At 39.7% G+C, this 576716-nt stretch overlaps 10 protein-coding genes and 5 long non-coding RNA genes across 73 annotated transcripts in view; 13 read left to right on the top strand and 2 right to left on the bottom strand.

Annotated features, from left to right (window-relative positions):
- The first annotated feature begins 412 nt into the window (after positions 1 to 412).
- Positions 413 to 29923, top strand: LOC111190273 (class I histocompatibility antigen, F10 alpha chain). 50 transcript variants are annotated; one of them, XM_049472743.1, is made up of 29 exons: positions 413 to 548; positions 4308 to 4580; positions 8525 to 8812; positions 8917 to 9201; positions 9998 to 10111; positions 10229 to 10288; positions 11023 to 11064; positions 11513 to 11554; positions 11866 to 11907; positions 12336 to 12377; positions 13033 to 13074; positions 13386 to 13427; positions 13595 to 13636; positions 14178 to 14219; positions 19457 to 19543; positions 19993 to 20034; positions 20231 to 20272; positions 20883 to 20924; positions 21271 to 21327; positions 21888 to 21929; positions 22666 to 22722; positions 23306 to 23347; positions 23773 to 23814; positions 24989 to 25045; positions 25606 to 25647; positions 26998 to 27024; positions 27132 to 27194; positions 27404 to 27536; positions 28358 to 29923. In XM_049472743.1, the coding sequence occupies exons 1-28, from the start codon at positions 488 to 490 to the stop codon at positions 27508 to 27510; spliced, it is 2166 nt and encodes a 721-aa protein (XP_049328700.1). In that variant the 5' UTR covers positions 413 to 487; the 3' UTR covers positions 27511 to 27536; positions 28358 to 29923. The 50 variants fall into 50 exon arrangements, with proteins under 50 accessions (XP_049328700.1, XP_049328702.1, XP_049328701.1 ...); XM_049472745.1 differs by lacking the exon at positions 20883 to 20924; XM_049472744.1 differs by lacking the exon at positions 19993 to 20034.
- Positions 29924 to 31822: 1899 nt separating this feature from the next.
- Positions 31823 to 51064, top strand: LOC103026987 (zinc-alpha-2-glycoprotein-like). Of its 2 annotated transcripts, XM_049472811.1 has the most exons (11): positions 31823 to 32010; positions 34654 to 34926; positions 35015 to 35302; positions 39369 to 39653; positions 41485 to 41601; positions 42237 to 42284; positions 43709 to 43759; positions 50219 to 50269; positions 50515 to 50556; positions 50746 to 50778; positions 50883 to 51064. In XM_049472811.1, the coding sequence occupies exons 1-11, from the start codon at positions 31947 to 31949 to the stop codon at positions 51047 to 51049; spliced, it is 1419 nt and encodes a 472-aa protein (XP_049328768.1). In that variant the 5' UTR covers positions 31823 to 31946; the 3' UTR covers positions 51050 to 51064. The 2 variants fall into 2 exon arrangements, with proteins under 2 accessions (XP_049328768.1, XP_049328769.1); XM_049472812.1 differs by lacking the exon at positions 50219 to 50269.
- A 569-nt stretch (positions 51065 to 51633) lies between these two features.
- On the bottom strand, positions 51634 to 54009 carry LOC125788895 (uncharacterized). Of its 2 annotated transcripts, none has more exons than XR_007429865.1 (3): positions 53926 to 54009; positions 52395 to 52507; positions 51634 to 51700 (listed from the first exon to the last, which is right to left on the bottom strand). It is a non-coding gene; the product is annotated as an uncharacterized LOC125788895 (long non-coding RNA). The 2 variants fall into 2 exon arrangements; XR_007429864.1 differs by lacking the exon at positions 51634 to 51700 and adding an exon at positions 52273 to 52323.
- A 5057-nt stretch (positions 54010 to 59066) lies between these two features.
- LOC111190275 (zinc-alpha-2-glycoprotein-like) lies at positions 59067 to 85628 on the top strand. Of its 2 annotated transcripts, none has more exons than XM_022663973.2 (7): positions 59067 to 59264; positions 62692 to 62964; positions 63053 to 63340; positions 82471 to 82755; positions 84038 to 84163; positions 84256 to 84300; positions 84972 to 85628. In XM_022663973.2, exons 1-7 carry the CDS (start codon positions 59201 to 59203, stop codon positions 84998 to 85000), a joined length of 1110 nt encoding a protein of 369 aa, XP_022519694.2. In that variant the 5' UTR covers positions 59067 to 59200; the 3' UTR covers positions 85001 to 85628. The 2 variants fall into 2 exon arrangements, with proteins under 2 accessions (XP_022519694.2, XP_049328773.1); XM_049472816.1 differs by lacking the exons at positions 82471 to 82755; positions 84038 to 84163; positions 84256 to 84300; positions 84972 to 85628 and adding exons at positions 65018 to 65302; positions 65429 to 65563; positions 65656 to 65686; positions 66945 to 68310 and having other exon boundaries at positions 59070 to 59264.
- On the top strand, positions 71614 to 235030 carry LOC111190276 (class I histocompatibility antigen, Gogo-C*0101/C*0102 alpha chain-like). Of its 3 annotated transcripts, XM_049472803.1 has the most exons (12): positions 71614 to 71781; positions 80007 to 80233; positions 118538 to 118583; positions 123100 to 123387; positions 124296 to 124580; positions 130092 to 130115; positions 130248 to 130474; positions 196448 to 196493; positions 196582 to 196869; positions 231359 to 231643; positions 233043 to 233162; positions 234897 to 235030. In XM_049472803.1, exons 1-12 carry the CDS (start codon positions 71718 to 71720, stop codon positions 235013 to 235015), a joined length of 2019 nt encoding a protein of 672 aa, XP_049328760.1. In that variant the 5' UTR covers positions 71614 to 71717; the 3' UTR covers positions 235016 to 235030. The 3 variants fall into 3 exon arrangements, with proteins under 3 accessions (XP_049328760.1, XP_049328761.1, XP_049328762.1); XM_049472804.1 differs by lacking the exons at positions 71614 to 71781; positions 80007 to 80233 and adding an exon at positions 114279 to 114483 and having other exon boundaries at positions 118311 to 118583; XM_049472805.1 differs by lacking the exons at positions 71614 to 71781; positions 80007 to 80233; positions 196448 to 196493; ... (2 more) ...; positions 233043 to 233162; positions 234897 to 235030 and adding exons at positions 114279 to 114483; positions 133108 to 133395; positions 134555 to 134839; positions 135409 to 137220 and having other exon boundaries at positions 118311 to 118583; positions 130248 to 130520.
- Positions 88610 to 96084, top strand: LOC111190274 (H-2 class I histocompatibility antigen, alpha chain). Its single transcript, XM_049472827.1, has 6 exons — positions 88610 to 88741; positions 93040 to 93324; positions 93413 to 93703; positions 95196 to 95480; positions 95618 to 95725; positions 95940 to 96084. The coding sequence occupies exons 1-6, from the start codon at positions 88678 to 88680 to the stop codon at positions 96029 to 96031; spliced, it is 1125 nt and encodes a 374-aa protein (XP_049328784.1). The 5' UTR covers positions 88610 to 88677; the 3' UTR covers positions 96032 to 96084.
- LOC125788892 (uncharacterized) lies at positions 162721 to 181554 on the top strand. The gene is made up of 5 exons (XR_007429856.1): positions 162721 to 162766; positions 179426 to 179464; positions 179561 to 179614; positions 179996 to 180034; positions 180388 to 181554. It is a non-coding gene; the product is annotated as an uncharacterized LOC125788892 (long non-coding RNA).
- A 21874-nt stretch (positions 235031 to 256904) lies between the features above and the next one.
- Positions 256905 to 311744, top strand: LOC111188240 (zinc-alpha-2-glycoprotein-like). The gene is made up of 6 exons (XM_049472718.1): positions 256905 to 256933; positions 296104 to 296373; positions 297751 to 298125; positions 299287 to 299571; positions 308565 to 308684; positions 311638 to 311744. Exons 1-6 carry the CDS (start codon positions 256924 to 256926, stop codon positions 311742 to 311744), a joined length of 1167 nt encoding a protein of 388 aa, XP_049328675.1. The 5' UTR covers positions 256905 to 256923.
- On the top strand, positions 278829 to 280275 carry LOC111188283 (uncharacterized). Its single transcript, XR_002648461.2, has 3 exons — positions 278829 to 278943; positions 279471 to 279539; positions 279827 to 280275. It is a non-coding gene; the product is annotated as an uncharacterized LOC111188283 (long non-coding RNA).
- LOC125788894 (uncharacterized) lies at positions 301119 to 304953 on the top strand. Of its 4 annotated transcripts, none has more exons than XR_007429863.1 (3): positions 301119 to 301252; positions 302621 to 302674; positions 302718 to 302892. It is a non-coding gene; the product is annotated as an uncharacterized LOC125788894 (long non-coding RNA). The 4 variants fall into 4 exon arrangements; XR_007429862.1 differs by lacking the exon at positions 301119 to 301252 and adding an exon at positions 301718 to 301887; XR_007429861.1 differs by lacking the exons at positions 301119 to 301252; positions 302718 to 302892 and adding exons at positions 302297 to 302426; positions 304902 to 304953.
- A 15871-nt stretch (positions 311745 to 327615) lies between the features above and the next one.
- LOC125788842 (H-2 class I histocompatibility antigen, TLA(B) alpha chain-like) lies at positions 327616 to 440927 on the top strand. Its single transcript, XM_049472719.1, has 15 exons — positions 327616 to 327687; positions 331185 to 331451; positions 332015 to 332293; positions 333605 to 333889; positions 334175 to 334294; positions 334955 to 334996; positions 341481 to 341543; positions 356637 to 356699; positions 368372 to 368434; positions 379288 to 379350; positions 394725 to 394787; positions 409483 to 409545; positions 423335 to 423397; positions 436801 to 436863; positions 440764 to 440927. Exons 1-15 carry the CDS (start codon positions 327621 to 327623, stop codon positions 440925 to 440927), a joined length of 1728 nt encoding a protein of 575 aa, XP_049328676.1. The 5' UTR covers positions 327616 to 327620.
- An 11904-nt stretch (positions 440928 to 452831) lies between these two features.
- Positions 452832 to 456689, top strand: LOC125788870 (uncharacterized). Of its 2 annotated transcripts, none has more exons than XM_049472818.1 (2): positions 452832 to 453017; positions 455422 to 456685. In XM_049472818.1, exon 2 carries the CDS (start codon positions 455449 to 455451, stop codon positions 456436 to 456438), a length of 990 nt encoding a protein of 329 aa, XP_049328775.1. In that variant the 5' UTR covers positions 452832 to 453017; positions 455422 to 455448; the 3' UTR covers positions 456439 to 456685. The 2 variants fall into 2 exon arrangements, with proteins under 2 accessions (XP_049328775.1, XP_049328774.1); XM_049472817.1 differs by lacking the exon at positions 452832 to 453017 and having other exon boundaries at positions 455140 to 455673; positions 455788 to 456689.
- Positions 456690 to 468388: 11699 nt separating this feature from the next.
- On the top strand, positions 468389 to 474931 carry LOC125788843 (zinc-alpha-2-glycoprotein-like). The gene is made up of 4 exons (XM_049472720.1): positions 468389 to 468512; positions 472075 to 472341; positions 472907 to 473194; positions 474501 to 474931. The coding sequence occupies exons 1-4, from the start codon at positions 468446 to 468448 to the stop codon at positions 474929 to 474931; spliced, it is 1053 nt and encodes a 350-aa protein (XP_049328677.1). The 5' UTR covers positions 468389 to 468445.
- Positions 474932 to 484770: 9839 nt separating this feature from the next.
- LOC125788890 (uncharacterized) lies at positions 484771 to 486037 on the bottom strand. The gene is made up of 2 exons (XR_007429853.1): positions 486005 to 486037; positions 484771 to 485221 (listed from the first exon to the last, which is right to left on the bottom strand). It is a non-coding gene; the product is annotated as an uncharacterized LOC125788890 (long non-coding RNA).
- A 49936-nt stretch (positions 486038 to 535973) lies between these two features.
- Positions 535974 to 576716, top strand: part of LOC125788844 (H-2 class I histocompatibility antigen, alpha chain-like) — a 181791-nt gene continuing 141048 nt past the window's right edge. The window contains exon 1 of the mRNA XM_049472721.1: positions 535974 to 536108. Coding sequence (XP_049328678.1) covers positions 536042 to 536108 — 67 coding nt within the window. The 5' untranslated portion in view covers positions 535974 to 536041. The remainder of the gene's footprint in view (positions 536109 to 576716) is intronic.

Raw genomic sequence — 576716 nt, forward strand, 5'->3', positions numbered from 1 at the left:
TGCCAGAAATAACTCTGAAAACAAAAAATAAATAATTTAAGTGTTTTTACCAAAAAAAAAACAATCCCTTCATAAAATTCATAAAATTCTAAAAACATTAATATTTTAACTTCAATATTAATGATTATTCTTAAGTAAAGTTTTTTTTTCAGGATTAAATCTGGTAACAGAGAATAAATAATTGTTTAATAAGTTTTTTTTTTTTTTTTTAGCAAAATTGTAATTGTTCTTAATTTAACGGCCTGATTATCAATAATCAGTACTGATCCATATTTAATATTTGCTTTAGCTTCCATCCACAACTCTGACTGGCTGATTCTGCCCGGATACAGATGACTCTGATCTCTGATTGGTCGGAGATTTTTCTGGGCGTATTCTTTCAGTGATATCACCTGATCAGGGCTCGGTGATTTTGACTCAGATTTACAGGTGCGCTGAGAGGAATAACTCCTGAGCAGGTGTACACAGGTGGACGGAAGTAAAGACCATGGACTCCGTGGTCCGCCTGGTTCTGGTGCTGGTCGCTATGGTGGCTCCAGTGTTCAGCGGTGAGTCCAGATTTTATTCACAGTTTACCTTAAAACATTATTTTATTAGAGTTTAGTGTTAAAAACCAAATATCTGAATTTCACTCAAAGTGAAAGTAATCCAGTATCCGACGCGGAAACATACAACCAGTATACAATATATATATTTAGCTGAGATAAGTTAGAAAGTCTTTTAAATGTATAAATATGTTTAGTGTTAAATCTGAATTAACAAATAATCGGTTTAATTCGCAACACTGCGAGTCCGGTGTAATTATAAATGTAGGTACAGTTTCCTGGTTGGAGTGTTGATTCCATTTGTCAGCGGAGAATAAAAACTTATTAGAGTATCTTCTCAAATATTAATTTATCTTAGATAAACTGCCTATGTTAACTATAATATGTTGTTAAAACGTTGAAATCACTCATAAATCTTAATCCAATTTAAATTCAGTGTAAACTAAAAACTGTTGCCTAATATGGACTCTTAATCGTAATTAATGTAACGTTTTTAAACGTATTTATAAATATATATGTTTTTCTAAATGTAGTGTCCAACAGTTTTGTATTTAAGTTACATACGCTACAATGTCTGATAAATCCATTTACAAATTTAGTTAAGTGTTAAATCTGAATTAACTTTAATCAGTTCAACTCCCCACAATAATCCCGTTTTAATTACTGTTGCCTGGTTTGAGTGGTGATTCCAGTGGTCAATATTTTACCAAACTACTGTCGCGATTCTTCCTAGTTCGACAAGGAAGCATTGCCCAGTTCTGTATTTAACTGAGATAAGATAAACTAGTTTTTAAGTCTTTTTTTTAAAACGTTAACCCGGATTTTAAGTGTTGAAGTCATTTTTAAATCTGAATGAACCTGAATTAAACTAGGCTTTAATATTAACTTTTATCGAATTAGTGTCGCAACACTATGAAAATTAAAAAAGGAAATTAAACACTGCTGCCTGGGTTAATTCTGTATCTTTTTTATGTACTTTTTTACTCTTTAGCTGTGATATTTTCTATTGTGTCAGCAGAAATACGAGCTTGTTTTAGTTGTTACTGGGCTATAACTTACATTATTTGTGAAAAAAAATAACTGCAATATACTGTTAAATAGGCTGGATATAGTACAGGGTTGGTTGGTAAAGGCTATTTTCTATTATAGAGGGCAGTTGTTGTCTAGCTAGAATTTCAGATCTACTTTTAGTCTAAAACGAATAAAAAATGCTCAGACAGTCTGAGTAAAATGTTAAATATGCCAGCATACATGTATTCATTTTTTTTGTAATAAAAGTTTCAAGAAATACAAACTTAATAGTCACTTATGGGGATCCAAACTGTGCTGTGAGTAATTCATGGGTTGGACTAATGTACAGTATGTTAGATTTAAGAAAAAAATGCCATATCTATTTTAAATAAAGTCTTTTAAATTTGAAGTATTTTTCTATAATTGTTTACAGGATAATAATTTTAAAAAAAATTCTGTCATGTGATATTACATATGTTTTTAATTAGCTTTTACATAGAAATTTATTTTAACATGTTTACAGTATTTTCAGGTTAAACTTAGAAGTAAAATTACTGCTTTTAAAGGCAAATAACTTAAAGCACAACTCAACTCACAACACAACTTACATCTCTATACATGATTTACAATGCAAATCTAATGCAAATGTGTATATAAGGAAGCTGGTATGTATGAATGTCATGGAAACATATATTTTTTTAAGAGTTTGAACCCTATAATGAATTTTACAGTTTTCTGAGCTAACTCAATTTGCGGCATCATAGTAATTTAATTAAAACTCCTTAGTGCATCACAAAGTTGTCCTAATTTACATTTTAGTTTTTAATACAATGACATCTAAGGTAAAGAATCAGGTAAAATTAGACATTTTTACAGATATAATAAAACTAAATTATGTAATGTTGAACGTTTGATTAGAAAAGCAACTGACATAAGATTAAAAAGTTAAGGATAAGTATCACTAAGAATCTTCTGCTGGAAAAAGTTTTATTCCGTACTATTGTTAAAATAATGTAATAGTACTAATTGTGATTTTTTTTTAACTGAAAGTACTCTGGAAAATTAAGAGCGTTTTGTAAAATCCGGTTCAGTAACATTCCTGCGTGATCTCTGAGAGAACTTTTATCCACAATGTAGCATCAGATATGTAAGACAGGTCTGCCCTCTACTGATAAACTAGAGCTAAAGCTCTTCATAGTGATCATGTGTTAATGCTCAAGTTGTTAAAACACAAGGTTTCATATCTGACGGTAATATAAATTTTCAATAATATATTTTTCATATTGTTTTATTCATTTATATTGTTTTATAAATTATTGGAACATAATGGAAATGTTAATGTATGTTAAAAAATACTCTACTCTAATTTTATGTTTAAATTCAGACCAAATGCAAAATACATCAGTAGCAGCTAATTTGTTAATTTGTTTTTTAAACTTTCTCTCCCAATACACTCCCATACCTAATACAGTAATTTATATTAAACATAGCTAAAAATGACATACTTACATAATTACTGTTTAAAAGCAATGTTTAAAAGCTCACCTGATTTGCCAAATTTACCAACTAAAATAAAAATGCGTTTTGCGGCAACCGACTTAGCGGTCAGTACCTGAGCAAAGACGTACCAAGTTGTTCATCTTTGTAAAAAAAAGTTGTAGCCCCGCCTACTGTTAATTTATATCTATTTGCATGCTGGTTGAGTTGAAAACGAAAATCACCAGCAGAGAGCGCTAATCTTACTTTATGGTTGTCTTTTTATTTTGACACTTAAAGTGCCGCCCACGCCAAACACTGAATTACAAACTGACACTAAGCTATTGATTTTTCCTTTTTGTTATTTTTATTTGAATTCTGTCAGCCTATTGTAAGGAAAAATATATAAAAACATTACATTACTTTTTAATTTTAGTTTTGACATTTAAAATGCAGTTCATCAAGAAAAGGCCAAAAAATGCCAAAGTGAAGTTTTTTTTTTTCACAATTCTAGCTTTTTTATTTTAAATTTGACTGTGAAAGACCCGTATGGTAATAAAAATTAAATAGACAAAAAGCTTTTTTAATTTTAATTTTATTTTTTTCGCATATGACTTGTGCTCAAGTGAAAAATTATATTGTATAAGTGAAGTAATTTAATTTAGTTTTTAATTGTATCATAATATTTTTACAGTAGTTACTTTTAACATAACTACCAAGACTTAAAAAAATGTTGTAGTTTTTAATAGGATTTTAGAATTTTTTAACTTTAGTCTTCATTATTACTGAGATACAAAGGCCTTTATTTTATTTTAAAACATGATGCTGGATTACTTTCATTTTGAGAACAAAAACATTGGAATTAAACTCTATTTTCTGGGTTTTGTTTGTAGATAGGGATGTATATTTTTTACTGTTTGGGGTTTGCTGTGAATTACATTAGTTTCTACATTGCCAACAAAAATACAAGCTTGTTTTAACTGGAAAAAATAACTGCATTATACTGTTAAATAGGCCAGATATAATATAATGCATGTTTAGTACAGGCTGTTTTCTAATATAAGCTGTAGAGGGCAGCAGTTGCTTACTTTATAAAAGTAACCAAAACACAAAGTAGGACATGCAAACTTTGTTGTAGTGTATGTTTTAAAGTAGTGATGCTAAATTTATCAAGGTTTTCACAGAATGTTCTTTGATAATCTGTATATATGTATATTAAATGTGTTATTTTGATGGAACCTCAAGATAAGTAGATGATTTCTTATATTCCTCCAGACCAGCACTCCCTGTACTACATTTACAGCGCCCTCAACAAAGACGTGTCTCTACCAGGAATCTACGAGTTCACAGCTCTGGGGCTGCTGGATGACCGAGAGATCGACTACTACAACAGTAAGGAGCAGAAGAAGATTCCTAAACAGAGCTGGATGATGGAGAAGATGCAGGAAGATTACTGGGACAAAGGAACCCTGTCTCGCAAGAGTAAAGAACAGTGGTTCAAGGTTAACGTGGATATTCTGATGAAGAGGATGAACCACAATAACACGGGTTAGTGATTCTTCAGTTTATTACTATTTTCATGGTTGTATACACTAATTGAAAAATGTATATGGTACCATTTTTGGAATGTTATTGTGATACATGTAAGTGATTAAAATATTAGCGTGAAAGAACACATTTATTGGTAAAATATTGTACATTTGAAAGGAGGCTCTCTAGTACCCAAAACTCACTCATCAAGACCCTTGAGAGGAGGATGTCTAGTTTATGCTTCATGGTAAACTGAATTAGTCCACTTTACTTTATAGCTCCAGTCTAACCAAACTGGCCCAAGCCAAGCCAATCCATTCCAATCAAAGCCAATCCAATCCATTCCCATCTAATCCAATCAAACCTAAGCCAAACCAGACCAAGCCAAGCCAAGCCAAACCAAACCATTCCATTCCAATCAAAACCAAGTCAATCAAACCAAGCCAAGCCAATCCATTCCCTTCCCTTCCAATCCAATCAAACCCAAGCCAAACCAGACCAAGCCAAGCCAAACCAAACCAAACCATTCCAATCAAAGCCAAGTCAATCAAACCCAAGCCAAAAGAAAAAAATCAAAGCCAAGCCAAACCATTCTAATCAAAGCCAAGCCAGGCCAAGCCAAACCATTCCAATCAAAGCCAAGCCAAGCCAAACCATTCCAATCAAAGCCAAGCCAAGCCAAACCATTCCAATCAAACCCAAGCCAGGCCAAGCCAAGGCAAGCCAAGCCAAGGCAAGCCAAGCCAAGCCAAGCCAAAACATTCCAATCAAACCCAAGCCAGGCCAGGCCAAGCCAAGCCAAACCATTCCAATCAAAGCCAAACCAATTTACCACAGTCCAACCTATACCAACCCAATGCAACCTAAACCCATACATCCATTTTCAACCGTTTGTTTGGGGTCTGGTCTCGGGGGCAGCAGCCTAAGCAGGGAAACCCAGACTTCCCTCTCCCCAGCCTTTTGGGCAAGCTCATCCGGGGGAATTCTGAGGCGTTCCCAGGCCAGCAGAGAGACATAGTCCCTCCAGCGTGTCCTGGGTCTTCCCCTGGGCCTCTTCCCGGTGGTGTCCGTAACACCTCACCAGGGAGGCGTCCAGGAGGCATCCTAATCAGATGCCAAACTCCTCAACTGCTCCCTTCGATGTGGAGAATCAGCAGCTCCCTCTCGGATGACTCTCAATCTTTCGGTCGCAACCCAAAGCTCATGACCATAGATGAGGGTAGAAACGTAGACCGACTGGTAAATTGAGAGCTTTGCTTTTTGGTTCAGCTCTGTCTTCACCATTATGGAACCATACAGCGCCTGCATCACTGCTGACGCAGCACCGATCCGTCTATCAATCTCCTGCTCCATCTTCCCCTCATTCAGAAACTTAAACTCCTCCACTTGAGGCAGGACCTACCCCTGACCTGGAGAGAGCATTCCACCCTTTTCTGGCTCAGGACCATGGTCTCGGATTTGGAGGCACTGATTCTCATCCCGGCCACTTCACACTTGGCTGAGAACTGCTCCAGTGTGAGTTGTAGATCACGAGCTGATGAAGCCAATAAGACCACATAATCTGTAAAAAGCAGAGGCGCTATCCTTAGATCCAAAGCCACTAAAACAGATCCCCTCAACACCTCGGCTGCACCTAGAAATTCTGTCCATAAAAGTTATGAACAAAATCGGTGATGAAGGGCAACCTTGGCGGAGTCCAACCCTCACTGGAAACGAGTCCGACTTATTGCCGGCGATGCGAACCAATGTCTGACACCAGTCATACAGGATCTGACAGCCTGTCTGTATCAAAGGGCTTCCGGAGTACCCTCCACAAGATTCCCAGAGGTACACGGTCGAACACATGTAGACTGGTTGGGCGAACTCCCATGACCCCTCTGAGACACTGCTAAGGGTGTAGAGCTGAACCAGTGTTCCACAGCCAGGAGAAAAAACACACTGTGCTTCCTGAATCCGAGGTTCGACTATCCGACAGACCCTTCTCTCCAGAACCCCTGAAAAGACCTTACCAGGGAGGCTTAAGAGTGTGATTCCACTGTAGTTGGAACACACCTTAATCCAAACCAACCCAACTCAAACCATTCCAATCCAAGTCCAACCATTCCAATCCAGCCCAACCAAACTTAACCCAAAATAAACCTAAACCTAAAATAAAAACAAACCCAACCTAAAGCAAAACATCCAATCCAAACCAAAGCACTTGAACCAATCCACCAAACCAACACAAACCAATCAACCTAAACCCATCCAAAACCACTCAGTTCAACCCAACCTAAAGCAAAACATCCAATCCAAACCAAACCAACTCAAACCATTCCAACCCAGCCCACCCAATCCAACCCAACCAAACTTAACCCAAAATAAACCTAAACCTAAAATAAAAACCAACCCAACCTAAAGCAATCCAACTTAATCCAGTCCAACACCACTTAAACCAAACCAACCCAACCCAATCAACCTAAACCCATCCAATCCAAACTAGGGCTGCAGCTATCGATTCTTTTTGTAATCGGGTACTCTACTGAAAAATCGATTCGATTAATCGAGTAATCGGATAAAACATTTTTTTTGTTAAAGAGCAATTAAAAAGGAATTTTACTCAATAATGAATGACCAATTGGTTTCCTTTTTTAGATAAGTTATATTTTTAAATTCACAACATTTCCAAATTGCAAATTCAAATAAATAAAACACAATAAATAAATAAATACCACAATAAAAAAAATAAATTTAATTACATTACTTTCACATTTGGATTTCTTGTAAATAACAAATATAGGGTATAAATCAATAAAAAAGGCATAAACATCGTCTTTGTGCATCTTAGCTTCTGAGACGTTGTCAGTTCTGCCAGTGTTGGATCAGTGTGCTGCATTCTTTTACCACCAAGCCGCTTCTCCAAAATATATCAGGACCTGTGCAATAATTGTGACACACAAGTATTACAAATGTTGCTTTTTTCTTTATTTATATGTTGGACTATTTGGGTCTAATTACATCACTAAGACTAATAACTCTAATAATAAGTTCATGGCCGTGCATTTATTAAGATTGACACCTATCGCACTGGGGCACATTAGACACTAGTGGTAATCAATATTTTACCCAATAAATAAGAGACACACTTCCTTATATGAACAACAGTGTTCATACTTTTTTGTCTCACTGGCCGAATGTACTCTTAGATGAAGAAATCAAGCATTTAGTTTCCAGCCAAAGTAACTTCAGTTTAGCTAACTTTTAACATTTTTATTGTTTATATTCTGAACTCCACAGCGCTGTGTTTACTGTTTACATAAAGCCTGTATGAACTCTGTTCTAATAAACTAACCACACATTATAGACAGTGCTTCTATTAATTCACACTCCAAAACGCTGTCGTTTTGTTATTAATTCACATTAATGTTAATCTCATTGATTTATTATAAGTTATATTTACCTGCTCTCTCAGCGTCCTCGCGTCTCGGGTGTCCTCGGCTCAGATGGTGCAGCATTAAAACGCGCTGTTTTGGCATTGCACCGAGTACAGGTCACAGTTTGAACATAAAATGCTTTTATTCCTTTAAAATCGCTGTTTTCTCTCGCCACTTCCATTTTTGCCGCTGCTCAAACCTCCGTCTCCTTGTTCCCGGGCAGGGTGACGTAACGCTGAGTGCGTTGTCAAAATAAAAGTCGCGAAAATACCGCGCGCTGAGTTTATTAATTAAATAAACGATTACTCGAGGCACAGAAAATTAATCGATCAATTTTGTGAATCGAGTTACTCGATTTACTCAAGTAATCGTTTCACCCCTAATCCAAACCAATCCAACTCAACTCAACCAACCCAATCGAACAGGTTTACACACCCATTGACTGATTCAATCAGTCAACTACCAAACTACTGGTGTGAAGACCTCAGTGTCTGTTGAGTGTATGTGTGTAGTGTAAATTTATTGTCTTATTGTTTGAACTCTTTTCAGATCTTCATGTTCTTCAGTGGAGACACGGCTGTGAGATTGAGGAGTCTAATGGACAGGTGAAGTTTCTGAGAGGGATTGATGAGTACAGCTACGATGGATCAGAGTTCCTCTCCTTCGATGATGAAAACATGCGCTGGATCGCTCCGGTTCAGGCGGCAGAAATAACCAAGAGAAAATGGGATGGTGTGGCCATCCTGAACCAGTACACCAAGGGCTACCTGGAGAAAGAGTGTGTGGACTGGCTCACCAAGTTCATGGAGTACGGAAAAGAATCACTGAGAAAACACTGTGAGTAGGAGAAAGAGTTTGGTGGTGGAATAACTTTTACTTATGACTGGTTCAATAAATTAAAAAGGCACTATATATTAATACGTTTATTGTTCTTCTTCCAGCAAAACCAGAAGTCTATGCATTTGAAAAGAAATCTGTGACTGACCCAGGAAAGCTGACCCTGACCTGCCTGGCCACGGGATTCTACCCCAAAGACGTGAAACTGTGCCTGAGGAAGTTCGGTACTTCAATTCCTGAACATCTGCTGACTTCTTCTGGAATCAGACCCAATGATGATGGAACCTACCAGCTGAGGAAGAGCGTGGAGATCCATGAGGATGATAAAGCCAAATACGACTGTTATGTGTCTCACATCTCTCTCCCTGAACCAGTGATTAAACCGTGGGGTAATTATAACTTTGTTCAATATATACGCACGCATATATATAAAAAAAAAAAAAAAAAAATATATATATATATATATATATATATATATATATATATATATATATATATATATATATATATATATATATATATGCAGTATATATATATAGAGAGAGATATATATAGAGTGTTTCCACAGTTACTTTGTTACTTTACAAAATGTAATGATTAATAAGGTCTTAACTGGTGTCAATTAATAATTAGCTGAGACATTCTGATATAAGTATTGTTAATTAATGTACCTTTATTGTAAAATGTTACCCATTCAGGTTGTACTTTTGCCTATACTGCAAAATGTGTGTAGTGAAAACTCTGAACTGCATACTTTATTAAATTGATTAAAATACTATTTATTGGCAAATGCTTTAATAAATCAGTTTATACTTTACATTGTACAAAGATACAGTACAGTTAAGTACTGTTAGGCCCAAAAATACTTGGACATGTCACCACACTGGACTTTACGTTTCATAAAATATGTCCAAATATTTGTGGTTCTAACCGTATGTGGAAAATACGAATATTTGCATATGAAAGCTAGCATTTTCTGCTATTTTAGTGGTAATATTGTATCCCTTTGCATTGTGGAACGGCCTTCTACGATGTAGCATCCACTCAAGCTGCAGCCTACACTATGTTTCTATAATTTTAATTTAATGCATTGGTTTATCGAGTGGAAATGAAGCTCTGAATCTCGCCTAGCTTTTTTGTTTTTTGCTGCAGTTTCTAATGTAACTCTGCTTTAATTGATTACAGTTCCAAGAAATTCTCTCAGCGCTGATATGGGCATTTATATTGGAGGTGGGATCGCAGCTCTGGTCGGTCTGGGACTGATTGTGGCTGCGGTCGTCCTTGTCGTAAAAAAGAAAAGTAAGTATAGGATCTACACATTGTTTAGAACAATTGAAAAAAAAAATTACAGCGACGATAAAATAAAAAAATGCTTAACTTAATAATGGTGCTTTAATGAAGAAATTCTTTTTTTAGGAGAAATCTGTGCAGTTTCTTGCACAGAAGTGGTTTCTAGATGCTTGGCCAAAATGAAAGGTACAGTAAAATGAATAGTAAAATATTGTAAAATGAAGATGCTGTTTTATAAAAAAAAAAAAAAAAAAAAAAAAAAAAGTACAAAAAAAACTAAATGCATGTTTGATTTTTTTTAAATCTTTTGTACTTTTTAGAACAAAACCTCTGCTGTCCTGAACATAAAAAAAAGATAATCATAAAAACAAACATTTCAGCATGCATAGAACCACAAATAAGATGGCTTTCTGGGTCGATATACATTTGTGGGGGATATATAGATTATATAACCTGCTGTATCTATCTGTGTCTATATAGAGTTATAGAGGATATAATGATCTTGTCTGCATGACAATAAAAACTTGTATTTGAGATGGAAATAATGGAAAATAAGCTCCAAAATTAGAATACTCTGATTTACAGGACAATCGTGTTTACTGTAGAATTCACCCTCTGCAGATCTACAGTAACGAACTGTATACAAGTTCTATAGTAAAAATGTGTTTATTATTAGTAACGATGTAAAACTATATGAATATATTAAAGTGTACCCAAAACTTGAATTTAAATCTGGCTGTTCAGATAAAATGTGTATATTTGATATGTTTCAGTAGAACTTCAGCAGATAATGCAGGAAATCAGTGATGTTTTAAATGCTTGTATTGAAGAACTTATCAAGTGAAGACTTATTATGACACAAAACATATTATACAAATTACACAAATGTATGTATTTAAATTTATGTACAATCTTTTTAGGTTACAATACCCCTACTGGAAATGGGCAGGTTCAACACAATGGTGAGATCCATGTGACTTTAATAAACACTAATTTTAGCGCTAGCCTTTACTATACATAGCACTATAGCACTAGCTATAGCTTTGATGTAGCACTAGCTATAGCTTTGATGTACCACTAGCTATAGCTTTGATGTAGCACTAGCTATAGCTTTGACGTAGCTCTAGCTATAGCTTTGATGTAGCACTAGCTATAGCTTTGATGTAGCACTAGCTATAGCTTTGACGTAGCTCTAGCTATAGCTTTGATGTAGCACTAGCTATAGCTTTGATGTAGCACTAGCTATAGCTTTGACGTAGCTCTAGCTATAGCTTTGATGTAGCACTAGCTATAGCTTTGATGTAGCACTAGCTATAGCTTTGACGTAGCTCTAGCTAGAGCTTTGATGTAGCATTAGCTGTTTATAGAGATAGTAATGTATGTATTTAAATGTATCTATAATCTTTTTAGGTAACACGAACCCTACTGGAAATGGGCAGGTTCAACACAATGGTGAGATCCGTGTAACTTTAATAAACACTTATTTTAGCGCTAGCCTTTACTATACATAGTGCTATAGCACTAGCTATAGCTTTGATGTAGAACTAGCTATAGCTTTGATGTAGAACTAGCTATAGCTTTGATGTAGCACTAGCTATAGCTTTGATGTAGCACTAGCTATAGCTTTGATGTAGCACTAGCTATAGCTTTGTTGTAGCTCTAGCTATGGCTTTGATGTAGCACTAACTAGAGCTTTGATGTAGCACTAGATGTTCATACAGATAGTTAATGTATGGATTGAAATGTATCTACAATCTTTTTAGGTAACACGAACCCTACTGTGAATGGGCAGGTTCAACACAATGGTGAGATCCGTGTAATAAACACTTATTTTAGCACTAGCCTTTACTATACATAGTGCTATAGCACTAGGTATAGCTTTCATGTAGAACTAACTATAGCTTTGATGTAGAACTAGCTATTTATACAGATAGTAAATGTATGTATTTAAATGTATCTACAATCTTTTTAGGTAACAAGAGCCCTGCTGGAAATGGGCAGGTTCAACACAATGGTGAGATCCACGTGATTTTAATAAACACTTATTTTAGCGCTAGCCTTTACTATACATAGCACTATAGCACCAGCAATAGCTTTGATGTAGCACCAGCAATAACTTTGATGTAGCTCTAGCTATAGCTTTTATGTAGCTCTAGGTCTAGCTTTGATGTAGCATTAGCTGTTTATACAGATAGTAAATGTATATATTTAAATGTATCTACAATCTTTTTAGGAAACAAGAGCCCTGCTGTGAATGGGAAGGTTCAACACAATGGTGAGATCCACGAGACTTTAATAAACGCTTATTTTAACGCTAGCCTTTACTATACATAGCACTATAGCACTAGCTTTAGCTTTGATGTAGAACTAGCTATAGCTTTGATGTAGAACTAACTATAGCTTTGATGTAGAACTAACTATAGCTTTGATGTAGAACTAACTATAGCTTTGATGTACCACTAGCTATAGCTTTGATGTAGCACTAGCTATAGCTTTGATGTAGAACTAACTATAACTTTGATGTACCACTAGCTATAGCTTTGACGTAGCACTAGCTATAGCTTTGATGTAGAACTAATTATAGCTTTGATGTACCACTAGCTATAGCTTTGATGTAGCACTAGCTATAGCTTTGATGTAGCACTAGCTATAGCTTTGATGTAGCACTAGCTATAGCTTTGACATAGCTCTAGCTATAGCTTTGATGTAGCACTAGCTATAGCTTTGATGTAGCACTAGCTATAGCTTTGATGTAGCACTAGCTATAGCTTTGACGTAGCTCTAGCTATAGCTTTGATGTAGCACTAGCTATAGCTTTGATGTAGCACTAGCTATAGCTTTGACGTAGCTCTAGCTAGAGCTTTGATGTAGCATTAGCTGTTTATAGAGATAGTAATGTATGTATTTAAATGTATCTATAATCTTTTTAGGTAACACGAACCCTACTGGAAATGGGCAGGTTCAACACAATGGTGAGATCCGTGTAACTTTAATAAACACTTATTTTAGCGCTAGCCTTTACTATACATAGTGCTATAGCACTAGCTATAGCTTTGATGTAGAACTAGCTATAGCTTTGATGTAGCACAAGCTATAGCTTTGATGTAGCACTAGCTATAGCTTTGATGTAGCACTAGCTATAGCTTTGATGTAGCACTAGCTATAGCTTTGTTGTAGCTCTAGCTATGGCTTTGATGTAGCACTAACTAGAGCTTTGATGTAGCACTAGATGTTCATACAGATAGTTAATGTATGGATTGAAATGTATCTACAATCTTTTTAGGTAACACGAACCCTACTGTGAATGGGCAGGTTCAACACAATGGTGAGATCCGTGTAATAAACACTTATTTTAGCACTAGCCTTTACTATACATAGTGCTATAGCACTAGGTATAGCTTTCATGTAGAACTAACTATAGCTTTTATGTAGAACTAGCTATTTATACAGATAGTAAATGTATGTATTTAAATGTATCTACAATCTTTTTAGGTAACACGAACCCTACTGGAAATGGGCAGGTTCAACACAATGGTGAGATCTATGTGATTTTAATAAACACTTATTTTAGCGCTAGCCTTTACTATACATAGCACTATAGCACTAGCTATAGCTTTGATATAGCTCTAGCTATAGCTTTGTTGTAGCACTAACTATAGCTTTGTTGTAGCACTAGCTATAGCTTTGATGGAGTACTAGCTATAGCTTTGTTGTAGCATTAGCTATAGCTTTGATGTAGCACTAGCTATAGCTTTGATGTAGCACTAGCTATAGCTTTGATGTAGCTCTAGCTGTAGCTTTGATGTAGCACTAGCTATAGCTTTGATGTAGCACTAGCTATAGCTTTGATGTAGCACTAGCTATAGCTTTGATGTAGCACTAGCTATAGCTTTGATGTAGCACCAGCAATAGCTTTGATGTAGCATTAGCTATAGCTTTGATGTAGCACCAGCAATAACCTTGATGTAGCTCTAGCTATAGCTTTTATGTAGCTCTAGGTCTAGCTTTGATGTAGCACTAGCTGTTTATACAGATAGTAAATGTATATATTTAAATGTATCTACAATCTTTTTAGGAAACAAGAGCCCTGCTGTGAATGGGAAGGTTCAACACATTGGTGAGATCCACGAGACTTTAATAAACGCTTATTTTAACGCTAGCCTTTACTATACATAGCACTATAGCACTAGCTATAGCTTTGATGTAGCACTAGCTATAGCTTTGATGTAGCACTATCTACAGCTTTGATGTAGCACTAGCTATAGCTTTGATGTAGCACTAGCTATAGCTTTGATGTAGCACTAGCTATTGCTTTGATGTAGCACTAGAACTTCTTTAGACAGACAGACAGGCATATAGATAGATAGATAGATAGATAGATAGATAGATAGATAGATAGATAGATAGATAGATAGATAGATAGATAGATAGATAGATAGAAGGAAAACAGTTCTAGTGCTCAGCACCTCTAGAACTTCTTTATGACACAAAATATGTTTATACAGATAGTAAATATATGTATATAAATGTATCTACTGTTGAATGATATCAGTCAAGATGCAGATATAGAAGAATTCCGTAGGCTTTATTCAAGCAACTTGCAGCACACACACTTACAGCTTGCTTCTCCTACTGCCCTGCCTTAGGCTCTCTCCCTCTGTAGTAGTATTAGGCTGTGTATTAAGATTCTTTCTTAGAGTGCCACCTAGTGGCACTAGAACACTGTAACATCTCCCTTTACATATAACTGGGCTATAACCCCAGTGCGGCTCCTGTGTTAAAGCACTGGCTCTGAAAGAACATAATTAATATAAACAAAATCAACAAAACATGGATACATTAGTTTTGAATTTCAAGTGACAAGTTTCTGCAGGTACTATAACTGTACCATAACTGTCCTGTGTGAACTATTTCTTTTTTTTTTTTTTTTTTTTTTTTAGATAACAAAATCAGTGGTGAATCTTGCAGGTCGTTGAATGTTGCTCCTGGTTCTGGTGTGCTGTAGGGGAGGGGGAGGGGGAAGGTTGGGGGATGGAGGTTGGCTGATGGGTGCATCCTCAGCTGCTGTATCTTGTATGTCTGTCAGGCTCTCCATGCCGCCTCTAGTGTTCCAGCTGTCGTCGTCGAGCAATGGGCTGATGTGGTGTGGAGTGATGGTAAGTTGTTCCTGCACTGGACGAATGTCTCTGCGATTTCGACGGTATTTCTTCCCTTTCACCAGAATCACATATGAGCGATCACAGAGTTGGTCAATGCATAAGCCCAACGCCCAGGTGCCATCTGGATGGTTGGGGTGGAGAAGGACTCGTACCGTCTGTCCTTGTGTGATGGGTCGGAGGTCACAAGCATGAAGGTCGTATCTGTGTTTGACCGCTGCCCCTTTGACTTTTTTCTTTGCGACCACATCGTTCGTCACTATAGGGTTTAGAAGCACACTCCTTCTGGGCAGGAGTGATCGGGTCCGCCTTGACATGAGTCTTTGAACCGGTGAGCTGCCAAGACCTTCGGTCGGAGTGTTTCTCCATTCTAGCACTGCTTTCCATGGGTCTTCTCCAGCCATTGTGCAGCGTTTCAGTAACATTTTGGCTATTTTCACTGCTGACTCCACTTTGCCATTGCTTTGGCTATGATATGGTGATGAGGTTGCATGTTGAAAGTCCCAATCATCTGCAAATTGTTGGAATTCCATGCTGTTGAAGGGGGGGCCATTATCTGAGAAGACAGTGTGAGGAGTGCCATGTCTGCAAAATTGTTTCTTGCACGCTTCAATGACAGTGGATGCAGTGTAGTCTGAAAGATCATCAATCTCCCAATAGTCAGAATAGTAATCCACCATGATGAGATACGTGAAGCTCTTGATGCTTAAAAGGTCTATTCCGACTTTGGGCCACGGGATGTCCGGAATGCGGTGTGAAGTGAGTGTTTCTTTTTGTTGTTTCCCTTGAGTGGCATTACAGATGGCACAGGCATTTGTGAAGTTCTTAATGTCATCAGCAATTCCTGGCCAGAAAATGGCCTCGCGGGCCTTCCTCTGACTGGCCTCAATACCAGAGTGCCCAATGTGAATCTTCTGCAGGAAGCTATTGCGTAATGTGTTAGGGATAAAGACCCGCTGTCCTTTGAAAATTAGACCTTCTTCTGTTGTAAGTTCTTCTCTGTACGTCCAGAATGGATGAAGTGAAGGGTCTACAGCTTGCCTGTGCTCTGGCCAGCCCTTGCTGATGTGCCTGTTCAGCAACTGGGCCACTGGATCTTGAGCAGAGTGTGTCTTGATGGTCTCCAGCGTTTTTGTGGTGATGTTGGTGTTGCGGCTGTGCCTAACATGTTCAAGGTCTGCTGATGCCAGTCCCATAGCGTACACCGAGGATGGCGTCTGCATTTGTGGGTGTTCCACATTAGGCTGTGGGGTTCTGGACAAGAAGTCAGCTAAATAGAGTTCTTTTCCTGGTCTGTACAGCAGGTGTATCTGGTACCTCTGCAATCTGAGCAACATCCTCTGCAGTCTCTTTGGTGCCATGAGCAATGATTTTTTAAAAATCGCTTCGAGGGGCTTGTGATCACTGTGAACAGTGATGTGATCCCTGCCATGAAGGTACTGATCAAATTTGTCACACGCAAAGACAATGGCGAGGCATTCTTTTTCAATTTGCGCGTACCTTTGTTCAGTTGGCGTCAGCGTCCTTGAGGCAAAGGCTACAGGCTGTCCATTTTGAAGGAGTGCCGCTCCCAGGCCTGTTTCACTTGCATCACATTGCAGGGTGACTTCTTCATTAAGGTCATAGTATTTTAGGACAGGGTGTTGTGTGACTAGCTGTTTGATACAGCGTAATGCTTCTTCATGCTGTGAGAGCCAGGCCCACTCAACATCCTTGTCAGTCAGACGCCTTAGGGGTTCACAGACTTCTGACAAGTGGGGCAAAAACTTGGATAGGTAGTTGACAAATCCAAGCAGCCGTTGAAGAGACTTTACATCATGTGGCGTTTGCATGTTCTCAACAGCAGCTACTTTGTCTGGGTCTGGGCATAATCCTTCAGTGGTGAGTAGGTGCCCCATGTATGTCACACTGGGGAGCTTTAGTCTGAGTTTTCTTTTGTTTAGTTTTAGGTTTACTACCCTGGCTCGTTGGAGGAGTGCTGTGAGATTGTTGTCATGATCCCTCATTGCTTCTTCATTGGTGTCACCGCATCCATAAACAAGAATGTCATCCGCTATTACTGCCACACCTTTGAGTCCCTGCAACACTTCATGTTGTCTTCTCTGATACTCTTCAGCTGCTGGCTTGATCCCAAAAGGCATCCTGAGCCACCTGTAGCGCCCTAGAGGTGTCCAGAATGTAGTGAGATAGCTGCTTGCTTCATCCAGCTGTATTTGCCAGTAGCCATCTTTTGCATCTAACACAGAAAATGTCTTTGCCTTGGCTATTTCCGGCAGAATCTCCTCTATTGTCGGCATCTGATAATGTGATCGGAGTAAAGCTTTGTTCAGTACTGTAGGGTCAATGCAAATGCGGAGCTTGTCCTTTTTTTCTACCACCACCATATTGCTGATCCATGGAGTCGGGTCTGTGACTTTGGCAATGATGCCCCTTGTATCCATGTCTTCTATGGCCTTTGTAACTTTGTCTTTGATGGGGATTGGAACCCTGCGAGGGAGCTGCTGTATAGGTTTTATGGCAGGGTCCACCTTCAGATGGAGCTTACCAGGGAGGCATCCTAGGCCATCGAACACGTCTTCATGTGAGGCTATAAGCTCCTCTGTTGTCTTTGGTATGGTGGCACTGTCTGCTTGTCCTGCATCGATGCTGTGTATGACGTGGTTGCTGGTGATCTGAAGTAAGTTGAGTCGTATGCAGGTGTCTGCTGAAAGCAGAGGGGTTTGTGATGTCTCCATTACATGAAATCTCAGGATATATGTGTTGCCATCGTGTTCTGCCCTGAGACTGCATTCTCCTTTTGGCTGTATCATTGTGCCATCATATAGCTTGAGAGTGGTTTTGCTTAGTGATAGGGGCGGGTTGCCATTTTGGAGCAAGCGCTGGAGGTCTCGGAAACCAATGACATTGACAGTGGAACCAGTGTCTAGTTGGCATTTGATGACATGTGAAGGGTCATACTGAAGCATTTCGTCATTGTGTGGGGCTAATTTAAGGTGTATAAACCACTTGTTCCTGTTGGCTTGCATAAAGTTTACGTGAGAGAGATAAAGCATCAAATCAGTTTCATCTTCCCTCTCCTTGTCCTCTTCCACTAGATGCAATTGTGGCTTTCGCTGTTCTTGTCTGCAGACTCTAGCAAAATGATTCCGTTTCCCACATGCTTTGCATAGTACACCATACGCTGGACAGTTGGCTTTGCCATGGATAGTTCCACAGTACCGACATGTGTTGGCATGAAATGATTTTTGTCTGGTGTGTTCTTGCATACATGGCTGTTTACTTCCTCTTTGCCCCTGGCGACCGTCTTGTGAAGCATAGTGGACTGTTTGCTGATCCTCGCCAGCAATTTTCTTAATTTGAGCTAAAGTTTGTTCATTTGCACGGCACATATCAACAGCTTGAGTCAATGTCAGTTTCGGCTCACGCAGCATCCGAGCCTGTGCATTTGTGTCTTTTGTGCCTATAACAAGTCTGTCACGGATTAAATCATCTCTCAGGCAGCCAAAGTCACAAGTGTCTGCTAGCTTTCTTAGCTTGGCTGTGTACTGGTCTGTGGTCTCATTTTGGCTTTGTTTGCAATTGTTAAACACAAACCTTTCGTAGATCACATTTCTGGTCGGTTCAAAGTGTTGCTGTAGTGCATCCAGAACTTTCTTTGGATCTGCCCGGTCCGCGTCAGGCATGTGAAGGTGACGCTGCAGTTGATGGCATTCTTTCCCCATTACTGATAGTAGCGTAGCCAAGCGAATGTTGTTGTCTTTTTTGTCTAATCCAGTTGCGATTTCGTAGTTATCCCATTGCGCACGGAAAAACATCCAATTGCTGAACACGTCGCCCTTCATGTCCATGGGCTCCGGGGTTGGGATGTGATACGCCATTCTGAACGTTGCTGTCTTTCTTCTAGGTTGAGTTAGATTTCCAGTCTGCACACCGTTTGTTCATATGTCCAGAAAAGAAGGAAGCATCCAGGTTAGACTTCTGACACCATGTTGAATGATATCAGTCAAGATGCAGATATAGAAGAATTCCGTAGGCTTTATTCAAGCAACTTGCAGCACACACACTTACAGCTTGCTTCTCCTACTGCCCTGCCTTAGGCTCTCTCCCTCTGTAGTAGTATTAGGCTGTGTATTAAGATTCTTTCTTAGAGTGCCACCTAGTGGCACTAGAACACTGTAACATCTACAACCTTTTTTAGGAAATGGGGATCTTAAGGAGAAAGTGCAGCTTCAACAAAATGGTTCAAACAAGAGCCCTGCTGTGAATGGGAAGGTTGAACACAATGGTGAGATCCACGAGACTTTAATAAACGCTTATTTTAACGCTAGTCTTTACTATACATAGCACTATAGCACTAGCTATAACTTTGATGTAGCACTATCTATAGCTTTGATGTAGCACTAGCTAAAGCTTTGATGTAGCACTAGCTATAGCTTTGATGTAGCACTATCTATAGCTTTGATGTAGCTCTAGCTGTAGCTTTGATGTAGCACTAGCTATAGCTTTGATGTAGCACTAGCTATAGCTTTGATGTAGCACTAGCTATAGCTTTGATGTAGCACTATCTATAGCTTTGATGTAGCACCAGCAATAGCTTTGATGTAGCACCAGCAATAACTTTGATGTAGCTCTAGCTATAGCTTTTATGTAGCTCTAGGTCTAGCTTTGATGTAGCATTAGCTGTTTATACAGATAGTAAATGTATATATTTAAATGTATCTACAATCTTTTTAGGAAACAAGAGCCCTGCTGTGAATGGGAAGGTTGAACACATTGGTGAGATCCACAAGACTTTAATAAACGCTTATTTTAACGCTAGCCTTTACTATACATAGCACTGTAGCACTAGCTATAGCTTTGATGTAGCACTAGCTATAGCTTTGATGGAGCACTATCTATAGCTTTGATGTAGCATTAGCTGTTTATACAGATAGTAAATGTATATATTTAAATGTATCTACAATCTTTTTAGGAAACAAGAGCCCTGCTGTGAATGGGAAGGTTGAACACAATGGTGAGATCCATGAGACTTTAATAAACGCTTATTTTAACGCTAGCCTTTACTATACATAGCACTATAGCACTAGCTATAGCTTTGATGTAGCACTAGCTATAGCTTTGATGTAGCACTAGCTATAGCTTTGATGTAGCACTAGCTATAGCTTTGATGTAGCACTAGCTATAGCTTTGATGCAGCACTAGCTATAGCTTTGATGTATCTCTAGCTATAGCTTTGATGTAGCACTAGCTGTAGCTTTGATGTAGCACTAGCTATAGCTTTGATGTAGCACTAGCTATAGCTTTGATGTAGCACTAGCTATGGCTTTGATGTAACACTAGCTATAGCTTTGATGTAGCATTAGCTATAGCTTTGATGTAGCTCTATCTATAGCGTTGATGTAGCACTAGCTATAGCTTTGATGTAGCACCAGCAATAGCTTTGATGTAGCACTAGCTATAGCTTTGATGTAGCACCAGCAATAGCTTTGATGTAGCACCAGCAATAACTTTGATGTAGCTCTAGCTATAGCTTTTATGTAGCTCTAGGTCTAGCTTTGATGTAGCATTAGCTGTTTATACAGATAGTAAATGTATATATTTAAATGTATCTACAATCCTTTTAGGAAACAAGAGCCCTGCTGTGAATGGGAAGGTTCAACACATTGGTGAGATCCACGAGACTTTAATAAACGCTTATTTTAACGCTAGCCTTTACTATACATAGCACTATAGCACTAGCTATAGCTTTGATGTAGCACTAGCTATGGCTTTGATGTAGCACTAGCTATAGCTTTGATGTAGCACTAGCTATAGCTTTGATGTAGCACTAGCTATAGCTTTGATGTAGCACTAGCTATAGCTTTGATGTAGCACTAGCTATAGCTTTGATGTAGCACTGGAACTTCTTCAGATAGATAGAGAGATAAACAGACTGAATGACAGACAGACAGTATTGATCATCTTTGCAGTTGAACCAAAACCTGATATCAATCTAATTGTTTCTTTTACTAGATGATAAATCTCCACAGGGCAGCAATTCAACACTTAATTCAGTCTCAACTGAGAGTGGTAATGTATCTGCTTGATTTACTACATTAACTATGCTATAAGAAGCGTAACATGCAATTTAAGAAACAATGAGTTCTAAATCTAAACTGAACGTGAAATATGTGTAATAGAACAGTATATATAGTATAGTATAAAACAGTATATGTATATATTATAGTGTTATAACCTATGTAGTTTACTATATAGGGAGTATGAAGGTTTTTGAGAATCAGACAGAAACATACATGTATTATAATTTTAGCATTTTAATAACGCTCTGTTTTGCCTGACTGCTTTCATTACTCTACAGTATGGAAATAAAAAACAGTGTTTTAAAGTTCATTTATAGAAATATCCTGATACAGGTTAATACAATATAATTAATTTGGAACAATTAAAAAAGAACAATCAGAAATAAATGCACATAAATAAATTTCAAAATTGCACATATAATGCAGGAGATCAGTGATGTTTTTAATGCTTGTATTGAAGAAAGTATCAGGTGACGATTTATTATGACACAAAATATGTTTATGCTGATAGTAAATGTATGTATGTAAATGTATCTACAACCTTTTTAGATAACAAGGACTCTGAGGAGGAAATGCTGCTTCAAGAAAATGGTAAGATCCATGTGATGTAGCACCAGTATTAACTTTGATGCAGCACTAGCTATAGCTTTGATGTAGAACTAGCTATACCTTTGATGTAGCACTAGCTATAGCTTTGATGTAGCTCTAGCTATAGCTTTGATGTAGCACTAGCTATAGCTTTGATGTAGCACTAGCTATAGCTTTGATGTAGCACTAGCTATAGCTTTGATGTAGCTCTAGCTATAGCTTTGATGTAGCACTAGCTATAGCTTTGATGTAGCACTAGCTATAGCTTTGATGTAGCACTAGCTATAGCTTTGATGTAGCACTAGCTATAGCTTTGATGTAGCTCTAGCTATAGCTTTGATGCAGCACTAGCTATAGCTTTGTTGTAGCACTAGCTATACCTTTGATGTAGCACTAGCTGTAGCTTTGATGTAGCACTAGCTATAGCTTTGATGTAGCACTAGCTATAGCGTTGATGCAGCACTAGCTATAGCTTTGATGTAGCACTAGCTATAGCTTTGATGTAGCACTAGCTATAGCTTTGATGTAGCACTAGCTATAGCTTTGATGTAGCACTAGCTATAGCTTTGATGTAGCACTAGCTATAGCTTTGATGTAGCACTAGCTATAGCTTTGATGTAGCACTGGAACTTCTTCAGATAGATAGAGAGATAAACAGACTGAATGACAGACAGACAGTATTGATCATCTTTGCAGTTGAACCAAAACCTGATATCAATCTAATTGTTTCTTTTACTAGATGATAAATCTCCACAGGGCAGCAATTCAACACTTAATTCAGTCTCAACTGAGAGTGGTAATGTATCTGCTTGATTTACTACATTAACTATGCTATAAGAAGCGTAACATGCAATTTAAGAAACAATGAGTTCTAAATCTAAACTGAACGTGAAATATGTGTAATAGAACAGTATATATAGTATAGTATAAAACAGTATATGTATATATTATAGTGTTATAACCCATGTAGTTTACTATATAGGGAGTATGAAGGTTTTTGAGAATCAGACAGAAACATACATGTATTATAATTTTAGCATTTTAATAACGCTCTGTTTTGCCTGACTGCTTTCATTACTCTACAGTATGGAAATAAAAAACAGTGTTTTAAAGTTCATTTATAGAAATATCCTGATACAGGTTAATACAATATAATTAATTTGGAACAATTAAAAAAGAACAATCAGAAATAAATGTAAGTGAATGTGTGAACTGGTTACAGGAGTCCAAATTTCAAAATTGCACATATAATGCAGGAGATCAGTGATGTTTTTAATGCTTGTATTGAAGAAAGTATCAGGTGACGATTTATTATGACACAAAATATGTTTATGCTGATAGTAAATGTATGTATGTAAATGTATCTACAACCTTTTTAGATAACAAGGACTCTGAGAAGGAAAAGCTGCTTCAAGAAAATGGTAAGATCCATGTGATGTAGCACCAGTATTAACTTTGATGCAGCACTAGCTATAGCTTTGATGTAGCACTAGCTATACCTTTGATGTAGCACTAGCTATAGCTTTGATGTAGCACTAGCTATACCTTTGATGTAGCACTAGCTATAGCTTTGATGTAGCACTAGCTATAGCTTTGATGTAGCACTAGCTATAGCTTTGATGTAGCACTAGCTATAGCTCTGTTGTAGCACTAGCTATACCTTTGATGTAGCACTAGCTATAGCTTTGATGTAGCACTAGCTATAGCTTTGATGCAGCACCAGCTATAGCTTTGATGTAGCTCTAGCTATAGCTTTTATGTAGCTCTAGGTCTAGCTTTGATGTAGCATTAGCTGTTTATACAGATAGTAAATGTATATATTTAAATGTATCTACAATCCTTTTAGGAAACAAGAGCCCTGCTGTGAATGGGAAGGTTCAACACATTGGTGAGATCCACGAGACTTTAATAAACGCTTATTTTAACGCTAGCCTTTACTATACATAGCACTATAGCACTAGCTATAGCTTTGATGTAGCACTAGCTATAGCTTTGATGTAGCTCTAGCTGTAGCTTTGATGTAGCACTAGCTATAGCTTTGATGTAGCACTAGCTATAGCTTTGATGTAGCACTAGCTGTAGCTTTGATGTAGCACTAGCTATAGCTTTGATGCAGCACTAGCTATAGCGTTGATGCAGCACTAGCTATAGCTTTGATGTAGCACTAGCTATAGCTTTGATGTAGCACTAGCTGTAGCTTTGATGTAGCACTAGCTATAGCTTTGATGTAGTACCAGCTATAGCTTTGATGCAGCACTAGCTATAGCTTTGATGTAGCACTAGCTATAGCTTTGATGTAGTACCAGCTATAGCTTTGATGCAGCACTAGCTGTAGCTTTGATGTAGCACTAGCTATAGCTTTGATGTAGTACCAGCTATAGCTTTGATGCAGCACTAGCTATAGCTTTGATGTAGCACTAGCTGTAGCTTTGATGTAGCACTAGCTATAGCTTTGATGTAGTACCAGCTATAGCTTTGATGCAGCACTAGCTATAGCTTTGATGTAGCACTAGCTGTAGCTTTGATGTAGCACTAGCTATAGCTTTGATGTAGTACCAGCTATAGCTTTGATGCAGCACTAGCTATAGCTTTGATGTAGCTCTAGCTATAACTTTGATGTAGCACTAGCTATAGCGTTGATGCAGCACTAGCTATAGCTTTGATGTAGCACTAGCTATAGCTTTGATGTAGCACTAGCTATAGCTTTGATGTAGCACTAGCTGTAGCTTTGATGTAGCACTAGCTATAGCTTTGATGTAGCACTAGCTATAGCTTTGATGTAGCACTAGCTATAGCTTTGATGTAGCACTATCTATAGCTTTGATGTAGCACCAGCAATAGCTTTGATGTAGCACTAGCTATGGCTTTGATGTAGCACTAGCTATAGCTTTGATGTAGCACTAGCTATAGCTTTGATGTAGCACTAGCTATAGCTTTGATGTAGCACTGGAACTACTTTAGATAGATAGAGAGATAAACAGACTGAATGACAGACAGACAGTATTGATCATCTTTGCAGTTGAACCAAAACCTGATATCAATCTAATTGTTTCTTTTACTAGATGATAAATCTCCACAGGGCAGCAATTCAACACTTAATTCAGTCTCAACTGAGAGTGGTAATGTATCTGCTTGATTTACTACATTAACTATGCTATAAGAAGCGTAACATGCAATTTAAGAAACAATGAGTTCTAAATCTAAACTGAACGTGAAATATGTGTAATAGAACAGTATATATAGTATAGTATAAAACAGTATATGTATATATTATAGTGTTATAACCTATGTAGTTTACTATATAGGGAGTATGAAGGTTTTTGAGAATCAGACAGAAACATACATGTATTATAATTTTAGCATTTTAATAACGCTCTGTTTTGCCTGACTGCTTTCATTACTCTACAGTATGGAAATAAAAAACAGTGTTTTAAAGTTCATTTATAGAAATATCCTGATACAGGTTAATACAATATAATTAATTTGGAACAATTAAAAAAGAACAATCAGAAATAAATGCACATAAATAAATTTCAAAATTGCACATATAATGCAGGAGATCAGTGATGTTTTTAATGCTTGTATTGAAGAAAGTATCAGGTGACGATTTATTATGACACAAAATATGTTTATGCTGATAGTAAATGTATGTATGTAAATGTATCTACAACCTTTTTAGATAACAAGGACTCTGAGAAGGAAAAGCTGCTTCAAGAAAATGGTAAGATCCATGTGATGTAGCACCAGTATTAACTTTGATGCAGCACTAGCTATAGCTTTGATGTAGCACTAGCTATAGCTTTGATGTAGCACTAGCTATAGCTTTGATGTAGCTCTAGCTATAGCTTTGATGCAGCACTAGCTATAGCTTTGATGTAGCACTAGCTATAGCTTTGATGTAGCACTAGCTATAGCTTTGATGCAGCACTAGCTATAGCTTTGATGTAGCACTAACTATAGCTTTGATGTAGCACTAGCTATAGCTTTGATGCAGCACTAGCTATAGCTTTGATGTAGCACTAGCTATGGCTTTGATGTAGCACTAGCTATAGCTTTGATGTAGCACTAGCTATAGCTTTGATGTAGCACTAGCTATAGCTTTGATGCAGCACTAGCTATAGCTTTGATGTAGCACTAACTATAGCTTTGATGTAGCACTAGCTATAGCTTTGATGCAGCACTAGCTATAGCTTTGATGTAGCACTAGCTATGGCTTTGATGTAGCACTAGCTATAGCTTTGATGTAGCACTAGCTATAGCTTTGATGTAGCACTAGCTATAGCTTTGATGCAGCACTAGCTATAGCTTTGATGCAGCACTAGCTATAGCTTTGATGTAGCACTAGCTGTAGCTTTGATGTAGCACTAGCTATAGCTTTGATGTAGCACTAGCTATAGCTTTTATGTAGCACTAGCTATAGCTTTGATGTAGCACTATCTATAGCTTTGATGTAGCACCAGCAATAGCTTTGATGTAGCACTAGCTATAGCTTTGATGTAGCATTCGCAATTAGCTATACCCTTGATCGAGTGAAAGAAAGAGCTCAGCATCTCTAGAACCTTTTTATGACACAAAATAAAAATATACAGATAGTAAATATATGTATATAAATGTATCTACAACCTTTTAGGAAATGGGGAACTTTCTGAGAATTTGATGTAGCTTTGATGTAGCACCAGCTCTAGCCCTGATGTAGCATTAGCCATAGCGTTGATGTAGCATTAGCTATAGCTTTGATGTTGATAAACTGTTTTGTTTAACAGCTGATTGTAGTGTAATCTGCACTGGTAATAAAACAAAATTGATATTTGTTTTGTTGTTGTTCTGATATATACAGTACCAGTCAAAAGGACATTCTAATAATTATTTGTTCTTTATCTGTATTATTAACTATTATTAATCTATTATCATAGATTCATTTTAAAGCCTGTAAAACTACGAAAACAAAGCAATAATAAATAAATGTGATGCTTTAAATTATATTATAATCAATTTGAAATGGTTTGTTCTTATTGGCTGCCTCTTCTAAACTTATTTTGTCTATTTATCTGTATTTTTCTGAAACCTTTAGATGCCGAACCTGGTGAAAAAGACTCTGGTAAATATAATTCATTTAGAAAACATTTCTGATTGTTATTGATGTAATTGTTGGAATGAGTTAATGGTGGTTTGCTGTAACTCGGCTGTGGTGTGGCTTTTCAACAGGAAGAGGAAGTAAAACACCCCCCAGGAGCTCCAATGAAAACTCTGACAACTCGTCTCAGTCTGGTAATATATATATACATATATTTTTTTTAATTAACACATTAATTGAGCATTTCTATCCCTCTCTCCTTAAAAAAGAGTAGTTTTACACAGTAGTTATTTTGTTTCACATAAATTAGTATTCATTATTTGCAAAATGATTGTAGTAGCATCACTAGCAATAGAGTTTATTACAGTATTTAAAAATATATTTTATAAATATATATTTCTAGGCTCCAGCAGTAACGGGTCACCACGCGGCAGTGCGGAGGATGTGGGAGCGGAAAATGATCAGCAGCAGGAGGAGGAAGTGGCACTGCTGGATGATCAAGATGATTAATCAACCCACCTACAGTCCAATCAGTCGTAAGTATATTTATAAGGTTGTGGCCAATGAGTGCAAGGGAAGGTTAGGATTTTTAATAAGATTGTAGGTAAGTGTTTCTAATAAAGTGGCCAGAGTGTGGAAGCACTGGGTAGGTAGGTGTTTCTAATAAATTGGCCAGTAGGTGGAAGCACAGGGTAGGTAGGTGTTTCTAATAAAGTGGCCAGTAGGTGGAAACACAGGGTAGGTCAGGGTTTCTAATAAAGTGTCCATAGAGTGGAAGTTTCTAATAAAGTGGCCAGTATGTGGAAGCACAGGGCAGGTAGGTGTTTCCAATAAAGTGGCCAGAGTGTGGAAGCACAGGGCAGGTAGGTGTTTCTAATAAAGTGGCCAGTGAGTAGAAGGACAGAGTAGATAGGTGTTTCCAATAAATTGTCTAGAGGGTTAAAGCGTAGGGTAGGTAAGTGTTTCCAATAAAGTGGCCATAGAGTGGAGGGGTAGTTAAGGGAATTTATTAAAGTAGTAGATAGGTGTTTCTAATAAAGTGGCCAGAGTGTGAAAGCACACGGTAGGTTAGGGTTTCTAATAAAGTGGCCAGAAAATGGAAGCACATGGCAGGTAGGTGTTTCTAATGCAGTAGTAGGTAAGTGTTTCTAATAAAGTGGCCAGAGTGTGGAAGTTTCTAATAAATTGGCCAGTGAGTGGAATCACATTGTAGGGTTGGGTTTCTAATAATGTGGTTAAAGAGTGTTGAAGCACAGCGTAGGTAGGTGTTTCTGATAAAGTGGCCAGTAGGTGGAAGCACAGGACAGGCTGTAACACATTAAATGCTCAGTGTAACTGATTTTTCTGTGTTTTACAGGAAACATGATGTTTAATTCAACCAGTCTATCATATCTCTCTACCTGCTGGTGTTAACTCCTCCCATTTAAACAAACATCAGATAATACAGAACTCACCTGCTCATCTCCTCACCTGAATTTAACCTCTTCTCCTCATTACTGACGCTCTTTATTACCTCCCTCCATCCTCCCTGTATCGTATACACTACTGCTCTTTACCATAATATCCAATACTTAACCATATTTACACACGTTTACATCTCAGTTTTAAAATCACTACTCTTTAAAAGTGTGTGTTTGTATGATCTTACTATTATACTGTGTTATTATCATATAAGTGGTACAAACTCCTCTTCAGGCTTTACCAGAGAGCTAGTTGGATTTATGGAAAAAAAATGTGACTTTATCTGTAAATAGACTCTAATTTTTTCCCATATGCATTTTTTACTGTCCCTCGGACGGTGGGACATGGGAGTCTTGCTATGAACATATAAAAATTGGAATTATTTCTAATAAAATAGTGGGTAAATGTTTTGAATAAAGTGGCTAAAAGTGGAAGCACATACAAATTAGGTTTTCTAATTAATTGGCCATAGAGTGGAAGAACAGGGTAGGTAGGTGTTTCCAATAAAGTGGCCAGAAATTGGAAGGATGTGGTAGGAAAGTGTTTCTAATAAAGTGGCCAGAGAGTGGAAGCTCAATTTAGGTTGGGTTTTCTACTACAGCAGTAGAAAAAGTGTTTCCAATAAAGTGGCCAGAGAGTGGAAGCACAGGGTAAAGAGGGGTTTCTAATAAAGTGGCCAGATAATGAAAGCGCAGGGTAGGCTGGTGTTTCTAATAAAGTGGCCAGATAATGAAAGCACTGTGTAGTTTGGGTTTTCTAATAGAGTAGTAATTAAGTGTTTCTAATAAAGTGGCCAGACAATGAAAGCGCAGGGTAGGCTGGTGTTTCTAATAAAGTGGCCAGATAGTGGAAGCACAGGGTAGGTTGGGTTTTCTACTAAAGTAGTAGGTGTTTCTAATAAAGTGGCCATCTCTCAAACTATTAAAATCCACTGCTATCTAAAACTGTAAAATTTTTACTTTTATATTACCATCATACCAGTGACACTAAATTTATCTTATAATAGCAATAATATATTTAATCACACTTATTTCTGGGATGATATATCGTTCATTAAAACATGTGACAGACCTAAACTGTGATGTTTTTCTCTCTCTATTTTTTTTAAACAAAAAAAGGATGGATATTGAAAGCATGTTTTTATCTGTGTGAAAAATACTGACTTTCCTGTAAGAATGTTTAAAATGTTTTAAGCTCTTATAACAAGTAAATAATATGTTTACTATTTTACTCAGAGCTTATTTTATACTTGTATTGTGGTTGGTGATGTTGTACAATATAATTATTAACAACTTTTACAACTTTTATGCTGCGAATTAAAGCTAAACATATGTAAACAGAGATAAACACTTTAAGGTTTACTCTGGGTGTCAGAGATTTATATTTTTTCCATAAGAAGAGGGTAAATGAAGCAAATGTCATTATTTTTATATTTTAATAAAGCACTAAACTATCAAAAAAATCACATTGTTTTTATTCGCTTTAAGCTACAATGGTTTGATATAATACAGGAAAATCTTCTTTAGTTTTTTATTTCACTTATTTTTACTTATTTAGCTAAGTATAGCTATATTATTTATCTATATATATATATTATTTAGCAACTTCATTTAAAAAAGTGAAGACATAAATGAAAACTAATCATTGTTTGTGTCTGGTTTTGCCCAAAAATTAGCTTTTAGATTTATTCCTTATTTATAAAAAGTAACTTTTGATATGTAATAGTTTATTATAATTATTAATTATGTAACAGTACCTGCAAATATATGCAAAATATTTCAGTAAATATTTTAAAATATTAGTGTTACGTTCCCACTACTTAATAGGCCATGGTCTAGAGGTGTAGAGCGGAACCAGTAACATTATTAAGATATGGATCGCTTAAGGTGGAACTTGAAACTGCTTTCTAAGGAGTGAATTGACTGGAGAGCAGGCAGCTTAAAGCAGAACAAGTAATTAGATTTATTTAGGCTTTTCTTTACTTTATAGTTATGCAGCAACAAACAGGGGAAACATCAGAGACAGACATGAGTTGGATTAACCTCACCTCAGAAAGAGAAGATAAACGGTACCAAAGGAAAGAACAGAACAAAACAAAATCACACTAAGCTCTTTTAAGAGACTAGCCTAACTACCCAAAAGAAAAGGAATACACAAACAAAACCTGTCTAGTTACACTAGTCTAATAAAACAAAAAAATACATATGTTGGTACCCGCCCTTTAATCTAATGTGCTTATACAATGAATTACCTACGTGGTGGAATGTAGGTGCGCGCACAGTCTAACCTGTTCTCAATCTGAGGGGGAGAAAGATATAAAATTCAGGACTGAACCAAAACAGAGCTTTTGAATAAAGCACTACTTCAGTAACACAGAGAAGCAAGATCTTGACTAGTTTCTGACAAAAGCAATAAAACAGAGTGCAACCACAATAAAAACGGAGCGTGCAAACGAGTGGTCAGTATGTGCCACGCAGGTCCTTCACGCAGCTTTTATACTGGAAGCCCCGCCTCAGTCTCCACTCAATTGGTTAGCTGGCAGCATGCTCAATGACAGGTTGTGCAGGATTGCACAGATTGACAGGATGTGCAACCTATAGAGAGAGAGACAGGGAGAGAGGGAGAGAGAGAGAGCGAGCAAGCGTGCGAGAGAGAAAGAGAGAGACGAACATGCAGACACGTAACAATTAGTTTTGTCATTTTTCTTTTAAAAAGGAAAACAAAAATGCATGTAGAATACTGATTACTTATTTTATACACTGGAAAAAAGTCAAGTTTGGCAAATTTTAGGAAAACCTGCAAAAAACTTTGTTTGGTAGTCGCACAAATCTTTGTTTTTGTTTGTTTTCTGTTATAAAAAATATTCTTTTTGCTGTATCCATAAATAAAAAGTGCCTAGTAAAAGCAATAATTATTTATAATTATTTGTTTTATGTAACCGTGTCTGCAAATATTAGAGATAACACTCATTTTTATGCATTTTTCTGTTTTATTTGAATTAAGTGTAGAGAATATTTGCTTTTACTGGAGAAATGCTAAAAAAATTGCATCATGTTTATTACTCTTCTACTCTAGTATTCATATTTTTATTTAGAAAATGCATTTAATACTTTTCACACTGTTTTATGTCTTTTTTACGTTGGATACATTGTTCATAAATAAAATAAAGTTATATAATATGGCGTGTTTATGTTCTGGAGGACCTTCAGCTCCAGATCTTCAGACCAACCTCCGACCAGAACATCTACCCAACAACCGCTGATACAGCATTCTGATTGGCTGAGACCTAAAATTTCCAAGCGCTGTAGGGGCGGGGGCTTTTTTCAGCCAATCAGAGTGGAGAATCGGCTGGGAAAGAACCCGGATACTGTTCTTGTAGCTGTTTTTCTGTGTCGGCGGGTCTGATCTGATCAGCTGGACTTTTTTTCATCAAAAAGGATTATTTTAATGCGAATTTAAACCGAATTAATTGTCGGAAAGTGAAGATGGGTGTCTCTACTGTCGTGTGTGTTCTGTTACTGAACGCAGTCTTCATCTCTACACTCGCAGGTGAGTGTATACATTTATTATATAAGTGTGTGTGTTCGTGTGTGTGTTCGTGTGAGAATCTGCGCCATTAGAGAAATCGAAAGTAAAATATTTTAGTGTTTTTCGTCATTTTACAACAGTAATAAATCAGTTTAAACTGTAAATTATGTTATAACATAGTTATTACACAGTAATAACAGCAATAATCTGCTATTCAAGCATCAGATCTGCTTTATAAACTGTATAATAAACTAACGGTAAAGTAAATAACGCACAGGAGGCCATTTTACAAACAACACCAGCTACCGACTCCATTACTGGCGTCATATCACAGCCTATATAGAACATATATTACATATATATATATATTTGTATTTTCTTTAGAAAATGTAATAACAGTTCCATCTACTGTGCTGCAATTGTTTGAAATACATTTAAAACTGTAATAAACACATTTGAAATGTATTTCGCAGTGTTTACATATAATAAAATGGGGGAATCTTCAGCTTGGGTTTCACTTTCTAACAATAAAGAAACCAAAAAGTCTATAGTCATAATAACTCATAATAACTTTTTTTTTTGAAAGAATATACTGTCCCAGATATAGTCTTATTTTATTTTAGTATTGTTTGTAGTTATATTATTATTCTTATTGCTGTTTTTGTTGTTGTTATCTTCTTATTATTATTATTTTTACATTTTAATACTGTATTTTAAACTGTAAAAAAAACATTTTATACGTGTCACAAAGCACATATATGGCCATTTCCTTTCTATTTTTTTGAGCCTTTAGCTTGGTCTCTAGGACTATTATAGTAGCCCTTTTTTGGGTGAAAAATTGTACCATTTCAGTATTATCTTTAATTGTTTACTTTTTCCTATTATTAGTTTCTGATTATTATTATTCTTTGTGGTCATAATCTTTTGTCCGCTTATTTTTTGTCTAGAATATTCTTTACATATTCTTTTTTGTTTGTTTGCATCAACCATTTATTTTTATTATTACAGTAGCCTTCTTTTGGATAAAATATTGTACCAGAATTTTTTTATTTTATTTTAGTATCATCTTTAGTGGTTTACCTTTTCCTATTATTAGTTTCCAATAATAATAATAATAATAATAATAATAATAGTAATAATTATTATTATTATTATTATTATTATTATTATTATTATTATTATTTATTTGTAGTCATAATCTTTTGTCCACTTTTATTTTCTTTTGAATTTCCTTGTTTTAAACAAAATGTCCCCCTTATTAATTGAATATTAATTGTTTGTTTATTTGCTTTTACAGCTTTTACTTGCATCAGCCGTTTATTTTTATTTTTAGTTTGTTAAAAGTAGTTTTTCTTTTTTTGGCGTTTATTTTATATATTTATTTTTTTTTATTTCTGAGTGAAAATAAAAGTGAGTGTGTGTTTGGCTGTGTTTGCCACAGTCATAGGGCCTTATGTATATATATATATATATATATATATATATATATATATATAATACAATATGTACAACACAAACTCATAAAAAAGGGCTAACAAGAGGTTTTTAATAATCTTGTGGTAATGCAATTAAACTAGGTAAGTGCAGGTAGTCTGTATAAATATGATGTTTTGGTGTCAATTCTGCCACAATGGCCACTTGATATTCAACATGGCACCTCATGGCAAAGAACTCTCTGAGGATGTAAGATAGAAACAGAATCCTTGCTCTCCAAAAATATGACCTAGGCTATAAGAAGATTGCTAACACCCTAAAACTTAGTTACAACACAATGGTTAAGGTCATACAGCAGTTCTTCAGGATGGGTTCCACTCAGAACTCAGTGTAATATCCAGAGGTTGGCTTTAAATAATAGGTGTATGAGTGCTGCCAGTATTGCTGCAGAGGTTGAATAAGTGTGAGGTCAGTTCACTGCAATGCTCAGACCATACACCCTGAACACTCTGCATCAGTCTGTATGGTACTGTCCTATAAGGTAGCCTCTTCTGAAGCTGATGCACAAGAAAGCCTGCAAAGAGTTTGATGAAGACATGCATTTGAAGAGCATAGATTACTGGAACAATGTCCTGTCGTCTGTTGAGACCAAGATAAACTTATTTGGCTTAGATGCTGTCCAGAATGTGTGCCGGCACCCTGGGAAGAAGTACCAGGAAACAACTGTCTCTTGTCTAGAGTCAAACATGGTGGAATTAGCATCACGGTCTGGGGCTGTATCAGTGCCACCTGCACTGGGGAGCTCTAATTATCTCCACGCCCAAGAGAGTTAAGGCCATGGTGGAAAATAATGGTGGCCACACAAAATACTGACAATATTTAGACATTAATGGCTGTGTGTTGAGCTATATTGAGGGCACAGCAAATTTACACTGTTATACTGTAGCTGTAAAATGACTACTTTATGTTGTATCACAGTGTCAGATCTTCAGGGTTATCCCATGAAACGATTGTAGACATGAATCTGCATCCACCATGCGTTGCATTTGCAATGGTGTTTGTTGAGGAATTGGAGAAACTATCGATCTAAAATGTGACACAGTACAAAATATCTTAAGAATAATTTGAAATCATGCCTAATATTAGCATTTTTATGAGGGTTGGATACATTGCAAGGTAATATTTTTAAGAAACCCGTTATTAATTTATTTGGCTTTGTATCTCTTTCAGAGAAACACTCCCTGTTCTACATATACAGCGCCCTCAACAAAGACATGGATCTACCAGGAATCTACGAGTTCACAGCTCTGGGGCTGCTGGATGACCGAGAGATCGACTACTACAACAGTAAGGAGCAGAAGAAGATTCCTAAACAGAGCTGGATGATGGAGAAGATGCAGGAAGATTACTGGGACAAAGGAACCCTGTCTCGCAAGAGTAAAGAACAGTGGTTCAAGGTCAACGTGGATATTCTGATGCAGAGGATGAACCACAATAGCACAGGTTAGTGATTCTTCAGATCTTCATCGTTTCCTTCTCTCGTGATCTGTGTCAGTGATTGTGATGGTCTTCATTTTCTGCTTCTTTTCAGATCTTCATGTTCTTCAGTGGAGACACGGATGTGAGGTCGATGAGTCCAATGGAGAGGTGAAGTTTGAGAGAGGGATTGATGAGTACAGCTATGATGGATCAGAGTTCCTCTCCTTCGATGATGAAAACATGCGCTGGATCGCTCCGGTTCAGGCGGCAGAAATAACCAAGAGGAAATGGGATGGTGTTGCCATCCTGAACCAGTACACCAAGGGCTACCTGGAGAAAGAGTGTGTGGACTGGCTCACCAAATTCATGGAGTACGGAAAAGAAACACTGAGAAAACAATGTGAGTTTCTTTAAATCACTCACTCAGAACATCCATAGCTAGTGTTGATAGACCCCTAATGCAAGGTACTTGAACTTTTGAGCTCTGGTACTTTCAGAAACAAGCCATACAATAAACTTATTGATAGCAATACACAGATCCTAGAATCCTAGAGTCCCGAGGAAACCAATAATAAGACATGGTTAGTGCAATAAAAGCTTTAATAGATGTTGGTGCCTTAAGTGCTCATGAAAGTGGAGGGTCTTCAGTTGACATTTGCACATAGTACATCAACCACCTTAGTGGCCTTCCATGCTTGAGCTAAGCCATAGTTGGAAGCAAGAAGGGCTCAGATCAGAAAAGATCAGGCTTTGACCATCGCTTTTAGGCACTATTTTTAGCCTTGTAGCCAAGTGAAAGAGTTTTATATATAATGGGGCTTGCTGTTGGAAGCTAGTGAAAGACCCATTGGTAAACATTGGATAGTTGAAAGGGTCTGCGTGGAAAGAGTTGCAATGGTCAATTGGGTTGGCAAGAGACTGGATTGCTTCCCTAGTGGAAAAGAGAACCTGCATACTGCAGGTTTGCAGTATGAACCTAGGAAGATAACTGTTTATCAAAACCTAGAGCAAGGACTTCCAGGACTATAGAGCAGTTTTTAGTCTTGCTTGAGTTAATGTTTAGGTGATGGGCAGCCATTAAATACAATAGGATACCATTTAGACATGTTAAAAGTTTAGAGATGTCAGCAGTAAGAAAATACAGTCAATCGCAAGAACCTTCTATGCATTCTCTGTTAGATTGGGACTACTGGTTCTGCATTGAAGTGGTTTGTGTTCCTACTGGGAATGATGGTCCTTTACAGGTATTATGGAGATCTACATTGGCTGTGCAAACTCTCCATTGGAGAAAAGGACCCAGATTGAACCTTGAGGACCGCCAATGGAGTGTTTGCAAGGAGCCAACATAGATCTTCTGTGTAATACCATTATACGAACATCGCTCCCAGTAGGACTCAAACAATTTTCATACAGAGCCCGTAATGCTTATAATATTGATGTTCTGTAGCAATAGAGGACATGGAAGTTCAAGAAAAAAAAAAACATTTTTCAGGAGTTTATTAAAGATAGTGAGAGATTCTCCTGATCTGGTAGTAGAAGGTAGTTAGTTAGAGGTGTTAGGAGAGTAAGTGCTCTTTGAAGAGCTCTGTCTTCAGGAGTTTATTAAGGATAGTGAGAGATTCTCCTGATCTGGTAGTAGAAGGTAGTTTGTTAGAGGTGTTAGGAGAGTAAGTGATCTTTGAAGAGCTCTGTCTTCAGGAGTTTATTAAAGATAGCGAGAGATTCTCCTGATCTGGTAGTAGAAGGTAGTTAGTTAGAGGTGTTAGGAGAGTAAGAGCTCTTTGAAGAGCTCTGTCTTCAGGAGTTTATTAAAGATAGTGAGAGATTCTCCTGATCTGGTAGTAGAAGGTAGTTAGTTAGAGGTGTTAGGAGAGTAAGTGTTCTTTGAAGAGCTCTGTCTTCAGGAGTTTATTAAGGATAGTGAGAGATTCTCCTGATCTGGTAGTAGAAGGTAGTTAGTTAGAGGTGTTAGGAGAGTAAGTGCTCTTTGAAGAGCTCTGTCTTCAGGAGTTTATTAAAGATAGTGAGAGATTCTCCTGATCTGGTAGTAGAAGGTAGTTTGTTAGAGGTGTTAGGAGAGTAAGAGCTCTTTGAAGAGCTCTGTCTTCAGGAGTTTATTAAAGATAGTGAGAGATTTCCTGATCTGGTAGTAGAAGGTAGTTAGTTAGAGGTGTTAGGAGAGTAAGTGTTCTTTGAAGAGCTCTGTCTTCAGGAGTTTATTAAGGATAGTGAGAGATTCTCCTGATCTGGTAGTAGAAGGTAGTTTGTTAGAGGTGTTAGGAGAGTAAGTGCTCTTTGAAGAGCTCTGTCTTCAGGAGTTTATTAAAGATAGCGAGAGATTCTCCTGATCTGGTAGTAGAAGGTAGTTAGTTAGAGGTGTTAGGAGAGTAAGAGCTCTTTGAAGAGCTCTGTCTTCAGGAGTTTATTAAAGATAGTGAGAGATACTCCTGATCTGGTAGTAGAAGGTAGTTAGTTAGAGGTGTTAGGAGAGTAAGTGTTCTTTGAAGAGCTCTGTCTTCAGGAGTTTATTAAGGATAGTGAGAGATTCTCCTGATCTGGTAGTAGAAGGTAGTTAGTTAGAGGTGTTAGGAGAGTAAGTGCTCTTTGAAGAGCTCTGTCTTCAGGAGTTTATTAAAGATAGTGAGAGATTCTCCTGATCTGGTAGTAGAAGGTAGTTTGTTAGAGGTGTTAGGAGAGTAAGAGCTCTTTGAAGAGCTCTGTCTTCAGGAGTTTATTAAAGATAGTGAGAGATTTCCTGATCTGGTAGTAGAAGGTAGTTAGTTAGAGGTGTTAGGAGAGTAAGTGTTCTTTGAAGAGCTCGGTCTTCAGGAGTTTATTAAAGATAGTGAGAGATTCTCCTGATCTGGTAGTAGAAGGTAGTTAGTTAGAGGTGTTAGGAGAGTAAGTGCTCTTTGAAGAGCTCTGTCTTCAGGAGTTTATTAAAGATAGTGAGAGATTCTCCTGATCTGGTAGTAGAAGGTAGTTAGTTAGAGGTGTTAGGAGAGTAAGTGCTCTTTGAAGAGCTCAGTCTTCAGGAGTTTATTAAAGATAGTGAGAGATTCTCCTGATCTGGTAGTGGAAGGTAGTTAGTTAGAGGTGTTAGGAGAGTAAGAGCTCTTTGAAGAGCTCTGTCTTCAGGAGTTTATTAAAGATAGTGAGAGACTCTCCTGATCTGGTAGTAGAAGGTAGTTAGTTAGAGGTGTTAGGAGAGTAAGAGCTCTTTGAAGAGCTCTGTCTTCAGGAGTTTATTAAAGATAGTGAGAGATTCTCCTGATCTGGTAGTAGAAGGTAGTTAGTTAGAGGTGTTAGGAGAGTAAGTGCTCTTTGAAGAGCTCTGTCTTCAGGAGTTTATTAAAGATAGTGAGAGATTCTCCTGATCTGGTAGTGGAAGGTAGTTAGTTAGAGGTGTTAGGAGAGTAAGTGCTCTTTGAAGAGCTCTGTCTTCAGGAGTTTATTAAAGATAGTGAGAGATTCTCCTGATCTGGTAGTAGAAGGTAGTTAGTTAGAGGTGTTAGGAGAGTAAGAGCTCTTTGAAGAGCTCTGTCTTCAGGAGTTTATTAAAGATAGTGAGAGATTCTCCTGATCTGGTAGTAGAAGGTAGTTAGTTAAAGGTGTTAGGAGAGTAAGTGCTCTTTGAAGAGCTCTGTCTTCAGGAGTTTATTAAAGATAGTGAGAGATTCTCCTGATCTGGTAGTAGAAGGTAGTTAGTTAGAGGTGTTAGGAGAGTAAGTGCTCTTTGAAGAGCTCTGTCTTCAGGAGTTTATTAAAGATAGTGAGAGATTCTCCTGATCTGGTAGTGGAAGGTAGATTGTTCCACCATTGGGGAACTCTGTATGAGAACAGTCTGGATTGCTTAGTGTGAATGTTTGGTAAAGCAAGGCGATGAAATGATTGGAGCGCAGAAGCCGGGAGGTAACATAGACCTTTGTGAGTAAGTGCAGGTAGGAGGGTAAAGGATGGTTTATACTTTTGCGTGAGTCAGTGTGTTGCCTACAGCTTAGCCTGTGTGAGTGCCCTATGCAGCTGCCCACGTTTATACTTCCTGTAGTCCTGCAGTTTAAACCATGAAGACAGGAATGCACGGGTGATTCAGCAACCAATCACAGCTGCTGCTGTCCGTGTCATGCGACCCATAGTTGCATTTCTAGGGATGTGCCCATCAGGCTATGGCACAAGGTCCGCCTCTGTGTGTAGGGTATGCGTAGATTACGGCATAGGTTTGAAGCAAAAGCATAAATTGACAGCAGGGAGCAGTGGATCTTGTTGACCTTGTTTTCTAACAAGGAAACAAAATCTCTTATCTTTTTTTAATTAATTTTTTGTTACATACTTTTTTTGTAGAGAGTTTAGACCTACAGCCATTTAAAGGGCACCCTTCAGAATCAATTCTGTGACATTTTGAGTGGAAAAGTTTTGGTGATTGGTTACAGATTTAGCAAACTAATGATTGTGTTGTTCTCTTTCAGCTCCTCCTGTTGTTCATGCATTTGCAACTAAATCTGTTCGTGACCCAAAAAAGCTGAGACTGACCTGCCTGGCCACGGGTTTCTACCCTAAAGACGTCGAACTGTGTGTGAGGAAGTTCGGCACTTCACTGCCTGAACATCTGCTAACATCTTCTGGAATCAGACCCAATGATGATGGAACCTACCAGCTGAGGAAGAGTGCGGAGATCAATGGTGATGATCCAGCAGATTACGACTGTTACGTGAATCACACCACCCTCGAGAAACCAGTGATAACGAAATGGGGTAATTATAACTGTGGTTGTTGAAACTTATTGCAGATTGTAACCTTAAATTCCACCGCATTAGTTGTGGCAGTAAAAGTGTAACCCTGCATTCACACTCACAGGCAATGTTCGTCACTTCTGGGTGTGTTCGAGGCTGTTCAGGGAAACGTGGCTATAATCTTCTCTGTTCAGAACCCACAGTATTGGCGATATGAACACAGCACGGTAGAAATCAGAAATTGTGTAGTGATTAGAAGTTTTTCCCTACCATAGGAAATAAAAAAAACTCTTTTGCTTGCTGCTTGATGGTGTGTCATGGCTACAGATCATGCCCTCCCATAGTTAACGAATGGACGTTTATTGCTTGATGCCGTGTTGAGGCTACAAATTGTGCCCTCTCATAGGAAATGAATGTATACTTGTCGCTAGGATACTTTTACCTTTACCTTATCTTTTGGCACCGTGTCACAGCGTCAATTCATGCCCTCCCATAGTTAAGAATGGATGCTTGTTGCTTGACACCTTGGTGAGATTCAAATCGTGTCGTCCCATAGATAACAAATGGACGCTTGTCGATTGACGCCATGTTGTTGCAAAAAACTTGCACCTTCCCATAGGAAATGAACGGATGCTTGTCCGTGTCATTTGCCTTTTGACGCCGTGTGACAGCAACAATTCACGCCATCCCATAATTAACGAATAGATGTTGCTTGACGATGTGTTGAGACTACAAATCGTGTCCTCCCATAGGAAATTAATGGACGCTTGTCACTCTGTTGCTTCACAGCGCGTTGCGGCTGGAAACTGCGTCCTTCTGTAGGAAATGAATGGACGATGGTCGCTCGGTCACTTGTCACTTGCCGCTGTGTCGCGGCTACAAATTGCGCCCTTCGATAGTTAACGAATGGACGCTTGTTGCTTGACACCGTGTTGAAAATACAAATTGTGTTGTGGCTGGAAATTGCGTCCTTCCATAGGAAATGAATGAACACTTGTAGCTCTGTCGCATAATGCCATGTTGTGGCTAAAAATTGCACCCTCCCTTAGGAAACGAATGGACGCTTGCCACTTTGTCGCTTCATGGCGTGTTCTGGCTGGAAATGATGTTCTCCCATAGGAAATGAATAGATGCTTGTCGCTCAGTCGCTTGGCGCTGAGGCTACAAATTGCGCCCTTCCATAGTTAACGAATGGACGCTTGTTGCTTGACACCTTGGTGAGATTCAAATGGTGTCCTCCCATAGAAAACAAATGGATGCACGTCATTCTGTTGCTTGCTACTTGACGGCAAGTAGCAGCTACAAATTGCGTCCTCCCATAGGAAACAAATAGACGGTTGTCGCACTGATGCTCTGCCCCATGACATTTGATGCTGTGCCGTGGCTACCAAGTGCGTTCTCCCATAGGAAACAAATGGACGATTGTTGCTGTCGCTTGCCTTTTGACACTGTGTCACAGTTCCCATAGGAACTGTATGGACGCTTGTCCCTTTGTTGCTTCACACAATGTTGCGGCTACAAATCGCACCCTCCGATAGGACATGAATGGATGCAAGTAACTCTATCGCCTGCTGCAGGGTAGGAAGTATTGCAAGGTATTTCGAAATACCCTTAATAAGTGTGTAAAAAAGTGAATACATTTCTTCCATTGATTATTTATTATAGGTACCTTTCTGAGTTTATGAAAAGATATTTACGAGTGTATAGCGCCACCTACTGCATGTGTTGTGTTATGCTTGTTTATGTACATTATCAGATGAATCAGGATCAGTAAATCAGTAGCTCTGTTCTACTGTGTGTTTCTGCAGAAATATAACTCTGTGATTGATGTTAGGATCTGTTCTCTTTACAGTAAAACCCAATAACGGTGCTGGACCAGCACTGATTGGAGGAGGAGCTGGAGGGTTGATTGTGATCTTGCTGATTGTGCTGGGTGTACTCTTTGTTCTGAAAAAGAAGGGGATGATTGGTGAGTATAAGTGTTTCTGTACAGATTCTGTTTAAAGAAGAAAGAGTTAAAGGTGACATTACATCATTTTTTAAATTCATTTTAAAATGTCTAGTTGTGTCTCTAATATAAATGAATACCACGTGAGCTGTTTTTTGTTTAATAAAAAAGGGCTCAGGTGTTTCTATTTAGCCCTGCTTTAAATCACTGAGTTAGAGGTCTCTGAAGAAAGAAAGGATTTCGGCTCTTGCTCATGATTATTCATGCATGCAAATATATCACCTCTGATTGGCTAACAGCACTGCAGCAGAGAACGCTTAGCATCATATACAACTCAGAGAGACCTACTGTATTTCAGAAACAACAAGAAAAAATGGATTTTATTAAGAAGACCTCTAATATTAAAAACTGATCACCACTCACTTCACCCTCAGGATCTTCAAACACAAACTGTAATACAGAAAGTCAGTAAATATATTTTTGTTAATGTTACACAGACCAAGTGACATTTGTTAATATCCCATTCCTTTCTAATTAAAGAATCTCATTGGATGTTTATTTACTAAATATATTCAGCTCAACGTAAATATATCATAATCATCTCAGTTTAAATGCATATCATTTATTTAAATGTATTTATTTTATTTGTATTTCAGGTGGTGCAGGACCTCAGCAAGTCATCTACACTGTTCCTCAGCATCAGTGTAAATTTGGTTTTATAATTTTAATTTAACTATTGAAAAACATCAGAATAACAGTAATCATAATAATGACATTTAACACATGATATATATATATATATATATATATATATATATATATATATATATGTATATATATATATATACATATATATATATATATACATATATATATATGTATATATATATATATATATATAAGCAGTACGAAAGTAAGACATGACTGTGTGTAAAAGCGGGAGTGTGCATCTGAGCTGTGTTTTACGGTAGTTGTGTTCACAGCGGAGCTGGGGGTAAAGCTGCGCTCACTTCTCCTGCAAAGACTTAATAAACCTTATTTAATTAGCTCTAATCAACACATTTACAGCAGAAACACATAAAATACCTGTCTGTAAAACAGTGGAACATTCTGAAAATGTAAAATACATCTGTTTTCCACTACAATTTAAACATTGTTATCAACAGACCACAATTTAAACTCTTATTAAAGAAGAAAATCTAGGTGTTATCCAGTCACACCATTGATGTCTTAAACAAACACTTTCCATAGTATTAATCGTGTTTAATTTCAAATTAAACACGATTAATACGATGGAAAGTGAAGGATAAGAAAAATGCCTATTTAATTATATATAGACCGGAATTTAGACTTCTATAAAAATCAAAGAATTATCAAATAACATAACTAAGGTCTTGAAGAACTCTCATAATAGTATCATTATGTAAGTTTTAAATTATAATACTGTAAGAATTTGAATTAACATTATGGCAAATGTAGCATAATTACGTATTTGGTTTTACATATACCAAAGTTCGGAGTCTATAAAATATGAAAATCAAACTGTTATCAAATGGCATCATTAAATCCTTGAAGCCTTTCTATATTAGTATTGATATCATATTATTTAACAGTAGCATGTTGGAGTAATGAGAGGTCAATATCCCATTCATTTCCATACGGGAACCAAATTCAATTTTATCCAAAGGAACTATGACAGAGTAACCCTATTGGCCCAACAAATTCTTCTGACCAATCACAGACACAGGAGTCTGGGGTTCCCACCTTCTGCTTTTGATTCTTGCTGTACCTCAATCACATCCTCAGCAGTGTGTTTTTTTACCATGTTTTAAATGATGAATCTTTGAACAAATGCAGGGAGGAAAATGAAGCGTGGATGAAAGTAGTGGATGGCTCTATAAGAAGCTTGCCAGATGAGCTTCCGTGCTAACCGGCTACGACAATACGATAATTGCCCATGGGTAGCATAACTTAGAATCAGTGAGGGTGAATAGACTGTAAATGAGACTGTATGATTTTTTTTTTGTTATTATTATGATAAAAAACACATCATTTGTACAGCAAAGCTTGATCTGTATTTTAGCTTCTAAATAAATAAATGTTTTGTATATGTTAATGCTTTTTTCAGGTGACCCCGCCAATCCACCGAGGCCCGATGTGCCTAATGGACATGGGAATGGTGAGTATAGTAATATAATGTTTGTAATAAAGTGATCTGAGAGTTGAATATGAGGTAGATGTTTGTAATAAAGTGATGTGAGAGTTGAATATGAGGTAGATGTTTGTAATAAAGTGATCTGAGAGTTGAATGTGAGGTAGATGTTTGTAATAAAGTGATCTGGGAGTTGAATATGAGGTAGATGTGTGTAATAAAGTGATCTGAGAGTTGAATGTGAGGTAGATGTTTGTAATAAAGTGATGTGAGAGTTGAATATGAGGTAGATGTTTGTAATAAAGTGATCTGAGAGTTGAATATGAGGTAGATGTGTGTAATAAAGTGATCTGAGAGTTGAATGTGAGGTAGATGTTTGTAATAAAGTGATGTGAGAGTTGAATATGAGGTAGATGTTTGTAATAAAGTGATCTGAGAGTTGAATGTGAGGTAGATGTGTGTAATAAAGTGATCTGAGAGTTGAATATGAGGTAGATGTGTGTAATAAAGTGATCTGAGAGTTGAATATGAGGTAGATGTGTGTAATAAAGTGATCTGAGAGTTGAATATGAGGTAGATGTGTGTAATAAAGTGATCTGAGAGTTGAATATGAGGTAGATGTTTGTAATAAAGTGATGTGAGAGTTGAATATGAGGTAGATGTTTGTAATAAAGTGATGTGAGAGTTGAATATGAGGTAGATGTGTGTAATAAAGTGATCTGAGAGTTGAATATGAGGTAGATGTTTGTAATAAAGTGATCTGAGAGTTGAATATGAGGTAGATGTGTGTAATAAAGTGATCTGAGGGTTGAATATGAGGTAGATGTTTGTAATAAAGTGATCTGAGAGTTGAATATGAGGTAGATGTGTGTAATAAAGTGATGTGAGAGTTGAATATGAGGTAGATGTGTGTAATAAAGTGATGTGAGAGTTGAATATGAGGTAGATGTGTGTAATAAAGTGATCTGAGAGTTGAATATGAGGTAGATGTGTGTAATAAAGTGATGTGAGAGTTGAATATGAGGTAGATGTTTGTAATAAAGTGATCTGAGAGTTGAATATGAGGTAGATGTTTGTAATAAAGTGATGTGAGAGTTGAATATGAGGTAGATGTTTGTAATAAAGTGATCTGAGAGTTGAATATGAGGTAGATGTTTGTAATAAAGTGATCTGAGAGTTGAATATGAGGTAGATGTTTGTAATAAAGTGATGTGAGAGTTGAATGTGAGGTAGATGTTTGTAATAAAGTGATGTGAGAGTTGAATATGAGGTAGATGTGTGTAATAAAGTGATCTGATAGTTGAATATGAGGTAGATGTGTGTAATAAAGTGATCTGGGAGTTGAATATGAGGTAGATGTTTGTAATAAAGTGATCTGAGAGTTGAATATGAGGTAGATGTGTGTAATAAAGTGATCTGGGAGTTGAATATGAGGTAGATGTTTGTAATAAAGTGATCTGATAGTTGAATATGAGGTAGATGTTTGTAATAAAGTGATCTGAGAGTTGAATGTGAGGTAGATGTTTGTAATAAAGTGATCTGAGAGTTGAATATGAGGTAGATGTTTGTAATAAAGTGATCTGATAGTTGAATATGAGGTAGATGTTTGTAATAAAGTGATCTGAGAGTTGAATGTGAGGTAGATGTTTGTAATAAAGTGATCTGAGAGTTGAATATGAGGTAGATGATTGTAATAAAGTGATGTGAGAGTTGAATATGAGGTAGATGATTGTAATAAAGTGATCTGAGAGTTGAATATGAGGTAGATGTTTGTAATAAAGTGATCTGAGAGTTGATTATGAGGTAGATGATGTAATAAAGTGATCTGAGAGTTGAATGTGAGGTAGATGTGTGTAATAAAGTGATCTGAGAGTTGAATATGAGGTAGATGTGTGTAATAAAGTGATCTGAGGGTTGAATATGAGGTAGATGTTTGTAATAAAGTGATGTGAGAGTTGAATATGAGGTAGATGTGTGTAATAAAGTGATCTGAGGGTTGAATATGAGGTAGATGTTTGTAATAAAGTGATCTGAGAGTTGAATATGAGGTAGATGTGTGTAATAAAGTGATGTGAGAGTTGAATATGAGGTAGATGTGTGTAATAAAGTGATCTGAGAGTTGAATGTGAGGTAGATGATGTAATAAAGTGATCTGAGAGTTGAATATGAGGTAGATGTTTGTAATAAAGTGATCTGAGAGTTGAATATGAGGTAGATGTTTGTAATAAAGTGATGTGAGAGTTGAATATGAGGTAGATGTGTGTAATAAAGTGATCTGAGAGTTGAATATGAGGTAGATGTGTGTAATAAAGTGATGAGAGAGTTGAATATGAGGTATATGTTTGTAATAAAGTGATCTGAGAGTTGAATATGAGGTAGATGTTTGTAATAAAGTGATGTGAGAGTTGAATATGAGGTAGATGTTTGTAATAAAGTGATCTGAGAGTTGAATATGAGGTAGATGTTTGTAATAAAGTGATCTGAGAGTTGAATATGAGGTAGATGTTTGTAATAAAGTGATGTGAGAGTTGAATATGAGGTAGATATTTCTAATAAAGTGATCTGAGAGTTGAATATGAGGTAGATGATTGTAATAAAGTGATCTGAGAGTTGAATATGAGGTAGATGATTGTAATAAAGTGATGAGAGAGTTGAATATGAGGTATATGTTTGTAGGCCTGGACAATAATTCGATATCGGTATTTATCGCAATAAGAAATGTTTCAATAACGGTGATATCAGTTTTGTGGTATATCGATATGTATTAGAATCACGGACAGGCGTTTTTTACTGGCGTCAGGTCGCAGAGCTCAACACAGCCCCCGTAGCTGGGCTACGTCAGTGCGTGATGACGTAACCACACAGGCACGTAGCCAAATAGGCTAGGCTAGGCTAGGCAAGGCTAGGTTAAAATGGCTAGGCTCGGGTCCGCTTCGCTACGCAGCAAAAATGTCTCGCGCTGGAGCCAAACGGAGCCGGGACGAGCGGATCCAAGGCTACGGTAGACTCGATTCGGTCGGCCCCGGATCCTCGAGGACGGCCGCGGGTCCGCTCGCTCGGCCACGGGTCCTCGAGGCCCGCTCGCTCGGCCGTGGGTCCTCGAGGCCGGCCGCGGGTCCGCTCCCTTGCCGCTTTGCTGCAAATTGTGCCGGAGAGTGCAGCCGACCAGCAGCGGTAATGTTAATACATCTAATCTGTTCCACCACTTCAAGCAACTCCACTACATACAATATTTTTCTTATAACGTTACTGACTGAAGCACTTTTACAGCTTATGTTGTAACTAAGTTATTCATAGTTGATAGAGCCTGTAGGTTTGTTTATTTGACGGGAAAATCTTGTCGCTTTATTTATAAAGGCTTCTTGTATTCTATATCCTAGTTGAAACACTTTTGTTTTAATCTGTTAAATTTGTTCACAAAGAATAAGAAGCTCTGCCTCTGTTGTAATTTAAAGTTATTTTTATTGGTAATAGTTATATAGGCTTATGTTTGACAGGGATGTCATGTTATTATTTTGCTATATGCAAATAATATTGAGCATTGATTTATTTTGACTACTTTTATTTCTAAAGTATTAAAGTTTTTGTGAAAGGAGGTTTCAAAGTCTTAAATTAAATTTTCAGACAGTAGTACGTACAGATTTCCGATAGATAGATAGATAGATAGATAGATAGATAGATAGATAGATAGATAGATAGATAGATAGATAGATAGATAGATAGATAGATAGAAGTGCATATAATGAGGGTATCTGATGCCAGCCATACAAAAAGTGCAAATACACAGTTACATAATAATTTAAATTCGTAGTGCTGCAGGGATTGCAGGGCTTCTTAGCAGTTTTCTGAGGCCTTCAAAGTATTTATATCGATATCGAAATTATATCGTATCGACCGAAATTTAAGGAATATATTGTGATATAAATTTTGGCCATATCGTCCAGCACTAGTAATAAAGTGATGTGAGAGTTGAATATGAGGTAGATGTTTGTAATAAAGTGATCTGAGTGTTGAATATGAGGTAGATGTTTGTAATAAAGTGATCTGAGAGTTGAATATGAGGTAGATGTTTGTAATAAAGTGATGTGAGAGTTGAATATGAGGTAGATGTGTGTAATAAAGTGATCTGAGAGTTGAATATGAGGTAGATGTTTGTAATAAAGTGATCTGAGAGTTGAATATGAGGTAGATGTGTGTAATAAAGTGATGTGAGAGTTGAATATGAGGTAGATGTTTGTAATAAAGTGATGTGAGAGTTGAATATGAGGTAGATGTTTGTAATAAAGTGATGTGAGAGTTGAATATGAGGTAGATGTTTGTAATAAAGTGATGTGAGAGTTGAATATGAGGTAGATGTTTGTAATAAAGTGATGTGAGAGTTGAATATGAGGTAGATGTTTGTAATAAAGTGATCTGAGAGTTGAATATGAGGTAGATGTGTGTAATAAAGTGATCTGAGAGTTGAATATGAGGTAGATGTTTGTAATAAAGTGATCTGAGAGTTGAATATGAGGTAGATGTTTGTAATAAAGTGATCTGAGAGTTGAATATGAGGTAGATGTTTGTAATAAAGTGATCTGAGAGTTGAATTTGAGGTAGATGTGTGTAATAAAGTGATGTGAGAGTTGAATGTGAGGTAGATGTTTGTAATAAAGTGATGTGAGAGTTGAATGTGAGGTAGATGTTTGTAATAAAGTGATCTGAGAGTTGAATATGAGGTAGATGTTTGTAATAAAGTGATCTGAGAGTTGAATATGAGGTAGATGTTTGTAATAAAGTGATCTGAGAGTTGAATATGAGGTAGATGTGTGTAATAAAGTGATCTGAGAGTTGAATATGAGGTAGATGTTTGTAATAAAGTGATCTGGGAGTTGAATATGAGGTAGATGTTTGTAATAAAGTGATGTGAGAGTTGAATTTGAGGTAGATGATGTAATAAAGTGATCTGAGAGTTGAATATGAGGTTGATGTTTGTAATAAAGTGATCTGAGAGTTGAATGTGAGGTAGATGTTTGTAATAAAGTGATATGAGAGTTGAATGTGAGGTAGATGTGTGTAATAAAGTGATGTGAGTTGAATATGAGGTAGATGTTTGTAATAAAGTGATGTGAGAGTTGAATATGAGGTAGATGTTTGTAATAAAGTGATCTGAGGGTTGAATATGAGGTAGATGTGTGTAATAAAGTGATGTGAGAGTTGAATATGAGGTAGATGTTTGTAATAAAGTGATGTGAGAGTTGAATATGAGGTAGATGTTTGTAATAAAGTGATCTGAGAGTTGAATATGAGGTAGATGTTTGTAATAAAGTGATGTGAGAGTTGAATATGAGGTAGATGTGTGTAATAAAGTGATCTGAGAGTTGAATATGAGGTAGATGTGTGTAATAAAGTGATCTGAGAGTTGAATATGAGGTAGATGTTTGTAATAAAGTGATGTGAGAGTTGAATATGAGGTAGATGTGTGTAATAAAGTGATCTGAGAGTTGAATATGAGGTAGATGTGTGTAATAAAGTGATGTGTGAGTTGAATATGAGGTAGATGTTTGTAATAAAGTGATATGAGAGTTGAATATGAGGTAGATGTTTGTAATAAAGTGATCTGAGAGTTGAATATGAGGTAGATGTTTGTAATAAAGTGATCTGAGAGTTGAATATGAGGTAGATGTTTGTAATAAAGTGATCTGAGAGTTGAATATGAGGTAGATGTTTGTAATAAAGTGATGTGAGAGTTGAATATGAGGTAGATGTTTGTAATAAAGTGATATGAGAGTTGAATATGAGGTAGATGTTTGTAATAAAGTGATCTGAGAGTTGAATGTGAGGTAGATGTGTGTAATAAAGTGATCTGAGAGTTGAATATGAGGTAGATGTGTGTAATAAAGTGATCTGAGGGTTGAATATGAGGTAGATGTTTGTAATAAAGTGATCTGAGAGTTGAATATGAGGTAAATGTGTGTAATAAAGTGATCTGAGAGTTGAATATGAGGTAGATGTTTGTAATAAAGTGATCTGAGAGTTGAATATGAGGTAGATGTTTGTAATAAAGTGATCTGAGAGTTGAATGTGAGGTAGATGTGTGTAATAAAGTGATCTGAGAGTTGAATATGAGGTAGATGTTTGTAATAAAGTGATCTGAGAGTTGAATATGAGGTAGATGTTTGTAATAAAGTGATGTGAGAGTTGAATATGAGGTAGATGTGTGTAATAAAGTGATCTGAGGGTTGAATATGAGGTAGATGTTTGTAATAAAGTGATGTGAGTTGAATATGAGGGAGATGTTTGTAATAAAGTGATGTGAGAGTTGAATATGAGGTAGATGTTTGTAATAAAGTGATGTGAGTTGAATATGAGGGAGATGTTTGTAATAAAGTGATCTGAGAGTTGAATTTGAGGTAGATGTGTGTAATAAAGTGATGTGAGAGTTGAATATGAGGTAGATGTGTGTAATAAAGTGATCTAAGTGTTGATTTTAATGATTTTTTGCAGGTGATGCCAACGTTCCACTCCTATCCAATGCGTCTAATGGACATGGGAATGGTGAGTATAGTAATCCAATGCAAACATACCAATTGCTTCATGACTGTCCACCAGTGATCTACTGGTCTATTATGGCTGCTGCAGTATGAGTTAGATGTTTCTAATAAAGTGGTCTTCTTAACAATGTCTGCCATTGTTAAGGAAAGGCAAGATGGAGAAATTGTTGTTGTTGATGATTTGATCTTTAGACTCAGCTGTGTATAAATTTGTAATTTCTGAGCAGTGTGAATTAATTTTCCTTTCAGGTGTGAATGTTTCTATTGAGACTGAAGAGCCCAATGGTGAAGGTGAGTTATTTTCTTCTTCTAACTCTACAGTAGAGTTAAGGTACAGATTCAGCACTGTAGTAGTGGTAGCTCTAGAGTTCACTATTAAATACATCAGTTCTTTATTTATTTTCACCTTTATTACTGAAAATCAGCTCTTTTTACTCTTTTTGTAATGTATTTAACTTTGTACTGAATTCTGATCCCCAGGGACAAAGAACGGCGGTTCTGACTCTGACTCTGGTAATAAAATTTCTTATTTAAACACTTTGGACTTTAAGAATATATGTTTTTCTGTAATTTAGCTTTAATGTTGCCTTACTGATTACTGATTTTTATTTTTTCAGGAAGAGGAAGTAATTCACCCCAGGGCAGCGATGAGAACATCCCGAAGAAATCTGAGGGTAATTATTCTACTGGGTCTCTGAGCAACTATATATATATATACCATTACCAGTACACTGATGTTTCCAATAAAGTGGCCACGGTGAATGAAAGCACATGTCATTGCTAAGGTTAGCTAGCTCTCCACTAGCTTTAGTTCTCTCTCCGGGAACATTAGTGTGTTAGCTAGCTCATTGCTAAGGTTAGTTAGTTCTTTACTAGCCTTAGTTCTCTCCTTGGAAACATTAGTGTGTTAGCTAGCTCTTCAGTAGCTTTAGTTCTCTCCCTGGTAACATTAGTGTGTTAGCTAGCTCATTGCTAAGGTTAGCTAGCTCTTCAGTAGCTTTAGTTCTCTCCCTGGTAACATTAGTGTGTTAGCTAGCTCATTGCTAAGGTTAGCTAGCTCTTCACTAGCATTAGTTCTCTCCCTGGTAACATTAGTGTGTAAGCTAGCTCATTGCTAAGGTTAGCTAGCTCTTCACTAGCATTGGTTCTCTCCCTGGTAACATTAGTGTGTATTTAGCTCATTGCTAAGGTTAGCTAGCTCTTCACTAGCTTAAGTTCTCTCCCTGGAAACATTAGTGTGTTAGCTAGCTCATTGCTAACGTTAGCTAGCTCTTCACTAGCATTAGTTCTCTCCCTGGTAACATTAGTGTGTATTTAGCTCATTGCTAACGTTAGCTAGCTCTTCAGAAGCTTTAGTTCTCTCACTGGTAACATTAGTGTGTTAGCTAGCTCATTGCTAAGGTTAGCTAGCTCTTCACTAGCTTTAGTTCTCTCCCTGGTAACATTAGTTTGTAAGCTAGATCACTGCTACGGTTAGCTAGCTCTTCACTAGCATTAGTTCTCTCCCTGGTAACATTAGTGTGTTAGCTAGCTCATTGCTAAGGTTAGTTAGTTCTTTACAAGTCTTAGTTCTCTCCTTGGAAACATTAGTGTGTTAGCTAGCTCTTCAGTAGCTTTAGTTCTCTCCCTGGTAACATTAGTGTGTTAGCTAGCTCATTGCTAAGGTTAGCTAGCTCTTCAGTAGCTTTAGTTCTCTCCCTGGTAACATTAGTGTGTTAGCTAGCTCATTGCTAAGGTTAGCTAGCTCTTCACTAGCATTAGTTCTCTCCCTGGTAATATTAGTGTGTTAGCTAGCTCATTGCTAAGTTTATCTAGCTCTTCACTTGCTTTAGTTGTTTTTTCTCCCTGATAACATTAATGTGTTAGCTAGATAATTTCTAAGGTTAGTTAGCTCTTTACCAGCTTTATTTCTTTCCCTGGCAACATTAGTGTGTTAGCTAGCTCATTGCTAAGGTTAGCTAGCTCTTCACTAGCTTTAGTTCTCTCCCTGGTAACATTAGTGTGTTAGCTAGCTCATTGCTAAGGTTAGCTAGCTCTTCACTAGCTTTAGTTCTCTCCCTGGTAACATTAGTGTGTTAGCTAGCTCATTGCTAAGGTTAACTAGCTCTTCACTAGCTTTAGTTCTCTACCTGGTAACATTAGTGTGTTAGCTAGCTCATTGCTAAGGTTAGCTAGCTCTTCACTAGCTTTAGTTCTCTCCCTGGTAACATTAGTGTGTTAGCTAGCTCATTGCTAAGGTTAGCTAGCACTTCACTAGCTTTAGTTCTCTCCCTGGTAACATTAGTGTGTTAGCTAGCTCATTGCTAAGGTTAGTTAGCCCTTCACTAGCTTTATTTCTCTCCCTGTTTACATTTGTTTGTTAGCTAGCTCATTGCTAAGGTTAGCTAGCTCTTCACTAGCTTTAGTTCTCTCCCTGGTAACATTAGTGTGTTAGCTAGTTCATTGCTAAGGTTAGCTAGCTCTTCACTAGCTTTAGTTATCTCCCTGGTAACATTAGTGTGTTAGCTAGCTCATTGCAAAGGTTATCTAGCTCTTCACAAGCTTAAGTTTTCTCCCTGGTAACATTAGTGTGTTAGCTAGCTCATTGCTAAGGTTAGCTAGCCTTTCACTAGCTTTATTTCTCTCCCTGTTAACATTTGTTTGTTAGCTAGCTCATTGCTAAGGTTAGCCAGCTCTTCACTAGCTTTATTTCTCTCCCTGTTAACATTTGTTTGTTAGCTAGCTCATTGCTAAGGTTAGCTAGCTCTTCACTAGCTTTAGTTCTCTTCCTGGTAACATTAGTGTGTTAGCTAGCTCATTGCTAAGGTTAGCTAGCTCTTTACTAGCTTTAGTTCTCTCCCTGGTAACAATAGTGTGTTAGCTAGCTCATTGCTAACGTTAGTTAGCTCTTCACTAGCTTTAGTTCTCTCCCTGGTAACATTAGTGTGTTAGCTAGCTCATTGCTAAGGTTATCTAGCACTTCAGTAGCTTTAGTTCTCTCACTGGTAACATTAGTTTGTTAGCTAGCTCATTGCTAAGGTTATCTAGCACTTCACTAGCTGTAGTTCTCTCACTGGTAACATTAGTTTGTTAGCTAGCTCATTGCTAAGGTTAGTTAGCTCTTCACTAGCTTTAGTTCTCTCCCTGGTAACTTTAGTGTGTTAGCTAGATCATTGCTAATGTTAGCTAGCCCTCTACTAGCTTTATTTCTCTCCCTGGTAACATTAGTGTGTTAGCTAGCTCATTGCTAATGTTATTTAGCACTTCACTAGCTGTATTTCTCTCCCTGGTAACATTAGTGTGTTAGCTAGCTCATTGCTAAGGTTAGCTAGCTCTTCACTAGCTTTAGTTCTCTTCCTGGTAACATTAGTGTGTTAGCTAGCTCATTGCTAATGTTATTTAGCACTTCACTAGCTGTATTTCTCTCCCTGGTAACATTAGTGTGTTAGCTAGCTCATTGCTAAGGTTAGCTAGCTCTTCACTAGCATTAGTTCTCTCCCTGGTAACATTAGTGTGTATTTAGCTCATTGCTAAGGTTAGCTAGCTCTTCACTAGCTTAAGTTCTCTCCCTGGTAACATTAGTGTGTATTTAGCTCATTGCTAAGGTTAGCTAGCACTTCACTAGCTTTAGTTCTCTCCCTGGTAACATTAGTGTGTTAGCTAGCTCATTGCTAATGTTACGCTCGCGAAGGTTGAAGTATCAGCAAGGTGTTTTTAATAAAGTGTCCAGAAAGTGAAAGCACAGGGTAACTGTTTCTAATAAAGTGGCCAGAGTGAGTTGAGTAAATGTTTATAACAGATTTAATGTGTGTTTCAGGGAAAGCGACTGAAGAAGTGTGATTCATTTGATTGGTGGAAAGTGAGACAGTAAGGTGTGGAGATCTTTGATTGGTCCACTGAAACTTGGAATTCTACAGAAGTCCAAAGAGAATTTCTTCTTCAAAAATATGATTCATAAAAAGTATGATTACACTTCCACACTTTAAAAACGAATTTCAAATCCATTAGATAATTTAACACATTTCAGCAGGATTTCAAAAAAAAAAAAAAAAAATATATATATATATATATATATATATATATATATATATAAGGGTCCCAATACTTTCAGTCATGTTTTCAAAAAACATTTCTGATATCAAGCACTTTATTTATTAGACATGGATAAATTTTCATTTCAAATTTTTAATTCACTGATCCCCTTCAACCACTAAGTGAAATGTGTTGATTTTATTCTCTATATAAGATCAGGTTAATAGATTAGAGTCCACACTGTTCAGTTTTCTTATGTTACATTTTTTAAAGAAAAATATTAAGAAATATGGAATTATAACATGGATTAATATGACTTTATGACTATAATTTCAGTCTTCCTACTTTAAATCAGTTTAACAATGTGTTGTCTTTATAACTTGTAAACTTTTGCCTTTTTTGTTACACTACTTGTTTCTAAAATGCATTAACATGTGATTTAAAGTTGGAGTGGGTCACTTTATAAAAATCAGTAAGTTTAGGTGAAAGAGTTGTGGAATGCCATTGGTTATATAATGCAATATATACAATATATATATATACCCAAAAACTCATTTTATCACGAGAACACGCCAGAGCTAATCTGATCAGAGATTAAAAATGATTAAATACTTTTATACTGTACTTATATCCTCAAAACAGAGCAGTATCAACTGTTTCAGTACCTCAGAAGTCCAGTTATAAACCTTTTTAACATGTTCTAGAAGTATCTTTAGAATCAGCTCGCCAACCAATCAGCTGTCAGCAACAGTAATGCAGAGTCTTTACTGGCTAAAAACTTTTTACTGTAGATTTTAATGAAAAAATATATACAGCTACGCATTCTTTGCTTTTTTTCAGCTAATCCATTAGTAGAGTTACTTTTTTAAATGAAATAAATACTCAGAACAAGTAGTTAATTACTTAGTTAATCTTTCATTTAATTTTTTAGCTTTTAGCTATTTTTACCCCCATTCATAGAGGATCAACTCGTGAGCTCCCTCTAGTGTTTAACTCTAGTGTCTTGTTATAACGGAACTGTAAAAATGAAAAAGTTGAGAAAAATCCAAATTTAAGGCAACTTATCGCACTAAATATCACTAAATATATGAGTTTTGAGGCCAACTCAAACTTTTAAGTTTTGAGAAAAAAAAACAGATAATTAAGCCAACTAGGATTTAAAAAAAACATGTATATCCAAAACAGGAACTTTACCTTCTTAACTTTCGATGGAAGCCTATGTAAAAAGAGTTCATTTAAGTTATCAACTGAGAATTTATGACTATTAGATGTATATGTTATTCTATCAGTCATATAAGTATTGCAGTAATGTAAATATAGGACTGCAGAGTAGTTGGCTTGTCCTCAACTAAAATTTAACTTTAATTAGAAATTTCATCAACACAAATTATTTAATTACACCAACTTTTAACAATAAACTTAATACTTAAAAATTAGTTAGACATTTATTTGATATAGTTTATGGTTTAGTTGACATAAAAATAAGATATGAAAGAGAACAATTTTAAGTTTTATTTTTTACAGTGAGAGAAACAGGAAGTGATCATGCTCTCCCTAAACGGTTTTGCCCATGCTGAAGATACATTTTCAGCCAACTGGGTCAGATATTAAACCTGCTAGACGTTTTCAGGCGTCTGCAGCTCGTTGGCGATTTCTCGGAGTTCACTCAGCTTTTGTCTTTCAGTAGTTCATGATTATTGAGCTCGAACGCTGAATAATCTCAGATTTGTCTCTTTGAGTAGAGTTTTTAGTTGGCGATCAACAAAAAACAGTAGGCGACTTAAAAATCAAGCTAAAATTGTGCAATGTGAACTTGACATTAGTTTATAATTCACATAAACTACATAAGTAACGTTTCTATTTAGCTATGCTTGTGAAAATAACGAAGCCTTCCACCCAAAAACTGACAAACAAGATGAGACTAAAACAGATCATTCTGTTATTTTCATTTGTTGCTTATTTGTTGCTTATATAAAGAATATTTTAGGAAAAATAGCAAACAAATGTTTCTATAACAAGTGATCTACTCCAGCTTGAAGCTAAACCTTTATAGTTAATCAATACATTTATATTTATGTTTATTATGTACACTTTTCAGTCTATATCAGTCATACTAAAAGCAATCTCTTAATTATTTTTATTTTATTTTATTTTTTTGTTAATCATTACTGCTTGGTTTAGAAATGTTCGCAGGATAAACTGCAGTTAGATAAGAGATAGAGCTGTGAAACAGCAGGGATAGGAGATTGTATTGGGCGTTGTGTGGAACAGTGCACAGAACACGAGTTACAATAGTGAACGATGCCCAACATACATATTTTATAAAAGTAACTATGTTTTGAAGACATGCAGGGAAAAACTATCTCTAAAAAATTCCTTCATTGTAATTCTAATTTAGCTTTTTATTGTTTCCTGGATTTCCTTTTTAAGTATGGTTTGTGTGACTGATTTGATGTATGAATTATTATATGATATGTTGAAATGCAAATTCAAATGGAATGATTAACAGATAATCAATAAAAAGCAGATTATTTTACATTTACAGCATCTGAATAAAGTTACACTGGTGGATTAGATGTTTTGATTGGTGTAATGTAGGTTTCCAGCTCAGCTGATTTATTGAACATGAGGGATTGTGGTGGTGTTAGCATCAATGCTACGCTAACACTCTGTACACAGTATACCAATCAAATTCCTTTAAGCAGGAGAGATTTTTTTAACACTGGATTCTTCTACCACTGTAATCTAATCAGAACATGATGAGTTCTGTAAATGTATAGAATAAAATCAAATTACAACTTGATTTAATTCAAATTTGTGAATGACAAATTGTGCCTTTTGGCTGCTTTGTCTGTCAATATATTTGTTACATATGTTTCCTTTTTTGATCTTGTCCTTTTTTCTGCTTTTTTGCACAAAGCTACTAGTTGTAAATAGTAGCAGTCCTATGCATTTTATTTGTAATTTCAATAAATACAAATTTATAAAACATACCAGTGGTTTTTAATGTGTCTGCATGGATAATATAAGAAGCAACTGGTCATTTTTTTTTTGTTTCATTTTGTTTAGTTGCTTATTTAATGTGTGAAAGATATTGTATAAAGTAAATTAAAAATAAAACATATTTAGGCTCAGCTCATTGGTCGGTCTGATATATCAGAGTTACATGAAAGACACAGGTAGGTGTTTAATTCTCTACATTGATTGTTGGGCTTTATAGTTCAGATTTAAGTTGATTTATTACATATTCATATAGGCTGTAAATCATTTTGTAGCAGGTTAATTCGACCATGAATTTAAAAAAAAAATAATTTTAACCATTTGTCCCTAACAAATGTGTATTTCAATTCATTACTCTGTAGGTAGAATAGAGTATAGATACTAGAGTTTAATAAAATACTTCTGTAGAAGTTAAAGGCATCAACTCAAGCTTTTTACTCTTTAAGTAAAAATATTTTAAAACAGCACTGGATTCAAAACCACTTAAAGTATATAAGTAAAAGTAATGTAAGGGGATAATTAAAAACAAAAGCTTAGGCCACACCCACAGAGTCCTGTAGTGCAATATAAGGAGCAGAAAGTTCAGATAATTGTGTGAAAATGTTAAATAATTACTTCAGTAACGTAGAGATAATGTACATTTATATTTAAGTAAGATAACAGAGTATTTGTACTTTATGACTTCTACCTTACATTACTTTTACTTTTATATTTAGAGTTTTGAATCCTGTGCATTTTTAATTTTTACTTAAAGAGTATAAAGCTTGAGTTAATTTTTCGACTTGTACAGAAGTATTTTAAACCTGAGTATCTATACTTCTACCTACAGAGTAATGAGTGGAGATACTTTTCACACCTTTGAGCAATATGAATAGTCTTGTATGATCAGTCAGATCTTAGGTATTTTCCAAGAACAGTTGTGACTCACCTGCCTGAACTGAATGCTTACAATGTTTACCATGCCATGTGCGCAATATATACAGCTTCAGTTTCTGAATCAGTTTCTCTGATTTTGCTATTTATAGGTTTATATTTGAGTAAAATGAACATTGTTGTTTTATTCTATAAACTACAGACAACATTTCTCCCAAATTACAAATAAAAATATTCTCATTTAGAGCATTTATTTACAGAAAATGAGAAATGTCTGAAATAACAAAAAAGATGCAGAGCTTTCAGACCTCAAATAATGCAAAGAAAACAAGTTCATATTCATAAAGTTTTAAGAGTTCAGAAATAATCAATATTTGGTGGAATAACCCTGGTTTTTAATCACAGTTTTTTTTATGCATCTTGGCATCATGTTCTCCTCCACCAGTCTTACACACTGCTTTTGGATAACTTTATGCTGCTTTACTCCTGGTGTAAAAATTCAAGCAGTTCAGTTTGGTGGTTTGATGGTTTGTGATCTTCCATCTTCCTCTTGATTATATTCCAGAGGATTTCAATTTGGTCAAACCTATTAAAATTCATAATTTTTAAGTGGATGCTTATTTTGCTTCCGAAGCTATATATATATTTACAGTGGACGCATCTTTTTGTTGCTAAGACAGTTAAGAAGTTAAGAGTCTCCATAAATAATTTTAATTCAACAAGAAACACTTTAAAAAAGGATTATCTTTACCAAATTTCAATTGTCGCAGATAATATTTCCGCAGATCTTCAGATTAAATGTGAATTTGACAGTAGAGACCGAAAACAAACAGGTAATAATGTAAAATCTACCCAGACACGAATGACGCGATGGTACTTTTTCTGTAATTTTCTATTGGCTGAACAGCAAAGAGAGAGATTTGGGTGTAGAGGTGTGAGTTTGTATATCGGAAAGTTTCAGCGCGGAAGAGAAAGTATTTCGCCATTTTCTCAGAGAGAAGAGCTTTAAAAAGTTGTTTTTATTTCTATAAGAGAAGAACAGAAGCTGAAGATGGGTGTCGGTCTGGTTCTGTGGGGTTCTGTACTGTGCGCGCTCGGAGTTTGTGCTGTCGGAGGTGAGTCGAATCGGATCGGGTCGGATTAACGGGTTCTTTGGTCTATCGGCTAAAACGAAAGTAAAAAACGGAACGCGATAAAAACAGATCAAAGAATAAATAACATAAATAAACAAAGAATGTCTGGGAGTAATGAGCAGAATTCACGCCTTATGTAATATAACACACAATCTATAATATAGAATAAATAAGATCAGTAAAACTGGCTAATTGTGGGTTTTATTATAATTATATGTATACCGCATTTATTATTTAATCAAAACTCTACAGCTGAGCGTGTTAACAAGGACTCCGTTATTTCTTTAGTTAGTTATTTTTGCTTTAATATTTCCTTCATTTGACTTATTATCAGTTTAATGTAGTTTAATGTAGCTAGTCCTATGTAAATTATTGTGTACGCACTTTTTTTTACAGGGTCTAGTCTTGTTACAACACGCCATTTTACACCATTTCAGAGCTGTAGAATAACGGAAGTGTCTTAGCCAGAGATTCGTGCGAAGAAAACAAACTGTACCCTATCACCAACAACTTTACTTCTCTAAATACATTTATACTCGTATTCTCAGTGTTTAATTCATTGTTGCAGAATTTAAGCTACACGGAAAGTACTGTAGATACATAAATATTGTGGTTATTAATATTTTTATTTATTGTACAAAACAGTAAACTGAAAGTGTGATAATTAATTCCATTAAAAAACACTCAACAACAACAACAATACATTTAAATGTATTTTTAAACCAATTGAAATGCATTTTTACAGGGTTAAGTCTTGTTACAATACGCCAATTTTAGCCTCTAAGAGCTACAGAATAACGGAAGTGCGAACATACAAACTGTACCCTATCACCACACCAACAACTTCATTCCTATAAATACATTTATACTCCTATTCTCAGCGTTCAGGTTAAAATAATTTAGTTATATACATTTATCTAAGTACTGTAGATAAATTAATATTGTGATTATTAATTTTAAATTATTAGTTTTATTTATTTCGCAAAAAAACAGTAAACTAAAATGGTGATAAATAATTCCAATAAACACAACAACAACAACATTTAAATGCGTTTTTCAGGGTTTAGTCTTGTTACAACAGCCAATTTTAAGCTTCTCAGAGCTGCAGAATAACGGAAGTGTCTCAGTGAGAGATCAGTGTTATGTGGTTTTCCTGTTGTTCTTACTTGCTGTGCAAAACGTTTAGAACAGAAAACTTCATATCTGCGCAAAAAAACTTTGTTCTTCTCAGTAAAACACTAATTTTACATTAAACACGGGTATGCTAAACGGTATGCTAAACGGGTCTGCATACTGTCTGAGTCTGAGCCAATCAGCTTTTAGTATGAGAATTAAAAGTGTTTTACTTAGAATTACATCCTGTTTCACTGCAAGAGACTCCAAAATATATCCATAATTCTTTCAGAAATAAAAATAAAAATAAACCAGTTCACTTTCCATTATCATTGGATTAAAGGAGCTTTGATGTAATACTCAGTTTCTTAATGAGCATTAATTTACAGAAAATAAGCCTTATTATTCCCTGGCTAGATTTAATTAACTCGTTCCTATGCCATAGTTAACTCGTTTCCATGCCTTAATGATCTCGTGCCCATGTCTTAATTAACTCTTCCCCACGCCTTAAGGATCTTGTTCCCATGCATTAGTTTCTCGTTCCCACGCCTTAATTATCTTGTTCTCATGCATTATTATCTTGTTCCCATGCCTTAATATATATATATATATATATATATATATATATATATATATATATATATATATATATATATATATATATATATTTTTTTTTTTTTTTTTATTATTATTTTTTTTTTTACATGATGTCACCTTAGGGGCTCCTTAAAATTGGACTAAATAGCAAACATTGTATTAAAGTATAATAACTGGGTACAAAAATATAGGAGCCAAAAGAAGGACTGCCTTTTATGTATATATTGTTTTGTATATTTATTGTTATATATTGTTCTTTCTGTATTGCTTTAGAACCTTTTCCTTTGATGTTAGTTCAATTAATAGAGTAACTGTATCCGGTCTCTTTAAGAAAGACAGAAGAAATGTTTTAGAATGTGTTTTTGATCACTAGGGGGCGAAACAGGGCAGCAGATAAAACATAGGTAGAAACTGGAGCACACGGTTTTTAGACCATAGCATAGTTGCCTCTTAAAGTGGATATTTTGTGGAAGTTTTTTTGGAATTTTTGTTTGTTGGAAACCCTTTTTTTCCAGTAAACATCTTTTAAAACAACAAGTGGATTCTGTGGTTACTGTACACATCAACCTTACCCAACCAACTAGGACCTGCTGCCTACAAAAAGTATTATTAAACCTTCTGCCTGAATCTTTGAAGTGGATATTCTGTGTTTTACACTTTTTAACACTTAAATTGCTCTAGTTAAAGAAAGTAATAATGAGTTCAGTAGCATCTGTGTTTGGTTTCTGAATGTGTGAGAGTAATCTCCTTTAAACCGTCACAATCGACAAGTTTTCTTTCTTTTTTTTGCAACACAGTTTTGTATTTAAACAATAATACTCTTGAGGTTTGTGCTATAACGTGTAATATTGGCACTGCTGTGTTGCAGTTGTAGGCACCAGGCCATAGATAGGCATAGATAGAGTATTACACATTATAGCAAGAACCTCGAGTGTATTATTGCGATTATTCCACAGTTCTATAATCACTGTTTATTAAAAGATTTTGAATTAAAGAGGAGGAGAAAATAGTTCCACTGCTGCTGTGTTTGTAGCTGCGCTGTTTTAAGCACTGCATTTTTGCTAGGTTATTAGCGCGGTAGCCTCTATTTTTGACCATTTCAGTTAAAATTGTGTAAAACTAAGCTTACTGTAAATAAACGGAAGTTATTTACTCACCCAAATAAACATTTTTTAGGAGAGAAATCTCTGTAGATCTGCAGAATTACAAGAATCTCTTATTTTGCATTCAGCTTAAAATACCCTATTTTAACTGAAAAAAAAACACACTTAAGCTTTTATTTTAATAATAATAACTCTTAAGCTGATGTTGGTGTCTGAAAATGTGTGTAATAAGGAGTGTTTTTGTATCACTGGGATTATTTATTTAATTGTGTGGATTGCGTCTTAGTTTACGCCGCCTATTGGAGACATGGCTTAGTGTTTCTGCACTGTGCCTCTATGGGATCCCAGTGGTGTATAATAACCTCGCATTTGGTTTGTATTTGGCTTGTAAGCGCTGCATCGATGCTAAGTTACCTGTATGTGGTAGTACATGGAGAGCTTCGGTTGCAGTGCATTACCGGCTGATAACGGTACTCATAGAAAGCCTCTCAGCTAGTCAATCACATTGCAGGGTCGGAACTAACTGACATTTTTTGGTTTATGCGAGTAAATTTGAGTTTACATTTTCTTTCCCCTTCCCTTTCTTACTCCTCCAGAGAAACACTCCCTGTTCTACATTTACAGCGCCCTCAACAAAGACGTAAATCTAACAGGAATCTATGAGTTCACAGCTCTGGGGCTGCTGGATGACCGAGAGATCGACTACTACAACAGTAAGGAGCAGAAGAAGATTCCTAAACAGAGCTGGATGATGGAGAAGATGCAGGAAGATTACTGGGAAAAAGGAACCCAGTCTCGCAAGAGTAAAGAACAGTGGTTCAAGGTCAATGTGGATATTCTGATGCAGAGGATGAAACACAATAACACGGGTTAGTGATTCTCCAGATCTTCATCGTTTCCTGCTCTCCTGATCTGTGTCAGTGATTGTGATGGTCTTCATTTTCTCCTTCTTTTCAGATCTTCATGTGCTTCAGTGGAGACACGGCTGTGAGGTCGAGGAGTCCAATGGAACAGTGAAGTTTCTGAGAGGGATTGATCAGTACAGCTATGATGGATCAGAGTTCCTCTCCTTCGATGATGAAAACATGCGCTGGATCGCTCCGGTTCAGGCGGCGGTAATAACCAAGAACAAATGGGATGGTGTGGCCATCCTGAACCAGTACACCAAGGGCTACCTGGAGAAAGAGTGTGTGGACTGGCTCACCAAATTCATGGAGTACGGAAAAGAAACACTGAGAAATCACTGTGAGTTTCCTGACTGGGTCTGTTTTAAAATTGTAGACTTTATTAATGTAGGCTTCATCTGAAAATAATGGCAAATCATCTTTTGGTAAAACTGTGACTATTGTATAGCTTATATAATTTATACTCCATTTATGCACATAATATTTGGCAACCAAATTTCTTTGGCCAAAATGACGAAAATAAGTGACAAGAACTCTGCTGCAACAACTAATCGGTTAAAATTGATTATTAACAAGGTTGGCAACTAAATTGTATTATAATAAAATACTTTGGTCTACCTCGTTATACACACAGGTACAGGTAAGTTGCTCTCCCCTAATCTGGGGCACCTTAAATTCCCCCTTAAACGTGGAAGCTCAACCAGCTGTTTCAAAGAAAGCCTTAGTTTTAATCAAGATATTTTTTGTGAATTAAACAAGTTATTATATATTGTAAGGAACACAGGAACCAGGGAATGGGGAGGCGCGTGCCGAATGTAAAAGAGTGGTTTAAGCAGCAAAATCACAAGACATGCCAGTAGTGTCATAGACCAGGCAGGGGTTCTGCAACAGAAAAGGCAATACATAAATACAAGGGCTGGACAGAGAGACAGGTCTAACAGGCAGGAGGTTTAAAGAGATGGTCTGAGAACAGAAAACAGGTCAGGAATCAGAAAAACAGGAAAGCAAGGAAACTCGTTGTATAAGAGCTGGAGAACCAGGTAATACTCGGCAGGGAGCAAAGGGAACAGGGGGGCTTATATACAGGGGATACACCTGGGAGTAATCAAGGAATCAACCTATCAGAACTCAGGAGAGGAAGAGCGTGACTGCATCACATGTTCAGCAGAGACATTGTAGTCCATTGTAAGAGCATGCTGGGAGTTAGAGTCTTTAGGGCTAACAGGGACGAGAGCAGGCAGACTAACAGCGTCAGGCGTGACACATATATAGTTAAACAAGGTACGTTACTTTAGTAAATAGATCAGTAAATGTATATCTCACTCGCATTTAGCAAGCTTTCCATTCCACCTTAAATGCAGCGGGATTTACATTCAGAGTGAAAGAAAATCAACCCAAACAAAAGTGATGGAAAAGGGCTGTTTGTTTGAAATGAACAAAAAAGAAATCTATTTAATTAAAATATTGAATTGCTTTGTTTTTTTTTTTTTTTTTTTAGGGCAATTGCATTTAAAGCCTATACGTCTGATGATTTAACGTGAACTTGATTTAAAAAAGTATTCTAAATCACATTAAATTAGTAAAAATGAACTCTTGTTGTGGAAACAGGACTGTGTGTCTCTCTACTCTTCCTCCAGACTCTGCTCCCTTGATTTAATTTAAATGAAATGTAAAATTTACTGATGATCAGTGATGGTTTGGAGAGACATGTCATCTGCTGGTGTTGATCCACTGTGTTTTATTATATTATTATACAGCACTTCATATCTTACAGCTTCCCTCTGCTACTGACAACTTTTATAGAGATGCAGATTTCATTTTCCAGCAGGACTTGGCACAATGCCACCACTGCTTACCAAAAGTACCAATTGATCTTATATAATATTCTATTATTTTTTATTTTCATAATGTTTGCTGCAGAAGGTGACAGTTTGTAATTTTTACTTAGAGATTTTACTTCTTAAAAAATAGTATTTTAAAATGTTTTTTCATTTTATTTTATTTGTTTTCGCTGCAGCTCCTCCTACAGTTTATGCGTTTGCTAAGAAATCTTTGCGAGACCCGAGAATGCTGACCCTGACCTGCATGGCTACGGGATTCTACCCCAAAGACGTGGTGATGAGCGTGAGGAAGTTCGGCACTTCATTTCCTGAACATCTGATCACATCTTCTGCAGTCAGACCCAATGATGATGAAACCTACCAGCTGAGGAAGAGTGTGGAGATACAGGAAGACGACAAAGCTCAGTTCGACTGTTGCGTGAATCACATCACCCTCACAAAACCAATTATAGTACAATGGGGTATTTATATATTCTTATAGTATACATATTTATTAAATACATAATCACTAATCTGAATTAACAGCAGCAGGGTGATCATCCATCAGATAAATAAGATTCCTGTATTTCTTTGTGTTTCTGCATCAGACAAGATGAACTCTAACATCATAAAATCGAAGAACGCTGCAGGTTCTGCTACAGCAGGGATTACAACATGTGTTCTGCTCATCATCATCGCCATCATCGTCTTTATCTGTGTCTATTTCCTTAAGAAGAAGAGTGGTAAGTGGTCCTGTGTACCTACAAATACTCCTAATTAATCCTAATGAAGAATTGTGTATTAATGTCCTTTTCTTCTTCTGTGGATTTCCCAGGTGGGGTAGGAATATGATGAAGCTTCTCCAGGTATCTTTTTTCATCAGAAACTTTAATCAAATATCTCAAATATTTCTGTTAACCTGTACGGCATGGCACTGTCAAGACAGACTTTGGGGATTACTGTTGATATAAACTGTTTATAACTGAATTTAAATTTATGGCAGATATTAAATTTAGCATGTACTGCTAATGTTATCTTAGCTATTATTGTGTAATGTTAGAAAAAAGGATTTTAGAATGCAGGTATATACATATTAGTTAGTCTAACTATGTTCGATCATTATTATTAATCAGAGATTGTAACAAAACCTTTTGGACTTTTGTAATTTCAGAATTTTGAGATTTACATGTTTCGAGTTGATTAAATAATATGTAATTATTATTGTTTATTCTTACATTGACGGTAACTTTATTAATATACAGATTTGAAGTTGGTCAGGTTGCCACAGTTCAAAAAGAACTTCAGTTCAAAGAGATCTTCAGATGCTCTTCAGTCAATTGTTGTTGAAATAAATGAAGTCTTTGATACTCTGCCAATTTTTGCAATTTGGCAAGTTTTCTCACCTACAAAGATAGAGTAGGAAAATGCCAGCTATTCTAAAAATCAAGTTGTATGATCTTTTATTAATAATTTATCTACATTTTATTGCATGAAATAAATATATTATCACCTTCCAACCAGCAAAACTTCTGGCTTTCACAGACCTGTTAGTGTTTCTTTAAGAAGCTCCCCTATTCTGCACTCATTACCTGTATTAATTACACCTGTTTAAACTCGTAAAAATCCACCAATCACACTCCAGCCTCTCCACCATGACCAAGATCAAATATCTGTCTAAGGACACTTTACTGTATTGTTGGGAGCAAACTGCACCATGTTTAAGGGAGGATGGATGAGGTCATGTAGCGCAAGATTTTGGCCAACAACCTCCTTCCCTCAGAAAGAGCATTAAATATGGGTCATGGCTGGGTCTTCCAACATGACAATGACCCTGTAATGTCTCTGTAAGAAGCATTTTAAGTTCTTGGAGCGGCCTAGCCAGTCTCCAGACCTGAAGACCTGAAGGAGCTAAAACTCAATGTTGCCCAGCGAAACAGAGATCTGGAGAAGGTTTCTGTACCAAATATTTAGTTTTATTTTTCTATTGTAACAAATACTTATCAGTTTGATACAGTTTACATACTGATCTACCAAAATGAAAGGATGTGTGTTTAAGGAATGGTAGAAATGTACGTTTTTGGTGATGCTAACACATGTCATTTGATATTTTCTGCTGTTTTTCAGGTACCGAAGGGAGCAACTAGTCAGGGTGATTAATGCTGTTTAATAACTTGCTAATTCATGATCTCAAGCTGGTTATGAAACTTGTTGCGCCAAAGGTTTTGACTGAATTTTCCAGCATTTTTCTTTACATTTCTAACATGAAGTTTGAGAAAACAGTTTTAAATTCTCTGCAGCAAGCCTGGGCAATACACACACACACACACACACACAGCTTAATAATGCACTGGGATAAAGTTACAACAGAAGAAAAAAGGTAAAAATTACATATACCTCTTATTTTAATGTAATTTAGCAAGCTGTTAAAAATTAGACTGGAATTATTCATTATCAGTTTGCTTTCTCACATTTCCCCACCATACTGATTAACGTGTGTATTGCAGTAATATTGTATTACCTGTTGTGGTGTTCAGAATACTTGAGTTAAGATGTTCTGATCTATAACGTTTTAATTTCAGTTTACTTTATTAATAAGCATCCTCAGATCGCATTGAGTGCTGTGTTTTTAATGTGTATATTTGATATATTTTAGTGCTTATGCATTGAATGTAGACAGAAGGGAAATTGAGTGTTATATTAAGTGTTACTCTGTGACTCAAACTGTTTAAATTGTGGCAGATAATAGCCGTTTATTTTCATCTTAATACGGATATAACAGAGTCTGAGTCCAGGTGCTTACTGTTTAAATATCAGCTGTTTATATTTTTTATTATATGTATTTTTACTGTTTTATTTTCTGTCACATTTTTACATTTGCTGGATGAGCTGAATACAGCCGCTTTACCAAAGCCTTTTCATTTAAATCAACTATTGCACTTTTTTTATATATATATTTTATTTGTATTTTTCTTTTACAGTGTATTTTATGTTTACATATTTGGTCAAAATGTTAAATCTATGCTGGAATTCTCTGGATTTGAACCAGAAATTAGAGAATTACCTCTTAAAAATAGAGAAACATTATAATTGAAAGGATTGTCTGTCAGTAACCCGGTACTGAATTGTTTTTTACGCTGTTATTACATATTTTGTATTTAACTTTTAATTCTTTGGCATCTGTAGCATTATTTTATTTCCTAGGGACTTCTGGTTACTTTACCTGCCCAGTGTTTCAGAAAGTGGTACGTGCAGTGTTAATGTTTATGATCTTCTGCTGCTTTTTTAGCTTTTAAATTAGATCTATATATTACTATATTTTTCTTGATGCACTTTTTCCTTAATTTGCAGCATAAGAACAGATATATAAACGTGTGTGGTTTGATGTTTATGGAGATTGGCAGCTTTTGATCTGATGCTGTATTTTTTTTTATATTGTACTTTGAATTTCACTGATTTCACTGTTTTATGAAAAAATAAAGGCTTTTATTTTTGCTTGTCCACGTGTCCCTGAATAATATGATCTTTTTTTTTTGTTTGTAATAAATGGGGCTGTGTAGAAAATTACTTCAGTAACACTAAATAATACTGTTTCATAGTTAATAGGTAATTAAGCAGTAAGTAATCAATTCAGTGGTGATATTAAATGTATATTTTAATGAAGCCAGTGACACCATTTGTAGTAGTAGTAGTAGTAGTAGTAATCTTAATTACCTTATTATCTCATTATCTTTCAAATATTAGCAACATATAGTAAAATACTACAGTGTGTAGTAATCTGCGTAACCAACATTTTTTTGGGAGAAAAAACATTATAACATAAAATTATTACATAGGAGACATTAATTTCTTTCAATAAAGTTCTCCAAAAGACATCTAAAACTGTAATATGTTTTATTTATAAAAAGTTTATCTTCGGCCGTGCAATCTCAGAGGTTTTTTTTGGAGGGCGCATTATTAGGGTAATTACGGTAATTCCACATCACCGGACCGCTAGCCTCTATCAGTGTGTTTATCTGCTGCTGCAGGTTCTTCTATCAGTGGTGATATTAAAGTCAGTGACACCACTTATCATATATTAACCTTACTTGCCATAGTATCCTTTAATATCTTCCAAATGTTAGACACACTGAAATGTGCAGTAGTCTGCTTAACCCCCATTTTTGTAATATTCTGTCAGTGTGTTACAGGTGTTTATTCTAAACCTGTGCTCTTCTTCAGTCCTCCTGGAGATGTGCTCAGTAGAAGTGATGGCTCACATACAGCTTTACTGTAGGCTGTGTCCTACATCCTTATTCTGGGGGAAATATTTTTAAATTAATATTTGTCTTACATAACGTGTTCTTCAGATAATTAATAAAGGGTCCCTGTCTTCTAACCCAATACTAATAACTGAAGTTATTAGTAATAACTGTGTTCTTCTTCAGGAGTTACTGCAGATCATGTCACAGTATTATAAAGTGAGAAATATAGTAACTTATTACTAATGACTAGTGATGATTAGTTCAGTACTATCTACTGATTAATTACTCAGTACTTCCAGGTAGTTAATAGATAATACTTAAGTGTTAATGCAGCACTATTAATTAGTTACTGCTTAGTTCCTGCTTAGTTACCTATTAACCATAAAACAGTATTTTAAAGTGTTACCAGAAAGTGTGTTGAAACAACACTTTCATTTTTTTATGTCATTCAATAAAACAATAAATGAAAATTCACCTTTTTTTATCTTACAACAGGGTATTTATTTAAGTATTGGCTAAAGGCCATCAGAATTACTTTTTAGAGTGTATATATACTGCAGGAAGCCATTGGCCAAATGTTTTGTTTAATTTAGTTTAATTGCTACTTTAAAGTGATACAGATATTGCCTGTAATTGGTCTAGGGAGTCGGAATTGTATATGTTTATAATTCTCTACATCCAATCACAATCAGATTCACTCTTTATCTGGATGGAGAGATTTATCTGGATAGGGGTTTTATTGAAAGAGGAGAAGCCGGAATGAAAACCAGCTGAAATAAAAAACGAGTAACGAGGATATTTTTTAATAAAACGTAAGGTGTTGAAAGTTCAGATAATTGTTTGAAAATGTAAAATAATTACTGCAGTAAAGTATAGATATTTGTACTTTCTTTTTGTGTACTAGTATTTGTACTTCATTACTTCTCACCTCTGATCTTAATGGCATTTTTATTTATAGTGAAAACAGATTTTTGGTTGCTAAGACAGTTAAGAGACTCCATAAGTAAATTAAAAACAACAAGAACAACTTCTTTTAACAAATTTTTAATGTGTGCAGATAGTGTTTCCAAAAGAGGATCATCAGATTCGATGTGAATTTGACAGTAGAGGCATTACATTTAAACCAAAAATAACATTTTAACGAACAAACGTAATAATGTAAAATCTACCCAGAAACACACGATGGTACTTTCTGTGACTTTCTATTGGTCTATTGGCTGAACAGCAGAGAGCAAGCCAATATGAACCCAAGCCCACCCAATAGTTTCCTAGAACAACATTTGTGGAAATTACTTTTAATTAAAAGTAAATTATTATTATAAGGTCATTTTACAACCTAAACATGTTACTCCACATTACAGCTACTGTTGTTAGAAAAATTATGCAAGCAATGTCTGAATTATCACCTAATATTTAAAATAATATAACAGATTATTATTATTGTTATTATTATTATTAATATTATTATTATTATTATTATTATTATTATTATTATTATTATTATTATTATTATTATTATTGTAATAATAATATTATTATTATTAATAATAATAATATGTATTGTATGTAAAAGAATGTAACTTTACGTTTCATAGAGACTTTTATAAACGTCAGGACATGTGGTCTTACTGTGAAATACAAATGAACAGAAGTCACGTTACAGCAGTGTTTCTCAACCCAGTTCTTATATATTCTACTGCATATTAAAACTGTTCTGCATATTCTAGAGCTTCCTCTGGTGGATATACATGATTAATTTAGGCTCCATAGGGGGCTAAAGGATTTTAACAGGTAAACTCAGTAAATGACTGTTTATTAGCTGATCAGGTGGAAAACACTAGTTTAGGGCAGTGATCGGGGTTAAGTAACTGCTTTAAACTACCAACTTAAAGTACTGTACGAAATTCTGGCGATCATCTACATCCAGCTTCTAGATAACTAGTTAGTTAAATCAATTTTCGTTCATTATAGCTCACAGTAAGTCCTGTAATCCTAAATGAATAAACAGTTTGAAAATTAAAGTGATTAGCTGATCAGGTACAGGGAAACATTACATATATATTTTATTTTTTTCCTTTAACCCTGACTCCCAATCTAGCTAATTCCAAAGATAAGCTTACACACTCACACAGCTGCAGTTTATTAATCACAGTGGGTTTAAACTGTGTGCTGATTCAGAGACGTGTATTTTTAACCAGCTATCAGAAACATATCATCACAGTTGAAGTGGTTAGCCTATCGTTACCTTTCTGTTAGAAAAATCTCCGTATATCCAGATCTGTTTTAAAATCAGCTGAAGCTGCTGCGTCCCGATCCCGCTGCTAAATCTCACAGCGAGGGGGCGGGGCTTCCCCAACAGCAAACTCTGCTCCGCGCGCCGCAAAACCAGCAAGCTGATTGGCTGTTTCTACTGAGAGGCGTGACTTAATACCTGAACCGGCTCCGTGATTGGTCCGGTCTGTCTCCTCATTAATAGTACAGCTGACCTGAGCGAACTGATATAATTTTTGGGGGGGACAAATCCACCTGTTTCTAATCCCCCCCGGTTCCTACGCCTATGGCAGAGAGAGAGAGAGATTTGGGTGTAGAGGTGTGAGTTTGTATATCGGAAAGTTTCAGTTTTTTTATTTTTTAAAGAGAAGAACAGAAGCTGAAGATGGGTGTCGGTCTGGTTCTGTTGGGTTCTGTACTGTGCGCGCTCGGAGTTTGTACTGTCGGAGGTGAGTCGGATCGGATCGGGTCGGATTAACTGGTTTTTTTTCCATCGGCTAAAACGAAAGTAAAAAAACGGAACGCGATAAAAACAGACCAAAGAATAAATAACATAAATAAACAAAGAATATCTGGGAGTAATGAGCAGAATTCACGCCTAATATTATAAAATTCATATTATATAATATAGAATAAAGCTTAAACTAGGTAATTCTGGGTTTTATTTTTATTGTATCCTGAATGTATTATTTAATCAAAACTCTACAGCTGAGCGTGTTAACAACAACACCGTTATTTATTGAGTTAGTTATTTTTACTTTAATATTTAATTTAACTGGCTTATTATCAGGTCAGTACTGTAGAATTAGATAAGTTATTGTGTACGCACTTTTTTTTACAGGGTGTAGTCTTGATACAACACGCCATGTTACACATTTTCAGAGCTGTAGAATAACGGAAGTGTCTCAGCCAGAGCTCAGTTCGAAGAAAACAAACTGTACCCCCAACAACTTAACTCCTCTAAATACATTTATACTCTTATTCTCAGCGTTTTATTCATGTTAAATAATTAAATTATATAAAAAGTACTGTAGATAAATAAAATATTGTGGTTATTAATAGTTTTATTTATTGTACAAAAACAGTAAACTGAAATGGTCATAATTCAATATACACACACTAAACAACAACAAAACACCCATTTAAATGCATTTTAAAACCCATTTAAATGCATATATATTGCCTACATATTACCAGCCTTAAAAAATAAATAGTTAATTTATTACTTCTTTTTACAACTTTATTAGTCAAATAAATTAATTCAACTCAGTTATCAATGCATGTAATAATCACAAATCAACTTTGTCATGTACATATACATCATCCTTACATATTACAAAGCTTATTTTTAATGAGTCTGTTAATTTATTTTAAAATAGAATTTCCTTACATGCTACAAGGCTTACTTTTTCAATTAGTCAGTTCACTTATTTTTTTGTTAAATTAATGATCAAATAAATGCATTAAACTCAATCATCGTTAGAAGTATTTATTTGAAACCAACTTTATCATGTACAGATAAATATTTCTTACATGTTACAAGACTTATTTTTTAATTACTTGGTTTATTTATTTTATATTAAATTAATTATCAAATAAATGCAGTAAACTCAACCATCGTTAGAAGTAATCATTTCAAACCAACTTTATCATGTACAGATGTATATTCCTGACATGTTACAAAGCGTATTTTTTTATAATTAGTCGGTTTATATATTTTATATTAAATTAATTATCAAATAAATGCATTAAACTCAATCATCGTTAGAAGTAATCATTTCAAAATGATGGTTAAAAATTAAAAGGTGCTGATGAGATTACATTAAAATTCTAGCCAGGAGTGGATTTCCTAAGAGATTCTTGGCACCAAGATGATTCTTAGATGGTCAAGCAAGCTTCACACTAAGCACTCTCTGCAAATAAATAAATGAATGAAACAAAATAAATAGAAATTACACAAAAACATTTAAAACTGAGTTATTTATTTGACTATAAAATGTATTGTTAAATAAAGAAACAGAATAAATGTAGTAACTATAAAACATATAAAATAAATTAACTGACCACCTTAAAAATAAGTCTTGTAACATGTAAAGAATATAAAGCTTTACATGACTAAGTTAATTTGAAATTAATACTTCTAACGATGATTGAGTTTAATGCATATATATGCCAATTAATTTAATATAAAATAAATGAACTAACTAACTAAAAAAATAAGCCTTGTAACATGTAAGGAATATATATCTGCATAAGAAAGTTGATTTGAAATGATTACTTCTAACGATGATTGAGTTTAAAGCATTTATTTGATAATTAATTTAATATAAAATATATAAACCGCCTAATTAAAAAAATAAGTCTTGTAACATGTAAGGAATATACATATGTACATGATAAAGTTGATTTGAAATAAATACTTCTAACGATGATTGAGTTTAATGCATTTATTTGATAATTAATTTAATATAAAATAAATAAACTGACTAATTAAAAAAATACGCTTTGTAACATGTAAGGAATATATAGGTAAACATGATAAAGTTGACTTGAAATGATTATTTCTAACGATGATTGAGTTTAATGAATTTGTTTGATAATTAATTTAACATAAAATATATACACAGACTAATTAAAAAAAAAACCTTGTAACATGTAAGAAATATTTATCTGTACATGATAAATATATAAATATATAAATAAATAAATACTTCTAATGATGACTGAGTTTAATGCATTTATTTGATCATTAATTTAACAAAAAATAAGTGAACTGACTAATTGAAAAAGTAAGCCTTGTAGCATGTAAGGAAATTCTATTTTTAAATAAATTAACAGACTTATTAAAAATAAGCTTTGTAATATGTAAGGATGATGTATATGTACATGACCAAGTTGATTTGAGACTATTACATGCATTGATAACTGAGTTGAATGAATTTATTTGACTAATAAAGTTGTAAAAAGAAGTAATAAATTAACTATTTATTTTAAGGCTTGTAATATGTAGGCAATATATGTTTGTATAACGTATTGTTAGTTTTGCCATCATGGAATCACATTTAAGAGTTTAATAGTTTTTTTTTTTTTCGTTTTTTGCTGTGGTCCGTAATTGTGCCACGGTCTCTAAGAGAGCAGCACGCTGTTGGGAGAGAAGCGGGGTGAGAGCGCTATCGTTGCGGCTGTATTTTTGTTAAATATGATTTAAAATACCACAAGAAACCACACTTACAGTGATGAATCTCCGTTTTGATTAAGGGGGAGGAAGTCCGGAATTCCGAATCTCTCACGAATGTCAAACATAAAACTAACTTTACCGCAGTTTAGAACTGGAAGCTTCATAACTGAGAAAAAACTTTGTTCTTCTCAGTAAAACACAACTTTTATATTAAACACAAATGAAAAAAACTGGCAGCAAGATTTGTTCTGCAAACTAGACAATTATATACATATTCAGTATTAAATAATGTTAAAAAATTTATTAATAATGGTCAACCTGAAATTAAATTGTACTAAATTGCCAACGTGGCATTAAAGTATAATAAATAGGTATAAAAGTGTTATGAAACCCGGGGCCTGAATCTTTGAAGTGGATATTCAGTGTTTTTAACACTTTATTTGCAGCAGTTAAGTAAAGTAATAATGATTTCTATAGCACCTTTGTTTGGGTTATGAATGTATGAGTTTTTTTTTTTTTTTTTTTTGCAACACAGTTTTGTATTTAGGCAATAAACAATGAGAGGGAGTGCTATAGTGTAATATTGGCACTGCTGTGCTGCGGTCGTATGCACCAGGCTGCAGGCTGAGTATAAAGTTGATCAGCACAGCAGTAATAATATTACACGTTAGAGCACGAACCTCCAGTGTATTGTTGGGATTATACCACAGTTCCGTTATCACTCTTTATTGAAAGAAATTAAAGAGGAAGAGAAAATAGGATCTGTTTGGTTATAAACACTCCTCCAGTTAAAATAGTTTCATAGCTGCTCTGTTTGTAGCTGTGCTGTAAGTTCTGCATTGTTGCTAGGTTAGTGTGGTGACCTCTATTTTCAGCCATTTCAGTTAAAATTGTGGAAATCTACGCTCACTGTAAATAAACGGAAGCGCTTTTCTCACCGAAATAAATGGTTTTCAGGAGAGAAATCTGTGTAGATTAAAGTCCAGCGCTGGTTTGACTGAAAGAAAATGTTTTTTTAGGAAATTAAAGTTTTGTTTACTTTGACGCCCCTCAGCGGCAAGACCACCTTACATTCAGCTTAAAATACTGTATATTACCTGGAAAATATATACACTTGAGCTTTTATTTTAATAACAACAACTCTTAACCTGATATTGGTCTGATAATGTGTGTAATAATGAGTAGTTTTGAATCGCTGGGCTTATTTATTTATTTGTGGGACCATGTCTTTGCCTTCGCCGCCTATTGGAGACATGGTGTTTCTTTACTGTGCATATCAAATCAAAACAAATCAAATTTATTTGTATAGCGCTTTTTACAACAGGTGTTGGCACAAAGCAGCTTTACAGAAACATGATTACAGGACAAAGAATCAGGCAAAACATTAAACATAGAAAATACATAATGCAGAACCCCCAGTGAAAAACTCCCTCAGAGCTGCAGGAGGAGGAAGAAACCTTGGGAGGACCAAGACTCACATTTGAGGGGGGACCATCCTACCACTGATCAAACGGCTTTTAAATTAAAATTTAAAAAGTATTTTATACATCCATATAGGTTTTATGTATTCAGGAGTATAGCAGCTCCACTAATGGCTTATAGAGTAAGATGGACGATGAGCAGCTGATCTGTGGTGGTGGTGGAGAAGAGCTGACTTCAGAAACTTCCATCAGTCTGGCCGGACAGGAGACGCGAGAGCCTGAGGGTCCAACATCGGTATCGGGGGTCAGACAGGTGGGCAGTCAGTAACTCGGAGGAAGGCAGAGAGATGGAATTAGTTTTGACTGGATTTATGTAAAACTGAGAATATTAAAACATTATCAGACTGTGGCTAATGACTCCGGCAGAACTGAATAAAACAGCCTAACTAAAGGCAGAGAGCCAGAAGGTAACATAGACATGGAGGCTCCCTGAAACACTGGCATCCACCCACTCCACCGTCCACAAACCTGAGTGACCGTGTGCAGTGGGAGAACAACAGCACCAGCATCTCAGTTTACCCACAATTCCCTCTGTCCATGAACCCCTGAATCTGCAGCCTTATCTAAAGGGAAAAACATTAATTACCAAAAGCTAAACTAAACAAGTAAGTTTTCAGTCTAGACTTAAAGATTGAGACTGTGTCTGAGTCCCGAACATATTCGGGGAGATTATTCCAGAGTTGAGGCGCTTTATAAGAGAAAGCTCTTCCTCCTGCAGAGCTCCTCTGAATTTTAGGAACTACTAATAAACCAGCACCCTGAGATCTGAGTAATCGCGGTGGTTCATAACAGGAGATGAGGTCTTGTAAATACTCAAGAGCGAGCCCGTGTAGGGCTTTATACGTTAACAGGAGAATTTTATAGTCTATGCGGAATTTGACTGGAAGCCAGTGCAGTGCTGATAGTACTGGACTAATATGGTCAAATTTTCTCGTTTTAGTAAGGACCCTGGCTGCAGCATTTTGAACTAGCTGAAGTTTATTTAAGTTACTGCAGGAACATCCAGACAGTAGCGCATTACAATAATCTAGCCATGAGGTAATGAAGGCATGGACTAATTGTTCTGCGTCATGCAGTGATAGGGCATTTCTTAGCTTGGCAATATTACGGAGGTGTAGAAAAGCTGTTCTAGTAACATTAGATATGTGTTTATCAAATGCTAGATCTGAATCTATGATAACCAGGGGTGGCTATGAACCAGGGGTGGCTGAGAAGTCAGCCAGATTTAGCATTAAGTCTGATAATTTATTTCTAGCAGCTTTGGGGCCTAATAGGAGAACTTCTGTTTTATCACTATTTAATAGGAGGAAGTTGTGCGACATCCATGATTTTACAACTTCTACACAATCCTCGATTTTCTTTAATCTCACTCTGTCATCAGGTTTGGCTGATATGAAGAGCTGCGTGTCATCCGCATAACAATGAAAATTCACATCATGTTTTCTAATAACTTTGCCAAGTGGTGTGAATGGCTGGAATCTGAGGTTCAGTACCTGCCTGGTTTTTAGTTAATTTGGAAATAACACTAAAGAGAACTCTAGGATTATTTTTATTAATCTCGATCTGTGAGGCCAGATACGCTGAGCGGGTTTTATTAAGTTCTTTTCTATATTTAACAAGACTGTCTTTCCACGCAGAGTGAAACACTTCCAGTTTAGTTGATCGATATTTACGATCTAAATTTCGTACTAACTGCTTTAAGGTACGAGTTTGATCATTGTACCACGGTGCGAGCTTTTTCTGTCTCTCTATTTTGTGTTTAAGGGGTGCTACAACATCTAAGGTAGAGCGAAAGGTATTTTCTAAACCTTCGGTTAGTTTGTCTAGTTCTACTGGGTCTATAGGAGAGTACATTAGAGTTGATAAATCGGGAAGCTTATCTGTAAATTGTTGGGCTGTAAAAGGCGTTATTGAACGTTTCATAGAGTAGCTAGGGGATGTACGTATATTATGACTGAGATGTAATTTAAATGAAATAAGGTAATGTTCTGAAATTGCGGAGGTTTGAGAACGAATATTCGGGTTATCTATGCTCACACCCAGGGTCAAAACTAAATCCAGAGTATGATTACAGTAATGAGTAGGTCCTGTTATATTTTGAACAATACCAACTGAGTCTAAAATCGATGTGAATGCCTTTTTTAATGGATCATCCAATTTTTCGAAATGAATGTTGAAGTCTCCAACTATAATCTCTTTATCATTACTTACTGCTAAGTCTGTGACAAAATCACTAAATTCTTTTAAAAATTCTAAATAGGGCCCTGGTGGTCTGTAGATGTTAATTAAGGAAAATGCATTCTTTTTTGTAACTGGATTAATTATGCTGGTGTAAAGAAGCTCAAAAGAAGTAAAAATAATCATAGTGTTTCTGATTGCTAACTAAGGTACTTCGGAAAAGTATGCAGACCCCACCTCCTCTACCGGACAATCTCTGTCTGCGGCTTGGTCCCGGCTCTGGATTGTCAGCAGCTTCTAATACTACTCTGCCGACTAGCTAAAAGACTATGAGCTATGCTGCATGAAAGTAAGGCAGCACCCTCCCACGTGGGGTGGACACCATCCCTACCTAAAAGACCAGGCTTGCCCTCAAAGTGTAGCCAGTTATCTATAAAGCCCACATGATTTTCTGCACACCACTTGGACATCCAGCGGTTCAGCGAAGAAAGCCTGCTGTAAGCTTCATCACCACGCCTCATTGGCATGGGGCCAGAGCAGATTACCTCCTCGGACAGCGTCTGGGCCTGTTTAATCACCTCTTTAATATTAGCCTTAGTTACTTCAGACTGCCGCAGACGAATATCATTGGCCCCTACATGAATTACTACCCTCGAATATCTCCTATTCCCTAACAGCCTGAGGTTGCCACTAATGTCCGGTGCTCTGGCTCCCGGTAAACAAGTAACTGTTGCCGCTGGTGCCCCTAAAGGAGTAGCTAATTTCACGTGTCGGACGATGGAGTCTCCTATCACCAGAGTACCTTTAACAGGCTCCTCAGTTGGTGCTTCACTGAGCGGGGCAAACCTGTTTGACACGTGAACTGGGGGAGCGTGGTGTTCAGGTGGGCTGGCTGTGGCCTTTGCGTTAGCATTAGCCTTAGCCTTTCGACTATGCCGCCAAGACGTTACCCATTCGCCCCGCTGTGAGGGCTCTAAGGCCGGAGTCGAGGGGGTACTAACTCTCCCTGAGACACCCGGGGCTGCTAACAGTGAATCCTGCTGTCTATCCCTTATTAAACCCCGGACGTGCAGCTCTAACTTATTCACCTTATCCACCAAGGTGCTAACTATCTCACACTTAGTACAAATACCACTATTGTTACCAGTATCGGTGGATAAGGGATCTAAGCTAAACATGCCACACTCTGAACAGGTGTAAACCTGAGCAGAAGCCATGGAGAAAAAAGCACTCACCTTGTTTCAATTGAAATTAGAAACTTACACAAACAAACTGCAGCAGCAAACAGCTAATCCAGCAAACCTGAGGAAAAAGTCTATAAAAGTAGACTGAGAGTGGATTAATAGGTGTGTAGAGCAAAGAGGAAGCAGACTAAAAGTGGATTAGTAAGTGTGAAGAGAGTAAAAGAGAAGAAAACAGAGAAAAGTGTAGAAGCTGAAGATTAGAGCAAGCAAGCTAACAGCAGCAGAGCAGCAGACCAGAGTAGCCGCCCCTCCCAATGTTGTATAATAACCTTGCATTTGGTTTGTATTTGGTTTGTAAGCGCTGCATCATTGCTAGGTTACCTGTATGTAGCAGAGTAATACACGGAGAGCTTCGGTTACAGTGCATTACCGGCTGATAGCGGTACTCATAGAACGCCTCTCAGACACATTGCAGAGTCGAAACTAACTGTGGTGTAATAAAACACTAATTACTACAAAGGTCATAAAGCTCTGTTATAAACTGGACAGTACTTGTTTTTAAATATTTGTTTAATATTTTATATTGACAGAAATTCGTTTTTGTTTATGCAAGTAAATCTGAGTTAGCATTTTCTTTCCCCTTACTCTTCCAGAGAAACACTCCCTGTACTACATTTACAGCGCCCTCAACAAAGACGTGTCTCTACCAGGAATTTACGAGTTCACAGCTCTGGGGCTGCTGGATGACCGAGAGATCGACTACTACAACAGTAAGGAGCAGAAGAAGATTCCTAAACAGAGCTGGATGATGGAGAAGATGCAGGAAGATTACTGGGAAAAAGGAACCCAGTCTCGCAAGAGTAAAGAACAGTGGTTCAAGGTTAACGTGGATATTCTGATGAAGAGGATGAACCACAGTAATCAGGGTTAGTGATTCATCAGATCTTTATTGTTTCCTTCTCTCGTGATCTGTGTCAGTGATTGTGATGGTCTTTATTTTCTCCTTCTTTTCAGATCTTCATGTTCTTCAGTGGAGACACGGCTGTGAGATTGATGAGTCCAATGGAGAGGTGACGTTTCTGAATGGGATTAGTGAGTACGGTTATGATGGGTCAGATTTTCTCTCCTTTAATAATTCAAACAGGGTCTGGGTCGCTCCAGTTCCAGCTGCAGAACCATTTATGAAGAAATGGGATGCCATCCTGAACCAGTACACCCAGGGCTACCTGGAGAAAGAGTGTGTGGACTGACTCACCAAGTTCATGGAGTACGGAAAAGAAACACTGAGAAATCACTGTGAGTTTCCTGACTGGGTCTTTTTTAGTAATGTAGACTTTATTAATCTAGGCTCTCTCTGAAAATAATCGCAAATTGTCTTTGTTAAGAATTGAGACCAGGGATGCACCTAATATTTGGCAACCAAATTTCTTCAGCTGAAATGATGAAAGTGAGAGAGAACTTGGGATGCAACAACTAATCGATTAAAATCGATTATTAACAACTAAATTATTTTTAGCAACTAAAAAAACAACTAAATTATTAATAAATTACTTGGGTCTACCTCTTTTTGTCAGTTTTGATGAGTTGCTATTGGTCCATTGATCATGAAACTCTGGTGCAATATAAAGAGCTTCTTTCAGATTCAGATTATATCAAAAGTTACAGGTACAGGTTTTTTGTATTAAATGTTATATATAGTTTTATTGACTTTTTTATATAAATATATTTTTATTGAGGGAGTGAGAGAAGAGGAAAAAAACTATAATAAATCAGGAATGCAAAGAAACAAAACAAATCCAATGAATGAAAAAAAAAGCGTTAACAATATCCAGTATAAAAGCACAGAAATAATTGATGAAACAAATAAAGGGATCCAGCCCCAAATATTTTTTGTTTCCCTTTTTCTTCTTCCTTCCTCCCAAAACCTCCCTTCTTCCCTCCCCTCTCATCCTCCCCAATTTTTTTTGTTTATTTTTTCCCCCACTTTAAACCCCATTAACCCCCCCCTCACATTAACCCCCTCATCTACCCTCTTCCCTTTACCCCTAATGGGTTGGGTCTGCCTTATTATACACACAGGTACAGTTGCTATCCCGTAACCTTGGGCACCTTAAATTCCACCTAAAATGTGAAAGCACAACCAGTGGTTTCAAAGAAAGCTGGAGTTTTAATCAAGCTACATGTTAGCGAATTAAACAAGTTATTACAAATATAGTTAAATAAGATAAGTAAATTTAATAAATAGATTAGTACATTTGTCAAGCTTTCCGTTCCACCTTAAATGCAGCGGGAGTTACATTCAGAGTGAAAGAAAATCAACCCAAACATTTTTTTTTAGTAAGACCTGATTTATTATTCCAGTCATGGTAAAATGCTGTTTTTTTGTTTGTAATGCACAAAAAAAGAAGACTCATAATATTAAAATATAAGATCCAATTAATTTAAATACAGATTGCATTAGAAGCCTAAACATTTTTATTTTTTAATTTGATATCAACCTTATTATTTTACAAAATGTCCGTGAACAAAATTGAAAAACGCATTCTAAATCACATTAAATTAGTAAAAAGGAACTTTTCTTAGTTTGCCTTCTGGGCTCTAATGATGCCATGCCCTTTTGTCTGAGGTGTTGTTTTATGTTTGGACGAACTCCAGCAGATGACAGACATGTATCTTTATCCAAACCATCACTGATTGGTGGAAACTTCACACTAGACCTCGAGCAGTTTGGACTGTGTGTCTCTCCACTCTTCCTCCAGACTCTGATCCCTTAATTTCCTTTAAATGAAATGTAAATTTACTGATGATCAGTGATGGTTTGTAGAGTCATGTCTGTCATCTGCTGGTGTTGATCCACTGTGTTTTATTATCAATTTTCAAATTAGTTTGACCACTAATTTTTACAGCACTTCATGCTTCCCTCTGCTGGAGATGCGGATTTCATTTTCCAGCAGGACTTGGCACACTGCCAAAAGTACCAATTGATATTATATAACATTCTATTATTTTCATTTTCATCATGCTTGCTGCAGAAGGTGCCAGTTTGCAACAGATTTTACTTAGAGAAAATAACGTATTTTTAAATATGTTGGTATTTTTTATTTGTTTTCGCTGCAGCTCCTCCTAAAGTTTATGCGTTTGCTAAGAAATCTATAAGAGACTCGAGAAAGCTGACCCTGACCTGCCTGGCTACGGGATTCTACCCCAAAGACGTGGTGATGAGCGTGAGGAAGTTCGGCACTTCATTTCCTGATCATCTGATCACATCTTCTGCAGTCAGACCCAATGATGATGGAACCTACCAGCTGAGGAAGAGTGTGGAGATACAGGAAGACGATTCAGCAGATTTTCATTGTTACGTGTCTCACAGCTCCCTCAAAGAACCAATCATTGTACAATGGGGTAATTAAATATTCTTATAGTATAGATATTTATTAAATATATAATCACTAATCTGGATTACAGTTTTTCTCAGTCGATTTGGTACATTTCTCAGATCAGAATTGAAATTCTCAGAACTGTTCATTCAATCTCCACATTTCCGTGTCACTTGTGCACATCATAATTGCATTTCTCATTGTGTTTCACATATTGCAAATGCTTTTGTCATTCATGCAAATGGTCGAGTACAATTTTCAGCTGTTTTTTGCATTATCCATTGCTTATGTTGTGCTCATCAAAATGTGTTGTACTGAATATCTGATTTTTCTTTCCCTCCAAAACATTTATGCTTTAGGTCATTGCCTCGGTCATTACATGCAAAAGTGCTGAACATGTGTCATAATCTCCCAGGCATAATTTATAAATTTCTATGAAACTTTTTTGGGACATTTTGGTAATTTATCCTAAATTAATGAAATTGTTCTCAGGTGAACCTTGGCTTTCAGTTAATTAGGCAAATTTGTGAATTTGCCAGGAGATTCTTTCCACACTGCATTGTAGAGAAGGATATTCAGTGTGATGTAAATCAAAACATGTGGCCCAACAGAGAGGAGCTTCAGAATGCATAAAAAAAGAAATCACTATAATTCTTTAAGTTGTTGTCTCAGGTTGTTCTGAATGTTTAGAGTAAGTTTCTAATTGTGTAGGTTTTCCTTCGTGTTATGTATAGAGTGCTGTCGAACACTTTCTTTCCTTAATTTCTGTCAGATTTTTTTGTCAACAAATTGCAGTGCAAATAATATCAGAACTTTTGATTACAGTCTAATTTCTTGCTGTCAGTCTCCCACATACAGTCATGATTAACTATGTTTTGTGTAAGTTTGTATTTTTTGTGTAACACATACAGTTTTAATTGATCCGATTTGAATCAAAAGTATCCATTAGAATATAGTTCATATATACACTGTGCACTGTTGACAACATGACTAAGTATTTTGACTGCCTTGTTCATAGGCAATGACACACAGACTAGAACCTCTGATGGCACTGACAAGTTAAGTGAAATGAATATTTGCTTTTGAGGCGAAAACAAAGAATTCTGAGGGAGTTACGTGCTTTTACAGGTATTTCATTGAGTTTTGCTGTTTGCACTAAATGTTTTGAGAAATGCACGTGTTGTGATGCCAATGTAAAGCATGATGTGAGAATTGCACCAAATCGACTGAGAAAAACTGTAACAGCAGCAGGGTGATAATCCATCAGATAAATAAGATTCCTGTAATTCTTTGTGTTTCTGCATCAGACAAGACGAACATCATAAAATCGAAGAACGATGCGGGTTCTGTTACTGCAGGGATTATAGCAGGTGTTCTGCTCATCATCTCCATCATCATCATCGGTGTCTGTTTCCTTAAGAAAATTATAAGTGGTAAGCGGTCCTGTGTACCTACAAATACTCCTAATTAATCCTAATGAAGAATCGTGTATTAATGTCCTTTTCTTCTTCTGTGGATTTCACAGGTGAGAAGGTCCTTGCTTCATGCCCTACAAAAAAAAGCCTCCCAGGTACTGTTTTTTTCACCAGAAACTTTAATCAAATATCTCAAATATTTCTGCAAACCTGTATACAGATGTGAACTACACAACATATTATACTGATGTGAGAAAGTGAGCTCTGGAGCTTTTATTATAGCAGTGATTAGGAAAGAATATGGAAATTACTGAAAGCTAGTGGAAAGGAGAGGAACTGCAGAGTCAGCTCAAAAACATGTATGGCATGCCAGTTTCAGGATGTACTTTGGGATTACTGTTGTTATAAACTGTTCAGAACTGAATTTAAATGTAATTACAGAATTAGAATATTAAATTTAGAATTCATTGCAAATGTTATTCTGAACAACAATGGGTACTATTGGGTAATGTTAAAAAAATGAATTTATTATGCAGGTATATTGATATTAGTTAGTCTTGTTTAATTGTTATTATTAATCAGAGATTGTAACAAATGTTCATGATAACATGCAGATTAACCTTCTGTACTTTTGTAATGTCAGATTGTTTATTCTTACACTGATAGAAACTTTATAATCATACAGATTTGCAGTCAGTCAGTTTGCTACAGTTTACATACTGATCTGCCGTAATAAAAGGATGCGTGTTTAAGGAATTTTAGAAATGAACTTCACAAGTTTCTGGTGATGCTAACTTGTCATTTTATGTTTTCTGCTGTTTTTCAGGTAACGGAGAGAGTAATAGGGCAACATGAGTCTGAGAATGTCAGGTGTGGTGCAGGAAGGAGACATGGAGAGTAGATGCAAATGCGAGTATTTATTAACTAAACTTGGAACAAACTTGAAGCCAAATACATGACACTAACAAGTAAACACGAGATCTAGACACGAGACTGACCTAGACATACATCGCACAAGAACCGACAAAGGAAACAGGAAACACAAGGCTATGAATACACACACAAGGCAGGAAAGGAAACAGGGGGCGGAGCTACAGATGAAACAGTGAGAAACACAGGACTGGGAGGAACCAGAGACTGTAGAAAAGATGGACGCTGTGTCGCCGTTCCCATTCATTCAATGAAAATGAAGCCAAAATCTTCCTACACCTTGGCGATCCTGGAACCTGATTCTGCGCAGTAGAGACCAGAGGAGGGAGAAAGACTGTGGAGAGACCGCCTACTCATTTAAATAACCCCGCCCCTGAGGGCTGCCTCGCGGTCACAGACTGCAGAGCGGAGCTGACGGTCTGCTATTGGTCCCGCCCATAACCAGCCCTTTTACCATAACCACACCTTTTTTGAATAGAGCTGAATAAAGTTTTAAAAAACAAATTCTGTGAGGATATAAAAATTTAACAATATAAGCAGAGGTTACACTAGCTGCTGCATTTAAATAATGCTGCATTTAAATAAGAATTACAGTATATTAGAAAAAAACTTGATTAAAAGTTGTTCTGTTTTGCAATTAAAACCTATGGGGATGGGTGGGGTTACACAGCTTTCTGCAACCGAACAGCAGGGGGCGCCCGACCTGTGGTGGCTTCACTTTTGAGAGCCCTGTGGGACTCCTTTTGTTATGGGCTGTAGGTCTGATTTATGGTTACCAATAGACACACATTGCTTCCTGTCAGAAAGGTAATCCTGGGCCCACAGGATTGCATTATTGCTAAAAACAATATTATGTAAAGAACCTAGTAGTAGATCATGATCAACAGTCTCAAAAGCTTTTGTGAGATCAATAAAAATGGCAGCACAGTACTTCTTCTTGTCTAGGGCCATGTATAGATCATTTTAAACCAGTGTGGTTGCAGAGATGGTACTATGTATTTCTCTAAATCCAGATTGATATTTATACAGGATAGAGTTTTCATAAAGAAAATACTTGAGCTGGTTATTCACTAAGGATTCTAAAAATACTTGATTTTAGCGATCTATAGTGCACTAGTTAATTGCGCTTTGCACAACTGGATTTAGGGGCGTGGTATCCTGAGGGCACAAAAAATATGCAGCTCCGATGGCGCAAAGGGCGCATACGAATACGAATTCTCTTAATGGGTGTGTTTTGGGCGTAACGTTAAATAAACCAATCAGTGTGCCAGAATTAATTCCCTTTAAGTCCCTTTATGTAAAAACTGTGTTTGCAACACTGGATAATAATCAACCGTTATTTACAGGGGGCACCCTCCTTTTCAATGCTGCTGAGCATTTACAGTCAAAAGGGATTAAAATATATATATAAAAAAAGAACTAATTTGATCAATAAAAAAAAAAAAAAAAAAAAAAAAAAGAATATAATATAAACAGAGGCAGTCCCGCAATGTCCAACTCTATTTTAAGGACATGTGTGCAAGGATTTTTTTATATTGTACTTTGAATTTTATTGAGTACTGTTTTCATTATTAAATAAAGTATTTTATTTTTGCTTATTCATGTGTCCCTGAATTATGATCTTTTTTCGTTTGTAATAAATGGGGCTCTGTAGAAAATTACTTCTATTGCTGATACTTATTAAAAATGTCACTGACTGTATATCTATGTATAACATATGGACATATTGAGATCCACTGTATTTCTATAGTTTTAGTCTATTTTAATAATAATAATAATATATAAACCTGATTACAGTTGTTAATTACTTATTTGCTTTGTATTTCTAATTATTAAACAGTAACATTTAAAAGATACACATCCACTGACAGCTATTAAGTATCTAAAGATTAATCACACTGTCTGATTAAAGTTAAATTGCATGTAATTAATAATTTGCTACAACATGACTTTTTGTAAAGTAAATGAAAAATAATATTTCAGTAATTTTTACATATTTATATAGTATTTTCCCCTAAAATACTGTAGTACATACACACACACACACACACACACACACACAGATCCACTGATCCCCAAAAGCTAAAATAGCTATTACTCAGTGACAACACTACTTTTACATATTACTCTTTATTTTTGACAGGTTTAAAATACACCTTGATTTTACCAAATTAAAAACCTCTGGAATATAATCAAGAGGAAGATGGATGATCACAAACCATCAAACCACCAAACTGAACTGCTTGACTTTTTACACCAGGAGTAAAGCAGCATAAAGTTATCCAAAAGCAGTGTGTAAGACTGGTGGAGGAGAACATGATGCCAAGATGCATGAAAAAAACTGTGATTAAAAACCACCAGGGTTATTCCACCAAATATTGATTATTTCTGAACTCTTAAAACTTTATGAATATGAACTTGTTTTCTTTGCATTATTTGAGGTCTGAAAGCTCTGCATCCTTTTTTTTTTATTTCAGACATTTCTCATTTTTTTTGTAATTTGGGAGAAACATAAACCTATAAATAGCTAAATTAGACATACACATTTCTTGAAACCATCCCTCTATGTAAAAAAGTCATTAAACACAGAAAAAAGCAAAACACAACAATCAGATCATAACGTATATGATCTGTTTTTTGTATATATATATAAAAATACATACACATGTGCGGTAACAAAAAAAAACATGCAGTTCATGGCCTACAAGTATATTGGAAAATGAATGTAATGGAACACATTTGAATTGAGTCATAATTCAAACATGTTCGTAAAGAAAAAACAATGATCTGTTCTCCTCTCTGAATCTTTGGACTATAGTTAACACAGTAAATCTGTTTAGCTTGGGCTGAACTCGAAGTCCAGCTTCCCTCAGTGTCAAACCGTGAACAAAAACATGCTCTATGACAGTTGCTCATATTTCATCCGAAACAATTATTCTTTGTCTCATACTTCCTCTTCCTCTTAATCTGCCTGTCTGATTGTTTCTGTCCATAGTAAAACCTCAGTGACCAGAGCTCCATGTGCTGGATTATAATGGTTTCTTCACATCATTAGACACAAGTGTGATCAATTCTGAGTTGCTGTGTTTAAGTTGAGACCCATGTGTTTCACTGAGTTTCACTTTTGCTACATGTGCTTATCATTATGCACCCCAAGTGCAAAATGTGTTTTAGAGGTGAAAATATGTTCGTAAGTTAGCAACTGAGAAATGTCTCTCATTTCCTCCCTCTCTTTCTCTCTCACTCTTTCTTTCTCTCTGTCTCTCGCTCTCTCTCTCTCTGTATCTCTCTCTCTCTTTCTCTCTCTCTTTATATATGTTAATCTCTCCCTCTTTATATTAAACATGTGAGTATTGTTACTTTTTTACCGCTGATGTTCCCAGCATTATTAAATATTAAATATTCTATAATCTACAAATATAATATATAAATATTTCGGTGCGTGGTGCGCATGCGCAGTAAAAATGCGCGCGTGGAGTTTGAACTTTGAAGGGAGTTGAGGGGAATTCAGAGCAGATAACCAGTAGCGGCTTCTTTACTGAGGGAAAAAAATCCACTTTTTAAACCGATTTAACCGGATCAGGAGCGGAGCGCGCGCGGGGATGAAGCTGTCCGCGAGCCCGTGTGTGATCGTGCTATGCGCGGTGTGGGTCCGAACCCTCGGCGGTAAGTACCGAACCGACACCCGACACCCGACACCGACTCCAGACAAACCGAAACTAAAATATATTATATATATTAAAATTCCTAAATACCTGAAATACACATAATATAAGCTTAATAACAAACAAAATTATAATTATATATTATAAATTAATTAATTTAAGTTTAATTCGTCATAAATGAGCATTTTAGAGTAATTATTAAACACGTGGCATTATCACACCCACACAAAGGAGTGTAAGGTTAACTGTACGCACGTGTTTCTTTGTGTGTGAAATGAGATTATAATATCATATTTATATATTTAAATATAAAAGCATTTAACATATATTTCTCTTCCATATGAGCAGAACAGCAACAATGGCTTCATTACATTTAAAATATATTCATTCATTTTTTTTGTTTCATTACTTTTTTAAATATTAGACACATTTGTCACAGGAAATGTAATGGTTTCCTTTAGTATTAAGTGTTAGTCTCTTATGTAATGCGAATAATGTTGTAAAAGTGTACCTGTACAAAAAAATATAAAATGTATTGATTATTCTCAAAATATATTTGAAACTATTGCAGTACATTTTTGTGTATTATGACATTTTAATGTTTAACATTTAAATTGGTTTTTAAATGCATTTCACATATATTTATTTACCATATGTGCAGACCAGTAAGACATCATTATATTTAAAATATATTTATTAATGTATTTGTTTCACTACTTTTTTACAGATTTGACAAATTTTTCAAAGCATGCTCGATTAATACTCGACCAGTTTCCTTTAGTGTCAGGATGAGCGTTAGCCCATTTATTTAATGAGATCAATGTATGTGATGTGTATTTCTTTAAATGCGAAGTACACTTTAAATATATTTTAATTCTCAAAATGACAATTAAATCAGACAGTAAATCAAACAGTAGCAGTACATTAGGAATAATACATTTTTGAATGTACTTGAAATGCATTTTATATATATTTCTCTTTATGTGGGCAGACCAATTACATTATTTCATTATTATTCATCAATTTATTTACACATTTATTTAGTTTGTTTACTTACTTACAGATTTATTTTATCACAGCTGGATTGTTTAGCACCCGACTGGGTTTATATTGTATACAGACCAGTGTTATGCAGTTTGTTTAATTAGATTAATGAGATTATAAGAAAATAAATTTGAAATGTTCATACATTTCAGCGTTTTCTATAAACAAATGTTACACATATTTACTTTACACATGGGTAAGCAGGCATTCAACAGTGTCAAATTTACATACATTATCTTAGTGTCTAGATCATCGATCTACGCTGTTGCCAAACAGTAGTGTTTGAACTGCTTTTTCAGCCCATATGGAAAATTAATATATTTTCAATATGCATTTTTTTAATATATACTTTTTTTATTAAACTGTTTAAAATGTATTTCACATATTAAGAAACATATGGCCATATATATACATTTTCTATGTGTGAAGAAAATGGTGTATTTACCATTCTTTTTGAACTCAGTCTAAACTGGTATATGATGTTCAAGTTCAGACAAAAAAATCATACCCTGTACTGGTGAGTAACTCCTGAGAGGGGTATCCAGTTAGTGTTCTGACACTGACTGTACTGGGCTGATATCTTTTTGAGACAGGTATAGTGTTAGTGTTCTGATGATACTCACTGTACTGGGCTCAGTGATGCCTTCTTTCAAGAGGGGTATCTGGTTAGAGTTCTGATGATACAGTACTAGGCTGAGTGATGCACTCTTTAGAGAGGGGTATCTGGTTAGTGTTCTAATGATATTCACTGTACTAGACTGAGTAATGCACTCTTGAGATAGGTATCTGGTTAGTGTTCTGATTCTCAATGTACTGGGCTTAGTGGTGAACTCTTGAGAGGGAAATCCTGTTAGTATTCTGATGATACTGTACTGGACTGAGTGATGCACTCTTTCGAAAGCGGTATCTGGTTAGTGTTCTGATGATACTATACTGGGCTAAGTGATGGTGATACCTTAAATGATGACCTAAATACCTTAAATGATGCAGTCTTTCGAGAGGGGTATCTGGTTAGTGTTTTGATAATACTCACTGTACTGCACTGAGAAATGCACTCTTGAGAGTGGATCTGGTTAGTGTTCTTATACTCACTGTATTAGGCTTAGTGATGGACTCTTGAGAGGGGTATCTGGTTAGTGTTACAATGATATTCACTGTACTGGACTGAGTAATGGACTCTTGAGATAGATATCTGGTTAGTGTTTTAATGCTCACTGTATTGAGCCTTATTCTGCTTTTTTACCCAATTTTCTCCCAAATGTAGCCTAGTCAGTTAACTCAATTATTATGAGAGTGAAAAGAAGTGCATGCCTCCTCTGATACATGTGAATCTGTTGAAGTAACTGTCTCTACTCTCCAGAAAGGGCTTTTTATTAGATTTTAGAACATTGCTGTAAATTAATATTGCAGGCATCAAAACTATGAAGAATGCATATGCAATTATGAAGTAAACAAAAAGTGTTAAACTTAAATTTATTTTATACTTTGACTCTTAAAAGTAGCTCCTTTTGCTTTGATTTCAACTTTTCTATCTATCTATCTATCTATCTATCTATCTATCTATCTATCTATCTATCTATCTATCTATCTATCTAGAAGGCAGAACATCAGAACATCAGAGGTAATCTAGCACTAATCTGTACAAAATATTAATGGATGGCATATATTTTTAAAGGATTAATTAGGTTTAATCAGAGAGCACCACACTGCATGTCTCACCTTCAGAGAAAGCACACAACACTTTGCCTTCCTGAGTGAACAGCAGCAGGAAATAGGACAAAATAGCTAGGCATAGCGCATCTATTGCCACCTAGAGGAGGAGGGTTTAGAAGAGATGAGAAGATGGTGAAGTTTCCTTTGGTAGAAAAAGGATTTTGCAGCAGTTACCCCTGTTGAAAACCGGGATAGTAGAGACTGGTCTGGAGAGCAGAGGTCAGAGTTTTGTTTAGATTTCTTCCACTTTCTCTCGGCTAGACTTAGCTCTCTACGGTTGTTGCGTAGAACATCCGACAGCCATGGGGTGGCTGGGGATAGTGGAGGCAAAAGAGGAGAGAGATATAGCACAAAAATTTAATAAGTAAGGGAAGTTGAAGAGGTTGTAAGAGGCAGGAAGTTCAGAGATTAAGCAGAGGCAAGAGCAGTACTGCAGATTGACAATTCCAGAGTCACCCATGCATGAACACCTGAGAACTTGGTGAACTAGACGGGTACACCAGGTTACTAAGATTGTGATTTCTGCCCTGATGCTGGTCCTTGCACAAATGTCTGTAGCGGATACACACTTACTGTAATTTATCTTCAAATGCAGGCTGTTATCCACACCCCTGTAATTCACACTTCAACAAGCCTGAAACCACACGCCTATATCTATATATAGGAGCTCTTGCCAACAGCTTTTCCTTCACTCTAAGCTCCAACTCATCTCAAACCACTTTTGTTGGTTCATTGTTTTTTAATCTTTAATATTAATCTAGTTGTCAAGACCATGGTAAAGGATCCTAAAGGTTTATTTTACAAAAATTCCAGGCAGGCAAATCAGACAAGGGTTATCTAAAAATCTGAGTCATAAAACGTAAACAGAAATCAACAAACCAGGCAAATACAAGATATAATAAACACTATGAATTGCATGGACCAGAGAAGACGTTGCACCAAGATCCAGGTACAGCTTCCTAATATACATAGCAAACAGACATATGGCACAAGCAAGAGAGAAAGACAGAGAGACAGACAGACGGCACAAGCGAAAGAGAAAGACAGCAACAGACAGTCAGACAGACAGATGGTGCGAGCAAGAGAGAGAGATAGAAAGAAAGAGTGACAGTACGAGCGCCTAACCCTGAAATCACACTGGAAAGCGACAGACGACCATTCATTTCCTATAGCAGCGCAGCGACAGTTGTCGAAAGTTGTTCGGTGTTACTGTGCTCTTTGTTTGTATTCTCCAACTTCCAGTCAGAGCTAAACTTCTCAGCGCAGGCTATGGGCTAAATCAGTAGTGAGTTGCTAATAGCAACAGTGCTACAGCTACATTTTCTGGGTTACGTTCATTGGTTCCACAATCTCGAATAGACTGCCTGTGTACCGTGTATTCTGCATGGTTTTACGCAAACCGTATCATGACGGTTTGTAAAGAATACACGTACCGTTACACCCCAACAGTACACGTTTTAAACTTAATACATTTAATATAGTTGTCTTGTTATGTTTGTAAACAACTTTTAAAACCCCTGTTATGTACAATTTTCTTTACAGGATCTCCTTCAGAGAAACACTCCCTGTTCTACATTTACAGCGCCCTCAACAAAGACGTGGATCTACCTGGAATCCACCAGTTCACAGCTCTGGGGCTGCTGGATGACCGAGAGATCGACTACTACAACAGTAAGGAGCAGAAGAAGATTCCTAAACAGAGCTGGATGATGGAGAAGATGCAGGAAGATTACTGGGAAAAAGGAACCCAGTCTCGCAAGAGTAAAGAGCAGTGGTTCAAGGTCAACGTGGAGATTCTGATGAAGAGGATGAACCACAGTGATCAGGGTTAGTGATTCATCAGATCTTTATTGTTTCCTTCTCTCGTGATCTGTGTCAGTGATTGTGATGGTCTTCATTTTCTGCTTCTTTTCAGATCTTCATGTTCTTCAGTGGAGACACGGCTGTGAGATCGATGAGTTTAACAATGGAACAGTGACGTTTCTGAAAGGGATTGATCAGTACAGCTATGATGGATCAGATTTTCTCTCCTTTGATAATTCTCACAGGGTCTGGGTCGCTCCGGTTCAAGCTGCAGAAGAAACCAAGAGGAAATGGGATGGTGTGGCCATCCTGAACCAGTACACCCAGGGGTACCTGGAGAAAGAGTGTGTGGACTGGCTCACCAAATTCATGGAGTATGGAAAAGAAACACTAAGAAAACACTGTGAGTTTCTGTTTTTTCCATTTTTGGAAACATTGAAATTGTAACCCTGAGGTGAAGCTGGTACATGTTGTAGAAGGACTGCATGATACTGGGAAGAAATGCTTCTACATTGTGATATTGTAAGTGATACACACTGGTACTGATGCACTCTTGAGAGGAGTATCCTGTTAGTTTTCTGTTGATACTCTGAGTACTGGGCTAAGCAATAGACTCTCTAAAGGGGAATTCGATAGCAATAGACTTTCAAGAGGGGACTCCGAGTAGTGTTTTGATTATGCACACTGTATTGGGATGAGTGATGCACTTTTTCAAGAGGGGTATCTGGTTAGTGTTCTAATGATACTCACTATACTGTACAGGGCTCAGTGATGAACTCTTTTGAGAGGGGTATCCGATTAGTGTTCTGATGATACTCTCTATACTGTACTGGGCTGAGTGATGCACTCTTTCGAGAGGGGTATCTGGTTAGTGTTCTGATGGTACTCACTGTATTGGGCTGAGTGATGCACTCTTTCGAGAGGGAAATCCGGTAAGTGTTCTGATGATACTCACGATACTGTATTGGAATGAGTGATGCACTCTTTCCATTTTCAAGAGTAGTATCTGGTTAGTGTTTTCATAGTGTACTGGGCTCAGTGATGCACTCTTTCGAGATGGGTATCTGGTTAGTGTACTGATGATACTGTACTGTGCTGAGTGATGCACTCTTTTAAGAGGGGAAACTGGATAGTGTTCTAATGGTACTCACTGTACTGGGCTCAGTGGTGCACTCTTTCAAACGGAGTATCTAGTTAGTGTTCTGATGATACTCACTGTACTGGTCTCATTGATGCACTCTTTTGAGAGGGGTATCTAGTTAGTGTTCTAATGGTAGTTACTGTATTGGACTGAGTGATGGATTCTTAAGAGTAGCATCTGGTTAGTGTTCTAATGGTACTCAATGCATTGGCCTCAGTGATGCACTCTTTCAAGAGGGGTATCTGGTTAGTGTTCTGATGATACTCACTGTATTGGGCTGAGTGATGCACTTTTTTAAGAGGAGTATCTGGTTTGTGTTTCGATAGTAATCACTGTGATGGGCTGAGTGAAGCACTCTTTCAAAAGGGGGTATCTGGTTAGTGTTCTGATGATACTATATTGTACTGGGCTCAGTGATGCACTCTTTTGAGAGGGGCATTTGGTTATTGTTCTGATGGTACTCACTGCATTGGGATGAGTGATGCACTCTTTCGAGGGTGGTATCTGGTTAGTGTTCTGATGATACTCACTGTACTGTACTGGGCTCGGTGATGCACTCTTTCGAGAGGGGTATCTGGTTAGTGTACTGATGATACTCACTGTACTGTGCTAAGTGTTGCTCTCTTTCAAGAGGGTTATCTGGTTAGTGTTCTGATGATACTCACTATACTGTACTGGGTTCAGTGATGAACTCTTTCGAGAGGGTTATCCGGTTATTTTAAATGTATTCTTGTTCATTTTGTTTTTGCTTTAGCTCCACCAGCACTTTACATGTTTGCAAAAAGATCCAGGGTTGCCCCAGGAAAGTTAACCCTGACCTGCCTGGCCACGGGCTTCTACCCCAAAGACGTGGTGATGACTATAAGGAAGTCCGGCACTGCCATTCCTGAACATCTAGTCACATCCTCTGGAGTCAGACCCAATGAGGATGCGACCTTCCAGATGAGGAAGATTGTGGACATCCCGGAGAAGGAAAATGTCCAATACGACTGTTCGGTTACTCACAGCTCCCTCAAGGAACCAAAAATCGTACAATGGGGTACTACATTTTTTCGTAAATATGATATTTCTTACTGTTACCTGTTGCAGTTCTGGTCTTTCAGAGTTTAGAGTTATCAGCCTAATTACTAATTGTATTTAATAACCTGAATTGTGATTTTTGTCATTTATTCAAAGGTGAGGCGCCCGATACAACACCGGTCGCTGTGATTGTTATTGTAGCACTTCTGATTACGGCTGGAGTGTTGTGTGTCATCTTTGTTCTTAAAAAAAGGAATATAATAGGTAAGTTGAACTGCGCTAATGCTAATGCTCACTGATGTACAGTATATAATCATTGCATTATTATTATTGTTATAAAATTCTTGTTTTCTGTTCACTGTATCTAGAGGATGTGTTTATAGTTTAGATGCGTATCTTTTGTTACAGCAGGATGAAGGAATGTGTAAGTGTAAGCTGCTGTTTTTATACTCTAATTCTATTCATTTTAATTGAACAGGTGCAGGTTGTCTTAATGGAGAAGATTCGGACAACAGTGAATATTCTTTAGCTCCTACAGGTAATGATTTTACTAGAAACTTCAGTGAGTAAAGCACTTCCATTTATTTACAGTAAGCTCAGATTCCCAAATTTCTCCAGCACTAAGGCTGGAGCATTAGCATTAGCGGCCAACCACTAGCACTAAGCAGCATATGCCGCCTGACAGCGCTACACTGAGGTTCGTCCCACATAACTTATTTTAACACAGTACTAAATAATTAGACTGCAGGCTGATAATACCCACCTCTGAATGGCGAAAGAGCTAGAACTTAGCACGGTTAGTGGATAATGCTAATGCTGCTCCAGCAGTGCTAGCCAGAGCTAGCAGCAGGCTACAGGCTGATAACACTCACCTCTGAACGGCGAAAGAGTTAGCGCTTAGCACGGTTTGTGGCTAATTCTAATGCTGCTCTTTGGGAAAATTTAAGAATTTTAAGTGCATAAGTTTATATTGTGATAAATACTAATTAATAATTAAAAGAATTAATACATGGCTTTTGCACATTTCGAGCTGTGCAAGGCGTATTTTAAAGCAATTCACTGGTGCACTATAGATCACTAAAATAGACACCAAGGTTGGAATATAAAGGTAGTATCTAATATTGAATCAGAGAAAAAGGAAAAAAAGCTAAATTTGATTTACAGCATTTTATTTAATAAACCAAACTAAACCGTCTCCGCACTAATGTTGTAATTGAATAAGCAACGCACAACCAACCATTATTACAAATATTAGCGTTTCCTTGAAGAAGTAAGCATATACTTTCACAAAACAGACATTTTTAGTAGTTTTAAGGGACACATTTGGGGGGGGGGACAGCACAGCAACCACCTACAAACACCATAGCAACCACCTAGCAACAACACAGCAACAGTCTACCAACACAACCACCTACCAACACCATAGCAACCACCTAGCAACACCATAGCAACCACCTAGAAACACTGTAGCAACCATCTACCAACATCACCACTGAGCTGCTGGTGTATCTTTACCACCTAACAATGCCACAGCAACCACCTAGCAACACCACAACAACCACCTAGCAACACCACATCAACCACCTAGCAAAACCACAGCAACCACCTAGCAACACCACAGCAACCACCTTGCAACATCACAGCAACCACCTAGCAACACCACAGCAACCATCTAGCAACACCACATCAACCATCTAGCAACACCACATCAACCACCTAGCAATACCACAGAAACCACCTAGCAACACCACAGCAACCATCTAGCAATACCATAGCAACTACCTAGCAACACCACAGCAACCACCTAGCAACACCACATCAACAACCTAGCAACACCACAGCAACTAACTGGCAACACCACAGCAACCACCTAGCAATACCACAGAAACCACCTAGCAACACCACAGCAACCATCTAGCAACACCACAGCAACCACCTAGCAATACTATAGCAACTACCTAGCAACACCACAGCAACCACCTAGCAACACCACAGCAACCTCCTAGCAACACCACAGCAACCAACTGGCAACACCACAGCAACCATCTAGCAATACCACAGCAACCATCTAGCAACACTACATCAACCATCTAGCAACACCACATCAACCACCTAGCAATACCACAGAAACCACCTAGCAACACCACAGCAACCATCTAGCAACACCACAGCAACCACCTAGCAATACCATAGCAATTACCTAGCAACACCACAGCAACCACCTAGCAACACCACATCAACAACCTAGCAACACCACATCAACCATCTAGCAACACCACATCAACCACCTAGCAATGCCACAGAAACCACCTAGCAACACCACATCAACCATCTAGCAACACCACAGCAACCACCTAGCAACACCACAACAACCACCTAGCAACACCACATCAACCACCTAGCAAAACCACAGCAACCACCTAGCAACACCACAGCAACCACCTTGCAACATCACAGCAACCACCTAGCAACACCACAGCAACCATCTAGCAACACCACATCAACCATCTAGCAACACCACATCAACCACCTAGCAATACCACAGAAACCACCTAGCAACACCACAGCAACCATCTAGCAATACCATAGCAACTACCTAGCAACACCACAGCAACCACCTAGCAACACCACATCAACAACCTAGCAACACCACAGCAACCTCCTAGCAACACCACAGCAACTAACTGGCAACACCACAGCAACCACCTAGCAATACCACAGAAACCACCTAGCAACACCACAGCAACCATCTAGCAACACCACAGCAACCACCTAGCAATACTATAGCAACTACCTAGCAACACCACAGCAACCACCTAGCAACACCACGTTAACAACCTAGCAACACCACAGCAACCTCCTAGCAACACCACAGCAACCAACTGGCAACACCACAGCAACCATCTAGCAATACCACAGCAACCATCTAGCAACACTACATCAACCATCTAGCAACACCACATCAACCACCTAGCAATACCACAGAAACCACCTAGCAACACCACAGCAACCATCTACCAACACCACAGCAACCACCTAGCAATACCATAGCAATTACCTAGCAACACCACAGCAACCACCTAGCAACACCACATCAACCACCTAGCAACACCACAGCGACCTCCTAGCAACACCACAGCGACCTCCTAGCAACACCACAGCAACCAACTGGCAACACCACAGCAACCATCTAGCAATACCACAGCAACCATCTAGCAACACCACAGCAACCATCTAGCAACACCACAGCAACCACCTAGCAATACTATAGCAACTACCTAGCAACACCACAGCAACCACCTAGCAACACCACATTAACAACCTAGCAACACCACAGCAACCTCCTAGCAACACCACAGCAACCAACTGGCAACACCACAGCAACCATCTAGCAATACCACAGCAACCATCTAGCAACACTACATCAACCATCTAGCAACACCACATCAACCACCTAGCAATACCACAGAAACCACCTAGCAACACCACAGCAACCATCTAGCAACACCACAGCAACCACCTAGCAATACCATAGCAATTACCTAGCAACACCACAGCAACCACCTAGCAACACCACATCAACAACCTAGCAACACCACAGCGACCTCCTAGCAACACCACAGCGACCTCCTAGCAACACCACAGCAACCAACTGGCAACACCACAGCAACCATCTAGCAATACCACAGCAACCATCTAGCAACACCACATCAACCATCTAGCAACACCACATCAACCACCTAGCAATGCCACAGAAACCACCTAGCAACACCACATCAACCATCTAGCAACACCACAGCAACCACCTAGCAACACCACAACAACCACCTAGCAACACCACATCAACCACCTAGCAAAACCACAGCAACCACCTAGCAACACCACAGCAACCACCTTGCAACATCACAGCAACCACCTAGCAACACCACAGCAACCATCTAGCAACACCACATCAACCATCTAGCAACACCACATCAACCACCTAGCAATACCACAGAAACCACCTAGCAACACCACAGCAACCATCTAGCAATACCATAGCAACTACCTAGCAACACCACAGCAACCACCTAGCAACACCACATCAACAACCTAGCAACACCACAGCAACCTCCTAGCAACACCACAGCAACTAACTGGCAACACCATAGCAACCACCTAGCAATACCACAGAAACCACCTAGCAACACCACAGCAACCATCTAGCAACACCACAGCAACCACCTAGCAATACTATAGCAACTACCTAGCAACACCACAGCAACCACCTAGCAACACCACATTAACAACCTAGCAACACCACAGCAACCTCCTAGCAACACCACAGCAACCAACTGGCAACACCACAGCAACCATCTAGCAATACCACAGCAACCATCTAGCAACACTACATCAACCATCTAGCAACACCACATCAACCACCTATCAATACCACAGAAACCACCTAGCAACACCACAGCAACCATCTACCAACACCACAGCAACCACCTAGCAATACCATAGCAATTACCTAGCAACACCACAGCAACCACCTAGCAACACCACATCAACAACCTAGCAACACCACAGCGACCTCCTAGCAACACCACAGCGACCTCCTAGCAACACCACAGCAACCAACTGGCAACACCACAGCAACCATCTAGCAATACCACAGCAACCATCTAGCAACACCACATCAACCATCTAGCAACACCACATCAACAACCTAGCAACACCACAGCGACCTCCTAGCAACACCACAGCGACCTCCTAGCAACACCACAGCAACCAACTGGCAACACCACAGCAACCATCTAGCAATACCACAGCAACCATCTAGCAACACCACATCAACCATCTAGCAACACCACATCAACCACCTAGCAATGCCACAGAAACCACCTAGCAACACCACATCAACCATCTAGCAACACCACAGCAACCACCTAGCAACACCACAACAACCACCTAGCAACACCACATCAACCACCTAGCAAAACCACAGCAACCACCTAGCAACACCACAGCAACCACCTTGCAACATCACAGCAACCACCTAGCAACACCACAGCAACCATCTAGCAACACCACATCAACCATCTAGCAACACCACATCAACCACCTAGCAATACCACAGAAACCACCTAGCAACACCACAGCAACCATCTAGCAATACCATAGCAACTACCTAGCAACACCACAGCAACCACCTAGCAACACCACATCAACAACCTAGCAACACCACAGCAACCTCCTAGCAACACCACAGCAACTAACTGGCAACACCACAGCAACCACCTAGCAATACCACAGAAACCACCTAGCAACACCACAGCAACCATCTAGCAACACCACAGCAACCACCTAGCAATACTATAGCAACTACCTAGCAACACCACAGCAACCACCTAGCAACACCACATTAACAACCTAGCAACACCACAGCAACCTCCTAGCAACACCACAGCAACCAACTGGCAACACCACAGCAACCATCTAGCAATACCACAGCAACCATCTAGCAACACTACATCAACCATCTAGCAACACCACATCAACCACCTAGCAATACCACAGAAACCACCTAGCAACACCACAGCAACCATCTAGCAACACCACAGCAACCACCTAGCAATACCATAGCAATTACCTAGCAACACCACAGCAACCACCTAGCAACACCACATCAACAACCTAGCAACACCACAGCGACCTCCTAGCAACACCACAGCAACCAACTGGCAACACCACAGCAACCATCTAGCAATACCACAGCAACCATCTAGCAACACCACATCAACCATCTAACAACACCACATCAACCACCTAGCAATGCCACAGAAACCACCTAGCAACACCACATCAACCATCTAGCAACACCACAGCAACCACCTAGCAATACTATAGCAACTCCCTAGCAACACCACAGCAACCACCTAGCAACACCACATCAACAACCTAGCAACACCACAGCAACCTCCTAGCAACACCACAGCAACCAACTGGCAACACCACAGCAACCATCTAGCAATACCACAGCAACCATCTAGCAACACCACATCAACCATCTAGCAACACCACATCAACCACCTAGCAATACCACAGAAACCACCTAGCAACACCACAGCAACCATCTAGCAACACCACAGCAACCACCTAGCAATACTATAGCAACTACCTAGCAACACCACAGCAACCACCTAGCAAAACCCACATCAACAACCTAGCAACACCACAGCAACCTCCTAGCAACACCACAGCAACCAACTGGCAACACCACAGCAACCATCTAGCAATACCACAGCAACCATCTAGCAACACCACATCAACCACCTAGCAATACCACAGAAACCACCTAGCAACACCACATCAACCATCTAGCAACACCACAGCAACCACCTAGCAATACTATAGCAACTACCTAGCAACACCACAGCAACCACCTAGCAACACCACATCAACAACCTAGCAACACCACAGCAACCTCCTAGTAACACCACAGCAACCAACTGGCAACACCACAGCAACCATCTAGCAATACCACAGCAACCATCTAGCAAAACCACATCAACCATCTAGCAACACCACATCAACCACCTAGCAATACCACAGAAACCACCTAGCAACACCACAGAAACCTCCTAGCAACACCACAGCAACCACCTAGCAATACCATAGCAACTACCTAGCAACACCACAGCAACCATCTAGCAACACCACAGCAACCACCTAGCAATACTATAGCAACTACACATCAACCACCTAGCAAAACCCACATCAACAACCTAGCAACGCCACAGCAACCTCCTAGCAACACCACAGCAACCAACTGGCAACACCACAGCAACCATCTAGCAATACCACAGCAACCATCTAGCAACACCACATCAACCATCTAGCAACACCACATCAACCACCTAGCAACACCACAGCAACCTCCTAGCAACACCACAGCAACCACCTAGCAACACCACAGCAACCACCTAGCAATACCATAGCAACTACCTAGCAACACCACAGCAACCATCTAGCAACACCACAGCAACCACCTAGCAATACTATAGCAACTACACAGCAACCACCTAGCAAAACCCACATCAACAACCTAGCAACACCACAGCAACCTCCTAGCAACACCACAGCAACCAACTGGCAACACCACAGCAACCATCTAGCAATACCACAGCAACCATCTAGCAATACCACATGGTTCATGGCGAAGCTTTGAAAACACATTAGGCTGATTTACTGTAAACAGAGTAAACACTGTAAATCTGTAAATAAATATATTTAAGGTGAAAGAGTTTAAATAGATATATTATTATTATATTTTAGATGTTCTTCTTCTCTGCTGTTTTACAGGTAATGGAGACAGTAATGGAGCAGCGAATGGCGTTAATGGAACTTGTTAAATTGCTGTTTCATCATCTGTGACAAGCAAGCTATAACACTTGATCCTCAAAAATATATTATTTTATATATTGTAGATTTTTACAATACTGATACTGAAGACATCAGAACTATGAGGGACATGTAGAATTGTGTAATTACCAAAAAGTGCTTTTAATACATATTTTTTGTGCGTTCCTTCATAGTTGTGATGTTTTCAATTTTAATCTACAATATATAAAGTAATAAAACAAAAATTCCCTATATTAGAGATACTGAGATTACTGTAGAACTGTTAATCAGATTATATTGGTTAAAATGGTCTGATACATGTATTTCAGCTGGTTGCTTTTATCACTCCCTTGTTTTTTTTGTCCATACGATTTTGTTCACACCTGATATTATTGTAGTTCCTGGGTGATCTTTTTATAATCAGTGTCCTGCATAAAGTGTGAACAGGTGTGAACAGGATCCAGTGTGTAACTTAAGCAATAATACACTATATAACAGGTTCGTGCTGCGGTCGTAGATCACAAATCTCGAGTATACCTCGAGTGCTATAGATCACTAAAATAGGGTCCTAAATCTGTGGTATAATCACAATATTATATATACAAGTGTTGGACAATGAAACTGAAACACCCGTCATCATTTCAGTGTGGGATTTTAGGTTTCATGGCTAAATTGGAGCAGCCTGGTGACCAATCTTCATTAATTGCACATTATTGCACCAGTAAGAGCAGAGTGTGAAGGTTCAATTAGCAGGGTAAGAGCACAGTTCTGCTCTAAATACTGCAATGCACACAACATTATGGGAGACATACCAGAGTTCAAAAGAGGACAAATTGTTGGTGCACGTCTTGCTGGAGCATCTGTGACCAAGACAGCAAGTCTTTGTGATGCATCAAGAGCCACGGTATCCAGGGTAACGTCAGCATACCACCAAGAAGGACCAACCACATCCAACAGGATTAACTGTGGACGCTGTAAGAGGAAGCTGTCTGAAAGGGATGTTTGGGTGCTAACCCGGATTGTATCCAAAAAACATAAAACCACGGCTGATCAAATCACGCAGAATTCAATGTGCACCTCAGCTCTCCTGTTTCCACCAGAACTGTCCGTCACCACAATAAATTATAGTGCTCTAAAACCAGGTGTTTCAGTTTCATTCTATTATATATTATTGTTATTATACCACAGTTCCATTATCACTGTTTATTGAAAGATTGAGGGCCCTATTTTAGTGATCTATAGCGTATCGGTCAATTGCATATGGCACAGCTGGATTTAGGGCATGTCAGAGTGTTTTTTTTGCTATGATAACGGCGGGAAAAGTACACCATGTGCAGCTCGAAAGATGCAAAAGTCATGTACTAATTTTCTAAATTAATTCTGGGCGAAAGATGAAATAAACCAATCAGAGCATCTCTTGATCATCATTCTCTTTAAGAGTAAATCAGGTGAGCTCTGTCTTTGGTGGATTGCTATTGTAACGGTGCAGCTACCTGGACGTGTTCAACAAACTCTTCTCTGCAGAGGAAACTGAGCTGCTGGTTGACGCTGTGAAGGAGCTCCAGCAGCTCATTTAAGAGTCAGGTATGCTCTGACTTTGGCAGCTAATTCACAGGAACAGTAAATGTTATTTTATTTAGTATTTTGTTTATTATTGATGTAAATGTTGGGTTTGTAAACCAGAACACCACGCCCATCAGTTTAGATAAATTCAGAAGAACTGTGGCTATTTTAATTATACTGGCTGTTGGTAGGTGTAAGATAGCGATGAGCATCACAATGCACCTTGTGCAGGGTGTAAGATATGATCTATACACTGTTTGTTCTTTGGTGAAGTACAGAAATATAGATTTACTGGATCTTTTTCTGGTATTTCTTTTTATTGATCATAAGTGTGACTCATTAAAACACCAATCTGTCTAATACTAAGGACCTAATGGCACATTGTTATTGTGTCACGTCTGGTGCTGTTAGCTCCTCTGTCCCTTCCACACCAAGCTCTAACGGAGGTTCTCAGGTTAACAACTACACTACCCAGAATGCACTACCCGCTGACATCACGCATTCACCTGATCACGTGACACCTCACCTGCTTCCACCAGGAAGTCCCGAATACTGATTACTGGCACTATAAAGGTGCACGCCAAACAGACTACCACGCCGCGTATTGTAGGTTCTCCTCGTACAAAGCGTTACTTATCTCTTGTCTCAGTTTACTTTGTGTATGACCTTGCTTTTTGTTTTCTCGACTCCGATTCTTGCCTCTGCCTTTGATATTGGATTGTTTGTGTATGACCTGGACTGTGCTTTCACCACCGCCTCTTGGATTACCTCTGATACTGGATTGCTTGTGTATGAACTCTGGACTGTCTCTCGTTTATGGTATGGTTTTGTCTTCATTGCTCTGTCTACTGGTGATCACCCTTGTTTCTGTATCGACCCTGATTACATCTGTTTATTCCTATAATAAACATATATTGTTTTTATCAGTATCTGCGCTTGTCTGCTATTCTGTTCTGACCATGACAGAATACGCGGCCGAACTAAATCAGATAGCGGATACTGAGGCTATTAAATCTGGTCTAGCCAACCAAGGGAGGCTACTTGGTCAGCACCAGCAAACGCTCGCTGGTGTGACCCAAGCTGTTTCTGAGCTAGCCCGCCAGCAAAACACGCAGCAGCAACAACTAGCTGAGCTGTTAGCTCACCTCAGAGGCGTAACTGAGCCTAGCCCTAGCCCTTTAGCTGCCCCCAGTATGCCCAACGCTAACTCTTCTGTGCCTGGATTTTCTGTCTCTAAACCGGAGTTGTTTGATGGGGATCCGGAAAAATGCAGCGGTTTTCTTTTACTCCGTGTTTTTCAGTAATTCACCGCCTACAACCGATAAAGCTAAGATCGGATTCATTATCTCCCGGCTTTCTGGTAAGGCACTCGAGTGGGCTACAGCTATTTGGGAAGACCTTTCTGGGGCTAGTTACACTGACTTTTTGGCTACTTTCCGCTCAGTTTTTGATCATTCGCGGTATGGACAGTCTAATGGAGAACTTTTGCTGGCTCTTAAGCAAGGTCAGAAGCCGGTGGCTTCCTACGCTTTGGAGTTTCGCACTCTCGCAGCTGGTAGTGGGTGGAATAACGCTGCTTTGATCAACGTGTTTAGATGCGGACTTAATCCAGATGTACAGAGGGAATTAGCCTGCAGAGATGATTCTCTGACCCTGGATCAGCTCATTTCACTGTCGATCCGGTTGGATCAACTTCTCTCGCGCCGACCCAAGACCAGTCCTTGCAAAACACCCAAAACCCTTCCAGCCGGTAAGCTATGTCCTCTGCCTGTTCCTGAACGACCATGGTCACATATTGCTGTAGACTTTGTTACAGATTTACCTGAATCTGAAGGTTACACTACTATCCTTACTGTTGTAGACAGATTTTCTAGGGGAGTTAAGTTTATCCCTTTTCCTGCTCTTCCTACTGCTCTTCAGACCGCCCAAGCTATATACACACACATTTTCAGACATTATGGGGTCCCGGAGGACATTTTGTCAGATAGAGGTCCTCAATTTACTTCTCGGGTATGGAAATCGTTTTTTGAACATTTGGGTGTACACGTGAGTCTCACTTCTGGGTTTCATCCCACTAGTAATGGTCAATGTGAGAGAGTTAACCAAGAGTTGGGAAAGTTTTTAAGATTGTACTGTTTCAAGCATGCTTCTGAATGGTCACAGTATTTGATTTGGGCTGAAATAGCTCAGAATTCTCTGATTAACTCCACGTCTGGTCTCACTCCTTTCCAGTGCATTCTGGGTTACCAGCCTCCGTTAGCTCCGTGGACAGCGTCGTCCACTGAGATCCCCGCTGTTGACGACTGAATGAAGCGGAGTGAGCAGGTGTGGGAGGAGACGCATCAGCAAATCTCAGAGGTCTTACGGAAATATAAGGAGCAGTCCGACAGACACCGTGGTACCACCCCCCAATACCAGCCCGGAGACAGGGAGAGGTTGTCGACCCGGGACTTGAGGTTTGAGGGGGCCTGTAGGAAACTGTTGCCTAAGTATATTGGCCCTTTTAAGGTTTTGTCTCAGGTTAACGAGGTGACTTATAAGATTGAGTTGCCAGCTCAGTACAGAGTGCATAACTCGTTCCATGTATCTCTGCTCAAGCCTCTTGTCCCAGGTCCACTTGCTGAGGGTGTTCCTGATGACGTGCCGCCCGCGGCAGTGGAGGGGGAGGATTCGTCTACCTATGCGGTTCGAGAGGTGTTGGATTCACGCAGGCGTGGCGGTGTGCTCCAGTACCTCATAGACTGGGAGGGTTACGGCCCTGAGGAGCGTTGCTGGGTTGCCGCCGGTGACGTGCTGGATCCTGCTCTACTGGCCGAATTTCATGCCCGTCACCCTAGTAAGCCTGCTCCTAGACCCCGTGGGCTTCCCAAGCGCTCACTCTCTTCTTCGGCTCCGGTACGTAGGGGTTCCCAGTCTCGCAACCCCCGCCTGCCCGTCACCTCTGAGGCTACGCCTGGTCCTCCCGCCGGTACTCCCTGCCCGTCGGGTGGACGTCGTCGTGGTCGTCCCCGTTCCGGCTCCGTTCCGACTCCCTTGGGGGGAGGTACTGTCACATCTGGTGCTGTTAGCTCCTCTGTCCCTTCCACACCAAGCTCTAACGGAGGTTCTCAGGTTAACAACTACACTACCCAGAATGCACTACCCGCTGACATCACGCATTCACCTGATCACGTGACACCTCACCTGCTTCCACCAGGAAGTCCCGAATACTGATTACTGGCACTATAAAGGTGCACGCCAAACAGACTACCACGCCGCGTATTGTAGGTTCTCCTCGTACAAAGCGTTACTTATCTCTTGTCTCAGTTTACCTTGTGTATGACCTTGCTTTTTGTTTCTCGACGCCGATTCTTGCCTCTGCCTTTGATATTGGATTGTTTGTGTATGACCTGGACTGTGCTTTCACCACCGCCTCTTGGATTACCTCTGATACTGGATTGCTTGTGTATGAACTCTGGACTGTCTCTCGTTTATGGTATGGTTTTGTCTTCATTGCTCTGTCTACTGGTGATCACCCTTGTTTCTGTATCGACCCTGATTTCATCTGTTTATTCCTATAATAAACATATATTGTTTTTATCAGTATCTGCGCTTGTCTGCTATTCTGTTCTGACCATGACATATTGACAGTATGGCCATTATTATTTATTAGTTTATTATTGTTGTTTATTATTATTTTGTTTTTTATTATTGGCTTTTTGTGTTTAAATATTTTTTTCATGCTACATTTTATTTTATACTGGCTTTGTACTTTTATATCAAACGATACATGTCTTGAGATTTTGTATTTTGTATATTATGAATTATGTTTTTAAACTTTTTTACCAAATTTATTTTACCAAAGATTGCAGGCACTGCTAAATGTGTTTACTAATAATGTTTTCTGTTTGTTTGGTTAGCAGGATTAACTGGTTAATTTTTATTATGTGTTTTTAAAAGATTGAATTTGTCTTTCAAGCTGTCATTTTTTGCTATTATTTTAAAAATTCGGGTAAAATTTGTTTATTTTTTCCCCCACAAATACTGGTGTACGCATGATGTATTACAACAAAAAAAAAGTAAGAAAAGTTTACTTAAAATATTGTATTATCAGGAGTTCTTTAGAAAATCTCATAGTTATGTCCTATAAATGTATTTGAAGGTTTGTGAAATATATCACATTTCTTTTTTAAAAATATATGTATCAGTCTGATGTACATTTAATTATGTATCAGTAGTGTCACAATTTCATTTTTTTTGTTTTGAGAATATTTCTTTAAACATTTTCATAGCATTAGTGGGTTTTTTTTTTCCAGAATTTTCCTAAATAGGAATTATTGCATCACACATTTTCATAATATTGCTGGAACCTTCTCTGTTACATTACAGCCTAAAGAGCCTCAATAAAAGCTTTTTTTGGAACGTTTAAATAAATGTTTGTATTATTTGGTTTGGAAACATTATACCACATTCATAAATATTATGGATCAGTGTGAAATCTGTAATTATCAGTATCAGCTGTATCATTGTTTGTTTTTTCTTATTTTTGAGATGGTTTCTTTAAATGTTTCAACAGCTTATGTCCTTAACTGGTTTATTCTTGTAAAATAAAACATAAAAACACTTTAAAAATGTGAAAAAATAAGAGATCACTTTAAAAATGATGATTTTCTTTGATTTTACCAATTTAAAAACCTCTAGAATATAATCAAGAGGAAGATGGATGATCACAAACCATCAAACCACCAAACTGAACTGCTTGAATTTTTGCACCAGGAGTAAAGCAGCATAAAGTTATCCAAAAGCAGTGTGTAAGACTGGTGGATGTGATAGTTTGTGGTTGTACCAGGGGTGATTATATTAATAATACACGGAGACTGATTTCACAAGGCGGGTCTCTTTACTTATATGTGTGTCACGCACCCTTCCAACTCTGCCTCTCTTGTTCTTGGTTCGGTTACCTCACAAGGGTGCCATCAAGTGGTAAGTAACTGAACTACAACTACATACAATACATCACATCTCTCTCCTTAAGACAGATATTCCCTGAACAGTTCTATCCTGTCGTAACTTCTGTTAATTATTGACTTGTCTTTGCAAACCAACACATACAATTTCTTTTACTAAATAAACTCTTACTTCATAGTACAACCGTACAACTAAATGTTACTTGGCAGTATTTCTCTTACTCAAAATTCACAACTTAAATAATGCCTTATAGAACAGAAAAATAAAATAAAAACTGCAAAAACGTTTTCTTTCTTTTTGTTTTTTCCATTACTTAAGTTCATGGAGAATAACGTGATGGTGGTTTGATCCCTCTGCCCACTCGTGACCTCTTCACCACTTCTTCATTCATGGTAGGTGTTGCAGATATTTTCACAGGTGACGATGCTGGTGTCTGGAATGATGCATCGTGTTCTGCAGGTTGTCTGTCTCCTGGATCATAGTCTTCCAGATGTGGAGGACTCTGTGTTGTGAAAGTCTTTTCTCTGGTTTTCAGCAGGTGTCGCCTGTTTCTTCTGTAGGTGTTTCCATCAGGTGTTTTGATGATGAAGGATCTTGGCGTGTCATGACTTTTCAACACAGTTGCTGGTTGCCAGTTGTCTTTCACTTTTACTCTTACTCTGACCCTTTCACCCTCCTCGAGAACTGGTAGCTGTTTTGCTCCACGATCAAAGTAATGTTTCTGTTTCAGCTGCCTGTCTTTGATGTGTTTGTGTGCATTCTCGTGTACTTGCGGTCTCAGGAGCTGTGTTGATGTAGGCAATTTTGTTTTCAGTCTCCGTCCCATTAACAACTGAGCAGGAGACAGCTTAACACTATCTAGTGGTGCATTTCTGTACTCCATCAAAGCAATGTACGGGTCGTTCTGGCACTCTGCAGCTTTCTTTAACAGATTTTTCACTGTCTGAATTCCTCTTTCACTTTGTCCATTAGACTGTGGAAATCCTGGGCTGGATGTGGTGTGTATGAATTCCCAGTGCTGTGTGAACGTTCTGAATTCTGCACTTGAGAATTGTGGACCATTGTCCGACACTACTTCATCAGGAATTCCATGTCTTGAGAAGATGGACTTGAGAGCTGTCACTACATGTCCACTTGTTGTTTGTGCGAGCTTGGCGATCTCTGGAAACTTGGAGAAGTAATCCACACACATCAGATAATCACCTTGGTTGTAGTGAAACAGATCAACGCCAACTTTCGCCCATGCTCTGTCCGGTATTTCATGGCTGATGAGTGGTTCTTTGGTGTTATTGCGTTTGAACATATTGCAGACTGAACACTGCGTAACAACATCCTCAATGTCTTTTGCCATTCCTGTCCAGTACATGACATCTCTGGCTCTTTCTTTGCATTTCACGATGCCTAGGTGAGACTCATGAACTCTCTCCAGCATGTCTGACCTCAAGCTATGTGGTACCACAACTCGTGAGCTTTTGAAGAGTAGGCCATCAGAGCAGGTGAGCTCTTCTCTGAAAGTCCAATACTTCCTGACCTCTGGTGGAACGTGTCCGATTTCTGCAGGCCATCCTGTCTGTACGCAGTTCATCACCAGTCGCATCTCTTCATCTGCTGCAGTTGCTGTCCTGAAGGCATTCAGCCTTTCGGTTGAGATTGGCAGGTAAGATGACAACACATGAACTTGCAATTCCTCTTCCAATAGTGGTTCGGTGTGCTCTTTGAGATAGGCACGGCTCAGTGTATCTGCAATATACAACTCTTTGCCAGGTTTGTATGTCACTGTTAGGTCATAGGGTTGCAGTCTCATGAGCATTCTTTGTAATCGAGGAGGGGCTTTCTGTAGTGACTTTTTGAACACTGTCTCTAGGGGCTTATGGTCTGATTCAACGTGCACAGATTTCCCATAAATGTACTGGTTGAATTTCTCACATCCAAAGACGATAGCTAAAAGCTCTTTCTCAATCTGAGCGTATCTTTTCTGACACTCAGTGAGAGACCTCGATCCAAATGCTACAGGCTGTCCTTCTTGCAGTATCACGGCTCCTAATCCTTCAGAACTTGCGTCTACTGACAGCGTAACGTCTTTACTGACATCAAAGTATCTCAATACTGGGGTGTTACTCACCAGTGACTTGAGTTTTCTGAAGCTCTCTTGCTGCACAAAGTCCCAATGCCATGCTGTGTCACTTTCCAGCAGTTTTCTCACCGGTGCACCTCTGCCAGATTCGGTATGAATTTTGCCAGATATTGCAGCATTCCCAGGAACCTCATCAGAGCTGCTTTATCTTCTGGTTCGGGCATGTCCTGTATCGCTCTGACCTTTTCTGGGTCGGGCTTCAATCCGTCTGCTGACAAGACATGTCCAACATAGCTGACTTCAGTCATCCTGATCTTGCACTTAGCTCGATTCAGTTTCAGGTTGACTCTCCTGATTCTGTCTAACAGCTGTCTCAGTCGTTTGTCATGCTGCTCCATATTTTCGCCCCAAACAAGAATGTCATCAACAATGTTCACGACTCCCTCCAGGTCTTCTAGACGCTGTGCTATGCACTTTTGATACACCTCTGGAGCGGAGGAGATACCAAAAGGTAATCTCAGGAAACGATACCTTCCAAACGGAGTGTTGAAAGTACACAGTTTGGAGCTTTTGTCATCGAGTTGCACTTGCCAGAAGCCATGGTTGGCATCAAGTACAGAGAACACTTTGGCATTAGGCATTTCCGCGACTATCTCTTCAACTGTGCGTAGTGGATAATGCTCTCGGCGTATCGCTTTGTTCAAGTCTTGTGGGTCAATACAAATCCTTAATTTGTTTGGTTTGGCTACAGTCACCATGCTATTTACCCAGTCAGTGGGCTCTGTTTGTCTCGCAATGACTCCAATGTCTTCCATTCTGTTTAGTTCTTCTTTGACTCTGTTTTTCAATGCTACAGGTACTTTGCGTGGTGGATGAATGACTGGTGGAACATCTTTGTACAGCTGGATATGGTGCAATCCTGGAACACATCCTAAGCCTGTGAATAAATCTTCATATTCACCTAAGATGTCGTCTCCATTTCCTATTTTGAACACTCTTTTGATCAGCCCAAGCTCTGTACATGCATCTCTGCCAATAATTGCGGGCGAATTACCCTCAACAACTTGGAATTCCAGCTTATATTCTTTGTCTTTGTGGTAACACTGCAGCTTTGCCTTGCCTTTTGGCTCCATCGTGTGGCCAGAATACGTAACAAGCTTGCACCTGGATTTCAGCAGTGCTTTCTTGTTTGCTACTTTCTCATATTCTTTATATGGCAATACATTGCACTCTGCTCCTGTGTCTAGCTTAAATGTCAATGCATGATTATTTATTTTCAGTGCTTGTGTCCATTGCTGATTTTCCTTTTCCTTTGCAGAAACTTCATCCATACGTTTGATTGGCACATTTTCTTTCAATTCAATGCACCCTAGAAACATTTCAGCATCTTCTTCCTGTTCCAATTCATGAAGTTTTCTCTCTGTTTTCTTTGTGTTGCCCTTTTGTTTTGGTGTTTTGCACATACGGCCGAAGTGATTCTTTCTTGAGCATTCGTTGCAAACTTTTCCGTATGCTGGACATTTCTTTGGCTCGTGTGTGTATCCACATCTGGTGCATTCCTCACTGCCTTTCCTACCACTTTTTACATGCATGCTATCTTGCTTAGCTCTGGGCTTTGTTTTTGTTATTTTGTTCACTGCGATGTCTGATTCCTCTTGCAGAGCTTTCATGTGACTTTGAGTAACTTCGTTAGCTCGACAAATGTCTAATGCTCTTTTCACATCCAAATCCTCTTCTTGTAAGAGTCTTGCCCTCACTATGTCATTGTTAACTCCACACACTATGCGGTCTTTTATCAGTTCATCCGTCAAAGCTCCAAATCCACAATCCTTAGCCTTATTTTTCAAATCAGTCACGTATGCGTCAATGGTTTCGTTTTGCCCTTGCGCTCTCGTGAAGAAGATATGTCTCAGGTAAGTTACATTCTTTCTTGGTTCACAGTATTTCTTAAAGCTTTCTTTCAGCGCCTTCAAATCCAATTCTCCCTCACCAAATTCCATTGTGTTATATACCTTCAAGGCTTCATCTCCGGCCACATGTAGAAACGTTGCACACTGCCTTTGTTCACTCTTCTCCGCCAGCCCAGATGCGATGAGATAGAGATCGAACTTTTGAATCCAACTTCTCCAGTTTTCAGCGACGTTCCCCTCGAAGCTCAGACTATTTGGAGGTTTCAGTTGCTCCATAGTTCCACTTGTTTACTTCTGACACCATGTGATAGTTTGTGGTTGTACCAGGGGTGATTATATTAATAATACACGGAGACTTTACTTGTGTCATATTGTGTCATTTATCTGTGTATATATGTGTTTATATGTGTGTCACGCACCCTTCCAACTCTGCCTCTCTTGTTCTTGGTTCGGTTACCTCACAAGGGTGCCATCAAGTGGTAAGTAACTGAACTACAACTACATACAATACATCACAGTGGAGGAGAACATGATGCCAAGATGCATGAAAAAACTGTGATTAAAAACCAGGGTTATTCCACCAAATATTGATTATTTCTGAACTTCTTAAAACTTTATGAATATGAACTTGTTTTCTTTGCATTATTTGAGGTCTGAAAGCTCTGCGTCTTTTTTGTTATTTCAGTCATTTCTCATTTTCTGTAAATAAATGCTCTAAATGAGAATATTTTTATTTGTAATTTGGGAGAAATGTTGTCTGTAGTTTATAGAATAAAACAACAATGTTAATTTTACTCAAATATAAACCTATAAATAGCAAAATCAGAGAAACTGATTCAGAAACTGAAGTAGGCTCTTATTAATGATATATTGGGTTTATAAAGGGGCTGGCTGTATTTTGTTTTTTTAGGGATAAAACACAGTGTGCACTGGTCCAGCCCCTCAGAGTGCAGAGTGGGAGGGAGCTGGACACTCAGAAGGAACATCAGGAAGGATCTGATCTGATCTGCTGAACTTTATTTACTGAAATCAGTTTTTTTTTTATGAAATTTTAACCCAATTTAAAGATCAGAAGGAGGAGATGGGGGTCTCTACAGCAGTGTGTGTTTTTCTACTGACTACAATCGTCCTTTCTACACTCGGAGGTAAGTGCGTATGTGCGTGTGTTAGTGTGTGTGTGTGTGTGTGTGTGTGTGTGTGTGTGTGTGTGTGTGTGTGTGTGTGTGTGTGAGACGTTAAGAGTAAACGAAAGTAAAGATTTAACAGAAATCTGAACAAAATAAAAATAAGACCGAACTTTAAAACTAACACTTTAATTATTACACTTTTAAAAACAATAATCCAGGGTTTTATTCTAAATCCAGATTCTAACGGTCTCCAGTAAACCGTTATTTGTGAATCACTGCAGTAAAGTTAGTTTCACAATCGCAAATCCACAAAAGTTTCCTGTACAGTTTTTTATTTTTCAGCAAAAAAACTGCAACTTTTAGCAAAATACTACCAAAATCATTGGCAATCAAAACAAGCAGATTTTACTGCGTTTACACTGGAAATATATATATATATATATTTAACTGAAGAGATCCTGTTGTTTGAACTGTACTTATGTCGCAGTTACCAGCTTAAGGCACCGTCTACAAATTACCATACACTACCCTGGTGAAAAAAAAAAAAATATATATATATATATATATATATATATACTTAATTGTACTTAAAACATATTAAGACATGTGTAAGTATGCTGTAAATATGCTAACCGATGTATGTATTTACTTAAAGTATATTAAAAGTACATTAATGTTAAGTTTCATCAAATGTTTGAAAGTAAACTTTGATCATACTTTTTAAAAATTGCAATATAGTGTATTTTTAAAAAATAGACTTCTATGAAGCACACATCCAGTTTAATGAGGTTCAATATACTTCGAAAATACTAATTTCCAAATATACTTTTGTACATTTTTAGCAAAGTGATTCATTGGTTCACATTAAAGGCACACTAGGTAGGATTTCCTTGATTTTTTATATTTTTAAAGAAGTGAAATTACAGCTTGAAACTCACTGCAGCGCTGCATTGAGGTGTAATAGGAGGAATAGTGGTGTTTCTCGTGTCTGTGCCGGAGCTCCTCTGAGCTCAAACCAGACTCTGTATGTTTTCCTAGGCGATAAATTGGGTTTAAGTGTTTGTTTTAACTGCTAAAGCTGTAGGCTAGCAGGCGGAAGCTAGCATCGATTAGCATTTGCGATTAGCATTAGCGATCAGGTTAAATGTGTAAATATATCATGTTAAGTGTAAAATATGACTGTTGGTAAGCTTAGCTTGCAGTATATTGCTCCAAACTGAAACCACATTTGAGTCTGGGGCTTGTAAAAGCTGATTTTACTGATACTGTGTTTTAGTTTTAATATTATTTCATGCTGTTCTTATTTGGTGGTGAGGGCTAACAGTGCTACTCTGTTTAAAACACGCTGTTTAATCAGTTCTAGAAACAGAAGAAATGTCTTGTTTCAGTCCTGATTACAATTAAGTAAACATTTCATGCTAAAAGTGACAAATTGATGATGGTTATAATTATTTTCCTGTGCTTTTTACTTTCTGATGGAAAAAAGTAGCTTACATGCAGGTGGATTTTCCACTATTTATGTAGTACATAACAGTCTACTGTGTGTATATATATATATATATATATATATATATATATATATATATATATATATATATATATATATATATATATATATAATACTTTTAAAATTGGTTGGTTGAGTTTAAATATCTATAACAGTTTTACAAAGCCTGCAAGTTTAAACCTTTACTTTATATTAATGGTGAGACTCAAGGAGTGAAAACTGTTGTAATAAACATATTGAAGGAAGTATTCTATAACAAAAGGAAAATTAAGGTATGAGGGAAATCTTACTTAAATTCTGTTTTTCCAAAGATATTATGGAGAAAAAGCTTACTTATAAGTTTTATAATTATTTATACTCTGCATTATATATACCCACGTAGTTTTAATCTCAGTTAATTTACAGATATAGATCAGAACTGTTAATTTTTCTCCAAACATCCAGAAAAACTACCACATATTTTTTTAATGTTGTTATACAGAATTTATTTGGAAACCTTTGGATACTTGGATTTTTGCATAAATTGGTGATTAAATGTGTTCTGATTGTCACGTCTTAGCCCTCTCTCATGTCTCTCTGTGTTTTCCCCACGTGACCTGTACTCCTCTGTGTCTCTTGTCAGTAGATTTCCACCACGTGTTTCTCATTTGTAGCTCCGCCCCTTCCCCAGGTGTTTCCAATTCTAGTGTGTTTCCTGTTTCTTTAAATAGATCCCCTGTGCCACTTTGTCTCCGTAGGTCTTTGCACCTTCCTCTGTTGTTTTGTCGTTCTCGTGTTTTCTAGCCTAGCCCTCGTTTTCTTAGCTTTAGCCCTTGTCCTTTGTTTATCTCTTGTTTAATGTTTCTAGTTTCTTGTTTATTTATGTGTTCCCTACTTCCTTGTATATACCCCTGCTTTGTGTTTATTAGTTTATTGTTTATATTTCCCTGCCCTGTTTGGTTTGTTTATTATTATCACTCGTTTGTTTTGGTTATTGGTTATTTGTGTTTCTTTGTTTCGTGTTACTCGTTCCTTGTTTCTTTGTTTATTTGTTATTTATTTATTAAATTATTATTTATTTTCACCCTACCTGCACTTGCGTCCGTCTCCTCGTCTCCCTGCCTGGGTCATAACTGACACTGATCTTCAACTAAGTCACAACAATAGACAAACACAGTCTGCTTAAACTAAAACCACACAAAAATCATATGTTTGCATGATTTTATTAAACACAACATGTTAATATTCACAGCGAGGGGAAAAGTATGTGAATCTTTGGATTTAATAACTGGTTGATCCTCCTTTATCAGCAAAAACCTCAACCAATGGTTTCCTGTAGCTGCAGATCAGACCTGCAGAACGGTCAGGAGGAATTCTGGATCATTCCTCTTCACTAAACTGTTTCAGTTCAGCTATAATATTATGGGATATCTGGTGTGAATCACTCTCTTGAGGTCATGATGATGCAGCATCTCAGTTGGGTTCAGGAGGTCAGGACTCTCCAGAAGGAGTATTTATTTATTTTCTTCTGTTGAAGTCGTTCGGTTGTTGATTTACTTCGATGTTTTGGGTCATTGTCCTGTTGCATCATCCATCCTCTGTTGAGCTTCAGGTGGCAGACAGATGTTCGCAAGTGCCAAAGATTTCTGTATTCAGTCTTCAGCTGACACTCTAGGATTCTTCCTCACCTCATTGATCATTTTGCATGTGCTGTGCTCTTACAGTCATCTTTACAGGACTTTACCACGCCTAGAGAGAGTAGCAGCAACAGTGCTGAACTTTCTCCATTTGTCGAGCGTCTGTCTTACCGTGGACACATGAACATCAAGACTTTTAGAGATACTTTTATAACCCTTTCCAGCTTCATGCAAGTCAACAATTCTTGAACGCAGGTCTTCTGAGAGCTTGATCTTTTGTGTGAGGCATGATTCACATCAAGCAATCAAGCTTCTTAAGAAGAGCAAACTCAAAACTGCCGCTTAAACCAACACATCCTTTAATCTCATCACAACCTGCCTCCAATCAGCTCTTAGAAAAGATCATCATTAGTCTAGGGGTTCACATACTTTTATCCCCCTCACTGTGTGAATGTTAACATGTTGTGTTCAATAAAACCATGCAAAGATATATAATTTTGTTTTGTCTGGTTTTAGTTTAAGCAGACTGTGTTTGTCTATTGTTGTGACTTAGATGAAGATCAGAATACATTTAATGACCAATTTATGCAGAAATCAAAGTATAATCCCTTAGTATAAGGATTCACATACTTTCTCTTGCTACTGTATGATTTTTCAGACAAACTAAGTCCTTTGCTCTGTTTTTTTGAGGTCTGTAACCTGTTTCTCCATCTTTCCTCCAGAGAGACACTCCCTGTACTACATATATACCGCTCTCAACAAAGACCTGGATCTACCAGGAATCTACGAGTTCACAGCTCTGGGGCTGCTGGATGACCGACAGATCGACTACTACAACAGTAAGGAGCAGAAGAAGATTCCTAAACAGAGCTGGATGATGGAGAAGATGCAGGAAGATTACTGGGAAAGAGGAACCCAGTCTCGCAAGAGTAAAGAACAGTGGTTCAAGGTCAACGTGGATATTCTGATGAAGAGGATGAACCACAATAACCAGGGTTAGTGATTCATCAGATCTTTATTTCTCATAACAACTAACAACTTTCTGTGTTACAATTCAGGTAAATTTTGAATTAGTTGCCAGAGTTAACAAATTTCAACTCATCCCAGTGTTATTCTGTCTCACAAGCTCCGCCTTCAAATGTTGCTACACACAAAGTTCGTCAGCTGCCATTTTTTAGTGGCATTAAATATATTTGGTATATTTTTACCGTGTATTAAATGTGTTTTTTAGTTCTAAATATTGTTTAAATGCATTTTTATTAATCCTGTGGAAGAATCCATCGTCATCAAGATGGCGCCGAGCATGGCTGCCGTGTTGCGAGCTCCCACTTATTTTAGCAGTTTTTCTTTGTTTTTGTTTTTGCTTGTTACTCTTTTTGCACTGAATGTTACTGGCATCGTCACATACGACCGACAAACACTCCTGGGAATCAGATCGTCGATCACTCACCGCAAACCAGACTTTGAGTTCCACAACGCTGATCCTTTGTTCCCTAACATCGGAGAGGCTCCATTCACCTGGGTCACCCGGCCACGCACGCGACGCAGACGCCGGAAAAGAGGCAAGCGAGCCGGTGTGCTCGTCAGGCTGAGACGCCGCGCTCACCGTCCGCCTCTTCCCACCTTGTTGCTGGCTAATGTGCAGTCCTTGGACAACAAGCTGTGCGAGCTCCACGCACGGATCGCTTTCCAGCGGGAGATACGTGACTGCAGCGTGATCTGCCTCACAGAGACCTGGCTATCCGCGGACATACCCGACCACGCCATAGAACCCGCGGGGTTCTCTCTGCACCGCGCCGACAGATCCAAAGAGCTCTCTGGGAAAAGTAAGGGAGGTGGTGTATGTTTCCTGATCAACAATGCTTGGTGTGATCGGAGGAATGTACATTTCATCGAGTCTTTCTGCTCGCCGGAGCTGGAATATCTGATCATCTCCTGCCGGCCGGTGTGGCTACCTCGTGAGATTACAGGACTGTGTTTAGCGGCAGTGTACATACACCCGCGCGCGGACTCGGAATTCGCACTCGGGAAGCTACACGAGACCATCAACAAGCAGATGACCGCGCGCCCGGAGGCTGCACTCATTGTTGCAGGGGACTTTAACCGGACAAACTTTAAAACTTTTTGTCCAGCACTGTTTCAGCACATTACATGCTTCACGCGGAAAACCCAGACGCTTGATCACTGCTACTCTAACATCCAAGGAGCCTACAAAGCCCTCCCCCGACCCCCGTTCGGCAAATCAGATCACTCCTCCATCCTGCTTCTGCCCACCTACAGGCAGAGGCTGAAACGAGAACCGCCCACCACCAAGGAGGTACGCCGCTGGTCTGACCAATCGGAAGCTATGCTTCAGGACTGTTTTGATCACGTGGACTGGGAGATGTTCCGTGATTCGTCAAGCAGCATCGACGAGTACGCAGACACAGTCACCGCCTTCATTCGCAAGTGCATGGATGACGTAGTGCCCCTCAGATCAGTGCGCGTCTTCCCCAATCAGAAGCCCTGGCTGAACGGTGACGTCCGCTCCGCTCTCAGCGCACGCAGCGCCGCTTTCAGATCTGGAAATACGGAGGAGTACAAACGAGCCAGCTACGCTCTCCGTAGGACCATAAAAGCGGCCAAACGTGGGTACAGAGAGAAAGTGGAAGCACAGTTTAACACAGCCAACACCCAGAGCTTGTGGCAGGGTCTGAACATTATCACTGACTACAAGAGAAGCTCTCACACTCTGACCAGCACCAACGCTGAGCTGCCAGAGGAGCTGAACCGCTTCTACACTCGATTCGAGGCAGATCACGCTGCGCTCCCAGAGTGCGCCCCGCCCACCGCTGCGCTCCCAGAGTGCGCCCCGCCCACCGCTGCGCTCCCAGAGTGCGCGCCGCCCACCGCTGATCCCATCCCACCCTCCGTCTCTGAAGCTGACGTGCGCAGAGCTTTTCAGCGGATAAATCCACGCAAGTCAGCTGGTCCGGATGGCATTCCCGGGAGAGTGCTTAAAGCCTGCTATAGAGAACTGGCAGCAGTCTACACGGACATTTATAATACATCACTCTCTCTCTCTGTTGTGCCAGCTTGCTTTAAACTGGCCACCATTGTGCCAGTTCCAAAGACTGCCCACACCACCTGTCTGAATGACTGGCGACCTGTTGCCCTAACCTCCATCATAAGCAAATGCTTTGAGAGGCTGGTTAGGGATATCATCTGTTCCTCACTGCCTGCCACCCTGGACCCACTGCAGTTTGCATACAGGCAGAACAGATCCACTGACGATGCGATCGCCCTGACCCTGCACACTGCCCTCTCTCACCTGGACAAGAAGGACACGTATATGAGAATGCTGTTTGTGGACTACAGTTCAGCATTCAACACCATCGTTCCCTCGAGGCTCGACGTCAAGCTCCGGGATCTGGGTCTGAACAGCACACTGTGCAGCTGGATCCTGAACTTCCTGTCAGACCGACAGCAGGTGGTGAGGATGGGCAACATCACATCCTCCTCACTGACCCTCAACATCGGAGCGCCCCAGGGCTGTGTGCTCAGCCCGCTCCTGTACTCCCTGTACACCCACGACTGCACAGCCAGACACAGCTCCAATGTCATCATCAAATTTGCTGACGACACAACAATTGTTGGCCTGATCTCAAACAACGACGAATCGGCCTACAGAGAGGAGGTTAACATCCTGGAAAACTGGTGCCAGGAGAATAACCTCTCTCTAAACGTCAGCAAGACCAAGGAGCTGATCGTGGACTTCAGGAAGCAGGAGAAAGCATACTCGTCGATCTCCATCAACGGGACTGCGGTGGAGAGGGTCAGCAGCTTCAAGTTTCTGGGTGTTCACATCAGCGAGGATCTGACATGGACAGAACACACCACACGGGTGGTGAAGAAGGCACAACAACGCCTGTACTTCCTCAGACGGCTGAGGAGGTTTGGTCTGAACCCCAGCATCCTCAGGACTTTCTACACCTGCACTGTGGAAAGCATTCTGACGGGCAGCATCACCACCTGGTATGGGAACTGTACTGCTCTGGAGCGGAAATCCCTGCAGAGGGTTGTGCGCACAGCGCAGTACATCACTGGGGTTGAGCTCCCAAACCTTTTGGATTTATACACCAACCGCTGCCTGAGGAAATCCAAAAAGATCATGAAGGACCCGTTCCATCCAAGCCATTCCCTGTTCTCACAGCTGCCGAGTGGAAGGAGGCTCAGAAGCTTGAAGACCAGAACCAGCCGGTTCCGAGACAGCTTCTTCCCCCAAGCAACCAGGCTGTGGAATAGCCAGTAGAACGGTGTTCTGCCCAACCCACCCCACTGACACCCATACAAACTCTGCACCCTGCACTTTACTTTACACTGCATCTATCAGACTTTCCCATATTATACAGCATTCTGCCCCCTGCACTCCCCGCTCAACTCATTCCTTACCTGCACTTACTCATAGCTATACTGTCACATACGGACTACTTCCACACTATCCGCATATCTACATCTACATCTGTGCATATCTGTTCTGTGCAATATCTGTCTATAGTGTAAGTTATCATGTTTATTGTAATTAAGTGTATTGTAAATAGTGTTTATACTGTAAGTTATCTGTATGTCCTATTTTTATATATTTTATATTATTTTATTACTCTCTTGTAAATATTATTCTTTGCGCATTGGTGGGAATCTGCACCCAAGTTTTTCACTCACATGTACACCTGTACTCTGTGACGTGACAATAAAATCTTGAATCTTGAATCTTGAATTGAATCCTTTTTGGGCTCCTTTAGTTAGTTACTTAGCTAGCTAGCTAACCTAACTAACGTTAGCTGAGGTGAAACTGGAAATTTCCTCACAATAAACTGTTTATCTAAGCTAAGCTAGCTGAGGAGAAGAATTAACCTACGTTCTCCTAAACAACTAAACTTGCTCAGCTAGCTGATGTGAAATAGGGACTTCTTAAAAGAAACAGCTAACCTAGCTGTTAGCTAGCCGACGTGAATCGGAAGACTTCTCACAAGTTCAACAAAAAGTACACTGTACTGTATATAGTACACTGCACAGTGTCATATCCTCCTGAGACCCAGACTTTTGCTTAGCGTGTATTTTTAACTTATCCCAGCAATTTGAGATTAGCAGGACCTACCAAGTATAAAAACTAAACTTCGACTTCGTACAGGAAATCGTTTTTGCAAAAAAACAAAGTCCTTATATGGGGAGAGTAGTAAAACAATTAAAATTGATGCTTGCCATTTGGGATCGGAAGGTCCCAACTCTACAGTGAATAAAATTAACTACATTTAAACATAAAATTCAATGAGAAATGTTACCTGGACCATTTATCTGCCTGGACTGGCTGTAAAAACTTTTGAGTGGGATTCCCGAGTATAATGTTGTTATGTAAACACTAGTTTTTATGGGCAGTATCTCTATAAAAATATTATAATAATTTATTATCATTGTGCAGAAAAACAGAAATTTAATGTCCACATTGTGAGTCTTTTTTTGTTTAAATTTCAGATCTTCATGTTCTTCAGTGGAGACACGGCTGTGAGGTTGAGGAGTCTAATGGAGAGGTGAAGTTTCTGAACGGGATTAGTGAGTACGGTTATGATGGATCAGATTTTCTCTCCTTTGATAATTCGGACAGGGCCTGGGTCGCTCCGGTTCAAGCTGCAGAACCAACCAAGAGAAAATGGGATGGTGTGGCCATCCTGAACCAGTACAACAAGGGCTACCTGGAGAAAGAGTGTGTGGACTGGATCACCAAGTTCCTGAAGTTCAGGAAAGAATCAGAGCAGAAAGCCGGTGAGTTCCTGTAGTCTTAAATTTTTTATTAAAATTATGAGTCCTATTGATTTGTGGTCCAAAGTTCTCGAGAGCTCACTGAGATTTGAGCTGAAAGCTTTCTTTAGATTACTGTTGGAGCTTTGTTGAGTTACAAATCAACTCCATGCTTTTTATATAAAATGTTCTACATGATGAAAAAAAATATATGCTTAATTGTACTTAAAACTTATTGAGAAATGTCTAAGTATGCTGTAAATATACTAACAGATTTATGGACTTACTCAAAATATATTAAAAGTACATTAATATCATGCTCCAAATCAAATATTCGAAATAAACTTATCATACTTTTTTGTTGTACTAAAAAAGTACAATATAGTGTATTTTAAAAGTGTAAAAATAGACTACTAAGAAATACACTTTTAGTTTAATGTAATTCAATATACTTATAAAATACTTATTCCCAGATATATACTTTTGTACATATTTTAGCAGCATATTTTTTAAAGTGTGTTAAAAACAACTGCTATTTTAGTTAATTAGTTTGTACTTAAAGTTCAATGTATCAACTTAAAAGTTAAATTACTACATTAGTAAAATGTTTTAAAATATATTTAGGTATTGCATTGATATAACAGTTAAAATATATTCCAATGCTTTGGAAATATATTTAAGTATAAGTCAATTTTTACTTATGTAACTTATACGTATATAAGTAAAAGTCAATTTTATGATATTATGTGTTAAATAACACATTTAAATGTATTTTTTTTTAATTAAAGTATAGTAAGTAGAAAAAAAGTTGCTCCATTTTATCACTCTTTAAATATACTGATTAATAATAATGTGGCTACAGGAACACTTTAGTGCACGATAGCATAATAATGCTTTTTTTCACCAGGGTATTTGTATTTTTTTCGTTCTAGCGCCACTCGATGTTCACGTTTTCGCAAAACCATCAGTAAGTGACTCGAGTAAGCTGATCCTGACCTGCCTGGCTACTGGATTCTACCCCAAAGACGCGACAGTGATCTGGAGAAGATCCAGCTCACCTCTATCTGAAGATCTGATCACATCTTCTGCAGTCAGACCCAATGATGATGGAACCTACCAGCTGAGGAAGAGTGTGGAGATACTGGGAGCTGAGAAAGACCAGTACGAGTGTTACGTGACTCACAGAACCCTCAAAGAACCAGTCATTAAAAAACTGGGTAAATATATCAGATTCTTTAATTTCCGTAAAATTGTAAACTTCCAGCTTTAGTGAACAGTATATAAAACTTAACCACTGTAGTATACAGGTTATGATTTTTTTTATTATTAGCAAATTGTAGTGAACTGTTCTTTATTAGTAATTTTGGTATGTGATATGTTCGAGGGAACCACAGGGTGGCAGTATAGGTTCTTTGGTAAGCCTTGGTAAGGCAGAGCAAAGTTGTTCTAGTCAGTTCTATGTGGAAGGTCACAGCAGCCTGTGTGATACAGCAATAAAGCAGAGTACGAAGGTCCCTCTTGTCTCTCCTGAGTTTGTTGAGTTCCCAACAAAATATGCTACATATTTGGCGACGAGGATAAACTGGAACACGCTGGAAAAGTTTCAAGGACAAGAAAGACTTGCAAGGCAGTAACCAAGGGGCAAGTTGCAGTGGAAAATGGCCATGGTAGGCACAGTAACACCATTTGACTGCCAGTCACAGACATGGGAAGAGTACTGTGAAATGCTTGGATATTTTTTCGAAGCAAATGAGATACTGGAGGCAGACAAGAAAAGGGCTGTTTTGATTAGCTGTGTGGGTCCAGCTACATATAGCCTAATGAGAAGCTTGGTTAGCCCACAAAAGCCGGGAGAGAAGACTTTTGAAGAGTTGGTTGCTTTGCTGAAGACTCACTTCAACCCTAAACCGAGTGAAATTGTTCAGAGATTTAGATTCAACTCAAGACTGCGCAAAGAGGGTGAGAGTGTTGCTGATTATGTTGCTGAATTGCGAAGACTGGCACAAGACTGCAATTATGGTGAGTCATTACCACAAATGTTGAGAGACAGACTAGTTTGTGGGATCAATGACGATCGTATCCAGAGGAGACTGTTGGCGGAACTGGATTTAACATTCGAGAAAGCTTTGAAGACAGCTCAAGCTATGGAATCTGCCAACCGGAATATTAAAGATTTGCAAAGTCACTGCCAGGAGGATTCAGGTAAAGCATACAAAGCCCAAGCAGCAGTCCATCGTGTGACATCTGACTACAAGAAGGCGCTGGTGTGTTATAGATGCAAAGGTCCACATTCACCTCTGGAGTGTAGATTCATTAACCAGATTTGCCACAAATGTGGTAAGAGAGGCCACATTAAGCGGGCATGTCACAGTAAAGAAGGGGTAAACTCGGACTGTAATAAGAAGAGGATTGGAGGTTCACGTGGGCAGTTTCAGCACAGCAAAGTACCCAAGGATAGGAGAGCTCACCTTCTAAGAGAAGAAAGAGAGACAGAGTCAGGAGAAGAAGGTGAGATGCACACAATTTACAGTGTTGAAGAGCACGGTGTATACAAAGTAGCGCCTATCACTGAGAAACTCAGCGTTAATGGTATGGAGGTGACATTTGAAGTTGATACAGGCTGTGGAGTGACAGTAATGAACAGAGAACAATACTCCAAGCTCTGGCAGAAGTCACACATTCCTGAGTTAAAAACATGTAACCTGGCGCTCAAGACGTATACCGGAGAAATGATCGAGGTGCTGGGCAAGACAGAAGTAAAAGTGCATCACAACAATAGGGTGAAGTCTCTACCACTGGTGGTGGTAGGGGGAACGGGACCAAACTTAATGGGCAGAGATTGGTTGCAGCAACTTCAAATAGTGATCCAGTCAGTGAACAAAATAGGCCCTGCAGGGAAAAGGACGTTGGAGGAAGTGTTGGAAAAGCACGCAGAGGTCTTCAAAGAAGAGATGGGTCAACTGAGAGGCACTAAAGCACAAATACATGTAGATAAGGAAGCTCTACCCAAGTTCTACAAACCAAGGCCAGTGCCATATGCTATGAAACCATTGGTGGAGAAAGAGCTCCAAAGGCTTCTTGAGGACAAGATTATAGAGCCAGTCAAGTTCTCAGAGTGGGCAGCGCCAATTGTCCCTGTCCTCAAACCAGGGGGTGCTGTTCGAATTTGTGGAGATTATAAACTCACTGTGAATAGGGTGTCCAAGCTAGAACAGTACCCGATACCAAGGGTTGAAGATTTGTTTGCGAATCTATCAGGTGGGGAAAGATTCTCCAAGTTGGATATGAGCCATGCATACCAGCAAATTGTGTTGGATGAGGAGGCTAAGGAATATGTGACTGTCAACACCCACAAAGGGTTGTATACCTTCTGCCGTTTGCCCTTTGGTGTGTCTTCTAGTCCTGCCATATTTCAACGTACCATGGAAAACATCCTACAAGGTATTCCACAAGTGGTGGTGTATTTGGATGACATTTTGGTGACTGGGACCACAGAAGAGGAACACCTCAGTAACCTGGGAGAAGTGCTGCGCAGGCTGGGAGATAGTGGTCTCAGACTCAAGAGGAATAAGTGCAGTTTCTTTGACAAGGAAGTGGTTTTCTTAGGTCATAGGATAGATGCCACTGGACTGCACCCTGTAGCTGAAAAAGTTCAAGCTATCCAAGAGGCACCCACACCGAAGACATTGACAGAGTTGAAGGCTTTTCTAGGACTGCTGAATTATTACCACAGATTCTTACCCAATCTTTCCACCATTTTAGCTCCTTTGCACAAGCTATTGAGGAAAGACACAGAATGGAAATGGGGGAAAGAACAGGAAGCAGCTTTCAAAAATGCCAAGTCCTTGCTGCAGACTTCAGCATTACTAGTGCATTATGATGCAAGTAAAGAGTTACTGCTGGCTTGTGATGCCTCTCCATACGGCGTTGGAGCAGTGCTGTCACACCGCATGCTGGATGGCACAGAGAGACCCATTGGGTTTGTTTCCAGGACACTCAATGCCGCTGAAAAGAATTACTCCCAGCTGGACAAAGAAGGTTTAGCAGTGATCTTTGGAGTAAAGAAGTTTCACAGCTACCTGTATGGGAGAAAATTCACAGTAGTTACAGATCACAAGCCACTCCTTACCTTGTTCAATGAGTTGAAAGGAGTGCCTCAGATGGCCTCACCAAGGATCCAGAGATGGGCAGTAACTTTGCGTGCCTATGAATATACTATTGTATATAAAGCAGGCAAGGATCACAGCAATGCAGATGCGCTCAGTCGACTGCCGATACCAGGGACAGAGGAGCACTCCAGGGATGAAGAGAGAGTGTTGTTGCTGGATCAAATGGATACGCCCCTGGTTACAGCCAGACAGGTTCAAAAATGGACAGACAGAGACAAGGTGATGGCCTTAGTGCGTGAGTATGTGCTAAGGGGTTGGCCGAGCAAGGTAACTGATTCAGATTTGTCACCATTTGTACAGAGAAAAGAAGAACTTAGTACAAATGATGGATGCGTATTATGGGGCGCAAGAGTCATAGTCCCAGTGCCAGGTCGAGAAGCAGTGCTAAAGCAGTTACACCAGTCACATCCAGGTATAACTAGAATGAAAGCTTTAGCACGCAGCTACATTTGGTGGCCAAAGCTAGACTCAGACATTGAAGCTTTAGTGAAACGATGTTCTGTGTGCCAAGAAAACAGTCATCGTCCAGCAGTAGCTCCCCTACATCCCTGGGAATGGCCAGAACAGCCATGGAGGAGAGTACATGTGGACTATGCTGGACCTTTCTTGGGGAAAATGTTCTTGATACTCATTGATGCACATTCAAAGTGGATGGACGCATACCCACTCAATAGCTCCACCACCTCTGTCACTATTGAATGCTTGAGGAAAAGTTTCAGTCAGCATGGCATTCCAGAAATGCTGGTAACAGATAACGGAACATGCTTCACTAGTAGTGATTTTGCGGAGTTCATGACCAGAAATGGCATTCACCATGTCACCACAGCTCCGTACCATGCCTCTTCAAATGGACTGGCAGAAAGGGCCGTGCAAACATTTAAGGAACTTCTGAAGAAGACAACTGAAGGAAGCATGGAAACCAGAGTGTCCAGAGCACTATTCAGTTACCGTATAACACCTCAAGGAACCACAGGTAGATCACCTGCTGAGTTACTGCAAGGAAGGAGACTGCGCTCCACTTTGGATTTGCTCCATCCTAACTTGAAAGGAAAGGTGGTACAGCAGCTCTACCAGAGTATTGCTGCTGACCATGTTCATCCCTTTATGATCACAGTGTACCTGTATCTTATGATGCTGCTTCCAGCAGGATGATGCTCCATGTCATAAAGTGCCAGAGAATCATCTCAGACTGGTTTCTTCAACATGACAATGAGTTAATTCACTGTACTGGAATGATCTCCACAATCTCCAGATCTCAATCCAGTAGAGCAGCTTTGGGATGTGGTGGAGTTTCGGGAGATTCGTGGATCATCATGGATGTTCAGCTGATAAATCTGTGGTAACTGCATGATGATATCATGTTAATATAAACTAGAATCTCTGAGGAATGTTTCCAGTACCTTGTTGAATCGGTGCCACGAAGGATTAAAGCAGTTCTGAAGGCAAGGTGTACCAAATAAAGTGGCTGCTGAGAGTAAATGTCAGTATTAATACATAATGATGGATAAATACTTAAGTAATCATGATTAACCATCACTACCACAAAAAATAAACAAGAAACACAGCTTCTGCTGTCTAAAGTTGCACCTCATTGGTTGAAATAGTCAGCTGGTAGGAAAATGACCTTCAGACTTCAGCTGCCCCCTAGTGGAAAAAGCTTTTATCTCTTTATAGAAAAGGTACAGATTGAGGTCAATATCTGAGCAGTGCTGCTCATATAGCCACTCGTAATTTAAATTTACTTTAAAATCATTATTTAATTCAAGTGTCTTCAAACTTTGGATTTTTAGACTAGGGGTGTCCAAACTTTTTTGTTGGGGGCCAGAAGGAGAAATATATTTGAAGTCACGGGCCACAGACTCTGTAATAAAACAAATAATGAAATATACCACTTTAAATAATACATTTTCTTGATTATTTTATGTACACACCATTTTACTTCACTCACTATCTTTATCTATCTTTGACAGTGTTGTGTAAACTATTTTTCATATTGATGTTTAATTTAATGATGTCTCTTAATATTAAACTCCTTAATTACGGCAACTTTTAGACTCTTTGGCCCGCTTTTCTGCACTAGAAATGCGCACCCTCTCCGCTTTTAGACTCTTTGGCCCGTTTTTCTGCGCACTCTCTCCGCTTTTAGACTCTTTGGCCCGTTTTTCTGCGCTACAACTGCGCACTCTCTCCGCTTTTAGACTCTTTGGCCCGTTTTTCTGCGCTAGAAATGCGCACTCTCTCCGCTTTTAGACTCTTTGGCCCGTTTTTCTGCGCTAGAAATGCGCACTCTCTCCGCTTTTAGACTCTTTGGCCCATGTCTGACACCTGGCGCTCAAACTTTGAATCTCACATTATTAAAACCTGCTTAACAGCGGCTAACTTTCATTCTATTTCTAAAATACCTCGTGGGCCGCTCCAAAAAAGGAAACGGGCCGCAAATGGCCCACGGGCCGTAGTTTGGACACCCCTGTATTAGACCAATTCCAGATCATAGAACATCCAGACCAGAGATACCTGATGAAAAGTTGTAGTAAATTGTGTTTTAATTCTTCTTTTCAGATGGGATGATGCCTGCTGCAGATGGTGAGATCAATTTGAGTTCATTTTCCCAAAGAGACAGATCTTAAAATAAAAAATAAAATAAAGGTATATATGAAGCATGAACTTCATTTTAAATGATCTATTTTATACCCTGTTTCTCCACCTTTCCTCCAGAGAGACACTCCCTGTACTACATATATACCGGCCTCTCCAAAGACCTGGATCTACCAGGAATCTACGAGTTCACAGCTCTGGGGCTGCTGTGTTGTCAAGAGATCGACTACTACAACAGTAAGGAGCAGAAGAAGATTCCTAAACAGAGCTGGATGATGGAGAAGATGCAGGAAGATTACTGGGAAAAAGGAACCCAGTCTCGCAAGAGTAAAGAACAGTGGTTCAAGGTCAATGTGGATATTCTGATGCAGAGGATGAACCACAATAGCACGGGTTAGTAATTTATCAGTTACACAAGTGGACAAACTGTTGGTTTCCTGCAGGTAAAGAAAGGAAAATCTTGAAATGGTCAGAAAAAATAGCTGAGAAGAAAACTAACTAACTAACTAAAACTAAAACTAAAAATCAACTAATGAAAATCAGCAGAATCTTGGATAAAAATGATGGTTCCCGTTGAAAAGATTGGAAATAATTTGGGAATGTTAAACTGTAATAAGCATCACAGGTGTCTTTAAACTCGTCTTCAAAATCAGTCAATCTGCCCATTTTAACCCTCCTATTATGTTCGTCAGGAACAGCAATGGTGTTCCAAGGTCATTTTAAACCAGTTTGTGTTAAATTAACAAAAAGACGTCTGAAACCCCAAAAAATCCTAACAAGCAGTGTGAATATATTTTATTACTAAATCCATTACTAATTATTCTATCAATATTTAGTGCAATGGTGTTTTTTACCTCTAACAGGTGGTAATGTTTCAATTAGGATAATTCACTCGTTTTTCATTAAAATACAACAAATACCTGTTCAAACTTTCTTAATGTTCCCTACTTTATTACTTTTAAAAGACCTACAGAGATATAAAACACAATAGTTTTACACAACACCGAAACATAACACTGCAATTGTGTTTTAGTTTTAGTTTTTGTAGGGGGTGGTTGCAAATATGTGAGATAATTCATTTTCATTTTATATGTTGATTACTCTAATTAAGGCAAGCAGAAGAAGTTTCATACTGAAAAAATACTATTTTCTTAGATTTTCAAACTTTAAAACGAGTCAAATTGACCTGGAACATTAAAAGGTGAATCGTTATCAGTGGTAAAAGCTATAAAACCGTCTTCTGAACTGTAGCTAACCTCCCTGGACGTGACCGTAAGAGGAAAACTGAGGAGACGTTTAATACGACCGCTAATCAAAGAGCCCAGAACAACTTCTACAGAGATTCAGAGATAAAATCCAATATCAGAGTACATCAAAGTGTCAGATCACACAAAAAGACACTGTTTTAGTAAAAGTGAATTCAATAAAACATGACTTAGGAGGAAGGAAATCACTGGAATTTGCCAGAAAGCATATTGAAAAGCCAACAAGGCTACGTTCACATTACCAAGCTGAAGTGATTCAAAGCAGATTTCTTTTGCTAAATGTGTCTCAGATCTGATTTTTTCATGGCTGTGTGAACATGCAAAATCCGACATGAATGTGAACGGTCAATCTGAATTCATGCGTCTTTTTGCTTTTACACATTAGCATTTGCTAGTATTGACCCACACCCTTGACTGGGCAGAGAAGAAGAAAAGAGGGGGAGCGAACTCAGAGTATTGGGGTGGAGTTCGGGGCACCTTCGCTGTAAAGCGTGAAGCCGAAGCCCCCCCTCAAACGAAGAGAAACACGAGGAAGGAGGAAGATGGGGAGGAGGTGGGCGCGAGGTTTGTTCAATGAGCAGGTAGAGAGGAAGTGACTGTTTAAATAGGGAAGGAAGTGGGAGGAGTGAGGGCGTGGATCACTCCCAAAACTTAGTTATGACTAAGCTGTTTTATGCAAAAAAAACAGCAAAAGCAAACCAAAGCCTGGCATTTTTTCACCTCCTCGACCTGAGTATATACAGTGCCTTGCAAAAGTATTCATCCTTGATCTTTTCAACCTTTTGCCACATTTCAGGCTTCAAAATATAAAGATATGAAATTGTAATTTGTTTTTGTGAAGAATCAACAAGTGGGACACAATCGTGAAGTGGAACAAAAGTTATTGGATATTGTAAACTTTTTTTTTAAATAAAAAACTGAAAAGTGGGGCGTGCAATATTATTCAGCCCCATGTGTTAATACTCTGTAGTGCCACCTTTTGCTGTGATTACAGCTGCAAGTCTCTTGGGGTTTGTCTTTATCAGTTTTGCACATCAAGAGGCTGAAATTTTTGCCCATTCTTCTTTATAAAACAGCTGGGGCTCAGTGAGGTTGGACGGAGAGCGTTGGTTTGTGATGAACAGCAGTTTTTTTTTCAGCTCTTTCCACAGATTCTCCATTAGATTCAGGTCTGGAATTCGACTTTCTGCCATTCGAACACCTGGATACATTTATTTGTTTATTCCATTGTAGAGTTTGCTTTATGTTTTGGATCATTGTCTTGTTGGAAGATAAATCTCCGTCTCAGTCTCAGGTCTTTTACAGACTCCAACAGGTTTTCTCTTTCCAGAATGATCCTGTATTTATTTATCTCCATCCATCTTCCCATCAATTTTAACCATCTGAAGAAAAGCAGCCCCAAACCATGATGCTGCCACCACCATGTTTCACAGTGGGGATCAGGGTGTGTTCAGGGTGATGGGCTGTGTTACTCTTCATGGTTATGGGTCCATCAACAAGACAATGACCCAAAAACAGTCTGTTCAAACCTGAGACAGCTGGAGGAGTTTGTTAAACTTGTATTTATTATTTCAGTGACCATTGTGGTTTTTTCTTTCTTTAACATCAGTAAACCAACAATATGTTCCATGTGTGTGTTGATAATTATTTGTATCCACTGTATGTTTTTTAATGTTTTATGCTGTGATTATGGGTCTTTTCTGTTCTAATTTCAGATCTTCATGTCCTGCAGTGGAGATACGGCTGTGAGATCGAGGAGTCCAGTGGAGAGGTGAAGTTTCTGAGAGGGATTAGTGAGTTCGGTTATGATGGATCAGATTTTCTCTCCTTTGATATTGAAAACAGGCTCTGGATCACTTCAGTTCCACAAGCTGAACCAACCAAGAGGAAATGGGATTCTGTGGCCATCCTGGGACAGTACACCAAGGGCTACCTGGAGAAAGAGTGTGTGCTGTTGCTCACCAAGTTCCTGGAGTACAGAAAAGAATCACTGCAGAAAGCCGGTGAGTCTCAGGGTGTTTATATACAGCTGCAAGAAAAAGTAAGTGAACTCTTTGGGATTATACTTGGATTTCTGCATAAATTGGTGATTAAATGTGTTCTGATCTTCATCTACATCACAACAATAGACAAACACAGTCTGATTAAACTAAAACCACACAAAAATACATGTTAATATTCACAGTGAGAGTAAATAAAAGTATGTGAATCTTTGGATTTAATAACTGGTTGATCCTCCTTTATCAGCAAAAACCTCAACCAATGGTTTCCTGTAGCTACAGATCAGACCTGCAGAACTCTCAGGAGGAATTCTGGATCATTCCTCTTCACTAAACTGTTTCAGTTCAGCTATAATATTATGGGATATCTGGTGTGAATCGCTCTCTTGAGGTCATGATGCTGCAGCATCTCAGTTGGGTTCAGGAGGTCAGCACTCTCCAGAAAGAGTATTTATTCATTTTCTTCTGTTGAAGTCGTTCGGTTGTTGATTTACTTCTATGTTTGGGTCGTTTTTCTGTTACATCATCCTTCCTCTGTTGAGCTTCAGTTGGAGGACAGATGGTTCTAAGTGTTAGCATGTGCCAGAGATTTCTGTATTTAGTCTTCAGTCGACATTCTAGGATTCTTCCTCACCTCATTGATTTACCTCATGCTGCGCTGTGCTCTTACAGTCATCTTTACAGGACTTTACCACGCCTAGGGAGAGCAGCAGAAACAGTGCTGAACTTTCTCCATTTGTAGAGCGTCTGTCTTACCGTGGACACATGAACATCAAGGCTTTTAGAGATACTTTTGTAACCCTTTTCAGCTTCATGCAAGTCAACAATTCTTGAGCGTAGGTCTTCTGAGAGCTTGATCTTTTGTGTGAGGCATGATTCACATCAAGCAATCAAGCTTCTTAAGAACAGCAAACTCAAAACTGGTGTGTGTTTTTATAGGGCGGGGCAGCTTTAACCAACACATCCGTTAATCACATCACATCACAACACATGTGTGGTATTAGTTTAAGCAGACTGTGTTTGTCTATTGTTGTGACTTAGATGAAGATCAGAACACATTTAATGACCAATTTATGCAGAAATCCAAGTATAATCCCAAAGGGTTCACATACGTTTAAATGCAACTGCACTTATTTTCACGGTATGTTTCCTTTTTTCTTAGCACCACTGGATGTTCAAGTTTTCGCAAAACCATCAGTAAGTGACTCGAGTAAGCTGATCCTGACCTGCCTGGCTACTGGATTCTACCCCAAAGACGCGACAGTGATCTGGAGAAGATCCAGCTCACCTCTATCTGAAGATCTGATCACATCTTCTGCAGTCAGACCCAATGATGATGGAACCTACCAGCTGAGGAAGAGTGTGGAGATACTGGGAGCTGAGAAAGACCAGTACGAGTGTTACGTGACTCACAGAACCCTCAAAGAACCAGTCATTAAAAAACTGGGTAAATATATCAGATTTTTTAAACATTTGTCATTCTCTGTAAAAACGTCCATTTCTTAAGTACTGCATGAACTTTCTCCAAAATTAAAGTGACATTCCCTAGATTTTTGGTGAGAATTTGTAATTGCATTGAGAAAGGGTCGGCAATAGGCGAAGCACATTGCATGAAATTGCATCTGGCCCGTGAGGTTGTTTGAACTATTATGAACGATAAAAATAAAAAAATGAATATGTAAATAAAATGTTTCTCTGGTGAGCTTTTGTTTACGTTCCTCTAACAGTGATTTTTTTTGTATTTCAAACATTTTAATAGATTACAAAGGGAAATTTCAGCAAAATCATTATTTTCCAGTCCTTTCTTATTTTTTTTTTTTTGTTGTTGCTAAAATTTATCGCTATTGGGAAACTCACCCTTGTTGAAGTTTAAAACTTTAGAACCAAGTTTAGAAAAAGTTTGCATGCAATTAATCTGTTGTTTTTGTTTCAGAATTAACTACCCTGTAATTCTTTTTTTTTTTTTTTTTTTTTTACAAATCTCCCAGTAACATTTTTTATACTTTTTCTTTTCAGGTGGAGCACCAATCAACACCAATCTCCCAGAAGAGTTAGAAATGCTTCCACTCTTTTAAGCTTCTGCTCACCTGATGGTGATTAATGGGGTGAAACATGGTCAGATTAAGAAAAATAATCACCATTTACTGAAACTGAGCTGTCTTTTTTCTATTGAAATAATTGAAATAAGTTTACTTATACTTATTGTGGAATGAATGCATTTAAACTACGTACATATACATCTAAACAAGATTTTAGGATTTTAAAATAGTCCTGATGTGCTTTTATATCTTCTAAACACAAAATCTGCATGAAATTATACATACCTTTATTTACACTGCTGCCATATATAAGGGTCATTCCACTGAATAGGTGCCATTCCTGTCCCCAGGAAATTACATGTATAAATGTGCACACAAAATAACTTTAAAATACATTTTATTACTAAGCATAGTGTGTTGTACATTGACCTAATTCCAAAAGAAAAATATGTAATTAAAAAAATTATTAACATCTACTTACAACACTGAAAAAATAGCATTTGTTACCTGTTACTTCCACTCTCTAACTATAAACTTTACCATAAAATATAATTATTAAAATCCTTTAGATTTTTGCATTATTGTGCGACTCCAAATCCCATCTATGCTTTAAAAATATGTTTTCATAATAAATTCATAATATTTAAGTTAAAATACACAATTTAGTTGTGTCCCTGGGTTTCACTCAGTCCTGTTACCGTAACACATTACCCCTGAATCTGAAACACCTGGAACATTCTACAACAGGAAGTGACATCAGCTGGTTCTGGTTCTGAAGATCATGTGAAGAACAGAATTAAGTTCCTCGTTAGTTTTTTTCTGTATATTTGATCTTATTGTAATGATGACTGAGGAGCTCAATCTCAACACATCCCATTTTTTTATCTTTAAAATACAAATTTTGGGAAAAAAATCACTAGAATGAGCTCAGTGTCCTCATGCTATTAGCATAGCCGCCATTTAGCTATCATTCATGTTTTTGCTAATTCTATGCCAAAAACGTATTTGTTACTTTAATTCATGTTACTCATAACATAAAAAGTAACAGGAGTGAGTTTCAGTAACAGGAGTGAGTTTCAGTAACAGGAGTGAGTTTCAGTAACAGGAGTGAGTTTCAGTAACAGGAGTGAGTGCCAGTAACAGGAGTGAGTTTCAGTAACAGGAGTGAGTTTCAGTAACAGGAGTGAGTGCCAGTAACAGGAGTGAGTTTCAGTAACAGGAGTGAGTTTCAGTAACAGGAGTGAGTTTCAGTAACAGGAGTGAGTTTCAGTAACAGGAGTGAGTTTCAGTAACAGGAGTGAGTTTCAGTAACAGGAGTGAGTGCCAGTAACAGGAGTATTTTTTTTGGGTCATAGATATCAATTACTTCAACATGCAGTCTATAATTATTTCTTTAAAATAAATTTTTTCTTGAGAGAAAATTAAAGGAATTAGTGGACTTGCTTTTAAACATGCTTTTTAAATTTATGAGTTTTGTAAAAAATACTCAGATTAGAAACCTTGTAGAAAAAATGAAGTAAAGCTGCCTGAGTTTGACCAGTACATGTTATGAATAGTTAAATATATGTGTTATTAGATTCAGAGTTGAAAAAAACATTAAGTTTAATTTGGTTTAATTCAGAGTTACAACAAGCAAATGATTCGAGCAAACTGATTCGATGGAACGGCCCATATATATATATATATATAATCACAGCCTCTGCAGGCATTTAATCCAGTATATTACTAATGCATTGTTATTCTGTGAATTTTATTTCAGAATATAATAAATAAAATATCTACACCATCATTGTGGTCTGTTTCTTTTCTATTGTTTAGTTGTAATTCTAATACGAGATCCATTCAGAAAGCTCCAGTGTGTGCTCCTCAGGTAGTCCAGGGTGGTTTATAGGGTCAGTATCCTGTTTTAGATCAGATCTTTGAAGGAATTGATTTTTGTAACAGATATTTGCACGCCTGCATTCAGGACTGTATGTATTTTTGGAGATTAATGATATAACAGTATGTCATGTTTTAGATTTAGATCTTTAGCATTATTGACAGTAATGAAGTACATTTAATTGGTTGTTGCACGTATTATTGTACACCCATTAATATTATGCAAATTGAGTACTCTATGAACTCTATTATATATTATATTTTATATATTCACAAATTCAATAGCATTTCAGCAACTGTGTTTAATACAGTTAGGTGGCAGCAAACACACACACACACACCCTTTATATTTACAATACAAGCCAAGCCTATAGTATATTAAATGTAATATATTTAAAAATCAATAGAATTGAAACTATATTACACAGAAAATTAAATACAAGTGCGTATACATTTTTAAATATATAAAATTGTATATACAGCAGAATTGGCACTTTATTCAAATTCTAAAGGTGTGTGTTTGCTTCCACCTAGCTGTATCATACACACTTGTCTTTAGTTTTCTGTGTTTTATGTAGTTTAGATTCTATTGTTTTTAAATATATAACATTTAATATACAATAGATTTGGCACCTGTATTGTAAATATAAAGGCTGTGTGTATTTGCTGCCCCCTAGCTGTATTAAACACAGTTGCTGAAATGCTGTTGAATTCCTGAATATATAAAATATAATATATATTTTGCATAATATTAATGAGTGTACAGCCCCCCCTCCCCCCTTCTTAAAGTCATCTGTTCTTATCTGTGAACATTAATAGGTCATTTTATGCACTAAAAGTGATTTAGAGGTAAATAAATGAGTGTACAGATGTAAAGGTGGTCTAGAAATGTGCAAAAGTATATTTGTAAATAAGTAAATATTTTATAAGTAATAAGTATTTTAGAAGTATATTGAGTTACATTAAACTAAAAGTGTACTTCATAGTAGTATATATTTTTTAAAATACAATATATAGTACTTTTTAAAAATTATGATCAAAGTTTACTAAAAAAAATTAATTCAAGCATAATATTAATGTACCTTTAATATATTTTAAATAAGTACATAAATCAGCATACTTAGACATTTTTCAATATGTTCTAAGTACAATTAAGTATATTTTTTTCACCAGGATTATCCAGAGCAACTTTCTACAGTGATCAATCGCAATTAATCACAGAATGTTAGTATTTAATCGATCGGCAGCTCTAGTTATTATTTTTGCATAATTATTTTAAAGTAAAAAATGACATATTTGGTTATTTAACCAGATCTGAACAAAGTGATAAAAATGAAGACTGATATAAAGATACAGACCGTTATAATCTACCTGGTAACAGCTGATGATTGAGGTTCTGATTGGTTCATCATTCTTTAAAATCCTCTTTAAACTGAAAGTAGTTTATCAGCGGATTTACTCCAGCGACCAGTACAGACCCTGATCTCACCAACAGCACCAGTTAAACCAGTTCCTGCCCCAGTGCGGATCAGCAGAGAGACAGTGGAGCTGATGGGGGAGTCTGAGGTTTGGGTTTTGCTGGTTTTTGGGGTTTTTCTCCCGAGTTATGGAGGTAAGTTTTCTCCTGCAGAATCTCAGAATAATACTGTAATCAGTTTAAGATAAAAAAGCAGAAGAAATACAGGTAATTTAACAATAAAATATTGTATATAATAAATGCAGAACTTTCCGATCAACCATTCAAATAAATAAATAAATAACTAAATAAATATGAAAATCTCACATTAGCTTCTAATGAAAATAATTTAGACTTTCAGGGTAGAAAAATGAACACAGAACGTGTCTTAATATTATTATTAATCCAAATACTAAATATGTGTTTGCGTATATTTTTTTGATTATGTATATTGAGTACCTTTATATTATTACTACTATTTTTTATATTATATATATATATATATATATATATATATATATATATATATATATATATATTATTTTATATTATAATTATATTATTATTACTAATATTATTATGTTTATTTTCTTGGTCTTTTTATATTCTTAGTTTCTCTTATAATTAAAAGGGAAAGTACTTTGTACAATGCTCTTTTAGGATTTATTTTTTGTTTGTTTGTTCATTTGTATACTTGGCATTACATTCTATTTGTGCAAAAAAAAAAAAAGAGAAAAAAAGATGTAATTGTAATTGCAATTTAAAATTTGAGAATTTTGAAAAAAATGTATATAGAAAAAATGTGCTTATTTTTTACACAGACAATATATACTCCTGTTTTTATCAGTTGCGCTCTCATTAATACAGATGTGTTTTTCAGAACCTGATGTACCTGTGTATGTTTTCTGTTTGCTAAAACGGGTAATAATATGTGGTGCACTTTGTAGACAGTCCCTTACTTCTCGGCTTTAAAGAACTCTATCCATCCTGTAAACGCAGGTCTATCTGTTCGGTTTACAATTCTTAACAATTAGAATATATTAATATTAGAACTGTTGCACAGATTTTTATTAGCTTCCAAAAATAATGTAGATTTTCATGCTGGAATAGAGAACACTGAACGTGTCCAGTGATTAAACACTTTTATTTTATTTAGAGAAATGAAAGTTATTGCATTAGTGATAAATGAGGTTGTGAAGAAGAGGATTTGTGGTGTGAGCGTTCTGTAGTCTCGGTTTGAGTGTAGTTTGTGTGGTAAAGTGTAAAAAATGCAGAACAGACTCTAAAGAGAAGAGCAGAAGGTGGAGTTTCACATCTGAATTCAGTGGTTTTAATATATGTATACTTACTATATGTTCATTATATTTCATTGCATAATGTTGCTGATATGCTACTTGATAAAAAAATAGAATATACAAATTAATATTAATAATTCTAAGGGTTACATCTAACAATTACTAGAGAGATCAATAGATAAACAGAGAGGCAGAATGAGGCAGGATGGCTGCACAGCAAAAAATGGCTCCCACCAATCGCTATTGTCTGGCGCTTGCTACAGTGTCCATGGTGGTTACTAAGGTGTTGCTTAGTGGTTGTGAGGTAGTGGCTAAGGTGTTGCTATGGTATCCTTGGTGGTTGCTATGATGCTGCTAAATGGTTGCTAGGTGGTTGCTAAGCAGTTGCTATGCTGTCCATGGTGGTTGCTAAGGTCTTGCTATGGTATCCATGGCGATTGCTAAGGCATTGCTAAGCAGTTGCTAGGTGTTTGCTAAGGTGTTGCTTTGGTATCATTGGTGGTTGCTATGGTGCCGCTAAGCAGTTGCTAGGTGGTTGCTATGGTGTTTTTTTATGGTGTCTGTGGTGGTTGCTAAGGTGTTGCTAAGCAGTTGCCAGGTGGTTGCTAAGGTTTTGCTATGATATACATGGTGGTTGCTAAGCTGTTTGCTAAGTGGTTGCTATGGTATCCGTGGTGGTTGCTATTGTTTTGCTAAGCAGTTGCTAGGTTTTGAAATGGTATCCATGGTGGTTGCTAAGGTGTTGCTAAGCAGTTGCCAGGTGGTTGCTAAGGTTTTGCTATGATATACATGGTGGTTGCTAAGCTGTTTGCTAAGTGGTTGCTATGGTATCCGTGGTGGTTGCTATTGTTTTGCTAAGCAGTTGCTAGGTGTTGATATGGTATCCATGGTGGTTGCTATGGTGTTGCTAAGCAGTTGCTAGGTGGTTGCTAGGTGGTTGCTATGGTGCCTGTGGTGGTTGCTATGATGTTGCTTAGCAGTTGCTAGGTGGTTGCTATGGTGTCTGTGGTGGTTGCTATGCAGTTACTAGGTGGTTGCTAGAAACAAATTATAAATTGTCCCTTTTATTTTTTTTATTTGGTCTACAGTGAAAAATATATAATGTGCTATATAAAAAACTCACAATAGTGAAGAAAATTAATTTAAAATGTAATTTGTTTCTTCTTCTGTGAATATTATAAAAAAGAACAAAACAAACAATTCCCCTATATATAGTGTGCATTTTGTTTTGTATTTATTTTTATATAATTTCATGAATGTGTCTACCAGCCTGCCAAAAACAATTTTACATTTAATGTCATTTTCTTTTTTTTATCTTATATAAAATAACTGATTGCTCTTAAAAGGGAGACTTTTTGTTGGTATATGGTGATTTACTGAAATGTCTCAGATATGAATAAATATAAAAATAATGTGTGCAATAATGAATATTTAATAGGATAATCATTATTTTATTGTTTATGATGGTAGTAAAGTTTAATCAGAAAGTTCTCTGTCCAGAATTCTTCTATATCACGTGATTTCTGGTTATACAGTTGGTGAAGACATCTTGAGTAAGAGCTGATCTCAGGTCTGTCTCACCTCCACACTTTGCTTGCTCTGTGGTTTCAGATCCTTGGTTTGGGTCACGTACCATACAGCTCACGGAAACCCCGCAGCGCGTGTGCTTCTGAACAGGAAACAGTTAAACCAGATTAATCCAGCTTTTGTAGAATAAACCACTATAAAGAAATCCGGTGTTTAACCAAAAAACTGTCAATATATTCAGAAGTCATTATGAAGCTACACACAGACTACTTTTCATTGAGTCAAAGTGTCGTTTTGTCAGTGTTTCCCATCAAAAGATGAACTTAAATATCTGCAGAAATGTGGGGGGTGTACTTACTTCTGTCATACACTGTAAGAGAAGAGGATAGTGAATTAAAATAGACAGATTTTAGGGGTATAGCAGCACCCTGGCCAGTAGAGAAGGCAGTAACTGAGATTTATGTTGGTTTACTTTCATCGTTTTAAGCCTTTATCCAACAAAAAGACACAATACTGTAAATCCTGTGTTCCTGTTTGAAGTTTGGGGTTCTTCCTGCTGCGATTCTATAATCACTATTTCTCACAGTTTCAGAGCCGCCAGTGGTTTCTATGTTTATCGACTCTCCTCCACCTGGACCGAACCTGCAGAGCCTGACCTGCGTGGCCACAGGCTTCTACCCCAAATCCCTGAAGATGATTCTGAGGAAATCTGGTGCTCCAATATCTGAAGATCAGATAAAATCCACTGGAGTCAGACCCAGCGGTGATGGAACCTACAATCTGAGCAAGACCCTGGAGGTTCTGGAGAACGAGAAGCTGAATGAATACGACTGTTACGTGACTCACAGCTCCCTCAAAGAACCAATCATTGTACATTTAGGTAAGTATTTTCGTTACAGTTACAAGAGAAAAAATACAAAAACCACACAACCCTAGTGAAAAAAGTAGATTAAAGTATACTAAGCATTATTAATTATGCACATTATTAATCAGTATATTTAAAGAGTGATAAAATAGAACAATTTTTTGTACTTATTATACTTTAATTGTATAAAAAAAGTTGTGCTAAGTGAACTTAACTGTACTAAAATGGAACTATTTTAAATATACTTAAGTAACATTTAAACATTCAAACTACATTATTTGTAATTAAAATGATATAAATTTGCACTAAATTCATATTGAGTATACTAGTCGTATGTTATTTTCGCCACTATTTAATATAATTTAAGTTTATTTGTGTGAGCTTTCCGACTGAACATCTAATATAAAAATATATTAAAAATGTGATTAAAATATTATAGATTTAACATCACCTTCATTTTGAGGAGTGTGTAAAAACTGGGGAAAACAAAAGCAATATATCTCATCGCTACACATTTTTTTAAAGTAAACTTTTTAAGTATAAATTTAACACATAAAAGTTCATTATTAAATATGCAAATTTGACTCATTTAGACTCATTAAGTAAAAGCATTTTCATAAAATAAAAAAGTAGATTAAAGTATACTAAGTATTATTATGCACATTATTAATCAGTATATTTAAAGAGTGATAAAATGGAACAACTTTTTTTTGTACTTATTATACTTTAATTATATAAAAATAAATAGTACAAAAAAAGTATTATTTAAAAAGTGTTAACTAACTAACTATTTTAAATATACTTAATAAGAAACATTTAAACATTTTAACTACTTCATGTATGTAACCCCATATTTTAAATATGTTTACAGTAAAATTATAATATATTTAATAATGAGTATTACAACTGTATCACTATTTATTATACACCAGATTTATTAGATTATATGTACTAAGAATTGATGTTAAATATGTTAAATATGATTCTTGCTCCTGTATTTTGTTAATAGTGTAGCACACTTCTAGTATACTTTATACGTTGGGTATAAAAATAAATTTTAATATACTGCACTACAATTTTTAGCGTGTTACAAACGTACTATTATTTTTTTAATTTGACATTTAAATGTGTTATTTAACACTGTATACTATAATTTGCTTATATTTATAATTACAGAGTATTGAAATACATTTAACTGTTATATTAATGTAATACATAAATATATTTTTGAAAATGTTACCAGTGTAGTGATTTAAATTACTTTCTAAAAAAGTTAAATGATGATACATTCACGCTCACTTTAAGTGAACTACTGTAACAGTAGAACAGCTGTTTTTAACACACTTTTCTAAAAAATTACAAAAGTATATATCTGGAAATAAGTATTTTAGAAGTATATTGAATTATATTAAACTGTATTAAAGTGTACTTCATAGTAGTCTATTTTTTTGAATGCACTATATTGTACTTTTAAAAAGTATGATCAAAGTTTACTTTCAAACGTTTAATAAAAGCATAATACTAATGTACTTTTAATATAAATTTTTAAAGTAAGTATATAAATCAGTTTTATCTGTATTATTTACAGCATACTTAGACATTTCTTAATATGTTTTAAGCACAATTAAAGTGTATTAATTTTATATGTTAATCAGGGAACAGCTGCTGGATTGATTTTATTTTAATTGAGTTTTTAATGTTTTTTCTCTGTTTTTTGTTGAAGGTGTGCACTGGGTGTTTTGGCTGCTGCTCAGTGTTGGTTTGCTGATTGGGATCATTGTACTCGTGTGTTGTCTTTGTGTTGAAAACAGAAAAGACGCCTATGCTATCTTCGTGTGTTCTGATCTGATTTGTTCCTGTTTGTCTTTGTGTGACTCAGTGTAAAAATCAATGTTCTGTAATCCGGTATAATCTGATCGCTCTTTATTCATTATGTTGTGTTAATAGTGCTGCATACAGTGAAATAGTGAAAGAATCGTTCACTTTGTGGCAAATATATATATATATGTGGCATATATATATATATATATATATATATTTATATTTATACATTAAAAAAAACTCCTTTCTATGTGTTTGTTTTCCCTGAATGTGATTGGCTGATCAATGTTTCATGTTTAATATAAGTTTCTAAAGATGTGAAATACAATTCTGCTTCTAGAATTTCTAAATTGTGGAATGTTATGAAGATACAAGACAATTAATTGTATAAATAGTATAAATAATCTGGCACTGAATTTGAAACAGGACATACAGAGGACTGAAATGACGTTACTCTCATAAAGCGATAGTTTACTAAAATACCACTTAATAAAATGATAAATAACATAAAAGTAAAATACAACAAGGTCACAGACTGTGACAGAATGGGTCTGCCAGGCTTAGTTTTTCTGTTTTCTAACTCCCCAAAACATAAAATACCGTTCTGCCCCTGTTTAGTACTCACTATTTTAGTTATATGCTAGCTTGGCCATTTACACAATGTTTAAATAATTCTTACTAGTGATGCTACCCTTGAACCTGAAGCTTCGAGGCGTGTGTTGAAAAAACGACACGCATTGGTTCGAATCACTGAGCCGATGCTTGATTCGTTCTACAAAGATCACGTGACCAATGACGTCCGAAGCTTCATTTCGGCACACAACCACGTGACTGCTTCAGGGAAAGATTCAAAAGCGGCAAATCCTGGCGCGCAGTTCGAGGGTTGTTAGCGGAGAGAGACACAGAGACACAGAGACACAGAGACACAGAGACACAGAGACACAGAGACACAGAGACACAGAGACACAGAGACACAGAGACACAGAGACACAGAGACACAGAGACACAGAGACACAGAGACACAGAGACACAGAGACACAGATAAGATAAGATAAGATAAGATAAGATAAGATAAGATAAGATAAGATAAGATAAGATAAGATAAGATAAGATAAGATAAGATAAGATAAGATAAGATAAGATAAGATAAGATAAGATAAGATATAGATAAGATATAGATAAGATATAGATAGATCATATATAGATAGATAGATAAGATATAGATAGTAGATAATAAAATATTAGAATGGAACCAGTAAGAAAAAGAGGCCGTTCTGAAGTTTGGGAACACTTTGAACTTTTGCCATCAAATAAGGTAGAAAATTATTATTTAGAAAATATAAACTTTGAAAGAAAACTATGCCTTTTAGACATATGGCATTTTATTAGTTCTGTAAGAGTGTACAATAATTATATATATATATATATATATATATATATCCTCATAGTTCAATGTGTGTACTGTCATGGCATACATCCAGTAAAAGTGTTGCCTTATGAAAACATATTTTGAAATAACCAACTGAACCCCAGCACTGTGGAAAATTTTTTATTCCTAAATAAAAACTAAATTACACATGTACATAACCATGTCCATTAAATATGTGCCCCCTGCCCCTTACACAAGCACCTTCACCTTTATGAGCATACATTTCTTTCATCAAATTCTTCCATATCCCCCATGCAGCATATCTACATGAGCCTTGCCTATGGAAAAATAGGCAATGGACTAGTGATACATGTAAACATGTTACAAACCCTGCTTGGAAAGATGTGAATAATAGTGAATAATATAATTTTAAAATTTGGTATATTAACAGATTAATAACATGGTGAAGGGAAAAAAGCAACAATGTGAATGCAATTAGAATTACAAGTGTAGTTTCTCCAGTGTGCCTTATCAAGGTACATTCTAAGTGTATTATATATTAATTAAAAATATATTACAGTTATGTCTTTTAATATAATGCATTAAATTATCCAGACATCAAAGTATTCTTCCATTTCCTTTTTTCAGTTTTTATTTAAACCTCAAATGTCATGTCATTAAATACACAAAGCACTTTCAGGTTTTGCCCACCAGGTGCCGCTGATGTCCACTGTGTTATGAAGCTCCGAGTAATGAACCTTTTTTCGATACAATTAGGAAAAAGGCTTCAGTGCTTCAGAAAGCCTCGGTTTGCCATCACTAATTCTTACTCTTACTGTAGGATTTTGCTAAGCAGAGACAGATACTTTGGACATAATCTTTCATACTTACATGGGGTAGCAGTTGTGGTTTCTGGCAGACAAAGGAATTACAAAATGGTTTAACCTGGTCTTTTATAGGCCCAGGACAAGTTGGAGCATGCCCAGTGTGGGCCAAGTGGTTTGACCTATCTAGAGGGGAAAAGAGTTTTCAGCTATTTTTGTTTTTATACATTTTTTTTTGTTATGATATGATTTTGTAAAACTCTGTTTAGAAAGATGTATTAATGCTGTACCCATCTTTTTAAAATCTGAATGTGGCAGATATATTTGTGAAATATTTGTTTAAATATTTGGCCCCCAACCCCCCCCCCACCCTAAAATGGTATGTCCTTCCTAAATTAACCACTAGGGGAAGGCTATATAAGGAGTCAGTCTTCCATGGCTGCCAGAGTGGAAATAAGTAGAAAGACAGTGATATTGTGGATCACTGCTTCTGTAAAGATTAAGAGTGTTTTGAAAAAAAAAAAAAAAAAAAAAAAAAAAAAAAAAACACAATTTGTGGTGTTGTTGAACCTCTCTAAATTATATATATACTTTATTTTATTTTATTTTTTTGTAAATATTTTTTTCCTCTTCATTTTTTCATCAAATGGACTCATTTTTTTTCCATCAAAAGCACCAATAAACACACATTTGCACTGAAGGTGCTATGTTGTTTGGTCAATTTTTATGTGTAGAGGTGGACATTTTTAGCAGTCCCATTTAAAAATTTAAAAGAGGCCCACAACCCTGGCGGACTCTAATACCCGCACTGCAAAGTGTGACACAGACATAAACATAACTTAGACAAGAGACAAGAGAATAGTGTAATTTAAGAGTAATAGTGTACCAGTTAGGTATGATGGGGGGATACACTGGGAATAACAGTACCAGTATAAACACTAGTGCAAAATGAGTGCCAGTACTGTGCAGTACTGTAACAGGAGTGATTATATTTGTGGTAAATATCCATTATTTGAACATACTATCAACCATTACTTTAAAATAAAAACTTTCTTAAGAGAAAATCAAAGGAAATATATTAGTGGACTTGCTTTTAAACATGCTTTTTAAATGTCACATGAGTTTTATAATCCTATTCGAATGAGAAACCTTGTAAAAAAGTAAGTAAAGCTGTCTGAGTTTGATCAGTGCATGTTTTGAAAAGTTAAATATATGCCTCTGCAGACATTTAATGCAATATATTGCTAATGCGTCGTTATTCTGTGAATCTTATTTTAGATATAATAAATAAAATAAATAAATTTTTGCATTGTTTTGTTGTAGTTCTGATATTTTCTGAGATTTCCTTGTTTTTTGCTGCACAGCTTATTTTAGATCAGGAGATATGAGATCCATTCTGAAAGCTTCAGTGTGTGCTCCTCAGGTATTCCAGAGTGGTTTATAGGTTCAGTATCCTGTTTTAGAACAGATCTTTGAAGAAATACATTTTTGTAACAGAATTTAATGTATTTTTTGATGATTATTGATAAAACAGAATGTAATTTTTTAGATTTAGATCGTTAGCATTACTGACAGTAATAAAGTACAATTAATTGGTTATTGCACGTATTGTACACTCATTAATATTATGCAAAATGAGTACAACTCTATTATGTATTATATTTTATATATTCACAAAACAAATATCATTTCAGCAACTGTGTTTAACACAGCTAGGTGGCAGCAAACACACACATCCTTTATATTTACATTACATACCAAGTCTATTGTATATTAAATAACAGACCGAATTTAAACTATATTACACAGAAAACTAAAGACAAGCGTGTATAAATTTAAAAATATATAAAATTTAATATACAGCAGAATTGGCACTTTATTAAAATTCTAAAAGGTGTGTGTGTGTGTTTGCTGCCATCTAGCTGTATCATACACACTGGTATGCTTCATTGGGTATAAAAATATATTTTAATATATTGTACTACAATTTTTAGCTGGTTAAAAATGTACTTTTAAATGTGTTATTTAACATTGTATCCTATAATTTACTTTCCTAATTATAATTTTAGAGTGCTGAAATACATTTTAACTGTTATATAAATGCAATACCTAAATATATTTTTAATAAGTTTTACCAATGTAGTAATTTAATTTACTTTCTAAAAAGTTACATGATACATTGCACTTTAAGTGAACTAGTTGTAACAATTGTAACAGTTGTTGTTAACACACTTTGCTAAAAATGTACAAAATATATATCTGGGTATTTTAGACGTATACTGAATTACATTAAACTAAAAGTGTACTTCATAGTAGTGTATTTTTTTTATACACTTTATGGTACTTTTTAAAAACTTTCAAACATCTGATGAAAGCATAATATTAATGTACTTTTAATATATATTTATGTAAGTTCATACATTTGTAAGTATAATTACAGCATACTTAAACATTTCTGAATATGTTTTAAGTACAATTAAGTATATTACAACAGTGCTTCGTTGTTTACTTCAAAATATTGAGATCAATCGCAATTAATCACAGAATGTTGTTAATTCTTTACATCTATTGGAAGCTCTAGTTTATTATGCTTCATTATTTGAAAATAAAAAAAATGATATATTTGGTTATTTAGCCAAATGTGGCCACAGTCATATAAATATGAAGCTCTCCTGAAGACTCTGATATAAAGATACAGACCGTTATAATCTACCTGGTAACAGCTGATGATTGAGTTTTTTCTGATTGGTTCATCAGTCTGTAAATTCTTCTTTAAACTGAAAGTAGTTTATCAGCGGATTTACTCCAGCGACCAGTACAGACCCTGATCTCACCAACAGCACCAGTTAATATATAAAATATATAAAATAATAAAATATAAAATAAATAAATAAAAAATATATAAAAAATATATATAAAATATATAAAAAACAAAGTGTGCAATACATGCAATATGAAATATATAATAATTAATAGGTAAATCGCTATTTTATGATACAAACATATATGTACTAATATATAAATGAACATGAATTGCTGTCAGAAAGTTCGCCTAGAATTATTTTTTAATCACGTGACCCACGCTCAACACTTTTGCATGTTTGCAGAACAGCACTGCAACAAATTCCCCTCAGGTACTAATAATATGGCAGTAAAGTAATGAAATAAAAACGAAATGACTTGTGGTACTTTAACCTCTTTCTTACAGCAGTGCACTAGGTGTGGTTTCATATTCATGGTGTCGGTCACGTACTTTACAGCTCAATAACCCTCAGAAACCCACTGCGTGCTGCTTCTGGTTTCTGGTTTGCGCTAAAACAGGAAATGCAGTTCAACTCTAGCTTTTGTAGTTCTTAAAGCGTCTATAGAAAAGAAACCTAGTGTTTGACCAAAAAAAACTCAAACTACATAAGATTATACAGGGGATAGTATCCCACGCGAAGCAATTACCTGATTGATCATTTCTTTTATACAACATACAGTTAGTTCTGACCTCACAATCTGATTGGTTGAGAAGTGTTCTAAGAGTGCAGATATATTTTTCAGTATGTCTTGCTGCAGTATGTGTTTAGGAAGGTGGGTTTGGACAGAATCTCCTTTGTTAGAGACATTTCTTTGTTTTAATTAAGTAGTATTTTGTAGATGTGGATGTAATACTTACTATTTTCTGTAAATATTTTATGTAAATATGTGATGCTTTTGGTGGGGCCACAAATGTTGGTCCTGGGTGCCCAGCTGTGTTATGCCAAATGTTCCCACACTCGCCAGCACCACACTTCACTACTGCTTTACAGTCTTTAGCCATATGTGCTGTTGAGGCACAGCATTTGAAACATATCCCTTTCTTTCTTCAAGCGGCTTTGCCCTAAATGCCCTGCCTTTCCTGAGTGCTTTATTGTGAATGTGACAGTTTTTTTCCTGACCCATCGCTCTTCCTCATGGAAATATCCTCTGTAGGGCCATAAGCCGAAGAGACATCTGTTTTGCAGACCGATATGGCATTTCTTGTATTATGAGACCTAAATGTAGATATGTCTGTTCTTTTTGGGTACACTGCTAGAGCTGTTGTGAATAGTTCATTCCTGGTTTGGCCCTCACCACAGATGAACCCTGCAAAGACATCAAATGGAGGAAACCCGCCACCATTGCCCTCCTTATATCACGAACCATATGATATCCATCTTTCTTTAAGAGCAAAGGAGGTTTTTCAATAGTTGAACCAATGACACGGGCTGTATCAAGATACGACAACCCTGGTGAGTAGCCTTCCTCCTGAGCACAGTTAAACTTCATAAAAAGCTCCCCTAGCTCCCTTAACTTTGTAGCATCTTCAGCTAAATTTCTGGATATATTATACAGTCTCTTAAACAAGGCACATTCAATCACTTCTGGAGAAGCATAACAATCCTGGAGTTGGTGCAAAGCTCTCATCAGGGCTCTTTCAGGGTTGCTGGTTTGTGAGCATATCCTCTTGACATGTTGGGCAGATTCTTTCTAGCCATTTTGAAATCAGATCCAATTCCTCAATGGCTGTGATACCTAAGCCTTTAAAAGCATTGTTAAAGGAAGACTGCCATGTCCTGTAACTCTTGGGTCTGTCATCAAGCTGAAATAAACATGTGGTGACCAAGTCACAGCGTGCTAGGTAGCGTGCAAGATCATCAGTTGTTGAACCAACTGCAGCTTGCTGGGGAACACACGACTGAGCTGTTGTGCTTATAGCGGGATGTGCTGGTTTAATATCCGCCCAGTACTCATTACTCCTCTTAAAAGTCCTACCAGCATTTTCTTGGTGTGGTGGTAAAAGTGTATCTTGTACTTTATTCCCAGCATCAGGTGGCTTATCGATGTATGCATGGCTTCCATGTGGAGTTCCCCATGTGAGGAGACTATGATCAGGAGCAAGCAGAAGAGTAGGAGTGGTGGGAAAAGGTTCAAAACTTTGTGAAATGAGCAGTCTCTGTTGTGTTTTCACAAATTCACTTGTACGCTCAGGAAAGTTTCTCTCCGACACTGATTTCCTGGAGTAACTCTTCATCATACCACCCTCCATTTCTTCAGCTGCCTCTAGTGCTTCAGCTTGTGCAATAGCTACTAACTGCAATTCTTTTTGTGCCTTCTCCAATTTTAACTGTGTCTCTCTTTCAGCTAATGCAGCCCTAATAAACAAAATTAAAATTAAGGGTTTAAAGCCAGTTCCTTCTAGGTTAGTAATTTACATCATATTATTATGGTATTATTTATTATTATTGGTTAAAATTATCATGAAACAAAATGACAACTGTTTATTATTGTGACACTGTGACAAATGCTATATATTAAATTAAAATTGGAGCCAGATTTTAGGGGTATAGTGGCACCCAGATTAGTAGAGAAGGCAGTAGATGAGATTTATGTCGTTTACTTTGATCGTTTTCCAACAAAAAGACACAAAACTGTAAATCCTGTGTACCTGTTTGAAGTTAGGAGTCATTCCTGGTGCAATTCTAATCACCACTTATCACAATTTCAGAACCACCAAAGGTGTATATGCTTACACATTATCCTCCACCTGGACCGAACCTGCAGAGTCTGACCTGCTTGGCCACAGGCTTCTACCCCAAATACCTGAAGATGATTCTGAGGATATCTGGTGCTCCAATATCTGAACATCAGATAAAATCCACTGGAGTCAGACCCAGCGGTGATGGAACCTACAATCTGAGCAAGACCGTGTTGATTCTAAAAGAATACGACTGTTATGTGACTCACAGCTCCCTCAAAGAACCAATCATTGTACATTTCCGTAAGTAAATGCTTTATTTTTCACACAAATGTACAGGTGTTGGAGAATGAAACTGAAACACCTGGTTTTAGAGCACAATAATTGATTGTGGTGACGGACAGTTCTGGTGGAAACAGGAGAGTAGAGGTGCACATTGAATTCTGCCGTGATTTGATCAGCCGTGGTTTTATGTTTTTTTGGATACAATCCAGGTTAGCACCCGAACATCCCTTTCAGACAGCTTCCTCTTACAGCGTCCACAGTTAATCCTGTTGGATGTGGTTCGTCCTTCTTGGTGGTATGCTGACATTACCCTGGATACCGTGGCTCTTGATGCATCACAAAGACTTGCTGTCTTGGTCACAGATGCTCCAGCAAGACGTGCACCAACAATTTGTCCTCTTTTGAACTCTGGTATGTCACCCATAATGTTGTGTGCATTGCAATATTTAGAGCAGAACTGTGCTCTTACCCTGCTAATTGAACCTTCACACTCTGCTCTTACTGGTGTAATGTGCAATTAATGAAGATTGGCCAACAGGCTGCTCTAATTTAACCATGAAACCTAAAATCCCACACTAAAATGGCGTTTCAGTTTCATGTTCAAACCCTGTACATGTTACTGTAACAGGGAAAAAACACAAACTACACAATTTTAGTTTGTTTCAATAACAGCTGCTTGATTGATTTAATCTTAATTGAGCCTTAAATGTTTGTTTTTTCTTGAAGGTGTGCACTGGATTTTTTGGGTGCTGCTCATTGGAGGTTTGATGATCGGGTTCCTTGCCCTCGTGGGTTGTGGTCTTTGTGTCATCTGTGGGTGTTGTTTTTCGGTTTGTTCCTGTTTGTCTCAATGTGACTGGGCGTGAAATCCGGTGTTCTGTAATCATATATAACCTGATTGCTCTCCGCTCATTATGTCGTCTTAATAGTGCTGCAGATTAGTGAAAGAATCGTTCACTTTGTTAGACAAGCATCAAATTTGGCAAAAATCCTCCTCATCTCCTACTTTTCACAAAAAAAAAAAACAATATAGTCACAATTTTCCAAGATGGACACCTTTCAATGTGGTTGCTAGGTGGATGCTAAGTTGTTGCTATGTTATCACTGTTGGTTGTTAGATAGATACTTTATTGATCCCCGAGGGGAAATTCTAGAATGGACAATGCCCCCACGTCCCGCGGGTTGAAGAGCCAGCAGTTCTTCACGGGAATAAACCCGATATTCCTCGCTGCCCCGCATGCTTACGATAAAAATATCCTTAGGATATAAATAAGATGCACACTAGATGTGTGTAGTAGCACAGAGACGATAAATAAACATTAAAAAAACTTGAAAAAACACACATAGGAGACGGAGCTACTGGAACAGGCAGCCACTCGCGTCAGGTGCCGGAAGTTATGTTGTTGACAAGTGATTGCTAGGTGGATGCTAAGGTGTTGCTACGGTATACACAGTGCTTGCTTTGGTGTTGCCAAATGATTGATTAAAGTTTTGCAATGTTATCCATGTTGGTTATTGTGTTGTTGTCAAGTGGTTCCTAGGTGGTTGCTAAGGTGTTGCTATGTTATCCATGGTGGTTGCTAAAGGGTTGCTTAGTGGTTGCTAAGGTGTTGCTATGGCATCCTTATTGCTTGCTATGGTGTTTCCAAGTGGTTGCTAGGGTATTGCTATGGTATCCATGTTGGTTATGTTGTTGTCAAGTGGTTACTTAGGTGTTGCTTTGTTATACTTGTTGGTTTTTATGTCATAGTCATTTGGAAGTTCAGTCATGTGACTGCTTTGATGCGTTCCCTCCTGTTGCCGCCCGCATCCGATTCAAAACCCTGACTCTGGCCTACAAGGCAAAAAACGGACCAGCTCCTTCGTACTTGATGGCACTGATGATCAAAGCCAGATCTGCACCAAGAGCTCTTAGAGCTTCCAGTACGGCTCGGCTCGAACCACCATCCCTCAAAACACACAGAAAACAGACATCCAGACTCTTCTCTGAGGTGTTGCACCAAGGTGGTGGAATAAACTTCACTCGCAGTCTTCAAACGTCGACTGAAGACACATCTTTTTAAAGAGTTCCTAAAAAAAGGTTCCTAGGGTTCTTAACATGATTAAGTTCTATGTATCTCTTGATCCTAGTCTACAAACTAGCTTTGGATATCTGAAGTAACTTTGAAGCACTGTTGTAAGTCGCTCTGGATAAGGGCGTCTGCTAAATACCGTAAATGTAAATGGTTGCTAGGTGGATGGTAAGGTGTTGCTATGTTATCCGAGTTGGTTGTTGTGTTGTTGTCAAGTGGTTGATGTGATCTGTCCTGATGGAGTGGATATATTCCGGTGGCTGTCGGGACAAAGAAACTCTATGGCTTGAGTTCATGTGAAAGTGAATGGGACTGAATGGGAGATGGAAAGAGGAACGAGGGATGATAAAAAGACAGATAGACGAGTGCAGGTCAGGAGGGCTGTGGATCATAGATGAAGGATCTGCTCTGAAGGAGCTCATGCAGTTTGGTGGCTGTCGTGCAAAAGGAAGACTAAAGGGATTTAGCATAGACAAAAATGAATGGGAGTCAATGGGAGGAAGGAGGGACGGAAACGAAACAAGTAAAACATAGCAAATAAAATTGGAAAAGTCAAAAAGGAAAGTACATTTTTGCTCGGTGGCCTAAACTGGGAGAGTGTATCTGAAAAGGTCAAGCAGAAGAGCAGTAGATGGGTGTGAACTTTTGCTACCTATTCATTCTTAATGGGAACAAATGCCATTGTTCTAGAGAATGTAGGTCCAGGTCATTATTCATGCAAAATACACAAAGTGAACAATTGTTCTGGAATATTCTCTTAATCTGCAGCACTGTTTTCAATGTCCTGAAGTGTTTTGTATTATTTATTTTTACTTCTTTACGTCTTCATATAAAATCTGATTGCAATTTTATTTGCTATGTTTTATTTTTTCTATAACTGATCATTTTATACATTTATATAATGCAATAGAAATTGCAATTGCTACTTTTGGCTGTTTAAACTTGGCATTAATTATTCAATACATTATAGTTATGACTTATATCAATCAACAAAACAAACTGTTGTAATGTTATCCTTTTCATTTTCAAAAAAAATCTAATGATATTGTTAACCAACAGTGTTCTTGATATAATCATATATTATTTTTTTTTTATTTTCTCCTAAATTCTACTAATGTAATTGGTTGCTAATGAAGCTAATAGTGAGTTAATAATCATCACGTGTTGTTTAGGGGTTTTTTTTTTACATAAATTCAGTCAAATCTTGTAAAATTGTAAAAACATGGGTACACTTGTAACGCCACAGACGGGAGTCAGACGCTCGCGGTAAAAACAAAACGAGGCTTTATTAGAAAGCACGTAAGCTGATAGCGTAGTCGGAAAACAGGCGTGGGTCAAAGCCAGAAAAACAATCAACCAAACGAAAACGAAACCATAAACCAGAAGCAGAGTTCAAATAACCAGAAAAATCACAATACAAACAGAACAAAAGGATAAGGCAAAAACGTCGTCGAAAAGAACAAACTAGGGTCATACACGGGTGATACAGACAGGAAAATAACGCTCAGTATATCGCTGGTGAACAGGGAAAATACCTCGCAACACGCGAGACAAACAGACTGATATTTATACTAAAACTAAATTACAAACACCTGAACACAATCTAAAATTCCGGTGACGTTGACCGCACGAATGAGCCGCGGTTGGCTGAGTCCGAACACGTAGTGTTGTCCGGTGCATGCTGGGAGGTGTAGTTCCGGACCGGGGATTGTCCATAGACGGGAACGGCAGAGTCAGAAAAAGGAACTACAGAGTCTGTGGTAGGCGTCACAACACTGTACATTCATACTTACTATTGATTAAAAGATAAATAATGTATGTACATAAGCTGTTTTTTATGTTTTAATAATTATTATTTTTTTAATGTTCATAAAAGAAGTTATCTTAATTTTTTAATTTCATGTAAATCAATCTGTAAATTACATTTCACCACTGAACAGACTCCTTTGTTTGGAACGAGTGCTAGATTTAATCAATGCTAGATTTTACAACTTGATCAAACCCATGTTTTGTATTTCATATATTTCATGCAAAACTAAATAAATCTCAGTTTTTACACATCCCACACATCTCTAAATAAATATGCACTGTGATTATGATAAATATTAATGTGTTATGTTAGCAGGGAGGTGTTGATAATGTTACTCTGTTAGTACTGTTATTGTAATGATCTGTAGTAGTGATTGTAGGTAGTAATAGTAGTCTCACTGTGATGGTTCTACAGTGGTAATAGCAGTATTACTGTATTACTTGTATCTAAGAAAATGCTTTTCTTTTGCTGTTTTAGTAAAATACATTATTATAATTTTTAAAATGAAAGAAAAACTCATAGAGGACTAACTCTCAGGCTCTGTGATTAACAGTGATATAACTTTGATTTAATTGAGATATAAATGTGAGAGAGAAAGTTAATGGCCTCTGGTAAAGCAAGAGATGCATTTTGGACCCGTGGTTCTCAGTCGCAGACTGGGTCAGATATCTAGCTTAGAGTTTATTGTCGGCGATTAACGAAAAACTGGGCTAAAATCATGCAGTGTGAACCTGGTACAAGTTACTGGAAACAGCAATGCCAAACGTATAATATTTGATTCATGATTTTTAGAGCCCTCCATGTGAGCAGTGTTACATTTTTTCCCCTGAAAAACCCAATGTTTACCATGATATACATGCAGTGCACGGATAATTCCACAGGTGGCAGTATTTCGTTCACTGTGAGAAAATTGCCATTAATAAGGAAGAGGACACAGGTGGATTTTGAAAATGTTATGGTGAGAAAATAATATATATTTTTTGTGGAACAGCAATAGGAACAGTTACTGGGTTGATGCAATGTGAAATTACCTAATATTTCATAATCTATGTTTTAGTAAAACCGTGTTGAAAATGACGTATCAAATTTGATACAGCAGGTATATAAGGTAGTTTAACTCTAAATCTGGAAACTGTCATGGTATTGTATTTCATGCATTACACATAAAACCAAGCAACATACAGTTTTTATTTTTCAAGTAAACTAATTAAATATTTAAAATACATAGTTTGGGACATTTAGAGCAGAAAATTAGATATGCAATTTGCTGTACCGTAATTGATGACTAGGTAGGTGTTGCGATAAAACAACTGCTTGTAACTTCCTGTTGCTTACTGATTTTCACTAAACACTGATGAATTCAATGGAAAAATACACAATAATTCGTTTTTTTGTGTGTCTATGTGTGTTTTTCGATGGCGAAAAAATACAGTGTTGAAGATGCTTTGAAGAGGATTTTGGATGGAAACAAAATAAATAGGTTGTGAACTACACAATGAGTAAAATGAACTAAAATGTTCTCATTACTTTGAAATTGTATTATTATTATTTAGTCCCGTTGTATCAAATATGATACAAATTTAAACTCATATATGCAAATTGATATTTTGAAAAAATGTTTTTGTTTGTTCAAAAGGACCAAAAAGGGCTCCAGTTTCAAAGAATTGGAATTTTCTGTCAATTATTTAATAGTTTGGGCTTTACAGGGTTAAGAATCTCCCACACGAAACACTGGACACAGTCCAACTCTGTCCAGCCAAAAAAGAGCACATATTTCCACACTGTGTAATACGATCCTGGAGGTGGAGCGCTCTCTCATTTTTCTACACAAACAAGAAAACAGCTGCACGTCTCTCCTGATTCTGAGGTAGGAAAAGATTTAAACTCTGCTTATTCTGTAGATTACTGATAATAAACTTGATTTATGTGTGTTCAGAAGTGTAGAGGAGTAAGGAGTGTGTAGAGTTTAGCTGCTATGGTTTTGTGTTAAATATGAAGAGATGTTTCAGATCCAGAGGTTGAAGGAAGTGTGAATGTGAGAGAAGTTTTGCGCGTTAAACCTGAGCTTGTGTAACTGTTTTATTTTCACCCTGCCTTCAGAGAAAACTGAAAAAAATGAGCATATGAAACACTTCGTGAGGCTTTGGTTTAGTAAAGGCTCAGATAGACAGTGAAAGAGAGAGAGTGTGTGTTATTATTATTAAGAGACCAGAGGCCAGTGATGTCACTCTAATCTGACTCTTTTTTTCAGTAAGGAGTAATCTAACGCGTTACTATTTCCAATCCAGTAATCAGATTAAAGTTACTTATCCAAGTCACTGTGCGTTACTCTCTCTCTCTCTCTCTCTCTCTCTCTCTCTCTCTCTCTCTCTCTCTCTCTCTCTCTCTCACACACACACACACACACACACAGACACACACACACCGCTCCCTTTCCCGTTACCTTTACATTCCTCCCTTGTCTCTCTCTCACGCTCGGCGTGTCTTTAGTTTCCGCCTGTTCTCGTTTTTCCGCCTGTTCTCGGGCGTTTTTTCCCGGCCGCGTCTCAATTCACTAGCCAGGGCAGCGGTCTGCACAGATCTGATTGGCAGAGGAGAGCGTTTGAAGATTTTGTGCCGCAGAGCGCACATACCGTAAAGACAAGAAACGTTCTGACTCTTTAAATGAGCGCTGTCAAAATTAAATACTTTTCAGTAGTTTACTGATTTGGGTCCGCACTGGATAACGTCTGGGTCTGGACCCGGTCCGCATATATGTGATCCCTGGCCTAGACCATGTACACTTGAGTGGTTTGAGTGGTTTTTATAAAACCACTCTTTGCTGCCCTGCAGAGAACAACAGGGTCAATGTTCAGATTTACAGTGTTAAATATTTCAGGTCAGGAAAGACTTTCTTTATTTTTCTTTTTTATAAAAACAAGTATTTATGTTAAGTGAAATCAAGAAAGACCATATTTTATTTTTTATAAAAAAAAATAATTTATGTTAAGTTAATTCAAGAGAAATGGTCTTTTATTTTTATTAAAAAACTTATTTTTTCAGGAAATAGTTCAACTATAAATGTCTAGAGATAAATTGTTGCTGTTGAAAATGCATTTTCCAGTAAAGGGAGTATTGGCAAAACTGGTTATAATGTTTATGTTAAGGCGGCGGGAGGTGGTGTCTGCAGCTGCAGAAAGTAACTAATAAAGTAACTTGTAAAGTAACTTAGTTACTTTTAAAATCAAGTAATCCATAAAGTAACTAAGTTACTTTTTAAAGGAGTAATCAGTAATCGGATTACTTTTTCAAAGTAACTATACCATCACTGCCAGAGGTGCATGTTAATAATGAGGGACTGTCCAAAAACACTTGTGTTTCACCACTACTTAGTGAACTAAATAGTGTCTCCCAATATAACGCAACATTAAAGAGGAAGTAGGGAGCTATTTCAGCCACAACTTGGGATTTAACATGGGCAAAAATGAATGGGAGTCAATAGGAGGAAGGAGGGATGGCAATAAAACGGCAAAAAACGAGTGCAGGTCAAAACGACAGTACATTTTTGCTCAGGGGCCTAAACTGGGATGGTGTATCCAAAACGGTGTGATTCGCTCAAGCAGAAGTAAAGTAGATGGGCGTGCAATTTTTTATCCATCCATCCATCTATCTATCTACAAAAATGGTCATGGCTTAAAATAAAAAAGGCAAAGTGTTATGTCTTTCAGAGTTCCTGGGCCCTATTTTATAGTGATCTATAGGTAACCCTTTCCTCATGCAGCTTGATTTGGGACGTTTCAGTGTCTCTTTGCTATCGTAATAATGGGAAAAGTACACCTTTGTGGCTCAAAACACAAGGCAAAAAGGCATGTACTAATTCTCTAAGAGCATTTTCACACCAGCACTATTTGGTTTGGTTACAAAAAAAAGTGTCTCTTGCTCATCATTCCCTTTAAGAGTCAGGAGAGCTCTGACTTTGGCGAATTGCTATTTTAACGATGCAGCTACCTGGACATGTCCAACAAACGCTTCTCAGCAGAGGAAACTTTTACGGGAACAGCAATGTTATTTTATTTAGTGTTCTATTTATGATCGGCGCACCTGTGTAACTAAGATAGGTACGTACATCTGGTTGTTGATTGTTGTCTATGTTTATTTCAGTCAGTGGTGCACCTGTCTTTCTTACCATTAAGATTTCCAGGAAGGGTTTGATCTAAATAATGAAAGAGGTGTTTTATTTTTCACCCCATGCAGGACAGGGCAGACGGTGGACTCTGGGGAATAAGAGGGAAGCAGTAAAGGTGTGGAATATTCAGTTTATATTTAATATGATTATGGAGATTTCCACATATTTCATCTGGATCTTCATGACTTGCAGTGTTTCACTGGTTCAAACAGGTAAGCTGGAGAGAAGAGGATTTTCTCTGTTGTGGTAATAATAAAAAAAACCTCCTGAGACACAGATTTAACACAGGTTGACTCTTCACATCAAACTTTGAGTTCCACCGGATCACAACTTCACAAAGCCAAAATAGAGGCAGCTATTCCAAGCCTTATTCATTCTCCTGTGTTAAATCTACAACTGTGTGTATTCACATACGTCACATGCATCACATAAAGTGGTGTGAAAAAGTGTTTCCCCCTCTTTATGATGCATTTCACTCTTACCCATCATTTATCAGGAACAGTTACGGTGTTCCCGGGTCAGTTTGAGCCGGTGCATTTTTAATTATCCACAATATGTCTGAAACCAAAAAATCCTAAAAGGCAGTGTGAATATTTAATTACTAATTCCATTACTAATTATTCTATCAATATTTAGTGCAGTGGTTTTCCTTACCTCTAACAGGTAATGCTTTAATTAGAATAATTCACTCATTTTTCATAAAAAAAATGGTATATAAATGTTCAAACTCTTTTATAATTAAGACATAACATTTTTTCACACAGGGCAATGAACATTTGGGTTTTTTTTCTCCCTAATAATAGAAACCTTTGTTTTATCTTATAATATTTGAATTTGAATTTGTTTGATGATCTGAGACAAACATGCCAAAAAATAAGAAATCAAGAGATGGCAACGCAGAGGCAGAAACTGTGATTGGTCCACTGACCCTTGTGTTCTTTTGTGCTGTATTGAAGGTGATATTCAGTAAAGCATTTCATTTTTCTTGTGAGCAAAAGTTTTGGAACTGTGACTGTCAGATGTGTTTGTTTCCCAGATGTCTATTTTAATACACAAGACGAACCACATTACAAATTGCATTAAGCGACACTAGTAAGGAACACAGGTGTTGGCATGTTTTCCTTCCAATTCAGCAGCTCTCACCGCTGAGTGGCGAGACCTGTAAAGCCAAGCTGAGTAAAAAACACTGTAATTTAAATAAAAAAAACATTTCAGAAGAGTCAAAGTCAAACGAGTGCTGGAAATGCTAATGCTGCTCCAGCAGTGCTAGCTGGGGTTAGCAGCAGGCTACAGTCCGAGAATTCTCACCTCTGCATGTCGAAAGAGCTAGCGCATAGTGTGGTTAGCGGCTAATGCTAATACTGCACCAGTCTCAGTGCTGGAGAAACTAAACTGAAACTCCTGTATAACTCTGTATATTATAATAATATATAATATATACCATAAGACTGGTAGAATTCATACATAAGGAGCACCAGATTATAAGGAGCTCTGATGATTGTTGGGAAAATTAAAAAAAATTTAAGTGTGCTTTAAAGTGCGAAAAATATGGTATCTTCAAAACGGCAACTTTACAGGAGAGATAAAGTCTTCTTAACTTTCAGTGGAGGTCAGTTTGTGTGTACAAATTAAGTAGTAAACTGAAAATCCACAAAAATGGAGATAATGGAGATTTTTTCATTGGACAGCGAATATATATATATATATATATATACCCCCTGTGTTCACATGCTCCTTGCTGAGTATGGTTTGCAGTTACCAGGTGTTTCTTATTGTCCTGTTCTCTCTGTGTTTTGACCTTTTTGTTGCTTTCTCGTTTTTGCATTTTTGTTATCGTTTTACTGCTTGTGGATGACCTTTACTCACCTGCTTCTCTTAATCTCTCTTTAAAAGGGATTCTATTTTCATTATATCAGTGTAATATACAGTATTTAAATGACAATAATGTTGTTTATGAAAATAATTCCCAGGTTATTCTGACACGCCTAGAAAAAAGTAATTGCACTATTGAAATGGATCATGTTTTCTGAAGTTTGATGATGCTGAGAACAAGACTGTGTTTCTACTAAAGGCTTTTTTATTACAGGAAAATCCCCTCTTTCAATAAAGGATCCTTCATATTTTGGTAATGTTTAATTTTAACTGATATTCAGCTACAGCACATAGTAACGTGATTATTCAACATTACATTACATATTACAATAGGCATAATTTATCACATGTACAGTGTGCACACATAATTATCATATTTACTGTACTTTTTTAGGTTCTTTCGCTTGCCTCCCCTTCTACAGAGGAAATAAACCCCCAGGTAAGAATAGTTCAGGGTTTTGCCCACTGATATGCTTTTAGGGTAAGTATGAACAGTGCAGTATTCTCAATTCTGAATAAATTAAATAATTAAACACATTATATATAATTTTATTTTTTTTCTTTATCAGCTGGTGATGAAGATGAAGCTCAGAACAGACTGATCTCAGCGGAACGTGAGTTCATCACCTGATCTTAAAGAGAACATTTACTAAACACGGAGTAAAAAACAATCAACTAATCAATACTGTTTCCTCATCAGGAGAAATAATATCCCTGACTTTTATATAGAAAAGAGTCTCATATAGTGAATAAAATACATATTCAAATAAAAACACATAGTCCACCTCAAAATTCTCCTCAGATTGTCCTAATATTGTCCTAAATGTGTAATATTGTCATTCAGGGAGGCAGAGTGATGGAATTACTCTTCATCTCAGTTCCTCCTGATAATGTCCTCAGATTGTCCTAATATTGTTCTAATATTGTCCTCAGATTGTCCTAATATTGTCCTCAGATTGTTCTAATACTGTCCTCAGATTGTCCTAATATTGTCCTAATATTGTTCTAATATTGTCCTCAAATTGTCCTTATGTTGTCCTCAGATTGTCCTAATATTGTTCTCAGATTGTTCTAATGTTGTTCTAATATTGTCCTCAGATTGTCCTAATATTGTCCTCAGATTGTCCTAATATTGTCCTCAGATTGTCCTAATATTGTCCTCAGATTGTTCTAATATTGTCCTCAGATTGTTCTAATATTGTCCTCAGATTGTTCTAATGTTGTTCTAATATTGTCCTCAGATTGTCCTAATATTGTACACAAATTGTCCAAATAATGTCCTAATATTGTCCTCTGATTTTCCTACAAATGTCCTAATACTGTCCCCAAATTGTCTGAATGTTGCCCTGAGATTGTCTTTACATTGTCCTAACATTTCCCTCAGATATTCTAATACTCTTCTTAGATCATCCTAATATTATCCTCAGATTGTCCTAATATTATCCTCAGATTGTCCTAATATTTTAATTGGATTGTCATAATATTGTTCTCAAAATGTCCTAATACTGTCCACAAATTGTCTGAATGTTGTCCTCAGATTATCCTCAGATTGTTCTAGTATTGTCCACAGATTATCCTAATATTGTCCTTTGATTATGCTAATATTGTCTTTAGATTGTCCTCAGACTGTCCTAAAAGTGTCATGTTAAGTTGCACTTTGAATTTCCATGTCTTTGGTCTTCTGAGGCCAGGATTAGCCATCAAAGGCAACACAACACTTTTCATTGTTACATTGATCTTTCAATGTTTATTATTATTATTATTATTATTAAAAATAATAAAAATAATGTAGCTAGTTTGTTTTTGTGTTTTTACTAAAACAGTGTTTTTTAATTTATGCAGTTATATAATGATGGAATTATTATTAATTTTTTTATGGATATATCATCCAGATCCCCAAGTTCTCTAAAAGTAGGCTAAAATATTTATTTCTCAACATACATGAAAATTACACCAAAAAATATCAACAAATATCTGTCACATGACCATAAGCAGCCTTGATGTGAGTTGACCCCTTTTGGAATAAGCATTTATAAATGTGTTTATTAGCCTTATTTCCTTACCTCTAACAGGTAATGCTTTAATTAGAATAATTCACTCATTTTTCCTAAAAAAATGGTATATAAAATGTTCAAACTCTTTTATAATTAAGACATAACATTTTTTCACACAGGGCAATGAACATTTGGGTTTTTTTTCTCCCTAATAATAGAAACCTTTGTTTTATCTTATAATATTTGAATTTGAATTTGTTTGATGATCTGAGACAAACATGCCAAAAAATAAGAAATCAAGAGATGGCAACGCAGAGGCAGAAACTGTGATTGGTCCACTGACCCTTGTGTTCTTTTGTGCTGTATTGAAGGCGATATTCAGTAAAGCATTTCACTTTAAAACCTGCCTTTGTTTTCTGGTTACATGAATAAGTATAATTTATAGGCATAACAGAGTGTTTTATATGAGAACTTTTGACTAATCTATTAATGAATTTACACCTTCTTTCTTCTTTTCTTCACCAGAGGAACTCCCTCAGCTCTCTGTCTTCATCCAATATACAACTGGCAGCACAGAATGGAGGCAGGATAATCAGAAGATCAACTGGAAGAGTTGTGAAGAGATGATTCAGTCTGCTGTAGAATCTCTGATAATAAATATGAAGAAGAATGGTTAGTGATTTAATTATTCAGTAATTCTTCTTTTATCTCTGTGAGATTCCTCATAGTTTGTAAAAGTAATTGTGTTTTTCCTCAGGTTCAGTTGTTAAGGTTCGCGTGAGGATAACCGACTGTGAGACTGGAAACTCCAGCAGATCAGAGAACATTGTGAGCGACATAAATCAGTGCAGATATAATAATAACATGAGCTGCAATTCAGTATACTCTAAAATACTCCAAATGTATGAGTCACTCAACTGGAAGAAAAAGTGTGAAGACTGGCTCAAGAAATCCCAGGAGTCTTACAGAAACGCACAAAAAGGTGAATCTTATTAAAACTGATATTTTATTAAAAATGTGAATTGTATTGGTTTGTGGTATGGAGAGATTGAGAGTTCAGTGATATTCTTACCTCTCAGTGCAGTTCATATGACTCATTTATGTTTAGAACTGTTTTCTTTACAGAGAAAATCCGAGATTCAAGCCCAGAATTTACTAGAGTTCTGCTGGCGATCATTTTGCCTGGAGTTCTGCTGGTGTCCGTGGTTATCTTCATCTATATTAAGATGAGAGTAACTGGTGAGTATATAATTTACTTTATAATCAGTACAATCCAAAAATTGCCAATGAAATTCACAGAGAGCATCAATAATCCAAACAAATCCTTTAAACTGCCAAACTCCAAAAGTATTGGAACAGTGAGGTCAGAAGAAACTGTAGCAGATTCTGTCTGAACCCATGCATTTTTCTTGTGAGCAAAAGTTTTGGAACTGTGACTGTCAGATGTGTTTGTTTCCCAGATGTCTATTTTAATACACAAGATGAACCACATTACAAATTGCATTAAGCGACACTAGTAAGGAACACAGGTGTTGGCATGTTTTCTTTCCAATTCAGCAGCTCTCACCGCTGAGTGGCGAGACCTGTAGGGCCAAGCTGAGTAAAAAACACTGTAATTTAAATAAAAAAAAACATTTCAGAAGAGTCAAAGTCAAACGAGTGCTGGAAATGCTAATGCTGCTCCAGCAGTGCTAGCCGGGGTTAGCAGCAGGCTACAGTCCGAGAATTCTCACTTCTGCATGTCAAAAGAGCTAGAGCATAGTGTGGTTAGCGGCTAATGCTAATACTGCACCAGTCTCAGTGCTGGAGAAACTAAACTGAAACTCCTGTATAACTCTGTATATATATAATATCTGACTGGTAGAATTCATACATAAGGAGCACCAGATTATAAGGAGCTCTGATGATTGTTGGGAAAATGTAAAAAATTTAAGTGTGCTTTAAAGTGCGCAAAATATGGTATCTTTAAAACGGCAACTTTACAGGAGAGATAAAGTCTTCTTAACTTTCAGTGTAGGTCAGTTTGTGTGTACAAATTTAGTAGTAAACTGAAAATCCACAAAAATGGAGATAATGGAGATTTTTCATTGGACAGAGTATATATATATATATATATATATACCCCCTGTGTTCACATGCTCCTTGCTGAGTATGGTTTGCAGTTACCAGGTGTTTCTTATTGTCCTGTTCTCTCTGTGTTTTGACCTTTTTGTTGCTTTCTCGTTTTTGCATTTTTGTTATCGTTTTACTGCTTGTGGATGACCTTTACTCACCTGACTTCTCTTAATCTCTCTTTAAAAGGGATTCTATTTTCATTATATCAGTGGTAATATACAGTATTTAAATGACAATAATGTTGTTTATGAAAATAATTCCCAGGTTATTCTGACACACCTAGAAAAAAATTACTGCACTATTGAAATGGATCATGTTTTCTTAAGTTTGATGATGCTGAGAACAAGACTGTGTGTCTACTAATGGCTTTTTTATTACAGGAAAATCCCCTCGTTCAATAAAGGATCCTTCATATTTGGGTAATGTTTAATTTTTAACTGATATTCAGCTACAGCACATAGTAACATGATTATTCAACATTACATTACATATTATATTCACATTATATATCACAAAAAACATTGTGATAAACACAATAGGCATAATTTATCACATGTACAGTGTGCACACATAATTATCATATTTACTGTACTTTTTTTAGGTTCTTTCGCTCGCCTCCCCTTCTACAGAGGAAATAAACCCCCAGGTAAGTATAGTTCAGGGTTTTGCCCACTGATATGCTTTTAGGGTAAGTATGAACAGTGCAGTATTCTCAATTCTGAATAAATTAAATAATTAAACACATTATATATAATTTTATTTTTTTTTCTTTATCAGCTGGTGATGATGAAGAAGCTCAGAACAGACTGATTTTAGATCTGAGCTCAGCAGAACGTAAGTTCATCACCTGATCTTAAAGAGAACATTCATTAAACACAGAGAAAAAGACAATCAACTAATCAATACTGTTTCCTCATCAGGAGAAATAATATTCCTGACTTTTATATAGAAAAGAGTCTCATATAGTGAATAAACACTGGATCAAAATACAAAGTCCACCTCAAAATTGTCCTCAGATTGTCCTAATATTGTCCTCAAATTGTCCTAAATGTGTAATATTGTCATTCAGGGAGGCAGAGTGATGGAATTACTCTTCATCTCAGTTCCTCCTGATACTGTCCTCAGATTGTTCTAATATTGTCCTCAGATTGTCCTAATATTGTCCTCAGATTGTCCTAATATTGTCCTCAGATTGTCCTAATATTGTCCTCAGATTGTCCTAATATTGTCCTCAGATTGTTCTAATATTGTCCTCAGATTGTCCTAATATTGTTCTAATACTGTCCTCAGATTGTCCTAATATTGTTCTAATACTGTCCTCAGATTGTTCTAATATTGTCCTCAAATTGTCCTAAATGTGTAATATTGTCATTCAGGGAGGCAGAGTGATGGAATTACTCTTCATCTCAGTTCCTCCTGATACTGTCCTCAGATTGTTCTAATATTGTCCTCAGATTGTCCTAATATTGTCCTCAGATTGTCCTAATATTGTCCTCAGATTGTCCTAATATTGTCCTCAGATTGTCCTAATATTGTCCTCAGATTGTTCTAATATTGTCCTCAGATTGTCCTAATATTGTTCTAATACTGTCCTCAGATTGTCCTAATATTGTTCTAATACTGTCCTCAGATTGTTCTAATATTGTCCTCAGATTGTCCTAATATTGTCCTCAGATTGTTCTAATATTGTCCTCAGATTGTTCTAATACTGTCCTCAGATTGTCCTAATATTGTTCTAATACTGTCCTCAGATTGTTCTAATATTGTCCTCAGATTGTCCTAATATTGTCCTCAGATTGTCCTAATATTGTCCTCAGATTGTTCTAATATTGTCCTCAGATTGTCCTAATATTGTTCTAATACTGTCCTCAGATTGTCCTAATATTGTTCTAATATTGTTCTAATACTGTCCTCAGATTGTTCTAATATTGTTCTAATACTGTCCTCAGATTGTTCTAATATTGTTCTAATATTGTCCTCAGATTGTTCTAATATTGTCCTCAGATTGTTCTAATACTGTCCTCAGATTGTTCTAATACTGTCCTCAGATTGTTCTAATATTGTTCTAATACTGTCCTCAGATTGTTCTAATATTGTCCTCAGATTGTCCTAATATTGTTCTAATATTGTCCTCAGATTGTTCTAATATTGTCCTCAGATTGTCCTAATATTGTCCTCAGATTGTCCTAATATTGTCCTCAGATTGTCCTAATATTGTCCTCAGATTGTCCTAATATTGTCCTCAGATTGTTCTAATATTGTCCTCAGATTGTCCTAATATTGTTCTAATACTGTCCTCAGATTGTCCTAATATTGTTCTAATACTGTCCTCAGATTGTTCTAATATTGTCCTCAGATTGTCCTAATATTGTCCTCAGATTGTTCTAATATTGTCCTCAGATTGTTCTAATACTGTCCTCAGATTGTCCTAATATTGTTCTAATACTGTCCTCAGATTGTTCTAATATTGTCCTCAGATTGTCCTAATATTGTCCTCAGATTGTCCTAATATTGTCCTCAGATTGTTCTAATATTGTCCTCAGATTGTCCTAATATTGTTCTAATACTGTCCTCAGATTGTCCTAATATTGTTCTAATATTGTTCTAATACTGTCCTCAGATTGTTCTAATATTGTTCTAATACTGTCCTCAGATTGTTCTAATATTGTTCTAATATTGTCCTCAGATTGTTCTAATATTGTCCTCAGATTGTTCTAATACTGTCCTCAGATTGTTCTAATACTGTCCTCAGATTGTTCTAATATTGTTCTAATACTGTCCTCAGATTGTTCTAATATTGTCCTCAGATTGTCCTAATATTGTTCTAATGTTGTCCTCAGATTGTTCTAATACTGTCCTCAGATTTTTCTAATATTGTCCTCAGATTGTTCTAATATTGTCCTCAGATTGTTCTAATGTTGTCCTCAGATTGTTCTAATGTTGTCCTCAGATTGTTCTAATACTGTCCTCAGATTTTTCTAATATTGTCCTCAGATTGTTCTAATATTGTCCTCAGATTGTTCTAATGTTGTCCTCAGATTGTTCTAATATTGTTCTAATACTGTCCTCAGATTGTTCTAATACTGTCCTCAGATTGTTCTAATATTGTTCTAATACTGTCCTCAGATTGTTCTAATATTGTCCTCAGATTGTCCTAATATTGTTATAATGTTGTCCTCAGATTGTTCTAATACTGTCCTCAGATTTTTCTAATATTGTCCTCAGATTGTTCTAATATTGTCCTCAGATTGTTCTAATGTTGTCCTCAGATTGTTCTAATGTTGTCCTCAGATTGTTCTAATGTTGTCCTCAGATTGTTCTAATACTGTCCTCAGATTTTTCTAATATTGTCCTCAGATTGTTCTAATATTGTCCTCAGATTGTTCTAATGTTGTCCTCAGATTGTTCTAATATTGTCCTCAGATTGTTCTAATACTGTCCTCAGATTGTTCTAATATTGTCCTCAGATTGTTCTAATATTGTCCTCAGATTGTCCTAATGTTGTCCTTAGATTGTTCTAATATTCTCCTCAGATTGTCCTAATATTGTCCTCAGATTGTTCTAATATTGTCCTCAGATTGTCCTAATGTTGTCCTCAGATTGTTCTAATATTGTCCTCAGATTGTCCTAATATTGTCCTCAGATTGTTCTAATATTGTCCTCAGATTGTCCTAATATTGTTCTAATACTGTCCTCAGATTGTCCTAATATTGTTCTAATACTGTCCTCAGATTGTTCTAATATTGTTCTAATACTGTCCTCAGATTGTTCTAATATTGTCCTCAGATTGTTCTAATATTGTTCTAATACTGTCCTCAGATTGTTCTAATATTGTCCTCAGATTGTCCTAATATTGTTCTAATACTGTCCTCAGATTGTTCTAATATTGTCCTCAGATTGTCCTAATATTGTTCTAATACTGTCCTCAGATTGTTCTAATATTGTCCTCAGATTGTCCTAATATTGTTCTAATACTGTCCTCAGATTGTTCTAATATTGTCCTCAGATTGTTCTAATGTTGTCCTCAGATTGTTCTAATGTTGTCCTCAGATTGTTCTAATATTGTCCTCAGATTGTTCTAATACTGTCCTCAGATTGTTCTAATATTGTCCTCAGATTGTTCTAATATTGTCCTCAGATTGTCCTAATGTTGTCCTCAGATTGTTCTAATATTCTCCTCAGATTGTCCTAATATTGTCCTCAGATTGTTCTAATATTGTCCTCAGATTGTCCTAATATTGTCCTCAGATTGTTCTAATATTGTCCTCAGATTGTCCTAATATTGTTCTAATACTGTCCTCAGATTGTCCTAATATTGTTCTAATACTGTCCTCAGATTGTTCTAATATTGTTCTAATACTGTCCTCAGATTGTTCTAATATTGTCCTCAGATTGTTCTAATACTGTCCTCAGATTGTCCTCAGATTGTTCTAATGTTGTCCTCAGATTGTTCTAATATTGTCCTCAGATTGTCCTAATATTGTTCTAATACTGTCCTCAGATTGTTCTAATATTGTCCTCAGATTGTCCTAATATTGTTCTAATACTGTCCTCAGATTGTTCTAATATTGTCCTCAGATTGTCCTAATATTGTTCTAATGTTGTCCTCAGATTGTTCTAATACTGTCCTCAGATTTTTCTAATATTGTCCTCAGATTGTTCTAATATTGTCCTCAGATTGTTCTAATGTTGTCCTCAGATTGTTCTAATATTGTCCTCAGATTGTTCTAATACTGTCCTCAGATTGTTCTAATATTGTCCTCAGATTGTTCTAATATTGTCCTCAGATTGTCCTAATGTTGTCCTCAGATTGTTCTAATATTCTCCTCAGATTGTTCTAATATTGTCCTCAGATTGTTCTAATATTGTCCTCAGATTGTCCTAATATTGTCCTCAGATTGTTCTAATATTGTCCTCAGATTGTCATAATATTGTCCTCAGATTGTTCTAATGTTGTCCTCAGATTGTTCTAATATTGTCCTCAGATTGTTCTAATATTGTCCTCAGATTGTCGTAATATTGTCCTCAGATTGTCCTAATGTTGTCCTCAGATTGTTCTAATGTTGTCCTCAGATTGTTCTAATATTCTCCTCAGATTGTCCTAATATTGTCCTCAGATTGTTCTAATATTGTCCTCAGATTGTTCTAATATTGTCCTCAGATTGTCCTAATATTGTCCTCAGATTGCTCTAATGTCCTCAGATTGTTCTAATATTGTCCTCAGATTGTTCTAATATTGTCCTCAGATTGTCCTAATATTGTCCTCAGATTGTTCTAATATTGTCCTCAGATTGTCCTAATATTGTCCTCAGATTGTCCTAATGTTGTCCTCAGATTGTTCTAATATTGTCCTCAGATTGTCCTAATATTGTCCTCAGATTGTTCTAATATTGTCCTCAGATTGTTCTAATATGTCCTCAGATTGTCCTAATATTGTCCTCAGATTGTTCTAATATTGTCCTCAGATTGTTCTAATACTGTCCTCAGATTGTCCTTATGTTGTCCTCAGATTGTTCTAATATTCTCCTCAGATTGTTCTAATATTCTCCTCAGATTGTCCTAATATTGTCCTCAGATTGTTCTAATATTGTCCTCAGATTGTTCTAATATTGTCCTCAGATTGTTCTAATATTGTCCTCAGATTGTCCTAATATTGTCCTCAGATTGTTCTAATATTGTCCTCAGATTGTTCTAATATTGTCCTCAGATTGTTCTAATATTGTCCTCAGATTGTTCTAATGTTGTCCTCAGATTGTTCTAATGTTGTCCTCAGATTGTCCTAATATTGTCCTCAGATTGTTCTAATATTGTCCTCAGATTGTTCTAATATTGTCCTCAGATTGTTCTAATGTTTTGTTCTAATGTTGTCCTCAGATTGTTCTAATATTGTCCTCAGATTGTCCTAATATTGTCCTCAGATTGTTCTAATATTGTCCTCAGATTGTCCTAATATTGTCCTCAGATTGTTCTAATGTTGTCCTCAGATTGTTCTAATATTGTCCTCAAAGTGTTCTAATATTGTCCTCAGGTTGTCCTTATGTTGTCCTCAGATTGTTCTAATATTCTCCTCAGATTGTCCTAATATTGTCCTCAGATTGTCCTAATGTTGTCCTCAGATTGTTCTAATATTGTCCTCACATTGTCCTAATATTGTCCTCAGATTGTTCTAATATTGTCCTCAGATTGTCCTAATATTGTCCTCAGATTGTTCTAATGTTGTCCTCAGATTGTTCTAATATTGTCCTCAGAGTGTTCTAATATTGTCCTCAGGTTGTCCTTATGTTGTCCTCAGATTGTCCTAATGTTGTCCTCAGATTGTTCTAATATTGTACACAAATTGTCCAAATAATGTCCTAATATTGTTCTCTGATTTTCCTCCAAATGTCCTAATACTGTCCCCAAATTGTCTGAATGTTGCCCTGAGATTGTCTTTACATTGTCCTAACATTTCCCTCAGATATTCTAATACTCTTCTTAGATCATCCTAATATTATCCTCAGATTGTCCTAATATTTTAATTGGATTGTCATACTATTGTTCTCAAAATGTCCTAATACTGTCCACAAATTGTCTGAATGTTGTCCTCAGATTATCCTCAGATTGTTCTAGTATTGTCCACAGATTATCCTAATATTGTCCTTTGATTATGCTAATATTGTCTTTAGATTGTCCTCAGACTGTCCTAAAAGTGTCATGTTAAGTTGCACTTTGAATTTCCATGTCTTTGGTCTTCTGAGGCCAGGATTAGCAATCAAAGGCAACACAACACTTTTCATTGTTACATTGATCTTTCAATGTTTATTATTATTATTATTATTATTATTATTATTATTATTATTATTATTATTACAAATAATAAAAATAATGTAGCTAGTTTGTTTTTGTGTTTTTACTAAAACAGTGTTTTTAATTAATGCAGTTATATAATGATGCAATTATACTGAAACAGTGCTTCTTAATTTTTTTATGGATATATCATCTAGATCCCCAAGTTCTCTAAAAGTAGGCTAAAATATTTATTTCTCAACAAACATGAAAATTACACCAAAAAATATCAACAAATATCTGTCACATGACCATAAGCAGCCTTGATGTCAGTTGATCCCTTTTTGTAATAAGCATTTATAAATGTGTTTATTTTAAGTTGTTATTACATGCTTATGTAGGAGTTATGTAGCTTTATTAACAGTACCCTACAGTAAAGTGATGCTCTTATTTTAATATTTAAAATGATTCTCTTTTCTCTTTCTCTATCAGATGATGATGATAATGGTGATGGTGATGATAATTATAATGGTGATGGTGGTGATGATGAAGGTCAGGACAGACTGTCTGTAGGACTGAACTCAACTGAAGGTGAGTTTCTCACCTGATCATAAAGAGAATGCACACTAAATAACCTCACATTTTTGTCACCTTTCTCACACGCTTTACTTTTTTTAACACTGCTGCTTATTTAACCTGCAGCTAATTTACTTTGTTTACAGGTTAACAAGCCAAACAATCCTAAAAATCAGTGTCAATACTGAATTATTAAGTTTACTACTGATAATTCTATCAATAATTAGTGCAGTGGTGTTCCTAACCTCTTACAGGTAATGCTTTAATTACGATAATTCAAAAAATACATGTTCAAACTTCATTACTTTTAAAAGACCAACAGATAAAACACAATAGTTTTACATAACATTAAAAACATAACATTGCAATTTAGTTTATGTTTTTGCAGGTTTAAATGTTGATTACAGTAATTAAGGCAAGCAGGATAAGTTTCATACTGAAAAAATACTTTTAACTTTTACCTTACTTCTGCTTAAAACCCCTTTATTAACTTTTAAAATTATACACCCAAGATTTTTTCTTTAATAGAAACAACTCTTAATGCGTATAAATGTGTGTAATAGTGTGTTTTTGATTCCCAAGAGTGCCCTAATATTGTCCTCAGATATTTAAATATAAGCACCAAATCTGATCAGTAAAATGTTATATTTTAATCTTCATTTTTCCTCCTACTGTTTAATAAATGTTTATCTATTCATTACATGAAGATCCACTAAACCAATGGATTTACCTCTATTAATGGGTAATACTAATTATTATATTAGCAGCTGCTGTTCAGTGAAATATTTACTGAGATTAACAATGCTAAAAATCACTAATGTAGAAAATGAGTATTATTATGTTTTATTTAGCTGGTGATGATGATGATGATGATGATGATGATAATGATGAAGGTCAGAAGAGACTGGTTGCAGGACTGACTCCAGCTGCACGTGAGTTCATCACCATATCATAACCAGAACGTCCAATAAACACTCAATACAGACCAGTGTTTAACCATACTCACAAGATAACACCTCACTACGTATGCAGGTGTGGGCGTTCCCAAGCTGTTCCCTGAGGCATCACTGCAGAAACAGCCTGTTTAGAAAGTTAAGGGTTTTAAGGAGCTCAACAAACAAAGTGCTATCAGTGAACTTCAGGGGTAAAAAGAAAATACAGTGTAGAATTTGCATTTAGACTTAAAGATTGAGACTGTGTCATCCGCATAATGTATAATAATATAATATAATATAATAAAATAATATAATGTAAATAATAACGGTCCTAATATAGAGCCTTGTGGAATTCCATATCTTACCTTGGTATAACTGGAAGACATATCATTTATCCTCACAAACTGACAGCGATGGGTTAAGTATGATTTAAACCATGATAATGCAGTTCCAGTTACACCAACCATGTTCTCTTATCGTTCTAAAAGGAAATATTATTTTTACCCTGATTCATATTCTAAAAGTTCATCGCTCTTTAAAAGTAGAGTGTAAATACATTGTTATTTTATTTTCATTGTATCATAATATACAGTATTTAAATTACAATAAAGTTATTAATGGAAATAATGGAATAATTCTGACGTGCCTAGAAATAAATAATTGCAATATTTAATTGGATCCTGTTTTCTTATTCTTTATTACCTGATGTTTAATGATGGTAAAAATAAGACTGTCTGTTTAATAAATGCTTTTTATTACAGGAAGATCAACTCATTCAATGTTTAATCCTCCTGATTTTGGTAATGTTTAATTTACCTGCTATTCAGCTACAGTCACATAACATTACATTACATATTACAATATATTCACATTATATATCACAAAAAAACAAAAACAATATTCTCATTTCTGCCTGAATGAAATAAAGAAATACATTATTTATCTCTTTTTTATTTTTTTATCAGCTGGTGATGATGAAGAAGCTCAGAACAGACTGATTTTAGATCTGATCTCAGCGGAACGTAAGTTCATCACCTGATCTTAAAGAGAACATTTACTAAACACGGAGTAAAAAACAATCAACTAATCAATACTGTTTCCTCATCAGGAGAAATAATATTCCTGACTTTTTAAATTGTCCTCAGATATTTAAATGTAAGCACCAACTCAGGGGTGGGTTTCCCGAAAGCTTAGTAACGCTAAGAACTTCGTTAACTCGTACTTAAGATTGATCGTTAATTAAAGAGTGTTTCCCAAACCCGTGCGTAACTAAAGTACTACGTAAACGAGTGCCCCCACCCCGTCGTTATTTCTGACGAACATCTTAAAGCCAATTCTGCTTGCAGTTCAGCAACTTAAACACCAGAGACCACCAATTCTGAGGGCGAAAAATTAAATAATCATTGTTATTCAAGTAATATATGTTATGTTACGTTATGTCATGCTATATTATATTGTATTATATTATAGTATATTATATTATAGTATATTATATTATAGTATATAATATTATATTATATATAATTATAATATATATAATATATATATATAATTTCTGGAATTTCCCCTCGGGGATCAATAAACTATCTATCTATCTATCTATCTATCTATCTATCTATCTATCTATCTATCTATCTATTATATCATATTATACTATATTATATATATACCCTCATTACAGTCCAAATTATATCAGCTTGCAGTCTAATTGGGCCCTCTATGAAATGACCAATCAAACACAGACGTGAACAGTCCATGGGAAGACTGGCAATAGATCAAAAGATTCTGCAGATGGCGGCCATCCAAAGAATATTTGCTTTAAATCAGCGTCGCCGTTTGAGAAGAGGTGGAGCCGTTGGTCTCAATGCTGCTCTACGCACAAATATTAACCCACTAGATGAGCTCAGCGATGAAGAGCTAATCGACAAATACAGGCTGCCCAGGGGTGAAATAACTGCTTTACAGGATTTGGTAAAACAGCAACTGGCAAGATCAACCCGCAGAAATTTTGCTCTGAGTCCCACAGTGCAGCTCCTCACTGCCCTCCGATATTATGCAACAGGTGGATTTCTGCAGACTATTGGTGATGGTCATGGGCTTAGCAAGGCTGCTGTGTCCAAGTGCGTGTATTGTGTTACCAGGCTGCTTCTGCACCATGGACGCACCTATATTCATTCCCAACAGGCAGGGAATTACATACCACCAAGATAGGGTTTCATCTTATTGGAAATGTCCCTGGTGTTGTGGGTGCAGTGGATGGAACACTAATTCCTATACACACTCCCAGCCTGTTAAATCCAATCTACACCTCTCGTAAAGGGTACTCTGCATAAAATGTGCAGGTCACATGCAACCATCAGGGGCTCTTTACTGACATTGTAGCCAAGTGGCCTGGGAGCACGCATGACGCGTTCGTCTGGGCTAACTCTGGGGTGTGTCAACTGGCAAAAGACGGTGGATTTGCTGGTGGATGTCTGCTGGGTGATAGCGGGTATCCTCTACGTGCGTACCTGCTAACTCCTGTGATGAACCCCCAAACTGCAGCTGAGGAGAGGTTCAACAGGGCACACAGGAGAACACAAAGCGTAGTGGAGCGCGCTCTGGGCATCCTGAAGATGCGTTTTCGATGCCTTTATAAGTCGTCGGGGGGGCTCCGGTTCACACCTGCCCGCTGCTGTGCAGTAATTGTGGTGTGCGCTATGTTGCACAATATTGCAGTGCAGGCTGGCATTCGTCTTCCTCGTGATGCAGAGGACACAGAGGAGGAGGACAGAGAGGAATATGGCATAATTGAACTGCCCGGAGAACAGAGAGAGGGCGTTCACCAGGCGGGGTTGAAAATATAATAACAAATGTGTTTGGTTAAATGTTAATTTATGTTTGAAGTATGTGCCTTAGTTAAGTTGGTATTATTTCAGTTTATTGTAAACCATTAAAATACATGTAAAGACATTTGAGTCGTGCTCTTTTACCTTTTTATTGCGTTTCTTGTGCAGCCAGAAAAACAAAAGCAAATTAAATCAATACAATTATAGTAAAATAAACACAATAAACAACATGGTGTGACACGGTCAGACATCAGGAGGCTCGTCTGTTGTGCTTGGGTCTGAAACATAATGTGAATAAGGGTTATAAACATAGTCATGATATGCAGACACATCAAGCTTGTGTTTTCTGTGTTTAAACTACTTACCTTGTGCTGAAGGGAAAAATATTGGCACGGAAATAGAGGGTCTGCTAAACTGAGCCTCAGCCAGTTCCAACTGTTTGGCCAGGATTTAAAGCTTTGACTTTTTTATGCTTAGTGGCTCCTGATGGTGTCTCTCCTGCAGTTGCAGTTTCTCGCGCCGCAACTGAAGCTCTTCACGTTTGAGTTGGACCTGGTCTTTGTCAGTCTGCAGCCTCTCCTTTTCTAGTGCAATCAATTCCTCACTGCACCCACAAGCACTGGGCCTTTTGTTCCTCTCTGATCGAGGCCTTGCACATGGTCCTGTGAGTGAGGGTCCTGCAGAGGAGGCAGTACTGGAGCATGGGGAAGGCTGCACTGGAGAGGCAGGCTGGGGTGAGGTGGATGGAAATTCTTTCAAGCAGACATCTACCCCTCCAGATATTCCCTCTGTCACAGTTGGGCCCAGTATGGCCAGGACCCTTTCCTCCTCTGAGGAGAGGGGCACTGTCAGCAGTTGCCCTCCAACAGTTTTGGACTTCTCTCTCCTAAGCTCAGCCCCCTTTTTTAAGCTAAGCTTGAGAAGTCATTCCATTTCTTTCTGACCTCAGTGCCACTTCTTTTAAAACTATTGCATGCACTAAGACTGTTTGCAATTTGGTCCCATTTCTTTTTTCTCTGAATTTGTGAGGCTTCCTCTGGCTTTGGAGAACAACACTTCTTGGTTCTTCTCCACCTCTTCCAATAAGAGGTTTATTTCATCTTTGGTGAAGTGTTGTTTTCGCTTTCGTGCAGTGTTAGCCATCCTTCCGGATTTAAGCAAGCCCATATATACGCTGGAGGGTGGAGTGATTAAATTACTGATTGGTTGAAGGACCAATTGATTTGTTTTGTGTGTGTGTGTAGTTATATATATTTATAGCTCTGGAAAAAGTAAGAGAGCACCTAATAATGACGAGTCTTTTTGATTTTAACAAATAATAATTGTATATAATCAAGAGGAAGAAGCATGATCACCAGGAATGGCTCAGTGTGTAAGACTGGTGGAGGAGAACATGCCAAGATGCATACAAATGTGATTGAGAACCAGGGTTAATTCGCCGAATATTCATTTCTGAACTCTTAAAACTTTAAATTATGAACTTTCTTTTTTTTTGGGCATCATTTGAGGTCTGAAAGCTCTGCATCTTTTATGTTATTTTAGACATTTCTCATTTTCTGCAAATACACGCTTTGAATGGCTATATTTTTAGGATTTTGGATTATATATATATTTTTTCCCTAATTGTAATTATAATTATTGTATTTATATATATTTATTTATTTTTATTTCACAGTCCTTTTGTTCCTTGCATTTAAGAATATGTATAATGATGTTGATTTCAGCACATTTCAACGGTTTTCAGGTGTAATAGTGAATAAATACTCCAAATAATATTTGGCAGTGTTGAATCGATATTTGTGGATCGATTGAGTGCGCTGTTTCGGGGGAGGAGTCAACAAAGACGTTCTTTAACCTCTTTCGTTATTTTTCGCTTTGCGAAGCTCTTTGGGAAACACTCGCAGAACTGGTTTGTTCTTTACTCACGTCATTCGTCAGTTCGTTCGTTATTTGCTAAGGTTGATCGTTTTCGGGAAACCCACCCCTGATCAGTAAAATGTTATATTTTAATCTTCATTTTTCCTCCTGCTGTTTAATAAATGTTTATTTATTCATTACAGGAAGATGCACTAAATCAATGAATTTACCTCCAGATATGGGTAATACTAATTATTATATTAGCAGCTGCTGTTCAGTGAAATATTTACTGAGATTAAGAGATAATGAGAAAATGAGTAATATTATTTTTTGTTTAGCAGGTGATGATTTTGGTCAGAAGAGACTGGTTGCAGGACTGACTCCAGCTGCACGTGAGTTCATCACCATAATATAACCAGAACGTCCAATAATCTGAATCCAGACCAGTTTTTAACCTTACTCACAAGATAACACCTCACAGCGTATGCAGGTGTGGGTGTTCCCAAGCTGTTCCCTGAGGCATCACTGCAGAAACAGCCTGTTTAGAGAGTTAAGAGTTTTAAGGAGCTCAATAAACAAAATGCTATCAGTGAACTTCAGGGGTAAAAAGAAAATACAGTGTAGAATTAGCATTTAGAATTACTTCTATATTTAAAAGTGATGTGTTGTTTAAATACAGAGTTTGGAAAGAAAAACCATATTAGAACAGCTCTAGAGTTCTAATCTTACACTAAATATGTAATATTAATATGTAACTTTTTAATGTTTTATAGAACGCTGGAATTCCAGGAATGTCTCCACTCCAAATCTGGGTAATTCTTCTTCTCTTTTAATTTAATAAACACAGTTAACGGAATAAATATATTTTTAATCCTTAATCTCATATTGTGCACTGTCGGTGAGTAAAAGTAAGTAAAATACGCTGTTAAAGACAAAGTGCTTTAGAAAATCTTACCATACGCATAAATGAAAAGTTATGTTTTTAGGTGTTTTTACGTCTACTGGAATGTTAAGGTTCAGTTATTGTCTTTTTTTCTGGCTTTTTATTTTGTCCAGTGAAAAATGTGTACCCAGCTCTGTGTATTAATTAAGTACAATTAAATTAAATGTACTCTGTTTATTCTAGTAATTAATTAGACTTTGTGTGTTGTTGTTATTGTTGCAGCTTTTGGGAGAAATGATGAGTAAAGAAGTGGAGATTCAGTGAAAGATCTGTTACTCACCAGCAGTGCCTCGCACCAATACCAGCATCACCACCAACACCATAAATCACCATTATCTCTTAAACCCTGCCCACATCCATGAACTGAACACACTGACCAACTCTGTACTGGTCCATCTAGGAAAGTATGGCAACACTGTTAACAGAATCCCCCTGAAAGAGGCTCCTCTAACTAGTTACTGACAGTAGAATATAACCAGACTGGAACATGTTCAGCAGTATCCATTCCTACCTGCTAGAACGGATAAAGCTGCTGACTAACTGACATTAGTTTCACTAAGTTCATCTAATCACCAAAAAATCCTTCCGTTTTCTGTGAATCAGCTGAAAGAATTTGGTGTCAGGAATCATTTGTTTCTATGAGCCGTTTGGCTCCTCCCTTATTGTGATGCAGTGGCGCAAAAAGGGGGTATGCAGCGTGTGCGACGCATAGGGGCGCTGCACTAGAGGGGGCGTCAAATCGATGCCGATAATCGATTATTTCTGTTACTAACGCCGTTACTTTTTTCAGTAACGAGTAATCTAACTAATTACTCCGACTGTAACTATAACACCGTTACCATTTCCCCATTACACCCCGTTACTGCACGTTACTTTAGCAGCTGAATTACCCTTTTTTAACAGACAAAGGGCCCTATCTTACACCCCACGCAAGGCATGTAGCGTGGCGCACTGCCACCCGTCAACAGTCTAGTTTTAGGCCTGGCACGCGTCCTTAAAATAGCGTTGGACTTTTGGATAAATTTAACGCTGATGGGTGGGTGGTCTGGAAATGATGTGTGTTCAGCTACATTTCTGGCGTGTTTCTATCTTGGCGGCGGAAAAAAGCTTTGCACGATTGATACTCCTTCTTTACTTTTCTTCAATAAAATATACTTAGAAATCTTCACAGTAACTATCAATTATTATTAGTTTATTTCTGTCAGTTATAAGGATTTATATTTATGTTTAGTACACAGACTAAATAACTGTAACTATGACTGTAGCAGACAGGCATTCTGCTGTTTAAGAATTTCAACAGATGCTTATTCTCACTCTGGAGTTTTTGAAATGGAAAATTAAAAGAGAACTTTGACTGAACATAAATTTATTTTATTTAACTTTGCTATTATTTAACTGAATTTCACTTTTATATCTGAAAAATAAAGCAAAATAAAGCGTCTGGTGCTGCCGTCAATTATATAAAACTTAAAACATTTGAAATACACAGAAATATAAAGCTATATGTTAGAATTCGTTTCTTATCACTAGGGCAAATTTATTAAAATATTAAATATATTAATTAATTAATTAAGATCTCATCCAGTGCTCTTAAATGTTGCAGGCACGCAAAGTGGTGATTGGCGCAAAATAACATCTCTCTTCTAAAAAAACATTTTAATAAATAAGGTCGGACAAGTGTAGTTAAATTCATGTTAATAAATTCACTAAAGCCAACAAATGTACTGATAATTAATCAAGAGAAATCAAGCAAAATGCGCTGCGCCTCTCTCTCTCTCTCTCTCTCTCTCTCTCTCTCTTTCTCTGACAATTGCCATGAAGAGACATGTTATGTCCTTATTTATCGTGTCAACGGTCGACTGATGCCTGTAGACGAACCAAAAAAATTAAAAAAACGGAAAACTTCTTTAAAATTGTTGAAGACTCCAACACGGGAAAAAGGAAGCATTATTTACAAATAAATGATCTTTTAGGGTGAGAGACCATCGCCATTGGAGTTGGGAACGCGAGGGCGGATGGGTCCCATAAGCTCGTTCACAACATAGGAGGCGGTGCTGCATTTTCATGGCCGGTATGGTGTCGACCAATCACAGTATCGTAGACCCGTACTTCCTCCTCAGGAATGTTGAACTCGTTCAATAGGGTGGCTTGTGGTGCCCCTCCTCCTCTGCTTGCAAACACTCGGCCGGCGTGGTAGGAGGGTCTTGCAGTTATGGCCTCACTGATTGCGTAGTCAGCCATGCTAGCATGCGCAGCAGCCGCGTACCCGATTGCGAAAGCATGCAGTTCGGGGAACGCAGCAGGAGAAAAGAGACCGGCTTTCGCATGACCGAGGAATTTGATATATGGAGCTGAGGGACCGATTGTGCTGAAGATTTTGAGAAGTCCTCGAAGTGCCTCAACCTCTGACCGATACGCTGGTTTCGCCAGGATAGGTGCCTTTGCCGACACCACGAAGTTGCAAACCATCACAAAACCGGTCAGCCCGGCACCTCGTAGATAGTGACCTGCATGAGATACGGCGTCAAAGAGCTCATTCGTATTGCCTTCCTGGTCTAAGGCTGCCTCTACAAGTTCCACAATTATTCTTCTAATAATGATATTTTGCTTAATGGTTTTTGCTACCCGTTCTGCTACTATCTTGAAGAAACCACTCTGCTTCGACAGGGTTTGCGATACACATCGCTTCCATGTGGGGGATGTGATACACTTAGATGCGATCATTATAATGTGAGAGATTACGGTTCTTAGAGAGTCTGATGGCAACTCATCTTCAGAGCCGAGCTCTACACCATTTTCAAACAGATTGGGGTTCCCGACGATGATGTCCCGGTCTAGGCTATCGATCAAGCGATTGGAGGACGCGCATGTTCCGACTGTTATTCCATGTTCGACTTTTAATTGCATTTTTGAGTAGGCCAGATTGTGGTTCTTGGCAAAGGTCTCTACGATAGTCTGAGAATCGCCCATTTCTGAAAAGAAAGCGGAAAGGAATAAGCCTGCACGGGTCTCTTCAGATAGGTCTTCTAACATGATGGATGCTATCAGCGCCTTCATGTACGTTAATTTCCTCTCCTGTGCGCGACCTCCCTTAATGGTGACGACGGCCATGCGGGAGGAGACCGATCTTGATGCTTTGGATATTAGACTGCTTAGCGATGACCGACCAAGTCGTGACGGGTCGCACACGGCGTAACTCATCTCCAGCATCGAGCCATGGTGATGTAAAAAGGAGAAAGTGGGGAGAACGAAATCGACAATGTAGGTATATCCTTCACAGAGAGACTTATTAATCTTTGATCATCTTTCTCTCTCTCTCTCTTTCTCTCTCTTTCTCTCTTTCTCTCTCTCTCTTTCGCAGCGCGGAGCTGAATTCAGCGCGAGGCTATACATAATATAAAACTCAGTTCAGTCAAATAAAAGTAAGTAAGGACCTGTAAGTTAATCAAATATTGTTAAATATAAAGGATAGGTTGAGGTTTTGATGAGCTGTTTTCATGATTTGAAACTGAAACTAACCGAAACTTTATTATTCTGCGCAGAAAGCCTGTTATTGTGTTAAATGAGTTTTTTAGTGGATTGTTGTTTTTGTCCATTCTTTTGTTTTGTTTATATATACATTTTTCCTGTGAGTGTGGTTTGGTTTGTTTTTTATCCCCAGATGCTATTAGTTTTTTCCGTTTTTTTTCCAGTATTGCAAGTCTTAGTAATTTTCTTTGGTCCTGTGGAGTTTTTCGTTTCTTATTTTTTTAAATTCGTTATTTTCGTTTGTTATTTTTCTAATAATAATAGTAATTACATCATTTATTTTCTTTTGTTCCTTTTTTATTTTACAGGCGAAGTAACTCAATAGTTACTTTTACTGGTAACTAGTTACTTTTATAGTGGAGTAACTCCGTTAGTAACTCAGTTACTTTTTTTGGAGAAGTAACTATAGCTAATTACTTGCTTGCTGGTTTTGTGGAGCGCTGTGGGCTAGTAGGGAAGCCCCGCCCCAGCCCCCCCACCGCCTCTCTGAGGAGGATTTTTGAGGGGTTTTGAGGTCTTGCACTGGATATTAGCGCTGATGTTAAAACATGTCTGAAAATACGGCGATTTTTCTAAAAGAAAGGTAACTGAATTAACCATGTGAACTGTGATGATATGTTTCTGATAGCTGGTTAAAAAGACTCGTCTCTGAATCAGCACACACAGATCAAGGTTTAGAATGTACCTGAGCACCCAATAACTATTTCATTTTCAAATGAATACTGTGTTTAGGATTAATTTAGGATTGCAGGATTACTGTAAGCTATATTTAACAAAAATGTATTTAGCTAACCAGTTAGAAGCTGGATGTTGTGGATAGCCAGAATTTAGTTCTATACTTAGTTTAAAGGAGTTTCTTAATCCTGGTCTCTGCTGCAAAAGCTTATTCGCATAAAAGTGTCAGAGCCCTTAAACGGCTCGTTCTGAAAAGAACTGAAACTGGTAAGAATAGAGCTGCTAAAAAGATAACAGATAATCTCAAGGCTTTTGAGAAAATTTGGTTCCCGTTTATTTCTTATTTGGAAGGTTACTGAATGTAAAAGCACTGGACACTGGATACGCATATATAATGACATATCTTGTCATTTAAAATCTGAAGTTCTTCTTGATACACTGAACTCTACTAATGCTGTGCTTCTTAATAAACAGATTAAATATAGAATAGAGCTGCTGAGATCTTTATCTCTCTTTATATGATTTTGTGTAAAGAACTTTATGAACATGTGTTATAAAGACCTTTTAACTTGCATTTTTTTTTATCTTATTTTTTTACTGTGTATTTTGTGTTAACTGTTTGTGTTTTCTATTGAAACTGTGTGATGTATAGTTTGTATTTTTGCATATATTTGTGCATTGTAACAATAATTTGACTTTGACTGTATGGAATCTGCACTTTTACCTGCAAACAGTTTTTAGATATGGGGTCAATCATTATTTGCACTTAGATCTCATATTAATTCTGTTTTAATTCAGATTTTTTTTTTACTTTCTTTGAAATGCAGAATCTTTGAACTGTACATTTTAATTAGACTTCAAGAGAAGTAATAAAAAACAAATCCTAAACATGTGATGTAATTTTAAATGAGAATTTTTACAATAATTTTACACAAAATGTACAATTTAACACATTTTCATTCTTAAATTGTTGAATCAGAAGAGGCTCTCCATCATACATCCAGTATGAATTCCTCACTGTATTTAAGGAGGCTCTCCATCATACATCCAGTATGATTTTTTTACTGTATCAGAGTAAACTTGAGGGACTCCATATGTCCAAAATCTAAAGCTTAATTTTCACCCAACTGAAAGAATTCTGCATGGAGGAGTGGGAAACACCTCCAATAGATAGTAGTACAATTCTTTTTTATGTGTTTAGTTTTATTTATTCATCTGTAGTTGCATTCTTATCATTGTTGTTACCTTTGATTTTCTTACCTACAACTAATTTCCTATTTTTATCTTATTTGTTTTATATCTTATTTTAAAATATCTTATATATCTTACTAAAATGTTTTTTTTTATACTTTTTTCTTTGACAACCCTTACCTTATGTATTTAAATAAAGGTTAATTGATTGATTGATATCTACATTCTAAACTCAACAACTCAAAACTCAAAGTACTTTTAACCTGACAGACAAGAGTGATCTTCTTTTCAAGTCCTGTCTAATGTTACAGAGGAAACGTTAAGAGTGCCACTTTTTACAGTATTGTAACATTATTATTATCAATCAATCAACCAATCAATCTTTATTTCCACTCAGTAAATACATTGAGGGTAATCTTCATTTTCAGTGTAGCTGAGCTTACTCAAAATTAAAAGAATTAAAATTTTGGTTTAAATTATAAAAACAAGCAAACAATGTAAGATTTAAATTAAATTAAATAATTCAAAATAAAAGAAAATGCAAACAGACTAAAATGAAGAACAATAAAACAAAGAGATAAATACATAGAATAATAAAATATATTCACTATTAAAGAAATAAAGGACTAAAATAACCACAATTATTAAAAAAAATAATGATGGAACTAAAATAAATAAAAAATGAAAGGAAGAAATAAATGAAATAAAAAGGGAAAAGGCCAAAAATAAAAGCAGTAACAAAATAAATAAAAGTAAGAAATGAATAAAATAAAATGGCTAAAAGGTAAAACATAAAATTAAATAAAGATAAATGAAGAGATAAAATAATTAAAATCAATCAATCAGTGTTGATTTGAGACTTGAGTAGAAGTTGAAGTGCTCTTTAAGCTTCACACGTAAGTGGAAATACTAAAGTATTAAACATTTTTGTTCTTAAGTATTGAAAGTAGTTTATTAAAAAATTTTCTACTCAAGTACTGAAAGTAAAAGTACAAGTATTGTGTTGTGTAGTTTTTACCGAAATGAGTCAGAAGTTTAAATATTATATTTTTAATATTATTTCAGATGTTTAGGCTAAAGGATGCTCACAATTGGCTGTAGCAACAGAACGAGAAGAGGAAATAGTACATTTACACAAAGTCTTAAATTAACTCTCTAAACTAATTTACTCAAAAGAGAAGCTAAACTGCAAGCCGTTAGAATATTTAAAAAATCTGCATAAAAGGAAACTAGTTGGTCTATCACTTTTGTAAAATAAATTAAAGCTAGAGCAGCTTCATCAAACCTGGTGACAGTGCAGAGCATCTACCGCTCTGGCTTCAGTGATAATGTGGGTTTAGAGTGATTCATAACATTTTTATAGTTTTAATGATCAGAGGGGGATTCTAGAATCAGAGGTTTAGGGGGGTTGAGCCCGCCCACATAAACTATGATGTACAGGGGGCAGGAGTGTTGCTTTATAAACATATTTTCAGCAGACAAAGAAAATACAACATTTTAAAATATTTCTTTCAAAAATGATTTTCTGAAGCTTCGTGATCTGGCCTAATTTAAATAGATAAAAGTGGAATGCTGGATTTGTTATGGCATCTGCTCACACTGAGCAATGAAATATCGTTTATTTATTATTACCTTTTTACCTTATTTGACTATGACTGGCCACACACACGCACACACACACACACGCACAGGAGGTATCGGGAGTGGGACATCACGTCAGTCAATAGCAGAATAAAGAGCGCTGTTCAATATAGTGTACGTGCGTGCGTGCTCAGCGGAGAGAGCGTTATATATATTATTTACAAATATTAAAAAAGAAATCTACAGCTTGAATTTCAAGCTCCTGTGAAGCTCCTTAGTTCAGTTATAAGCATTAAAACATGCAGTGTAATATTTTAATCTCTGATTTAACACCAGAACAGCAGAATGAAAAATCCGATTTATTACTGACAAAATAAACCACCTTACTTTTATTGTATTACATTATTATATTTTAATTTAACAATGTTATGGATTTAATACTTACAAAACCACAACATATTAAAAACGTTTGAGCGTATAAATGAACAGCGTCTCTTTTTACAGCTCAAAATCACGCAGTAAAATCACAATGTCAGGGTTATTATTCACTCTTTCAGTGTTAAATTAACGCTAACAGTGTTTATTTAACACTGGTGATTTTACTGTATAATTTACCAAATACAGCATTAACTGAAAAAACAGGATTTTAGAGATGTTTTACTATGATCAGTTATATTTACTCATTAAATGTATTAATTCTAGACATTTAGAAGGCTTGCCCTTTAAGTATTAAAATGCATACAAAATATTTTTCACTTTGTCGTAAAATACTATACTTTAGATTTTAATGCACGCGGACACAGGAGGTATCGGGAGTGGGACATCACGTCAGTCAATAGCAGAATAAAGAGCGCTGTTTAATATAGTACGTGCATGCGCGTGCGTGCTCAGCGGAGAGAGCGTAGATTATCATCACCCCTAAAAAGAACTGGTGACGCCCCTAGTAACAGATAACGAGACAGCACGCGAAAATACATCAGACTAAAAACATTAAACTCAGGAAAATATGTAGTGAAGTAAAAGTGGAAGTAGGAGAAAAAAATACTCCTCCAGTAAAGTACAGATACAGCTTTTTACTACTTAAGTACAGTAGTGAAGTATTTCTACTTCCTTACTGTACATCTCTGAATGTTCCAGAAGCCCCGGTGTAAACGGGAGGCTCAGGTTTCACCTGGTGGTCTGTTTTCTGTGCAGGTAAGAGGCGGAGCCTAACTCTGGAGATAAAGAAGATAAAGAAGGCTTTTTGGTAAACAGGCGCAAAACTGTCGTTCATAAGTTGTTCATAAATCTAAACTAAAGATCGATCTTTTTTAAGAAGCGCAGCGCTGATCTGCTGGAGTTTATTTACTGAAATCTGATTTTAATGAATTTAAACTGAATTAAAGATCAGAAGGAGGAGATGGGGGTCTCTACAGCAGTTTGTGTTCTTCTACTGCCTGCAGTATTCATCGCTACACTCGCAGGTAAGAGTGTGTGTGTGTGTGTGTGTGTGTGTGTTAGAGAAAACAAAAGTAGAACAGTAAATATTTAATTAGTAATATTACCATCCACCATTATTATCAATAAGTATCAACCATTATTATTTGACTGGACGGGTATATAACCTTCTTTAAGTCTATAACTGCGATTCCAATCAGGATCCGCTATAGAACAAACTGCTGAATCATGGAGGTTCTTCATTTTATTAAAACAGCTCAGCACTCAAATAAAACCATGTATTTGTTTAATAGACCCTTTAAAATCAGAGTATTTTATCAGTGTAATTTATTTAAAAATCCTGCTCATACTGAATATCCTGAGAGAACACAGGACAGTGTGTGGATCGGGGCCTTTTAGATATATAAAAGTATCTGATAGGTGATCAGTTAATCTTTTTTTTATATATTTCACCCTTTATAATTTTCTTTATGGAAAACTCCATTTCTAATTTTATGATAATTATCATTTTTATCATTTTATCTGATAGCTGATTAGTTAAGATTTTGAAAAAAAATAATTCAGCCTTATAAAAGTACATAATTAGGTATGTAAAACTCCCTTTCTGATTTTATGGTAATTAACATTTTTATCATTTTATCTGATAGCTGATTAGGTAAGACTTTGATTTTTTTTTCAATTGACCCATATAAAAATTACATAATTAGGTATGAAAAAAGCATCTTCTGATTTTATGGTAATTAACTTTTTTATTTTATCTAAAAGCTGATTAGGTAAGTCTTTGATTTTTTTAATTGACCCATATAAAAAGTACATAATTACATTACATTACATTACATTACATTTGGCAGACGCTTTTGTCCAAAGCGACTTACAATAGTCAAGTACAATGTAAAATAAGTTTAAAGGTAAAACATCTTTGGATAGGGATAAAAGGAGGTCAAAGGGGAATAATAGGATAGAGGAGTGAAGGAGGGGAAGAAGGAAATGAGGTTAGAAGTAGTTAGTGTGTTAGAGGTGTTAAGAGAGTAAGTGCTCTTTGAAGAGCTCTGTCTTCAGGAGTTTATTAAAGATAGTGAGAGATTCTCCTGATCTGGTAGTAGAAGGTAGTTAGTTAGAGGTGTTAGGAGAGTAAGTGATCTTTGAAGAGCTCTGTCTTCAGGAGTTTATTAAAGATAGTGAGAGATTCTCCTGATCTGGTAGTAGAAGGTAGTTAGTTAGAGGTGTTAGGAGAGTAAGTGCTCTTTGAAGAGCTCTGTCTTCAGGAGTTTATTAAAGATAGTGAGAGATTCTCCTGATCTGGTAGTAGAAGGTAGTTAGTTAGAGGTGTTAGGAGAGTAAGTGCTCTTTGAAGAGCTCTGTCTTCAGGAGTTTATTAAAGATAGTGAGAGATTCTCCTGATCTGGTAGTAGAAGGTAGTTAGTTAGAGGTGTTAGGAGAGTAGGTGCTCTTTGAAGAGCTCTGTCTTCAGGAGTTTATTAAAGATAGTGAGAGATTCTCCTGATCTGGTAGTAGAAGGTAGTTAGTTAGAGGTGTTAGGAGAGTAAGTGCTCTTTGAAGAGCTCTGTCTTCAGGAGTTTATTAAAGATAGTGAGAGATTCTCCTGATCTGGTAGTAGAAGGTAGTAAGTTAGAGGTGTTAGGAGAGTAAGTGCTCTTTGAAGAGCTCTGTCTTCAGGAGTTTATTAAAGATAGTGAGAGATTCTCCTGATCTGGTAGTAGAAGGTAGTTAGTTAGAGGTGTTAGGAGAGTAGGTGCTCTTTGAAGAGCTCTGTCTTCAGGAGTTTATTAAAGATAGTGAGAGATTCTCCTGATCTGGTAGTAGAAGGTAGTTAGTTAGAGGTGTTAGGAGAGTAAGTGCTCTTTGAAGAGCTCAGTCTTCAGGAGTTTATTAAAGATAGTGAGAGATTCTCCTGATCTGGTAGTAGAAGGTAGTTAGTTAGAGGTGTTAGGAGAGTAAGTGCTCTTTGAAGAGCTCTGTCTTCAGGAGTTTATTAAAGATAGTGAGAGATTCTCCTGATCTGGTAGTAGAAGGTAGTTAGTTAGAGGTGTTAGGAGAGTAGGTGCTCTTTGAAGAGCTCTGTCTTCAGGAGTTTCTTAAAGATAGCGAGAGATTCTCCTGATAATTAGGTATGTAAAACGCCCTTTCTGATTTTATGGTAATTCACTTTTTTTTTTACATTTTATCTGTTAGCTGATTAGTTAAGACTTAGATTTTTTAACTGACCCTTATTAAATGTACATATATTTTGATATATGATATACACCGCCTCTCTTGGTCAGGTTATCCACTCACATGGATTTTCCTACCATTGCTTTGCTGATGGCACCCAGCTATACCTGTCATTCTCACCTGAAGATCACTCAATCTCTGCACGGATATCACAGTGTCTCTCTGACATATCCTCATGGATGAAGGAGCATCACCTTCAATTAAATCTCTCAAAGGCAAAGGTTGCTATAGGAACCTGGGTGTTATGGTTGATGACCAGCTCTCCTTCACGCACCATGTGGCCTCAGTTGCTCGATCCTGCCGCTTCGCGCTCTATAACATCAGAAAAATTAGTCAGTTTCTGACGCAACAGGCCACCCAACTCCTGGTACAAGCAGTCGTCATCATCGACTACTGCAATGCCCTGCTAACTGGCCTCCCGGCCTGCGTAGTAAAACCACTCCAAATGATCCAGAACGCAGCAGCACGTCTGGTCTTCAACCAGCCAAAACGGGCACATGTCACCCCGCTGCTCATTGAGCTCCACTGGCTACCAGTTGATGCTCGCATCAAATTCAAAACTCTTACAATCTCCTACAAGGTGATACAGAACAGCTCCTTCCTACCTGCACTCACTCCTGAAGGCTTACGCTACCTCCCTCCGCGCTCCTCCAATGAACGTCGCCTCACTTTACCAAACAAACATTCACACAAATCAATCCAGACTGTTCTCATACAGAGTTCCCCAATGGTGGAACAAACTCTCGCTATCTTTAATAAACTCCTGAAGACTGAGCTCTTCAAAGAGCACTTACTCTCCTAACACCTCTAACTAACTACCTTCTACTACCAGATCAGGAGAATCTCTCACTATCTTTAATAAACTCCTGAAGACAGAGCTCTTCAAAGAGCACTTACTCTCCTAACACCTCTAACTAACTACCTTCTACTACCAGATCAGGAGAATCTCTCACTATCTTTAATAAACTCCTGAAGACAGAGCTCTTCAAAGAGCACTTACTCTCCTAACACCTCTAACACACTAACTACTTCTAACCTCATTTCCTTCTTCCCCTCCTTCACTCCTCTATCCCATTATTTCCCTCTGACCTCCTTTAGGCCCTGTCTAAAGATGGTTTACCTTTAACTTCTATTACTTTTGTACTTCATTATTGTAAGTCGCTTTGGACAAAAGCGTCTGCCTAATGTAATGTAGTGTAATAATTAAGTATGTAAAACTCCCTTTCTGATTTTATGGTAAGTAATGTTTTTTTTTTATCATTTTACCTGATAGCTGATTAGCTAAGCCTTTGATTTTTTTTTTAATTGACCCTTATAAAAAGTACATAATTAGGATTGTAAAACTTCCTTTCTATTTTCATGGTACTTTTTTATTTTATTTGATACATGATTAGTTAAGACTTCACACCTGTAACAATTATAGAATTAGGTATGAAAATCGTCCTTTCTGATTTCATGGTAATTAACACCAAACATTAAAAATCAACACTTACTTTTAAAAACATGACTGTATGATGCTGATTAATACATCCTGTATTCAGAAAGCCACTCCTGCTTTTCTGAATTTTTAATTGTGATGATATCACAGACTAATTGTACACATTGAATAGATCATTGTCATGTCCAGGCCTTGTTTCCTGTCTGTCCTTGTGCCTGTGTGTTTCCCACGTGACTCGTGCCCCTGTGTTCTGTCTAAGTAGTTTTCCACCTGTGTTAATTTGTAGCTCCGCCCCCTAGCCCCAGGTGTTTCCACTTCCCTTGTGTATTATAAAGCCTTCCTCTGTCACTTGTCCTTGGTCGGTCTTTGTACCTTCCAATGTTGTTTTGTCGGTTCTCGTATCTCCTTGCCTTAGTCGTTTCTTGCTCTATGTTTACCTCAGTTTATTTCTTGTTTATTTCCGCGTTCCCTAGTTTCCTACTTAGTGTTTATTTCCCTTGGTTTCTCCTTGCCCTGTTTCATTTAGTATTATTTCTGTTCCTTGTTTGTTTCTTTGTTTATTACGCCCTGTTTGTTTACGTTAGTTTTACCTCACGTTTATTCCCTGTTTATTGCTTTGTTATATCATCATTAGCCTTCGTTTGTTTTGGTTTACTTTATTATTTCGTGTTCTTTGTTTACTTGTTCATTTGATATTTGTTTATTTATATATTAAATCACGCCCTTACCTGCACTTGTGTCCGTCTCCTCGTCTCCCTGCCTGCGTCAATCCTGACAGAAAGACAGACCGACATATGCATAGCGGGTAACCCGTGGACTGGCTCCAGGACGGCGATAAGCTGTGCTCCAAGAGGGACCCCGGCGCAGGAAACCTTGAGGCCTCAAGGACGCCGCAGGCCTCGGGGTAGGCGTTTTAAGGGGTTCTGGCAGCCGGATGAGGAGCCCTTTTCCGGGGAGGATTTTCTTGGGGGGGCACTACAGGTTGGTGCGGTTAGCCTCGGGTCTCGTCCCAAGTTAGGCGGTGCCTATGAGTACCCAAGGCTCGTGAAGCGGGACCCGTGGGACTTCCTCGGGTGCGCTCCCAGCAGTTCCGAGGAGGAAGAGGAGCTCTACCCCGCACCAGCCCGTGCTCCGTTACCGTACCCCCCAGGAAGTAGCTTCTCCAGCAGCTAAACCGCGCTCCGTGTCTTCTGCGGTGGCAGCCGAACCGTGCTCCGTAACTATTGCAGCGATGGCCGAACAGTGCTCCGTGACCTCCTACGCGGCGAGCCAGCCGCGGTCAGAGAATGTGACGGGGTTAAATGTGATGGGCTTGAATGTAACGAGTTGACTGTAATTAGGTTGAATGTGATGGGGTTGAATGTGACAGGGTTGAATGTAACGAGGTGACCGTAATGAGGTTGAATGTGATGGGGTTGAATGTGACGGGGTTGAATGTAACGAGGTTGAATGTAACGAGGTTGAATGTGATGAGGTTGAATGTGATGAGGTTGAATGTGATGAGGTTGAATGTGATGGGACTGAGTGCAAGGGGGTTGAATGTGACGGGGTTGAATGTGACGGGGTTGAATGTGATGAGTGTGAATGTGATGAGGTTGAATGTGATGGGATTGAATGTGACGGGGTTGAATTTTGTTGTGATTGAAAGTAACAGGGTTGAATGTAATGAGATTCAATGTGATGTGATTGAATGTAACAGGGTTGAATGTAATGAGGTTGAATGTGACAGGGTTGAATGTGATGAGGTTGAATGTGATGAGGTTGAATGTGACGGGGTTGAATGTGATGAGGGTGAATGTGATGAGGTTGAATGTGATGGGATTGAATGTGACGGGGTTGAATTTGATGTGATTGAATGTAACGGGGTTGAATGTAATGAGGATGAATGTGATGGGACTGAGTGCTAGGGGGTTTAATGTGATGAGGTTGAATGTGATGAGGTTGAATATGATGGGATTGAATGTAACGGGATTAAATGTGACTGGGTTGAATGTGATGTGATTGAATGTAACAGGGTTGAATGTAATGAGGTTGAATGTGACCGAGTTGAATGTGATGAGGTTGAATGTGATTAGGTTGAATGTGATGGGAATGAATGTGATGAGATTAAATGTGACGGGGTTGAATGTGACGGGGTTGAATGTAATGAGGTTGAATGTGATGGGATTGAATGTAACAAGTTGAATGTGGCGGGGTTGAATGTGACAGGTTAAATGTGATGGGGTTGAATGTGATGGGAATGTAACGGGGTTGGAATGTGACGGGGTTGAATGTGACTGGGTTGAATGTGGCGGGGTTGAATGTGACAGGTTAAATGTGATGGGGTTGAATGTGATGGGAATGTAACGGGGTTGGAATGTGACGGGGTTGAATGTGGCAGGGTTGAATGTGACAGGTTAAATGTGATGGGGTTGAATGTGATGGGAATGTAACGGGGTTGGAATGTGACGGGGTTGAATGTGACTGGGTTGAATGTGGCGGGGTTGAATGTGACAGGTTAAATGTGATGGGGTTGAATGTGATGGGAATGTAACGGGGTTGGAATGTGACGGGGTTGAATGTGGCGGGGTTGAATGTGACAGGTTAAATGTGATGGGGTTGAATGTGATGGGAATGTAACGGGGTTGGAATGTGACGGGGTTGAATGTGACTGGGTTGAATGTAGCGGGATTGAATGTGACTGGGGTTGAATGTGACCGGGGTTGAATGTGACGGGGTTGAATGTAACGGGGTTGAATGTAACGGGGTTGAATGTAACGGGGTTGGAATGTGATGAAGTTGAATGTGACGGGGTTGGAATGTGACAGGGTTGAATGTGATGAGATTAAATTTGATGGGATTGAATGTAAAGGAGTTGAATGTGACGGGGTTGAATGTATCGGGATTAAATGTGATGGGATCGAATGTGATGGGATTGAATGTGATGGGATTGAATGTAACGGGGTTGAACGTAATGAGGTTGAATGTGACTGGGTTGAATGTGATGGGTTGAATGTAACAGGGTTGGAATGTGATGGTATTGAATGTGACGGGGTTGAATGTGATGGGATTGAATGTAACGGGGTTGAATGTAACGGGGTTGAATGTAATGAGGTTGAATGTGATAGGGTTGAATGTCATGGGGTTGAATGTGATGAGGCTGAAAGTTTCAGGGTTAAATGTGACGGGGTTGAATGTGATGGGATTAAATGTAAAGGGGTTAATTGTAATTATGTTTAATGTGATGAGATTGAATGTGACTGGGTTAAATGTGATAGGATTGAATGTAACGGGGTTGAATGTGATGAGGCTGAATGTTTCAGGGTTGAATGTGATGAGGTTGAATGTGATGAGATTGAATGTAATTGGATTAAATGTGATGAGGCTGAATGTTTCTTGAATGTTTTAGTGTGGGAGGTTTCATTGCTAAATTGGAGCAGCCTGGTGTTCAATCTTCATTAATTGCACATTGCACCAGTAAGAGCAGAGTGTGAATGTTCAATTAGCAGGGTAAGAGCACAGTTCTGCTCTAAATATTGCAATGCACACAACATTATGGGAGACATACCAGAGTTCAAAAGAGGACAAATTGTTGGTGCACGTCTTGCTGGAGCATCTGTGACCAAGACAGCAAGTCTTTGTGATGTATCAAGAACCACGGTATCCAGGGTAATGTCAGCATACCACCAAAAAGAAACAACCACATCCAACAGGATTAACTGTGGATGCTGTAAGAGGAAGCTGTCTGAGAGGGATGTTCGGGTGCTAACCCGGATTGTATCCAAAAAACATAAAACCACGGCTGATCAAATCACGCAGAATTCAATGTGCACCTCAACTCTCCTGTTTCCACCAGAACTGTCCGTCACCACAATCAATTATTGTGCTCTAAAACCAGGTGTTTAAGTTTCATTCTCCAACCCCTGTATATTGTTAGGGTTTTACAGAGGATTTGTTAATTTTTTTAATTGGGCTTTGTTTGTGTTATCTCCAGAGAAACACTCCCTGTACTACATTTACAGCGCCCTCAACAAAGACGTGTCTCTACCAGGAATCTACGAGTTCACAGCTCTGGGGCTGCTGGATGGCCGAGAGATCGACTACTACAACAGTAAGGAGCAGAAGAAGATTCCTAAACAGAGCTGGATGAGGGAGAGGACGCGGGAAGATTACTGGGAAAAAGGAACCCAGTCTCGCAAGAGTAAAGAACAGTGGTTCAAGGTCAACGTGGATATTCTGATGCAGAGGATGAACCACAGTAACACTGGTTAGTGATTCATCAGATAATTATTGTTTTTATCCACCGTATGTTTTTAAAGTTCTGTACCTGTGAGTCTTTTCTGATTATATTTCAGATCTTCATGTTCTTCAGTGGAGACACGGCTGTGAGATCGATGAGTCTAATGGAACAGTGACGTTTCTGAATGGGATTGATGAGTACAGCTATGATGGATCAGATTTTCTCTCCTTTGATAATTCGAACATGGTCTGGGTCGCTCCGGTTCAAGCTGCAGTAATAACCAAGAGGAAATGGGATGATGTGGCCATCCTGAACCAGTACACCAAGGGCTACCTGGAGAAAGAGTGTGTGGACTGGCTCAAGAAATTCATGGAGTACGGAAAAGAAACACTGAGAAAACACTGTGAGTTTCTTTGTATTTTCTTATAACAACAACAAGTTGGTACACGGCGATGTCTACCTTTGTATAGCATGTCCTTTTATTATAAAAAAGTCTATAAATGTTTGAGAAGTGTGGAGAGCAGTTGCTGGAGTTTAGAGAGAGAAATATTGTTCATTTGTGTTTAGTGGAGGATTTTAACTGATCAACAGTTCTGGCAGTTTTGTTGAGATACAGTGTCACAGTTTAGCCCATGTTTGTCTCCCTCATTTGGTCTCTTGTGCTCCTGCCCCTCTGTTTACCTGTCATGTGTTCCCTGCCATGTGCTTGTGTTGTGTTTTTGTACCTGTTTCCGCCCTAGCCCCGCCCTAGTCCCGCCCTAACTATTAGTGTTCTCACCTGTGTCTTGTTTGTAACCCTGCCCCCTCGTTATCCAAGCCCAGGTGTTCCTCACTGTCCTCATGTATTTAAGCCCCTCTGTTTGAGCGTTCAGTGTTGAGTCTTTTGTATCCTTGTCCTCTGTATGTAAGTGTTCCAAGTTTGTTCAGGTTGTAATCTTTGTGTTCTCAGGTTATTTTATGTTTAGAGTTATATTTAGAGTTTCATGTTTCCTCAGTTTTTCTAGTCTTTGTCTTAGTTAGATTTATATCCTTATCTTGTTTTTTTTGAGTTATTGCGTTACCCGTGTTTTGTTTTCTGTTTTTTTTAAATCTAGTTTGTTTAAATAAATATTATTGTGCACTTACGTCCATCCCTCCATCCTCATTTGTGACATAAGACTCAACCTAAATATGGACGTAGCACAGTGGCATGCTACTCGGAAGGCGGACCTTGAATTTCTCCGGCTCCTCGCCGAGCAAATCCGAGGAGATATTCCGCTCCCAGCGCCTTTCCTCGGGTTGGAACCCTCCGAGCCTGCCCAAGCTGCACCCGCCGCTGCCCCAGCTCTGCAGCCAGCTCCAGCAGCACCCGCTGCCCGAGCTCTACAGCCGGCTCCAGCTCAAGCACCAGCAGCTTCCATTGCTCCAGCTCAAGCACCAGCACCTGCTGCCTCAGCTCCAGCACCTGCTGCCTCAGCCTCAGCTCCAGCACCTGCTGCCTCAGCCTCAGCTCCAGCACCTGCTGCCTCAGCCTCAGCTCCAGCACCTGCTGCCTCAGCTCCAGCACCTGCTGCCTCAGCTCCAGCACCTGCTGCCTCAGCTCCAGCTCCAGCACCTGCTGCCTCAGCTCCAGCTCCAGCACCTGCTGCCTCAGCTCCAGCTCCAGCACCTGCTGCCTCAGCTCCAGCACCTGCTGCCTCTGCTACAGAACTTGCTCCAGTGCAAGCAGTGCCTGCTACTCTTGTGGTACCCACTGACCCTGTGCCCGCGGCTCCGGCCGCCTCTGACCCTGTGCCCGCGGCTCCGGCCGCCTCTGACCCTGTGCCCGCGGCTCCGGCCGCCTCTGACCCTGTGCCCGCGGCTCCGGCCGCCTCTGACCCTGTGCCCACTCCCAGAACTTTGTATGCCCCCAGGCCTATCCCCAGGCCTGCTCCCAGGTCACGGGCTCCTAGGCCCGCCCCAAGGCCCCCGGACCTCTGCCCAAGAACTGTGCCCAGGCTGGCCCCTCTAACTACCCCACAGACTTTAGCCAGTCCTGGGCATCCCCAAGTTTTATTTGTCCCCCTGTCTCTCCCTGTCCTGGTCCCCGTATCTGTGTTTGTTCATGTTCCTGTCCCCTTAGGTTTTTCTGTTCCTGTCCCCGTCACAGTGCTCGTGTCTGTCCCTGTCAATGTGTTTGTCCCTGTTCCCCCGTCCAGTTCTGTCCAGTCTAAGCCCCTTGCCCAGTCTATGTTCTCCTCCACAGTCCAGTCTCTGTCCCAATCTAACGTACAGCCCCCTGTCCAGTCTTTCGTCCAGTCTCAGCCCCCTGTCCAGTCTTTCGTCCAGTCTCAGTCCCCTGTCCAGTCTTTCGTCCAGTCTCAGTCCCCTGTCCAGTCTTTCGTCCAGTCTCAGTCCCCTGTCCAGTCTTTCGTCCAGTCTCAGTCCCCTGTCCAGTCTTTCGTCCAGTCTCAGTCCCCTGTCCAGTCTTTCGTCCAGTCTCAGTCCCCTGTCCAGTCTTTCGTCCAGTCTCCGTCCCCTGTCCAGTCTTTCGTCCAGTCTCCGTCCCCTGTCCAGTCTTTGTTCATGTCCCCTGCCCTTTCTGCATCCCTGCCCAATGTACAGCCCTCTGTCCAGTCTCAGTTCTCGTCCCCTGTCCAGTCTCTGTTTTTTCCACCTCCCCAGTCTCCATTCCAGTCCCAGTATGTTTCTCCTGTCTAGTCTCCTGTCTCAGTTCCTGCCCCTGTGTTCTTTCTCTGGTCTTGTCTAGCCTTGTCTTGTTTTTCTGTTCCCTCTCTCTCGGCGCCTCTGGTAGTGGCGCCGTTGAGGGGGGGTAATGTCACAGTTTAGCCCATGTCTGTCTCCCTCATTTGGTCTCTTGTGCTCCTGCCCCTCTGTTTACCTGTCATGTGTTCCCTGCCATGTGCTTGTGTTGTGTTTTTGTACCTGTTTCCGCCCTAGCCCCGCCCTAGTCCCGCCCTAACTATTAGTGTTCTCACCTGTGTCTTGTTTGTAACCCTGCCCCCTCGTTATCCAAGCCCAGGTGTTCCTCACTGTCCTCATGTATTTAAGCCCCTCTGTTTGAGCGTTCAGTGTTGAGTCTTTTGTATCCTTGTCCTCTGTATGTAAGTGTTCCAAGTTTGTTCAGGTTGTAATCTTTGTGTTCTCAGGTTATTTTATGTTTAGAGTTATATTTAGAGTTTCATGTTTCCTCAGTTTTTCTAGTCTTTGTCTTAGTTAGATTTATATCCTTATCTTGTTTTTTTTGAGTTATTGCGTTACCCGTGTTTTGTTTTCTGTTTTTTTTTAATCTAGTTTGTTTAAATAAATATTATTGTGCACTTACGTCCATCCCTCCATCCTCATTTGTGACATACAGTATATGGGTTAGCAATGTCTTGTTGAAATATGCAAAGCCTTCCCTGACAAATGCATTGCCTGGATGGGAGCAGATGTTGTTCTAAATTCTCTATATAATGTTCAGCAGTGTTTGTCCAGGTGTGTAATCTGAATCAGGGTTCAGAACAGGCCTAAGAGCCAGTTGTGATGATGTTAAAAAGACTCAGTGAAGCAGGTTGTCTCATTCTCGACTCTGGTCTTTATGTCAGTCTGCACATACACAATAAAATAATCCCAGACAATTATTTAGAAAAAAATGAATACTCTAAATTGATCTGGGGAAAATTGATACGTGTAAGTGTGTGGTATGTATGTAAATGTGTTTATAAAAATGTAGGTATGACTGTGCCCAGAAATGGATTGGCACTTTGTCCTGGGTAAATGCTGTAGTACTTGATGCAGTCCTCCAGGTAGACGGTGGTTTCCGGTTGAGAGTATGCTGTGTGCTATTGGTGTGGATGAGTGCTGAGTATAAATGGTTGTGTGTAAAACGTGTAAATTGTTGAAAGGCGCTATATAAATTGAACTTTATTCATTCAATTTTGATTAATTTGAACATAGAACTCTTTGCCGTTTTGACCTGTTTGAATCAGTATTCATGGACTGCATGGTGAGCTGTGTTCATGCGGTGCCACCTGAGGGCCCAAAGATCACCAGCATCCGGTACTGACCATCAACCTGTACCTTACAACCAGGGATTTCCACAGACTCTCTGAATCTTTTGATGATATTATGGGCTAAAGAGGGCGGGATATCAAAAGTTTCACAACTTTACAATTATACTGTTTATAAAACATAAAATTCTAAAATAATATATATATATATATATATATATATATATATATATATATATATATATATATATATATATATATAATAATAATAAAATAATTGTTTAATCATTTTAGACACAGTTTTACACAGATTTGTGAAGCTTCACCTATCTTTGCTTATGAGAGGCTCATGTGAGTTGCTTCTGTAAATTGAACCTGTTTTTATTATTATTATTATTATTATTATTATTATTATTATATTAAATGTGGGTCCTTAAAATGTGTAGATTCTGCTTTAACTTATATTTCTTTACATTTTATTCAACCTTTTTTGGAAAAGAGTTGTTTACTGAATGTTTATTTGTTTGGAGAAATGGTGGAATAATCTGAAAGCACAGTAATGAATGAATGTGTTCTCTTTTCAGCTCCTCCTGTTGTTCATGTGTTTGCAACTAAATCTGTTCGTGACCCAAAAGAGGTGAGACTGACCTGCCTGGCCACGGGATTCTACCCTAAAGACGTGGAACTGAGTGTGAGGAAGTCCGGCACTTCACTGCCTGATCATCTGATCATATCTTCTGGAATCAGACCCAATGATGATGAAACCTACCAGCTGAGGAAGAGTGCGGAGATCAATGGTGATGATGCAGCAGATTATTACTGTTACGTGTCTCACAGCTCCCTCACAAAACCAGAGATGAAGAAATGGGGTAAATATAACAGTGATTGGTGACACTTATTGCAGATTATAACCATTAATTCTATTTTATTAGAGTACTGGCATTAGTTTCTCAGTAAAAGTCTAAAAAGGATTAAAAGTTTCACTCTTGTAGTAAAGTTCTAAAATATTTTATTTCACCTTTTATTAGTTCATCATTGTAAAGCACCCATGATAAATCAGTGAATCATTCAATTAATTTCTTGAATTGATTAATTATTATTGGTGCATTTTTGAAGTTACGAAAGTATGTTGTTATATGTGCTTATTCATGAACATGCATGTTAATGTACATTAGCAGATGAATCAGGATCAGTAAATCAGTAGCTCTGTGTTACTGTGTGTTTCTGCAGAAATATAACTCTGTGATTGATGTTGAGATCTGTTCTCTTTACAGTAAAACCCAAAACCGGCTCTGGACCAGCACTGATTGGAGGAGGAGTAGGGGTGATTGTGATCTTGCTGATTTTGCTGGCTGTGCTCTTCTTTGTTCTTAGAAGGAAGAGGATGATTGGTGAGTATAAGTGTTTCAGTACAGATTCTGTTTAAAGAGAAATATAAGAGTTAATACACACCACTGACTACACCCTCAGGCTCTTCAAACATAAACTCTAATAAAAAAAGGCAGTAAATATATGCTTGCAAAAATATTCATACCCCTTTAACTTTTTCAGATTTCCTCACCTTACAACCACAACCATTATTGAGAAGTGGAATGAAAATGATGCATGATTTTCAAAGTTTTAATCAAATAAAAATCTAAAAAAGTGTGACGAGCCACCTTTCACTACAGTTACAGCTGCATGTCTTTTGGGGTTTGTCTCTACCAGCTTTGATCCTCTAGAGACTGTAGAGATTTTCCTCCATTCTTCTTTATAAATCAGCTGAAGATCAGTCAGGTTGGATGGAGAGTGTTGGTCTGTGAACAGCAGTTTTCATGTCTCTCCACAGAAGATCAGTGAGATTTAAGACTGGATCATTCTAACACATGAATATTCTCTGATCTAAACCATTAGAGCTCCACTGTAGCTCTGGCTGTATGTTTAGGGTCATTGTCTTGCTGGAAGATCTCAAGCCTTTTACAGCCTCCAACAGCTTTTCTTCTTCCAGGATTGCTCTGTATTTATTTATCTCCATCCATCTTCCATCCATCAACATCCATCAACTCTGACCAGCTTCTCTGTCCCTGCTGAAGAAAAGCTTATCCTCACAGCATGATGCTGCTGTCACGGCCTCGCTCTGTTCCCCTGCGTTTTCTCCGTTTCCTAATGTGTGTCTCCTGTAATTTTCCATCACGTGTGTCTAATTTGTAGCTCCGCCCCTTACCCAGGTGTTCAGTGTTTCATGTTAGTATAAATAGTACCTGTTAGTCTATGTTTGCTGTCGGTCTTTGCACCTTCCAACGTTGTCTGTCTCATCACGTCATAGCTATATTTTTGCCACGTTTCGTTATTGCCCTTCTCCACGTTTCTAGTTCTTTGTTTAGTTTGTATTATTTGTTTATCTCTTGTTTGTTACTATTCCTGGTTCTGTATATAGTTACATATTTATTCCTTATATATATCCCTAGCCCTGTTTGTTTATTATCTGTTTAGTTTAGCTCCTTGTTGTTCTCCTAGTTTGTTTTATTATCCTTTCTGTCTATTTTTGTTATTATTATCTGTCTAGATTTAGTTCTTGATTTGTTTCCCTGTTTGTTTATGTATTTATATCTCCTCGTTTATTCCTTATCTGTTTGTGTTTATTTGTTATTTAATAAATTCGTCTGTCTTACCCACTTTTACGTCCGCCTCCTGTCTGGTCCCTCGTTACATAAAGACCGACCTTTAATTATGGACGTAGCGGGTGGATTTCTGTCTAGGTCCGGGCCGGCCATCCGCTGCCCCTCTTTCGGGATCCCGGCGCAGGAAAATCCGAGGCCTCGAGGCCGGAGAGGGCCTCGGTCTAGGCGCTCTAAGGGATCCCGCATTCCGGAGGATTTTCTTGGGGGGGCATCACCGTTGGGGCTATGGGCCTTGCTTCGAACCGCGGGGGAGGCGAAGTGGTCAGAGACGCTGGCGATGAGGACTTTTGGAACTTTGTAGCTGCTGCGTCTAGTTCGGAGGATTAGGATTACCCTCCGACGCGAGCCCGCTTGCCGCTTCCTCCGGGATCTGTTCTGCACCCGGCTTTCCGATGTCCACTCGATCTCCTGGAGGAGGCATCCCTCGTCCTCAAGACGCCGTCTTCTGTCAGCCCGGCTCCCATGGCGCGCTCCGTTTCAGCGGCTCCTCAGCTAGCTTCAGCGGCTAACCTGTATGAATACTTTTGCATACCACTATAAATGAGCCTGTTGGATGAAGATAATTCCACCCTGCTTGATTTGTTTTGTTTTTTTTCGTTCTGTTGTCTGTCATTTTTTTTTTACACCTGATTACATTCAGTTCAAAAAAATTATTTCTTTAATAGATTCAGTTTACATGTGTATTATTGATTGATTAATTTAAATGTATTTATTTTATTTGTATTTCAGGTGGTGCAGGACGTGAGCAGGTCGTGTATGCCAATCCTCAGGAATTCAATCCACGGGGTCAGTGTCATTGTGGTTTCATTACTCTAAAATGTTGTGTTATGATATGGACAGTGTGGTTAATTTACATTATTATACTGTACCCAGTTTTACATTGAATAAGTTAAAGTGTAGTTCAGTTCTTTAGTGTTCATCTGTACGCAGTTATAAAAAATTAGGTATACATATGTTATAAGGAAAATAGGTATACATATGTTTAGTAGCGTGTTTAAAGTAATATATGTTCCATTGTACAGCTACTGAATGATGAGGCCGGTATTTTAAAATTACAACATGTCTCACTGTTCTGTTATTCTGTGTGTATCACTAGCATAACTCCAAATACGCTCATTGCTCCATACGATGATCACATTTGTTCTGTGTTGGGCAGAATGTTATCCTGCCAACTAATATAATGCTTTCCTTAATTTTGCCATATGTGATAGACTTCCCTTTTTATGGAGATCAGCTGTTTTTTCTTTATGTCATTCTCATCAAACCAGTCTTGATGTTTTTTGGACTTGTATTCCAAGTTGTTTATACAAGCATTGAGGATGGTGGATTTTAGACGGTTCCTCCATTTGCCAGTCAGGTTTTAGAAAGGGCAGCTAAGTCAATCTGACATCTCCTCTGTTCTCTGGCAATAAAAGTAGTTCTCCTCTCTCGTCTTTGACTTTGCACTGTTAATCAGTGTGCGGATGTTCCAAAATTAAATTTAAATTTACAGATTTATCAACCAAAAGTGGTGATCCCTCTGGGCATGGTGATCCAGTCAGAATGTTTGAGGCAGGCTAATTTTAGAGCACCTGTTCTAGCCCCTTCCCTATTAATAGCGTGAGCAGAGTTGATCGTAAAGATGGCTGCTCAGTCATGGGTGCAGCTTCCGAAGGACTTTTCTGCATCAGTTCCTAGAGCCCAGCGACAGATCTTGCACCCAACACCAGCTGTGCCAGCTCATGACTAGGAGATTTCAGATTTCACTATCTGGCCCCGTAGTCACTTACTGATTGCCAGAGGACTTAATCTATGATGTTAAGATGGATTCCCTTTTATGGTGGGTGCCTGTGCGTGATTTTGTTTAACCCTTAGAACCCTACGGATGGATTTTCCATCAAAATCACACCTTGTGTTCTCGGCTTAATTACTCAGGAATTCCTTCACACCTAAACATAATCCATATATGCTTAGAAATGACTCTTTCTAACAATATCAATAACATCCCAGTGTGGTAAAGCATCTACAAGCAACCCATTGAGAAATACACCTAAAAAGTGAGATCTCCTTCCCCAACAAATATTATTTACCTTTAGTGCTTCAAACCCAATATTTATATTTTAACGACCGGCTGGGAGATGAAGGAACAGGAAGCATGCTTTTCTCAAGAAGCTCTATTTTCACAGGGTACTGCTCACTTACAGCGCTCTTGTACACCGCCTGTACTTTACACGGATCGGTAGCCACCCCTTCGGCGCTGACCACATGCCCCAGAAACTGAATCTTCTTTTGGAGGAGGAGGCATTTCTTCGGGTGCGACCGGAGGTTTGCCCCCTTGATAGCCTCGATCACCTTCTCCAAGCAGGCGAAGGTCGGTGCGTGCACAAGCAGATCGTCCAGGTATAGGATGCACCGGTTACGGGGAATACCTGCCAGCACCCGCTCCATTAACCGCTTGAATGTGGCTGGAGCGTTCCACAGCCCAAACGGCATAACTCGGAACTGCCATAGCCCAGACCCCAGGGTGAACGCCGTCTTTTCCTTTAACCACAGTCTCTGACCTTGTTCCGCTGTGAGGCCCTCGCTGCTCTGCTGCCACAGCTCCCTCACCGCCTCACGTGTGTTACTAGCGGCTGCCAGTTCGGGCCCACGAGTACTGGCTGCCACTTGCGCTTGCTCCGTCACATGCTGTCTTGACAGAGTAATACGGGTTTTCCCCAGGATTAGTGTCGCTGTCGGGATATCCAGGACCGCCCCTAGCACGTGCAGAAAGTCCAGCCCCAGAATACAGGAGTCGCGAATGTTCGTGAGATAAACTTGGTGCCGTATGGTCTGTTTAGCTATGACCACCCACACGCTTCTTCTCCCTTCCAGTCGCACTTTGTTTCCCGTGACTGACCTCAGCACGATGTCGGGGGTGTCCCACTCCTCCAGTGCTCCGGACTTGAGCACCGGTAGTAGCTCCGGCTGCACATTGGACACTGTAGGGCCGGTGTCAACCAACTCACTGACCGGCTGCCCTTTGACGCTGCACCGCAGCCACAGTCCATTCCTCGTGCCCAGCCGCCCTACAACTGGCTTGTGTATGAGAGGGCTTGTCATCGGGATCCTCCCACCCCTCAGTGGGTCAGGTAGGGTAGCCTTGTGCCCCCACCATTTGCACTGCCTCTTCCACGGCTGCGCTGAGGGACGTAGCTCCAGAGAGCCTCACCTGGTGATGTAGGCTCCCTGGTGCCAGCGCGTTTAAAAAAGTGTCAAGCGCGAGCTCATCCCTCACGCTGGCCGGAATCTTGGATACGCCTGTCTCACCAGCGTCTTCAGCTCCACGGCAAGAACGCTCAGCCGTTCGCCCTTGCCCCGCCTCCGATCTCGTAGCTGTTGGCGCACTACTTGAGCGGCAGCCACTCTGCCAAAGCGCTGTTGCAAGATGGACTTCAGCGCGTCCCTTCAGGTTATCTTTGACGGTGTCCATCCGTAGTACCTGGCTACGACCCCCCGGCTGCTCTTCATACGGCTCCCTGGGTCCTTCTCCACTGTAGTGAGTGAGGCTAATGCTTGCCGCCGGTGCCGTCAACTCGAACACAGGGGAGGCGGGGCGGTGACGCTCCGCCATGGGCCACCTGCCTTCAACGCTGCTCTCGTTGAGGCTGCGCTGCCTTTCTCTGCTTCTGCTAGCCAGCCGAGCTCGTGGCTGGTTAGCCCCGTCAGGTAGGGTAGGGCAGGCACTTCTCTGCTGGGTCTCTTCTCCGCTCAGCTTCTGGATCTGCTGCTCCAGCTTGCTGATCTCCGCTATCAAATCCCACTTCTGACACCAATGGAACGACCGGCTGGGAGATGAAGCAACAGGAAGCATGCTCTTCACAAGAAGATTTTTATTTCATAGGGTACTGTTCACTTACAGCGTTGCAACAGTGCTCGGAGAGTAAAACCCGATCTACACATACCCAAAAGTCCCCCCAGGTGGCCAAACTAGCTAACCTACACGACCATGGTAGGTCCCCCTTAAACCACCCTAAAACATACCCCCACAATGCCCTGCTGACCCCGATTTACATAACCCGACCCCTGCAGACACACATAAGCACACACACCCAAACACCATGTGACGATCGTCACAATATGATGTTTCAAAGCAAATATCAGAAAATGACTCAAAAGTGTCCACAGAAAAAACAGTGTGAAACTACCTGCTAAAGCTAGGTATGGTGTGCGCACTACTTTATATAGTTTTTATTTTACTTGCACATTTTTACTAAGTAGTTATATTGCACTAAACATTTTTACTTATTTAGACTAAAAATTTATTTAGTTTTCTTTGTGTGTCCTGATTAAAATACTGAAAGGTTTAGGTCTGATATAATTACTGTGTTATAAGACCTGAAAGAAGAACTGACAACAAAAACGGAGAAAAAAACACAACAAAACAGACTAGAGTTCACAGAATTGAAGTGTAGAGGTTGCTGCACAGACAACCACCACATGATCCTTGGCAGATTTGGGTCAGGGCCCATTGGCATGTAGACCAAGATGACCCTGTTGCAGCCTTCATCCGCTTGCCCAGTTATTGTGACGCACCTGTTCCGTCGTTGAGGTCTTCTTTGGATCGCACTTTGTGGAACCTCCCCGTCAACCTTACCTCCATGGGTGACCCTACCAGGAACCTAAATTCCAGACGGCATCGCTCTCAGGTTCATTGGAACACACAACAGCAAGGTGAAATCCATGGAGAACGATTAAATAACTAATTTAGTGACTTCTGAAGAAAATTGATTGCACTGGATTTTATTTAAGGTTTTAGAGTAAAAGGGGATGAATACTTTTGCACGTCACACTTTTCAGATTTTCATTTTTTGTTCCACTTTACAGTTATGTGCTACTTTATGTTGGTCTATCACTTAAAATCTCAATAAAATACATATTAAGTTTGTGGTTGTGAGGTGACAAAATGTGAAAAAGTTAAAGGGTATGAATACTTTTGCACACCATTGTAAATTATCCTGTTGGATGAAGATAATCCTACCTTGCTCGATTATTTTTTTTTCCTTTCTGTTGTCTATTTATGTTTTTCTTTTCTTTTTTTACACCTGAATGCATTCAGTTCAAAGTAATTATTTATTTAACAGGTTCAGTTTACATGTGTATTATTGATTGATTAATTTAAATGTATTTATTTTATTTGTATTTCAGGTGGTGCGGGACGTGAGCAGGTCGCCTGTGCTGTTCCTCAGGCCCCCGATGCACAGGGTCAGTGTCACTACTCTAAAATGTGTTATTATACGGACAGTGTGGTTTACGTTTACATTATTATACTGTACCCAGTTTTACATTGATTATTTTAAATTGTAGTTTAGATCTTTAGTGTTCTTTATCTGGAAGTAATTGTAAAATAAATCAGTGTACATAAATTCAGTAGCATGTTTAGAGTAATACATGTTCCATTGTACAGCTGGGGTTGGGCAGTATAACAATAACTAGAAAAGTGCTTTTCCTGAATGAAACACAGGATGATTGCACAGCTAGAATGGTTCCCACCGTTCGCTATGGTCGTTGCTATGATGTTGCTAGGTGCTTGCTGTAGTGTCTGTGGTGGTTGCTGTGGTGTAGCTATGGTGTCTGTGGTGGTTACTATGGTGTTGCTAAGCAGTTGCTAGGTGGTTGCTAAGGTGTTGCTGGCTGATTACTAAGGCATTGCTATGGTATCCGTGGTGGTTACTATGATGTTGCTAAGCAGTTGCTAGGTGGTTTCTATGCAGTTGCTAGGTGGTTGCTAAGGCATTGCTATGGTATCCATGGTGGTTGCTAAGGTGTTGCTAAGCAGTTGCTAGGTGGTTGCTAAGGTGTTGCTAGGTGGTTGCTATAGCATTGCTATGGTATCCATGGTGGTTGCCATGATGTTGCTAAGCAGTTGCTAGGTGGTTGCTAAGGTATTGCTATGGTATCCATGGTGGTTGCTAAGGCATTGCTATGGTATCCATGGTGGTTGCTAAGGTGTTGCTAAGCAGGTGCTAGGTGGTTGCTAAGGTGTTGCTAGGTGGTTGCTATAGCATTGCTATGGTATCCATGGTGGTTGCCATGATGTTGCTAAGCAGTTGCTAGGTGGTTGTTAAGGGGTTGCTATGGTATCCATGGTGTTGCTAAGCAGTTGCACACAGAGACTGTTAAAAAAGATGAACGCCGTGTTGCTGTTCCCATTCATTCAATGAAAATGAAGCCAAAATCTTCCTCCATGTTGGAGATCCTGAGTCTGTAGAGCGCAGTAGAGACCAGAGGAGGGAGAAAGACTGGCTGTATTCGGAATGGCATACTACATACTACTCGCGTACTAAATCTGCCTAAAACTAGTATGCAGTACGCAGTATGTGACCAAACTGAGGATCTGTAGTGCACTACAGGTACCCGGGTGGTGTACTACTCCGCTCCGATTGCGCAGTGTGCATGGAGAGCTATCTTCGTGGTGTACTGCATCCCAACATGCATTGCGGCTGGCTTCTCCAGCTCGCTTCAGAAAAAAACAAGATGGTGGCGAGTGCGAGAGATTTTGAAATTTTATAAATAAATATATTTTTAAATTAAGGGAATTATTTTGGAAAGTATCGGCTCACCGCTGTCGAGCCCCTCCGCTGCGTTCTCCGCGGCCGGGACCCTCCGCAGTGTGCTGCCGGAGGGTCAGCAACATACAGTTTTAATAAATTATTCTGTTATTTTAATAAATAATTTCCTCAGTTTTAATAAATTATTCTGTTATTTTAATAAATAATTCCCTCAGTTTTAATAAATTATTCTGTTATTTTAATAATTAATTCCCTCAGTTTTAATAAATGATTAAGTTATTTTAATAAATAAGTCCATCAGTTTTAATAAATTACTCTGTTACTTTAATAAATAATTCCCTCTGTTTTAATCAATCGTTCTCTTTATTTAATAAATAATTCCAATAAATCGTTCTGTTAATTTAATAAATAATTACCTTTGTTTAAAAAATTGTTCTGTTGATTTAATAAATAATTCCCTCAGTTTTAATAAATCGTTCTTTTGATTTAATAAATAATTCCCTCAGTTTTACTACATATTTTTCTTTTAAATAAGGGAATGATTTGAATACAAATTAATAAAATTGTTTCACTTGTGCAATGTGTCTCATTTCTTTTATAGTTGAGATTGTGTAAATATGAATAAGAGTTTGTTTAAATGTTTTCTTCTTGTTGGTACTTACATAGATGAAAATAGTAATCTACTAAAATAAATAGGAAAACGTATTTAAATATAACTGGAACTTTCTTGGGTTGTTTCTGTTTACAACTCACTGTGAGGAATTCGGAGCACTATAGAGCACTGACTGGTGTGTCATGGGGCCATGTAGGGTACTACAATCAAAAGTGTTGCAGTACCGAATACTACATACTGGGCAGTGTGTAGTATGCAGTACATACTAGTGCAGTATGCAGTACGCAGTATAGTAGTATGCCATTCCGAATACAGCCACTGTGGAGAGCAGCCTACTCATTTAAATAACCCCGCCCCTGAGGGCTGCCTCGCGGTCACAGGCTGCAGAGCGGGGCGGAGCGGAGCTGACGGTCTGTTATTGGTCCCGCCCATAACCAGCCCTTTTACCATAACCACACCTTTTTTGAATAGAGCTGAATAACGTTTAAAAACGAATTCTGTGGGGATATAAAAATTTAACAATATAAGCAGAGGTTAGTCTAGCTGCTGCATTTAAATAATGGAGGTAGAATTACAGTATATTAGAAAAAAACGTGATTGAAAGTTGTTCTGTTTTAACATTGAAACCTTTGGGGATGGGTGGAGTTACACAGCTTTCTGAAACCGAACAGCAGGGGGCGCCCGACCCGTGGTGGCTTCACTTTTGAGAGACGATGCTCTCTCCAGCTATACAGAGTCTATGGGTGCACATAATAAACAAGGGAAACCGAGCAAATCTGTGCACAACAGATGGAGAAATTTGGAGCAGTATAAATTACAGACTGACAAAGCCAGCAAGAAAACTGCAGAACATCTGTGATGACCTTTAACTTATATTTTCTCCTCAGATGCAAAAATTATTATTGATGATGAAGAGCACAATGATGAAGGTGAGTTAATTTTTCTAACTCTACAGTAGAGTTAAAGTACAGTACAGTATTTACTGTATTCACTCTTTATTTATTTTCACTTTTATTGTTGGATTGAATCAGATCTGTTTATTCTGCTCTCTTTCTTTTTGCAATCGAATTAACTTAGTAATATATTTTCCTCTAGAACTTATGGGCGGTAACATCTCTGACTCTGGTAACAAAACTTCTTACTTAAAACATTGTTCTGGAATTGATCATTTCTGTCTGCTGTAACTCCAATGTCTCACTGATATTATTATTATTTTTTTTTAGGAAGAGGAAGTGTGTCAAGCATGAACTGCAGCGAAGAGAACCTGAGGAGCAATGGTAACTTTTCACATGTGGATAAAATAAGATAAGATAAGATGTAATAAGATGTGATAAAATATGTTAATGCCTTATTAATCCCAAAGTTGTAAAAATGTGCAATGTTACAGCAGTGCAGGGTGTAAGGAAATAAACAACAGTATAGTATAAAAATCTATACAAAAATACCAGAGAAAATATCAATAAATAGTGGGTGTTTATAACAGATTTATTGTGTGTTTCAGTGTGATGCGTTTGATTGGTGGAAAGCGAGACAGCAAGGTGTGGTGATGCTGCAGACTGATCTCTGATTGGTCCACTGGAACTCAACGCCCAATCCTCCAGATTATACACAACACTACTAACATTTCATTTGTATTGTATCTTATGTTCAAGTATAGCTAGCATTTCCTGCCTTATACAAGTCCACCAGTGGTGAGTTTTAACACTAATTATAACACTAATATATCAGATTTTACATTTCATTTTATTAACAGTTAATATATTATATTTATATTAACAAAATGCAAGTATTATAATGTCTGTAAGTATTAAAACTGTACACAGTTCACGCCCAGCTGAGGGACAACCAGCACGTGCCCTGTCTACTGTGCAGAATTTCAGAATTTAATTCAATTTAATGAATGAATTTGAATTGAATCCACTGTACGGGATGTTGAATTGAATTTGTATTGTCTTTAAGTCTTTAAGTGTATTGAAATTAAGTCTTTTCACAGATCAGTGATAATGTGACATAGGCCTGGACAATAATTCGATATCGGTATTTATCGCGATAAGAAATGTTTCAATAACGGTGATATCATTTTTGTGGTATATCGATATGTATTATTTACAGAATCTGTCACAGACAGGCGTTTTACTGGCGTCAGCTCGCCGCACAGCTGAACACAATCAGCCTCCGTAGCTGGACTATCTCTGTGCGTGATGATGTAATCACATAGGCACGTAGCCAGATAGGCTAGGCTAGGCTAGATTTGGCTAGGCTAGGCTAGGCTCGGGTCCGCTACGCATCTAAAATGCCTCGCGCTGGAGCCAAACGGAGCCGGGACGAGCGGATCCAAGGTTAAGGTAGGCTCGGTTCGCATCTGAAATGCTCCGCGCTGGAGTGGAACGGAGCGGAACCAAGCCGAGCCTAGCCTAGCCTAGCCTCAGGTCCGCTCGGTCCGCCCACGGGTCCGCTCGGTCAGCGGTCAGTCGCGGGTCCTCTCGGTCAGCCGCGGGTCCTCTTGGCTCCCAGCACGGGACATTTTTGATGCAAAATGAATGCCCCTGCCGCTTCCACAAGTGATCAATTGAAGGAGGGAGGTCTAATTCAGTGGTGAGGATTTGGTTCAACTCTCAAAGGTCTGCTAAACTTCAGTTTGCTGCAAATTGTGCCGGAGAGTGGAGCAGGTTAGCAGCGGTAACGTTAAAACATCTAATCTGTTCCACCACCTCAATCAGTTCCACTACATACAATATTTTCCTTATACTGGTTGAATCACTTTTATAGCGTATGTTGTAAGTTATTTAAGTTATTTAAAGTTTATGAATCCTTTAGGTTTGTTTATTTGACGGGGATATCATGTTCCTTTTATGTTCATAAAGAGTTGTATTTTGGCTGAAGCACTTTTGTAGCTTATATTGTAACTAAGTTATTTATAGTTGATAAAGCCTATAGGTTTGTTTATTTGACGGGGAAATTTTGTTGTTTTTATGTGTATAAAGGCTTCTTGTGTTCTTTATCCTAGTTGAAACACTTTTGTTTTGATCTGTTAAATTTGTTTACAAAAGAATAAGAAGCTCTGCTTCTGTCCTAATTTAAAGTTATTTTTATTGGTAATAGTTATATAGGCTTATGTTTGACAGGGATGTCATGTTTTTATTTTGCTATATGCAAATAAAATTGAGCATTGATTTATCTTGACTATTTTTTATTTCTTAAGTATTATAATGTTTTCGTGAAAGGAGGTTTCAAAGACTTAAATTAAATTTTCAGACAGTAGTAGGTACATATTTCCATTACAGGGATTCTTAGCAGTTTTTCTGAGGCCTTCTAAGTATTTATATCGATATCGAAATTATATCGTATCGACCGAAATTAAGGAATATATCGTGATATGAATTTTGGCCATATCGTCCAGCACTAATGTGACACTTTATATATTTAACATTTAACATACATTTATCTGCTAAATTAAAGTACAGATACTAACATTAATCATACATTCCCTCAAAAATGAAAAATTATCAATATTTTAATTTCAAACTAATTGGATATAGCAGGGTATTCTGGGAAATTAAGTGATGTCCAATCAAACAGCAGGATTTGTTTTTAAATACACCTTTTGTGTATTATGATTTTTTTAAAATATAAATGTTATTCCGATTCTAGTTCCTTTAATTTAATTTAAATTGAATTGAATTCCACTTCCTGTTTGCAGTCTTAATACAGATTCAATAATTAAATTAGAATTTAGGGGTCATCCTCAGGTCAATTCTCAATTCCTCAATTTTGTACAACTCAGGGGGTCATATTTTCATTACATTTTCATTAAATTGTATGTATATATGGAAGGTGTTCCATGTGGGTTCTTTTTAACTTTTTTTCCCATGTTTCTTTCTCTCATACATACAGTATATACAGTGGTATGAAACATTATTGTTTTTCATAATTTGTATTATTTTCCTTTATAAATCATTGTTTCAGATTTCAACAGTTTCAGTTAAATGTATCATATATCAGATGAACACAGTGATATTTGAGAAGTGAAATCATTCAGTCATTCAGATTGCCTGTGATGGATGTGATCCATCATTCCTGTGTAGGAAACTTACCTGAAGAAGAGGAGTTTCTTTTTAAAATGCATAAATATTGACCTCTATAAAGTGACTGAGCTTATTCAGGTCCAGGTAGATGGTCCCAGTAATCTCACAATCGATTAAATAGAGTTTAGTGATGAGAGTTTTCAGACTGGTGTCTTTATACTGCACTCAGCTGATCCCCATTTCACTAACTGAGAGACTGGTAACACCAACTACCTGAAATATCACTTACTTAAATATATCTATACACTGACTTTTTGTTTAATGTTTCTTTTTTCAAACTGCAATCTTCTATGTTTAGACCACATTAGTATTTCTATTTTTGTCACTATCAATTACAGCAAAATGGGTATATTTAGGTCAATAAATATTTTTATTCTTGAGAGTTTTGACATGCTCTAAAATATGTTTTGTTCTACTTGTTAATAAAAGTAAAACCTGTTGTTCTTAATAATCGTGTTAAATCTCTTACAGCATTGGTAAAACTAGATTTTTTTTGACTCAAGATAATTAGACTAAATAAAAAAAAGAGTTACTACATGAGATAATATTCATATGAACATGTGAAAGTATACAACCTGCAACACTTTTTAGAAAACATGTTTATTTTATGAAGTGTATGAGGTTTCTAGAAGTTTACAAAAACATCACAGAAAAATAGCTGGTGGAAAAATAAATTATAAAATAAAGCATTCACCTATATACATACGCTCAAAAACACACACACACACCAGTTATAATGTTCTGAAGTGACAATTCCAATTAATACATATTTAAACAGCACATTTCCCCTAATTTTAGGGATGGGCGGTTCTTCACACTGTCACAACCAAACAAAAACAAGACTGTTCTGTCAAATTGTCCTACCTTGTCGAACCATGCTGCCATAATATATATTTAAGTGTAAAAATACAAAAGAAGCTCTATTTTAGGGTATTTACCCAGAAACATTCCAGTATATGTACGTTATTAGATTTGGTTTGCGTAAATCACTGTATCATGGCAAAGTTATGGCAAATACAGCTTATTATAAACAGCTTTTGTATTTATTTATGATAAGAATTGTAATTTTTAGTTCCATTTACATTTTTGTGCAATGACAGTGCGTCCAGATTGTTTAATGCACATAAACTCCCCTAAAACAGAATAAATATAAATAAAAAACACGATAAATAATTAGATTGTGTGAGTCAGCGCATGCGCAGTACCTTTGAAGAGCATGTATCGATGGGTAGGACAATTCGACAAAACTCCGGATTCACCCAGTCTCAACGCCAGCTACCTAACCTCACATACGCTAAGCTAAGCTAAACTATGCTAAGCTAACGTTACCTCACCTCACCGAAGCTACGCTAAACTAAGCTAAGCTAACGTAACTTAACTTAACCCCCTCCTCACCTAAACTAACGTAATTCCGCGCTCTGAGCCACTTCCATTCATGAAAAAGCAACTATTTCATTAATAAACACTAGTTTTAAGAGTTTTTACAAACATGAGGATAAAAGTTAGAGGTAATTTAAGACTGTAGGAGCTGTGTTCTCCAATCATCACGGAGCTTCTCCACAGGTGAAACACAGACGCCCCTCCCACAGGTTTCAGAGCTGTGCTGTGATTGGCCAGCTGTGAGCTCCATTAGATCTGCGCTAGTTTGCTCATGCTGTGTACTGAATTTTTAATCCCTGAATTATTTTTGAAGTTTTTGTGCCTGAATAATTTTATTAAGCTGAAATTATCTTTATAAAACTGTTCTAAACTGAAATTTCAATACCTGAGTTTTAAATATCTAAATATTTGAAGGTACATTTTTCAAGAAGACCAGAAAATGAGGGGGAAAAATGAAATAAAAATATAAAAAAAAGTTAAAAAGCAAAACGTAAAGGTATAATGAAATAACATTAAATAAATAAAATAAATAAAATATTAAAATAAAATGTAGAATAAAATAAACAGAATAAACAGAAGAACAACCATGTCAATCAAATAAATAAATAAATAAAAAAAGAACAGGAAATAAGCTTTTTTAAAATAGTTTTTTAGTAACAGTTTCCATTTTTATTATAGAATATTATGTGGTGCAACTATCAAGAAAGACTTTTATGTTGAAATCAAACTATTATAATGTTAATAATGTATATAGTTAACGTATGTAATGTGTACAGTGGATCAGATTTCATGAGTTTAACCATTTAAAAATATCCTTTTATACCAAAATGATTATTCAAATGTTAAAAGTTGGTGCAAATTGCTTTCTAATAAAAGCTGAGTGCAGTTCTTAAGATCTGTTTTAGCTAAGATAATTCTGACCCAGTTATTCATATACACCTGTTTTTGGGTGCAGTTCCACTTAAAGAACAACAGGTGTCGCTAAAGTTCTTCTACAGAAATGGGCAGAATTGCATAGAACGCACTGGACATGGCAATATACTGTATATTATGTATTATAAAAGGCAATTATGAAAATCAGTATTTCTTATTTTACTATTAAAAGTCGTCATTGCATCACATGAACTACATCCAACAATGAAAAAAAATAAAATGTGGAGTAGGATTTACTTAAAAAAACGTTTTTTTCCCGTGTATCTTAGTAGATTTTACTACAACAATGTTGCACCACATTCTCCCACGGCTTTTATTATTTACTTAATAGTAGTATAGTAGCAGTATTTTTTAAAAGTCTTTAGTAATGCTTATTTATTGTATTGTATTTATTGTATTGTAGTATTCATTTCTGTAGGTGTTAATACATGGCATATAATTTCCACTCAGTTATGAAGCAACACACTTTACAACAAGTTTTTATAACAACTTTTTAAAAATGTTTTATTGTTTTGCCCCAATAAAGTAATGCATCTTCATTTACCAGTCAAAAAACAACCGAACAATTAACAAGATAAGAGATCAAGAACAAAACAAGAGAGATCCATTTTTAGTCCAAATATTCAAGCTTGTGACTTAGTACAACCTGCTGCATTAAAAAAAAAAAAAAAAAAAAAAAAAAACAATATATATGTACAGTTCATTGCAAAAGTATTCGGCTCCCTTAGACTTTTCAACCTTTTGCCACATTTCAGTCTTCAAACATAAAGATACGAAATTGTATTGTTTTATGAAGAACCAACAAGTGGGACACAATCACTGTATATATTAATAGATAGATATATTAAGTGTGTGTGTGTGTGTGTGTGTGTGTGTGAGAGAGTGAGAGAGAAAAAGAATGTACTTTCAGAAAATATATATTTTTTTAAAGGGTAAGCATATAATAATATTTTTATATTATTTTGAAATATATATATATATATATTTATATATTTCAAAATATATAAATATATATATTTTGAAATTCCAATTTAAATAAAGACGACAAAGATAAAACGCGAAGACACTTGCTGCACAAAATACAAATGACATTAAATTAGAAATAACTTAATATTCTTTATTTTAAGTCATACCACATGATACCCAAATGTGGCAACTTCAAACCAGCTGTTAAAAAGGTTAATTTCTTATTGTTATCAAATTAGAGAGAGAGTAAGAAATACTGATTTTAGTGAAAATGAAAACTGTGTACTTCAAATTTTGCTTTTATCACAGAAGCCACCTTTTGCAGCAATTACAGCCTGGCAGCCTTTAGGCATTATGGCCTTTAACTTTTGCTCAAGCTGCTCCACAGCAGCTCAATAGGGTTCAGATCCAGCTGATTCCTTATTTATTTTTTTTACTTAAAAGTTTTTGTACCAGAATTGTTTTATTTAGCTGAAATTTGAGCTATCTAGCATTATAAAACTGTACGAAACTGAAATGTCAATACCTTAATTTTAAATACCTAAATATTTAAAGGTCAATTTTTGAAGAAGACCAGATGGGTTGGGACCAGAGAGTTTACTCAAACCTGCTTGCTGCTTTCTTGCTGGTCCTTGGCAAACTGGTAAATGACGCAACTTCCTGTCTTTAAATTGATTTCAACATAAAAGTCCCAAAGCAGTCTTTCTGGTCGCACCACATGATATTCTATAAAATGAAGAGCGCCGGACAAAGTTTGCTTATATATTATGATGGAAATAAAATTACAAATGCTTAGAAATTTTGTACAGGACTAAAAAACGCTTTGAAAATCATGTTAAATAGGGCAGAAAAATATATATAAATTTATATATAGATTAAGAGTCATTTTAACCGCTAAACATGCGGTGAAATTCTCTGGTGACGAGACCTTTTACTAACAGACCTTTTACTTGCAGCTTTCAGTTTTGCTTCTCATAAAAAGAAAAAAATACAAAAATGTTGTAAAAAAAAAAAAGTAGTGCATATAATTTATATATTTATTTGTCAGGGACAGCAATGGCCAAACTGACCCGGGGCATGTTTAACAATTGAAAAGATAATCTGAAATCCCCCCAAAAATTTTAACAATCAGTGTGAATATTTAATTATTAACTCCATTACTAAATATTATATCAGTATTTAGTGCAGTGGTGTTCCTTACCACTAACAGATAATGCTTCAAATAGGATAATTCACCAATATGAAAAAAATCCAATATTAAAACAAAACATTGCAATGTTGTTTTAGTTTTAGCAGGGGGTGATTTTGCAAATGAGATGAACCATTTTCATATTATATGTTGATTAATATAATTAAGACAAGCAGAAGAAGTTTCATACTGAAAAAAATACTTTTAACTATTTTTCCTAGATCTTCAAACTTTAAAATGGGTCAAATTGACCCCTAACAAAGTTAATTTAATATTTACAAAGTCAAAAAATCTTTTTGTACAGTGAACACCAACAGAAATAAAACCTACAGCTTGAGTGTTGTAATGTAACTCTGTAAAGGTAGATTAGATGATATATTATATATTTATAATGTTAGTAAACAGCTGTAGAGCTTTACTTCACTATATCTCCTTCAGTATTACATATAGTATGTGATTCATCTCCAAACTCTATTTTTATTCTGAAATGGGCCGGTTGCCTGTATATATAAATAGCCCTCGACCAGCCGGGGTCCAGATCCGATTACAGAAACACACTGCTGATCTGATCTGCTGGAGTTTAGTTACAGAAATCTGATTTTAATGAATTTAAACTGAATTAAAGATCAGAAGGAGGAGATGGGGGTCTCTACAGCAGTGTGTGTTCTTCTACTGAACGCAGTATTCATCTCTACACTCGCAGGTAAGTGAATAACTATGTGTGTGTGTGTGTGTTTGAGAATCTGAGTCATTAGAGAAATTGAAAGTAAATGTTTTAGTAGGTTATATAATATTAGTACAGTTATAAATCACTCTGAACTATAGATCAGACTGTAATATAGTTATTACACAGTAATAACAGCAGTAATCTGCTATTCCAGCATCAGATCTGCTTTATAAACTGTGTAATAAACTAATGGTAAAGTAAATAATCCACAGGAGGCCATTTCACAGACAACACCAGCTACTGAGTCCCTGACCTTCAGATCACAGCCCATATAGAGGAATTTTTTTTCAATAGAAACACACTTAAGATTATTATGAAATAAAGCAAATAAACAGGACATGCAGACATTATCATAGTAAAAATATTGATTTGAATAAAAAATGAAGACTGTGAAGCCACCTTTTGCTGCTCCCAGACAGCTTACTAGGGTTCATATCCGGAGACTGTGCTTTATTTTCTAAATATTGCTTAACAATTTGGAGGTGTGTTTGGGGTCATTATCCTGTTGTATCCTGATGAAATTGGCCCCAATCAGGCACTGTCCACAGGTAAGGCATGGCATTGCAAAATCATGTGGTAGCCTTCTTTCTTTAAGATCCCTTCCACTCTGTATAAATCTCCTATTTTACCACCTCCAAAGCATCCCCAGACCATCACCCTGCCTCCACCATGCTTAACAGATAGCATTAAGCACTGGTCATGCATCTTCTCATTGGTCCTGTGCCTCACAAATGTTCTTCAGTTTGATCCAAAGACCTTAAACTTGGACTCATCTGTCCACAACACCTTCTTCCTGTAATGGGGGGAGAGCAGTAGCTCTCCAGCCCAGAAGGTAGAAGGACCCAAGTGCAGAGCAGCAGATCTCAAAGCAGGTAAACCCAAGAAAAAAGGAAAAATAGCAATAATAAATGATTGATATATATATATATTAATAGGATATTTAATTCTATATATACATATGTGTATATATATATATATATTAATAGGATATTTAATAAATATATATATATATATATATCTATATATAAATATATAATTCTTATTATTCAACCCCACCCCACGTGGGGATCGAACCCGGGCTGTCGCGGTCACGGCCCAACGCTCTAACCGCTGCACCAGCGAGCGGATTGGGACGCGGCCGCTTTAATTACCCTTTAGAACAGCCTCCGAAAGGGGCGGAGCAACCGAAACGGGCGGAGAATAAAACGTGCGGAAAACAAAACAAACCGGAAAACGGGCGGACAAACACAAAATGGCGCCGAGCGCGAGTAAGGGAGAAACAGAGGATCGCCTGGGAAGCGAGGCTGCCCCTTATTTTCGGGGAGGAAAAGGAAGAACTTCCCAACTAAAACAAAAGGTAGGACTCTTGGTGCTTGTGGGTGAACTGCGGTTTCGCCGGGGGGGAGGAAGGGGGAACCGCGGGGAGCCAAACAAAGAGAGTCAGCGCGCTGCCGCTGCTACACACACACACACACAGACAGACACACACAGGCTTGAGGGGAGGGGAGCACACTGCTCTAGCCTCACCAGACTCGAAAGAGAGAAAATGAAAATTAAAGAGGAGACGAGGAAACAGCGGTGCTGCTCGCCTCGCTCACAGAAAGGTTGGTCGCGGCACTTGCCGTAGATAGTAAGAGAAAAGAGCCGAGGCTCGCTCGAAAAACGGGCATAGATTCGCTCTCACAAGCTTCAAAGATCCAGCGCCGAGTGGCTAGTTGGCGTTGCTTATAAGCTGTTGAAAGCAGGTGTTGATAATTAGCCAATTAACCCTCGGCGCTGGCCTGGCGCGCCCTCCGATGCCCTGGAGGACGCCTCGATCGGGCACCAGCCCTTACAGGACCCCCCCTCCGAGGGGCGGCACCCGACGGCCCTAAACCCGCCGCACGGTCTCGCCGAAAAGCCCTGACCAGTTCCGGGTCCAAGATGTGGCGAGCTGGTACCCAGGATCGCTCCTCCGGCCCGTACCCCTCCCAGTCCACCAGATACTGGAGACCACCGCGCACCCTTCGGGAGTCCAGGAGCCGGCGGACGGTGTAGGCGGGGCCACCACCAATGGTACGGGGACCCGGGGGAGCAGCCGGACCCAAGGAACAGAGGTAGGGCTTAAGGCGGGACACGTGAAAGGTCGGATGGATCCTTTTAAGGGCAGGTGGCAGGGCAAGCTGGTACGCAACCGGATTGATCCGACGGAGGATCTTAAAGGGTCCCAGGTAGCGTGGGGCCAGTTTGCGTGAGGTATCACGCAACGGGATGTCTTTGGCCGACAACCAGACGCGTTGACCGACGCGATAAGAGGGGGCGGGTCGCCGCCTCCTGTCTGCGTGGTGCTTCTGGGCCACCCTGGCAGACAAGAGGGCAGCCCGGGCCTTCCTCCAGGCTCGACGGCAACGGCGGACTGTTTGGTCGGCCGAGGAGACTCCCGTGACCGTCTCCTGTCCCGGGAAAGCAGGCGGAGCATACCCAAACTGGCACTCAAAGGGAGACATCCCCAGAGATGAGTGCCAGAGAGTGTTATGGGCATACTCCGCCCACTTCAGCTGCTCAGACCAGGTGGACGGAGCCGAAGAGACCAGGCAGCGGAGGGTCCGTTCTAGGTCCTGGTTGACCCTCTCTGTCTGGCCGTTGGACTGGGGGTGAAACCCGGAGGATAAGCTGACTTCTGCCCCCAGCAAACGGCAGAAGGCACCCCAGAACCGACTGGTGAAGTGTGCTCCACGGTCTGACACAATGTCAGAAGGTGGTCCGTGGATACGGACCACCTGGTCGAGCACTACCTCGGCTGTCCCCTGTGCGCTAGGGAGCTTGGGCAAGGCTACAAAGCGTGCAGCCTTGGAAAACCTGTCCACTATGACTAATATCACGGTGTTGCCCCGAGATGGGGGCAGTCCCGTGATAAAGTCTAGGGACAGGTGGGACCAGGGACGCAAGGGGACTGCCAGAGGGTGCAGCAGACCCGTGGGTTTGGTTCTGGGGTCCTTGTTTTGCGCGCATGTCGCACAGGCGGTCACGTGTTTGCGCACGTCCTGTTCCATGCGGGGCCACCAGAACTGACGCCGCAAAAGCTCGAGCGTACGTGTGACCCCTGGATGCGCAGCCTGAGGTGAAGAATGCCCCCAGGTGAGCACCCGTCCCCTGAGGGATGCAGGTACGAACTCCCGGCCAGGAGGTCCATCTCCCGGACCTGGATCAGTCTCTTGGGCTTGCCTCACGGCATCCAAGAGACCCCACCGAAGGGGTGCCAGGATTCTGGCTGCAGGCACAATGGTGGAGGGACTGCCCGGAAGTGGGAGGGGCTCCCACTGGCGAGAGAGGGCATCTGGTTTGACGTTCTTCGACCCGGGACGGTATGACAAAGTAAAGTCAAACCGGGTGAAGAACAACCCCCATCTGGCCTGGCGTGGGTTCAGGCGCTTGGCCTGCTGAATGTATGCCAGATTTTTGTGGTCCGTCCAGACCAGAAAGGGGTGTTCTGCACCCTCAAGCCAGTGCCTCCACTCCTCCAGGGCAAGTTTCACCGCCAGGAGTTCCCGATCTCCTACGTCGTACCTCTGCTCCGCAGGGGTTAGACGGTGTGAGTAGTAGGCGCATGGGTGCAGTCGGCCATCCGGTCCTGCCCGCTGGGACAAGACCGCACCCACGCCTACTTCAGAGGCGTCCACCTCCACGACAAACGGGAGTCCGGGGTCAGGCAGTCGAAGAACAGGAGCTCTGGTCAATAGATGCTTGATAGCATCAAACGCTTCCTGGGCTTCTGTGGACCAGCTGAACCGCCCCGACGTCTTCCTCGTCAGAGCGGTTAGCGGGGCAGCCACAGTGCTAAAATTCCTCACAAACCTTCGGAAGAAGTTAGCAAAGCCCAGGAAGCGCTGGACCAGGCGCACAGATGTGGGCTGGGGCCAGTTCTCAACTGCCTTGACCTTGGTGGGGTCCATGCGCAGAGTGTTATGGGACACAACAAAGCCCAGAAACGAGATGGTCTGCGCATGGAACTCGGACTTCTCCAGTTTGACGTAGAGGTGGTTCTCCAGAAGTAGTTGGAGAACCCGTCGGACATGGGTAACGTGTTCGTCCACCGAGCGACTGTATATCAGAATATCGTCCAAGTAGACGAACACGTACCGGTCCAACGCCTCCCGGAGCACCTCGTTGATATACCCCTGGAAGACAGAGGGGGCGTTCATCAACCCGAACGGCATCACCAGGTACTCATAGTGCCCGGACGGGGTGATGAACGCCGTCTTCCATTCGTCACCCGCCCTTATTCTAACCAGGTTGTAGGCACTGCGCAGGTCCAGTTTGGTAAATATGGTGGCCTGCTGCAGTGCCTCAAAGGCGGATGACATCAGGGGTAGGGGGTAACGGTTTTTTACCGTGATTTTGTTGAGACCCCTGTAATCTATGCAGGGCCTCAGCCCGCCATCCTTCTTGCCTACAAAAAAGAACCCGGCGCCAGCTGGGGAGGAAGAAGGTCGGATAAATCCCAAGGCAAGGGCCTCCTGGATGTACTCCTCCATCGCCCGGCGCTCAGGGCCTGAGAGAGAGAACAACCTTCCCCTGGGGGGACTAGTTCCCGGGAGAAGGTCAATAGCCATGTCGCAGGGGCGATGGGGGGGCAGGATTTGGGCCTTCTGCTTACTAAAGACCTCCCGGAGGTCTAGGTAATCAGAGGGTACCCGGGAAGGGTCAGGGCCCCTGGAATCAGGGTCCGCACCCTTGGAAGCCCTGGGAGGTTGGAGGCAGGACGATCGACAGGCTGACCCCCATGCTACCACCGAACGGGACAGCCAGTCAACATGGGGGTTATGTCTCTGGAGCCAAGGAAAGCCCAAGATCAGCTGCAAATCGGGAGCACTGATAACATACAGTGTGATCTGCTCAGAGTGTGACCCGACTCGCAGCATGACAGGGCGTGTTTGGTGAGTTACCTCCCCTGGCTCCAGGGAGCGCCCGTCGATCGCCGCTATTGGTAAGGGCTTCCCTAGGGGTACTAGCGGCAAGGCGAGCCTTCTGGCCAAGGTGGCATCTAGAAAGTTGCCTGCTGCTCCTGAATCAAGGAAGGCGGGGAGGCGGGCCTCAGAACGCCCACACCCCAGTGTGGCATTGAGGAACACTCCCGTAGTGCGAGGGGACCCTGGCCGGTCCGTCAGGGGGCCCTCTTCCCCTAACGGACGTTGGGGTTTAACGCCAGCTCGGGACAGGTGGCACGCTGGTGCCCTGGAGCCCCGCAGTAGAGGCACCTCCCTTCACGCATACGTGCCTCGCGTTCTTGACGGGGAAGGCGAGTGTGCCCCAACTGCATGGGCTGGACCCCGTGGTCAGGTGGGCCCTCGGTGGCCCCTGATGGCCCACTACCCGAGAATTGGCCACGAGGCCCCCGGGGGGTGGTACCTGAGCCCCGCACCTTGCGCCTCTCCCTCAAGCGGTTGTCCAGCCTCTGGGTGAGCTCAATGAGGTCGTCAAGGGATGCTGGAGTATCACGATGAGCAAGCTCGTCCTTGAGTTCCTCATTGAGCCCATGGTGGAACGCGCTTGCCAGAGCGCTGGGGTTCCACCCGCTTTCAGCCGAGAGCGTGCGAAACTCTATGGCGTACTCTGACACCGACCTCCTACCCTGTCGTAGGTTTAGGAGGCGGGTCCCCGCCTCCTCTCCTCGGACTGGAAGGTCGAACGTCCGCATGAGGGCTGCCGCGAATAGTTCAGCGGTAGCGCAGACGTCCGGTTGGTGTTCCCACACCGGGGTGGCCCACGCCAATGCCCTTCCAGAGAGGAGGGAGACGATGTACGCCACTTTAGCACGCTCCGACTGGAAGCGGGACAGCTGAAGCTCAAAAGCAAGGGAGCACTGCAGTAGAAACCCCCTGCAGCCTCCCGGCTCACCCTCGTACCGCACCGGGGGCGGTAGTGGGGGCTCCACTCGAGGCCCCACAGAGGGTGCGGCAGCGGCCGGGTGTTCAAGATGAGGGGACTCAGGCCCAGGCTGGGCTGGCTGTGCGGGTGGGGGTGGATTCGGGGCAAGCACAGCCGTCAGGCCCTGCAGCTGGGCCAGGATCTGCTGCAGGACCTGCTCATGTCGCCCAATGACAGCCCCCTGGTTGCCCAGGGCGAGCTTAACCTGCTCGAGATCCGACTGCTCTGCTGGATCCATGGTTGGGCTGGATCTTTCTGTAATGGGGGAGAGCAGTAGCTCTCCAGCCCAGAAGGTAGAAGGACCCAAGTGCAGAGCAGCAGATCTCAAAGCAGGTAAACCCAAGAAAAAAGGAAAAATAGCAATAATAAATGATTGATATATATATATATATTAATAGGATATTTAATTCTATATATACATATGTGTATATATATATATATATTAATAGGATATTTAATAAATATATATATATATATATATATCTATATATAAATATATAATTCTTATTATTCAACCCCACCCCACGTGGGGATCGAACCCGGGCTGTCGCGGTCACGGCCCAACGCTCTAACCGCTGCACCAGCGAGCGGATTGGGACGCGGCCGCTTTAATTACCCTTTAGAACAGCCTCCGAAAGGGGCGGAGCAACCGAAACGGGCGGAGAATAAAACGTGCGGAAAACAAAACAAACCGGAAAACGGGCGGACAAACACAAAATGGCGCCGAGCGCGAGTAAGGGAGAAACAGAGGATCGCCTGGGAAGCGAGGCTGCCCCTTATTTTCGGGGAGGAAAAGGAAGAACTTCCCAACTAAAACAAAAGGTAGGACTCTTGGTGCTTGTGGGTGAACTGCGGTTTCGCCGGGGGGGAGGAAGGGGGAACCGCGGGGAGCCAAACAAAGAGAGTCAGCGCGCTGCCGCTGCTACACACACACACACACAGACAGACACACACAGGCTTGAGGGGAGGGGAGCACACTGCTCTAGCCTCACCAGACTCGAAAGAGAGAAAATGAAAATTAAAGAGGAGACGAGGAAACAGCGGTGCTGCTCGCCTCGCTCACAGAAAGGTTGGTCGCGGCACTTGCCGTAGATAGTAAGAGAAAAGAGCCGAGGCTCGCTCGAAAAACGGGCATAGATTCGCTCTCACAAGCTTCAAAGATCCAGCGCCGAGTGGCTAGTTGGCGTTGCTTATAAGCTGTTGAAAGCAGGTGTTGATAATTAGCCAATTAACCCTCGGCGCTGGCCTGGTGCGCCCTCCGATGCCCTGGAGGACGCCTCGATCGGGCACCAGCCCTTACACTTCCAATCTTCTAATCTGTCCGAAGTCTTTTGTCTGTGGCCTATCGCAGTCTTTTCTTGGCCAGTGTGAGGTATGGTGTGTGTATGACACTGGTGTTTGATAGGTTCCATTTAGTGCAGCTGTCAGTTGACAGCCTGTAAGACGTCTTTCTCACAAACTGTACACTCTAAGATTTTTTATCTTCTTGCACAGTTGTGCATCGGGGCCTCCCACTCCTTTTTCTGTCCTTGTTAGAGACAGAGTTTGTGTCTCCCTTCGAAGGGAGTAGTGAACAGCATGGTAAGATATTTTCAGTTTCTTGGCAATATCTCGCATTGAGTAGACCTCCTTCCTTCCTTCCTTCCTTAACACAACACTGGACTGACGGGTCTCTAAAGAAAGTTGTTTCTTTCGGGCTGATTTGAGCCTATAAGCAAGCCAACAACTGCTGATGCTTCAGATACTAAACTAAAGTATAATCTCTAACATCCACCAGCTCCATGGTGTCATCATGGAGGAGTGGAAGAGGATTCCAGTGGCAACCTGTAAATGTGGCACAAAACAAAATATCTTAGATTTTTTTGAAATCGTGAACATTTTTATGAGGGTTGAATACATTGCAAGGTACTATTTTTTAGAAACTCGTTAATTTATTTGGCTTTGTATCTCTTTCAGAGAAACACTCCCTGTTCTACATTTACAGCGCTCTCAACAAAGACGTGTCTCTACCAGGAATCTACGAGTTCACAGCTCTGGGGCTGCTGGATGACCGAGAGATCGACTACTACAACAGTAAGGAGCAGAAGAAGATTCCTAAACAGAGCTGGATGATGGAGAAGATGCAGGAAGATTACTGGGAAAAAGGAACCCAGTCTCGCAAGAGTAAAGAACAGTGGTTCAAGGTCAACGTGGAGATTCTGATGCAGAGGATGAACCACAGTTACCAGGGTTAGTGATTCATCAAATCTTCATTGTTTCCTTCCCAGGGGCGCTACACATGGAGGCATAATCAGGTACTTAGATCTCTTGCAGGTGCACTTGATAAGAAACGGTTAGAAGTTAATAACATGCCCGTGGTAGGTTGCAGTAGGGTAATCACGTTTGTGCGTGAGGGGCAGCATAGTGGAGAAACAGCACAGTGCTTGAAAACTGCTGGTAAGTGGGCCAATGCACGAGATTGGAAGTTATTAGTGGATGTAGGTAGTAAACTGCAGATCCCAGAGTGCATTCTGGTTACAACCTTGAGGCCGGATGTAGTGTTGTACTCTGAAAGTAAGCGGATAGTGTATTTTATAGAGCTGACTGTTCCGTTTGAAGTCGAGGTAGATGGAGCTTATGAAAGGAAAAGGCTGAAGTATACAGACTTGGTGGCTGAGGTGAGAGAGCGTGGGTGGCAAGCGTATATTAGACCGGTAGAGGTAGGTACTAGAGGCTTTGTTGCGAAGTCTGCCACAAGACTGCTGTCTAAATTCGGAATTAGAGGTCGTGTGCTAAGGACTGTAGTGAAGGGGTTGTCAGATGTAGCTGAAAGATCTAGTCAGTGGTTGTGGTTCAGAAGGGCTGAGGCTGTGTGGGGAAGGGAGTGAGTTTGTGCTTCTACAGCAAGCTTGGAGGGGGGTGGGTCTGGGACGCCAGACTTCACTGTTGAGCCTTCTGGAGGTGTCGTGGGCCTAATTCAGCGAAACACTGACGAAGGAAGGTGCCTGCCTGATGACCCCTGAGAAGAGCTTGCACTGAAGTTTGTGTTAGAGTTTGGATGAAGGGGATTGGTGTGGTCCTGCTCTTGTAATAATTTGTCTCATGAGTTTTTGTAGACGTCTGAGTACTTGGCAGTTGAGGCACGGACCATGAACATAGTTCGCTATGCTTCTGGATTCTTGTCGAGCCAGTATCAGATGGTAGTGGTTGCTGTGTTCTGCTCACGCAACTTATAATGTGATTTATTGTGTGTGATTGTGCTTAGGTAAGTGTGTTGTTGCCATAGTTAAAGGAAGTGAGCTTAGATTAAGGAGGGATTCTGTTTGTTCATAGGTTATTTTTTGGTAGGTCTGTTACTTGGCAGTTGAGGCAATGGACCATGAACATAGTGTTAGGCTGTGCTTCTGGATTCTTGTCGAGCCAGTATCAGATTGTGGTTTTGCTATTGTTGTTAGTTGAGTGAGTAGTAGATCCTGGCTGAGCCCTATGCATAACCCCAGCTGTTAGGTGCAGGATTTGTCAATTTCCTGTATTATATTACTTCTCTCGTGATCTGTGTCGGTGATTGTGATGGTCTTCATTTTCTCCTTCTTTTCAGATCTTCATGTTCTTCAGTGGAGACACGGCTGTGAGATCGATGAGTCCAATGGACAGGTGACGTTTCTGAATGGGATTGATCAGTACAGTTATGATGGATCAGATTTTCTCTCCTTTGATAATTCACACAGGGTCTGGGTCGCTCCGGTTCAAGCTGCAGAACCAACCAAGAGGAAATGGGATGGAGTTTCCATCCTGAACCAGTACACCCAGGGCTACCTGGAGAAAGAGTGTGTGGACTGGCTCACCAAATTCATGGAGTACGGAAAAGAAACACTGAGAAAACACTGTGAGTTTCTTTAAATTACTTACTCAGAACATCCATAGCTAATGTTGAACATCATGGTACTTTGGAGCTCAAATACTACCAGAAACAAGCCTCACAATAAACTTATTGATAGCTCTACACAGTTCCTAGAATCCAAATGTCACAAAGGCCAGAAACAGGTAAGACACACGCAGATTAGAATCAGCTATTTTATTAAAGATGGTAACAGAACTACAGGTAAAACCAACCACAGGTGTAGCTAGAAACAGTAAGGCAGCATAAACAAACAACAGAAGGTCATAAACAGAAGATTAACAACACAAACCATGGGCAAGACAAAGAGCAAGGTCCAAAAAAAGGCAAGGATACAAACCAGAAAACAATCTTAAACAGAAGGTTTAAGTTAAAGCAGTAGTCAGTAAAGAAACAGACAGAGGTCATACATGAAAAGCAGAGAAGATAGAAAGAACGCGAGGTAGAAGAGCTAGAGACTAGATTTAACACCAGGCACAGAGAACAGGGAATAAGGGGTATTTATACAGGGCTGAACAGGTGAGAATAATCAGACTCGTTAGTAGGATGGAAAGTTTGTGATAGGCAGTGGCACGTGACTGGGTGGAGTCCCAAAGAAATTATGACTACGTTCTGGGGTCTTAAATTATATTTATCAAGGTCTTTAAAATGTCTTCACACTTGAAAGTCCGAACCGTGGTCTTAATCAAGGTTCATGTGTTGCTACATTGTATATATTTGGTCCGCTTATTTTTGTTTTCACACTGCAGTTTAGGGAGCGCACTAAAGAGCTTTGTGTGATATTCCTACATCCTTTCATCATCACTTACGTATCGATGCGTTTTCTATAACTTGACGATGATTGGTTTTAGAAGGACATGCGTCTGACGTTGGCGTGTTGATGATAATTCAGCGGGTGGTTCATTCGGCAAGAAGCCTTTCCAGGATCAGGATAAAATAAATGAACAGATTCATTTCGCCTCCATAGTAGAGCTGCTGCTATTGTGTTTTATATCAGGTACAGTACTCTAGATTAGTTTAAATTCACCAAACGATCGAGCTCGTCCTGAAGCAGCTGAACCACGCCTCATTTTTCCTGCTTTTCCGTTTATTTTGAGAGGGTACTGACTGCAGCCTGCAGGAAGGCGGAGTTAGACGTCCAGTGCTTCCAGCTCCGCCCACTTTGTTAGTGTCATGCCGTCCAGTCCCGCACACTTTGTCAGCATCATGTCTTAGCTCCGCCTCTGAACGGAAGTAAACAATGTAAACAAAGGGCAGTTAGTGGACTTTAAATATAATGTGCCGCGTCGTCCGGGTTAAATACTGTGTTACACTACAAGCTTGCGAGACTGACGAGGCGTGGAATGGACAAAATGGGCGGGACTGGACTCGCTGGATGTCTAACTCCGCCTTCCCGCAGGCTGCAGTCAGTAGTAGTTGGTTATTTTTCTTCTTCTGCTGCCGTTGTTGAGGAACGTCTGCTCAGCTTCCTGTAATCGGTCCGAAAGTTCGACCCATCTAGAACAGCGCTTTCACACTGCAGGAGAACCGGACCATGGTTCAGAAGATCCGGACCGAGACCACCTCTCTTGGTCGGACCAAAATCCGGTCCTTTGGTCCGGACCGCGGTTTGCGGCCCCTTTCACACCTGCTACTTTGGTTCGGACCAAACTGAAAAGTCAGAAAGTCCGGACCAAACAAGGCAGGTGTGAAAGCACCCTTAAAAATTAAATTTGACTTTTATAATGGTGCAAGAACCCTGTTTTTGCACAATGCTTGCTGTTGTGTTGGTCAACTAGTGCAAAAACTAATGATTGTGGGGAAAAAGGAGACGCTTTTGGGGTTTCTGGACACAGCCAGAGACTAGATTCAATACCGGACACAGAGAACAGGAAATGAGGGGTATTTATACAGCGAAGCACAGGTGAGAACAATCAGACCAATTAGTATGAAAGAGAGTTCTTGAGACAGTGGCAAGTGACTGGTAGAGTCCAGGGGAGAGAGCACAGGGGAATTCTGGGAAGTGTAGTCCTGAGTCCATGGCAGGCACACAGGAAGTGTTGTTCTCTTTTCAGCTCCTCCTGATGTTCATGCATTTGCAAAGAAATCTGTTCAAGACCCAAAAAAGGTGAGCCTGACCTGCCTGGCCACGGGATTCTACCCTAAAGACGTGGATCTGAGTGTGAGGAAGTTCGGCACGTCAATACCTGAACATCTGATCACATCTTCTGGAATCAGACCCAATGATGATGGAACCTACCAGCTGAGGAAGAGTGTGGAGATCAATGGTGATGATCCAGCAGATTACGACTGTTGCTTGACTCACAGCTCCCTCACAGAACCAGTGATGAAGAAATGGGGTAATTATAACTGTGATTGGTGACACTTATTGTAGATTGTAACCATTAATTCTATTTTATTAGAGTTGTAGCAGTAGTTTCTCAGTAAATGTGTAACCCTGCATGCACACAAATGTTTGTTTCTAGTTGGTGTGTTTGAGGCTGAATCTCTGCTTTGTTGCGAGGGGGCTTGGCCATCTTTCACTTTATCCACGCTTCATTTTCCTCCAAATTGAATTTGTGTAAAACTGCATCATATAAAGCATACAAATACATTTGGGGATACAAATGGAGAACGGTAGAAGTTCACAGAGCAGAAGCTACAAAACTTCCTGATCTTGGAACCCCATGTATGTGATTGGTCCAAAAGATTTGTTTGGCCAATGATTGTAGAATGATGCTTCGATGCATCATAATTAATTTGCGTAAAGTTAAGAAAACCTAAATTCGCTGCCGCTTGACGCCTCCCATAGGAAATGAATGGTTGCCTGTCGCTTTATCACCTGCCAGTGTGAATGCAGGGTAAGAAGTGTTACAAATTCACTTTCACACCTGTACAAAAGTGTGACAAATATTTCCATTCTTTCCTCAGGTATAAGTTTAGATACTAGAGTTTAAAATACTACAACTCAAGCTTTTCACTCTTTAAGTAAAAGAGTTTAAAAAGTACTGGTTTCAAAACTACTTAAAGTATAAAAGTAAAAGTAACAAAAGGGGAAAAAATTAAAGCCATTAATACCAAAAGCTTAGGCCACGCCCACAGAGTCCTATAGTGCACTATTAACCCACCCACCCCTCCCTCCCCAAAACACATTTTACTAAAAGCTATAATGACTATAATGTTAAAATATTAAAATGTTAATGTAGATTATATAATTTATATAATAAGCTGGATATATGCTGATTGTAAATGAATGTATTTTAGTAGAATAAAGTAAATATATTAAAAAGCTTAGTTGGATCACAGTATAAACCAATAGGGAGTCGGAATGGAATATGTTTATACCTCTCCTCATCCAATCACAATCAGATTCACTCTATCTGGATGGAGAGATTTATCTGGATAGGGGTTGTATTAAACAGATAATTGAAGAGATAATTAACATTTATACTTAAGTAATGTAATTAAGTATTTGTACTTAGTTACTTTACACCACTGCTATTTTTATTAGGTCATAATTTTCAAAAGACCCGTAATAAGTAAATCAGTGAATGTGTTTCTTTCATTGATTATTTATTAGTGTTGTATGGGTACCTATCTGAGGTTATGAAAGGATATTTACGTGTGTATAGCGCCACCTACTGCATGTGTTGGGTTATGCATGTTCATTTACATTAGTAACTCTGGGCGGCTGGTTTACTTTGTGTTTCTGCAGAAATATATCCCTGTGATTGATGTTCAAATCTGTTCTCTTTACAGTAAAAAACATTAACTACGTTGAACTGGCTCTGATTGGAGGAGCAGCTGGAGGGGTGATGGTGATCTTGCTGATTTTGCTGGGCGTGGTCCTCACAGTTCTTATAAAGAAGAGGATGGATGGTGAGTAAAAGTGTTTCAGTACAGATTCTGTTTAAAGAAGAAATATAAGAGTTAATATTAAAAACTTCACCACTCACTACAGCCTCAATCTCTTTACAGATACAGAAAAGCAGTAAATATATGATGAAACATGAGAAAAATACACTATTCTGTATTGGAACATTCATATTTGTAAATGTCAGAGGAGAACTCTGGTGTAAAATGGACTTTTATTGTAGTAAAACATGATAAAAAGTCATTTCCTTTAATGAATAGCTCACCTCTGCTCTCCTACAGCTTTCTGAGATCCAGAAAGTTTGTTCTTTTTGCCCAGCACTCTCTTAAACGGTCGCATCAGGGCATATTTTGCTCTGATAAATCACATATTACACCGTTACTAAGGCTTAAAGTAACTCCACACGGAGAGCACTGACAAACTTAAAAAGTGCACAAGAAGCTTCTTAAAAACCACTGTGTACATCCTATAACACTAGCTTTAGCTCCGAGCTCCACCATCACTGTACTGATAATGACATAGACATATATATATATATAGACTCCACATATCCTGCCTCCTGGCACTGCTGCTACACCAGGAGGCAGGCTATGCGGAGCCTATGTATATATATGTCTGTCGTACACTAAAAAAAAATGATGAGTAAAATTTACTTTTAAAAAGTTTCAAAACTTTCTGCATTTGCTTTTTTTTAAAGTAAATTTAATTTCAGATAAATTTAAGTAACTTCAACTCGGTTTCAAGACTTAAATGTTACACAGAGTAAATAAGTGAACTGAATTTCAGTCAATCCTTTCTTTTAGTAAACTTTACTTTATTTATTTTTACTGAATCAATCCTTTCTTTTAGTAAACTTTACTTTATTTATTTTTACTGAATCAATCCTTTCTTTTAGTAAACTTTACTTCATTTCTGCAAACAAAATTACCTAATTACAATTACTTAATTTATACAGTATTACTCAGACAATTTAGGATACAAAATATATTGAATTAAATTAAATGTATCTGAAATTAAATTTACTTAAATAAAGCAAATGCAGAAAGTTGCGAAACTTTTTAAAAGTAAATTTTACTCATTTTTTTCTGTTTATATCTGTTTTTAATAAGCTTCTTCTGCACTTTTTAAGTTATTAATGCCTCGTTTTAAATGTCAGGGAGAAGGTGTAAGAAGGTGTGGAGCTACTTTGAGCTGAATAACGGTGTAAAAAGCGATTTAATGGGCAAAATATGCCCCGATACGGTCGTTGTAAAGTGTTGGGAAAAAAGTACAAAATTACTGTATCTCAGAAAGCTGCAGCAGAGCGGAGGTGAGCTATTAAACAAAGATAAGAACTTTTTATCATGTTTTACTACAGTAAAAGTCCATTTTACACCAGAGTTCTTCTTTAAATAAACCAAGAGATATTTTTTATATATCCCACTCCTTTCCTGGTTAAGGATCCTTTTGGCTTTTTATTTATTTTACGATGAAGATGATCATGTTTGTTACTTTATTTAGCATCAGGGTTCAGAAACACATTCATCATCTCCTCAAACTCTGTTTCAATACCAGGACTTTTGTATTTTTGTACAATTTCTACTAATTTTATATAATTTAGACATTTCAGAACTTATTTATTGGTTATATATCCTTTTTTTACTGAATACATTTAGTTTAAAGTAATTATTTCATTAAGAGCATATAATTTATTTATTTATTTAAGTATATATATTTATTATTTATTATTTGTATTTCAGGTGGTGCAGAACATATGCAGAACGTCTCTACTATTTCTCAGGGATATAGAGCACAGGGTAAGGGTAATTGTGGTTTAATTATTCTAATCTTAACTATTAAATGTCAGAATACAGTTTGAATACAGTTTTCTATGGTTAATGATTGCATTATATATTGTATTATACATGGTGTCTTTTAATGGTAGGAAACGCACTGCTTGTAGCTCATCTAGTGAGAAAATCAGGCTTGTGAAAAATTATTATAATAAAATTAATTATATTAACAACATATTTATAATAAAATGTAATGAAATATGTGAGCAAGATATAAGCAATATAAAAGTAATATATTTGCTGGAGAAAATGAGAGATGAATCTGTTGGAATCTGTAAAGTTGGAGTGCGTTTGTGAACCGCCTGCACAGCGGAGCTGGGGGTGAAGCTGCTCATGCTTCTCCTGTAGAAAAACATGAGAAAATAAACCAGTTTTACAGCTCAATAAACATCGTTTTATACGCTCTGATCAACACATTCACACCAGAAACACGACAGATACTATCTGTACACTGTAAAATGTGATAAGCTGATCTTACTTTAAAAAAATGAGGAAACCGCTTGCCTTGAAAAAGCTAAACAATTATAACTGTTATTTTTAGGTTAAGTTCACTTTATGCTCGCTATTTAAGTGTAGTCAAATCATAGTTAAATCTACACAGTTTACTTGAGTTGTTTCTACTTTAAATAGCCTGGAAATGCAAGTAGTTTTTTTAAGTGTGTAAAACCCGATAAGTTGACTAAACTCAAAACTTTTGTTGTAACCGATTAAATTTTAATACATTTTAAGTTCATATAATATATTCTTTAAGTACAGTGAACTTAACAAATACATATATATACACTGCTCAAAAAAATAAAGGGAACACTCAAATAACACATCCTAGATCTGAATGAAACAGACACAAAAATCATCAATGGAAATAAAATTTATTAACCAATGGAGGCCTGGATTTGGAGCCACACACAAAATTAAAGTGAAAAAACACACTACAGGCTGATCCAACTTTAATGTAATGTCCTTAAAACAAGTCAAAATGAGGCTCAGTATTGTGTGTGGCCTCCACGTGCCTGTATGACCTCCCTACAACGCCTGGGCATGCTCCTGATGAGGTGGCGGATGGTCTCCTGAGGGATCTCCTCCCAGACCTGGACTAAAGCATCCGCCAACTCCTGGACAGTCTGTGGTGCAACGTGACGTTGGTGGATGGAGCGAGACATGATGTCCCAGATGTGCTCAATCGGATTCAGGTCTGGGGAACGGGCGGGCCAGTCCATAGCTTCAATGCCTTCATCTTGCAGGAACTGCTGACACACTCCAGCCACATGAGGTCTAGCATTGTCCTGCATTAGGAGGAACCCAGGGCCAACCGCACCAGCATATGGTCTCACAAGGGGTCTGAGGATCTCATCTCGGTACCTAATGGCAGTCAGGCTACCTCTGGTGAGCACATGGACGGCTGTGCGGCCCTCCAAAGAAATGCCACCCCACACCATTACTGACCCACTGCCAAACCGGTCATGCTGAAGGATGTTGCAGGCAGCAGACCGCTCTCCACGGTGTCTCCAGACTCTGTCACGTCTGTCATGTGCTCAGTGTGAACCTGCTTTCATCTGTGAAGAGCACAAGGCGCCAGTGGCGAATTTGCCAATCCTGGTGTTCTCTGGCAAATGCCAAGCGTCCTGCACGGTGTTGGGCTGTGAGCACAACCCCCATCTGTGGACGTCGGGCCCTCATACCATCCTCATGGAGTCGGTTTCTAACCGTTTGTGCAGACACATGCACATTTGTGGCCTGCTGGAGGTCATTTTGCAGGGCTCTGGCAGTGCTCCTCCTGTTCCTTCTTGCACAAAGGCGGAGGTAGCGGTCCTGCTGCTGGGTTGTTGCCCTCCTACGGCCTCCTCCACGTCTCCTGGTGTACTGGCCTGTCCCCTGGTAGCGCCTCCAGCCTCTGGACACTACGCTGACAGACACAGCAAACCTTCTTGCCACAGCTTGCATTGATGTGCCATCCTGGATGAGCTGCACTACCTGAGCCACTTGTGTGGGTTGTAGAGTCCGTCTCATGCTACCACGAGTGTGAAAGCACCACCAACATTCAAAACTGACCAAAACATCAGCCAGACAGCATAGGTTCTGAGAAGTGGTCTGTGGTCCCCACCTGCAGAACCACTCCTTTATTGAGTGTGTCTTGCTAATTGCCAATAATTTCCACCTGTTGTCTATTCTATTTGCACAACAGCAGGTGAAATTGATTGTCAATCAGTGTTGCTTCCTAAGTGGACAGTTTAATTTCACAGAAGTTTGATTTACTTGGAGTTTTATTGTGTTATTTGAGTGTTCCCTTTATTTTTTTGAGCAGTGTATATTTATGCATTTGTATGGTAATTAGGTAGGCAGTCCTATCCTCGCTCTAAAGCAGGATTGATCAACTGCTGAATCAGACAGAAGCAACCGCTTTCCAACTACTCTAATGTAGCTGCTTTTATTTGTCTTTTATAAGGAAGTAATTACAGAAAAAAATTTATGATATGGATTTAAACATATTTGTCTATATAATCTGCATTATGGTAATAGAATGGTTGATGATAAAACTGTGTAACTATTTAAATTTACTCACTTTTTTGGATCTCAGGGCTTTTCTTTAAATAAATCTTCAGCCAGTCCACACAGGTCTGAAGGACCCTGTTTTGATGGTGTTCAGTATTCCACTTCTTCTCTCTTTCACTGGCCTGTTTTACTGAAGCAGACCACAGCTGTAAGGTCCAGTTATAGGAGATGAGATTCTCTCCATCATAGCTGTATTCATTAGTGAAAGAAAAAACTGTCATGGAGCCGTTCTGCTGCTCTACAGCTTCACATCCATACTTCCAGTGAAGGATATGATCTCCTGAAATACAATCAGAGGAAAGAAACGTCAGAGAGGTTTACCAAGTTAGATTTATAATCAGATCCATCTAAAGACAACATAAACCAAAAGACCTTCAGATAACTCTATACACTTTAGAACTAGCTGTGTTAATTTAGCACTGGAATATTTGCTGTATATATTATTCTCTGATCGGCAGCCATGGTAGAGGAACCGATTTCTTCTATTTTAGCATCTGTAGGCCAGTTGTCAACCATGCAGCTTGATTTAGGGCATATCAGTGTGTCTTTGCTATCGTAACGACGGGAAAAGTACACCATGCACGGCTCAAAACACTACAATGGTTGCTAGGCAGTGTTGGGAAGGTTACTTTTAAAATGTAATCCCTTACAGATTACTGATTACATCACTCAAAATGTAATTTGTAACGTAATCAGTTACATTACTTCAAGTGAGTAACGTAATCTGATTACTTTGGATTACTTTAAATATTGTCATTTTTTTAAGCCTGAATGAATGTAGCAACCACATATTGCATATTATTATTTTATTTTTCTTTCCAGTCAACAAATAGATAAACAAATAAAACAGCCTTTTCAATCACCCTATAAAAATACTTATGAAACCATTTCATCAAACAATTTTATGAAACACTTCTATAAATTGATAATAAAACCATTTAAAACCAAACAATGTAACAACAACTGTAAGTTATCTATTTGCAGGTTTGCCACCAGTGTTAATTTTGACAACAAATTGTGATTTAGTCTTAGTCATAGTCTTGTGACGAAAATAGCATTTAGTTTTAGTCACAATTTAGTCATCTGAAATGTTTTTAGTTTTAGTCGACTTAATGTCATAAGAATATAGTCGACTAAAATTACAGTAAATTTAGTCGACTAAACTGTAAAAGGGTGTAAATGTAAATGCATTTTTCATCAGTTCCCTTGAATTATTAACTATACACTTATACGAAATGAAACGTTTAATAACCACTTGAGTAATATTGTTAATGTTTGAAAATGAAATATATTTTTTATATGATTTAATGTATATTATTATTATTGTAGGTGTGTGACTATATATATTTTACATTTAAAGCATTTTGCTCTAGAAATCAGGTCATAAAACATCTGAATAGTTAAATTATAGTTTGAACAGCGTTGTAGATGCAAAAACAGCTTTTAAATGATCTTATTTTATCTCCAGCACTAACCAAGCACACCTACTGGAGCTACAGTCTATAAATGAGATCAGAAACACACATTCACACACTGTGCTGTAGAGATGCTCTCAGGATGTACTGAGAGACTTCATGAGTTAAAGTGAGAAACTTATGAGAAAGTGCTGTAAGGAATTTACACAGACTTTTGGGTTCATAGACTCACTTATTTTATTGTTTTATTTTGGTTATATTATTGAGTTTCTTTCTGACCTGCTGCTGCTTTAACACTAGCTATATCTTTCCCACTGTGAGACTAAACAGATGATCTGATCTTAATGAGTTAGGGTTCTGTAACAGTTCTACTATTACGACTCCGGAAGAAATGTTGTCAGTTGCACGATTTAATGTTTTAACATATTTAGCAAAACAAAGATACATATATGAAGAGGTTATAATGAAACAGTCTTCTAGTAGAGTCTTTGGCGTAGGCCCCGTCATCGGCCCAGGACTTGATACATCTGGGCTCTGCAGATCCTGTCGTACATTGGAGACAGGGGCGGAGCCAACCCCCGGGCAACCAAACGGGACCAACCTGGAGGCGGTGGGGAAGGAGGAGGGGAAGAACGACCATCAGCGTCTGAAAGGCAGCAAAGGTACTGAATGAGTGATCTTATTTAAAGGCAGAGGGAACAGCTGATTGGATAGGTAATTAGGTGACGTAGCATTGGAGTCTTTAGTAGAACTTTCGCTGCGCTTTCATTTCTACTATTACGACTCCGGAAGAAATGTTGTCAGTTGCACGATTTAATGTTTTAACATATTTAGCAAAACAAAGATACATATATGAAGAGGTTATAATGAAACAGTCTTCTAGTAGAGTCTTTGGCGTAGGCCCCGTCATCGGCCCAGGACTTGATACATCTGGGCTCTGCAGATCCTGTCGTACATTGGAGACAGGGGCGGAGCCAACCCCAAAGTGAAAGAATTAATATATATATATATATATATATATATATATATATATATACCCACCGGTAGATCTTTACTTTATCCTACATCCTGTAATAAATGAAACGTTTGATTAATAATCAGCATAATAATAAACGATACCGTACTTTTGAACGATAGCTCTTTAGCACCGGTGACTGTGGACAGTGAAGCATTTCCTTTTATACCTTGGATATCCCCATGCATGAGTGAGTTTATTAGCATTTAACTCGTGGATTGTGTTAAGTGAGCACATGCTTGATGTAACTAAATGTGGGTGACCTGTGCAGTAACAAGCAGAGTTAACGTGAGTGTAGTGTCCAGTGATGCGCTTGCATTGCGCCAACTTTCCATGCTGTTAGTATGGGCCGATGCCCTTCACTCATACATACGCTTGCTACGAGCCTAAGCGGGGTGCGCCCCCGAAGCGTACGGGCACGAGCCCTTCACTCATACATTCGCTTGCTACGAGCCCAAGCGGGGTGCGCCCCCGAAGCGTACGGGTGGCGAGCCCTTCATTTCATACGTACGCTTGCTACGAGCCCAAGCGGGGTGCACCCCCGAAGCGTTCGGGCGGCGAGCCCTTCACTCATTTATTCATTAGATCATTACATATTCATTCAGTTATCTATTCATCAGAGCATGCGCGGGGAATGCCCCCAAACATACAGGCCATGTGCCTACATTCAAACATTCATTTCTTTCATTCTTTAATTAATTCTGCATCCATCCGATCAATACATAACATTTTGCAGACGCTTTTGTCTAAAGCGACTTAAATAGTAAAGTTCGGAAATAATAGAAGGTAGAAAAAACTTAATACAGGACCTAAAGGAGATCAAAGGGAAGTTGTTTGACAGAGGAGTGAAAAAGGGTAAGAAGGAAGAGACTTTAGCAAGAAGAAAATGGTGTTAGGCGAGGGGTGCGCCCCCAAACATACAGGCCATGTGCCTACATTCAAACATTCATTTCTTTCATTCTTTAATTAATTCTGCATTCATCCGATCAATACATAACATTTTGCAGACGCTTTTGTCTAAAGCGACTTAAATAGTAAAGTTCGGAAATAATAGAAGGTAGAAAAACTTAATACAGGGCCTAAAGGAGATCAAAGGGAAGTTGTGTGACAGAGGAGTGAAGAAGGGGAAGAAGGAAGAGACGTTAGCAAGAAGAAAATGGTATTAGGCGAGGGGTGCGACCCCAAACATACGGGCCGCGGGCCCTACATTCATACACGAGGGCGTCGAGCCCAATCAAAGCATGCGTTGCTGTTAGTGAGGGCCATGCCAAAACATGCATCGAGCCCATCATGCGCGGGGACCGCCCCCAAAGCATGCGTTGCTGTTAGTAACGGGCTGCGCGCCCTGTAAAACGCTGAGCGCGGGGTTCGACCCCTGAAAAAACATGCTGTTAGTAACATGCAATAATCCTCATGTCATGTCGTCTGGGCTGTGAGCCCAAGATAAAGAGGAGATTGTCTCCTGGCATGTGTTGATGTAAATGACCACGGGCCATAATGCATTAAGCTATAGGTATAGACATGTGATAAACAGCAGTGTTGGGAGAGTATCACAGATCGTTTTAATACTGGTTAATACTGTTAGTGAAGCATTGAAACAAAAGCAAATGTTGATGTATAATAGATCATTTAAATCGCCGGATTGATGCACAAATTAACATACTCTAAAGTATGTAGTACTTCCACCGCCTCCAGTGTTTGCTTATAAATAATACTTACTTAGACAGTGTTGAATGAGCTTGCTGAGCGTTCAGCAGTAGGTCCAGTTCTGGTCTAAGTGTGTGACAGGTGTGCTGAAATTACCCGTCTTCTTCAAGTAGCAAAATGGTGACGTCAGCTTCGCTGAGGATGTGGCTGCGTCGTTCCTGAAGAGAGCGACCAGCGTAGCAGGATGGAGATGGTCAGCGTTTCCTAATTGACATTTGACAGGTGAAATCTGACCACTGTTTCGCCATAGGGTAGCTATTAGGTGAAACCAAACAGAGGCGCATAAAGTTTAGAAGAGCGTGAAAGCAGATAGCTGCCCCAGAAATGTAAAGACAGAAATAGGAGTGCACTTTTAGCATTTTAATTGTAAAACAGGGCCCTGTTATCTGCAACAGAATGTTTCGCGCAAACAGTAATGAAGGAAGGAGTAGAGCTTAAATCAGACAGCGTGAGGCATTGAACTGATCAAATAAATATTGTCGGCGCGCGCTCGTGAAATGCCTGTGCGCTTAAATCCATAAAAGCTGCCGTATGCAGTTGAAACCTAGGGAGAATATATATAACTTGTAAATTAGATTTATTTCTGTAAATGGCAAGCTATATTAAATTGAGGAAGAGGATTTTTGCAATGCCTTTGAGGAGTAAGCATATAGCTGGATTAGAAAACGAACTCGGATAATCTGGCTCTTACGACGTTCCTTATTAATTGGCATCAATAATTTTGTAGATAGAAAGTTTACCAATTATGAAATTAATTTATAATTACTGAGTCCCAGGTAATTAAATAGAGCAATGACATAATCGGAGTGCAGAAAGAACAACTTAAATGAGGATCGTGATCACAGCTTCGCGGTCACAACGTATTTTATTAATGATTTCAGAGAAAATAAAAAGTAATGAAACGCACGCGATCATCACCGATCATTTCGTACAGAACTGAGAGGCAGATCCAGGGGCGAGGGTCAAAATTAATAGCCAACAGTCGGCAAACTATCGCCCTTGGAAATAAATACCCAAAACCGACAAACAGAGCGGCGCTCGCACCGAGCGCAGCCGAAGAAACGGCGCCGAGGAGAACAATGAGAAATACCGGACCACAACCAAGAAAGCGAGACTAGAAAAGCCACGAACGACACAGCAAACAGAGAAGACACAAAAGCACCCAAGCGAAATCGCGAACCCAGAGACAGATAATGATACAGATACATAGATATTAAATAGCCCTAAGGAAATGTAGACATCCAGCAGCAACAGCACGATTCATAAGAAATAAAGAACAGTAAGAATAAAGAAACACACTATATACGGATCAAAACACAGAAGAACAGAAAAGATATAAGAAGATTAAATAGAAAAGAAAAGGTAAGAAGAAGATAAGCCGGGAAGCAGGTCAGCAGCAAACAGTTTTAAAACGCAGAGTAAGACATTTTCCTTTAAACTAAGCTTTAACAACTAATGCATTTCACAGGTACAATAATTCGTAAGAGTATCAGCAGTACCATTATTATTATTATTATTATCATCATTATGTATGTTTAATATAAATAAATATACTTATAAATAATATACTACAGTTGGACAATTTATTGCACATCAGTTCGTATTCTAGCATTATATCTAATTAGTACTAGCACCACTAGCAATATTATTAACCATCACAAATTTATTTTTTGTGCTTATTCGATGTACAGCACACGATGAGCTGCATTGTAATGTATGAAGGTGCTACAAAATAAAGAGTAACATCGGCATCATTATTATCATTATCACTATTATTAGTACTAATATAACTACCATTATCACTATTAGTACTATTAATATTATTCCATTATGATTACCGTAAACTAGGCAGAGCAGTAGATGTTGCCAACTGCCATCGAACAATTTACGGAGCAAAGTGCAAGGAGCAATGACACGGAACGCAAGAGACTGAAAGCACTGAGAAACACAAACATGCACATGATACGAAATATGTCGAAGAAGCGAATACGTGAAAACCCAATCATGAGTAACTGTACGTGACAGCAAGGGAGGCGAGGTCGGGGAAGAGACGGCGGAAGAATGAAGCAGTGAGCGGTAGAATGTTAGAATGTAGTCAAAAGTCCGGAAAAATCAACAGAACAGCGAACAGAAGACAGAACGGAAAAAAGAAAAAAGAAAAGAGGTAGAAGAGCGGCCAGCCATAAGGTCAAAAGACCGCGAAGCGGACCATCCACGCGCCGGGGGCAAACGGGCTTCGGAAGGAAGGCAAAAGAAGAACCTTACCTTGTAGGATGACAGCACGCAAGCGCGGGGAAAACCATAGCAGCATCAGCAGAAACAAACGGCCCACCAAAAGCCGGGCCAGGCACGGCAGTAGCTAAACAGGAGGAGGAAGAGGCCATGCAGCAGAGGACCCAGGCAGAAACACACGTGGCAGCGCAGCAGCAGATCCAGCAGAAGCGCCAGGTAGGGCAGCAGCAGCAGCAGCAGCAGCAGAGCTGGCAGAAGCGCCAGGTAGGGCAGTAGCAGCAGCAGCAGCAGCAGCAGCAGATCCGGCAGAAACGCCAGGTAGGGCAGTAGCAGCAGCAGCAGCAGCAGCAGCAGCAGCAGATCCGGCAGAAGCGCCAGGTAGGGCAGTAGCAGCAGCAGCAGCGGCAGATCCGACAGAAGCGCCAGGCAGGGCAGCAGCAGCAGCAGCAGCAGCAGCAGCAGCAGCAGAACCGGCAGAAGGGCACCAGCAGCGCAGGAGCAGCAGCAGCAGCAGCGCAGTAGCAGCAGCAGCAGATCCGACAGAAGCGCACCAGCAGCGCAGTAGCGGCGAACGAACCAGGAGCGCGCTAGGCAGCACAGCAACATTAGAAGATCCAGGCAGGAGCGCGCCAGTCAGCTCAGCAAAAGTCAAAGTTCCAGGGAGAGCGCGCCAGAAGGAGAAAGATACGGGCAGGTCCGCGCCAGCCGCAGCAGCAGCAGAGGCCAGGGGAGGCGGAGCGAAGGCAGAGGGGCCGGGTGAACCGGTGCTCAGTCACAACTTGCCACCCTCTCGAACCGTGCTACTCTAGTACACAAATAAAGTAAAAACGCTAGAAAAAGCCCCATATTCAAACATGCTTCAGCAGGAATACAATAAAGCCGAAACAAAATATCGGAGGACAGTTAAGAGTAAGGAGGGGAGACCACAACGTAACAGAAAACCACGAAATAAGAAAACAAACAAAGGCCCCGCGCATGGGCACTGGCGTCGAGAAGCACATCACGACGGGTTGCACAATACGACAGAACCCTGCGTTACAGGGAGAGGCAACCCGGAAGCAGATCCACAGCGCCCTTCGACAGCGACCAAACCAGAGTCCGAACTCCACGCCGAGACAGCGACCGCCTGAAGGACCGGGACAGCCGGGGCTTATCTCCGACAGTGGGCTGGGGCGGCGGCGGGACAGAGCAGGAGGGGGAAGAGTAGCGGGCCGCCAGCCAACGGCGCGGCGCGTGGCAAGCAGAATGCGTCGTCCGTGCACAGCCGACCGGACGTGGGGAGCAGCAGCCGTCAGTAGGAGCGGGAGGCGTCCGACGACAAAGCGGCCAGCAGTAGGAGGTTAGCAACAGGAGGCCAACACGAGACGCCGGTCGGACACACCAGAAGCGAGAACGGGACATAAGCGAGAGAACTGCGGACAACGTCAGTAAGAACGACCATCAGCGTCTGAAAGGCAGCAAAGGTACTGAATGAGTGATCTTATTTAAAGGCAGAGGGAACAGCTGATTGGATAGGTAATTAGGTGACGTAGCATTGGAGTCTTTAGTAGAACTTTCGCTGCGCTTTCATTTCTGTGTTTTAGTGCACTGCTGAGTTAAACACACCATCAGCTCATGAAATAACATCAGTATTAAAACGCGGATCTCTGCATGGAGATCTGTGTGACTCTGGTCTGCAGAAGCTGAATTGTGGTGTTTTTACCGGAGATTGAGTCGCTCCACGCGGTTTACACGTTATCTTGTTTTTCGCGACGTCAAATGAGAAATATATCGCCTCTCCCCTCTCTGTCTCCCTGCTGAACGAGTTAACTTCCAGTCGAGCTCCGTAAGTATCGACAGGTTAATTCCCGGGTTTGTAACTGAGCGCGCGGCGCCACCTTCGCTAAAGTAGCAGTGATTGGATCTCTTCTTAACTGGTCCCTTCCTTTCACAGAACTAAATCAGTTCTGATTGGATTTCGTCCCTGCCAAATATTTTCGTCTCGTTTTTATTCGTTGACCAAAATGTCAGTTAATTTCGTCTCGTCGTGTGTGCGGAGCCGCTGTCTGCCCCTCCTCCCTGTGTGTGTGTGTGTGTGCAGCGAGACGGGAGGAGGGGCAGACAGTTCCCTGTCATATCAGAGCGATTTCACCGCAAAATGTTATTTGCGTTTTGTCAGTGTTGGATTGGAAGAGCAAAAATAGGAAAGTACCGCAATGTAACCCTTTTATTTTAGCAGAGTAACTGTAATCTGATTACCATTTACTGAAGCAGTAACTGTAACGGATTACAGTTACCTATAATTTGTAATCTGATTACGGAACGCCGTTACATGTAATCCGTTACTTCCCAACACTGTTGCTAGGTTACCTGTATGTGGTGGAGTAATACATGGAGAGCTTCAGTTACAGTGCATTACTGGCTGATAATGGCACTCATAGAACACCTCTCAGCCAATCACTATGTGATAGTTCTAACATAGGACTAGATTGCACAACCCCTTATTGATTGCACCCCTGAGATTTGAGGTGGTTTGATGCAGTAACCTGTAGGAGGATAAGAAATAAGGTGCTGTCTGTGTGACAATAGGGTTTGGAGCTTCATTGGAGTCATCAGGTGGGCACCCTCCTTCACTGGTGTTTCGATGACAAGCCCACTACACCTCCAGAGAGCTCATCGGCAACACCTGGCATCTCAGATGTGCCCCCCTCAGCTCTTAGCCCTCCTGCATCACAGGTGCTATTTTGGGGCCCAGGTGGCATCTTTCCTCTTTAACCAGAGCCACCGGCTTGCCTGCTCCGCTGTGCTCGAGAGGGCTCTGATGGTTTGGCGCTGAGTATGGCCTTGAATTCCCAGTTCCCCAAGAAGCCTGGTAGTCGTTTTTCCAACGAAGCCTCTGCAGCCAACTTCCACTGGACAAACCTTGGCTTTCCAGCCACGTTGCTCAGAATCAGCTGCCAGTACAGCGTACTTAGGGCTCTTTCTTTCGTAGGCCTCCTCAACAGAATCCTCCCAGGGCACAGTAAGCTCAATAATGTAAACCTTACGCAGTGATGTGGACCAGAGCACGAGGTCTGGTCTGAGACTCGTACTGGCAATCTCCACTGGAAAGCATAGCCTTTGGTTTAGGTCAGCCGCTAGCATAATAAGTGTTATTTGTCTTGTGCATTGGCAGGATCAAGAAGGGCAGGTTGGGCATTCGCCCTCCTTGGCGAAAAACACTACATATTTAATGTGTGCATTGGCATTGTACAATGTACTATCATGTGTTAAATGTGTAGATTTATGTACAATAGACATGGTAATTGATAAGATAATGATAATAATAATAATGTATTTTCTCACTGTTCTCAGAGTGTCCAAATGCCTTCATCTGCATGTTGAGGAGGTTGGTAAGATATTGCTGGTTGTTTCCCAGCTCAGCAGAGCCTCTTTCCCAGTCTTTCCCATTCATCTCCTTCAGCCAGTCCTGTTTAGCAGTTCTGACTCCGTCTGTACTGTTGTAGAAATCAATCTGTACATCGTCCAGCAGCATCAGAGCAGTGAACTCATAGATAGAATCAGTGTGTTTAAACTGGGAAGTGTGGAGGAAATAAAGAGTGTGTTTCTCTGTGGAAATCAAGGAAAACAATTATGTTAAAAAAATAAAGTACAATAAATACACCCACTGGCCACTATTAGGTGCACCTGCAACTGCACATGAGAATAATTGTTGAATCAGCCAATCACCCCCTGCCCCTAAAACCATACATCACCCAGTGCCCCTCCCAAACTACCCCTCCCTCTTTTTAGCATTGTTTTTAACCTGAGCTGAGGCTGGAGTCAAGGAAAAAATCTGGGAGTTTAGTTGACCTTACATTTTTAGGCATGCATTAATTTTCTGAGGTCATCTGGTACACCTCCCTGAAATACTTTGTACCACCAGCGGTTAATGTACCAGAATTTACATATGTTTGCGTATTAAAGACACATAAAATGAAATATACTGTAGTTTAACCTAAATAAAGAGACTCTAGGCCTAAACTCTACATGTAGAAAATCAGAAAAGCACAGGCAGGATAGCTGCTGAGATTGATTGTAATGCTTGAGATAACCAGCAGATGGGGATAAACTCATTTTTTAATAATTGCATTACTTTAATCAGCAACATTTATATAATGGACAATTCGTTTCCCACAACGTCTCCAAAGACAAAACGTTTACTAACTTTTTACACTGGATAAATATAAGCTGGGGGCTAATGAGCAAGATTTCTATTTTTTTCTAGTTTTCTATGTATTCCGTCAAAAAGAAGCATAAGATTTCTTTTATTTTGTGCTTGTATTGGTTGCACTGTAAAACATGAATTTAAAAAATTATTCTTAATTGTATTTCTTTTATAATTTTGCCTTAATTTCCTAGTCACTTCCATTTATCCCTTTTATAAAGCCCAGTTTAGGGGTTCTGGTGCTGTAAAAGTCAATATATCTGTGGAAATCAGGAAAATAAATAAATAATTTATGTAAAATAAATGTACAGTAAAAAATATATATTGTTCTTATGTAACATGTCTATTATATATTAATACATACATGTTTTTATACATAATTATTCATATCTATTTAGTCAACATCTTTTTTATATAATATAAAATATCTTTTTAAATTGCTGACACTGTTTTATCAGTAGCGCTAACATTGCTATATTAGGTTTTGAAAAACCTATCTAAATTAATGCCAGGGCAACTGATTAAAAATAAGATTATATCTTATCAAAATGTTCCTATTGTACAGTGCAAGCAGTGTAGGAACGAAATATATATATAAATATATATATTAGGGCTGTCCCTAACGATTATTTTTTAAACGATTATTCTAACGATTATTTTTTTTCGATTAGTCGACTAATCTATTCATTGAGAAACATATTTAAATAATTATTATTTTACGTTTTAAAGCAAACGATAAATTACTATATTTATATATAATAACAACAACAACACAAGCCTACTAAACCAAACCCCACACTTATAATCACTTACATGTACAACACGTTGTTTAGATCTATAACGCTAAAAATGGATAAGCTCCCATACACCACAACCGTGTGTTGCACTGTTTTCTGTGACCGCTAGATTTTGTGACCACGGGCAAGTAGTTCTCAGCAGACCGGTGCACTGGCCGATTCGAAACGTGTTCGTTTCTAATGTTTACCCCGACTGGCCAAAACGGTTCAGTTTAGGGCTGAGGGTAAGGTGTAGGTATAGAAAGCTTCCGTTTTGCCAATGAACGCTCATAACCGTGAGCACTGGTCACAAAATTCCGACGGTGACAGAAAACGGTGTAACACCGCAGCGCCGACGGCGCTAGCTAAAATAACTTAAGGCAGCTAGCTTAGCTAAACACCTGAACTTATGAATAATGCTACTGTTTCTGGAAACTGCGAAATGCCATGCACAAATATAAACCAAAAATGTATAATTTCTGCCTGTGGCAGGTTTAAAACCTTTGGTAGACAGCCACATAGTGCTCCTGGATGTTTGCGCTTCAAGTGCTCCTTTTGCACATATGGCAGAGGACCACACTGTTGCCCTTTTGCGTGAAATGCTCCCAAACTTTAGATGCCCGCTGGCGTTTTTTGTGTAGCTGGAGATTGCTCTCCGGAGTCCATGCTCTCTAGAGCTTAGATTCTCTGCCCGAACCAGACATGACCCGGGCTCCAGAAAATAGTCCGAGATGTAGGCGTCTGTTTTTTAATCATATTTTTATTAAAAAAAAAACGAAAATAATGAAAACTGAAAGTGAAACTAAACTAATTTATTTATAAGCGCTGTTTTCACTACCGCAGTTCTACAGCGGATTCAGCAGGGAGTCGGATTCGGCACAAGCGCGGCAGCACCCCGCGGTCCGCGGTGTCAGTTGTAAGCGCTCGCGCTAGCCGCAAAATACGGCAGAAAACACTGAGGGAGCTGTAGAATTATGTATGGGACTAGAATATGAACACGAGGAGATAAAAGAAAACCTTCACCTGTGAGTAGCTCTCACCAGAACATGCAAATCTCTCTCTCTCTGTGTGTGTGTGTGTCTCTCTCTCTCTCTCTCTCTCTCTCTCTCTCTCTCTCTTGCACGTGAACTCCTCCGTGTTTGACTTGCAGAACTGTGTTTAGCTGTTCTTAAAAATCATTTTAATTAAATAATAGTTCTATGCTTCTATGTTACCGTGTTAATTAACATAATTCTGATCATATTTCGCTCATTCAAACAGCCCGAAAACAGCCAGTTTATGGTTCAGGTCGGGTCGGGCTAGAGCAGAACGTGCACGGGCTCGGGCTGGGTCGGTTCGGAATTTTTGGGCCCGATCTAACCTCTAATGATCTCCACAGGCGCCGCCATGTTTACGACGCGCCGACGCACGTTATGCAAATCGATGTATTTTCGTAATCGATGACGTCGATTATGTCGACGCGTCGCCCCAGCCCTAATATATATACTTTCCTTGTTTATTTTAACAAAGAAAAAATATATAAATAATAATAGGACATGTTCAGTATTCTCTACTATACCAGGAAATTCTAAATTTTTCTACATGTAAAGTTCTGCATTTATTCCATCTGGGAAATTACAATTATTGCAAATGATTGTATAAATACACATTGAAAAAAATTGGATACTTCCTAGTCTAAAACTGGTCTTTTTCTCTTTAAAAAATAATGTTTTATTACCTGTATATATTTTGCTTTTTTATCTTATTCTGGTTACAGTATTATTTTGAGATTCTGCAGGAGAAAACCTACCTCCATAACTTGGGAGAAAAAACCCAAAAACCAGCAAAACCAAAACCTCAGACTCCATCAGCTCCACTGTCTCTCTGCTGATCTGCACTGGAGCAGGAACTGGTTTAACTGGTGCTGTTGGTCTGTACTGGCAACTGGAGATCCACTGATAAATCACTTTCAGTTTAAAGAAGATTTTAAAGACTGATGCACCAATCAGAAACTCCATCATCAGCCGTTACTAGGTAGATTATAACCTAGAAAAAGTGTGTGAACCCTTTGGGATTATTAGGGCTGGCCCGAATAGCGTTTTTTGAGCTCCGGATATTCGGCACTGATTCGAAGCGAATATTCGAATATTCGTTTTTAAAAAAAGAGGTAAAAAAAATAAATAAAAAAAAGCAAATCACGGCCCCTTTAATCCACTGAAAAATGTTCAATTTGCTCTGACCGACGAGACATATTCACCCCGGATTTTTGGTGTTTTTATCCCCCATATTTTTTCTGTGTTTTTAGCCCAGATTTCTTTGTGTTTTCATCCCGGAATTTCTGGTGCCCCACACCACGGCTTATCCGCTGCGTAAGCAGGCTAGGAGGCTGCTGCACGGTTTCTCCGCTGCGCAAGCCAGCCCAGTAAATTGCTGTTTGTGTTTTCACACTTAGGCTATTTGCTTAAAAAAACAAACAAAAAAAACGTTTGTTCAGGAAGTATTTTATATTCTTAAACATTGGTAATTATATTAGAGGACAGTCATTGTAAACTGTACTTGGTCTATTTCGGTTAAAGGATTGTGCAGGGCATATTACTGATTTTGTATTTTTGCACTTGGGCTATAAGCTCAATATTAAATATTTCGTTTGTTTAGAAATTATTTTATATTTTTAAACCATGTTAAATTATATTAGAGTAGAGGAAAGTCATTGTTAATGACGTTATTGTATTTGGTCTATTTCGGTTTAAGCATTGTGCAGGGCATAGCCGTATTACTGATTTTGTATTTTTGCACTTGGGCTATAAGCTCAATATTAAATATTTCGTTTGCTTAGAAATTATTTTATATTTTTAAACCATTTTAAATTATATTAGATAAGAGGAAATTCGTTCAGACATCATTTTTGTAGGCCAGGCTTTTGTAACCGATTTAGCCCCTACTGTTGCCACATTACCCCTTACGTTTTATTATATAAATCAGTTTCGTTTTTTGTATCATGTATAATAGAGGTCTGCGCGAGACTGATTTTTAAATCCACTCTTCCACGCTCCCGCGTTTCTGTCTCGTTACCGCTCCGCAAAAAAATTGCTTCTTTTAATCCCGCGCCCGCCCGCCACATAAACATTTCTGCCGCTCCCGCCCCACGTTCCTAATATAAATTAAATAAACTACATTTAATGCTTCAAATTTACTTATATATTTATTAAAACAGCAGCGCTGCACCATCGGTGTGTGCGTGTGTGTGTCGGTCCATCCTGCGCGTTGAGAGTTTTCTTTAGGTTTTTTTTTTTTTTACAATTATTACAGTTTTCTTAACTATTTATTAATTTGCTCCCGCATCGTCTGGATTAAACTCCCGCTCCAGCCAATAACAGTTCAGTTCTGTCCCGCGCGCAAGATATTCTGACGGGACCCGCGAGAACAGAAGTGGTTAGACTGAGGTGGAACTCTGGAAAGGAGAAAAAAAACGAATATCCGAATACCAAAATTAAAAACCGAATACCTACTCAACGAACGAATATCCGAATACCCGAATATTCGGGTCCAGCCCTAGGGATTATACTTGTATTTCTGCATAAATTGGTGATTAAATGTGTTCTGATCTTCATCTACATCACAACAATAGACAAACACAGTCTGCTTTAACAACACCTCATCCCAACTGTGAAACATGGTCCAACAGCAGCAAAGTCTGAGTTTAGGCGAATGTCATTTAGAACTTTTACTAGAGCAGTTTCTCTGTGCTGTGATTTGGTCGAAATCCTGACTGGAATTTATCAAGGCAGTAACTCGAGGTTAGAAACACTTTTTCATTAACTTTGCCTATAAAAGGGAGGTTAGATACAGGTCTATAATTGTTCAAAACAGCAGGATCTAATGGCTTAACAACTGCAGATTTCAGTCAGTCTTGAAAAATTAGCTGAGGATAATGAGCCATTTACTATTTGCAGAAGATCTGTTTTAGACACTCTAACACATCTTTAAGGAGTTTTGCTGGTAGGGGATCGAGGTTTTAAGATTTTAGGTCTAGCACTGTTTTATCAAGAGTCTCGTCAGTGATGGGGCTGAAATGAGGCAACGTCATCGTAATCTCTGTCCTGAGTTTTGAGGAGTTTTTAGTTTATTTGCTGGGATTGAGGTTGTTATAGTCTGTCTGATTTCTGTTATTTTGTCTCTAAAATAGGCAGCAAATTCATGGCACTTTCAATTCATTGCCTGACTTGGAGGCTTTGTCTGTATGAATCATAGTGAATCTGGAGGTCAGATTTCCTCCATGTATGTTCTGCTTTTCTGCATTGCCTTTTTTTAGCTTTTAAAACAGAAGTATTTTCCAGGAAGATGTTTGTTTATGAGAAGTTATTTTATTTTTCTCTGGTGCAAGCGTATCAATAGTGTTTATAATTCTGGCATTAAGGTTATCTAGGAGAATATTAACAGACTTAATTCCAGCAATCGATTCAGTAGACATGGCCTTCATAAACTCATCTCTGACGTTATCATTTAGGCGCCTCTTTTATCAAATATAATGCAGAATTGATCAGAGAGGGAAAGATATTTGACAATGACAGGGCTTCTGGTGAGTTTCTTGCTAATAATTTCAAAGTGTGTCCTCGGTTGTGAGTGAGCTTATTTACATGCTGTGAGAATCTAAAAGTGTCAAGTATTGCTAGAAATGTGTGTATGTTAAAATCCCCAGGGATTAAAAAGCTGTTAAAATCTGTAGAGATTTTACTAAGAAGTTCAGAAAAGTCATCAATAAAAGTATTGCCAAGTATTTTGGGGGTCTGTAAACGGTTAATAGAAGTACAGGTGCATCTCAAAAAATTAGTATATCATTGAAAAGTTACTTAATTTGAGTAATTCAGTTGAAAATGTGAAACTCATATTATAGATGCAGAGATATTCAAATGAGGAAAACTCCCCAAGTGTAACCTGTTTGCACTGAAGTATATTTTTAAAGAGAGTAGGTCTTAAAGCTCTAGCAGCCGGTGAAAACGATGACTGGACGAGGTGCACTGGGTGACAGGTTGTAGAGAACGCTTTTTGTGTGGGACTTCCTCCTGATTTGTGATGGAGTATGACAGCTTAGTTCCAACACAAACAAGTTCATTCAGCTTCTCTGAAAAGCCCAGATGGGGGGAGGGTGAGAAAAGGAGGAGGAGTTAGAATTCAACTCTGTGTAGAAATCATTCATAGAGCCAGTTTTCCTGATTTCTTGATGGCTATTTTCCTCACATGTTGTCATATTTAGAAGCTGGCTAGTGTCTTGACTGGTGGACTGTCACTAGACGGGAATGAAGTGTCTAGTTCATCCAGGATGAGGAAAGATGTCTGTGTGTCTCCTTTAGTAGAAGAAGCTGGCTGATGATAGATGGCAAAGAGAAGATTTTCTCTCAGTGTAACGAAGAGAAGGAGGCAGGATGCAAATGCAAGTCTTCTTTATTATCCATATTTAAACTACAAAGAAAAGAACACTAGGGAGTAATATAAAGAAAAGGTAACTAACACAAAACACTATGAACTATGATAAACTAAAAGACTGAAACAAACAAGCAAAAATAACAAATAAAGAAACAAACTACATAAAGCAAACATGGAACATTTAAGACAAAAAAAAATAGCAGGTCTAAGGCTAAACAAAACAGATTAACAAGTTCCGGACATGGCCAAACAAAAAGCACGACACAGAACAAAGGAGCACATGGGGTATATATACACAGGCATGCACAAGGGACACCTGTGGAATTAACAAGGGGGTGGGGTTACAAATGAGACAGGAGGTGACAACACTAATGGCTAGGGCAGGGCTAGGGTGGAGCTAGGGCAGAGACAGGGACCAAAACACAACAGAAGCACATGGCTGGGAACACATGACAGGAGCACAAGGGACCAAATGAGGGGAAAAACACAGGACAGATACAGGCTAAGGTGCGACACTCAGCACCTTTGCCCTGCGTCTGTTTAGGTGCGTTCCATCACGGGAAAAACGATTCAGAATTTCAGAGGTTTCTTGCTGAATGTCATTTGACCCTATATGAATAATGATGTGATTTGCTGACTGGCGGTTGGCTATGATGCTTCAGAGCTTTCCTTTGATGTCTGCAACTGTAGCACTTGGGAGACAGCATGTAGCAATGTTCCGATTGTCTACATATGATAGATAGATAGATAGATAGATAGATAGATAGATAGATAGATAGATAGATAGATAGATAGATAGATAGATAGATAGATAGATAGATAGATACTTTATTGATCCTGATGGAAATTTAGGTTTAGAAGAGGTACAAATCTGTGTTTTAGGTACAGTGTTAGCTTAGCATTAGCCCACTTTGCATTAGCATTGCTGTATTTAGCAATGTTAACAGGAGTTGACGCTACTAATGCTAGTTCTAAGCTAGCACTCTGTTTGAATTTGAGCTTTTCTCCTTTTGTGCACCCCTGAAGTGTCTTCAAATGGACTGCCTTGGAGGCATTAGCTGAATGTGTTCTGCTAGCGGGAGTGGAGGATGACACTACAGAGCTGTATGTAGCATGAATTTTAGTTCCCACATGAATCCACTGCTGATTTTGCTAATTTCTTTCAGCTGTACATTTGGGGGTCCGTCTACAAATTCCGCTGATTCGGCTCTGTGTTTCTCCACTGCCCGCTGCTTTAATAAGCCCTCTGTCCGCTGCCCGAACTCCCACACTCTGATAGTCCTTGAGCAGCGAAGAAACGCCAGTTCCTGAAATCCAACAGTAAGGTCTGAAAACTTGTTTCCAATACAGTCATCTTTTGTAGGAGACTGTAGCAGTTCTGATAGCACATGTGCTCTAAATTCAGAAGACGCATTTTGTAGATTTGTTGATTTCCTCATTGGTAGCCACCAGTTGATCCCTGTGTCTGTAGCTCTATTGTAAAAACTACCAAAAATATCTGTAAAAGGTACTATAAAAAGGCTGTTTAGTGATCATGCCTTATCTGTATAATGAGTTTATAGAAAAAAAGCTCTGATATACTCTGAAAATAAAGAAAACTATGGAAGAAAAAGAGCTAAGCGAGGAGATGTGCAAAGAAGCGTAAAAGGATAAAAGGAAAAAAAAAGGAAAAAAAGAAGGCCCTAAAAAAGTAAAAAAAAAAAAGTGTCAGGTGGGAAAATGGAGGGAAAACAACATGGTGTGTTCAAACCATGGAGAGCTGGGGATTGTGGGACTTGACTGGGTTTTTTTTGTGCCCAGATCCACCAGCTATTTGCAGTAAAGTAATAATAATATAGCAGGAAACATATTATTATTTATTATTATTAAGTGTGGTGTGTAGTGTTCAGTAAAATTAGGATTTGTAGTGAAAAGCCATATTCTGAATCTTATTGAATTGCACATGATTTTCTGGAATTGTAGAACTAAATATATTTTCTATTCCCAGACTGAATGTAAAGCTCTTTATTTTGCTGCCATTATTTCTTCTCTTTTCTATTTAATATAAGTTATTTCTATTGTTTAGGTTTGAACCAGCAGGTGGAGTATGTGGGCTAATGACTCACAAACAGCGCCAAACTGTTTCAGCTTAAATTCTACATTGTTATAGCATTATTAGATCTCTCACTACATCTGTATTGTTTATATGATGAATATATTCAATTAATAAATCATTTGTAAACATCATTGATTTAAAGTTCATGAAAAAGAGACACTAAACGTGCTCATTTTAGTTTATATTTTACTTTTTACCCCAAAAAATAATACATAAAAATAAAGTAAAAAGGCGGACCTGCATATTTACAGACTTACATATTCCACTACTCACAAAAAGCAATAATGACATTTGTATTGTATTCACTTACTGTTTAACACTCAGCTATTCAGCAAACTGCACCTAGAGAGTTAATAACTCAAGCTTCGCTTCATTCAGCCTCACCTTCGGCTCCACCCACGCTCAGCTCTTTTTTTTTAAGCACAGGTAAACTCTTTCTTAGCTTCCATTCATATAGATCAACTCTCCAACAGCGGCGTTTAATGAAGAATGGCGTGGTTTCCACTCTGGATCATTAGTCTCCTGTTTTTTGGATGTATCGGGTTTAGTGAAGAAATGAATGAAGGTGAGAAGATTCTGATCATAAACTACAGCGCTGCTGTACTTTAACACACAATTTAACAATTTACCTCTACTTTATAGATTATTTAAGATGCCTCTACTCATAAAATAGAAATGGACTGTTATATATCAGAACTGTAATAATAATTTGTAGTATTGTATTAAAAATATATGTTTTTGTAACTTTATTGAAGCACCTACTGATTTTATAAAAATGTTTAATCTTTATGGGTAGAAGTTTATCACTAAGGCATAAAATAATTCCAGGGGCCTCATGTAAAGTTATGTACCATAATATCCAGGTGCTGCTACATTTTTTTCACATGCTTTGACCACTGTGGCGTATAAAAGGTTGTGTCCAAATATATGTTTTGTTTAACCTGTTTTCAGTAGAGATAAGTGTGTAGATGATACAGGGCTCGCCCGGACAGCAAAGTATCTGCAGCTACTGGACCAATCAGCGTGAATCGTGCATTTAAAAAGGCGCCAAACATAGTGGAAAACTTGAAATAATTAGATCTTTAGTCTTTAGTGTGTGTGTAATGTAGAATGGAGGTAGTGCAGTTGAACAATAGACAGTGAACACCAGTTGATGTGCATAAAGTGAGGATAACAATTAAAGCCAGGTGGATTCTGTGTGATTTTTTAAGGTCACACTGCGCTGACATGCTGCAACAAATGCTCTCACACTGCACCTGAAACACAGCCTGTAGGCAGAACCTGATTACATAACCCTTTCTTTTACAGTTCCCTTTTTTTAAGTTGCAGGTCTTTCCCAGATGAGTCTGAGCTACAAACATGATAAGAACCAACACAGTCTCCTTACACTAAAGAAAGCAGAGCTTATTCCTCTAGTTTTACTGAGTTCTTACCGTGTAAATATACCAGCTGATAAGACTTAAAAACACACAATTTCTCACAATGGTTCGATTATTTTACTCCACTTGTTATACAGTATATTCACTCCAAACAACCTGTCCAATACAAACACACACACTCACACATAGGCCTGTCACAATAATAGCAATATCGATTTATCATACAATAAGTAAACATGACCATAATAATTCATGAGAATCGTGATATCGTCTATTGTGATTATTTGTATGTTTGTATACATATATAACAGTGAACAGTATTGTAGCCATTCATGCCTTAATAACTGTGACTCCATAACATACACACACAGTGTGGACCAAAGTACGTGAAGAAATCAGTATAGAATTCCCAAAATAATTATAATAAATGATTAATTTAAATTGTGTTGTCTTTAAAAAGTATATAATTGCTTTTTTATGCTATTCTGTTATCATTATGTCAGTGGTATTTAATAGTCTTAAAATAAAAGAAAATATTGTGTATTGCAATAATTTCTGGGACAATATATCATCCACAAAAAAATCTTATCGTGACAGGCCTACTCACACACAGAGGTCTTAAGTCTCTCGGAAGTTGTGGGAAGCTACCGCATATGGATAACTGCTCCCTGATACCCGCAGATCATATAAACCCCCCTGAATAAAGTACGAGCCACAGGCGACACATTTTTTTCCCCAATCGTCTGAGGCAAAGAGAAAGAAGAAGAACCGGCTCTCCGATTTGCATCTCCAAAACCCAGCAATAGTTAAGAATGTTTTAATAGAAATCAAATAAAAGCCAGCATTAAAGATACAGGAGATAAAACATTATTTTTCAGTGGAAGTCAATGTTAAAATATTTTTGGACCATTTCTATTGGTCAATTCATTATGAAATTCTGATATAACTGCTAGTTTCACAAAATTACTGAAGATGGAATTGCACAATTGAGAAGTTTCTACATACGTTTCTTACAAGCTTTCAGGTGCAGTATAAGTCTTAACTAATGTTTTTTTCTGATTCCCACAGGTAAACACTCCCTGTATTATCAGTACATCATGCACCCCCAGACCTCTAAGAACGGCCTCTTTTACTGCACCGCGGAGACGCTACTGGACGGCAAACAGCTAATTTCCTACAGCAGCACAGACGAAACTAAAGCTCCAAAACCGAACGGGCTGAAGAATATTCCAGAGTCTGTCTGGAAAGGAGGCTATGATGAGATGACTGAGGACCATTTAGAATTAAACAACTTCTTTCACCAACACATAAAGCCCCTCGAACACAACGAGTCACGTAAGATCTTCTCTTCTATTTTAAGAGGTTGTAGAAATATTACTGTAGGTGAAGTAGTTTATACAGTAACCCAGATAGACAACAGTTGGTGCAGAACCCTGTCAGTAACTCACATCAGATATATGCAGTACAGGCTTTCTGATAATTAGGGATTAACTGCTAAAAGCTCTGTAAACTTGAGGTAACAACCTAGACAGACGCCAACAGTCAGACGCGTTCATCGCTATCTCGGTAACACAGGCGCCGTGCCGAGCCGAGCGTACACCCCCACTTATTACACACACATGAACACACAGCAGCACAAACCCAACTTTTACATCAACAATAAACAGAATAGTAAATAAAATAACATTGCTGTTCCCGTAAATGAGCTGCTGGAGCTCCTTCACAGCGTCAACCAGCAGCTCAGTCTCCTCTGCTGAGAAGAGTTTGTTGAACACGTCCAGGTAGCTGCACCGTTACAATAGCAATCCACCAAAGTCGGTGATGCTTCCAACCACTGACGTGGATGGAGAGGTGAGCAGTCATATGTGAGCAGTGTGAACAGGAGGGGGCTCAGCACACAGCCCTGAGGGGAGCCAGTGCTGAGGATTATGGAGGGGGAGGAGATGTTGTGGATCCTCACAGACTGCGGCCTGTTGGTCAGGAAGTCTAGAGCATCCGAACGTAGGAATCCTTCTGCTCCAGGTGGGTGAGGGCAGTGTGGACCTCCGAAGGGATAGCATCCTCTGTGGATCGGTTCTTCCTGTATGCAGCAATTTTACTGTAATACCTTGCACTAGTCATGCAATATTTCAAATACATTATCTATGAATATAATGCTCTGGAACAAAATAACAGAACACTTCAAAATGATCAGTTTCTCTGATTTTGCTATTTATAGGTTTATGTTTGAGTAAAATGAACATTGTTGTTTTATTCTATAAACTACAGACAACATTTCTCCCAAATTCCAAATAAAAATATTCTCATTTAGAGCATTTATTTACAGAAAATGAGAAATGGCTGAAATAACAAAAAAGATGCAGAGCTTTCAGACCTCAAATAATGCAAAGAAAACAAGTTCATATTCATAAAGTTTTAAGAGTTCAGAAATCAATATTTGATGGAATAACCCTGGTTTTTAATCACAGTTTTTTTCATGCATCTTGATACGTTCTCCACAAATCTTTCATACTGCTTTTGGGCAAGGCCCAAGCTAGAAAAAAGAAAAAAGATATGCATAAGAATTTGAGCAAAGAGGACTGGAGTTAGATCATCTTCTCTGATGAATCCAGTTTTCCGCTTTGCTCAACACCTGAACATCAAATGTTTAGATGGAGACCTGCAGAGGTGTACCTGCAGCCACTGTGAAATGTGGTGGAGGTAGGGTGATGATCTGGAGCTACATCAATTAATGTGTGGATTAAGGACCACCAGATCAAGACCCTGTCATGGCCAGCACAATCTCCAGCCCTGAACCACATTGAAAAGTGTGAATTTTTGCACCAGGAGTGACATAAGGTCACCCAAAAGCAGTGGGTAAGACTGGTGGAGAGCATGCCAAGACACATGAAAGCTGTGATTAAAAACATGGGTTGTTCTACCAATTAGCGATTCTGAAATATTCCTTGGATAAAACTTTAGTATTGTTCTTGCTTCTAAATTAATATAAACTTGATTTCTTTGCATTATTTGAGGTCTGACAGCTCTGCATTTTTTGTTATTTCAGCCATTTCTCATTTTCTGTAAATAAATGCTCTAAATGAGAATATTTTTATTTGGAATTTGGGAGAAATGTTGTTCGTAGCTATTCTAATTAAACAATGTTAATGTAACTCAAACATAAACCTATAAATAGCAAAATCAGAGAATGTGGTCTCTTATTTTTTTTCCAGAGCTGTATAATCTCTGAATTGTGCCAATACTGTTGTTGCTATTTATATAGAGACAGTGGATTGTTAAGAGTTATCAGTGTACCAGTATAAGGTGTGAAATCAGTCTTCTTCTGTTTTATAGTGTTGTAGAAAAGAAAATGTGAGGTGGGCTAGCCCCCACCTCTCGTCCGGGGTACAACTCCCCTGCGTGTTCGTTTGATAGAGAGAGTCAGACAGATGGAGTGAAGTTGAAAGCAAACCAAGTATTTATTACAAAGTACTGAATATTCAGGAGAACCCACACATGAAAGACCGTCTAACAGCCGTCCCAGCATAAGTTCTGACCCCCCTCTGATCTGACTCCATGTTTTATACCCCAAATGACGTGAAACCTGCTGATGAGGCGTTACTAAAATCATCTCATGTTAGCATGCGTAATTTCACGTGTTAGTACTCAAGTTTCACGTGTCTGACTGGACCACTAGTGTTTGACCTTGACTGTGTTCTTCCAGGATGGAACCTCATGGCACTATCTGTGTGTGTGCGTCACCCCCCGCTTTGAAGCCGAGGTTTTTTAGGGAGGCACTCACTCACCAAAAGGCTGCTTTGATCTAATAGCCTTTTTTGTAGCAATTTAGCCCCGTACCAGTCGAATTGATGACCGTTAGTTAGGGTCATGCAGTAAACAAAATACTTCAAGCCTGAGCTACATCTCATATGTTATATGTTAATGTGTTAGTAAATGTATCATGTGGGTTAATTTGTCATATAATAAAGTCTGTGTTAGTCACATGCCTGATCAAACAATGTTTTACTATATATGTAAAGAATATATTGTGATTATTGGTTAATCTTTTATATAATTGCGTGTAAAATACACTGTGAGTAAAAATGATCAAATATAATGTGAGTCTTGGTTAATGCATATACAATACAAGGTTTCACACAATAATTATGTAATTATAGATACTAAGATAAGTAATCATTATTGAAAGATATTTGTCAATACACTCAAGGTAAAATAAACAGTTACTCTTTAATTCTCCCTTTTGACGTATCAACCAGATACGTCAACACATCATAACTCCTCCAAATATGTATTTACATATGTTCAACACTTGATAAACAGATGTGTGAACATTTAGCTAATGGTGGGAGCGAAAACCTGTTCCGGCAGCCTTCCAACAAATTCTCCCACGGTCCCTCTGCCACCAGGCGACCAATGAGTCGAACTCTATCAAAGGAGGAAGTGACATCATTGCCTTAAAGTCATCCCCAAGACTGGTTGGTTTCCAGCATTTCCTCTTGCTCTTCCTCACACTCCAGTATAGGCCGATCCCCCCCATTATGGTCTATTGTGTTTGTTTGTGGCCTCGTCGGTGTCGATGGTCGGTTCATCTGTAACTCTAACTTTGATCCATCCCACAGGGTCGTTACCATTTACAGTTGTGGTCAAAAGTTTACATACACTTGTAAAAAAACATAATGTTATGGCTGTCTTGAGTTTTCAATAAGTTCTACAACTCTTATTTTTCTGTGATAGAGTGATCGGAACACATACATGTTTGTCACAAAAAACAGTCATAAAATTTGGTTCTTTCATAAATTTATTATGGGTCTGCTGAAAATGTCACCAAATCTGCTGGGTCAAAAATATACATACAGCAACATTAGTATTTGGTTACATGTCCCTTGGCCATTTTCACGGCAACTAGGCGCTTTTGGTAGCCATCCACAAGCTCCTGGCAAGCTTCAGGTCGAATGTTTGACCACTCTTCTTGACAGAATTGGTGCAGTTCAGCTAAATGTGATGGTTTTCTTGCATGAACCCGTTTCTTTAGCACTGTCCACATGTTCTCAATGGGGTTTAAGTCAGGACTTTGGGAAGGCCATTCTAAAACCTTAATTCTAGCCTGGTTTAGCCATTCCTTTACCACTTTTGATGTGTGTTTTGGGTCATTGTCTTGTTGGAACACCCAACTGCGCCCAAGACCCAACCTTCGGGCTGATGGTTTTAAGTTTTCCTGCAGAATTTGGAGGTAATCCTCCTTCTTCATTATCCCATTTACTTTCTGCAAAGAACCAGTTCCACTGGCAGCAAAACATCCCCAGAGCATAATACTACCACCACCATGCTTGACAGTAGGCATGGTGTTCCTGGGATTAAAGGCCTCACCTTTTCTCCTCCAAACATATTGCTGGGTGTTGTGGCCAAACAGCTCAATTTTTGTTTCGTCTGACCAGAGAACTTTCCTCCAGAAGGTTTTATCTTTGTCCATGTGATCAGCAGCAAACTTCAGCCGAGTCTTAAGGTGCCTTTTCTGGAGCAAGGGCTTCTTTCTTGCACGGCAGCCTCTCAGTCCATGGCGATGTAAAACACGCTTGACTGTGGAGACTGACACCTGTGTTCCATCAGCTTCCAAATCCTTGCAGACCTGCTTCTTGGTGATTCTTGGTTGACTCTTGACCATCCTGACCAATCTCCTCTCGGCAGCATGTGATAGCTTGCGTTTTCTTCCTGATCGTGGCAGTGACACAACTGTTCCATGCACTTAATACTTGCGTATAATTGTCTGCACAGTTGCTCTTGGGACCTGTAGCTGCTTTGAAATGGCTCCAAGTGACTTCCCTGACTTGTTCAAGTCAATAATTCGCTTTTTCAGATCCACACTGAGTTCCTTTGACTTTCCCATTGTAGCTTTTGTAGCTGAGTCTAATCACTGGGTCAAATGAGCCCTATTTAAATGGGCTCATGAGAAGTCAACAGCTGTAGTCAATCAGAATCACTTACAAGAAGTGAAGAGGCCATGACATGAAGCTAATTTGATTGACACAACTCGCTACATCACCAAAATTGACAAATTTTGTTGCTGTATGTATATTTTTGACCCAGCAGATTTGGTGACATTTTCAGCAGACCCATAATAAATTTATGAAAGAACCAAATTTTATGACTGTTTTTTGTGACAAACATGTATGTGTTCCGATCACTCTATCACAGAAAAATAAGAGTTGTAGAACTTATTGAAAACTCAAGACAGCCATAACATTATGTTTTTTTACAAGTGTATGTAAACTTTTGACCACAACTGTACATCCACCCCGACCCCTATGAAAAATGCCGAAGATTTGTCCCCATTAGGATCGGATTGCCACTCTAATGCAATGGTTATTAGATTATTTATCGCACCATTATCCCTTTGTATGTTAAGTTTATTTCATTTCTCCCGCTCACGAGTCGCCCAGCGTTCGCTTGGATCCCAATTGACATGTGTCGACCTAATTACGTGTTCCCACTTGTTACAAGGTCTGGCTTTATAAGCTGCTTGGTCGGTGTTATGAGTGATTCTCATGAAGCTGCAGGGAACATGTACATGACAATTTTTTAAAATCAGTACTTAATTCACAAAAACTCCGATATTGTGTGTAAAGCAAATAGGTAGTACTATATGGATCAATTGTTTTCATCATCATATAAAATTATTTTTATATAAATTAAATAAAAAATATATGGAAATTCTCATTACCGTTATGTGTCCGTACCCCTTCTTTCTAATTTTAAGTTAAACCATATTAAAAGTATTAAGCATATCGAATCAATAAAATAGATTAAAGTCATTTAAAATAGCAACATTTATACATAATATAAATATTTTTTGTGTTGAACAAAAAAATGTACTTTTAAACAAAATAACTGTGTCCGAACAATTTTTTCTCATTACCGTTTCATGATTTTACCCCCCTAAAAAGGGGAGTTGTACCCCGGACGAGAGGTGGGGGCTAGCCCACCTTTCATTTTCTTTTCTACAACAATAGTCAGCTCATTATTTGCAGATGTAAAGGGCAGGGTTCAGATTGAGTTTGTTTGAGGATGGGTGAAGTATGTTGACGTATATTAAAATAAGGTTAAAACTGTGCGCTAGTGCATGTGGTATTGTACGATAGGCACCTGCTTGAAAGCCAAACTGATTATCATAATAAGTTCTTAGGAAAAGCATCCAGACAAGGCATGATACAGAGTAGGAGATGCTTCATGCTACAAGAGCCAGCATGCCCAACACTTAACTGAATAGTCTGCAGGAATGTGTTTGGATCACGTGTTTAGATTTATTACACCGTCATTTTCCCAGAACCCTGTTCTGAAAGCTAGAAATAGTCATGCTTCATTTAACAATCCTCTGTTTTAGCAGGACTTCTTCATATTTCCTATTTGTTCTGTCAATCTCTAAAACTACTCAGATCAATACACTGTAACTTTAAGTACATTAATGCAAATACACAAAACGAAAAAGAGAAGTACCAGCTTGAGTATTATACATCCTCTGTATAATCAAGAAATAATACCTAATGAGTGCCATCTACACTGGCGTGAAAAGGTATTTGCCCCTTACAGATTTCCTTTGTTTTGCATTTTTGTCATACTTACTCAAACTCTGTGTGAAATGAGTGTTTGCCCCCCTCCCACCCAAGCTACATGCTCCTCCATCAGCAGTGATGCCCCTCCTGAGAGCTACTGAATGACGTCTGGCCAGAAACCCAGATCTGGTAAAAGCCTACAATGAGGAGATACACAAGCTAGAAGAAGCTAGGTACATAGTGAAGATCAGTAATAAAGAGGCCAACCAGTCTGTGAAGTGCATATATGTGTATTTGCAATAAATACATTTACTGTTGTTAGATATGCGTGAAATGTCTGAATTATATACAAATATGACAAAAACTGATCAGTTATTACCTAATATATAAATCATAATATAACAGATTTGGTTGTTATTATTATTATTATTATTATTATTATTATTATTACTGCATTCATTCACGGTAATTCACTGCATTCATTCACTGTAATTCACTGCATTCATTCACTGTAATTCACTGCATTCATTCACTGTAATTCACTGCATTCATTCACTGTAATTCACTGCATTCATTCCCTGACATTCGTTGACATTCATTGTCACACCAGATAGGAGGAGTGTCTGATATTTAGCTAATGTGCTAAAAGCAAGTCTTTAAGGGTTAATCTGTTGGTATCTCACCCCAGAAGTGTAGCTGCTTTAGCTTTATTTATCAGTGCAATAATCTGCTCAAGAGAGACAATGTCATAATAGAATAACAGCCATTGTTTCCAGAGTCGTGTTTTGGGATTAAACCAATTAAATATACCAGCCTTTTAGCTGCTGTTAAGCCAGCAAAGATAAAGTGAAGGTAAAATAACCATTATCTCTTAATAATCACAGACATGGATTTTTATCAATATGAATTACAAGCATATAAAAATTGTAAATAAGATACAGTCCCAGAATTTAGAAATCACACTGCAATCCCACAACATGTGTAGGAATGTGTACAGACAGAATCAGTGTTACAGACACACAGTAAGGCATGAGAACTACAACTATGTTGTATCTTAAGTATGGAGTGGAATAAACCCTGTATATATATATTTACAGGTATACTATATATATTTATAGATTATTTGGGGTAGCAGTCAGATTAGGCCATATCTCATCCCACATAGGCTGGAATGTAAGATGTTTCAGTTCTTTTTCATATTTGAAGGTCATTTAAGGAACAGTAGGATCTATCTAATATAGTTTTATAAATTCTTCTTACTAGCCATTGTTTACAATTTTGGTGATTAAACCATTCAGTGTTGGACTTCAGTAGATAGGATATTCCCAGGGAACTTTGTACACCTTCATGGCACGTCTGGGTCTGAGATATAGACCACTTGAGTTCTGCATCATTCTGTAACCCTTATGCCCATATTTGCGGTTCTGTGTGTTTTTTTTTATGAGAAAAATGAATAGGGTTTTCAAAAACTGGCCTCTATCACATTCTGTGGTAAATAAATCACAATGAACTTACAAATATTGCATATAGCAATTACATGAAGTACCATTCAAAAGTTTGGACACATTAATTCTATTTTTTTCTACATTTGTTGCAGATTAATATTAAAGCCATCAAATCTATGGCATATGAATTTACACAGTTATGCAGAAAACAAAACTGTCAAATAGTCAACAAACATGTCTTATAAAGTAGATGGTTTTGCTTTGATGCCAGTGTTGCCTACTAACAATGCTTTCTTAGATAGCTTGGAACCTATAATGTTTTTAAGGATGTGTTGGGGATAGAGTTTTTTTAATAGTCTATAAAACAAAAGTAATCTAGGCCCCAAAAGAACAGTGCTTAAGCATGTTTTGTCAAAAAATGGTGTATCATGTAATTTTGTTTTTGTGATTAAAGAAAACTGGTTTTAAAATAAACACAGCTGTTAACTTTGTTTGCTTATTTGATTATTTTAGTCAAAATAAAAAAAAGTGTCAAAGAAGATCTCAAAAATACCGGGCTAACAGTACATCCTGTATAGCTGCATTTTCATTTCAGTTTTGTTTAACCATTTGATGATGTCATAATGAGGGCCAATACACCTGTAATGAGTGGAAATAAAAGTAAATTAGAATTTGTAAAAATATATAAAAAGAAAATAGTAAGATTTACTGAAAACTGCACAGGGAATTTGGCAGTGTTAAATCCACACTTATTAGTGTTAAACTTTACACTCTCAGTGTTGATTTAACACTGCCAAATGTCCTGTGTGGTTGGCAAGAATTTCCAAATGTCACTCTTATAGATTCACCTATATCCTGCCAAATTAAGACTGGCTGCACCTTTAAAATAGCAATCCCAAAGTCACAGCGCACCTGACTCTTAAAGGGAATGATGAGCAAGAGACACTCTGATTGGTTTATTTTACATTACGCCAAAAATGATCCACACTCATGTTTAATTAAAAGAATTAGTAGATGCATTTTACGCGTTTCAAGCCGAGCAAGGTGTACTTTTCCCATCATTATGATAGTAAAGACACACCCTAAATCAAATAGAAGATGTGTAGATGTGCCTGTGGTTGGATTTTTAAGTGTGAGATGAATTCTACCTGTCTGTTCTTCTATTTCAGGCGGTCATGTTCTTCAGTGGCTACATGGCTGTGAGTTTGAGTTTGAAAACGGCTCTGTGATTAATGTAAAATGCATTGATACATATGCCTACGATGGAGAAGATTTGATTGGCTTTAACCATTCCTCGAAGAAGTGGTCTGCTGCAAAGCAGGCCAAGGAGTTGGAGAAGAAGTGGAACACAGAACATGGCCAGAACATGGCCATTGGGAGATGGAAGCGGTGTGAAATTTTGCTGAAGACATATTTGTCCTACACTGGCATTGAAAAAGGTGAGTATATGGATGCTTGCATTATTATTATTATTATTCGGGATCACTCACTGTAGCTCTATAGATTAAAAGGACACATTTTTAACTTTAAGGACCATTCCACAGAATTAGTTTTATATCTGTCACCTGAAATTACATGTATAAATGTGAACACAAAAGAACTTTGCGGCACGGTGGCGCAGTGGGTAGCACAGCCGACTCACAGCAAGAGGGTTCGATTCCCGGCTGAGGTGACCCGGGTCTTTCCGTGTGGAGTTTGCACGTTTCCCGCCGTGTCTGGGTCTGTTTCCTCCTGCAGTCCAAAGACGGCATGTTCAGCTAATTGGATGTTGGTTAAATTGCCCCTAGGTGTGAACACAGGAAAGATAGTAGGCAAATCATTTTTAAAGAAATCTTGACAACTGTCAACAGCGGCTAATCTATGCAAATGTATGGTTATACATTTGCATAGGGTAACACTTTATAATACTGTTCCATAGTTAATAGGTAACTAAGCAGTAACTAAGCAGTAACTAATTAATAGTGCTGCATTAACACCTAAATATTTTCTATTAACTACCAGGGAGTACTGAATAATTACTCAGTAGATAGTACTGAACTAATGATTATAGTAGTTCACTATTAACTCCACAATAATTACTGAGACTTACATATCTCACAGAGAACTACTTACTAATTATGTCTCCTTTATAATAACTATTCATTAATTACTGCTCAAATCAACATTAATTACTGAAAACCCTTACATGCCACCAGGGGAACTATAGATCTAAATCAGTCTACACAAACAATTATTCTATCAGTGGTGATATTAAAGGCATATTTGAAGCCAGTGACACCATTTGTAGTAGTAGTAACCTTAATTACCTTATTATCATAATTATCTTCCAAATATTAGCAACATATAGGAAAATACTACAGTGTGTATTACTCTGCATAACAATCATTTCTGGAATAAAAAAAACAACATTATAACGTAATATTATTGCATAGAAGACATTGATGAAAGTTCTCCAGAAGGCATCTAAGACTCTAAGAATGACTGTAAAACTGTAATAATGTAACAATCATTGCTTTAATACTAGGTATCAGCCTTATAAAAAAGTGCATCTCTTTGTGGGTTGTTAACCAGCTTTAGGATGTGTTTAGCTAGCTAAGTTAGCTAAGTTGTGTGTGTAGTTAGCGTTAGCCAGCTAAGTTAGCTAGGTTATGTGTGTGTTAGTTAGCTAGTTTAAATGTGTGTTAGTTAGCTAGGTTATGTGTGTGTTAGTTAGCTAGTTTAAATGTGTGTTAGTTAGCTAGGTTATGTGTGTGTTAGTTAGCTAGGTTATATGTGTGTTAGCTAGTTTAAATGTGTGTGTTAGTTAGCTAGGTTAAATGTGTGTTTATAATACTGTGACATGATCTGCAGTAACTCCTAAAGAAGAACACAGTAACTCCTCAGTAATTAGTAATTAGTTACCATGTTTCTCACTTTATAATACTGTGGTATGATCTGCAGTAACTCCTAAAGAAGAACACAGTAACTCCTCAGTCATTAGTAATGGGTTACCATGTGCTGCTGTTAACTCCCGAAAAAAGAAGACAGGGACCCCTTATTAATTATCTATGAAGAACACAGGGATGCCTAGTTCGTTATCTAACACAAATATTTATTCATTTAAACATGATTTCCCCCAGAATAAGGATGTAGGACACAGCCTAGAGTAAAGCTGTATGTGAGCCATCACTTCTACTGAGCACATCTCCAGGAGGACTGAAGAAGAGCACAGGTTTAGAATAAACACCTGTAACACACTGACAGAACATTACAAAAATGGGGGTTAAGCAGACTACTGCACATTTCAGTGTGTCTAACATTTGGAAGATATTGAGCATACTAAGGTAAGTAAGGTTAATATATGATAAGTGGTGTCACTGACTTTAATATCACCACTGATAGAATAACCTGCAACAGCAGATAAACACACTGATAGAGGCTAGCGGTCCGGAACTGTGGAATTACCGTAATTACCCTAATAATGGGCACTAAAAGTCTGTGAGACTGCAAGGCTAAAGATGAACGTTTATAAGGTTGGTGCTGAAAATTAAAGCAGTGACCATTAAAACAAAATTGAGTATAGTCAGTCTTTTTTCTTTCAAAAATGGGGTTTAAGCAGATTACGACACACTGTAGTATTTTACTATATGTTGCTAATATTTAGAATATAATGATGATAATAAGGTAATTAAGGTTACTACTACTACAAATGGTGTCACTGGCTTCAAATATGCCTTTAATATCACCACTGATAGAATAATTGTTTGTGTAGACTGATTTAGATCTATAGTTCCCCAGGTGGCATGTAAGGGTTTTCAGTAATTAATGTTGATTTGAGCAGTAATTAATGAATAGTTATTATAAAGGAGACATAATTAGTAAGTAGTTCTCTGGGAGATATGTAAGTCTCAGTAATTATTGTGGAGTTATTAGTGAACTACTATAAATATTAGTTCAGTACTCTCTACTGAGTAATTATTCAGTACTCCCTGGTAGTTAATAGAAAATATTTAGGTGTTAATGCAGCACTATTAATTAGTTACTGCTTAGTTACTGCTTAGTTACCTATTAACTATGGAACAGTATTATAAAGTGTTACCTTTGCATAGATTAGCCGCTGTTGACAGTTGTCAAGATTTCTTTAAATGTCTCTCTAAATGTTTCTCTAAATGTTTAGGCCGATTTAAACAGAGGCATCAAGCTTAAACACTGCTTTACAAACTTAAATAAATAAAACTTCAGATTGATAATCAGCATGTGAAATTAAGGCAAGATGCCAACTTTAGTGCAAATCTGAAAAATATGGTTGCCACTTGCAAACTGCTTGAATTTTTGTAATTATTTATTTTATACATTTATTTAAAAAACTTCTAAATCTGCATGATGTAATATATAATCATTTTTATACAAAATTGATGGATATACACTTTAAATACATGAGAATTAACATTGTTGGAAGAAAAACAATACACATTTCACCATATTTAGTTAAAGTAAAAGCTTTATTAAAATAAAAATAGGTAAATACAGCAAATCTCCAGAGAACAGGGATGTGTTTCCCGAAAGCTTCGTAACGCTAAGAACGTCATTAACTCGTACTTAAGATTGATCGTTAATTAAAGAGTGTTTCCCAAACCCGTGCGTAACTAAAGTACTACGTAAACTCGCTCGCAGATTAACGAGTGCTCTCACCCAGTCGTTATTCTTAAAGAGCTTCTTTAAGGGATCTAGACTTGCAGTTCAGCACCTTAAACACCAGGGACCGCCAATTTTGAGGAAGAAAAATTTTAATTTCCGTGTTTAAAGCAATTATATTAGATTACTATTAATTATAATCAATTATATTATTATATAATTATTATTATTATATTATATTATATTATATTATATTATATTATATTATATCATTCCCCGTGTCTGCAGGTGCTCCAGGTTTCTTCCCACAGTTCAAAGGCTAGTTCGGTTGACGAGTGAGTAAGTGAGTGAATGAGTTATATTATATTATATTTTAATGCCAACTCTGTCTATGGCTTGTAGTCTAACTGGGCATATTGGAATTGACCAATCAAACCCACGAATAAATGATTAAAATCCAGATTAGCGATGATAGAAGTCTTGACATTAATGCTGCAAGAAATGCAATCAGTCAATTCCTGCAGATGATGCTCACGGTCTAAGCAAAGCTGCAAAGTCAACAAGTCCGTGGATTCTGTAATCAGGCTGTTACTGTGGAATACACACACTTATGCACAGTTCCCACCAGCCCGGGAATTACAGCACAATGCAATATATTTCCATGCTATTGGGAAAATCCCTGGTACTGTAGGTCCGGTGCAGGGGACGCCTGCGGTGTCTTTAATCACACCTACACGTATTGTAAAGGGTATCGGTGAATGTGCAGGTAATATTTAATAATATTCCTTATTCAGGTGCTTCTAACCAACATTGTGGCCGTTCATCTGGGCAAACTCTGGGGTGTGTCAGCTCGCAAATATATAAATACCAGTCAAAAGTTGGACACGTCTCATTCAATGTTTTTATTTTATTTTTTACATTGTCGATTAATATTAAAACCATGAAAACTATTAATTGACGCACATAAAATTATCTAGTAAACAAAAAGGTGCATGGCCTTAACAACCCCCTGACCTAAACCCAACTGAGATGGTGATTTAGGATGAGCTGGAGCTTCACAGAGTGTATAAAGTACCAAACATATTTCTGTTGGTTTAAAATGTATATATATATATATATATATATATATATATATATATATATATATATATATATATATATATATATATATATATATATATATAAACACACACACACACACACACACACACACAGGAACATTCGTATTATTATATTATTTTTATATTATTAATAATTACAACAACAATAAATTAATGTTACTATCAATATTACTATTAACAAAGACGTTCTTTAACCTCCTTTAATTTTCACGTTGCGAAGCTCTTTGGGAAACACTCGCAGAACTCGCTTGTTCTTTACTCACGTCATTCGTTAGTTCGTTCGTTATTCGCTAAGATTGATCGTTTTCGGGAAACCCACCCCAGTGCAGTTGGTTGGTTTGGTTCAGTTGTAAAGAGGCAATAATAATAATAATAATAATAATAATAATAATAATAATAATAATAAATTGTTGTATTATATTATGTCATTTATTTTATAAATCATTTATTATTTTATATTTATACATCTAAACCTTCCTTTGCTGGCGGCTGAACTACTTACTGCAGGAGGTCACTCTCTCGTTGTAAGGTTTGCTTATTCTGTATAAAAAAATATATATAAATTTATATAAATAGTTTATAGACAATAGTTTATTTTAATCACAGAAGACACGCTGCTTATTTATATTAATCTCGTTCCGGATTATATTTTCTGCAATTGGCGTCGCTGTTTTGCAGTCCGCTTACTATTTCCTATTTAAACGAAAATAAAAGCTGTTACTTTTGCACAAAAAAATATAACAAATACACGTTGAATTAAAATATCAAGGTTTAATCTCTACTTTACATTTAAAATGACCAGATGAGCTCAGTTAGCTGCCTCTTAGTTTAGCGGCTTAACATCAATAATATGTTGCACTAAAATAAACAGGCCTGTATAAAACTTATTTTCGTTGTTTTTTTCGTTTCTAAAAAAATAAAATGAAACGAAAAACAGATGTGTGTCATTTTAGAAGTTCTAAATCGCGCAAGAAGTGATTATTCTTACCGGAGTTTTCGGGATGTTTGATAGGCGCTTCTCCGGCACTAAAACTGGCGGTCAGCCGCTCAGTTAAATCCATGATCTGGAGAGACGGTCGCTGACCGCAGTTAGAGGATTTTATTCTCTGTTGTTGGACCTGCAGGACTTGGTTGATGTCCTTCTCTGCGATTCAGCCTTAATTACTGCAGCACTGTAAAGATCCGCTAATAATATCTCTGCCACTTATAACTTTCTCACGCTTTAAGCGTTACTGAAGCAGTTTGCGGCAGATTTTTCTACAGAAAAAGGCCTGATACGCGATTGGTCGAGTCCCCAAATCGTTTTAAGAATCTATTCTGTGGTGCTGAAACTTTTGGTGTTGTTTTGGGGTGGGTTTCCCGAAAACGATCAATCTTAGCGAATAACGAACGAACTAACGAATGACGTGTGTAAAGAACGAGCCAGTTCTGCGAGTGTTTCCCAAAGAGCTTCGCAACGTGAAAATTAACGAACGAGGTTAAAGAACGTCTTTGTTGACTCCTCCCCCAAAACAGCGTACTCAATCGATCCACAAATATCGATCCAATATGCAGTATTTATTCACTATTACACCATAAAAACGTAGAAATGTGTTGTAATTAACAACATTATACTCCTAAAGATACATATGACTAAATAAATACTCGAAAATCCAATCTATTTTAAAACATTAAACTTATTTTTTACATTTTTAAAACTATTATTGTTGATATATATTATATTAATAGATAGTATACTAATATTATTAATAGTAATATTGATAGTAATATTAATTTATTATTATTCTAATTATTAATATTATAAAAATAATATAATAATACATATACGTATGTTCCTGTGTGTGTTTGTGTGTGTGTGTGTGTGTGTGTGTGTGTGTGTGTGTGTGTGTGTGTGTGTGTATATATATATATATTACATTTTAAACCAACAGAAATATGTTTTGTACTTTATACTGTGAAGCTCCAGCTCATCCTAAATCACCATCTCAGTTGGGTTAATGTCAGGGGCTTGTCAAGGCCATGCACCTTTTTGTCTACTAATTCCATTTGCGTCAATTAGTTTTCATGGTTTTAATATTAATCGACAATGTAAAAAAAAAAAAAAAAAAACATGGAATGAGACGTGTCCAACTTTTGACTGATATTTGCGAGCTGACACACCCCAGAGTAATTAATGTCAAGACTTCTGTCATCGCTAATCTGGATTTTAATAATTTACTCGTGGGTTTGATTGGCCAATTCCAATAGGCCCAGTTAGACTACAAGCCACAGTTGGCATTATAATATAATATAATATAATATAACTTATTCACTCACTTACTCACTCGTCAACCGCTTTATCCGTTAAGGGTCGCGGGGGGTGGGGGGGTGGGGGGGCTGGGGTGCTTGGTGGCTGGAGTCAGCTGGCCAATCCATCACAGGGCAGACAGACACAGACAGACACACAGACACATTCACTCACACACTCACACCTAAGGGGCAATTTTTATCCGACATCTAATTAGCCTGAACTAATTTCTTTGAACTGTGGGAGAAAACCGGAGGACCCGCAGACACAGGAAATAATATAATATAATATAATATAATATAATATAATATAATATAATATAATATAATATAATATAATATAATTTATATAGTAATATAATTTATTATAATTAATAGTAATATAATATAATAATATTAATAATTATATAGTAATATAATTGATTATATAATTAATAGTAATATAATATAATTGCTTCAAACACGGAAATTATAATTTTTCTTCCTCAACATTGGTGGTCCCTGGTGTTTAAGGTGCTGAACTGCAAGTCGAGATCCCCTAAAGAAGCTCGTTAAAAATAACGACTGGGTCAGGGCACTCGTTAATCTGCGAGCGAGTTTACGTTGTACTTTAGTTACGTACGGGTTTGGGAAACACTCTTTAATTAACGATCAATCTTAAGTACGAGTTAACGAAGTTCTTAGCGTTACGAAGCTTTGGGGAAACCCACCCCTGATGTTTAACAAAAATAGGAGTGGAAAACATAAAAGTGACTTATGAAGAAGGAATTTCCTTGCAAATTTAATCTGGTTTTACAGGATTTACTGCAGATAAAGTGGAAAAACTGGACAACCGTTTACTCCCTGTTTTGTCTGTTTTGACATGTGCGTTGACTTTGTGCAGGCTGTATTATACTACTCCAGGGTCACATTCATCTACAAACTGGAAGTAGCAGACAGCCACATCCAGTCATTTGCATAATCAGTTGAAAGAATGTGTAGACTATAGCAACCTTAGCAAGTTTGCAGTTAAGTGAGTTAGTAGGAAAAGTGACTCTATGCCACTTTGCACAGTGGTTCAGATATAGGAGCTGCACACAAAGGAATACAATCAAATCACTCACCATGGGCACAAAATTGTTCTCATGTAAATGTTTTATTTTATTCTTCCATATACATTTTTTAATGTCATCATTTTTGTTTTTTGATTAATATGGATAAAGGAAGTGAGCGGTTATTTATTTGTTTTTAGAGTACACTGTGCCATTATTTTTTAATTTTATGAGCATAGTGTTTTATTATCATTCTGGATCCTTGCTGAGCCAGTATCAGATTGTAGCTGTATTTCTGTTCAGCATCTCACCCCACCCCCCCCCCCCCCCCCCCCCCCGGCCCTTTGCTCAGGTCTAATTTGCTTGCTTGTGTGTGTGCTCAGTACCCATTTGCATATTACAGCCTCCATAGACCTAGAAGCGGGGGGGAAGGAGGGGGGTGAATTTCCCAACAGTTTCTAGACATCTACAAGAGTTTTCAGTCCTGTCTGCAAATTCCTGTAAAACTGTGCTGATTACTCCTGGGAATTCCACTTTTCATGCAGTATTGTCTATTCTAAGTATTTCTAGTAAGACTTAGTCTCCTATCCACCTAATTCTGCATGATGATAAAGAGGGGCCACTTCACTTGTGTACTACACTTTAAATACAGTAGAACCAGAAACCATTTGATATGAACTGGCCAGAAATTCTAACACAACTGTGGATGAAACTAACTCTTGAAAGTGGGTGTGGTAGAATAAGTTGTATACCATCTGTCTGGAACCTGCAGCTCTCCACATTTTCAGTTTAAAAGATGTAGTTTATCTGTTATTTATGATCCATATACAGATGTTTCATATATCTTCGACTTGCTCCAACAAATGTACTTCCAATCTCCACTAAAGTAAGAGAATAATCTCTAACTAAAGTATATTTTAAACATTATGAGCCCCTTTTAGGTGGTCTATAGTGCACCAGTCAATTGGCACAGTTGGATTTGGGGCGTGTTGGTGTGTCTTTGGTACTTTCAGGGCACAAACATGCGAAATACATGAACTATTTCTCTTAATTAATCATGGGTGTGGTTAATTTTGGGCGTAACATGAAGTAAACCAATCAGTGTACCAGTTTAAGAGGCAGGTGAGCTCTGAATTTGGCGTGTTCGTATCTTACTCAGCAGAGGAAACTGAGCTGCTGGTTGACGCTGTGAAGGAGCTCCAGCAGCTCATTTACGGGAACAGCAATGTTATTTTATTTACTATTCTGTTTATTGTTGATGTAAAAGTTGTATTTGTATACAGCAGTGGGTTTATGTGTGTGTGTGTAACATGCATGGCTATGAAAGGATTGGACAGCTGACTGTTGTCAGGGTTTTAATCGGTCAGTGGCGCATCCTGCCTCCAAGATAACGCGGCTGTTACGGCCTGGAAAGCCAGACCAGTAACATAAGCTAGGACAACAATCGCACACGCATTTTAAGCCCAGACCAAAGATGATACCGACCACAGAAATACAAGCCAAAATGATTTATTTTGAATAAATAGTAGCATTTACGTCAGGGATAAGAAATGCCTAAAATAATAAACAAACAAAACTAACTTAGATATTTAAAGCTAACTTACCTGACAAAAAAAAGTGAAACAAAAATACATAAATCTTCCCTCCCTCCCTAACTAACAAAACACAGGAGAAAAGTAACCCCCTCCCAAAGAAACAGGCCTTATCCCCTACAGTGCTACATTGGCTTCTAGTATAGTTTGAAGTGTATTTACAGAAGTATTATGGCAAACAATTAAGGTTAAATAACATGTGTTCTACTTTAGTTGTCTAAACAGCTCAGTTTTTACTCACAACAGCACAAACAATAAGAATAGTAGGACAGGTGGTTTGGTCTAGGCGGCGTGGTGTTTGAATGGGTCGGGTGTCGCGCTGCACTCCACGTCAGCCAGCGCTTTATAGTGATGCAGGACCAGGATCAATTAATCAGCTCCTCCCTCTCACAGTTAACCTGCAGGACTGATAGAAAGAGTGAAGGAGAGCGCAAGAGTGAGGTAGCTTAGAAAAGGGAAGGCAACAAAGAGAAAAATATAAACATCTCCCTCCGTAACAGCGGCAGATATTTACCTGAACACACCTCCAGACCACCACGCCCATCAGTGTAGATATATTCCTAAACTCCAACGCTATTTTAACAGTGTGGGATGCAAGGTGTAAAAATAGACTATTGAAGGGGTGTAACATAGCAACGTGCATTGTGACGCACCTTGTGCAGGGTGTACAATATGGTTCTATATCTTTATTTTTTCTTCTTATTCACTTTGGTGAAATACATTTTTGTTGAATTAAGAAGATGAATGTCAGAATGATATGAGAATGAGAACTGTGTCCAATTGAGGCCAGTTAAAGACTTCTCAATAATGAAAAAATTTGGATAAAATTTTAAAATCAACCATTTTCTCTGCAGTGAATGTATCTGTGTTCACAATGAAGTCTGTGAAAAACCCAAATAAGCTAACCCTGAGCTGCCTGGCAACGGGAATTTACCCCAAAGACGTGAAGATGAGTCTGAGGAAGTTCAACACTTCACTTCCTGAACATCTGATCACATCTTCTGGAGTCAGACCCAATGATGATGGAACCTACCAGCTGAGGAAGAGTGTGGAGATCAATGGTGATGATCCAGCAGATTACGACTGTTACGTTTCTCACAGCTCCCTCACAGAACCAGTGATTAAACAATGGGGTAAATATATATTTTTGTTATTCAGTTGCATTTACTATAATTACCATGATTTATTAACGAAACATTTATATAAGTTTTATTTAAAGAACATAATTAAATAATCTGGACTGATTTATTTACAACTAAATTAGGACTAACATTTGCAGTATCTCATCCAATACAATATGAATAGATTGGCATTATTTTTTATAAACATATACAGTATTAACAACTGTCCTGTTGTATCAACATAAATACAGGTGAGAAATGAAAGGAAAATCCTGACTAATGCACTTTATGTTCATTGTTTCATCTAATTGTACAACAGAGGACCCCGGAGGCGTGAATGTGACCCCGAATATGACCTTCGTCTGGTCTATTGGTCTGGTCTTCCTGGTGCTCCTCCTCTTCCTGGTTGTGTGTGTTCTGAAAAAGAAAGGGAAAATCTGTGAGTAGAGCTACCTAATTACTACATAATCAGACATTCTCAATTCTCTAGTGATCATCACATCAGTGTGTTATCTTGTCTCTTGAGGAATAGACCTCTGTGTAACGCCATATTTATACCCCAGTGAAACAAGAGTTGGAGAATTACTAACTAAAGGTTCCTAGATACTTTGATCTACTTTAGAGACTACAGTAGGAATTACAGAAATGGTTCAAATACATACAGGATTTTTTTTGTTCACTTGAGTTGAAGGTTGTGTTTTACTAAATATTTTCAGAGTGAATTTTTGATGCTTCTGCAACAAAAATTTCATTTATTTTAAGGCTTTTAACACATTTTAACTAGGGGTGCCAATAATTATGGAGGGCGCTGTATAGGATGAGCAAGGACATGATCAGAGGTCTCAGTAAACTGTTTCAGTTTCAAAAAGAGCTTCATTAGGTGTAAATAGGCTTTTCAATATATATGTTGAAACGTAACGATTCTGTTAACTGGAGCATCAATTTAATCTTGTGTGGGTTTTTCAGGTAAGGGAAGAGGTAGTGGATCAGATCCAGTCAGAAATGGAAATGTGTCATACACCCCAGCTCATACCGGTAAGACGGCTTCATATTCAACATTTCAGAGCTGAGTTCTTTTAGCTTTGAGGCAGCAGTGCACATGAAAAAATACTGTTTTTACATTTTTTTTTATTTTTTTGGATTTGTTTTAATGCAGTTATAAACTGTATCTGACAGTGATATATGCACATAAAATAATTAATCTAGAAAGCATGTTTTAATATGATTTTAAAGAGAACAGTATAACAGGGAAAGTACTATAGTGAAGAGTTTTCTAACTGCTGTATGTAGTTTATTTAGTGTTCTTCTTCTCAATTTTACAGGTAATGGAGGAACTACAACAGAAGTGAATGGCACCAGCAGAGTTCATGCTACCACCTGTTAAAAGCTATGAAGATCACAATTTAAATGCATATTTTAATATAAAATATGTTATTTCACTGGCTAATTGTGTTGAGTTAGAACAGAATTTCAGTTCATTGAAGTATTTTGTTTAGAATGAAGTGTTTAAAATTTACCAGACACGTATTCTAAAGCATGTTTTACTGCAGGGATGTTATCAAAACTGTATGTTGAAGATCCGTTTTGTTTTTGAAGGGTATTATCATGAAGTATTGTGTTGTGCCAGTGTTCTGTAAGTGTTGTGTACATGTTTATTTCAGCAGTATGTGAGCAATACTTAATGCAATGTCCATTATTTTAAAAAGAACTTTTATAATAACATTTTATATTTAAGTTTTTTTACATTAAAAATAATGCAGTTTTTATACTGAAAAATCATTGAAAAATAAAGTATTTTTTAAACTCTTGATTTAAGATGGAACACTGGTGTCCCAATTATTTTGTTTATAGTATTTGGCATATTCCACTGAATCTGTGCTATTTCTGTCCACAGGAAATCACATGTATAAATGTGCACACAAAATAACTTTAAAATACTTTTTATTATTAAGCATAGTGTGTTGTACATTGATCTAATTCCAAAAGAAAGACATGTAACTAAAACATTAATAAAAACTACTTAAAATAGCATTTGTTACCAAACTTTACCATGAAATATTATTAAAATCCTTCAGATATGTATTTTATTATATATTTTTTGCATTATTGTGTGACTCCATATCCCATCTATATTTTACAAATATTTTTCATAATAAATCCATAATATTTAAGTTAAAATACACATTTTAGTTGTGTCCCTGTGTTTCACTCAGTCCTGTTACCGTAACACATTACTCTGAACATCTGAAACATCTGGAACATTCTACAACAGGAAGTCACATCTACAACGGGAAGTGACATCAGCTGGTTCTGAAGATCATGGGAAGATCAGAATAAAGTTCACTCATTAGTTTTTCTGTATATTTGATTTAATTATAAAGATGACTGAGGAGGAGCTCAATCTCAAAACTCAGTCCTGTTACCTAAATTAATTCTTACATCTAATTGGTTCATTTTAAAAATATACAGTAGAATGTGCTCAGTGTCCTCATGCTATTAGCATAGCCACCATTTAGATATTATTCATGTTTTTGCTGATACTATGCTACAACCTCAGTCCTGTTACTCATACTCAGTAACAGGAGTGAGTACCAGTAACAGAAGTAAGTGCCAGTAACAGGAGGGACTTTTAGTAAAAGGAGAGACTTTCAATAACAGGAGTGAGTACTGTCCCCTGGTTTATTGATTTATTAATGTGAATATTGGTGAATAAAAGCCACTTTTAATATTATGTTTGATTCATCATTTATCCTTTTTTTTATAAATTACATGATAGTAAATTTGATCGGTTTTAGGTTTGGGTCTTGTTGAAAAGATAAAAATGGCTTTGCATATTTTAGAAAAATTCAATGTGCATGCATACATAGTGATTTATGTGTCATAAATATCAATTATTGGAACATTTCTTTAAAATAAAGACTTTCTTGAAAGAAATTAGGAAGGAATTAGTGGACTTAAAGCTTTTAAACATGCTTTTTAAATGTCTTATGAGTTTTGTAACCATCTTCATATTAGAAACCTTGTAAACATTAAGTAAAGCTGCCTTAAACTTATTTTTATAAGTTCAATTTGGAAGAGTTACAACAAGCAAATCACACCCATTTATTGGAATAGCCCATAAACACATTATTAACTGACAGCTCTGCTGTAGGACTGAATAATGCCCTTTCTCCTTAGAGCTGCTGTTTGAACATGTCACTGTGTGCTAGGTCTGAACTTGTCGCTTCTCACACTGTAAATGCCTCACTCTTCTACTTACTCTGCTTCTTGTGGAGGTAAAGTTAACTTGGCCTCAGGGAACAATGTGAAAATCTCAGAGAAAGCTAACAGACACAGACGTCACATAAAGACATCAATCACCTTTACGTTCATATGGAATCCGGCCATGATCAAGAACTTACCAGGAACAACAAATGATTATAAATGCAGACTGATATTTAGAGTAATATTGATTTATCTACACATACAGAAGTCATTTATTACACATGTGTAACTCAGCATCATGCCACATATGTCAGCATGTAGAGAGTTGTAGAGGTTCCTAACGTTCCTCCTGTGATAATCCATCCCATAATAACTCCAGAAATTCTGAGATGGCAGCTGCAGTGTGTGATGCAGAAATTTCACTACTAAATATTCCACAGCCAACTGTCAGTGATATTATAACACAGTCTAAGCAGCTCCATTCAGCTCAGTGTAGGAAACTGGTAATATATTGTATATAATAAACAATATGTTCAATAGTTCTTATTAATTTTAAAACAAGATGTTTATTTAACAAATAATGCAAGATGAAATTAAACTGTCAGGGTGTGACCCAGGCAGGGAGACGAGGAGGCGGACGCAAGTGCAGGTAAGAACAAAAATGAATAATTTATTAAATAAATAACAAAGGTAAACAAAAGAAACAAGTAAACACGTAACAAAGATAATAATCCAAAATAAACGAGGGAGACTAGAGAACATAAATAAACTAGAGATAATGAAAATAATAGACAAAAAGGGAATATATACAAGGATCTAGGGAACATGAAATAAAACAAGAAACTAGAAATAAACAAGGAAATAAACTATAAACGAGAAAACAAGAAATAAACAAGAAACAAGGAACTATAGGCTATGAGAGACACTGAGAAACGCTTTGAAAACACAGTGAGACGAACGACAGGTGAAGGTGCAAAGACCGACGGAGGACAAGTGGCACAGGGGACCTATTTAACAAACAGGAAACACTCTAGAATTGGAAACACCTGGGGAAGGGGCAGAGCTACAAATGAGACACGTGGTGGAAATCTACTGAGACAGGAGACACAGAGGAGTACAGGTCACGTGGGGAAAACACAGAGAGACATGAGACAGGGCTAAGACGTGACATAAACACCAAACAACGAACACTTTGCTTGATTTATTTATTTATTTTTATTCAAGAATAAATGCAAAATCATACAAAAATTATTACTCATAATTATTTAGAGTTACAAAATCACAAGATATCAAAATCATTTTACAACGCTCTATTCCAGGAATTTGAAGATTTCTGTGACTAAACATTTAGATAAACACAGAAAGTAAAATGTATTATAGTAGTTATCAATTTAATTAAACATAAAACTGATTTATTATAAGTAATAAAATACATAAACATCTTAGAGCTGTAGTTCTCAAACTGTGGTACGGCTACCACTGGTGGGACTCAATGCATCATCAGGTGAAAGCACTTATCTTGCGTAACCATCAAAAGCTGTATATAATCTACACTTCAGTTCTTTACTCTCAGAATTACAGTTTTATCATTATTAGCATCAGTTTCACTGATCCTACAGTAAAACCCTGTGGAACAGCACAAGATCTGCTCTATCAACCAACAGTTCACTACAGTTCACTACAGTTCACTACAGTTCACTACAGTTCACTACAGTAGCTGCATTAATGAGAGTTAATAGCTAAAAAAGGTAGCAAACAGTGTAGTTCACTGCTCTGCACTCCTGTTGCTTTCCTCTGACTAAATAATTCTGAGTAGGAATACTGTATTAAACAGTAACCAGTAACTTCTACTAAAGTAACTTACAAACTACAAATGTGTGCAAGCTCCACACAACAGGTGAACAACTGGTAAAAGTAATGACGACATGTAAAAGTGTGGATTGTCCATCTTTTCACTGTGTATAAGCCTTTAAAAAGGCTTGTGGGTGGTACTTGGAAGTTTTCGTTTGGTCATTGATGGTATGTTTTGTAAAAGGTTTGAGCACCACTGCCTTAAAGCTTCAGATGAAACAATAAAACCTATAAATCACACAGTTGTTAAGTATGTCATGTTCATATGGATTATAAATGCAGACTGATATTTAGAGTAATATTTATTGATCTACACATACAGAAATAATTTCTAACACATGTGTAAGTCTGCATCATACACCACACATCAGCATGTAGAGAGTTGTAGAGGTTCCTAATGTTCCTCTTGTGATGATAATAATAATAATAATAATAATAATAATAATAATAATAATAATAATAATAATAATAATAATAATAATCGCTTTCTCTGGGGTGGGAGTCCCCGAGATTTTAATGGTCTTTTTTTTTTTTGAGGTGTGTTACCCACTGTCTCTCAGGCTGTGACAAGTACTTACATATTTGGCAGAGAGGGGGGCGGTGTGCCCCTCCCTCAGACTGATCCGTAATTTTTCGTTTGGTTAAAAATTTTCAAAATTTGGAATCAAATCTTTAAATTTGTCCATAAAGGAATGTCGTGTTTCTTTGAATTGTTCACACTGTAGAAGGAAGTGCATCTCTGTCTCGACCTCACCTGTCATACAGTGAGCACACAGTCTCTCCTCTCTGTTTATACCTGCCGGTCTCTACGGCCAGTCTGTGGTCACTGAGTCTGTACTTGATCAGGATCTGTCTCTGCTTTCTATCTCTGACAGTCAGGAGATATTCTTCTAATTTATACTCTGATTAATACTCTGCTGGACTGTGTTTGTGCTGTGCTGTTAGTCTCTGTCCTTTTAATGAACACCTTTTAATGATATATATCTGTGATCATATAATCTACTGTACTATTCCCAAGAGGTGAGCAAAATGTGGGTCTTCCTAAAGAGTCCTCTTGTGTCTTAACAATGATGATGTACAGACTCAGACTCTGACAGAGCTGCAGGAGGTTCCTACCACTTTCTGGTTTTATTATTGCTGAATACATCACAGATGCTACTTTCCTAATCACATAGTGATCGGAGCTTTCAGGAGATGTCGTCAGATGGTGTCCGACCTTCCCTGGGCGTTTTTGACCCTCAACCACAACGCCCTCCAGCCGGCGGGTCAGCAGTGATGGCCAGTCACTGCCCACCTGCTCCAGGCTTCCAGCTCATCTCCTCCCGTGTACTCCAGAGCCAACAAGAGGCTCGTTCTGCTGCCTCACCCAGCCTGTGCACTGCCGTCTTCCTCTAGGGAAGTAACCATCCTCCACACTGACTGCGCAAGGAAACCCCTGCAGCCCACTTCCACCGGGAAAAGTCAAGTCTTCCACCCTTTCTCCCTGCACTGATGGACCAGGTCCTGGTACTTGGAAAATTTCCTTTCTGAAGCCTCCTCACATCCTTCTTCCCATGGGACCGTTAACTCAGTCAGGATGATTTCCTTGCCCTCCTCAGACCACAAGACAAGGTCGGGCCTCAAGGAAGTTTGGACCACTTGTGGGAAAGTAAGTCTCCTGCCCAAATCCACCCTCATCTCCCATGCTTGTGCTTCCTGCAGAAGACCTCTCCCCTTTTTTGCCACAGATGTTTTCTCCCCTTCCCTGATGAACTGGATTGCTGTTACTGCTCTCCCCTGGGTTTATCTTTCCTTCTGCCTCTCCTGCTCCAGGACGCCTGCCAGCACTGTGAGGACCTTGTCATGACGCCACCTGTATCTTCTTTGGCTAAGTGCTGTCTTACATCCTGCCAGAATGTGTGCCATTGTTCCCCTCTCTCCACACAACCTGCACAGTGGGTCCTCCCTCAACCCCCACTTGTGCAGGTTTGATGGAGTTGGGAGAGAGTTGTAAACTGACCGAAGCAGGAAAGAGATACGGAAAGGCTCCAGTCTCCACAGCTCAGCCCAAGTTAATTTGTTATTAGCACATGGAACATTGTTTTAATGTATTTGTCTTCAATTGTATTTATAAAATCAGGTTGTGTTCCAGTTCTTGTATTTAGGTCTCCGCAGACGAGCACATTTCCCTGGGCCTGGAAATGGCTTACCTCTTGTTCTCTTGTTCTCTGATCTCTGGAAACATTTCTTCAGCGTAGTATGGAGATTCTTTTGGAGGAATATATATGGTGCAGAGAAATATGTCTTTCTTACCTGACACCAATTTCTTTTTTTATTTTAAACCAGATATAATATTTTCCAATTTTGACTGTATCTAAAAATGAAGTTTAGCTTTTGTATAATTTCTCTGTACCCCTGGGGACAGTGAGTGGCCATATCAGTTCTACACCATGTCTCTTGTAATATGATGTAATATGAGAATGTCAATGAATGTCAACTATCTTCTCTTACTGAAAGTCATGTCTACAGGGTGGTGATTTTTTGTTTAAAATAAGATAAATATGAAAACTAAACAACAAGTAATATGTTATATTATGATTATGGATTTTGTATGTATATAATGAACAGGTAAATTTTACTAACTGTAATACGATTGTTTATGATTTGTAATTATATAATACATGCCTTGCATTGACACATATATGAATTATTTTGGGCATATTATTTGAGTTTTGTAAAGATGTATTGCAGTAATGTTTTTTTTTATTGTCTTGTGTTGTGACAGGCATGTTTTGAGTGCTGCTAGGCTGTGAGGTACTTGGAGAAAGCTGGGGGGGTGTTTGGGGGGTGTTCAGCTGGTCAGCGGGGGTCTCTGTCTGTGTTTGTAGATTCTTTGTGGAGATGTGTTTCTTGTGCAGCTCATCTTTAAGGCTTATTGTCTCTATTTTAAGTTCTTGTTTTATTTGTTCCAGTTCTTTCTTGGTGTTGACTTTAACGTGTGTAATTCATGTTTTAGTGCTTCTTTCTCCTGTGTTGGGTTTTCTATGTCTCTCTTCAGCTCCTGTACAGAGACCTGTAGCTGGTTTCTGATCTGGCTGAGCTGGTCCTTGAGAAAAGTTATGTCTTGCCTGGTGGTGATGTGGGTATGGATGTGCTTCTTCAGTTCCACCAGCTCTACCTCCAGCATTGAGAGACTGTTTCTGATCTCTGCTACAGTGGGGTGGAGGCATGGGCTCAGGGGAGGGGCAGGGCTGGGCTCTGGAGTGACAGTGGAGCTCTGCGGGCTGAACTGGGTGTCTCTGTGCTTTCATTTTCAGTTAATGTTGTGAGTCTCTCTCTCTCTTTCTCTCTGTGTGAATCAGGAGTTTATAGAGGAGATCTTAACTCCCCTGTTGGGAGGAATGATCACATTTGTGAAGAAGAGAAAGGCTTTAATTAATACATTAATTAATTTCACCCCATACTCCCACTCTATCTCAGCCATTGATTTCTGCACACAGTTAGAGAAAGAAATGCTGCTATCTCTGGTCAAGAACATCAGAATCAAATCAAATTTAATACTCATTCTAGATATCAAATCAATCAACCAACCTTCATTTTCATTTGGTAATACATTAAGGGTTACCCATATTTACAATGCAGCTGAACATTTGTAGCCCACCCTAAAAATAGTTATTTTTTTAAATAATTTTTTTTTATCTTATTTTGTTTTGATGTGAAATGTTCAGGACTTTTAATGTATTTTTCAGACACTTTTCCTCTTACTGTTTGCCATTACTAATTGCCATACGTGAGCTGATGCGCCCTCTATAGGTCAGACTTATTGTGCAGTATTTCAGTTTGGAGGGAGGACAGGAGTTCGGCTGCTCGTAAACTCACAGCTTTTGTATTATTGTATTATTCTTGCTGTTCAATTCTGAAAAGCCCACTCGGTGTGTCTGAATTATATTATTTTTCATACTTGCGAGGGTGTCGTGTGAGAGAGAGAGCGAGGAGAGAGAGGGAGAGGGAGAGAGAGAGAGAGGGAGAGAGAGAGAGAGAGAGAGAGAGAGAGAGAGAGGAGAGAGAGAAGGACCGAGAGATACACAGTGAACATTGCTCAGCACCCAAAGCACTACTGGAGTGGTATGGCCCTGCATCAGTAAAGAGAAAAGCGACGCTACATATTCTACAGCTCTACAGTAAGACTGTTCCACAAACTCCAATTCACAGGGGTCCATTTCAAACCAAATGAGACTTAAGCTGCAGCTATTTATTTATTTATTTATTTATTTTTTTGATGAATGTCCATTCATATGCATAATTGTGGTTCTTGGAAATCTTTGAGATGAATACAATATACGTGACATTTTACAGAAACACAAAGTCCCAAATTTCTGAATAATAAGAATGTTTACAAAAGTAAATGCAACTGTTGTGGTGTGTGCTTATTGTGCAAATTAATAATTTATTTCTCCTTTGGCCGCAAAAAGAAAGTAAACAATATTTATATATTTTCTTAGTTCCTTTCTTACACTTACGAACCCAGGACACTATCCAATTGACTGGTGGTGATTCCTAGACTCTACAGGCCTGAACTGGGTTACACTAACATGCCCTAATGTTGCTGATTTTATTTTCTAGCGCAGTGGGCGGGGATGAGCCACTGTTTCATTGGCTGGTTTATGGAGATCTATTCTGTGCAACAAAATATTTAAAAAAAGAAACTACATGAAGTCCATTGTAACTGAGGCAGGGTCTGAAAGGGTTAAAAAAAGCTAATTTTTACCAATTGAATATAATTTAGAACACTTTCCCAAGTTTATTTAGTGTTAAGGGATGGCTTGTAAACAATAAGGTCAAATTTAAATCTAAAATAAAAATATTAAGCATTAATTAATAATATTTTTTTAAGCACAGGCTCATAATTCAGGACACTATTCAAGGGTTAAATGCTTGCTGCAATTACACGCGGCCGCGGCCTGTAGAAGAGCATTTTAACAGTGAAAATTAAGCCGCATTTATAAATAATTTATGAATAAAAAGAAAAACACAGAAAAACGCGCCCAGTTTATTTTAAACCTGAATAGAATGTAAATAAAATAAGATAATAAAAGAGAACATAACATAAAAATGGATGGTGGAGGTGGAGAGAAGTAAAGTCGGACAGTCTCCACCTGCAGCAGAACTACAGCCGATCTAGTAGAACTTTCTCTAATATTATAGAATTAAACTGCATGGATATGAGTAGATATAGATTAACAGCTGTGGGGAACAGCTGTTTACTATTAGGACATATTCTAAATTATAAACACTGTGTATTATTTATGAGAGAAAGTTATATTATATCAAAACGATGTAATATTTTTTATTCAACCCTGCCTGGCCTATACCTAATATTGAGGCGGAGGTGCACCTCTTAATCACCTGTGTCTCTCACCTGTATGACTGCGAGACTGGTAAATCCAGTAAAGGACAAAGACGCCTCAATCAATTAGCAGAGGGAATGCCCCATATACTGAAAATATTATATAAATATAATTTGCACATCTGTGTCAGCAATAAGTGAAATTTATAGTAGCTGAAAGTGTCCACAAACATTTGGACATATAATGTTAGTTGCGTGTTCAGGACACAAGGTGGAGCTACAGGACTTTAGATAGCACTGCTGATCTCAGAGAAAGATAAAAGCACAGGACTGGCTCTGAAACCAGTATAAAACATCAGAGGAATGTAGAGGATCTGCACTGTAGAGAGAGGTGAGGAGTTGAGAGTGTTCAGAAGAACAGGATCAGGACTATAACCTGTCTGATTAAAGAGAAGACCTGTTCAAACTGTTAAGACCTGAATTATATTATATTAATATAAATCAATATAAAGACTAAATCCTGTCCATTAAAATATTCTGAAATGTCTATTTGTTTAATTTTAACTATTGTTAGTAGTAACCAGGTATCTCTTTTTTCACTAAATGTCTTTAAGAAACTGATTATCAGGAGGTAGCATTAAAATATAGTTTTGAAACAAAGTTCTGATGGTTATGTATCATACTGTTAAAAAAGAAAAACACAAATGAGATGTTGTTTCAGGCTTTGGGCAGGTGTGTCTTTAGTGAGTCAGGTGAGTTCAGGTATACAGCAAGAGGCTTCACCAGGCTTTATTGTAATGCTGAATCTGAAGTTTATTAGTTCAGATTCAGAGTTTGGGGTGGAGGTGAATTTTATGGGGGGATGGAGGTGGAGTTTGGGCAGATGGAGGTGAAGTTTGGGGGGATGGAGGTGGAGTTTGGGCAGATGGAGGTGAAGTTTAGGGGTGGAGGAGAAATTTATGGGGGGTGGAGATGGAGTTTGGGGGGATGGAGGTGAAGTTTAGGGGAGTGGAGGTGACGTTTAGGGAGTGGAGGTGGAGTTTGGGGGATGGAGGTGAAGTTTTGGGGGGTGGAGGTGGAGTTTCGAGGGGTGGAGGTGGAGCTTCTGGGTGATGGAGGTGAAGTTTCGGGGAGTGGATGTGAAGTTTTGGAGGTGGAGTTTGAGGGGATGAAAGTGAAGTTTAGGGGTGAAGGTGGAGTTTAGGGGTGGAGGTGGAGTTTGAGGGGATGGAGGTGAAGTTTAGGGGAGTGGAGGTGAAGTTTAGGGGGGTGGAGGTGGATTTTGGGGGGTGGAGGTCGAGTTTTGAGGGGTGGAGGTGGAGTTTTGGGGGTGGAGGTGGAGTTTCAAGGGGTGGAGGTGAAGTTTCTGGGAGTGGAGGTGAAGTTTTGGGGTGGAGGTGGAGTTTGAGGGGATGGAGGTGAAGTTTAGGGGTGAAGCTGGAGTTTAGGGGTGGAGGTGGAGTTTGAGGGGATGGAGGTGAAGTTTAGGGGAGTGGAGGTGAAGTTTAGGGGGGTGGAGGTGGATTTTGGGGGGTGGAGGTCGAGTTTCGAGAGGTGGAGGTGAAGTTTTGGGGGTGGAGATGGAGTTTCGAGGGGTGGAGGTGAAGTTTCGGGGAGTGGAGGTGAAGTTTTGGGGTGGAAGTGGAGTTTGAGGGGATGGAGGTGAAGTTTAGGGGTGAAGCTGGAGTTTAGGAGTGGAGGTGGAGTTTAGGGGAGTGGAGGTGAAGTTTAGGGGGGTGGAGGTGGAGTTTTGGGGGGTGGAGGTCGAGTTTCGAGGGATGGAGGTGAAGTTTTGGGGGGTGGAGGTGGAGTTTCGAGGGGTGGAGGTGGAGTTTCGAGGGGTGGAGGTGAAGTTTCGGAGAGTGGAGGTGAAGTTTTGGGGGGAGGTGGAGTTTCTGGGTGAATAAAATAACCTCAAAAATTGATAATGCACATGCTTTAATATGAATTGTGCATTCTGGCAAAAAGTAGTTCCACAACAAGGGAACTGTAACAGAACTGTAGCTACAAAATGGCGTATGGTTTATACTTAGCATAATATCAAAATTGGTGATTAAGCAGGTTAGTAAAGATTAGGACCTTATAATAACGCTGAAACTCTCCTCTCCTGCTCTTCATGTGAATGCTGCACATTTGTGAGTATTTCTGCCTGTTTTGCTGGGTGGTGTTGTACAATAGCTAGCCGACTGGACTGTGGGTAGATTAGCGTAGCATGCTTTAGTTTAGCGTAGCCCGGCTGGTTACCGTTCCGGCTATCAGACTGCGGCCAAGGTGACTGATGGATTTTCTTTCTCTTTTTTCCACAAAAGATGAGTCAGTGATGTGGGCTGTGGGAGAGCATGCCTTGGCTAGGCACTGGCCTGTGCTAAGCTAATGCTGCTGGTGGAGGTGATGATACTAAAATGTGTTGTGTGTATAAATATCCCATTACTCGGCAACGCATGTTGGATGGATGCAGATTTAGTGTGAGAAGGCCATGCTGTTTTCACACATATCATCACGGCAAGAACATTTCTCAACCAATCAGATTGTGAGGTCAGAACTAACTGTTGTATAATATAATATTAAATATAGAAATAAGTCACAAAACATCAATAAAAAAAAATTAAATTTCTTTAAAAAGAACAAAAATCACTCTTCCAAATGAAACTTATTTTTTAAATATATTTTTTCAACTCTAAATCTCATAACACATATATTCAACTATTCAAAACTTCGCTGCTGAGCTCAACTACTGAACTGAGAGAGGAACGAATCAGCTAAGGAAATGATTCGATTCAGTACGTTCACTCAAATGATTCCTTCATTGGAACGGATCAGCTAAGGAAGTGATTCGATTCAGTACGTTCACTCAAATGATTCAAATCGTTCGTGAACGACACAGCAGAAGTACACAGCTCCACTCGACTTCCTGTCCTGCTCTGAGTCTCGGTGAAGAACAGTGTAATTTAACCCTTTCATGCATAGAGGTCACTACAGTGTACAGCTGTTTAAATTTTTTTTTTCTTTAAATATGCTTGCAATTTTGGGCACTGCTGCATATAGTCCACTGTAGTGGAAGCTATTGCATCATCCTATACAAAAAAATCCCATTGGTTGGTCATTGAAATGGGAAAAAGAAGTCAATGAAATCAAGATGGCCGGCAGACAGGGAAACCCACCAAACACCTTGGCTATTTTTGTTTCTACCTTTTATAAAATTATATCACTGCAGGTAAAAAAATATATAATTACATCAAGTAACATCTAAGGTGACATATTATGTAAAGATTTTCGAAATTTTGATTTTATATTTGAGGGAATTGTAGATTAATCATCTGTCCACTTAATTGTACATCATGCATCATTAGCTATTTTTCAACTTTAATGCAATGTCAATGACTTCCAGTGTTGTTTTTAAAATAATTCATATTGTTTAATGTTTTGGCTGTAAATCAACTTCTTTAATTGAGGAATGTCTGCCAGTACAGACAGGTGCAAGCAGAGAAGTAGGGTCAAGCAGTGATAGTGAAGGTGAGTCTGGAAATGTTACTGAGGGAGTTGAGGCTGAGGAACGGAGATGAAGGAGATGAGGCTGTTGAAACTAAGGGCACCCCAATATCCAGTATGCCCCTGGAAACCACTGGCCCCAGCTCAAGAAAGTATAAAATGCCAGCACACGAAGAACCAAGTACATCTGCATGCAGTGTCTTGTAGCTTTGTGCCCTGTATGCTTTGGCAACCATCATAGAAAATAGTCTCAGAAATTAGCAACAAGCATGATTTGACAGGAAATATGATACATGCTATAAAATACTATAAGAGAATATGCTCACTTAACAGTTCAGAGACTTGACAAGAATACAGTATGATAATACCAGTCACAATCAAGATTCTATAAGGTTCTACGCTTCAGAGACATTTTCTTGTGTCACAATATCCTCCTCAGTTCCACTATTCCAACAGAATACCATATTACAACTGTATAACTGAATTACATTTGTGTTTTTTTTACAACAAAAAATGCATGAAGTACACTTGAGTGGACAGATAAATATTTCTTTATCGAATAAAGATAGAATATATTTTTTTTTCAAACCTTGTTTTACATCCCTAAGGATGTATAAAAACACTTAGAAAAAAAATCCTGACTGAGTTTATTATAATTCATGCATGAGAGGGTTAATGTAATTTTATCAGCGCGAGGAGGAGATGATGACTCCTGTAGAAGGATTAATTTTATTTCTGATGATTGATTTTCTCCCGGCTTCGTTTGGAGGTGAGTTTAAGGATATTTTATCAGGGTTTTGTTTGGTGAATTACTTCTATCACTTTTATCTCTGAGTTTGGTCTATAGTATAAATCGCTCCTGAAAGAGAAATAAATATTTAATCAGATTAAAATGTGATCAGAAACGCTGCTGTAGAGACTCGGTGTGTGAGATATATATATAAATGTGTTATAGTAAATATAAACTGGGGTAAATATAGATATACGCGCATTAGTAACTCACAGGCGAAACTTCAGCACTTTAAATCTGAATGCGCGTTTAATGATCTTGCGGTAAAAGACCCGCAGCCTGAAAGCACACTAAATAATCACAGATGCAGGTGAAACACTCCATCCTTAAACAAAAAAAAACAGAAAAAAACCCATCTGAGAAATTGCTGCATTATTAGTAGTGTAAAATTCTACAGTTCGGTACATCCTGAGTAGTGCTGGGCGGTATGACCAAAAATGTATAACACAGTATTTTTAAAGATTCTAACAGGTTATTTTTAACCCCTTCTTTTTTTTCTTTTTTTACTTATTTTATTATCGTTAATTTCTAACGCATTTTATTTTATATGGGCTTTTATTTAGGTTTGTGATTAACACTAATTTCTGTCCCCAGGAAATTACATTAAAATACATTTTATTAGTAAGCATAGTGTCTTGTACATTGACCTAATTGCAAAAGTAAAATATACAATTAAAAACATTACTAAAAACTACTTAGAACATAACATTTGAGAAAATAGCATTTGTTACCTGTTACCCACTCTCTAACTATAAACTTAACCATGAAATATGATTATTAAAGTCCTTCAGAGATGCAATTTTCCAAAACTCCAAATCACATCTATGCTTTAAAAATATTTTATATTTTTATTTTTCATAATATTTAAGAGTTCCCGCATTAGTTTTTGTCAACACTCAACAAACTTTTCAACAACTTCTTACATCTTATTTATTTATTTTTAAATATTTTCTTTTGGGAAAATCACTAGAATGTGTTCAGTGTCCTCATGCTATTAGCATAGCCACCATTTAGCTATTTTTCATGTTTTTGCCAATTCTATGTAAAAACTCATTCCTGTTACTTTAATTCCTGTTACTTAAAACATAAACAGTAACAGTAACAGGAATGAGTTTTTTTTTGTCATAAATAGAAATTATTTGAACAAGCAGTCAACCATTTCTTTAAAATAAAAACTTTATTGAGAGAAAATCAAAAGAATGTGGAAAAAAGATTAAAAGTTGAAAAAAGATTGAAAAATAAATTTTATTTGGTAGAGTTACAACAAGAAAATGGCACCCATTCAGTGAAATGGCCCATAAACAATATAAAACACTAAGGCTTTGATTAGTATTGGGTTTACTTTGTTCCACAAAATGACACAATATATAAAGTAATCAACCAAGTGAACTACAGCCTCCAGGAGGTAGGCGTATCAATATCCAAATCTGCTCTAAAGAGAAGAAACATGAAAGTAACTACAGAGGGTTCACTCATAAACTTAAAGAATAAAAAGTTTAGATTGGACTTCAACATCTAAAAAAGCGGCACAGTCCTGGAACAAAATCTTTTGTACAGATGAAACCAAGATCAACCTCTACCTGACTGATGGAAATCATCTGTAAAACATGGTGGAGGCAGTGTGATGTCTTGGACGTGCATGGCTGTCAGGGGCACTGGGTCACTAGTGTTTATTGATTAGATACAGGACAGAAGCAGCCTGATGAATTCTGAGTTATTCATACTACAGATGGACAACGACCCAAAACACAAAGCTGAAACAACCCAGGAGTTTATTAAAGGAAAGAAGTGAAATATTCTTAAATAGAAAAGGTCAGTCACCTGATCTCAACTCAAATAAGCAGAATTTCACTTACTAAAGACTAAACTTTAGACAGAAAGACCCACAAACCAACAGCACCTGAAACCCGTTGCAGTAAAGACCCAGCAGAGCATTAGAAAGAGGAAACAACGTCTGGTGATGTTCATGAGTTCCAGACTTCAGGCAGTCATTGCCAGCAAAGTATTATTAGAACTAAACATTTTATTTACAATTATTGAAGGTCTGAGCCTCTGAAATGAAGAGATTGTGTTTTAAAGTGCTTTAGTTTTTCACATTTTAATGCAATAAGTCTGAACTTCAACTGCATCTGAATTGTTTTGTTCAAAATGAATTGTAATGTACAGAACCAAAATTAGAAAAATGATCAGTTGTGGACCTAACTGTAATAGAATAAAATTACCCAGAGAGCAAAAGAAATATGAATTAAAGTGTTTTGTCAGATCTCTGATGCCTTTTAACAATGTTGATCTCTGATTTCAGAATTGATTCATTTGTGCACATTGATTTTACGTTTTTCAACTTTAATTAATCGTTATGGTTTTAGATGTATCGTTTGTAAGCTTTACTTTTACTTTTCTACATTAAATATGTATATATTATGTGTATTATATTCATAAATCTACTACAACACACATTTAAATAATACTATTAACAGTAATTGCAATTGTTAATCATCATTATAAATTAAAAGTAATGTTTTTAAATGAATTTAAAAGCACTGAGTAGTGTTTTCACTCTTAGGCATTACTTATATATATTTGACATAATGCCAGGAGAAGTCCAAAAGCATTTAAGAGAGAGAGATGGTGATTTACCGTCACCAGTGCATTCTGAAATGCTATTAAATTGATTTTAATTTGTTATAATAAGAGAGGAAGTGCATGGTTATCATAAAATAACTTCATTATTATTAATATCAGCAGGATAGAAGCTCTAGTCTGTTTTTGATTGTGGGTGAGTTTAGACACAGAACTGAAAAGAAATCTCAGGTTTTTCTCAATAAGATTTGAGATAATCTGAGATTTAGTTTTAATTAGTGCTTTTTTATAGTCTGCAGGACTTTGCTGTTATTAAGAGGATTTTAATGAACTCACTGTTTTATTTCTGATTTCTACAGATAAACACTCTCTGTTATATCTCTACACCATGCAGTCTAAAAACTCTGATTCTCATCTCTACGACTGCACTGCTGTAACTCTGCTGGACGACAGACAGATCGATTTCTACAACAGCAGCTCAGATAAACCCAGAACTGCTAAACAGAACTGGCTGAAGAACATTTCAGAGTCTGACTGGAAAACCAGCACTGAGAAACTGCTGGACGACAGACAGCTGCTAAATAAACTCCTCGACATTCAGATGAGTGAGTCTGGACACTCTCACTCAGGTAAGAACGGCTGTTTAAGGTTATTATTTTCTAAAATATCCGGATCTTCATCCAGAGGAAGAATTTTTTTTTGTCTGATTCTTCCATTTTAAACAACCATTAATGAATATAAATGAATATAATACTAGAACCCCAATGTATTGTTTAAATGAACATCACATGCTTGATACAAAGTTATTTACCCACAAGTTTAAAAAGGTGTCGTTTTGTCTGACCCATTTTTTGAGTTTTATGTGAAATTAGTTCAATTTTGGCTTTTTTCTTGGTTTCTGTGTTGTTCCAATACACACAAACAAAATGAACAGGTGTATAACATAAAATGTGTAAATATAAATAATGTTTTGGGATGAATACTTAATTTTCTGGAAAGATTTCAGGGGTCTCAACACTTTCAGCCATGACTGTATAAAGTTTAGCTTTTCCCTTCTATTAGATTTTTCTGCTGATCTCAGGAGAACTTTACTGGCTCTCTGAAAAAGAATATGTAGATTATTTTGTAGAAGGTCAAAACAAGGAAACACTCAAGACAACAGCAGCAGATATTAAAACCGGGGTCAACAGGGGGTCAACTGGGCCATCAGCGCAGAGGACTGTTACTCTAACAATCCACTAGACGTTACTGTGTGTTTCAGTATCATGCTGTAATCCATTAATCACAGTACACATGTGGATGAGCAGATTATGGTCTGGATAAAGGGTTGGATGAATAGGACTTTCAAAATGTTTATTTTTTATTTTGCTTAAAACACACACAAAGAAATAAACAAACAATCTGTATAAAAAAGGTTCAATGGTGATTAGGTGACACAAAAACTCAGTTGTAAATAGTCAACTTTATCTTTCTAAAGATCTTTAATGAATTCTAATTAAATCCAGCCCGACTCTCCCCCGCCCCATTTTTTTTGTAACTATGGATTTATTAATTTAACATGGATTAAGAAAATAAAATAATTTCTAAACAAACACCAATACAGCTTTGTACTGCACAATCATTAAACCCAAATAGACCAACAACAATATGATGTAATTTTTCTCCATTATTTTGCTCCATTTTGCATATTAGTAGCTACACACAGCGCTGCAAGTGAAGTGCATAATGTGGACGAGTGCAGGGGCTCAGAGATGCGTGATTATAACATTCTAACTTGTGCAATTATTTTTTAAACACAGTTTGATTTGTTACTTTACTATATTGTGATTATCATGCCATAGCTTTATTTATAATAAAAATAACATTAAAAACAGAGCCCACCCCGACCTGAGGAATGTGGTAGGAAATCTCATTCTGACTCAGCCTGAGTTCAGGTCCGGAATCGGTTTGAGTTCAGGCAGAAAATCAAAACTCTACTTCTACCTGAATCTGTTCTTCTGTTTCAGGTGTTCATGTTCTTCAGTGGAGGCACGGCTGTGAGGGTGAACAGAGTTCTGATGGATCTCTGACTGTATTAAACAGTATTAATGAATTCGGTTATGATGGAGAAGATCTGATTCAGTTTAACTGCACCTCTAAAACCTGGATAACCCCGGAGGAGAAGAGGAACAGAGAGAGGGAGGAGAAGAAGAACAGAGAGAGGGAGGAGGAGAACAGAGAGATGGAGGAGGAGAAGAACAGAGAGAGGGAGGAGGAGAAGAACAGAGAGAGGGAGGAGAAGTGGAGTAGAATATTTAATGCTGTAAAGAAATGTCTGCATTGTGAGGAGATGCTGAAGATGTATTTACACTACAAAACTACTGACATCACACAGAGTCACAGTGAGTATCCGGGGTGGTAATATGTGTGATATTAGTCAACAAAATAAATATAAAAAATATGATTGTGGGTGCCGAGTGGTCCAGCGGTCTAAAGCGCTGCCACTATGAGCAGGAGGTCGCAGGTTCGCCATCAAGCTGCCGGCGCTCAGAGGGAGCAAAATTGGTCCTGCTCCCTCCGGGTGGGTAGATGGCGCTCTCCCCCCACATCACTTCTAGGGTGATGTGGATCAGCACAGGGCGTCTGTGAGCTGATGTATCAGAACCGAGTCACTGTGCTTTCCTCCGAGCCTTAGCACTGTGATGCTACTCGGTAATGCTGCATCAGCAGCAGCTCAAAAAGAGGCGGAGTCTGACTTCACATGTATCAGAGGAGGCATATGCTAGTCTGTTGGGGCATCACTAGTGATAGGGGGAGTCCTAATGAGTGGGTTGGGTAATTGGCCGTGTAAATTGGGGAGAAAATGGGAAAAATTTGAAATAAAATTATATAAAAAAGAAAATATATACGATTGTGTTAGGTAGCAACTAGGTACCACAATAAAACCTAACACTGTGTGTATATGATTAAACTTCGTAATAACAATAATATAATTAAATAATAACTCAATTCAGCTAGATCATACTGATACTGAGTCGTACAGCACAATTAAGGGCATGGAACATTAGTGCAAAGATAAAACACAAGATTCAGATACAATAAGAACATCAGATAATACAATGTGCACACACAACACAATCTACATGTGATGAAGGTGCAGCTGTTACTAAACTAACAGTAAACTGTAGAGAATATTTAGTCCTGTGATTATAATGATTATTATTATTATTATAATTATTATAATTAGTTTGTTAGGTGGTTGTTCTAACCAGCATCACAAGAATAATGCATGTAATCAGTATAATAATAACACTAAAACAACAACAACTATTATTATTAATATTATTATGACACAAATGTAATATTATAATATTTATTACCAAATTTAAGATATTGGTAAAACACTGTAGTTACCATAGTTACTATATTATCATTACTGTATCAGAAGAGCACAGACCAGAACATCTAAAAACTGCTTTTAGCTGCCAGGTATCATGTTTTATTTTGTGTTCTATTAATAACTGAATAATGTTTTCTGTAATTAAACTGCTTTCTGTCTTTAGCTCCACCTGTTGTTCATATTTTTGCTAAGAAATCAGTAAGAGACTCGAGAAAGCTGATCCTGACCTGCCTGATCACGGGATTCTACCCCAAAGATGTGAAGATGAGTCTGAGGAAGTTCAGCACTTCATTTCCTGATCATCTGATCACATCTTCAGGAGTCAGACCCAATCACAATGGAACCTACCAGCTGAGGAAGAGTGTGGAGATACAGGAAGACGATAAAGCAGATTATTACTGTTACGTGTCTCATAGCTCCCTCACAGAACCAGTAATTAGAGAATGGGGTAAATAAAATCCTACATTACTGATATTTACTCTAATCAGCAGATTTTATTATCTAGAGTTCAACTTACACAACATTAATATCACCATGATGTAGATTATAGTTTTATTATTAAGATAAATGTTCTGTGGTTCTGTACTTTATGAAGCACCCCCACTTACTACACACACACATGAACACACAGCAGCACAAACCCAACTTTTACATCAACAATAAACAGAATAGTAAATAAAACTAGAAAAGGCAAAGTTCGTGAACGAACTTTAAGTTGGCTTGGAAAAGAACGCTAATAACGTTAAAAAGTTAAAATGATTGCTAAACTGTTTCTGTCTGAAGAGTGTGAAGAGTCGTGGATATGCTGTTAACTTTTGGCTAAACGCTAAATGCCAAAAACGCCGAAATCTAAAAATGTTTGGTTAAACGCTGAAATCTAAAAACGTTTGGTTAAACGCTGAAATCTACAAACGTTTGGTTAAACGCTGAAATCTAAAAATGTTTGGTTAAACGCTGAAATCTAAAAACGTTTAGTTAAACGCTGAAATCTAAAAACGTTTGTTTAAATGCTGAAATCGTAAAACTTTTGGTTAATCTTTTGATTGCCAATTTGTTGCTAGGCAGTTGCTATCATTTCTGAAGTGGTTGCTAAGCTGTTGCTAGGCAGTTGCTAATGTTTTCCAGGTGGTTGCTAAGCTGTTGCTAACTGGTTGCTAGGCAGTTGCTAAGGTGTTGCTAGGTGGTTGCTAGGTTGTTGCTAGGGTGTTGCTATGGTATGCGGGGTGGTTGCTAAGATGTTGCTAGGTGGTTGCTAGGTGGTTGATAACTTGTTGCTAGGTGGTTGCTAAGGTGTTGCTATGGTATCCGGGGTGGTTGCTAAGGTGTTGCTAGGTGGTTGATAGGTGGTTGCTAGGGTGTTGCTTGGTGGTTGCAAAGGTGTTGCTATGGTATCCGGGGTGGTTGCTAAGGTGTTGCTAGGTGGTTGCTAGGCAGTTGCTATCATTTCTAAAGTGGTTGCTAAGTGGTTGCTAGGCAGTTGCTAACGTTTTCCTAGTGGTTGTTAAGGTGTTGCTAAGTGGTTGCTAGGCAGTTGCTATTGTTTCTAAAGTGGTGGCTAAGTGGTTGCTAGGCAGTTGCTAACGTTTTCCAGGTGGTTGCTAAGTGGTTGCTAGGCAGTTGCTATAATTTCTAAAGTGGTTGCTAAGTGGTTGCTAGGCAGTTGCTAACGTTTTCCTAGTGGTTGCTATGGTATTGTTAAGTGGTTGCTAGGCAGTTGCTATCATTTCTACAGTGGTTCCTAAGTGGTTGCTATGCAGTTGCTAACGTTTTAATAGTGGTTGCTAAGGTGTTGCTAGGCAGTTGCTATCATTTCTAAAGTGGTTGCTAAGTGGTTGCTAGGCAGTTGCTATCGTTTTCCTAGTGGTTGTTAAGGTGTTGCTAAGTGGTTGCTAGGCAGTTGCTATCATTTCTAAAGTGGTTGCTAGGCAGTTGCTAACGTTTTCCCAATGGTTGTTAAGGTGTTGCTAAGTGGTTGCTAGGAAGTTGCTTTCGTTTCTAAAGTGGTTGCTAGGCAGTTGCTAACGTTTTCCAGGTGGTTGCTAAGTGGTTGCTCGGCAGTTGCTAACGTTTTCCAGGTGGTTGCTAGGCAGTTGCTAAGTGGTTGCTAGGCAGTTGCTAACGTTTTCCAAGTGGTTGCTAGGCAGTTGCTAAGTTGTTGCTAGGCAGTTGCTAACGTTTTCCAGGTGGTTGCTAAGTGGTTGCTAGGCAGTTGCTAACGTATTCCAGGTGGTTGCTAGGCAGTTGCTAAGTGGTTGCTAGGCAGTTGCTAACGTTTTCCAGGTGGTTGCTCAGTGGTTGCTAGGCAGTTGCTAACGTTTTCCAGGTGGTTGCTAAGTGGTTGCTAGGCAGTTGCTAACGTATTCCAGGTGGTTGCTAGGCAGTTGCTAAGTGGTTGCTAGGCAGTTGCTAACGTTTTCCAAGTGGTTGCTAGGCAGTTGCTAAGTGGTTGCTAGGCAGTTGCTAACGTTTTCCAGGTGGTTGCTAAGTGGTTGCTAGGCAGTTGCTAACGTTTTCCAGGTGGTTGCTAGGCAGTTGCTAAGTGTTGCTAGGCAGTTGCTAACATTTTCCAGGTGGTTGCTAAGTGGTTGCTAGGTAGTTGCTAACATATTTCAGGTGGTTGCTAGGCAGCTGCTAAGTGGTTGCTAGGCAGTTGCTAACGTTTTCCAGGTGGTTGCTAAGTGGTTGCTAGGCAGTTGCTAACGTTTTCCAGGTGGTTGCTAGGCAGTTGCTAAGTGGTTGCTAGGCAGTTGCTAACGTTTTCCAAGTGGTTGCTAGGCAGTTGCTAAGTGGTTGCTAGGCAGTTGCTAACGTTTTCCAGGAGGTTGCTAAGTGGTTGCTAGGCAGTTGCTAACGTTTTCCAGGTGGTTGCTAGGCAGTTGCTAAGTTGTTGCTAGGCAGTTGCTAACGTTTTCCAGGTGGTTGCTAAGTGGTTGCTAGGCAGTTGCTAACGTATTCCAGGTGGTTGCTAGGCAGTTGCTAAGTGGTTGCTAGGCAGTTGCTAACGTTTTCCAGGTGGTTGCTCAGTGGTTGCTAGGCAGTTGCTAACGTTTTCCAGGTGGTTGCTAAGTGGTTGCTAGGCAGTTGCTAACGTATTCCAGGTGGTTGCTAGGCAGTTGCTAAGTGGTTGCTAGGCAGTTGCTAACGTTTTCCAAGTGGTTGCTAGGCAGTTGCTAATTGGTTGCTAGGCAGTTGCTAACGTTTTCCAGGTGGTTGCTAAGTGGTTGCTAGGCAGTTGCTAACGTTTTCCAGGTGGTTGCTAGGCAGTTGCTAAGTGGTTGCTAGGCAGTTGCTAACGTTTTCCAAGTGGTTGCTAGGCAGTTGCTAAGTGGTTGCTAGGCAGTTGCTAACGTTTTCCAGGTGGTTGCTAAGTGGTTGCTAGGCAGTTGCTAACGTTTTCCAGGTGGTTGCTAGGCAGTTGCTAAGTTGTTGCTAGGCAGTTGCTAACGTTTTCCAGGTGGTTGCTAAGTGGTTGCTAGGCAGTTGCTAACGTATTCCAGGTGGTTACTAGGCAGTTGCTAAGTGGTTGCTAGGCAGTTGCTAACGTTTTCCAGGTGGTTGCTCAGTGGTTGCTAAGCAGTTGCTAACGTTTTCCAGGTGGTTGCTAAGGTGTTGCTAAGTGGTTGCTAGGCAGTTGCTAACGTTTTCCAGGTGGATGCTAAGGTGGTTGCTAAGCAGTTATTAGGTGGTTGCTAAGCCCTGGCTGGGGTGCCGGGGTGTCCAAACTTTTGACTGATAGCTGCTCCATACAGCAGCTCCTCCATACACTCACAGTACTGGAGGAGCAGGGGAGAGAAGGGGTTCCATGCGCAGAGCTGCTCGTGTGTGAGATGGAACTCTGGGCCCCCCATTCATTTCTATGGGAAAACTTCGTACGACAATTGTACGAAAACCGTACGTCGTATCGTTTCGTAAAGCATATTTTCGGAAAGAACGCGGTAAGTTTTATAGACCATCCGAATTACGTCTTCATATCTCAAAAATTGTGACGTTCACGGCCGTTCAAAATTCTCCCCCATTCATTCCTATGGGAAAAAAACGCTCACGTTTACGAAGTTTTTACGAAAACCGTACGATATATCGCTCCAAAAAGCACAAGCAACCTAATCGGGTATAGGTCCGACGATCCTGTAAAATTTCGCATCTCTACGTTAAAAGCTCTAGGAGGAGTAGTCGATTAAATTTTTCGAATAGAATAATAATAATAACTAGAAAACGCAAAGTTCGTGAACGAACTTTAAGTTGGCTTGGAAAAGTACGCTAATAACGTTGAAAAGTTAAAATGGTTGCTTAGTGGTTGCTAGGCAGTTGTGATCATTTCTAAAGTGGTTGATAAGCGTTTGCTATGCAGTTGCTAACGTTTTCCAGGTGGTTGCTTAGGTGTTGCTAAGCAATTGCTAGGCAGTTGCTAACATATTCCACATGGTTGCTAAGTGGTTGCTAGGTGGTTGCTAAGCAGTTGCTAACGTTTTCCAAGTGGTGGCTAAAGTGTAGCTAACTGGTTGCTAGGCAGTTGCTAACGTTTTCCAAGTGGTTGCTAGGCAGTTGCTAAGTGGTTGCTAGGCAGTTGCTAACATTTTCCAGGTGGTTGCTAAGTGGTTGCTAGGTAGTTGCTAACATATTCCAGGTGGTTGCTAGGCAGCTGCTAAGTGGTTGCTAGACAGTTGCTAACGTTTTCCAGGTGGTTGCTAAGTGGTTGCTAGGCAGTTGCTAACGTTTTCCAGGTGGTTGCTAGGCAGTTGCTAAGTGGTTGCTAGGCAGTTGCTAACGTTTTCCAAGTGATTGCTAGGCAGTTGCTAAGTGGTTGCTAGGCAGTTGCTAACGTTTTCCAGGTGGTTGCTAAGTGGTTGCTAGGCAGTTGCTAACGTTTTCCAGGTGGTTGCTAGGCAGTTGCTAAGTTGTTGCTAGGCAGTTGCTAAGGTTTTCAAGGTGGTTGCTAAGTGGTTGCTAGGCAGTTGCTAACGTATTCCAGGTGGTTGCTAGGCAGTTGCTAAGTGGTTGCTAGGCAGTTGCTAACGTTTTCCAGGTGGTTGCTCAGTGGTTGCTAGGCAGTTGCTAACGTTTTCCAGGTGGTTGCTAAGTGGTTGCTAGGCAGTTGCTAAGTGGTTGCTAGGCAGTTGCTATCGTTTTCCAAGTGGTTGCTAGGCAGTTGCTAAGTGGTTGCTGGGCAGTTGCTAACGTTTTCCAGGTGGTTGCTAAGTGGTTGCTAGGCAGTTGCTAACGTTTTCCAGGTGGTTGCTAGGCAGTTGCTAAGTGGTTGCTAGGCAGTTGCTAACGTTTTCCAAGTGGTTGCTAGGCAGTTGCTAAGTGGTTGCTAGGCAGTTGCTAACGTTTTCCAGGTGGTTGCTAAGTGGTTGCTAGGCAGTTGCTAACGTTTTCCAGGTGGTTGCTAGGCAGTTGCTAAGTGGTTGCTAGGCAGTTGCTAACGTTTTCCAGGTGGTTGCTAGGCAGTTGCTATGTGGTTGCTAGGCAGTTGCTAACGTTTTCCAAGTGGTTGCTAGGCAGTTGCTAAGTGGTTGCTAGGCAGTTGCTAACGTTTTCCAGGTGGTTGCTAAGTGGTTGCTAGGCAGTTGCTAACATTTTCCAGGTGGTTGCTAGGCAGTTGCTAAGTTGTTGCTAGGCAGTTGCTAACGTTTTCCAGGTGGTTGCTAAGTGGTTGCTAGGCAGTTGCTAACGTATTCCAGGTGGTTGCTAGGCAGTTGCTAAGTGGTTGCTAGGCAGTTGCTAACGTTTTCCAGGTGGTTGCTCAGTGGTTGCTAGGCAGTTGCTAACGTTTTCCAGGTGGTTGCTAAGGTGTTGCTAAGTGGTTGCTAGGCAGTTGCTAACGTTTTCCAGGTGGTTGCTAAGGTGGTTGCTAAGCAGTTATTAGGTGGTTGCTAAGCCCTGGCTGGGGTGCCGGGGTGTCCAAACTTTTGACTGATAGCTGCTCCATACAGCAGCTCCTCCATACACTCACAGTACTGGAGGAGCAGGGGAGAGAAGGGGTTCCGTGCGCAGAGCTGCTCGTGTGTGAGATGGAACTCTGGGCCCCCCATTCATTTCTATGGGAAAACTTCGTACGACAATTGTACGAAAACCGTACGTCGCATCATTTCGTAAAGCATATTTTCGGAAAGAACGCGGTAAGTTTTATAGACCAGCCGAATTACGTCTTCATATCTCAAAAATTGTGACGTTCATGGCCGTTCAAAATTCTCCCCCATTCATTCCTATGGGAAAAAAAAGCGTACGTTTACGAAGTTTTTACGAAAACCGTACGATATATCGCTTCAAAAAGCACAAGCAACCTAATCGGGCATAGGTCCGACGATCCTGTAAAGTTTCGAGTTTCTACGTTAAAAGCCCTAGGAGGAGATAGTGATTAAATTTTGCGAAGAGAATAATAATAATAATAATAACTAGAAAAGGTAAAGTTCGTGAACGAACTTTAAGTTGGCTTGGAAAAGAACGCTAATAACGTTAAAAAGTTAAAATGGTTGCTAAGCTTTTTCTGTCTGTAGAGTGTGAAGAGTCATTGATATGCTGTTAACGCTAAATGTTAAAAACGCTGACATCTAAAAACATTTGGTTAAACGCTGAAATCTAAAAACATTTGGTTAAACGCTGAAATCTAAAAATGTTTGATTAAACGCTGAAATCTAAAAACGTTTGGTTAAACGATGAAATCTAAAAACATTTGGTTAAACGCTGAAATCTAAAAACGTTTGATTAAACGCTGACATCTAAAAACGTTTGGTTAAACGCTGAAATCTAAAAACATTTGTTTAAATGCTGAAATCGTAAAACTTTTGGTTAAACTTTTGATTGCTAATGTGTTGCTAGGCGGTTGCTATCATTTCTGAAAAGGTTGCTAAGCTGTTGCTAGGCAATTGCTAATGTTTTCCAGGTGGTTGCTAAGCTGTTGCTAACTGGTTGCTAGGCAATTGCTAACATATAACAGGTGGTTGCTAAGGTGTTGCTAGGTGGTTGCTAGGGTGTTGCTAGGTTGTTGCTATAATTTCTAAAATGGTTGCTAAGTGGTTGCTAGACAGTTGCTATCGTTTTCCTAGTGGTTGTTAAGGTGTTGCTAAGTGGTTGCTAGGCAGTTGCTATCATTTCTAAAGTGGTTGCTAAGTGGTTGCTAGGCAGTTGCTATCGTTTTCCTAGTGGTTGTTAAGGTGTTGCTAAGTGGTTGCTAGGCAGTTGCTATCATTTCTAAAGTGGTTGCTAGGCAGTTGCTAACGTTTTCCCAATGGTTGTTAAGGTGTTGCTAAGTGGTTGCTAGGCAGTTGCTTTCGTTTCTAAAGTGGTTGCTTAGTGGTTGCTAGGCAGTTGCTAACGTTTTCCAGGTGGTTGCTAAGTGGTTGCTAGGCAGTTGCTAACGTTTTCCAGGTGGTTGCTAGGCAGTTGCTAAGTGGTTGCTAGGCAGTTGCTAACGTTTTCCAAGTGGTTGCTAGGCAGTTGCTAAGTGGTTGCTAGGCAGTTGCTAACGTTTTCCAGGTGGTTGCTAAGTGGTTGCTAGGCAGTTGCTAACGTTTTCCAGGTGGTTGCTAGGCAGTTGCTAAGTGGTTGCTAGGCAGTTGCTAACGTTTTCCAAGTGGTTGCTAGGCAGTTGCTAAGTGGTTGCTAGGCAGTTGCTAACGTTTTCCAGGTGGTTGCTAAGTGGTTGCTAGGCAGTTGCTAACGTTTTCCAGGTGGTTGCTAGGCAGTTGCTAAGTTGTTGCTAGGCAGTTGCTAACGTTTTCCAGGTGGTTGCTAAGTGGTTGCTAGGCAGTTGCTAACGTATTCCAGGTGGTTGCTAGGCAGTTGCTAAGTGGTTGCTAGGCAGTTGCTAACGTTTTCCAGGTGGTTGCTCAGTGGTTGCTAGGCAGTTGCTAACGTTTTCCAGGTGGTTGCTAAGTGGTTGCTAGGCAGTTGCTAACGTATTCCAGGTGGTTGCTAGGCAGTTGCTAAGTGGTTGCTAGGCAGTTGCTAACGTTTTCCAAGTGGTTGCTAGGCAGTTGCTAAGTGGTTGCTAGGCAGTTGCTAACGTTTTCCAGGTGGTTGCTAAGTGGTTGCTAGGCAGTTGCTAACGTTTTCCAGGTGGTTGCTAGGCAGTTGCTAAGTGGTTGCTAGGCAGTTGCTAACGTTTTCCAAGTGGTTGCTAGGCAGTTGCTAAGTGGTTGCTAGGCAGTTGCTAACGTTTTCCAGGTGGTTGCTAAGTGGTTGCTAGGCAGTTGCTAACATTTTCCAGGTGGTTGCTAGGCAGTTGCTAAGTTGTTGCTAGGCAGTTGCTAACGTTTTCCAGGTGGTTGCTAAGTGGTTGCTAGGCAGTTGCTAACGTATTCCAGGTGGTTGCTAGGCAGTTGCTAAGTGGTTGCTAGGCAGTTGCTAACGTTTTCCAGGTGGTTGCTCAGTGGTTGCTAGGCAGTTGCTAACGTTTTCCAGGTGGTTGCTAAGGTGTTGCTAAGTGGTTGCTAGGCAGTTGCTAACGTTTTCCAGGTGGTTGCTAAGGTGGTTGCTAAGCAGTTATTAGGTGGTTGCTAAGCCCTGACTGGGGTGCCGGGGTGTCCAAACTTTTGACTGATAGCTGCTCCATACAGCAGCTCCTCCATACACTCACAGTACTGGAGGAGCAGGGGAGAGAAGGGGTTCCGTGCGCAGAGCTGCTCGTGTGTGAGATGGAACTCTGGGCCCCCCATTCATTTCTATGGGAAAACTTCGTACGACATTTGTACGAAAACCGTACGACGTATCGTCGAAACGTTAAAATTTTCGTAAAGAACGCGGTAAGTTCTATAGACCGTCCGATTTTTGTCTTTGTATGTCAAAAATTGTTACCTACACAAACGTTCAAAGTTGTCCCCCATTCATTTCCTATGGGAAAAAAAAGCGTACGTTTACGAAGTTTTTACGAAAACCGTACGATGTATCGCTTAAAAAAGCACAAGCAACCTATTCGGGTATAGGTACTACGATACTGCAAAGTTTCGTGGTTCTACGTCAAAAGCCCTAGGAGGAGATAGTGATTAAATTTTGAGCGCGGAATAATAATAATAATAATAATAATAATAATAAGAAGAAGATTACGAAGAACAAGAAGTTGGCTTTTCCAAGCCAACTTAATAAGAATAAGAAGATTACGAAGAACAATAAGTTGGCTTTTCCAAGCCAACTTAATGAGCTGCTGGAGGGAGCAAGAGATGAGCAAGAGACACTCTGATAAAAGGGGTAAAAGAGGTTGATAGAGGTGAGAGATGTGCTGTGAGGTGATCAGATGATCTGATATATCTCAGTGTGTTCAGAACTTCTCCACTGATCTTCAGTTCTATCTGAACAGCTGCTTTATTTAATCTTCTTCTTACTCTGCTGCACAGCTGTGTTACTTCAGTTTATCACTTTAATTCTACACTTTACACCACATTTCTATGTTCATCATATTATCACTTTTAACAATGCTTTGTGTTTTTTTTTCTGTTCTTTTAGATGACTTTCCAAACAAGATATCTCTGGGCTTATTTATTGGAGTTGCAGTTTCACTGATTGTATTTATGCTGCTCCCGTGGTCTGTGAACCTCTGTGTTCTGATAAGGAGAAGAGTAAAGAGTAAGTAGATCTGTTTTATTACACAGCCTCTGTTTCCTCTTCAGTAGATTAATACTGTTATGATTTGCTGTATCTTTTAGGAAGATGACCTTGTGCTCTACACAGTTCAGAGAAATCAGGAGAACTTTACAAACTTTGTGTTATTAAAACTACATAATTTCTCACAGTTAAAGTGAAGTTTTGTAAAAAAGAAAAATACTGTAAGAAAATGACCACACACTATACATGCTCCAATCCTTCTGCAGTGTGAAAATAATCTTTATCAGTGAAAATAATTTCATGCAGTTTCCTCACCCTCACCCACCATAATACACCTCACACACTACTCACTGCTTCTTCAGAACAGGATGAATGAGTGTAAATATAAGTACTGTGTGTGGTTTTTAACAGGTGCAGGTGAAGTATTGCTACACAAAGTTCATGAACTAATCTCTTCTTCAGATGAGTGGAGTTGTATTTAGATTTTATTTAAAAATGTGTTATAAACTATAGAAATCCTGTGGTTTCACCTGGGGGTGTATGTGGAGCCTCTGTGTGTTGTTTATATATTTAAAGAGAAATATTCATTTACTATATGTAAGTTTGATCTTGGATCTGTTTATAAGCCCGAGTCGTTTTTTTTAGTAAGTAGGGCATTAAAACTGACCTTTTTAAATAATCTTAAGGCTGTTTAAACTAGCAAAATCTGTTCAGAATTATACTAATTAACCCTGAAACACTGAAGAAGCACAGACCTATTATTTAATAAAAATGTTTACTAAGAACCGATCTCCCCATCTACTTAGTGTCTGGGGTCGGGTCGGGTTCGGGCAGAGAATCTAAGGACTATGTGAAGGGGTTTCCCTTTACCATGGAAATGATTCTGTGATTATTCACGGCCGTCCAGGTCTTTTTGTATTGAGTTCACCAGTGCTTTCTTTATTTCTCAGGATGAACCGAACTGTAGATTTTTACACTCCTAATATTGCAGTCATTTCTCCGATGTTTTTTTTCTGTTTTTGCAGCTTAAGGGTGGAGTGTTTCTCCTACATGGAGAGCTCCTTTAACCACATGTTTCATTCACAGCAAAATCTTCCAAATGCAAACCCCACACCTCAAATCAACTCCGGGTATTTTATCTGCTTAATTGAGAACGACATAAGGAAGGGATTTGTCCACACCTGCCCATAAAATAGACTTTGAGTTAATTTTCCAATTACTTTTGTTCCCTTTAAAAACAGGGTGGCACATGATAAAATTCATAAAACCGGTTTTAATAAAAGCTGAAATCTGGACTTTATGTCCATATCCATTATATAACTATAACTTGTTTTAGTAAACAGGTAAAATCAGTGTCCAAATATATATGGAGTGGACCTAACTGTATAATAATGAGAAACTACAGCAGCATCACAACGTCCGTCTCAGAGCTCTCAATTGTCTGATGGAGGTACGGCAGCTGCAAAGGGACACAGTCTACAGTAACGTCCCAACAATGAAAAAAATATTTTTAACACTTTTACAGATGTTTTCAACCATTTTTATAATAATGGAGCCATTTTGGTGAAACTCAGTATTTTATTAACCATTGTTGTTATAACATGATATATTTACACAAAAAGATGTTACACAAACTTTTAATTAAACAGGCTTCGTACAGTGTTGTGCTGAATTTCGTCTCCCTTTCACGTGCATCATGTAAACATGTGAGCACTACAGGTTATACTCCCGCTGTTGTTTATTATAATGCTTTGGTAAATTATTTCATCCAAGCCTTTCTCTCAGATGTAAGTGCCGATTTAAATGCATGATTCACACTGATGACAAGTAGCTGCAAATACTGTGCAGTTCTGATGAGCCCTAAATTAATCTACATGCTTATCTCTCCTGAAAACAGTACTGATGTTATAAAACTAAAATTATCTGTTTTACTGATGCTTTGTTTTTATTTGTGTTCTTTTAGATGGAAGAGCTTGGGGTTTAATTGTTGGAGGTGCAGTCTCAGGGGTTGTGGTGCTCCTGTGTTTTGTGTTTGTGATCCCCTGTATTCTGATAATGATGATAAAGAGTAAGTAGATCTGTTTTATTACACATCCTCTGTTTCCTCTTCAGTAAATTAGTACTGTTATAATCAGCTGTATCTATAAGAAAGATGACCTTATACTCGACACAGTTCAGAGAAATCAGGAGAACAGTCAACAAGCATAAGAAAATGCTGAATCACTTCTCACAGTTAAAGTGATGTTATGTAAATATATTGTATTAAATGAGCATGTGTTTGACTCCTAGCAGCATGCATTGTCAGGTGGCAAATCAATAATTGAGGAAATTCATAAATATCTTTTGCACGTTTCGAGCCACAGATGCACTGATGCTCTAAATTAAGCTGCATACTAAAATAGGACCCAGTGCATTACTTGTAGTTGCTTTACTGTGTATGTGGTGATATGTGTTTTAGGCATTTCTACTACAATACCCAGTATCCTTTGGGAGCGGGAAGTTGTTGGATAGTGTTCATTAGTGGGTTAAGTTAGCTCACGCTGTACTGGTTAGCTGAATAAATGAAGGAGTAACTCTCTGTGCATGGAGTTGAAATGATTTCATGACACCATTTATCTAACCCTCCAACCCTAAACTAATATACAGGAAGCTTACCTGGGATTTACCTGCATCTCAGGTGTTCAGATCAGAAGCGCTCAGTTTTAAGGTAGGAGTGTAAAAGAGGTTGATAGAGCTGAGAGATGTGCTGTGAGGTGATCAGATGATCATATCTGATATATCTCAGTGTGTTCAGAACTTCTCCATTGATCTTCAGTTCTATCTGAACAGCTGCTTTATTTAATCTTCTTCTTACTCTGCTGCACAGCTGTGTTAGTTCAGTTTATAACTTTAAATTCTACACTTTACACCACGTTTCTATCTTCATCATTTTATCACTTTTACTGATGCTCTGTGTTTTTTTCTGTGCTTTTAGATGAAAGATCTCTGGATATAGTGATTGGAGTTTTGGTCTTAGGGGGTTTGCTGAGTCTGTGTTCTGTGATCCACTATGTCCTGATGATGATAAAAAAGCGTAAGTAGATCTGTTTTATTACACATCCTCTGTTTCCTCTTCAGTAGATTAGTACTGTTATAATCCACTGTATCTATAAGGAAGATGACCATGTGCTCTACACAGTTAAAAAAATCAGGAAAACAGTCAGCAAGCAGTTTTAATTTTCAGAAAATATGAAATCATTTCTCACAGTTAAAGTGATGTTTTGTAAAAAATATATATATTGTATAAAATCACCATGTGTTATCAGGTGTTCATCACCCACAGGTTGAAAACTGTTGTGATGCATAGTTCAACTAAATAGTGATATCGGTAAAACTGGCTGAATCCTGATTAATCTGCAGTAGATCTGTTACTACCAAACACAGAATCTCATCAGCAGTTTACACTATGCTCATAAATCTTATTAAAAATGTTTTACTAAAAAAAACGAATGCTTCTCTGATCAGTCAGTGTTCATAGTTATTTATGTACAGTACCACTTGCACAGTTTTGATGATAATCACCTAAGATCACCTAAAATCAAGATAAAACAACAGCATAGAAAGTTTAATATATAAACTGTTATTCATAAAAGATATACAGATATCACACTGTAATATCTTTTTTAGTGAAAATAATTACATGCAGTCCACTCCATCACTCACAATAATACACCTCACACCTCCTACTCCCACACACACTACTCACTGTTTCATTAGAACAGGATGAATGAGTGTTAATGTAAGTTGTGTATTTATACTGTGATGTTAATAAACCTGCTGCAGAACAAATACAGAAACACTCAATACAGCACAGCTATTAGCAGCCATATACACTGCAGCAACCAACATACCTGAAATATACCTGTTACATACCTGAAATATACCTGAAACAGACCTGAATCATACTTAAATACACTGTATTGATGTGTAAAAGTGTTAGGACTGTTAATGTAAATATTTATGCATAAACTGTAATATTGTGTGGGTTTAACAGGTCATTAGGAATTCACTCCATTCAGCAATGCAGATTCAGGTAGGTGGGATTGTAGTTTAAATTTTATTTCTTAGTTTATAAAACATTTTAGGATAGTACTGTGGATTTGTTTTTTGTGTATGATCATTTGAAGTGATTGTAAGGGTGGGGGGTGTTGCATTTCCCTGGTCCAGATCAGGACGGGGTGATTTGCTCCTCTTCTGCAAGCTTATCTGTCAGTAACTGATGATCTTCCACTTCATAGTTCCTTTAAGTGGGTAAGATGAGGAAGGAAGTATTCTGTGTTCAGTAGTCCTGTGTTTACTGATCCTCCGTGTTCTAATAATTTAAATAATAAAGAATCATTATTTCTTACATTTATAGTAGTGCTGGCAATATGGGAAAAATCATCTATCACAATAACGATATAAATCACGATATACCACATTTGAGTATGTTTTCAGTTATTCTTCGAAAAATATGACCAAATAATATCATTGCTTACTTACTTATTATATTTATTTATAAATAAATTAACAAACACGAAAATGAGGGTATTCAATCTGTAATTTCAGTTCGTTTTAGTTTTTTCTTTTAATTACCGCTTTCAGTTTTCGTTATTTCCTTAGTTTTCGTTAACAATAATACTTGGTTACTTAGCAATATGGTGATTATCATGCCATAGCTTTATATAAAATAAAAATAGTATTAAAAAACAGATGACTACATCACAGACTATTTCCTGGAGAAACAAAAGTATCCTGCTATTTAAAAGAATTTAAAATTAATAACAATAATAATATAGTCCTGCATACTAGAGTTTAAATTGTCTGTCCAAAAGTTACAGCTCATCCGTGCGTTTAAAACTCCGCAGGTGGATTAATGTCAGCATATAAATTGCACGCGTTTTCCTACAGGACAAACCAAGACAAAACTAAAGAAACTTGTTGAACTCTGGGAGGCATGTAAAGACTGCATTCTTTGCTATTCCTGATGACATCAATAAATTGTATGAATCATTGTCGAACCACATGGATGCGACCCACCAAACATGCCCTGTCATGCTGCAAGTCGGGTCACATTCTGAGCAGATCACACTGGATGTCATCAGTGCTCCCAACTTGCAGCTGATCTTGGGCTTCCCATGGCTCCAGAGACATAACATGGGGGCCAGCCTGTCTGTCAATCGTCCTGCCTCCAACCTCCCAGGGCTTCCCAGGGTGCGGACCCTGATCCTGGGTACCCTCCAACTACTTGGACCTCCGGTAGGTCTTTAGCAAGTGGAAGGCCCAAATCCTGCCCCCTCACGACATGGCCATCGACCTTCTCTCTGAGATTAATCCCCCCAGGGGAAGGTTGTTTTCTCTCTCAGGCCCTGAGCATCGGGCGATTGAGGAGTACATCCAGGAGGCCCTCGCCTTGGGATTTATTAAAGCTTTTTTCTTCCCGGCCGGCGCCGGGTTATTTTTTGTTATACCACATCAACCCACACAGATACCACATCAACCCATACAGATACCACATCAACCAATACAGATACCACAGCAACCCATACAGATAAACAACAACCCATACAGATACCACAACAACCCATGCAGATACCACATCATCCCACACAGATACCACATCAACCCATACAGACACCACAACAACCTACACAGATACCAGAGCAACCCACACAGATACCACAGCAACCTACACAGATACCACAGCAACCTACACAGATACCACAACAACCCATACAGATACCACATCAACCCATACAGATACCACATCAACCCATACAGATACCACAGCAACCCATACAGATACCACATCAACCCATACAGATACCACAGCAACCCATACAAATACCACATCAACCCATACAGAATAAACACGCAACCCACACAGATACCACAGCAACCCACACATACCACATCAACCAATACAGATACCACAGCAACCCATACAGATAAACAACAACCCATGCAGATACCACAACAACCCATGCAGATACCACATCAGAATAAACATGAAACTCATCCAGATACCACAGCAACCCACACAGATACCACATCATCCCACACAGATACCACATCATCCCACACAGATACCACATCAACCCATACAGATACCACATCAACCCATACAGATACCACAGCAACCCATACATACCACATCAACCAATACAGATACCACAGCAACCCATACAGATAAACAAACAACACATACAGATACCACAACAACCCATGCAGATACCACATCATCCCACACAGATACCACATCAACCCATACAGACACCACAACAACCTACACAGATACCAGAGCAACCCACACAGATACCACAGCAACCTACACAGATACCACAGCAACCTACACAGATACCACAACAACCCATACAGATACCACATCAACCCATACAGATACCACATCAACCCATACAGATACCACAGCAACCCATACAGATACCACATCAACCCATACAGATACCACAGCAACCCATACAAATACCACATCAACCCATACAGAATAAACACGCAACCCACACAGATACCACAGCAACCCACACATACCACATCAACCAATACAGATACCACAGCAACCCATACAGATAAACAACAACCCATGCAGATACCACAACAACCCATGCAGATACCACATCAGAATAAACATGAAACTCATCCAGATACCACAGCAACCCACACAGATACCACATCATCCCACACAGATACCACATCATCCCACACAGATACCACATCAACCCATACAGATACCACATCAACCCATACAGATACCACAGCAACCCATACATACCACATCAACCAATACAGATACCACAGCAACCCATACAGATAAACAAACAACACATACAGATACCACAACAACCCATGCAGATACCACATCATCCCACACAGATACCACATCAACCCATACAGACACCACAACAACCTACACAGATACCACAGCAACCCACACAGATACCACAGCAACCCACACAGATACCACAACAACCCATACAGATACCACAGCAACCCACACAGATACCACAGCAACCTACACAGATACCACAGCAACCTACACAGATACCACAGCAACCCACACAGATACCACAACAACCCATACAGATACCACAGCAACCCACACAGATACCACAGCAACCCACACAGATACCACATCAACCCACACAGATACCACATCAACCCACACAGATACCACAGCAACCCATACAGATACCACATCAACCAGTACAGATACCACCTCAACCCACACAGATATGTTTGTGATGTCCAAACAGTCAAATGTGATCTGATCAGCTCCAAATAACATTGCAGATCAGATCTGATGAACCCAATCTGATTTTCCAGCAGTGTGAACATAGTTTATGTGTATTGAGTGGCTCCTGAAATCATCAGGAACATTAGAGAGGAGGAGGAGTTTAATCACTTCATTACTGTAAAGCTTTATACAGGTTATTTCTGCTGGACATCAGTTACTGTTTAACTCCTAATGTAATCTACTCTTTTGCTTTTCTAGTGGAAGAGATGAAGATAAAGAAACATATGCTGGTTTGAGAAACCTATAAACTATGAACGAGGTCATCAGAGCTTCTCCTGATTTCTGGAACAAGGATGTATAAACCCAGTTCTGCTGAAGTTCAACATGCTGCCGGTGACTTCACTTTACTAAATGTACTGTATTTAATTTTGCCACAGAGAGCTGAAACTCTTTATGAAGGTAACAATTCAGATTTCACTGATTCAGTCATTTTAACAGTTTGCTCTGAAATAAAAGCTTCCAGATTAGGTGGCCTTCTACTAACATACTGTGTGTATATGATAATCTAAATAATTTACTAGTTTTTGCTTTCAGTAGAGCTTGAAATACTGATTTGGTTAAATCTTTACATGATACTTAATAAATAAATCTGCATTTGATGCAGATCTGACTTAAGGTAAGGTGTTCCATATTCTGGTGTCACCCACTGAAAGGCATGGTTACCCTTATTTTTTAATAAAAAAAATAATCCTTTAAGAACCAAATATACATTTAGTTTATATTATATTCTGTTACTGAGTTGTTCTTCTTTTCCATTACATGAGTTTGTTTATGGATACAAGGCGACATTTGAGTTGCTATTAGTTTAAAAAATAGAAAAAAGAAATTGAAGATTATTGTCATGCATATAGATAAAACTAAATATTTTGACCATCAGTGTTTTTTAAATAAGATAAGCTGACTAGAAAAGCGAGTGTTTCCTTAGTGGTTTGTTTCTTGTATTGTTTTTAGTCCTTTGATTTTATTACCTTTTTGTTCCTTTAATTACATTGTCTTTCTAACTTTCTTTCAACATTGTTCTGTATTATGTTCTAAAATGTTCTTTTTCTTTATTTTGGCTTTTTTATTTTATATAAACTCTCTTTTAAACTTGTTTTGCATTGAATGTTATCTCTCTTTTATCTGTAAAACACTTTAAATTGCCACCAAATTAAATTGAAAGGTGTTGTACAGATGAACTTGCCTTGCCTGTGTAAGAGGAGCAAAATGGATTAGAGTCAGATCCTAGTTAGCTGTGCACTTCTGCAAATGACCAGTTAAAAGTTATCAAAAGAATAAAAACTCGGCCACTACAAATCCTACACCTGAAAGAAAAGCTGTGTAGAGATTCTATAACCAGTATCTCTCATTCGTGTACCATTAATAAGGTGCAGATTGAACAGAGAGTGCTTAAATATGGTGAAAAACACCAAACACATCTAAATTCACTTATTTGTGCACAGAAACAGAAGACATGTTTGATTTACTGTTTTAATTTAGCTTAAATATCTATATTCTCGAGTATGTTCAAAAAGATGAAGACTGTAATTATTTAATGTCCAGGTATCTAATCAGAGCTGCACTCCTCCTCTTATGATTTCTGACCATAAATCTTTAAATCTTCTCACATATGGCTAAAAAAAGTTTAAAAGAGGTTAAATATTTGAGGACTAATCTTCTAAACAGTAAAACTCTGAATTCTGATCACATCAACACAGCTCCATTATTATGCTGTTTTTATTCAGAAAGGTCACACTGTTCTTATTGTAAGTTGTAATATGTTAGTTATTAATATAACTGTCTCATAATAAAATATACATGTTTTTAATGTAAGAATACATTAACATGAGCTAATCAGTGTTGCAACCTATAAACCTATATGTTTTTTTTCCTGTATCTGATTGATCATATATTTTAAATAAAAAGAATTGTGTGCACAGAGGTGGGAATGTATTATTTTTAATACACTTGTATCAAATATACATTTTTTAAAATGTTTTAAAGTGGTTGTAAAATGCAGAAGAAATCACTGATGGTTTTCTACAGTGAGGTGAGGAGAGAAGCTGCTGGATCTCAGCACAAATCAGGATTAAAATGAGTAAAAATAAAGGTTTTAAACAGTATTTACACTCAGTCCAGACCAGAAAATGAGTTTAGCTGAGAATAGCTACGTTAGCTGGCAGGCTAACCACTAGCATGTAATAAATCACATTGCAGTTTTACATTGGCATCAGATTTGCTAAACAAAATGTGAAAAACTTCATATAGTGTGTTTTACAGTTTTTCCACATTTTTAAACACAAAATGTGGAACTCTGCACACAAATCTAAAATCATGAAGCTCATGTGTAACATTGTGACTCCTGTGAGGGAAAATCAACATTTACTTCATGTATTCATAATCAATTACACTGATTATTCATTCAATCAGTATTATTACTCCCTGTAACAGAGTTGATTACTGTATTCTTGTATTACACTATATTCTTGTATTTTATCATTGAGTGTTATGTGAATTTATATTCTCTGCTCCTGTGATAAGGCTAAGAAGAGAACCCAGCTTTTGCCTGGAGACAAGTTTGTCAGAGCGAATGGAGCTTTCTGATTTATGAATTATTCTTGACTTTTGCTTATACGTGCGTTTTCGGTTCCTCTTTTCAAGAGAACATCTGTTCAGCATCCTTCCTCCTGTATGCACGAGGCATGTATAAAGATGCCAACAAGAGAGACTTGGGGGCTCTCCGAATTTCCTGATTTCCTCATTCTGCTATCGCTTGCTTGCTGTTTTTTTTCCTTTTGCAACTTCAAAATAAAAACCTTCTCTTTTTGGCATCCCGGCTCGTTGACTGTCATTTGTCGATTTCCACGACAAATTTTGGCGTCCCTGCGGTGGACTGCTCGTGCACCGGAACCTCTAGACCCTGCAAGAAAAGCGGAGGACGCTCTTGGGTTAAAAAAGAAACCCAACCTTAGAACCTCAACTGTTTTTAGAGGAAAAGGCGTTTTCTCTGGGGGTCGGGGGGTGTCCGGGGCCGCTGCAGCCGCACCACGTGTGAGTATATTTTTGTTATCTTTCCTTGTCTGGGTCTGAGCTCCCTGGCACATAGGTGAGTTTAGTGTGAAGAGGTTAGAGGCCAAACCCAGGAACATGTGATTCTTTGGTGCTGTGTGGTTGCCTCGATCCGGGATTGGGGCATAACCCAGAGAACTAGTTCCTGGGGCCGGATAACCCGCCTTTGTATGACGATATTTAAAGGTTAAAGATTTTTTTCCCTGGTTTTTTGAGAAAACGGAGGGCACAGTTTGACGGGGCTGTGAGCAAATAGGAATGCGATAGGATCGCAAACCTGCTTGTGAGTGAAAGGATCGATCCGCTCATCTGTGTGTTGGGAACGGGGAGCTCGGGCCAGGTGGGAAGCTTTGTTAAAGTACATTTTCTAAGGGAAAATGAACGGGGATGCCGAAAGACAAGTGTCTTATAAATATTTTTTGCTATCTATTTTTTTTTGGCTTTGCTCCGCACCGCTTCCGTTTTTTTCTCACTTCTAAATTTTTCTGTCTGGTTTTTATCCTCTCGTCTTTTCCTGTTTAGAGTGAGTGAAACAGAAGTGTGTGCGACAGTGCGACTCACAGAGAGAAAAAGAAAAGGCTTTTGTATGGGTATATATATATATATATATAAGAAAATATAAGGATATAAAAAAACCTAACTATACAAGGTGAAGATCTATCTGTAAATGGAGCGGTGCAGTAGATGTTAATAATGGTCATAAATAATTAAATAATTAACAGAGTAAAGTGCAATGACATCTATTACGACAGTGACTAATGTGAAATAGAAATATAATATAATATACATATGCATACGCTATGAGACAGTTCTAAAATGAACATGTGAAAATGTGAATACCCAATCATGAGTACAGTGTACTTTAATGTAAGCAAGGTTGGGGAAATGTTAATATAAATAATTAAGTTGTTGAATAATGTCGGAGAGGTGTGTGACTGGATAGATAATTAGAGAATTTAGAGAATTTAATAAAGGGATTATGGGGTTGGTTAGTAGAACAAATTAAAAATAAAAATAAAAGAAAAGTTTGGGAGTCAAAATTGAGGAAAATAATTAGCTTAATTTTGGGTATTAGACTATATCTTGGGGGGCCCTAACCTAACAGGGACATATGTCTAGCAAAAGTAACCCAAGAAAGCCCAGTACATTAACATGGAACCATTCCTGACACAGAAGCCACATTATGTGTAGTTTGTGCAGAGTTTAAAACTTTGGGCCCTGATATTCTATCAATCAGTGTGGAGATGAATGGGAGAATAGAGCAGCTGATCATTAAAACTTTGCATGGAGCAATAATAATAAACATGATTCAGATATATTTCCAAAAGTTTGTTCCTTATTTATTATCTATATAGTATTATCAATACAATATAAGAGGATATGCAGGAAGCATTCAGTGGGAGGTTTAACAGCAGGTGCGTTTAAAGCAGCAGTTTTGGGCTGTGAAGCAGTAAAATATGGTCTGTACAATGATGCTGCAGAATTGAGGTGTGTTATCTTTAGCTTGGTTAGTGTTTGTGAGAGTGGAAGTAGAAGTGTTTGAGTTTGTTTATGTGCATGAGACATAGTGTGTGTCTAGTGGTAAACTAGGTGGTGAAAATTGGAAGTGTTTGTAAAAGCTAATTTGGCTATAAGAGATAAGTTATAGCCATGGGGAAGCAGTTACACTGAAAGGGAAAGGGATGTGAACAAAAGTAAGGTAAAAGCCAGTAATTAATGGTGATGATAATTAAATGTTGCAATTTAAAATTGAAAATGACTAAATGTTAGGGATTTAAAGCACTTTTGACAGTAAAGATCATGATTGAGTATAACTGAAAATCAGGACAACTGAAGAAGGTAAGAAAACAAAAATTGGGCTGAAATCTGTGCACAGACAAAATTTAAATATGAAATAATTAACTTCCAAGGGGAAATTAGAGCTCAAGTTAAGTGTGATAAATGTATTTTAACCATGTATTTTAACTTGCAGGAAGGAGACACGGAGGAACCTTTAAAAGACTTCCAAAATGAATAGAGAACCTTAAACATGATTATAACGAATACAAAAGTCTTGTTTCAGATCTGTTTACACAGGGGGAGAAGGAGGACGTGGTGCAAAGGTGGACCAGTCCAGACACAGAGTGAGGGTTCCTCCGCCATTACGCACGAAAGGGGAACGAGTATGGCTGGATTGAGCCTTTCCAGGTGACTGAGAGAACAACGCACGCAGATCAACTGATAGGCGAGGGTTCTACAGCTGTGCAGCAACAGAGATCGCTTAGAGAGCAAGCGGGAGGAGACGAGACAGCAGCAGCAGAAAAGTCTGACCCTGCAGCAGCAGCAGCAGGAAGGAGGGGCAGCTGAATTGCCCACAGCAGCAGACAGCACACAGCAGGGGCGTCAGTGCCTGGCTGTGACGAGGAGAGGAAGTGAGGGAGTAACTCATTCAGCAACGTTTCGTTTGCGTCAAAGTACACTACATACAGAGACTCTTAAACACATCTAATTAAAAGAACACACATAGTCTTATCACACCCACTCATACTTTTCATTCACTGATATTGCAGACATCAAGAGCCAGAATAAAGCTCTTCGTACGTGGGGCTGAGGTAGTCTACGAGAAAAAGGAAGCCAAAGCACTATAGACGATGATTTAATGTATTTTTTCCTTGTTGCTCTGGGAGCAGGACAACAGCAGGACATTGTGCATTTGACCATCACAGAGGGACACACGGACATGTATCATTGTAATCAGCATTTATGTTTTGCAAATTCTTTTTTTTTTCTTATTGTATAATCAAAATGAAAATTTGATTAAAAGGGGGGAAATGTGAGGGAAAATCAACATTTACTTCATGTATTCATAATCAATTACACTGATTATTCATTCAATCAGTATTATTACTCCCTGTAACAGAGTTGATTACTGTATTCTTGTATTACACTATATTCTTGTATTTTATCATTGAGTGTTATGTGAATTTATATTCTCTGCTCCTGTGATAAGGCTAAGAAGAGAACCCAGCTTTTGCCTGGAGACAAGTTTGTCAGAGCGAATGGAGCTTTCTGATTTATGAATTATTCTTGACTTTTGCTTATACGTGCGTTTTCGGTTCCTCTTTTCAAGAGAACATCTGTTCAGCATCCTTCCTCCTGTATGCACGAGGCATGTATAAAGATGCCAACAAGAGAGACTTGGGGGCTCTCCGAATTTCCTGATTTCCTCATTCTGCTATCGCTTGCTTGCTGTTTTTTTTCCTTTTGCAACTTCAAAATAAAAACCTTCTCTTTTTGGCATCCCGGCTCGTTGACTGTCATTTGTCGATTTCCACGACACTCCAAACTGCTAAACTCTAAACACAATTCCACATGTTCTCACTCAGATATCATTCTAAATCACAGCTTTATAAATCACTAAACACAAACTGCATCATTTAGAACAGCTTAGTCACCTAAGAATCACATCACTGACCTTCAGATACATAAATAATAAATATATATTTGTTACCTCTTTGTATGTGAACTGATTTTCCTCATCATGTTTCTCATTGTACATAAGTGCAAATTACAGTTTTGCAGCCCTTACTACATACAGTAAAAACAGCTTACATTTGTGCTGCATATACATGTAGTACTGTATTACTATATGGGGGGTCCTACACCGCACCTAATAAATATAAACAACAGAAACAACTTATTTCCATGGACTTGTCTGCATTAGAATTTGTACAGTGGCCTCATGAAGTCAAAAAGATAACCACATACTTCTGATAACAGAGCTCTGAATTGATCTTATCATTGTTTATTTGATGCTCTGTGAGAGATAAGTATATAAATATCAGTATTTGTTGTTTTGGTGGAAGGAAACGGTTTAGAGATTTGTAGAGTTTCAACAAAGCAGTTCATCATTTTCAGTTTGTGTTTAGAGTTTTGAGAAACTGAGTTTCTAGAAATGCGTTTAAACATTTGGGAAAAACTGTAATGTGACCAACAGCATAACATCACATGACCACAAGTTATCAATAATGATAAATTATAGCTTCTATCATCCACCAATAAGCTAGCTAGCTAATTGCTAACACCACAGCTAAATTTAGGACGGTGGCACAGTCTTTGTGATTTGGGCTCTGCATACCATCACACGGGATTTAAAATTTAACAACTGAGATGGAAATAAAGTGTAGACTTTCAGATTTAATTTAAGGGGTTGAACAAAAATATCGTATGAATCGTTTAGGAATTTTCTACACAGTCTTATTATTTTAGGGGCTCGTGTTTTTTAGTTGTTCCTCAAGCGTTACCTTTTTTCCTCGCAGTCAATGTTATACCTAAACATTATTTTAAAGCCACACATTTAAAATATCCCGCATCGTGGATCAGCCTTTTAAAGAATGCTAACTTTAAAACAGTTGTTGTCCAGTTTTGTGGTGTTCCTGAGCATAAGCCTTTAATGAACATTAAAGAGGAATTCCACAGAATTGCAGGGTTGTCTTTTTAACAAAGATTACAAAATTATCAGAAAAATGGGAAGTGGAAGATAAGTAGCTCTGCAAAATTATATTTATAAAATAAATAAATAAATAATAAATAAATAATTATATTATTAAAATAATATTTTAGGATTTCCAAGACTCATTGGATGCATGGATGGAACCCACGTTCCAATTTAAGCACCTGCCTTAAATGAAGGGGATTATGTAAAACACAAAATCCTTCCACAGCATTAATATACAAGTACTGATCATAAATTTACTACATTAAAAAAATAAAGGACTAATATTTAACACATTACACAAACTTATTTTCTCCTCCATTAATGTGATGCTACCAACATTATGAAGCCAAATGGCCAGGCTCTGTACATGATGCAAGAATACGGTAAATTTGACCAGGGGTTGCTTGTGTTTATGATTTATTTATTTCCTGTTCTTATTCTTGGTAAAACAGATATATACACTCACAGCAACTACTCCCACCTTTAATTTATATTCCAGCAACTCAATTTCCAGGCTTGTCTGTTTTATTTGCAGTTTTATGTGTTCCTTTTGTAGATCACACTTCTCAGTTAGTTTTTTTAGGTTAACCTAGCATAAATCTTAAACAGCCATCTTGGAAGAAAAAGACAAAAATACCATGTTATGCCCAAATAAATAGCTTTTTATTCTGAATAGTATTTGTTGAGACATAAGCATTCTCACTGTTCCAAGCTGAGCTTTGGAGGTGGATGGTTCCTCATCAGATTCCTGATCATCAGTCACATTCTGTTATAGGACAGTCACACACATTACCATGTTTCATCAAATGAAATAATACGATCAACATATTCAACATACTGTACCTTCATAGGCCTGCCAGGATCCTCCCATTCATGATCATCCTGCAACAGGAATTTATTTTTTTTGTTAAACACAGATATTTATACACATCAAGTAAGATTTGGGTTTTCAGTTCACAGTTTATGAACTATAAACTAGACGCACTTGCTGCCATGTGCGTTTAATCCCACTTGGATTACACCTAAATTAATTACAAAAAGAAGAAAAGTGTACAAATTAAGACAAACAAAAATGTTTAACTAATAATAACAACTAAAAAATTACATTAAACAACAATTAAAATATTTTCCATTTTTTTGACTAAGTGCATTGTTGTGAGTTTTAAATTTTTATGTTAACTCACGCATTGAGTAATATAACCTTGCATTAAAAAAAAAACAGAATAACATTAGTAAAAAGGTAGTGTGGTAACATTAGCACATGAAAAACTAACTGCTGGAATTATACACTGCAGATATAGTATAGATATAGACAGTTATAATTAATTACTAATAATGTAGTTAAAAATTAGCTGTTTTGCCATTGAAATCTATGGTGATGGGTGGAGTTATACTTCATGCTTCACTTTCACCATCTTTATACAACCTCACAATCTGGGGTGCGTTTCCTGTACAACGACGGAGCCTAGCATTGAACTAACGTGGTACGATGCATCGTTGTACGACCGTTTCCCGAAACCGAAAGGGTTTCCCGAAAGGGTAGCACGGTTTGACAGGGTAGCAAAACTCGACAGAACACCGGATGGAAGCCTAGTTCGAATCCCAGTCGTGGTTTTATTCATATTGGCAATTAATGTTCTCATTTTAAAAATATCTATTAATGTAGCCTACATATTTCTACTTATTTCCTGTTGAATATATTATTTAACAAAGCCTAGAAACACACGTTGTAGTGGGTAAATGATACATTTTCTTTATTCACACTCTGTCTGGCCCTGTTACCTCCAGAGGAGTAATTAGGTAATTCAAAACACCTGCTTATTACATGTCTCTATAATTTTCACTTTTATTTTAAAACACTTTTTACGTAGTTTTTTCTTGTAATGAAAATATTATTAAAATACACAGACTATGTAAGTTGCTATCGTAGTTAGCAACTACGCTTTTGGGAAACGTACCCCTGGTCCACCGGCTCAGTACAAACAAACAAATAACAGAACAAAACAACAGTACAGAGAGATAATGTTCTAATGCATAAACGTGAGAAGGTGATGATCACATAATGGATAATGGAGAGATATTGCTAATGTAGAAACAGATTCTGCGTGTGAGTAGGGGTGACTCCTATCCGTATTGATCACACCTAGTGCAGTGTTCACTAGTGTAAGGTCTTCCTGAAATCTCTCGGTCACTCAGTCGCACACAGACAGAGGAATGTAAAGCAACTGGACCAGACTGTCGAAACTGTTCACCAACTAAGCTGTGCTGTAACTGTACTAAAATGGAACTATTTAAAATATACTTAAGTAACATTTAAATAAACTACTTTATGTATGTAACCCCATATTTTAAATATGCTTACAGTAAAATTATAATACATTTAATAAGTATTACAATGTATTACTATTATACACTGAGTATATTAGAAATGTACTAAGAATTGATATATGCAATCTATTAACATTAGAATACAAATATGCTTTTTGTTCCTGTCTTTTGTAAGTAGCACACTTCTAGTATACTTCATTGAGTATTAAATATATATTTTAATATACTGTACTACACTTTTTAGCGTGTTACAAATTTAAATGTTATTTAACACTGTATTCTATAATGTACTTAGATTTATGTTTTACTAATTATAATTACAGAACATTGAAATACATTTTAACTGTTATATTAATGTAATACCTAAATATTTTTTTGAATAACTTCAAAACATCATTTACTGTATAAAAAAGTTACATGATACATTGCATTCTAAGTGAACAACAATAACAGTAATTTTTAACACTTAACACTTAAATTTTAACACTTGCTAAAAATTAACAAAAGTATATTTGTAAATAAGTATTTTAGAAGTATATTGAATTACATTAAACTAAAAGTGTACTTCATAGTAGTCTATTTATTTAAAATACACTATATTGTACTTTTTTAAAAGTATGATCAAAGTTTACTTTCAAACCTTTGTCCATAAATCAGTATTTACAGCATACTTAGACATTTCTCAATATGTTTTAAGTACAATTGAGTGAGTATGTATGTGTATGTATGTTTTCACCAGAGAATACTACAATTTAAACACTTTTGTAGAAGTTAAAGTATCAACTCAAGCTTTTTACTGTTACTAGTAAACGAGTAAAAGTACTGTTCTTAAAACTACTTAAAGTATAAAAGTAAAATGAATGTAAGGGTACACAATCCATTAAGTTCAAAAGCTTATATATATAGTGCACTACACCCCCCACCCCCTTCCTGGTAGAAGCTTTATATTTAGCCAGTTACTGCATTCACAAGGCGTTCCTGTTCCCGGGTGTTCTGACGAGCTATGCTGCCCATCGATACGTGCTTCCTAAAGCCACTGCGCATGCGCTGACAGACACTTTTCGTGTTTTTTTATTTATTTATTTATTTTATAATAAATCTGTTGTTTTTTGTGCATTAAACAACACGGACTCGTTCATTGCACAAAAGTGTAAATGGTTATTAAAAATCATAAATACAATAATTATTATTAAAATAATAAAAGTACAAAAGCAGTGTGTAATGATCTCTCTGTGCCACAACTTTACCATGATACAGTGATTTATGCTATCCAAATATAATAACCTGTCTACATCTACTAGAACTTCTACTGGGAACATGCTTTAACACGGTGCTTCTATTGTATTTTTACAGGTAAATAAACACTACGGTAGCACGGTTTGACAAGGTAGCACAGCTCGACACAACACCCGGAACCCACGTACCGGAACATGAATTGGCTCAGTTCATCAGTAAGAGTCGACTCTTTCAGATCCTTAGTCAGTTTCTACACTTATTTTTAAAAAAACAGAAGAAAAAGCATAAGAAGCAGAAATATCTGCATGTATCTATCTACAGTATCTTATATGTATATTTATAACTTTATTTAGTTCAGTTCAGATACATGATTCAGCTTTTGTTCACTTAGGGGAGCCGAATCAAAGAATCGACTCGTTCAATGCGACAAATGAGTCAACCACCCCAGAAACCATCAGTACTTGGTTTTGTTTCCCGTGTGTAGTTTCCTCAGTGCGCAATGGGATATTTTATGTATTTATAACAATGCGAGGAGGTAATGACTCCCAGGAAAGAAGGTTTAGCTTTTTTTCTGCTGTCTGCTTTTCTTCTGGCTTCGTTTGGAGGTGAGTTTTAGGGGAAATCGGTCAGGATATTGTTTGAGAAGTTACTTTCACTTTCAGCTCTGCATGTTGTGTTATTATTTTATAGCATTTTAATACATTTCGTTTATAATAGGTAACAGTTTGTATCAATACGACTAATATAACACAGAATGAAGTGATGTCATTATGTAGAGCCTAGAAGTTAGAAGTAGTGTATGTCGTAGGGGAGCTTGGTAAAGGTATTTTGATGACTTTCAATACCGTTTTAGTTTCATTACCGCAGTTCTATGTTCTTTATCACTTTGCAGGTACGTTGTAAGTGTGTGCCTGTGTGTTTGTGTGTGATTTTACTAAATATTTACTTGTTCCCTTTTTCCGTATTCCTGTTACTTTCACTTTGGTTCAGCTTGATCTGAGAAGATCATCGTTGTGAATGTTGATATATTTGACATATTTTATATATTTTTATTGTTTTCTTTATTATGTTGTTATATATATATATATATATATATATATATGTAACACACCAATAATAATTAATAACAATTTAGTTAGACTACACTAAATATTTAAATATTTACACTAGGGGTATGCAATATGGCCCTAAAATAACATCATGATATTTCATAATATTTTCAAGACAACATACTCTTGGCGATAAGAATATTTTTTTTGTTTATTTATTCATTTATTTTAATTCTTTTATTGCATAAAATATGATATGGCACACCCCTGACTGAGATATTTAAAAAATACAATAATTTTATCAGATTTGTAACAGAAAGTCAGTGATCCAGAATGTCAACGGGAAATGAGAACAGTGTGAATTTTTGTTTTGATAAAAAAAGTAAAAAAGTAGAACCCTGATGTGATAATTAGGGGTGGGTGATATGGCACCATATATTAAAAAAATATTGGCAATATTATTGAGTACGATATGATATGGCACAACCCTAATTTACAGTGGAGTTCACAATATTTAAATGTACTTTTGTTATTATATTAAATATGTGTCAAGTCCAGTGTGCATGTTAGATTGTCACAGAGCAATTAAATTATCCATATTATAATCAGTATAAGCATCTATGTATAAAAAGCAGCTGTTTTTTGAGTGGTATAAGGCATGCAGATCAGCGCGGGCATTAATGCTGCATGATTGTCAGAATGGTTACACATTCTCGTGACAAAAACACGTTTATGTTCACAGCAAGTAACAAATTTGCATGTATTTCAAAGTATTATCTTTCAAATTATGTATGTAAGTATGTAAGAAAAAAATCCATATGCATCACACTACGATTGATCAACACATGGAGCTTTTGCGGCTTTCGCCATGCATCAAATAAAACCCAGGCATTGGGTCAGGCCGTATGGTTGTACCATCAAAATTAATATCAATATTTTGTAATATGAAAAAAATATATAGACACGAATGTTGCTTGTACAATCTTTCATTAACTGTATAAGCCTCTCTATCTTTTATAGTATACAAAAAAATAATAATAATAATAATATCTATATCTATATATATCTATATCTATATCTATACCTAAAAAAGTATTATTTCATTATTTGTTTTATTACAGAGTCTGTGGCCTGTGACTTATATATATTAAATAACCCCAACAAAAAAAGTTTGGACACCCCTGGTTTAACGTCTTTAAATAAATGATAAATATATTTTTAATGACTTTTCCTATTTGAACAGGGAAAACTGGGTAAACATAAATGAACACAATGAAATGTTTACAGTGTCCTGTACACATGTTGTACACATCAGTGTTCTTTGGGGTCAGTTTGAGGAAGAGTGGAGAGACATACAGTACAAGCTGCTTGAGGTCTGGTGTGAAGTTTTCACCAATCAGTGATGGTTTGGAGAGACATGTCATCTGCTGCTGTTGATCCACTGTGTTTTATTATCAAGTCTAAAGTTTTGTTTTCCCACAAAATCTTACAGCACTTCATGCTGAACCTCTGCCACTGACAACTTTTATAGAGATGTGGATTTCATTTTCCAGCAGGACTTGGCACACTGTCAAAAGTATTATAGTCTTATATAACACTGATTTTTACGTGACAACTAGCCTACGTCTGAACTTACGCACAACTGGTGCAACCGGCCCCTGAAGAGCCTGCCGCTAAGTCAGTTAGTTGGGCATGTGCTGGTCTGATTCAGTTAGCAGGGAAGTGTGATGTTCATCACAATAAGGATTAGTGACTCATTTTATTATTATTTTTTTATTTGAAAATAATAAACACTTTAGTTTACTTTTCTGTAAATTACCATGCCTATTTAAAAAGGGTCATTATATTTTCTGTAATAACATGATCAAGATGTATCATCAGTATTAACACGCTGAGTAAAGGCAGCTCATGTCAGCAGAGCTTTGGTGGGTATTTTCTTATTAAAACTGTGTTGTACATAATGGAAAACTGTGTGAGCTTTAGCCTTAAAACTTGTGTGTCAATCTCACGTGATCCTGGAGTGTGGGGAGTGGCAGGTGTGTGTCACACCTTTAGCCTTTTGTGTTTTGTATTTTTTAGTTTCTGTCCTGCTTTTGTGTTTGTTGCTGTTTTCCTTGTTTTGTTTTTGTACTCCATGTGCTTTGCATGGTCCTGTCTCCGCTCTAGCCCCGCCCTAGCCATTAGTGTTTTCACCTTGTGGCTTGTTTGTAACCCCGCTCCCTCATTACCTGTCCTCACCCTCCTTGTGTATAAATAGCCCTTTGTATGAGTGTTTGCTTGTCGAGTCTTTTGTAACCTTGTGTTCTTAAAGTCTTTATCAAGTTCTGTTTTCTTAGTTTTTGAGTTACCCATGTTTGTTTTCTGTTTTGTTTTTATTTGTCTTGCTTGTTAAATGAATTGAAATATAATAATTCTGCACTTAAATCCACTAGAGGTGGGCGATACTGGGAATTTTGGTATTAATCCGATACCAAGTAAATGCAGGGCCAGTATTGCCGATATCAATACCGATACTTTTTAATATTTTAAGCTGCATAGATCCAAAGGATACAAAAGACCTAGGATAGAATTTTGCCAAACATTGTTCATGACAAAAATACTTTAATATCACAATCAATATTTTTGTTTAGAAACAATGGTACTGTATCAAAACAGTATTTCCCTTAAGATTAGGAAAATAAATATTTTTTGAGATTGAAAAGAAGCAGCCACAATATAAAAAATAAAATAGAAAATACAATAAAATACAATAAAATGGGGACGCAGTGCTACTCTTACAGACAGTAGACTCTGATGAATACGCATGTTCAACAGTGCGTGCGGGAGAGAAAAAAAAGCTTGAGAATCGATCTTTTTACACAAGTATTGTTCAATACCAGCGTTGGTATCGATATTATCGATATTTGGATCAATCCGCTCACCTCTAACGTCCACCCTCCTCATACGTGACAGTGGGGTGTATGAAGTTAACAACTTTTTCCAGTGTTCGGAAATTGAACTGCAAACTGTTCCTTTAAGAAAACCATTGATTTACCCTCTGTTTTACTCTGCAGATGAGCACTCTGTGTATTACCTCTACACAATGCAGTCCAAATATTCAGTTTATAACATTTACGACTGCACTGCTGTTACGCTGCTGGACGGCAGACAGATTTTCTTCTACAACAGCACAGACGAATCCAGAACTCCTAAACAGGACTGGCTGAAGCAGTTGTCGGAGTTTGACTGTGCAAGAAGCACTGACAAACTGAAGCATGACAGGCAACTATTAAACAAGCTTATGGAGATTCAGATGAAAGCCTCTGGCCACTTTCAGTCAGGTAAGAATACTGGTTTTACTTTATGCCATTATCTTAATTTAGAGGAGGGCGGGGTGTAGATTTTATATCTTGCTTGCATGATTGTTATTAACTGTAATTGTTTCAGCTCTGAATAATCAGCTATCAGTTATGGCTTTAACTCAAAGGCCACAAAAATCTCTCAGAACAATTCTCTCATTACTGATAAAATAATCAAAATAACTAACTTTTCTATATATTTCATGTTACACCCAAAAGACAATTATATATGTTTTTCAATTTCTTTTACAAATAAAATCTGAAAAGGGTGACATGCATTTGTATTCAACCCCCCATATCGATACTATGTAGGTCCACCTGAAATTTTAATCTTTTGTCTCCTACTCAGCTCCAACTCAAATGTTTTCAGTCTACAGCAGAAATAAAGGAATTGGCCTCACTGTTATTTAAAAATGTAATATTGTAGGGATGTGCTCTCTGTGTCAGTATGCTGTCTTCTTTTGGTGAGAATGAGAACTGTGTGAATGGTCAGCTGCACTGTCAGATCTGTGATAAATTCTAATCTATCTGTTCTACACTTTCAGACGGTCATGTTCTTCAGTGGATATACGGCTGTGAGGGTGAACTGCATTCTGACGGCTCTCTGACTGTATTAAACAGTATTAATGCATATGGTTATGATGGAGAAGATCTGATTCATTTTGACTCTGACTCTGGAAGGTTTTTAACCCCAGAGAAGACGAAGAACAGAGATCTGGAAGAAAAGTGGAATTCCTACCTTCAGCAGAAACAGTGCAGGGAGTGTGAAGATTTGCTGAAAATGTATTCACAATACAATACTACTGAGAGCAAACCAAGTCAGGGTATGTCAATAATTTTAACTAATATTGTTATCTCATGATAGCTTTGAACTCAGGTCTAGCAGTGTGCAATAAAATATGACAATGTGCATCATAGACACAAGAGCCAACTGACACCCCAATCCAGTACATTCACATCAGGCTTTGCCCCAAGCTATATAGTGTCATTAATACATTATATTCTCCTTTTTTCATTAATTTCTTGAGAATATTGAAGTGAAGCTTAAAATATACATATCATTGTATCAATACAAAAATGCTGAAGTAGACTTTTCACTTTTGCTAAAGAAAACCATAATTAGCTCCATATTAAATAATATCAAGCCTTTCCTCTTGCTTGAGACTCAGAGAAAACTAAACTGAAGGTGTTTTGGATACATTATGGTTATGATACTGGTTTGTCAGGAAATATGTAACAGCTGAAGATAACAGCAGAGATGGACAGCCATAAATATGATATATACAATTAGAAAGTCCATGAAAATGGAGTCTAATGACCCAGACAGAAAACAGGATAGTATGGAAAAACACGTGGTCACCAGAAGTTTTGACAGTACTATGATGATCCCCAAAGTTAAGTAATTCAAAACAAAGTATTTATATCCATCTATTTTTGTAATACATGTTTTATAAACACATTTAAATTAAAGCTAATGTCCGTAAGTTTTGGGATTTAGGGGATTTATTACACATTCTCAATGTGCAATTACACATTGAGAATGTGTAATTGCACCGAGCATGCGGAAGAATCATTTTAAACTGGGCGGGTGTGATGCGGTCTCCTTTCAGAGCGAATGAATACGATTCCAGGTTATGTTCAGGCAGAGAGAGAGAGAGAGAGCACTCAGTCAGAATCTTCACTCCTTCGTTTCTTTGGTTTTACTATGAGTGAATGAGCTACTGAGCTCTAATTTTCCCCTTCTGAAGTCTCCATTGCTCCACCAGCCACTCGCGTTCAGTAAAACTGAGCCGGATCCTCTTTTAGAGGCTGTCTGTATGACGTAAGTACCAGAATAATAAGTGGCCAGATGAAGAAGAACTCCAGCGAAAAGAGTCCCAACACCCCAGTTTTTAGAATGATTATATTACATTAGGATTAGCAGGGATGGTGCTTTCAGCACACTGGTACCATTAAACACAATATTTTATCCATATTCTTCTCCACTCAGAAATGCTTCTGCTTAGACACTACATAATACAGACAGCTGCTTTCAGTGAATTCAAAATAATTCACCTTAAACTTTACACACTGAGTGGAATAAATGTAAATTGTAAAGTGTAAACTTGGTGTTTACACTATGTTTTTTCCCATAGCTCCACCTGATGTTTACGTGTTCGCAAAGAAGTCTATGAAAGACACAAGCAAGCTGATACTGACTTGTATGACCACACACTTCTACCCCATAAATGTGAAGATGAGGATGAGGAAGTTCAGCACTTTCTTTCCTGAACATCGGATAACATCTTCTGGAGTTAAACCCAATGATGATGGAACCTACCAGCTGAGGAAGAGCGTGGAGATCCCAGAAGATGATTCAGCAGATTATACGTGTTTTGTGACACACCGCACCCTCCAAACACCAATGACTGAAAAATGGGGTAATTATAACTATGATATACCTCAAGTGTGGATGCTGCTACACACAGAAGTCAGTGTGGATAGCAAGAAGAGATCCTTTATGTGTTATATGTTTTATGTACACGTACGACTCACTAAATCAGATAACTCATTAGCTACAACCTAGTGTACATGTCCTAATTTAATATGCATCTAACCCTCTGTACTGTTTACGGCCTTTTTATAACCATTAATGATCATCCGTTGTAGATCAGTATATATAAGTCAGTTTTACTGATCCTTTTTTTTTGTTTGTGTTTTTTTAGATGGAAGATGCAGTAACTGCGCAAAGAACAGCTCTCTGCATTTATATGGAGTTATTGGAGTTTTGATCTTTGTGGCTGTGGTGGTGGTTTGGTGCTCAAACCCCTGTTTTAAATTACTCAGTGAGTAGAGTTGCTTTATTACAGGTCTTTTTTGCTCTCTTAGTTAGTATTTTCTTAAGTATCAGAATTTTAGTTTATTTTCAAGAAAGGGTACTGTGATAAAGCACGTTCATATCCAGCAAGGACAGAACGAAACTTTATGGGTAGTGTAGGGCGAGCGCTCAGAAGCAGGGCCAGTAACCATGGCAACAAGGAGGTACAGTTTATCCGACACCGTTTATTTACACACCAGCACTAATATTTACAAATTTACAGGCGTACGTACTTGACGAGAAAGAAAACGAAAAAGTAAACAAACACAAAATAATCTCTTCACGCAGAGAATAAGGTCTATCTCCTATACAGTCGTATAGAGCTTCTTTTCATGGCCGATATCCCAAACTATCTGCCCCCCTTACTCATAGATCCAGTACACCTTTTATACCATTAACCCCTCCCATGAACATACCATTTCTCACACGGGTAGAACCGGGTAATGATACACCAAGTACATGGTACTATGATATAATAAGAATAACAATAATAATAATAATAATAATAATAATAATAATAATAATAATAATAGTAGCAAACTCTAATCAGTTTGTAAGTGCTGAAATCTGTACGAATTTCAATGTACATATAAAATACACATTCACATTTCTTCCCTTTCTTTTACAGGTACACACTCCCCCTCTCTTCTGCAAGGATGGACTCACGCAGGTAAGTAAAAGGTTTTGAGTTACGTGTAGTACCCTTTTGTCTCAACAGGCTGAGCATGAGTGTACACAGGTAAGTAATATAGTCTTTATGGTGATGAAGAGGGGTATAGCCTACTTCATCACAGGTACATTTCACAGTGAATGATTCTGCACAAAGAAAATTAAACAAAAAAAACAGTAAGAAGGCTGAGGCTAGAGCAGTGGCACCAACAAATGATAAAATACTCAGTAGTCAGTTCAAACGACCTGTAAACAGAATCTGATCAATAATAAAATGTATCTTTTTAAAGCACCATTATGTAGCTCTACTGACAAATGTAATAGCAAGAACGTCGTCTCAGATTTTCACTCCTGCACTAGAGAACTCTGGTGGAGCTGCATGAGCTCTCAGCCCATAGTGCATAAAACTGTGTCACCTATATTTTTGTAACAATCTTGTAATATTACTCTACCACTTCAGTCCACGTGCTCCTCCCACTTCAGATACTGCTTCTGAATCTCTCAGCTTGTCCAGAAATGCATGTGTAAATTGAGCACATGTATTAGCAGCTTCCTCCACTCACAGTGCAAACAGCAATCTAATTGGCTCTTTTTGTTGAAGGGTGGCATTTATCCTTGAATGGATTCTGGGCTTGAGCATTATAAGACCTTCCAGTTATATTTCAACCAGTGGATGGTCTCATCATTAATAACATGAAACTTTAATTTACTTGAATTAAACTTTGCAAGATGTAATTGGTGGAGGTGTCCAAGATTCTTGAACAAATTACATTTACCAGATGCTTTTGCCCTCTTCTCCCTGATCAGAGAAATATCCTTAGCTAGTAGACTTGCCTCGAACCTTGAAGTTCTTTCACAGGCAACATGTATCAGAAAATAAAGGGTCCTTGATGTTTGTAGCTTTACTATGAACCTAATATCATACAAATCACACTTTTATACTAAAATCAGCAGCCAATCAGATCGCATCACATTGAAGCAATTACATTCCTAAATTCTTATGTTACCCAAATGCAAAAGCTATAAATATTCATACGCTAGAAATATAGCTCAGAGTTTTAGATACACGCACAGGAAAACTGTAGAATATAGAAGCTGTACCCTATACTACTCTATCTTGCCTATACTACCCTATACTGCCTACAGTCCCCTAAAGCACTCTACAATGACTACACTACCCTATACTGCCTACAGTCCCCTAAAGCACTCTACAATGACTACACTACCCTATACTGCCTACAGTCCCCTAAAGTACTCTACAATGACTACACTACCCTATACTGCCTACAGTACCCTAAAGTACTCTACAATGACTATACTACCCTATACTGCCTACAGTCCCCTAAAGTACTCTACAATGACTATATTACCCTATACTGCCTACAGTCCCCTAAAGTACTCTACAATAACTACACTACCCTATACTGCCTACAGTCCCATAAAGTACTCTACAATAACTATACTACCCTATACTGCCTAGAGTCCCCTAAAGTACTCTACAATAACTACACTACCCTATACTGCCTACAGTACCCTAAAGTACTCTACAATGACTATACTACCCTATACTGCCTACAGTCCCATAAAGTACTCTACAATAACTACACTACCCTATACTGCCTACAGTCCCATAAAGTACTCTACAATAACTACACTACCCTATACTGCCTACAGTCCCCTAAAGTACTCTACAATAACTACACTACCCTATACTGCCTACAGTACCCTAAAGTACTCTACAATGACTATACTACCCTATACTGCCTACAGTCCCCTAAAGTACTCTACAATGACTATACTACCCTATACTGCCTACAGCCCCCTAAAGTACTCTACAATAACTACACTACCCTATACTGCCTACAGTCCCCTAAAGTACTCTACAATGACTATATTACCCTATACTGCCTACAGTCCCCTAAAGTACTCTACAATGACTACACTACCCTATACTGCCTACAGTCCCCTAAAGTACTCTACAATGACTATACTACCCTATACTGCCTACAGTCCCCTAAAGTACTCTACAATAACTACACTACCCTGTACTGCCTACAGTCCCATAAAGTACTCTACAATAACTACACTACCCTATACTGCCTACAGTCCCCTAAAGTACTCTACAATGACTATATTACCCTATACTGCCTACAGTCCCCTAAAGTACTCTACAATGACTACACTACCCTATACTGCCTACAGTCCCCTAAAGTACTCTACAATGACTATACTACCCTATACTGCCTACAGTCCCCTAAAGTACTCTACAATAACTACACTACCCTGTACTGCCTACAGTCCCATAAAGTACTCTACAATAACTACACTACCCTATACTGCCTACAGTCCCCTAAAGTACTCTACAATAACTATACTACCCTATACTGCCTACAGTCCCCTAAAGTACTCTGCAATAACTATACTACCCTATACTGCCTACAGTCCCCTAAAGTACTCTACAATAACTACACTACCCTATACTGCCTACAGTCCCCTAAAGTACTCTACAATAACTACACTACCCTATACTGCCTACAGTCCCCTAAAGTACTCTACAATAACTATACTACCCTATACTGCCTACAGTCCCCTAAAGTACTCTACAATAACTACACTACCCTATACTGCCTACAGTCCCCTAAAGTACTCTACAATAACTATACTACCCTATACTGCCTACAGTCCCCTAAAGTACTCTACAATAACTATACTACCCTATACTGCCTACAGTCCCCTAAAGTACTCTACAATAACTATACTACCCTATACTGCCTACAGTCCCCTAAAGTACTCTACAATAACTATACTACCCTATACTGCCTACAGTCCCCTAAAGTACTCTACAATAACTATACTACCCTATACTGCCTACAGTCCCCTAAAGTACTCTGCAATAACTATACTACCCTATACTGCCTACAGTCCCCTAAAGTACTCTACAATGACTACACTACCCTATACTGCCTACAGTCCCCTACAGTACTCCACAATAACTACACTACCCTATACTGCCTAAAGTCCCCTAAAGTACTCTACAATGACTATACTACCCTATACTGCCTACAGTCCCCTAAAGTACTCTACAATAACTACACTACCCTATACTGCCTACAGTCCCCTAAAGTACTCTACAATAACTATACTACCCTATACTGCCTACAGTCCCCTAAAGTACTCTACAATGACCACACTACCCTATACTGCCTACAGTCCCCTAAAGTACTCTACAATGACTATACTACCCTATACTGCCTACAGTCCCCTAAAGTACTCTACAATAACTACACTACCCTATACTGCCTACAGTCCCCTAAAGTACTCTACAATGACTATACTACCCTATACTGCCTACAGTCCCCTAAAGTACTCTACAATAACTATACTACCCTATACTGCCTACAGTCCCCTAAAGTACTCTACAATGACCACACTACCCTATACTGCCTACAGTCCCCTAAAGTAGTCTACAATGACTATACTACCCTATACTGCCTACAGTCCCCTAAAGTACTCTACAATAACTACACTACCCTATACTGCCTACAGTCCCATAAAGTACTCTACAATAACTATACTACCCTATACTGCCTAGAGTCCCCTAAAGTACTCTACAATAACTACACTACCCTATACTGCCTACAGTACCCTAAAGTACTCTACAATGACTATACTACCCTATACTGCCTACAGTCCCATAAAGTACTCTACAATAACTACACTACCCTATACTGCCTACAGTCCCATAAAGTACTCTACAATAACTACACTACCCTATACTGCCTACAGTCCCCTAAAGTACTCTACAATAACTACACTACCCTATACTGCCTACAGTCCCCTAAAGTACTCTACAATGACTATACTACCCTATACTGCCTACAGTCCCCTAAAGTACTCTACAATGACTATACTACCCTATACTGCCTACAGCCCCCTAAAGTACTCTACAATAACTACACTACCCTATACTGCCTACAGTCCCCTAAAGTACTCTACAATGACTATATTACCCTATACTGCCTACAGTCCCCTAAAGTACTCTACAATGACTACACTACCCTATACTGCCTACAGTCCCCTAAAGTACTCTACAATGACTATACTACCCTATACTGCCTACAGTCCCCTAAAGTACTCTACAATAACTACACTACCCTATACTGCCTACAGTCCCATAAAGTACTCTACAATAACTATACTACCCTATACTGCCTAGAGTCCCATAAAGTACTCTACAATAACTACACTACCCTATACTGCCTACAGTCCCCTAAAGTACTCTACAATAACTATACTACCCTATACTGCCTACAGTCCCCTAAAGTACTCTGCAATAACTATACTACCCTATACTGCCTACAGTCCCCTAAAGTACTCTACAATAACTACACTACCCTATACTGCCTACAGTCCCCTAAAGTACTCTACAATAACTACACTACCCTATACTGCCTACAGTCCCCTAAAGTACTCTACAATAACTATACTACCCTATACTGCCTACAGTCCCCTAAAGTACTCTACAATAACTACACTACCCTATACTGCCTACAGTCCCCTAAAGTACTCTACAATAACTATACTACCCTATACTGCCTACAGTCCCCTAAAGTACTCTACAATAACTATACTACCCTATACTGCCTACAGTCCCATAAAGTACTCTACAATAACTATACTACCCTATACTGCCTAGAGTCCCATAAAGTACTCTACAATAACTACACTACCCTATACTGCCTACAGTCCCCTAAAGTACTCTACAATAACTATACTACCCTATACTGCCTACAGTCCCCTAAAGTACTCTGCAATAACTATACTACCCTATACTGCCTACAGTCCCCTAAAGTACTCTACAATAACTACACTACCCTATACTGCCTACAGTCCCCTAAAGTACTCTACAATAACTACACTACCCTATACTGCCTACAGTCCCCTAAAGTACTCTACAATAACTACACTACCCTATACTGCCTACAGTACCCTAAAGTACTCTACAATAACTACACTACCGTATACTGCCTACAGTCCCCTAAAGTACTCTACAATAACTACACTACCCTATACTGCCTACAGTACCCTAAAGTACTCTACAATAACTACACTACCCTATACTGCCTACAGTCCCCTAAAGTACTCTACAATAACTACACTACCCTATACTGCCTACAGTCCCCTAAAGTACTCTACAATAACTACATTACCCTATACTGCCTACAGTCCCCTAAAGTACTCTACAATGACTACACTACCCTATACTGCCTACAGTCCCCTAAAGTACTCTACAATGACTATACTACCCTATACTGCCTACAGTCCCCTAAAGTACTCTACAATAACTACACTACCCTATACTGCCTACAGTCCCCTAAAGTACTCTACAATGACTACACTACCCTATACTGCCCACAGTCCCCTAAAGTACTCTACAATAACTACACTACCCTATACTGCCTACAGTCCCATTAAGTACTCTACAATAACTGCACTACCCTATACTGCCTACAGTCCCCTAAAGTACTCCACAATAACTACACTACCCTATACTGCCTACAGTCCCCTAAAGTACTCTACAATAACTACACTACCCTATACTGCGTACAGTCCCCTAAAGTACTCTACAATGACTATACTTTTAACTTTTTTTTTAGCAAGAAAACATTCACACTGTTCTCATTTCCCATTACAAATCTACTAGAGACAGATTATATCTGTCCAGTATCATTTATTTTACTTTAATCCTGGATATATGGAGATATATGGAGAGCATTATTATTAGCATCATGACTTTCTTGATCATTGACTTCTTTTACAAATCAGATCAAATCTCAGTTAGGGGTGTGCAATATCATATCATATGCAATAATACAATTTAATTTACATTTGTTACAGTAGTGTATTCTTGAAATAATTTTTGTGCTTAAGTGTTTTGTCATATTGCTAAGAATAGTTATCGTGAAAATACCGTAAAATATTGTGATATTATTTTAGACGTTTTATTTTAGATGTTTATAGTAAAAGTTAGAGACCTCTCCCCTGTATATCATTTTGTGTCTGATTTCAATTTAAACGATTATATTTTTTCTGATAAGACCCTCACCCCCCCCCTCAAGGGAACCCTCCTGAAATCCAGTTACATCCAATTATGAGCGACATGAATTAAACTAAATATTTTAGAAATTGAATTGACTAAAACTAGACTAAAATAATTTCTCGACATTAAACTTTGTATAAAACTCAAAATCCCCTGTCAAAAATAACTGATACTCCCCTATAATACAACCCTACCTAGAACCGTATACTCCCTATACTAAAGGAGTGTTCCGAAACGGAGGAAAAATATTTTTATTTTGTTATATTTTTATTGTATTTATATTCTGTTACATTTGTGTATCTGTATGTAAGATACTGAAACACTCCAACTTTCTCTCAAGGATTAATAAATGATTATCTTTTACCTGTCATATGATTTTTTCCAGACCAGCGCAGCGACAATAATGCAGGAGAGACTCCACAGTCATTGCAACCCCTCCTTGAAAATGGTGAGTTAACAACTTAACCTTAACTACTTCTAAAGCTTGTGAATTGATTTCACTTGGTGTAAAGACTAGTTTTACTAAATTCAGTTTTGCCACAGATCTGTGAAGAGTTTTTTGCAAAACAAATGTAACAATTTAGATTTCACTGATTGTGTAGTTCCAACAGGTTAGCTCAAGGGAGCTTTGTATCAACCCATATTCATAAAGAATGTAACATGGAACATTATGGAAGTAAAACAGTGTCACCAGACTTTGAAATTTAAAAGCACTTGAATTTTTAGCACTGAATTATTTTACATTGAATTATTGCATGTGATTTTTTTGCCTCTGAATTAAACACTTTAATTTTTCAGTATATCATTTTCACTTATTTTATTTTAATGTAAAAAAAATTCAAAAGTAAAAATTCAAGTTTAAAAAATTCAATTAAAATAAATTCAGGTTGCTCAAATTCGACCTGTCAAATTCGACTGCTAAACTACAACACTCAAAATTCGCTGTAAACATCCGGGACACACAGGATGAGCAATCGATTCAGTCTTCAATCGAGCCAACAACCAGACAATCACATCACGCTCAGAAGATCACGTGACAGGTAGCGCCTTACGGCTCAGAGCCGCTCAACGCGAGTCACAGCCCCCTCCGCTGCTCCTTTCGAGTAGGTGAGTGTAAAACAGCTGAAAACAGGGCATTTATGTCAAGGCCAGACAGGAATGAGACTGGTGCAGATACAATAAAGTAACTTTATTTAAAGTTATAGAGCAGACAGAGGTAGTCAACGGAAACAAGGTCAGTACCAAAAATACACAGTGTAGAGAAACCATACCATAACCAGAGGACAGTCCAGAGTTCATACACGGGTAGGCAGTATAACAGGGTAGGCAAAAATCCAAAGTACAGAAAACAGTCCAGGTCATACACGGGTATCCAACACAAGGGAGCAGGCAAAAATCAAAGTCGGTAGAAAACAAAAACAAGATCATAAACGGAGAATATCAAGGGCAAGAGAAACGCTTTGTATTGTAGGATTTACCAAACAGATACTTGGCGAGGTGTGAGCGTGAGCATGGTCCTTAAATACTGTGGGTAATCAGTACTCAGGGCTTCCTGGTGGCGTCATGTGACGTGACACGTGATCGGGAGTGTGTGTTGTGTCATGGAGTGGTGCGTTCTGGGTATTGTAGTTGTTACTGTGAGAATCGCAGATAGAGCTGGATGTGGGAGACACAGACGTGCTTTCAGCACCAGACATGACAGTACCCTCCCCCTGAGGGCCCGGAGCGGAGGCAGAACGGGGCCGACCCCGGCGACGACCACCCGGCGGACAGGGAGTACCGGCAGGAGGTGCAGGTGTCGGAGCGGAGGTGCCAGACAGACGGGGCTCTCCAGAGCGAGAAACCCGACGAGTTGGAGCAGAGGAGGTCGGAGGACGCTTGGGACGTCCACGGGGCCTAGGAGCAGGCTTACCAGGAAAACGAGCATGAAACTCCACGAGCAAGGCAGGGTCCAGCACGTCTTTGGCAGCCACCCAACAACGCTCCTCCGGACCATACCCCTCCCAATCGATAAGGTATTGGAGTACACCCCCACGTCTGCGTGAATCCAGCACCTCCCGGACAGCATACGTGGACGACCCCTCCCCCTCCACAGCCGCGGGTGGAACATCAGCCGGTGCAGCGTCAGCGAGCGGACCCGGGACCATAGGCTTGAGGAGAGATACATGAAAAGAGTTATTAATACAATACTGAGGGGGTAACTCCACCTTGTACGTAACATCATTAATTCATGACAAAATCTTAATAGGACCAATAAACTTAGGCAGGAGTTTTCTACAACTACCCTCAAACCTAAAGTCCCAGGTAGAAAGCCACACCCGATCTCCTGGTTGGTAGTCTGGGCTGTCACCACGGTGCCTGTCAGCACGCTCCTTGTACACACGCAGTACTTCAGAGATCTTACGATGCGTGTCCTCCCACACCTGCTCACTGCGCTTCATCCATTCGTCCACAGCCGGCACATCAGTGGACACCGCTGTCCAAGGAGCTAGAGGAGGCTGAAAACCCAGAACACACTGAAAGGGGGTGAGGCCAGAGGTAGTGTTAACTAGGGAGTTTTGTGCTATTTCAGCCCAAATGAGGTATTGCGACCAATCAGTGGGATGTTTGAAGCAGTATGCGCGGAGGAATTTCCCGAGTTCCTGATTAACCCTCTCACACTGACCATTACATGTAGGGTGAAACCCAGAAGTGAGACTAACATGTACACCGAGATGTTCAAAAAATGCCTTCCACACACGAGAGGTAAATTGAGGACCACGGTCAGACAAAATATCTTCGGGGATACCAAAGTGTCTAAATACATGCATATAAATAGCCTGAGCAGTTTGGAAAGCAGTAGGCAGAGCTGGGAAAGGAATAAATTTAACCCCTCTAGAAAAACGATCAACAACAGTGAGAACTGTAGTATAACCCTCAGATACAGGCAGATCAGTAACAAAATCAACAGCAATATGCGACCAAGGTCTCTCAGGTACAGGGAGAGGTAGTAGCTTACCGGCTGGAAGGGTTTTAGGCGTTTTACATTGCGCACAGACAGAGCAGGAGGTAACGAACGAGTGAACATCAGCACGCATAGAAGCCCACCAGTAATGGGCAGAGAGTAACTGTAACGTGCGTGTGACACCAGGATGACCGGAGGTTAAAGCGGAATGAGCCCAGGTGATGAGCTTGTCTCGAAACTGGACAGGTACGAACGTTTTACCCTGAGGACAGTCCTCAGAATTGGGTTGATTAACGTTACTTTGGCGAATCTGATCATCTAACTCCCATTGAATGGCTGCGATCTGTACAGAGGGAGGAAGGATGCGTTCAGCCTCCTGGGGCTGGGATGTGCTGTCCACAGTGCTGTAAACCCTGGACAGCGCATCAGCTTTAGTATTACAGTTTCCCGGACGGAACGAGATCGAGAAGTTAAATCGAGAGAAAAAAGAGACCAACGTGCTTGTCTAGGATTAAGTCGTTTAGCCGTGCGGAGGTATTCCAAATTCTTGTGATCAGTATACACAGTAAACGGATGAACGGACCCCTCCAGCCAGTGACGCCATTCTTCTAGAGCTAATTTCACAGCAAGAAGTTCCCTATCCCCTATCCCATAGTTACGCTCCGCAGGGGAAAGCTTGCGTGAGAAGAAGGCTACAGGAAACAATTTGGGTGGCGACCCACTACGCTGAGAGAGAACCGCGCCAACACCCGATTCGGAAGCGTCCACTTCCACTACGAAGGGAAACTCGGGATTAGGGTGCCTAAGTACCGGGGCTGAAGTGAACGCAGCTTTCAGCTCACAGAAAGCGCGATCCTCTTCGGTTGACCACTTCAGGATTTTATCAGCCCCCTTAGTGAGGGCAGTAAGGGGCGCAGCAATGGAGCTAAAGTTACGGATGAACCGCCTATAAAAATTAGCTAAGCCAAGGAATCGCTGGAGTTCTTTAATGGTCTGGGGCACAGGCCAATTAGTAACGGCAGTTACTTTCTCATCGTCCATAAGGACACCGGAGGAACTGATAACTGGAACTCACATTTCTCGGCTTTGGCAAACAGGCTATGTTCTCTCAGGCGTTGGAGAACTTGGCGGACATGCTGTACGTGTGTGGGGAGATCTGGGGAATAGACTAGGATGTCGTCTATAAAAAGGACAACAGAGTGATTAATTAGATCTCGAAATATGTCATTCATAAACGACTGGAATATGGCTGGGGCTTTAGCGAGACCGTAGCTCATGACCAGGTATTCATAGTGGCCGTTGGTGGTGGAAAACGCTGTTTTCCATTCGTCACCTTCCCTGATGCGAATGAGGTTATAAGCACTACGGAGATCGAGTTTGGTGAAGTACACGGCATTACGTAACTGTTCTAGAGCTGCTGGGATTAACGGGAGCGGGTAAGCGAACTTTTTGGTAATGTCGTTTAAGCCTCTGTAATCTATGCAGGGTCTCAAACCCCCATCCTTCTTCTTCACGAAGAAGAAACCGGAACCAACAGGGGATTTGGATGGGCGAATGAAACCCTGCGCAAGAGCTTCACTAACATACTCTTCCATAGCCTTCTCCTCATCACGAGAGAGTGGGTACACACCAGCTTTGGGCAGAACAGAACCTTCTATTAAATCAATAGAGCAATCATAGGGGCGATGCGGAGGTAACTGGGTAGCTTTAGATTTACTAAAAACATCAGAAAAATCATAGTACTCGGAGGGAATAGCAGGGGAATCTACAGAATTAGGGCTTTCAACAGAGGTAGATTGCAGAGAGAGTGAATTTAAAGATAAACAGTTCTCACAACAGAAAGGAGACCAGGCAGTGATGTCTCCCAGACTCCATGAAATGACGGGGTCGTGTGTCTTTAGCCATGGTGCTCCCAAAACCAGTGGATGTTCCGTGCGTGGGAGCACATAGAGAGAGAGCTGTTCCATATGTAGAGCGCTGGCCTGAAGGGTGAGAGGAAGAGTCTGCTGGGTCACAGGTTTGGAGCGTACAGTCTCTCCATCGATGGCATGGATGAAGATAGACTTGGGGAGATCTTTCGTGGGTACAGCGTGCTCCTTCACCAGATCCAGGCTGATAAAGTTCCCCTCCGACCCAGAATCTACAAGCGCTGAGACACAAAACACATCTGTTGGAGTGGTAATAATAACAGGCAACACGAAACACTTTTCTTTAAGTTCAGAAACAGGGGTACATACCATGTCCCAGAGCAGACGCTTGAGCAGAATTGGGCCGGAGTTCACAGTTAGCCCTCAGATGACCTGGACCACCACAATAGAGGCACAGGTGAAGGCGAATGCGACGCTGCCTTTCAGTGACGGATAGTCTGGATCGTGTGATGTCCATGGGCTCAGCGATAGGTGTAGGCACAGATTCCGGAACTGGATTCCCGGACTGGAGTAGTGCAGAGCGAACCACAGGAGTGTGGCTAACAGCTTTGAGTTTTCGGGAAAGGAGCTGATCCAGAAGGATAGACAGTACTCTACAATAACTACACTACCCTATACTGCCTACAGTCCCCTAAAGTACTCTACAATGAATATACTACCCTATACTGCCTACAGTCCCCTAAAGTACTCTACAATAACTACACTACCCTATACTGCCTACAGTCCCCTAAAGTACTCTACAATAACTACACTACCCTATACTGCCTACAGTCCCCTAAAGTACTCTACAATAACTACACTACCCTATACTGCCTACAGTCCCCTAAAGTACTCCACAATAACTACACTACCCTATACTGCCTACAGTCCCCTAAAGTACTCTACAATAACTATACTACCCTATACTGCCTACAGTCCCCTAAAGTACTCTACAATAACTACACTACCCTATACTGTCTACAGTCCCCTAAAGTACTCTACAATAACTACACTACCCTATACTGCCTACAGTCCCATAAAGTACTCTACAATGAATATACTACCCTATACTGCCTACAGTCCCCTAAAGTACTCTACAATAACTACACTACCCTATACTGCCTACAGTCCCCTAAAGTACTCTACAATGACTACACTACCCTATACTGCCTACAGTCACCTAAAGTACTCTACAATAACTACACTACCCTATACTGCCTACAGTCCCCTAAAGTACTCTACAATGACTATACTACCCTATACTGCCTACAGTCCCCTAAAGTACTCTACAATAAATATACTACCCTATACTGCCTAAAGTCCCCTAAAGTACTCTACAATGACTATACTACCCTATACAGCCTACAGTCCCCTAAAGTACTCTACAATAACTACACTACCCTATACTGCCTACAGTCCCCTAAAGTACTCTACAATAACTATACTACCCTATACTGCCTACAGTCCCCTAAAGTACTCTACAATAACTATACTACCCTATACTGCCTACAGTCCCCTAAAGTACTCTACAATGACCACACTACCCTATACTGCCTACAGTCCCCTAAAGTACTCTACAATGACTATACTACCCTATACTGCCTACAGTCCCCTAAAGTACTCTACAATAACTATACTACCCTATACTGCCTACAGTCCCCTAAAGTACTCTACAATAACTATACTACCCTATACTGCCCACAGTCCCCTAAAGTACTCTACAATGACTACACTACCCTATACTGCCTACAGTCCCCTAAAGTACTCTACAATAACTACACTACCCTATACTGCCCACAGTCCCCTAAAGTACTCTAGAATAACTACACTACCCTATACTGCCTACAGTCCCCTAAAGTACTCTACAATAACTACACTACCCTATACTGCCTACAGTCCCCTAAATTACTCTACAATAACTACACTACCCTATACTGCCTACAGTCCCCTAAAGTACTCTACAATGACTACACTACCCTATACTGCCTACAGTCCCCTAAAGTACTCTACAATGACTACACTACCCTATACTGCCTACAGTCCCCTAAAGTACTCTACAATGACTATACTACCCTATACTGCCTACAGTCCCCTAAAGTACTCTACAATAACTACACTACCCTATATTGCCTACAGTCCCCTAAAGTACTCTACAATAACTACACTACCCTATACTGCCTACAGTCCCCTAAAGTACTCCACAATAACTACACTACCCTATACTGCCTACAGTCCCCTAAAGTACTCTACAATAACTACACTACCCTATACTGCCTACAGTCCCCTAAAGTACTCTACAATAACTACACTACCCTATACTGCCTACAGTCCCATAAAGTACTCTACAATGAATATACTACCCTATACTGCCTACAGTCCCCTAAAGTACTCTACAATAACTACACTACCCTATACTACCTACAGTTCCCTAAAGTACTCTACAATAACTACACTACCCTATACTGCCTACAGTCCCCTAAAGTACTCTACAATAACTACATTACCCTATACTGCCTACAGTCCCCTAAAGTACTCTACAATGACTACACTACCCTATACTGCCTACAGTCCCCTAAAGTACTCTACAATAACTACACTACCCTATACTGCCTACAGTCCCCTAAAGTACTCTACAATGACTACACTACCCTATACTGCCTACAGTCCCCTAAAGTACTCTACAATGACTACACTACCCTATACTGCCTACAGTCCCCTAAAGTAATCTACAATGACTACACTACCCTATACTGCCTACAGTCCCCTAAAGTACTCTACAATAACTACACTACCCTATACTGCCTACAGTCCCCTAAAGTACTCTACAATAACTACACTACCCTATACTGCCTACAGTCCCATAAAGTACTCCACAATAACTACACTACCCTATACTGCCTACAGTCCCCTAAAGTACTCTACAATAACTATACTACCCTATACTGCCTACAGTCCCCTAAAGTACTCTACAATAACTACACTACCCTATACTGCCTACAGTCCCCTAAAGTACTCTACAATAACTACACTACCCTATACTGCCTACAGTCCCATAAAGTACTCTACAATGAATATACTACCCTATACTGCCTACAGTCCCCTAAAGTACTCTACAATAACTACACTACCCTATACTGCCTACAGTCCCCTAAAGTACTCTACAATGACTACACTACCCTATACTGCCTACAGTCCCCTAAAGTACTCTACAATAACTACACTACCCTATACTGCCTACAGTCCCCTAAAGTACTCTACAATAACTACACTACCCTATACTGCCTACAGTCCCCTAAAGTACTCTACAATAACTACACTACCCTATACTGCCTACAGTCCCCTAAAGTACTCTACAATAACTACACTACCCTATACTGCCTACAGTCCCCTAAAGTACTCTACAATAACTACACTACCCTATACTGCCTACAGTCCCCTGAAGTACTCCACAATAACTACACTACCCTATACTGCCTACAGTCCCCTAAAGTACTCTACAATAACTATACTACCCTATACTGCCTACAGTCCCCTAAAGTACTCTACAATAACTACACTACCCTATACTGCCTACAGTCCCCTAAAGTACTCTACAATAACTACACTACCCTATACTGCCTACAGTCCCCTAAAGTACTCCACAATAACTACACTACCCTATACTGCCTACAGTCCCCTAAAGTACTCTACAATAACTATACTACCCTATACTGCCTACAGTCCCCTAAAGTACTCTACAATAACTACACTACCCTATACTGCCTACAGTCCCCTAAAGTACTCTACAATAACTACACTACCCTATACTGCCTACAGTCCCATAAAGTACTCTACAATGAATATACTACCCTATACTGCCTACAGTCCCCTAAAGTACTCTACAATAACTACACTACCCTATACTGCCTACAGTCCCCTAAAGTACTCTACAATGACTACACTACCCTATACTGCCTACAGTCCCCTAAAGTACTCTACAATAACTACACTACCCTATACTGCCTACAGTCCCCTAAAGTACTCTACAATAACTACACTACCCTATACTGCCTACAGTCCCCTAAAGTACTCTACAATAACTACACTACCCTATACTGCCTACAGTCCCCTAAAGTACTCTACAATAACTACACTACCCTATACTGCCTACAGTCCCCTAAAGTACTCTACAATAACTACACTACCCTATACTGCCTACAGTCCCCTAAAGTACTCTACAATGACTATACTACCCTATACTGCCTACAGTCCCCTAAAGTACTCTACAATAACTACACTACCCTATACTGCCTACAGTCCCCTAAAGTACTCTACAATAACTACACTACCCTATACTGCCTACAGTCCCCTAAAGTACTCTACAATAACTACACTACCCTATACTGCCTACAGTCCCCTAAAGTACTCTACAATGACTACACTACCCTATACTGCCTACAGTCCCCTAAAGTACTCTACAATGACTACACTACCCTATACTGCCTACAGTCCCCTAAAGTACTCTACAATGACTACACTACCCTATACTGCCTACAGTTCCCTAAAGTACTCTACAATAACTACACTACCCTATACTGCCTACAGTCCCCTAAAGTACTCTACAATGACTATACTACCCTATACTGCCTACAGTCTCCTAAAGTACTCTACAATGACTACACTACCCTATACTGCCTACAGTCCCCTAAAGTACTCTACAATGACAATACTACCCTATACTGCCTACAGTCCCGTAAAGTACTGTACAATAACTATACTACCCTATACTGCCTACAGTCCACTAAAGTACTCTACAATAACTATACTACCCTATACTGCCTACAGTCCCCTAAAGTACTCTACAATGACTACACTACCCTATACTGCCCACAGTCCCCTAAAGTACTCTACAATGACTACACTACCCTATACTGCCTACAGTCCCCTAAAGTACTCTACAATAACTACACTACCCTATACTGCCTACAGTCCCCTAAAGTACTCTACAATAACTACACTACCCTATACTGCCTACAGTCCCCTAAAGTACTCTACAATAACTACACTACCCTATACTGCCTACAGTCCCCTAAATTACTCTACAATAACTACACTACCCTATACTGCCTACAGTCCCATAAAGTACTCTACAATGACTACACTACCCTATACTGCCTACAGTCCCCTAAAGTACTCTACAATGACTATACTACCCTATACTGCCTACAGTCCCCTAAAGTACTCTACAATAACTACACTACCCTATACTGCCTACAGTCCCCTAAAGTACTCCACAATAACTACACTACCCTATACTGCCTACAGTCCCCTAAAGTACTCTACAATAACTACACTACCCTATACTGCCTACAGTCCCCTAAAGTACTCTACAATAACTACACTACCCTATACTGCCTACAGTCCCATAAAGTACTCTACAATGAATATACTACCCTATACTGCCTACAGTCCCCTAAAGTACTCTACAATAACTACACTACCCTATACTACCTACAGTTCCCTAAAGTACTCTACAATAACTACACTACCCTATACTGCCTACAGTCCCTTAAAGTACTCTACAATAACTACATTACCCTATACTGCCTACAGTCCCCTAAAGTACTCTACAATGACTACACTACCCTATACTGCCTACAGTCCCCTAAAGTACTCTACAATAACTACACTACCCTATACTGCCTACAGTCCCCTAAAGTACTCTACAATGACTACACTACCCTATACTGCCTACAGTCCCCTAAAGTACTCTACAATGACTACACTACCCTATACTGCCTACAGTCCCCTAAAGTAATCTACAATGACTACACTACCCTATACTGCCTACAGTCCCCTAAAGTACTCTACAATAACTACACTACCCTATACTGCCTACAGTCCCCTAAAGTACTCTACAATAACTACACTACCCTATACTGCCTACAGTCCCCTAAAGTACTCCACAATAACTACACTACCCTATACTGCCTACAGTCCCCTAAAGTACTCTACAATAACTATACTACCCTATACTGCCTACAGTCCCCTAAAGTACTCTACAATAACTACACTACCCTATACTGCCTACAGTCCCCTAAAGTACTCTACAATAACTACACTACCCTATACTGCCTACAGTCCCATAAAGTACTCTACAATGAATATACTACCCTATACTGCCTACAGTCCCCTAAAGTACTCTACAATAACTACACTACCCTATACTGCCTACAGTCCCCTAAAGTACTCTACAATGACTACACTACCCTATACTGCCTACAGTCCCCTAAAGTACTCTACAATAACTACACTACCCTATACTGCCTACAGTCCCCTAAAGTACTCTACAATAACTACACTACCCTATACTGCCTACAGTCCCCTAAAGTACTCTACAATAACTACACTACCCTATACTGCCTACAGTCCCCTAAAGTACTCTACAATAACTACACTACCCTATACTGCCTACAGTCCCCTAAAGTACTCCACAATAACTACACTACCCTATACTGCCTACAGTCCCCTAAAGTACTCTACAATAACTATACTACCCTATACTGCCTACAGTCCCCTAAAGTACTCCACAATAACTACACTACCCTATACTGCCTACAGTCCCCTAAAGTACTCTACAATAACTACACTACCCTATACTGCCTACAGTCCCCTAAAGTACTCCACAATAACTACACTACCCTATACTGCCTACAGTCCCCTAAAGTACTCTACAATAACTATACTACCCTATACTGCCTACAGTCCCCTAAAGTACTCTACAATAACTACACTACCCTATACTGCCTACAGTCCCCTAAAGTACTCTACAATAACTACACTACCCTATACTGCCTACAGTCCCATAAAGTACTCTACAATGAATATACTACCCTATACTGCCTACAGTCCCCTAAAGTACTCTACAATAACTACACTACCCTATACTGCCTACAGTCCCCTAAAGTACTCTACAATGACTACACTACCCTATACTGCCTACAGTCCCCTAAAGTACTCTACAATAACTACACTACCCTATACTGCCTACAGTCCCCTAAAGTACTCTACAATAACTACACTACCCTATACTGCCTACAGTCCCCTAAAGTACTCTACAATAACTACACTACCCTATACTGCCTACAGTCCCCTAAAGTACTCTACAATAACTACACTACCCTATACTGCCTACAGTCCCCTAAAGTACTCTACAATAACTACACTACCCTATACTGCCTACAGTCCCCTAAAGTACTCTACAATGACTATACTACCCTATACTGCCTACAGTCCCCTAAAGTACTCTACAATAACTACACTACCCTATACTGCCTACAGTCCCCTAAAGTACTCTACAATAACTACACTACCCTATACTGCCTACAGTCCCCTAAAGTACTCTACAATAACTACACTACCCTATACTGCCTACAGTCCCCTAAAGTACTCTACAATGACTACACTACCCTATACTGCCTACAGTCCCCTAAAGTACTCTACAATGACTACACTACCCTATACTGCCTACAGTCCCCTAAAGTACTCTACAATGACTACACTACCCTATACTGCCTACAGTTCCCTAAAGTACTCTACAATAACTACACTACCCTATACTGCCTACAGTCCCCTAAAGTACTCTACAATAACTATACTACCCTATACTGCCTACAGTCCCCTAAAGTACTCTACAATGACCACACTACCCTATACTGCCTACAGTCCCCTAAAGTACTCTACAATGACTATACTACCCTATACTGCCTACAGTCTCCTAAAGTACTCTACAATGACTACACTACCCTATACTGCCTACAGTCCCCTAAAGTACTCTACAATGACAATACTACCCTATACTGCCTACAGTCCCCTAAAGTACTGTACAATAACTATACTACCCTATACTGCCTACAGTCCACTAAAGTACTCTACAATAACTATACTACCCTATACTGCCTACAGTCCCCTAAAGTACTCTACAATGACTACACTACCCTATACTGCCCACAGTCCCCTAAAGTACTCTACAATGACTACACTACCCTATACTGCTTACAGTCCCCTAAAGTACTCTACAATAACTACACTACCCTATACTGCCTACAGTCCCCTAAAGTACTCTACAATAACTACACTACCCTATGCTGCCTACAGTCCCCTAAAGTACTCTACAATAACTACACTACCCTATACTGCCTACAGTCCCCTAAATTACTCTACAATAACTACACTACCCTATACTGCCTACAGTCCCATAAAGTACTCTACAATGACTACACTACCCTATACTGCCTACAGTCCCCTAAAGTACTCTACAATGACTACACTACCCTATACTGCCTACAGTCCCCTAAAGTACTCTACAATGACTATACTACCCTATACTGCCTACAGCCCCCTAAAGTACTCTACAATAACTACACTACCCTATACTGCCTACAGTCCCCTAAAGTACTCTACAATAACTACACTACCCTATACTGCCTACAGTCCCCTAAAGTACTCCACAATAACTACACTACCCTATACTGCCTACAGTCCCCTAAAGTACTCTACAATAACTATACTACCCTATACTGCCTACAGTCCCCTAAAGTACTCTACAATAACTACACTACCCTATACTGCCTACAGTCCCCTAAAGTACTCTACAATAACTACACTACCCTATACTGCCTACAGTCCCATAAAGTACTCTACAATGAATATACTACCCTATACTGCCTACAGTCCCCTAAAGTACTCTACAATAACTACACTACCCTATACTGCCTACAGTTCCCTAAAGTACTCTACAATAACTACACTACCCTATACTGCCTACAGTCCCCTAAAGTACTCTACAATAACTACATTACCCTATACTGCCTACAGTCCCCTAAAGTACTCTACAATGACTACACTACCCTATACTGCCTACAGTCCCCTAAAGTACTCTACAATGACTACACTACCCTATACTGCCTACAGTCCCCTAAAGTGCTCTACAATGACTATACTACCCTATACTGCCTACAGTCCCCTAAAGTACTCTACAATGACTACACTACCCTATACTGCCTACAGTCCCCTAAAGTACTCTACAATGACTATACTATCCTATACTGCCTACAGTCCTCTAAAGTACTCTACAATGACTACACTACCCTATACTGCCTACAGTCCCCTAAAGTACTCTACAATAACTACACTACCCTATACTGCCTACAGTCCCCTAAAGTACTCCACAATAACTACACTACCCTATACTGCCTACAGTCCCCTAAAGTACTCCACAATAACTACACTACCCTATACTGCCTACAGTCCCCTAAAGTACTCTACAATAACTACACTACCCTATACTGCCTACAGTCCCCTAAAGTACTCTACAATAACTACACTACCCTATACTGCCTACAGTCCCCTAAAGTACTCTACAATAACTACACTACCCTATACTGCCTACAGTCCCCTAAAGTACTCTACAATGACTACACTACCCTATACTGCCTACAGTCCCATAAAGTACTCTACAATGACTACACTACCCTATACTGCCTACAGTCCCCTAAAGTACTCTACAATAACTACACTACCCTATACTGCCTACAGTCCCCTAAAGTACTCCACAATAACTACACTACCCTATACTGCCTACAGTCCCCTAAAGTACTCTACAATAACTATACTACCCTATACTGCCTACAGTCCCCTAAAGTACTCTACAATAACTGCACTACCCTATACTGCCTACAGTCCCCTAAAGTACTCTACAATAACTACACTACCCTATACTGCCTACAGTCCCCTAAAGTACTCTACAATAACTACACTACCCTATACTGCGTACAGTCCCCTAAAGTACTCTACAATGACTATACTTTTAACTTTTTTTTTAGCAAGAAAACATTCACACTGTTCTCATTTCCCATTACAAATCTACTAGAGACAGGTTATATCTGTCCAGTATCATTTATTTTACTTTAATCCTGGATATATGGAGATATATGGAGAGCATTATTATTAGCATCATGACTTTCTTGATCATTGACTTCTTTTACAAATCAGATCAAATCTCAGTTAGGGGTGTGCAATATCATATCATATGCAATAATACAATTTAATTTACATTTTGTTACAGTAGTGTATTCTTGAAATAATTTTTGTGCTTAAGTGTTTTGTCATATTGCTAAGAATAGTTATCGTGAAAATACCGTAAAATATTGATATTATTTTAGACTTTTTATTTTAGATGTTTATAGTAAAAGTTAGAGACCTCTCCCCTGTATATCATTTTGTGTCTGATTTCAATTTAAACGATTATATTTTTTCTGATAAGACCCTCACCCCCCCCCTCAAGGGAACCCTCCTGAAATCCAGTTACATCCAATTATGAGCGACATGAATTAAACTAAATATTTTAGAAATTGAATTGACTAAAACTAGACTAAAATAATTTCTCGACATTAAACTTTGTATAAAACTCAAAATCCCCTGTCAAAAATAACTGATACTCCCCTATAATACAACCCTACCTAGAACCGTATACTCCCTATACTAAAGGAGTGTTCCGAAACGGAGGAAAAATATTTTTATTTTGTTATATTTTTATTGTATTTATATTCTGTTACATTTGTGTATCTGTATGTAAGATACTGAAACACTCCAACCTTCTCTCAAGGATTAATAAATGATTATCTTTTACCTGTCATATGATTTTTTCCAGACCAGCGCAGCGACAATAATGCAGGAGAGAGTCCACAGTCATTGCAACCCCTCCCTGAAAATGGTGAGTTAACAACTTAACCTTAACTACTTCTAAAGCTTGTGAATTGATTTCACTTGGTGTAAAGACTAGTTTTACTAAATTCAGTTTTGCCACAGATCTGTGAAGAGTTTTTTGCAAAACAAATGTAACAATTTAGATTTCACTGATTGTGTAGTTCCAACAGGTTAGCTCAAGGGAGCTTTGTATCAACCCATATTCATAAAGAATGTAACATGGAACATTATGGAAGTAAAACAGTGTCACCAGACTTTGAAATTTAAAAGCACTTGAATTTTTAGCACTGAATTATTTTACATTGAATTATTGCATGTGATTTTTTTGCCTCTGAATTAAACACTTTAATTTTTCAGTATATCATTTTCACTTATTTTATTTTAATGTAAAAAAAAATCAAAAGTAAAAATTCAAGTTTAAAAAATTCAATTAAAATAAATTCAGGTTGCTCAAATTCGACTGCTAAAATACAACGCTCAAAATTCGCTGTAAACATCCGGGACACACAGGATGAGCAATCGATTCAGTCTTCAATCGAGCTATCAACCAGCCAATCACATCACGCTCAGAAGATCACGTGACAGGTAGCGCCTCACGGCTCAGAGCCGCTCAACGCGAGTCACAGCCCCCTCCGCTGCTCCTCTCGAGTAGGTGAGTGTAAAACAGCTGAAAACAGGGCATTTATGTCAAGGCCAGACAGGAATGAGACTGGTGCAGATACAATAAAGTAACTTTATTTAAAGTTATAGAGCAGACAGAGGTAGTCAACGGAAACAAGGTCAGTACCAAAAATACACAGTGTAGAGAAACCATACCATAACCAGAGGACAGTCCAGAGTTCATACACGGGTAGGCAGTATAACAGGGTAGGCAAAAATCCAAAGTACAGAAAACAGTCCAGGTCATACACGGGTATCCAACACAAGGGAGCAGGCAAAAATCAAAGTCGGTAGAAAACAAAAACAAGATCATACACGGAGAATATCAAGGGCAAGAGAAACGCTTTGTATTGTAGGATTACCAAACAGATACTTGGCAAGGTGTGAGCGTGAGCATGGTCCTTAAATACTGTGGGTAATCAGTACTCGGGGCTTCCTGGTGGCGTCATGTGACGTGACACGTGATCGGGAGTGTGTGTTGTGTCATGGAGTGGTGCGTTCTGGGTATTGTAGTTGTTACTGTGAGAATCGCAGATAGAGCTGGATGTGGGAGACACAGACATGCTTTCAGCACCAGACATGACAGTACCCTCCCCCTGAGGGCCCGGAGCGGAGGCAGAACGGGGCCGACCCCGGCGACGACCACCCGGCGGACAGGGAGTACCGGCAGGAGGTGCAGGTGTCGGAGCGGAGGTGCCAGACAGACGGGGCTCTCCAGAGCGAGAAACCCGACGAGTTGGAGCAGAGGAGGTCGGAGGACGCTTGGGACGTCCACGGGGCCTAGGAGCAGGCTTACCAGGAAAACGAGCATGAAACTCCACGAGCAAGGCAGGGTCCAGCACGTCTTTGGCAGCCACCGAACAACGCTCCTCCGGACCATACCCCTCCCAATCGATAAGGTATTGGAGTACACCCCCACGTCTGCGTGAATCCAGCACCTCCCGGACAGCATACGTGGACGACCACTCCCCCTCCACAGCCGCGGGTGGAACATCAGCCGGTGCAGCGTCAGCGAGCGGACCCGGGACCATAGGCTTGAGGAGAGATACATGAAAAGAGTTATTAATACGATACTGATGGGGTAACTCCACCTTGTACGTAACATCATTAATTCATGACAAAATCTTAAGAGGACCAATAAACTTAGGCAGGAGTTTTCTACAACTACCCTCAAACCTAAAGTCCCGGGTAGAAAGCCACACCCGATCTCCTGGTTGGTAGTCTGGGCTGTCACCACGGTGCCTGTCAGCACGCTCCTTGTACACACGCAGTACTTCAGAGATCTTACGATGCGTGTCCTCCCACACCTGCTCACTGCGCTTCATCCATTCATCCACAGCCGGCACATCAGTGGACACCGCTGTCCAAGGAGCTAGAGGAGGCTGAAAACCCAGAACACACTGAAAGGGGGTGAGGCCAGAGGTAGTGTTAACTAGGGAGTTTTGTGCTATTTCAGCCCAAATGAGGTATTGCGACCAATCAGTGGGATGTTTGAAGCAGTATGCGCGGAGGAATTTCCCGAGTTCCTGATTAACCCTCTCACACTGACCATTACATGTAGGGTGAAACCCAGAAGTGAGACTAACATGTACACCGAGATGTTCAAAAAATGCCTTCCACACACGAGAGGTAAATTGAGGACCACGGTCAGACAAAATATCTTCGGGGATACCAAAGTGTCTAAATACATGCATATAAATAGCCTGAGCAGTTTGGAAAGCAGTAGGCAGAGCTGGGAAAGGAATAAATTTAACCCCTCTAGAAAAACGATCAACAACAGTGAGAACTGTAGTATAACCCTCAGATACAGGCAGATCAGTAACAAAATCAACAGCAATATGCGACCAAGGTCTCTCAGGTACAGGGAGAGGTAGTAGCTTACCGGCTGGAAGGGTTTTAGGCGTTTTACATTGCGCACAGACAGAGCAGGAGGTAACGAACGAGTGAACATCAGCACGCATAGAAGCCCACCAGTAACGGGCAGAGAGTAACTGTAACGTGCGTGTGACACCAGGATGACCGGAGGTTAAAGCGGAATGAGCCCAGGTGATGAGCTTGTCTCGAAACTGGATGGGTACGAACGTTTTACCCTGAGGACAGTCCTCAGAATTGGGTTGATTAACGTTACTTTGGCGAATCTGATCATCTAACTCCCATTGAATGGCTGCGATCTGTACAGAGGGAGGAAGGATGCGTTCAGCCTCCTGGGGCTGGGATGTGCTGTCCACAGTGCTGTAAACCTTGGACAGCGCATCAGCTTTAGTATTACAGTTTCCCGGACGGAACGAGATCGAGAAGTTAAATCGAGAGAAAAAAAGAGACCAACGTGCTTGTCTAGGATTAAGTCGTTTAGCCGTGCGGAGGTATTCCAAATTCTTGTGATCAGTATACACAGTAAACGGATGAACGGACCCCTACAGCCAGTGACGCCATTCTTCTAGAGCTAATTTCACAGCAAGAAGTTCCCTATCCCCTATCCCATAGTTACGCTCCGCAGGGGAAAGCTTGCGTGAGAAGAAGGCTACAGGAAACAATTTGGGTGGCGACCCACTACGCTGAGAGAGAACCACGCCAACACCCAATTCGGAAGCGTCCACTTCCACTACGAAGGGAAACTCGGGATTAGGGTGCCTAAGTACCGGGGCTGAAGTGAACGCAGCTTTCAGCTCACAGAAAGCGCGATCCTCTTCGGTTGACCACTTCAGGATTTTAGCAGCCCCCTTAGTGAGGGCAGTAAGGGGCGCAGCAATGGAGCTAAAGTTACGGATGAACCGCCTATAAAAATTAGCAAAGCCAAGGAATCGCTGGAGTTCTTTAATGGTCTGGGGCACAGGCCAATTAGTAACGGCAGTTACTTTCTCATCGTCCATAAGGACACCGGAGGAACTGATAACGTAGCCGAGAAATGTGACCCTTTGAGTGTGGAACTCACATTTCTCGGCTTTGGAAAACAGGCTATGTTCTCTCAGGTGTTGGAGAACTTGGCGGACATGCTGTACGTGTGTGGGGAGATCTGTGGAATAGACTAGGATGTCGTCTATAAAAAGGACAACAGAGTGATTAATTAGATCGCGAAATATGTCATTCATAAACGACTGGAATATGGCTGGGGCGTTAGCGAGACCGTAGCTCATGACCAGGTATTCATAGTGGCCGTTGGTGGTGGAAAACGCTGTTTTCCATTCGTCACCTTCCCTGATGCGAATGAGGTTATAAGCACTACGGAGATCGAGTTTGGTGAAGTACACGGCATTACGTAACTGTTCAGGAGCTACTGGGATTAACGGGAGCGGGTAAGCGAACTTTTTGGTAATGTCGTTTAAGCCTCTGTAATCTATGCAGGGTCTCAAACCCCCATCCTTCTTCTTCACGAAGAAGAAACCAGAACCAACAGGGGATTTGGATGGGCGAATGAAATCCTGCGCAAGAGCTTCACTAACATACACTTCCATAGCCTTCTCCTCATCACGAGAGAGTGGGTACACACCAGCTTTGGGCAGAACAGAACCTTCTATTAAATCAATAGAGCAATCATAGGGGCGATGTGGAGGTAACTGGGTAGCTTTAGATTTACTAAAAACATCAGAAAAATCATAGTACTCGGAGGGAATAGCAGGGGAATCTACAGAATTAGGGCTTTCAACAGAGGTAGATTGCAGAGAGAGTGAATTTAAAGATAAACAGTTCTCACGACAGAAAGGAGACCAGGCAGTGATGTCTCCCAGACTCCATGAAATGACGGGGTCGTGTGTCTTTAGCCATGGTGCTCCCAAAACCAGTGGATGTTCCGTGCGTGGGAGCACATAGAGAGAGAGCTGTTCCATATGTAGAGCGCTGGCCTGAAGGGTGAGAGGAAGAGTCTGCTGGGTCACAGGTTTGGAGCGTACAGTCTCTCCATCGATGGCATGGATGAAGATAGACTTGGGGAGATCTTTCGTGGGTACAGCGTGCTCCTTCACCAGATCCAGGCTGATAAAGTTCCCCTCCGACCCAGAATCTACAAGCGCTGAGACACAAAACACATCTGTTGGAGTGGTAATAATAACAGGCAACACGAAACACTTTTCTTTAAGTTCAGAAACAGTGGTACATACCAGCTCTCCACGCGCTGTCCCAGAGCAGACGCTTGAGCAGAATTGGGCCGGAGTTCACAGTTAGCCCTCAGATGACCTGGACCACCACAATAGAGGCACAGGTGAAGGCGAATGCGACGCTGCCTCTCAGTGACGGATAGTCTGGATCGTGTGATGTCCATGGGCTCAGCGATAGGTGCAGGCACAGATTCCGGAACTGGATTCCCGGACTGGAGTAGTGCAGAGCGAACCACAGGAGTGTGGCTAACAGCTTTGAGTTTTCGGGAAAGGAGCTGATCCAGACGGATAGACAGTACTCTACAATAACTACACTACCCTATACTGCCTACAGTCCCATAAAGTACTCTACAATGAATATACTACCCTATACTGCCTACAGTCCCCTAAAGTACTCTACAATAACTACACTACCCTATACTGCCTACAGTCCCCTAAAGTACTCCACAATAACTACACTACCCTATACTGCCTACAGTCCCCTAAAGTACTCAACAATGACTACACTACCCTATACTGCCTACAGTCCCCTGAAGTACTCTACAATGACTATACTACCCTATACTGCCTACAGTCCCCTAAAGTACTCTACAATGACTACACTACCCTATACTGCCTACAGTCCCCTAAAGTACTCTACAATGACTATACTACCCTATACTGCCTACAGTCCCCTAAAGTACTCTACAATGACTACACTACCCTATACTGCCTACAGTCCCCTAAAGTACTCTACAATAACTACACTACCCTATACTGCCTATAGTCCCCTAAAGTACTGTACAATAACTACACTACCCTATACTGCCTACAGTCCCCTAAAGTACTCTACAATAACTACACTACCCTATACTGCCTACAGTCCCCTAAAGTACTCCACAATAACTACACTACCCTATACTGCCTACAGTCCCCTAAAGTACTCTACAATAACTATACTACCCTATACTGCCTACAGTCCCCTAAAGTACTCTACAATGACTACACTACCCTATACTGCCTACAGTCCCCTAAAGTACTCTACTATAACTACACTACCCTATACTGCCTACAGTCCCCTAAAGTACTCTACAATAACTACACTACCCTATACTGCCTACAGTACCCTAAAGTACTCTACAATGACTATACTACCCTATACTGCCTACAGTCCCCTAAAGTACTCTACAATAACTACAATACCCTATACTGCCTACAGTCCCCTAAAGTACTCTACAATAACTACACTACCCTATACTGCCTACAGTCCCCTAAAGTACTCTACAATAACTACACTACCCTATACTGCCTACAGTCCCCTAAAGTACTCCACAATAACTACACTACCCTATACTGCCTACAGTCCCCTAAAGTACTCTACAATAACTATACTACCCTATACTGCCTACAGTCCCCTAAAGTACTCTATAATAACTACACTACCCTATACTGCCTACAGTCCCATAAAGTACTCTACAATGAATATACTACCCTATACTGCCTACAGTCCCCTAAAGTACTCTACAATAACTACACTACCCTATACTGCCTACAGTCCCCTAAATTACTCTACAATGACTACACTACCCTATACTGCCTACAGTCCCCTAAAGTAGTCTACAATAACTACACTACCCTATACTGCCTACAGTCCCCTAAAGTACTCTACAATGACTATACTACCCTATACTGCCTACAGTCCCCTAAAGTACTCTACAATAACTATACTACCCTATACTGCCTAAAGTCCCCTAAAGTACTCTAGAATGACTATACTACCCTATACTGCCTACAGCCCCCAAAGTACTCTACAATAACTACACTAGCCTATACAGCCTACAGTCCCCTAAAGTACTCTACAATGACTACACTACCCTATACTGCCTACAGTCCCCTAAAGTACTCTACAATAACTACACTAGCCTATACAGCCTACAGTCCCCTAAAGTACTCTACAATGACTATACTACCCTATACTGCCTACAGTCCCCTAAAGTACTCTACAATAACTACACTACCCTATACTGCCTACAGTCCCCTAAAGTACTCTACAATAACTACACTACCCTATACTGCCTACAGTCCCCTAAAGTACTCTACAATAACTACACTACCCTATACTGCCTACAGTCCCCTAAAGTACTCCACAATAACTACACTACCCTATACTGCCTACAGTCCCCTAAAGTACTCTACAATAACTATACTACCCTATACTGCCTACAGTCCCCTAAAGTACTCTATAATAACTACACTACCCTATACTGCCTACAGTCCCCTAAAGTACTCTACAATAACTACACTACCCTATACTGCCTACAGTCCCATAAAGTACTCTACAATGAATATACTACCCTATACTGCCTACAGTCCCCTAAAGTACTCTACAATAACTACACTACCCTATACTGCCTACAGTCCCCTAAATTACTCTACAATGACTACACTACCCTATACTGCCTACAGTCCCCTAAAGTACTCTACAATAACTACACTACCCTATACTGCCTACAGTCCCCTAAAGTACTCTACAATGACTATACTACCCTATACTGCCTACAGTCCCCTAAAGTACTCTACAATAACTATACTACCCTATACTGCCTAAAGTCCCCTAAAGTACTCTAGAATGACTATACTACCCTATACTGCCTACAGCCCCCAAAGTACTCTACAATAACTACACTACCCTATACTGCCCACAGTCCCCTAAAGTACTCTACAATGACTACACTACCCTATACTGCCTACAGTCCCCTAAAGTACTCTACAATAACTACACTAGCCTATACAGCCTACAGTCCCCTAAAGTACTCTACAATAACTACACTACCCTATACTGCCTACAGTCCCCTAAAGCAGTGTTTCTCAACCAGGGTGCCGCGGCACCCTGGGGTGCCGTCTGGCTTCATCGGGGGTGCCGTCAAAATATTGCGCCTCACGTGCATATTTCCTTTCCAGAGTCAGCTCGTGTCGGGGTGTGTCCCAATTCACAGGCAGCATACTCTGAAGGATGCGACCCACAGAGGCGGTGTATTACTGCGCAGCTGTGACGCAATCTGTCTTCGAATACAGCCTCTGAAGAATGCGGCCCCTAAATTGGGACACACTGTAAAGTTTTTGTCCCCCACGCGATGCACGCGCTATTTTATTTCATATTCCGCCAGCAACACCCCTCGTTCTCACCTGAAGTACTGCGCCAGCACCCCCCCCCGTTCTCACCTGAAGTACTGCGCCAGCCCCCCCCCCCAATCCCCCCCCCCCCGTTCTCACCTGAAGTACTGCGCCAGCACCCCCCCTCCCCCCACCCCGGTAAACTGGGGTGCCGTGACATCTCGCATATATTTAAAGGGTGTCGTGATAGAAAAAAGGTTGAGAAACGCTGCCCTAAAGTACTCTACAATAACTACACTACCCTATACTGCCTACAGTCCCCTAAATTACTCTACAATAACTACACTACCCTATACTGCCTACAGTCCCCTAAAGTACTCTACAATGACTACACTACCCTATACTGCCTACAGTCCCCTAAAGTACTCTACAATGACTACACTACCCTATACTGCCTACAGTCCCCTAAAGTACTCTACAATGACTATACTACCCTATACTGCCTACAGTCCCCTAAAGTACTCTACAATAACTACACTACCCTATACTGCCTACAGTCCCCTAAAGTACTCTACAATAACTACACTACCCTATACTGCCTACAGTCCCCTAAAGTACTCTACAATAACTACACTACCCTATACTGCCTACAGTCCCCTAAAGTACTCTACAATAACTATACTACCCTATACTGCCTACAGTCCCCTAAAATACTCTACAATAACTACACTACCCTATACTGCCTACAGTCCCCTAAAGTACTCCACAATAACTACACTACCCTATACTGCCTACAGTCCCCTAAAGTACTCTACAATAACTATACTACCCTATACTGCCTACAGTCCCCTAAAGTAGTCTACAATGACTACACTACCCTATACTGCCTACAGTCCCCTAAAGTACTCTACAATAACTACACTACCCTATACTGCCTACAGTCCCATAAAGTACTCTACAATGAATATACTACCCTATACTGCCTACAGTCCCCTAAAGTACTCTACAATAACTACACTACCCTATACTGCCTACAGTTCCCTAATGTACTCTACAATAACTACACTACCCTATACTACCTACAGTCCCCTAAAGTACTCTACAATAACTACATTACCCTATACTGCCTACAGTCCCCTAAAGTACTCTACAATGACTACACTACCCTATACTGCCTACAGTCCCCTAAAGTACTCTACAATGACTACACTACCCTATACTGCCTACAGTCCCCTAAAGTACTCTACAATGACTATACTACCCTATACTGCCTACAGTCCCCTAAAGTACTCTACAATGACTACACTACCCTATACTGCCTACAGTCCCCTAAAGTACTCTACAATGACTATACTTCCCTATACTGCCTACAGTCCCCTAAAGTACTCTACAATGACTACACTACCCTATACTGCCTACAGTCCCCTAAAGTACTCTACAATAACTACACTACCCTATACTGCCTACAGTCCCCTAAAGTACTCCACAATAACTACAGTACCCTATACTGCCTACAGTCCCCTAAAGAACTCTACAATAACTATACTACCCTATACTGCCTACAGTCCCCTAAAGTACTCTACAATAACTACACTACCCTATACTGCCTACAGTCCCATAAAGTACTCTACAATGAATATACTACCCTATACTGCCTACAGTCCCCTAAAGTACTCTACAATAACTACACTACCCTATACTGCCTACAGTCCCCTAAAGTACTCTACAATAACTACACTACCCTATACTGCCTACAGTCCCCTAAAGTACTCTACAATAACTACACTACCCTATACTGCCTACAGTCCCCTAAAGTACTCTACAATAACTACACTACCCTATTCTGCCTACAGTCCCCTAAAGTACTCTACAATGACTACACTACCCTATACTGCCTACAGTCCCCTAAAGTGCTCTACAATGACTATACTACCCTATACTGCCTACAGTCCCCTAAAGTACTCTACAATAACTACACTACCCTATACTGCCTACAGTCCCCTAAAGTACTCTACAATAACTATACTACCCTATACTGCCTACAGTCCCCTAAAGTACTCTACAATAACTACACTACCCTATACTGCCTACAGTCCCCTAAAGTACTCTACAATAACTACACTACCCTATACTGCCTACAGTACCCTAAAGTACTCTACAATGACTACACTACCCTATACTGCCTACAGTCCCCTAAAGTACTCTACAATGACTATACTATCCTATACTGCCTACAGTCCTCTAAAGTACTCTACAATGACTACACTACCCTATACTGCCTACAGTCCCCTAAAGTACTCTACAATAACTACACTACCCTATACTGCCTACAGTCCCCTAAAGTACTCCACAATAACTACACTACCCTATACTGCCTACAGTCCCCTAAAGTACTCCACAATAACTACACTACCCTATACTGCCTACAGTCCCCTAAAGTACTCTACAATAACTACACTACCCTATACTGCCTACAGTCCCCTAAAGTACTCTACAATAACTACACTACCCTATACTGCCTACAGTCCCCTAAAGTACTCTACAATAACTACACTACCCTATACTGCCTACAGTCCCCTAAAGTACTCTACAATGACTACACTACCCTATACTGCCTACAGTCCCATAAAGTACTCTACAATGACTACACTACCCTATACTGCCTACAGTCCCCTAAAGTACTCTACAATAACTACACTACCCTATACTGCCTACAGTCCCCTAAAGTACTCCACAATAACTACACTACCCTATACTGCCTACAGTCCCCTAAAGTACTCTACAATAACTATACTACCCTATACTGCCTACAGTCCCCTAAAGTACTCTACAATAACTGCACTACCCTATACTGCCTACAGTCCCCTAAAGTACTCTACAATAACTACACTACCCTATACTGCCTACAGTCCCCTAAAGTACTCTACAATAACTACACTACCCTATACTGCGTACAGTCCCCTAAAGTACTCTACAATGACTATACTTTTAACTTTTTTTTTTAGCAAGAAAACATTCACACTGTTCTCATTTCCCATTACAAATCTACTAGAGACAGGTTATATCTGTCCAGTATCATTTATTTTACTTTAATCCTGGATATATGGAGATATATGGAGAGCATTATTATTAGCATCATGACTTTCTTGATCATTGACTTCTTTTACAAATCAGATCAAATCTCAGTTAGGGGTGTGCAATATCATATCATATGCAATAATACAATTTAATTTACATTTTGTTACAGTAGTGTATTCTTGAAATAATTTTTGTGCTTAAGTGTTTTGTCATATTGCTAAGAATAGTTATCGTGAAAATACCGTAAAATATTGTGATATTATTTTAGACTTTTTATTTTAGATGTTTATAGTAAAAGTTAGAGACCTCTCCCCTGTATATCATTTTGTGTCTGATTTCAATTTAAACGATTATATTTTTTCTGATAAGACCCTCACCCCCCCCCCTCAAGGGAACCCTCCTGAAATCCAGTTACATCCAATTATGAGCGAAATGAATTAAACTAAATATTTTAGAAATTGAATTGACTAAAACTAGACTAAAATAATTTCTCGACATTAAACTTTGTATAAAACTCAAAATCCCCTGTCAAAAATAACTGATACTCCCCTATAATACAACCCTACCTAGAACCGTATACTCCCTATACTAAAGGAGTGTTCCGAAACGGAGGAAAAATATTTTTATTTTGTTATATTTTTATTGTATTTATATTCTGTTACATTTGTGTATCTGTATGTAAGATACTGAAACACTCCAACCTTCTCTCAAGGATTAATAAATGATTATCTTTTACCTGTCATATGATTTTTTCCAGACCAGCGCAGCGACAATAATGCAGGAGAGAGTCCACAGTCATTGCAACCCCTCCCTGAAAATGGTGAGTTAACAACTTAACCTTAACTACTTCTAAAGCTTGTGAATTGATTTCACTTGGTGTAAAGACTAGTTTTACTAAATTCAGTTTTGCCACAGATCTGTGAAGAGTTTTTTGCAAAACAAATGTAACAATTTAGATTTCACTGATTGTGTAGTTCCAACAGGTTAGCTCAAGGGAGCTTTGTATCAACCCATATTCATAAAGAATGTAACATGGAACATTATGGAAGTAAAACAGTGTCACCAGACTTTGAAATTTAAAAGCACTTGAATTTTTAGCACTGAATTATTTTACATTGAATTATTGCATGTGATTTTTTTGCCTCTGAATTAAACACTTTAATTTTTCAGTATATCATTTTCACTTATTTTATTTTAATGTAAAAAAAAATCAAAAGTAAAAATTCAAGTTTAAAAAATTCAATTAAAATAAATTCAGGTTGCTCAAATTCGACTGCTAAAATACAACGCTCAAAATTCGCTGTAAACATCCGGGACACACAGGATGAGCAATCGATTCAGTCTTCAATCGAGCTATCAACCAGCCAATCACATCACGCTCAGAAGATCACGTGACAGGTAGCGCCTCACGGCTCAGAGCCGCTCAACGCGAGTCACAGCCCCCTCCGCTGCTCCTCTCGAGTAGGTGAGTGTAAAACAGCTGAAAACAGGGCATTTATGTCAAGGCCAGACAGGAATGAGACTGGTGCAGATACAATAAAGTAACTTTATTTAAAGTTATAGAGCAGACAGAGGTAGTCAACGGAAACAAGGTCAGTACCAAAAATACACAGTGTAGAGAAACCATACCATAACCAGAGGACAGTCCAGAGTTCATACACGGGTAGGCAGTATAACAGGGTAGGCAAAAATCCAAAGTACAGAAAACAGTCCAGGTCATACACGGGTATCCAACACAAGGGAGCAGGCAAAAATCAAAGTCGGTAGAAAACAAAAACAAGATCATACACGGAGAATAGCAAGGGCAAGAGAAACGCTTTGTATTGTAGGATTACCAAACAGATACTTGGCAAGGTGTGAGCGTGAGCATGGTCCTTAAATACTGTGGGTAATCAGTACTCGGGGCTTCCTGGTGGCGTCATGTGACGTGACACGTGATCGGGAGTGTGTGTTGTGTCATGGAGTGGTGCGTTCTGGGTATTGTAGTTGTTACTGTGAGAATCGCAGATAGAGCTGGATGTGGGAGACACAGACATGCTTTCAGCACCAGACATGACAGTACCCTCCCCCTGAGGGCCCGGAGCGGAGGCAGAACGGGGCCGACCCCGGCGACGACCACCCGGCGGACAGGGAGTACCGGCAGGAGGTGCAGGTGTCGGAGCGGAGGTGCCAGACAGACGGGGCTCTCCAGAGCGAGAAACCCGACGAGTTGGAGCAGAGGAGGTCGGAGGACGCTTGGGACGTCCACGGGGCCTAGGAGCAGGCTTACCAGGAAAACGAGCATGAAACTCCACGAGCAAGGCAGGGTCCAGCACGTCTTTGGCAGCCACCGAACAACGCTCCTCCGGACCATACCCCTCCCAATCGATAAGGTATTGGAGTACACCCCCACGTCTGCGTGAATCCAGCACCTCCCGGACAGCATACGTGGACGACCACTCCCCCTCCACAGCCGCGGGTGGAACATCAGCCGGTGCAGCGTCAGCGAGCGGACCCGGGACCATAGGCTTGAGGAGAGATACATGAAAAGAGTTATTAATACGATACTGATGGGGTAACTCCACCTTGTACGTAACATCATTAATTCATGACAAAATCTTAAGAGGACCAATAAACTTAGGCAGGAGTTTTCTACAACTACCCTCAAACCTAAAGTCCCGGGTAGAAAGCCACACCCGATCTCCTGGTTGGTAGTCTGGGCTGTCACCACGGTGCCTGTCAGCACGCTCCTTGTACACACGCAGTACTTCAGAGATCTTACGATGCGTGTCCTCCCACACCTGCTCACTGCGCTTCATCCATTCATCCACAGCCGGCACATCAGTGGACACCGCTGTCCAAGGAGCTAGAGGAGGCTGAAAACCCAGAACACACTGAAAGGGGGTGAGGCCAGAGGTAGTGTTAACTAGGGAGTTTTGTGCTATTTCAGCCCAAATGAGGTATTGCGACCAATCAGTGGGATGTTTGAAGCAGTATGCGCGGAGGAATTTCCCGAGTTCCTGATTAACCCTCTCACACTGACCATTACATGTAGGGTGAAACCCAGAAGTGAGACTAACATGTACACCGAGATGTTCAAAAAATGCCTTCCACACACGAGAGGTAAATTGAGGACCACGGTCAGACAAAATATCTTCGGGGATACCAAAGTGTCTAAATACATGCATATAAATAGCCTGAGCAGTTTGGAAAGCAGTAGGCAGAGCTGGGAAAGGAATAAATTTAACCCCTCTAGAAAAACGATCAACAACAGTGAGAACTGTAGTATAACCCTCAGATACAGGCAGATCAGTAACAAAATCAACAGCAATATGCGACCAAGGTCTCTCAGGTACAGGGAGAGGTAGTAGCTTACCGGCTGGAAGGGTTTTAGGTGTTTTACATTGCGCACAGACAGAGCAGGAGGTAACGAACGAGTGAACATCAGCACGCATAGAAGCCCACCAGTAACGGGCAGAGAGTAACTGTAACGTGCGTGTGACACCAGGATGACCGGAGGTTAAAGCGGAATGAGCCCAGGTGATGAGCTTGTCTCGAAACTGGACGGGTACGAACGTTTTACCCTGAGGACAGTCCTCAGAATTGGGTTGATTAACGTTACTTTGGCGAATCTGATCATCTAACTCCCATTGAATGGCTGCGATCTGTACAGAGGGAGGAAGGATGCGTTCAGCCTCCTGGGGCTGGGATGTGCTGTCCACAGTGCTGTAAACCCTGGACAGCGCATCAGCTTTAGTATTACAGTTTCCCGGACGGAACGAGATCGAGAAGTTAAATCGAGAGAAAAAAAGAGACCAACGTGCTTGTCTAGGATTAAGTCGTTTAGCCGTGCGGAGGTATTCCAAATTCTTGTGATCAGTATACACAGTAAACGGATGAACGGACCCCTCCAGACAGTGACGCCATTCTTCTAGAGCTAATTTCACAGCAAGAAGTTCCCTATCCCCTATCCCATAGTTACGCTCCGCAGGGGAAAGCTTGCGTGAGAAGAAGGCTACAGGAAACAATTTGGGTGGCGACCCACTACGCTGAGAGAGAACCACGCCAACACCCAATTCGGAAGCGTCCACTTCCACTACGAAGGGAAACTCGGGATTAGGGTGCCTAAGTACCGGGGCTGAAGTGAACGCAGCTTTCAGCTCACAGAAAGCGCGATCCTCTTCGGTTGACCACTTCAGGATTTTAGCAGCCCCCTTAGTGAGGGCAGTAAGGGGCGCAGCAATGGAGCTAAAGTTACGGATGAACCGCCTATAAAAATTAGCAAAGCCAAGGAATCGCTGGAGTTCTTTAATGGTCTGGGGCACAGGCCAATTAGTAACGGCAGTTACTTTCTCATCGTCCATAAGGACACCGGAGGAACTGATAACGTAGCCGAGAAATGTGACCCTTTGAGTGTGGAACTCACATTTCTCGGCTTTGGAAAACAGGCTATGTTCTCTCAGGTGTTGGAGAACTTGGCGGACATGCTGTACGTGTGTGGGGAGATCTGTGGAATAGACTAGGATGTCGTCTATAAAAAGGACAACAGAGTGATTAATTAGATCGCGAAATATGTCATTCATAAACGACTGGAATATGGCTGGGGCGTTAGCGAGACCGTAGCTCATGACCAGGTATTCATAGTGGCCGTTGGTGGTGGAAAACGCTGTTTTCCATTCGTCACCTTCCCTGATGCGAATGAGGTTATAAGCACTACGGAGATCGAGTTTGGTGAAGTACACGGCATTACGTAACTGTTCAGGAGCTACTGGGATTAACGGGAGCGGGTAAGCGAACTTTTTGGTAATGTCGTTTAAGCCTCTGTAATCTATGCAGGGTCTCAAACCCCCATCCTTCTTCTTCACGAAGAAGAAACCAGAACCAACAGGGGATTTGGATGGGCGAATGAAATCCTGCGCAAGAGCTTCACTAACATACACTTCCATAGCCTTCTCCTCATCACGAGAGAGTGGGTACACACCAGCTTTGGGCAGAACAGAACCTTCTATTAAATCAATAGAGCAATCATAGGGGCGATGTGGAGGTAACTGGGTAGCTTTAGATTTACTAAAAACATCAGAAAAATCATAGTACTCGGAGGGAATAGCAGGGGAATCTACAGAATTAGGGCTTTCAACAGAGGTAGATTGCAGAGAGAGTGAATTTAAAGATAAACAGTTCTCACGACAGAAAGGAGACCAGGCAGTGATGTCTCCCAGACTCCATGAAATGACGGGGTCGTGTGTCTTTAGCCATGGTGCTCCCAAAACCAGTGGATGTTCCGTGCGTGGGAGCACATAGAGAGAGAGCTGTTCCATATGTAGAGCGCTGGCCTGAAGGGTGAGAGGAAGAGTCTACTGGGTCACAGGTTTGGAGCGTACAGTCTCTCCATCGATGGCATGGATGAAGATAGACTTGGGGACATCTTTCGTGGGTACAGCGTGCTCCTTCACCAGATCCAGGCTGATAAAGTTCCCCTCCGACCCAGAATCTACAAGCGCTGAGACACAAAACACATCTGTTGGAGTGGTAATAATAACAGGCAACACGAAACACTTTTCTTTAAGTTCAGAAACAGTGGTACATACCAGCTCTCCACGCGCTGTCCCAGAGCAGACGCTTGAGCAGAATTGGGCCGGAGTTCACAGTTAGCCCTCAGATGACCTGGACCACCACAATAGAGGCACAGGTGAAGGCGAATGCGACGCTGCCTCTCAGTGACGGATAGTCTGGATCGTGTGATGTCCATGGGCTCAGCGATAGGTGCAGGCACAGATTCCGGAACTGGATTCCCGGACTGGAGTAGTGCAGAGCGAACCACAGGAGTGTGGCTAACAGCTTTGAGTTTTCGGGAAAGGAGCTGATCCAGACGGATAGACAGTACTCTACAATAACTACACTACCCTATACTGCCTACAGTCCCATAAAGTACTCTACAATGAATATACTACCCTATACTGCCTACAGTCCCCTAAAGTACTCTACAATAACTACACTACCTATACTGCCTACAGTCCCCTAAAGTACTCCACAATAACTACACTACCCTATACTGCCTACAGTCCCCTAAAGTACTCAACAATGACTACACTACCCTATACTGCCTACAGTCCCCTAAAGTACTCTACAATGACTATACTACCCTATACTGCCTACAGTCCCCTAAAGTACTCTACAATGACTACACTACCCTATACTGCCTACAGTCCCCTAAAGTACTCTACAATGACTATACTACCCTATACTGCCTACAGTCCCCTAAAGTACTCTACAATGACTACACTACCCTATACTGCCTACAGTCCCCTAAAGTACTCTACAATAACTACACTACCCTATACTGCCTATAGTCCCCTAAAGTACTGTACAATAACTACACTACCCTATACTGCCTACAGTCCCCTAAAGTACTCTACAATAACTACACTACCCTATACTGCCTACAGTCCCCTAAAGTACTCCACAATAACTACACTACCCTATACTGCCTACAGTCCCCTAAAGTACTCTACAATAACTATACTACCCTATACTGCCTACAGTCCCCTAAAGTACTCTACAATGACTACACTACCCTATACTGCCTACAGTCCCCTAAAGTACTCTACTATAAATACACTACCCTATACTGCCTACAGTCCCCTAAAGTACTCTACAATAACTACACTACCCTATACTGCCTACAGTACCCTAAAGTACTCTACAATGACTATACTACCCTATACTGCCTACAGTCCCCTAAAGTACTCTACAATAACTACAATACCCTATACTGCCTACAGTCCCCTAAAGTACTCTACAATAACTACACTACCCTATACTGCCTACAGTCCCCTAAAGTACTCTACAATAACTACACTACCCTATACTGCCTACAGTCCCCTAAAGTACTCCACAATAACTACACTACCCTATACTGCCTACAGTCCCCTAAAGTACTCTACAATAACTATACTACCCTATACTGCCTACAGTCCCCTAAAGTACTCTATAATAACTACACTACCCTATACTGCCTACAGTCCCATAAAGTACTCTACAATGAATATACTACCCTATACTGCCTACAGTCCCCTAAAGTACTCTACAATAACTACACTACCCTATACTGCCTACAGTCCCCTAAATTACTCTACAATGACTACACTACCCTATACTGCCTACAGTCCCCTAAAGTAGTCTACAATAACTACACTACCCTATACTGCCTACAGTCCCCTAAAGTACTCTACAATGACTATACTACCCTATACTGCCTACAGTCCCCTAAAGTACTCTACAATAACTATACTACCCTATACTGCCTAAAGTCCCCTAAAGTACTCTAGAATGACTATACTACCCTATACTGCCTACAGCCCCCAAAGTACTCTACAATAACTACACTAGCCTATACAGCCTACAGTCCCCTAAAGTACTCTACAATGACTACACTACCCTATACTGCCTACAGTCCCCTAAAGTACTCTACAATAACTACACTAGCCTATACAGCCTACAGTCCCCTAAAGTACTCTACAATGACTATACTACCCTATACTGCCTACAGTCCCCTAAAGTACTCTACAATAACTACACTACCCTATACTGCCTACAGTCCCCTAAAGTACTCTACAATAACTACACTACCCTATACTGCCTACAGTCCCCTAAAGTACTCTACAATAACTACACTACCCTATACTGCCTACAGTCCCCTAAAGTACTCCACAATAACTACACTACCCTATACTGCCTACAGTCCCCTAAAGTACTCTACAATAACTATACTACCCTATACTGCCTACAGTCCCCTAAAGTACTCTATAATAACTACACTACCCTATACTGCCTACAGTCCCCTAAAGTACTCTACAATAACTACACTACCCTATACTGCCTACAGTCCCATAAAGTACTCTACAATGAATATACTACCCTATACTGCCTACAGTCCCCTAAAGTACTCTACAATAACTACACTACCCTATACTGCCTACAGTCCCCTAAATTACTCTACAATGACTACACTACCCTATACTGCCTACAGTCCCCTAAAGTACTCTACAATAACTACACTACCCTATACTGCCTACAGTCCCCTAAAGTACTCTACAATGACTATACTACCCTATACTGCCTACAGTCCCCTAAAGTACTCTACAATAACTATACTACCCTATACTGCCTAAAGTCCCCTAAAGTACTCTAGAATGACTATACTACCCTATACTGCCTACAGCCCCCAAAGTACTCTACAATAACTACACTACCCTATACTGCCCACAGTCCCCTAAAGTACTCTACAATGACTACACTACCCTATACTGCCTACAGTCCCCTAAAGTACTCTACAATAACTACACTAGCCTATACAGCCTACAGTCCCCTAAAGTACTCTACAATAACTACACTACCCTATACTGCCTACAGTCCCCTAAAGCAGTGTTTCTCAACCAGGGTGCCGCGGCACCCTGGGGTGCCGTCTGGCTTCATCGGGGGTGCCGTCAAAATATTGCGCCTCACGTGCATATTTCCTTTCCAGAGTCAGCTCGTGTCGGGGTGTGTCCCAATTCACAGGCAGCATACTCTGAAGGATGCGACCCACAGAGGCGGTGTATTACTGCGCAGCTGTGACGCAATCTGTCTTCGAATACAGCCTCTGAAGAATGCGGCCCCTAAATTGGGACACACTGTAAAGTTTTTGTCCCCCACGCGATGCACGCGCTATTTTATTTCATATTCCGCCAGCAACACCCCTCGTTCTCACCTGAAGTACTGCGCCAGCACCCCCCCCCCGTTCTCACCTGAAGTACTGCGCCAGCCCCCCCCCCCAATCCCCCCCCCCCGTTCTCACCTGAAGTACTGCGCCAGCACCCCCCCTCCCCCCACCCCGGTAAACTGGGGTGCCGTGACATCTCGCATATATTTAAAGGGTGTCGTGATAGAAAAAAGGTTGAGAAACGCTGCCCTAAAGTACTCTACAATAACTACACTACCCTATACTGCCTACAGTCCCCTAAATTACTCTACAATAACTACACTACCCTATACTGCCTACAGTCCCCTAAAGTACTCTACAATGACTACACTACCCTATACTGCCTACAGTCCCCTAAAGTACTCTACAATGACTACACTACCCTATACTGCCTACAGTCCCCTAAAGTACTCTACAATGACTATACTACCCTATACTGCCTACAGTCCCCTAAAGTACTCTACAATAACTACACTACCCTATACTGCCTACAGTCCCCTAAAGTACTCTACAATAACTACACTACCCTATACTGCCTACAGTCCCCTAAAGTACTCTACAATAACTACACTACCCTATACTGCCTACAGTCCCCTAAAGTACTCTACAATAACTATACTACCCTATACTGCCTACAGTCCCCTAAAATACTCTACAATAACTACACTACCCTATACTGCCTACAGTCCCCTAAAGTACTCCACAATAACTACACTACCCTATACTGCCTACAGTCCCCTAAAGTACTCTACAATAACTATACTACCCTATACTGCCTACAGTCCCCTAAAGTAGTCTACAATGACTACACTACCCTATACTGCCTACAGTCCCCTAAAGTACTCTACAATAACTACACTACCCTATACTGCCTACAGTCCCATAAAGTACTCTACAATGAATATACTACCCTATACTGCCTACAGTCCCCTAAAGTACTCTACAATAACTACACTACCCTATACTGCCTACAGTTCCCTAATGTACTCTACAATAACTACACTACCCTATACTACCTACAGTCCCCTAAAGTACTCTACAATAACTACATTACCCTATACTGCCTACAGTCCCCTAAAGTACTCTACAATGACTACACTACCCTATACTGCCTACAGTCCCCTAAAGTACTCTACAATGACTACACTACCCTATACTGCCTACAGTCCCCTAAAGTACTCTACAATGACTATACTACCCTATACTGCCTACAGTCCCCTAAAGTACTCTACAATGACTACACTACCCTATACTGCCTACAGTCCCCTAAAGTACTCTACAATGACTATACTTCCCTATACTGCCTACAGTCCCCTAAAGTACTCTACAATGACTACACTACCCTATACTGCCTACAGTCCCCTAAAGTACTCTACAATAACTACACTACCCTATACTGCCTACAGTCCCCTAAAGTACTCCACAATAACTACAGTACCCTATACTGCCTACAGTCCCCTAAAGAACTCTACAATAACTATACTACCCTATACTGCCTACAGTCCCCTAAAGTACTCTACAATAACTACACTACCCTATACTGCCTACAGTCCCATAAAGTACTCTACAATGAATATACTACCCTATACTGCCTACAGTCCCCTAAAGTACTCTACAATTACTACACTACCCTATACTGCCCACAGTCCCCTAAAGTACTCTACAATAACTACACTACCCTATACTGCCTACAGTCCCATTAAGTACTCTACAATAACTGCACTACCCTATACTGCCTACAGTCCCCTAAAGTACTCCACAATAACTACACTACCCTATACTGCCTACAGTCCCCTAAAGTACTCTACAATAACTACACTACCCTATACTGCGTACAGTCCCCTAAAGTACTCTACAATAACTACACTACCCTATACTGCCTACAGTCCCCTAAAGTACTCTACAATTACTACACTACCCTATACTGCCCACAGTCCCCTAAAGTACTCTACAATAACTACACTACCCTATACTGCCTACAGTCCCCTAAAGTACTCTACAATGACTACACTACCCTATACTGCCTACAGTCCCCTAAAGTACTCTACAATAACTACACTACCCTATACTGCGTACAGTCCCCTAAAGTACTCTACAATGACTATACTTTTAACTTTTTTTTTTAGCAAGAAAACATTCACACTGTTCTCATTTCCCATTACAAATCTACTAGAGACAGGTTATATCTGTCCAGTATCATTTATTTTACTTTAATCCTGGATATATGGAGATATATGGAGAGCATTATTATTAGCATCATGACTTTCTTGATCATTGACTTCTTTTACAAATCAGATCAAATCTCAGTTAGGGGTGTGCAATATCATATCATATGCAATAATACAATATAATTTACATTTTGTTACAGTAGTGTATTCTTGAAATAATTTTTGTGCTTAAGTGTTTTGTCATATTGCTAAGAATAGTTATCGTGAAAATACCTTAAAATATTGTGATATTATTTTAGACGTTTTATTTTAGATGTTTATAGTAAAAGTTAGAGACCTCTCCCCTGTATATCATTTTGTGTCTGATTTCAATTTAAATGATTATATTTTTTCTGATAAGACCCTCACCCCCCCCTCAAGGGAACCCTCCTGAAATCCAGTTACATCCAATTATGAGCGACATGAATTAAACTAAATATTTTAGAAATTGAATTGACTAAAACTAGACTAAAATAATTTCTCGACATTAAACTTTGTATAAAACTCAAAATCCCCTGTCAAAAATAACTGATACTCCCCTATAATACAACCCTACCTAGAACCGTATACTCCCTATACTAAAGGAGTGTTCCGAAACGGAGGAAAAATATTTTTATTTTGTTATATTTTTATTGTATTTATATTCTGTTACATTTGTGTATCTGTATGTAAGATACTGAAACACTCCAACTTTCTCTCAAGGATTAATAAATGATTATCTTTTACCTGTCATATGATTTTTTCCAGACCAGCGCAGCGACAATAATGCAGGAGAGACTCCACAGTCATTGCAACCCCTCCCTGAAAATGGTGAGTTAACAACTTAACCTTAACTACTTCTAAAGCTTGTGAATTGATTTCACTTGGTGTAAAGACTAGTTTTACTAAATTCAGTTTTGCCACAGATCTGTGAAGAGTTTTTTGCAAAACAAATGTAACAGTTTAGATTTCACTGATTGTGTAGTTCCAACAGGTTAGCTCAAGGGAGCTTTGTATCAACCCATATTCATAAAGAATGTAACATGGAACATTATGGAAGTAAAACAGTGTCACCAGACTTTGAAATTTAAAAGCACTTGAATTTTTAGCACTGAATTATTTTACATTGAATTATTGCATGTGATTTTTTTGCCTCTGAATTAAACACTTTAATTTTTCAGTATATCATTTTCACTTATTTTATTTTAATGAAAAAAAAATTCAAAAGTAAAAATTCAAGTTTAAAAAATTCAATTAAAATAAATTCAGGTTGCTCAAATTCGACCTGTCAAATTCGACTGCTAAAATACAACGCTCAAAATTCGCTGTAAACATCCGGGACACACAGGATGAGCAATCGATTCAGTCTTCAATCGAGCCAACAACCAGCCAATCACATCACGCTCAGAAGATCACGTGACAGGTAGCGCCTCACGGCTCAGAGCCGCTCAACGCGAGTCACAGCCCCCTCCGCTGCTCCTCTCGAGTAGGTGAGTGTAAAACAGCTGAAAACAGGGCATTTATGTCAAGGCCAGACAGGAATGAGACTGGTGCAGATACAATAAAGTAACTTTATTTAAAGTTATAGAGCAGACAGAGGTAGTCAACGGAAACAAGGTCGGTACCAAAAATACACAGTGTAGAGAAACCATACCATAACCAGAGGACAGTCCAGAGTTCATACACGGGTAGGCAGTATAACAGGGTAGGCAAAAATCCAAAGTACAGAAAACAGTCCAGGTCATACACGGGTATCCAACACAAGGGAGCAGGCAAAAATCAAAGTCGGTAGAAAACAAAAACAAGATCATACACGGAGAATAGCAAGGGCAAGAGAAACGCTTTGTATTGTAGGATTACCAAACAGATACTTGGCAAGGTGTGAGCGTGAGCATGGTCCTTAAATACTGTGGGTAATCAGTACTCGGGGCTTCCTGGTGGCGTCATGTGACGTGACACGTGATCGGGAGTGTGTGTTGTGTCATGGAGTGGTGCGTTCTGGGTATTGTAGTTGTTACTGTGAGAATCGCAGATAGAGCTGGATGTGGGAGACACAGACATGCTTTCAGCACCAGACATGACAGTACCCTCCCCCTGAGGGCCCGGAGCGGAGGCAGTCGGGGCCGACCCCGGCGACGACCACCCGGCGGACAGGGAGTACCGGCAGGAGGTGCAGGTGTCAGAGCGGAGGTGCCAGACAGACGGGGCTCTCCAGAGCGAGAAACCCGACGAGTTGGAGCAGAGGAGGTCGGAGGACGCTTGGGACGTCCACGGGGCCTAGGAGCAGGCTTACCAGGAAAACGAGCATGAAACTCCACGAGCAAGGCAGGGTCCAGCACGTCTTTGGCAGCCACCCAACAACGCTCCTCCGGACCATACCCCTCCCAATCGATAAGGTATTGGAGTACACCCCCACGTCTGCGTGAATCCAGCACCTCCCGGACAGCATACGTGGACGACCACTCCCCCTCCACAGCCGCGGGTGGAACATCAGCCGGTGCAGCGTCAGCGAGCGGACCCGGGACCATAGGCTTGAGGAGAGATACATGAAAAGAGTTATTAATACGATACTGAGGGGGTAACTCCACCTTGTACGTAACATCATTAATTCATGACAAAATCTTAAGAGGACCAATAAACTTAGGCAGGAGTTTTCTACAACTACCCTCAAACCTAAAGTCCCGGGTAGAAAGCCACACCCGATCTCCTGGTTGGTAGTCTGGGCTGTCACCACGGTGCCTGTCAGCACGCTCCTTGTACACACGCAGTACTTCAGAGATCTTACGATGCGTGTCCTCCCACACCTGCTCACTGCGCTTCATCCATTCATCCACAGCCGGCACATCAGTGGACACCGCTGTCCAAGGAGCTAGAGGAGGCTGAAAACCCAGAACACACTGAAAGGGGGTGAGGCCAGAGGTAGTGTTAACTAGGGAGTTTTGTGCTATTTCAGCCCAAATGAGGTATTGCGACCAATCAGTGGGATGTTTGAAGCAGTATGCGCGGAGGAATTTCCCGAGTTCCTGATTAACCCTCTCACACTGACCATTACATGTAGGGTGAAACCCAGAAGTGAGACTAACATGTACACCGAGATGTTCAAAAAATGCCTTCCACACACGAGAGGTAAATTGAGGACCACGGTCAGACAAAATATCTTCGGGGATACCAAAGTGTCTAAATACATGCATATAAATAGCCTGAGCAGTTTGGAAAGCAGTAGGCAGAGCTGGGAAAGGAATAAATTTAACCCCTCTAGAAAAACGATCAACAACAGTGAGAACTGTAGTATAACCCTCAGATACAGGCAGATCAGTAACAAAATCAACAGCAATATGCGACCAAGGTCTCTCAGGTACAGGGAGAGGTAGTAGCTTACCGGCTGGAAGGGTTTTAGGCGTTTTACATTGCGCACAGACAGAGCAGGAGGTAACGAACGAGTGAACATCAGCACGCATAGAAGCCCACCAGTAACGGGCAGAGAGTAACTGTAACGTGCGTGTGACACCAGGATGACCGGAGGTTAAAGCGGAATGAGCCCAGGTGATGAGCTTGTCTCGAAACTGGACAGGTACGAACGTTTTACCCTGAGGACAGTCCTCAGAATTGGGTTGATTAACGTTACTTTGGCGAATCTGATCATCTAACTCCCATTGAATGGCTGCGATCTGTACAGAGGGAGGAAGGATGCGTTCAGCCTCCTGGGGCTGGGATGTGCTGTCCACAGTGCTGTAAACCCTGGACAGCGCATCAGCTTTAGTATTACAGTTTCCCGGACGGAACGAGATCGAGAAGTTAAATCGAGAGAAAAAAAGAGACCAACGTGCTTGTCTAGGATTAAGTCGTTTAGCCGTGCGGAGGTATTCCAAATTCTTGTGATCAGTATACACAGTAAACGGATGAACGGACCCCTCCAGCCAGTGACGCCATTCTTCTAGAGCTAATTTCACAGCAAGAAGTTCCCTATCCCCTATCCCATAGTTACGCTCCGCAGGGGAAAGCTTGCGTGAGAAGAAGGCTACAGGAAACAATTTGGGTGGCGACCCACTACGCTGAGAGAGAACCACGCCAACACCCAATTCGGAAGCGTCCACTTCCACTACGAAGGGAAACTCGGGATTAGGGTGCCTAAGTACCGGGGCTGAAGTGAACGCAGCTTTCAGCTCACAGAAAGCGCGATGCTCTTCGGTTGACCACTTCAGGATTTTAGCAGCCCCCTTAGTGAGGGCAGTAAGGGGCGCAGCAATGGAGCTAAAGTTACGGATGAACCGCCTATAAAAATTAGCGAAGCCAAGGAATCGCTGGAGTTCTTTAATGGTCTGGGGCACAGGCCAATTAGTAACGGCAGTTACTTTCTCATCGTCCATAAGGACACCGGAGGAACTGATAACGTAGCCGAGAAATGTGACCCTTTGAGTGTGGAACTCACATTTCTCGGCTTTGGAAAACAGGCTATGTTCTCTCAGGCGTTGGAGAACTTGGCGGACATGCTGTACGTGTGTGGGGAGATCTGTGGAATAGACTAGGATGTCGTCTATAAAAAGGACAACAGAGTGATTAATTAGATCGCGAAATATGTCATTCATAAACGACTGGAATATGGCTGGGGCGTTAGCAAGACCGTAGCTCATGACCAGGTATTCATAGTGGCCGTTGGTGGTGGAAAACGCTGTTTTCCATTCGTCACCTTCCCTGATGCGAATGAGGTTATAAGCACTACGGAGATCGAGTTTGGTGAAGTACACGGCATTACGTAACTGTTCAGGAGCTACTGGGATTAACGGGAGCGGGTAAGCGAACTTTTTGGTAATGTCGTTTAAGCCTCTGTAATCTATGCAGGGTCTCAAACCCCCATCCTTCTTCTTCACGAAGAAGAAACCGGAACCAACAGGGGATTTGGATGGGCGAATGAAATCCTGCGCAAGAGCTTCACTAACATACACTTCCATAGCCTTCTCCTCATCACGAGAGAGTGGGTACACACCAGCTTTGGGCAGAACAGAACCTTCTATTAAATCAATAGAGCAATCATAGGGGCGATGCGGAGGTAACTGGGTAGCTTTAGATTTACTAAAAACATCAGAAAAATCATAGTACTCGGAGGGAATAGCAGGGGAATCTACAGAATTAGGGCTTTCAACAGAGGTAGATTGCAGAGAGAGTGAATTTAAAGATAAACAGTTCTCACGACAGAAAGGAGACCAGGCAGTGATGTCTCCCAGACTCCATGAAATGACGGGGTCGTGTGTCTTTAGCCATGGTGCTCCCAAAACCAGTGGATGTTCCGTGCGTGGGAGCACATAGAGAGAGAGCTGTTCCATATGTAGAGCGCTGGCCTGAAGGGTGAGAGGAAGAGTCTGCTGGGTCACAGGTTTGGAGCGTACAGTCTCTCCATCGATGGCATGGATGAAGATAGACTTGGGGACATCTTTCGTGGGTACAGCGTGCTCCTTCACCAGATCCAGGCTGATAAAGTTCCCCTCCGACCCAGAATCTACAAGCGCTGAGACACAAAACACATCTGTTGGAGTGGTAATAATAACAGGCAACACGAAACACTTTTCTTTAAGTTCAGAAACAGTGGTACATACCAGCTCTCCACGCGCTGTCCCAGAGCAGACGCTTGAGCAGAATTGGGCCGGAGTTCACAGTTAGCCCTCAGATGACCTGGACCACCACAATAGAGGCACAGGTGAAGGCGAATGCGACGCTGCCTCTCAGTGACGGATAGTCTGGATCGTGTGATGTCCATGGGCTCAGCGATAGGTGCAGGCACAGATTCCGGAACTGGATTCCCGGACTGGAGTAGTGCAGAGCGAACCACAGGAGTGTGGCTAACAGCTTTGAGTTTTCGGGAAAGGAGCTGATCCAGACGGATAGACAGTACTCTACAATAACTACACTAGCCTATACTGCCTACAGTCCCATAAAGTACTCTACAATGAATATACTACCCTATACTGCCTACAGTCCCCTAAAGTACTCTACAATGACTACAGTACCCTATACTGCCTACAGTCCCCTAAAGTACTCTACAATGACTATACTACCCTATACTGCCTACAGTCCCCTAAAGTACTCTACAATGACTACACTACCCTATACTGCCTACAGTCCCCTAAAGTACTCTACAATGACTATACTACCCTATACTGCCTACAGTCCCCTAAAGTACTCTACAATGACTACACTACCCTATACTGCCTACAGTCCCCTAAAGTACTCTACAATAACTACACTACCCTATACTGCCTATAGTCCCCTAAAGTACTCTACAATAACTACACTACCCTATACTGCCTACAGTCCCCTAAAGTACTCTACAATAACTACACTACCCTATACTGCCTACAGTCCCCTAAAGTACTCCACAATAACTACACTACCCTATACTGCCTACAGTCCCCTAAAGTACTCTACAATAACTATACTACCCTATACTGCCTACAGTCCCCTAAAGTACTCTACAATGACTACACTACCCTATACTGCCTACAGTCCCCTAAAGTACTCTACTATAACTACACTACCCTATACTGCCTACAGTCCCCTAAAGTACTCTACAATAACTACACTACCCTATACTGCCTACAGTCCCCTAAAGTACTCTACAATAACTACACTACCCTATACTGCCTACAGTACCCTAAAGTACTCTACAATGACTATATTACCCTATACTGCCTACAGTCCCCTAAAGTACTCTACAATAACTACACTACCCTATACTGCCTACAGTCCCCTAAAGTACTCTACAATAACTACACTACCCTATACTGCCTACAGTCCCCTAAAGTACTCTACAATAACTACACTACCCTATACTGCCTACAGTCCCCTAAATTACTCCACAATAACTACACTACCCTATACTGCCTACAGTCCCCTAAAGTACTCTACAATAACTATACTACCCTATACTGCCTACAGTCCCCTAAAGTACTCTACAATAACTACACTACCCTATACTGCCTACAGTCCCCTAAAGTACTCTACAATAACTACACTACCCTATACTGCCTACAGTCCCCTAAATTACTCTACAATGACTACACTACCCTATACTGCCTACAGTCCCCTAAAGTACTCTACAATAACTACACTACCCTATACTGCCTACAGTCCCCTAAAGTACTCTACAATAACTACACTACCCTATACTGCCTACAGTCCCCTAAAGTACTCTACAATGACTATACTACCCTATACTGCCTACAGTCCCCTAAAGTACTCTACAATAACTATACTACCCTATACTGCCTACAGTCCCCTAAAGTACTCTAGAATGACTATACTACCCTATACTGCCTACAGCCCCCAAAGTACTCTACAATAACTACACTACCCTATACTGCCTACAGTCCCCTAAAGTACTCTACAATAACTACACTACCCTATACTGCCTACAGACCCCTAAAGTACTCTACAATGACTACACTACCCTATACTGCCTACAGTCCCCTAAAGTACTCTACAATGACTATACTACCCTATACTGCCTACAGTCCTCTAAAGTACTCTACAATAACTATACTACCCTATACTGCCTACAGTCCCCTAAAGTACTCTACAATAACTATACTACCCTATACTGCCTACAGTCCCCTAAAGTACTCTACAATGACTACACTACCCTATACTGCCCACAGTCCCCTAAAGTACTCTACAATGACTACACTACCCTATACTGCCTACAGTCCCCTAAAGTACTCTACAATAACTACAGTAGCCTATACAGCCTACAGTCCCCTAAAGTACTCTACAATAACTACACTACCCTATACTGCCTACAGTCCCCTAAAGTACTCTACAATAACTACACTACCCTATACTGCCTACAGTCCCCTAAATTACTCTACAATGACTACACTACCCTATACTGCCTACAGTCCCCTAAAGTACTCTACAATGACTACACTACCCTATACTGCCTACAGTCCCCTAAAGTACTCTACAATGACTACACTACCCTATACTGCCTACAGTCCCCTAAAGTACTCTACAATGACTATACTACCCTATACTGCCTACAGTCCCCTAAAGTACTCTACAATAACTACACTACCCTATACTGCCTACAGTCCCCTAAAGTACTCTACAATAACTACACTACCCTATACTGCCTACAGTCCCCTAAAGTACTCCACAATAACTACACTACCCTATACTGCCTACAGTCCCCTAAAGTACTCTACAATAACTATACTACCCTATACTGCCTACAGTCCCCTAAAGTACTCTACAATAACTACACTACCCTATACTGCCTACAGTCCCCTAAAGTACTCCACAATAACTACACTACCCTATACTGCCTACAGTCCCCTAAAGTACTCTACAATAACTATACTACCCTATACTGCCTACAGTCCCCTAAAGTAGTCTACAATGACTACACTACCCTATACTGCCTACAGTCCCCTAAAGTACTCTACAATAACTACACTACCCTATACTGCCTACAGTCCCCTAAAGTACTCCACAATAACTACACTACCCTATACTGCCTACAGTCCCCTAAAGTACTCTACAATAACTATACTACCCTATACTGCCTACAGTCCCCTAAAGTACTCTACAATAACTACACTACCCTATACTGCCTACAGTCCCATAAAGTACTCTACAATGAATATACTACCCTATACTGCCTACAGTCCCCTAAAGTACTCTACAATAACTACACTACCCTATACTGCCTACAGTCCCCTAAAGTACTCTAAAATAACTACACTACCCTATACTGCCTACAGTCCCCTAAAGTACTCTACAATAACTACACTACCCTATACTGCCTACAGTCCCCTAAAGTACTCTACAATAACTATACTACCCTATACTGCCTACAGTCCCCTAAAGTACTCTACAATAACTGCACTACCCTATACTGCCTACAGTCCCCTAAAGTACTGTACAATAACTACACTACCCTATACTGCCTACAGTCCCCTAAAGTACTCTACAATAACTACACTACCCTATACTGCCTACAGTCCCCTAAAGTACTCTACAATTACTACACTACCCTATACTGCCCACAGTCCCCTAAAGTACTCTACAATAACTACACTACCCTATACTGCCTACAGTCCCATTAAGTACTCTACAATAACTGCACTACCCTATACTGCCTACAGTCCCCTAAAGTACTCCACAATAACTACACTACCCTATACTGCCTACAGTCCCCTAAAGTACTCTACAATAACTACACTACCCTATATTGCCTACAGTCCCCTAAAGTACTCTACAATAACTACACTACCCTATACTGCCTACAGTCCCCTAAAGTACTCTACAATAACTACACTACCCTATACTGCCTACAGTCCCCTAAAGTACTCTACAATAACTAAACTACCCTATACTGCCTACAGTCCCCTAAAGTACTCCACAATAACTACACTACCCTATACTGCCTACAGTCCCCTAAAGTACTCTACAATAACTATACTACCCTATACTGCCTACAGTCCCCTAAAGTACTCTACAATAACTACACTACCCTATACTGCCTACAGTCCCCTAAAGTACTCTACAATAACTACACTACCCTATACTGCCTACAGTCCCATAAAGTACTCTACAATGAATATACTACCCTATACTGCCTACAGTCCCCTAAAGTACTCTACAATAACTACGCTACCCTATACTGCCTACAGTCCCCTAAAGTACTCTAGAATGACTATACTACCCTATACTGCCTACAGCCCCCTAAAGTACTCTACAATAACTACACTACACTATACTGCCTACAGTCCCCTAAAGTACTCTACAATAACTACACTACCCTATACTGCCTACAGTCCCCTAAAGTACTCTACAATGACTACACTACCCTATACTGCCTACAGTCCCCTAAAGTACTCTACAATGACTATACTACCCTATACTGCCTACAGTCCCCTAAAGTACTCTACAATAACTATACTACCCTATACTGCCTACAGTCCCCTAAAGTACTCTACAATAACTATACTACCCTATACTGCCTACAGTCCCCTAAAGTACTCTACAATGACTACACTACCCTATTCTGCCCACAGTCCCCTAAAGTACTCTACAATGACTACACTACCCTATACTGCCTACAGTCCCCTAAAGTACTCTACAATAACTACACTACCCTATACTGCCTACAGTCCCCTAAAGTACTCCACAATAACTACACTACCCTATACTGCCTACAGTCCCCTAAAGTACTCTACAATAACTACACTACCCTATACTGCCTACAGTCCCCTAAAGTACTCTACAATAACTACACTACCCTATACTGCCTACAGTCCCCTAAAGTACTCTACAATAACTACACTACCCTATACTGCCTACAGTCCCCTAAAGTACTCTACAATAACTAAACTACCCTATACTGCCTACAGTCCCCTAAAGTACTCCACAATAACTACACTACCCTATACTGCCTACAGTCCCCTAAAGTACTCTACAATAACTATACTACCCTATACTGCCTACAGTCCCCTAAAGTACTCTACAATAACTACACTACCCTATACTGCCTACAGTCCCCTAAAGTACTCTACAATAACTACACTACCCTATACTGCCTACAGTCCCCTAAAGTACTCTACAATAACTATACTACCCTATACTGCCTACAGTCCCCTAAAGTACTCTACAATGACTACACTACCCTATTCTGCCCACAGTCCCCTAAAGTACTCTACAATGACTACACTACCCTATACTGCCTACAGTCCCCTAAAGTACTCTACAATAACTACACTACCCTATACTGCCTACAGTCCCCTAAAGTACTCCACAATAACTACACTACCCTATACTGCCTACAGTCCCCTAAAGTACTCTACAATAACTACACTACCCTATACTGCCTACAGTCCCCTAAAGTACTCTACAATAACTACACTACCCTATACTGCCTACAGTCCCCTAAAGTACTCTACAATAACTAAACTACCCTATACTGCCTACAGTCCCCTAAAGTACTCCACAATAACTACACTACCCTATACTGCCTACAGTCCCCTAAAGTACTCTACAATAACTATACTACCCTATACTGCCTACAGTCCCCTAAAGTACTCTACAATAACTACACTACCCTATACTGCCTACAGTCCCCTAAAGTACTCTACAATAACTACACTACCCTATACTGCCTACAGTCCCATAAAGTACTCTACAATGAATATACTACCCTATACTGCCTACAGTCCCCTAAAGTACTCTACAATAACTACGCTACCCTATACTGCCTACAGTCCCCTAAAGTACTCTAGAATGACTATACTACCCTATACTGCCTACAGCCCCCTAAAGTACTCTACAATAACTACACTACACTATACTGCCTACAGTCCCCTAAAGTACTCTACAATAACTACACTACCCTATACTGCCTACAGTCCCCTAAAGTACTCTACAATGACTACACTACCCTATACTGCCTACAGTCCCCTAAAGTACTCTACAATGACTATACTACCCTATACTGCCTACAGTCCCCTAAAGTACTCTACAATAACTATACTACCCTATACTGCCTACAGTCCCCTAAAGTACTCTACAATAACTATACTACCCTATACTGCCTACAGTCCCCTAAAGTACTCTACAATGACTACACTACCCTATTCTGCCCACAGTCCCCTAAAGTACTCTACAATGACTACACTACCCTATACTGCCTACAGTCCCCTAAAGTACTCTACAATAACTACACTAGCCTATACAGCCTACAGTCCCCTAAAGTACTCTACAATAACTACACTACCCTATACTGCCTACAGTCCCCTAAAGTACTCTACAATAACTACACTACCCTATACTGCCTACAGTCCCCTAAAGTACTCTACAATAACTACACTACCCTATACTGCCTACAGTCCCATAAAGTACTCTACAATGAATATACTACCCTATACTGCCTACAGTCCCCTAAAGTACTCTACAATAACTACACTACCCTATACTGCCTACAGTCCCCTAAATTACTCTACAATGACTACACTACCCTATACTGCCTACAGTCCCCTAAAGTACTCTACAATAACTACACTACCCTATACTGCCTACAGTCCCCTAAAGTACTCTACAATGACTATACTACCCTATACTGCCTACAGTCCCCTAAAGTACTCTACAATAACTATACTACCCTATACTGCCTACAGTCCCCTAAAGTACTCTAGAATGACTATACTACCCTATACTGCCTACAGCCCCCAAAGTACTCTACAATAACTACACTACCCTATACTGCCTACAGTCCCCTAAAGTACTCTACAATAACTACACTACCCTATACTGCCTACAGTCCCCTAAAGTACTCTACAATAACTACACTACCCTATACTGCCTACAGTCCCCTAAAGTACTCTACAATGACTATACTACCCTATACTGCCTACAGTCCCCTAAAGTACTCTACAATAACTATACTACCCTATACTGCCTACAGTCCCCTAAAGTACTCTACAATAACTATACTACCCTATACTGCCTACAGTCCCCTAAAGTACTCTACAATGACTACACTACCCTATACTGCCCACAGTCCCCTAAAGTACTCTACAATGACTACACTACCCTATACTGCCTACAGTCCCCTAAAGTACTCTACAATAACTACACTAGCCTTTACAGCCTACAGTCCCCTAAAGTACTCTACAATAACTACACTACCCTATACTGCCTACAGTCCCCTAAAGTACTCTACAATAACTACACTACCCTATACTGCCTACAGTCCCCTAAATTACTCTACAATGACTACACTACCCTATACTGCCTACAGTCCCCTAAAGTACTCTACAATGACTACACTACCCTATACTGCCTACAGTCCCCTAAAGTACTCTACAATGACTACACTACCCTATACTGCCTACAGTCCCCTAAAGTACTCTACAATGACTATACTACCCTATACTGCCTACAGTCCCCTAAAGTACTCTACAATAACTACACTACCCTATACTGCCTACAGTCCCCTAAAGTACTCTACAATAACTACACTACCCTATACTGCCTACAGTCCCCTAAAGTACTCCACAATAACTACACTACCCTATACTGCCTACAGTCCCCTAAAGTACTCTACAATAACTATACTACCCTATACTGCCTACAGTCCCCTAAAGTACTCTACAATAACTACACTACCCTATACTGCCTACAGTCCCCTAAAGTACTCCACAATAACTACACTACCCTATACTGCCTACAGTCCCCTAAAGTACTCTACAATAACTATACTACCTTATACTGCCTACAGTCCCCTAAAGTAGTCTACAATGACTACACTACCCTATACTGCCTACAGTCCCCTAAAGTACTCTACAATAACTACACTACCCTATACTGCCTACAGTCCCATAAAGTACTCTACAATGAATATACTACCCTATACTGCCTACAGTCCCCTAAAGTACTCTACAATAACTACACTACCCTATACTGCCTACAGTTCCCTAAAGTACTCTACAATAACTACACTACTCTATACTGCCTACAGTCCCCTAAAGTACTCTACAATAACTACATTACCCTATACTGCCTACAGTCCCCTAAAGTACTCTACAATGACTACACTACCCTATACTGCCTACAGTCCCCTAAAGTACTCTACAATGACTACACTACCCTATACTGCCTACAGTCCCCTAAAGTACTCTACAATAACTATACTACCCTATACTGCCTACAGTCCCCTAAAGTACTCTACAATGACTACACTACCCTATACTGCCCACAGTCCCCTAAAGTACTCTACAATGACTACACTACCCTATAATGCCTACAGTCCCCTAAAGTACTCTACAATAACTACACTAGCCTATACAGCCTACAGTCCCCTAAAGTACTCTACAATAACTACACTACCCTATACTGCCTACAGTCCCCTAAAGTACTCTACAATAACTACACTACCCTATACTGCCTACAGTCCCCTAAATTACTCTACAATAACTACAATACCCTATACTGCCTACAGTCCCCTAAAGTACTCTACAATGACTACACTACCCTATACTGCCTACAGTCCCCTAAAGTACTCTACAATGACTACACTACCCTATACTGCCTACAGTCCCCTAAAGTACTCTACAATGACTATACTACCCTATACTGCCTACAGTCCCCTAAAGTACTCTACAATAACTACACTACCCTATACTGCCTACAGTCCCCTAAAGTACTCTACAATAACTACACTACCCTATACTGCCTACAGTCCCCTAAAGTACTCCACAATAACTACACTACCCTATACTGCCTACAGTCCCCTAAAGTACTCTACAATAACTATACTACCCTATACTGCCTACAGTCCCCTAAAGTACTCTACAATAACTACACTACCCTATACTGCCTACAGTCCCCTAAAGTACTCCACAATAACTACACTACCCTATACTGCCTACAGTCCCCTAAAGTACTCTACAATAACTATACTACCCTATACTGCCTACAGTCCCCTAAAGTAGTCTACAATGACTACACTACCCTATACTGCCTACAGTCCCCTAAAGTACTCTACAATAACTACACTACCCTATACTGCCTACAGTCCCATAAAGTACTCTACAATGAATGTACTACCCTATACTGCCTACAGTCCCCTAAAGTACTCTACAATAACTACACTACCCTATACTGCCTACAGTTCCCTAAAGTACTCTACAATAACTACACTACCCTATACTGCCTACAGTCCCCTAAAGTACTCTACAATAACTACATTACCCTATACTGCCTACAGTCCCCTAAAGTACTCTACAATGACTACACTACCCTATACTGCCTACAGTCCCCTAAAGTACTCTACAATGACTACACTACCCTATACTGCCTACAGTCCCCTAAAGTACTCCACAATAACTACACTACCCTATACTGCCTACAGTCCCCTAAAGTACTCTACAATAAATACACTACCCTATACTGCCTACAGTCCCCTAAAGTACTCTACAATAACTGCACTACCCTATACTGCCTACAGTCCCCTAAAGTACTCTACAATAACTACACTACCCTATACTGCCTACAGTCCCCTAAAGTACTCTACAATAACTACACTACCCTATACTGCCTACAGTCCCCTAAAGTACTCTACAATAACTACACTACCCTATACTGCCCACAGTCCCCTAAAGTACTCTACAATAACTACACTACCCTATACTGCCTACAGTCCCATTAAGTACTCTACAATAACTGCACTACCCTATACTGCCTACAGTCCCCTAAAGTACTCCACAATAACTACACTACCCTATACTGCCTACAGTCCCCTAAAGTACTCTACAATAACTACACTACCCTATACTGCGTACAGTCCCCTAAAGTACTCTACAATGACTATACTTTTAACTTTTTTTTTAGCAAGAAAACATTCACACTGTTCTCATTTCCCATTACAAATCTACTAGAGACAGGTTATATCTGTCCAGTATCATTTATTTTACTTTAATCCTGGATATATGGAGATATATGGAGAGCATTATTATTAGCATCATGACTTTCTTGATCATTGACTTCTTTTACAAATCAGATCAAATCTCAGTTAGGGGTGTGCAATATCATATCATATGCAATAATACAATTTAATTTACATTTTGTTACAGTAGTGTATTCTTGAAATAATTTTTGTGCTTAAGTGTTTTGTCATATTGCTAAGAATAGTTATCGTGAAAATACCGTAAAATATTGTGATATTATTTTAGACGTTTTATTTTAGATGTTTATAGTAAAAGTTAGAGACCTCTCCCCTGTATATCATTTTGTGTCTGATTTCAATTTAAACGATTATATTTTTTCTGATAAGACCCTCACCCCCCCCCCTCAAGGGAACCCTCCTGAAATCCAGTTACATCCAATTATGAGCGACATGAATTAAACTAAATATTTTAGAAATTGAATTGACTAAAACTAGACTAAAATAATTTTTCGACATTAAACTTTGTATAAAACTCAAAATCCCCTGTCAAAAATAACTGATACTCCCCTATAATACAACCCTACCTAGAACCGTATACTCCCTATACTAAAGGAGTGTTCCGAAACGGAGGAAAAATATTTTTATTTTGTTATATTTTTATTGTATTTATATTCTGTTACATTTGTGTATCTGTATGTAAGATACTGAAACACTCCAACTTTCTCTCAAGGATTAATAAATGATTATCTTTTACCTGTCATATGATTTTTTCCAGACCAGCGCAGCGACAATAATGCAGGAGAGAGTCCACAGTCATTGCAACCCCTCCCTGAAAATGGTGAGTTAACAACTTAACCTTAACTACTTCTAAAGCTTGTGAATTGATTTCACTTGGTGTAAAGACTAGTTTTACTAAATTCAGTTTTGCCACAGATCTGTGAAGAGTTTTTTGCAAAACAAATGTAACAATTTAGATTTCACTGATAGTGTAGTTCCAACAGGTTAGCTCAAGGGAGCTTTGTATCAACCCATATTCATAAAGAATGTAACATGGAACATTATGGAAGTAAAACAGTGTCACCAGACTTTGAAATTTAAAAGCACTTGAATTTTTAGCACTGAATTATTTTACATTGAATTATTGCATGTGATTTTTTTGCCTCTGAATTAAACACTTTAATTTTTCAGTATATCATTTTCACTTATTTTATTTTAATGTAAAAAAAATTCAAAAGTAAAAATTCAAGTTTAAAAAATTCAATTAAAATAAATTCAGGTTGCTCAAATTCGACCTGTCAAATTCGACTGCTAAACTACAACGCTCAAAATTCGCTGTAAACATCCGGGACACACAGGATGAGCAATCGATTCAGTCTTCAATCGAGCCAACAACCAGCCAATCACATCACGCTCAGAAGATCACGTGACAGGTAGCGCCTCACGGCTCAGAGCCGCTCAACGCGAGTCACAGCCCCCTCCGCTGCTCCTCTCGAGTAGGTGAGTGTAAAACAGCTGAAAACAGGGCATTTATGTCAAGGCCAGACAGGAATGAGACTGGTGCATATACAATAAAGTAACTTTATTTAAAGTTATAGAGCAGACAGAGGTAGTCAACGGAAACAAGGTCAGTACCAAAAATACACAGTGTAGAGAAACCATACCATAACCAGAGGACAGTCCAGAGTTCATACACGGGTAGGCAGTATAACAGGGTAGGCAAAAATCCAAAGTACAGAAAACAGTCCAGGTCATACACGGGTATCCAACACAAGGGAGCAGGCAAAAATCAAAGTCGGTAGAAAACAAAAACAAGATCATACACGGAGAATAGCAAGGGCAAGAGAAACGCTTTGTATTGTAGGATTACCAAACAGATACTTGGCGAGGTGTGAGCGTGAGCATGGTCCTTAAATACTGTGGGTAATCAGTACTCGGGGCTTCCTGGTGGCGTCATGTGACGTGACACGTGATCGGGAGTGTGTGTTGTGTCATGGAGTGGTGCGTTCTGGGTATTGTAGTTGTTACTGTGAGAATCGCAGATAGAGCTGGATGTGGGAGACACAGACATGCTTTCAGCACCAGACATGACAGTACCCTCCCCCTGAGGGCCCGGAGCGGAGGCAGAACGGGGCCGACCCCGGCGACGACCACCCGGCGGACAGGGAGTACCGGCAGGAGGTGCAGGTGTCGGAGCGGAGGTGCCAGACAGACGGGGCTCTCCAGAGCGAGAAACCCGACGAGTTGGAGCAGAGGAGGTCGGAGGACGCTTGGGACGTCCACGGGGCCTAGGAGCAGGCTTACCAGGAAAACGAGCATGAAACTCCACGAGCAAGGCAGGGTCCAGCACGTCTTTGGCAGCCACCCAACAACGCTCCTCCGGACCATACCCCTCCCAATCGATAAGGTATTGGAGTACACCCCCACGTCTGCGTGAATCCAGCACCTCCCGGACAGCATACGTGGACGACCACTCCCCCTCCACAGCCGCGGGTGGAACATCAGCCGGTGCAGCGTCAGCGAGCGGACCCGGGACCATAGGCTTGAGGAGAGATACATGAAAAGAGTTATTAATACGATACTGAGGGGGTAACTCCACCTTGTACGTAACATCATTAATTCATGACAAAATCTTAAGAGGACCAATAAACTTAGGCAGGAGTTTTCTACAACTACCCTCAAACCTAAAGTCCCGGGTAGAAAGCCACACCCGATCTCCTGGTTGGTAGTCTGGGCTGTCACCACGGTGCCTGTCAGCACGCTCCTTGTACACACGCAGTACTTCAGAGATCTTACGATGCGTGTCCTCCCACACCTGCTCACTGCGCTTCATCCATTCATCCACAGCCGGCACATCAGTGGACACCGCTGTCCAAGGAGCTAGAGGAGGCTGAAAACCCAGAACACACTGAAAGGGGGTGAGGCCAGAGGTAGTGTTAACTAGGGAGTTTTGTGCTATTTCAGCCCAAATGAGGTATTGCGACCAATCAGTGGGATGTTTGAAGCAGTATGCGCGGAGGAATTTCCCGAGTTCCTGATTAACCCTCTCACACTGACCATTACATGTAGGGTGAAACCCAGAAGTGAGACTAACATGTACACCGAGATGTTCAAAAAATGCCTTCCACACACGAGAGGTAAATTGAGGACCACGGTCAGACAAAATATCTTCGGGGATACCAAAGTGTCTAAATACATGCATATAAATAGCCTGAGCAGTTTGGAAAGCAGTAGGCAGAGCTGGGAAAGGAATAAATTTAACCCCTCTAGAAAAACGATCAACAACAGTGAGAACTGTAGTATAACCCTCAGATACAGGCAGATCAGTAACAAAATCAACAGCAATATGCGACCAAGGTCTCTCAGGTACAGGGAGAGGTAGTAGCTTACCGGCTGGAAGGGTTTTAGGCGTTTTACATTGCGCACAGACAGAGCAGGAGGTAACGAACGAGTGAACATCAGCACGCATAGAAGCCCACCAGTAACGGGCAGAGAGTAACTGTAACGTGCGTGTGACACCAGGATGACCGGAGGTTAAAGCGGAATGAGCCCAGGTGATGAGCTTGTCTCGAAACTGGATGGGTACGAACGTTTTACCCTGAGGACAGTCCTCAGAATTGGGTTGATTAACGTTACTTTGGCGAATCTGATCATCTAACTCCCATTGAATGGCTGCGATCTGTACAGAGGGAGGAAGGATGCGTTCAGCCTCCTGGGGCTGGGATGTGCTGTCCACAGTGCTGTAAACCCTGGACAGCGCATCAGCTTTAGTATTACAGTTTCCCGGACGGAACGAGATCGAGAAGTTAAATCGAGAGAAAAAAAGAGACCAACGTGCTTGTCTAGGATTAAGTCGTTTAGCCGTGCGGAGGTATTCCAAATTCTTGTGATCAGTATACACAGTAAACGGATGAACGGACCCCTACAGCCAGTGACGCCATTCTTCTAGAGCTAATTTCACAGCAAGAAGTTCCCTATCCCCTATCCCATAGTTACGCTCCGCAGGGGAAAGCTTGCGTGAGAAGAAGGCTACAGGAAACAATTTGGGTGGCGACCCACTACGCTGAGAGAGAACCACGCCAACACCCAATTCGGAAGCGTCCACTTCCACTACGAAGGGAAACTCGGGATTAGGGTGCCTAAGTACCGGGGCTGAAGTGAACGCAGCTTTCAGCTCACAGAAAGCGCGATGCTCTTCGGTTGACCACTTCAGGATTTTAGCAGCCCCCTTAGTGAGGGCAGTAAGGGGCGCAGCAATGGAGCTAAAGTTACGGATGAACCGCCTATAAAAATTAGCAAAGCCAAGGAATCGCTGGAGTTCTTTAATGGTCTGGGGCACAGGCCAATTAGTAACGGCAGTTACTTTCTCATCGTCCATAAGGACACCGGAGGAACTGATAACGTAGCCGAGAAATGTGACCCTTTGAGTGTGGAACTCACATTTCTCGGCTTTGGAAAACAGGCTATGTTCTCTCAGGCGTTGGAGAACTTGGCGGACATGCTGTACGTGTGTGGGGAGATCTGTGGAATAGACTAGGATGTCGTCTATAAAAAGGACAACAGAGTGATTAATTAGATCGCGAAATATGTCATTCATAAACGACTGGAATATGGCTGGGGCGTTAGCAAGACCGTAGCTCATGACCAGGTATTCATAGTGGCCGTTGGTGGTGGAAAATGCTGTTTTCCATTCGTCACCTTCCCTGATGCGAATGAGGTTATAAGCACTACGGAGATCGAGTTTGGTGAAGTACACGGCATTACGTAACTGTTCAGGAGCTACTGGGATTAACGGGAGCGGGTAAGCGAACTTTTTGGTAATGTCGTTTAAGCCTCTGTAATCTATGCAGGATCTCAAACCCCCATCCTTCTTCTTCACGAAGAAACCGGAACCAACAGGGGATTTGGATGGGCGAATGAAATCCTGCGCAAGAGCTTCACTAACATACACTTCCATAGCCTTCTCCTCATCACGAGAGAGTGGGTACACACCAGCTTTGGGCAGAACAGAACCTTCTATTAAATCAATAGAGCAATCATAGGGGCGATGCGGAGGTAACTGGGTAGCTTTAGATTTACTAAAAACATCAGAAAAATCATAGTACTCGGAGGAAATAGCAGGGGAATCTACAGAATTAGGGCTTTCAACAGAGGTAGATTGCAGAGAGAGTGAATTTAAAGATAAACAGTTCTCACGACAGAAAGGAGACCAGGCAGTGATGTCTCCCAGACTCCATGAAATGACGGGGTCGTGTGTCTTTAGCCATGGTGCTCCCAAAACCAGTGGATGTTCCGTGCGTGGGAGCACATAGAGAGAGAGCTGTTCCATATGTAGAGCGCTGGCCTGAAGGGTGAGAGGAAGAGTCTGCTGGGTCACAGGTTTGGAGCGTACAGTCTCTCCATCGATGGCATGGATGAAGATAGACTTGGGGAGATCTTTCGTGGGTACAGCGTGCTCCTTCACCAGATCCAGGCTGATAAAGTTCCCCTCCGACCCAGAATCTACAAGCGCTGAGACACAAAACACATCTGTTGGAGTGGTAATAATAACAGGCAACACGAAACACTTTTCTTTAAGTTCAGAAACAGTGGTACATACCAGCTCTCCACGCGCTGTCCCAGAGCAGACGCTTGAGCAGAATTGGGCCGGAGTTCACAGTTAGCCCTCAGATGACCTGGACCACCACAATAGAGGCACAGGTGAAGGCGAATGCGACGCTGCCTCTCAGTGACGGATAGTCTGGATCGTGTGATGTCCATGGGCTCAGCGATAGGTGCAGGCACAGATTCCGGAACTGGATTCCCGGACTGGAGTAGTGCAGAGCGAACCACAGGAGTGTGGCTAACAGCTTTGAGTTTTCGGGAAAGGAGCTGATCCAGACGGATAGACAGTACTCTACAATAACTACACTACCCTATACTGCCTACAGTCCCATAAAGTACTCTACAATGAATATACTACCCTATACTGCCTACAGTCCCCTAAAGTACTCTACAATAACTACACTACCCTATACTGCCTACAGTCCCCTAAAGTACTCCACAATAACTACACTACCCTATACTGCCTACAGTCCCCTAAAGTACTCAACAATGACTACACTACCCTATACTGCCTACAGTCCCCTAAAGTACTCTACAATGACTATACTACCCTATACTGCCTACAGTCCCCTAAAGTACTCTACAATGACTACACTACCCTATACTGCCTACAGTCCCCTAAAGTACTCTACAATGACTATACTACCCTATACTGCCTACAGTCCCCTAAAGTACTCTACAATGACTACACTACCCTATACTGCCTACAGTCCCCTAAAGTACTCTACAATAACTACACTACCCTATACTGCCTATAGTCCCCTAAAGTACTGTACAATAACTACACTACCCTATACTGCCTACAGTCCCCTAAAGTACTCTACAATAACTACACTACCCTATACTGCCTACAGTCCCCTAAAGTACTCCACAATAACTACACTACCCTATACTGCCTACAGTCCCCTAAAGTACTCTACAATAACTATACTACCCTATACTGCCTACAGTCCCCTAAAGTACTCTACAATGACTACACTACCCTATACTGCCTACAGTCCCCTAAAGTACTCTACTATAACTACACTACCCTATACTGCCTACAGTCCCCTAAAGTACTCTACAATAACTACACTACCCTATACTGCCTACAGTCCCCTAAAGTACTCTACAATAACTACACTACCCTATACTGCCTACAGTACCCTAAAGTACTCTACAATGACTACACTACCCTATACTGCCTACAGTCCCCTAAAGTACTCTACTATAACTACACTACCCTATACTGCCTACAGTCCCCTAAAGTACTCTACAATAACTACACTACCCTATACTGCCTACAGTCCCCTAAAGTACTCTACAATAACTACACTACCCTATACTGCCTACAGTACCCTAAAGTACTCTACAATGACTATACTACCCTATACTGCCTACAGTCCCCTAAAGTACTCTACAATAACTACACTACCCTATACTGCCTACAGTCCCCTAAAGTGCTCTACAATAACTACACTACCCTATACTGCCTACAGTCCCCTAAAGTACTCTACAATAACTACACTACCCTATACTGCCTACAGTCCCCTAAAGTACTCCACAATAACTACACTACCCTATACTGCCTACAGTCCCCTAAAGTACTCTACAATAACTATACTACCCTATACTGCCTACAGTCCCCTAAAGTACTCTACAATAACTACACTACCCTATACTGCCTACAGTCCCCTAAAGTACTCTACAATGACTACACTACCCTATACTGCCTACAGTCCCATAAAGTACTCTACAATGAATATACTACCCTATACTGCCTACAGTCCCCTAAAGTACTCTACAATAACTACACTACCCTATACTGCCTACAGTCCCCTAAATTACTCTACAATGACTACACTACCCTATACTGCCTACAGTCCCCTAAAGTACTCTACAATAACTACACTACCCTATACTGCCTACAGTCCCCTAAAGTACTCTACAATGACTATACTACCCTATACTGCCTACAGTCCCCTAAAGTACTCTACAATAACTATACTACCCTATACTGCCTAAAGTCCCCTAAAGTACTCTAGAATGACTATACTACCCTATACTGCCTACAGCCCCCAAAGTACTCTACAATAACTACACTACCCTATACTGCCTACAGTCCCCTAAAGTACTCTACAATAACTACACTACCCTATACTGCCTACAGTCCCCTAAAGTACTCTACAATGACTACACTACCCTATACTGCCTACAGTCCCCTAAAGTACTCTACAATGACTATACTACCCTATACTGCCTACAGTCCCCTAAAGTACTCTACAATAACTATACTACCATATACTGCCTACAGTCCCCTAAAGTACTCTACAATAACTATACTACCCTATACTGCCTACAGTCCCCTAAAGTACTCTACAATGACTACACTACCCTATACTGCCCACAGTTCCCTAAAGTACTCTACAATGACTACACTACCCTATACTGCCTACAGTCCCCTAAAGTACTCTACAATAACTACACTAGCCTATACAGCCTACAGTCCCCTAAAGTACTCTACAATAACTACACTACCCTATACTGCCTACAGTCCCCTAAAGTACTCTACAATAACTACACTACCCTATACTGCCTACAGTCCCCTAAATTACTCTACAATAACTACACTACCCTATACTGCCTACAGTCCCCTAAAGTACTCTACAATGACTACACTACCCTATACTGCCTACAGTCCCCTAAAGTACTCTACAATGACTACACTACCCTATACTGCCTACAGTCCCCTAAAGTACTCTACAATGACTATACTACCCTATACTGCCTACAGTCCCCTAAAGTACTCTACAATAACTACACTACCCTATACTGCCTACAGTCCCCTAAAGTACTCTACAATAACTACACTACCCTATACTGCCTACAGTCCCCTAAAGTACTCCACAATAACTACACTACCCTATACTGCCTACAGTCCCCTAAAGTACTCTACAATAACTATACTACCCTATACTGCCTACAGTCCCCTAAAGTACTCTACAATAACTACACTACCCTATACTGCCTACAGTCCCCTAAAGTACTCCACAATAACTACACTACCCTATACTGCCTACAGTCCCCTAAAGTACTCTACAATAACTATACTACCCTATACTGCCTACAGTCCCCTAATGTAGTCTACAATGACTACACTACCCTATACTGCCTACAGTCCCCTAAAGTACTCTACAATAACTACACTACCCTATACTGCCTACAGTCCCATAAAGTACTCTACAATGAATATACTACCCTATACTGCCTACCGTCCCCTAAAGTACTCTACAATAACTACACTACCCTATACTGCCTACAGTTCCCTAAAGTACTCTACAATAACTACACTACCCTATACTGCCTACAGTCCCCTAAAGTACTCTACAATAACTACATTACCCTATACTGCCTACAGTCCCCTAAAGTACTCTACAATGAATACACTACCCTATACTGCCTACAGTCCCCTAAAGTACTCTACAATGACTACACTACCCTATACTGCCTACAGTCCCCTAAAGTACTCTACAATGACTATACTACCCTATACTGCCTACAGTCCCCTAAAGTACTCTACAATGACTACACTACCCTATACTGCCTACAGTCCCCTAAAGTACTCTACAATGACTATACTACCCTATACTGCCTACAGTCCCCTAAAGTACTCTACAATGACTACACTACCCTATACTGCCTACAGTCCCCTAAAGTACTCTACAATAACTACACTACCCTATACTGCCTACAGTCCCCTAAAGTACTCCACAATAACTACACTACCCTATACTGCCTACAGTCCCCTAAAGTATTCTACAATAACTATACTACCCTATACTGCCTACAGTCCCCTAAAGTACTCTACAATAACTACACTACCCTATACTGCCTACAGTCCCATAAAGTACTCTACAATGAATATACTACCCTATACTGCCTACAGTCCCCTAAAGTACTCTAAAATAACTACACTACCCTATACTGCCTACAGTCCCCTAAAGTACTCTACAATAACTACACTACCCTATACTGCCTACAGTCCCCTAAAGTACTCAATAACTACACTACCCTATACTGCCTACAGTCCCCTAAAGTACTCTACAATGACTACACTACCCTATACTGCCTACAGTCCCCTAAAGTACTCTACAATAACTATACTACCCTATACTGCCTACAGTCCCCTAAAGTACTCTACAATAACTGCACTACCCTATACTGCCTACAGTCCCCTAAAGTACTCTACAATAACTACACTACCCTATACTGCCTACAGTCCCCTAAAGTACTCTACAATAACTACACTACCCTATACTGCCTACAGTCCCCTAAAGTACTCTACAATTACTACACTACCCTATACTGCCCACAGTCCCCTAAAGTACTCTACAATAACTACACTACCCTATACTGCCTACAGTCCCATTAAGTGCTCTACAATAACTGCACTACCCTATACTGCCTACAGTCCCCTAAAGTACTCTACAATGACTATACTACCCTATACTGCCTACAGTCCCCTAAAGTACTCTACAATAACTACACTACCCTATACTGCCTACAGTCCCCTAAAGTGCTCTACAATAACTACACTACCCTATACTGCCTACAGTCCCCTAAAGTACTCTACAATAACTACACTACCCTATACTGCCTACAGTCCCCTAAAGTACTCCACAATAACTACACTACCCTATACTGCCTACAGTCCCCTAAAGTACTCTACAATAACTACACTACCCTATACTGCCTACAGTCCCATTAAGTGCTCTACAATAACTGCACTACCCTATACTGCCTACAGTCCCCTAAAGTACTCCACAATAACTACACTACCCTATACTGCCTACAGTCCCCTAAAGTACTCTACAATAACTATACTACCCTATACTGCCTACAGTCCCCTAAAGTACTCTACAATAACTGCACTACCCTATACTGCCTACAGTCCCCTAAAGTACTCTACAATAACTACACTACACTATACTGCCTACAGTCCCCTAAAGTACTCTACAATAACTACACTACCCTATACTGCCTACAGTCCCCTAAAGTACTCTACAATTACTACACTACCCTATACTGCCCACAGTCCCCTAAAGTACTCTACAATAACTACACTACCCTATACTGCCTACAGTCCCATTAAGTGCTCTACAATAACTGCACTACCCTATACTGCCTACAGTCCCCTAAAGTACTCCACAATAACTACACTACCCTATACTGCCTACAGTCCCCTAAAGTACTCTACAATTACTACACTACCCTATACTGCCTACAGTCCCCTAAAGTACTCTACAATAACTACACTACCCTATACTGCCTACAGTCCCCTAAAGTACTCTACAATAACTACACTACCCTATACTGCCTACAGTCCCCTAAAGTACTCTACTATAACTACACTACCCTATACTGCCTACAGTCCCCTAAAGTACTCTACAATAACTACACTACCCTATACTGCCTACAGTCCCCTAAAGTACTCTACAATAACTACACTACCCTATACTGCCTACAGTACCCTAAAGTACTCTACAATGACTATACTACCCTATACTGCCTACAGTCCCCTAAAGTACTCTACAATAACTACACTACCCTATACTGCCTACAGTCCCCTAAAGTGCTCTACAATAACTACACTACCCTATACTGCCTACAGTCCCCTAAAGTACTCTACAATAACTACACTACCCTATACTGCCTACAGTCCCCTAAAGTACTCCACAATAACTACACTACCCTATACTGCCTACAGTCCCCTAAAGTACTCTACAATAACTATACTACCCTATACTGCCTACAGTCCCCTAAAGTACTCTACAATAACTACACTACCCTATACTGCCTACAGTCCCCTAAAGTACTCTACAATGACTACACTACCCTATACTGCCTACAGTCCCATAAAGTACTCTACAATGAATATACTACGCTATACTGCCTACAGTCCCCTAAAGTACTCTACAATAACTACACTACCCTATACTGCCTACAGTCCCCTAAAGTACTCTACAATAACTACACTACCCTATACTGCCTACAGTCCCCTAAAGTACTCTACAATGACTATACTACCCTATACTGCCTACAGTCCCCTAAAGTACTCTACAATAACTATACTACCCTATACTGCCTAAAGTCCCCTAAAGTACTCTAGAATGACTATACTACCCTATACTGCCTACAGCCCCCAAAGTACTCTACAATAACTACACTACCCTATACTGCCTACAGTCCCCTAAAGTACTCTACAATAACTACACTACCCTATACTGCCTACAGTCCCCTAAAGTACTCTACAATGACTACACTACCCTATACTGCCTACAGTCCCCTAAAGTACTCTACAATGACTATACTACCCTATACTGCCTACAGTCCCCTAAAGTACTCTACAATAACTATACTACCATATACTGCCTACAGTCCCCTAAAGTACTCTACAATAACTATACTACCCTATACTGCCTACAGTCCCCTAAAGTACTCTACAATGACTACACTACCCTATACTGCCCACAGTCCCCTAAAGTACTCTACAATGACTACACTACCCTATACTGCCTACAGTCCCCTAAAGTACTCTACAATAACTACACTAGCCTATACAGCCTACAGTCCCCTAAAGTACTCTACAATAACTACACTACCCTATACTGCCTACAGTCCCCTAAAGTACTCTACAATAACTACACTACCCTATACTGCCTACAGTCCCCTAAATTACTCTACAATAACTACACTACCCTATACTGCCTACAGTCCCCTAAAGTACTCTACAATGACTACACTACCCTATACTGCCTACAGTCCCCTAAAGTACTCTACAATGACTACACTACCCTATACTGCCTACAGTCCCCTAAAGTACTCTACAATGACTATACTACCCTATACTGCCTACAGTCCCCTAAAGTACTCTACAATAACTACACTACCCTATACTGCCTACAGTCCCCTAAAGTACTCTACAATAACTACACTACCCTATACTGCCTACAGTCCCCTAAAGTACTCCACAATAACTACACTACCCTATACTGCCTACAGTCCCCTAAAGTACTCTACAATGACTACACTACCCTATACTGCCTACAGTCCCCTAAAGTACTCTACAATGACTATACTACCCTATACTGCCTACAGTCCCCTAAAGTACTCTACAATGACTACACTACCCTATACTGCCTACAGTCCCCTAAAGTACTCTACAATAACTACACTACCCTATACTGCCTACAGTCCCCTAAAGTACTCCACAATAACTACACTACCCTATACTGCCTACAGTCCCCTAAAGTATTCTACAATAACTATACTACCCTATACTGCCTACAGTCCCCTAAAGTACTCTACAATAACTACACTACCCTATACTGCCTACAGTCCCATAAAGTACTCTACAATGAATATACTACCCTATACTGCCTACAGTCCCCTAAAGTACTCTAAAATAACTACACTACCCTATACTGCCTACAGTCCCCTAAAGTACTCTACAATAACTACACTACCCTATACTGCCTACAGTCCCCTAAAGTACTCAATAACTACACTACCCTATACTGCCTACAGTCCCCTAAAGTACTCTACAATGACTACACTACCCTATACTGCCTACAGTCCCCTAAAGTACTCTACAATAACTATACTACCCTATACTGCCTACAGTCCCCTAAAGTACTCTACAATAACTGCACTACCCTATACTGCCTACAGTCCCCTAAAGTACTCTACAATAACTACACTACCCTATACTGCCTACAGTCCCCTAAAGTACTCTACAATAACTACACTACCCTATACTGCCTACAGTCCCCTAAAGTACTCTACAATTACTACACTACCCTATACTGCCCACAGTCCCCTAAAGTACTCTACAATAACTACACTACCCTATACTGCCTACAGTCCCATTAAGTGCTCTACAATAACTGCACTACCCTATACTGCCTACAGTCCCCTAAAGTACTCCACAATAACTACACTACCCTATACTGCCTACAGTCCCCTAAAGTACTCTACAATAACTATACTACCCTATACTGCCTACAGTCCCCTAAAGTACTCTACAATAACTGCACTACCCTATACTGCCTACAGTCCCCTAAAGTACTCTACAATAACTACACTACCCTATACTGCCTACAGTCCCCTAAAGTACTCTACAATGACTACACTACCCTATACTGCCTACAGTCCCCTAAAGTACTCTACAATTACTACACTACCCTATACTGCCCACAGTCCCCTAAAGTACTCTACAATAACTACACTACCCTATACTGCCTACAGTCCCATTAAGTGCTCTACAATAACTGCACTACCCTATACTGCCTACAGTCCCCTAAAGTACTCCACAATAACTACACTACCCTATACTGCCTACAGTCCCCTAAAGTACTCTACAATTACTACACTACCCTATACTGCCTACAGTCCCCTAAAGTACTCTACAATAACTACACTACCCTATACTGCCTACAGTCCCCTAAAGTACTCTACAATAACTACACTACCCTATACTGCCTACAGTCACCTAAAGTACTCTACAATAACTACACTACCCTATACTGCCTACAGTCCCCTAAAGTACTCTACAATAACTACACTACCCTATACTGCCTACAGTCCCCTAAAGTACTCTACAATGACTATACTACCCTATACTGCCTACAGTCCCCTAAAGTACTCTACAATAACTACACTACCCTATACTGCCTACAGTCCCCTAAAGTAGTCTACAATGACTATACTACCCTATACTGCCTACAGTCCCCTAAAGTACTCTACAATAACTACACTACCCTATACTGCCTACAGTCCCCTAAAGTACTCTACAATAACTACACTACCCTATACTGCCTACAGTCCCCTAAAGTACTCTACAATAACTACACTACCCTATACTGCCTACAGTCCCCTAAAGTACTCTACAATGACTATACTACCCTATACTGCCTACAGTCCCCTAAAGTACTCTACAATAACTACACTACCCTATACTGCCTACAGTCCCCTAAAGTACTCTACAATAACTACACTACCCTATACTGCGTACAGTCCCCTAAAGTACTCTACAATGACTATACTTTTAACTTTTTTTTTTAGCAAGAAAACATTCACACTGTTCTCATTTCCCATTACAAATCTACTAGAGACAGGTTATATCTGTCCAGTATCATTTATTTTACTTTAATCCTGGATATATGGAGATATATGGAGAGCATTATTATTAGCATCATGACTTTCTTGATCATTGACTTCTTTTACAAATCAGATCAAATCTCAGTTAGGGGTGTGCAATATCATATCATATGCAATAATACAATTTAATTTACATTTTGTCACAGTAGTGTATTCTTGAAATAATTTTTGTGCTTAAGTGTTTTGTCATATTGCTAAGAATAGTTATCGTGAAAATACCGTAAAATATTGTGATATTATTTTAGACGTTTTATTTTAGATGTTTATAGTAAAAGTTAGAGACCTCTCCCCTGTATATCATTTTGTGTCTGATTTCAATTTAAACGATTATATTTTTTCTGATAAGACCCTCACCCCCCCCACTCAAGGGAACCCTCCTGAAATCCGGTTACATCCAATTATGAGCGATATGAATTAAACTAAATATTTTAGAAATTGAATTGACTAAAACTAGACTAAAATAATTTTTCGACATTAAACTTTGTATAAAACTCAAAATCCCCTGTCAAAAATAACTGATACTCCCCTATAATACAACCCTACCTAGAACCGTATACTCCCTATACTAAAGAAGTGTTCCGAAACGGAGGAAAAATATTTTTATTTTGTTATATTTTTATTGTATTTATATTCTGTTACATTTGTGTATCTGTATGTAAGATACTGAAACACTCCAACTTTCTCTCAAGGATTAATAAATGATTATCTTTTACCTGTCATATGATTTTTTCCAGACCAGCGCAGCGACAATAATGCAGGAGAGAGTCCACAGTCATTGCAACCCCTCCCTGAAAATGGTGAGTTAACAACTTAACCTTAACTACTTCTAAAGCTTGTGAATTGATTTCACTTGGTGTAAAGACTAGTTTTACTAAATTCAGTTTTGCCACAGATCTGTGAAGAGTTTTTTGCAAAACAAATGTAACAATTTAGATTTCACTGATAGTGTAGTTCCAACAGGTTAGCTCAAGGGAGCTTTGTATCAACCCATATTCATAAAGAATGTAACATGGAACATTATGGAAGTAAAACAGTGTCACCAGACTTTGAAATTTAAAAGCACTTGAATTTTTAGCACTGAATTATTTTACATTGAATTATTGCATGTGATTTTTTTGCCTCTGAATTAAACACTTTAATTTTTCAGTATATCATTTTCACTTATTTTATTTTAATGTAAAAAAAATTCAAAAGTAAAAATTCAAGTTTAAAAAATTCAATTAAAATAAATTCAGGTTGCTCAAATTCGACCTGTCAAATTCGACTGCTAAACTACAACGCTCAAAATTCGCTGTAAACATCCGGGACACACAGGATGAGCAATCGATTCAGTCTTCAATCGAGCCAACAACCAGCCAATCACATCACGCTCCGAACATCACGTGACAGGTAGCGCCTCACGGCTCAGAGCCGCTCAACGCGAGTCACAGCCCCCTCCGCTGCTCCTCTCGAGTAGGTGAGTGTAAAACAGCTGAAAACAGGGCATTTATGTCAAGGCCAGACAGGAATGAGACTGGTGCAGATACAATAAAGTAACTTTATTTAAAGTTATAGAGCAGACAGAGGTAGTCAACGGAAACAAGGTCAGTACCAAAAATACACAGTGTAGAGAAACCATACCATAACCAGAGGACAGTCCAGAGTTCATACACGGGTAGGCAGTATAACAGGGTAGGCAAAAATCCAAAGTACAGAAAACAGTCCAGGTCATACACGGGTATCCAACACAAGGGAGCAGGCAAAAATCAAAGTCGGTAGAAAACAAAAACAAGATCATACACGGAGAATAGCAAGGGCAAGAGAAACGCTTTGTATTGTAGGATTACCAAACAGATACTTGGCGAGGTGTGAGCGTGAGCATGGTCCTTAAATACTGTGGGTAATCAGTACTCGGGGCTTCCTGGTGGCGTCATGTGACGTGACACGTGATCGGGAGTGTGTGTTGTGTCATGGAGTGGTGCGTTCTGGGTATTGTAGTTGTTACTGTGAGAATCGCAGATAGAGCTGGATGTGGGAGACACAGACGTGCTTTCAGCACCAGACATGACAGTACCCTCCCCCTGAGGGCCCGGAGCGGAGGCAGAACGGGGCCGACCCCGGCGACGACCACCCGGCGGACAGGGAGTACCGGCAGGAGGTGCAGGTGTCGGAGCGGAGGTGCCAGACAGACGGGGCTCTCCAGAGCGAGAAACCCGACGAGTTGGAGCAGAGGAGGTCGGAGGACGCTTGGGACGTCCACGGGGCCTAGGAGCAGGCTTACCAGGAAAACGAGCATGAAACTCCACGAGCAAGGCAGGGTCCAGCACGTCTTTGGCAGCCACCCAACAACGCTCCTCCGGACCATACCCCTCCCAATCGATAAGGTATTGGAGTACACCCCCACGTCTGCGTGAATCCAGCACCTCCCGGACAGCATACGTGGACGACCACTCCCCCTCCACAGCCGCGGGTGGAACATCAGCCGGTGCAGCGTCAGCGAGCGGACCCGGGACCATAGGCTTGAGGAGAGATACATGAAAAGAGTTATTAATACGATACTGAGGGGGTAACTCCACCTTGTACGTAACATCATTAATTCATGACAAAATCTTAAGAGGACCAATAAACTTAGGCAGGAGTTTTCTACAACTACCCTCAAACCTAAAGTCCCGGGTAGAAAGCCACACCCGATCTCCTGGTTGGTAGTCTGGGCTGTCACCACGGTGCCTGTCAGCACGCTCCTTGTACACACGCAGTACTTCAGAGATCTTACGATGCGTGTCCTCCCACACCTGCTCACTGCGCTTCATCCATTCATCCACAGCCGGCACATCAGTGGACACCGCTGTCCAAGGAGCTAGAGGAGGCTGAAAACCCAGAACACACTGAAAGGGGGTGAGGCCAGAGGTAGTGTTAACTAGGGAGTTTTGTGCTATTTCAGCCCAAATGAGGTATTGCGACCAATCAGTGGGATGTTTGAAGCAGTATGCGCGGAGGAATTTCCCGAGTTCCTGATTAACCCTCTCACACTGACCATTACATGTAGGGTGAAACCCAGAAGTGAGACTAACATGTACACCGAGATGTTCAAAAAATGCCTTCCACACACGAGAGGTAAATTGAGGACCACGGTCAGACAAAATATCTTCGGGGATACCAAAGTGTCTAAATACATGCATATAAATAGCCTGAGCAGTTTGGAAAGCAGTAGGCAGAGCTGGGAAAGGAATAAATTTAACCCCTCTAGAAAAACGATCAACAACAGTGAGAACTGTAGTATAACCCTCAGATACAGGCAGATCAGTAACAAAATCAACAGCAATATGCGACCAAGGTCTCTCAGGTACAGGGAGAGGTAGTAGCTTACCGGCTGGAAGGGTTTTAGGCGTTTTACATTGCGCACAGACAGAGCAGGAGGTAACGAACGAGTGAACATCAGCACGCATAGAAGCCCACCAGTAACGGGCAGAGAGTAACTGTAACGTGCGTGTGACACCAGGATGACCGGAGGTTAAAGCGGAATGAGCCCAGGTGATGAGCTTGTCTCGAAACTGGATGGGTACGAACGTTTTACCCTGAGGACAGTCCTCAGAATTGGGTTGATTAACGTTACTTTGGCGAATCTGATCATCTAACTCCCATTGAATGGCTGCGATCTGTACAGAGGGAGGAAGGATGCGTTCAGCCTCCTGGGGCTGGGATGTGCTGTCCACAGTGCTGTAAACCCTGGACAGCGCATCAGCTTTAGTATTACAGTTTCCCGGACGGAACGAGATCGAGAAGTTAAATCGAGAGAAAAAAAGAGACCAACGTGCTTGTCTAGGATTAAGTCGTTTAGCCGTGCGGAGGTATTCCAAATTCTTGTGATCAGTATACACAGTAAACGGATGAACGGACCCCTCCAGCCAGTGACGCCATTCTTCTAGAGCTAATTTCACAGCAAGAAGTTCCCTATCCCCTATCCCATAGTTACGCTCCGCAGGGGAAAGCTTGCGTGAGAAGAAGGCTACAGGAAACAATTTGGGTGGCGACCCACTACGCTGAGAGGGAACCACGCCAACACCCAATTCAGAAGCGTCCACTTCCACTACGAAGGGAAACTCGGGATTAGGGTGCCTAAGTACCGGGGCTGAAGTGAACGCAGCTTTCAGCTCACAGAAAGCGCGATGCTCTTCGGTTGACCACTTCAGGATTTTAGCAGCCCCCTTAGTGAGGGCAGTAAGGGGCGCAGCAATGGAGCTAAAGTTACGGATGAACCGCCTATAAAAATTAGCAAAGCCAAGGAATCGCTGGAGTTCTTTAATGGTCTGGGGCACAGGCCAATTAGTAACGGCAGTTACTTTCTCATCGTCCATAAGGACACCGGAGGAACTGATAACGTAGCCGAGAAATGTGACCCTTTGAGTGTGGAACTCACATTTCTCGGCTTTGGAAAACAGGCTATGTTCTCTCAGGCGTTGGAGAACTTGGCGGACATGCTGTACGTGTGTGGGGAGATCTGTGGAATAGACTAGGATGTCGTCTATAAAAAGGACAACAGAGTGATTAATTAGATCGCGAAATATGTCATTCATAAACGACTGGAATATGGCTGGGGCGTTAGCAAGACCGTAGCTCATGACCAGGTATTCATAGTGGCCGTTGGTGGTGGAAAATGCTGTTTTCCATTCGTCACCTTCCCTGATGCGAATGAGGTTATAAGCACTACGGAGATCGAGTTTGGTGAAGTACACGGCATTACGTAACTGTTCAGGAGCTACTGGGATTAACGGGAGCGGGTAAGCGAACTTTTTGGTAATGTCGTTTAAGCCTCTGTAATCTATGCAGGATCTCAAACCCCCATCCTTCTTCTTCACGAAGAAGAAACCGGAACCAACAGGGGATTTGGATGGGCGAATGAAATCCTGCGCAAGAGCTTCACTAACACACTTCCATAGCCTTCTCCTCATCACGAGAGAGTGGGTACACACCAGCTTTGGGCAGAACAGAACCTTCTATTAAATCAATAGAGCAATCATAGGGGCGATGCGGAGGTAACTGGGTAGCTTTAGATTTACTAAAAACATCAGAAAAATCATAGTACTCGGAGGAAATAGCAGGGGAATCTACAGAATTAGGGCTTTCAACAGAGGTAGATTGCAGAGAGAGTGAATTTAAAGATAAACAGTTCTCACGACAGAAAGGAGACCAGGCAGTGATGTCTCCCAGACTCCATGAAATGACGGGGTCGTGTGTCTTTAGCCATGGTGCTCCCAAAACCAGTGGATGTTCCGTGCGTGGGAGCACATAGAGAGAGAGCTGTTCCATATGTAGAGCGCTGGCCTGAAGGGTGAGAGGAAGAGTCTGCTGGGTCACAGGTTTGGAGCGTACAGTCTCTCCATCGATGGCATGGATGAAGATAGACTTGGGGAGATCTTTCGTGGGTACAGCGTGCTCCTTCACCAGATCCAGGCTGATAAAGTTCCCCTCCGACCCAGAATCTACAAGCGCTGAGACACAAAACACATCTGTTGGAGTGGTAATAATAACAGGCAACACGAAACACTTTTCTTTAAGTTCAGAAACAGTGGTACATACCAGCTCTCCACGCGCTGTCCCAGAGCAGACGCTTGAGCAGAATTGGGCCGGAGTTCACAGTTAGCCCTCAGATGACCTGGACCACCACAATAGAGGCACAGGTGAAGGCGAATGCGACGCTGCCTCTCAGTGACGGATAGTCTGGATCGTGTGATGTCCATGGGCTCAGCGATAGGTGCAGGCACAGATTCCGGAACTGGATTCCCGGACTGGAGTAGTGCAGAGCGAACCACAGGAGTGTGGCTAACAGCTTTGAGTTTTCGGGAAAGGAGCTGATCCAGACGGATAGACAGTACTCTACAATAACTACACTACCCTATACTGCCTACAGTCCCATAAAGTACTCTACAATGAATATACTACCCTATACTGCCTACAGTCCCCTAAAGTACTCTACAATAACTACACTACCCTATACTGCCTACAGTCCCCTAAAGTACTCCACAATAACTACACTACCCTATACTGCCTACAGTCCCCTAAAGTACTCAACAATGACTACACTACCCTATACTGCCTACAGTCCCCTAAAGTACTCTACAATGACTATACTACCCTATACTGCCTACAGTCCCCTAAAGTACTCTACAATGACTACACTACCCTATACTGCCTACAGTCCCCTAAAGTACTCTACAATGACTATACTACCCTATACTGCCTACAGTCCCCTAAAGTACTCTACAATGACTACACTACCCTATACTGCCTACAGTCCCCTAAAGTACTCTACAATAACTACACTACCCTATACTGCCTATAGTCCCCTAAAGTACTGTACAATAACTACACTACCCTATACTGCCTACAGTCCCCTAAAGTACTCTACAATAACTACACTACCCTATACTGCCTACAGTCCCCTAAAGTACTCCACAATAACTACACTACCCTATACTGCCTACAGTCCCCTAAAGTACTCTACAATAACTATACTACCCTATACTGCCTACAGTCCCCTAAAGTACTCTACAATGACTACACTACCCTATACTGCCTACAGTCCCCTAAAGTACTCTACTATAACTACACTACCCTATACTGCCTACAGTCCCCTAAAGTACTCTACAATAACTACACTACCCTATACTGCCTACAGTCCCCTAAAGTACTCTACAATAACTACACTACCCTATACTGCCTACAGTACCCTAAAGTACTCTACAATGACTACACTACCCTATACTGCCTACAGTCCCCTAAAGTACTCTACTATAACTACACTACCCTATACTGCCTACAGTCCCCTAAAGTACTCTACAATAACTACACTACCCTATACTGCCTACAGTCCCCTAAAGTACTCTACAATAACTACACTACCCTATACTGCCTACAGTCCCCTAAAGTACTCTACAATGACTATACTACCCTATACTGCCTACAGTCCCCTAAAGTACTCTACAATAACTACACTACCCTATACTGCCTACAGTCCCCTAAAGTGCTCTACAATAACTACACTACCCTATACTGCCTACAGTCCCCTAAAGTACTCTACAATAACTACACTACCCTATACTGCCTACAGTCCCCTAAAGTACTCCACAATAACTACACTACCCTATACTGCCTACAGTCCCCTAAAGTACTCTACAATAACTATACTACCCTATACTGCCTACAGTCCCCTAAAGTACTCTACAATAACTACACTACCCTATACTGCCTACAGTCCCCTAAATTACTCTACAATGACTACACTACCCTATACTGCCTACAGTCCCCTAAAGTACTCTACAATAACTACACTACCCTATACTGCCTACAGTCCCCTAAATTACTCTACAATAACTACACTACCCTATACTGCCTACAGTCCCCTAAAGTACTCTACAGTGACTACACTACCCTATACTGCCTACAGTCCCCTAAAGTACTCTACAATGACTACACTACCCTATACTGCCTACAGTCCCCTAAAGTACTCTACAATGACTATACTACCCTATACTGCCTACAGTCCCCTAAAGTACTCTACAATAACTACACTACCCTATACTGCCTACAGTCCCCTAAAGTACTCTACAATAACTACACTACCCTATACTGCCTACAGTCCCCTAAAGTACTCCACAATAACTACACTACCCTATACTGCCTACAGTCCCCTAAAGTACTCTACAATAACTATACTACCCTATACTGCCTACAGTCCCCTAAAGTACTCTACAATAACTACACTACCCTATACTGCCTACAGTCCCCTAAAGTACTCCACAATAACTACACTACCCTATACTGCCTACAGTCCCCTAAAGTACTCTACAATAACTATACTACCCTATACTGCCTACAGTCCCCTAATGTAGTCTACAATGACTACACTACCCTATACTGCCTACAGTCCCCTAAAGTACTCCACAATAACTACACTACCCTATACTGCCTACAGTCCCCTAAAGTACTCTACAATAACTATACTACCCTATACTGCCTACAGTCCCCTAAAGTACTCTACAATAACTACACTACCCTATACTGCCTACAGTCCCCTAAAGTACTCTACAATAACTACATTACCCTATACTGCCTACAGTCCCCTAAAGTACTCTACAATGAATACACTACCCTATACTGCCTACAGTCCCCTAAAGTACTCTACAATGACTACACTACCCTATACTGCCTACAGTCCCCTAAAGTACTCTACAATGACTATACTACCCTATACTGCCTACAGTCCCCTAAAGTACTCTACAATGACTACACTACCCTATACTGCCTACAGTCCCCTAAAGTACTCTACAATGACTATATTACCCTATACTGCCTACAGTCCCCTAAAGTACTCTACAATGACTACACTACCCTATACTGCCTACAGTCCCCTAAAGTACTCTACAATAACTACACTACCCTATACTGCCTACAGTCCCCTAAAGTACTCCACAATAACTACACTACCCTATACTGCCTACAGTCCCCTAAAGTATTCTACAATAACTATACTACCCTATACTGCCTACAGTCCCCTAAAGTACTCTACAATAACTACACTACCCTATACTGCCTACAGTCCCATAAAGTCAAATCAAATCAAATCAAATCAAATTTATTTGTATAGCGCTTTTTACAACAGGTGTTGGCACAAAGCAGCTTTACAGAAACATGATTACAGGACAAAGAATCAGGCAAAACATTACACATAGAAAATACAGAATACAGAACCCCCAGTGAGCGCGGAGGCAAGGAAAAACTCCCTCAGAGCTGCAGGAGGAGGAAGAAACCTTGGGAGGACCAAGACTCACATTAAAGGGGGGACCATCCTACCACTGGTCAAACGGCTTTTAAATAGAAATTTAAAAAGTCTTTTATACATCTATATAGGTTTTATGTACTCAGGAGTGTAATAGCGCCACTAATGGCTTGGATGTAATCTGTAGTGGAGAGTAAGATGGTCGATGAGCAGCTGATCTGTGGTGGTGGTGGAGAAGAGCTGACTTCAGAAACTTCCATCAGTCTGGCCGGACAGGAGACGCGAGAGCCTGAGGGTCCAACATCGGTATCGGGTCAGACAGGTGGGCAGTCAGTAACTCGGAGGAAGGCAGAGAGATGGAATTAGTTTTGACTGGATTTATGCAAAACTGAGAATATTAAAACATTATCAGAGTGTGGCAAATGACTCCGGCAGAACTGAATAAAACAGCCTAACTAAAGGCAGAGAGCCAGAAGGTAACATAGACATGGAGGCACCCTGAAACACCAGCATCCACCCACTCCACCGTCCACAAACCTGAGTGACCGTGTGCAGTGGGAGAACAACAGCACCAGCATCTCAGTTTACCACAATTTCCTCTGTCCATGAACCCCTGAATCTGCAGCCTTATCTAAAGGGAAAAACATTAATTACCAAAAGCTAAACTAAACAAGTAAGTTTTCAGTCTAGACTTAAAGCTTGAGACTGTGTCTGAGTCCCGAACATATTCGGGGAGATTATTCCAGAGTTGAGGCGCTTTATAAGAGAAAGCTCTTCCTCCTGCAGAGCTCCTCTGAATTTTAGGCACTACTAATAAACCAGCACCCTGAGATCTGAGTAATCGCGGTGGTTCATAACAGGAGATGAGGTCTTGTAAATACTCAGGAGCGAGTCCGTGTAGGGCTTTATACGTTAACAGGAGAATTTTATAGTCTATGCGGAATTTGACTGGAAGCCAGTGCAGTGCTGATAGTACTGGACTAATATGGTCAAATTTTCTAGTTTTAGTAAGGACCCTGGCTGCAGCATTTTGAACTAGCTGAAGTTTATTTAAGTTACTGCCGGAACATCCAGACAGTAGCGCATTACAATAATCTAACCTTGAGGTAATAAAGGCATGTACTAATTTTTCTGCGTCATGCAGTGATAGGGCATTTCTTAGCTTGGCGATGTTACGGAGGTGTAGAAAAGCTGTTCTAGTAACATTAGATATGTGTTTATCGAATGCTAGATCTGAATCTATGATAACTCCAAGGTTTTTAGCTGCTGAACCAGGGGTGGCTGAGAAGTCAGCCAGATTTAGCATTAAGTCTGATAATTTATTTCTAGCAGCTTTGGGGCCTAATAGGAGAACTTCTGTTTTATCACTATTTAATAGGAGGAAGTTGTGCGACATCCATGATTTTACATCTTCTACACAATCCTCGATTTTCTTTAATCTCACTCTGTCATCAGGTTTGGCTGATATGAAGAGCTGCGTGTCATCCGCATAACAATGAAAATTCACATTGTGTTTTCTAATAACTTTGCCCAGTGGGAGCATATATAATGTAAATAATAACGGTCCTAATATAGAGCCTTGTGGAATTCCATATCTTACCTTGGTATAACTGGAAGACATATCATTTATCCTCACAAACTGATAGCGATCGGTTAAGTACGATTTAAACCATGCTAAGGCAGTTCCGGTTACACCGACCATGTTCTCTAGTCTTTCTAAAAGGATAGTATGATCTATTGTATCAAAGGCTGCGCTCAGATCGAGAAGTACCAGAAGGGAAACACAGCCTTGGTCGGCGGCTATAAGTAGATCGTTTGTTATTCTAACTAAAGCTGTCTCAGTGCTATGATAAGGCCTAAATCCAGATTGAAATTTTTCATAGATCTGGTTTCTTTGCAGGTAAGAGCAAAGTTGTTGGGCTACAGCTTTTTCTAAAATCTTAGAAATAAACGGTAAGTTTGAAATAGGTCTATAGTTAGACAGTACACTAGGATCAAGATTTGGTTTCTTGATCAGAGGTTTAATTACAGCTGTTTTAAAGGCTTTGGGTACATGGCCCAGGGCGAGCGATGAGTTTACTATCATTAACAGAGGTTTAATTATATCTGGCAGTACCTGTTTTAATAATTTTGTTGGAACAGCATCAAGTGTGCAGGTTGTGCTGTTTGAAGAGGAGATAATTTTCTCTAGTTCTAGCTGTGGAAGTGGGTTAAAGACTTCCAACCTAACTTCAGTAACAGAGTTTTGTTCTAGATCAGCCAGACCAGATGATAGAGAGGATGTAATATTTATCTGTTTAATTTTATCCCGAATGTTTTCAATTTTACTATTGAAGAAGTCCATAAAATCGTTGCTGGTGTAAATGGCTGGAATCTGAGGTTCAGTACCTGCCTGGTTTTTAGTTAATTTGGAAATAACACTAAAGAGAACTCTAGGATTATTTTTATTTATCTCGATCTGTGAGGCCAGATATGCTGAGCGGGCTTTATTTAGTTCTTTTCTATATTTAACAAGACTGTCTTTCCACGCAGAGTGAAACACTTCCAGTTTAGTTGATCGATATTTACGCTCTAAATTTCGTACTAACTGCTTTAAGGTACGAGTTTGATCATTGTACCACGGTGCGAGCTTTTTCTGTCTCTCTATTTTGTGTTTAAGGGGAGCTACAACATCTAAGGTAGAGCGAAAGGTATTTTCTAAACCTTCGGTTAGTTTGTCTAGTTCTACTGGGTCTACAGGAGAGTACATTAGAGTTGATAAGTCTGGAAGCTTATCTGTAAATTGTTGGGCTGTAAAAGGCGTAATTGAACGTTTTACAGAGTAGCTAGGGGATGTACGTATATTATGACTAAGATGTAATTTAAATGAAATAAGGTAATGATCTGAAATTGCGGAGGTTTGAGAACGAATATTCGGGTTATCTATGCTCACACCCAGGGTCAAAACTAAATCCAGAGTATGATTACAGTAATGAGTAGGTCCTGTTATATTTTGAATAATACCAACTGAGTCTAAAATCGATGTGAATGCCTTTTTTAATGGATCATCCAATTTTTCGAAATGAATGTTGAAGTCTCCAACTATAATCACTTTATCATTACTTACTGCTAAGTCTGTGACAAAATCACTAAATTCTTTTAAAAATTCTAAATAGGGCCCTGGTGGTCTGTAGATGTTAATTAAAGAAAATGCATTCTTTTTTGTAACTGGATTAATTATACTGGTGTAAAGAAGCTCAAAAGAAGTAAAATTTTCATAGTGTTTCTGATTGCTAACTAAGGTACTTTGGAAAAGTATGCAGACCCCACCTCCTCTACCGGACAATCTCGGATTGTGTATATAATTATAGCCTGCAGGGGTGGCTTCATTTAATGCTACATATTCATTTGGCCTAATCCAGGTTTCTGTCAGACACAGAACATCGAATTTCTGATCAGTTATCATTTCATTCACCAGAACTGCTTTTGAATTTAGAGATCTAATATTAAGTAAACCAATCTTTAGGCTTGAAATGTTAGTACTACAGTCTGGATATGATTGTTTAATATAAGTTAAGTTATTTAGATTTACTGTTTTAGTTTTTTGATGTTTTTGTTTGACTCGGGGGACAGACACAGTCTGAATACATTGGTATCTAGGTAACGTCTCTTTGCAGCTCGCAGACGGTCGGTTAAGCCTCTCTGTCTGCGGCCTGGTCCCGGCTCTGGATTGTCAGCAGCTTCTAATACTACTCTGCCGACTAGCTAAAAGACTATGAGCTATGCTGCATGAAAGTAAGGCAGCACCCTCCCGCGTAGAGTACTATAAAGTACTCTACAATGAATATACTACCCTATACTGCCTACAGTCCCCTAAAGTACTCTAAAATAACTACACTACCCTATACTGCCTACAGTCCCCTAAAGTACTCTACAATAACTACACTACCCTATACTGCCTACAGTCCCCTAAAGTACTCTACAATAACTACACTACCCTATACTGCCTACAGTCCCCTAAAGTACTCTACAATGACTACACTACCCTATACTGCCTACAGTCCCCTAAAGTACTCTACAATAACTATACTACCCTATACTGCCTACAGTCCCCTAAAGTACTCTACAATAACTGCACTACCCTATACTGCCTACAGTCCCCTAAAGTACTCTACAATAACTACACTACCCTATACTGCCTACAGTCCCCTAAAGTACTCTACAATAACTACACTACCCTATACTGCCTACAGTCCCCTAAAGTACTCTACAATTACTACACTACCCTATACTGCCCACAGTCCCCTAAAGTACTCTACAATAACTACACTACCCTATACTGCCTACAGTCCCATTAAGTGCTCTACAATAACTGCACTACCCTATACTGCCTACAGTCCCCTAAAGTACTCCACAATAACTACACTACCCTATACTGCCTACAGTCCCCTAAAGTACTCTACAATTGCTACACTACCCTATACTGCCTACAGTCCCCTAAAGTACTCTACAATAACTACACTACCCTATACTGCCTACAGTCCCCTAAAGTACTCTACAATAACTACACTACCCTATACTGCCTACAGTCCCCTAAAGTACTCTACAATAACTACACTACCCTATACTGCCTACAGTCCCCTAAAGTACTCTACAATAACTACACTACCCTATACTGCCTACAGTCCCCTAAAGTACTCTACAATGACTATACTACCCTATACTGCCTACAGTCCCCTAAAGTACTCTACAATAACTACACTACCCTATACTGCCTACAGTCCCCTAAAGTAGTCTACAATGACTATACTACCCTATACTGCCTACAGTCCCCTAAAGTACTCTACAATAACTACACTACCCTATACTGCCTACAGTCCCCTAAAGTACTCTACAATAACTACACTACCCTATACTGCCTACAGTCCCCTAAAGTACTCTACAATAACTACACTACCCTATACTGCGTACAGTCCCCTAAAGTACTCTACAATGACTATACTTTTAACTTTTTTTTTTTAGCAAGAAAACATTCACACTGTTCTCATTTCCCATTACAAATCTACTAGAGACAGGTTATATCTGTCCAGTATCATTTATTTTACTTTAATCCTGGATATATGGAGATATATGGAGAGCATTATTATTAGCATCATGACTTTCTTGATCATTGACTTCTTTTACAAATCAGATCAAATCTCAGTTAGGGGTGTGCAATATCATATCATATGCAATAATACAATTTAATTTACATTTTGTCACAGTAGTGTATTCTTGAAATAATTTTTGTGCTTAAGTGTTTTGTCATATTGCTAAGAATAGTTATCGTGAAAATACCGTAAAATATTGTGATATTATTTTAGACGTTTTATTTTAGATGTTTATAGTAAAAGTTAGAGACCTCTCCCCTGTATATCATTTTGTGTCTGATTTCAATTTAAACGATTATATTTTTTCTGATAAGACCCTCACCCCCCCCCCTCAAGGGAACCCTCCTGAAATCCAGTTACATCCAATTATGAGCGACATGAATTAAACTAAATATTTTAGAAATTGAATTGACTAAAACTAGACTAAAATAATTTTTCGACATTAAACTTTGTATAAAACTCAAAATCCCCTGTCAAAAATAACTGATACTCCCCTATAATACAACCCTACCTAGAACCGTATACTCCCTATACTAAAGGAGTGTTCCGAAACGGAGGAAAAATATTTTTATTTTGTTATATTTTTATTGTATTTATATTCTGTTACATTTGTGTATCTGTATGTAAGATACTGAAACACTCCAACTTTCTCTCAAGGATTAATAAATGATTATCTTTTACCTGTCATATGATTTTTTCCAGACCAGCGCAGCGACAATAATGCAGGAGAGAGTCCACAGTCATTGCAACCCCTCCCTGAAAATGGTGAGTTAACAACTTAACCTTAACTACTTCTAAAGCTTGTGAATTGATTTCACTTGGTGTAAAGACTAGTTTTACTAAATTCAGTTTTGCCACAGATCTGTGAAGAGTTTTTTGCAAAACAAATGTAACAATTTAGATTTCACTGATAGTGTAGTTCCAACAGGTTAGCTCAAGGGAGCTTTGTATCAACCCATATTCATAAAGAATGTAACATGGAACATTATGGAAGTAAAACAGTGTCACCAGACTTTGAAATTTAAAAGCACTTGAATTTTTAGCACTGAATTATTTTACATTGAATTATTGCATGTGATTTTTTTGCCTCTGAATTAAACACTTTAATTTTTCAGTATATCATTTTCACTTATTTTATTTTAATGTAAAAAAAATTCAAAAGTAAAAATTCAAGTTTAAAAAATTCAATTAAAATAAATTCAGGTTGCTCAAATTCGACCTGTCAAATTCGACTGCTAAACTACAACGCTCAAAATTCGCTGTAAACATCCGGGACACACAGGATGAGCAATCGATTCAGTCTTCAATCGAGCCAACAACCAGCCAATCACATCACGCTCCGAACATCACGTGACAGGTAGCGCCTCACGGCTCAGAGCCGCTCAACGCGAGTCACAGCCCCCTCCGCTGCTCCTCTCGAGTAGGTGAGTGTAAAACAGCTGAAAACAGGGCATTTATGTCAAGGCCAGACAGGAATGAGACTGGTGCAGATACAATAAAGTAACTTTATTTAAAGTTATAGAGCAGACAGAGGTAGTCAACGGAAACAAGGTCAGTACCAAAAATACACAGTGTAGAGAAACCATACCATAACCAGAGGACAGTCCAGAGTTCATACACGGGTAGGCAGTATAACAGGGTAGGCAAAAATCCAAAGTACAGAAAACAGTCCAGGTCATACACGGGTATCCAACACAAGGGAGCAGGCAAAAATCAAAGTCGGTAGAAAACAAAAACAAGATCATACACGGAGAATAGCAAGGGCAAGAGAAACGCTTTGTATTGTAGGATTACCAAACAGATACTTGGCGAGGTGTGAGCGTGAGCATGGTCCTTAAATACTGTGGGTAATCAGTACTCGGGGCTTCCTGGTGGCGTCATGTGACGTGACACGTGATCGGGAGTGTGTGTTGTGTCATGGAGTGGTGCGTTCTGGGTATTGTAGTTGTTACTGTGAGAATCGCAGATAGAGCTGGATGTGGGAGACACAGACGTGCTTTCAGCACCAGACATGACAGTACCCTCCCCCTGAGGGCCCGGAGCGGAGGCAGAACGGGGCCGACCCCGGCGACGACCACCCGGCGGACAGGGAGTACCGGCAGGAGGTGCAGGTGTCGGAGCGGAGGTGCCAGACAGACGGGGCTCTCCAGAGCGAGAAACCCGACGAGTTGGAGCAGAGGAGGTCGGAGGACGCTTGGGACGTCCACTGGGCCTAGGAGCAGGCTTACCAGGAAAACGAGCATGAAACTCCACGAGCAAGGCAGGGTCCAGCACGTCTTTGGCAGCCACCCAACAACGCTCCTCCGGACCATACCCCTCCCAATCGATAAGGTATTGGAGTACACCCCCACGTCTGCGTGAATCCAGCACCTCCCGGACAGCATACGTGGACGACCACTCCCCCTCCACAGCCGCGGGTGGAACATCAGCCGGTGCAGCGTCAGCGAGCGGACCCGGGACCATAGGCTTGAGGAGAGATACATGAAAAGAGTTATTAATACGATACTGAGGGGGTAACTCCACCTTGTACGTAACATCATTAATTCATGACAAAATCTTAAGAGGACCAATAAACTTAGGCAGGAGTTTTCTACAACTACCCTCAAACCTAAAGTCCCGGGTAGAAAGCCACACCCGATCTCCTGGTTGGTAGTCTGGGCTGTCACCACGGTGCCTGTCAGCACGCTCCTTGTACACACGCAGTACTTCAGAGATCTTACGATGCGTGTCCTCCCACACCTGCTCACTGCGCTTCATCCATTCATCCACAGCCGGCACATCAGTGGACACCGCTGTCCAAGGAGCTAGAGGAGGCTGAAAACCCAGAACACACTGAAAGGGGGTGAGGCCAGAGGTAGTGTTAACTAGGGAGTTTTGTGCTATTTCAGCCCAAATGAGGTATTGCGACCAATCAGTGGGATGTTTGAAGCAGCATGCGCGGAGGAATTTCCCGAGTTCCTGATTAACCCTCTCACACTGACCATTACATGTAGGGTGAAACCCAGAAGTGAGACTAACATGTACACCGAGATGTTCAAAAAATGCCTTCCACACACGAGAGGTAAATTGAGGACCACGGTCAGACAAAATATCTTCGGGGATACCAAAGTGTCTAAATACATGCATATAAATAGCCTGAGCAGTTTGGAAAGCAGTAGGCAGAGCTGGGAAAGGAATAAATTTAACCCCTCTAGAAAAACAATCAACAACAGTGAGAACTGTAGTATAACCCTCAGATACAGGCAGATCAGTAACAAAATCAACAGCAATATGCGACCAAGGTCTCTCAGGTACAGGGAGAGGTAGTAGCTTACCGGCTGGAAGGGTTTTAGGCGTTTTACATTGCGCACAGACAGAGCAGGAGGTAACGAACGAGTGAACATCAGCACGCATAGAAGCCCACCAGTAACGGGCAGAGAGTAACTGTAACGTGCGTGTGACACCAGGATGACCGGAGGTTAAAGCGGAATGAGCCCAGGTGATGAGCTTGTCTCGAAACTGGATGGGTACGAACGTTTTACCCTGAGGACAGTCCTCAGAATTGGGTTGATTAACGTTACTTTGGCGAATCTGATCATCTAACTCCCATTGAATGGCTGCGATCTGTACAGAGGGAGGAAGGATGCGTTCAGCCTCCTGGGGCTGGGATGTGCTGTCCACAGTGCTGTAAACCCTGGACAGCGCATCAGCTTTAGTATTACAGTTTCCCGGACGGAACGAGATCGAGAAGTTAAATCGAGAGAAAAAAAGAGACCAACGTGCTTGTCTAGGATTAAGTCGTTTAGCCGTGCGGAGGTATTCCAAATTCTTGTGATCAGTATACACAGTAAACGGATGAACGGACCCCTCCAGCCAGTGAAGCCATTCTTCTAGAGCTAATTTCACAGCAAGAAGTTCCCTATCCCCATCCCATAGTTACGCTCCGCAGGGGAAAGCTTGCGTGAGAAGAAGGCTACAGGAAACAATTTGGGTGGCGACCCACTACGCTGAGAGAGAACCGCGCCAACACCCGATTCGGAAGCGTCCACTTCCACTACGAAGGGAAACTCGGGATTAGGGTGCCTAAGTACCGGGGCTGAAGTGAACGCAGCTTTCAGCTCACAGAAAGCGCGATCCTCTTCGGTTGACCACTTCAGGATTTTATCAGCCCCCTTAGTGAGGGCAGTAAGGGGCGCAGCAATGGAGCTAAAGTTACGGATGAACCGCCTATATAAAATTAGCGAAGCCAAGGAATCGCTGGAGTTCTTTAATGGTCTGGGGCACAGGCCAATTAGTAACGGCAGTTACTTTCTCATCGTCCATAAGGACACCGGAGGAACTGATAACGTAGCCGAGAAATGTGACCCTTTGAGTGTGGAACTCACATTTCTCGGCTTTGGCAAACAGGCTATGTTCTCTCAGGCGTTGGAGAACTTGGCTGACATGCTGTACGTGTGTTTGGGAGATCTGGGGAATAGACTAGGATGTCGTCTATAAAAAGGACAACAGAGTGATTAATTAGATCGCGAAATATGTCATTCATAAACGACTGGAATATGGCTTGGGCGTTAGCGAGACCGTAGCTCATGACCAGGTATTCATAGTGGCCGTTGGTGGTGGAAAACGCTGTTTTCCATTCGTGACCTTCCCTGATGCGAATGAGGTTATAAGCACTACGGAGATCGAGTTTGGTGAAGTACACGGCATTACGTAACTGTTCAGGAGCTACTGGGATTAACGGGAGCGGGTAAGCGAACTTTTTGGTAATGTCGTTTAAGCCTCTGTAATCTATGCAGGGTCTCAAACCCCCATCCTTCTTCTTCACGAAGAAGAAACCGGAACCAACAGGGGATTTGGATGGGCGAATGAAGCCCTGCGCAAGAGCTTCACTAACATACTCTTTCATAGCCTTCTCCTCATCACGAGAGAGTGGGTACACACCAGCTTTGGGCAGAAATGAACCTTCTATTAAATCAATAGAGCAATCATAGGGGCGATGCGGAGGTAACTGGGTAGCTTTAGATTTACTAAAAACATCAGAAAAATCATAGTACTCGGAGGGAATAGCAGGGGAATCTACAGAATTAGGGCTTTCAACAGAGGTAGATTGCAGAGAGAGTGAATTTAAAGATAAACAGTTCTCACAACAGAAAGGAGACCAGGCAGTGATGTCTCTCAGACTCCATGAAATGACGGGGTCGTGTGTCTTTAGCCATGGTGCTCTCAAAACCAGTGGATGTTCCGTGCGTGGGAGCACATAGAGAGAGAGCTGTTCCATATGTAGAGCGCTGGCCTGAAGGGTGAGAGGAAGAGTCTGCTGGGTCACAGGTTTGGAGCGTACAGTCTCTCCATCGATGGCATGGATGAAGATAGACTTGGGGAGATCTTTCGTGGGTACAGCGTGCTCCTTCACCAGATCCAGGCTGATAAAGTTCCCCTCCGACCCAGAATCTACAAGCGCTGAGACACAAAACACATCTGTTGGAGTGGTAATAATAACAGGCAACACGAAACACTTTTCTTTAAGTTCAGAAACAGGGGTACATACCACCTGTCCCAGAGCAGACGCTTGAGCAGAATTGGGCCGGAGTTCACAGTTAGCACTCAGATGACCTGGACCACCACAATAGAGGCACAGGTGAAGGCGAATGCGACGCTGCCTCTCAGTGACGGATAGTCTGGATCGTTTGATGTCCATGGGCTCAGCGATAGGTGCAGGCACAGATTCCGGAACTGGATTCCCGGACTGGAGTAGTGCAGAGCGAACCACAGGAGTGTGGCTAACAGCTTTGAGTTTTCGGGAAAGGAGCTGATCCAGACGGATAGACAGTACTCTACAATAACTACACTACCCTATACTGCCTACAGTCCTATGAAGTACTCTACAATGGATATACTACCCTATACTGCCTACAGTCCCCTAAAGTACTCTACAATAACTACACTACCCTATAATGCCTACAGTCCCCTAAAGTACTCTACAATAACTACACTACCCTATACTGCCTACAGTCCCCTAAAGTACTCTACAATAACTACACTACCCTATACTGCCTACAGTCCCCTAAAGTACTCAACAAAGACTACACTACCCTATACTGCCTACAGTCCCCTAAAGTACTCTACAATGACTACACTATCCTATACTGCCTACAGTCCCCTAAAGTACTCTACAATGACTATACTACCCTATACTGCCTACAGTCCCCTAAAGTACTCTACAATGACTACACTACACTATACTGCCTACAGTCCCCTAAAGTACTCTACAATAACTACACTACCCTATACTGCCTACAGTCCCCTAAAGTACTCTACAATAACTACACTACCCTATACTGCCTACAGTCCCCTAAAGTACTCTACAATAACTACACTACCCTATACTGCCTACAGTCCCCTAAAGTACTCTACAATAACTATACTACCCTATACTGCCTACAGTCCCCTAAAGTATTCTACAATAACTACACTACCCTATACTGCCTACAGTCCCCTAAAGTACTCTACAATAACTACACTACCCTATACTGCCTACAGTCCCATAAAGTACTCTACAATGAATATACTACCCTATACTGCCTACAGTCCCCTAAAGTACTCTACAATAGCTACACTACCCTATACTGCCTACAGTCCCCTAAAGTACTCTACAATGACTACACTACCCTATACTGCCTACAGTCCCCTAAAGTACTCTACAATAACTAAACTACCCTATACTGCCTACAGTCCCCTAAAGTACTCTACAATAACTATACTACCCTATACTGCCTAAAGTCCCCTAAAGTACTCTACAATGACTATACTACCCTATACAGCCTACAGTCCCCTAAAGTACTTTACAATAACTACACTACCCTATACTGCCTACAGTCCCCTAAAGTACTCTACAATAACTATACTACCCTATACTGCCTACAGTCCCCTAAAGTACTCTACAATGACCACACTACCCTATACTGCCTACAGTCCCCTAAAGTACTCTACAATGACTATACTACCCTATACTGCCTACAGTCCCCTAAAGTACTCTACAATAACTACACTACCCTATACTGCCTACAGTCCCCTAAAGTACTCTACAATGACTACACTACCCTATACTGCCTACAGTCCCCTAAAGTACTCTACAATGACAATACTACCCTATACTGCCTAAAGTCCCCTAAAGTACTCTACAATAACTGTACTACCCTATACTGCCTACAGTCCCCTAAAGTACTCTACAATAACTATACTACCCTATACTGCCTACAGTCCCCTAAAGTACTCTACAATGACTACACTACCCTATACTGCCCACAGTCCCCTAAAGTACTCTACAATGACTACACTACCCTATACTGCCTACAGTCCCCTAAAGTACTCTACAATAACTACACTACCCTATACTGCCTACAGTCCCCTAAAGTACTCTACAATAACTACACTACCCTATACTGCCTACAGTCCCCTAACGTACTCTACAATAACTACACTACCCTATACTGCCTACAGTCCCCTAAAGTACTCTACAATAACTACACTACCCTATACTGCCTACAGTCCCCTAAAGTACTCTACAATGACTACACTACCCTATACTGCCTACAGTCCCCTAAAGTACTCTACAATGACTATACTACCCTATACTGCCTACAGTCCCCTAAAGTACTCTACAATAACTACACTACCCTATATTGCCTACAGTCCCCTAAAGTACTTTACAATAACTACACTACCCTATACTGCCTACAGTCCCCTAAAGTACTCCATAATAACTACACTACCCTATACTGCCTACAGTCCCCTAAAGTACTCTACAATAACTATACTACCCTATACTGCCTACAGTCCCCTAAAGTACTCTACAATAACTACACTACCCTATACTGCCTACAGTCCCCTAAAGTACTCTACAATAACTACACTACCCTATACTGCCTACAGTCCCATAAAGTACTCTACAATGAATATACTACCCTATACTGCCTCCAGTCCCCTAAAGTACTCTACAATAACTACACTACCCTATACTGCCTACAGTTCCCTAAAGTACTCTACAATAACTACACTACCCTATACTGCCTACAGTCCCCTAAAGTACTCTACAATAACTACACTACCCTATACTGCCTACAGTCCCCTAAAGTACTCTACAATAACTACACTACCCTATACTGCCTACAGTCCCCTAAAGTACTCTACAATGACTACACTACCCTATACTGCCTACAGTCCCCTAAAGTACTCTACAATGACTACACTACCCTATACTGCCTACAGTCCCCTAAAGTACTCTACAATGACTACACTACCCTATACTGCCTACAGTCCCCTAAAGTACTCTACAATGACTACACTACCCTATACTGCCTACAGTCCCCTAAAGTACTCTACAATAACTACACTACCCTATACTGCCTACAGTCCCCTAAAGTACTCTACAATAACTACACTACCCTATACTGCCTACAGTCCCCTAAAGTACTCTACAATAACTACACTACCCTATACTGCCTACAGTCCCCTAAAGTACTCCACAATAACTACACTACCCTATACTGCCTACAGTCCCCTAAAGTACTCTACAATAACTATACTACCCTATACTGCCTACAGTCCCCTAAAGTACTCTACAATAACTACACTACCCTATACTGCCTACAGTCCCCTAAAGTACTCTACAATAACTACACTACCCTATACTGCCTACAGTCCCATAAAGTACTCTACAATGAATATACTACCCTATACTGCCTACAGTCCCCTAAAATACTCTACAATAACTACACTACCCTATACTGCCTACAGTCCCCTAAAGTACTCTACAATGACTACACTACCCTATACTGCCTACAGTCCCCTAAAGTACTCTACAATAACTACACTACCCTATACTGCCTACAGTCCCCTAAAGTACTCTACAATAACTACACTACCCTATACTGCCTACAGTCCCCTAAAGTACTCTACAATAACTACACTACCCTATACTGCCTACAGTCCCCTAAAGTACTCTACAATAACTACACTACCCTATACTGCCTACAGTCCCCTAAAGTACTCTACAATAACTACACTACCCTATACTGCCTACAGTCCCCTAAAGTACTCTACAATGACTACACTACCCTATACTGCCTACAGTCCCCTAAAGTACTCTACAATGACTACACTACCCTATACTGCCTACAGTCCCCTAAAGTACTCTACAATAACTATACTACCCTATATTGCCTAGTCCCCTAAAGTACTCTACAATGACTACACTACCCTATACTGCCCACAGTCCCCTAAAGTACTCTACAATGACTACACTACCCTATACTGCCTACAGTCCCCTAAAGTACTCTACAATAACTACACTACCCTATACTGCCTACAGTCCCCTAAAGTACTCTACAATAACTACACTACCCTATACTGCCTACAGTCCCCTAAAGTACTCTACAATAACTACACTACCCTATACTGCCTACAGTCCCCTAAAGTACTCTACAATAACTACACTACCCTATACTGCCTACAGTCCCCTAAAGTACTCTACAATGACTACACTACCCTATACTGCCTACAGTCCCCTAAAGTACTCTACAATGACTATACTACCCTATACTGCCTACAGTCCCCTAAAGTACTCTACAATAACTACACTACCCTATATTGCCTACAGTCCCCTAAAGTACTCTACAATAACTACACTACCCTATACTGCCTACAGTCCCCTAAAGTACTCCACAATAACTACACTACCCTATACTGCCTACAGTCCCCTACAGTACTCTACAATAACTATACTACCCTATACTGCCTACAGTCCCCTAAAGTACTCTACAATAACTACACTACCCTATACTGCCTACAGTCCCCTAAAGTACTCTACAATAACTACACTACCCTATACTGCCTACAGTCCCATAAAGTACTCTACAATGAATATACTACCCTATACTGCCTACAGTCCCCTAAAGTACTCTACAATAACTACACTACCCTATACTGCCTACAGTTCCCTAAAGTACTCTACAATAACTACACTACCCTATACTGCCTACAGTCCCCTAAAGTACTCTACAATAACTACATTACCCTATACTGCCTACAGTCCCCTAAAGTACTCTACAATGACTACACTACCCTATACTGCCTACAGTCCCCTAAAGTACTCTACAATAACTACATTACCCTATACTGCCTACAGTCCCCTAAAGTACTCTACAATGACTACACTACCCTATACTGCCTACAGTCCCCTAAAGTACTCTACAATGACTATACTACCCTATACTGCCTACAGTCCCCTAAAGTACTCTACAATGACTACACTACCCTATACTGCCTACAGTCCCCTAAAGTACTCTACAATAACTACACTACCCTATACTGCCTACAGTCCCCTAAAGTACTCTACAATAACTACACTACCCTATACTGCCTACAGTCCCCTAAAGTACTCTACAATAACTACACTACCCTATACTGCCTACAGTCCCCTAAAGTACTCTACAATAACTACACTACCCTATACTGCCTACAGTCCCCTAAAGTACTCCACAATAACTACACTACCCTATACTGCCTACAGTCCCCTAAAGTACTCTACAATAACTATACTACCCTATACTGCCTACAGTCCCCTAAAGTACTCTACAATAACTACACTACCCTATACTGCCTACAGTCCCCTAAAGTACTCTACAATAACTACACTACCCTATACTGCCTACAGTCCCATAAAGTACTCTACAATGAATATACTACCCTATACTGCCTACTGCCTACAGTCCCCTAAAGTACTCTACAATAACTACACTACCCTATACTGCCTACAGTCTCCTAAAGTACTCTACAATAACTACACTACCCTATACTGCCTACAGTCCCCTAAAGTACTCTACAATGACTACACTACCCTATACTGCCTACAGTCCCCTAAAGTACTCTACAATGACTACACTACCCTATACTGCCTACAGTCCCCTAAAGTACTCTACAATGACTACACTACCCTATACTGCCTACAGTCCCCTAAAGTACTCTACAATGACTACACTACCCTATACTGCCTACAGTCCCCTAAAGTACTCTACAATGACTACACTGCCCTATACTGCCTACAGTCCCCTAAAGTACTCTACAATGACTACACTACCCTAAACTGCCTACAGTCCCCTAAAGTACTCTACAATGACTACACTACCCTATACTGCCTACAGTCCCCTAAAGTACTCTACAATGACTACACTACCCTATACTGCCTACAGTCCCCTAAAGTACTCTACAATGACTATACTTCCCTATACTGCCTACAGTCCCCTAAAGTACTCTACAATGACTACACTACCCTATACTGCCTACAGTCCCCTAAAATACTCTACAATAACTACACTACCCTATACTGCCTACAGTCCCCTAAAGTACTCCACAATAACTACACTACCCTATACTGCCTTCAGTTCCCTAAAGTACTCTACAATAACTATAGTACCCTATACTGCCTACAGTCCCCTAAAGTACTCTACAATAACTACACTACCCTATACTGCCTACAGTCCCCTAAAGTACTCTACAATGACTACACTACCCTATACTGCCTACAGTCCCCTAAAGTACTCTACAATAACTACACTACCCTATACTACCTACAGTCCCCTAAAGTACTCCACAATAACTACAATACCCTATACTGCCTTCAGTCCCCTAAAGTACTCTACAATAACTATACTACCCTATACTGCCTACAGTCCCCTAAAGTACTCTACAATAACTACACTACCCTATACTGCCTACAGTCCCCTAAAGTACTCTACAATAACTACACTACCCTATACTGCCTACAGTCCCATAAAGTACTCTACAATGAATATACTACCCTATACTGCCTACAGTCCCCTAAAGTACTCTACAATAACTACACTACCCTATACTGCCTACAGTCCCCTAAAGTACTCTACAATGACTACACTACCCTATACTGCCTACAGTCCCCTAAAGTACTCTACAATAACTACACTACCCTATACTGCCTACAGTCCCCTAAAGTACTCTACAATGACTATACTACCCTATAATGCCTACAGTCCCCTAAAGTACTCCACAATAACTACACTACCCTATACTGCCTACAGTCCCCTAAAGTACTCTACAATAACTATACTACCCTATACTGCCTACAGTCCCCTAAAGTACTCTACAATAACTACACTACCCTATACTGCCTACAGTCCCCTAAAGTACTCCACAATAACTACACTACCCTATACTGCCTACAGTCCCCTAAAGTACTCTACAATAACTATACTACCCTATAGTGCGTACAGTCCCCTAAAGTACTCTACAATGACTACACTACCCTATACTGCCTACAGTCCCCTAAAGTACTCTACAATAACTATACTACCCTATAATGCCTACAGTCCCATAAAGTACTCTACAATGAATATACTACCCTATACTGCCTACAGTCCCCTAAAGTACTCTACAGTAACTACACTACCCTATACTGCCTACAGTTCCCTAAAGTACTCTACAATAACTACACTACCCTATACTGCCTACAGTCCCCTAAAGTACTCTACAATAACTACATTACCCTATACTGCCTACAGTCCCCTAAAGTACTCTACAATGACTACACTACCCTATACTGCCTACAGTCCCCTAAAGTACTCTACAATAACTACACTACCCTATACTGCCTACAGTCCCCTAAAGTACTCTACAATAACTACACTACCCTATACTGCCTACAGTCCCCTAAAGTACTCTACAATAACTACACTACCCTATACTGCCTACAGTCCCCTAAAGTACTCTACAATAACTACACTACCCTATACTACCTACAGTCCCCTAAAGTACTCTACAATAACTACACTACCCTATACTGCCTACAGTCCCCTAAAGTACTCTACAATAACTACACTACCCTATACTGCCTACAGTCCCCTAAAGCACTCTACAATGACTACACTACCCTATACTGCCTACAGTCCCCTAAAGTACTCTACAATAACTATACTACCCTATACTGCCTACAGTCCCCTAAAGTACTCTACAATAACTACACTACCCTATACTGCCTACAGTCCCCTAAAGTACACTACAATAACTACACTACCCTATACTGCCTACAGTCCCCTAAAGTACTCTACAATAACTATACTACCCTATACTGCCTACAGTCCCATAAAGTACTCTACAATGAATATACTACCCTATACTGCCTACAGTCCCCTAAAGTACTCTACAATAACTACACTACCCTATACTGCCTACAGTCCCCTAAAGTACTCTACAATAACTACACTACCCTATACTGCGTACAGTCCCCTAAAGTACTCTACAATGACTATACTTTTAACTTTTTTTTTTAGCAAGAAAACATTCACACTGTTCTCATTTCCCATTACAAATCTACTAGAGACAGGTTATATCTGTCCAGTATCATTTATTTTACTTTAATCCTGGATATATGGAGATATATGGAGAGCATTATTATTAGCATCATGACTTTCTTGATCATTGACTTCTTTTACAAATCAGATCAAATCTCAGTTAGGGGTGTGCAATATCATATCATATGCAATAATACAATTTAATTTACATTTTGTTACAGTAGTGTATTCTTGAAATAATTTTTGTGCTTAAGTGTTTTGTCATATTGCTAAGAATAGTTATCGTGAAAATACCGTAAAATATTGTGATATTATTTTAGACGTTTTATTTTAGATGTTTATAGTAAAAGTTAGAGACCTCTCCCCTGTATATCATTTTGTGTCTGATTTCAATTTAAATGATTATATTTTTTCTGATAAGACCCTCACCCCCCCCTCAAGGGAACCCTCCTGAAATCCAGTTACATCCAATTATGAGCGACATGAATTAAACTAAATATTTTAGAAATTGAATTGACTAAAACTAGACTAAAATAATTTTTCGACATTAAACTTTGTATAAAACTCAAAATCCCCTGTCAAAAATAACTGATACTCCCCTATAATACAACCCTACCTAGAACCGTATACTCCCTATACTAAAGGAGTGTTCCGAAACGGAGGAAAAATATTTTTATTTTGTTATATTTTTATTGTATTTATATTCTGTTACATTTGTGTATCTGTATGTAAGATACTGAAACACTCCAACCTTCTCTCAAGGATTAATAAATGATTATCTTTTACCTGTCATATGATTTTTTCCAGACCAGCGCAGCGACAATAATGCAGGAGAGACTCCACAGTCATTGCAACCCCTCCCTGAAAATGGTGAGTTAACAACTTAACCTTAACTACTTCTAAAGCTTGTGAATTGATTTCACTTGGTGTAAAGACTAGTTTTACTAAATTCAGTTTTGCCACAGATCTGTGAAGAGTTTTTTGCAAAACAAATGTAACAATTTAGATTTCACTGATAGTGTAGTTCCAACAGGTTAGCTCAAGGGAGCTTTGTATCAACCCATATTCATAAAGAATGTAACATGGAACATTATGGAAGTAAAACAGTGTCACCAGACTTTGAAATTTAAAAGCACTTGAATTTTTAGCACTGAATTATTTTACATTGAATTATTGCATGTGATTTTTTTGCCTCTGAATTAAACACTTTAATTTTTCAGTATATCATTTTCACTTATTTTATTTTAATGTAAAAAAAATTCAAAAGTAAAAATTCAAGTTTAAAAAATTCAATTAAAATAAATTCAGGTTGCTCAAATTCGACTGCTAAACTACAACGCTCAAAATTCGCTGTAAACATCCGGGACACACAGGATGAGCAATCGATTCAGTCTTCAATCGAGCCAACAACCAGCCAATCACATCACGCTCAGAAGATCACGTGACAGGTAGCGCCTCACGGCTCAGAGCCGCTCAATGCGAGTCACAGCCCCCTCCGCTGCTCCTCTCGAGTAGGTGAGTGTAAAACAGCTGAAAACAGGGCATTTATGTCAAGGCCAGACAGGAATGAGACTGGTGCATATACAATAAAGTAACTTTATTTAAAGTTATAGAGCAGACAGAGGTAGTCAACGGAAACAAGGTCAGTACCAAAAATACACAGTGTAGAGAAACCATACCATAACCAGAGGACAGTCCAGAGTTCATACACGGGTAGGCAGTATAACAGGGTAGGCAAAAATCCAAAGTACAGAAAACAGTCCAGGTCATACACGGGTATCCAACACAAGGGAGCAGGCAAAAATCAAAGTCGGTAGAAAACAAAAACAAGATCATACACGGAAGATAGCAAGGGCAAGAGAAACGCTTTGTATTGTAGGATTACCAAACAGATACTTGGCGAGGTGTGAGCGTGAGCATGGTCCTTAAATACTGTGGGTAATCAGTACTCGGGGCTTCCTGGTGGCGTCATGTGACGTGACACGTGATCGGGAGTGTGTGTTGTGTCATGGAGTGGTGCGTTCTGGGTATTGTAGTTGTTACTGTGAGAATCGCAGATAGAGCTGGATGTGGGAGACACAGACGTGCTTTCAGCACCAGACATGACAATTTACCTCACCACTGTGGCCATGTAATATCACTTAAACGGTGTAGAAATCCTCACTTTAACCACGGTTTGCTCTGTGGTTTGTAAACATATTAAATTAAGATAGATATCCAGATATACCTTGTTAAACTAACTAACTAAATAAATAAAGCTCCTCTGTTCATTTCAGAAAGAGCTTCAAACACGAACACTAGATCAATTATTTATAAATACAGCCAGACTGTGTGGAAGATAATTACTACTGTAGAATCTGAGATAGTAACTTAGTTAAATTATAGCTACCTATCTTGCTAGTTAGCTGTGGGACTGTGCGATTATAGACAAGATACTACCTAGTTAGCGGTTTGTTTAGCAATACCTTATTGACACTTTGCTGCAAAGTGTGTTGCTTAGTGTACTGGCCACTGTCTAAATAAATATATTGAGCTATATTACACTTACTGTACCCCTCTCAGGCTGGTCCTCTCATTAAATAAAGGAGATTTATTAGAATTGCTTTTTGTCTCTTTACTAACTAATTTAACAGAGATAATTTAAGATATGACCATTATTTATTTTAAGATATTAATTTTTCAGTTTCAACTCAGGCTTTTACTGAGGATATCAACAGTAAATAATAGTCCTAAAATGCTTGTGTAATTAAAATACAGCATGATTAGTCCTGTTTACTAGTGCATCTCAAAAGTGAAAAATATATATTTGTGTTTAATATCGTTCAGTAAACGGTCACATTTAACTTTTTTATTTTAAGTTTAAACTACATATTCTAGTAAACTGGTTAAGGTTAGGACAGTAATTCTGGTTTAATGAACTTTTAGCCAGGTAAAAATGATTTGGAATATGTCACTTTACATGTAGTGTAATGTATAATTTCTGTTAAATTATGAAATTCTCATGATCTTCAGATTTTCTGAGATGCATTAGTAATTGGTTTGTGCCAAAACCAATGCAATAATAATTGCAAAAATGTTTTATATAAATATAAATGAAGTAAATACTGAATCCAAACAACACCAAGTTTAACACAGTCATACTTCTTGTCTTCATTTTCTTAAACAGGTCTCTCAGAAAAAGAAAATATAATAAAAGGTAGGTAATGTTCTTAAAATGTTTAATTATATCCATGTATCAAATGCAGTAATTTTTCAAGTTTCTTTTGTATTCCACAGGTTACCTTTCTCCAAACTTTTAAAGAACAAATAAAGAAATCCAATTTCATGCAGTCTGTGCTGTGTTTATTTGATTTATTTACATGTGCCATGTTCTGTTTTTCTTTAGTTGTTTACATGTGTTCTGTATTTTTTTTTGTATGTTTTAGGCAGCCTCCCTATATTCTGGCACATCATATCATGTTCATCTTGTTTGTATAAATAATAAAAGCTGTTGCAAATAATGTGGTTCCTATTCATAATCCAAATAATTCTGCATAAAATCTTCAAGTGGTGACTTCAGAATATGGACAGATCTTTGTATTCTTTGACTTCGTTCTTTTCGTGGTGAACTCTCCACAGCTGCAAGCTGAAACTTCTTCATCTTCTTTTCAACCTTAAATAAAAACATCAGATTCCCTTTTAGCGACAGCATTTACAAAATGTGATAATTATTATTAACATAAAACATTTAATAAATATTACTAATAATACTCTCTCATGGGTTGCAATATTTGATTCTCATTTATTAACATGACGTAAATATAAATAGAAATGTATAAAAGACATCACTAATAAATATTGCACTGATTACAAATTAGATAATGCCCACACATACATCTAGACCTAGTTACCAGCCTGAGAGGTATACAGTAACTGTAATAAATCTCCTTTATTTAATGAGAGGACCAGCCTGAGAGGGGTACAGTAAGTGTAATATAGCTCAATATATTTGTAGCCCTCTTTTACCACAGAGGGGGTGGTGTTTTTTTATTCTGAGTTCGTGGGTGTGGTTCTCACCTGTTACGCTCCAATTGTTTATAGTTAGCTTAACCTTACCCGATCTAACTTTACTACCGTACCAACCATATACACATAGAGTGGACACAGACACAGTTTTAGAAAGTGATTGTATTATAAAAAATATAAAACTCAGGGCAATGAAAAAACATCAACACAGTGTCAAATATAAAAATAAAATGAATAAATCTTCGGGATTTTCAATAGTCTATAATAAACCACTGACTCCAAATAGCAAATTTAAATAACCCAAGTGATATACACTCTATTACAATGTAGTTTAGCTTAGAGAACCTTAGCGTATATAATAGATCAGATACACTTAGCTTATAGAATAGATCAGCTATAGAATTTGTAGAAAGAGCTCTTAATGATTAATTTAATAATATTTAAACTAAGTAAACCAAATACAATTGAAAATGAACAGATTTAAACAAAATAAGTCGTTTTCCCGTAAACAACTGTGAATAAACTTCTTTAAACCTGGTGAACACCCAGTGAAAGCTCACTTAAATGTGAACTCTAATATAAAACTCAACTCTATAATAGCTGAATTCCCTTATGAGCATTTAGCTCTGTCTGTACTATATTACGGTGACCGGTCACTCTTTAGATACCCTTTATATACACTTTTTTAAAGCCGGCAAAACAAAAGAATAAAATAATAAAAGGTGCAGGCCTGTGCGTGTGTGGATCTCTTATCTTCTACTGAAGAAATACTTCAGTCAGTACCTTGGTGTGGTGTGCTTGCAAACTTGTCCGTCAGCATCTCTTGGTGGAAGACTGCAGAGCGTGTAATGGTGGCCCACCCGAGGAACTCCGAGCAATCCGGTAACTCGGAGCGCTATCGGGCAGCATTCACGTCCCTCGGAGGCTAGACTGAGGAACCCTGAGTGTTCCGGTAACCCAGGACGCTATCAGCTAGCGGTTCTTCCCACGTAGGTTGTTCCACACGGTAAACGCGCCAACTACAGTCCAATACACTGGATTATAAACTGTGATAGAGCTCGTGCTGCGGTTAGCAGCTAATGCTAATGCTAATACGGTCAGCCTTGGTGCTGGGGAAAACTTCTCTGAATGACTCACCCTTATAACGCTATGAGCTGAGTGGCTCTACTGCTCCTTAAACTTGACTAGTAGCAGTTTTCTCTAATTTAAACAGTAACAGAACTGAAAATATATCAGACTCGGAGAACTGTGGAGTCTGCAAGCCGCATAAACTCCTCTCCTTCGTCTCTTTCCCTCTGCTTCTCCTTTTTTCCCGCTCTCTGTCCTGAGCCCGCGCTTCTCTGTCTGTGTGTGAGGCTGCTTGTCCCTCCCCTGAACCACAGGACTACTCTGATAGGAGGAAACGCTTGACAGAGGATCTCTTTACCAATAACCTTTCAGAGCTCTGGTAGTAAAGTTAGATACTGTGAAATACACTTCACTCTACCTTAACATAACAAATGAGTCAGCCAGCTACGCCCCGCTTGCTTAAAAGTCCCACTTGTTAGAACACCTTTCCAATAAAATATATTTCAATAAATGTTTAAATTGCACAAGGTTAGACTAGGGTTATGGATTTAACCCTGGGCTACATCCCCCCCTTTCTAAAAGGTCTGGATGTCCTCATCAGACTGCAGTTTCTACTCGTCTGAACTCTGTTCTGAGATCTTGCCCTTCTGGCTGAACTACGGTGGCACCCGTATCACTGAACGGTGATATGCCAATCCTAAGGCCTCTGTGTACAATCTCTATTGGTAGGTCTGCAGGTTTTCCAAGCTCATCATAGCTCAACCTAACTATTGGCTTAACTGTGCGCTTCTCTTTAACAACTGAGGGAAACCTCTTTAGAGAAGTTGCTTCTGAGAAACAATCACTACCGGCATGGTGTGACATTTCACCCACATTAGGGACCAAAGGCACTCCCCCCTGTTCAGGCAGCACATCTTCGGAACAGCTCTCCACAGCCTCCTCATCATCCTCCTGCTGCATCTCAACACACTCTGCATCAGGAAGTTCGGCTGACTCAGCTTCACTGCTGTCCTCCACTTCACTGGGGTTACTAGGGGTGTCAGCTCTGGTCGGAACTTTTCTCTTTGGAAATAAGCTCTTTAACTTGGACAGTTCACTTCTCCAGTTGTCAGTAGGCCTAGAGTAGAACCTCTCACCCTCAGACTCTGACAGATCACTACCGCTCTCTCTCAAAGGATGTTCACTCTTTCTCTTGGATGTCTTGTTCTGTCGGGTGTGTCTTGCAGGAGCTTGTCGGGGACTGTCGTCTTGTTCAGCTTCTGCTCCTGGCAAACGAATCAGGCACCCCACAGGCAGTAAATGATCTCTGTGAAGGGTCTTTATCAACTTTTTCCCTCTTTCAGGCTGCAGGCGATACACAGGCAGGTTGGGTAACTTTCCCAGCACTACATATGGTTCAGAGCTCCACTTGTCTTTGAGCTTCCCACTTTCTCCAAAAGCACGAATAAGGACACGGTCTCCCTCCTCAAGCTTTTGAGGGCGTACACAAGCATCGTACCGACGTTTGTTTCTCTGATGCAGTCGGTCAGAATTCTCTACAGCCAACTGGTAAGCTCTTTTCAAATTACTCCGTAACTTCTCAACATACTGCTGATGGTGAACACCTTCTTCCACCTGTACTGGTGTCTCAAAACAGAGGTCGATTGGAAGGCGGGCCTCACGTCCAAACATCAGAAGGTATGGAGAATACCCAGTAGCGTCGTTACGAGTAGAATTGTAGGCATGCACTAGCAGTGCAACTTTTTGGCTCCATTGCCGCTTCTGGCTTGGCTTCAAAGTACCCAGCATGGAGAGGAGGGTCCTGTTAAAGCGCTCAGGCTGTGGGTCACCTTGAGGGTGATATATGGTGGTATGTGACTTTCTCACTCCAAGTAACTGAAGAACCTCCTTCACCAACTTGCTCTCAAAATCCCGCCCCTGATCGGAATGAATCCGCGCAGGTAACCCGTAATGGACGAAGAACTTCTCCACCAACACTTTGGCCACTGTCAAGGCCTTCTGGTCACGGGTGGGGTAAGCCTGGGCATAACGTGTAAAATGATCAGTCACAATTAAGATGTTAGAGATGCCTTGAGAATCAGGCTCCAAGGACAGAAAATCAATACAGACCAGGTCCAATGGGCCATTACTGGAGATCTGTTGCAGAGGCGATGCTCGGTGTGGAATAGTTTTTCGGACCACACACCTACCACAATTGTTGATGTAATTGGTGACATATGACATCATTTTTGGCCAATAGAATCGATCTCGGGTCAGCGCTAATGTTCTCTCAATGCCTAGATGACCAGACTCATCATGGAGAGACTTCAAAACTTTCTCTCTGTACTGCTCAGGCAGAACCAACTGAAGACCTGTTTCCCCTCCTGCTTTACTAATCTTTCTATGCAAGACGCCATCCACTATAGAGAGTTTCTTTTCCTCTCTCCTGAACAACGCAAATTCAGGGCCAACATCGGAACTGCTAGAGGGCCATTCTCCCCTCAGCACTGCTTGACGCACTTTACCAATGACTGGGTCATTTTCTTGGGCAAGTCTCAACTCTTTTGAACTCACTTGTTCTGACAAACTAGGAGTTAGCTTAGTTGGGTAAGCGTAGCACTCAGGTATAGCTTGCGGAGATGCTCCCAAGCTTTCAATGCATTGTGACATCTGTGGGGACTTACTAAAGTTGACCTGTTTGCACACAGTCTTAACAGTGTGTGGAGACAGCCATCCTTTGTCCTCAGCCGCGTTTCGGGATAACAAATCAGCATCCACATTCTCTCTACCGGGCCTGTACTGGATCCCAAAGTCATACGTGGACAAAGCTGCTAGCCACCTATGGCCCGTGGCATTCAGTTTAGCAGATGTTAGGACATATGTGAGCGGGTTGTTGTCTGTCCTCACAGTGAACTGTGCACCATACAGGTAGTCATGCAGTTTATCCACCACTGCCCACTTTAAAGCCAGGAACTCGAGTTGATGAGCAGGATAGTTTCGCTCTGAATTACTAAGCTTCCTGCTGGCATAAGCTACAGGTCGTAGACCCTCTGGAAACTGCTGGTTCAATACTGCACCCAACCCATCTAAGCTGGCGTCAACATGGAGGATGTAAGGCTTGTTGGGATCTGCAAAAGCCAGGACGGGAGCATGAGTGAGGCAGCACTTGATCTTTTCAAAAGCTTGAGTGCACTCTGGTGTCCATCGCTCCTTAAAGGGTTCAGACTTTCGGAGATATGGCTGTTCCTTCTTGAGAGCTTTCCTTTTCTGAGTAGGAGGGTAACCTCTTGTTAGGTCAGTCAGTGGACGCACAATAGCAGAGTAGTTGGCGATAAATCGCCTGTAATACCCACAAAATCCAAGAAAGGACTGCAGAGACTTCAAGTCAGTTGGTTGTGGCCAATGTGAGACAGCATTGATTTTATCAGGGTCTGTAGCGATCCCAGCAGCAGAGACAATGTGTCCCACATACTTTACTTGAGTCTGACAGAATTGACACTTATCAATAGAGACTTTCAGACCGTGCTCTTCAAGTCGGTCAAGGACTCTGAACAACCGTTCTTCATGTTCGGCGAGTGTCCGTCCAAAAACTATGACATCGTCTAAGTAAACTAGACACTGCAACAAGTTCATGTCTCCCACCACCCGTTCCATCAGTCTCTGAAACGTAGCGGGGGCCCCAGTGATCCCTTGCGGCATTTTTTCGAATTGGTAGAATCCAAGGGGACAGATGAAAGCGGTCTTCTCCTTGTCTTGATCAGCCATCTCTATTTGATAGTATCCACTTCTGAGATCGAGGACAGAGAACCACTGACTGCCGGATAAACAATCAAGAGCATCATTCACTCTTGGGACAGTGTACTGATCTGGAACAGTTCGGGAATTTAGCGTGCGATAGTCAACACACATTCGGATCTTCCCGCTTTTCTTTCTGGCAACTACTATAGCTGAATCATATGGACTTCGAGACTCTTTAATAATTCCTGCGGCCAGCAAATCCTGCAGGTGGCGGCGGACATCATCAAGGTCTGCAGGTGCAAGTTTACGGGACCTCTCTCTAAACGGTCGTGGATCATTGAGGCGGATTTCATGCTCTACGCCCTTGGCAAGGCCCACGTCCCACTCGTCTACTGAGAACACGTTGGTCCTTTGAGCTAGTCTATACACCAACCTTTCTTTCCATGCCTTAGGGATGGGAGAGTCTCCGAAACAGAAGAGCTTAGGATCGATCTGGCCTTTTGTGCTTGTTGTGGCCTTAACTTCAGTCACTACATCAGCTCTGTAGATGTGTGCTATAATAGAACCCTTTGGAATGGCTCTATCCTTGACAGTCTCATTCTTGATCCATAACGACACAGTTTCTTGCTGTAAGTCAGAAGGAAGCAGTACACATGGAGGAAATGTGACACCAGACGGTAGCATACTTTGTGAGTCGATGACCAGAATGCTTGGTTTCTCTCCCTGGTTAACCACTGCTTTACAAACAGCATGACAGGACTCACCAGCAGGGATGGTCAGCGGGCCTGGACCTACCCACTTGACATGTCCTGAACATTCATCCACTGGCCTGTTTTTCAGACAGGATTCTCTGCAGCGTTCTGGAACAGTATTAACACGCCATACTTGAGCTTGGCGAGGGGGATCTTTGTGTTTGGACTCACTCGGACCATGATAAAAAGATCTTGCATTTGTACCAATGATCACAGGCACCTGGTCGGGTCCTGGGGGGTCTGGACACACCAGTGCTAATATGGTCTTGGGCTTCTGACGCTTTACGTCTTCGAGGAACTCGATACTAACAGCCACATAACCTCGGTAGGGATAGCTTGAGTCTCCTAATCCCCAGATGGCAAGGCTAGAAATGGGTTGGAGAGGTATATGCTGCAGATGTTGTAGGTACCATTGTTCAAAAATAATGGTTACCGTGGAGCCGCTATCCATCAAAGCAGTACAGCTTCGCCCTTCAATGATCACTTGGCTCAATGAAGACTTTCCCACTAGACCTTCAGGGAGACTTGGAAGCTTGGGGGTGTACACTGTACTGGTCTTGACTTTACAGGCCTTAGCATTACTCTGGCTCACTGGAAGTTCAGCTTTGACATATGAAGCTTCAGTGTGTCTTTGTCTTTTTAACGCACTAATCAGCTTAGAGATGACTTTACTGGGGTCTTCAGCAGCCATACATCTCCTGCTTACATGACCATCTTCCCCACAACGGTAACAAAAGAAGGTCTCCTTCTGACTCTTCTCTGTAAACTTGTCTTGTGCGTCTCTGTGGGCTGATCTTGGAAATCTTGCTGTAGCATCTTGGCTCTGACTACTCCTCTGAATTTTTTGGGTAGTATCTTTAAAGGTGACTGCCATGGTCTGGAGTTGATGTTGCATGTCACACACTTGTTTCTGTAGGCACTGGACTACATTTCTCTCTCTCAGGTTGGATGTTTTGTTAGACTGCCTTGGTTCATCCTCCACCTGGGCTTGTGAAGCATCCAATGTTTTCACGGACAACTTAGAGAGTTTTGTCTTTAGCTGCTCAATCTCAGTTCGCAGTTTGGCTGTTTCAGAGGGGCTTGTTAGTGTATCCTCGGCAGCACTAAACTGTCGCACTGTAGCTTTGGATGTTCCGGTTGTGTTCTTTTGTCGCACCAGTAGCCTATCCTCTTCCTCACGTACTTCATTTAACAGCTCAAGAAATTTTGGAGGGCGGTTACGGCGTTCTCTTATGCGTAACTGCACCAGCATCAGTTCAGACTCAGTGGCCCCTCTTAGCAGTTGTTCTATACGAGCCCCATCTCGCTGAGTTGGTAGAAGTCCTCCTTTCTGTACAACTTTGGTCAAAGCTCGCTGAATTCGTCTCAAGAAATCTGACAGTTTCTCTCCAAAGTGCTGTCGCATAGATCTGAAAGCTATGTACATGTCTTCTCCAGACTCTGTGGAGCCAAAAACTTTCTCCAGAGCTGCTATGTAGTCATCAGGGGTAGCATCAGGATCATTAGCCCGAACAGCTTGGGCTATATCAAATGCTGGACCCTTTAAACTCTCCACTATTCTCTTTCGTTTCTCACGAGCTGGGAGCTCAACTTCATCTACCATCAATCGGGCTTGTTCCAACCAGACATCAAGGCTCTCTTCACCAGCTGGAGTAGGGACAATGCCTGAGAAGGGTCTAAGCCGTCTGAACGCATGGTTGTCATATGAGGGTTTTGCAGACTTTTCGATGAGAGTTTCAACTACCTTGAAAAAGGTATCCATGGGAATGGACGACGGAGTAGCTTGCTGAGCAGGTTCGGAGTACGGGTGGTCTTCTAAAGGGCTTGGTACTGGTTCTGGAGCGGCAGGGGGGGTGTCTTTGGTCGCCATTACTACAGGGGTGATATCATCAGGCCCAATAAGTGCCCACGGCCTACCCCCCTCTAAATGAGTTAACTCACGAGGTACATACTCTGCACTGACCTTACCTTTGCACTCACATAGCACAACAAGACTTTGGGTCTGTGGCTCAAATAAGCGCCCCCGTACACGCACCCTCCCGAGAGCTTTAATGTGTTCCAGAGCTTTCTCAATATCTCCTGTCTCAGTATCTTCAGGTATCTGACTCACTACTAAAGCATGGCTTGGATCTACACCCTCTCCCTTACACCAATTCTGCAGCAGCGACATTTCAGCATCACTTAGAATACTAAAATAAACGTAGAATATCAGTGTTTCCAAAAAAAAAAAAAATTATTTAAATAGTCCACTCACTGAATATATGGAAGGCAAATAATACACAGCGAAATTTACTATGACTTACTTATTAGGTTAACAATAAGAATAGCTATGGTGGGGTATACAATGGTATATACAATATAGTTAGAAATCCCAGCGGTGCCTCCAATTTATGTAGCCCTCTTTTACCACAGAGGGGGTGGTGTTTTTTTATTCTGAGTTCGTGGGTGTGGTTCTCACCTGTTACGCTCCAATTGTTTATAGTTAGCTTAACCTTACCCGATCTAACTTTACTACCGTACCAACCATATACACATAGAGTGGACACAGACACAGTTTTAGAAAGTGATTGTATTATAAAAAATATAAAACTCAGGGCAATGAAAAAACATCAACACAGTGTCAAATATAAAAATAAAATGAATAAATCTTCGGGATTTTCAATAGTCTATAATAAACCACTGACTCCAAATAGCAAATTTAAATAACCCAAGTGATATACACTCTATTACAATGTAGTTTAGCTTAGAGAACCTTAGCGTATATAATAGATCAGATACACTTAGCTTATAGAATAGATCAGCTATAGAATTTGTAGAAAGAGCTCTTAATGATTAATTTAATAATATTTAAACTAAGTAAACCAAATACAATTGAAAATGAACAGATTTAAACAAAATAAGTCGTTTTCCCTTAAACAACTGTGAATAAACTTCTTTAAACCTGGTGAACACCCAGTGAAAGCTCACTTAAATGTGAACTCTAATATAAAACTCAACTCTATAATAGCTGAATTCCCTTATGAGCATTTAGCTCTGTCTGTACTATATTACGGTGACCGGTCACTCTTTAGATACCCTTTATATACACTTTTTTAAAGCCGGCAAAACAAAAGAATAAAATAATAAAAGGTGCAGGCCTGTGCGTGTGTGGATCTCTTATCTTCTACTGAAGAAATACTTCAGTCAGTACCTTGGTGTGGTGTGCTTGCAAACTTGTCCGTCAGCATCTCTTGGTGGAAGACTGCAGAGCGTGTAATGGTGGCCCACCCGAGGAACTCCGAGCAATCCGGTAACTCGGAGCGCTATCGGGCAGCATTCACGTCCCTCGGAGGCTAGACTGAGGAACCCTGAGTGTTCCGGTAACCCAGGACGCTATCAGCTAGCGGTTCTTCCCACGTAGGTTGTTCCACACGGTAAACGCGCCAACTACAGTCCAATACACTGGATTATAAACTGTGATAGAGCTCGTGCTGCGGTTAGCAGCTAATGCTAATGCTAATACGGTCAGCCTTGGTGCTGGGGAAAACTTCTCTGAATGACTCACCCTTATAACGCTATGAGCTGAGTGGCTCTACTGCTCCTTAAACTTGACTAGTAGCAGTTTTCTCTAATTTAAACAGTAACAGAACTGAAAATATATCAGACTCGGAGAACTGTGGAGTCTGCAAGCCGCATAAACTCCTCTCCTTCGTCTCTTTCCCTCTGCTTCTCCTTTTTTCCCGCTCTCTGTCCTGAGCCCGCGCTTCTCTGTCTGTGTGTGAGGCTGCTTGTCCCTCCCCTGAACCACAGGACTACTCTGATAGGAGGAAACGCTTGACAGAGGATCTCTTTACCAATAACCTTTCAGAGCTCTGGTAGTAAAGTTAGATACTGTGAAATACACTTCACTCTACCTTAACATAACAAATGAGTCAGCCAGCTACGCCCCGCTTGCTTAAAAGTCCCACTTGTTAGAACACCTTTCCAATAAAATATATTTCAATAAATGTTTAAATTGCACAAGGTTAGACTAGGGTTATGGATTTAACCCTGGGCTACATATTTATTTAGACAGTGGCCAGTACACTAAGCAACATACTTTGCAGCAAAGTGTAAATAAGGTATTGCTGAACAAACCGCTAACTAGGTAGTATCTTGTCTATAATCGCACAGTCCCACAGCTAACTAGCAAGATAGGTAGCTATAATTTAGCAAACTAAGTTACTATCTCAGATTCTACAGTAGTAATTATCTTCCACACAGTCTGGCTGTATTTATAAATAATTGATCTAGTGTTCGTGTTTGAAGCTCTTTCTGAAATGAACAGAGGAGCTTTATTTATTTATTTATTTAGTTTAACAAGGTATATCTGGATATCTATCTTAATTTAATATGTTTACAAACCACAGAGCAAACCGTGGTTAAAGTGAGGATTTCTACACCGTTTAAGTGATATTACATGGCCACAGTGGTGAGGTAAATGCCCTGTTTTCAGCTGTTTTACACTCACCTACTCCAGAGCAGCAGCCGAGGGGGCTGTGCTGTACTGAGGCGCTACCTGTCACGTGATCTTCTGAGCGTGATGTGATTGGCTGGTTGTTGGCTCGATTGAAGACTGAATCGATTGCTCGTCCTGTGTGTCCCGGATGTTTACAGCGAATTTTGAGCGTTGTATTTTAGCAGTCGAATTTGACAGGTCGAATTTGAGCAACCTGAATTTATTTTAATTGAATTTTTAAAACTTGAATTTTTGCTTTTGAATTTTTTTTACATTAAAATAAAATAAGTGAAAATTATATACTGAAAAATTAAAGTGTTTAATTCAGAGGCAAAAAAAATCACATGCAATAATTCAATGTAAAATAATTCAGTGCTAAAAATTCAAGTGCTTTTAAATTTCAAAGTCTGGTGACACTGTTTTACTTCCATAGAACATTCTCTTTCTATACGTTTCTAAAACTTGCTTAAACTATTGAATAAGTTGCTGTATAGTTTCTTAACACTGTTCTGCATATTCCCACTATTATAATACACAATAACACTTAATGATTGATTTATGATCCATAGGGGGCTAAGGGATGTTAACAAGTAAACTCAGTAAAGGATTGTTTATTAGCTGATCAGTTGGATCAGGTGGAAAATACACAATTTCAGGGCAGAGATCAGGGTTAAGAAACTGCTTTAAACTACCAACAAAAAGTACTGCACTAAATTCTGGCTATCCTGTACATCCAGCTTCTAGATAACTAGTTAGCTAAATTAATTTTTTGTTTATTATAGCTTACAGTAAGTCCTGTAATCCTAAATTAATAAACACAGTTTGAAAATGAAATAGTTATTGGCTGATCAGGCACATCAGGGCAATAAACTATATATACATAGTTAACTGATTAGTTAAAAGCTGTATTTTGCTAAGCACACAGTGCGTTTACTCTGTATGTTTTGATTTGGAGATGAGTATTTTTACCCAGCTATCAGCTCCAGAAACTCATCTCATCACAATTTACATGGTTAGCCTACCATTACCTTTCTTTTGGAAAAATCCCTGTTGATCCAGATTTATTTTAACGTCAACTACAGATGCAACCCGCTGTTGTCAGGTCTCTAGGATCTCCTCTCACACACCCGAACTCTATTTCCCAAAATCCCACTGGCCATGACGTCACCGTCAGCCGCTCACTCTCACCCAATCGCGTTACGCTCCCCCGTTCAGAGTCACCTGTATTCTAAGAAGTTCCGGTTCATAGTAATTCCATGTTTTGTATATATAGGGTTCGGTTAACGTCTGTTCTTCGCGAGGTATTGCCGACTCATGTTGCGTACTGAGCGTTATTCCAAACCCTTTTCTGTCTGCCCTTTTGTTATGATCTTTTTGCCTGTATTACGGATTTTGCCTTTTGTCTTTGCCCTTATCGGATTAGTTATATTATCGGACTGTCTCTCTGGCTTTGGATCTTGGACTGTCTCCTGTATTACGATTCCTGCTTCAAGTGTGAGTTTTGTTCAACCTGTTCTCTGGCTGTGGTATTCTGTTTACAACTCTGTAAATAAACCCGCCTTTACCTTTTACTCGGCGTGCGTCTCTCCTACCTGTCTGGCGTTACATAATACCTCGCCGAAAAGACAGATGGCTGAGTTTAAGGATTTACAACAGGCTGTAGATAACCAGAGGAGATTGCTCGGGCAGCATAGCCAGCTGTTCGAGGGTCTCACTCATTCTGTTAGCGCTCTCACCGCCCAGCAAACCGAGCAACACTCCCAGCTAGCCCAGATAACCGCTAGCCTCCAGGGTATCTCTGCTCAGTTAGCCCAGCTGAGCATAGCCACCCCAGCTAGCTTAGCTCCCGCTAGCCAGGCCCCGGCTAGCTTAGCTTATCCAGCCCCGGCAGCAGCTGTTTTTTCCGTGAGCAAACCGGATAAATATGACGGCACCCCTGATCTGTGTAGAGGTTTTTTGCTCCAGATGTCGCTATATTTTTCCAACATGCCTTGTACCACCGACAGAGCTCGTGTTTCATTTTTTGTTTCACGTTTAACCGGCAAGGCTTTGGATTGGGCTACTGCTATCTGGCCAGTGGTAGAGAATGGCACCTATGAACAGTTTCTGAACGAATTTCAGATGGTTTTTGATCACCCTCATCAAGGACAATCACAGGGGGAGTTATTGGTTCGTTTACGCCAGGGAAACCGTTCTGTTGCGGATTATGCGCTGGAATTCCGTACGCTAGCGGCGGGTAGTGGATGGAATGAGCCAGCTTTGCGCGTTATGTTCCGTAATGGATTACATCCGGACATTTTAACCGAGTTAGCTTGTAAGGATGACGGTCTTCCCATGAATGACTTGATTTCCCTGGCTATTAGACTGGATCAGCTGAAACGTAACTCGTTTGTTGGTCAAAAGAACACTCCCACAGCGGCTCACCTGGCTACTCCCCGCGCTTCTGGATTTACTCCCCGCGCTGCTGGATTTACTCCCCGGTTCTCCACCTCACCTCGACCTGCTGCCATTTCCTCTACTCCAGAAGAACCGATGCAAATCGACGCTACTAGGCTATCGAGAGAGGAGCGGCAACGACGCATCCAAGCCGGTTTGTGTTTATATTGCGGTGGAACTGGTCATGTGCTGCGGAATTGTCAGATTCGACCCCCCCGAGCATTAAATAACAATAACACTCCTGGCTACATACTCGGGAAATCCTCTCCACACGCTAAAGGGGTAAGCGGTCTATACTCTGACATGATTTCTAAATCTATCTTCATATCTATTGTTCTGTTCTGCCAGTCTGCTTCTCCTTTTGTGTTTCCAGCACTAATTGACTCTGGTGCCGAGGGTAACTTCATGAACCACCAACTGGCCAGACAACTCCAGATCCCAATAGAACCCCTGGATAACCCTGTCAAACTGTCTGCTGTGGATGGGAAACCAATTGGACAGGGAACCATTTCCCACACCACCGTTCCTGTCAGAATGAACGTCAGCGCTCTGCACTCTGAGGAGCTCAGGTTTTTTGTCATGATGGACTCTGATTATTTTGTTATTTTGGGTCTCCCTTGGTTGAGAAAACATAATCCATTGATTTCCTGGTCTAATAATGAAATTATGTCCTGGTCTCCATATTGCCATAAACATTGTATTACTACTCCTAAACTAAAAGTCCAGTCTACCACTGTTGAGAGTCCTGAGCCTGAGTCTCTTGCACATATCCCAGTTGAATACTCTGATCTTGTTGAAGTCTTCAGCAAATCTCGTGCCACACAACTCCCACCACATCGTCCTTACGATTGCGCTATTGATCTCATTGACAATCAAATACCCCCCAAATCTCACATTTATCCCTTGACTCAGACTGAGGAACAAGCTATGGAGGAGTATGTGCAGGAGGCCCTGGCTCAGGGTTTTATTCGTCATTCCACTTCTCCAGTTGCAGCATCATTCTTTTTTGTAAAAAAGAAGGATGGTGGTCTTCGACCTTGTATAGATTACAGACAACTTAATGCAGTTACTAAAACTTACCCGTATCCTCTCCCTCTAGTGCCTGTAGCTTTAGAACAATTATGTGGGGCTTCTGTCTTTACCAAATTGGACCTTCGTAGTGCATATAACTTAGTGAGAGTAAGGGAGGGAGATGAGTGGAAGACTGCTTTTTTCACCACAAGGGGGCACTATGAATACCAAGTTATGCCTTTTGGCCTCAAAAACGCCCCGTCCGTGTTCCAGTCCTTTATAAATGATGTCCTACGTGACATGTTAGGAAAGTTTGTGATTGCATTTTTAGACGACATTCTAATCTACTCATCCGATCTGACCACACACATTCCCCAGGTCCGCGCTGTCCTATCTCGTCTGCTAGAAAATCAACTTTTTATCAAAGCTGAGAAATGTGAATTTCACCTCTCCTCTATCTCTTTTCTGGGATATATCATTAATGCTAAGGGAGTTTCAATGGACAATAATAAAGTCCAGGCAGTAGTAGACTGGCCCATTCCCAAATCAGTAAAGGAACTGCAGAGATTTTTGGGTTTTGCCAACTTCTATAGACGTTTTATACGCAATTATAGCTCAGTAGCAGCACCACTCACTAATTTGTTGCGACATAATACTAAAATTTTAGTTTGGTCTGAACAAGCGCACGATGCTTTTTCCACCCTTAAGGGAAAGTTCACTTCTGCCCCTCTGTTAAAACATCCTGATCCTAAAGAACCATTCATTGTAGAGGTTGACGCCTCCAGTGTGGGAGTGGGGGCTGTACTCTCTCAAAGATTAGGCTCACCCAGTAAAATGCATCCTGTGGCCTATTTTTCTCATAAACTTTCTCCTGCTGAACAGAATTATGGTATTGGGGACAGCGAACTCTTAGCCATTAAATTAGCTTTAGAGGAATGGAGGCATTGGCTGGAGGGAGCTTTACACCCCTTTGTAGTTATCACTGATCACAAAAATTTAGAGTTTTTGAAATCCATGAAATGCATGAACTCACGTCAGGCTCGATGGTCTTTGTTTTTTGCTCGTTTTAATTTCACTGTTACTTACCGACCAGGGTCCCGTAACACTAAAGCTGATGCACTCTCGCGTATCTATGATGAAAATAATTCAGTCATCTCAGAACCCACCACTATTCTAAAACCAGAGGTAATTTTGGCTCCTATCAGGTGGGAGATTTCGGAGGAGATTAGTCAAGCTAATCAAATTACACCTCCTCCCGCACAATGCCCACCTAACAAAACATATGTACCAAATCAGTGTAGAAATAAATTAATCACATGGGCTCACACTTCCCCATCTTCTGGACATCCCGGTGAGACCCGCACCTATCAATTATTGGAGGGTCGATTTTGGTGGGAAAACATGCGTTCAGACATCCATGAGTTTGTATCATCTTGTACCATTTGCGCTCAATGTAAAATTCCCCGTACTCTACCTGCCGGTAAATTAATACCATTACCAGTTCCAGCTCGACCTTGGTCCCATTTGGCAGTAGACTTTGTTACAGATCTTCCTGATTCCATGGGTAATACAGTCATTATGACTGTCGTTGATCGTTTCTCACGTGGTGTTAGGTTCATTCCCTTCGCTAAATTACCCACTGCTTTTGAAGCCGCTGAAAGCCTGTTTAATCAGGTATTTTGTATTTTTGGTATTCCCGAGGATATAGTGTCTGATCGCGGTCCTCAATTCATATCTCAAGTCTGGTCAGCATTCATGAGTAGGTTGGGTGTCTCTGTCAGTTTGTCTTCCGGTTATCATCCTCAAAGTAATGGTCAGTGTGAAAGGATGAACCAGGAACTAGGGAAATTCTTACGTATATATTGTTCTAACAATGTTCATGATTGGGCCCAATATCTCCCCTGGGCTGAATTGGCTCAAAATTCTCTTATCAGCTCTTCCACTAAGTTAACACCCTTTCAGTGTGTCCTAGGTTATCAACCTCCGCTCATGCCATGGTCAGCTGAACCTTCTGATATCCCTGCTGTAGATCAGTGGATGCGCCGTAGCGAGGAGGTGTGGGAGGAGACTCACAGACGTATAGAAGCCGTGTTAGAACAACACAAACAGCAGGCTGATCGTCATCGTCGTGAGGCCCCGCTCTACTCCCCAGGAGATCGCGTTTGGCTATCTACCAGGGATTTCCGGCTCCCCGAAGGCAACAAAAAATTATCAGTTAAGTTTATTGGCCCTTTTAAAATAATCAAAAGAATCAACGAAGTTACATACCGTCTTGAATTACCTTCTAATTATCGTGTCTGTCCTTCTTTCCATGTTTCTTTACTTAAGCCGGTTATCCCTGGTCCGCTGGATGAGACCTCGCATGGGGTGCTGCCTCCTCCGCCTGTGCTCATGGATGGTGGACCCGTCTACGCGGTGGAGCGCCTGTTAGACTCCAGAAGGAGGAGGGGAGCCCTGGAGTACCTGGTTGATTGGGAAGGCTACGGACCTGAGGAGAGAAGCTGGGTTACTGCAGCAGACGTCCTTGACCCATTGTTGGTGGAAGAATTCCATCGGTCGCATCCGTCTCGTCCAGCACCACGCCCTCGGGGTCGTCCAAGGAGGAGGTCTCCTGACCCTGGAAGGGGTAGGCGCTATAGGTCTGCTGCTACTCGGTCTCTCAGTTCCGTCCGCGGCTCCAGGAGGGGTCGTCCCAGGACCAGGGGTCGTCCCAGGACCAGGGCTCCTGTTCAGGCTATCCCCGCTTCGGGTTCTCGTGTCCGTCGGGCCTCCGGGCGGAGAGGGGCGGTTCCTGTGTGTCGTCCTCGTCCTTCGGTTCTTTCGGACTCCTCGGGGGGAGGTACTGTCAGGTCTCTAGGATCTCCTCTCACACACCCGAACTCTATTTCCCAAAATCCCACTGGCCATGACGTCACCGTCAGCCGCTCACTCTCACCCAATCGCGTTACGCTCCCCCGTTCAGAGTCACCTGTATTCTAAGAAGTTCCGGTTCATAGTAATTCCATGTTTTGTATATATAGGGTTCGGTTAACGTCTGTTCTTCGCGAGGTATTGCCGACTCATGTTGCGTACTGAGCGTTATTCCAAACCCTTTTCTGTCTGCCCTTTTGTTATGATCTTTTTGCCTGTATTACGGATTTTGCCTTTTGTCTTTGCCCTTATTGGATTTGTTATATTATCGGACTGTCTCTCTGGCTTTGGATCTTGGACTGTCTCCTGTATTACGATTCCTGCTTCCAGTGTGAGTCTTGTTCAACCTGTTCTCTGGCTGTGGTATTCTGTTTACAACTCTGTAAATAAACCCGCCTTTACCTTTTACTCGGCGTGCGTCTCTCCTACCTGTCTGGCGGTACAGCTGTTCAAAGTCATAACTGGGCCTTCTCCCCACCAGCACACTAACTCTCTTCCGCAAAGCGTTGGCTGTTTCTCCTAAAAGGCGGGGCTTTTTCACTGAACCGGCACCATGATTGGTTAAAGAGATTTATTGGAATTCACAGTAAATTTACGGGAAAATACTAATACGGGAGGACGGTGGGAGAGAGGGGTAAAATGCGGTAATTGTCAGGTATGACTTTCACACAAAATTGACAAAAGGGCACTTTGGGCAGTAAGGGCAAAACAGGCAGGTGCTCCAAGAAATGCCCCACCCCCCCCCCCACCCCCCCCCACACCCACCCCCGCCGGCACGTGCCTGCAGTTCACACTACATTAATTGCAGATAACTTAATTGCAGAACTTTGTGCTTTGTGTGTTTCTTTACAGGGGAAGACAGCAGTGAAGTGAGGTTTTCAGACAATCTAAAAGGTCAGTTAAAAATTTTATCTATACTACTTAACTTTCAACTGTAGCTCCGACTTGTTTAGAAGTATTTTAGGCTATGTTCAGACTGCCAGACTAAATTAGATGTTTGGCATATCTAGGTTAATTATTATAGTGTGTCAGAATTATCCAGAATTATAATCAGATTTGTACAGTTGTGTCTCAGTCTGGATGTTTAAAACAGATTTCAAAGTGTCTTTTACATCAATTACAACACAACAAACAAGATCCCCATCAAATTCAGAGTGAGGGAAGTGTGAGGGTCCAACAACCCATGCAGATAACCCATGCAGATATCACAGCAACCCATACACATACCACAGACAACAGAAGCCCACACAAATACCACAGTAATACACACAGATACCACGGCAACCCAGACAGATATCACAGCAACCATACATATACCACAGCAACCCACACAGATATCACAGCAACCCATACATATACCACAGCAACCCACACAGATATCACAGCAACCCATACATATACCACATCAACCCAGACAGATACCACAGCAACCCACACATATACCACAGCAACCCATACAGATAAGTTTGGGATGTCCAGGCACACAAATCTGATCTGATCAGTTTCAAAAAACACTGCAAACAGTCATCTCAACATATCTGAGAAACAACATCTTTTCCAACATTGTGAACTAGGGTTGTGCCATATCGTATCGTACACGATAATATTGCCAACATTTTTTAATAGATTGAATGATATTATACCCTGAAATATCGTGCCATAACACTCACCACTAATTATCACATCAGGGTACTACTTTTTCGGCTGTTTTAAGAAAAATTCACACTGTTCTCATTTCCTATTAAATATCTAATAGAGACAGATTATATCTGTCCAGTATCATTTATTTTACTTTAATCCTGGATATATGGAGATATATGGAGTGCATTATTATTAGCATCATGACTTTCTTGATCATTGACTTCTGTTACAAATCTGAAAAAATCTGCTTGTTTTTTTAAATATCTTAGCTAGTGGTGTGCAAAATCATATCGTATAAAATAATAACATGTTTTGTTTTGTTGCAGTAGTGTATTTTTTATTTTTTTGTCATATCACCAAGAGTATCGTTATCACGATTATACCATAAAATATTGTGATATTATTTTAGGGCCATATAGCCCACCCCTATTGTGAACATAGTTGAAGTGTATTGCGTGGCCATAGAGAGGAGGAAAAGTGTAATTACTTTATTACTGGAAAGGTCCATACATGGTATTTCTGCTGGACTTCAGTTACTGTTTAACTCCTAATGTAATCTACTCTTTTGCTTTTCTAGTGGAAGCGATACGTAAAGAAACATATGCATCCAAGCTGGTTAAAGATTCCTGTCAACCATGAACATGGTGATCACGGATTCTCCTGATTCCTGGAACAAGGATGTATAAACCCAGTTCTGCTGAAGTCCATCATGCTTCTGTGACTTCACTTTACTTGCTGTACATTTTCTTTTGCCACAGAGAGCCGAAGCTTTTTATGAATCAAAAGTAACAATTCAGATTGTTTTCAGGACTGTAATAATTTTATATCCAGGTATCTAAGCTCCTCTTATGATTTCTGACCCTACTTCTTTACATCTTTTCACATACGACAAGTTTAAATCTTTGAGGACTAATCTTCTAAACAGTAAAACTCTGAATTCTGATCACATCAACACAGCTCCATTATTATGTTGTTTTTATTCAGAAAGGTCACAGTGTTCTTATTGTAAGTTGTAATATGTTATTGTTATTACTGTAAGTGTCTCAGAATAAAATGTACATATTGTGTTTAATATAAGAATATATTAAGACGAGCTACTCATGGTTATGCTATGAATCTGTATGTTTTTTATTGTATGTAATTGATTATATATTTTGAATAAAAAGAATTGTGTATAAAAAATGGGAATGTATTATTTTTAATGCACTTGTATCAAAGTATAAAAGTTTTGAAAATGTTTTAGTGTGGTTGTAAAATGCAGAAGAAATCACTGATGGTTTTGTACAGCGATGTGAGGAGAGAAGCTGCTGAATCTCAGCTCTGTTTCCTGTCGAGACGAACTGAAACCATGTTCCAGTTTAACTCCTGAGCTGCAGTCAGAGAGTCAGCACGAATCAGGATTAAAATGAGTAAAAATAAAGGTTTTAAACAGTATTTGCACTCAGTCCAGACCTGAAAATAAGCTTAGCTGAGAAGAGCTATGTTAGCTGGCAGGCTAACCACTAGCCGGCTACATAACTAGTAATAGTTAATATGTAATAAATCACATCAGCTATTTTACACTGACCTCAGATTGCTACACAAAATGTGAAAAACTACATGAAGTGTTTGTTAGTGTGACCAACAGCATAACATCACATGACCACAAGTTATCAATAATGATCAATTATAGCTTCTATCATCAACCAACAAGCTAGGAAGCTATTTGCCAACACCACAGTTAAATTTAAGCCCACACAGCAAATTCAGTTTTTTGGACTAAACTCCCTGAGAGTTAAAATCAATTCATTTTAAGTGTATATGCGAGACCATCGAATAAACTCCATGACTAAAGTAACTCTTTTCTGGGAGTTGACTTTTTAATTCTGTTCAGGAGTTAAATCTAAACTGCTGTAAGAGTTAAAATACTAAAATCCCATCTAGAGTAAAATACAGCTTTCAGCTGCTGGAGTTAATTTTAACCTTAACTCTTTCACAGTGTTAACAAATAAGGCAAAAAAAAATGTGTTATTAAACTAATATTATTAAAAAAAACATTGTAATACTTTAAACAGTGCAGTTTTCAGTGCATTTCCAGTATTTTATCACACTTAACAGTGCAGAAGATGGTAACTTGCTCTTATAGCCAACAAAAAGTTAGTAAACAAACATTATATAAAATATAATGGAATACCCCATGGAAGGAAGCCCTGATGGGCAAGACTACACACTGATGGTGAGCTGGGATTGGGGAACACGCCCATTAGAGAGTTCAGTCATGCTCTTCAACACCTTACAATAAACTCTGAAATAAACTCTACACCACCAAAGAGTTCAGCTCAACTCAACTTGTAGTTGAAGTTGGAGAATAAACTCACACAATTGAACACTTTTACACATAACTCCAGGTTTTCGAACTCCAGAAATTAGCTGTGCTATAAATTTTTAGACGGTGGCACAGTCTTCATGATTTGGGCTCTGAATGCCACCATACGATATTATACGATAAATTCCTTTTTAGAATATAACAGAACAGTGTTTCTGAAAAGGATTTTGACATTAACTAATTAATACTGTAAAGGAGTTTTGATTCATCAGGCTGGTGGACGAGTTGTAGTGTTCATCCAGAATAAAGAGAGGCTGAAGTAACGTTGAACTGATGTCAGTTTTCTTGAACTTAGGTGGGTAAAGGTAGATCCATGTAATACAGCACAATATAACATTCCAGGTTGGATTCTACACTTTGATGTGTGGTCTACAAGAAAAGGGAAGTGTACCACTTAGATATACAGGCATATGACATTAATAATAAGTAATAACATCATTAACAAACATATTCGTATTAATTAAATCAGGCTACATGTATAAATGTGCATGTATAATGCACTACTTAAGTGTACCACTAGAGGGGGATACACATTCATCATCTACACAACAAACATCTAACAAACATAGTACATACAGAAATAATACACCAAAAATTGGTTAAACTCAGGAACAGAGCTCCATGATACTAAACTAACCACTGAAAGGATCTGCAGCAGAAGGGGCCTTCAGGCAACTGAGCAATTAACTAGCTGACTCCTGATTGGCTCTGCCTCCTCTTAATTGGTTCGCCTTCTACTTAATTGTCTCTGACCTTTAACTGGCTCTGCCTTCTCAACAAATACAGACACAAAAAAAAGAGCAAGGCTCTAGCCAACAGAATAGAAACAATAATCCATAATTTAATACATCCTGATCAAACTGGATTTCTCAAGGGTCGACATTCATCCACCAATATGAGCAGATTAGTGAACATAATAGATTACACCTCTCACCAGAACATACCAACAGCAGTTGTAACCCTGGATGCAGAGAAAGCCTTTGATAGAGTGAACTGGAAACTCTTATTCACCACACTGCACAAACTCGGGTTTGAAGAATCGTTTATTAATTGGTTATGGATTTACATCACATATCTGGGTGTGAGGGTTTCCCCCTCCAGCTGTCAGAGTTGTCATTTCAACTCAATAAAACAATAAGTGATGATCTCCACTGTAACTGAATATTACTGGAAAAATAAACCACCCATAATCAACCAACCATAAATTGGCGGTCATTAAGCCCATTATCAAAAAGCCAAATCTGGACCCCCGCGAGCTTGCTAATTATAGACCAATTTCTAATCTTTCCTTTATAGCCAAAATCCTAGAAAAAATTGTGTTTAACCAGCTGCGCTTGTATCTACAAAGTAATAGTATGCATGAGGTTTTTCAATCTGGATTTAGACAAAACCATAGTACTGAAACAGCTCTACTTAGAGTAACTAATGATTTACTTTCAGCTCTTGATAGGGGCAGTAATGCCATCCTTGTACTGCTAGATCTAAGTGCTGCCTTTGACACCATAGATCACGCTATTCTACTTGATAGGTTAGAAAATCTTATAGGAATTAAAGGATCAGCCCTCACCTGGTTCAGATCTTATCTGAGAGATCGATTCCAGTGTGTTTACTTAAATAACGAATGCTCTTATCAGTCTAGAGTAAAATATGGTGTCCCTCAAGGATCAATACTGGGTCCATTACTCTTTACACTTTATATGCTACCACTGGGTAAAATTATCCGTAGGCATGGTATTAACTTTCACTGCTATGCTGATGACACGCAACTTTACATATCTGCTAAACCCAACGAGGAGCTCTGTATAAATCAAATAACAGACTGTATTAAAGACATTAAAAATTGGATGACACACAACTTTCTCTTACTTAATTCTGATAAAACTGAGGTCCTTCTATTAGGTCCTCATATTGATAAAAACATAAATGTTAATACTGTAGACATAGACGGTCACTTAATTATACCTGGTAAAACTGTGAGAAACCTTGGGGTCATCTTTGACCCAATTCTTTCGTTTGATGCTCACATATGTAGCATAGTCAAAACTGCATTCTTCCATTTAAGAAATATAGCTAAAATCCGCAGTATACTCTCTCTGGAAGATGCTGAGAAGCTGGTACATGCATTCATAACCTCCAGGCTGGATTACTGCAATGCGTTGTTGGCTGGAAGTCCACATAAATTACTCCATAAACTCCAGCTAGTTCAGAATGCAGCCGCAAGAGTGCTTACCAGAGCTAGAAAGTTCCATCACATTACACCTATTCTTTCATCCCTACATTGGCTACCTGTTAGATTTCGTATAGATTATAAAATACTTCTCCTGACGTATAAATCCCTTAATGGTCTGGCCCCGCATTATCTACAGGAACTCCTTACTCCTTACAATCCGCCGCGTTCACTCCGCTCCCAAGACGCTGGCCTGTTATTAGTCCCGCGTATTAGAAAAAACTATGCAGGAGGAAGAGCGTTCTTTTATAAAGCTCCCCAACTTTGGAATAACCTCCCTATTAATATACGGGACTCAGACACACTCTCAATCTTTAAATCTAGACTCAAAACATTTCTATTTGCTCAAGCTTTTGAGTAATGTCTCATTACAATTTTCTTCCTCTTACAGCTTATCCAGCAAATATAAACCCTGTCCTAATCATCTGCTTTCTCTTTCTCTCCCCATGTCCTGAGCTGCTGCTACCAGTGCCCATCCCACTCCAGCAGAGTTTTATAAAACCATTCTAACCCCTTTTTCTTCCCTCCCCTCTCTGTTCTCTCTCTCTGTCTTTCTCACATGTGCTGAGACGCCTGGCCGGCCGGTCTTCCTGGATGCGTCCGTCTGTGGTTCCAGCTTTCAGGAATCAGCCCTGTCCTTCTACTCAGAATTATTACACAGCCCTTCTAACTTCTGCTTTTTTTTTTTTTTTTTTTTTTTTTTTTTTTTTTTTTTTTTTTCTTCCTTTCCTTTCTGTTTTCTCTATCTATCTCTTTTACATGTATGGAGATGCCCTGTTCCTGATGTTCCCAGCCTGGCTCTCCACTGCCCGCTGTGTCGTTCTCCGGCTCTGCAACCCTGCACTGATTACCATTAACACACTCAGTATCTGTTTCTGTATTAGCCATAGCTCTATAGTTTGTGCCCATCACATTCTTATATTCATAAATTAGTACCTGTTATATTAGCCATAGTTCACATTAATTCTCTGTACTGTTTTTGTTCTGTTATTTGTTTGTGGTTTGTTTGTACTGAGCGGGTCAACCCGAGTAGGATGGGTTCCTCGGACTGAGTCTTGGTTCCTTCCAAGGTTTCTTCCTCTTAAAGGGAGTTTTTCCTTGCCACTGTGTCACCATAAAATTGGCATCTCTGTGGTGCTGCTCATAAGAGGCGTGGACCTGTTTTTCCTGTAAAGCTGCTTTGTGACAACCTTTGTTGTAAAAAGCGCTATATAAATAAAATTGAATTGAATTGAATTGAATTGAATTAATCAAGCCTACCAAATTACAAAACTTAAAATCGTATGGCGGCCTAGAGGCACCAAACTTCCACCATTATTTTCGTGCAAATCAACTACATTACATGTTAAAATAGATAAAACCCAATAGTACAGATAGATCTTGGAGTGAATTAGAACAAACATTATTTAAGTAATATAATACAGGAAATTGACAAATCCTGCACCTAACAGCTGGGGTTATACATAGGGCTCAGCCAGAATCTACTACTCACTCAACTGTACAACAATAGCAAAACCACCACAATCTGATACTGGCTCGACAAGAATCCAGAAGCACAGCCTAACACTATGTTCATGGTCCATTGCCTCACCTACCGAAAAATAACCAATGAACAAACAGAATCCCTCCTTAATCTAAGCTCACTTCCTTAACCTATGGCAACAACACACTTACCTAAGCACAATCACACACAATAAATGACATTATAAGTTGCGTGAGCAGAACACAGCAACCACTACCATCTGATACTGGCTCGACAAGAATCCAGAAGCATAGCGAACTATGTTCATGGTCCGTGCCTCAACTGCCAAGTACTCAGACGTCTACAAAAACTCATGAGACAAATTATTCCAAGAGCAGGACCACACCAATCCCCTTCATCCAAACTCTAACACAAACTTCAGTGCAAGCTCTTCTCAGGGGTCATCAGGCAGGAACCTTCCTTCGTCAGTGTTTCGCTGAATTAGGCCCACGACACCTCCAGAAGGCTCAACAGTGAAGTCTGGCGTCCCAGACCCACCCCCCTCCAAGCTTGCTGTAGAAGCACAAACTCACTCCCTTCCCCACACAGCCTCAGCCCTTCTGAACCACAACCACTGACTAGATCTTTCAGCTACATCTGACAACTTCTTCACTACAGTCCTTAGCACACGACCTCTAATTCCGAATTCAGACAGCAGTCTTGTGGCAGACTTCGCAACAAAGCCTCTAGTACCTACCTCTACCGGTCTAATATACGCTTGCCACCCACGCTCTCTCACCTCAGCCACCAAGTCTGTATACTTCAGCCTTTTCCTTTCATAAGCTCCATCTACCTCGTCTTCAAACGGAACAGTCAGCTCTATAAAATACACTATCCGCTTACTTTCAGAGTACAACACTACATCCGGCCTCAAGGTTGTAACCAGAATGCACTCCAGGATCTGCAGTTTACTACCTACATCCACTAATAACTTCCAATCTCGTGCATCAGCCCACTTACCAGCAGTTTTCAAGCACTGTGCTGTTTCTCCACTATGCTGCCCCTCATGCAAAAACTTGATTACCTTACTGCAACCTACCACGGGCATGTTATTAACTTCTAACCGTTATCAAGTGCACCTGCAAGAGATCTAAGTACCTGATTATGCCTCCATGTGTAGCGCCCCTGGGATAGACTCACCTTACATGCCGACAAAATGTGCTTCAGTGTGCCACTTCCTGCACATAGCTTACAACTTGGATCCTCACCCACCCACTGAGCAAGGTTTTGTGGCGTTGGCAGAACATCATATGTAATAACTAGTCCTGGCATTCACTGCCGTTTGGTGATGTTTTTTTTTTCACTGTATTTTATTCACTTCCACTTGCTACATACAGAACTATCATGTGGCTGGGTACACGGTTAATATCCATAACGTGCACGAACTGCACTGTTACTATGAAAATATTAATCTTACCGTGCTGCAGGTAAGTTCTCCGCTCGGCTCGATTGGACTCCGCTCGGCTCGGCAGACTGTGTGAGCTCAGTGGAGGCAGCCCTCAGGGGCGGGGTTATTTAAATGAGTAGGCTGTCTCTCCACAGCCTTTCTCTCTCCTCTGGTCTCTACTGCGCAGACTCTGGTTTATGAATCGCCAACATGGCGGAAGATTTTGGCTTCATTTTCACTGAATGAATGGGAACGGCGACACGGCGTCCATCTTTATATACAGTCTATGGTTCTAATAATTTAAACAATAAGGAATAAGTATTTCCTCTTTAGTACTGTTAGAATTGTATTGTGTAATTAAGGAAGATGACTGTGTGATTTACATAGTGCAGAGAAATCAGGAAAACAGTCAACAGGCTTTAATAGTGTTGAAATAGATCATGTTTGTGATCGTCAGACACACATATCTGATCTGATCACTTGCAAATAATGCAGATCTGATATGAGAAAACAAGCTCCTGAAATCATCAGAAAACATTAGAGAGGAGGAGGAGTTTAATCACTTCATTACTGTAAAGCTTTATACAGGTTCTTTCTGCTGGACTTCAGTTACTGTTTAACTCCTAATGTAATCTACTCTTTTGCTTTTCTAGTGGAAGAGATGAAGATAAAGAAACATAAGCTGTTTAGAGAAACCTATAAACTATTAACATGGTGATCACAGCTTCTTCTGATTTCTGGAACAAGGATGTATAAAACCAGTTCTGCTGAAGTCCATCATGCTGCCGGTGACTTCACTTTACTAAATGTACTGTATTTAATTTTGCCACAGAGAGCTGAAACTCTTTATGAAGATAACAATTCAGATTTCACTGATTCAGTCATTTTAACAGGTTTGCTCTGAAATTAAAGCTTCCAGATTAGGATGCCTTATACTTACATACTGTGTATGTATTTGATAATCTAAATAATTAACTAGTTTTTGTTTTCAGTAGAGCTTGAAATACTGATTTGATTAAATCTTTACATGATACTTAAATAAATAAATCTGCATTTGATGCAGATCTGACTCTGTAAGTTAAGGTATTCCATAGTCTGGGGGCACCCACTGAATATGCATGGTTACCCTTATGTTTTAATTTTAATAAAAAAAAAAAAATCATGTAAGAATCAAATATACAGCTAGTTTAATTTACATTATTATTTTCTGTTACTGAGTTTTTATTCTTTTCCATTACATCAGTTGTGTTGTATTTTTGCATAATATGGTGAGATTTGAGTTACTATTAGTTTAAAATACTTCTGTGCATGAGCACGTTAAATAAAAAGAGAAAAAAAAAAGAGATTGAAGATGGTCATCATGCATATAGCAAAAACAAACGTTTTTGACCATCAGCTTTTTTGGTGTTTCCTGCTTTTGTATGTCTTGTATTGTTTTTGTTTTTTTATAATTTAATTATGATTTAATTGTTTTGGATGTCAAATTTCTTTTAGCGTTTTTTGTATAAACTCTCCTTTGAACTAGTTTTTCATTGAGTTTTATATCTCTCTGTAAAGCGCTTTAAATTGCCTCTGTGTATGAAATGTGCTGTACAGATGAACTTGCCTTGCCTGTGTAAGAGGAGCAAAATGGATTTGAGTCAGATCCTAGTTAGCTGTGCACTTCTGCAAATGACCAGTTAAAAGTTATCAAAAGAATAAAAACTCGGCCACTACAAATCCTACACCTGAAAGAAAAGCTGTGTAGAGATTTTATAACCAGTATCTCTCATTCCTGTACCATTAATAAGATGCAGATTGAACAGAGAGTGCTTAAATTTGGTGAAAAACACCAAACACCTCTAAATTCACTTATTTGTGCACAGAAACAGAAGACATGTTTGATTTACTGTTTAAATTTACCTTAAATATCTATATTCTCGAGTATGTTCAGAAAGATGAAGACTGTAATTATTTAATGTCCAGGTATCTAAGCAGAGCTGCACTCCTCCTCTTATGATTTCTGACCATAAATCTTTAAATCTTCTCACATACGGCTAAAAAAAGTTTAAAAGAGGTTAACTATTTGAGGACTAATCTTCTAAACAGTAAAACTCTGAATCCTGATCACATCAACACAGCTCCATTATTATGTTGTTTTTGATTCAGAAAGGTCACACTGTTCTTATTGTAAGTTGTAATATGTTAATGTTATTAATGTACTCAGTGTTGCAGTATAAACCTATATGTTTTTTTCCTGTATCTGATTGATCATATATTTTAAATAAAAAGAATTGTGTGCACAAAGGTGAGAATATAAAAATCTCACCTTTGTGAAAAAGAGGTTATAAAAATCATAAATACAATAATTATTATTAAAATAATAAAAATACAAAAGCAGTGTGTAATGATCTCTCTGTGCCACAACTTTACCATGATACAGTTTATGCTATCCAAATATAATAACCTGTCTACATCTACTAGAACTTCTACTGGGAACATGCTTTAACACGGTGCTTCTATTGTATTTTTACAGGTAAATAAACACTACGGTAGCACGGTTTGACAAGGTAGCACAGCTCGACACAACACCCGGAACCCACGTACCGGAACATGAATTGGCTCAGATCATCAGTAAGAGTCGACTCTTTCAGATCCTAAGTCAGTTTCTACACTTATTTAAAAAAAAAAACAGAAGAAAAAGCATAAGAAGCAGAAATATCTGCATGTATCTATCTACAGTATCTTATATGTATATTTATAACTTTATTTAGTTCAGTTCAGATACATGATTCAGCTTTTGTTCACTTAGGGGAGCCGAATCAAAGAATCGACTCGTTCAATGCGACAAATGAGTCAACCACCCCAGAAACCATCAGTACTTTTGTTTCCCGTGTGTAGTTTCCTCAGTGCGCAATGGGATATTTTATGTATTTATAACAATGCGAGGAGGTAATGACTTCCAGGAAAGAAGGTTTAGCTTTTTTTCTGCTGTCTGCTTTTCTTCTGGCTTCGTTTGGAGGTGAGTTTTAGGGGAAATCGGTAAGGATATTGTTTGAGAAGTTACTTTCACTTTCAGCTCTGCATGTTGTGTTATTATTTTATAGCATTTTAATACATTTCGTTTATAATAGGTAACAGTTTGTATCAATACGACTAATATAACACAGAATGAAGTGATGTCATTATGTAGAGCCTAGAAGTTAGAAGTAGTGTATGTCGTAGGGGAGCTTGGTAAAGGTATTTTGATGACTTTCAATACCGTTTTAGTTTCATTACCGCAGTTCTATGTTCTTTATCACTTTGCAGGTACGTTGTAAGTGTGTGCCTGTGTGTTTGTGTGTGATTTTACTAAATATTTACTTGTTCCCTTTTTCCGTATTCCTGTTACTTTCACTTTGGTTCAGCTTGATCTGAGAAGATCATCGTTGTGAATGTTGATATATTTGACATATTTTATATATTTTTATTGTTTTCTTTATTATGTTGTTATATATATATATATATATATATATATATATATATATATATATATATATATATATATATATATATATATATATATATGTAACACACCAATAATAATTAATAACAATTTAGTTAGACTACACTAAATATTTAAATATTTACACTAGGGGTATGAAATATGGCCCTAAAATAACATCATGATATTTCATAATATTTTCGAGATAACATACTCTTGGCGATATGAATTGATTTGTTTATTTATTCATTTATTTTAATTCTTTTATTGCATAAAATATGATATGGCACACCCCTGACTGAGATACTAAAAAATAAAATAATTTTATCAGATTTGTAATAGAAAGTGATCCAGAATGTCATGATACTAATAATAATGCACTCCAAATATCTCCGTATATCCAGGATTAAAGTAAAATAAATGATACTGGACAGTCTCTAGTATATATTCCACCATATATTCAAAAATACCACAATATTCAAAAATATTGGCAATATTATTGAGTATGATATGATATGGCACAACCCTAATTTACAGTGGAGTTCACAATATATAAATGTACATTTGTTATTATATTAAATATGTGTCACTTCCAGTGTGCATGTTAGATTGTCACAGAGCAATTAAATTATCCATATTATAATCAGTATAAGCATCTATGTATAAAAAGCAGCTGTTTTTTGAGTGGTATAAGGCATGCAGATCAGCGCGGGCATTAATGCTGCATGATTGTGAGAATGGTTACACATTCTCGTGACAAAAACACGTTTATGTTCACAGCAAGTAACAAATTTGCATGTATTTCAAAGTATTATCTTTCAAATTATGTATGTAAGTATGTAAAAAAAAAATATCCATATGCATCGCACTACGATTGATCAATACATGGAGCTTTTACTGCTTTCGCCATGCATCAAATAAAACCCAGGCATTCGCTCAGGCTGTATGGTTGTACCATCAAAATTAATATCAATATTTTGTAATAGGAAAAAAATATATAGACGCAAATGTTGCTTGTACAATCTTTCATTAACTGTATAAGCCTCTCTATCTTTTATAGTATACAAAAAAATAATAATAATATCTATATCTATATATATCTATATCTATACCTAAAAAAGTATTATTTCATTATTTGTTTTATTACAGAGTCTGTGGCCCGTGACTTATATATATTAAATAACCCCAACAAAAAAAGTTTGGACACCCCTGGTTTAACGTCTTTAAATAAATGATAAATATATTTTTAATGACTTTTCCTATTTGAACGGGGAAAACTGGGTAAACATAAATGAACACGATGAAATGTTTACAGTGTCCTGTACACATGTTGTACACATCAGTGTTCTTTGGGGTCAGTTTGAGGAAGAGTGGAGAGACATACAGTACAAGCTGCTTGAGGTCTGGTGTGAAGTTTCCACCAATCAGTGATGGTTTGGAGAGACATGTCATCTGCTGGTGTTGATCCACTGTGGTTTATTATCAAGTCTAAAGTTTTGTTTTCCCACAAAATCTTACAGCACTTCATGCTGAACCTCTGCCACTGACAACTTTTATAGAGATGTGGATTTCATTTTCCAGCAGGACTTGGCACACTGTCAAAAGTATTATAGTCTTATATAACACTGATTTTTACGTGACAACTAGCCTACGTCTGAACTTACGCACAACTGGTGCAACCGGCCCCTGAAGAGCCTGCCGCTAAGTCAGTTAGTTGGGCATGTGCTGGTCTGATTCAGTTAGCAGGGAAGTGTGATGTTCATCACAATAAGGATTAGTGACTCATTTTATTATTATTTTTTTATTTGAAAATAATAAACACTTTAGTTTACTTAGTTACTTAGTTTACTGTAAATTACCATGCCTATTTAAAAAGGGTCATTATATTTTCTGTAATAACATGATCAAGATGTATCATCAGTATTAACACGCTGAGTTTAAGCATAGGCAGCTCATGTCAGCAGAGCTTTGGTGGGTATTTTCTTATTAAAACTGTGTTGTACATAATGGAAAACTGTGTGGGCTTTAGCCTTAAAACTTGTGTGTCAATCTCACGTGATCCTGGAGTGTGGGGAGCGGCAGGTGTGTGTCACACCTTTAGCCTTTTGTGTCTTGTATTTTTTTAGTTTCTGTCCTGCTTTTGTGTTTGTTGCTGTTTTCCTTGTTTTGTTTTTGTACTCCATGTGCTTTGCATGGTCCTGTCTACGCTCTAGCCCCGCCCTAGCCATTAGTGTTTTCACCTTGTGGCTTGTTTGTAACCCCGCTCCCTCATTACCTGTCCTCACCCTCCTTGTGTATAAATAGCCCTTTGTATAAGTGTTTGCTTGTCGAGTCTTTTGTAACCTTGTGTTCTTAAAGTCTTTATCAAGTTCTGTTTTCTTAGTTTTTGAATTACCCATGTTTGTTTTCTGTTTTGTTTTTATTTGTCTTGCTTGTTAAATGAATTGAAATATAATAATTCTGCACTTAAATCCACTAGAGGTGGGCGATACTGGGAATTTTGGTATTAATCCGATACCAAGTAAATGCAGGGCCAGTATTGCCGATATCAATACCGATACTTTTTAATATTTTAAGCTGCATAGATCCAAAGGATACAAAAGACCTAGGATAGAATTTTGCCAAACATTGTTCATGACAAAAATACTTTAATATCACAATCAATATTTTTGTTTAGAAACAATGGTACTGTATCAAAACAGTATTTCCCTTAAGATTAGGAAAATAAATATTTTTTGAGATTGAAAAGAAGCAGCCACAATATAAAAAATAAAATAGAAAATACAATAAAATACAATAAAATGGGGACGCAGTGCTACTCTTATAGACAGTAGACTCTGATGAATACGCATGTTCAACAGTGCGTGCGGGAGAGAAAAAAAAGCTTGAGAATCGATCTTTTTACACGAGTATTGTTCAATACCAGCGTTGGTATCGATATTATCGATATTTGGATCAATCCGCTCACCTCTAACGTCCACCCTCCTCATACGTGACAGTGGGGTGTATGAAGTTAACAACTTTTTCCAGTGTTCGGAAATTGAACTGCAAACTGTTCCTTTAAGAAAACCATTGATTTACCCTCTGTTTTACTCTGCAGATGAGCACTCTGTGTATTACCTCTACACAATGCAGTCCAAATATTCAGTTTATAACATTTACGACTGCACTGCTGTGACGCTGCTGGACGGCAGACAGATTTTCTTCTACAACAGCACAGACGAATCCAGAACTCCTAAACAGGACTGGCTGAAGCACTTGTCGGAGTTTGACTGTGCAAGAAGCACTGACAAACTGAAGCATGACAGGCAACTATTAAACAAGCTTCTGGAGATTCAGATGAAAGCCTCTGGCCACTTTCAGTCAGGTAAGAATACTGTTTTTACTTTATACCATTATCTTAATTTAGAGGAAAGGGCGGGGTGTATATTTTATATCTTGCTTGCATGATTGTTATTAACTGTAATTGTTTCAGCTCTGAATAATCAGCTATCAGTTATGGCTTTAACTCAAAGGCCACAAAAATCTCTCAGAACAATTATCTCATTACTGATAAAATAATCAAAATAACTAACTTTTCTATATATTTCATGTTACACCCAAAAGACAATTATATATGTTTTTCAATTTCTTTTACAAATAAAATCTGAAAAGGGTGACATGCATTTGTATTCAACCCCCCATATCGATACTATGTAGGTCCACCTGAAATTTTAATCTTTTGTCTCCTACTCAGCTCAAACTCAAATGTTTTCAGTCTACAGCAGAAATAAAGGGATTGGCCTCACTGTTATTTAAAAATGTAAGATTGTAGGGATGTGCTCTCTGTGTCAGTATGCTGTCTTCTTTTGGTGAGAATGAGAACTGTGTGAATGGTCAGCTGCACTGTCAGATCTGTGATAAATTCTAATCTATCTGTTCTACACTTTCAGACGGTCATGTTCTTCAGTGGATATACGGCTGTGAGGGTGAACTGCATTCTGACGGCTCTCTGACGATATTAAACACTACTAATGCATATGGTTATGATGGAGAAGATCTAATTCATTTTGACTCTGACTCTGGAAGGTTTTTAACCCCAGAGAAGAAGAAGAACAGAGATCTGGAAGAAAAGTGGAATTCCTACCTTCAGCAGAAAGCTGTTAAACAGTGCAGGGAGTGTGAAGATTTGCTGAAAATGTATTCACAATACAATACTACTGAGAGCAAACCAAGTCAGGGTATGTCAATAATTTTAACTAATATTGTTATCTCATGATAGCTTTGAACTCAGGTCTAGCAGTGTGCAATAAAATATGACAATGTGCATCATAGACACAAGAGCCAACTGACACCCCAATCCAGTACATTCACATCAGGCTTTGCCCCAGCTATATAGTGTCATTAATACATTATATTCTCCTTTTTTCATTAATTTCTTGAGAATATTGAAGTGAAGCTTAAAATATACGTATCATTGTATCAATACAAAAATGCTGAAGTAGACTTTTCACTTTTGCTAAAGAAAACCATAATTAGCTCCATATTAAATAATATCAAGCCTTTCCTCTTGCTTGAGACTCAGAGAAAACTAAACTGAAGGTGTTTTGGATACATTATGGTTATGATACTGGTTTGTCAGGAAATATGTAACAGCTGAAGATAACAGCAGAGATGGACAGCCATAAATATGATATATACAATTAGAAAGTCCATGAAAATGGAGTCTAATGACCCAGACAGAAAACAGGATAGTATGGAAAAACACGTGGTCACCAGAAGTTTTGACAGTACTATGATGATCCCCAAAGTTAAGTAATTCAAAACAAAGTATTTATATCCATCTGTTTTTGTAATACATGTTTTATAAACACATTTAAATTAAAGCTAATGTCCGTAAGTTTTGGGATTTAGGGGATTTATTACACATTCTCAATGTGCAATTACACATTGAGAATGTGTAATTGCACCGAGCATGCGGAAGAATCATTTTAAACTGGGCGGGTGTGATGCGGTCTCCTTTCAGAGCGAATGAATACGATTCCAGGTTATGTTCAGGCAGAGAGAGAGAGAGCACTCAGTCAGAATCTTCACTCCTTCGTTTCTTTGGTTTTACTATGAGTGAATGATCTACTGAGCTCTAATTTTCCCCTTCTGAAGTCTCCATTGCTCCACCAGCCGCTCGCGTTCAGTAAAACTGAGCCGGATCCTCTTTTAGAGGCTGTCTGTATGACGTAAGTACCAGAATAATAAGTGGCCAGATGAAGAAGAACTCCAGCGAAAAGAGTCCCAACACCCCAGTTTTTAGAATGATTATATTACATTAGGATTAGCAGGGATGGTGCTTTCAGCACACTGGTACCATTAAACACAATATTTTATCCATATTCTTCTCCACTCAGAAATGCTTCTGCTTAGACACTAAATAATACAGACAGCTGCTTTCAGTGAATTCAAAATAATTCACCTTAAACTTTACACACTGAGTGTAATAAATGTAAATTGTAATGTGTAAATTTGGTGTTTACACTATGTTTTTTCCCATAGCTCCACCTGATGTTTACATGTTCGCAAAGAAGTCTATGAAAGACACAAGCAAGCTGATACTGACTTGTATGACCACACACTTCTACCCCATAAATGTGAAGATGAGGATGAGGAAGTTCGGCACTTTCTTTCCTGAACATCTGATCACATCTTCTGGAGTTAAACCCAATGATGATGGAACCTACCAGCTGAGGAAGAGTGTGGAGATACAGGAAGATGATTCAGCAGATTATACGTGTTTTGTGACACACCGCACCCTCCAAAAACCAATGACTGAAAAATGGGGTAATTATAACTATGAGATACCTCAAGTGTGGATGCTGCTACACACAGAAGTCAGTGTGGATAGCAAGAAGAGATCCTTTATGTGTTATATGTTTTATGTACACGTACGACTCACTAAATCAGATAACTCATTAGCTACAACCTAGTGTACGTGTCCTAATTTAATATGCATCTAACCCTCTGTACTGTTTACGGCCTTTTTATAACCATTAATGATCATCCGTTGTAGATCAGTATATATAAGTCAGTTTTACTGATCCTTTTTTTTGTTTGTGTTTTTTTAGATGGAAGATGCAGTAACTGCGCAAAGAACAGCTCTCTGGGTTTATATATTGGAGTTTTGGTCTTTGTGGCTGTGGTGGTGGTTTTGTGCTCAATCCCCTGTTTTAAATTACTCAGTGAGTAGAGTTGCTTTATTACAGGTCTTTTTTGCTCTCTTAGTTAGTATTTTCTTAAGTATCAGAATTTTAGTTTATTTTCAAGAAAGGGTACTGTGATAAAGCGCGTTCATATCCAGCAAGGACAGAACGAAACTTTATGGGTAGTGTAGGGCGAGCGCTCAGAAGCAGGGCCAGTAACCATGGCAACAAGGAGGTACAGTTTATCCGACACCGTTTATTTACACACCAACACTAATATTTACAAATTTACAGGCGTACGTACTTGACGAGAAAAGAAAACGAAAAGTAAACAAACACAAAATAATCTCTTCACGCAGAGAATAAGGTTTATCTCCTATACAGTCGTATAGAGCTTCTTTTCATGGCCGATATCCCAAACTATCTGCCCCCCCTTTACTCATAGATCCAGTACACCTTTTATACCATTAACCCCTCCCATGAACATACCATTTCTCACACGGGTAGAACCGGGTAATGATACACCAAGTACATGGTACTATGATATAATAAGAATAACAATAATAATAATAATAATAATAATAATAAAAAACTCTAATCAGTTTGTAAGTGCTGAAATCTGTACGAATTTCAATGTACAATGTACAATCTGCAAGGATGGACTCACCCAGGTAAGTAAAAGGTTTTGAGTTACGTGTAGTACCCTTTTGTCTCAACAGGCTGAGCATGAGTGTACACAGGTAAGTAATATAGTCTTTATGGTGATGAAGAGGGGTATAGCCTACTTAATCACAGGTACATTTCACAGTGAATGATTCTGCACAAAGAAAATTAAACAAAAAAAACAGTAAGAAGGCTGAGGCTAGAGCAGTGGCACCAAAAAATGATAAAATACTCAGTAGTCAGTTAAAACGACCTGTAAACAGAATCTGATCAATAATAAAATGTATCTTTTTAAAGCACCATTATGTAGCTCTACTGACAAATGTAATAGCAAGAACGTCGTCTCAGATTTTCACTCCTGCACTAGAGAACTCTGGTGGAGCTGCATGAGCTCTCAGCCCATAGTGCATAAAACTGTGTCACCTATATTTCTGTAACAATCTTGTAATATTACTCTACCACTTCAGTCCATGTGCTCCTCCCACTTCAGATACTGCTTCTGAATCTCTCAGCTTGTCCAGAAATGCATGTGTAAATTGAGCACATGTATTAGCTGCTTCCTCCACTCACAGTGCAAACAGCAATCTAATTGGCTCTTTTTGTTGAAGGGTGGCATTTATCCTTGAATGGATTCTGGGCTTGAGCATTATAAGACCTTCCAGTTATATTTCAACCAGTGGATGGTCTCCTCATTAATAACATGAAACTTTAATTTACTTGAATTAAACTTTGCAAGATGTAATTGGTGGAGGTGTCCAAGATTCTTGAACAAATTACATTTACCAGATGCTTTTGCCCTCTTCTCCCTGATCAGAGAAATATCCTTAGCTAGTAGACTTGCCTCGAACCTTGAAGTTCTTTCACAGGCAACATGTATCAGAAAATAAAGGGTCCTTGATGTTTGTAGCTTTACTATGAACCTAATATCATACAAAAAAACATCACACTTTTATACTAAAATCAGCAGCCAATCAGATCGCATCACATTGAATCAATTACATTCCTAAATTCTTATGTTACCCAAATGCAAAAGCTATAAATAGTCATACGCTAGAAATATAGCTCAGAGTTTTAGATACACGCACAGGAAAACTGTAGAATATAGAAGCTGTACCCTATACTACTCTATCTTGCCTATACTACCCTATACTGCCTACAGTCCCCTAAAGTACTCTACAATAACTACACTACCCTATACTGCCTACAGTCCCCTAAAGCACTCTACAATAACTACACTACCCTATACTGCCTACAGTCCCCTAAAGTACTCTACAATGACTACACTACCCTATACTGCCTACAGTCCCCTAAAGTACTCTACAATGACTACACTACCCTATACTGCCTACAGTCCCCTAAAGTACTCTACAATGACTACACTACCCTATACTGCCTACAGTCCCCTAAAGTACTCTACAATGACTACACTACCCTATACTGCCTACAGTCCCCTAAAGTACTCTACAATGACTACACTACCCTATACTGCCTACAGTCCCCTAAAGTACTCTACAATGACTACACTACCCTATACTGCCTACAGTCCCCTAAAGTACTCTACAATGACTACACTACCCTATACTGCCTACAGTCCCCTAAAGTACTCTACAATGACTACACTACCCTATACTGCCTACAGTCCCCTAAAGTACTCTACAATAACTACACTACCCTATACTGCCTACAGTCCCCTAAAGTACTCTACAATAACTACACTACCCTATACTGCCTACAGTCCCCTAAAGTACTCTACAATAACTACACTACCCTATACTGCCTACAGTCCCCTAAATTACTCTACAATAACTACACTACCCTGTACTGTCTACAGTCCCCTAAAGTACTCCACAATAACTACACTACCCTATACTGCCTACAGTCCCCTAAAGTACTCTACAATAACTACACTACCCTATACTGCCTACAGTCCCCTAAAGTACTCTACAATAACTACACTACCCTATACTGCCTACAGTCCCCTAAATTACTCTACAATAACTACACTACCCTGTACTGCCTACAGTCCCCTAAAGTACTCTACAATAACTACACTACCCTATACTGCCTACAGTCCCCTAAAGTACTCCACAAAAACTACACTACCCTATACTGCCTACAGTCCCCTAAAGTACTCTACAATAACTACACTACCCTATACTGCCTACAGTCCCCTAAAGTACTCTACAATGACTACACTACCCTATACTGCCTACAGTCCCCTAAAGTACTCTACAATGACTACACTACCCTATACTGCCTACAGTCCCCTAAAGTACTCTACAATGACTACACTACCCTATACTGCCTACAGTCCCCTAAAGTACTCTACAATGACTACACTACCCTATACTGCCTACAGTCCCCTAAAGTACTCTACAATGACTACACTACCCTATACTGCCTACAGTCCCCTAAAGTACTCTACAATAACTACACTACCCTATACTGCCTACAGTCCCCTAAAGTACTCTACAATAACTACACTACCCTATACTGCCTACAGTCCCCTAAAGTACTCTACAATAACTACACTACCCTATACTGCCTACAGTCCCCTAAATTACTCTACAATAACTACACTACCCTGTACTGTCTACAGTCCCCTAAAGTACTCCACAATAACTACACTACCCTATACTGCCTACAGTCCCCTAAATTACTCTACAATAACTACACTACCCTATACTGCCTACAGTCCCCTAAAGTACTCTACAATAACTACACTACCCTATACTGCCTACAGTCCCCTAAATTACTCTACAATAACTACACTACCCTGTACTGCCTACAGTCCCCTAAAGTACTCCACAAAAACTACACTACCCTATACTGCCTACAGTCCCCTAAAGTACTCTACAATAACTACACTACCCTATACTGCCTACAGTCCCCTAAAGTACTCTACAATAACTACACTACCCTATACTGCCTACAGTCCCCTAAATTACTCTACAATAACTACACTACCCTGTACTGCCTACAGTCCCCTAAAGTACTCTACAATAACTACACTACCCTATACTGCCTACAGTCCCCTAAAGTACTCTACAATAACTACACTACCCTATACTGCCTACAGTCCCCTAAATTACTCTACAATAACTACACTACCCTGTACTGCCTACAGTCCCCTAAAGTACTCCACAAAAACTACACTACCCTATACTGCCTACAGTCCCCTAAAGTACTCTACAATAACTACACTACCCTATACTGCCTACAGTCCCCTAAAGTACTCTACAATAACTACACTACCCTATACTGCCTACAGTCCCCTAAAGTACTCTACAATAACTACACTACCCTATACTGCCTACAGTCCCCTAAAGTACTCTACAATAACTACACTACCCTATACTGCCTACAGTCCCCTAAAGTACTCTACAATAACTACACTACCCTATACTGCCTACAGTCCCCTAAATTACTCTACAATAACTACACTACCCTGTACTGCCTACAGTCCCCTAAAGTACTCCACAAAAACTACACTACCCTGTACTGCCTACAGTCCCCTAAAGTACTCTACAATAACTACACTACCCTATACTGCCTACAGTCCCCTAAAGTACTCTACAATAACTACACTACCCTATACTGCCTACAGTCCCCTAAAGTACTCTACAATAACTACACTACCCTATACTGCCTACAGTCCCCTAAAGTACTCTACAATAACTACACTACCCTATACTGCCTACAGTCCCATAAAGTACTCTACAATAACTACACTACCCTATACTGCCTACAGTCCCCTAAAGTACTCTACAATAACTACACTACCCTATACTGCCTACAGTCCCCTAAAGTACTCTACAATGACTACACTACCCTATACTGCCTACAGTCCCCTAAAGTACTCCACAATGACTACACTACCCTATACTGCCTACAGTCCCCTAAAGTACTCTACAATAACTACACTACCCTATACTGCCTACAGTCCCCTAAAGTACTCTACAATGACTACACTACCCTATACTGCCTACAGTCCCCTAAATTACTCTACAATAACTACACTACCCTATACTGCCTACAGTCCCCTAAAGTACTCTACAATAACTACACTACCCTGTACTGCCTACAGTCCCCTAAAGTACTCTACAATAACTACACTACCCTATACTGCCTACAGTCCCCTAAAGTACTCTACAATAACTACACTACCCTATACTGCCTACAGTCCCCTAAAGTACTCTACAATAACTACACTACCCTATACTGCCTACAGTCCCCTAAAGTACTCTACAATAACTACACTACCCTATACTGCCTACAGTCCCCTAAAGTACTCTACAATGACTACACTACCCTATACTGCCTACAGTCCCCTAAAGTACTCTACAATAACTACACTACCCTATACTGCCTACAGTCCCCTAAAGTACTCTACAATGACTACACTACCCTATACTGCCTACAGTCCCCTAAAGTACTCTACAATAACTACACTACCCTATACTGCCTACAGTCCCCTAAAGTACTCTACAATGACTACACTACCCTATACTGCCTACAGTACCCTAAATTACTCTACAATAACTACACTACCCTGTACTGCCTACAGTCCCCTAAAGTACTCCACAATAACTACACTACCCTATACTGCCTACAGTCCCCTAAAGTACTCTACAATGACTACACTACCCTATACTGCCTACAGTCCCCTAAAGCAGTGTTTCTCAACCAGGGTGCCGCGGCACCCTGGGGTGCCGTCTGGCTTCATCGGGGGTGCCGTCAAAATATTGCGCCTCACGTGCATATTTCCTTTCCAGAGTCAGCTCGTGTCGGGGTGTGTCCCAATTCACAGGCAGCATACTCTGAAGGATGCGACCCACAGAGGCGGTGTATTACTGCGCAGCTGTGACGCAATCTGTCTTCGAATACAGCCTCTGAAGGATGCAGCCCCTAAATTGGGACACACTGTAAAGTTTTTGTCCCCCCACGCGATGCACGCGCTATTTTATTTCATATTCCGCCAGCAACACCCCTCGTTCTCACCTGAAGTACTGCGCCAGCCCCCCCGCCCCCCCCCCCGTCCGTAAACTGGGGTGCCTTGACATCTCGCATATATTTAAAGGGTGCCGTGATAGAAAAAAGGTTGAGAAACGCTGCCCTAAAGTACTCTACAATGACTACACTACCCTATACTGCCTACAGTCCCCTAAAGTACTCTACAATAACTACACTACCCTATACTGCCTACAGTCCCATAAAGTACTCTACAATAACTATACTACCCTATACTGCCTACAGTCCCCTAAAGTACTCTACAATGACTACACTACCCTATACTGCCTACAGTCCCCTAAAGTACTCTACAATAACTACACTACCCTATACTGCCTACAGTCCCCTAAAGTACTCTACAATAACTATACTACCCTATACTGCCTACAGTCCCCTAAAGTTCTCTACAATAACTATACTACCCTATACTGCCTACAGTCCCCTAAAGTACTCTACAATAACTACACTACCCTATACTGCCTACAGTACCCTAAAATACTCTACAATAACTACACTACCCTATACTGCCTACAGTCCCCTAAAGTACTCTACAATGACTACACTACCCTATACTGCCTACAGTCCCCTAAAGTACTCTACAATGACTACACTACCCTATACTGCCTACAGTCCCCTAAAGTACTCTACAATAACTACACTACCCTATACTGCCTACAGTCCCCTAAAGTACTCTACAATGACTATACTTTTAACTTTTTTTTTAGCAAGAAAACATTCACACTGTTCTCATTTCCCATTACAAATCTACTAGAGACAGGTTATATCTGTCCAGTATCATTTATTTTACTTTAATCCTGGATATATGGAGATATATGGAGATCATTATTATTAGCATCATGACTTTCTTGATCATTGACTTCTTTTACAAATCAGATCAAATCTCAGTTAGGGGTGTGCAATATCATATCATATGCAATAATACAAAAATACCGTAAAATATTGTGATATTATTTTAGACGTTTTATTTTAGATGTTTATAGTAAAAGTTAGAGACCTCTCCCCTGTATATCATTTTGTGTCTGATTTCAATTTAAACGATTATATTTTTTCTGATAAGACCCTCAACCCCCCCCCCCCCCCCCCTCAAGGGAACCCTCCTGAAATCCAGTTACATCCAATTATGAGCGACATGAATTAAACTAAATATTTTAGAAATTGAATTGACTAAAACTAGACTAAAATAATTTCTCGACATTAAACTTTGTATAAAACTCAAAATCCCCTGTCAAAAATAACTGATACTCCCCTATAATACAACCCTACCTAGAACCGTATACTCCCTATACTAAAGGAGTGTTCCGAAACGGAGGAAAAATATTTTTATTTTGTTATATTTTTATTGTATTTATATTCTGTTACATTTGTGTATCTGTATGTAAGATACTGAAACACTCCAACTTTCTCTCAAGGATTAATAAATGATTATCTTTTACCTTTCATACGATTTTTTCCAGACCAGCGCAGCGACAATAATGCAGGAGAGAGTCCGCAGTCATTGCCACCCCCCTCTGAAACACATGGTGAGTTAACAACTTAACCTTAACTACTTCTAAAGCTTGTGAATTGATTTCACTTGGTGTAAAGACTAGTTTTACTAAATTCAGTTTTGCCACAGATCTGTGAAGAGTTTTTTGCAAAACAAATGTAACAATTTAGATTTCACTGATAGTGTAGTTCCAACAGGTTAGCTCAAGGGAGCTTTGTATCAACCCATATTCATAAAGAATGTAACATGGAACATTATGGAAGTAAAACAGTGTCACCAGACTTTGAAATTTAAAAGCACTTGAATTTTTAGCACTGAATTATTTTACATTGAATTATTGCATGTGATTTTTTTGCCTCTGAATTAAACACTTTAATTTTTCAGTATATCATTTTCACTTATTTTATTTTAATGTAAAAAAAATTCAAAAGTAAAAATTCAAGTTTAAAAAATTCAATTAAAATAAATTCAGGTTGCTCAAATTCGACCTGTCAAATTCGACTGCTAAACTACAACGCTCAAAATTCGCTGTAAACATCCGGGACACACAGGATGAGCAATCGATTCAGTCTTCAATCGAGCCAACAACCAGCCAATCACATCACGCTCAGAAGATCACGTGACAGGTAGCGCCTCACGGCTCAGAGCCGCTCAATGCGAGTCACAGCCCCCTCCGCTGCTCCTCTCGAGTAGGTGAGTGTAAAACAGCTGAAAACAGGGCATTTATGTCAAGGCCAGACAGGAATGAGACTGGTGCAGATACAATAAAGTAACTTTATTTAAAGTTATAGAGCAGACAGAGGTAGTCAACGGAAACAAGGTCAGTACCAAAAATACACAGTGTAGAGAAACCATAGCATAACCAGAGGACAGTCCAGAGTTCATACACGGGTAGGCAGTATAACAGGGTAGGCAAAAATCCAAAGTACAGAAAACAGTCCAGGTCATACACGGGTATCCAACACAAGGGAGCAGGCAAAAATCAAAGTCGGTAGAAAACAAAAACAAGATCATACACGGAAAATAGCAAGGGCAAGAGAAACGCTTTGTATTGTAGGATTACCAAACAGATACTCGGCGAGGTGTGAGCTTGAGCATGGTCCTTAAATACTGTGGGTAATCAGTACTCGGGGCTTCCTGGTGGCGTCATGTGACGTGACACGTGATCGGGAGTGTGTGTTGTGTCATGGAGTGGTGCGTTCTGGGTATTGTAGTTGTTACTGTGAGAATCGCAGATAGAGCTGGATGTGGGAGACACAGACGTGCTTTCAGCACCAGACATGACAATTTACCTCACCACTGTGGCCATGTAATATCACTTAAACGGTGTAGAAATCCTCACTGTAACCACGGTTTGCTCTGTGGTTTGTAAACATATTAAATTAAGATAGATATCCACATATACCTTGTTAAACTAACTAACTAAATAAATAAAGCTCCTCTGTTCATTTCAGAAAGAGCTTCAAACACGAACACTAGATCCATTATTTATAAATACAGCCAGACTGTGTGGAAGATAATTACTACTGTAGAATCTGAGATAGTATCTTAGTTAGCTAAATTATAGCTACCTATCTTGCTAGTTAGCTGTGGGACTGTGCGATTATAGACAAGATACTACCTAGTTAGCGGTTTGTTTAGCAATACCTTATTTACACTTTGCTGCAAAGTGTGTTGCTTAGTGTACTGGCCACTGTCTAAATAAATATATTAAGCTATATTACACTTACTGTACCCCTCTCAGGCTGGTCCTCTCATTAAATAAAGGAGATTTATTACAGTTACTATATACCTCTCAGGCTGGTCCTCTCATTAAATAAAGGAGATTTATTAGAATTGCTTTTTGTCTCTTTACTAACTAATTTAACAGAGATAATTTAAGATATGACCATTATTTATTTTATGATATTAATTTTTCAATTTCAACTCAGGCTTTTACTGAGGATATCAACAGTAAATAATAGTCCTAAAATGCTTGTGTAATTAAAATACAGCATGATTAGTCCTGTTTACTAGTGCATCTCAAAAGTGAAAAATATATATTTGTGTTTAATATCGTTCAGTAAACGGTCACATTTAACTTTTTTTATTTTAAGTTTAAACTACATATTCTAGTAAACTGGGTTAAGGTTAGGACAGTAATTCTGGTTTAATGAACTTTTAGCCAGGTACAAATGATTTGGAATATGTCACTTTACATGTAGTGTAATGTATAATTTCTGTTAAATTATGATATTCTCATGATCTTCAGATTTTCTGAGATGCATTAGTAATTGGTTTGTGCCAAAACCAATGCAATAATAATTGCAAAAATGTTTTATATAAATATAAATGAAGTAAATACTGAATCCAAACAACACCAAGTTTAACACAGTCATACTTCTGGTCTTCATTTTCTTAAACAGGATATATTTTCCCAGAAAAAGAAAGCATTAATAAAGGTAGGTAATGTTCTTAAAATGTTTAATTATATTCATGTATCAAATGCAGTAATTTTTCAAGTTTCTTTTGTATTCCACAGGTTTCCTTTCTCCAAACCTTTAAAGAACAAATAAAGAAATCCAATTTCATGCAGTCTGTGCTGTGTTTATTTGATTTATTTACATGTGCCATGTTCTGTTTTTCTTTAGTTGTTTACATGTGTTCTGTATTTTTTTTTGTATGTTTTAGGCAGCCTCTCTATATTCGGGCACATCATATCATGTTCATCTTGTTTGTATAAATAATAAAAGCTGTTGCAAATAATGTGGTTCCTATTCATAATCCAAATAATTCTGCATAAAATCTTCAAGTGGTGACTTCAGAATATGGACAGATCTTTGTATTCTTTGACTTCGTTCTTTTCGTGGTGAACTCTCCATAGCTGCAAGCTGAAACTTCTCCATCTTCTTTTCAACCTTAAATAAAAACATCAGATTCACTTTTAGCGACAGCATTTACAAAATGTGATAATTATTATTAACATAAAACATTTAATAAATATTACTAATAATACTCTCTCATGGGTTGCAATATTTGATTCTCATTGATTAACATGACCTAAATATAAATAAAAATGTATAAAAGACATCACTAATAAATACTGCACTGATTACAAATTAGATAATGCCCACACATACATCTAGACCTAGTTACTAGCCTGAGAGGTATATAGTAACTGTAATAAATCTCCTTTATTTAATGAGAGGACCAGCCTGAGAGGGGTACAGTAAGTGTAATATAGCTCAATATATTTATTTAGACAGTGGCCAGTACACTAAGCAACATACTTTGCAGCAAAGTGTAAATAAGGTATTGCTAAACAAACAGCTAACTAGGTAGTATATTGTCTATAATCGCACAGTCCCACAGCTAACTAGCAAGATAGGTAGCTATAATTTAGCTAACTAAGTTACTATCTCAGATTCTACAGTAGTAATTATCTTCCACACAGTCTGGCTGTATTTATAAATAATTGATCTAGTGTTCGTGTTTGAAGCTCTTTCTGAAATGAACAGAGGAGCTTTATTTATTTAGTTAGTTAGTTTAACAAGGTATATGTGGATATCTATCTTAATTTAATATGTTTACAAACCACAGAGCAAACCCTGGTTAAAGTGAGGATTTCTACACCGTTTAAGTGATATTACATGGCCACAGTGGTGAGGTAAATGCCCTGTTTTCAGCTGTTTTACACTCACCTTCTCGAGAGCAGCAGCGGAGGGGGCTGTGCTGTACTGAGGCGCTACCTGTCACGTGATCTTCGGAGCGTGATGTGATTGGCTGGTTGTTGGCTCGATTGAAGACTGAATCGATTGCTCATCCTGTGTGTCCCGGATGTTGACAGCGAATTTTGAGCGTTGTAGTTTAGCAGTCGAATTTGACAGGTCGAATTTGAGCAACCTGAATTTATTTTAATTGAATTTTTTAAACTTGAATTTTTGCTTTTGAATTTTTTTACATTAAAATAAAATAAGTGAAAATGATATACTGAAAAATTAAAGTGTTTAATTCAGAGGCAAAAAAAATCACATGCAATAATTCAATGTAAAATAATTCAGTGCTAAAAATTCAAGTGCTTTTAAATTTCAAAATCTGGTGACACTGTTTTACTTCCATAGAACATTCTCTTTCTATACGTTTCTAAAACTTGCTTAAACTATTGAATAAGTTGCTGTATAGTTTCTTAACACTGTTCTGCATATTCCCACTATTATAATACATAATAACACTTAATGATTGATTTATGATCCATAGGGGGCTAAGGGATGTTAACAAGTAAACTCAGTAAAGGATTGTTTTTTTGCTGATCAGCTGGATCAGGTGGAAAATACACAATTTCAGGGCAGAGATCAGGGTTAAGAAACAGCTTTAAACTACTAACATAAAGTACTGTTCTAAATTCTGGCTATCCTCTACATCCAGCTTCTAGATGACTAGTTAGCTAAATTATTTTTTTGTTTATTATAGCTTACAGTAAGTCCTGTAATCCTAAATTAATAAACACAGTTTGAAAATTAAATAGTTATTGACTGATCAGGCACATCAGGGCAATAAACTATATATACATAGTTAACTGATTAGTTAAAAGCTGTATTTTGTTAAGCACACAGTGCGTTTACTCTGTATGTTTTGATTTGGAGAGAGTATTTTTACCCAGCTATCAGCTCCAGAAACTCATCTCATCACAGTTTACATGGTTAGCCTACCGTTACCTTTCTTTTGGAAAAATCCCTGTTGATCCAGATTTATTTTAACGTCAACTACAGATGCAACCCGCTGTTCAAACTCATAACTGGGCCTTCTCCCCACCAGCACACTCTCTTCCACCAACAACTCTCTTCCGCAAAACGTTGGCTGTTTCTCCTAAAAGGCGGGGCTTTTTCACTGAACCGGCACCATGATTGGTTAAAGAGATTTATTGGAATTCACAGTAAATTTATGGGAAAATACTAATACGGGAGGACGGTGGGAGAGAGGGGTAAAATGCGGTAATTGTCAGGTATGACTTTCACACAAAATTGACAAAAGGGCACTTTGGGCAGTAAGGGCCAAACAGGCAGGTGCTCCAAGAAACCCCCCACCCCCACCCCCGCCGGCACGTGCCTGCAGTTCACACTACATTAATTGCAGATAACTTAATTGCAGAACTTTGTGCTTTGTGTGTTTCTTTACAGGGGAAGACAGCAGTGAAGTGAGGTTTTCAGACAATCTAAAAGGTCAGTTAAAAATTTTATCTATACTACTTAACTTTCAACTGTAGCTCCGACTTGTTTAGAAGTATTTTAGGCTATGTTCAGACTGCCAGACTAAATTAGATGTTTGGCATATCTAGGTTAATTATTATAGTGTGTCAGAATTATCCAGAATTATAATCAGATTTGTACAGTTGTGTCTCAGTCTGGATGTTTAAATCAGATTTTAAAGTGTCTTTTACATCAATTACAACACAACAAACAAGATCCCCATCAAATTCAGAGTGAGGGAAGTGTGAGGGTCCAAGAACCCATGCAGATAACCCATGCAGATATCAAAGCAACCCGCACAGATACCACAGCAACCCACACAGATATCACAGCAACCCATACATATACCACAGCAACCCACACAGATATCACAGCAACCCATACATATACCACATCAACCCACACAGATACCACAGCAACCCATACAGATACCACCTCAACCCACACAGATACCACAGCAACCCATACATATACCGCAGCAACCCACACAGATATCACAGCAACCCATACATATACCACATCAACCCACACAGATACCACAGCAACCCATACAGATACCACATCAACCCACACAGATACCACAGCAACCCATACATATACCGCAGCAACCCACACAGATATCACAGCAACCCACACAGATATCACAGCAACCCATACATATACCGCAGCAACCCAGACCGATACCACAGCAACCCACACATATACCACAGCAACCCATACAGATAAGTTTGGGATGTCCAGGCACACAAATCTGATCTGATCAGTTTTAAAAAAACACTGCAAACAGTCATCTCAACATATCTGAGAAACAACATCTTTTCCAACATTGTGAACTAGGGTTGTGCCATATCGTATCGTACACGATAATATTGCCAACATTTTTTAATAGAGTGAACGATATTATACCCTGAAATATCGTGCCATAACACTCACCACTAATTATCACATCAGGGTACTACTTTTTCGGCTGTTTTAAGAACAATTCACACTGTTCTCATTTCCTATTAAATATCTAATAGAGACAGATTATATCTGTCCAGTATCATTTATTTTACTTTAATCCTGGATATATGGAGATATATGGAGTGCATTATTATTAGCATCATGACTTTCTTGATCATTGACCTCTGTTACAAATCTGAAAAAATCTGCTTGTTTTTTTAAATATCTTAGCTAGTGGTGTGCAAAATCATATCGTATAAAATAATAACATGTTTTGTTTTGTTGCAGTAGTGTATTTTTTATTTTTTTGTCATATCACCAAGAGTATCGTTATCACGATTATACCATAAAATATTGTGATATTATTTTAGGGCCATATAGCCCACCCCTATTGTGAACATAGTTGAAGTGTATTGCGTGGCCATAGAGAGGAGGAAAAGTGTAATTACTTTATTACTGGAAAGGTCCATACATGGTATTTCTGCTGGACTTCAGTTACTGTTTAACTCCTAATGTAATCTACTCTTTTGCTTTTCTAGTGGAAGAGATACGTAAAGAAACATATGCATCCAAGCTGGTTAAAGATACCTCTCAACTATGAACATGGTGATCACGGATTCTCCTGATTCCTGGAACAAGGATGTATAAACCCAGTTCTGCTGAAGTTCAACATGCTGCCGGTGACTTCACTTTACTAGATGTACATTTTCTTTTCATCACATCAACACAGCTCCATTATTATGCTGTTTTTATTCAGAAAGGTCACAGTGTTCTTATTGTAAGTTGTAATATGTTATTGTTATTAATGTAAGTGTCTCAGAATAAAATGTACATATTGTGTTTAATATAAGAATATATTAAGACGAGCTACTCATGGTTATGCTATGAATCTGTATGTTTTTTATTGTATGTAATTGATTATATATTTTGATTAAAAAGAATTGTGTACAATAATGGGAATGTATTATTTTTAATGCACTTGTATCAAAGTATAAAAAATGTTTTAAATGTTTTAATGTGGCTGTAAAATGCAGAAGAGATCACTGATGGTTTTGTACAGGGGGGCGAGGAGAGAAGCTGCTGAATCTCAGCTCTGTTTCCTGTCGAGACGAACTGAAACCATGTTCCAGTTTAACTCCTGAGCTGCAGTCAAAGAGTCAGCACGAATCAGGATTAAAATGAGTAAAAATAAAGGTTTTAAACAGTATTTGCACAGACCTGAAAATAAGCTTAGCTGAGAATAGCTATTTTAGCTGGCAGGCTAACCACTAGCCGGCTACATAACTAGTAATAGTTAATATGTAATAAATCACATCAGCTGTTTTACACTGACCTCAGATTGCTACACAAAATGTGAAAAACTACATGAAGTGTTTGTTAGTGTGACCAACATCATAAAACCACATGACCACAAGTTATCAATAATGATCAATTATAGCTTCTATCATCAACCAACAAGCTAGGAAGCAGGTTGCCAACACCACAGCTAAATTTAAGCCCACACAGCAAATTCTGTTTTTTGGACTAAACTCCCTGAGAGTTAAAATCAACTAATTTTAAGTATATATGCGTGACCATCGAATAAACTCCATGACTAAAGTAACTCTTTTCTGGGAGTTGACTTTTTAATTCTGTTCAGGAGTTAAATCTAAACTGCTGTAAGAGTTAAAATACTAAAATCCCATCTAGAGTAAAATACAGCTCTCAGCTGCTGGAGTTAATTTTAACCTTAACTCTTTCACAGTGTTAACAAATAAGGCAAAAAAAATGTGTTATTAAACTAATATTATTAAAAAAAACATTGTAATACTTTAAACAGTGCAGTTTTCAGTGCATTTCCAGTATTTTATCACACTTAACAGTGCAGAAGATGGTAACTTGCTCTTATAGCCAACAAAAAGTTAGTAAACAAACATTATATAAAATATAATGCCATGGAAGGAAGCCCTGATGGGCAAGTCTACACACTGATGGTGAGCTGGGATTGGGGGACACGCCCATTAGAGAGTTCAGTCATGCTCCTCAACACCTTACAATAAACTCTGAAATAAACTCTACACCACCAAAGAGTTCAGCTCAACTCAACTTGTAGTTGAAGTTGGAGAATAAACTCACACAATTGAACACTTTTACACATTTTGATTTAACTCCAGGTTTTCGAACTCCAGAAATTTGCTGTGCATTAATATTTGGACGGTGGCACAGTCTTCATGATTTGGGCTCTGAATGCCACCATACGATATTATACGATAAATTCCTTTTTAGAATATAACAGAACAGTGTTTCTGAAAAGGATTTTGACATTAACTAATTAATACTGTAAAGGAGTTTTGATTCATCAGGCTGGTGGAGGAGTTGTAGTGTTCACCCAGAATAAAGAGAGGCTGAAGTAACGTTGAACTGATGTCAGTTTTCTTGAACTTAGGTGGGTAAAGGTAGATCCATGTAATACAGCACAATATAACATTCCAGGTTGGATTCTACACTTTGATGTGTGGTCTACAAGAAAAGGGAAGTGTACCACAGGCATATACAGGCATATGACATTAATAATAAGCAATAACATCATTAACAAACATATTCGTATTAATTAAATCAGGCTACATGTATAAATGTGCATGTATAATGCACTATTTAAGTGTACCACTAGAGGGGGATACACATTCATCATCTACACAACAAACATCTAACAAACATAGTACATACAGAAATAATACACCAAAAATTGGTTAAACTCAGGAACAGAGCTCCATGATACTAAACTAACCACTGAAAGGATCTGCAGCAGAAGGGGCCTTCAGGCAACTGAGCAATTAACTAGCTGACTCCTGATTGGCTCTGCCTCCTCTTAATTGGTTCGCCTTCTACTTAATTGTCTCTGACCTTTAACTGGCTCTGCCTTCTCAACAAATACAGACACAAAAATAAGAGCAAGGCTCTAGCCAACAGAATAGAAACTATAATCCATAATTTAATACATCCTCATTAAACTGGATTTCTCAAGTGTCGACATTCATCCACCAATATGTGCAGATTAGTGAACATAATAGATTACACCTCTCACCAAAACATACCAACAGCAGTTGTTACCCTGGATGCAGAGAAAGCCTTTGATAGAGTGAACTGGAAACTCTTATTCACCACACTGCACAAACTCGGGTTTGAAGAATCGTTTATTAATTGGGTATGGATTTACATCACATATCTGGGTGTGAGGGTCTCCCGCCAGCTGTCAGAGTTGTCATTTCAACTCAATAAAACAATAAGTGATGATCTCCACTGTTACTGGAAAAATAAACCACCCATAATCAAGCCTACCAAATTACAAAACTTAAAATCGTATGGCGGCCTAGAGGCACCAAACTTCCACCATTATTTTCGTGCAAATCAACTACATTACATGTTAAAATAGATAAAACTCAATAGTACAGATAGATCTTGGAGTGAATTAGAACAAACATTATTTAAGTAATATAATACAGGAAATTGACAAATCCTGCACCTAACAGCTGGGGTTATGCATAGGGCTCAGCCAGGATCTACTACTCACTCAACTAACAACAATAGCAAAACCACCACAATCTGATACTGGCTCGACAAGAATCCAGAAGCACAGCCTAACACTATGTTCATGGTCCATTGCCTCAACTGCCAAGTAACAGACCTACCAAAAAATAACCTATGAACACACAGAATCCCTCCTTAATCTAAGCTCACTTCCTTTAACTATGGCAACAACACACTTACCTAAGCACAATCACACACAATAAAACACATTATAAGTTGCGTGAGCAGAACACAGCAACCACTACCATCTGATACTGGCTCGACAAGAATCCAGAAGCATAGCGAACTATGTTCATAGTCCGTGCCTCAACTGCCAAGTACTCAGACGTCTACAAAAACTCATGAGACAAATTATTACAAGAGCAGGACCACACCAATCCCCTTCATCCAAACTCTAACACAAACTTCAGTGCAAGCTCTTCTCAGGGGTCATCAGGCAGGCACCTTCCTTCGTCAGTGTTTCGCTGAATTAGGCCCACGACACCTCCAGAAGGCTCAACAGTGAAGTCTGGCGTCCCAGACCCACCCCCCTCCAAGCCTGCTGTAGAAGCACAAACTCACTCCCTTCCCCACACAGCCTCAGCCCTTCTGAACCACAACCACTGACTAGATCTTTCAGCTACATCTGACAACCCCTTCACTACAGTCCTTAGCACACAACCTCTAATTCCGAATTCAGACAGCAGTCTTGTGGCAGACTTCGCAACAAAGCCTCTAGTACCTACCTCTACCGGTCTAATATACGCTTGCCACCCACGCTCTCTCACCTCAGCCACCAAGTCTGTATACTTCAGCCTTTTCCTTTCATAAGCTCCATCTACCTCGTCTTCAAACGGAACAGTCAGCTCTATAAAATACACTATCCGCTTACTTTCAGAGTACAACACTACATCCGGCCTCAAGGTTGTAACCAGAATGCACTCTGGGATCTGCAGTTTACTACCTACATCCACTAATAACTTCCAATCTCGTGCATTGGCCCACTTACCAGCAGTTTTCAAGCACTGTGCTGTTTCTCCACTATGCTGCCCCTCATGCAAAAACTTGATTACCTTACTGCAACCGACCACGGGCATGTTATTAACTTCTAACCGTTTCTTATCAAGTGCACCTGCAAGAGATCTAAGTACCTGATTATGCCTCCATGTGTAGCGTCCCTGGGATAGACTCACCTTACATGCCGACAAAATGTGCATCAGTGTGCCACTTCCTGCACATAGCTTACAACTTGGATCCTCACCCACCCACTGAGCAAGGTTTTGTGGCGTTGGCAGAACATCATATGTAATAACTAGTCCTGGCATTCACTGCCGTTTGGTGATGGTTTTTTTTTCGCTGTATTTTATTCACTTCCACTTGCTACATACAGAACTATCATGTGGCTGGGTACACGGTTAATATCCATAATGTGCACGAACTGCACTGTTACTATGAAAATATTAATCTTACCGTGCTGCAGGTAAGTTCTCCGCTCGGCTCGGCAGACTGTGTGAGCTCAGTGGAGGCAGCCCTCAGGGGCGGGGTTATTTAAATGAGTAGGCTGTCTCTCCACAGCCTTTCTCTCTCCTCTGGTCTCTACTGCACAGACTCTGGTTTATGAATCGCCAACATGGCGGAAGATTTTGGCTTCATTTTCACTGAATGAATGTGAACGGCGACACGGCGTCCATCTTTATATACAGTCTATGGTTCTAATAATTAAAACAATAAGGAATAAGTATTTCCTCTTTAGTACTGTTAGAATTGTATTGTGTAATTAAGGAAGATGACTGTGTGATTTACATAGTGCAGAGAAATCAGGAAAACAGTCAACAGGCTTTAATAGTGTTGAAATAGATCATGTTTGTGATCGTCAGACACACAAATCTGATCTGATCACTTGCAAATAATGCAGATCTGGTATGAGAAAACAAGCTCCTGAAATCATCAGAAAACATTAGAGAGGAGGAGGAGTTTAATCACTTCATTATTGTGAAGCTTTATACAGGTTATTTCTGCTGGACTTCAGTTACTGTCTAACTCCTAATGTAATCTACTCTTTTGCTTTTCTAGTGTAAGAGATAAAGAAGATAAAGAAACATAAGCTGGTTTGAGAAACCTATAAACTATGAACGAGGTCATCACAGCTTCTCCTGATTTCTGGAACAAGGATGTATAAACCCAGTTCTGCTGAAGTTCAGCATGCTGCCGGTGACTTCACTTTACTAAATGTACATTTAATTTTGCCACAGAGAGCTGAAACTCTTTATGAAGGTAACAATTCAGATTTCACTGATTCAGTCATTTTAACAGTTTGCTCTGAAATAAAAGCTTCCAGATTAGGTGGCCTTCTACTAACATACTGTGTGTATATTTGATAATGTAAATCATTTACTAGTTTTTGTTTTCAGTAGAGCTTGAAATACTGATTTGATTAAATCTTTACATGAAACTTAAATAAATAAATCTGCATTTGATGCAGATCTGACTCTGTAAGTTAAGGTATTCCATAGTCTGGAGGCACCCACTGAAAGGCATGGTTACCCTTATTTTTTAATAAAAAAAAATAATCCTGTAAGAACCAAATGTACATTAAGTTTAATTTTAAAATATTATTATATTCTGTTACTGAGTTCTTATTCTTTTCCATTACATGAGTTTGTTTATGGATACAAGGCGACATTTGAGTTGCTATTAGTTTAAAAAATAGAAAAAAGAAATTGAAGATGGTCGTCATGCATATAGATAAAACTAAATATTTTGACCATCAGTGTTTTGTAAATAAGATAAGCTGTCTAGAAAAGCGAGTGTTTCCTTAGTGGTTTGTTTCTTGTATTGTTTTAAGTCCTTTGTCTTTATAACCTATTATTCTTTAAATTACATTGTCTTTCTAACTTTCTTTCAACATTGTTCTGTATTATTCTCATATTTCAATTATATTGATTTTAATTCTGTTTTAAATGTATTGTTTTTATTTTGGCTTTTTTATCATTTTTTTATAAACTCCCTTTTAAACTTTGCATTGAGTTTTATCTCTCTCTGTAAATCACTTTTAAATTGCCTCTGTGTATGAAATGTGCTGTACAGATGAACTTGCCGTGCCTGTGTAAGAGGAGCAAAATGGATTTGAGTCAGATACACGTTTGCTAAGTGCGGACCACGCCTAAAGAAGTAGAGAAAGAAGAAGGAAAAAGGGGAGGGAACTCAGGGAAATTTGGGCTGGAGTTCTGAACTGCGTCCTGAAGAAGCGTGCAGTTATATCCCCCCCCTTTTTATTTAATGAGAAGTGGAAGAGTAGAAAAAGGGGGTTGTTGGGGAGGAGGTGGGTTGCGAACTTTCATCACGAGAGGTAGTTAGTTAGGGGAGGTATTTATAGGACGGTTGATTGATACGGGGTGGAGTTTGAACGTAGAGTTCGGGCGTGGTCCTTCTCCCAAACTTTTGTTATTACATAACATCATTTAGCTGTGCATTTCTGCAAATGACCAGTTAAAAAAAAACTTAGAAGAATAAAAACTCGGCCACTACAAATCCTACACCTGACAGAAAAGCTGTGTAGAGATTCTATAACCAGTATCTCATATTCCTGTACCATTAATAAGGTGCAGATTGAACAGAGAGTGCTTAAATTTGGTGGAAAACACCAAACACATCTAAATTCACTTATTTATGCACAGAAACAGAAGACATGTTTGATTTACTGTTTTAATTTAGCTTAAACATCTATATTCTCGAGTATGTTCAAAAAGAAGAAGACTGTAATTATTTAATGTCCAGGTATCTAATCAGAGCTGCACTCCTCCTCTTATGATTTCTGACCAAATTATTTTTTTCCATCCAACTGGCCCAAACTCGAGCCGGCCCATCGGGAATCCTCCCAAATCTCCCAATTAGCCACTCCGGGCCTGGCCCTCCCTGTTATCTCCTACTTTCCCCCTCCCTAAACTCCTATCCGTATGGATCACACCCCTGCAGTGTTCACAGCAGTTTTTAGTGTAAGGTCTTCCTGAAGTCTCTCTGTCAGTCAGAAGCACAAAGAGAGAGGAATGTAAAGCAACTGGAACAGACTGTCGACACTGTTCACCAACTAAACTGTTGGTAAACCTGGCTATTGAGGAAAGAAGCTTTATTACTAGTATTTATTAGCCTACACTTAGTCAGGCTCTTCTATTGCAACAGTTTTCATTGGAACATCTACATAGTAGAGGAACACTGGTTCCCCATGTTTAGTCGTTACCTTAAGAAGGATTGACTGACTCATTCCTATTAATCAGAGAATCCTGCTTAATTTATATTGGTGCACCAAGTCCAAAGGTGTGAAAAGTGTCTCCATTCATTACTCCATTCATTAAAACTTAAGCTTTTTACTCTTTAAGTAAAAGTATGAAAGTACTGGTTTCAGAACTACTTAAAGTATAAAAGAAAAAGTAATGTAAAGAGAAAAAATAAAGCCATTAAGAACAAAATGGCCACAGAGTCCTATAGTGCACTACCCCCCCCCCCCCCCAAAACACATTTTATAATATAATAGATATAATGACTATAAATGTTCAAATATTAAAATATTAATGGTGATAAATTTGGGCTGCACTAGGCTGTTCCCTGTTTCAGCTGCATATATGCTCATTGAAAAAATGCTAACAGCTACTTCGGGTAAGTGCTGACTGTTCGCTCAGGTGTGTGCTAACAGCAAGCTCAGGTAAATGGTAAAAGTTAGATCAGGTAAATGCTTCTATTTTTTGGAAATAGCGAGAAATAGGGGAGGCACTACATGTATTAAAAATACAACATTAATAATCATCTTTTTATACAGTAGAAGGAATAAAGTCATATTTCAGTGGTGTAAATGTAGGATTTCTGAAGTGTCACTGCTGATTATCCAGAACACAGTTCCACTGTTCATCAGGCATGATGTAAATAACAGCTTCATGTTAGTTTATCAGCTCCAGAGATTCCTGTTCTATCAGCAGTTCTTCTTCTACAGGGATTACACACGCTGTGTGTGTCTCTCTGAATTTGCACATTTATATCAGCAATAAATTAAACTTATAGCTGAATTCTGCAATCATTAGAAAGTGTCCACAAACATTTGGACACATAGTGTTAGTTGCGTGTTCAGGACACAAGGTGGAGCTACAGGGCTTTACATATCACTGCTGATCTCAGATAAAAAAACAAGTCAAGTCAAGTAGTTTTATTGTCAGTACTGCATATGTACAGGACATACAGAGAATTGAAATTACGTTACTCTCCTTCCCAATTTTACAGCAAGTACAGATAATAGATATAATAAAGGAGAATGGGAGACACTATGTGTACAATACAGCAGGGACACAAATAGACATACATGAGACAAAAACAAGGTGCAGTGGTGTGGGGGAGGAATAGATATATAATATATAAGTAAAAAGAAATAGATATATAATATAAAGAGTGGGAGACACTATATGTACAAAACAACAAGACACAATAAACAAACGTAAGACAATAGTGCAATATTGATGGTGATTGAGATGGAATGACAGTATAAATAGTATATAACAGTAGTGCAAATAGGGTATATGGTATATAGCTTAAGGCTGGTAAAGTGAATGGGTGCGTAAGTCCTTAAAGTTCACAGTTTATGGGGAATTAAAGTGCAAATTGACAGTGCAAGTATATCAGTAGTGCAGGTGTTGGGTGTGTAGTGCAAGTCCGTTTGGAAGGGACCAGTACTGGAAGAGTTTCAGTACTGTTATTAGTGGGGGGGTCAGGATGCTGAGTGAGTGTGTGCTGGGGGCAGGATTGGGATGGGGGGTAGAGCAGGAAGAGAGTTCAGCATCCTCACAGCCTGATGGATGGGGCTGTCTCGCAGTCTGCTGGTCCTCGCCCCGAGACTCCTCAGTCTCCTCCCTGATGGCAGCAGGCTGAAGAAGCTGTGTAGTGGGTGGGAGGGATCTCCTGCCAGACGGAGGGCTTTCTGTGTGAGGCGGGAGCTGTACAAGTCCTGAAGGGAGGGGAGAGAGGTGCCATCGATCTTCTCAGCTGCTCTCACGATGCGCTGGAGGGTCCTGCGGCAGGATGCTGTGCAGGCCCCGTACCACACGGTGAAACAGCTGGTCAGGATGCTCTCGATGGCCCCTCTGTAGAAGGTGGTCATGATGGGGGTGGGGGCTCCAGCTCTTCTCAGCTTGCGGAGAAAGTCGTGACGCTGATTTGCCTTCCTGGCCAGTGATGCTGAGTTTGTGCTCCAGGAGAGGTCCTCTGTGACGTGCACACCCAGGAACTTGGTGCTGCTCACCCTCTCCACAGCAGTTCCGTTGATGAACAGAGGAGTGTGCTGTGTGTGAGTTCTCCTGAAGTCCACAACAATCTCCTTGGTCTTCTCTGTGTTCAGAGAGAGATTGTTGTGTTTGCACCAGGAGGCCAGACGGCTCACCTCACTCCTGTAGTGTGACTCATCGTTGTTGCTGATGAGACCCACCACCGTCGTGTCATCCGCAAACTTGACGAAGAGGTGGGAGGTGTGTGCTGGTGTGCAGTCATGGGTCAGCAGAGTGAACAGAAGGGGGCTCAGCACACATCCTTGGGGAGCCCTTGTGTTCAGTGTGATGATGCTGGATGTGCTGCTGCCAACCCGCACTGCCTGTCCAGACTGTCCAGTTTGTGTATGAGCTGTTGGGGGACGATGGTGTTGAATGCTGAGCTGTCAACACCAAGTCAACAAACAGCATTCTGACATAGGTGTTCTTCTTGTCCAGTTGTGTGAGGGCTGAGTGGAGAACAGTGGAGATGGCATCATCGGTCGAGCGATTTGACCGATATGCAAACTGGTAGGGGTCCAGGGAGGGGGGGAGCGAAGACTTGATGTGATGCATGACTAGTCGTTCGAAGCACTTCATGAGGATGGGGGTGAGTGCAACTGGACAATAGTCATTGAAACAGGATGGCGATGCCTTCTTTGGGACAGGGATGATGGTGGTGGCTTTGAAGCATGTGAACCACCGCCTGACTCAGAGAGGTGTTATAGATGTCAGTATAAACCTCTGCGAGTTCCCAGGCACAGTCTCTCAGCACACGACCAGGAATGTTGTCAGGCCCAGGAGCTTTCCAAGCATTGATCCTGCTAAATGTTCTTCTCACACTGTCTGGGGACAGCGTCAGCACCTGGTCACCAGGAGGAAGGATGGATTTCTGGGCGGGTGTGTTGTTGAGTGGCTCGAACCTTGCGAAGAACCCATTCAGGTCGTTCAGCAGAGATGTGTCGCTGTCGCAGGTCTGTGGATGTGGTTTATAGCCTGTGATAGACTGGATACCCTGCCACAGGTTCTGTGTGTCTCTGCTGTCACTGAAGCGTTGGGAAATCTTCTTTGAGTACAGCCTCTTAGCTTTCCTGATCCCGCGGGACAGGTTGGCCCTGGCTGTCCTCAGGCCTGCCTGGTCACCTGTTCTGAAGGCTGCATTTCTAGCCTTCAGGAGCTTGTGGACCTCTCCTGTCAGCCATGGTTTCTGATTCGCTCGAACAGTGACGGTCTTGAGGTCGGTTACATCATCAGTGCACTTGGTGATGTAGGCAGAGACAGTTTCTGTGTACTCCTTAATGTCTGTGGAGTTGTTGTGGGTGGCAGCCTCTCTGAACATATTCCAGTCTGTTGTGCTGAAACAGTCCTGAAGTGCCTCTGAGGAACCCTCTGGCCATACTCGTACCTGCTTAAGAACTGGTTTGGTGACTTTAACCAGATGTGAGTTTAAAACAGCTGAAAACAGGGCATTTACCTCACCACTGTGGCCATGTAATATCACTTAAACGGTGTAGAAATCCTTACTTTAACCACGGTTTGCTCTATGATTTGTAAACATATTAAATTAAGATAGATATCAAGATATAACTTGTTAAACTAACTAACTAACTAACTAACTAAATAAAAAAATAAATTAATCTCCTCTGTTCAGTTCAGAAAGCGCTTCACACACGAACACTAGATACATTATTTATAAATACAGCCAGACTGTGTGGAAGATAATTACTACTGTAGAATCTGAGATAGTAACTTAGTTAGCTAAATTATAGCTACCTATCTTGCTAGTTAGCTGTGGGACTGTGCGATTATAGACACGATACTACCTAGTTAGCGGTTTGTTTAGCAATACCTTATTTACACTTTGCTGCAAAGTATGTTGCTTAGTGTACTGGCCACTGTCTAAATAAATATATTTAGCTATATTACACTTACTACTGAGGCAAGGAAAAACTCTGAGGGAGTTTTTCCTTGCCTCAGCGCTCACTGGGGGTTCTGTATTCTGTATTTTCTATGTTTAATGTTTTGCCTGATTCTTTGTCCTGTAATCATGTTTCTGTAAAGCTGCTTTGTGCCAACACCTGTTGTAAAAAGCGCTATACAAATAAATTTGATTTGATTTGATTTTGATTTGACTATACCCATAGGCGTAGGAACCGGGGGGGATGGGTGGGATATTAGAAACAGGTGGATTTGTCCCCCCCAAAAATGACATCTTTTCGCTCAGATCAGGTGTACTATTAATGAGGAGACAGACCGGACCAATCACGGAGCCGGTTCAGGTATTAAGTCACGCCTCTCAGTAGAAACAGCCAATCAGCTTGCTGGTTTTGCGCCGCGCGAAGGAGAGGCAGTTTGCTGTTTGGAAGCCCCGCCCCCTCGCTGTGAGATTTAGCAGCGGGATCGGGACGCAGCAGCTTCAGCTGATTTTAAAACAGATCTGGATATACGGAGATTTTACTAAAATAAAGGTAACGATAGGCTAACCACTTCAACTGTGATGATATGTTTCTGATAGCTGGTTAAAAATACACGTCTCTGAATCAAAACACACAGTTTAAACCCACTGTGATTAATAAACTGCAGCTGTGTTAGTGTGTAAGCTTATCTTTGGAATGAGCTAGATTGGGAGTCAGGGTTAAAGAAAAAAATAAAATATATATGTAATGTTCAACTTGCCCTGTACCTGATCAGCTAATCACTGTTTCATTTTCAATTAATTTAGGATTACAGGACTTACTGTGAGCTATAATGAACGAGTAGTCATTTAGCTAACTAGTTATCTAGAAGCCAGATGTAGTGGATAGCCAGAATTTAGTACAGTACTTTGTGTTTGTAGTTTAAAGCAGTTTCTTAACCCCGATCACTGCCCCAAAATTTTTCCACCTGATCCAGCTGATCAGCTAATAAACAGTAATTTACTGAGTTTATCTGTTAAAATCCTTTAAAGTCAAAGTCAAAGTGGTTTTTATTGTCATTTCAGCTATATACAGAGTACACAGTGAAACGAAACAACGTTCCTCCAGGGACCATGGTGCACATAAATACAGTGTAGACAGAACAATAGTGCAACAGTACAAAAGTGCAGACAGACAATACAACACCATACAGACAAAGAATAATAAATAACAAGACAGTGTGCAAATTTAGCCCCCTATGGAGCCTAAATTAATCATTATGTATATCCAGCAGTGTATTAGACACATCATACCACCACTAACTTTATTAAATGCCTTTAAAGCAGAGGAAGCTCTACAATATGCAGAACAGTTTTAATATGCAGTAGAATATATAAGAACAGGGTTGAGAAACACTGCGCTAACCTGACTTCTGTTCATTTGTATTTCACAGTAAGACCACATGTCCTGATGTTTATAAAAAATCTATATGAAACTTAAAGTTACATTCTTTTACATAAAAGGACACCATCTTAAGAAGAGCTCTCAGTAAAAAAAAAAAAAAAAGCGCAGGAGAAAATGTAAATATACAACAGAATTGCCATGACATAATAATAATAATAATAATAATAATAATAATAATAATAAACAAATCTGTTATATTATTTTAAATATTAGGTGATAACTGATTATTTTTGTCGTATGTATATTATTCAGACATTGCATGCATAATTTTTTCTAACAACAGTAAATGTAACGTGGAGTAACATGTTAGGTTGTTAAATCACCTTATAATAATAATTTACTTTTAGAGTGGGCTTGGGTTCATATTGGCAAATGTGTCCCCCCCAATATCAAGTCCGCTCCTACGCCCTTGTCTATACCCCTCTCAGGCTGGTCCTCTCATTAAATAAAGGAGATTTATTACAGTTACTATATACCTCTCAGGCTGGTAACTAGGTCTAGATGTATGTGTGGGCATTATCTAATTTGTAATCAGTGCAGTATTTATTAGTGATGTCTTTTATACATTTTTATTTATATTTAGGTCATGTTAATAAATGAGAATCAAATATTGCAACCCATGAGAGAGTATGTATCATACTGTTAAAAAAGAAAAACACAGATGAGATGTTTTAACTGCCATAAATATAGTTTACGTCATTTGTTTGTTCTGTTTTGTTAAAATATTTATTTCTTTATTTAATTAATATTTTTTATTGTAGTCATGGAGTAGGAACTAAGTTACGACCTGTGTTGCACACGGACTTTATGTTAATGCTGTTAGTCTACACTGGACACATGCGAGTCTGCAGAAGTTCCTCAAACTCCGTTAAGGGAGTAAAAGAAAGTTAAAAGACGGTTCAAGGTGACACTACATCACATGTACAGATGTTTCTGTGGCAACTCATTCCCTCTTGGTTGTGTGCAGCCAGCGAGGTATGTGTATTAATGTGTATTCAGACGTGCGCATTTTTTACTTTCGTTTTCTGCTGTATGTTTAGTGTAACGTGTGCTTGTTTTTTGTACGCTGTGTATTTAAACAGTTCGACGGTGGAATAAGAGGAGTAAAGTGCAAGCCCAAAGAGTTCCATTAAATCCATCAGTGACTGAAGAACTAAAGTGTTGTGTATTTCCTGGAGGGAGTGATAGTCGAACTCGAACCTGCGTGAAGCTTCGCTAACCAGCACGTGCCGGACCGCTACGTAACGATAAGTCACTGTTTAACGTTATGGACACCAGTTCATTAGTTTCTCCGCGAAGATGTCTGTAAGTCAGATGCTAAAGTTTGTGTTCTGAAGAGTGACACAAGGCTGGAAACTACAAGGAACTGTGTGTAGCCTATTGACAATACAGTGTTTCACATGTGAATGGACATTATGTAGTTATTTTGGCATGCACTTGAAGAAGGTTTATTGATTTACTGTGAAACGGATTTTGTCAACTTTTCATATTTAAGTACGCTGACATTTGAATTTTCAGAAGGTTTAGGTTTCTATTCATGATCCATTTTATTTCATGAAGGTTTATTGATTGTAAGCACCTTGTTTAGTGTAACTGACAGTAATATTTAATTTTTTCTTATTTTACAAAAAAAATAGTGACCTAATTTAGTCTGAATAGTTCACTTGCACATATTCAAAGGGTAACTACACTGCTTACTGTGATTATGTACTGGTAGTTTTCAAGTAATTTACGATGTCACAAGCAAGTAAAGAAAGTCAAAGTGTGGAAGCTAGTGTAGAACATGTGGAACAGCCTGCAGAGCACCGTAGGGGTGACAGAGATCGCACATTAACAGAAAAAGGAAAAGACTTTCACAAAGAAAAATTGAAAGAGCTACAACTTCGCTTTGACAGCATTTATGAACGCTGGAAGGCTTTAGCTAAGGTAGCTAAAAGGTCTGTAATAAACCAGGATCCCAGTTACATCCTAAAAGAACACGTCAGTAGTATACAAAGGGAATTATCTGTGCTGAACACTGTTTATGATGAACACAGAAGGATTGATAGCCCTTCTCATGACATGCGTCGCAGGATGGATAATTGTACATCACTCACCCAAATTGTAGTACATAACGCTCAGTCTCAAATTCAAGGAACAGAGGAGAAACTGACTTGGCCCGATTCTAAATCTGTATTTGCGTCTTCTACTTCAAGTGTTTCACCCTCTGCTTCTAATTGTTCTAAATCAAAGTCCACTCCCTCTAATGTGTCATCAATCAAAAGACAAGATGCTGCTGCTGAGTATGAAGCTACACGTGCTGTATTGGAAATTATGGCTGAGCAAAATTATCACCAAGAGAAACTGCAAAAACTTGAAGCTGAGGATAAGTTGATAGCTGCAGAGCAAGAAGCAGCTGCATTAAACCGACGTCTTCAAGTAGAAAAGGAAGAAACTGAGCGCAGAATAGAAATAGAGAGAAAAGAAGCTGCGCTCTTAAAGAAACAACAAGAAGAGAATGTTTTAAGAAAACAGTCTGTAGAAAGCCTAAAAAGAGAGCTTGAGCGCTTGGAGGAGCTGAAAAGGTTGAAAGCAGCCAGAGCAAGGCTTCAAGTCTATGATGAAAATGACTGTTCAGTCCATGCACCACAGAACTCGGAACTACCTACAGTGGTGCGAGATATTAACAAGGAGAACCCTGTGGAGCAGCACCCACAACAACTAAGAGAAGAGAACCCAAAAGGTGTGCTCCAAGATGATATGGGGAAATTTGTGAAAGTGTTGGCTGAGGCTATTTCAGCAAATAGGCTACCCATTCCAGAGCCTACAATCTTTAGTGGGGATCCACTAAAGTTTAATCATTGGAAGACATCCTTTCAGGCCCTAATTGAGAGGAAAAATATTCCAACCACAGAGAAAATCTTCTTTCTTCAGAAATATGTTGGAGGCTCAGCTAGAGAGGCCTTAGAAGGTCATTTTCTGATTGGTTCAGAAAATTCATATGATACAGCATGGGACCTGCTAAACGAAAGATATGGCCAGCCTTTTGTAATTGCCAAAGCATTCCGAGACAAATTACATGCATGGCCAAAATTAGCCCCTAGGGATAGCACAGAGTTAAGAAAGTTTGTAGACTTTCTACATAGTTGTGAATGTGCCATGAATCACAATGAGAGTCTTCATGTTCTTAATGATGGAATTGAGAATCAAAGCCTTACCGCCAAGTTACCTGACTGGTTAAGTTCCAGATGGAATCGAAAGGCCACCCAATACCAACTGGAACATGAGAAGTTTCCAAACTTTAGTTATTTTGTGACATTCCTATCAACAGAGGCAAGTATAGCTTGCAACCCTATAACATCTTATCACGCGTTACGACGAAGTGAAATTGATAAAGCAAAGCCCAAGAACCAAAGCGTGTACTTCAAGAGCCAAACTGTAGGTGCCAAGACCTTTACAACCACCTCCAGTGAAAAGAACATTACCTCATGTGTGTTCTGTAAGAAATTAGGACATAGTATACCCAAATGTCACAAATTCAATGAAAAGCCAGTTGCTGACAGAGTCAATTATATTTACGGTGAGAGACTGTGCTTCGGCTGTTTAAGCCCTGGACATCAATCCAAGAGCTGCAGTAACCGGATGGTCTGTGACTCCTGTTCAAAAAGACACCCCACATGTCTACATGAAGACCGTTCAAAACAAGAAAAAGAACCAAACAGAGATCATTGTAAGGAAACACGTTACAGTAAAGAAAGAAAGTCACACCCGAAACAAGTACAAGACATCGTCAAGGAAACCACGTCCAACAGAGTTGTACAAGATGGCAGTAGCACCCAGACTTCAGCAATAGTGCCAGTCTATGTGTCAGCACCAAGTGATCCAGACAAGGAGGTTCTGGTATATGCTTTGCTAGATTCACAAAGTGATTCTTCGTTCATTCTTGAGGATGTGGCAGATGCTCTAAAGACAAACACAGAACAAGTGAAACTGAAACTATCTACAATGTCGTCAAAGGGGACGATCATATCCTGTAAAAGACTCAAAGGCCTGCAAGTAAGAGGTTTGTTTTCCTCTAGGAAGATCACAGTGCCAACAATGTACACACGTGAATTCATCCCTGCTCATCGAACACACATACCAACTCCAGAGACTGCCAAGGCATGGCCTCACCTGGAACATCTCGCAGAACACATTGCTCCGGAAAGAGAATGTGAAATTGGTATGCTGATTGGATACAATTGTCCACAAGCTCTAATGCCAAGAGAAGTTGTATGTGGGGAAGAAAACCAACCCTTTGCACAGAAAACCGACTTAGGTTGGAGCATAGTGGGTTACGGTGACCCATATGAGCAGTACAGAGATGCAATTGGAGTTAGTCATCGCATCATTGTAAGGCAAGTGATCCCTGAACTCAAACCTCAGGTCAAGCTCAAACGTGAAGTTCACTATGTCTGCAAGACACAAATTAAGGAGCTTATCACTCCCAGTGATGTAATGAAGATGCTGGAATCTGATTTCAGTGAAAGAAGTGGAGAAGAAGCAACACTCTCGCAGGAAGATCTCCACTTCTTAGCTAAACTGAAGAAAGGAATCAGGCATAAACAAGATGGTCATTATGAAATGCCCTTACCCTTTAAACAAGACAGACCAAATCTACCCGACAACAAACTGTGTGCTGTCCGGCGTCTAATGGGCTTAGAACGGAAGCTCAAAAGAGACCAGAGATACTGTTCAGACTATGTGAACTTCATGAAAGACATCATTGCTCATGGTGATGCAGAAAAGGTTCCTAAAGAAGAGCTCAACAATCAACCAGTCTGGTACATTCCACACCATGGGGTGTACCACCCTCAAAAGCCCGGAAAGATACGTGTGGTCTTCGATTGTTCTGCAAGGTTCCAAGATACATCGCTGAATGACCACCTTCTTACTGGGCCAGATCTCACAAACACCTTAGTCGGAGTACTTTGTAGATTTCGCAAGGGAACAGTTGCTGTTATGTGTGATATAGAACGAATGTTCCATCAATTTCATGTAACGCCTGAAGACCAAGACTACCTGAGGTTCTTATGGTGGGAGAACGGGGATTTAGGGTCTCCACCATCAATTTTTCGGATGAAAGTCCATCTTTTTGGTGCAGCCTCCTCACCTGGCTGTGCTAATTTTGGTCTTAAACATCTAGCCACTGAAGGTCAGGATCAGTTTCACCCAAGTACCTTTAAATTCATCCAAAGGAATTTTTATGTTGACGATGGGCTTGGAAGTTTATCGTCTGATGCTGAAGCAATCCAGCTTGTCAGAGAAGCTAGAGCGATCTGCAGCAAAGGCAAGCTTAAGCTGCATAAATTCATTTCAAACAGCCAGAAAGTGTTGGAATCGATACCAGAGGAAGAGCGTGCTGAAGGAGTCAAGGATCTCAACATGACTTTGGGAGAACCGCTCATGGAAAGAGCTCTGGGCGTTCACTGGTGCGTATCCTCTGACGAATTCCAGTTCAGAGTCACTATCAAGGAACACCCTATGACCAGAAGAGGTGTGCTAGCTACAGTAGCTTCCATCTATGACCCATTAGGGTTTGTAGCCCCCTTTATTCTTGGTGGAAAGCAGATCCTACAACAACTCTGCAGAGACAAGGTTGACTGGGACGAGTCACTTCCAGACAAGCTCAAACAACAGTGGGAAGCATGGTTGCAAGATCTTCAAAAACTGTCTAATGTAACAATTAGAAGGTGCTTCATACCAGCAAACTTCACAAATGTCATGCAGTACGAGCTTCACCACTTCTCCGACGCCAGCCTCAAAGCTTACGGGGAGTGCACTTATCTCAGAGCAGTTAACACCAATGGAGACGTCCACTGCTCACTAGTTATGGGAAAGGCACGTGTTGCCCCCACAAAGATAACTACAATACCACGGCTTGAGTTATCTGCAGCCGTGGTAGCAGCAAGAACAAGTGCCATGCTCAGAAATGAGCTTGAAATAGATAATCTGCAAGAATATTTCTGGACTGACTCAAAGGTCATTCTTGGATATATAAACAACGATGCCAGACGTTTCCATGTGTTTGTAGCAAACAGAATCCAAAGTATCAAGTCTGTTACAGATCCCAAGCAATGGCACTTTGTATGTTCAGAAAACAATCCTGCGGATTATGCTTCGAGAGGCCTAACAGCAGATCAGCTTGTGACTTCAAACTGGTTCACTGGACCAAACTTTCTGTGGAAAAGAGAGCTACCTTTAGGAGATGGAAAGGTGGGAGAGGTCAACGACAATGATCCAGAACTTCGAAGGACTCAACACCAAGTTCTAAACACAAAGGCAGAGGAAGTTAGGACATTGTTAGGCCGCCTGTCAAAGTTTTCTGAATGGAGAAGAGCTGTTAAGGCCATTGCTTGTCTTAAGCGCCTCGCTAAACACATCAAGGGTCTCAAACCTAAACTAAATGAAACTACAAGTGTTGAGGAAAGACATGAAGCTGAACAGTTCATAATCAAGTTGGTCCAAAAAGAAGCATTCAGCAGTGAAATCTACAGTATACAGCAATGCAAAGAAGTAAAACCCAAAGACAAAGCAAACAAGCTCTACACATTGAGTCCATTTTTGGATGAAAATGGTGTTCTCAGGGTTGGAGGACGGTTGACAAGATCGAGCCTCCATCCTCATGTTAAGCACCCTGCTATACTGCCAAAAACAAGCCATGTGTCCTCTTTACTTATCAAGCACTACCATGAGAAGGTGCACCATCAAGGTAGAGGAATAACTATCAATGAGTTGCGATCCAATGGAATATGGGTCATTGGATGCAGCAATGCAGTTGCCTCACACATCTACAAGTGTGTATCATGCAGAAGGTATAGAAGGAGCACACAAGATCCTAAGATGGCAGATTTGCCAGAAGAAAGGATGGAAATGACACCTCCTTTCACATACTGTGGAATAGACTGCTTTGGACCATTCTATGTGAAGGAAGCCAGAAAGGAGCTGAAGAAGTATGGCCTTCTCTTTACTTGTATGTGTTCCAGAGCCATACATATTGAAATGCTTGATGACCTTACCACGGATGCATTTATCAATGCATTGCGCACATTTATTGCAATCCGCGGACATGTCAGACAACTGAGATGTGATCAGGGGACCAACTTTGTTGGAGCTAAAAGAGAGTTCCTGAATGCAATGAAGGACTTGAACCATGAACAGTTGAAGACACATGGATGTGAGTTCATAATGAATGTCCCATCATCAAGCCATATGGGAGGTGTATGGGAGAGACAAATAAGAACAATAAGAAATGTCCTAACAGGAATCCTTGATCAGTCTGCTAAGAGACTTGACAGTACTTCACTGAGAACTTTCCTATATGAAGTGATGGCCATTGTGAACAGCAGACCTCTGACTACAGAGCACTTAAATGATCCAAGAAGTCTTGAACCTCTTACGCCAAATCACATTCTCATGATGAAGTCTGACATAATAGCACCCCCTCCTGGTCAGTTTGTAAGTCAGGATCTATACCTCCGCAAGAGATGGCGCCAAGTGCAATTCTTGTCAAACGAATTCTGGACAAGGTGGAGGAAGGAGTATCTCCTTAATCTTCAGCAAAGACTAATATGGCAAAAGGAGAGGAGAAATACTAAGGTTAATGACATAGTTATCCTTCAAGAGGACAATTCTCCACGAAACCAATGGAGATTGGCTAAAGTGACAGAAGTGTACCCAAGCACTGACGAAAGGGTCAGAAAGGTCAAACTGTTGATTAGTGACTCTACCTTAGATGGTCAGGGAAAGCGCACTTCTAAGCCAGTCTATCTTGATAGACCTGTGCAAAAGATTGTTGTATTGCTTGAAGCAGAGTCCTAGATGATGTGAAGTGGCACAGATGATCATAAATACTTATATGTAGTTTATGTAAACTTGCACTTAAGTACTTTAAGTTCTTTGTAAGTACTTTAAACTGTGTTAAAGTAATGTTTAAAAGAAGAAAATCACAAAATAGTGATTTGGTGGGAGTTTAACTGCCATAAATATAGTTTACGTCATTTGTTTGTTCTGTTTTGTTAAAATATTTATTTCTTTATTTAATTAATATTTTTTATTGTAGTCATGGAGTAGGAACTAAGTTACGACCTGTGTTGCACACGGACTTTATGTTAATGCTGTTAGTCTACACTGGACACATGCGAGTCTGCAGAAGTTCCTCAAACTCCGTTAAGGGAGTAAAAGAAAGTTAAAAGACGGTTCAAGGTGACACTACATCACATGTACAGATGTTTCTGTGGCAACTCATTCCCTCTTGGTTGTGTGCAGCCAGCGAGGTATGTGTATTAATGTGTATTCAGACGTGCGCATTTTTTACTTTCGTTTTCTGCTGTATGTTTAGTGTAACGTGTGCTTGTTTTTTGTACGCTGTGTATTTAAACAGTTCGACGGTGGAATAAGAGGAGTAAAGTGCAAGCCCAAAGAGTTCCATTAAATCCATCAGTGACTGAAGAACTAAAGTGTTGTGTATTTCCTGGAGGGAGTGATAGTCGAACTCGAACCTGCGTGAAGCTTCGCTAACCAGCACGTGCCGGACCGCTACGTAACGATAAGTCACTGTTTAACGTTATGGACACCAGTTCATTAGTTTCTCCGCGAAGATGTCTGTAAGTCAGATGCTAAAGTTTGTGTTCTGAAGAGTGACACAAGGCTGGAAACTACAAGGAACTGTGTGTAGCCTATTGACAATACAGTGTTTCACATGTGAATGGACATTATGTAGTTATTTTGGCATGCACTTGAAGAAGGTTTATTGATTTACTGTGAAACGGATTTTGTCAACTTTTCATATTTAAGTACGCTGACATTTGAATTTTCAGAAGGTTTAGGTTTCTATTCATGATCCATTTTATTTCATGAAGGTTTATTGATTGTAAGCACCTTGTTTAGTGTAACTGACAGTAATATTTAATTTTTTCTTATTTTACAAAAAAAATAGTGACCTAATTTAGTCTGAATAGTTCACTTGCACATATTCAAAGGGTAACTACACTGCTTACTGTGATTATGTACTGGTAGTTTTCAAGTAATTTACGATGTCACAAGCAAGTAAAGAAAGTCAAAGTGTGGAAGCTAGTGTAGAACATGTGGAACAGCCTGCAGAGCACCGTAGGGGTGACAGAGATCGCACATTAACAGAAAAAGGAAAAGACTTTCACAAAGAAAAATTGAAAGAGCTACAACTTCGCTTTGACAGCATTTATGAACGCTGGAAGGCTTTAGCTAAGGTAGCTAAAAGGTCTGTAATAAACCAGGATCCCAGTTACATCCTAAAAGAACACGTCAGTAGTATACAAAGGGAATTATCTGTGCTGAACACTGTTTATGATGAACACAGAAGGATTGATAGCCCTTCTCATGACATGCGTCGCAGGATGGATAATTGTACATCACTCACCCAAATTGTAGTACATAACGCTCAGTCTCAAATTCAAGGAACAGAGGAGAAACTGACTTGGCCCGATTCTAAATCTGTATTTGCGTCTTCTACTTCAAGTGTTTCACCCTCTGCTTCTAATTGTTCTAAATCAAAGTCCACTCCCTCTAATGTGTCATCAATCAAAAGACAAGATGCTGCTGCTGAGTATGAAGCTACACGTGCTGTATTGGAAATTATGGCTGAGCAAAATTATCACCAAGAGAAACTGCAAAAACTTGAAGCTGAGGATAAGTTGATAGCTGCAGAGCAAGAAGCAGCTGCATTAAACCGACGTCTTCAAGTAGAAAAGGAAGAAACTGAGCGCAGAATAGAAATAGAGAGAAAAGAAGCTGCGCTCTTAAAGAAACAACAAGAAGAGAATGTTTTAAGAAAACAGTCTGTAGAAAGCCTAAAAAGAGAGCTTGAGCGCTTGGAGGAGCTGAAAAGGTTGAAAGCAGCCAGAGCAAGGCTTCAAGTCTATGATGAAAATGACTGTTCAGTCCATGCACCACAGAACTCGGAACTACCTACAGTGGTGCGAGATATTAACAAGGAGAACCCTGTGGAGCAGCACCCACAACAACTAAGAGAAGAGAACCCAAAAGGTGTGCTCCAAGATGATATGGGGAAATTTGTGAAAGTGTTGGCTGAGGCTATTTCAGCAAATAGGCTACCCATTCCAGAGCCTACAATCTTTAGTGGGGATCCACTAAAGTTTAATCATTGGAAGACATCCTTTCAGGCCCTAATTGAGAGGAAAAATATTCCAACCACAGAGAAAATCTTCTTTCTTCAGAAATATGTTGGAGGCTCAGCTAGAGAGGCCTTAGAAGGTCATTTTCTGATTGGTTCAGAAAATTCATATGATACAGCATGGGACCTGCTAAACGAAAGATATGGCCAGCCTTTTGTAATTGCCAAAGCATTCCGAGACAAATTACATGCATGGCCAAAATTAGCCCCTAGGGATAGCACAGAGTTAAGAAAGTTTGTAGACTTTCTACATAGTTGTGAATGTGCCATGAATCACAATGAGAGTCTTCATGTTCTTAATGATGGAATTGAGAATCAAAGCCTTACCGCCAAGTTACCTGACTGGTTAAGTTCCAGATGGAATCGAAAGGCCACCCAATACCAACTGGAACATGAGAAGTTTCCAAACTTTAGTTATTTTGTGACATTCCTATCAACAGAGGCAAGTATAGCTTGCAACCCTATAACATCTTATCACGCGTTACGACGAAGTGAAATTGATAAAGCAAAGCCCAAGAACCAAAGCGTGTACTTCAAGAGCCAAACTGTAGGTGCCAAGACCTTTACAACCACCTCCAGTGAAAAGAACATTACCTCATGTGTGTTCTGTAAGAAATTAGGACATAGTATACCCAAATGTCACAAATTCAATGAAAAGCCAGTTGCTGACAGAGTCAATTATATTTACGGTGAGAGACTGTGCTTCGGCTGTTTAAGCCCTGGACATCAATCCAAGAGCTGCAGTAACCGGATGGTCTGTGACTCCTGTTCAAAAAGACACCCCACATGTCTACATGAAGACCGTTCAAAACAAGAAAAAGAACCAAACAGAGATCATTGTAAGGAAACACGTTACAGTAAAGAAAGAAAGTCACACCCGAAACAAGTACAAGACATCGTCAAGGAAACCACGTCCAACAGAGTTGTACAAGATGGCAGTAGCACCCAGACTTCAGCAATAGTGCCAGTCTATGTGTCAGCACCAAGTGATCCAGACAAGGAGGTTCTGGTATATGCTTTGCTAGATTCACAAAGTGATTCTTCGTTCATTCTTGAGGATGTGGCAGATGCTCTAAAGACAAACACAGAACAAGTGAAACTGAAACTATCTACAATGTCGTCAAAGGGGACGATCATATCCTGTAAAAGACTCAAAGGCCTGCAAGTAAGAGGTTTGTTTTCCTCTAGGAAGATCACAGTGCCAACAATGTACACACGTGAATTCATCCCTGCTCATCGAACACACATACCAACTCCAGAGACTGCCAAGGCATGGCCTCACCTGGAACATCTCGCAGAACACATTGCTCCGGAAAGAGAATGTGAAATTGGTATGCTGATTGGATACAATTGTCCACAAGCTCTAATGCCAAGAGAAGTTGTATGTGGGGAAGAAAACCAACCCTTTGCACAGAAAACCGACTTAGGTTGGAGCATAGTGGGTTACGGTGACCCATATGAGCAGTACAGAGATGCAATTGGAGTTAGTCATCGCATCATTGTAAGGCAAGTGATCCCTGAACTCAAACCTCAGGTCAAGCTCAAACGTGAAGTTCACTATGTCTGCAAGACACAAATTAAGGAGCTTATCACTCCCAGTGATGTAATGAAGATGCTGGAATCTGATTTCAGTGAAAGAAGTGGAGAAGAAGCAACACTCTCGCAGGAAGATCTCCACTTCTTAGCTAAACTGAAGAAAGGAATCAGGCATAAACAAGATGGTCATTATGAAATGCCCTTACCCTTTAAACAAGACAGACCAAATCTACCCGACAACAAACTGTGTGCTGTCCGGCGTCTAATGGGCTTAGAACGGAAGCTCAAAAGAGACCAGAGATACTGTTCAGACTATGTGAACTTCATGAAAGACATCATTGCTCATGGTGATGCAGAAAAGGTTCCTAAAGAAGAGCTCAACAATCAACCAGTCTGGTACATTCCACACCATGGGGTGTACCACCCTCAAAAGCCCGGAAAGATACGTGTGGTCTTCGATTGTTCTGCAAGGTTCCAAGATACATCGCTGAATGACCACCTTCTTACTGGGCCAGATCTCACAAACACCTTAGTCGGAGTACTTTGTAGATTTCGCAAGGGAACAGTTGCTGTTATGTGTGATATAGAACGAATGTTCCATCAATTTCATGTAACGCCTGAAGACCAAGACTACCTGAGGTTCTTATGGTGGGAGAACGGGGATTTAGGGTCTCCACCATCAATTTTTCGGATGAAAGTCCATCTTTTTGGTGCAGCCTCCTCACCTGGCTGTGCTAATTTTGGTCTTAAACATCTAGCCACTGAAGGTCAGGATCAGTTTCACCCAAGTACCTTTAAATTCATCCAAAGGAATTTTTATGTTGACGATGGGCTTGGAAGTTTATCGTCTGATGCTGAAGCAATCCAGCTTGTCAGAGAAGCTAGAGCGATCTGCAGCAAAGGCAAGCTTAAGCTGCATAAATTCATTTCAAACAGCCAGAAAGTGTTGGAATCGATACCAGAGGAAGAGCGTGCTGAAGGAGTCAAGGATCTCAACATGACTTTGGGAGAACCGCTCATGGAAAGAGCTCTGGGCGTTCACTGGTGCGTATCCTCTGACGAATTCCAGTTCAGAGTCACTATCAAGGAACACCCTATGACCAGAAGAGGTGTGCTAGCTACAGTAGCTTCCATCTATGACCCATTAGGGTTTGTAGCCCCCTTTATTCTTGGTGGAAAGCAGATCCTACAACAACTCTGCAGAGACAAGGTTGACTGGGACGAGTCACTTCCAGACAAGCTCAAACAACAGTGGGAAGCATGGTTGCAAGATCTTCAAAAACTGTCTAATGTAACAATTAGAAGGTGCTTCATACCAGCAAACTTCACAAATGTCATGCAGTACGAGCTTCACCACTTCTCCGACGCCAGCCTCAAAGCTTACGGGGAGTGCACTTATCTCAGAGCAGTTAACACCAATGGAGACGTCCACTGCTCACTAGTTATGGGAAAGGCACGTGTTGCCCCCACAAAGATAACTACAATACCACGGCTTGAGTTATCTGCAGCCGTGGTAGCAGCAAGAACAAGTGCCATGCTCAGAAATGAGCTTGAAATAGATAATCTGCAAGAATATTTCTGGACTGACTCAAAGGTCATTCTTGGATATATAAACAACGATGCCAGACGTTTCCATGTGTTTGTAGCAAACAGAATCCAAAGTATCAAGTCTGTTACAGATCCCAAGCAATGGCACTTTGTATGTTCAGAAAACAATCCTGCGGATTATGCTTCGAGAGGCCTAACAGCAGATCAGCTTGTGACTTCAAACTGGTTCACTGGACCAAACTTTCTGTGGAAAAGAGAGCTACCTTTAGGAGATGGAAAGGTGGGAGAGGTCAACGACAATGATCCAGAACTTCGAAGGACTCAACACCAAGTTCTAAACACAAAGGCAGAGGAAGTTAGGACATTGTTAGGCCGCCTGTCAAAGTTTTCTGAATGGAGAAGAGCTGTTAAGGCCATTGCTTGTCTTAAGCGCCTCGCTAAACACATCAAGGGTCTCAAACCTAAACTAAATGAAACTACAAGTGTTGAGGAAAGACATGAAGCTGAACAGTTCATAATCAAGTTGGTCCAAAAAGAAGCATTCAGCAGTGAAATCTACAGTATACAGCAATGCAAAGAAGTAAAACCCAAAGACAAAGCAAACAAGCTCTACACATTGAGTCCATTTTTGGATGAAAATGGTGTTCTCAGGGTTGGAGGACGGTTGACAAGATCGAGCCTCCATCCTCATGTTAAGCACCCTGCTATACTGCCAAAAACAAGCCATGTGTCCTCTTTACTTATCAAGCACTACCATGAGAAGGTGCACCATCAAGGTAGAGGAATAACTATCAATGAGTTGCGATCCAATGGAATATGGGTCATTGGATGCAGCAATGCAGTTGCCTCACACATCTACAAGTGTGTATCATGCAGAAGGTATAGAAGGAGCACACAAGATCCTAAGATGGCAGATTTGCCAGAAGAAAGGATGGAAATGACACCTCCTTTCACATACTGTGGAATAGACTGCTTTGGACCATTCTATGTGAAGGAAGCCAGAAAGGAGCTGAAGAAGTATGGCCTTCTCTTTACTTGTATGTGTTCCAGAGCCATACATATTGAAATGCTTGATGACCTTACCACGGATGCATTTATCAATGCATTGCGCACATTTATTGCAATCCGCGGACATGTCAGACAACTGAGATGTGATCAGGGGACCAACTTTGTTGGAGCTAAAAGAGAGTTCCTGAATGCAATGAAGGACTTGAACCATGAACAGTTGAAGACACATGGATGTGAGTTCATAATGAATGTCCCATCATCAAGCCATATGGGAGGTGTATGGGAGAGACAAATAAGAACAATAAGAAATGTCCTAACAGGAATCCTTGATCAGTCTGCTAAGAGACTTGACAGTACTTCACTGAGAACTTTCCTATATGAAGTGATGGCCATTGTGAACAGCAGACCTCTGACTACAGAGCACTTAAATGATCCAAGAAGTCTTGAACCTCTTACGCCAAATCACATTCTCATGATGAAGTCTGACATAATAGCACCCCCTCCTGGTCAGTTTGTAAGTCAGGATCTATACCTCCGCAAGAGATGGCGCCAAGTGCAATTCTTGTCAAACGAATTCTGGACAAGGTGGAGGAAGGAGTATCTCCTTAATCTTCAGCAAAGACTAATATGGCAAAAGGAGAGGAGAAATACTAAGGTTAATGACATAGTTATCCTTCAAGAGGACAATTCTCCACGAAACCAATGGAGATTGGCTAAAGTGACAGAAGTGTACCCAAGCACTGACGAAAGGGTCAGAAAGGTCAAACTGTTGATTAGTGACTCTACCTTAGATGGTCAGGGAAAGCGCACTTCTAAGCCAGTCTATCTTGATAGACCTGTGCAAAAGATTGTTGTATTGCTTGAAGCAGAGTCCTAGATGATGTGAAGTGGCACAGATGATCATAAATACTTATATGTAGTTTATGTAAACTTGCACTTAAGTACTTTAAGTTCTTTGTAAGTACTTTAAACTGTGTTAAAGTAATGTTTAAAAGAAGAAAATCACAAAATAGTGATTTGGTGGGAGTTTAACTGCCATAAATATAGTTTACGTCATTTGTTTGTTCTGTTTTGTTAAAATATTTATTTCTTTATTTAATTAATATTTTTTATTGTAGTCATGGAGTAGGAACTAAGTTACGACCTGTGTTGCACACGGACTTTATGTTAATGCTGTTAGTCTACACTGGACACATGCGAGTCTGCAGAAGTTCCTCAAACTCCGTTAAGGGAGTAAAAGAAAGTTAAAAGACGGTTCAAGGTGACACTACATCACATGTACAGATGTTTCTGTGGCAACTCATTCCCTCTTGGTTGTGTGCAGCCAGCGAGGTATGTGTATTAATGTGTATTCAGACGTGCGCATTTTTTACTTTCGTTTTCTGCTGTATGTTTAGTGTAACGTGTGCTTGTTTTTTGTACGCTGTGTATTTAAACAGTTCGACGGTGGAATAAGAGGAGTAAAGTGCAAGCCCAAAGAGTTCCATTAAATCCATCAGTGACTGAAGAACTAAAGTGTTGTGTATTTCCTGGAGGGAGTGATAGTCGAACTCGAACCTGCGTGAAGCTTCGCTAACCAGCACGTGCCGGACCGCTACGTAACGATAAGTCACTGTTTAACGTTATGGACACCAGTTCATTAGTTTCTCCGCGAAGATGTCTGTAAGTCAGATGCTAAAGTTTGTGTTCTGAAGAGTGACACAAGGCTGGAAACTACAAGGAACTGTGTGTAGCCTATTGACAATACAGTGTTTCACATGTGAATGGACATTATGTAGTTATTTTGGCATGCACTTGAAGAAGGTTTATTGATTTACTGTGAAACGGATTTTGTCAACTTTTCATATTTAAGTACGCTGACATTTGAATTTTCAGAAGGTTTAGGTTTCTATTCATGATCCATTTTATTTCATGAAGGTTTATTGATTGTAAGCACCTTGTTTAGTGTAACTGACAGTAATATTTAATTTTTTCTTATTTTACAAAAAAAATAGTGACCTAATTTAGTCTGAATAGTTCACTTGCACATATTCAAAGGGTAACTACACTGCTTACTGTGATTATGTACTGGTAGTTTTCAAGTAATTTACGATGTCACAAGCAAGTAAAGAAAGTCAAAGTGTGGAAGCTAGTGTAGAACATGTGGAACAGCCTGCAGAGCACCGTAGGGGTGACAGAGATCGCACATTAACAGAAAAAGGAAAAGACTTTCACAAAGAAAAATTGAAAGAGCTACAACTTCGCTTTGACAGCATTTATGAACGCTGGAAGGCTTTAGCTAAGGTAGCTAAAAGGTCTGTAATAAACCAGGATCCCAGTTACATCCTAAAAGAACACGTCAGTAGTATACAAAGGGAATTATCTGTGCTGAACACTGTTTATGATGAACACAGAAGGATTGATAGCCCTTCTCATGACATGCGTCGCAGGATGGATAATTGTACATCACTCACCCAAATTGTAGTACATAACGCTCAGTCTCAAATTCAAGGAACAGAGGAGAAACTGACTTGGCCCGATTCTAAATCTGTATTTGCGTCTTCTACTTCAAGTGTTTCACCCTCTGCTTCTAATTGTTCTAAATCAAAGTCCACTCCCTCTAATGTGTCATCAATCAAAAGACAAGATGCTGCTGCTGAGTATGAAGCTACACGTGCTGTATTGGAAATTATGGCTGAGCAAAATTATCACCAAGAGAAACTGCAAAAACTTGAAGCTGAGGATAAGTTGATAGCTGCAGAGCAAGAAGCAGCTGCATTAAACCGACGTCTTCAAGTAGAAAAGGAAGAAACTGAGCGCAGAATAGAAATAGAGAGAAAAGAAGCTGCGCTCTTAAAGAAACAACAAGAAGAGAATGTTTTAAGAAAACAGTCTGTAGAAAGCCTAAAAAGAGAGCTTGAGCGCTTGGAGGAGCTGAAAAGGTTGAAAGCAGCCAGAGCAAGGCTTCAAGTCTATGATGAAAATGACTGTTCAGTCCATGCACCACAGAACTCGGAACTACCTACAGTGGTGCGAGATATTAACAAGGAGAACCCTGTGGAGCAGCACCCACAACAACTAAGAGAAGAGAACCCAAAAGGTGTGCTCCAAGATGATATGGGGAAATTTGTGAAAGTGTTGGCTGAGGCTATTTCAGCAAATAGGCTACCCATTCCAGAGCCTACAATCTTTAGTGGGGATCCACTAAAGTTTAATCATTGGAAGACATCCTTTCAGGCCCTAATTGAGAGGAAAAATATTCCAACCACAGAGAAAATCTTCTTTCTTCAGAAATATGTTGGAGGCTCAGCTAGAGAGGCCTTAGAAGGTCATTTTCTGATTGGTTCAGAAAATTCATATGATACAGCATGGGACCTGCTAAACGAAAGATATGGCCAGCCTTTTGTAATTGCCAAAGCATTCCGAGACAAATTACATGCATGGCCAAAATTAGCCCCTAGGGATAGCACAGAGTTAAGAAAGTTTGTAGACTTTCTACATAGTTGTGAATGTGCCATGAATCACAATGAGAGTCTTCATGTTCTTAATGATGGAATTGAGAATCAAAGCCTTACCGCCAAGTTACCTGACTGGTTAAGTTCCAGATGGAATCGAAAGGCCACCCAATACCAACTGGAACATGAGAAGTTTCCAAACTTTAGTTATTTTGTGACATTCCTATCAACAGAGGCAAGTATAGCTTGCAACCCTATAACATCTTATCACGCGTTACGACGAAGTGAAATTGATAAAGCAAAGCCCAAGAACCAAAGCGTGTACTTCAAGAGCCAAACTGTAGGTGCCAAGACCTTTACAACCACCTCCAGTGAAAAGAACATTACCTCATGTGTGTTCTGTAAGAAATTAGGACATAGTATACCCAAATGTCACAAATTCAATGAAAAGCCAGTTGCTGACAGAGTCAATTATATTTACGGTGAGAGACTGTGCTTCGGCTGTTTAAGCCCTGGACATCAATCCAAGAGCTGCAGTAACCGGATGGTCTGTGACTCCTGTTCAAAAAGACACCCCACATGTCTACATGAAGACCGTTCAAAACAAGAAAAAGAACCAAACAGAGATCATTGTAAGGAAACACGTTACAGTAAAGAAAGAAAGTCACACCCGAAACAAGTACAAGACATCGTCAAGGAAACCACGTCCAACAGAGTTGTACAAGATGGCAGTAGCACCCAGACTTCAGCAATAGTGCCAGTCTATGTGTCAGCACCAAGTGATCCAGACAAGGAGGTTCTGGTATATGCTTTGCTAGATTCACAAAGTGATTCTTCGTTCATTCTTGAGGATGTGGCAGATGCTCTAAAGACAAACACAGAACAAGTGAAACTGAAACTATCTACAATGTCGTCAAAGGGGACGATCATATCCTGTAAAAGACTCAAAGGCCTGCAAGTAAGAGGTTTGTTTTCCTCTAGGAAGATCACAGTGCCAACAATGTACACACGTGAATTCATCCCTGCTCATCGAACACACATACCAACTCCAGAGACTGCCAAGGCATGGCCTCACCTGGAACATCTCGCAGAACACATTGCTCCGGAAAGAGAATGTGAAATTGGTATGCTGATTGGATACAATTGTCCACAAGCTCTAATGCCAAGAGAAGTTGTATGTGGGGAAGAAAACCAACCCTTTGCACAGAAAACCGACTTAGGTTGGAGCATAGTGGGTTACGGTGACCCATATGAGCAGTACAGAGATGCAATTGGAGTTAGTCATCGCATCATTGTAAGGCAAGTGATCCCTGAACTCAAACCTCAGGTCAAGCTCAAACGTGAAGTTCACTATGTCTGCAAGACACAAATTAAGGAGCTTATCACTCCCAGTGATGTAATGAAGATGCTGGAATCTGATTTCAGTGAAAGAAGTGGAGAAGAAGCAACACTCTCGCAGGAAGATCTCCACTTCTTAGCTAAACTGAAGAAAGGAATCAGGCATAAACAAGATGGTCATTATGAAATGCCCTTACCCTTTAAACAAGACAGACCAAATCTACCCGACAACAAACTGTGTGCTGTCCGGCGTCTAATGGGCTTAGAACGGAAGCTCAAAAGAGACCAGAGATACTGTTCAGACTATGTGAACTTCATGAAAGACATCATTGCTCATGGTGATGCAGAAAAGGTTCCTAAAGAAGAGCTCAACAATCAACCAGTCTGGTACATTCCACACCATGGGGTGTACCACCCTCAAAAGCCCGGAAAGATACGTGTGGTCTTCGATTGTTCTGCAAGGTTCCAAGATACATCGCTGAATGACCACCTTCTTACTGGGCCAGATCTCACAAACACCTTAGTCGGAGTACTTTGTAGATTTCGCAAGGGAACAGTTGCTGTTATGTGTGATATAGAACGAATGTTCCATCAATTTCATGTAACGCCTGAAGACCAAGACTACCTGAGGTTCTTATGGTGGGAGAACGGGGATTTAGGGTCTCCACCATCAATTTTTCGGATGAAAGTCCATCTTTTTGGTGCAGCCTCCTCACCTGGCTGTGCTAATTTTGGTCTTAAACATCTAGCCACTGAAGGTCAGGATCAGTTTCACCCAAGTACCTTTAAATTCATCCAAAGGAATTTTTATGTTGACGATGGGCTTGGAAGTTTATCGTCTGATGCTGAAGCAATCCAGCTTGTCAGAGAAGCTAGAGCGATCTGCAGCAAAGGCAAGCTTAAGCTGCATAAATTCATTTCAAACAGCCAGAAAGTGTTGGAATCGATACCAGAGGAAGAGCGTGCTGAAGGAGTCAAGGATCTCAACATGACTTTGGGAGAACCGCTCATGGAAAGAGCTCTGGGCGTTCACTGGTGCGTATCCTCTGACGAATTCCAGTTCAGAGTCACTATCAAGGAACACCCTATGACCAGAAGAGGTGTGCTAGCTACAGTAGCTTCCATCTATGACCCATTAGGGTTTGTAGCCCCCTTTATTCTTGGTGGAAAGCAGATCCTACAACAACTCTGCAGAGACAAGGTTGACTGGGACGAGTCACTTCCAGACAAGCTCAAACAACAGTGGGAAGCATGGTTGCAAGATCTTCAAAAACTGTCTAATGTAACAATTAGAAGGTGCTTCATACCAGCAAACTTCACAAATGTCATGCAGTACGAGCTTCACCACTTCTCCGACGCCAGCCTCAAAGCTTACGGGGAGTGCACTTATCTCAGAGCAGTTAACACCAATGGAGACGTCCACTGCTCACTAGTTATGGGAAAGGCACGTGTTGCCCCCACAAAGATAACTACAATACCACGGCTTGAGTTATCTGCAGCCGTGGTAGCAGCAAGAACAAGTGCCATGCTCAGAAATGAGCTTGAAATAGATAATCTGCAAGAATATTTCTGGACTGACTCAAAGGTCATTCTTGGATATATAAACAACGATGCCAGACGTTTCCATGTGTTTGTAGCAAACAGAATCCAAAGTATCAAGTCTGTTACAGATCCCAAGCAATGGCACTTTGTATGTTCAGAAAACAATCCTGCGGATTATGCTTCGAGAGGCCTAACAGCAGATCAGCTTGTGACTTCAAACTGGTTCACTGGACCAAACTTTCTGTGGAAAAGAGAGCTACCTTTAGGAGATGGAAAGGTGGGAGAGGTCAACGACAATGATCCAGAACTTCGAAGGACTCAACACCAAGTTCTAAACACAAAGGCAGAGGAAGTTAGGACATTGTTAGGCCGCCTGTCAAAGTTTTCTGAATGGAGAAGAGCTGTTAAGGCCATTGCTTGTCTTAAGCGCCTCGCTAAACACATCAAGGGTCTCAAACCTAAACTAAATGAAACTACAAGTGTTGAGGAAAGACATGAAGCTGAACAGTTCATAATCAAGTTGGTCCAAAAAGAAGCATTCAGCAGTGAAATCTACAGTATACAGCAATGCAAAGAAGTAAAACCCAAAGACAAAGCAAACAAGCTCTACACATTGAGTCCATTTTTGGATGAAAATGGTGTTCTCAGGGTTGGAGGACGGTTGACAAGATCGAGCCTCCATCCTCATGTTAAGCACCCTGCTATACTGCCAAAAACAAGCCATGTGTCCTCTTTACTTATCAAGCACTACCATGAGAAGGTGCACCATCAAGGTAGAGGAATAACTATCAATGAGTTGCGATCCAATGGAATATGGGTCATTGGATGCAGCAATGCAGTTGCCTCACACATCTACAAGTGTGTATCATGCAGAAGGTATAGAAGGAGCACACAAGATCCTAAGATGGCAGATTTGCCAGAAGAAAGGATGGAAATGACACCTCCTTTCACATACTGTGGAATAGACTGCTTTGGACCATTCTATGTGAAGGAAGCCAGAAAGGAGCTGAAGAAGTATGGCCTTCTCTTTACTTGTATGTGTTCCAGAGCCATACATATTGAAATGCTTGATGACCTTACCACGGATGCATTTATCAATGCATTGCGCACATTTATTGCAATCCGCGGACATGTCAGACAACTGAGATGTGATCAGGGGACCAACTTTGTTGGAGCTAAAAGAGAGTTCCTGAATGCAATGAAGGACTTGAACCATGAACAGTTGAAGACACATGGATGTGAGTTCATAATGAATGTCCCATCATCAAGCCATATGGGAGGTGTATGGGAGAGACAAATAAGAACAATAAGAAATGTCCTAACAGGAATCCTTGATCAGTCTGCTAAGAGACTTGACAGTACTTCACTGAGAACTTTCCTATATGAAGTGATGGCCATTGTGAACAGCAGACCTCTGACTACAGAGCACTTAAATGATCCAAGAAGTCTTGAACCTCTTACGCCAAATCACATTCTCATGATGAAGTCTGACATAATAGCACCCCCTCCTGGTCAGTTTGTAAGTCAGGATCTATACCTCCGCAAGAGATGGCGCCAAGTGCAATTCTTGTCAAACGAATTCTGGACAAGGTGGAGGAAGGAGTATCTCCTTAATCTTCAGCAAAGACTAATATGGCAAAAGGAGAGGAGAAATACTAAGGTTAATGACATAGTTATCCTTCAAGAGGACAATTCTCCACGAAACCAATGGAGATTGGCTAAAGTGACAGAAGTGTACCCAAGCACTGACGAAAGGGTCAGAAAGGTCAAACTGTTGATTAGTGACTCTACCTTAGATGGTCAGGGAAAGCGCACTTCTAAGCCAGTCTATCTTGATAGACCTGTGCAAAAGATTGTTGTATTGCTTGAAGCAGAGTCCTAGATGATGTGAAGTGGCACAGATGATCATAAATACTTATATGTAGTTTATGTAAACTTGCACTTAAGTACTTTAAGTTCTTTGTAAGTACTTTAAACTGTGTTAAAGTAATGTTTAAAAGAAGAAAATCACAAAATAGTGATTTGGTGGGAGTTTAACTGCCATAAATATAGTTTACGTCATTTGTTTGTTCTGTTTTGTTAAAATATTTATTTCTTTATTTAATTAATATTTTTTATTGTAGTCATGGAGTAGGAACTAAGTTACGACCTGTGTTGCACACGGACTTTATGTTAATGCTGTTAGTCTACACTGGACACATGCGAGTCTGCAGAAGTTCCTCAAACTCCGTTAAGGGAGTAAAAGAAAGTTAAAAGACGGTTCAAGGTGACACTACATCACATGTACAGATGTTTCTGTGGCAACTCATTCCCTCTTGGTTGTGTGCAGCCAGCGAGGTATGTGTATTAATGTGTATTCAGACGTGCGCATTTTTTACTTTCGTTTTCTGCTGTATGTTTAGTGTAACGTGTGCTTGTTTTTTGTACGCTGTGTATTTAAACAGTTCGACGGTGGAATAAGAGGAGTAAAGTGCAAGCCCAAAGAGTTCCATTAAATCCATCAGTGACTGAAGAACTAAAGTGTTGTGTATTTCCTGGAGGGAGTGATAGATGTTGTTTCAGGCTTTGGGCAGGTGTGTCTTTAGTGAGTCAGGTGAGTTCAGGTAGACAGCAAGAGGCTTCAAAAGGCTTTATTGTAATGCTGAATGTGAAGTTTATTAGTTCAGATTCAGTGTTTGGGGTGGAGGTGAATTTTATGGGGGGACGAAGATGGAGTTTGGGGGGGTGAAGGTAAAGTTTGAGGGGATGGAGGTGAAGTTTAGGGGGATGGAGGTGAAGTTTAGGGTGGGGTGGAGGTGGAGTTTAGGGGTGGAGGTGGAGTTTCGGGGGATGGAAGTGAAGTTTTGCAGATGGATGTGGAGTTTTGGGGGATGGAGGTGAAGTATAGGGGAGTGGAGGTGAAGTTTAGGGGGTGGAGGTGGAGTTTGGTGGATGGAGGTGAAGTTTCGGGGGGGGAGGTGTAGTTATGTGTTGATCACGTGTGGTAGTGCCCTCCAAGCTTTGCACCAGAGTGTTGGACAGTCTACATGAGGGTCACGTAGGTACAGTGAAGATGAAAAGCCTGGCCCGCAGCTACGTATGGTGGCCAGGGATAGATAAACAAATCGAGGACATCACCAAAACCTGTCCAGGATGCCAGAGCATTCAAAGCGCACCACCACAGACTCCCCTACATCCGTGGGAATGGCCGTCTGCACCCTGGCAGAGAGTGCATGTTGATTTTGCTGGCCCTTTCATGAACTCTATGTTTCTCATAGCTGTGGACGCTCACTCAAAGTGGCCAGAAGTTGTCCAAATGAAATCAACAACATCTGAAAAGACTATTTCTGTCCTGAGAACCATCTTCACCAGGAATGGCGTGCCTGAGCAAATTGTGAGTGACAATGGCCCACAGTATACTTCTGAGGAGTTTCAAGATTTCATGAAAAGGAATGGTATCAAGTCAGCACCTCACCATCCAGCAACAAATGGGTTAGCAGAACGGTTCGTGCAAACATTCAAAAAGTCCATAAAAGCACTAACAAAAGAAGACATCTCTCTTTAACACAAAATTGACAATTTCCTTCTGGTGTATCGAAATTCTGTCCAGGCAACAACTAATCGGACACCTGCAATGCTGTTCATGAACAGACAGCTGAGATCTCGCATTGACCTTCTGAAACCAAACCTGAGGGGAGAAGTGCAGAACAAACAGTTCAGCAGTCTTTCAAGTGGAACAGCAAGAAGCTTCGATGTGGGACAGCAGGTACTGGCATGTGATTACTGAGGGGACAAGTGGACGCCTGGAAAGATAGTCACCAGGAGCGGCCCTCTGATGTACGAAGTGGACACTGGTGAGTATACGTGGAGACGTCATGTGGATCAGCTGTTGAATGCTCGACCACAGACACCGGAGCAACCAGCACATCCACCTGATCCTGAACCCAACTCCGACCACAGTACAGTAACACCCACAGTTACAGAGGACGTGCCCCCTACAGAGAGCACTCCACAAGTTCCGAGACGTAACCCTGAAAGACACCACCTAAAAGATTGGATTTGTGAGTTTACTTGTGGGACTTATGGACTGAAAAAAAAAAAAAAAAAAAAAAAGTTATGTCAGACTGTGTTAAAATGCATTGGCAATGTTATATGTTACTTTAGTTATGTAGCATTAATCTAAAAGGGGAGGAGTGTAGTATATAAAGTGGATCTATTTACTTGTTTACTATGTTGGAGTAAAGACACAACAGTGTTAGTTAGCTAGCCGGCTGGACTGTGGTTAGGTTAGCGTAGCATGCTTTAGTTTAGCATTAGCTTAGTTTAGTCTAGCCTGGCTGGTTACCGTTCCGGCTATCATACTGCGGCTGAGGTGACTGATGGATTTTCTTTCTCTTTTTTCCAACAAAAGATTAGTCTTATTTTTTAAATATATTTTTTCAACTCTAAATCTCATAACACATATATTCAACTATTCAAAACTTCGCTGCTGAGCTCAACTACTGAACTGAGAGAGGAACGAATCAGCTAAGGAAGTGATTCGATTCAGTAGTTCACTCAAATGATTCCTTCATTGGAACGAAACGCAAACCACACAGCAGAAGGAAACAGCTCCACCCGACTTCCTGTCCTGCTCTGAGTCTCGGTGAAGAACAGTGTAATTCAATGTAATGATATCAGCGTGAGGAGGAGATGATGACTCCTGTAGAAGGATTAGTTTTATTTCTGATGATTGGTTTTCTCCCGGCTTCGTTTGGAGGTGAGTTTATAGCAGGGCCGCTGCTAAGGTTTTGGAGGCCCTAAGCATAACTGGTCAGGGAGCCCCCAACCCCCCCCACCCCCCCCCCCCCCAAAAAAAAACAAAAAAAACACACACACACACAAACACAAAAGGTTTACTCAAAATTTTACTATTTATTAAAATTACACATGTAACTGTGAATATTTACAACGTTATAAGTAAGGCCAATAACAGTGAAGAACAGCACAAGAGTACTATTTATAATGTATAAATAATAAATAACTTTCTTAACACCAGCATTAGAAATTACTTAAATAAAAATGCTGTCGATTCCAAACAAAATGAGCTATGAACAAATAATTATGCAAATAAATAAAGACATCATGATAATAATATGATACAGACTTCATGATAATAAAATAAATACAATGAACAACAAATGCATGTCTATTTTAAGCAGTGGACACGTCATTTACACAAGCCAGCCTTAAAGGTTATGAAATTATCGTTTATATTCGTGGTGTATTTATATCAGCCTGTCAAAATCTATAGAGCTGTCTGATCCTGCTGTCATACAGACCATTTGGATACTGCACTGACGGCATTAGTCAATAGGTAGGCTACTCTGTTTATTAATTTTTTATTAAAGTCACTAAAAATCTTCAAACTACACTACTACTATTTGCAAACGTGCCACGTGCCTTGCAATACCCAGATTAGTTTCTAGTTAAGCGTTTAAAGCTACCAAATCAGCAAAGCCAACGTAACTAGCTCAGGCAACACCACTGAACATGAAGTAATCAAAACTATTTAAACCTTTATCATCGAAGTTACTCACCAGAAAGGGATGCATGGGCCTCATCTTTCTGCTTCTTTTTCTTCTTCTCAGCTCCAGACTCAAACCGTCGCTTCATAGTTGAATTACCATTTAGTAGCAACTTCGCGCGGTGAACTTGTCTCCTGCCAAACTCAAGTAGCCTTGCTACTTTAGTTAGGACTAAGGTTGCCAGATAAGTTACGATTTTCATCCTATTTGTTTATTTTATTTTAAGTTTTTAACTTACACAAATATTGCACTGGACGAGTTTTTGTATAGAATGGCCACATACACTTTAAAAATGGTTAAACATGCGCAAGATTTAGCGCCTCCATGCATTTTTTGATTATTTATTTGACTGGACAATGTGACATCTGGCAACAACCAACAGAGCAAACCGAGCCGTGCCATTTCAGGCAATAGGGGTGGGGGCATTATATTATGCACAAAAATAATAACGTGCCGCTTTTAAGTAGTAGAGTAGGTGCCCCATGCAATGTTTAAAGACAAAAAAGATGAGCGTATCATAAATAATTCACATTGGGTTTTAAATTTAATAATGTCATAATTTCAACACATTTCATTCTCAGTCAATTTGGCTCCCTGCAACTGCAAAATGGTTGAGGCCTAACGCTGGCTGCGTTGTCTGCGTATGCAGAGCGGCGGCCCTGGTTTATAGATATTTTATCAGGGTTTTGTTTGATGAGTTTCACTCTAGCCCCGAACACGGAAGGCCTGTAGATTATATATTATTTTTTATAGGATTTTAATAGTTTTGGTTTATTATAGGTAATAATGTGTATTAATAGGAGTATTATATTGTTATTAATGGTGTTCTGTGGTGATTTTAGTAGAATCTGAAACAGAGTTTGGTCTATAGTATAAATCGCTCCTGAAACAGAACCCAGATAGCCACCGAGTGCTGGCCCAGAATTGGGCCTTAGCTGGTTTCTGACTGTCCTCAAAGCTGGCCCAGAACCGGCCACCGGACTCGGCCCAGTGTCTTTTTGAACGTAGGACCAGGACTGGGCCTTACTCGGTTTCTGACTCCTCAAAGCTGGCTGAGATTCGGTCACCGGACTCGGCCCAGTGTCTTTTTGAACGTAGGACCAGGACTGGGCCTTACTAGGTTTCTGACTCCTCAAAGCTGGCTGAGATTCGGTCACCGGACTCGGCCCAGTGTCTTTTTGAACGTAGGACCAGGTCTGGGCCTTACTCGGTTTCTGACTCCTCAAAGCTGGCTGAGATTCGGTCACCGGACTCAGCCCAGTGTCTTTTTGAATGTGGGGCCAGGTCTGGGCCTTATTCAGTTTCTGACTGTTCTGGAAGCTGGCTGAGATTCGGTCACCGGACTCGGCCCAGTGTCTTTTTGAATGTGGGGCCAGGACTGGGCCTTTTCCGGTTTCTGACTCCTTGAAGCTGGCTGAGATTCGGTCACCGGACTCGGCCCAGTGTCTTTTTGAATGTGGGGCCAGGACTGGGCCTTACTCGGTTTCTGACTCCTCAAAGCTGGCTGGGAGTCGGTCACCGGACTCGGTCCAGTGTCTTTTTGAACGTAGGACCAGGTCTGGGCCTTTTCTGGTTTCTGACTGTCCTCAAAGCTGGCTGAGATTCGGTCACCGGACTCGGCCCAGTGTCTTTTTGAATGTGGGGCCAGGACTGGGCCTTTTCCGGTTTCTGACTCCTTGAAGCTGGCTGAGATTCGGTCACCAGACTCGGTCCAGTGTCTTTTTGAACGTAGGACCAGGTCTGGGCCTTTTCTGGTTTCTGACTCCTCAAAGCTGGCTGAGATTCGGTCACCGGACTCGGTCCAGTGTCTTTTTGAACGTAGGACCAGGTCTGGGCCTTACTCGGTTTCTGACTCCTCAAAGCTGGCTGAGATTCGGTCACCGGACTCAGCCCAGTGTCTTTTTTAACGTAGGACCAGGTCTGGGCCTTTTCTGGTTTCTGACTCCTCAAAGCTGGCTGGGAGTCGGTCACCGGACTCAGGCCAGTGTCTTTTTGAATGTGGGGCCAGGTCTGGGCCTTATTCAGTTTCTGACTGTTCTGGAAGCTGGCTGAGATTCGGTCACCGGACTCGGCCCAGTGTCTTTTTGAACGTAGGACCAGGACTGGGCCTTACTAGGTTTCTGACTCCTCAAAGCTGGCTGAGATTCGGTCACCGGACTCGGTCCAGTGCCCAACATTGGGCTGAATAGAGTAAGCAAACTGCTTGTAACTGAAGGTACTTTGTCTTTTACTGTTGGTGAATTTGTTTTCTAAGAACTAGGAGATTCAGGAACCTACAATGTTATTCCTACTACTACAAGCTACAAGCTATTTGTACATAAAATTTACGTAAATAACCACTTCGTACATCAGTACATCAATATGATTATTATATTATTATATTATGTTATGACACAACAGTGTTAGTTAGCTAGCCGGCTGGACTGTGCTTAGGTTAGCGTAGCATGCTTTAGTTTAGCATTAGCTTAGTTTAGTCTAGCCTGGCTGGTTACCGTTCCGGCTATCATACTGCGGCTGAGGTGACTGATGGATTTTCTTTCTCTTTTTTCCAACAAAAGATTAGTCTTATTTTTTAAATATATTTTTTCAACTCTAAATCTCATAACACATATATTCAACTATTCAAAACTTCGCTGCTGAGCTCAACTACTGAACTGAGAGAGGAACGAATCAGCTAAGGAAGTGATTCGATTCAGTAGTTCACTCAAATGATTCCTTCATTGGAACGAAACGCAAACCACACAGCAGAAGGAAACAGCTCCACCCGACTTCCTGTCCTGCTCTGAGTCTCGGTGAAGAACAGTGTAATTCAATGTAATGATATCAGCGTGAGGAGGAGATGATGACTCCTGTAGAAGGATTAGTTTTATTTCTGATGATTGGTTTTCTCCCGGCTTCGTTTGGAGGTGAGTTTATAGATATTTTATCAGGGTTTTGTTTGATGAGTTTCACTTTAGCCCCGAACACGGCAGGCCTGTAGATTATATATTATTTTTTATAGGATTTTAATAGTTTTGGTTCATTATAGGTAATAATGTGTATTAATAGGAGTATTATATTGTTATTAATGGTGTTCTGTGGTGATTTTAGTAGAATCTGAAACAGAGTTTGGTCTATAGTATAAATCGCTCCTGAAACAGAACCCAGATAGCCACCGAGTGCTGGCCCAGAATTGGGCCTTAGCTGGTTTCTGACTGTCCTCAAAGCTGGCCCAGAACCGGCCACCGGACTCGGCCCAGTGTCTTTTTGAACGTAGGACCAGGACTGGGCCTTAGCTGGTTTCTGACTGTCCTCAAAGCTGGCCCAGAACCGGCCACCGGACTCGGCCCAGTGTCTTTTTGAACGTAGGACCAGGACTGGGCCTTATTCGGTTTCTGACTCCTCAAAGCTGGCCCAGAACCGGCCACCGGACTCGGTCCAGTGTCTTTTTGAACGTAGGACCAGGTCTGGGCCTTACTCGGTTTCTGACTCCTCAAAGCTGGCTGAGATTCGGTCACCGGACTCAGCCCAGTGTCTTTTTGAACGTAGGACCAGGTCTGGGCCTTTTCTGGTTTCTGACTCCTCAAAGCTGGCTGAGATTCGGTCACCGGACTCGGCCCAGTGTCTTTTTGAACGTAGGACCAGGTCTGGGCCTTTTCTGGTTTCTGACTCCTCAAAGCTGGCTGAGATTCGGTCACCGGACTCGGTCCAGTGCCCAACATTGGGCTGAATAGAGTAAGCAAACTGCTTGTAACTGAAGGTACTTTGTCTTTTACTGTTGGTGAATTTGTTTTCTAAGAACTAGGAGATTCAGGAACCTACAATGTTATTCCTACTACTACAAGCTACAAGCTATTTGTACATAAAATATACGTAAATAACCACTTCGTACATCAGTACATCAATATGATTATTATATTATTATATTATGTTATGACACAACAGTGTTAGTTAGCTAGCCGGCTGGACTGTGGTTAGGTTAGCGTAGCATGCTTTAGTTTAGCATTAGCTAAGTTTAGTCTAGCCTGGCTGGTTACCGTTCCGGCTATCATACTGCGGCTGAGGTGACTGATGGATTTTCTTTCTCTTTTTTCCAACAAAAGATTAGTCTTATTTTTTAAATATATTTTTTCAACTCTAAATCTCATAACACATATATTCAACTATTCAAAACTTCGCTGCTGAGCTCAACTACTGAACTGAGAGAGGAACGAATCAGCTAAGGAAGTGATTCGATTCAGTAGTTCACTCAAATTATTCCTTCATTGGAACGAAACGCAAACCACACAGCAGAAGGAAACAGCTCCACCCGACTTCCTGTCCTGCTCTGAGTCTCGGTGAAGAACAGTGTAATTCAATGTAATGATATCAGCGTGAGGAGGAGATGATGACTCCTGTAGAAGGATTAGTTTTATTTCTGATGATTGGTTTTCTCCCGGCTTCGTTTGGAGGTGAGTTTATAGATATTTTATCAGGGTTTTGTTTGATGAGTTTCACTTTAGCCCCGAACACGGCAGGCCTGTAGATTATATATTATTTTTTATAGGATTTTAATAGTTTTGGTTCATTATAGGTAATAATGTGTATTAATAGGAGTGTTATATTGTTATTAATGGTGTTCTGTGGTGATTTTAGTAGAATCTGAAACAGAGTTTGGTCTATAGTATAAATCGCTCCTGAAACAGAACCCAGATAGCCACCGAGTGCTGGCCCAGAATTGGGCCTTAGCTGGTTTCTGACTGTCCTCAAAGCTGGCCCAGAACCGGCCACCGGACTCGGCCCAGTGTCTTTTTGAACGTAGGACCAGGACTGGGCCTTATTCGGTTTCTGACTCCTCAAAGCTGGCTGAGATTCGGTCACCGGACTTGGTCCAGTGTCTTTTTGAATGTGGGGCCAGGTCTGGGCCTTATTCAGTTTCTGACTGTTCTGGAAGCTGGCTGAGATTCGGTCACCGGACTCGGCCCAGTGTCTTTTTGAACGTAGGACCAGGTCTGGGCCTTTTCTGGTTTCTGACTGTCCTCAAAGCTGGCTGAGATTCGGTCACCGGACTCGGCCCAGTGTCTTTTTGAATGTGGGGCCAGGACTGGGCCTTTTCCGGTTTCTGACTCCTTGAAGCTGGCTGAGATTCGGTCACCGGACTCGGTCCAGTGTCTTTTTGAACGTAGGACCAGGTCTGGGCCTTTTCTGGTTTCTGACTCCTCAAAGCTGGCTGAGATTCGGTCACCGGACTCGGTCCAGTGTCTTTTTGAACGTAGGACCAGGTCTGGGCCTTACTCGGTTTCTGACTCCTCAAAGCTGGCTGAGATTCGGTCACCGGACTCAGCCCAGTGTCTTTTTGAACGTAGGACCAGGTCTGGGCCTTTTCTGGTTTCTGACTCCTCAAAGCTGGCTGGGAGTCGGTCACCGGACTCAGCCCAGTGTCTTTTTGAATGTGGGGCCAGGTCTGGGCCTTATTCAGTTTCTGACTGTTCTGGAAGCTGGCTGAGATTCGGTCACCGGACTCGGCCCAGTGTCTTTTTGAACGTAGGACCAGGACTGGGCCTTACTAGGTTTCTGACTCCTCAAAGCTGGCTGAGATTCGGTCACCGGACTCGGTCCAGTGCCCAACATTGGGCTGAATAGAGTAAGCAAACTGCTTGTAACTGAAGGTACTTTGTCTTTTACTGTTGGTGAATTTGTTTTCTAAGAACTAGGAGATTCAGGAACCTACAATGTTATTCCTACTACTACAAGCTACAAGCTATTTGTACATAAAATTTACGTAAATAACCACTTTGTACATCAGTACATCAATATGATTATTATATTATTATATTATGTTATGACACAACAGTGTTAGTTAGCTAGCCGGCTGGACTGTGCTTAGGTTAGCGTAGCATGCTTTAGTTTAGCATTAGCTTAGTTTAGTCTAGCCTGGCTGGTTACCGTTCCGGCTATCATACTGCGGCTGAGGTGACTGATGGATTTTCTTTCTCTTTTTTCCAACAAAAGATTAGTCTTATTTTTTAAATATATTTTTTCAACTCTAAATCTCATAACACATATATTCAACTATTCAAAACTTCGCTGCTGAGCTCAACTACTGAACTGAGAGGAACGAATCAGCTAAGGAAGTGATTCGATTCAGTAGTTCACTCAAATGATTCCTACATTGGAACGAAACGCAAACCACACAGCAGAAGGAAACAGCTCCACCCGACTTCCTGTCCTGCTCTGAGTCTCGGTGAAGAACAGTGTAATTCAATGTAATGATATCAGCGCGAGGAGGAGATGATGACTCCTGTAGAAGGATTAGTTTTATTTCTGATGATTGGTTTTCTCCCGGCTTCGTTTGGAGGTGAGTTTATAGATATTTTATCAGGGTTTTGTTTGATGAGTTTCACTTTAGCCCCGAACACGGCAGGCCTGTAGATTATATATTATTTTTTATAGGATTTTAATAGTTTTGGTTCATTATAGGTAATAATGTGTATTAATAGGAGTATTATATTGTTATTAATGGTGTTCTGTGGTGATTTTAGTAGAATCTGAAACAGAGTTTGGTCTATAGTATAAATCGCTCCTGAAACAGAACCCAGATAGCCACCGAGTGCTGGCCCAGAATTGGGCCTCAGCTGGTTTCTGACTGTCCTCAAAGCTGGCCCAGAACCGGCCACCGGACTCGGCCCAGTGTCTTTTTGAACGTAGGACCAGGACTGGGCCTTATTCGGTTTCTGACTCCTCAAAGCTGGCCCAGAACCGGCCACCGGACTCGGTCCAGTGTCTTTTTGAATGTAGGACCAGGACTGGGCCTTAGCTGGTTTCTGACTGTCCTCAAAGCTGGCCCAGAACCGGCCACCGGACTCGGCCCAGTGTCTTTTTGAACGTAGGACCAGGACTGGGCCTTATTCGGTTTCTGACTCCTCAAAGCTGGCCCAGAACCGGCCACCGGACTCGGCCCAGTGTCTTTTTGAACGTAGGACCAGGACTGGGCCTTATTCGGGTTCTGACTCCTCAAAGCTGGCTGAGATTCGGTCACCGGACTCGGTCCAGTGTCTTTTTGAACGTAGGACCAGGTCTGGGCCTTACTCGGTTTCTGACTCCTCAAAGCTGGCTGAGATTCGGTCACCGGACTCGGTCCAGTGTCTTTTTGAACATAGGACCAGGTCTGGGCCTTACTCGGTTTCTGACTCCTCAAAGCTGGCTGAGATTCGGTCACCGGACTCAGCCCAGTGTCTTTTTGAACGTAGGACCAGGTCTGGGCCTTTTCCGGTTTCTGACTCCTCAAAGCTGGCTGAGATTCGGTCACCGGACTCGGCCCAGTGTCTTTTTGAACGTAGGACCAGGTCTGGGCCTTACTCGGTTTCTGACTCCTCAAAGCTGGCTGAGATTCGGTCACCGGACTCGGTCCAGTGTCTTTTTGAACATAGGACCAGGTCTGGGCCTTACTCGGTTTCTGACTCCTCAAAGCTGGCTGAGATTCGGTCACCGGACTCAGCCCAGTGTCTTTTTGAACGTAGGACCAGGTCTGGGCCTTTTCCGGTTTCTGACTCCTCAAAGCAGGCTGAGATTCAGTCACCGGACTCGGTCCAGTGCCCAACATTGGGCTGAATAGAGTAAGCAAACTGCTTGTAACTGAAGGTACTTTGTCTTTTACTGTTGGTGAATTTGTTTTCTAAGAACTAGGAGATTCAGGAACCTACAATGTTATTCCTACTACTACAAGCTACAAGCTATTTGTACATAAAATTTATGTAAATAACCACTTCGTACATCAGTACATCAATATGATTATTATATTATTATATTATGTTATGACACAACAGTGTTAGTTAGCTAGCCGGCTGGACTGTGCTTAGGTTAGCGTAGCATGCTTTAGTTTAGCATTAGCTTAGTTTAGTCTAGCCTGGCTGGTTACCGTTCCGGCTATCATACTGCGGCTGAGGTGACTGATGGATTTTCTTTCTCTTTTTTCCAACAAAAGATTAGTCTTATTTTTTAAATATATTTTTTCAACTCTAAATCTCATAACACATATATTCAACTATTCAAAACTTCGCTGCTGAGCTCAACTACTGAACTGAGAGAGGAACGAATCAGCTAAGGAAGTGATTCGATTCAGTAGTTCACTCAAATTATTCCTTCATTGGAACAAAACGCAAACCACACAGCAGAAGGAAACAGCTCCACCCGACTTCCTGTCCTGCTCTGAGTCTCGGTGAAGAACAGTGTAATTCAATGTAATGATATCAGCGTGAGGAGGAGATGATGACTCCTGTTAAAGGATTAGTTTTATTTCTGATGATTGGTTTTCTCCCGGCTTCGTTTGGAGGTGAGTTTATAGATATTTTATCAGGGTTTTGTTTGATGAGTTTCACTTTAGCCCCGAACACGGCAGGCCTGTAGATTATATATTATTTTTTTATAGGATTTTAATAGTTTTGGTTCATTATAGGTAATAATGTGTATTAATAGGAGTATTATATTGTTATTAATGGTGTTCTGTGGTGATTTTAGTAGAATCTGAAACAGAGTTTGGTCTATAGTATAAATCGCTCCTGAAACAGAACCCAGATAGCCACCGAGTGCTGGCCCAGAATTGGGCCTTAGCTGGTTTCTGACTGTCCTCAAAGCTGGCCCAGAACCGGCCACCGGACTCGGCCCAGTGTCTTTTTGAACGTAGGACCAGGACTGGGCCTTATTCGGTTTCTGACTCCTCAAAGCTGGCTGAGATTCGGTCACCGGACTTGGTCCAGTGTCTTTTTGAATGTGGGGCCAGGTCTGGGCCTTATTCAGTTTCTGACTGTTCTGGAAGCTGGCTGAGATTCGGTCACCGGACTCGGCCCAGTGTCTTTTTGAACGTAGGACCAGGTCTGGGCCTTTTCTGGTTTCTGACTGTCCTCAAAGCTGGCTGAGATTCGGTCACCGGACTCGGCCCAGTGTCTTTTTGAATGTGGGGCCAGGACTGGGCCTTTTCCGGTTTCTGACTCCTTGAAGCTGGCTGAGATTCGGTCACCGGACTCGGTCCAGTGTCTTTTTGAACGTAGGACCAGGTCTGGGCCTTTTCTGGTTTCTGACTCCTCAAAGCTGGCTGAGATTCGGTCACCGGACTCGGTCCAGTGTCTTTTTGAACGTAGGACCAGGTCTGGGCCTTACTCGGTTTCTGACTCCTCAAAGCTGGCTGAGAATCGGTCACCGGACTCAGCCCAGTGTCTTTTTGAACGTAGGACCAGGTCTGGGCCTTTTCTGGTTTCTGACTCCTCAAAGCTGGCTGGGAGTCGGTCACCGGACTCAGGCCAGTGTCTTTTTGAATGTGGGGCCAGGTCTGGGCCTTATTCAGTTTCTGACTGTTCTGGAAGCTGGCTGAGATTCGGTCACCGGACTCGGCCCAGTGTCTTTTTGAACGTAGGACCAGGACTGGGCCTTACTAGGTTTCTGACTCCTCAAAGCTGGCTGAGATTCGGTCACCGGACTCGGTCCAGTGCCCAACATTGGGCTGAATAGAGTAAGCAAACTGCTTGTAACTGAAGGTACTTTGTCTTTTACTGTTGGTGAATTTGTTTTCTAAGAACTAGGAGATTCAGGAACCTACAATGTTATTCCTACTACTACAAGCTACAAGCTATTTGTACATAAAATATACGTAAATAACCACTTCGTACATCAGTACATCAATATGATTATTATATTATTATATTATGTTATGACACAACAGTGTTAGTTAGCTAGCCGGCTGGACTGTGGTTAGGTTAGCGTAGCATGCTTTAGTTTAGCATTAGCTAAGTTTAGTCTAGCCTGGCTGGTTACCGTTCCGGCTATCATACTGCGGCTGAGGTGACTGATGGATTTTCTTTCTCTTTTTTCCAACAAAAAGTCTTATTTTTTAAATATATTTTTTCAACTCTAAATCTCATAACACATATATTCTCATCTCATCTCATTGTCAACCGCCTAATCCGTGAAGGGTCGCGGGGGGGGGCTGGAGCCTATCCCAGCAGGCATCGGGCGGGAGGCAGGATACACCCTGGACAGGCCGCCAATCCATCGCAGACACATATATTCAACTATTCAAAACTTCGCTGCTGAGCTCAACTACTGAACTGAGAGAGGAACGAATCAGCTAAGGAAGTGATTCGATTCAGTAGTTCACTCAAATGATTCCTTCATTGGAACGAAACGCAAACCACACAGCAGAAGGAAACAGCTCCACCCGACTTCCTGTCCTGCTCTGAGTCTCGGTGAAGAACAGTGTAATTCAATGTAATGATATCAGCGTGAGGAGGAGATGATGACTCCTGTAGAAGGATTAGTTTTATTTCTGATGATTGGTTTTCTCCCGGCTTCGTTTGGAGGTGAGTTTATAGATATTTTATCAGGGTTTTGTTTGATGAGTTTCACTTTAGCCCCGAACACGGCAGGCCTGTAGATTATATATTATTTTTTATAGGATTTTAATAGTTTTGGTTCATTATAGGTAATAATGTGTATTAATAGGAGTATTATATTGTTATTAATGGTGTTCTGTGGTGATTTTAGTAGAATCTGAAACAGAGTTTGGTCTATAGTATAAATCGCTCCTGAAACAGAACCCAGATAGCCACCGAGTGCTGGCCCAGAATTGGGCCTTAGCTGGTTTCTGACTGTCCTCAAAGCTGGCCCAGAACCGGCCACCGGACTCGGCCCAGTGTCTTTTTGAACGTAGGACCAGGACTGGGCCTTAGCTGGTTTCTGACTGTCCTCAAAGCTGGCCCAGAACCGGCCACCGGACTCGGCCCAGTGTCTTTTTGAACGTAGGACCAGGACTGGGCCTTATTCGGTTTCTGACTCCTCAAAGCTGGCCCAGAACCGGCCACCGGACTCGGTCCAGTGTCTTTTTGAACGTAGGACCAGGACTGGGCCTTATTCGGTTTCTGACTCCTCAAAGCTGGCTGAGATTCGGTCACCGGACTCGGTCCAGTGTCTTTTTGAACGTAGGACCAGGTCTGGGCCTTACTCGGTTTCTGACTCCTCAAAGCTGGCTGAGATTCGGTCACCGGACTCGGTCCAGTGTCTTTTTGAACGTAGGACCAGGTCTGGGCCTTACTCGGTTTCTGACTCCTCAAAGCTGGCTGAGATTCGGTCACCGGACTCAGCCCAGTGTCTTTTTGAACGTAGGACCAGGTCTGGGCCTTTTCCGGTTTCTGACTCCTCAAAGCTGGCTGAGATTCGGTCACCGGACTCGGTCCAGTGTCTTTTTGAACGTAGGACCAGGTCTGGGCCTTTTCTGGTTTCTGACTCCTCAAAGCTGGCTGAGATTCGGTCACCGGACTCGGTCCAGTGCCCAACATTGGGCTGAATAGAGTAAGCAAACTGCTTGTAACTGAAGGTACTTTGTCTTTTACTGTTGGTAAATTTGTTTTCTAAGAACTAGGAGATTCAGGAACCTACAATGTTATTCCTACTACTACAAGCTACAAGCTATTTGTACATAAAATTTATGTAAATAACCACTTCGTACATCAGTACATCAATATGATTATTATATTATTATATTATGTTATGACACAACAGTGTTAGTTAGCTAGCCGGCTGGACTGTGCTTAGGTTAGCGTAGCATGCTTTAGTTTAGCATTAGCTTAGTTTAGTCTAGCCTGGCTGGTTACCGTTCCGGCTATCATACTGCGGCTGAGGTGACTGATGGATTTTCTTTCTCTTTTTTCCAACAAAAGATTAGTCTTATTTTTTAAATATATTTTTTCAACTCTAAATCTCATAACACATATATTCAACTATTCAAAACTTCGCTGCTGAGCTCAACTACTGAACTGAGAGAGGAACGAATCAGCTAAGGAAGTGATTCGATTCAGTAGTTCACTCAAATGATTCCTTCATTGGAACGAAACGCAAACCACACAGCAGAAGGAAACAGCTCCACCCGACTTCCTGTCCTGCTCTGAGTCTCAGTGAAGAACAGTGTAATTCAATGTAATGATATCAGCGTGAGGAGGAGATGATGACTCCTGTAGAAGGATTAGTTTTATTTCTGATGATTGGTTTTCTCCCGGCTTCGTTTGGAGGTGAGTTTATAGATATTTTATCAGGGTTTTGTTTGATGAGTTTCACTTTAGCCCCGAACACGGCAGGCCTGTAGATTATATATTATTTTTTATAGGATTTTAATAGTTTTGGTTCATTATAGGTAATAATGTGTATTAATAGGAGTATTATATTGTTATTAATGGTGTTCTGTGGTGATTTTAGTAGAATCTGAAACAGAGTTTGGTCTATAGTATAAATCGCTCCTGAAACAGAACCCAGATAGCCACCGAGTGCTGGCCCAGAATTGGGCCTTAGCTGGTTTCTGACTGTCCTCAAAGCTGGCCCAGAACCGGCCACCGGATTTGGCCCAGTGTCTTTTTGAACGTAGGACCAGGACTGGGCCTTATTCGGTTTCTGACTCCTCAAAGCTGGCTGAGATTCGGTCACCGGACTTGGTCCAGTGTCTTTTTGAATGTGGGGCCAGGTCTGGGCCTTATTCAGTTTCTGACTGTTCTGGAAGCTGGCTGAGATTCGGTCACCGGACTCGGCCCAGTGTCTTTTTGAACGTAGGACCAGGTCTGGGCCTTTTCTGGTTTCTGACTGTCCTCAAAGCTGGCTGAGATTCGGTCACCGGACTCGGCCCAGTGTCTTTTTGAATGTGGGGCCAGGACTGGGCCTTTTCCGGTTTCTGACTCCTTGAAGCTGGCTGAGATTCGGTCACCGGACTCGGTCCAGTGTCTTTTTGAACGTAGGACCAGGTCTGGGCCTTTTCTGGTTTCTGACTCCTCAAAGCTGGCTGAGATTCGGTCACCGGACTCGGTCCAGTGTCTTTTTGAACGTAGGACCAGGTCTGGGCCTTACTCGGTTTCTGACTCCTCAAAGCTGGCTGAGATTCGGTCACCGGACTCAGCCCAGTGTCTTTTTGAACGTAGGACCAGGTCTGGGCCTTTTCTGGTTTCTGACTCCTCAAAGCTGGCTGGGAGTCGGTCACCGGACTCGGCCCAGTGTCTTTTTGAATGTGGGGCCAGGTCTGGGCCTTATTCAGTTTCTGACTGTTCTGGAAGCTGGCTGAGATTCGGTCACCGGACTCGGCCCAGTGTCTTTTTGAACGTAGGACCAGGACTGGGCCTTACTAGGTTTCTGACTCCTCAAAGCTGGCTGAGATTCGGTCACCGGACTCGGTCCAGTGCCCAACATTGGGCTGAATAGAGTAAGCAAACTGCTTGTAACTGAAGGTACTTTGTCTTTTACTGTTGGTGAATTTGTTTTCTAAGAACTAGGAGATTCAGGAACCTACAATGTTATTCCTACTACTACAAGCTACAAGCTATTTGTACATAAAATTTACGTAAATAACCACTTCGTACATCAGTACATCAATATGATTATTATATTATTATATTATGTTATGACACAACAGTGTTAGTTAGCTAGCCGGCTGGACTGTGCTTAGGTTAGCGTAGCATGCTTTAGTTTAGCATTAGCTTAGTTTAGTCTAGCCTGGCTGGTTACCGTTCCGGCTATCATACTGCGGCTGAGGTGACTGATGGATTTTCTTTCTCTTTTTTCCAACAAAAGATTAGTCTTATTTTTTAAATATATTTTTTCAACTCTAAATCTCATAACACATATATTCAACTATTCAAAACTTCGCTGCTGAGCTCAACTACTGAACTGAGAGAGGAACGAATCAGCTAAGGAAGTGATTCGATTCAGTAGTTCACTCAAATGATTCCTTCATTGGAACGAAACGCAAACCACACAGCAGAAGGAAACAGCTCCACCCGACTTCCTGTCCTGCTCTGAGTCTCGGTGAAGAACAGTGTAATTCAATGTAATGATATCAGCGTGAGGAGGAGATGATGACTCCTGTAGAAGGATTAGTTTTATTTCTGATGATTGGTTTTCTCCCGGCTTCGTTTGGAGGTGAGTTTATAGATATTTTATCAGGGTTTTGTTTGATGAGTTTCACTTTAGCCCCGAACACGGCAGGCCTGTAGATTATATATTATTTTTTATAGGATTTTAATAGTTTTGGTTCATTATAGGTAATAATGTGTATTAATAGGAGTATTATATTGTTATTAATGGTGTTCTGTGGTGATTTTAGTAGAATCTGAAACAGAGTTTGGTCTATAGTATAAATCGCTCCTGAAACAGAACCCAGATAGCCACCGAGTGCTGGCCCAGAATTGGGCCTTAGCTGGTTTCTGACTGTCCTCAAAGCTGGCCCAGAACCGGCCACCGGACTCGGCCCAGTGTCTTTTTGAACGTAGGACCAGGACTGGGCCTTATTCGGTTTCTGACTCCTCAAAGCTGGCTGAGATTCGGTCACCGGACTCGGTCCAGTGTCTTTTTGAACGTAGGACCAGGTCTGGGCCTTACTCGGTTTCTGACTCCTCAAAGCTGGCTGAGATTCGGTCACCGGACTCGGCCCAGTGTCTTTTTGAACATAGGACCAGGTCTGGGCCTTTTCCGGTTTCTGACTCCTTGAAGCTGGCTGAGATTCGGTCACCGGACTCGGCCCAGTGTCTTTTTGAACGTAGGACCAGGTCTGGGCCTTACTCGGTTTCTGACTCCTCAAAGCTGGCTGAGATTCGGTCACCGGACTCGGCCCAGTGTCTTTTTGAACGTAGGACCAGGTCTGGGCCTTTTCTGGTTTCTGACTCCTCAAAGCTGGCTGAGATTCGGTCACCGGACTCGGTCCAGTGTCTTTTTGAACGTAGGACCAGGTCTGGGCCTTTTCTGGTTTCTGACTCCTCAAAGCAGGCTGAGATTCGGTCACCGGACTCGGTCCAGTGCCCAACATTGGGCTGAATAGAGTAAGCAAACTGCTTGTAACTGAAGGTACTTTGTCTTTTACTGTTGGTGAATTTGTTTTCTAAGAACTAGGAGATTCAGGAACCTACAATGTTATTCCTACTACTACAAGTTACAAGCTATTTGTACATAAAATATACGTAAATAACCACTTCGTACATCAGTACATCAATATGATTATTATATTATTATATTATGTTATATATATTATATATTATTGTAGGAAACACTAATAAGGAACTTACCATTGGTTTAAATAAAGTATTTTGTTTACTCAATTAGTGTTAATGAGAAAAAAAAGCTCAAAGAAAGACATAAAACAAAGACTTATATTAAATTTATGTTTAATTCATAAATTTTACATATTAAAAAAAAAGGAAAAAAAAGGAAAACAGAAACAGAATACAATTTGCAAATCTGAATCGAATTGTGGGATTCCCAAAGATTCACAGCCCTACTCTGTACTATGAATAACATTGGTTTAATAGGTTTAAGGTTAAAGGTTTGGCATCTGTGGACTTCTTGTTACTTTTTACCGTATTTATTTTTATTTGCATCTGTTTTAATGCATGGTACCTTTGCTACGTAAAACTCTCTTAATATTGAGATAATTGGTTTTAAGAAAATTGCATCGGCCTAAAACATTTTCACAGTACTGTACATATACACACATACTGTATAGGTTTTTGTGTGTGTTTGATCTGTACTATGGAGGACCAAAAATGACATAAGTATAAATTAATAAATGCACATATTAATGTAGAAATACATAAATATAGACATAAATAAATGAATAAATAAATACATGTTGAAATAAATAAATAAATAAATATATAAATAAATGAACATATAAATGAATGAATAAATAAATAAATAAATACACGCATAAATATTTGCATAGGTAAATAAATAAATTAATAAATACATTTCTTATTTATTTATACATTTATTTATATATTAATGTGCATTTATTTATTTATTTATTCATTTATTTATTTCACCATTTCTACATTTATTCATTTATTTATTTCAACATTTCTACATTTATTTATTCATTTATTTTCACATTTCTTCATTTATTTATTTCCACATTTCTGCATGTCTATGGTAATTAGAGCAATTAAAGCAGGATTGGTTGCGGGACACAGAAGTACAGCGGCTGTCTTTATACAGTAGTTCACAAGAAAACAGACATGGGGGTTCCAGTAAAGAAGTGTTTTACACACCAGTACAGTGGTGTATACACCAGTACACCCTACAGAACAGTGTTTTACACACCAGTACACAACAGGACAGTGGTGCATACACCAGTACACACTGGTGTACCGGCGCACACCCCGCTGTGCTGCTGTGTGTCCCGGCGCACACCCCACCGTCCTGTACTTCCGGTATCAGTGAGAAGGAAACAAAGGGACGGCACAGCAACATCACGGCTATAACCCCTACTGCAGTAACAACTGCTGAAAATAAATGAGGGTCAACAGCTTCAAAATGTTGCCGCTGCAGGCCAAGACAGGAGCAGTAGAGCCAAAACTTTTGCAGCTCAAAAACTAATCCTGCTTTAGAGCGAGGATAGGACCACCTACCTAACTATCATACAAATGCAGAAATACAGAAATAAATTAATTAATAAATGTGGAAATAAATCAATAAATAAATGTGGAAATAAATGAATGAATAAACAAATGTTAAAATAAATAAATGAAAAAATAAATAAATGCACATATAAATGAATAATTAAAAAATATATAAAAAATAAATAAGAAATGTATGTATTATTTTATTTATTTAACTATACAATTATTCATGCGTGTATTTATTTATTTCTACATTCATGTATGCATTTATTTATTTATACATATGTCATTTTTGGTCCACCATACTGTACTACTTAAATAAATAAATACTATATTTATAGTAATAAAGTAATAGTAGTAAATAAATCTACATTAATTATACAGAAAATGTGTTGATTATAGATATTAAAATAATATAAGACAATTAAAATAAAGATAATTTAATAATTCATTGATGTCTCCTCCTCAGTAAATTTATATCTTATTCCCGTTTGGAGAACATGTTGGCATTAGCGTCCAATGCAACACCTAACATTAGCCTGAGAGCATTACACACCAGTATAGTTTTGCTTATTTATATTTTCTGAGTAGGCTCTAAAAGCAAGTTATACCTTCTCTACACATATTTAATTGTACGCTTGTTTCTATAGATACAACTATCAACTAATAGAATCAAAGTACAGTAATAGTTTAATGTTAAATATGTTTATTGCAGTCATATTTGCAAATATAATGTTGTTATGTTTGCCCATTGTGACCATTTTTTTTTGCCCATAATGTTGACCATTTTAAATTCAGCATCACATTCTTAACATAAGTACTTGGAAAATTGGGCACCAGCAGAAGCGAAAGTAGGGGCAGCAACATTAAAACATATTAATTTACTGACAATAATAAAAGGCATCTATGATTTTCCTATTTCATTTTCTGCCAATAGATAGATAGATAGATAGATAGATAGATAGATAGATAGATAGATAGATAGATAGATAGATAGATAGATAGATAGATAGATAGATAGATAGATAGATAGATAGATAGATACTTTATTTATCCCGAAGGAAATTTAGGATATATATAAATATAATATAAAACATGAATAAGTTAATTGCTCTGAAAAGCTCCACTATTTTACTTAATGCTGTTAAATTCTCCTGTTGTGTCTAGTTATAGATAACTGTATGTAATTTGATTTTACATTTTTTAAGTAAAACACTTTTGTCTCTAGTATACTAATATAACTTACTGCACACACAAACAACTTCTAGTGTGATTTTACAAATTAGAGAAATGTTGACTAAAGCTTATTTGGTAGTAGTGAGTGTGTTTATATAAAACTGTGCTAGCTAAGTTAATAAAGTACTTACATTTTTAATGAAGTAGCAGAGTGTGCAGGAACATATTACTGATCTTTATTACTGAATAAAGATTTTTTTGTATTAACTCACAGACACAGCACCATTTTATTTAACTACAAAGCTAGCTAAAACAAACATTACACAGTGACTTGTAGAGACACACAACCACTAAGTTAACCTACCTGACTAGCTAGCTAATGTACAACATCTAAACAAAAGTTCTGTGGAAGCATTTAGGTTAGCTAATAAAGAACAATTCGCTAGCTAACTACCAAATTGGTTAACTAGCAAGCCTAAATGCTTTTACGGTATGTATGTTTGTAAAAGCATTTAAGCTAACGCTAGCAAACTAGCTGGTTTCTATCCTAGCAATTTATTAGCTTAGCTAACCTAAATAACGTTACCGAAACAGGACTTCTGTTCTGGACTTGTACACTAGTTAACAATTTTAATTTCAAGTAAAACCATACTTTTTGGTTGTCTGTTAGTGACTGTTATAGCTACATTATCATTTACATTAACATGAAATGTGTTTAATGCTACATTCTGAGATAATTTAGCCTCAGATAATATCACCTTGATATGCTGCTAAGTTAGCTAGCTTAGCTAACTGAAGAGGCGACACACAGATAGGGTTATAACTCATATTTTACGGTCAAAATATTTATTACCGTATTTTTCGGACTATAAGGCGCACCGTATTATAAGGCGCACGATGAGTGAACGGTCTATTTTTAGTGTTAGTCCATACACAAGGCGCACTGGATTATAAGGCGCACTAAATGAAACTTTATTTATATCAGTAACAATAACTCTGAGCAATAAATCCTTCACAATATCTGTGAAAAATAACAACATCTCTGAGCAATAAATCAACAAGCACAGCAAGTACGTATTACTCCGCGACGCTCCTGACAACGGTAGCCGCAACGCTCCGACAGACCATAATATTATGTTGAAGCACAGCAAGTACGTATTACTCCGCGAGGCTCCTGACAACGGTAGCCGCAACGCTCCGACAGACCATAATATTATGTTGAAGCACAGCAAGTACGTATTACTCCGCGAGGCTCCTGACAACGGTAGCCGCAACGCTCCGACAGACCATAATATTATGTTGAAGCACAGCAAGTACGTATTACTCCGCGAGGCTCCTGACAACGGTAGCCGCAACGCTCCGACAGACCATAATATTATGTTGAAGCACAGCAAGTACGTATTACTCCGCGAGGCTCCTGACAACGGTAGCCGCAACGCTCCGACAGACCATAATATTATGTTGAAGCACAGCAAGTACGTATTACTCCGCGAGGCTCCTGACAACGGTAGCCGCAACGCTCCGACAGACCATAATATTATGTTGAAGCACAGCAAGTACGTATTACTCCGCGAGGCTCCTGACAACGGTAGCCGCAACGCTCCGACAGACCATAATATTATGTTGAAGCACAGCAAGTACGTATTACTCCGCGAGGCTTCTGACTATGATAGCGTGTTGTGCCGAATTCGGTGAATAAAACGGTTTTAAAACAGAGATAAAGATTGGATAAGTTTCATTTCTGGATGAAGTGATTTCCAGCGCTGTTTGGATATAACTGTGGATTACAGGAGACTGGATTGATGGATTCTCTTTAGTCTGGACGCGTTTTGAAGGTAGGACCTGTGGCTGAGCGCGGGTGTGTGTTTGGGGGGTGGCGGCAGTGACCGGAGGTTACCCCAGGACAAAAGGAGAGCCTTTTATTACTGGAAACATGCTCTCTGACGCAGCTCTAATTCATGAAACATACATCCTACAGTAAAAGCACAGTTCTGGAATCCGGAGAGCCAGACGGTTCGAATGGTGTATGACATGACCGCATTCGATGAAATATGGACGAACGATAAACGCAAATATGAGAGTTATGAATTATTAAAATCATAACCAAGGCATATTTCGCCCTAAATGTTTATTTTCTGAAAGGATATTCCGCTAAATAGGCTAAATAGCTCAAAAGCAGAGATTCTAAGCTTTAAAATGGTATATTGGATGTCTATATTGAACCTGTAACTGTTCATAACTATTCAGAAACACAGCCAGTTATGAAATATTAAATATTTCTGGCCCGCCGGTGGGCCAGCGCGTGTTAAGAGGTTAACTTTACTTAGAAGTGGGCGCTAAAAAGAAACAGTTTGTGCTATTACCCCAGAACGGGTGGAAAGGAAAGTTTACCGGCACCTTGTTCTGGCCACGGAGCTACAGTGGAAACTAGCTACCCTGAGCCACAGCCGAGAGGCAGTACGGCAGTCAAAGGTAACCGCGCGCTAGCCCAAGAGGGGGATCTTTTTCTGGCGTGGGTGAGGAATTCTGCACAACAGAGCGCCGTGAACCACATAAAAATCGAGGTCAGTAAACACAAGCAAAATCCATACACAAGGCGCACTGCATTATAAGGCGCAATGACGATTTTTGGGAAAAAATAAGTATTTTAAGTGCGCCTTATAGCCCGAAAAATACGGTAAGTACATGGAATCTAAATAAATGATATTTCAAAAAAGGTACTTAATACTTAGGTACGTAGGTTTGCTACTGTTGTAGAAAAGAAAATGAAAGGTGGGCTACCCCCACCTCTGGTCCGGGGTACAACTCCCCTGCGTGTTCGTTTGATAGAGAGAGTCAGACAGGTGGAGTGAAGTTGAAAGCAAACCAAGTATTTATTACAAAGTACTGAATATTCAGGAGAACTAACACATGAAAGACCGTCTAACAGCCGTCCCAGTATAAGTTCTGACCCCCCTCTGATCTGACTCCATGTTTTATACCCCAAATGACGTAAAGCCTGTTGCTGAGGCGTTGTTAAAATCATCTCATGTTAGTATGCATATTCTCACGTGTTAGAGTTCACAGGTCTGATCAGAGCACCTTGACTGTATCCAGCCGGACAGTGTGGTATTGTTTTAAGAATTGACTGGGTCCAGTCAGACAGTGTGATATTGTTTCAGTAATTAGACAGTGCTGCCCTCCCTATGTGCGCGCGTCCTCCTCCCGCTTTGGTAGGTGAAGGACTTTGCACGCACAGAGAGAAAGGCCGCTCTGTTCGTCTCGAAGCCTCCTTTGTATCAATTCAGTTCATCCAGAGTGCACTAGCTGATGATTGATGGCCGTTAGTCAGAGACATGCAGTAAACAAAATGCTTCAAGCATAAGCTACACAAGTCACACAATAGTTCTCATATGTTATATGTTAATGTGTTAGTGGCGCATGGTTAGACCGCCATACAATAGACCCTATGTGTTAGTAAACGCCTTATGTATCATGTGGGTTAATTTGTTACAATAAAGTCTGTGTTAGTCACATGCCTGATCAAACAATGTTTTACTATATGTGTAAGGGATATATTGTGATTATTGGTTAATCTTTTATATAAATGCGTGTAAAATACACTGTGAGTAATAAAGATGATCAAATACAATGTGAGTATTGGTTATGCATATAAAATACAAGGTTTCACACAATGATTATGTAATTATAGATACTAAGTTAAGTAATCATAACTGAAAGATATTTGTCAATCAACCCAACGTATAATAAACAGTTACTCTTTAATTCCCGCTTTTGACGTATCAACCAGATACATCAACACATCGTAATTCCTCCAAATATGTATATTTACATATGTTCAACACTTGATCAACACGTGAGTGAACATTTTACTAACGGTGGGAGCGAAAACCTGTTCCGGCAGCCTTCCAACCAATTTTGACAGGAAAAATTCTCCCACAGCCCCTCTGCCCCAGGCGGCTAATAATTCGAACCCTATCAAAGGAGGAAGTGACATCATTGCCTTAAAGTCATCCCCAAGACTGGTTGGTTTACAGCAGTTCCTCTTGCTCTGCCTCACACTCCAGTATAGGTAAAATACATGGTGGTTTACAGTCTTTATTATCATTATACACATTAGAGTAATGGTTATTATTACCTGGAGCCATATTGGAATAACTGGAGGGAGTGCTGGTTCGTTATGGTGTCCGTACTTTGACCTGTCCCACTCCCTTTTTCCGTACCAAGCCATTATTAAACCATAAGTGTGTTTTCCCTCTAAGTTTCCCACTATTTAGTAAACTTGTTATCTATAGCCCTATATGTGTAAGTGTTAAGATTACAGAGTGTTTTTTTTTTTTTTTTTTACAATTTCATTTTTTCCAAGGCAACCTGTAAGGAAAACAATGTCCAGGACAACCTGTAAGGAAAAATAATGTGTTCCCCCCCTAATTTAGCAAATCACAGTTTATAACCTTATATGTGTAAATGTTAAAGTTACAATGCGTGTTGTTCGTTTCTTCTTTCTTCTTGCTTCAGGGTTCTGGGGGTAGACTACCTCAGCCCCACGTACGAAGAGCTTTATTCTGGCTCTTGATGTCTGCAATATCAGTGAATGAAAAGTATGAGTTGGTGTGTGATAAGACTATGTGTGTTCTTTAATGAGATGTGTTTTAAGGGTCTCTGTATGTAGTGTACTGTGACGCAATCGAAACGTTGCTGAATGAGTCACTCCCTCAATTCCTCTACTTGGTCACAGCCAGGCTGTGTGCTGCTGCTGCTGCGCTCTGAGAAACTCTTTTCTCTGCTGTGGCCAGGCCAGGCCCGTGCTGCGGGGGTTCTGCTGCCCCTCCTTCCTGCTGCGGGCCTTCGTCTGAGTCAGACGATTCAGCTGCTGCTCTCACCCCTCCTTCTGGCTCTGTGAGCGATCTCTGTTGCTGCACAGCTGTCGAACCCTCAGGTGATCTGCGTACGTTGTTCTCTCAGTCACCTGGAAAGGCTCAATCCAGCCATGCTCGTTCCCCTTTCGTGCGCAATGGCCGAGGAACCCTCACTCTGTGTCCGGACTGGTCCACCTTTGCACCACGTTCTCCTTCTCCCCCTGTGTAAACAGATCTGAAACGAGACTTTTGTATTCATTATAATCATGTTTAAGGTTCTCTATTCATTTTGGAAGTCTGTTAAGGGGTCCTCCGTGTCTCCTTCCTGCAAGTTAAAATACATGGTTAAAATACATTTATTACACTTAACTGGAGCTCTAATTTCCCCTCGGAAGTTAACTATTTCATATTTAAATTTTGTCTGTGCACAGATTTCAGCCCAATTTTTGTTGTCTTACCTTCTTCAGTTGTCTTTCAGTTATATTCACTCATGATTTTTACTGTCAAAAGTGCGTTCAATCCGTAACATTTAGTCATTTCTTTAAATCCCTAACTTTTAGGAATTTTCAATTTTAAATTGCAACATTTAATTATCATCACCATTAATTACTGGCTTTTACCTTCCTTTTGTTCACATCCCTTTCCCATTTAGTGTAACTGCTTCCCTGACGCTCTAATTAATCTCTTCTATCTCTTCTAATTAATCTCTTCTATCCAAAAACACTTCCAATTTGCACGACCAAGTTTACCACCAGACACACACTATGTCTCATGCATGCACACACTCACAAACTCAAACACTACCAAAGCCAAAGAACACACACCTCAATTCTGCAGCATCATTGTACAGACCATATTTTACTGCTTCACAGCCCAAAGCTGCTGCTTTAAACGCACCTGCGGTTAAACCTACCACTGAAAGCTTCTCATATTGTATTGGTAACACTATATAGATAATAGATAAGAAACAAACACTTGGAAATACATCTAATCATGTTTTTTATTATTGCTCCATGCAAAGTTTTAATGATCAGCTGCTCTATTCTCCCATTCATCTCCACACTGATTGATAGAATATCAGGGCCCAAAGTTTTAAATTCTGCACAAACTACACATAATGTGGCTTCTGTCTCAGGAATGGTTCCATATTGATGTACTGGGCTTTCTTGGGTTACTTTTGCTTGGACTTTAGAATCACTGTTTGTGGCTACATCATTTACCTGCCACTTTGTTTTCTGCAGTGTGCTATTTATTAAATAATTATATTTCTGACTTTTTATAAAGACTTGATTTCTAGATTTAGTTGATTTTATTTAGTGCTTTAAGAATTGGGATAAGTGGAACGTGATTATTTTTCTCTGTATCAATCGTTCCATTACAAACAATAATATTAGCAATATCAATAAACAATTTTATGCTTTGCTTTGTTCTTGTTATTATAGCAAGTAAATCCGAACAATGCTTTACATTTACTTTTCAATATGTTCAATATGTATTTATGCATATACAATGCCAAGCAGACTGCTCTTCACAATTATCAACAATACATCTATTTCCTTAAACAATTTACCAAGCCCCACACATTGTTTTCCCTGCTCAAAAAGTGGCTCACATGTTGAATAGTGAAAGTTTAATTTTGTGATTTCTAAGTTTCTTATTTCTTATTTTTAGGATGGAGTGTGTCTTGAAAGCTAAGACTTTTCCAATATTGCTGAAAGTAATTGCTCATCTGCATAGTGGTTGTTTTAAAACCAAACGTTAAAAAAGATAAACAAGCTAAAAGTGTAAAAATGCTCTATATCTATAAAATAATGATTGGTCAAAAAAAAAATTGTAATAGTGGTGAGAAAAAAATCAAAAAGTTAATAATAGGTTTAAAAAGATAAAACAATAGTCTGGCAAATAATGGTGGTAATAATGATTATCTATTTACATCTCCCCCTTTTTTTGAAACAGTACTTCTGCTTCAGAAAATTTAACACAAAATTGCTTCACCCTCTTACTGTCCATTTGGCTGGTCTACCCTGCCCAGGCCTCCACTGACACACACCCCATCACTTCATTCATCCACTCACTCTCCCCCTGGGCTGCACTTCCCTTCCATGATGTTTTCTCCGTTTTCTGTTAAAATGCATGTGGTGGTCAGATCGAGACTGTGCCTGTCTTAGGTTGTCCCTGTGTAATACGTTGGGATCTTACCCGTCTTTGGCTAACCAGCCTAGCCCACTGAACCACACACAGCGTAGCAGCACCGTTTAATCAACATTCAGTGCTGTTGTGTTCCTGCAGGGTACAGCTAGGGAGCGCAAACCCAGGTATGTCAGACTGTCCTAAACTCACACTCTGGTGTTCACCGTGAAAGCCCGTGCAAGGCACCAAGTACCCATGGTTTATTATTTGTTATTATTGTATACATATTTTATTTATTACCATCAGTATCACCTTTTCTCTCCCACTGAATTTAGCTTAAATTATTTGCTGTGATGCCACTGCTCTGGAATAGACCCAAAAGAGTGCATGTCAATGAATAATTATTCAGATTTGGCATCTGTACCTTAAAGGTGTACCACAAGGTTAAATTTTGGTCCAGTTTTATGTAATATATACATAAATTATATTGCTGGCTCTGCTTCTCAGATTGCAAACTTTACCATTATGCAGATGAAACAATTTTATATTGCTTAGCTGATTTAGTTCATGCTACAGCCAGAAAATTATGCATTTGTTTTATAGGTGGCATTGTATAAGCATGAAAACTAAACTTATGCTGTTTTCCAGATCTCTTTCTAGTCTAATTTTAATACCGTAAAGCAAAACAGAGAGCTGCATTTTTAAATACATTTGATGTCCCCTTATTTAAAATGAGAAAGACCCAATTCACCAATGCTTGTATTACATCCAATACTGAGTTTTCTTTTCAAATAGATAAGGTGGTTCCTCACTGGTTTCTGAAATCAACTATCCCTCTTAAGAGGATCAAAATATCAGCATAGACTGAGATGCATAAAAACTTAAAGAAATTTGATTTTACATCTGTCCTATATAAGTCTCATTCAGCTGAGACTGAGCTGGGATCAGTCTGAATAAGAAACGAATAGTAAGAGAATTGACTAAATCACCTGATAGAAAAAGCTGTGTTTGGAATGGCTCACTCATTAATTCATTCACTATTCACTATGTAGCATTTTCTATTTATTGAACTGATTATTTAACAATCAAACAAGAAACCATGTTTATTTGTCCTGCTCTGAGGACATCTGACACAACAGCACTGCATGGTATAGTATATTTTGGAATTTCAAGCGTACCTCTTCTGTACACTACATTTGTTGATGCATTATGGGTGTTTCACAGTATAGGAAATAAAATATACTGCTGAGTTTTACAAAGCATTGCAAAAATTGCCTACCCAAACTGCTTAGTATTTCTACAATAGGAAACGATTCCGACACAGCCACACACCTTCATTATTTCCATTATTAGATTTGCTTATAGAATATAGAGTTAGACATATGTCCCTGTTAGGTTAGGGCCCCCAAGATATAGTCCAATGCCCAAAATTAAGCTAATTATGGTCCTCAATTCTGACTCCCCTTTTTCTTTTTTTATTTTGTATTTGTGTTGCTAACCAACCCCATAATCCTTTTATTAAATTCTCTAAATTATCTAATTATCTATCCAGTCACACACCACTCAGACATTATTCAACAACTTAATTATTAATATTAACACTTCCCCAACCTCGCTTACATTAAAGTACACTGTACTCATGATTGGGTATTCACATTTTCACATTCTCTTTTTAGAACTGTCTTATAACGTATGCATATTTATATTATATTATATTTCTATGTCACATCAGTCACTTTCGTAATCGATGTCATTGAACTTTACTCTGTTAATTATTTAATTATTTATGATCATTAGTAACATCCACTGCACCGCTCCGTTTACAGATAGATCCCTACCTAGTATAGTGTTTTTTTATATCCTTATATATCTTCTTATATATATATATATATATATATCTACCCATACAAAAGCCTTTTCCCTCTGTTCACCTCTGTCCCCCATTTTCACTGTGTATTACTCTATTTCCCTACTGAACTGATGTTCTATTTTCTATGATGTCTCACAAGCGTTAAGTTTAGTCACATGCCTGATAAAGCAATGTTTTACTATATGTGTAAAGAATATATATTGTGGTTATTGGTTAATCTTCTATATAAATGTATATAAAGTAAAATGTGAGTATTGATTAGTCTTCTGTATAAATGTATATAAAATACAAGGTTTCACACAATGATTATGTAATTATAGATACTAAGTTAAGTAATCATAACTGAAAGATATTTGTCAATACACCCAAGGTATAATAAACAGTTACTCTTCACTAGCTCTGTCACAGGGTTTGTTCGGTTTACAACACCCACAGCTAGTTATCTACAGTTAGCTATAGTAGCTAGCTAGCACTGTCACAGTGTTTGGCTAGTTTACAACCCCACTCTATTCTCCCAGACCGCGTCTCGTACCCACCGCACCCCTTGTTGAGTTAGCTTTGCCTCTCATTGAATCGGTGTGTTGCAGTAGTTAATACAGATATCGAAATATTTATTAATTAGCAGTGACTGATAAGGTATTGCAGTGGAAGTTAAAGAACAGAGCTGCAGCTCTTGAGCTTAAACTTTCCTTGTGCTCTGTTTTGTACAGGTTTGTGTGAAGATGCAGTGGAACAGCAAGCTGTTTTTATGTGTTACTTTGCTGAAAGAATTGTTAGTGGTTCAGCAACACAAAAACTGTTACCTTGCAACATTTTGCCAGTAAAATACATTGGAACTTAGTGTAGTTGTTTTTTCTGTAGCCTATAAAAGTAATCTTTCAGAATTACATTTTAAGAAAAAATGAATAGTTTTTTTTTTATTTTCTACCATTCAAACTTAAGAAAATAGATAATTTATGTGAATTAATGATTTTGAGGAAAGACTACTAAGGTAAGCTTGTTTTGTCTACTGCATCCAGTTAAGAGTCTATGTGAATTAAACTTCTTTAGTTACTTTTTGTGCAAAAACATAAGTTAAGGCAATGGGTTTCCACACAAATTTCTGGTAAAGTCAACTAATTTGGGTTAAGAGTTTACCGAGAGATTTCTCCGCCGTGCTGATCGCTGCTGTTTACATCCCTCCGACCTCCAACAACAGCGTGAGGACCGAAGCACTGAATGAACTGTACCAGTACATCAGTGAACAGCAGACAGCGCACCCAGATGCTTTTTCTCATTCTGGCTGGAGATTTCAACCATGCAGACCCAAAGAGTGTGTTCTTAACCTATTTAAGTGCGCGACCCCCTTGTATTCTCCCCCATCATTGGCAGCACAAATAAAATGGTTGGGCCTGCATTGAGGCGCAAATATTTTCTATGTATGGCTTAGTAGGGCTCAGGAACAGGTGCAAACTACTTTCACGTTGAGACGTACGGTGGTCGAGAAAGCCCAGCGCAGTGCAAATTGAAAAGCGCTGCAAAAGCACAAAACACATCCATCAAAATTACAACACAGGCGCAGCAAATAGAAAAACGCGCTGCAAATAGAAAAAACGCGCTGCAAATAGAAAAACGCGCTGCAAATACAACCACAACACAACGGAAGTGAGTCACAACACAACTGAATTTTCCCGGGGACCTTAAAAGATGCTGTACCAGCTAAGCTGCGTCTTCAGTAACGTCTCGGACTTCACTATGTGTACAAAGGACAATAAGTGGCAAACAAGGCGTTTTGTGAAGCAGAACTTTTAATAATATGCACACAACCGTGGTAATCACAGGTAATAAACATAACTTACTTTTCAGAAGCTTGTTTGCCACTTATTGTCCTTTGTATACAGCTGGTACAGCATCTTTTAAGGTCCCCCGGGAAAATTCTGTTGTGTTGTGGTTGTATTTGCAGCGCGTTTTTCTATTTGCAGCGCGTTTTTCTATTTGCTGCGCCTGTGTTGTAATTTTGATGGATGTGTTTTGTGCTTTTGCAGCGCTTTTCAATTTGCACTGCGTTGGGCTTTCTCGGCCACCGTAGAGACGGGCTCTGTGTTAGTTTTTTAGATTGTGCAGGAAATCCAGATTCACAGAGAAATGTTGATCCAAAGGGAAGGATTTTTTTCAGTGCCATTAAACTTTGTACAGTAAAATCCAGAAATCATGCAGAGACCATTCTTAGCCACATACCCCACACTGCAGTTGTGTATCCTCTCCTTTGCATGTCTGTGAATATTTTTTTTGCATATTTTTTCTGCAAGCTTGACCTTCTAAAAAAACGCTCCATTTTATTCCAGTCTGGACTTGCAGAGCCACTGGGCGCATGTGTGAACCTTAATCGAGATGGAGATCAAAGAGTCGAGTAAAGCGGCGAATGAGTCAGTTTGAATCAGCGAAAAGATACTTTATAAAAAAAGTGAGTGATTTTAAAGCATGCTGTTCCCTGAATTAAGCCTGAGAATTAGTCGGTTTGATTCAGTAAAGAAACACAAAAGGTTAGTGCCCAAATCTCCAGTTTAGCTGAGAAAACGTGACCGCCCCCTGGAATTATGTCCCGACCCCCAGGTTAAGAACCCCTGACATAGACTTTCCAACTAGGGGAAACAACACTTTGGACCAGGTCTTTACTACACACAGAGGAGCCTACCGAGCCTCCCCCCTCCCCCACCTGGGAGCCTCTGATCACCTCACCATTATGCTAATGCCAGCTTACAGACCACTGGTTAAAGTCACCAAACCAGTTCTTAAGCAGGTACGAGTGTGGCCAGAGGGTTCCTCAGAGGCACTTCAGGACTGTTTCAGCACAACAGACTGGAATATGTTCAGAGAGGCTGCCACCCACAACAACTCCACAGACATTCAGGAGTACACAGAAACTGTCTCTGCCTACATCACCAAGTGCACTGATGATGTAACCGACCTCAAGACCGTCACTGTTCGAGCGAATCAGAAACCATGGCTGACAGGAGAGGTCCACAAGCTACTGAAGGCTAGAAATGCAGCCTTCAGAACAGGTGACCAGGCAGGCCTGAGGACAGCCAGGGCCAACCTGTCCCGCGGGATCAGGAAAGCTAAGAGGCTGTACTCAAAGAAGATTTCCCAACACTTCAGTGACAGCAGAGACACACAGAACCTGTGGCAGGGTATCCAGTCTATCACAGGCTATAAACCACACCCACAGACCTGCGACAGCGACACATCTCTGCTGAACGACCTGAATGGGTTCTTCGCAAGGTTCGAGCCACTCAACTACACACCCGCCCAGAAATCTATCCTTCCTCCTGGTGACCAGGTGCTGACGCTGTCCCCAGACAGTGTGAGGAGAGCATTCAGCAGGATCAATGCTCGGAAAGCTCCTGGGCCTGACAACATTCCTGGCCGTGTGCTGAGAGACTGTGCCTGGGAACTCGCAGAGGTTTATACTGACATCTATAACACCTCTCTGAGTCAGGCGGTGGTTCCCACATGCTTCAAAGCCACCACCATCATCCCTGTCCCAAAGAAGGCATCGCCATCCTGTTTCAATGACTATCGTCCAGTTGCACTCACCCCCATCCTCATGAAGTGCTTCGAACGACTAGTCATGCATCACATCAAGTCTTCATTTACAAACTGGACAGTCTGGGGCTGAAACGGACCTGCACTACACATCCCATACCTGCACTACTGCTATACTTGCACTGCATTACTCACTTTAACTCCCCATAAACTGCATTCATTCACTTTTCCAGCCTTTTATAAGCTATTATACTATATTTGCACTACTGTTAATCACCCCCATCACTACTGCACTATTGTATTCTGTCTATGTATGTCTATTGTGTTCTTGTTGTATTGTACATATAGTGTCTCCCATTCTTTTGTATTATATATCTATTTTCTGTACTTGCTGTTATATTTGGGAAGGAGAGTAATGTAATTTAAATTCTCTGTATGTCCTGTACATATGCAGTATTGACAATAAAACTACTTGACTTGAAACAATTGTGTTTCTCACATTCCCAGTTCTTTGTCATGAGGTGCTATGTTGATTATGCAGTGGTCACCAAATTTTACAGTCCAATTTGAACATGTTCACTGTAAGGTGTTTAGTGGTGTAAGAGCAGAGTGTGAAGGTTCAGTTATCAGGGTAAGAGCACAGTTCTGCTCTAAATATTGCAATGCACACAACATTATGGGAGACATACCAGAGTTCAGAAGAGGACAAATTGTTGGTGCACGTCTTGCTGGAGCATCTGTGACCAAGACAGCAAGTCTTTGTGATGCATCAAGAGCCACGGTATCCAGGGTAATGTCAGCATACCACCAAGAAGAACCAACCACATCCAACAGGACTAACTGTGGACGCTGTAAGAGGAAGCTGTCTGAAAGGGATGTTCGGGTGCTAACCCGGATTGTATCAAAAAAACATAAAACCACTGTTGATCAAATCACGCAGAATTCAATGTGCACCTCAACTCTCCTGTTTCCACCAGAACTGTCCGTCACCACAATAAATAATTATGCTCTAAAACCAGGTTATCTCATCCAGCAGTGGTAATAAAGTTTTAAAATGATTATAAGGGTTTCACAGAGGGTTAGATAATTTTATTATTGGGCTTTGTGTGTTTGCTTCAGAGAAACACTCCCTGTACTACATTTACACCGGCCTCTCCAAAGACGTGTTTCTACCAGGAATCTACGAGTTCACAGCTCTGGGGCTGCTGGATGACCGAGAGATCGACTACTACAACAGTAAGGAGCAGAAGAAGATTCCTAAACAGAGCTGGATGATGGAGAAGATGCAGGAAGATTACTGGGAAAAAGGAACCCAGTCTCGCAAGAGTAAAGAACAGTGGTTCAAGGTCAACCTGGATATTCTGATGAAGAGGATGAACCACAGTGATCAGGGTCAGTAATTCATCAGATCTTCATTGTTTCTATCCACCGTATGTAAGTTCTGTACTGTAATTGTGATTTTTTTCTGTTTAAATTTCAGATCTACATGTTCTTCAGTGGAGACACGGCTGTGAGGTCGAGGAGTCTAATGGAGAGGTGAAGTTTCTGAGAGGGATTAGTGAGTACGGTTATGATGGATCAGATTTTCTCTCCTTTAATAATTCGGACAGGGTCTGGGTCGCTTCGGTTCAAGCTGCAGAACCAACCAAGAGAAAATGGGATGGTGTGAACCAGAACACCCAGGGATACCTGGAGAAAGAGTGTGTGGACTGGCTCACCAAATTCATGGAGTACGGAAAAGAATCACTGAGAAATTACTGTGAGTTTATTTTTTAAATTTTATCCAGCTTCATTAAATTTCTCTCATTTAGAATTCAATGCAACAACACATCAAACCCAGATACAGTATGGGATTTAGCATTGTCTTGCTGAAATTTGCCTTTCCTGAAAGAGGCATTATCTGAATGGGAGCAGATGTTGTCCTAAAACCTCTGAGCCATTGACATATGGCTTCTTTTCCGTATGATCCAGCTTTAACCTGTTTTTATGCACTGCATGGTGAACTGTATTTATGCAGTACCACCTGAGGGCAAGAAGATCATCAGCATCTGGTACTGACCATTAGCCTGTACATTACAACCAGGGATTTTGAAAATTGCAGCTGTAATATTGTTCAGACACTGTCTGAACTTTTTTTTAGATGTGTCGCTCAGGAACAGGGTTATGTTTTTTTGTGAGATGATATGTATATTTGCTGTAAAAAAATGTGGGTCTTTAAAATTTGTAGATCACTGTATTCTGCTTTTATTTACATTTCTTTACATTTTACTCAGCGTCCAAACCTTTTCCAGAATGGGAATTTGTTTGCAGAAATGTTGGAATAATCTGAAAGCACAGTAATGAATGAATGTGTTCTCTTTTCAGCTCCTCCTGTTGTTCATGCGTTGGCAACTAAATCTGTTCGTGACCCAAAAAAGCTGAGACTGACCTGCCTGGCCACGGGATTCTACCCTAAAGACGTGGAGATGGGTCTGACATGGTTCCGCACTTCAATTCCTGATCATGTAATAACATCTTCTGGAGTCAGACCCAATGATGATGGAACCTACCAGCTGAGGAAGAGTGTGGAGATACTGGAAGATGAGAAAGCAGATTACGACTGTTACGTGACTCACAGCTCCCTCAAGAAACCAGTGATAATAAAATGGGGTAATTATATCTGTGATTGGTGACACTTATTGCAGACTGTAACCATTAATCCAATTTTATTATGGAATTAAAATGGAATTTACTGTGGCAGTAGTTTCTCAGAAGAATTGGAAAAAAATCACTCCTTTAGGAAAATTTTATAATATTTTATATTATTTATAAGTAGGTCATCATTTCTAAAATACCCAAGATAAGTCTGTGAATTAGTGAATATGTTTTTCCATTGATTATTTATTATTGGTATCTTTCTGAGGTTATGAAAAGATATTGTTATAAGATATGTGTTGGGTTATGCTTGTTTATGTACATCAGCAGATGAATCAGGATCAGTAAATCAGTAACTCTGTGTTACTGTGTGTTTCTGTGATTGATGTTGAGATCTGTTCTCTTTACAGTAAATATCGGCCCTGGATCAGGACTGATTGCAGGAGTAGTTGTGATTGTGATCTTTCTGATTTTGCTGGCTGTGCTCATCTTTGTTCTTCGATGTAGGAGGAGGATGAGGAGGTGGATGGGTGAGTATAAGTGTTTCTGTACAGATTCTGTTTAAAGAGAAATATAAGAGTTAATATTAAAAACTGATCACCACTGATCACCACTCACACCATTAACTCCCTTAGTCTCTACAAACATAAACTCTTATACAGAAAGGCAGTAAATATGATGGAACCAAGGTTAAAGCTTTCTGGTGTCTCCACCATAGTACAAAAAACGATTAATGAACATTAACATGAAAAATCTGAAAAGTATTATGTGCAAAAGTATTCATCCCCCTATATCAACACTTAGTAGAGCCACCTTTCACTACAATTACAGCTGCAGGGGTTTGTCTCTACCAGCTTTGATCATCTATAGATTTTATAGATTTTTCCTCATTCTTCTTTATAAATCAGCTGAAGATCAGTCAGGTTGGATGGAGAGTGTTGGTCTGTGAACAGCAGTTTTCATGTCTCTCCACAGAAGATCAATAAGATTTAAGACTGGATCATTCTAACACATGAATATTCTCTGATCTAAACCATTATAGCTCCACTGTAGCTCTGGCTGTATGTTCAGGGTCATCGTCTTGCTGGAAGATCTCAAGTCTTTTACAGCCTCCAACAGCTTTTCTTCTTCCAGAATTGTTCTGTATTTATTTATCTCCATCCATCTTCCCTCCATCAACTCTGACCAGCTTCCTAAATCTGTCCCTGCTGAAGAAAAGCATCCCCACAGATGGTGTGTTCAGGGTGATGAGCAGTGTTAAATTTCCACCACACATAGGGATTTGCCTTTGTAATGCTCAGATATACTCAGACAAGCGCAGATGCAGTATAAAGGAATATTTATTAAACAGAGCAGATATAATAACAATAACAGGGTAGTCAGACTGAAAAATAAGGTCAGCGGGAGCAAACAACAACCAGAGAGGAATAGCACATACCAGAGTGAGGGACAGTCCAGAGTTCATACACGGGGAGGCAAAAACCAGAGGTAATCCAAATCAGTAGCGTTAACAGTCCAAGTAATACAAAGAGTTCCAACAATAGGCAGAAGGCAAAAATCAGAATCGAGGAATAACAGTCCAGAGAGTCAAAACCAGGAAATCAAAATAGGAATATCAAGAATACGCTTTGTAATGAGGGCTAACCAATCAGTTACTCGGCACAGGGTGTAGGTGAAGGGGGTTTTTATAGTGTGGATAATCAATATTCAGGGCTTCCGGGTGGTGGCAGGTGAACAGGTGAGTGCGTGATGTCAGAGTGTGGTGTGTTCTGGGAAGTGTAGTTGGGAGACTAGTGATCGTCTGCAGCGCTGAATGTGGGAGAGTCAGGAGCACCAGACCTGACAGCCTGCAAACCACACTTCTTTGATTAAAAATATGAAAAACATTTTCGCTCCACTTCACAGTTATGTGCTACTTTGTGTTGGTTTATCACTTAAAATTAAAATTACATATTGGAATGCATAATGTAAATCCAAATTATTATCCCATGGAGGTCTGGATTTGGAATCAAACTCAAAAGAAAAGTGGAAAAAACACATTACAGGCTGATCCAACTTTGATGTAATGTCCTCAAGACAAGTTAAAATGAGGTTCAGTAGTGTGTGTGGCTCCATGTACCTGTATGACCTCTCTACAACACCTGGGCTGCTCCTGATGAGGTGGAGGATGTTCTCCTGAGGAATCTCCTCCCAGACCTGGATTAAAGGGTCAGTAACTCCTGGACAGTCTGTGGTGCAGTGTGGAGTTGGTGAATGGAACGAGACATGATGTTCCAGATGTGCTGGATTGGATTCAGGTCTGGGGAACGGGTGGGGTCAGTCCAGAGCATCAATGCCTTCTTCATGCAGGAACTGCTGACACACTTCAGCTACATGAGGTCCTGCATTGTCCTGCATCAGAAGGAAACCAAGACCCACTGCACCAGCATATGATCTTACAGTGGGTCTGAGGATCTCATCCTGGTACATAACTGCAGTCAGGGTACCTCTGGTGAGCACATGAAGGTCTGTGCAGCCCCCCAAAGAAATGCCTCCCCACACCATAACTGACCCACTGTCAAACCGGTGATGCTGGAGGATGTTGCAGCAGCAGAACGTCGTTCTCCACGGCATCTCCAGACCCTGTCACGTCTGTTACATGTGCTCAGTGTGAACCTGCTCTCATCCGTGAAGAGCACAGGGCACCAGTGATGAATCTGCCAATCCTGGTGTTCTCTGGCAAATGCTAATCATCCTGCACGGCCTTGTGGACATTGGGCCCTCATACCACCCTCATGAAGTCTGTTTCTGACAGTTTGAGCAGAAACATGGATATTATGTGTCCTGCTGGAGGTTGTTGAGGTCTGCTTCAGCACCAGGAGACCATTTCCTGAAGGAGTGTGTAGATGCAGGTTGTCTACGGACCTGGGGATTGTACTGGGGCTGCAGGTAGATCAGGTTGTGGTCAGATTTTCCCAGAGGGGGGAGAGGTGTGTTCACAAACAGCACGAGCCCCCCACCTTTGGTTTTACCGCTCCGTTTGGGGTCTCTGATTTTAATACTTGTTCTAATGGCTTAAATGATTTATTAAAATATTTAGTTTTGTAAAGGAAACCGTGTTAAAGTTGCTGGTGTATCTCCTTTTAAGATCTGTTGTTTACGTTCTTTAGCTGTTTTTCTGCTAATAAAGTTTGATTACCCTTTTTTCTGTACATATATCTATTGATGCATATGGACACATCATTAGTGATGTTCCTGGATTCATAGGGCGTTTCGGGTCTTTCAACATCATACGCCCTCCCCTAGGTGACCCAGCTGTATTGATCAGACCGCAGCTTGTGTCCATAAGGCTAGCTAGCTACCACTGCTCCATGGTTCTCCTCTCTTGAGCCACAGCCATCTTGAGGCCCTCTCTGCCGCATCGGTGGTCTTGTGGATGGCTCTCCTCTTTTTCTCTCCCACGATGCCTAATCTGCTTAAGGCTCTGGTCAGAGAATGTGCTGCAAAACCTCTGCAACCAACCTCTACTGGGAGGCACCTCGCCCCCATCCAGCCTGCTGACAGTCACTAACCAGTCCCGAGTATTTTGAGAGCTTCCTCTCAAATGCTTCTTCCAAGCGGTCCTCCCATGGGACTGTCAGCTCCAGCAGCACGACTTGCTTGGTCGACTCAGACACGAGGACAATATCTGGTCGAAGGGTGGTAACAGCGATGTGGCTGGGAAATTTTAGTTGTCGTTCAAGGTCCACCAGCAGCTGCCAATCGTTAGCAGTAGTCAGAATGCCTGCCCATGATCTTTTGACCGGAGCTGCCTGCTCCCCAGCTTTGACGAAGGTGATAGTTTTCTTGGATGGACGAAACTGCTTTGCCCACACAAGTCCATTGCTAATGGCTTCAGCAATGCTCTTAAGGACTTGGTCATGCCTCCACCTGTATCGCCCTTCTCCAAGTGCTGTAGTGCAGGATATGCTCTAGGGTGCTTCTCTTGGAGCACAAGGGACATGCTGGTGTTTCTGCTATGCCCGTCCTCACTTGGATTCCAGCTTTGGCCAACTTTGGATCATTAGAGTCCCTGTACTGCACCACCTCTCTAGCTTTTAAAACCTTAAATTCTTCTTCCAAGGATTTAAAGGGCAGCTGCAATTTGTTATTGTGCCCATAGAGTGCGATGCTGCTCAGGCTTTTTGGTAACCCAAGCCAACTCCGGAGGTGGTTGCTGACTTTTTTCTCCAAAGTTTCAACTGTGGAGATAGGGACAGCATAAACGAGGAGGGGCCACAGGATCCTTGGTAGGACGCCATGCTGGTAGACACAGGCTTTGAACTTGAACTCCAGGTAGTCCAGACTTGTCCACGGATTTCAGCCAGCCGTCCAACTCAGCACAGGTTGACTGGATAGATGTTGAATCTTTCAGAGAGCTGTCAAAAACCTTGCCCAAACTTTTGACTGGCTTTTCTGTAATTGTTGGAATGGCTGTACCTGAAATGTCAAACCGGAACTTGTCCTCCACCTTTCCCTTTCTCAGCACCAAGGATCTTGATTTGGCAGGTTTAAAACAAATCCGGGCCTACTTCATGAGCTTCATAAACCTTTCAGAATCCATCTGCAGCCTGCATCCTGTGATGATACCAATCTCCACCTTATGCCAACTCGATGTAGTAGCTCCAGAAGTGACCCTAATCCTGAAGTTCTTGTAATAATCATCAATGAGCTCTCTGCACCTCCAAGGAACATGATGTTTTCTCAGAGTGAGCTGCACTAGCTTGTGTGGAATGGAACCAAATGCATTTGCCAGGTCAAGCCATAATTGAGACAGGTTGCCTTTTTTCTCTCTGGCCTCACAAATTAGCTGCGTCACCACACCCGTGTGCTCCAAACAGCCCGGCATTCCTGGAATGCTGCCCTTCTGGACTGAAGTGTCAATATAGGTGTTCTTTATCAGGTAAGTGCACAGCCTCTTGGAAATGGCACTGAAGAAGATCTTTGCCTCCATGCATAGTAGGGAGATGATGCGGAACTGGTCAAGCTGAGTGGAGTTTTCTTCCTTCGGGATCCACACCCCTTCAGCAATTCGCCATTGTTCTGGGATCTTCCCCTTCCTCCAGAAGACTCGCAGGATTTTCCACAGATGCAATAGAAGTTTGGGACAGTTCTTATACACTTTATAAGAAGTGCCACTTGGTCCTGGAGCAGATTTTGCCCTTGCTTTATGGACGACCTCTCTGATTTCCTTTAACTGTAGCTCTGCCAAGTCAAACTGCACTTCAGGTTCAGGGGGATCTAGGAGGATGTTACACTCTCCCAGCTCCAGCTCTATCCCAGGGTCGCTGTACATCTGTGTAAGATAAATGTCAATTTTATCTTGTGAGGAGACAAGTTTCCCACTGCGTTTCTGCCCAAACAGGTCTTTAGTGAACTTGAAGGGGTCAGCAAAGAAAGGCCGCTCGTTTACGTGCCCTCTCACGACGCCGCCTCCGATGCCACTCTGCCCGGCGGAGAAGCCTAATCTTTTTCCGTAATATACATATTAGCTGGGCCAATGCGTTCCTCTTTTCCTGCCTCTTTGTGCTGGGACTTCAAAGCTTTCATCTCCTTTCTGATGTTATGGATCTTCACAGCTCTCTGGTTCTTTGAGTAAGATGTTCTGGAGCTTTTCTCCTCCTCTATACCAAACCTTTCAGCTGCAATGATGACAATGATTGTTGTCATGGATTGAAGTTTGCCATTGTCTGCAGAATTTGATCAACATCGTCATCAAACTGCTTCCACAGTGAAGTCATGGTCGCTGCAGGCCATTCAATCCGCCTCCGCTCCGAACTGATGCTTGAGTGATTAGTCGACAGCACATGGAGGCTCCGGGCACTATGGGGTGACTCCAGGCCCGGCTCCTCCGGCGTCTCACCAGGTTGAACACCTGTGCGCTGTGTTGCTCCTGTTCCCAACAAACACTTCATCTTTGCTTGATGGATTTTCAAGCCATGGACGTTTTTGCAGATTTTACCACATGTACACTACTTAATCATAGTCGTTTGTCAATTGCCTGGGTCTGTTGCCATTTGTAATGGGTGGGGAGCAGCAGCTCTCCAGCCCAGAAGGTTGTTAGACCCAAGTGCAGAGCAGAAGATCTCAAAGCAGGTTAACCCAAGGAAAAAAAGGGAAATACTAATAATAAGGATGACAATGATAATTATTATAATAGCAGGAATATAAATAGTTATATTATATATAGTACTATAAAGATGATGATTATAATGATAATATATATGTATATAAGTGATATATATTTATATATTACTTATAATTGAACCCCTCAACACCAGGGACAATTAACCCCGAAAACGGGTGGAAAACAAACCCGGAAACGGGCAGAAAACAAAACCCGAGAACGGGCGGAAAACAAAAACGGGTGGACAAACACAAAATGGCGCCGAAGAAACAGAGGATCGCCGGGGAAAAACGGCTGCCCCTTATTTTCAGGGAGATAAAGGGAACAACTTCACAACTAAAACAAAGGTAGGACTCTTGGTGCTTGTGGGGGAACTGCGGTTCCACCGGGGGGAGGAAGGGGGAACCGCGGGAAGCCAAACAGTGCGCTGCCGCTGCTACACACACACAAAGACTCGAGGGAGGGGCGGCGGAGGAGAGCACACTGCTCTAGCTCCACCAGACTCGAGAGAGAGGAAAGAAAACTTAAAGAGGAGTCGAGGAGACAGCGGTGCTGCTCGCCCTCGCTCACAGAAAAGGTGGGAAGCGTAGATAACAAGAAGGGAAGCGAAAAGAGCCGTGGCTCGCTCGAGAAACAGGCATAGATTCGCTCTCACGAGCTTTAAAGATCCAGCGCCGAGTGGCTGGTTGGCGTTGCTTATAAAGTGTTCAAAGCAGATGTTAGTAATTAGCCAAATTAACCCTCGGTGCTGGCCTGGCGTGCCCTCTGATGCCCCGGAGGAAGCCTCGGTTGGCCACTAGCACTTACAGGACCCCCTCCCCGAGGGGCGGCACCCGACGGCCCCAAACCCGCTGCACGTCCCGCCGAAAAGCCCTGAACAGTTCCGGGTGCAGGATGTGTCTAGCGGGCACCCAGGACCGCTCCTCGGGACCGCACCCCTCCGAATTTGAGGTCTCACCTAGCTCATTACATCCAGCTATCGAAGCGCAACTTCCACCACCAAGTCACGGACCAGCCTCTAAAGCTACAGCTCAGGCCGGGTGCAGCCGACAGTTAGGAGTAACTGAATCGTTTGCAAGACTTGCCAAATACAGCCATGAATGTAACAGACATAAAGACCTTACCGCCGCTGTTACGCAGTATCTAGTTGAGGAGATGGTTCCGTTTAGCACGGTAGAGAAACCTGCATTCAGGTCAATGCTTCAAAAATTCGACAAGCAGTACGAGTTGCCTGGCAAGACCTACTTCTCCGAGACTGCTGTTCCTAAACTGTACGACAAAGTAAAGGCTCTGGTGAAAAGCGAGCTTAGGAATGTCGACTACTTTTCCGCCACTACTGATATGTGGTCCAGTGTCAATGTGACTCCTTATATGAGTTTAATGGTGCATTATCTGACACCGGACTGGGCTCTTACATCACGTTGCCTTGAAACAGTGTTTATGCCCCAGAACCACACGTCTGACAATATTTCGGAAGCTCTCCGCCACGCATTTCATGAGTGGTCTCTGGATGAAAAGAAGCTAGCCTGCATGACTACGGACAATGGGGCAAATGTCGTAGCAACAATAAACAAATTGAAGTGGCCATGGCTGAACTGTTTTGGTCACAATTTACATTTGGCAGTGACAAACGCACTAACAAGCGTTAAGGACCGCACAGCCCGAGCAATGGGACTGCGTCGCACCTTGGTCAGTACGTTCTCTCAGAGTTGGCTGACTGGAGCTCCAAATACCCCAGCATTGCTTAATATTGGTAAGCTACCAACATTAGTTTATTCATTAATCATATGTACCTTTTATTCATTAGCAAACTGGATATTAATAAAACGTGTCATTTAGGATTGTAAAAGAAATTTAATTTGCAGGATGATTTAAATTCATGTTTTCGTTTGATAAAATATATTAAATTAATTTGCAGGATGATTTAAATTCATGTTTTCGTTTGATTAAATAAGTAAAAATAATAATACAAAACGAATAATAATTTTAAAAAGTAACCAACTTTATGTTTATTAAATCTACTAAATATAAGTTGACAAATTTCAGGTTGAAATTTGTCAACTTACGTTTTATATATTTTATCAAAAGAAAAATGAATTTAAATCATCCTGCAAATTAATTTTATATATTAAGTTAATTTGCAGGATTATTTAAATTCATGTTTTCGTTTGATAAAATATATTAAATTCATTTGCAGGATGATTTAAATTCATGTTTTCGTTTGATTAAATATAATAATAATAATAATAATAATAATAATATTACAAAACGAATAATAATTTTAAAATGTAACTAACTTTATGTTTATTAAATCTACTAAATATAAGTTGACACATTTCAGCCCTAGTTTAATGGCCGATATTCTTTGCAGGACTGCGCTACACGATGGGGTACCAAACAGAAAATGGTGGACAGAGTCTTGGAGCAAATCCCTGCTGTCAAAAGGGTTTTGGATGACCGGCGACACCAGCATTTAATTCCGAGCTGGCAGGACATTGCTGTCCTTGAGTCAGTGAATGCAGCATTGAAACCCGCGGCTGAGTTTACGGATCTGCTGTCTGGCGAGAGCTATGTTACGGTGTCATCAGTCAAACCCGTCCTGCAACTCTTGACTGGTGATGTCCTGAAACCATCAGAGGAGGACACAGGGTTAACATCAGACATCAAGCTGAAGATGTGTAGTGTTCTGCAGATATACGAAGCTCCTGCCTTACAAGAACATTTGTCAAAGACCTGCTTGCTGGACCCCAGATATCGGGGGAATCATGTCTGTACTGAGGACACAAAACACGCGCTAATCGAAGAGATGATGGGAATGGAAAGCGGAGGGAGCAGTGCCAGTGCGTCGGCAACTGAAGACGAAGCGTCCACTGTGCAAGCATTGATGCCATCTGCAGCAAAGAAGAGAACTCTTGGAGACCTGCTAAAGGGACGCACAGCAGCCTGTGCATCCATACCCAAGAGAGCTCGAGCAGGCACGGAACTCACACGCTACATACAGGAAGAGCCCATACACTCTAACGCTGACCCACTCGCCTGGTGGCGAGTCAATGAGGCTAGATTCCCTGTGCTCTCCAAACTTGCCCGCAAGTACATGTGCATTTGTGCAACAAGCACGCCATCAGAGCGAGTTTTTAGTACTGCCGGGAATATTGTTAGCCCTTTCCGTTCCTCACTGAAACCACATAAGGTGAACATGTTGGTTTTCTTAGCTCGCAACAAGGATGTGACGAGAACTGAGGTTTAGGCTCTTACAGGTTATTCGGAAAGGTTTCGTTTTGTTTAGTTATGTATTACATTCCCCTTACTTTTTAAAAATCTCGTTCAGAAATGTACTTAAAATATTTACACAGATTCCCTTTATTTGTTAAAAATCTCATTCAGATATGTACTTAAAATATTTACACAGATTCCCTTTATTTGTTAAAAATCTCATTCAGATATGTACTTAAAATATTTAGGAGAAAGGTTGTGCGTTCTTATTGCATCTATTTTTAATGTGTTCTTGATTTGAAAATAAACATGTATTTAACTAGTCTTAAAACTGTGTCATCTTTGCCGTTTAAAAACAATGATATACATAATTCCTTATCGATAAATACAATAAAGCAGTGGTTTTCAACCTGTGCCCCCCCCAGGGGGCCGCAGAGGTACTGCAAGGGGGACATATCGCATCATACCGCATATCGCGGTGTTGAGCCAACATATAGAACTGCAGGGAAAATTCTTTCACCGCGACAGCCCTACCTGCAGAACCACTCCTTTATAGGGGTTGTTTTCGCTGATTGCCTCTTATTTCTACCTGTTGTCTGTTTTATTTACACTACAGCAGGTGAAACTGATTCATAATCAGAGTTGCTTCCTAACTGGACAGGTTGATTTCACAGAAGTGTGGTTGACTTGAAGTTACATTGTGTTGTTTAAGTGTTCCCTTTATTTTTTTTGAGCAATGTATTTCATTAACAGATTCAGGTTACATGTGTATTATTGATTGATTAATTTAAATGTATTTATTTTATTTGTATTTCAGGTGGTGCAGGACGTGGGCAGGTCATCTATGGTAATACTCAGGACCTCAGTGCACGGGGTCAGTGTCAGTATGGTTTCATTACTCTAAAATGTTGTGCTATAATATAGACAGTGTGGTTTACGTTTACATTATTATACTGTACCCAGTTTTACACTGATTATGTTAAATTGTAGTGCAGTTCTTTAGTGTTCTTTATCTGTAACTAATTGTAAAAAGAAATCAGTGTTCATATTCGTAGTGTTTATATTGTTCATATTGTTCATAGTGTTCAGTGTTCATATATTCAGTAGTCAAAGAGGCCAGTATTAGAAAATTACAATGAGTCTCATTGTCCTGTGTATCACTAGTATCCTGTGTATCACTAGTATTCTGTGTATCACTAGTATCCTGTGTATCACTAGTATTCTGTGTATCACTAGTATCCTGTGTATCACTAGTATCCTGTGTATTACTAGTATCCTGTGTATCACTAGTATCCTGTGTATTACTAGTATCCTGTGTATCACTAGTATCCTGTGTATTACTAGTATCCTGTGTATTACTAGTATCCTGTGTATTACTAGTATCCTGTGTATCACTAGTATCCTGTGTATCACTAGTATCCTGTGTATTACTAGTATCCTGTGTATCACTAGTATCCTGTGTATCACTAGTATCCTGTGTATCACTAGTATCCTGTGTATCACTAGTATCCTGTGTATCACTAGTATTCTGTGAATCACTAGTACACCACCAAATAAGCATAATGATCACAGGGTGCGGGGCACTGTGGGAATGGGGAAGAAATATAAAACTTATAAGATTCTAAACTGAGATTTAAAAATATATACATAAATATACAAAATATGGGTACTGGAACCAGGCATGATGTCTTCCACAGTGTGGGGACCTTATATACATAAATAATAATAAAAATACTGTGATATGCATTTTTGGTCATACCGCCCAGCACTAGTTTATTGTCTATTATTATCTCCACCATTTAGTTCGATTGATTTTTCATCCTTTTATTGAATTATCTCTAATATGTATTTTCTGAATATTTCTGATATAACAGCTCAATTCTAATCCTTCAGGTTAAAGGTGCTTCCTCCTTTAAACAGCTATAACATGTATTTGTATCAGGCTACAAACAGGCCTGCTTTATAAATTCATGCAACACAACTATGTCTAACTCTGTTTTACTCTTATTCAGTGTGGGTATAACTTTTGCTAATATTACTTTTATTACTTTTTTGATTTTACTTTTTATTTAAATAATACTTTTATACTTTTTTTACACTTACTTTAGTCATGCTTAAATTGCAAAGCTTTTACCTATCACTTATAAAATCTGTTATTTCACTTGTTTTATTGCTATTTAAAACATGTTGAACCACACCATAGGGGCTACAAATTCAAACTACTATGCAACCTTTCAAAACAGCTTTAACCCAAATATCTAAAATGCTATGATGTGGCCTAAAATGGACACTTGCTGCTCATCTAACATGTAATGGGTGGGGAGCAGCAGCTCTCCAGCCCAGAAGGTTGTTGGACCTATATATATAGGAAGGGGGGGAACCGCGGGGAGCCAAACAGTGCGCTGCCCCTGCTACACACACACACACACACACAAAGACTCGAGGGAGGGGTGGCATTTATTTTTTTTTTAGTAGTTTAGTTTACCCACTATAGTTAGCAACTTAGCTCGCACAAGGAGATCGCTCAGCATGTGGCTGGAGGAAGACTTCAAGTATAGCTCAGAGAGAGCTAGGGGCCGCGCGCCTGGCGGGGGCGTGAGGATTGATCTGCCTGCCCCGTTCACCGGAGATGGCAGCCAAAGTTTTCTCAGCTGGGCACGGCAGCTTGAAGTGGCAGTCAAGGCTCTCACTGGAGGCGGAAGCGAGTATGAAGATGAACTGGTGAGAATTCTGCCTACTCGCTTAAGCAAAGCTGCGTTTCTCTTGTGGGACAGCCTTCCAGCAGCGGTGCAGTCAGATTATGCCGCTGTTAGAGAACGGATTAATAACGCGTTTGGACAGAAACAGTTTATGGACAGGTTTACAGCCAACCTTGCTGCCCGTCTGCGTGCGCCCCAAGAAAGTCTGGAAGTGTATGCTGCGGACGTTAGCAGGCTGGTTCAAGAGGCATTCCCGGAGTATGGGAAAGTGGCACAAAGGGAGGAAAAGTTTCATCGCTTTCTGGCAGGACTAGACCCATGTTTAAGAGCAAAATGCTATGAAACTCTCAAAGCAGACAGTGTGAATACGCACCCCAACAGTTTTTTTCCTGGACAGAAGGCAGCTGTACAGTCAGTGTCAGAGGGCATGGGTCTAAGGAAAGCTGTTGACATACTTACTGAGGAAAGGTATGCAATGAGAATGCAAATGAAAGAGATGCATGAGGAGAATAGGAGGCTACGGGCTGCAGCATGGGGAAAAGAAAAAATGGGCGTGGTTTTTACTCGCCTTCTAGTACCCGCTGCGGCTGTACATGTGGTGAACTTGGATGCCAGTCTAATGGACATAAGGAAGCTCAGTGAGGTCGTTCTCCTGATCGTACACCCTCACATAGAAACAGCTACAGGCGGTATGAACAAAATGATCCAGGCCACCCCCCATTCTATAAAACAGCAGGACCACGAAGCCCCAGCCCAGGATGGCGTCCACGCCGTGAGGAGGAACAGCGAAGGCGCAGTGTGCGTTTTCTTTCACCACAGCCTGGACACAGCACCACTCAGCAGGGAAACGGGCTGTAGCTGATGTTGAGGCCTGGACAGGGGCTATCTCACCCAAGAAGTTCCATTATATAAAGCTGAAATAGACAGCTGTGAGGTGAGCAATGAGAATCCTACTTCATATGTCAGAGGTGTGATGGAAGGCACTGAAGTGTCAATGCTTGTAGATTCAGGTGCTACTGTTTCACTTATTAGTGCAGATTTTCGTATGTCAGTTCCAGCCCTGCGCAGTCGGCCTTTAACCAAAACCTATATAAACTCACATGCTGTAAATGGACAAATGCGGGACACACTTGGCACTATGACAGTGACTATTAGGTTGGGGTCAGTTACGTGGCAGCATGAGTTTCATGTTCTCAGGAAGTCCACTCAGGCAGTCCTCCTTGGTTTGGACTTCCTATTGAGAAACCATGCCCGGCTGGATCTGGACGCAGGTATGCTAGAGTTAAAGGACACCTCCGTGCCCCTTCTGTGGAGTGCTGATTTGGTCCCAGAGTGCTGTAATGTTTGCCTGGCCAATACTTTGACCATTCCCCCCCTTTGTGAAACCCTGGTGCCAGTGAATGTGTGCCCTCCCAACACAGCCGACCTCACCTCATTAAATTTCGAGGGATATTTGGAGCCAAATGCACCTGAGTCCATTAGTGTAGTAATTGCACATGCAGTGACAAGTGTCAAGAATGGTGTCACAGTGGCTCGTGTGTTAAACCCTACTAGGAAGGACATTATGCTTAAAGAGGGTGTGCATTTAGGTGAGCTGTATCGCGTTGGAAAAACTGACCTTGCACCACTTCCTAAACCAGCCAAGGCTGCCATGGTGGCTTCAACACCTCATGTCTTTCCTGTCTCTCTGGATAAGTCTCCAATCACAGCACAGCAGAGAGAGCAGCTGACTGCACTCACACAGAAATTTGCAGGGGTTTTTGATGTTTCTAACAGAAATACAGGAAGATGCAGCCTGATTAAGCACCTCATCAGAACAGGAGATCAACCACCCATCAAACAGCGTGCATATCGCACCTCTCCGGAGAAGCAAGTGGAAATCGAGCGTCAGTTGGCTGACCTGTTGGCGGATGGTGTCATTGAAGAGAGCTGCAGCCCCTGGGCATCCCCAGTGGTCCTAGTTAAAAAGAAAGGTGGACAGTGGAGATTCTGTGTGGATTATAGACGACTGAATGCAGTCACAATTAAAGATTCTCATCCTCTGGCCAGGGTGGATGACAGCCTAGATGCTCTTGCTGGCTCCTCCTGGTTTAGCACACTTGACTTTTCCAACGGCTACTGGCAAGTGGAAGTTGCCGAGGAGGACAGGGAAAAAACAGCCTTCACCACAGGAAGAGGATTATATCACTGGAAGACGATGCCGATGGGCCTCACGAACTCACCCGCTACGTTCCAACGTATGATGGAACTCATTCTTAGGGGTCTGCCGTGGCATATTTGCATTCTTTATCTTTAGTAAATGTTCTAGTTTTAGTAAATGTTCTAGTTTTAGTAAATGTTCTAGTTTTAGTAAAGTTTCTAGTTTTAGTAAATGTTCTAGTTTTAGTAAATGTTCTAGTTTTAGTACATTTTCTAGTTTTAGTAAATGTTCTAGTTTTAGTTAATTTTCTAGTTTTCGTAAATTATCTAGTTTTAGTACATTTTCTAGTTTTAGTTAATTTTCTTGTTTTAGTTAATTTTCTTGTTTTAGTAAATGTTCTAGTTTTAGTAAATGTTCTAGTTTTAGTAAGGACCCTGGCTGCAGCATTTTGAACTAGCTGAAGTTTATTTAAGTTACTGCAGGAACATCCAGACAGTAGCGCATTACAATAATCTAGCCTTGAGGTAATAAAGGCATGGACTAATTTTTCTGCGTCATGCAGTGATAGGGCATTTCTTAGCTTGGCGATGTTACGGAGGTGTAGAAACGCTGTTCTAGTAACATTAGATATGTGTTTATCGAATGCTAGATCTGAATCTATGATAACTCCAAGGTTTTTAGCTGCTGAACCAGGGGTGGCTGAGAAGTCGGCCAGATTTAGCATTAAGTCTGATCATTTATTTCTAGCAGCTTTGGGGCCTAATAGGAGAACTTCTGTTTTATCACTATTTAATAGGAGGAAGTTGTGCGACATCCATGATTTTACATCTTTTACACAATCCTCGATTTTCTTTAATCTCACTCTGTCATCAGGTTTGGCTGATATGAAGAGCTGCGTGTCATCTGCATAACAATGAAAATTTACCTCATGTTTTCTAATAACTTTGCCCAGTGGGAGCATATATAATGTAAATAATAACGGTCCTAATATAGAGCCTTGTGGAATTCCATATCTTACCTTGGTATAATTGGAAGACATATCATTTAATTATCATGATAGCGATGGGTTAAGTACGATTTAAACCATGATAATGCAGTTCCAGTTACACCAACCATGTTCTCTAATCTTTCTAAAAGTTCATCGCTCTTTAAAAGTAGAGTGTAAATTCATTATGTTATTCTATTTTCATTGTATCAGTGGCAATATACAGTATTTAAATTACAGTAAAGTTAAATAATTACAGTTAAAGTTGGAAATAATGGAGTAATTCTGACATGCCTAGAAATAAATAATCACAATATTTAATTGGATCCTGTTTTCTTATTCTTTATTACCTGATGTTTAATGATGGTAAAAAGAAGACTGTCTGTTTAATACATGCTTTTTATTACAGGAAGATCAACTCATTCAATCAATATTCTTCCTCCTACATTTGGTAATGTTTAATTTTAACTGCTATTCAGCTACAGTCACATAACATTACATTACATATTACAATATATTCATATTATATATCACAAAAAACAATATTGTCATTTCTGCCAGAATGAAATAAAGAAATACATTATTTATCTATTTTTTTCTTTATCAGCTGGTGATGAAGAAGCTCAGAACAGACTGACTTTAGATCTGAGCTCAGCGGAACATAAGTTCATCACCTGATCTTAAAGAGAACATTTACTAAACACGGAGTAAAAGACAATCAACTAATCAATACTGTTTCCTCATCAGGAGAAATAATATTCCTGAATTTTTATAGGAAAGAGTCTCATATAGTGAATAAAATACATATTCAAATCAAAATACAAAGTCCATCCCCAAAATTGTCCTCAGATTGTCCTTTAAATTGTCATAATATTGTCCTAAAAATATTGTAATTCAGATTGTCCTAGAGTTGTGCTAAAATTGTCGTCCAGATTGTCCTTAAAGTGTCCACAGATTGTCCTAATATTGTCCACAGATTGTCTTAAAATTGTCCTTAAATTGTCCTCAGACTGACCTAATAGTATCCTCTCATAATCCTAAAATTGACCTCAGATTGTCCTAATATTGTCCTCCAATTGCCTTAACATTGTCCTAATATTGTTCTAAAATTGTTCTCAGATATTTAAATATAAGCAACAACTCAGTAAA

The sequence above is a fragment of the Astyanax mexicanus genome, unplaced genomic scaffold (genome assembly GCF_023375975.1).
Source record: "Astyanax mexicanus isolate ESR-SI-001 unplaced genomic scaffold, AstMex3_surface scaffold_31, whole genome shotgun sequence".
In the NCBI taxonomy this organism is placed as follows: domain Eukaryota; kingdom Metazoa; phylum Chordata; class Actinopteri; order Characiformes; family Acestrorhamphidae; genus Astyanax; species Astyanax mexicanus.

Bases quoted from the DNA above. Each gene is read 5' to 3' on its own strand.
- LOC111190274 (XM_049472827.1), top strand. From the start codon at position 88,678: ATGAAGCTGTCCGCGAGCCCGTGTGTGATCGTGCTATGCGCGGTGTGG. The intron at 95,481-95,617 runs GTACTACATTTT...ATTTATTCAAAG, and splicing joins ACCAAAAATCGTACAATGGG to GTGAGGCGCCCGATACAACA. The intron at 95,726-95,939 runs GTAAGTTGAACT...TTAATTGAACAG, and splicing joins TAAAAAAAGGAATATAATAG to GTGCAGGTTGTCTTAATGGA.
- LOC111188240 (XM_049472718.1), top strand. The intron at 298,126-299,286 runs GTGAGTATCCGG...TTCTGTCTTTAG, and splicing joins TGACATCACACAGAGTCACA to CTCCACCTGTTGTTCATATT. The intron at 308,685-311,637 runs GTAAGTAGATCT...CTGTGCTTTTAG, and splicing joins GATAAGGAGAAGAGTAAAGA to ATGAAAGATCTCTGGATATA.
- LOC111190276 (XM_049472803.1), top strand. From the start codon at position 71,718: ATGGGTGTCGGTCTGGTTCTGTTGGGTTCTGTACTGTGCGCGCTCGGA. The intron at 130,116-130,247 runs GTGAGATCAATT...CCTTTCCTCCAG, and splicing joins GATGATGCCTGCTGCAGATG to AGAGACACTCCCTGTACTAC. The intron at 130,475-196,447 runs GTCAATGTGGAT...CAGTGGTTCAAG, and splicing joins GTAAAGAACAGTGGTTCAAG to GTCAACGTGGATATTCTGAT.
- LOC103026987 (XM_049472811.1), top strand. From the start codon at position 31,947: ATGGGTGTCTCTACTGTCGTGTGTGTTCTGTTACTGAACGCAGTCTTC. The intron at 34,927-35,014 runs GTTAGTGATTCT...GCTTCTTTTCAG, and splicing joins GATGAACCACAATAGCACAG to ATCTTCATGTTCTTCAGTGG. The intron at 50,270-50,514 runs GTGAGTATAGTA...TTTTCCTTTCAG, and splicing joins GTCTAATGGACATGGGAATG to GTGTGAATGTTTCTATTGAG.
- LOC125788870 (XM_049472817.1), top strand. From the start codon at position 455,215: ATGAGTAGGTTGGGTGTCTCTGTCAGTTTGTCTTCCGGTTATCATCCT. The intron at 455,674-455,787 runs GTTAAGTTTATT...TCTTTACTTAAG, and splicing joins AAGGCAACAAAAAATTATCA to CCGGTTATCCCTGGTCCGCT.
- LOC111190275 (XM_022663973.2), top strand. From the start codon at position 59,201: ATGGGTGTCGGTCTGGTTCTGTGGGGTTCTGTACTGTGCGCGCTCGGA. The intron at 62,965-63,052 runs GTTAGTGATTCT...CCTTCTTTTCAG, and splicing joins GATGAAACACAATAACACGG to ATCTTCATGTGCTTCAGTGG. The intron at 63,341-82,470 runs GTGAGTTTCCTG...TTTTCGCTGCAG, and splicing joins AGAAACACTGAGAAATCACT to CTCCTCCTAAAGTTTATGCG.
- LOC111190273 (XM_049472743.1), top strand. From the start codon at position 488: ATGGACTCCGTGGTCCGCCTGGTTCTGGTGCTGGTCGCTATGGTGGCT. The intron at 19,544-19,992 runs GTGAGATCCACG...CAATCTTTTTAG, and splicing joins TGGGAAGGTTGAACACAATG to GAAACAAGAGCCCTGCTGTG. The intron at 21,328-21,887 runs GTAATGTATCTG...CAACCTTTTTAG, and splicing joins TTCAGTCTCAACTGAGAGTG to ATAACAAGGACTCTGAGGAG.
- LOC125788842 (XM_049472719.1), top strand. From the start codon at position 327,621: ATGACTCCCAGGAAAGAAGGTTTAGCTTTTTTTCTGCTGTCTGCTTTT. The intron at 332,294-333,604 runs GTATGTCAATAA...TTTTTCCCATAG, and splicing joins TGAGAGCAAACCAAGTCAGG to CTCCACCTGATGTTTACGTG. The intron at 409,546-423,334 runs GTGAGTTAACAA...GATTTTTTCCAG, and splicing joins GCAACCCCTCCCTGAAAATG to ACCAGCGCAGCGACAATAAT.
- LOC125788843 (XM_049472720.1), top strand. From the start codon at position 468,446: ATGACTTCCAGGAAAGAAGGTTTAGCTTTTTTTCTGCTGTCTGCTTTT. The intron at 468,513-472,074 runs GTGAGTTTTAGG...TTTACTCTGCAG, and splicing joins TCTTCTGGCTTCGTTTGGAG to ATGAGCACTCTGTGTATTAC. The intron at 472,342-472,906 runs GTAAGAATACTG...CTACACTTTCAG, and splicing joins CTCTGGCCACTTTCAGTCAG to ACGGTCATGTTCTTCAGTGG.